Source organism: Podarcis cretensis (assembly GCF_951804945.1).
Source record: "Podarcis cretensis genome assembly, chromosome: 12".
Lineage (NCBI taxonomy): Eukaryota > Metazoa > Chordata > Lepidosauria > Squamata > Lacertidae > Podarcis > Podarcis cretensis.
Window position 1 is genome coordinate 45,499,332 of NC_137181.1, and position 475,895 is coordinate 45,975,226.

Here is a 475,895-nt window from a genome sequence, read left to right on the forward strand (position 1 = left end):
GGTGGTGTGGCGGCAGCGGGAGGCCCCATTAGCTAAAGTGGTGCTTCAGGTTAAGAACAGTTTCAGGTTAAGTATGGACCTCCAGAACGAATTAAGTACTTAACCCGAGGTACCACTGTATCTTGGACAAGCTTGGTTGAAGGGGGGGGGGAATAATCCATAGAGCAAGAACAACAAGCAGCGTACGAACCACTATGCAGGGATTACATCAAAATGCAGGCTGCACTATAGCTGGTGGAGCATACCTAGAAAACAGATTACGTCCTGCATGCCTGGAAGTTTTAATGACTTGTTTCTGTCAAGCATACTTTTTTTGCTCTGCATGCTTAGAAATCACCCACATTTTTCTTTGCATAGGATGCACCAGAAATACAACCTTGAAGCTTCCAGTCAAGAAGCCTGATCTAACACTTTTTGTGACCCTAAAGAATGTAATATATAGCAAAACAAGTCTTGTGTTGTGATCTGTAGGAAGGGTTGCATCAGGAAGAGTTTAGTGCACCATGGGATATTTTCAGGATGGTTCATGAGAGAATTCCCTGAGAAAACGCACCAGAAAAGGAAGGCTGATACTCCAAAGTGCTCCCTTGTCAATGGTCAATGGATCAGCCCTCGGGGGGGGGGGGGGACATTACCATTTATCCCTGTTTCTTCAGGAATAAGTGGGTTCTTGCTGCCCAGTTACCAACAGCAGAAAAGAGACATACTCCAAAGCAACATGCTTTCTACAACTTTTTAATAAAAACATAATCATTTCGTAATCAAGTGATTCCAACGAAGATAAAAAATAGGTAGTAAAAAGGCCAGGCTACAATAGAGAAGGTAAAAAAGTTGACATAGCGTACAGTTTACAATAAGAATCTATACAGGAACAGTTTAGGCAAGAGTTGGTTTGTCATTACACATTTCCAAAGTGAAGACAATGCTATAAATTCACAGTTCAAAATCACCCAAACCTTTTTCACGAAGCATATGCTGTTAGAAAAGTTGGCGCCTAGCCTACATTTTAAAACCCCATTATAAATAATTTCTCAAAAGCGCTGAGTGTCTTCCCATCTTCACAGTGGACCATTCTTATGGATGGAATGCAGGTGATTATACAGGGGCTGAGAGCCAAAGAACAGCACCCTTCTGTGTGCCCATTCACCATTAAGCTTATCCAAACAAGTGGCTCTCTGTGTCATGTGGGAACCCACTTCTGAAACTAAGGGGACTTTCTAACTTTCTCTCCTGGGAGAATGGGGATTTGCTGTACGAAACAGGGGAAGTTAAAAAACAATCCCACCAAGTGTGCTCATGCGCTTGGTGGTGCCACAAGTAGTTTGGATCTTGGCCTGTGCCCCTTCTACTCAAGGACACTGCAAACACAATGGGTTGGATCCAAACAGTCAGTCTTCCTTTAGGCAGCTGACATTTTTTGGGGACTAACGGCTGCATTGAGCCAAGATTAATTAAATGTTTTGGAGGGGTCTAGAGGCCACAAAAAAAGCTTTTGATGTCGTGGCGTCATATAGGTGGGTCCATAGGAGAAGTCAAATTTTAATATATTTTTTTAAAATAATTAATTTAAAAGGGTCACTGTATTTTTCGCTCTACAAGACGCACCAGACCACAAGACTCACCTAATTTTTGGAGGAGGAAGACAAGAAAAAAAAATATTCTGAATCTCAGAAGCCAGAACAGCAAGATGGATCGCTGCACAGTGAAAGCAGCAATCCCTCTTGCTGTTCTGGCTTCTGGGATAGCTGCGCAGCCTGCATTCGCTCCATTAAGATGCACCCACGTTTTCCCTTACTTTTTAGGAGGGAAAAAGTGAGTCTTGTAGAACAAAAAATACGGTAATTTGGTGGATCCTAGGGGATCACAAAAAAACAGCTTGGGAGGCTGGAAACAGCCCATGCGTTAGCTACCCCTGCTTTAGTCCTACGTACAGTGGTGCCCCGCAAGACGAATGCCTCGCAAGACGAAAAACCCGCTAGACGAAAGGGTTTTCCGTTTTTCGAGGCGCTTCGCAAGACGAATTTCTCTATGGGCTTGCTTCGCAAGACGAAAACGTCTTGCGAGTCTTGCGATTTTTTTCACTCCCCCCCCCTTTTCTAAGTCGCTAATCCGCTAATAGCCGCTAATAGCGCTAATCCGCTAAGCCGCTAATAGGGTTGCTTCGCAAGACAAAAAAACCGCAAGACGAAGAGACTCGCGGAACGGATTCTTTTCGTCTTGCGAGGCACCACTGTAAATCTATGCAACAAGTTACTCACTACTTAACAAGTCATTTGATTTAAATGGGACTAAAGTGTGGCAAGCAGTCTGGATCAAACACAGTATGTTCAAAGGCTTTGGTCTTATGGCGCTGAACTATTGGTATAAAAAGGAGATCATTGAATGGGGGGAGTGATTGTTCTGAGCCACCAAGGAGTGTGTTTGTGTGCACATGCACATTAAGGACGGAAACTTAGAAGGCCGCATGATCAAAATCTGCATAAGATTTTGAAGCAGAAAGTGCAATAATAATAATAAAAAAATGGCAATTCCAATTTAATCCCAAAACAGCTTTACACACACTGGAAATAAGCTTGTGTATTTTCAGAGACACCACAGTAAGTTGCCTAGCGGTGCAACCTTGAACAGATTTACTTGAAATTAAGACCCACTGGATCCATTCACATGAGCAAGATTTCAGCAAGTCTAATATAGTATCTGGATTCTTTAAGCAGCAACAAAATTAAGAATGATAAAATGTTCTAAACTTGGAATGAATATGATATGGGGGCAATAGGGGAGGGGACGGGAACACAGAGGGTTTTTTTTGGGGGGGGGGACCCAGGTCATTACTGAAGGAAATGAGAACAGTCCCGTAAATAAATATCTCATTAGTTCACCTCTTAATAGTTCATCTATCCACAGATATTTTAAAGTTCTAACACTCACAACTTGGGGGAGCAGGGGAGTGACACTAGCTTCCTGTCTACAAGAGCTTTCCTGCCAGATCACTTTGAGGCTATCATTACTCTCCATGGAAAACCAGGCAAGTGAAACTTTCCAAACCTACATTGTTAAGCTGTAGCTGCTGTGTACCTTTTCTTCTATGCAAATTCAGCCTGAACAAGCAAGAGGCTCTTAAGCTGTCACATTTTCTGGCATTGCCCAGCTATGTGGAAAGATTACCAGCCTACCTTGCTTGAGGTGGTGCCAATTAGGGCATCTCATATTTCACTGTTTTGCAGAAACTTACTATGACAGCAAACAGAAATTTACAGCACAACCCTATGCAAACTTACTCAGAAGCAGGCTCCACTGCGTTCAGTAGGGTTTACTCCCAGGTAATTGGGTACAGAATTGCAGCCCTAAAGGTAAAGGTACCCCTGCCCGTACGGGCCAGTCTTGACAGACTCTGGGGTTGTGCGCCCATCTCACTTAAGAGGCCAGGGGCCAGCGCTGTCCGGAGACACTTCCGGGTCACGTGGCCAGCGTGACATCGCTGCTCTGGCGAGCCAGAGCCGCACACGGAAACGCCGTTTACCTTCCCGCTGGTAAGCGGTCCCTATTTATCTACTTGCACCCGGAGGTGCTTTCGAACTGCTAGGTTGGCAGGCGCTGGGACCGAGCAGCGGGAGCGCACCCCGCCGCAGGGATTCGAACCGCCGACCTTTCGATCGGCAAGCCCTAGGCGCTGAGGCTTTAACCCACAGCGCCATCTGCGTCCTATTGCAGCCCTAGTCTCCCTTTATATGCTTAGTAGAAACAAGCTGCCTCCTAACAGCTTTCACAATTCTTCCCCAAAAAAAACCATAGTTTAGGGCACTAGCATAATTGCATCCCAGCCCCTCAAGATAACTCCCAACGACACAAACATCGGAAAGGGAAAGGGGATATTTGACAAATGAAGCTTGAGGTCAGTTGCCTGTAACTCTTTGCTCAAAGACAATTCCAATTAATACATGATTGTGGAGGATAGAGCTATCAGTGGCTACCAGCCCTGACAGTTCTCCCTCCACTGTCAGAGGCATTATGCATCCTTATACCAGTTGCTGGAAACAGCAAAAGAGGAGAGAGCTGTTATGCTCAGATCCTGCTTGTGGGCTTCTCATTGGTAAAAAGGTAAAGGACCCCTGGACCATAGTCAAATGTGACTATGGGGTGCAATGCTCATCTCGCTTTTGGGCCGAGGGAGCCGGCGTTTGTCCACAGACAGCTTTCTGGGTCATGTGGCCAGCAGGACTAAACCGCTACTGGCGCACAGAGGACCGTGATGAGTGCCAACGTGCACAGAAACGCCATTCACCTTCCTGCCGCAGCCATACCTATTTATCTACTTGCACTGGTGTGCTTTCGAACTGCTAGGTTGGCAGGAGCTGGGACAGAGCAACGGGAGCTCACTCAGTCATGGGGATTCGAACCGCCGACCTTCTGAGCAGCAAGCCCAAGAGGCTCAGTGGTTTAGACCACAGTGACACCTGTGTCTAGTTGGCTACTGTGAGAACAGGATGCTGGACTAGATGGGCTACTGGTCAGATACAGAAGGTGGTTCTTATATGTTCCTATTCCACTGTACAACCCAAATACTCTTCCTTTAAAAACAAGAAGTCCTATTCTATTCAAAAATACCACAAATATGTTACAACTGCATCCCTTTTCTACTTCCAAGGCTGCAGGCTCTGTCCTGGCAGAGTGGGGGGGGGGGGGAGGAGTTGTATTAGCATTTCACACCAGGAAGATGTGGAAACCTCACAACAGGTTACAGTCATACCTTGGAAGTCGAACGGAATCCGTTCCGGAAGTCCATTTGACTTCCAAAACATTCGAAAACTAAAGTGCAGCTTCTGATTGGCTGCAGGAAGCTCCTGCAGCCTTGAAAGTAGAAAAGGGATGCCGTTGTAACGGAAGCCCTGTTGGAAGTTTGGCTTCCAAAAGAACGTTTGAAAAGCGGAACAGTCACTTCCAGGTTTCGATCGTTTGGGAGCCAAAACATTCGAGAACTAGGCTATTCGACTTCCAAGGTAAGACTGTATTTTGCATTGCCTCGCTAGCTGTCACATGTAGGCTGTTTTTAAAAAATTATTATTATTACTTGCAAAACAAACAAAAGCCAGAACATTTCACTGCATTCTTATCCCTATATTGGCATTATGTGTGGCCTGCTTGGAGACTCCCTAAATGAAGTCACATTTCTGGGCTTTGATCATCATGCACCACCTTGGCTATGATTCCTTCTACACATCAATGAAACTCTTGGGAGTCAATGTGGACTGCAACATCTTGAGCAGCAGCTATTGGTTAACTTCCTGTCACCAACAGCACACCCACCCCTGCCCCAAAATCCTCCACAGTCTGCAATATTTCATTCATAAACAGGAGAAGCTGCACATGCAATGAACTATACAAAATAAATAGCCCGAAAGCATCGCATTATTAAATGTTTTATGAATAAGATTGGAGGCGACAAGTGTTGCTCTTTATACTTCCTCAACACATGAACCAAGCCCTTTTTATATTAATACAATCTCCTTTTAAAATTTCAGGCAGCTTGTTACAGTTTTAAAGTTGTTTCCTCTTGGCTGACGGCTTCTTTGTGTCTACTTAAAATTGTAACAGCTCTTTCAGAGTCCTGAACATACAGCGAATGCAGGTGTCTACATACTGCATGGTACATAATTTAAACCTGGACTTAAAAGACACACGACCACACAGAAATAAAATAAGCTGTATATACTGCTATGTTACAAAATGGCATAAGACCATATGGACAGTATCGATTATTACTATCATGAAAAATCATATACATCAATAGCAACATGAATTATGCAATCAGGAAAAAAACCGCCCACACATGCCAGGGAATCCCAAGATTTTCACATGTATAAAAAAAATATATTTAGAGGGGGAAAACCTTCAGTAGAGAATGCCACTCCCCAATGGGGTCAGAATGCTGATTAACTATTGGGGTGGGAATCAAATCAAGCAACTGTAATCCTGAATAGAGGAAACTCTATGCTGCAACACTATGTTGCAGGCCCCCGGCTACATTATAAAAACCTTATTCTCAAAATGCCAGCAGTAAAAACCCAAAGTTTATGGGCAGGGAGATGAACATGATTTTAGGAGGGGAAAACAATGATCCCTTAGGTAAAGAATTGGGACCACATCCTGGTGTGTGTGTGTGTGTGTGTGTGTGTGTGTGTGTGTAAGAGAGAGAGAGTGCCTACTGATTTTCACACGAGCATACTCCATAGGCCACACAATATCTAATTTCCTGTCTTTGTTTTTATTTCTCAATTTCCTAGTTTTTCCTATATAAAAACATGAAATGTATCCCTTCTGTGATTAATATGGGCAGAAACCTCCCACTGTCCCTTTCTCTTCAGCTATAATCCCATCCCACCCCCTTCACTATTGGGGCCTTTTACTTACGAAACTAATTTTATTCTGAACTTGAAGCATTTTTCACCTGTCAAAAATTTTCTTCTGGAAGAAGCAAAACCCAATTATTTCACGGTCCTATCGCAAGTTTCCCTTGCCTACTGGTGATGTACAGTCACATACAAATGAGTGTGCAATTGCATAAAATCGAGTGCTTATTGGAGTGTGTGTGTGGGGGGGGGGAAAGAAGCCCACAATTCTCGAACTATTTATGTGTGGGAACTGTGCAAAGACGCAGCGCTAGGACGGCGAGTTGAAAACTGAAACGAAATTTAACTATCTGGGCATTCTTTAAAAGGCAGAATCATTCCAGCTTCACTCGGCATCTGGTAATAACAATAAGGGATGGTTTAGACCTCAGACTTGCTAGTTATTCAGTGGCTGATTCTCTGTCGGATTCAGTGTATTGGCTGGGTTTTCTGTCTTTCTCTCTTCTTTCGCCTTACGTCTCTTCAGATACATCAGAACAGCGTCCACACAAAACGTTATCGTTGCGAGAAAGCCGAATACCTGTTAAACAAAGGGTGAGAAGAGTCTATATACACATAAATAGACTTCAACTCAGATTCAAAAGTATACAGGAATAGCCTGATTATCTCCAGGTACATTTTCCTCTTGGTCTCTATAAAAAAAAGGGGTGGGATTCTGGGCCTTATGACTCTTCCCCTGCTCAGCCACACCCCTCCCTGGCCCTCCTTTGCACCCTCCTTAAGTGCTTTTGCCTGGCTAGACTGTGCCCTTCAACTCTGATAACGCTTGCCTAGATGAAGGATAGAGAGGGATGTGTGAGTTTCTACCAGTCTCCTATGCAAAACATAAAGCATTCAACGCTCCATCTACTTTGGCTCTGGCTCCACCCACCACGGACACATGAGCCACCAAAATGTTGCCCAGAAAAAGATGTAGCCCTTTTCCCATCCCTGCTATAAAACTTGCCAATGACGAATGCTGAAAGGCACTTTGCGGCTTGTGAAAAATGAAAGTGTTTGGAACTACTGCCAATAGGCAGTGAAAACTAAGAGAATGAGATGAGAGTAGGAGGCCCGGTAAGACATCCAGGAACAAAACAAGAGGAAACCGGCTGGTCCATATATCTCCAATCCCTAATAAAAGGATCATAGATGTAGCTGGTGCCATTTTAATGGGATTTTTTTTTTTACAAGGCCACCTGCAATGAAGGTACATCTCCAACACAGTGAATACAGAACAGGTTTCTCCCCTTAGATTCAGAGACTACATGCTTGCCCCATCTCACTGAAATTTATCAGGCCTACTAAGTCACAGTTTTGTGGCAGCCCCAGCTTTGGCAATCCCTGCACAGCCATATGTTGCACCGTCTGATGAAGTGTGAGCTGCAGAAAAGTGTGCGGCTCTATGCTGCCGTAAAGACATCGTGCGATTTGGAAGCTCTTTTCCAAATGCAAACACTAGAAAGGTAAAAGGACCCCTGATCATTAGGTCCAGTCGTGACCGACTCTGGGGTTGCGGCGCTCATCTCGCTTTATTGGCCGAGGGAGCCGGGTCATGTGGCCAGCATGACTAAGCCGCTTCTGGCAAACCAGAGCAGCACACGGAAACGCCGTTTACCTTCCCGCTGGAGCGATACCTATTTATCTACTTGCACTTTGACGTGCTTTCGAACTGCTAGGTTGGCAGAAGCAGGGATTGAGCAACGGGAGCTCACTCCGTCGCGAGGATTCGAACTGCTGACCTTCTGATCGGCAAGTCCTAGGCTCTGTGGTTTAACCCACAGCGCCACCCGTGTCCCTAATGCAAACACTACTAACTTCCTAAAGCAGGGTACCAACCTTCCAACTCACCAGCACAGTGCATCTGGCGTATGTTGAGCTAGTCTAAAAGCATTGGGGTTTTTTTTTTTGCCACTGCAGTGCTGCATTTCCACTTGTATTTATTTCCACAAGTGCATTCTGTGCTTCTGCCAGTGCACCTCCCTTCAACACATTGTTTCATTTGGTTTATTTCCTGGCTTTTCACAGTGCAGCACCTGTCAAAAGCTTTGTGCATCCTGTCTGCATTATCATCTTCTCATGATGAAATGCACTTTGGGGGCAAGCTTAGATTTAAAAGCATGGTGCAGCAGTCTGGCACACAGCCACATGGGTGTGCACCGGTTGTGAGCTGTGGGAAATTATTAAGAAAAAGAAAGGGGTAGAACCATTCAAAGGAAAGTGCGTAAGAACATCAAGGCTAAATATTTTATTTAAATGGCAAGAGGAACTAGGAGGGAATGACCTAGTAGAAAATTTATAACTAGCACAACCTTTGTTCAAATGGGAACCATCAGTAGCACTGAAGGGAAATCATGGCAATTGTAATAACTATTCTCAGAGGTCCTCATTTTAGCTCAAAAAAACAACTGGGATCAGACATGATGTTGTGGTGCAGGCTGTACAAAACAGCTAGGGGTATTCATCATTTCACACACAAAATCCAGATGGGGTGAATTTTCCCCTAGCATCAACAAGCCCCAATCTAGACTTCAGGATGTCTGAAGAAATCCCTGCCCAAATCTTAAGTTGTCAGCCCTGGATAACATAACTCATAAAATGACCTGAGGCACTGATATTTTTCTTTTGTTACTAGATCCCCTGTAGAAAGAAAGGGTGCAGAGAGCAAGAATAACCCGTCTTTATCAAAAGACAAGTATGTAGTGAACACCAAATTTTAAAATAACACCCAGACTACCCAGATAGACAAGATGCACAAGAGTTTTTCTTCCCAAATGGGCTAATAATCAGAGGCTTCGGGCAGAGGGGAAGCTACATGCGAGGAATGAAGCAATTTTCAATTGACTCTTAAAAGTTATTCCGCAGCAACTTTTTCACTAGGTCTTAACAGCCCCAGTAGCAGCAGCATCCTACTGCGTTCTTTTTGCATCACCTGTGCCACATCTTCCTATACATACAGAAGGGAAGGCCTGAAAATGCAAAACTGATTCCACACATGACATATTGAACACAAATAATGAGGAGAAAAGTACTTACAATAGCAGCGGTTTCAGGGGGTGTATTATCGTTGGTTGCAGCAAACACAATTGAAGCTAGTAGGAAAAAGACGGCCACTATTGAAACAATCAAGAAATCCTACAAAAGAAAAAAAAGTGAAAGGTAACTTCAGAATTATTATTTATTCTTTGTTTTTTTGCTCCTTTTTCCTAGCACACAATAAAAATTATAACGCATAAAAATATTTCTATAATCTAGTACTACTGCACTTTTGATGCACGAAATACCTCATTCTTTATCTTGTTGTCCCTCAAAGATACCTGCCAAGGGAGATCACCAATATTCCCATTTTACAGATGGAAAGTGAAGTTGGGAGCTAATGGCTTGCTCCGGGCAACTCAGTACATTTGTGGCTGAGTGGAATTTGAAACTGCATTCACCCAGCTCAAAGTGTGCCACTGTGACCAGTTTGCCATGCTTGCTTTCAAAATAAAGCCCCTCTTGCCCTCCAACTATTTTAACTATAAATGCTCAACATAATTTCTTCTACCAACTTCAAAGGTAAATATAGACACCAAAACCAAGCTGAGAAAATTAGGAAGCAAAAACTTCAGTGCTGATGGTATTCATTAGGAAAATGTCAAAAGGAAGCTTGGATGTGAAAAATGTGTACTAGCGATGCATGGTAGTAAAGCATAGTACTAAAGGCTACTAAGATGCTTTAAATGCATCTTAACTGGTAACCTCTGGAGATATAAAAAGCTTTTGCAAACCCATGCAAACAAAGGAACATGACACATGCTTGGCTTGTAAAGCAGAGAGTAAAGAACCTTAGGTACGGGTCGCAAAATGAAATGCCTGCTTCCCAGACCATACCCCCTGTCCTCTCTAGTTTTCCTGCCCGCCTTTGGGGCTTTTGCCTGGTTGGAATGTCTCTTTGAACTGTAACAATAATGCTTCTTGCTTGTATGAATGAAGGGTGGCGGTGTGTGCATTAGAAGCCCCTGGAATATCGCCTACTATGCAAAGGCCACATCGGTTGCTCCAGCCACAGTTGTCTCTAGCCACACCATCCGCTAACATGTAGCTCCTGGAAGATTAACCCAGAAAGCGAAGTGGTCCTTGATTTGAAAAAGGACCCCCACCCTTAATAAAGGCACTGCTACACATCTTGCCTGGGACGCAGGTGGCGCTGTGATCTAAACCACTGAGCCTAGAGCTTGCTGATCAGAAGGTTAGCGGTTCAAATCCCCGTGACGGGGTGAATTCCCATTGCTCGGTCCCAGCTCCTGCCAACCTAGCAGCTCGAAAGCATGCCAAAAAGTGCAAGTAGATAAATAGGTACCGCCCCGACGGGAAGGTAAATGGTGTTTCTGTGCACTGCTCTGGTTTCACCAGAAGTGGCTTAATCATGCTGGCCACATGACCCGGAAAAACTGTCTGCGGACAAATGTCGGCTCCCTCGGCCAGTAAAGCAAGATGAGCGCCGCAACCCCAGAGTCGTTCTCGACTGGACTTAACTGTCAGGGGTCCTTTACCTTTACCCATCTCGCCTAGTCATCCTAGCAGCGTCATTGTTCCACAGGCAACCCCCTGGGGTGGTGGCAATAGACCCTGTAAACATGAACTGCCATCACTGTTCCTTGTCGGACAGGTTCTATGCCCTGCCCACCAGCTGACATTCTCAGTAAATTAGCATGACATGTTTAAATTGCCAATACACGTTTGGATTTTCCTAACTGCAACCTTTCCAGACTCCTCTAAGTGCTGAGGCAAGGCCATGTTGACTAATCCTGAGCATGCCTATGGCTGTTAAGAATTATGATATTAATAACATATATAAAAAGCGGCTCCCTTTACCACATTTGCTACTTTCTCCTTCCCTGTCCTCTCGTACAAAGAAGTGCAATATGTAACCAGGATCGGGATATTCAAGAGGAAGGCACTGCAGCTGACAAATTCAAAGAAGTAAAGGCCACCGCAACTGCTGCAATGTTGCACAATTTCTTCACACAAGAAGGCTAGGAAGGACAGGACCTGTTGGAGAAGAAGAAGAAGAAAACCACTGGCTGTTAGAACATCCCTTCAGCAGGAAGGCAGTTACCACGACTCAAGCACTATGTTTATGAAAGCACTTTTAAGATCTAGAATGCTTTACAATCTTATCTCCTGAAACCTTGTGAGAAATGTTCTTTAAAAGTTCCCATTTCACAGGACTTTAGCTGAACCAGAGACATTTGAGTCACACACGCTAGCATGCTTCTCGTTTGTATTAAAGCGTCCATTTCCCCGGCAACTGTAGGGGCAAACTGCAAAGTACCTCAAAGGTGCAGAAAACTAAATATGATGGCATGTGATTGCCAGCCAGTTTTGCAATGCATGTTCTTGGGAATAAGAATAAATGTGCAAAGTAATCTGGAATCTGGTGAAATTCTAGAATGGATCAATTCCTTCTACTTGACACATATTTCAGTGGCACAGAAGAGGGCATGAAAATATCCATATCCAATTTCTACTAAGCATCAAGTTTGTAGTATCAAAGTAAAATACTCCAGCATAGGACTGACATTTCCCCAGCCCTGATTAGTGATGCTATGACTGAAGCAACAGCAGATATTCTCAAGAAATCAATGCACATGGATGATTGCTCTCAACTGTTCTTCCTAGAATGCAAGCTTCCAATTTCTTGCTCGTTAATGTGGCTGAAAATTAGCAGCAGCAGTGATATAATTAATACACCTTTGTCCATGTAGATAGAAATGGAACTGATGAAGAAGCCTCATGCACATGACCAATTTTGTCGGCTCCAACTCTTGACAAGTTATCAGAGCTGTCTGAGTATGCATCAGTACAGATCCTTCCTCCAGCAGTATACTTGGAGGCTGCCAAAACTACCTGCCAACTGTAAGCTCAATTAAGCTTGTGAAAAGCACAGATGCTCGCTACTAGGCTCTTCCAGCTAAAAACTCAGCTGTCATGAATATTATCCACCTACCAGCTGAGCACTGCCTCACAAAGAGCCAGGGCTCAGTTGTAAAGTACAAGCTTGAAATGCAAAAGGTCAACGCTTCAATCTCTGGTATGCCCATGTAGGGCTGGGAGAGGTGCTGGCCATACCCTGGTGAGCTGTTGCCAGTCCATGTGAATGATACAATGCTAGATAGACCAGTGGCTTGACCTCATATGGCACAGCTTCCTATATTCCTCTCCAGTATGCCAAGCCCATGCTTGATGTACAGTTCTCTGTAGTCAAGTTTTAGCTTTGGAAGGGCTAGTGAGAAGTACAATACCTACCAATTCCTGCTAGGAAGCACTGATACGGCCACACATCACCATACACCCATGTGTATGATGCAGAAAATTTATTTCCTGGTGATATGCAAACAGTATTGGTTACAGAAATGCATTTGCATGTACCATGGCTATACTGTGTGCAAAACCAGTAACACTTTCATACCACCAGATAAGAAGTGATTACACCATATACAGTGGTGCCTCGCAAGACAAAATTAATCCGTTCCACGAGTCTCTTCGTCTTGCGGTTTTTTCGTCTTGCGAAGCACGGCTATTAGCGGCTTAGCAGCTTTAAGAAAAAGGAAACAAACTCGCAAGCCCATAGGGAAATTCGTCTTGCGGAACGACTCAAAAAACGGGAAACTCTTTCGTCTTGCGCGTTTTTCGTCTTGCGAGGTACCACTGTATAGTGTCAGTGGCTTTTCCTCCCTGGTAGTATTCAGTCTTGCAATTTAGAACAGAATTTATGCTTGCGAAAGCAAAGCAAAAACCCAAGAAGAAGAAGAAGAAGAAGAGTTTGGATTTGATATCCCGCTTTATCACTACCCAAAGGAGTCTCAAAGCGGCTGACATTCTCCTTTCCCTTCCTCCCCCACAACAAACACTCTGTGAGGTGAGTGGGGCTGAGAGACTTCAGAGAAGTGTGACTGGCCCAAGGTCACCCAGCAGCTGCATGTGGAGGAGCGGAGACGCGAACCCGGTTCACCAGATTACGAGTCTACTGCTCCTAACCACTACACCACACTGGCTCTCAAGAAGTCATCAACAACCAAAGATTGTTGGGAGACAGTCCTGTTGACAGATAGTGTCACCCAATGTAGAGTCAACGTAGAATCACAGAATCGAAGAGTTGGAAAGGACCCCGAGGGTCACCTTGTCCAGCCCCCTGCAATGCAGGAATCTCAGCTAAAGCATCCATGGCTTAAAAGCCTCGATGCAGCATCCTGTAGGGACAAAGAAATATAGGGACAATATTCCACACTTAGGAAGTTTGCACCTAGGAGGCCTTGAGTGACAAACTGCCCAGTGTAACTAAGTGGCTGAGTTGCTGCTAGTTAGGAAGGTGTTCTTAGCAGCTTTAGGAGCCAGGAGATTAGGGTGGATAGGTGCTAATTTTAAAAAATTGCTTGGTCTATTACTGCTAGCTGGAGTATGGTCTGCTCAGAGCATTGCGAACTGTGGGGCGAGTTCTGTAGTTTGGTTGCTTGGAAGTAAGGGCAACCAGAGAGGCTGTAAGTTTTAAAGTGACATACCCTGGAAGGTGGGGATGCGGGTGGCGCTGTGGGTTAAACCACAGAGCCTAGGACTTGCCGATCAGAAGGTCAGCGGTTCGAATCCCTGCGACGGGGTGAGCTCCCGTTGCTCGGTCCTGCTCCTGCCAACCTAGCAGTTCAAAAGCACGTCAAAGTGCAAAGTAGATAAATAAGTACTGCTCCGGCGGGAAGGTAAACGGCGTTTCCGTGTGCTGCTCTGTTTTGCCAGAAGTGGCTTAGTCATGCTGGCCACATGACCCGGAAGCTGTATGCCGGCTCCCTCAGCCAATAAAGCGAGATGAGCGCCACAACCCCAGAGTCGGCCACGACTAGACCTAATGGTCAGGGGTCCCTTTACCTTTACCCTGGAAGGTAGACATACACTGCTTTATACAGTGTATATGTCATAGAAAACAAAGAAGATTTTTCCTTACAGTCTGTGTCCAAAGGTAGCAAATACTTTGCATTTCATGGTGAAATGACCGCGGCTTTCCTGCACTAAATAAAAAAATCAAAGTGAACACAAAGTTTAAATCTGAAACCACCACAGTATTGTGGGATTATTGGTTTCTTAAGTCATTTTGATTCTGGTATCTTACTGTAATGGGAAATATTCCATTCTCTCAAATGTAATTTTAAAAAAAACCAACCCAAATCTAACATGGCTTTCCCCTTTCAAAGTGGGCTGTTCGCTTTCATTTATTTACCTTGTAAGTCCTCACATTTGGGAAATGACCGCCATCTACCAATTTCCTCAAAAAGGCCGCTATATTGAGACCATGCAAGTTTATTTAATATTGAAGCCACAGAAAGAGGGACATGCAGAAACACCACGGCAGTGTGGCGGCAAATGCACTAAGCAAGACCAGGAAGAAGGGTGTGGGGTGGGAGAAAAAGAGATGCATTGTGTAAGCCGATTAGTTAGAAAACACCAGAATGAACTGGTCTCTGAAACTGCCTAATAACCACATTGCAAAATGAACCACATGCCAACACTATTTATCTACAAACAATTGCTGGTGGACAAAACAGGGCAGCAAAGAGTCACCAGCAACCAATTGTTCAGAAGCCAACAAACCAAATTCAATTTATGAATGCTGCACAGAGCTAAAGAAGTGGTTCAAAATTTTAGGCACCAGAACCACATTTTTAGGAGGCAAGTAGGTCAGGCACTTAGCATATTTCTACAATGGGAGACAAGGATGAGCTGCATTTGCCCTGTACATAAAAGGGTTTATGTTAATATATTTAGGGTGGGGAACCTCAACAGAAAAGGGTCATAGCTTTCTTCAGAGCTCCTGAAATGTTAACGTATGGTATTAAGTTGCTTCACACAGGTAAAACAACTAGCTTCTTCATCACAAAAGCAACCAGGACTCAACCAAAAACTCTACTATTGTGTCAAACAACCCCGCTTATCACTTGAGAGCTACAAACTCAGGAGAGACGTCTGGCCTGCGGAACAAGTCACTTGGAGGAATATTCCTAGAATATGTGGGGTTGGATTTGCCTTTTGATTTTGCCTGGCTTTGGGGTGCATGGCAGCTTGGTGTTTTGAAGTTTAAAAGAAGTGTCCTTTGAGACACACCTGAAATCCCCAGAGCTGGAAACTATCATTTGTACTGCGCTGTGTAGCCTAGTGCTTCATGAAAACTGGGAACTTCCCAGATGATATCCAATCCCTACCCTCCCAGCTATGGTCTCGAGGGTGGAGTCTTGCTGCACAGGAACAAAATCATGTGGTAGAGTAATAGCCTTCCTATTATTTCCAATATTCACTTATGAAAGCCTTCTGATCTAGCCTGGTTTCAGAACTGGGTAAGTCTTGGTTGACCTGCCAGATTACACTTATTAGAAGGCAATTGAGGGGGAAGGGAGTGCAACACTTCTTTATCCTCCAGTGGCTTTTGATACCATTGACCCTGGTATCTTACTGAACCAGCTTCTAGATCAGGCATAGGCAAACTCTGGCCCTCCAGATGTTTGGGACTACAATTCCCATAATCCCTGACCACTGGTCCTGTTAGCTAGGGATGATGGGAGTTGTAGTCCCAAACATCTGGAGGGCCAGAGTTTGCCTATGCCTGTTCTAGATCTATCACTGTGACCGGAGGCCCAAGTGGCCAGGGTGACTAAAAGCGTCTTCCACCAGCTTCAGCTGGTGGGATAACCTGGCACCAGTGGCCCAAGCACTGGTTACCAGTTGGGATTGCTCAGTCAGCACAGCATGCATTTCTTAATCCTGCATTGCACAGGGTTGGACCAGATTACCCTTGCAGTCCCTTCCAACACTAGAATTCTATGAAGACTAGATTACTGTAACATACTCTGTGTGGAGCTGCCCTTAAAAGTAGGTTTGGAAGCTGCAGGAACTGCAAAACGCAGTAGATAAGGAGGGCAATCTTAATGCAAGCATGCATTATCACTTCTGAAACAACTGCACCAGCTGCCAATTTATCACCAGGCCAAAGTATGAGGTTCTTTTGTTTAAAGCCGTAAACAATTTGGGAGCTGGATATTTGGGAGAATATTAGAGCAGTTCACAACAATTATATATACAATAAAAAACCCACAAAACTATTGTTGCAGATTACCAGCTAGCTATTACAGAATTATTATTTTTTCCTTAATTGATGGTGGCATTAAAAAGTTTTCATCAAATATTTAAAGATGAATGCAGAAGACTTATACTTAATCTCTCCTGGAACAGCATTCCACACAATTATGCTAAGATCTCTGCATGAGGCCCCCTTGGTTGTGCCTCAGTCTGCTGGCATTTGTATTGAAAACCCTGGGGAGGAGCTGCTCCACTTTGGTGCACCCAGCCTTTGTTGGATCACCTCCCCTCTAAAATAAAAGCATTTTGATGTGCTTTTGATGATTGCTAAAGACCCTTCTGTTTACACAGGTATTTGCAGGCTGTGTTAATAATCGGGCTGTGTAGTATCTGGGTGGTCTGCTGTAGATTGTAGTGGTTCAATTAAGGCTAGTATCAAAATGTTTTAAATTCGTAGAATCTTAGAACCTTCTGGCTGTTCCCTCGCTGCGAGAAGCCAAGTTACAGGGAACCATGCAGAGCAGAGGGCCTTCTCGGTAGTGGCACCTGCCCTGTGGAACGCCCTCCCACAGATGTCAAAGAGAAAAACAACTACCAGACTTTTAGAAGACATCTGAAGGCAGCCCTGTTTAGGGAAGCTTTTAATGTTTAACAGACCACTGTATTTTAATACTTTGTTGGAAGCCACCCAGAGTGGCTGGGGAAACCCAGCCAGATGGGCGGGGTATATATATATATATATTTATTATTATTATTAACATGAGGCTCAAAGCCATGACCCAGTGATTAATAGTATCATGTTCTACTGACTAAGCTATATCTATATAAAATACAGAAATTACTGTGCTGGCCTGGAGTTGAAGCAGAATGCATTTCCCCTGTGACAAAAAGTGTATCAAGTGATAAGGAAATCTACTTTACTTGTATCAGAAGTGCTGCCTTGAAAAGAAACATCTAGATCACTCCCAACTTAGATACTAATTTTAATAAAGACAAAAACTGTAGTAAGTAGCAACTTCCAAAGAGTGTAGCCATATTAGTCAGTAGCCATGAAAACTATGTAGAGATTTGTGGCAATATAAAGGCTAATGGATTCAAGCATAAGTCTGTGGAATAGAGAGGACTTCATTAGATACAAGAGGTGTTATCTTTAGTTGGCAGGTGCATTAGGCATGCTTGTGTGCATATATAATATAATATATACCGTATTTTTCGTTCTATAAGACGCACCAGACCACAAGACGCACCTAGTTTTTGGAGGAGGAAAACAAGTAAAAAAATATTCTGAATCTCAGAAGCCAGAACAGCAGGAGGGATCGCTGCGCAGCGAAAGCAGCAATCCCTCTTGCTGTTCTGGCTTCTGGGATAGCTGCACAGCTTGCATTCGCTCCATAAGATGCACACACATTTCCCCTTACTTTTTAGGAGGGAAAAAGTGAGCCTTATAGAGCAAAAAATACGGTAATATATATGGGGGGGGACACAATGTACAGTCGTACCTTGGTTGTCGAATGCCCCAGAACTCATACATTTCAGCTCCCAAACGATCGAAAGCCGGAAGTGAGTGTTTCGAACGATTTCTGGAAGCCGAACGTCCAGCGCGGCTTCCCATTGGCTGCAGGATGCTCCTGTAGTCAATTGGAAGCCGTGGCTTGGTTTTCGAACAGCTCCAGAAGTCGAATGGACTCCCGAAACACATTCTGTTCGAGAACCAAGGTACGACTGTATATGTGTGTGTTATACCTGCCATCTGATGAAAACAGTTCCTGCATCTGATGAAGTGGATGGACTCACTCTAGTCCACGAAAGCTTATGCCATCATAAACGAACCTTTAAGGTGCCACAAGGCTATGCTGCACATAGGAAGAGTAGCAATTAAGAAATCAAGCACTACTGCGGGAACAAAAAACAAAAAATTCATTGTGGCTTTCATACAGACCATGCTACATGTCTACCGGACATTTCAGGTGGGAAAATGCATGCTAGTGGGGAGGGCTGTAAAAATCTCCCAGCTTTCCATGCTGTGCTTTGAACACCATACCACTCTCTGAGATTCAGCTAGGGATGGAGCAAGCAATCCTAAGCAGGCAAATATGTCAAGGGCTGCTTTGCCCCCATATCTCCTGTGTAAATTACGCTGCAGCCTAACTGTTTCTGGTGAGGGTGTATTCATTGGGGAGGGGGCAGTGTAAACCTTCATTTCCTGCCCTTCCACTGACTCCCATGGGGTGAATATAGCTATACCTGCATTCCTGAGCTATGTGTGTAATGGGTTAGGATGCAGCGGAACTTTGCTTATCTCTCCCCCTGCCCACAATATGACAATTCCCTGGCTCTTGATATACACCTTATTGCTCTCTACACACAACATAACTTCCACTGGTTTAAGTTCCACCAGCAGGGTTTCCTCTCACCCAGTGTAAGTAAATACACCATGGTAAGTCATTTATTATTGAGGTCAGCTTGGCCAGGGCAGGGGGGAATGGACGGGCACCATATCCTAACCTCTCCAGCCACCACATATGGGGGTTACAATTCCTCTGCAAGGCTGCAGCCCCACATAAGCTTATGTAAGAGTAAGTCCCACTCAGCTCAGTGGGACCTACCTCTGGTTAGCCAATTAGAGTAGTACACTGTAATACTATTGTTTTTGGGTATGTAAGTGATTTCTAGAATTATTTTATCATATGAGTACCATGAAAATGTAAAAGACACACACACATTGGACATAATATTCACATATTTGGGGAGGTTGTTTGTTGTTTTTTTTTGCTGTGATCCTACTGTATGTGCATTCAATTACAAATGCAGTGCAAACAAAGGGAATTTAAGTCAAAATGATATTTTGAATCCACCTGCCTAGAAGGATATAAGCCTCAGTTCCCACACATTTTAAACTGTGTTAAAGATATTCACACTTGCACACCAAGGAGCATGAGGGGGAACTAAGGGTTTCTGGTAAGGAAAGAACACACTGTATGTTAGAAGACCTACTTTGCGTGCAGAAAGACCCCAGGTTCAGTCCCTGGTATTTCCATGTGGAGCTAGACAAAACACTTATTCTGAATCCCTTAGGAGTCACTACCAATCAGTAAAGAACAATGAGACACATACCAAGCCAAAGCAATGGGCCCAAGGCAGTTTCTTCTGCTCTTAAAAAGCACCAAATTAATCCACCTGTGTTTAGGTGTCAAATATAACTTCTGCTCATACAGCCGTGTTTCCCTCATCAAATCAACAACACATGTACACAGGAACCCTATATGAAAGGTGCCCAGGCTAGCTCAGTTGCTCAGAGCATGGTGCTGATAAAGTCAAGGTTGCAGGTTTGATTCCTGTATGGAACAGCTGCATATTCCTGCATTGCAGGCGGTTGGACGATGATCCTCAGGGTTCCTTCCAACCCTACAATTCTATGACTGTGATTCTACTGCTGCTGAAGTTGGTAGAGCATGAGACTCTTAACCTAAGGGACGCGAGTTCAAGCCCCACGTTGGGCAAAAGATTCCTGCATTGAAGGGTTAGATTCCTGGGTTAGATGGCCCTTGAGGTCCCTACCAACACTGCAATTCTATGACCCTATAGATGTGTGTTTGTATGAAAGGTGCCACACTACACTCCTCCCTGGGCATAACCTGGCGGGGCAGCTGCCCCTCCCCAATTCAATAAATAAAAATACTTAACTAACTGACCAATCGCATCACAGATAGCTCCATTCTGCTCTCCCTAACATAAATCGAGGCTGTGCCCATGCATTTCCGCCCCCCCCCTCCAGCCCCGTGCCACAATAGGAGAGTTTGCCCAGTGTTTCTCAAACCTGGGTGTTGTTGGACTACAACTCCCATCATCCCTAGCCAGCGGTCAGGGATGGTGGAAGTTGTAGTCCAACAACAACGGGAGGACCCCCCCCCCCCTTTAAGAAACACCGGGCCAACGTGTTGCACTACAACTCCCATCATCCCTAGCTAGCAGGTCCAGCGGTAAGGGATGATGGGAGTTGTAGTCCAACGACAGCCAGCTCCCTGAGCTGAGAAACAATGGCATGAGCGCTTGCGGGTTTCCCCTTCCGAGCAAGCCCCGCCGACCCTAAAACGCCGGCAGCGAGCGAGCCAAGGGCGGAGCTCGGAGGACGCCAAGCGCCAGGGCCGCTCTCCCTTCCTCGTCCGAGGCGAAGAAAGCGGCACCTGCTGCTGCTGCTGCAGCGCCGCCATGAGGCCGGGCGGAATCTCCTCTCGGCTCCGCCGCAAGACCCGAGCTTGGGAGGCGGGCTAAGAGGCCGGCTAGTAGTCCCGAAGCCCCTCACGGAGGCTGCTGTGGGCCTGGCCGTGCTCGGCTCCCTCCCTTTCCCCAGCGTGTGTTTAATCCCTCCCTCCCTCAGCCTCGGCTAGGCGGGAAAGCGGCCCTGGCTGAGGGGAAAGGGAAGAGGAGGGCCGCCATCCCTCCCTCCGACTCACCAGCTGCGAGGCCTTCAGCGCCAGCCGCCGCGCTCCCAAGTTGTCGGCGGTGCAGCCGGTGCAGCGGGGGCCCTTCCCCGGCGGCTGCTCGGCGGGGACGGTGGTGTCGGCGTAGACCGGCGCCCCGTTCTCCATGGCCGCGAAGGGAGTAGGCCCTGCGAGGAAAACGAAAGGGAAAGGCGGCCTCCGCTTCAGCTTCAGGGGGAGTTGTCCCCAGACAGGGCCGGGCGCCAAGGCCTCGAGGAAGGAGGAGGAGGAGGGCCGTCGAAATTTCCCCGCCTTTTTTCTTCTCCTCTCGCGGAAGGAGGTGAATCCGGTCGCCTATCAGGAGAAACGGGGCCTTTGCCTCAGACCCGGCGGCCAAATTCACCTCACGCCGTTTCACCTTGTTCATTTATTGCCCAGAAGCATTGAGGAGCAGGCTCCAAGCGCCGCCCTCTTGCCGTTGGCAAGCCCTCCCTGCATACCGAATAAATTGGCTTCCCCCCCCACCCAAGAGACAAACCCGCCAAATAAGTTGCATTATTAACATAAAACTGCAAAGCCCAGCTGCCACATAATAGGCAGCTTTTCTTAGTTCCCCTGAACTCTTTATCAGGCTGGATGTTAAGCAAAGGGAGTGGGGGGGGGGAAGAGAGAGGAAAAGGCTGGATTTTGGTATTGAGGCCATTATAGCTGTTTTGGTCAAAAAAATCATTTTTGTTGCTTAGTCTTAGAAGGGGTGTGGCTTGTGTTCAAGAAGCCCCACACTTAATAATTCTTCCACTACATTTATTGCTTGTAATTCACAGTTTCCACCCCACACTGACCGCCAGAGCAAAGGTATTTTTAAAATGGATAGAGCAGGTTATGTAAGTAATGGCAAAGTGTGTTTCAAAGGACAGACGGTACACACCGCTAAAAAAAAGGGTGTTGCTAATAATAATAATAATAATAATAATAATTTATTTATTTATACCCCACCCATCTGGCTGGGTTTCCCCAGCCACTCTGGGCTGCTCCCAACCGAAAATTAAAAGCACGGTAAAATATCAAACATTAAAAACGTCTGAAGAGGTTTGAACCCCTGCATTTGGCAAAATAGAGCTCTATCCCCACAGTACCCACAAAAAAAGTTAAGCAGCAAATGTCTCCAATGAAACAGCAACAATTCTATATTTCTAGCCACTATCAGAACTTATGCCTGCTATTGACATTGCAGTTTAACATGACTCTTCCTCTTTCCTTTTCATAGCATTGTTGAATCTGAAGGGATCCCAAGGGCCATCTAGTCCAACTGCAGTGCAGGAATCTTTATGCCCAATGTGTGGCTCAAACCCAAGACCCTGAGATTAAGAGTCTCTTTAAGGGACCCCCTCAGGCAATGGCTATTTCTGCCAGTGTAGCTAAGCCTCATGCACAGAAAACCTGGGTGGGACGCCTGGGTGCTCCATATGTTGTGATCTCCAACTCCCATAATCATCCTGGAACATTGACCATGCTAGTTGAGGCTGACAGGGTGAGAAAGTCCAATAACCAGTGTTTCCCCCTCCTGCTTTAAGAGGTGGCACATATGTTAAAGAGGGTAAGGGCTCCAGATGACCTTTTTATTGTGTGTACTTCTGTACAATAGAGTGTTGAACTTTTGGAGCTGGCAGACTTGGATTTTAGTTCTACTGGTTCACCTTGAGCAAAGCGCTCTTGCACTTATTACTCAAACCAAAAGCCTCATTAATTTCAATGTGATTTACTTTCAGGTAAATATGTGCAGAACTGTAGCACTAGAAGATTAGTGTCATGCATCACAAAGCTATGGGGATCAATGCATCCTTCCAACTCTCACAATTATATTTGAATCCTGAAAACATGCTAAAAGGTAAAGGTAAAGGTACCCCTGCCCGTACGGGCCAGTCTTGACAGACTCTGGGGTTGTGCGCCCATCTCACTTAAGAGGCCAGGGGCCAGCGCTGTCCGGAGACACTTCCGGGTCACGTGGCCAGCGTGACATCGCGGCTCTGGCGAGCCAGAGCCGCACACGGAAACGCCGTTTACTTTCCCGCTGGTAAGCGGTCCCTATTATCTACTTGCACCCGGAGGTGCTTTCGAACTGCTAGGTTGGCAGGAAACCTAATCTACATTCTTTGACCTTTACTATTTTTTTCTTTAAGCCTACTCAAAAGTGTGCTACCTCCCCCTTGTGGACATCTATATGAAGTACCAACACATTTTCTTTCTATATTTTAATGTATGTCAATTGATACCCTAGGGCAGGGGTTGTCAACCTGGTCCCTACCATCCACTAGTGGGTGTTTCAGGATTCTAGGTGGGCAGTAGGGGATTCTACGGCACAAGCTGAATCCTCCTTCCATCAAGCACTGGTGGGCGGTAAGGAAATTTTACCATCAAGAAAAATGCATTAGTAGGTATAAAAAGGTTGAGTACCCCTGCCCTAAAGGGTATGGGGTACCAGGCCAAAATGTACAAGAAAAGACTGAACTTGTACATAAAGACAGTAAAGCAAGTGGTAACACCTTCCGTGTAGTTATCTCTCATACTATCTGAGCAGCTTATTTTTGTGTGGAAGTTGTTGCAACATTGGGTCAAAATGGAAATCACAGGATGTTTAAGAAATAAATGCAGAAACTTGCTGCAAACAGAGGAAAAAGTTGTTTAACACACACACCCCGTGAGTGGGGGATGTGTGTGCATGGGTTTCCTCCAGCCTCAATACTAGGTGAGAAACTCTTGTTTAGCATTATTTTAAACTTACATTTAAATAATAAAGCTTCCCTTTCTTGATAGGGTGTAGTGTAAACAAGGAGATGACAAGTGTGTGAGAGAAGAATAAAATACTAAGTCATGATATCTGCCAGAGAGCTCAAATTAATTTTAGAGTCATTACATGATTTAGGAATATAAACTAATGACTAAGGCTGTAATCCTATACCTTAGCAGTGGGCCTCCAGCCCATGGGTCTAATTAAGTCTGCCAGCCCATTTCCACCAAACCACACTAGCTGCCTTACATTTGATGCCATATATGATGATAGCAATGAGACAGGAAAAGATGCAGCTGGACCAAAACTTCAGGCACAGCTGACCCGCAGTGGCTACAAAGCCCTGTGCAAAGCAGATTGTCAGGTCTCGTGGAGCTCCATGCACAGTGCTTTGCGAGACTCAACAATTTGCAGGCTGTACCTTTGCCTGCATGGCTTGATTTCAAACCATGAACAGTAATTGGGCACTGCAGGTAATTCTAAGAAAACGTCATTATGAGTACAGAATATGCTTTGGGGGAAATTCCAGTAGTTAAATAAATACTAATTTAGATGTTATTTGTCAAGTGCAATTTCTGTTACTAAGTAATATGTCACACTGTTTCTGAATTTATGTATATATTTATGCAACAACTATGGTTTAATGCAAATTATTAGTGTGCCAGTTGATGGTGCTCAATAACTCCCAGGATAATATTCCCCATTCCTCCTGCTGTGCCATAGACAAAACAAGCCAGGTCTGGCTTATCATGTCATCCAAACCCAAGCTAGTTTGTTTTCCCCAAATAAATCATGAGCAGCAAGCTAATAACAAACCTTGTTTACTTCTCATGACTTCTTGGGGGAAACAGAACTCAAGCCCAAGATCAGACAAGTCAGACACTGGCTTGTTTTGTCCACAGTGCAGCAGGAGTGAGGGACAAGTTATGGGAATTTCTGAGCAGTGTGCACGTTAAGCTATGGTTTAATGTTATGTACAAAAAGTTGGAAGGGAGTTTCGTGTCAGTACATCAATAAGGGGGGACGGGACCACTTGTATGTTTTTCACCTTGCAAAATATGGACCTAAATTTTCCTGTACTTTTTCTACAATGCAAGACGCTAATGATAACGAGTAAAAAAACACTGAATGCAACAGTTAGACTCCAGCCTACCTGAAAAGATGCTTCTGCCATTATATCTCACTGTGATCTTTGATTCTGAACTATTTGACACAAACCACGTGCAAAATTCAAATGAAGAGGGAGTGGATAATGACATTTTCAGTGATGGTTCCACAATTATATTTTCCCCTGGTAACTCCACAATCATCTCTTTCCCTGGTAGCTCCACAATCATCTCTTTCTCTGGAAGGCAGATAGAGCACAATCTAAAACTATGCTAGGCTTGACCAACACTTAGTGTAGACAATTAAGTTTAATATATTTTACATTTGTATGCTACCCATTCTTTTACTCATTTCATGATGTTGCTATCTGCGTCATGCTCCCTCATATTTCCTCCCCTCCAGCTTCTTGTGTAGGATGGGTAGCTGACAAAGTAAAAGTGCTTCTGGCACCTTTTTGTCCTTTCAAAGCTTTTATTGCTATTAAAAAAGCACTTTACACCAGCAGAGAGAAATATATCTGCCTATACTTTTGTGTGCAAGAGGGATACTTTCTTATGAACTCCACAGTGTGTAATATAGATCTTAAATCATTTGTTTAGTGTCTTTAGATAAGCCATTTCATATATTATTATGTGAACAGTAAAGATACCTTCTACGACGCGTAAGAATTACAAATATATTAAACAAACAATTCAACTCTGGGATACAAAGTAACTGAAATAAAGATACGTTACTTACCGCATCAGTAGCATATACTCATGCACATCTTAAATACACTCAAATAGTTCGCTGTGTTACATAGTAGTAATCTGTTCAAAAGTACAATTTGTGCCATGCATGTGATTGGAAATGAAAAGCCTTGTAGAGTTGCTCCTTTCATACAGTTGCTCCTTGTCATGTTAAGCATTCAGTCAAGAAAGTTAGATCTAAATGATGTAAAATACTACAACCATCAAGTAGTTGTGGAACTCCTTAAGGTCTCTCAGAAAGGAAATTTTTTTGAGGGGGACAGAATTTCAATCCAGAGAGCTTTACATTGATAAAACTATTCTTTAAAATAATAATAATAATAATAATAATAATAATAATAATAATATGGGAAATGCAAAGAAGAATGCCCCAAAGTAGACTACTAACTTTTCAAGCAACATTGGCCCAAGAATGTAGACGTTCTACACTAGAGAAGTTTCCTATTTTTTGGAAGTTTTAAAAGCAGCACTTTCAAGTTTGCTATACTGTTCACATATTCATGTTTATTTTCTTCCATGTTTATTTTCTGTTCAAAGAAACAAGCTCAAAGTATTCATAAACACATGGATCTACTTACAGATCATTGCCAATCTATGGGCAAGCGTGTTTTGGACTTGTTTCTTTCTTCAGCATCCTTACATGCTACATGGCTTTTGAAAGTGAGGGGAATTGCAAAAGCTGTTGAATATGCCATCATGGCTGAGTGTTTGAAGGAGGGGGTGGAATCTACTGAGGACACACAAGACTGTGCACAATTCTAAAGTAGCTGTATGGCTCCCAACCCATGTATATCTTAATGAAAACTACCAGTTAACTGCTCATTGTCATAAAGTGTAGGGTCTTGTGGCAAAGGTTCTGCTCTGAAAGCAAACAGAATCTAACCTTTACGAATTACAGCATTTCATTTGCAATTACATCTATGCATTTGACAGGCGTTTGTTAGAAATTCTGGTTTGGAGTCCAGTGAATGGCCTGGAAGCGTCAAAGGCTGCAGAATCATTAAGGATAAGCAGGTACTAACCTAATCAGTTTATTGGATGGGAGACAATTGGGAGTCCTATAAGAGAACAGTTTTGTTTTGTTAACGGAAGAAATATTACTTTGAGCAAGAAACAGTGAATACAGCACTGTCTTCCAGAAGTCTGAACACTTATTTAACTGATCCGAAAGGCAGCTTATTTAAGAGGTATGTGTGAAACAGATGTACGCTTTATCAAAGGCAAAAATCAGCATAGTCTTTTGTTAAATGTATTGAGAAACAACTTAGATCTTTGTAGCCCACTTTGAGGGTTGTTGTTTTTTACAATCAAGTGGTGTATAAATTTTATGAAATAAATAAAAATATATGTTGAGAAGAAATTGCTTGATTATGGATAATATACCCTTAAAAATGAAAAGTATGGTAGGTCTATTGTACATATATATCTGCAGATGACTGTACTGTTTAATTTGAGAGCAACCTTTGCTATTTTCAACATACATCTATGCTCCAAAAAGGCTTTCCAGGAAATTTAGTTTCAGGACCTTCTCCAGTTAGACTGGAAACATTTATTATTAAATTCCAAAATTTATTCAGCTTTAAGCCTAGTAATATAAAGACCACACTGAGCTTTGTAGGAAATCCTTAATAGAACAATATGTTCTTGTTTAAGAGTTCAAGTTTGTTCAGTACAGTTTAGATTTCAAATGAGACCAGCACAAGTCTAAAGTCATATTCCAAATGAAGTGTTAAATTTTATTTGAGTTAGTTTATTGATGATGCACAAAAGAACAACAGTTGATCCATCTCTTTCCAACAAAAACTAGTAAATCCTCTCGAGGTTAATTTGCAAAATTGCATTAAACTAAAAAGTTTGGGTGATCAATATAAATTAAGTGCCCATGTTGAGTATCACCATTCCAACTCTTCAAGCAGCCTTTTGCATTACAAATGATTAAGTGGACACTTTCAATTTTACAGAATTACACTGACTTTTAAACAAAATTCAGAATTCGATATTTCTGAATGCCACATTGTACTGTGAACAGCAGTCTTACATTGTGTGATAATTTTCCATCTGTACAGTTCCCTTTTACAAAGTTGGGCAACACAAAAGACATCAACTGCTTGTCCTTCTCTGAACGTGTTCAGCTCCCTAGTCCCAGTCACAGAAGGAAGAGGCAGAGGCAAGTTTAAATTATCCCAGAAAATCGAATAAATGGCTATATTTGGTGTCTTCAAGATGTTTCACCTTCTGTGGGGGATGTAGGTGTTGTTGGAGAGGCCAGATCTGGTTTTCGTGACATTCTGTCCAGTTCAGCTTGAACATCCGTTAAGACAGGCTTCTGGCCTATACATAAAGGAGGGCACATAACACAAGATTTTAAGCTAAATGTTTTTACAAGTAGCGCACACAAAGGCAGGCCAAAATTAAGGTGAAACACAACACACAACAGGTTCAGTCCCACTGTGAGAGATCATGTAATTCCAACATTAATTACTACAGTACTCTACATTCAAGGCCCTTACTACCATTAGCTAGATTGTCTTAGGATAAGTTTGATAGGAAAGTATATTTGCTTACAAGTCTGCAAAACAAGTGTCACAATCAAATGGATCTACATCAACCCATGAGAAAAGAGCAGTTTTGGGGGGTATAATCCCCCACATTTAGCCACCATGTATGCAGACACAGTGTGCCTACAATATATGTGAACAGCCATATGTTCTCTGTGTGTGTCGTCTGCTCATACAGGTAGAATGCCATGAATGCAGGACAGAATCTGAGCTGAACAGTGATGTGACATCCATGGCTTTCACCTCTGGATCTGCTTCAACTTACTTAAAGGCCCCTAGCTCACTCCTCATAGCATACAGAAAGGACAGTAAGGAAGACCAATATATCCCATATATATGATATGCAAGTAAAAGTTAAGAGTTTGTGAAAGGTCCAGGTTTTTACACTGATAAACCTATGGTTTTTCCTGGCTACCCATTATGTGCCTTGTGCATATCTCAGTGCCACAACTCTATCCAGGGTTACATAATGCTCAGGTTGTGTATTCCAAACCCTGATGCAATATGAGACAGTTTCCCACCCCACCCCAAGTTCTCTAGCAACCACAGAGGACTCGAGAAAGGTGGGGGTTCAGAGATTGCTAAGGCAAACATTTGTGAATTCTTTCCCTTAGGCATATAATCAACTTGCTCCTTGATCAAACAAGGGCTATCTGCACACATATATCATTACAAAGGGGCCACACATGCAAAAGAAGCATAATGTATTTTGTATGCAGGACTGCTCACATAGTGATCCTTTATCAGGTTCACACACACACATCCAAAATGGTTTTGACAGGATCCATCATTTGTTTTGGGAAAATGACAAAACTCAAAACAGTCCTGCGCACCCACCCACTCCCCCATAGCTGAGTGAGATTGTCAAAGGGGAACAGTACCATCTATCTCTGGAATTCAGAAACAGTACACAGAATACCACACAATCCAATACCCACAGGAATGTATGGATCCTGGATCCTACCCAGCACCTAACATTATAAGGTGAGAGCAGATAAATTACAGTAAGTAATATTTTAAATGATTTTTTATGTCATACATTTGGCAGTACTGTATAAAGACTCTCACTTCAGCAAAAAACTGCATCTAGCTTGGAGTGTCCATTCTATGTAATACCAAAATGCTTTATATACTGTTCTTACCTGACTTTTTTGCAGATGGTGGCAAGTTGCTGCCACCCCCACCTCCAGGACTCCCTACTCCTCCGGGACTACCAACACTACCAGGTCCACCAGGTGAGCCAGTTTTCTTACTCAGCAAACTGTTGAAAAAGTTAGCCAGGACTCCTTCGCTTGTGGCTCCAGCTGAAAAGAAGTTACAGCCCAGATATTTTGATAATGCATATTAATTGTATTTGGGTTCTTAAAACATGAAATGGCAATACTAAACACACAGAGTTGGATTCAGATGTAAATCAACATCTGTTACATTGATTTCAGTGGGATCCAAAGAAGAAGAAGAAGAGTTTGGACTTGATATCTTACCTTTCGCTCCCCTTAAGGAGTTTTAAAGTGGCTAACAATCTCCTTTCCCTTCCTCCCCTACAACAAACACTCTATGAGGTGAGTGAGGCTGAGAAACGTCAGAAAAATGCGACTAGCCCAAGGTCACCCATAAATATGACTATCTGGTCTCACGTTTTTAGGGGACTCCAGTTCAATTAACTTAGTCTGGATCTAACCCACTGAGGAAGTCAACTACATCAAAGTGATTACCTTGCATGCTGAACATAAATGTCAACATCCCGGAGTACATTAGAAACAGTGAGTCACTGCTTAACTACCAGAACAGTTTTTCTTCAACAGACCACATTTCTAGTGTTTACTTAATAGATCAAGCTATTTCTTGCAAAGTCTTAAATAGGGGAAATACGCAATGAACTAAAACTTCTGTTTCGTTCAATTCACAAGAACGGTTCCTATTTTTAAAAAGAAACCCTGATCTCAAAATTTCAAAAAATTTAATCCGATTAAAGTATAAGTAATTGCTTCCCTTAGTTTGAAACTTAAAAGTTATCAATACTCCATAGAGTAAAATTATTTTAGAAAGGGGGAAGTATGCAACACTTTGCTACTAGGATGTCAATGTTTAGAATATTTAGGTTGCAAAACTATTATTATGTTTTACCTTTCATACTAGGATCAATTTTTTTGGATCCAGCAGGGATGGTTGTAACACTGGCAACATTGGAAGTAACCGATCTGTTTGGTGTCCTAGGGGATCCTCCAGGGACTCTCGGTGAGGTATCCTACACAGAATTAGAAAATACAGTGAAGTACTTAGACTGAAATACTGAGCTGTCAGTTCCATTTTGAGAGGGGCATTTCTAAGTTATGAGATATTCATAGCAAAAAATAATATTTAATTAGCTTTAGATTAAGAAGTGTCTGGTAAGAATAAAGCAGTTATAGATTATGTAGTCTATAAAAGCAACCTCAAAAATACTTATTTAAAAGATTTTAGAAAAATGCCATGCTACTGCCACAAACACCCCTGTTTTATCAGATGAAGGGCATTACAGAAAAGCCAGGCACAGCCTATGGCAGGCTTTTAAGAAACATTTTCTAGGCTAGGAAAATATGTAATAATTTCTATTGGGAAAGAAACAATCCCCAAATTTACTTCATGGCGTTCACATTTAGAAATTGGCAAAGTTTTGAAATGCACACTTAACAAACAAAACAATGTTGACTAGCGCTGTATTCCATGTCCCAAGAGAGTAACTTGAAAAATCTGCACATTATAATATATGTTTTGGGATTTTTTTCCTGCAAAACACTATTAATACAAAAAGCTGATAAAGGCACTGAACTGTACCCGACAAAGTTGTGCAAACAGGATGACTTCGTTGGGTACAACCCATTATCAGCCCAACCTTGTACATATCTGAGATGCAAGTCCCATTTTGTTCAGTGGGGCTTGTTGCCAGATAAGTAGGTACAGGACTGAAGCCTAATAGCAGCAATCAAGCCTTCAGCTACAGAAATCAGAGCTACTAATGTATTAAATGCTTCACTAAAAATGAGCTCCAAAACTGGATCCAAATAAATGTACTGCTAAGTTATTAGTATTTAAGTATTTACTACTAACCACTGGTCTTCCAGCTGCAGTAGGTGGCTGTTTTGCTAACAGAGACTGAAAAACAAAATGAAAGAGAAATTTTGGAACAAAAAGTTGTTGGCAAATTCCAACACAAATTTAATCTTAGTTTAAATGAAATGTAGATTAAAGGAATATGTACCTGTTGCTTCATAAGAAATACTTGGTCATCTTCTGCTACTATCTCTTTCTCATGTACAAACTGCAATAAGGGGGGGAAAGCCATTAAGAGATGTCCAACTAAATAATTTTCAAAATAGCACAATCACAAATATTTACTGGAACAAGTGGATGAAAAGCTCATGAAGATGGTTCACCTAGTGCACAATGCAGCAGCCCATTCATTTGCCTACAAAGAACACATTAGTTGGTTCACCTGGACTGGCTGCCTATGCGCTACCAAACCCAGTTTCCAAGTACTGATTATGACCTTCAAAACCTTGTACAGCTTGGACCCAGCCTATCTCTGGAAGTGTCTCTACCCATCTGAGTAATACATTTTTCTTGAGAGGTGCTAGGGAAGCCTTGCTCGTATCCTTTATTGGGACATTAAAAAATGCTGTTGAGTCAGGATAGGTCTCCACCTCACAATGGTGATTTACAGCTTTGTTACAGCTGTTGAGATGCTTTATCAAGCTCTGCCATTCGGCTTGATTACTAAAGAGATCTCCTATGTTCAAGATATTACATCTGAATATGCAACACCACCACAAATAGGGTTCACGGGGCATATGCACTGTCCCTGCCTCCAATATTGCTGTCCCATATTGAGTGGGAAGTCTGAAGGCGATTTCAAAAAACATTCAGCAGAATGCACTTAGAGACCTCTATGATCAAGAAACCTGTGTTTTCATTCCTGATCACAGGGAGGCTTCTAAGCATGTTCAACAAAATGCACTTAGGAGCTCCTTTCGAAACTCCTTATTCAAGGCAGTAAAGTCAGGGATTGGGCAGGTGGTGTGGCACATGCAGCCTCACACGCCCTACAGTGGTACCTCACAAGACGAATGCCTCGTAAGACGAAAAACTCGCAAGACGAAAGAGTTTTTTGTTTTTTGAGTTGCTTCGCAAGACGAAAACGTCTTGCAAGTTTGTTTCCTTTGTCTTGCAAGTTTGTTTCCTTTTTCTTAAAACTGTGCAATCGGGGTGCAGTTGCGACTTGATTTCGAGGAGCAACTCATAGCACGCGGTGTGGTAGCCTTTTTTGAGGTTTTTGAAGACTTTGCTGATTTTTGAAGCTTTTCCAAAATCCGTGCTTCGCAAGACGAAAAAACTCGCAAGACGAAAAAACTCGCAGAACGAATTAATTTCGTCTTGCAAGGTACCACTGTACTTGTTTTCTCTTCAAACATAATGTCTGAATGTGGACAGTAACACTGAATACCAGCTGCTGGGGATAAATGAGGGTCAGCTATTGCTTTTATTCCTGTTGAGCTTCCCTGGAAAATGGCTGGCTATTGTATAAAAAAAGATGGAACACATGGACTGCTGATCTGATCAGCAGGACTGTTCTTATGTCTGTAATTCAAGATATTTGCACTGAGACTCATTATAATATATTATTAGGCAATGGCATTTTGCCTACTTTATTGTGTGCAGATTTTTTTTAAGCTGGCACAACTCCTTAAAAACTGCATCTTTGTTGTCATTTAGTGTGAAGGCACATAATGACACTAATTTATTTGACACCCCTTATTACACATTTAGATCAGCTATGTAGACTAAATTAATATAGAGATGGCCAGTTTATAGTTAGCAGTTACGATGCTATTATCAGTGATAAGCTTCCTTGAGTTGTTGTCACTGCACTGAGCAATCAGTGTTACAAATTCCTGCCACCCTACCGATCACTAACACGGCAATGTGTTAAATTAAAGGTATTTCTTCTAAACACAGGAAACAGTTACCTTTCTGACCGGAGGCTTTGTTATTATATCCTCAAAATTGTCACCCACTTTTAAAGTCTGAAAGTTCTCATGTAATATTCCTATCTTCTTTTCATTGTCCCATCCTGCAGGACTGAAAGCAAATACAGTGTCACATCTTGAATTTCAGTTGTTCAAGGTTTGGTTCACCTTCTGTCCAATCCCATCCTATACAAAGAACCTCGTTTCTTAAGACAGAGCAGGAATTTTATTTTTCATTTTAAGTCCAAGATGGATGCTCACCATGAGGTTAAAAAAATTCCTCCTGAAACATAGGAAGAGGTTTCTCTTCTTTTTGCAAACCCCACCCAAAATATAATAATAAAGCACTTTAATTTGGAATTGAAAGACCTTGGCACTAAATATATCACAGAGGGAGGAAAAAGATAAAACAGTAGTCATTTTTCTTCTTCCACCTCCTGAAATTTTACCATACCATTGAACTACAAACATTGTTACAATACTCTTATTTCAGACAGGCTTGGTTCCTGAACAGGAGCATTCTTATTAGGGGTTAGGGATACAATGAAACACTTACATTTTTTATAATGCAAGACACCCAATAACTAAGTAACTTACATAAATACTGCATCTTTTTCCACAACAGAAGCAGACATATTGAAGGAGAATCCATATAATTTCTGGACAATAAATTTATACACGTAATCAATATTCTTATTTTCCTTTACTGAAGTGTAAATAAGTGCTGCACCATCTGAGTTATTGGTTAAAGAAAATGCGGATGTATTTTTCTGCTTGGCAGTGGCAAGAAACTATTCGTGATACTTTAATACTTCTGTAACATTCATCCAGCGGCAAAGTGTTATAACATTAAGTGTGTGATGACATACTTAAAAATATCTGTGTATATTACCTCCTCTTGTAAAACATGCACCAGAGTATAGAAGCCAAACATTGACACATAAACTGTTAGGGGAAGGCAGGTTTGTCCAAACTCTCAAGCGGAAGAGCAATTTCATTTCATCAACAATTTCTGTTAAAAGACAAATTGGGTGCCTTCCTAATTTTTGTTCTGTTTTCCTACACAAGCCACACTTCCGTGTAGTCATGAAAGCTTCACACCTACACTACATTAGCGGTGGGAACTACTGGCGGCCGGCCCCCAGTCTTCTTCCGGGCCCTAAAGCCTCTCCACATCTGACCCACCAATGGCCCACTTTGTCTTCAAAGCCCAGCCCCAAAAGGAGAGGTGAGGAAATGAACTTTGTTGACATTGCTGGTTTTGTGATGTTCTACTACTTGAGAGTCTTCTTCCCCTCCCCGTAGCTCCACGTTGACTTTTCTCATTGGGAGGAGCAAAGGACAAGAAAAGCCTGTTCTCTTAAAGGGTTTTCATGTGGTTCTTAACAGACTTTTGAGATGGAGAGGGGAGGGCAGAATTGGTTGTTTGCATTTGTTTGCCTCTGATAGTCAGCTCTACCTACCTAAATGCAAGGGGTTAGTCATAAGCTGAAAAATGTTCATCACCCCTGTGATGGACAAACATGCTGCTATCTACACGGGATACAGCTTTTCCTTCACTGAAATGATATCCTTTGCATAAAGCACCCATCTTAACTTTCAAATAACTAGGCACTATCCAGCTTCCCATCTCGACTTATATGGCACATGCCTAGCTGTGTTTATTTTCCTGAGAGTCTTGGAAGCAGAACAGGATACCAGTAATTATTGATGTGCTTAATACTGTAATCACCATGTTTCAGTTCTGGTGTGAATGCCAATTACTGAAGAACAGCATTTGTATCTGCTTTGTCAAAACTAACTTTGAACAATATAATTGCTATGAAACGGTAGTAACAGGGTCAGACTCCAAAGAACAATAAAGCTTCTTCTGCATGCCCAGGGCATGCTTTTGCATTGTATTTCTCAAACAGCAGCTCTTCATACCACACAGATAGCCACTTTGGAAATAGACTATTTAAAATGCAGATTCTGATATAGTTTCTGATATAGATCAGTTTCTGATATTTGAAGTAAAAAATTCCCCTAGGCATGGCCAGGTCCTTGGGCATCCCTGGGCATCCCTGAAATAATTCTGCACCACCAAATATGCTTTGCTTATCAACTCTCATAGAGCCATTGGTTCAGACAACATTATATCCAGGCTTTGTGAGCTAAGATAGGAAGTTTTTGCCTGTATATTAAACTCCTACACTACTCAAACAAACAAACAAACAAACAAACAAACAAACAAACCAGGAAGCCTTTAACTAACCAGTTTGCAAAATGGTTTGTTCTTGAAACCATAATATCCCAATTCAAACTATACTTTAACCTAGTTTCCTGGTTTGGATGAAATTGGAAACTATGGTTGATTAGAGGTTTATTGGTTCAATTACAGAGAGTCTGTAAAGGCCATTCATATCTTAGCTTCGTAAACAGAGGGATGATCATCTAAACTCAGCACTTATCACTAACATTCAGATTACATGAGAGTCCAAGGCTTGCAGTGACTTGATAAAAGATGACCCAGCAAATCATGGGGCTTCTCAGATTATCTTAATCCAGTTGTAATTTTAATAATAAATCTACATTTTAAAGGATACATTGTAAACAAAACCGTCGGATGTGCGACTGAATGAAGTCAAAGTGCTCATCTCTGTAATCGTGCTCTTTTTCCAGCAGGCTAATGGCATCACACTGTGGAGTAATAATAATAATAATAATAATAATAATAATAATAATAATGCAATTTCAATCATGATTGCATCTGTAACTTACCATCACTGCAATTATAGAAATTCCCACTGTTCATATTAGCTATGAAATATATAATCCTTGCATTTTACTACATCCAATGTGAAAAACTTCTATAGAGATATCTTAATATTTCTCTTTGTCTGGAATCTATTCATGAAGGCCAGGATCCAAAGAGCTACTGCAGCACATTCCAGGGCTACAATGCACTCAGCAGCATTTTTCATTCTTTATTTTTAATGGCAATCTCTCACACACTGTTGCCTTGATGCTACATTAGAAACTGAAAGTCTCCTCGGGATGGCTTTAGGAATTCAGGCTTCTTGGGACCCGTGGAACTAATTTATGGTTCTTGGGAACTTAGCCTATTAAGATTTAGAACATAAAAAATTGAAATACAAGAGATATAAATAAAAACCTGAACCAATATTCGGCATTTGGTAAAACTTGTAAAAATATTTATAGGATAAAATATATTCTAAAAAATTTGTCTAGTATGCATTTTCTTACTGCATGGGAAGATTGATCACCCTTCTCTGATATAGAGAAGACAGGTGATAAAATATAGAGAATAAACAACAGAATATTGGGGGGGGGGGGTTCTTCCCGAAAAATTCCAACGAAGTTTTTAGTTTAAACAATAACTTAGCTGCACTCCTTGACCCACTTACTAGAGACTAATGGTTCTTCCAGACAACTTTACTCAAACCTCTATCATAGCTTAAAACTGCCATTTTCCTCCCAGTGCCTCTCCATAACTGCTTTACTTCAACCTCTGGCACTGTTTAAAATTATAGCTAATTTTAACTTTTCAATGTCCCTCCCTCCTTGCAGAACTCAAATTTCTCCCTCTTTCATTCCTCAGCTGCCTCATGTGAGAGAGATAAAGAATGTGGAGCCCTCAAGTATTCCAGTTTACTCAAACCTCTGCCATTTTCCTCAGTTCCTTCTATCCCTGCTTCACTCAAACTTCTGCCACTATTTTAAACCATGAGTTTTCCCCTCTCAGTGGTCCTCCCTTCTCACTTCCATGCCATGGCCTTGCAACTGTGCAACCTGCCTTCACTTTTGTTCCCCTACCCTGCCCTGGCTTCATGCAAATCCAGGATTATGATGTGGCACTACAACTCCTCCAATGGGTGCTACGCAATGACACTGTTACATTTTTGTTATATGGCAAAAAATGGTTAAAATAACTTTCTAATTTTAAATATAAAGGCTGCCATCCATTATACACTCTTGCGGAATTCAGGCTATTAATTAAAATCTATACCTGCAGTACAAAGCATCTTTGTTCAGTTGCTCAATGTGTTAAATATTACACTTGAGAAAGTGAAGAATACTTAAGCTGATGGAAAACCAATGTGCAATATTGAAAATGGTTTTATTTAATGGAAGTATTCCCACTCCCCACCCCATTTGAAAAAAATATTCTGGAAGCTCTGTTTTCCTTGTATAGATATGTCTTATTATTTGAAATTAAAAATCATTTTTTAAAAATTCTGATGTACAAACATAATCTGAAACATGAAACAAACCTTTGTACAAACTACTACTACAGGAATGCCTAAGTTGCATGTTAGTGTATCAGCACCCAGCGGTAAAATGACACTGTCATCTTTGTCCTCCTGTAATGAAGTATTTCTCCTCTGTGGAGAAGCTGGAAAGTCTTCTCCTGGTTCTGTGTATTCCTGAAAATCTCTTACAACTGAAATAAGAAAGAAAAAAACGAATCAAGCAAGTACTTTGTTCCTGGGAGTCTGTATTTGTACCAAATACTTTTTATTCTATTTAGCTTTGCCAGTTTTTAAATGCCAATTTATGTTTTCCTAAGTACTCAAAGAAGCATTATTACTACTACTACTACTACTACTACTATTATTATTATCATCTGTACACCACCCTTCATCCAAAGACCACATGGCAGTTCACAACATAAAAATACAAAATGAGTACACAAAATACATAATAAAAACAAAAACAAACCAATAACCCCCTCCCACAGATTAAAAGGACATAGGGACAGATAAACAAACAAACAAACAAACAAACAAACAGGGATTTAAGGAAGCTACAAAATTTAAAAACCAGTCTTTCAAAAGAACTGTGTTAATTCAATTAATAGTTCTAAACATTTTGAAATATACTCTACTTGTAACTAAGTTCTTCGGCACAAGTTTATACTGCACAATAGACAGCAAAAGTTAAGATATAAGGCAAGCTAGTTAACAGATAAAACATATATAAATATAAGTAGATATAAAGTGGCAAACCCAAACATTTTAGGGTTTTGTTTTGTTTTTTAACCGTGAGGGCAGCAGTAGTTTTTTTATTTAACCCAAATTCTGTAAGGTTTATGTCAAATACAGGATGTAATAGGTTATCGAATTTACATTCTAAATGTTTCAGTGAAAACTGGTAAATCTAGAGTCTGGCATTTTAAAAAGATGCCAAGTTACCCAAAAAACAAAACTTTCAACAATACTGGAATTAACTTACTTCTGGGCCCCAAACTAAAGATTCATACAGCAAAAAAATCCTGCCATGCAGATCTTTTAGGCACGTTAAACTCCCTAAATGCCAGCTTTATTACTAATTTGTTTGGGTTTAAGCCAATATTGTTTTGTGCTGGAAATTCCAGAATTTAGATCGTATCCAAGAAAGAAGTGACGAAAGCTGTTTTGTTGTTGCTGATTTGTACCTTTGTCAACAACACCTATTAGTTTCAGTGGATGGTATATTGATTGGTAAGTGAAAAGTAGACGGTAAAAAGACAATAGAAGCATATGGAAGGGAAGACAATGGGAGCATTTTGCAGCAAAGATGCAATGCTTATAAGACCTCATAAGGCCTCTTCTGTAGGATGGAGAAGACAATCAGATTCCTGACAACACATGCAAGCTTCCACTATCATACCACCACAATCTTCTTTTGGGACTAATCTAAGAAGGATTTGTTTGTTTTTTAACTTTAGAAAGCCAACTTCTTCTCAGCAGCTGGAATGTTAAAAATATTTGTATTACAGTTTCATACAAAATATCAAAACAGTTTGCAACAATTAAAATACAGGAAGAACACAAAAATTAAAAGATATCATATTTATGAAATGTGTACAGATGGTAGGGCCATATTGTAGAGCCCATATAGTAATTACAAGGAACTGACTAGTTACATTAAGAGGCTCAGTACACGTTATGGGCCAAAGGTACATGTCAAAGCACAAACATTATTTTATGAACCACTTCAGAAAGGTGTGATTTGGGAAACGGAGCTGGTAGGGGACAAAGCACCTCTTCCTTCCTAGTATTTATCCAAGTCTGAGTAATCTTCTCTTGAAGCTGCTTTGCTTTAAAATTAAAACAGAGGGATGAAAAGACGAGAAACTCTGTTTTGGTGCTCTTATATGCATATTTGTATGTAACATTTATTTAAACCCCATGAAATATTTATATCAAAGATCACTCCTTTCCCTAGCTTGCAATGAGGGCTATGCTAATGCAATGTGTACTTCAGATACCTGCTACATAATGCAGAGTGTGTACAGCAGGGGCAAGGAACCCTCACCCATCAACAGAATTTCAGCTGGCCCTCTAAATATCCTCCTAACCATCAGCTGTTGAGTAGGAAAGTAAAGGGGCCGTGTTGTGATGGTGTGCAAAACATACAAACAGCTCCTTCCTCTGCAAGAACATCAGCTGCAGAAGGGAAAACATATTAAGAGAGAGTGTGAAGGGCTTCCTGCAAATATACAAAAAGTGCCCAAGTAATTTGCAATTGGATGCAATTTTTGTGATGCAAGAGCATATTGAAGTTGGTGACTCTGAACAGTTCACAGTTCAACTGTACTTTGATGTTATTTTAATTCTTGTGTTGCGACTGTGCCTTAGGTAAAGTCAGAACAGAAGAAAGCTCGCCAGCACACTTTAGCAAACGTTATAAAAACAAAAGTCTATGGAGAAAATTGAAAATGACACCCGAGTAAATACTAAAAATTAAATATATACTTCCATCTCCAAAAAGAAAGACTTTTGTGTGTGAATGTTATGATGTGTTAACAATGTGTAAAACGTAAAGGGGCCCCTGACCATTAGGTCCAGTCGTGACCGACTCTGGGGTTGCAGCGCTCATCTCGCTTTATTGGCCAAGGGAGCCGGCGTACAGCTTCCAGGTCATGTGGCCAGCATGACTAAGCCGCTTCTGGCGAACCAGAGCAGCGTACGGAAATGCCGTTTACCATCCCCGCCAGAGCGGTACCTATTTATCTACTTGCACTTTGACATGCTTTCAAACTGCTAGGTTGGCAGGAGCAGGGACCAAGCAACAGGAGCTCACTCCGTCACGGGGATTTGAGCCGCCGACCTTCTGATCAGCAAGTCCTAGGCTCTGTGGTTTAACCCACAGCGCCACCCGTGTCCCAGTAACAATGTGTAGGTCTCATTAAAAACACTATTGAGGCTGGAATGCAGTTCCTGTCAGCTTTCCACTAGAGTAATGTGGTCCTTGGCCTGAATTTAGTTCTTCACCCCTGCGTGTACAGGGTACAGTGAATTTAGAAGGAAAGCATTTCTATTTTCTTTTATACAGGAAATTTCTGTCCTAGGAAGCTGCTTAGAAGAGTATGAAAAAGGTATGAAAGCAGAGCCTTCCGAAAAGTCAAAGCAAAGGTGACAGTGGTAAGACCTCTGCTAAATAAAACTGCTCTTCTTACTAATGTACAGAACTTACTGTTCTCCTTCACCATTTTCTACAAAAATAAACAAATACCCTGAACTATATGAGAAATAAAAATATTGCACTCAAAATGATTAAATTGAGTTACTATAAAATTTGTTGAGCACAGGTTTTGTTCTTCTGGGTGAAGAATTTGCATTCCACAGAACAGAGAACACCCCCCCAATGCATCCCTTCCAAGCCCGCTAAACTTAAGTATTACATCTTCACTGTTCATTTTTCCAGCTGTTGTTTATCATTTTAAGAATTGTTTATCAATTTAAGATTTGTTGTTAAACACCATTGACGTGCATTGCACTTTATACCTCCGGGTATAGGGCGGTATATAAATTCTAATAAATAATAATAATAATAATAATAATAATAATAATAATAATAATACACAATATGGCAGGGCCCTGTCTCAAGGAGCTTACAATCTAAAGGTTGGCACAGGAGACTAGACTACAAAAGAAAAAAGAAAAAAATGGAATCAATTTCCATAGATATAGCAAGCCACTGTTCATGATTCTGCATGAGTAAGGACTTCTCTTTTATTTGCATATCAAAAACTATATAGAGAAGCTCTCAACAGCTCCATGCATGCACAAAATGAGCTGCTGTAGCAGAACAGATTTTAGTAATATTTGCTTTCAGAAGTTTTGAGCCTATTGAATCACCCTCTCCACATGACTAACATTTTAGTGCACCCAAGTCCAGATAACATTTCAGCATTATTAAAGCTAAAAGCTAAAAATTATCAGAATTAAAAAGATGTAACTAACTTTTTTTTTACAAAGTTTTACAATGGATTTTAAAATCTTATGTTGACAACAAATATTCAACTGAATCTATTATCATGTGCTAAACCATGACATTCCCAAGACTGGTTGCAAAGATAACGCTACATACATTAGATACTATAGTTATATTATAATGAGAATTCGCATGGTCAAGAGAAACCCCTTATAAAACTGTTATAAAGCATAAGAGTGAATATAGTTAAATCAGCTGACAAACATGTTGGCATTACATTTCCTGTAAGAGACAAACATATCACAAAAGTGTACATTTACACAAAGATGAATTCAATAAATATTTTTCTAGCATCTATAAAGTGTATGTACTCACTTTTTTGCTCCATTTCTTTCATTTCTTCAGGAGGGATTTTTAGTTTGTCAATATGCTCCCTTACAACACTTGCCCATTTTTGTAAAGAGTCTAAAGCAGCCCATGGCTTAGACATGTCCACCACCAACATAATCAAAGTGTCCTTTAGAGAGATAGCTTCCAATGCGAATTTAAGTAGACCTTTATGATAGAGGTCACCATCCAGTATCCATACATTACATCGTGTCTGATCTGTAAAAAAAACATAAATAAGGTGTTCTTAACATGTACCATAGTTTATTATCAGTGGACAATATCCAAATAAGTTATTTTCACTCATTAAAAACAATGAACTGATTTAAATGGCTCTTCTTGAAATATAACTACCATTGGTACTCACTGCTAGTATTTATAAATATACTATTAGAATGATAATGGTTAAAGGTCAAAACTCTTGAATGAATTTGGATAGCAGATAGTTCTCAAGCACAGTTTTTAAATCTTCTGACTAGCAATATGCCTGGTGAGACAATCTTGATGTTGATCAGGTTTCTAAAGCTTGCAGTATTCTAAGCTACACAATCTGGAATCTTAAGTGTATTTCAGAGAAAAAAAAAAGGAATTTTAGAGAGTGGAGAAAGGAGGGAGAGAAGGAGAAATATAAAAGGAAAAGGCAGGAAGACTAATGGAAAAATAGGTTGGGAAGATTTAGGATAAAAGGGGAGAAGGGAAATGGGAAGTAGAAGGTGAGAGACCAGAAGCAAAATTAAGGAAATATTACAAATTGAGGGCTTTTTTAATTTAGAAAAGGCAAGTAAGGGAAAGGATATACAGTGGTACCTTGGGTTACATACACTTCAGGTTACATTCGCTTCAGGTTACAGACTCCGCTAACCCAGAAATAGTACCTCGGGTTAAGAACTTTGCTTCAGGATGAGAACAGAAATCGTGCTCCGGCAGCGCAGCAGCAGCAGCAGCAGGAGGCCCCATTAGCTAAAGTGGTGCTTCAGGTTAAGAACAGTTTCAGGTTATGAACAGACCTCCGGAACGAATTAAGTACTTAACCCGAGGTACCACTGTAATAGAAGTGTACAAGTGTGGAGAAAGTCAATAGACAGTTTTCCTTCCTTATCTCATAGCACTAGAACTAGGGATCATCAAATTAAATTGAAGAACTTCACACAATGTGTAGTTAAACGATGGAATTCGCTCCTAGAAGATGCTCTGATGGACCGCTTTAAGGGAAGGTTATCCAAATTCATGGCTATCTAGTCCTGATGACTATGCTACTTCCTATATCAAAAGCAACATGCCTCCAAGTGATAGTTGCTGGGGCTCACAAGCAGGTGAATGATATGCTGTTTGTGATCTTACCATAGACATCTGGTTGGCCACTGTGAGAACAGAATGCTGGACTAGGTAGGTTTTTGGCCTGATCTAGCAGGGTCCTCTTTCAGTTCTTATTCCACTCTGGTATTGTTAACATCACTCACCACCACCACCCAAAAGCCCCCACTCATTCTCCCTGAAGTCACCCTCCCCATACCATTTGTCCTCCTTTGCCTGCAAACTCCCTTCCCTGAACAGAAAACAAGGAAATGCAGTGATAATAAGTTGGAGATAGAATCTGGAAGTTGCTGACTAGTGAAAATGCCATACATTTTAAAAATCTGGAATATTCCCAAGCAATGAATAATTACTCACTGTTGTTGTTATCAGAACTGGTACTTACCTTCTCTGTCTTCATCGTGTACATTTAAGTACAAATATTCCATTCCTCTTCCTTTCTTGTATTCAGCAATTCCCCGAAGTTTTCCAATTAAACTTGTTTTACCTGCACCATCTTCCCCTGGAAAAAAGTTTAAAAGTGGACTTTATTAATAACATATATGAAATATATTTCTTGTAATATTTCCATTTCAATCTGTGAAACTTACCGGTATTTTGCTTTAGGACACTTGGCCCAAATAGTAGTCTGTAGCAAACATTGCCAAGTAGACATGACTTCTGTCATGCGTACTGCATTATTAGCAAGAAAAGCACATGAACAAGTCCTGTTGCTGCTATCTTATTTGTACAGTGGTACCTTGGGTTACATATGCTTCAGGTTACATACGCTTCAGGTTAAAGACTCCACTAACCCAGAAATAGTGCTTCAGGTTAAGAACTTTGCTTCAGGATGAGAACAGAAATTGTGCTCTGGCGGCGTGGCAGCAGCAGGAGGCCCCATTAGCTAAAGTGGTGCTTCAGGTTAAGAACAATTTCAGGTTATGTACGGACCTCCGGAACGAATTAAGTACTTAACCCGAGGTACCACTGCAGTTTTAATAATTCATATGGGGAGGTATGGTGGGCCCCTCTGCCGCCATGGGGAGGTACAGCAAGGCCCTCTGCTGCTACGGGGAAGCGCAGCGCACTCTCTGTCACTGTGGGGATGTACGGCGGGACCCTCTGCTGCCATGGGGAGGCATGGCACACCCTCCACCGCTGCAGGGAGGTATGGCTGAACCCTCTGCCCCCGCAGGGAGGCCCAGCAAGGCCCTCCACCCCTGCAGATATATATCATGATATATTGAGATATTGTGATATTTTGGTGGTAATATGTCTAAGAAATGTGGGCTTCTGACAGGCAAGTAGTCAGTTTCTGAGTTGTTAGAGAAGTCTGGCAAAGTTCCCAGAAGCTTCACTGTCATCCCCACATTTCAGATCTTTTACACATTATATATGCAAATCTTCTGTTTTCTAGGTGCTTTTCTGCATATATTTTCTATAACATTAGTAGGAACATACAACCCTTAGAAGACACTGACTTTAACCTTTCCCTACCCCCAAAAAAATCTCTATCAAGTTAGTCTGTATTGCCCAATTGGGAGGTGTTACTAACCTAGAAACAGAGCAACAGACACTTTTGAATACAGTGGTGCCCCGCAAGACGAATGCCTCGCAAGACGGAAAACTCGCTAGACGAAAGAGTTTTCCGTTTTGGAGGTGCTTCGCAAAACGAATTTCCTATGGGCTTGCTTCGCAAGATGAAAATGTCTTGCGAGTTCCTGCGGGTTCCCCCTCCCTTTTCCCCCCCTTTTTCTAAGCCGCTAAGCCGCTAAAAGCCACTAAACCGCTAATAGCGCTAATCCGCTAAGCCGTCAATGGGCTTGCTTCGCAAGACGAAAAAACCGCTAGACGAAGAGACTCGCGGAACGGATTCTTTTCGTCTTGCGAGGCACCACTGTATATTTTATAAAGTATTCTCCACAAAATATGCAATTCCTAGTGTTTTTAAAACAAATTTGCACTAGTAAATTTCAGATAATAAAGTTTTAGTATCACAAATATTGATACAATGTTTTGAGTATATAACATTTAAATAAAAACATAGCTACAAAGAGTCATTTTAAAAGTTAGCTGCAAGGCATATCTGCTCAGCTGAGATGTAAGAAATTTAGGCTGCTAAACCACCGTTTATTGGCCCAAGAACACATATATTCCTGCATGTTCCCTTCTAACCCCTTGCCTCAGTTCAATACCATGTTAGGAAGCAGGGAATAAAATCACAGTTTCTCAGTTAAGATGTAATGGGAAACAGTGGATTAAATAAACCAAAATGTCAGCACTGAATCTTGGAACACAAAGAACATGCAGCCATATAATTAATTCTTGGGCAGATAAAACCATGGTTGATCAGTTTGAGACTGTTACATCTGTGCTAGCCATGAACAGATGAGTTTATTTCCAGTCTGTGCCAATTTTACATGTGTTTATTCATGAGTCCGATCTGTCCCATATCATCTGTGACCTGCATTTTTAAAAGTATGTGCAAAAGATTGTATTTAAATTGTACTTAAATACATAATTTATCTCAATGTACATATTTCATGCTAAAATATGCATTTAGGTACTTCTTTGAGCTTAGAACTAGAGAAAAGCAAACTCTGAAGGATAACTATGGTCTAATCTATTTATTAATCCAGGATGTGTGAATTGGGTCAATTCATTTAAAAATGCAAACCCAATGAAAATCTCCTCCATCCCCACTCTGCCCTAGGCCTTAGTGTGTAAAAGAAACTTAAATATCAATGGCTATCAATGGCTACTAGCGTCTCCACCCCCATCGTTCAGCCTGTACACTGAGATCCAGCGCCGAGGGCCTTCTGGTGGTTCCCTCATTGCGATAAGTGAGGTTACAGGGAACCAGGCAGAGGGCCTTCTGGGTAGTGGCGCCCGCCCTGTCAGATGTCAAGGAAATAAGCAGCTATCTTATTTTTAAAAGACATCTGAAAGCAGCCCTGTTTAGGGAAGTTTTTAATATTTAATGTTGTATTGTTTTTAACATAAGATTAGGAGCCACCCAGAGTGGCTTGGGAAACTCAGCCAGATGGGTGGGGTATAAATATTATTATTATTACTATTACTATTATATGATGGCTGTGCTCTGCCTCCACAGTTGGAGGCAGCATATTTCTGAATATCAGTTGCTGGACATCAAAGGGGGGAGGGCGCTCTTGTGCTCAGGTCCCACTTGTGGGTTTCCGACAGGCATCTGGGAGAACAAGATGTTGGATCATTGGCCCAATCCAGCAGGCTCTTTTTACGTTTTTATGTCATAAGAGTAGCAGAAGATATGCCTGCTGGTATTACGTAGCGCTTATAACCTAACCTATCCTCATGTAAATAAAAATTTCAGTATAATCAGATGCTATGGGGGGGGGGGAGAAGTCAAGATAAAATGCCTTTTAACAAAACAGGTTCCATTCTGAGGCACATACACTTCAAAAATAAACTTTGTGCTCTCCTATAATACATCGTCTTATTTTAAAAAAACCCAATACAATTTGATGAGCATGAATCAAAAGAAAGAACAATCATAAGTGCCAGTGTAGACATGCTTTTCAACTTCATAAGCACAGTTAAGTGATTGGGAATGAGCCATGAAATTGCATACTCCACCACCAGATCCCTCTCTATCAGTTCATTCCACTTCTCTTTATTATGGTGAAGCTTTGCACAGGCACCAAAACTAAGCACAAGGATAGCTATTCCCTGTTAATTAATACAACTAGGGTAAAGTGGGAACCCTGACAAGCCCCCCAAAGTGGCTTGCCTGGTGGGGTGGAGGTGCAGCAATAGCCTCCTGTGTCAGCAGAGTTGCTGCCACTCACCAGGCCAAAGAAGGGAAGGGGCAAGATGGCAGCAAGGTTGGGCCACACTAGCCAACCTCATCCAGTACTGCCTCCAGTGCATCCACACAGCCCAAACTACACCTTTCCTCCTGGTAACGGCAGTGACATCGCTGCTGGGAGGCTACTGTTCTGGTTGCACCTGACAAGCTCCATAGTTAATATTGGTGCCAATAAAATACTTAACTGAGGGGTATGGATAGAGAAAGAAATTGCTCCCAATACAAGAGGAGCCTTGGCTGACCAGTTTTTGAGCATGCTTGCAATAGTGAACATTTTGACTACACCAGACCCTGGTTAACTAAAGCAGGCAATGCTACAATCACATTGGATTTTACAACTTCACTGGCCATCCTACAGTCATGCATATCTAACAGGGATCTATAATGATAAAAATAATTAGTACCTTTCTCATAGAAAAGATCTTAATTTAAAATTTTAGACAAAATAATGGTCAAGTAAATGGTTTAATAAAGTTAAAGGTAAGGTAAAGAACCCCTGGACAGTTAAGTCCAGTCAAAGGCAACTATGGGATACAGCGCTCATCTTGTTTTTCAGGCCGAGGGAGCTGGTGTTTGTCCACAGACAGCTTTCTAGGTCATATGTTCAGCATGACTAAACTGCTTCTGGTGCAACGGGACACCACGACGAGTGCCAGAGCGCATGGAAATGTTGTTTACCTTCCTGCCACAGCGGTACCTATTTACCTACTCAAGGTGGTATGCTTTCAAACTGCTACGTTGGCAGTAGCTGGGACAGAGCAACAGAAACTCATCACCATCATGTGCATTCAAACTGCTGACCTTCCAATCGGCAAGCCCAAGAGACTCAGTGGTTTAGACCACAGCGCCACCCACCTCGCATAAGTTATAAATAAACATTAAATGGCTTAAGAAAGTTATAAATTACTGAGAGTATAAATATAAAACTTAGGATGCTCAGAACTAAATTTCCAATGAACTGACAACCCTCCTTGACCAGACCTATTTAGTCCAGCTTCCTGTTTCTCATAGTGGTCAATCACATGCCTTTAAGAAGCCCATAGACAAGACATGAGTGTGATAGCACTCTACTACTATTGTTTATCAGTGACTGGTATTCAGCAGCATATTGCCCCTGGTGGCTATATACCATCTTCTTAATCAAACTAGTACCCATTGATAGTCTTATCCCCAATTTATCTGTTTAATCCCCTTTTAAATTATGCAAGCTGGTGGACATCACTGCATCTTATGGTAGCAAATTCCATAGTCAACCATGCTCATTTTTTTCCTAGGCTAAAAAGTCCCAAATGCTGTCACTTTTCCTCATAGGAGAGTTGCTCCAACACCTTGATACTTTTGGTTGCCCTTTTCTGCACCTTTTCCTGCTCTTCAATATCCTTTCTGAGGTGCAGTGACTAGACTATTCTAAGTGTGGCTGTGCCACATATTTACATAAAGGCATTATAAGATACAGTAATTAGATTCCTTTACCTAATGGATAATTTGCCCTTTTCACAATGGGTAAAGGCGAGCTACTTACCATGACTCCCCAAATCCCTTTCCTGGTAAATCATTGCATGCCTCCCCATCAGTGTATGTGACATTATAGTTTTCTACTCCAATGTGCATCACTATACACTGAACTGCATTTTCCATTTTAATGCCCATTCACCTGGTCTGGAGATGTCCTCATGGAGCTCTTTGCTATCCCTTTTTGCTTTTACAGAATAATTCTGTGACATCAGCAAACCTGGTGACCTCACTGCTCACCCCTAATATATCATGTATGAACTTACTAAAAAGCACTGGTCCCAATGGACTTGTGGGGCTCCACTTCTTATATCCTTCCATTGGAGCACTACCCATTTATTTCTGTTCTCTGCTTCCTATTCTTTAATCAGTTACCAGCCCTAAGCTGTGGGGTGACATCATATCTTATCCCATGGTTGTTTATGCATAATTAACTCATTGAATTCATTGCCATGGTAAAAAACTAGCACAAAAACCAGTATTTTTAAAAAGTTAAGTTTATGGGAACATCAGTCTATCAATGGTTACAACAAGGCATGATAGTTACAAGTGCAATATCAATATCTAGCCAGTGTATTATCATGCTTTTCCACTATGTTCTTTTTGCAAGTTTCCCAGAAGCACTTGACCAGCCAGTGTTGAATACAAACCAGTAGAATGTTTGGATCTTTGATTTAACTCTTTAAAAAAGAGTTCATACTATGCTTTTTATGAATGAAATAATGTAAATAATCCATGCTAAATATCTGTCATTTTGATTTTTAAAAATCTCTCTGCCACAAAAAAACTTGTAGTGCAAAGTAAGAGGGCTATAGCATGTTATTATGACTATGAAACATTATGTATTTTTAGCTCTCTCTATGGCCTTGTCTACAGTCCTTTCACATTCTACATTCCATGTTTTGCAGAACCATGTGTTTCTGTTTTTTACTTTATTATTTACCTTCATAAATTGCCCCCCTTTTGTCACATAGAACCTCAGGGCAGTAAAGACACATAATGAAACTATGAAACAATTAATTTAAACTTCATTAAACCAATGAAGTGCTCTGCAGCAGCATAAAAAAGTTATGCCCACTCAACAGATTTTCCTGAAATGCCTGTGCGAAAGTATGTGTTTCAAGTGGTTATATAAAAACTATCCTTGAGGGTAACAGCTTTTTCTCAATAAAAGAGTTCCACAAACAGAGAAGATCCTACCTCTGTATCACCTCTCCTTCCTAAGCTTTTCTAGTAAACTAAGAGGTAAATTCCTCCTTGTCTTTGTACACTGCTGTTCTGTAATATCTAGTAGTACAGTAGTGTGTTTATTTACAACCAGGACTGCAAGTACAGTACGTAGAATTTCAAGTGTTACAGTATTCTCATCAATGTCACCCCCAAAGTGTGAAAACTAAGCCAGGAGTTGCTTGAAAAAGCCAGCTGGAAGGATTATTCACATGTGGGTCTACTCATAAACACTTTAAGGTTACTGTTTCAAGCAACAAGCTTATTGAGAGCACCATGTTGCAGGGGAAGCTAGTAAGAGAACTAACTTATCCAACGACAAAACCCAGAATCTATTCAGGGACACCAGTCCTTACAAGATGCAGATAGCACAAGACATCCTATCAAAGAAACAAAAATAAACCAGCTGATGCAGCAGATGTACCCTAACACACCTAATTTTTCGTTTCTCCCAAGCACCCCAATGAAAGCAACACCTCTAAGTGCCAAGAAAGAAAAAACAGAAGGAGGTGCTAACCATATCAAATGGGTGGAGCCATGAGGGTATAAGGCAAGCCAGCAACAGAGAGGCAGGCTGATGCTGACACATAATGTGACAACAAGGCCTTTGGCAGGCCTAATGCATATGGGCAGAGCTCACTCCTCCTAGCCTGCCAGCCAACAAACAGTAGAGGCCTCTATGGATTTTGGAAGTCAGGCTTGAAGTACCACACAGAAACAATAAGCAGAAAAGGGATTTAAGCCCTGTGCCGATAGTGCATTTCCAGTTCTGCGGAAGGGAAACTGCCAGTTTCTGCACAAGGCTGGGGGTGGGTGGGAAGGCAACGGGGCGATCAATGAACCACTGCGGATGCCCCTCCCTCCTGCACAGCTTACAAACACAACGAGGTCCACGGCCAGCAATTCGGCGCGCACACCCTCCGCCCTCATTAACAACAAGTGAAAACGATCGCAAACGGGAAACGAGACGTGCAGGCAAAAACAAACAAACAGAAGAGAACAGAAACAAGGCGAGGAGAAGAAAGGGCCGCTTACCCAGCAGCACGACGTTTTTCCCCGGCGGCAATTTAGACCTGGAACGAGTCGACACCTCGCTGAGGATGCAGGACCTGCGGGGGCAAACAAGAGAAAGGAGGAAGGCAGTGAGGAGGCAGGAGGGGAAGGTCCAGCGGGAGAGAAACAAGCTCCTGTCAAGCCGAGGCGAGGAGAAGCAGAGGGAGAAGAGGATGGGCAAGGTGGGGAGGATGGGGGAGAAATGGAGGAAATGGGGAGATGGGAATAGGGGGAGAGATGTGGGGGGAGTTGGGAGAAGATGGGGGGAGAAATGGAGGAAATGGGAGTGGGGGAGAGATGGAGCAGTTCAGGAGGTGGGGAAAAGAGAGTGGGGGGTTGAGATGGGGATGGGGTGTGGGGAGAAGATGGGGAGAGATGAAGGAAATGGGGGTGGGGAGAATTAGGGGGAGATGTGGGGAACAGGGGGAGAGATGTGGGGGATAGGGTGTAGGGGGGGAGATCGGGGAGAAATGGGGGTGCGGGAGACATGGAGGTGTGGGAAATAGGGGGAGATGTGGAGGATGGGGCGTGAGAGATGTGGGGAGAGAGGGAGGAAATGGGGAGGAAGAAGAGACAAACCTCCCCCGCCCACCTCAGAGAGGGAGGACCAGCAACATGGCGGAGGGGGCATTAGAAGGGGTTTTTTTTTCCTCCTCCCCCCGTTCACGGGACGCCCCACTTAAAAACAAACAAAAGGCGGGGTGTGAAGGGAAAGGATTCGGGAATCCGCCAGGTGCGGGAAGGAGGGCGAGGAAAGCACCTTTGCCCGCGAGGACTGGAGTGCAGGTGGGAGGGGGGGTAAGAGGAATGGGGAGGAGCTACCAGGTAGTAACGGTCCCTCTCTGAGGAGGCGAGGCGACCGGGTGCGGGTGGGGGGGGGGCGTCCTCAATTACCAGAGATTCTGCCCGTCGTCCTCGTCGCCACCCGCTCGCGAGTCCGCGCCGCCGCCGCCGCCACTCGTGGCGTTGAAAGCGGCCGCAGCCCCGTAGCCTGAGCCCAGCCCCGGCGAGGAAGAGGAACCGTAGGAGCCGGCTCGCCCTCCTATCGTCGCCGCCATCTTCGCTGTACACACACGCGCGCGCGCACACACACACGCGCGCGCGCAGAGGGCAGGCGCGCGCCCCTCCCGAGGAAAGCGCGGCGCTGACGCCACCCGACGCCTTCCCTTTCTCTTCAATGAGGGAGAAAGAGGAGCGGGGCCGGGCGGCCGACACCCGGCGTTGCCGAGGGACCCGGATGTAGGCGGGCCTGCGAGGCGCGAGGGAGAAGCGGCGGCGGCGGCGGCCGCCCCCACCCCACTCCGGCTGCCTCTGCGCAGCCCACCCCACCCCCCCCCTGACTGGGACGTTGTTGTTTGTTGTTGTTGACGTTGACTTGGCGCGTGACGAACCCCCCCCCCCAAAAAAAAAAAAATCGGAAAAGGCGCGCATGGCACGTTGGGCGGAGCTCACAGTCGCCTCAGCGACCTGCCCCACACACCTTTTCAGGTGTCTTCGAGCGGCCTTGCTTTTCGGCCAGGTGAGGGCTAACGCCGCTGTCAAAGCATCCCCTGAAGTAGCTGCGACGGCGGGAAGCGAAGGTATCGATTCCGGCGCCTGCAAATGGCCTTGAGAAGGGTTGGGCTAGATGACCCCCGGGGTCCCTTCCCTACTGTGATTCTGAGAGAGGCGCCACCAATGACCAAGCCCTGCCCTCTATGGAAACCCGCCGCCTCTGGCCTGAAAACACAGGAATCTTGGAAGCAGTGCTTTTTTCCCTAAAATAAATAAAATGTTTAGGGGTACTCTAATTTTCCTACTCATATTGAAATACTGCCCCTCAATGAGGCCAAACTTCGATTCACAAAATGTTTAGGGGTATGTGTATCCCCAGAAAAAAGCACTGCTTGGAAGTACCTTCCATCCTGTTTCCAGAGAGGAAGCTGTGCCAAGTCTCCTTTGCAGCAAAAGCAAGGAAGAGTCTTTTTGGCTCCTTTCATGACTTGACGGATTCATTACCGCATGATCTTTTGTGGAACAGATTCCAATTCATCAGATGCACGTGTTTGAGATTACACTCCCTGGTCCACAGAAACGTATGTCCCTAATGAAATTTGCGAGTCTTTAATGTGCAGAGGGACTCTTTGTTTTCATGATACCTTAAGCTCAGCAGGTTGCTTGTGGCACATTTCAACCAACACACTAAATATTTGCATGGGTGAAATGGGCTTTAGTGTATGCTGGTGGCGCTGTGGGTTAAAGCCTCAGCGCCTAGGACTTGCCGATCGAAAGGTCGGCGGTTCGAATCCCTGCGGCGGGGTGCGCTCCCGCTGCTCGGTCCCAGCGCCTGCCAACCTAGCAGTTCGAAAGCACCTCCAGGTGCAAGTAGATAAATAGGGACCGCTTACCAGCGGGAAGGTAAACGGCGTTTCCGTGTGCGGCTCTGGCTCGCCAGAGCAGCGATGTCACGCTGGCCACGTGACCCGGAAGTGTCTCCGGACAGCGCTGGCCCCTGGCCTCTTAAGTGAGATGGGCGCACAACCCCAGAGTCTGTTAAGACTGGCCCGTACGGGCAGGGGTACCTTTACCTTTACAATAAAGCTGTTTGTCTTTAAGGTGCCATCCACAAGACTCTTTCTTAAATATTTGCTGTAACAACTGCTGCCCAACTGGAATTTATAATCATCCAAACCTGAAAGTCTGCCTCTCCTCTAATATGTGAACCTTGCCATTAGCCTGAACCTGAAACATGTTGATGTCAGAGGTGAAAAACCCAAATGGACCAAACTAATAATTCTCAAGGGTCCCATGCTCTACCACAACTCATGTTTAATAGATCCACTTTCCCACCCTTAATGACAGCTAAAAACTACTATGTAATAAAGCTGTCTCGCCTTGCCTCACGGAAGGACTGCTGCTCTGACAGACTAGATTTGGTTATTCAAGAACAGTTACGGTACACGTGTACTGTATCTTGATTACCAAATTGACTGTGGAATTGACTACTGACTTAGATTCATAGAATTGCAGAGTTGGAATGGTCATTGAGTCCAACGCCTCTGTGATGCGGAAATCTTTTGTTCAGGGCATGCACACATGTGAGTGCAGTTATGGTGCTTTTTTCACAGTTGGAACACTGGCATCTGCTGGAGCGGTGTTTGCCAGTGGCATAAATTTGGAGGGTGAAGGAAGTTCAGGTCCAGCGCATGATCTTTTTGTTAGGCTAAGATAGTGGCTGGTTCAAGCTGATCAGCAATATGAACCCAGGTCCCCTCAGCCAAAGTCCGACAAACTAACCAATACCCTACACTTTGCCAGTTCACTATTCTACTGTCAGCTGACACTAAAGCAGGAGTGGATCAACACAAGACAATAAATGGGTTAACACAACTGTCTCCATTCTTGCACTGTGCTTGGGGGTATAACTATAGACTCTATGGTGGTGTGACTATGGGGCTGTCATGATGAGCTACTACACTTTAAAATGCACCACTATGCCACTGGGGATGTATATAAATTAAAATATCCACAGAGAGAACCTTCCTGTCATGTTAAACACAGTACCATCGCACATATATAGTTTGTGCCGCACTGTAAGTTTTAAACTATTCATTTATTAAAATTGTATGTATATGTTTAATTACATTTATATCCAACCCTTTCTCCCAAAGGACCCTAGAGTAGCAATCTCAAATGGGAACCCTATGTTACTGCTTTCAGCAGATAAAATGACATGGAGAGATGCACAATTAGTTTGATCCTCACTCTGCTCAGGATTGGGCAAAGCAACTATGTCCGACTTCATGCATAGAGAAAGTATTGGAGGGTGAAAGCTGAAAATAATTGTGGATTTGAGAGCAGGGATCCTATTCTGACAAATTTTGAAATATGCTGTGATTGTGCATGCTTCAGTATGCTGACTCAGGATTGTCAAGAGATTTTTTTGGACACATTCCAAAATATGCCAACACGTTAAGAAATTTATAGTCTCAGCAGCCATTCTGTCCTTCATTATGGAATTGCAACATTGCTAATCCATATTGTAAGATGCTCTTTATATGATCTTCCCTAAATGAATGCGCATCACAGAAGACTTCTGTGTTTTCAGGTCTAGTTTGAAAATGGTAAGCAATGTTACACATTATTGTAGAGTTTTATAGTTAAAAGCCTCTAAACTTCATGTTATTTCATATACTCTAATCGGGGGGTGGGTGAAAAAATTATGCTGAGGGCCAGGATTCTGTGTCAAGGTGCTCAGTTTAAATAGAATCAGTAGCATTATTAAATTAAATGTGATTAATTTTAATTTGTGTTGGTCTGCCGTAGTCAAAATAAATTAAAACAATTCTTTAAAAAGATAGTTTAAAAGACTCTTCTTTAAAACCTAAAAACTCCCTTAAAAGAATCAAGTCTTCAGAAAAGTTATATGATCTAAGAAAGTCTTTAAAAGAATCCTTCCTTTTGGAATTTTTTTTTAAAGTCCTTTTTAAAGACTTTCTTAGATCATATAACTTTTTTGAAGACTTGATTCTTTTAAGATTGGCCCCGGTCAATATTTATTTGCATCTGTAGTGTTTATTATGAGTTTGACCAAACTGCGGGAGGCAGTGGAAGACAGGAGTGCCTGGCGTGCTCTGGTCCATGGGGTCACAAAGAGTCGGACATGACTAAACAACAACAACAAGTGTTTATTATTTGCAGCATATGGGTTAGATCCCCCATCCATGTTGCCCTTTTGGGAACCTCATAAAAATGAAAAATGTATCTGGTGAGGCCACTATAAGAAGCAACTTTAAAAATAAATGAATAGCTAAATCAGGGTGGAGGCAAAGTGTGACGGATGTAGAAACCTTTGGCTGCCTGAAGTAAACACATATAAATATGCCTGGAACAGCACATGATGATAATAAAAGAATCACTGGAGGAAAGAGCTGTGCAGAGAAATGCTGTTTCTAGACTCTTGTATCCTTACAGGCCATTATTCCTTCCTGAAAATATATAGCTAGTGACAGACCTGCCAGATTTCATTCGTTTTGCTAGAGGCATCATCCCTTTTCTTGCCTTTCCTTCTGCATCTATTTATGCTATATTTTAAAAGTTATTTTTAATTGCTTGGCCTTTTTGCAATGGAAGATTTTGCTGCGGTTATCACCGATTCCTCTTGGCTATTTATATATCCTGTCACACTGTTGTTCAGATGGTCATAGCCTTGAAATGTCACTGTTTGCCATTAATGCTTCGGCTTCCCACACACTACTCCCAGCAGAAGCCGAAAAGGGAAAAGGTTTGGCCATTTGTGCTGATTTAGGAACCACCGCACAGGCTCAGAATCAGCAGAAAGCAGTAAAGGAAAGCAGTGCCTTTGCACATACATTTGTGTCAGAGAGAAAAATGATAACAGTACTCATAATGTTCCTTCTGTGTGGTACAGAAGTGCTATACTAAAAAAGCAATGGTGGAGGAGGGCAGCCACACTTGGAAAAAAGGCAGGCAACTACATACAGTTTAATCCTTACCTTACCCATATTCAGCATGTCTACATTTAAGAGAGACTTAGTAACCAAGCAATTCCATATGCACTTTCCTAAGAGTAACCCCAATGAATACAAGGGGATTTATTTTGAATAAGAATACATAGGATTTTTTGGTTAACAGCACCATCATATACATGCCTACCCAAAATAAGTGTAATTGAGCAGGATTATAGCCTAATAGTCATTGCATCTCTCTAGAGGCTTTTGGAAACTATAGTTATGTGAGGTGAGGGGTGCCTTTTTTATTATTTTAAGGATCTCTAAAAGAATACACATACACACACAGAGAGAGAGAGAGAGTAGTACCTTGGGTTAAGAACTTAATTCGTTCCGGAGGTCCGTTCTTTACCTGAAACTGTTCTTAACCTGATATACCACTTTAGCTAATGGGGCCTCCCGCTGCCACTGCGCGATTTCTGTTCTCATCCTGAAGCAAAGTTCTTAACCTGAGGTACTATTTCTGGGTTAGCGGAGTCTGTAACTTGAAGCATATGTAACCCGAGGTACCACTGTGTATATATATAAAATTCTCACAACCCCACAATCTTTATATGTGCAAGGCTCTGTGTTCGGTCCTTGAACACTACCAGGTGAATTAGGGATTGATGGATTGAGTTTACTTACCATATATGCCCCTTTTCCATAAAACGCTGTGCCCAAAGCGGCTTAAAGCAAACATTCAAAACTTTGAAATACAGAGTATTGGAAATACAAATATACAAAATATATGTCGGTAAATTCAGAAATGACAAAACCCAACAATTTGGCAATCTAGGCTTAATTACATAAATACAAAGCAAAATAAGTGTTAACTTGCAACATTTTTGGATGAAGAGCCACAGGCCCAACCAGGCCTCCCAATTTGGCTTGCAAAGCCATTTTGTCCAAGCCACACCCACCTGCTGCACACCTGATATGACATCAGATGTGGGGCAGGTAAAGACCTGGCTCAGCCAATCGGTGGCACCTGCAAAACCCTGTACAAAGTGCTTTGCAAAGACCAGTGATCAGCTGATTGTTCGGTCTTGCAATGCCCCTTGCCACTCCTGTGTTCTGAAAGGTGCTTCCCAGGCTGTGCCTTCAATGGCAGTGTTTGGTTCCTGTTCATACTAGGGGGCAGGAGGATCACTAGACATCATTGTGACACCAGGTGATAGACAGGTGGCAGCCCGACCCACCTGTCAAATTAGGCTGGCCGGATCTAGTTCTCCATCCCTGAATCAGATCCTGGGTAAGTGTGATGGAAAATAAGTTACTACCCAATACTTTGAAGGGCTGTTTCTAGCCAGGAGAAGCCAATATGCTGTTCTCCAGTTGCTGTTGGACTCTGGTTCTGATCAGCCCTAGGCAGCATGGTTAATGAGTAGGGATTATGGGAGTTGGAGTCCAGCAATATTTGGAGGCACCATGTTGGCTGCTCTTCTGCTAGACTGTACTGGGCTAGGTAGGACCATCTGAATCTGCAAGTGGTTGCTTGCCACCAATTTAATTTAACCAAGAAATATTTATTTTACGGTTTAGTATTGTTTTTATTTAGAGTTACATGTGTTGGGGGCACAACACCACAATATTTTCAAGTGCTTAGGGCCTCTAAAGGTCTTAAGATGGCTTTGGGCTAACAGCTACCAGTGGACCAGCCTATTGTATTTGTACCTATCAGCTGCAGTCTTCTAATACAGAACTTGTGGAAGTGTTTCAGAGACAGCACTATATGAGCACATATAGTGAGCTGCGGTTTCCTGAATCTCTTAATCCTCCCTACCCCTCCCAAGCTTAATCAGAGAATCATAGAGAAGCTTATTTACCGAACACTGTTTACAGTGCCCTGTAAATAGAGAAGTAAGAGCACAACTCAGGTTTCAGAATCCTAAATAAAAGCAGACATTTTAGAAAATTGATTGCCAGGAGGTGGATGTACCTCAATAAGTTAATGATCTGTGAGATATAAAATGATGTGTATGCTTGCATTGACCAGTCCTAACAGTCCAGTGATTTATTTGCATAGATGAAGAGGTAAATTAACTACTAGACACTTAATACAAACACTCAACTTATAAACGTGAAGAGATAAACCAAAGACAACACATTGAATTTGCACTCTGACTAGTCTGAATAACTGGTTGTCAATTAGCTCTTTATGGTTGTATACCAGCACAATTAGTCCTCTGTGTTGAGAACTTTTCTATGTTACACCAATAAGCTCATTCACACACCTCATCCTTAACCTCTCTTATACAAAGCAAGTTCCTAGCCAAAATCAATGACTGAAGGAGCATCAGTTCTATCAGTGTCAGGACACCTGAGGCATATTCTCAGTGTGTTGTTGTATATAGCATCTTGTGTAAAGTGCTTGTGTAACACAGCACTGATGAGAAACAGCTTTCCTGACTGCATCGGGATTTTAAAAAGGAAGTGTGAATGAGGGTAGCTAAAAGTTGTGTATAAAGAAGGAAGTAACTGAGAAATCAAACAACAGAAACCAAGAGGTTGTGGGTGTTAGCTCTTCCTTGCTCTTGCTCTTCCTCATCCCATTTTCTCCTTTAGTTAAACTAAGGTATTTGAAGCTGAACACAATTACAATAAATTGGCCCCAAGTACTGAAATATCATCCCCACCAACTAGGCACCAGCCAAACGTGTTGCGCAAAACATAGACAATTATTTTCTGCTTCAGTCAGCTTTTCTTTCATGACCTCACCTTTTAAAATCCTGACTCCACCCTTGAAAAAAAAGAGCACTTCTCATTCTATAACTGTGATCTTGCCTGTTACTATTTAATTAGCTGGAAGTACAGAACTGTTTACAGATCCCAGCTCTTGCTCTTAGGCATTTTCTCTCTCTTTTCATTCTCTTCTGCATGAACCACATTTGTACAGGACACACATACACAAAATGAGAGCTGGTTCAAACGTGCTTCGAAGTGCCACGTATGAAAGTAGCTTTGGAGACTTTGGTCCTAGAGCTCTGTGAGGAGCTCAGAATCCAGAATCTCATGAGGCTGGGTGAGGCAGTCGCCTCAGGCGGCAGGCTGCGGACAGCTGGGAGAGGTGGCAGATTTGGGGTCCCCAGGTCAACACCACTCCCTGCCTTCTGAACTTGTCTCTCCCTGCTGCAGCCATTGTGAAAACAGGGTGCTGGACTAAATGGGCCATTGGCCTGATGCAGCAGGCTCTTCTTATGTTCTTAAATTATTCAGACCAGAACAAATGCTTTGTTGTATATTTTTGCATTAATTAGATTATTTTCACTCCACTTGTCATTTTACCTACCACTAAAGCATGGCATGTTTTTATTAGCCCAGCCAGTTCAGTTTTAGTCAGGGGCAACTTAACAATTGGTGGCGCTGGCTGCCCATGTGCATCTCTGTTTGTGTCAAACAATATAGTCAGACATCGGCTTGGATGAGCATCGCACTGCAAAACGGATGCTCGTGGAGAAGGATGTCTGCCTTCACAGCACACGTTGGAAGCTAATGACGCACACAGATTTCTCTGGGTCACTAGGTGTCTGCTGCCAAGAGGACAAAAAAAGGCTGAGATGGTTTCAACGGTGTTTGCTCCTGAAGCATGTTTCTTGGAAATGTGAAGAAGATGCAAGTGGAATTGCCTGCTCAAAAAGATAAAAAACATCAAGTGTGTTCATGGTTTTTTTTAAATATGTAGAGCAGGGTTCTTTTAAAAGTGTGTCAGTAGAATCAGTCTCCAGCTATTTTTAACAGCCTCTGAAAGCTTATCAGGCAGATACAGTTAATCCATTAAAGGATTTCCAGGTATTCATAGCTTAATAAGTGAGCATGATGGAATTTAACCAATAGAAGATTGCTTTGTGTACACTCTAGCAAAAATCTCCATATTTTAATGACTTCTGACAATCAGGTTCATGTCGTGGGTGACAACTTAATATTAAAGTGTTACAATTTAATAGGTTTACTATACTTAAGATGTATTTTTAACTGGAAACATTGTCTTCAGTACTAAAATACATTTTCTTCCCTCCCCCTCACTAACTACTTTCCATTCTCACAAGATGCTAAATGGGGTCGAACTAACAGGAGGAAAAAAGATTGTAAATAAGTTGAGTGGATTCTTTGCATCTGTCTTCATTCACTATGGAAGAGGTAGGGCAGATACCTTTTCCTGAACAAACTACCTTAGGAAAGGAACCTGACAAATAGAAGCAGACAGTGGTGACAAGAAGTTTTTAATGTTTGATGTTTTATGATGTTTTCAATATTCTATTGGGAGCCGCCCAGAGTGGCTGGGGAAACCCAGCCAGATGGGTGGGGTATAAATAATAAATTATTATTATATTATTATTATTACAAAATTCTAGGCCTCACTGACAAATTTAAAACTAACAGATTGCTGGGTCCTGATGGCATCCCCCCCAAGGGTTGTTAAATAAATGAGTTGTAAAATTGCTGGACTTCTAACAAACTATGTAACTTATCCCTAAGATCAGCCTCCATACCTGAGGACTGGAGAGCCCAGAAGGTAATGTAGCTGTTGGTCTGAAAAAGGTTCCCAAACCCAGCTCTACAATGCCACCTTTTCCAGGCCACCTGTGCTGTGTTGTTCAGCTATGACTTTAACAGTTTACAGCCTTGAACAATTTCTCCTGGTTAACTAAATCATCATGGGTTCAGATGGAGTGTACTGTTGGACGATAAGTAGATTTGAACAAAACCAAACAAATATGATTTTGTTATTATGACATTTCTATACTGCCCTTCATCCAAAGATTACAGGGTGGTTCACAACATAAAAACACAAAAACACATACCATAATGACAAACAAACAACAATAACCCCCACGTCACACACAGTTTAAAAGGCCATACGTTTAATTAGCCAAAGGCCTGGGAGAAGAGGAAAGGTTTCGCCTAGCACCTAAAGATATGCAACGAAGGCACCAGGTGAGTCTCCCTGGGGAGAGCATTCCATAAACACGGGGCCACTGCAGAAAAGGCCCATTTTTGTGTTCCCACCCTCTGAACCTATCGTCTCAGATAATGATTGCTGGGTCCATATTGGTTCATATGGGGAGAGGTGGTCCTTGAGGTATTGCAGTCCTGAGGTGTTTAAGGCTTTATAGGTCAAAACCAGCACTTCGAATTGGGCTCAGAAATTAATTGGCAGCCAGTGCAGTCTGCTCAAAAATCCGCCTTGCCTCTGGCTGCTGAATTCTGCACTACCTGAAGTTTCCAAACTGTCTTCAGGGATAGCTCCACATATAATGTGCTGCAGTAATCTAGCGTAGAGGTTGCCAGAGCATAGATGACAGAAGTTAGCTGAAGCTGGTGGAAGGCACTCTGCATCACTGAGGCCAGCTGATCCTCAAGCGACGGCAGTGGATCACTGCAGGCCCAGTTCCCTGCACGTAGGAAACATTTGCAGTTTAATCCTTTGTGATGTGATAGTGAGTTCTGATTAGTACTCCCATTTCACGTGCAGATATTCTTTCCCTGTTGCACTTGCAGCAGCAAAATATATTGATGAGCCCCAGCACTGTGGAGATCATGCTTAGGGAGAGGATAAAGGAACAACTATTTCAGGGCTCCAGATCCTAAGCTGGATGCCATTTTTATGTTATTCTTAAACTCGTGATACAGTAATTGCTGTTTTATATAACAGTCATGCCACTTAGAATGATAGCCCTAAAATGTTATAAAAGTTGTGTTGTTGAGAGAGAAGAAGCCTTGTTTATTTTTAGCCTAAGGATAAAATACCACCATTTGGTAAAATTTATGTTTTGTTTGATGACATATATGCAATGCAACAAGGAATTAAAAACTTTACTATCTGAATATCTTTGGATTCTTAACTAGGGTAGGGCAGGAGGAGAAACCTCTGGCTGGACACTCGTGGTCATAGCTGATGCCCAGCAGGTTCTCCACTTGTGACTAGAGCTTCTATTAAAAGTTGTTGACTCCTCCGGCCAGAAGTTACCAGATTGTGTTCCTTAGTTTGATTAACCATTATTGAGAAAGAGGTATTTGTTATTTCTTATGGCATGAAAAAGGGACACGGGTGGCGCTGTGGGTTAAACCACAGAGCCTGGGACTTGCCGATCAGAAGGTTGGTGATTTGAATCCCCATGACGGGGTGAGCTCCTGTTGCCAAGTCCCTGCTCCTGCCAACCTAGCAGTTCAAAAGCACGTCAAAGTGCAAGTAGATAAATAGGTACCGCTCTGGCAGGAAGGTAAACGGCATTTCTGTGCGCTGCTCTGGTTCGGCAGAAGCGGCTTAGTCATGCCGGCCACATGACCCGGAAGCTGTATGCCGGCTCCCTCGGCCAATAAAGTGAGATGAGTGCCGCAACCCCAGAGTTGGTCACAACTGGACCTAATGGTCAGGGGTCCCTTTACCTTTACCTCAAATCACACTGGCTGATAAGCTATAGGATTTGCATCAGCAGGTACACCCTCACTATAATGACATATAGGGAGCAAGTTCAGGATTTTTCAAATGGTGGGTTTCTTCTCCCATCCTGGGCTGAGGTAGCATAGGATATGGCAGCCATTCTGCTGGTGTAGAGGTATTATGTCTCCCCACCTGCTCCCAGTGTAACTGGTGTTCTGGGTTGTTCGGTAACCCTTTTATTAGAATAAGTGGAACACAAGCATGCTTAATGGGGTGGGATTGTGCTGTTTGTGTTTTTTATATACGTTAGCAAGTTTATTTTAGAGCCATATAAAATTTTACACTTGTATAAATATAGTTTTATAGGGTTACATTTATTATTACGGGCTGGAGCAGAAGAACTTTAGGCTTTTATATCCAGGTTTTTCATTACATTTCTGTCCAGTGTTACTCGAGCAATAAACAGCCTGTTTTGTAGGCTTTCAAATAAGGTGAGCAGAAGGGTTTTATACACACACACACACACACAGGTGCCCCAATACATTACTTCTCAGTTTCTACATTTATTTACTTGCCTCTTCAGCAGGCCCACAAGCACTGAATAAAGTCGCATATTTTCCTACAACATTTCCAGTATTTATCGCTGACATTTCCAGAAGAGTGTTGAAAGCCGATACCTGTATTATACCATTGGACAACCTTTTTGCAGCAAAGAAGCTATAGCTCAGTGGCAGAGCACATATCTTAGATGAAGGTCTCAGATGAATTCCCTGGCATCTCCAGATAAGACTGGGATTGGGAAAGATCTTGTATAAAGCTGTAAAACTATACTGCCAGTCAGTATACTACAGTTAGATGGTTCAATATTCCCTGAGGGTATAGGGCAGTATATAAAATCAATCAATCAATCGTTTGTATCTCTATATGGCTGCCTCCTTGTTTATCCAGAAGCTCCTCATTCAAAACCTGTTAACTAATTTAGTAAATTATACACAGGTTCTTGTTTCTGTTTAATAAATAGCACCATGCATTGAGCTCATTAAGTCATCCAAGGAGGACTTGGTTTTCAGCCAGCTCTGGAATATGCTTTGTGTGGCGCCATTTAACCCTGCATTTCTGAGGACTGACTATGCTTGTGGACATTGATAGGAGCTGGACACCAACAGCATCAGGAGGCCCACAGGCTATTCTGCTGGTGCTATAAATGTATGAGAGAATTCCTGGATGTCAAGATGCAGGGGCAAGCATTCTTCGGTGAGAAAGCCCTAGCAGAGATTTAAAGTCACAAAACATGAAACAAAGAAAAGAATGGAAACGTAGGCCACTTTAGACCTTTATAATATACCGTTTCAAGTGAGCACCAAAATGTCCCCTTAAATAGTTTCTTTCCAAACTTTCCCTCTTATCCCAGTATAGGAAAATACCACGTTTGGTAAGTTAAAAAATGGTTTACTTACAAACTCTACAAATATCAGATTCATGTGCTTCAGAATAGTTGCACAGGCAGTAAAACACAGCTTAGTTACAGAGTGGTGAAAGTTCCTAAATTATTGGTGTAGGGCAGTGGTTCCCAATTAGGGGTCTGGGGACCCCTGGTGGTCTGTGGAATGTACCCAAGGGGTCCACCGCCCCATTCCTTGCCTCCCTCCAACTATTTTTTTTTGTCATTTTTGCATGGTGATATCACAGATTTTATGGTCTGTTTTAGCGCTGTGTGATTTTTCAATATATTGGCCAAAATTGGTTTTGAAATCACACCATGATAACGATTTTGACCTGGCAATATGCAGCAATATATCACTCCTCTTGTGAGGGAGAACAGGGCAGCCGATTTCAATGCACTGCTGATCTCAGCTGATAATGCTGCTGATCTGGGCTGCCTTCCCTCATGCTGAAGGAGACCAGGGTAGCTGATCGCTCTCACTTCATGGCACCGTGTTAGTACCTTCCCTTGGCACTGAGACAGAGCAGCTTTTCCTCTCCTCCTCCTACCCATCTGAACTCTGCGGCTGCTTCTTCCCTCATCCCCACACCTGATCTTTATCATCATCATCATCATCATCATCATCTCCAATTTCAGACATTGTGATATATTGCAAGATCGCGATGTTTAGCTGCTGATACATCACAATGTTGAAAGACAGATATCGCTCAGCCCTAGTTTTTTTAGTATACCAAAAATCCTTTGCTTATTAGGGGCTACCCCACATTTTGTTCAAAAAATTGTTTTGCAGAGGTAACTACCATAGAGATAAAAATTTTCAAAAGTAGGGGGTCCATGGCTTGGCTTTTGAAAAAGAGGGAGTCCTCAGTAATTAGCTAATGGGGAACCACTGGTGTAGGAACTTGAGTGGCTTGTGAGAGCCATGCTGTTGAGCTGGTTGTTCCAACCAGCTCAAACCTCTTCGCACGCTGAGCTTCTCAGGTAAAAAGGAGAGGTGGAACAAATTATGTAGAAATTGATTACTTAGTTCCATGGAGAGGGGAAGTGGACATAGCTAAGCCTGGCAGGACAGCTTACTCTATAGTATTAACCCCTTCATGTGTTAATTAGACTTAAGCATGTTGTTTATATGCAGAGGGTTATTCCACATACTCCAGCTGAACAACTTTGAGAGTACCACTGAGCATGTGCAGAGAGACGTTTACTCACTGCTGATTATTTTGAGACCAAACACATCTGGGATTAAGAGATCACAGGGTTCCGCTGTCTGGAGCTTCAGTATGTCAAGCAAAAGCTCATGAGCAAAATTTAATTGTCCATTATACCAAAACCTAACCCACATTCTACTCTGCTGGCATGCACTGACAATTTACCATGCAGAAAGTTACCGTGAGGTTTTTTTTTAACTCACTCCTTGCCTCAGCTTGCAACACTTATAAAACAAGGAATTTCATGATTCAGTTGCCTTGTTTCCATCAGTCCTGACATAAGACATCTTTGGGAAAAGGAAGAGGGAAGCTTATTGGTTGACTGAATCAGACACAGAGCCCAGGAGAATTCCTTCTTCAAGAGCCATTAGCTGAGCTTTGCTTAAAGCTGCCTTAAAGCTTTGCTTGGAGCTGTCTTGTGGTTACTGCTGACTACTACTCAAATGCTAATTGTGCTTTCTGGCTCATTTGCAACTTGAATGGGTATTTTGCCTTTTTTTGTGATGGCTAGAATTACCGTACCTGCTACTTATGCTCTGAAACAGCAACTGAACTGGCAAACTGGTATCCCAGGCTTCATATAAAGGGAACCCTGATAAGGAACAGTAAACCAAATAATCTGGTGTCCCTCTCTCTTTGTTCAGGTGGTCTCCTGCCTTCTCTAGTGAAATTTGAAGCACAAAGCTGCTTTCAGGCAACATGGCTCAGTAGCTCACTTGACTTTACTACCCTTGTCACAGTTAATGGGATTTGTGACATCATCCGATGTTTATTTCTTGACTCCTCTTTCCCAACCCCACCCTTCTGTAATAAACATATATTCAGGAAACCCAGGAGCCTGACACCCCAACATCACAGGTGTTTTAGAACACATATTTGTGTGTGGCATGTGTAGGTTGTCTTAGTACACATGCCACACACAAATATGTACGAATGAGCCGTTAAAATACAAGTATAGTTAGCTGCATATTTGATATATTATGTTCAGCTATAATAACAAAAAGCTTTTATTTACCTGTTGGTTGTTACAATTTAAATGGTATGTTAGTTATTTCGCAGTCCGAAGCATGCACCTTGACAAAAAAAGTATTGGAATAAATATGTAAGGGGTAGATCTTACATTTTCGGGATATACAGTACATATAAAACAGAGGCTCAGCTCACATGCACACACCATCCATTTAAAGCATTTGGCTGTTCCTAATGAATCCTGGGAATGATACTTTACTCCTTTCAAAGTTACAGTTCCCAGCACCCTTAACAAATCACGGTTCCAATTATTATTTGGGGGAAGCCATGTGTGTTCAATGTATGGTTTAGATGGGAGAGGCGCTATGAGAAAGTGAGAGGAAGGACAAAGTGGTAAGCAGAGGAGTGGCAGTCACTTTACCACCATGCTGGTTATGCACCTGTGTGTTCCGTATGGAACTAGGAACCAATAACTAGCATTGCATTACAGACCGTGTTTGGTGGAACATATTTCCCCTCCCCCCATATACATTACTGTTCACATGGGTGGACCTACATAAACATGGACTATGATTGATAATAATCCATCTGGGAGTGGGAAGAAAGGTGAGCTACTGGAACCCTGTTGTATAAGTGGTTCTTCACAAAAAGACCTTTGACACACTTCCAGTGTCGGATTGCCAAAACATGTTATGCTCCCACTTTTGTTTCGGCGGCATGGTTTCTATATTGGAAGTGAATTCTGTGCCTACACATGCAGGATTTCTCAGCAGTCACATGGTGTGGGATTTCAACTCTGCAGCAGCCTAGATGCCAGTTATCCTGTTCAATTTTATAGACACCTTTGGACACAGGGGGTTGGGGTTGTTGTTTTTTTGCACCTACCCATGTATGTCTTTTAAGATAAGCAGATAAATGCCATTGGCTACAAATAACGTTCAGATAGCATTCAAATAGCATTCAAATTCATACCGATGTTAACAATGTTGTTGCAGTGCATTAAGCTGCAGCACAATGCCACCTAGTGGCAATAGTCTTTAATAAAACGTTGCAAATGTGCAGTTCAATACAGTGGTACCTTTGCTTACGTACTTAATTCGTTCCGGAGGTCCGTTCTTAACCTGAAACTGTTCTTAACCTGAAGCTCCACTTTAACAAATGGAGCCTCCTGCTGCCGCCGCACCGCCAGAGCACGATTTCTGTTTTCATCCTGAAGCAAAGTTCTTAACCCGAGGTAATTTTTATAGATTAGTGGAGTCTGTAACCTGAAGCGTATGTAACCCAAGGTACCACTGTAATTTATTCATGGTTTTGTAAGCCATGAAGATAATATCTGAATAAAGCACTGTGTATCAAAAAAATGACTGAATCATTTCAGTTAAGATTTTGAGTTTGGGGTCTCTGGTAATGTATCCTAGAAGTGTCAGTTCAGATGCAGATTTAACCACAAGTACAGCTGTTTTTGCAGTTACACTGTACACAGTTTTAGTGTCTCAACCCTACCTTAAAAGCTATATGCTCTGTTTGGGGTCAGGACTAATACTAATAGTGGGAGGCATCTAAATAAACCAATGTGGCTGCATAAGGAGCTTAAAGATGAGCTGAGATGTAAGAAGGGTGTGTATAAGAAATGGAAGGGGAAATCACAGAGGAGGAATATACACGAGTAGCCAACAGTTGCAGGGTGAATGTGAGGTGGACTAAAGCTCAGAATGAGCTCAGGCTTGCAAGAGAGGTTAAAAATAATGTTTCTTTGGCTATGTTCGAAGCAAGAGGAAGAAAAAGCAAATAGTCTGCATGGAGAAGATAGAGAAGTGCTATTGGATAGAATTGCTCAACACCCACTTTGCCTTTCTTCACCCAAAAGGAAAGCAATGCCCAATCTGGTGATAACATAATAAATTATGTAAATTGGGAGCTGCAGCCCAAGATAGGAAAAGAGGTAGTAAGGGAACACCTAACTACCGGTACTTTAAATGAATTCAGATCTCCCAAGGTCTGATGAGCTGCACCCAAGGGTACACTAAAGGAGCTTGCGGATGTAATCTCAGAGCCTGTCTATAATCTTTAATAATTCTTGAACAGGTGAGGTCCGTGCAGACTGGAGGCAGACACAATGTCCCCATCTTCAAAAGGGGGGGGGGGAGGGAAAGACTTGGGTGACTACTGACTGGTGAGCTTGGCATCAATACCTACCAGAAAGATCCTAGAACAGAAAATTCAACAGTCTGTGAGCATTTAGAAAAGGATGCTGTGATTACTAAAACTCAGCATCACTGGGCTTCACTGGATGTGCTTGGTCTCACTTGTCCTCTTGTGTCCCAGGTAGGGTTGTCACTTGCCACCATTATTCTGGCAAGATACAGTGCAGGGTGGGGCAGTTGGTGGAATTTTTTTTTTTAATTCGGTTCTGAAGTGACTTCAAAGCAATCCATAAGGGATCTATTGCAGCCTAACAGGGTGGCCCCTCTGGACTTTGCTACGCACGTGCACATACAAATGAAATTTGTAAATCTGTCTACCCAGAGCTTAAATACCCTTTCAAACACGTGCATTTGGTCCCTAACGGGCGGCAACCCTAGCCCAGGCGTGAAGAAGTCAGGCTACGATTGTGAGATTGTTACAGGAGGAGAGTGAGTGCTTTTCACGGAAACTCGGGACTGCATGCGTCCCATAGAATTGGGAGGGACCCCAAGAGTTATCTAGTCCTTCCCCTTGCCATGCAGGAATCCTGCCCACAGCTGTCCAGGGGTGGACTCGAACCAGCACCAACCTCCTGGTTGTGACCCACTGCGCCACTGATGGAGTAATTTAGAGCAAAAGAGAGTCAGGAGGTAGAGCTAAATTCTGGCTCGAATTTCCAGGACGCGGCCGCCATATTGACTCTTGCGCGCCCACAACCAGATGAGTCACCGCCCCTCCCCCTCCTCCCTCCCTCCCCATGGCCCCACCCTCTTATGCTCCTGCCCGCCAGGAGACGTCGCAGGCGTGCGTGCGTGCGTGCGTGACGCCACCAAGCCGCGGCAAACGAGAAGACGCCACTGGCCTAGAAAGGCCCCCCCGCCTCACCCGGAAGCGGAGAGGAAGAGAGCGAGCGCTGCTTGGCGGAACCTGAGGTGGGGAGTATAAAATAGACTCGCCCCCCCTCCCCTCCGCTCCTCTTCTTCTAGCCCGGCGGTGCTGTCGCAGGAGGCGGTCGAGTCCACCTGAGACTGCGGGGGTGGAGAGAGAGAGAGAAAGAGAGAGAGAGAGAGACACGGCGTCTTTTTCCTTCCCCGCCTTTTAATAAGCCGCGCGCGAGTCTTGAGCAGCATCCATGGCAGCGGACAAAGGCGGAGGTGAGGACAAAGCAGGCGCGGGCTGCCTCTTCGGGGCTGCCTCGGCTGTTTGCGGGGCTACTTGTTCTTCCTCAGGCGGAGGGGGGGGGGAAGGAGAATAACCTCCTTTGGGTGGTCGTGGCGGAATGATCGCCCTTTCAGCCGCGGTTCCTCTGCCCTCATTGGATGGGGCGGGAGGGGTGCTGTGTGTACCTCCGCGCGGTTCTGGAATGTAGGGCCGGCAGACGGGGTGAGGCGTCGCCTTCTCAGGAGCGGGGATGCGAGGGGCAGCTTCGCCTAGTGGTCGCTGCCGCCTGGGGAAGAGGCTCAAGTTGCGGGTTTTATCCCGCCTCCTCTTCCCCAGCCCACAAGGGGAGTAAACAACAACTAAAACATGAGGGGGCCCAACCTGACAGTTGAGGTTCCTGCATTGGGGGGGGGGGGGGGTTGGACTAGGCCAGTGTTTCCCAACCTTTGGTCTCTAGCTGTTTTTGGACTACATTTCCCATCATCCCTGACCACTAGTCTTGCTCGCTAAGTATGATGGGAGTTGTAGTCCAAAAACCGCTAGGGACCCAAGGTTGGGAAACACTGGACTAGGCGACCCTCTGTGGTTTTGTACTGTTACAGAGGGTCCCTGCTGTGTGGCCTAATGGTTAGAGTGTTGGAGTACAGCCTTGGGAGGACAAATGCCTCACTCGGCCACAAAGCTCTCTGGGGTGAGGTTGGAGGCCTAGCCTACCTCGCCGGGTTGTTGACAGGATGAAACGGAGAGGAGGGGCACCATTCGCACCACCTTGAGGTCCTTGGAGGGTAAAGGTGGTATGTAAACGTAGTAAATAAAACAGAAATAAATGAAAGAGCTCCTTGTGAGAGGGTGCTGGCAGGTGCGCTTGATTGCATTTAAATTTTGCTTTTCTTCCACTATGGATGTTCAGGGGGCAACTAAAAGGGCTTCTCAGGCCCATACTCCAAAAGAACCTGCTGCCGGGGGCTATGCTGCTGCCCCTTCCCAGAGAAGTTGTGTCAGCTGGTGGTCAGCAGCTATTTCTGATACAGTGGTACCTTGGGTTCCATACGCTTCAGGTTACAGACTCCGTTAACCTAGAAATATTACCTCGGGTTAAGAACTTTGCTTCAGGATGAGAACAGAAATCGGGCTCCGGCGGCGCGGCAGCAGCAGGAGGCCCCATTAGCTAAAGTGGTGCTTCAGGTTAAGAACAGATTCAGGTTAAGTATGGACCTCCGGAACGAATTAAGTACTTAACCCGAGGTACCACTGTACATATATATATATATATATATATATGTATGTATGTATATGTGTGTGTGTGTATAAAACATGTTTGTTTTGAACTGCATTGCATATCGAATTATGGTTGGTTGGTTTTTCGCTTCATATGCTCTTGTGTTTTGTATATATTGTATTGGTAGAAATCTCATTTGCTCATTTTTAATATCATGAGCTGCTTTGAGCTCAGTGTTGCTGGAAAAGCAGCATGCGGGCATTCAATCAAATCAAAACAAAACATGCCCTGGGAGTTTCCCTGTACATCCTCTGTGCAGTGCAGCACTCTTGTACCTTGGGGGGCATAATGTAAGGAACACAATGAATTAGCCTGGGCTCCAATGCTGTTTCTCTTGTGGCTAGTCAGCTCTCTATCTGAACTGATAAACGTGCCTGAGAATCCTCTGACAGTGCAGTGAGGCCAGTCCCTAGACCCAGTTTGAGGACTCGGTTGAGGTAGTGACAAGATGTAATAGGGAACAAGGTATTCTTGCAGGTGCCATCTTCCAGAGCTATTGTGCTATAATAAAACAATCATTTATTTTTTTAAAAAAAACTACTAATAGCAAAACAGCCTCTGGGAAACGAGTGCAATGGCATCAAAACCAGTGAAATGGCATCAACATGGGCAATCAAATACTGTATTTTATTTATACCCCAGGTTTCATCACCAAAAGATCCATGAAAAGGTACAATATAGTAAGAAGAGGCTTGGGATTCAAGCTTTTTTTCCTGCAGGTGAAAGATACGAGCTGCAGATGGAATGGGACTGACCAATCTACAGAAGCAGCTGTTTCAATGATCTATAATAGAGAGAAGAGTTCTCTGTGACCACACAGTTCAAACAACTTTCAAAACAATAACATATTGATCTGGCACCTACAGGCTGGCATAAGAGGAATCTAGACAAGTTTTCTTAAAGCCTGGATAGAACCACTGTTCCACCACTATTTGATATGCAATGTGGTAACACAGAGGAGAGCCTCAGCTGAAGACTTAAGTATGCAAGTAGGTCCCAACTAGGATTTGGGAGGAGGTGATCCCTTAGATATTCACATCCTAAAACTTTTACGTCTGTAAAGGCCAAAACCAGGGTTTTGTATTTGAAGCTAATGAAGCTGGTATAATATCAGTATACAAAAATAAAATAAAATTGCTAATATGCTTTCCATCAGTTGGAAGTGTCAGAACACTTCAAAGGCAGCCCCAAATAGAACACATTGAAGTAATCTAATCTGGTTGTAACCAAGGAATGTGTAATAGAAGCCAGAATGGCCTTTTTCATCAGAGTTCAACCTAAACTGGGCAAAAACGCTTTAAAGGTGAACTTGGATTTTCTTGTGGACTTTGTAAGGGAAGAAATGTCAGACTTCACTTTTTATTAGAACTCTGAGGTCCACGAACTCGAGTCTTTTGCAAAATACAGGCTCAGGTGTATGCATGTGTGCTAGGAATTAAGAAACAGGGTTCCTCTTTGCACATGTCGAAACAAAATAATAAAATTCCTTCCAGTAGCACCTTAGAGACCAACTAAGTTTGTTATTGGTATGAGCTTTCATGTGCATGCACACTTCTTCAGAATACAGTAACAAACCTAGTTGGTCTCTAAGGTAGTACTGGAAGGAATTTTTTTATTTTGTTTCGACTACGGCAGACCAACATGGCTACCTACCTGTAACTAGATTTTTGCACATGCTTACTCCAGAAATTTGTGATTCCTACCAGAACCAAGCTGACAAGTGCTTTCACTTAGGGAAAACTAGGAGTGTATTTCTAAGTTTTCATTTTCAGCAGTCTATTGCAAATAGCTTTTTAGTTGTTTCGGCTGTTGATGTGTTGGGAGTTCGATATACTTCTCATCTTAACTGCAAATCACCCATACATCTCCCAGCAAATCTGATCTACATTCCGCCAAACCCTTCTGTAAGGTGCCAAGCAAGCCACACTGTTTACCCACATACTTAAGTTTCTCATTGACTTATTTATTTCAACCTGCTGTTCTTAATGACATATACCTGAACCTTTAAAAGCAAGGATTCAAAATTACAGAATTCAGTATTCTCTCAGAAAAAATATGCTTGGAGCACGAGCAAGAACACAATATGATTTAAGCTTTGCTTAGAATGGTTTGAAACTATGCTTGGAGTTAGCTGTTGTTTGAAACACTTGTGTTGCAGATCAGGGAGCAGAAAAACATGAAGCAGCAGGCACATCATCTGGGATTACTGATCAAGAGAAGGAGCTCTCAAACAGTGCTCTGCAAGCATTCATGGTAAGGCAATTCTTGAGATAGCAAATATGTATGTCATACACATGTAGTGTGATAGATAGTTTTTGGAAGCACAGTGTTTCCCATAGCAAGCAAAGTGTGGAGCTGGTATGATTTTGAGGAGCAGCTTATTTCACATCATAGGCACTGCTTCTTATAAAGAATAAATTCAGACATCCCAAAAGGTATAGAATACCTCCAGCCTTTAGTCTGACGTTTTTGCAGGGGAAATTTGATAGATCTTTCCACTCTAGCAATCCTTTTAATATTTTGGTTTCTGCATAGTTCAGGCTGCTAGCTAGGCAAATATTTCCCACTGAGGTAGGAAAAGGAGACGGGCGGAGGGATTGCACACATGACTTGTTCCAGATTGGAAAATGTGACATGTGCCTGTGCTCCTCTGTAAATTAGAAGCAGTGTTTTGGAATTCTAAGCTGGGTTTTGATTTTTAAAATGTGTCTGTTTAAACATTGCCTTTTCAACTGTGATCCTTGCAGGCTGGCAACTACGAAGCTTGTCTACAACACCTTAGCTGCTTGCAAGAAATTAACAAGGATGATTACAAAATAGTTTTGAACATGGCAGTAGCAGAGTTCTGTAAAAGTAATCAGACGACAACTGACAACTTGAAACAAACACTTAATCAGCTGAAAAACCAGGTATTGCTTGCTTGTTTGCTTGTTTCCGCCCTCTTTTTTGTAAAGGGTTCCTTGTGATTTGCACAAATATTTCTCGTCCCTCCATAATCCTGCAAAAAGTCATTTCCAAAAGGCAGTGGAATCTTGAAGACCAGAGTAGATACTGCAGGAAGTTCTTTCTGTTCTTATTTCTGTTTGTAAGTAAACTTATCATCTTGTATTTGGGGTGCTTTGGGAAATGGCAATAGCAAGTTACATTTTCACGTAGACCAGTCTGTAGCACATACTGATTTAACAGTGCTTTTTTTTATTTGGTCATAAATGGAGGAGTGGGTAAGGAAAAAAAGGGCTGTGTTTTTATCCCCCAGGTTCATTCAGCTGTTGAGGAAATGGATGGATTAGATGATGTTGAAAACAGCATGCTTTACTACAATCAAGCTGTTATTTTGTACCATCTTCGGCAGTACACTGAAGCGATAATAGTTGGAGAGAAGCTTTATCAATTCATAGAACCTTTTGGTAAGTTGACAGAGGTAAAAGGCTCCTGTTCCTCATCTCCCCTATCTCAGATTTCATGCAACTTTTGCTTGATAAAGCTAATTTGTATTCGTTATATTTAAAATTACATAGCTAGTCAAGATAAATAGTTCAAAAATAATTGAACATATTTTTCTCTTTTGCATATAACAATAGTATACTGTAATCACAGGAGCAAATATGTAGCTGCCTGTGTTCAGATACCTCTTCATATGCACAACTTCAGAAGTTTGCAGAAGCTGCTGTCTAATTATGTGCACTTATATGACTAGCCTTAAACTGAAAGCCTTAACAAAGTCAGTATTTAAACCAGAAAAGTATTGTGGTGGTTGGTTTTCATAAGTAATCCTTAATGTAAATGTGAAAATCACCTGCATTTGGGACAGGTTTAGTATCCTTGAACTAGTTTTAGCGAACACTATCGAGGAAAGGACTAAATGTTTTGTTATTTTGTCTTCTAGAGGAGAGATTTGCCCAGGCAGTGTGCTTCCTGCTTGTAGACTTATACCTGCTGACTTGCCAAGCTGAAAAAGCCTTGCATCTGCTTGCTGTATTGGAAAAAATGATTTTACAAGGTGGCAACAACAAAAATGGGAAAAATGAGGTAGGTCTAGGAGAATATAGAGGAAATGTAGTAATTTAAGAATGCTTGTCCAGCTAAATCTTAATTGGCCTTTTGAAACAATAGTGGAATTTCATATAGTTCGGATTTGGAACTGTTCACATTAATAAGTAAACTTATTTTTAACAGCATAGGAATCCTTTATTGTAGCCAAACTGCTTTCTGGTGGCCTCTTAACAATTTGTGTTTTGTTTTATTTTCACACAGGTGTTGCTTTTGAGAGTCACAGCTGCCATCTCATAGGCTTTTCTCTGTGACTGTTTTTGTGGCAATGCCTTCATTAGGTTAATTAGGGTTGGAGGGCTACTCCTTCATGAGATGCTTCAGGAATTATGAACTATGTGTCATGTAACACCCACAATCATCTGCTTTAAAATCTGACAATTGTTTCATCTCTCAATTTGTGATCAGACAGGTAATAACACTAGTAAGGAAACTTCCAATCACAAAGCTGAAAGTGGAACCCTGACAGAAGCTGCTAAGTCTAAAATTCACCAGGTAAGACTAAATATAGGGCTTTTTTATTCTATATGACACTTTAGAAGGTACTACATGCTGTTTTGCATTTTTCAAGTGACCCAAGGCTAGGACATATGTGTGTTGTTGTTGTTTAGTCGTGTCTGACTCTTCGTGACCCCATGGACCAGAGCACGCCAGGCACTTCTGTCTTCCACTGCCTCCCGCAGTTTGGTCAAACTCATGCTGGTAGCTTCGAAGACACTATCCAACCATCTCGTCCTCTGTTGTCCCCTTCTCCTTGTGCCCTCCATCTTTCCCAGCATCAGGGTCTTTTCCAGGGAGTCTTCTCTTCTCATGAGGTGGCCAAAGTATTGGAGCCTCAGCTTCACGATCTGTCCTTCCAGTGAGCACTCAGGGCTGATTTCCTTAAGAATGGATAGGTTTGATCTTCTTGCAGTCCATGGGACTCTCAAGAGTCTCCTCCAGCACCAGAATTCAAAAGCATCAATTCTTCAGCGATCAGCCTTCTTTATGGTCCAGCTCTCACTTCCATACATTGCTACTGGGAAAACCATAGCTTTTACTATACGGACCTTTGTTGGCAAGGTGATGTCTCTACTTTTTAAGATGCTGTCTAGGTTTGTCATTGCTTTTCTCCCAAGAAGCAGGCGTCTCTTAATTTCGTGGCTGCTGTCACCATCTGCAGTGATCATGGAGCCCAAGAAAGTAAAATCTCTCACTGCCTCCATTTCTTCCCCTTCTGTTTGCCAGGAGGTGATGGGACCAGTGGCCATGATCTTCTTTTTTTGATGTTGAGCTTCAGACCATTTGTGTAATTATTTCCATTCCACAGTCACTCCAATGTATATAACTGTAAGAGTAGCTTTGTTGTGTACTGGCCTGTGTTAGATACAGCTCACAGCAACTATTTTTTTCTGGCAAACATTGTGCTCAATCTAGTCACTCTGATTGTGGAAATAGTTGCTGTCCTTCGTTATCAATATCCATGTGCGTGTCAGTTCACAGCAAGTTTCTCTGTATAATTATGTACCCAGAAGGTATTATTACGTGGACAAAATAGGCAGCCACTTAGATGTGTGAATTAGTCTTTAGTTTCAGTATTTCAAATCGTTACGCCTATTTTGCAAGCATATAATACAGTTCTAACCTTTTGCTTTGTATATCCTTTACTAATGAAATATACTAAAGTGTAGTATGGATTTTCTGATGACCCTTAAACAATGTTGGTGGGCTATTTTAATTAGCAATTTAGTTTAGTACACAATTCCTCAACTGTGTTAAGGCTTCAATTTATCTTCAGATATTCAATTTTGAACATAAACATGTTTTAACCTTTGTTCAGCAAATTGTGTATCATGGCATGTCACTGTATATTGTTCCCCAAATACAATAATTAATTTCAGAGTAGCAGTCATAGTTTTATTTCAGTTTCATGAGATCACTTATTCATTAACAGTATAAGGTGCGAGCCTATATTCAGATGAAGTCTCTGAAAGCATGCAAGAGGGAGATAAAGTCCGTTATGAACACCGCTGGAAATGTAAGTAACCATAACTGTTGGTTTAAGTCACATGTTTGTATTTTTAAAGAATCATTCATTCATCATAGCATTTGATGGACAGATCGTAATGTGGAAGGGAGACATTGAAAATAAAGACTCTCTTTTAGGATTTGAGAAAATGACATAGTTGGGACTTCTAGAGTCCCAACCTGATTCTGGATTGTTAATGATATAACTATTCATCTAGTTTATACATCTGTGATAGGACTTGGCAGTAGCTTTATAGGTGATGATTGATTTTGTAGATTCTAATGTTTCATTTAAAGATTTGAACTTGTACTCGGTTGGGTTTTAGCAGCAGAATAAGAGTTGTAAAAGCCCCCCCCCCAATCACATTTCTTCAAAGAGGTCAGTGCCCCAAATACCTTCCATCCCAGTTCTTCCATTACTACCAGCCAAGAAGGGGTCGGGGCACCAATACAGGACTGGTCTCCTGGTGCCATTGTCACTGCTGCTTAGCAGGGCAGAGCAACAACAAGGTTGGGTGGTATGAGTAAACCAATGAGAGCACCTGATTGGCTCAGCTGGTCCCCCTTCCCTTGCAGCCTCCCTGCCTTGCCTCCATAGTGGTGCTGCTTGGGGGACATGACCGTGCCGCTGTCTCTCCCCACTGGCTGCTCTTGCTTCCAGCTTCACTTCCCTGCACTTATGAATTCCTTTGGAGTAAGTTTCTCTGTTGTAGCTATTTCTCTTAAGCAGCCTCTCAATTTTATGACCCCCTGCTTATGTCAGCAGTCCTTCAGGCCACACTGCAAGTCCTGCTTGGACTGGTAAGTGATGGCTTTCTGGCTGATGGATGTGCAGTCACTTCTGAGCATACTGTTTCTCTCATGTAGATAACTGGAGTATCCAGCCACACTCAATTTCTCCCTTCAAAGTACGAGTAACCATGGATATTGTTCTCTTTACAGTCTGCTCCTTCTCTCTTTCTGAAAAGCAATTTTGAGTATTTAAGAGGCAATTATCGGAAAGCAGTAAAGCTGCTGAACAGCTCAAACATCGTAGAACATCCGGGATTTATGAAAACAGGTACCTTAAACTTATATGTTTGCAAAAACGGGGCTTCATTTCACATTTTAATTCCCTTTCCTTGAATTGGTGTAAAATGCTTGTGTGGACAGGAGTATCTCTAGTAGATTTCTTCCTATATACATAAAAATGCAAGGCTGTCATCACACAGCCCCCATTGGAAAATTTGCATAAACTCATAGGAGGGGAGCAAAAGAGAGTGCGGGTTTTAAAATGGCAGTTTTGAACAACAGCAGAGGTTTCAATAAAGCAGGACTAGAAGGATACAAAGGTGCTATGAGGAAATGAGGGCATTGGCGAGCAAAACGAGCAGCGGTGGCAGTCCCTGTGGGCCTTTTAAAAAAAAAAAATCAAAATCCAGAATTTCATTTATTTATTTATTTCTTAGGTGAATGCTTACGGTGCATGTTCTGGAATAACCTTGGGTGCATCCATTTTGCTATGGGGAAACACAACTTGGGAATTTTCTATTTCAAAAAGGCCTTGCAGGAGAATGACAATGCCTGTGCACAGCTTGGAACAGGTGGCTCCGACACAGGTAAGGTCGACTAGTAATAAAAAACACGCTGCAGGCATTAGCAAATTGTATTTTTATGGGCCTATAATATAAGCATGAAATGGCTCCCTCCCGCAATTGAAATACATCAGTATCGAAAAACTACTTAATATGTGACTTCTTAATATGTAGAATTGTATTTTCCAACCTATTTTTCCACCTAGACCACATAATGCAAAAAGCAGAGCCTCAGTTCTTCCAAATGTTTAAATAGTAATCAATTTAGTGCATCACCTAAATTTATAAAGGAGTTAGCCAGACTTTATATGTATTTTAAGTACCAGATAGACTCCTTACAAGAACTGCATGAGGAATGTGGGAGGTTGCACTCATTGGCCTCACCTCTCTCATATCTCTGGTGGTCATGCTACTGTCGCACATGCAAGCTGCTCCCTAACGTTTTGAGCCCTTATCTAAAGTTCTCCCTCCAGCAATCCTGCTTACCATAAGCGAATAACTTTGAGAGATGCAAAGCTACTATGTATAGAGTGCACAAGATATATTGGGTTCCTTGAATTGGAAAATTGTCATGGCATGAAGAATTGACCACATTAGTGCAGCCTCAACTCAAATAAAAAAGAGGGTTTTTTTGGGAGGGGGGAGAATTTGACTTGGTCTTAATTGACAGGATTCAGATCCCTACTTTCGCTATGAAGTAATTTGTGCGTCCAAGTGCAAGTCACTCGTTAAAATATGATTATGTCACGAAGAGGTTAGTGGTCGTGGGAAAGCAGTGATTATATTCTAGTTTTGGTTAGCTCCAGCGTGACTTGTTAATTAACCTATTCCTTTTCCAGCAGTGTCCTTTTTGCACTTAATGTTATCTGATTCTTTTTCACAGGTAAAAAGTTCTCAGGACGACCAATGTGCACCTTGTTGACTAACAAGCGTTATGAGTTGCTGTATAACTGCGGCATTCAGCTCTTGCATATTGGGAGACCGCTAGCTGCTTTTGAATGCCTGATAGAAGCCGTCCAAGTTTATCATTCGAACCCTCGTCTCTGGCTGAGGATAGCTGAATGCTGTATAGCTGCCAATAAAGGAGTAAGATGAACCCCACAGATTATTTTTTTCCTAATCAGAAATAGTTTAATAGCACATACATACAAAAATGCAGTTCTGGGAGTTTAATGTTTTTTTTAACCCTGCAGTTCTTAAGTTCACAGTATTCTCAGCTGCTTCAGTATCTTTGTAGAACAACCTGGAAATCCTAGTGAGGAGCCAAGTCTTTAAATACTCTGGGAAACTATTAAAGAGAGTTATCACCATTTTCTTCAGGTTGTTGAAAGGAGCCATTTTTTATTATAGGAAAACAACTGCACTTCCATTTTGTTCCTTGTGAGCCTCTTTGGTTGATTTGCATCATCTGCATATTTCAGTTTCTGATTTTAGAAACTGCTTCTGTGTTCTGCTATATGGTATGGTATGGTATGCTACGCTTGGTTTGGACATAATTCTGGACAATTGCTTACCATTACATCCATGAGCAGCAGCAGAGTTTAGTATCACATGGTTCTCTCTTCCCCTTGCATACCCATGAAGAGATTATAAGCTTCCACTTTTAAGCTGACCAGTTACTCTTTATATCCGAACTATGGGAATGGTTTGCTAATATGCAAGGATCGTGGGCTAAGGTTTGATGTGTTTGAACAAACCATAGTTTAACCTAGTTTCAGTTTCCGAAACTTAGTTTAAATGCAGAAGTGTAAGCATTTAATATTGCAGCAGTGGTGGAAGAGAGGGAAGTGGAAAGTTCACGAGCCAGCTTGTGCCCACAACACTGAAACATAGTTTAACATGATGTCGGAAAAGGATGTTGGTGTTAATGCCCAATTAGGTGGGTGTTTAAATCAGAGTGGTTGAATTTGGTCGGTGAGCTAGCAGTCAATCCTGGAATAATCTTTGTATTATTCAGGTTTAGATTCTGTGTCTGCAGAGTTGGCTTTCTGAAAGTGGGTAGATACTATCTACTGAGTTGCAGCCTGACCTAAATTGGTTCACAACTACCACCAATACAGTAGCAAATAATAATTAACACCCCCCCCCCCCCGTTCTTAACACTTTTGGTTTTGAGAGATGGAGTGTTGTTCATGCTTCATCTTTGAAATGTAGCACAAGGTCAGGGAGAAACAGGAGTGCCTTTGCGATATCCTCCAGCTGAAAGCTTGTGAGCGTAATAGCTGTGTGCTGGTTTTTCTCCCTGCTCTGGTTTCTGTTGGCTGCCTGCTTTCATTCAGCAAGCATAGAGCTAAAGCAAATCACAGGTTCCCTCTCATGGCCGGCTAATGGGGAAGGTGGAGATCAAGATTGTTGGACCCTGATTAAGGTGGGACCCCAAATATATGTTGAGACTAAAAGTGGCTAGCTGGTGTATATCATATTTCCACTTAAGTTAATATAGTGTTTCAGACCCGTTAAAACCAAATATTTTCTAATAACACAATGGAAACCATTCAGCATGCTCAAAAGAGCCTGGTAGAATGATGGCGATATAGGAATACAACTTAACACCTTGAGTTGAAGCAGGCTGGTTGTGCAAGTGCAAACAAGAGTTTTATGGGCTTTTATCTTTTTTTAAAAAAAGAGACTTAGATTTCCAGGCAGGAAAGGACATTGTTTGCTCTTCCTGGGACCATGTTAAATTGGGTTGGGACTGATTGCTTTTAATGCCAGCGTAGATTCCTGCAATGAATTCCTGAGTTGAGGTCTGACCTTGGTATTGGCAGTCTTTTTTGTGGGTGTTGTCTGCATGTAAACTGGCTTGTAATAAGTACAACTGAAATTCCTATTGTGCCTAGAAAAATGGGAATATAATGCAGAGTATAAAGATGCTATGGAAAGAAGGAACAGAATACTGAATAGCAGCAGCTAGAGAAAATGCCAGCCTTTATCTAATAAATATTCCTCTTGATACCTTAAATGTTTGTTCCCTAGAGTTCAGAACAAGAAACAAAAGGACTTCCAAGCAAAAAGGGCATTGTACAGTCCATTGTAGGTCAAGGATATCATCGTAAAATAGTACTGGCATCCCAGTCTGTACAGAACATTGTTTATAAGTAAGTTGTGCAATTTTACGTTGCTGTTATCTGAAAGGGAAGTTGCTGGTTGGCTGAAAGCATTTCCAATGTGCCCTTTCTTGGTGCTATTTTTTTATTTCTTTAAGTATTAGTTTTCAGCCAATCATGTGAATGGAAATGCTTTGCGTTGCAACGTTTACAAGGCTGCTTTGTGTATGAGAAAAGTTATGTTGGCTGGCCCTCTGCATCTCACAGTAAACCGTGGTTAATGATTTCCCATGAATACGCAGGTCCCTTCTACTTTGCTCCTGTAGCGTGAGTGAGAGCAACAAACAGCAATCCCTGTGTTTTGTCCAAACTGGGGATTGTGATTGAACACTATTGTGTTTTGTTGTTCCCACTTGTGGAGCACAGGTAAAGCAGGAGCAATCTGCATGCTCATGGGAAACCATGAACTATGGTTTGCTGTAGTGTGCAAATGCTGTCCGCTGTGCCTCATATTTGAGTTCCTCTTGCTTACGGAACACACTTCTTTATAATTGGCTATGTGGTATGAAGTGGAACCTGGACATGGAATCCAGTCAGATGGGTTTAGCAAACACATTAGCACAATTTGTATAGCTTTGTTCTCCAAGGGCGCAGAAAAAGCAAAATTACTACTTTGCTAGGTTATGGGATTTAAGGGACCATCTTCTTAAATTTAGTTTTACACAGGATTCTTGAAACTTCTCTAAGACATAATTGTGTTTATTTCTTTATAATATAGTTTATTCAGAAACAACTTAAAACAGGAATACAGTACTTCATGTAAACCAAAGCTGCTATAGATTAAGAAAAATATTTTGACTTCCTGACTTATAATCCTTGCCTATATTAATGTAGTACAAAGAGCATCAATATACTTTTTTTCCTGTTTTCAAGTGATGGCCAGTCTTCAGCTATTCCTGTAGCTAGTATGGAGTTTGCAGCAATTTGTCTAAGAAATGCCTTGCTGCTGCTTCCTGAAGACCAGCAGGAGCCAAAGCAGGAAAATGGATCTAAAATTGGCAACCAGTTGGGAGGGAATAATGAGAACAGCGAGAACAATGAAGCTTGCAGGTGAGTGCTGTGTCAGATGTTTCTATTGCTTGTTTCACTAAGTGTCTTGCCCACAACTCTAAAAAGAAATTTTGTGGCTGCTAACAGAGTTAGGATAATTGAATACGGAGAAAAATGGGGGTAGTGAAAAGTGGTTTGAAAACAAATGTGTTGCACGTAAATAAAATCTAGCAAACCTAAGGTGTTGTAACTATACTATTACTCTTCCTTTCTTTGTATGTTTCTATTGGTGTGTATTCCAGATACTGGCCTTTTTTCCAGATATTAGCCTTTTTTTCATGGAGGCCCTCAACAGCAGCCCCTTTCCTGTTCCTCTTTTTTTCCTAAGGCCTAAGCAAATGTTACTGGTTGTTAACTTTCCAAGCCTCTCATCATTTCACATTTCGGAAGCTGTTAACGTTGCTACTCACTCTCTGTCTTTGTTTCAGTAGCAAAAGCCACGAAGGAGACAAATTCGTTCCTGCTCCACCATCTTCTCCACTGAAGAAGCAAGAACTAGAAAATTTAAGGTAGGTCCTAAAATTTCTGGATGTGCTGCCAGACAGCGCAGTTACAGTATTCTGTGGACTTTGTTTCTGAAAGAAAGCAATCTAAGTTTGCTTTCCCTAATATAAATCTCGAGTACAAATTATTTTAATGACATTTTATATGAACATATGCTAACGATACATTAATGGAGGTTCTATACTGAATTTAGACCGTTTATACAGATTCCTGGCTCCATATATATCCACCATAAAAGTTTTTTTCATGTAGCTATTAATAAGCAGTAAATTGATTGAGCAGCCTCAGCCTAACTTAATGCTGTGGAAAAAAGGGGCAGCCTGGGGTGGCCCCCACTATGGACTCTGGCCCGCCAGTATGTGGCCTCTCAACAGATAATCCCACTCTAAAGAAAAAAGCTCAGAAGAAGAAAACTTCCCCACCCTTGCAGTAAGTTGTGTCACCACCTAGAAGCTGGAAAGCACTAATTAAATTTAAACTAATTATATTTGGGGGGGAAATGTACTTTTTTCTAGCATGTTCCCACAATGCAAAACAACAAGAACAACAAACCTGTAGTTACGTGAAACATACTCAATAAGCACACAAGACGTAACCGGCTGTACTTTTTGTTACAGTTCCATAGAGTCCTTTCACAGGACCACTACTATGCTGTAAGATCCACTGTCCTGTAATATTACATATGAGCCTGTTCTACTGAAGAAGCCTAGGATGGTGAAACAAGGCTAATATTCTGGAAATCCTTGTCTTAGACTCTGTGAAAGGATTCCGTGGAACTGTAACAACCCTTCATGTGGATAATTGGACTCTATGAACAGAAAGGTGGAATAGACACTTATACATGTATGGACCTTATGCATGAACTGACTAGAGAATGAACTGATCTACTGGGTCTTCTGCTTTTTTCATTGAACTTTCTGAAACTTCCGTTGAAATCTACAATTTGATACAATGAATACCTTATTTATTCAAAAAAACATCCGGTGACATCTTGTGTGTTTATTTAGTATGTTCCTATAATGCAGGCATAGGCAAACTCAGCCCTCCTGATGTTTTGAGACTACAATTCCCACCATCCCTGACCACTGGTCCTGTTAGCTAGGGATGCAACTTCAGAAACTCCCCCTCTCATTCTGTAATTGGTGTTTGGCAGTGTTGATAAAGATGTTAAACCTGGGTCTCCTCCCAGCACTAGCATCCTCTCCACTTTCTCCCCAAAATACTTTCATTGTGGTGGGCATGCATCCAGGTGGAATCTAGTAATCCTGAGTACTAGTTAGAATGCTCAGACCCAGATAGTCATCGGGACAAAACTTCTGCATTGCGGGATAATTGGTGGCATGAGATTCAAAGGAAAGCAAGCTGCCTATGAAACATTACTGTGGTAGGTTTCCACTTGTGTTCACATGCAGTTAAATATTTCACTGGAAATTGTGATTATCTGAGAGGCGCAAGAGAGAGGAAGTTAAAATTTCATTATGTCAACGTAGAACTCCTTTTGTCCTAGCTTATTATATGGCACAAGTTTCATCAGTATTAAAAATGAGCATCCATATATAGGGGAATCATGTAAATGCTGCATTTCCTTGCAAAGAGGTACATCCTCCTCCATAAATCCATGCACTTTCCAAAATGTGGGAATAGCTGCATTAGTGTGTTTCAGGTTTGTTTTTTGCTTTGATCCATGCATTTTGGGTACATGTATGGGAATTAACTTCTGCATGTAAATACTAGGCATGGCCATTCTATAGCGGATGTGTGCCCTTGAATGTGAATTCAGACTGGCATATCTAGAAATGTAATGTGCATATGAATCCTTATTGCAGCATTTAAATGAAACTGTATTTGGACTGTTTTCTCTCAGTTACTTAAACCAGGGGCGAAACTAGGCTTTAATTTACCCAGGTCAAAGACCCAGTTTGGCACCCCTCTGGAGGTTTCACCCAGAGCAGAAAAACAGGCTAGCCCACCCCCGCTTGTAGTTATGGCTCTGCTTAAACATTAGTAATTGTGAGTAACTGTGAATGGCATTAAACCAAGTTTTACTCAAGAGTAGGCCTATTGAAATCAGTGGGCCTAGCATAGATGTGTTCATTAATTTTAGTGGGCCCCTGTGAGTGAAACTTAATTGAATGCCACCCCACAATCCCGCAAGTGGAAGGTTTTGGTGTAAAGGAAGTATACAGTGCCAAGGCTGTGAAAACAATCTCACATTTGACATTTATTGTGCTGTAAAGGAAGGAAAATAATCTTTCACAATCCACTGTTGTTCTCAGTTGATGAAACTTGACAGCCTGTCAAGAAAATCCTGTCATTATAACAAAAATGATTGTACTCCTAGCAGAAAGGGGGGGGGGGGCGGGGAATGGGAAGCATGACAGGAGGGAAGAGAAACATTGATTTTAGCTTCTGTAAGGCTAGCTCTAGATAGGTAGGCTCCCTCCTTATGTCTCACTATTTTTAATCTTCTGCACAAGATGACTGGGAATAGAAGTGTGTTGTTGTTTCATGGGAAATAATAATTTTATCACTCACGCAAATTATCCCTGTCCTTGGCTACTGAGGGATGGAGCTTTGGCAGAAAGGAGTTTCACGTGACCTGTGAACCAAATTTTGCCTTCAGTTGATGTTGTCAGCATGTTAAAAATTCTATACAGAATTTTTGGTTGTCATGGCCATACATCAAAAACCTGTAATGGCAGAGTAGCAGCAGTCCCAGTGTTAATGGATTCTCTTGTTCCATATCTTGAACCCAGCTTAGTGGCTCACCTGTCTGTCCCATACTTCTCCTAGTCTCTGTCCTCAGCAAGTGTCCTTGGAGGGGTGGCTGGTAGTAAACTCCTGCAAATTGTTTCACCTGGTCTCATCCTGTGTAAGCAGTATCGCTTGCAAATTATACATTATTATTAGTCATCACTTACACTTGGGAGTTCTGTTTTGAGCTTCTCTAGTATTTCGAAAGCACATTTGTTTCGGGGAGGGAATATGGGTCATGAAAAGTGTTTCAGATTAGGACTGTAATCCAAAAGTACCCCTTTAAAGGTAAAGGGATCCCTGACCGTTAGCTCCAGTCGCGAATGACTCTGGGGTTGTGGTGCTCATCTTGCTTTACTGGCCGAGGGAGCCAAACAGTTTTTCCGGGTCATGTGGCCAGCATGACTAAGCCACTTCTGGTGAACCAGAGCAGCACACAGAAATGCCGTTTACCTTCCCACCGGAGTGGTACCTATTTATCTACTTGCACTTCGACATGCTTTCGAACTGCTAGGTTGGCAGGAGCAGGGACCAAGCAACGGGAGCTCACTCCGTCACGGGGATTCGAACCGCCGACCTTCTGATCAGCAAGCCCTAGGCTCTTTGGTTTAGACCACAGCGCCACCCACGTCCCAAGTACCCGTTTAGGCTCCTGCAAAGTTTTGATGCATAGTAAAGGGTGCCAATTCTTTGCTTTATATCTTTTAACAGCTGCCAGCCATGCTGAAGTATAGCAACTGTAAAGATTCCCTTGCTGGAAAAGTTTCTTATTCCTAGTACAGTGGTGCCCCGCAAGACGAATGCCTTGCAAGATGAAAAACCCACTAGACGAAAGGGTTTTCCGTTTTTCGAGGCGCTTCGCAAGACGAATTTCCCTATGGGCTTGCTTTGCAAGACGAAAACGTCTTGCGAGTTTTTTCCCTCCCCCCCTTTTTTCTAAGCCGCTAATAGCCGCTAATAGCGCTAATCCGCTAATAGGGATGCTTTGCAAGACGAAAAAACCGCTAGACGAAGAGACTCGCGGAACGGATTATTTTCGTCTTGCGAGGCACCACTGTACACTGGGCTTTCTTAGTCCTTCCCTTCCTCCTGCAATCGCTGCCCCTGTGGCAACCATTCCTTGTGCTTTATTGGAGACTACTTCCAAATTTCTAGAGCTCATAGTCTCTGCCCAGCTGCATGTGGAATCATAGAAAACACTGTAGAACTGCAAAGGCATTAGAACTGTGAATTTGAGGAGTTCAGGTCACATTGAAGTATTAAAGCATTTTGCCCTTTTGGTTTTGATCCTGGTAATTGCCAGAAAAGAATACTTCTAAGGAAAATTGCAGCTTGGTTTCAAAGCTTTATGATAAAACTATTTCCCCCTCCCCCTGCAAAGTCACTTCAAATTCACAACTATACTTAATTCACTTTCAGTCTTGCACAGAAAATTGTCAGCTTGGGGGTGCCATTCATTTGTTTTAGGTACCTTCTGCATTAAAGTTGTACCACAGTGAAACAAAGTGTTACTTCTTAGTGATCTATTACGGTACATAGATAACTTTCATGTGGTGCAGGCTTAATTCATTGTGTAGATGAGAGTGAGTAAACTTTGTGGACTAATAGATCTTGTAAGAAAACTGAACAGGCTGGTTGATATAAAAAGGCAGCTTTTTCTTTTTTTAAAAAAAGCTTTTTCAGACAAAAGGGAGGAAAAGAAGCTCAAGAATGCAGTCATTAAAGGCAGTCTGTGGGGATGTGTCAAAATTCTAGAGTGGGGTTGGGGACAGTTTATATTTCTGTGGGTTTAGCTGCAGATTGTCTGAGTAGTTGGCAGCCTTGAAAGTGTTTGGAGCAATATTGTAAGCTGGAGGCAAGCTACTTGAGTTCAAGTTGCCTATAAGCATATTCTCTTGGTTGCATTAGCATGCAACATTAAGCCTAGTTACACCTGGGCATGAATGAGCAATGTGCTAGTAGTGTATAGAGAGAAATGGGGGTTGCTTACCCCCCAAAAAAACCCTGTTCCTGCTGCTGTGGTACCAGGAGCTAAGCCACAGTTTGGTTGGGCTTAGCATTACATCCCAACTCAGGCTCATGGTTTGTGTCCATCTCCAAACCAGCAGTAAGCAAAAAACAACTCGTGATAAGCATGAGCCCATGTTCCGACGTAACATGAACACATGACTTGGTTACTGGTAGTGCTGCAGCAGCAGGAGAGGGGGAAGAGGAAAAGTGACTATTCACAGCAGTGCGAATGGACTTCAGAATGTCTGTAGACATCAAAGCCTTGCTTATATACTGGAAAATGTGAGCATGATCTCTTTTGCATCAATTAGCTACGAGCCTTTACAGCCAGCTTGGTTAAGAAGCAGCGCTTCCCCATACAAATAAGATAGCATCAGTGTTATTTGACTGCCCTTGATACACAGCACCACCCTAACAGTTGCAACTGCAAATGGATTTTTTAAAAAGCAAAGTAAGATTTTGGGCTTGAAAGGATGCCTGCTTTCCTTGGCAAGCTTTTCCCCCTGTGTGTTGGGATTTGATGTGACATCTGGGCATGGAACAGAGGAAATGGGGAGGAAGCAGCAGAGCGATTTCTTACCCTGCTTGTGTGTAATTAAAGGGCATGCCTCCTGGGACACAGGCATAAAGGAACCCCAGGCCCTGCCATGAATTAACATGGCTTACTGCTGAACCAAAAGTGGGCTTGACAGTTGCCAGAAGGCTGCAGCCGTAATAGCCCACCTACTGGCTAGAGAGTTTAATGGACTCCTCTTGCAGCTCCAAAACACCAGATCTGTCCAAGACGATCCACTCACTCCTCCTCTTTTCTGCCATGCAACAGAGTTGGATCTGTTCTTGTAGCAAGGCAAGCAAAGCCGCCTCCTGCCCTGAAGCCAGGAGAGCCTGCCTTGAACTCTGCTTTGTGAAGTGGAAAATATCCCAAAGTGCTGTGTTAAGAAGGGAGGGAGGGGTGGAATTACAAGCTGTAAAAGCCTGACCTAATACTGACATCCTGATGCGGGCCTTTTGTTTGAAGCTGTGGAATGCTTGGCTCGAATTTCAGGGAAAGAATTTCAGGACCTACTTGTGCTTTATTGAGAGGCTGGAGGGGGACAGCAAGGCCAAAAAAGCATTTCTGCTGAGGTGCCATGAGTGCCAATTGCGCAGAACCCATTTTTATTTTTAGAGATGCTGGAAAAGCTTGTTTTCAATATTTTCCTTTAGTGCACATAGTAAAGTATGTAACAGCTTTATTTTATGCGATAAGGTAGTCTACCTTTCCTCTTTAAAGTTCTCTTAAGTTTATTTATTAAATTTGTATACCACCCTTCATGGGCAGTTCACAGCATAAAAATACAAGATTAAAAACACAATATACATAAGAACAACAACAAACCACCACCCCCATTTATAATAGGATAAAAGGGTGTCATTTAGCCAAAGGTCTGCTTGTGTGGATTTTCTGCATGTATCAACTTTCTATGTGTGTTTCTATTTTTGTTTTCTAGGTGTTCAATACTTGCTTGCAGTGCTTATGTGGCTCTGGCCCTGGGGGACAACCTTATGGCTTTGAATCATGCAGACAAACTTCTCCAGCAGCCCAAACTGTCAGGATCCCTTAAGTAAGCTTGCCCTGGTCAATTTCTTTTACATTTAGTTTCTGTATATAGTGTGTAGGCATGTATGACCTCAAGTTATGCCATAACTGCTCACATAATAGTTGGGATTCTTTTCATCTATGAAGTGCCCAAAAATAATAATTCTCCTCCTCCCCTGATCAGTGGAAAAAATAGACCACCACATGATAAAGGGAGAGACAATTTATATTTACACCTGGCTTTGAAGATGTTTTGCAATTCTGTATATTACTATAATATATATAATATACGCGGGTGGCGCTGTGGGTAAAACCTCAGTGCCTAGGACTTGCCGATCGTATGGTCAGCGGTTCGAATCCCCACGGCGGGGTGAGCTCCCGTCGTTCGGTCCCAGCTCCTGCCCACCTAGCAGTTCGAAAGCACCTCTAAGTGCAAGTAGATAAATAGGTACCGCTTTATAGCGGGAAGGTAAATGGCATTTCTGTGTGCTGCGCTGGTACTGGCTTGCCAGCTGCAGCTTCGTCACGCTGGCCACGTGACCCGGAAGTGTCTTCAGACAGCGCCGGCTCACAGCCTCTAGAGCGAGATGAGCACGCAACCCTAGAGTCGGACACGACTGGCCCGTATGTGCAGGGGTACCTTTACCTTATATTACTATAATACTAAATTGATGAAAGAGGTTCTCAATCCCTTCAGTTTTGTCTTCTTGCCCCTTCAGATTCAAAGGAGTACGGAATGGCTTTGGAAGTTGCGAGAGCTGGAATTAGGCACCTCCAGCTCCAAATGGTCCAAACAATTACTATTTTATACAAGTATCCTCTCATACTTAATTTTTAATGTGGGGTTTCTTAGCTGCAGTAGGGCAGTCACTCAGAGAGAGACATCCATGCAGTAGCTTGATGTGACTTGTTGCCAGATTGACCTTTGCAACTGTGCGCGCTCTTGCTTTCTGCAGGTTCCTTGGGCATTTGTATGCTGCAGAGGCTCTCATCTCTCTAGACAGAATCTCTGATGCCATTACTCACTTGAACCCGGAGAATGTCACTGATGTGTCCCTGGGGATTTCTTCAAACGAGCAGGATCAAGGTTAATGAGTCCATACTTGATTAGAACCGGTCATGCTTTCAGCTGCCTTCCTGCTGTAACTTGTAACAGCTCTACATTTTAATGCACTGTTATAAAGGCCATAGCCGCTTGCAAAGTTCCTAGAATCTATATATTTCAGTTTAAGTGCCCCTAGAATGCTGCTTCCTTTTTCTATAATCTTAATATTGTTAACTTCAATTTGGGCTGTGAACTCTTGGAATCCCCAGCTATGCCTTAACATTGTATGCACTGTCCGCAATGCAAAATACATGTGGAATGCAAAAACAGATTTCCAAGTATGCCTGTATCTGTATTCGTCATATTTGCACTGAATGTTGATGAAACATTCAGTAACATAACCAGATTGACTGGAATGGGGGTCATGAATGATCTTTAAATTGTTGTTTGTCTAAAGCATATGTTGTGTTAAAATGTTGATTTCACTAAACGATGCGTTCCTGCTTGTATTCTCCGCAGGATCTGAGAAAGGAGAAAATGAAGCAATGGAATCCTGTAAGTACTCACCTCTCTGTTTACTCTGTGTAATTACATATGTGAAATTATGCCTTAAGTGCAAGACTGGATAAAAAACTCTGTGCTTCCTTTACTGAGGAGCAGGGTGAGCTATAAATCCAGTAAATGCTCGTGTCCTTTCTGCAGTGTGTTGCACGAACCTGTCAACATCGCTGCTTAAGTCCCTTACCTAATAAAGCAGCTGTTGTACCTAAGAAGTACATTTCGTAGAAGAGTTAGAGGGGAACCCTTCTTAGGGCTCCCTTTTTATTTCTGGCATCACCTGATTTGTTACATATTTTAGCCTAGAGATCTTTTATTCCAGTTAAGGAGCTACTTTTAAATTAAAACCATGGGGACCGTCACTCAGGGCATATGACTCGTGGGAGGGCTTGTATAATGAATGGGAAGTTCATAAATTCAGCTCTGCCACAAAGGAGAAACCATGCATCCATTAGCTCACCATATAACCACCTTCCTCCTTCTGGCCTTTATTATATATTGCATGTTTTCAGAGCAGAGTAGTTGGTACAAGCTGGTACAAGCAAGTGATCCAAACTCCATACCAAAGGAAATGGCTTTGACACTCTGCTGCTGAAAATACTGATAGACATTGGTGTGCAAACACAATTTTCCTTTCTGCATTGTAAATATGCATCTTGGAGCTGTTGGTAATAGAAGCTCCCCAGACAAGTGGTTGAAAAAATTTGGAGATGCATATGCCCATTTCTAGCTTAAGTTTAAAGCTGCACTTGATACACTAAGCATTATTTTTAGTTAGTTACATGGTAAGCCAATGTGGGCTTCCCCCAAAAGTGTAAGCACACAGGCTCCAGTGAAGGAGATTGTATCTGTTTTACTTCTCCCCAATAGTTCTGTGCTGCAACTTATTATCCAAACCCAGACTTGAGGTTTAGTTCTCAGCAGTTATATAACACAAAGGTGTTTTTTCCCCTGTGGCTTATGGTTTATCTGTGACAGCTAATCCATGAGTCTCATTTTGGATGACACACTAAGTCAAGCCACGGCTTCCCTCAGTGTTGCAGCAGAACAACTAGGGTAGACCAGGTTGTGATCTGCTAGCCAGGAGCTCAGGCATTTGTGCTAAGCCATGTGCAGACTGGGCCATTGACAAATGTGTTTTTGCATCTTTTTTTAAGCTGGCAAGCAAACCCCACAATGTTACCCCAGTTCTGTCACATCTGCACGGACCATGATGCTGTTCAACCTTGGAAGCGCCTACTGCTTGAGAAGCGAGTACGACAAAGCACGGAAGTGTCTGCACCAGGTGAGAGTCTTGTGGCCTTTTCACTAGGGGAAACCACCCAAATACAACAAACTGGTCCCACAAGTTGTTCTGATAAGTTTTCCTTATTGAAGCACAAGGTTTTCTCACCCACGGTAACCAAACGTTAACCTGCGATGGGTGGAAAAACAACACTTATAAAACAGAATTGGCACCAGGGATTTTTGATTAAAAGTTGGAAAAATCCTTTGTTTCCCAAATGACAAAGCAATGCTTCGTTCAGAAGACAGAAAGCCACTGCCTCTAGCGAAGTTTTTGTGCATTTGCAATAATTTAAGGCACAGTCTAAAGTGGAGGGCTTTCTTTCACACTTTAATTCAACTCTTTTTTATGGTTTTATTTTGGTGCAAGGCTGCCTCACTGATTCATCCGAAAGAGATCCCACCCGAGGCCATCTTGCTGGCTGTATACCTTGAACTTCAGAATGGTAAGTTGCAAACCCAAATCTTCCTGAATGTACATTGCTATTTCTTGAGATGTTTTACAGACTTTCTTCCACATGAAGCCATAAGGTTTAGGAGTAGTGTGACTTTCAGAACCCCTACCACAGCCCGAGCACCTTGGATTATATTCGCCTGACAGAAAGGCTCGTCTGTGGAAAAGGGAGGGTTGTTTTTGGCACTCGCTCCCCTAACTCTGTGGAAGGCTGCTATTTATAGAGTAACACAAAAATCTATATTTTAAGTCTGAAATTGTTTTCTAGGAAACACACAGCTGGCACTGCAGATCATCAAAAGAAACCAGCTTCTTCCTACAGTGAAAATGCTCTCTGAGATGCGGAAGAAGCCTGTGTTTCAGCCAACACACCTGGTCCAGCCTATTCAAATGCCTGCATTCACCTCTGCTCAGAGGAAGTGAAGAAGCTGTGGTGAAAATTGGCCCTTTTAGGGACCACTTGGAAATTTTGTAATTATATATATATAAACATTTGTGGTACTGCATATGATGTTCTGAAGTGTGTTGGTTTGAATTTTTAATTAAAACAAACAAAAAAATCATACTGTAGATTCATTTTATCCCTTTCTCCAGCATGCGTTCTGCTTGTCAGTTGCCTGGCTTGGCACTTGTGATGCTGTATAATTAAAAGATACAGAGCAAACATACATATCTCAAATGATTTGGCTGCACTGTATGCATAGAGTAGCCCTTTTGACCTTTCCCCCCCATCTACCTAGGAGGTATGAAATACACCTTTTCATGCTTTTGCTGCATGCCTAAGTAGGTTTACCTTGTATATATGGTATTAGCCCACACAGATCAAGGTGTTAGCTCTGCTCTGTTATGCATTGCCTTGTTGCATTCAGGAGGATTAAGTGATGGTATGACCAAACTGTACCTGCAGCTAGCTGAATACCCCACCACATTGGGGTGTCTGCTGGTAAAACACTTTCCATCATAGAAGTGCAGGGCTTTTTCTATAGAGGATGCATTAAAGTACATTAACTGGAAGAAAAACATCAGTTCTTCAAGAGTAAGCTGTTAGCAAGAGGTAGCAAGTAATAGGCTAACCTGCTTTCCAGCGTTGAGTCCATGTGAATTTCTTGGAGTTAGAGAGCTGATGGTTTTTGGTATACATTCATTTAAAAGGGGGGTAGGGAGAAATGGAAGACAAACCACAATTGAAGTGAAACTCACATTTATTTGATTAAACAAAAATAAAATAAACTGCATAGAAACATTTTAAAGTCCAGAGAGAGAATGACTTTGTTTTAAGGCTGCCAGTAGCTGATACATTGTCCCCTTGCTACATCCTTCAGCCTTCTCCATGGACCACAAAGATACATTCAGAAGCCTCCATTAAAAACACGCAAGTTCTAACTTTAATTTTTTAGCCCGTTTAAACAAAGCTTGTGCCTCACCTGTTCTGCTGTGCTCTGCAACTTTGGAGTTCAGAACACCAGCTGACCGAATCTTAAAACGAGACAGGGCTTCAGCTGAAGGAAGGGAATAATTGTCTCGACCAAATCAAGCTATACACAATGCCCATTTTTGTATTGTGGGACTTTAGCTAGGCTGCTTACCTGGAAGTGGACAGCAGAGATTTACTAAAAAGCAACCGGCTCTAGGACTGGTGTTCTTCCCTGCTCTCATTCGGGGAGGGGGGTGTTGAATCCCATGTATCCAAAGCCACCTCCACAGTATGTAATAGCACCAGTGGTTTTTGCACCCACAACAGGAGGGTTTGCAATTCAAAGGTAAGGCCTCCTTCTCGAGCTGAGAGTGAAATCTCTATCCTACGGACCCTGGGGGTGCCTTTTAAAGGGATCATAGGACTGTCCTAAAATTAAATTTCTTGATTGAGCAACTTTGATTCACAAAGATCAAGTTGTACTATATAGCCAATGGAAGAATTTAGTCTGCAGAGGGTGGGTGGGTGTTCCCCCCCCCATTCTCTTTGGTCTTAGACCACCCACTTTGTGTTCAGGCATAGAAAAAAAACTGGACATGCTTTTTAATTTTTTTTTATCAAGGACCAGTGCCTTAACTGTTTAGAAATGTACCACCATCTAAATAGATGCACAACAGGTGAGGCACAATACAAGAAAATATCACATACAGTAAGAAGAGTCACCCCCACAAGCCTGGGTGACTTTGCGCACATTAACTATTTTTAAAAAATGTCATAAGGGGAAGAGACTAAAACCAAGAAGCTCTCCCTGGGAAAGAATCTACATAGACTTGAGAAATATTCTGTAACGCTACAAAAGAATTTTTCTAGTTTGGCGGTTTAAAGAACGCCATCTATTCTACTACATACACTTAACATTCAGTCACCAAAGCTCTCTCGACAAAGGAGCTACAAACAAAATTAAAAGGCAACCTGAGTTTGTACGTTGATACAATCATTGAAGAGGTCTAAGACCATGCAGGTACAACAAAGCTTTCTTTATTTAAAAAAAAATTCTTCCTGAAGAACCATTACTGGTTAAACAATGATGGGGAAGGGGGGGGGGGGAGAAGAGAACCAATACCATCCCAATCTTACCAAGGTCAACATAGCATGATCTCTAGTGGTGGTCTGTACCCACCGGAGTCATTATCCAAGTCTCATTTCTCCAATCCCACTTATAAGAAAGACAGAGGAGGCAAAGATTTAGGAGATACAATCACAGCAATCCATCGTGTGCTTCTATTCTAGCTTTGCTGTTAAATATGGAAAACAATGGAAGAGACAGTCCAGTCTAAACTACCTTTGGTGTGAGCATCTTAACACTGCCAAAATGTCCTGTTCCAAAAATTAACAGAATAACCCACAATCTCATTCCCGTCCTGTCACATATCATCATTTTGAAATGTAGGAGAATATTACTTCCTTTCATACATTCTCAACGGATAATGAGTTTTCCTGGCAGGTGTCTCAGGTCTCCACAAGATTGTTTTCTAACAAACTAACCAGTAGATATCAGCAAACAGAGTTTTTCCCTCTAGCAGAGAGAGCTGTAATCACAAGAACTATGCAAGACCCAATTTACTGACCAGTCCACTGTGTCTTAATACTGAAAGATGGGGGGGGGAGAGATTGTGACTTATAAAGACCAGTTAATGGCGAAGGGTTATCGGTTTGTTTGCCTGAGATTTCCAAAGTGTCTCTTATACTTCTAAGTGTGGCCATCGAGGTGGGGTGGGGGGGTTGTACCACCCTGGTTTAATGCTATTTGTGGTCAATCCCTTTTCTCCTCATGGTGGAAAACCATTTTCTTCTATGACATTCTGGTGCTAAATTTGAGGTAGATACTGTGCTTCTTTCATCAAAGTGAGGTAGAACTTTAAATTCTACTTTTTTAGGCATCTAGTACCACAGCAAACTGAGTTCTGCTGGTTTCCTGAGGACTCAAGGACCAAAAACAGTGTTTGTCTAACGCAAGTACCAGTGTTAACTTTTTACACAGTGCAAACTGTGTGTATGTCTAAACATCATCTTTTCTTACTTTTTAATACCCTATTACCTTTTGGCACCTTTGGATATACTTACGTAAAAAACAACAAACCACACACACACACACACACACACACACACACAAAACACAACTCCACACAAAAATGCTTTGGCACTTCTTAATTTAAATCAGAACTAAACATAGGAATCTCCTGATCTTCAAAAGAAATCTTGAGATATGGCTAAAATCAAGCAGAGACCTCTCCTCTTTAATAAATTAATATTGGCTTAACTAACTAAAACAGGCCACACCAATCTCTTGCAATGCCATAAGGAAATGTCCCCCTTGATCCCAGATCTCATTAGGTTTAGGGAGAACATATTTTTAATATATTTTAGGTCTCCATGGCAACCTCCACTTATAGTATTTCTTTGATGGTTTCCCCAAATAAGTTATACTTAAGGGTACCAAAGTTTGCCACCTGAAGTACTGCTGCTCAGCACCATGACTTCCTACTGGGCTTTCAGCATCAACTAAAAAGACTATTTAGCAGAATATTCATAAAGCTTAATCAGGAGCGTAGCGATAATTTGATGGAGAATGCATTTGGGACGGGGGGGGGGGGAGTTGCAATTTATAACAGCTCAAATTCAAGTGTTTAGTGCACAAAATTTAGAAAGCATTTAAAAAACATATTTTGCCTAAACCAGGTTTATTAGCTCAGAAGACTTATACAAAGCACATGTTTGTAGCTTGTAGCTTACGCACTTTTTGGTAGTTCTGCTTTCTACTTGAGTCCTGTGTCTGGGTTGCTGTATAAAGCCCATGAACATGCAAACAGATGGAGTTTAAATCCTGTCACTTATATACCCAATAAAAACCCAAACCCCTAAGGGGCATTTTATGTTGGCATTAAATGTTTCCTGTATTATTACACTACTTAGCTTCATAGTGTTATAAACACTCCTATGTCAGAAGTACACTAATACTTTAGGTGAGGTAACATGTGCTTAGCACTACACCAACTGCAGTTACTGACAGGAGTCACTCAGGGTAGCCAAACAGCAGCATTTTAAAAATAAGACATTTCGATATGCAAGCTGAACGTGTTTATCAGATGCTTCCCCCCACCCCACCGCGGTTTTCTTTGTGCCAAACTGCGGATATCTCAATCCACCAGTAGAAGTAGTGTATTTATGGAAGAACGACACACCATTTCTTTCCTACAAGTAAAGAGATTTCTGGCTTCTCCAAGCTTGTGCAGCAAATAACACACAAAAGTCACAAAGCTCAAAACACTATTCCGCTACCTAACAGTTTTACACAGCAAAATGGGATGGCACAGCACAGAGAACTTTTACTCAACAAAAAAGTAGCTTATTTTAAGAGAAGCCCATCCAAAAGCAAATAGGGTAACATCAATAGAAAGAAGGAAGACAAACACTTGCCTTACAGACACACACACACACGGGATTCTGCCAACTCTACAATTAAAGCTTTTTAACCAGTAATCTTTGGTAGCTAGATCAGGAAGGCTAACCTTACTTCTCAACTTGAGTCCCAAGTAAAATGATCTAATCTGCAATGCCTTCGAACGTCATACGCCGGCCTCATGTGAAGCACGAAATCAAGTCTCCAGCGACACTGCATGGAACCAACACACCTCCAATTTAGACAACAATTTCTGACGTACTGTGATGAGCTGTTAAATGGCAAGTCTTCTATTAAAAGCACACAGATTACCCTTTTCCAGACGAAAACATGGTATTTTGGTGTACACAGAGGGGGCAGAAAACCTTCCAAGCATGATGCAAGGGATTCTTGAAGAGGTGGCACAAAATGTACAGTTGTGGTTGCAGTGCCACTGACAGATTGCTTAGTCCATGCCCCCATCTCCACTAAACTATGCTTTGCAACTAACCAGCTACGTAGTGTGTGGACATCCTCAGACGTCACAACATCAGGCCCACTACAAACGAGGAGGGGAGGAAATGAGAACCCAAAGTGAATTTCACTGCCAAGGATGCGATGGTTCTCAGTGACTGTAGAGAACAGTTTCCCACTTTAAACTATCGCAGCTCTTTTTTGAATAAAACAACCCAGTATCCTAACAGGCTTTGATGCACTCTCTTCAGAGATGCTGGTATTGGCTAATAGGAAAGGCAATGTTTCGAACTAACCTGATTAAACCTATTAGAAACATTAGAGTTCAGGCACTCACCAATTCTATATTTTTCCTGGACCATCCGAATTTGCTGGGGGAAGGGATGCAAGTTTTCTGCATTTTGTGGGCTGCGGTTCAATGGAAAGACAAAACTCAAGCTTCCTGTTTCTAAAAGTTAGTTTCTAAGAAAATACGCAAAGTGCAACTCACAACATCTTTGTTAGTACTGAAATCCCTAGAATTATTTTTTTTTAATTGCCAAAAATGGGCATATGGTAGAGCATTCGTATACATTAACTGGACCACATTTCAGCCTTCATGTGACATCAGTACAGCTTATTTCTTCCTCAGTAATAACAAAGGATAGATACAAAAAAACTACAAAGTCTCGTCACTATGCCAGAAACATCCACCTTATTAATATTTTGGATTTCCAACTAGGATTCTAGTCGAGACACAAACGAAACAGGACAGATATGTCTCCTGAGATAACCTTAGCAAAGGGAATAGCTACAATCCCACCACACACTTGCTCAAGAGTAAGCCCCACGGTGGCCAATGAGGCTTCCTCCCAAATATCTGTATAGAGGAATGTACAGTGTTAAGGTGAGAACTGGAAAATTTAACAGGACAACATGGAGGAATTGCATTCCTATGGTTCGGTACTAAACCTAAAATCTGGAGCTTATTGGAGAAGTCTAAGAATCTCACCTCTCTCAGTGGTAAATTCTGTGGCTGATTAATTTCAAGGAACTCGTAGTTTTGGTTTAAGATACTGCACCCCATTTCACATGGCATTCTTTGGCGCTGGAACAAATGAGGTAGGTTTCAGGGTGGTTCTCTTTCTGTACACTATCTTGTCCCTGAGAGAGGGTGCTACATGGGAGTCCTGGCAAGATGAATTTCCAAGAAATTTATGAAAAGCTCAGATTTCGTTACTACAGTCTCTTTTCCTTCACCCAGGTGCGACTGAAACACCCTGAATCTCCAAAGTTCCGTTGTTTATATCTGAACAATTATAAATGTCTAGAGGCACAAACTAGGCTTGGTTTCTAAAAAGTAAATTCTTCCAGCGCATGCCTTCAAAACACAACATTCGGCCCAAGCTCATTGCCTTTCCATGTGTATTGTAACAGAGAGCTATATCTAAATCTAGAGAGAGAGAGAGAGAGAAAGAGAGCGCACAGACAAAAATATATCTTTTTATAAAGAATGGGGGCGGGGGAGAGAAAGGCTATCAGAGAAACACACGGTCAAAAGAAAGCCCTTGCGCACCTTTCGAGAATAAGTGGCACCAAAACTATGATCCAGAGATTTTGACAGAAGCCACTTTCTCTCGAGGCTTTCCACACACACAAGCACCCGCACACCCAGGCAGGCACCTCCTCATGCTGCCTTGGAGGTAAAACTTCTAAACGTTTCCAAGTTTGGAGAGCAGCTTGCCCAGCAGTGAGAAGGGAAAGGAGGGCTGCTCCCAGAGGTTCCACATACAGGGAGGACATTTACCACTTGCGCCTTTGGACCCGTGTCCAAAGCCACCAAAGAAAGAGAAGCTAAACATATTCATAACGCCTTGTGCATTTTCCTAAGCAGCTTCCTTTTGTGTTGTGGGGATACTGCATTTTTCTTTTACAAAAAAATAATAATACATGAAAAACAGCAAATACCAATGAAGAACCACCTGGGCTTCCCTCCCTGGCCCAGGGAACCCCATCCCACTTACAAAAAAAGACCAAAGCCTTTTGGAAACGACGACTCTTTTAACGCTGAACAGTATGTCAAATGCACTGAGGTATTAAAAAGAAAATAAAGGAGAACAAGGAACAAGTTCTCTGCTGCAGCAGCATCTAAAAACAGGACCCCTTCACCGCCGCCATAAAACAAAAGAACTCCCCACAGTATGGTCAGAACAACAAAATTAAAAATACCTAAAAACTACCGATTTTCTTTCTTTCTTCTTTTTAAAGATGAGAGTGTGTGCCTTTTCGGCAGAGTCTACAGGATTTGCTGCCCAAACCAGCTAGCGTGCACAAAACCATGAATGCCCCCACATCCGAGGGTGGGGTGTGGGAAGAAGTAGTAGTTTAATATTATGCTGCACTGTGTATACTGTGGAGGTAAAAGGAACACAAATATAATGAGGTAGATAAAAGTACATTCATCTATAAAAAAAATTAAAGATGAGGTAGGTTTGAAACTAACGTTGCAATTTGTGTGTGTGTGTGTTTGTGTGTTTTCTTAAAAGGATTTTCCCTGAGACAGTTTTCTTCTTAAGTATAGATTAAAGAGAGATCAGAAGACGAGTATGCGATTGTTTCCAAAGTCAACCACAACAATCATGCCATCTGGGGTGACTGTTATACCTGAAGGACGGTCCATCTGACCAAAGCCACTTCCCTGAGTGCCAAATTTGCATAAAAAGCTGCCATTTGGCTCAAATATCTGCACGCGGTGGTTCCTGGAATCTGCCACAATGATTCGGCCTTCCTGGTCCACGGCCACACCTTGTGGGCGCAGAAACTGGCCGTTGCTTGTGCCTTCGGAGCCAAGGAAGCGGGCCGACTGACAGTCGGGGTGTATGACCAGGAGACGGTGATTGTTGAAATCCGTCACGACCAGGTGGCCTTCGTGATTGAACGTCACTCCTCTCGGGGAATCAAAGTGCTTCCAGAGTGCCCCTTCAAAACCGTACTTGTTCAGGAACACTCCGTCAGGCCCAAAGAGCTGAACCCGATGGTTCCTCGTGTCGGACACCAGGATTTTGCCCTCGGAGTTCACCGCTACATCCCACGGGTAATTGAACTGCCCGTTCTTGGTTCCTTTCTCCCCGAACTTCAGAATGAACTGGCCATCAAAGGTGAAGATCTGGATGCGATGATTGTCCTTGTCGGCCACGACAATCCGCCGCGAGGAGTCGGAGGCCACACCGGCAGGCCTGTCAAACTGGCCAGGCCTGGAGCCCAAGGTGCCAAACTTGTGGTGGAAGGCGCCGCAAGGCTTAAAGACCTGGATGCGGTTGTTGCTGCGGTCGGCGACGATGATGTAGCCTTCCTTGTCTACACTGACGCCCCAGGGGCGGCACAGCTTGCCCTCGCTATCCCCCTCGCTGGCAAAACAGAGCCCTGGGAGCCCGATGCCAACATAGCTGCGCCCTGACTTGACGGTGACTTTGAACGGGCTGTTTTCTATGTGCTGGTTGCACATCATGACCGAAATCAGGTGTTCCCCTTCCATCTGCGGTCTGTAATTGACGATATAGGTTCCGTTCTGCTGGTCGCTAATATCTGCCCCAAAGAGATTTCCATCGGGCCCCATGACCACGGCAGAGATCATGTCTCCCCCAGAAAGACGCGTCTCCCCGTCGTGGTCATAGCCGATCACTGTGAAAGAGGCCACTTTGCCCTGCAGTGCACGCTTGAGACCTTCTCCAGTGGCTTTGGTCAGAGGAGCGAAGGCCCCGCTGCTGACAAACCCCATAGACTTGATGGCCATATACAATGCCTGATCAGGAGGAGTGAACATGACCCTGTCGTCCTCTTGGGGCTGCAGGAAGCCTCGGACGTTCTTCAGCTCCTGCACCTGAGCGAGCATCCGGTCGCGAGCCAGGAGGATATCCATGCTCCGACCTTCCTCAAGGACCTGCTGCACTGCGCTGATGGTGTTGTCCAACTTGTTTAGATTCTGACGCAGTTTCTCAACCTGTAGGTAGAGGGACTTGGCTTTCACTTGGCGGATTTTCTCCACCTAAAACGAAGGTAACACAGAGACACAATTCGTACGCTGTTTGAGAAGTATCTGACAAGTTTGTTAAGAAAGCATGCCGAATTTCTGCTCAAATAGATCTAGGGCTGCTCTTTGGTCCAAGGCCAGGGTCTACCTTATTTTATTAATGTACTCATCTGAGTCTCTGTCCTCCTCCATTATGGCAGCCACTTTCCCACCTTTGTGGGTTTTCATGTTGCCTTTGCTCATGTCGGTGTCTGAGGCCTCCTCTGAAGCTTCAAACAGGGCTCCATCTATTTCCTCCTGAAGACCTAAACTTGCAGATTTACTTTTTGGTGCCCATATTCCTTGGATCATCACCTTATCTAGGCTGTATAAAACTATTTGATTAGATGTCAATAGGATTTTGTCTTGGGGCAATTGGAGACACAGAATTATGCTGCCATTTTGTTTTCCAGCTAGCTATGCCCCACCAAAAAAACGCAACTATGCATCCTTTGTCTCTAGGATATCATAAATGCTGTTGGCAGCTTGAGCTGTGTATTTCAGATGTTAAAGGAAAGAAGAATTCTGATGTGTTGACAAATGCTTATAGAGCAAAAAAATACGGTAGTTTGTAGCAAGAATACATGGCTTTGTAGTTTCAGAATTTGCTGTAAAAACTAAAGTACATTTCACATTTGGGGGGCGGGTTATAGCTCTATATACTTCCCATGTTTAATTTATCAAGGACTGGATGATAGCCAGTTTGGTCAAGCAGAGAACAGGCTGGTTCAGATGGAACATTAAAACCCTAGTTTAGCTTTGCATGAAAGAACCCAACTTCTCCCAGGCCCTCTCCTCCTTCAGCACAGCCACACAGAGTTCAGAAAGTTTCACTTCCATCTGAAATTAGCCACAACTTGCTGGGTCATCCAATACCTTACAAATCAGAGTTGCATCTAAATTACTGTGACTGAAAACAAGACAATGTGAAACTATGGTTTATGCAGCTGGCTGGTTTCCATGAACAGTTGAGATCAGTCAGAGTTTGCCAAGATTTGGATGACAGAAGAGAGGAAAGTATATCAGCTCATTCACCACGGCAAGGCTAGCATCATTCCTGCAATTCTAACCTATGTTTAATACAGGTGCAGGCAACATGGTGCCCCTCCAGAAGTTGCTTTGGACTACAGCTCCCATCAGCCCCAGCAAGCACAGGCAATGCTCAGGAATGATGGAACCTGTAGTCCAGCAATGTTGGCATGGCACCATAGTTTAGTGCTTTGTCTGAATTCAGCTACTCTTTCACAGAACTTTTTTTTCTTGTTCCTTTTATAGATGAGTAACCATAACACATGTTTATTGTGAAGGCAAACAAGAGAACCAGCTGTTTAAACAAGACACAGATCAGCAGGGAATGCCCTGTCCCATTTGCCAAGTGGCAATAAAGTGTGCCATTGTGGTTCATGAACCAGATGGCAGTCCCAGGGTCTTATTTCTTTCTTTTTTACCTTCCATAGCAGCTCACACTCCCTTTCTTCTAGGGCCTTCTTGTGTCTAGATGTCACTGCTTTCACTTCAGACTGTACCATTTTTGCCTTCATCTCAACTTGTTCTGCTACAGCTTGGGCCTGCTCAATGCTGAGCTAAAAAGCAAGAGGGAGAGAAAGAAAAAAATAACTTTTAAGTCAATCTGATTCAACAGTAGCACACGGTGGATTTCTCGTGCAATACAACTCTTCTAGAACTGAAGCAGAAAGTGACCAATACATCACCAACTCCCACAGCATGGGGCAAAAAGTTCAAGGTTAGTGTGTTCAAGACTTGACCAAGATAACCATCAGGTTTTTCAGTGGAAGAGGGAGGGAGCTTCTACCCATGACCGGGCCAGGCTACCTCTCTCCAATTCAACACACACACAGCAAGCAGCTACACACAATCCGTCAGCAAGAAGCTAGTAGAAAGCGCACTGTCAAAACCCGAAAGTCTCATTTCTTTGGGATGTTTGTACAGTGGTACCTCGGGTTAAGAACTTAATTCGTTCTGGAGGTCCGTTCTTAACCTGAAACTGTTCTTAACCTGAAGCACCACTTTAGCTAATGGGGCCTCCCGCTGCCGCTCGATTTCTGTTCTCATCCTGAAGCAAAGGTCTTAACCCGAGGTACTATTTCTGGGTTAGTGGAGTCTGTAACCTGAAGCGTCTGTAACCCGAGGTACCACTGTAGATTCTTCTTCACTTTTCAAACTTTTAAAAAGGCATTGTACGGGGGGGGGGAGTACAAATAGGGAAACATTAGTCTAATTCAGTGGGTTTTTTAGCCCAGGCTTTAACATGTCTTGCAGCCCTCTATCTCCTGCTGTCATCCTCCTCCTCACCCTCCAACTCAATGGCAGCAAGATGTTTAAAATTGAGAATTGGCTCTTCAATATTTCTTAGGGAACACCCCTAGCCCAATACTACATCAGCTTACAAGACCACCATCATTTTGACAAATGGCAGGCTTCTTCATCTCCTGGACATAATGCACTTTTCCTTCCTTCATTTTCAGAAGTGATTTGAAAACCAGTAGAGCGGTTCGGGTGCCAGAATAAGGCTGGGGGAGAGACCTGGGTTCAAATCCCCACCCAGACATGAAACTCTCTCTGGGTGACCTTGGTCCAGTCATTACTTCTCAGCCTAGCCTACTTCACAGGGCTGTTGTGAGGATAAAAGAAAGAGAGGAGGACCATAAGCTCTTTGGTAGAAAAAGACAGGATATACACCCTGGGTAGGCAAACTAAGGCCCGGGGGCTGGATCCGGCCAAATCGCCTTCTAAATTTGGCCCGTGGATGGTCCGGGAATCAGTTTGCTTTTACATGAGTAGAATGTGTCATTTTATTTAAAATGCATCTCTGGGTTATTTCTGGGGCATAGGAATTCGTTCATTATTTTTTTCAAAATATAGTCTGCCCCCCCCCCCGTAAGGTCTGAGGGACAGTGGACTGGCCCCCTGCTGGAAAAGTTTGCTGACCCCTGATATAAACAGTTGGTTGTTGTCCCCCCCCCCTTAGTAATAGCCATCACTCAGCAATGCTCCAAGTGCACTAAACTTAAGCAACAAAGAGAGCACGAGCTCAGTGCAATGTTTGTCTCCCGCTGCCCCCCGTCCAAAAGAGAGAATAATAAAGCAATAATAATAATTTTATTATTTATACTCCGCCCATCTAGCTGGGTTTCCGCAGCCACTCTGGGTGGCTCACAGCACAGCAAGCAAACCGTGTGCTTATATAGTGCATTGTTAAGTCAGGCATCTAATATTAACCTTATAAGAAGCGATTGGTGGTTTCAGGTTAATTAGGTACTAGCACTAATTTGAACATTCACACTCTAAGCCTGATGCCGATTATAATATTTGCATGCTCCTTTTTAGCAGCTTCAGGATCGGGGAAATTAGCCCTAGTCACTTTACTACCAACCCCACTGCTGAAGATGCAGCTACGCTGACATTTGTTCCTTTGATTATTATAAATTTAAGCTTTAGATTTACGAGCAACACATGATTAACAAAGGTAGATAAGTAGAATTCACCTGGGGGGGGGGGAAGGGTTGAAAACCTACAAGTTCATACCCTTGGGGCTTCTATTGTTTAAGGGGAGAATTTTTTTCCAAAGAGAGTGATTTATTGGGGCAGCAACATATCTATTTACATTGAGATAGCTGTAGTTTTGCAACAAAAGAGAGAGATAAGATCTCTCCATGAAAACTTCCCAGTTGCAGAGAGTTGGCGCGTAAGCCTCCAGCAGCAGCATTCGGTTTGCTCTTCCCCCTCGCAGATGTTTCTTTACAAAAATGGAAATTCCGCATGTTCGTTTCATTTCTCTTATCCAGAGGGCCCATTGAGCAACTAAGCGCTGGCCTTTGTCGCAAAAGTGAAGCAGAAAATGCACCGCAACCATTCCAAGGATCAAGGCTTTCTTTTAAAAGGCTCCATCAGGAGGAGAGTTATGGGGTTTTCCAAGAAGCCTTTTTCAGATCCCTTCCCCCTGAAGTCTCCTCATTGATATACAGCGACTAACAGCAGTGCTGCTGCTATAAGTACAAAGGGCTGGACACTTGCAACCAACGTGGCACAGATCTCTTTCCCTCTAGCCCAGGCATGTCCAAAGTCCATTTCAGGGGTCTAATCCAGGCCCCGTGGCAGGAAATAAGCTCAACAACTTTGGGGTAAAATTGTCAAAAATGCTCAACAACTTGAATCCTAAAAAAAGCTCACCCTCACGCATGTTCACATCTTCAAATCTGGCCCTCTTCGAAAAAAGTTTGGGCACCCCTGCTCTAGCCTGTTTTTAAAATACAGTGGTACATCGGGTTAAGTACTTAATTCGTTCTGGAGGGCTGTTCTTAACCTGAAACTGTTCTTACCCTGAAGCACCACTTTAGCTAATGGGGCCTCCTGCTGCCACCGCTGCACGATTTCTGTTCTCATCCTGAAGCAAAGTTCTTAACCCGAGGTAATATTTCTGGGTTAGCAGAGTCTGTAACCTGAAGCATCTGTAACCTGAAGCATATGTAACCCGAGGTACCACTGTACAGGCACCATCATTGATAAATGCAGCAAGAGGTTTCCTGTGCATACCACGTCAAGATGAAAAGCAAGAAGGCACATGTTTAAATGTTGCCTTGCACAGTAAATGAATGAATGTCTGATAATAAAGGGCAGCTTCTAGGAGACTTGCAATAACATTTAAAAACCATACAGAGTTGCTTAAAAACTGTCAGCAATTTAGCAACAAATCAAACACATTAAATAGCAGCCTTCGCAGGAAAAGCAAAACCTTACCTACAGCACACCAACATAAGACCCAACCAGATCATATTCTATCAAATGTCTGGAAGAGGAGGAAATTCTTAACCTTGCACTTGAAAGATGTCAAGTGTCGACACCAGTCTGGCTTCACTTTGGAGAGCTTTACATGGGTAGTGGAGGACATGTAGAAAGCTAGGCTGAACCATTCCCTTGGCATGCTAACCCTCTCCCTTTCATGCCTTACTTCTGCATGTAGGGTAGTGTTTAAACGTGTAAATCTTTACCTCCAGCCTGGCACAAACCCTGGTACAAATCATATGCAGCTGATCCATACGGGAATCGAACCTGCAACCTTGGCGTTATCAGCACCACACTCTTAACCAGCTAAGTGATCCATCTGCTGCATGTATAAACCAAGTCAATGTGACAAGAGACATTAAAACACGCAGAATTGGGGGCAAATCAGCCGCAGATCAACCCCCAGGCCAGTTTTTATGTTTATTTCATGTTGAGGTTAGAGTTTGCCGATGGAATACAATGGGCTGGTTGCTCAAGTGAAAATAAAGCCTTAAAATAACTTCTCTCACTAGGAACTGACACAGTAGCTGCTGTCATGGCCTCTCCTGGATTGGGAATGCACAGATTCTTCTCTAACTGTCTACTCGCTGGCCCAGCTGAACATTTGGGAATGGCAAACCTTAGACTTATTCCTCCCCCCTCCCTACTTCCTCAGTACTTGAGGGAAAGAAGTTGAGAACATCTATTTCTTCAGTTTTGAATAAAGCACAGCACAGTTTCCTGTTATACTCAAACTTGGTAAACTCTGGTTTACTCTTAACTGTGGTTAGTTCAAGCAAAATAGTACCAAACCATAGTTTAGCATAGGGACGTAGGTGGTGCTGTGGGTTAAACCACAGAGCCTAGGACTTGCCGATCAGAAGGTCGGCGGTTCAAATCCCCACGATGGGGTGAGCTCCTGTTGCTCGGTCCCTGCTCCTGCCAACCTAGCAGTTCAAAAGCATGCCAAGTGCAAGTAGATAAATAGGTACTGCTCCAGTGGGAAGGTAAACGGCGTTTCTGTGCGCTGCTCTGGTTCGCCAGAAGCGGCTTAGTCATGCTGGCCACATGACCCGGAAGCTGTACGCCGGCTCCCTCAGCCAATAAAGCGAGATGAGCGCCGCAACCCGAGTCGGCCATGACTGGACCTAATGGTCAGGGGTCCCTTTACCTTTACGTATAGTTTAGCATATCAGAACTTAGTATCAAGCTTAATTTATAAACATTTGAGGTTTCCCAAGTGATGCTGCGATAATTTGCAACTAGGTTTCTGCAAGCTAATGCCATTCATTGTTTTAAACTATTCTTCTCTGAAAATGCAGCACCACAATTAAAGGAATTCTCTCCCTTACATTTAAAATAAAAAATGGAACCTTCACATCCCCACAACTTTTAAATCATCAGCAAAAAGCAATTTAAAAATGGATTCTTATGAGCTCTAGTGCCACCAGGTGGTGCTATTTAGTGAGAGTGCCTTTTCCTTGTGAAAACAGTTTGAAATACAGTACTTGTACGCATCATTCCAAGTCATTTATAGTGCTTATTTGAATACCAAAGATCTAGGAAATAATGCCCCTTGCATTCCAGATGGAAGAACCAGAGCAATACCACCCATATAAAGTAAGAAAGCGTTTCTGGAGAGGTGAGCTATACCTGTTAAACTAGTTTTGTGGCATCAGTTTATAGCAGAAAGAGGAGTGACCAGAAACACTACTCCCCATACCTTGTAACATAATATAAAGGTTTGTGCCATTTTTTTAGATGGAAAAGAAGTTATGGCACAGCAGACCTTGAGGCCTTAATCCTATTTTATTTTATTTTATTTATTTTATTTTATTTATATTCAGCCCTTCTTCCCTAATACAGTGGTACCTCAGGTTAAGTACTTAATTCGTTCTGGAGCTCCGTTCTTAACCTGAAACTGTTCTTAACCTGAAGCACCACTTTAGCTAATGGGGCCTCCTACTGCCGCCGCACCGCCAGAGCACGGTTTCTGTTCTCATCCTGAAGCAAAGTTCTTAACCTGAAGCACTATTTCTGGGTTAGTGGAGTGTGTAACCTGAAGCGTATGTAACCCGAGGTACCACTGTAATTAGCACAGTGGGTTTCAAGCAGTGTGACATGGCACCCTGGGGTGCTTTGAATGATGGCCGGGGTGCCCTAGGCAACACTGGCCTCTGGCCTTCTTTCCTTCCCTCCCTCCTCTGATGCCTTCTCACATCTCTTCCTCCGAATGGCTTGCACAGCTGTTTGCTGCAGCCCTGGCTACAAGCTCCGCAAGCGAAGGGTGCCTCTGGGGCTGGCCAGGGGGTACTGGTTGCCAGGAGCTAAGGTGGCCTTGGAGTAAACAAGCAAGTGGATGAGGGAGTCCAGCCAGCCAGTCCAACTGCCCTTGCTGTTGGGAATGAAGAAGAGGAGTTTGGATTTGATATCCCGCTTTATCACTACCCTAAGGAGTCTCAAAGCGGATAACATTCTCCTTTCCCTTCCTCCCCCACAACAAACACTCTGTAAGGTGAGTGAGGCTGAGACTTCAGAGAAGTGTGACTAGCCCAAGGTCACCCAGCAGCTGCATGTGGAGGAGCAGGGAAGCGAACCCGGTTCACCAGATTACGAGTCCACCGCTCTCAACCCCTACACCACTGGAATGGACAGACAAGTCCCAGGCCCCTGTGGAGCAGTGTGAGGAGGCACCTCTCTTTCGGGCAGGGGGGCAGCTCAGAGACCACAGGCTGCAGCAGCAGATGCCTGGAGGACTCCCAAGGAGAAGGGAAAGGAGAGGAGGCTGTGAGACCACTCCACAAGGGAGGGTCTTCGAAAAAGGGTGAAAAGCTGCCAGCTCTGCAGGCAAGGGGTGACGTAACTGGGCTCCTGTGCCCCACAGGGGTGCTGCAGAAAAAATGTAGGTGGTTAAGGGAGCCGTGGACTCAAAAAGGTTGAAAACCTCTGGATTAGACAACTATTACTTGCAGTTGATTATAGAAATTGGCCGCTGGGTTTCAAGGAACAGCCACAATATCTGCAGCCCGCCATGCAGCTTGTACAGTGGTACCTCTGGTTGCGAATGGGATCTGTTCCAGAGGCCCGTTCACAACATGAAAAGAGCGCAACCCGCAGCGGCGCATCTGTGCACATGCGGGTTGCGATTCGCCGCTTCTGCGCATGACGTCCTTTTGCACTTCTGCGCATGTACGAGAGGCAAAACCAGGAAGTAACCCTTTCCGGTATTTCCGGGTCGCCGCAGGACGTAACCTGAAAGAACGTAACATGAAGTGGACGTAACATGAGGTATGACTGTACATTTACCTGAATGGCCTGGCGACCCTGTTGAGCATCGGCTAGTAGTTGGATGGTAAGAGTTCTGGAGTCCTGCAGAGCATCTTGGAGGTAGATAAAACTGTGGCCCACGTGACGTCCCATGCTGCATTCCCGGCAGATGGGGACAGAGCAAGTGTCACAGTAGAAGTGCAGCACCTGAAAGAGAGATGGTTCAAGGAGACATGGGTGAACAAAAGCTAGCCCAGAAGTGGGTTTTAAAAACAACGGTTAGCAATGGTCACCTGTAAGATTAGTGAACAATCACAGGGATTCCTCTGATGTCAACAATACGGTGCCATCTAAGGCACTCAGATGCAGAAACTCAAGATATATAAGCTGATTGCCAAATGGCCCCGTAAACCTGGTCACCACAATGCAATGGCCAGGTGCCCCCTCCCCCATGGTGGGAATTATTATTATTGCTGATTTCATTTCTATACTGCTTTATATTTTAAAGGGGAAAAAATCTCAAAGCCCATTACAACATGATCAAACTAGAAATATAACTATCTAGAATAAAATGAAGTCAAGCTTCAAACTGAAATTCAAGCTAAATACATTTCAGGTCCTTCTCTGACATTTTGCTTTCCCCCTGTTTATTTACCTACTTAATTCATAGAGCTGCCCCCCCATAGCAGAAGTACTGTAGGAAGCCAGTGTGGTGTAGTGGTTAGAGCAGGGGTCAGCAACCTAAGGCCCATGGGCCTGAAGCATTTGACCGGCCCATGAGCCGCCCCCAAACTGAGCTACTGGCGCAGCATGGCATGGGGACTTGCTTCCACGGTGCCGCAAATCGCGGGCATGTGCACGATCCGGCCCACAGAGGGATCTCTGCAGAACCAATCCAGCCCAGGCAAGATAAATCTTGCTGACCCCTGGGTTAGAGTGTCAGACTAGGACCTGGCAGATCAGGGTTCAAATCCCCACTCAGTTGTGAAGCACACTGGGTGACCATGAGCCAGTCACATCCTCTTAACCTACCTCACAGGGTCGTTGTAGGGATTAATTGGGGAGGGGGTGAACCATGTACTCCTTGGGAGAAAGGATATAGATTCAATAAACAGGCTCTTCAGAAAGCTGGAAGGGCCAGTCAGATGGAGATGTCTATAGCCAACCTGGAATCCTGAGATCTCCGTGCGGTCTCAATTGGACCTGCACGAGTCACAAAACACGCCTGGAGAATTTCTTGCACTGCTGAGATGGTGTGTGTGTGTGTGTGTGTGTGTGTGTGTGTGTGTAAATGTAAAGGGACCCCTGACCATTTGGTCCAGTCGTGGCCGACTCTGGGGTTGTGGCGCTCATCTCGCTTTATTGGCCGAGGGAGCCAGCGTTTGTCCGCAGACAGCTTCCGCGTCACATGGCCAGCATGACTAAGCCGCTTCTGGCAAATCAGAGCAGTGCACGGAAACGCCGTTTACCTTCCCGCTGGAGTGGTACCTATTTATCTACTTGCACTTTGACATGCTTTTGAACTGCTAGGTTGGCAGGAGCAGGAACCAAGCAATGGGAGCTCACTCCATCACGGGGATTCGAACCGCCAATGTTCTGATCGGCAAGTCCTAGGCTCTGTGGTTTAACCCACAGAGCCACCGCATCCCTTTGTGTGTGTGTAGATCCCCCCCAATTTTTAAAACATTTTCTTCAACTTCTTTAAAAACTTGCAATTCTGTCATTAAAGGGGCCTACAGTGAACTTTCTCAAAACAAAGCATGAAGAGGGTTAGTTGAATTGTCCATCAGTAAATCAGAAAGCTCCTGGGGACGCAGGTGGCGCCTGGGGACGCAGGTGGCGCTGTGGGTTAAAGCCTCAGCGCCTAGGACTTGCCGATCGAAAGGTCGGCGGTTCGAATCCCTGCGGCGGGGTGCGCTCCCGCTGCTCGGTCCCAGCGCCTGCCAACCTAGCAGTTCGAAAGCACCTCCGGGTGCAAGTAGATAAATAGGGACCGCTTACCAGCGGGAAGGTAAACAGCGTTTCCGTGTGCGGCTCTGGCTCGCCAGAGCAGTGATGTCACGCTGGCCACGTGACCCGGAAGTGTCTCCGGACAGCGCTGGCCCCTGGCCTCTTGAGTGAGATGGGCGCACAACCCCAGAGTCTGTCAAGACTGGCCCGTATGGGCAGGGGTACCTTTACCTTTTACCTTTAAATCAGAAAGCTATTTTCACATTCCATCCAGCATGGTAGCAAACTTTTAACAATCCATTCAAGAGAAAATGGCAAAAGCCATTCCTTGCACCATCCCTGTTCCTATTGATTCTGCCTGGAAAACACCCTCTAAGAACTCAAGTCAGGTTGAATATATAATCCCTGAACCTATATATCAGCTTCAAATTTACCTCTTGGAAACACATGAAGTTCAAACAGCACAAATTAAGTTCAAACAATGGGTAACAGTCAATCAGCAAAAGGGATGGGCAAGTGATAACAGGATCAGACATTCCTGTGTGTCACTCTCAACATTTAAGTTCAAACAAATCCAGGTGGTCAAGATGGTTTCTTCAACACTACAGGGCCAAGAGGGATAATTTTATTTAGGGATTCATTCATCTTTATTTACACACACATTGCAGTCTAATACCCATGCTTTCCCTAAATGCCTGGACCACAATCCTTTAAAATAAAAAAACTGTGAATATTTCTGTCTAACAAATCTCTTGTTATGTAAAGTTCAGTACTATTCTTTTGGCAAAACATCTCTCAACAACAGGATTTATCATAGTGTTGCACGGAGTACAGAAAAACCCTCTTCTACTAGTTTTAAAGCAGTAAGAAAGCGAAAAACTTGAGGCAGGCCAACTAGTGAGTCACATGAATATCACAATTCGCCTGCTTGTTAAAAGTATCCTCCTTCCCCCCCACCCCTTTCTACTCAAAGGGGCCATCTGAAGAGAAAATGGCGTCAATATGAGCAAGGGTTCAGCTTCAAGCTAAACCTACTATTAACCCTCTGAAACAGTTAATGCCAGAAGCAAAGCTAGGTCAAAGGCCAGAGAGCAGTCCTGTCATGCAGATCCAGATTCTACTTTCTGCAAGAATACAAGGCACAGTGTAGGAGTCATTCAGGCACACAAACTACAGAAGAAGAGAGGGGAAAGCAATCAAAACAATTAACAGATTTTTATTTTATTTTAAGAAAGCCTCTAGTCCACTAGCATATCAAGAAATGCTAGCTCAGTAACAATAGTTCTCCAACATTTTGTTCCAGGCCAAACAGGTTCCTTTTTTAAAAAAGGCTTTGTATATAAAGAAAAATGTTTTTTAAAAGTCTTCAGTACAAAACTGGTTTTTCAAGTTAGCCTATGGAGACTGTGGCAGTCCTGAGCCTAGCTACTGGAAGTGTCTCAAGCAATAATTCACAGTTTCTTTTCTCTCATCACAGAAGGTGGTAATGTGTCAGGATACTGCAGGAGTGCTGGGGTGGGGGAGAAGAATTGCCCCAAATTGGCAATTTACAGATTTTGGAGTTTGCCAGATTGGCCCAAAGACAAGTTTTGGAGCAGTAACTGCTTTGAGCGCTGCTCTCTCACTCCGAACAAAGGCTACAATATACCACTCAACTGCTTGTTGGCGGGTGGTTTGAATGGAGTTTCTTTACAAAGGTTGCATTTGTGCCTTTCCAAGGGAAACAAAAACAAAATTGCACCGACCGCCTTCTTCAAAAGGTCCCTAAGAGTCTTTGGAATGCCATGCAACTTTCTGCTTCTGGTGCAAAAGTGCATGGCAACATTTGCCAACAAGTGCCTCAAACAAATACACATTCATTTGTCTATAAACTTTCCAAATTCTACAGCAAAGAAAGATGAATTGAAAGAGCACACTCAGAGGCATGTACACACTTCAGTCTTGATCTTACACTAGCCAGTAAATGAAAATCTTTTTAGTGAGGGGAGAAAACAAATTAACTGATCCATTTCTCATTCCCTCATGGGCTTCCTCAGAATTCAACATACATTGTTTTACCCTCCTCCTCCACCACCTACAAAGGGACGTGGGTGGTGCTGTGGGTTACACTACAGAGCCTAGGACTTGCTGATCAGAAGGTCAGCGGTTCGAATCCCTGTGACAGGGTGAGCTCCCGTTGCTCGGTCCCTGCTCCTGCCAACCTAGCAGTTCGAAAGCACATCAAAGTGCAAGTAGATAAATAGGTACCACTCTGGCGGGAAGGTAAATGGCGTTTCCGTGCGCTGCTCTGGTTCGCCAGAAGCAGCTTAGTCATGCTGGCCACGTGACCCGGAAGCTGTATGCCGGCTCCCTCGGCCAATAAAGCAAGATGAGCACTGCAACCCTAGTGTCGGTCATGACTGGACCTAATGGTCAGGGGTCCCTTTACCTTTTTACCACCACCTACACCAATAAGGTAGTGGGTAGGAGATTAGCCTCCCCACCCTTATCCCATGCAAATGCAACAGGAGCAAGATCAGCCCAAATCTTTCTTGCCTAAGGCTGGGGGGCCAATCCATCAGAGGAAACTAAAAACTCTACAACAGGGGTCAGCAAACTTTTTCAGCAGGGGGCCGGTCCACTGTCCCTAAGATCTTGTGGGGGGCCGGACTATATTTTGAAGGGGGGGGAATGAACAAATTCCGGTTGCCCCACAAATAACCCAGAGATGCATTTTAAATAAAAGCAGACATTCTACTCATGTAAAAACACACTGATTTCTGGACCGTCTGCGGGACGGATTGAGAAGGCGATTGGGCCGGATCCGGCCCCCGGGCCTTAGTTTACCTATCCATGCTCTACAATGATGAGCACAGACTCATGAAGCTTGGAGCATGCAAGGATTTCAAATGACAGCTATATTCAACATGATAACAATATGAAAACTTTGGTAGATCTTCAATCTGCAGGCAACGATTTAACAAAATATACCATAAAATTGAAAGGGATTTCTTTAGCAACTGATTTCACTGGGCTCTTAACAGCTGGGTTTTCATCTTTCATAGATACCAATAGGAGGAGGGGCTGAAACAGGTTTAATTGACCATTACTCAAAGTGACTGAGGCCTATATTAATTATGTTTATGTATGGAAATGCCAAGGCTTAATATACCCTCAAGCATTATAAACACAAGTGCCTCTCCATTCAAAGTCCACGGACACTCTTTTGGAAAGAAAAATTTTGTGTGTGTGTGTGTGTGTTTTGTCAGGAAGGGGACCCTGGTAAGATGGATACAAATTCATGAGGGTAAGTCAAGAAGAAGTAATATAATTCATATAAACAACAACAACCCCAAAACTTCAGGCAACATAATGAAGTTGAACTTGGTGCAGAATCATAATTTTTGACCACAGAAATTTCAGATTATTAAAAAGTGATGAGCGGGGGTCTCAAGGTGGCCTGCAACCCTCCACAATTCTCCTGGAGTTTTCCGAGCTCAAGTGGGAGGGTTAAAAAGGTTGGCAGTAAATGACAAAATAGTAATGCAGCGGACCTCAAGCACAGGTTGGGGCAGTGGGCAAAGAGAGGCCTGGGCTTGAGCCTTAAAAGGTAAAGGACCCCTGACCATTAGGTCAAGTCGTGACAAACTCTGGGGTTGTGGCGCTCATCTCGCTTTACTGGCCGAGGGAGCCGGCGTACAGCTTCCGGGTCATGTGGCCAGCATGACTAAACCGCTTCTGGCGAACCAGAGCAGCGCACGGAAACGTCATTTACCTTCCCGCCGGAGCGGTACCTATTTATCTACTTGCACTTTAACGTGCTTTCGAACTGCTAGGTTGGCAGGAGCTCACCCTGTTGCGGGGATTTGAACTGCTGACCTTCTGATCGGCAACTCCTAGGCTCTGTGGTTTAACACACAGCGCCACCCGCGTCCCTGGGCTTGAGCCTTAGTATAGAGTTAATAATAGAAATAAAAATATTATAATTTTATTATTTGTGCTGCCCCCACCCCTACCTGCCCATCTTCCTGAGTTACATCTACACCCATGTTATGGGTGGCATCAAGTTACTTTGCATGGCAAAGTGCGGGGCTTAAGGTTCAGTCTATGTCAGTGTGGGCTACATGACTTGCTGCTAGACCTGCAGAGTAAGCTGCGAGGACCATCCACCACTCATCCAGCTTCACCCAGTGGCAAATGGCCAAATTAACATGGGAGAGGAAGGAAAGAGAAAGAGAAAAAGAGAAAGGAAGGAAGGAAGGAAGGAAGGAAGGAAGGAAGGAAGGAAGGAAGGGGCAGAACGGCAGGGTTTTTACAACTGCAATCTAGCACGAAGTTTAGGCAATGGTTGTCCAACTTGCCGCCCCTTCCCCCGAAGCAACAATCTCATCCATTCCATATGCAGGGACAAAATGCTACCACACAACTGCACAATTCGGGGATCACATTATGAGCCAAATCCTGGCATGGCAGTGGCAGACCCGGGTGTCAGGATTGCTTCACCACTGCTGAATACTTACAAAGCATGCATACGGTGTAGCATTTTAAAAGCATAGCATGAATGGGTGGAACTGAACCAACCCCCCAATCTCATACCTACTCCCCCCGCCTGAAATTTCATCCCAATTACTGCCCCGCCCCAGGCTATTTTCTATCTAGCACAGTATCAAATGAAACCCTAAGAGGGGGTTGGGGAGAGAGCATGCTAGGGAGAAAACCATGGAGTGGTGTTGAAAGGCTCGGCTCCCCATCTTCTGGCAACTTAGTTCTCCTCCCAAAACAGGAATTTAAGGTAACATGGACTCAGTTGTGCTCCCCCAGCCTGGCCCCCTCCAGATATAGTCAGGAACCAGAAGGCACCAGTTTGTTGTGTCTCTTATGTTTCTCTGTTGAGAATTATGATGTTTGATATATATCATACTGTTGGGAAAAGTGGAGAACAAAACTCTCCAAGGTTTAGAAGCATTTGTAAAAGAGGCAGCTGAACAGATTCTGGGGGCTCCATGAATCCAACGCTTTCATGTACCTAGCTTTTGGCTTCCTCCAGTCATGTATGCCCTGGTGACCTCTAGATTACTTAAACCAGGCATGTCCAAAGTCTGTTTCGGGGGCCTAATCCGGCCCCCATGGCAGTATATGTCCTGGGATAAAATTGTAAAAAAAGCTCATCAACTTCAATCCTAAAAAAAGCTGAACAAGTTTGGGGTTAAATCCTTTAAAAAGCTCAATAACTTCAATCCTAAAAAAAGTTCAACAACTTTGGGGTAAAATTGTAAAAAAAGTTCAACAACTTTGGTCAGCCCTCACGCATGTTCACTTCATCAATTTGGCCCTACAGTGGTGCCTCGCAAGACGAAATTAATCCGTTCCGTGAGGCTCTTCGTATAGCGGTTTTTTCGTCTTGTGAAGCAAGCCCATTGATAGCTTAGCGGATTAGCGCTATCAGCGGTTTAGTGGCTTTTAGCGATCAGCTGTTAAGCGGCTTATCAGCGGATTAGCTGATAAGCGGCTTAGCGGCTTAGGAAAAGGGGGGGAAAGGAGAAAAAACCCGCAGGAACTCGCAAGACATTTTCGTCTTGCGAAGCAAGCCCATAGGGAAATTCGTTTTGCGAAGCGCCTCCAAAACGGAAAACCCTTTCGTCTAGCGGGTTTTCCGTCTTGCGAGGCGTTCGTCTTGCGGGGCACCACTGTATTTGAAAAAAGGTTGGGCACCCCCGACTTAAATGCACTCTATGTGGGGCTGGCCTTGAAAAGCATTAGGAACTTACAACAATGCAATAAGCAAGAGAGACTCTGTCTTATTCATGCCAGTTTTGTGTGACATGCACCGGTTGCCAGTTCAGTTTCTGGGCTCAACTAAAAGTGTTGGTGTTAACCTTTAAAACTCTAAACGGCTTGGGACCTAAGGATCCCTGTCTTCTGAATATGCCTCACTCTGTATTTCAATAACCATTCAAGGACTTGCTCAAAATAGTGAGGCACACTTAGCAAACACCAGGTGTAGGGCCTTTTCGGCAGTGACCCCAAACGCCTTACCAAGTGAGCTACGTCAGGCTTTTCCCCTGCTGCTTTTGACAGCTATTGTTAAGAGTCATGACTGTTCCAAAAGGCATCGGGCTGAATATTTCCTCATTTTGGTATGCTGTTATTTTACCTCTGCTGGCTCCTTTGCAACTGTCATTGTGGTCTTGGTTTTTACACTAACGTTTTTTTATTTATGATATGGTTCTCAACTGTGGATTGCTGCAATGGTTCTGAACTGTTAGCAACCTTGACTTCTGAAGCACAGGTGGGATGTAAATTTTTTCAACAAACGAAGGTGGAATTCTATTTAAATATTATGTTGAGAATGAGAGAAAACTAGAGCATAAAACACAGAGCAGCACAAGTTTGAAAGCCTTTTTCGTTTTGTTTCTGGAACTGCAATATAGTTTTAAAATATTCCAAGATTATATAAGGCATATTCCAGAGGGGGACACAGCTATGCTTGTTAATGGTTATTAAGCTAAATCAAGCTCAGTTATTAAGCTTTATCGGTATTCCAAACCAGCCATAATGAAGTTCTTTTGGGAACGTCTGAAAAAGTAACATGGCACTTTTACAGGGTACACAAGACACAAGGAAATTGGGAGGTGGAGAGAGAGAATGGTTAGGGGTGCTTAATAGCAGTTAGCATTCAAGAGAGGTACTGAATGCAAGTGAACTGATAATTTCCTTTTAAAAGGGAAACATTTCCTGATCACACACATTTTGAAAAATTTCAATGCATGTACATGTACGCGCGCACACACACAAAATCCCCAACCCCAGACACACAACAGGAACCTTCCACAAGTTTCAGAAGCTGGTGAAGAACATCACAGGGCTATTCATCTTTTATAGGCACAGTGGGCCAAAGCGTACCAGAGCAAGGTCATAAACCTGATTGCTCTAGGAAAGGGCTTTACAGTGCACTGTAAAAAAATAAAAAATAAAACATTTTACAACACCAAGAATTCCTGGGTGTCATGCTTCCCCCCTCCCCCTCCCCCCCTTTTTGGTCCATTTGTTTTCAAAGAGCACCGTGGAGGATGGGCAGGGATTCGGTTAAATGTCTCCTGGGATTCCATAGAAAACCAACCAACATCTGATGAATGGCTGCTAAAGTTAAACTCTGACCTGACCGGACAATTCCTACAACCAGCTCCCCTCCCCCCAACCCCTCTCTGTTGGTCCGTTCTCCCGCACGCCCCACCCACTGGCCTCCTCTCTCCCAAAAAGTTTCAAGTGCCAGGCAGAGTTAACAAAAGCAAAGGAATGCGGGGTTCTCCCTGCCGCAGCTTCCAGTGAAAGCAGTGATGCAAAAGGGGCTTAGGTTCTCTGGGGAGTCGACGGCGACTTGACTTGCAGCTTATGCTCATCACCCTTTGCCTAGTTATTCAGGTATGGATCCGGGAGAGAATGTGTTTGACCGGTGATCATTAATGCCACCTGTGGGCTTGACACTAAAATGGAGCATTGGGGGGGGGGGGAATCTTGTAACTGTAAAGACGGAAGGGACACCCAGGGTCATCTAGTCTAACCCGCTGGCAAGGCGCAATGGATGGAGAGTGGAGAAGCTTAGTACACATGCTCTGATTATTTGCTCGTCATCATGTAGCTCACTGGCCTGCTCTGCTTCAACATCTGAGGAGGCGCAGGGGGTGCTGTGGTCTAAACCACCGAGCCTCTTGGGCTTGCAGATCAGAAGGTGGGGGGAAAGAATTTAGTCTTATAAAACTCAATACTCTTACCTTGCCTACAATACTGATATCCAGGTACAGTAATCATAAACCTGCCTGAGATTTACGGGTAAAGGGTGGTATACAAATTTAATCAATCAATCAATTAATTATATTTCTCCACCAACACATGATCCCTCCCAGGGAGCTTCTATTACTGAAATGGAAGAAGACATACTGGCAAAAAAATTAAAACATTAAAACACCAGAATTGTGGTCAGTTTTTGTGAGCATAAAATGGTTTCATGAGCTATTTTTTGACATACAAGAGTATTAGCTTTCTTAGGGAACTGTATTCCTTGTTTATTCTTTTTCTGCTATGCAGCAGTGATCTTTCCTACCCTTGAGTTGGGCGCAGAGGCTTCTCCTCCCGGGCCCTCAGCTCAAGCAATTTTATTCTTGAGTCTCAGTCGCCATACATGGCGACAAGACTTCCCAGAGTGCTCACTTTCTGGCTAATTTTGAACGCTGCTTCGAATGATGGGTTTGAGGTATAACCAATGAGAATGGATTGCTCATATGTGTGTGGGGGGGGAGCGCAGCCTTTTAGAAACTGGAAAATTAAGTGACTAAGGTGCTAATTATAAAGAGAATTCCCAGCCTTTCCCTCCTACCTGACACAATACCTCAATGTGGGGCTCACGTTATATATGCCAAGGGGCAAGAAGAATGTGAGCTGAGATAGCTTAGTTGGTAGAGCATGAGACTCTTAATCTCAGAGTTGTGGGTTCGAGCCTAATGTTGGGCAAAAGATCCCTCAATTGCAGGGGGATGGACTAACTCTACAATTCTATGTAGGCATACCTTTAAAAAATAAAAAGCCTGGCCAGGGCAGATCTTCATGTATATAATGTACATTCATGTCCCAGTATCAAAAGCTCATTGTACAAAAATTCACTTATCCAAACATGAGGAATTAGTACCCAAACCTCACTATACACACCACAGGTTCAAATATCCAAACAGCCAGGCCTGCATGTAGTACTGTAAACAAAGGCCTTAAACAGCCTTTGTGTTTTGCTGGTCCACAGCAGCTGTTTCACCAGAAACCATGGTGGAAGGAAGGGGGAGAGATCAGAACAATATAATCAAGCTGGTTTACATTTGACCATACATCACTGGTAAGCCTCACTTCAACAGTTAATATTAAATTATATTCAGACAGAAAACTGCCTCTGTCCTATTGAACGGTTTCAGGGTTAAGCTCCCATGCTCCCAGGACTGCCATGTTTCTCAGATAGTCACTCAGGTAATGGTCATGGCGGAAATGCAGTCCTTTAATTAATTGATTCTTAAGGCTCGTATTTTGAAACTGGCCAAGGACTGAAAATCTGGCAACATGGGGTCTGCCCAATGACTCATTTCTCACACCACCTAAGGCTCAGGCAAAAGATTCTTCCAATATCTTGTCCTTCTCAAGAGGAACCATAAACAAAAGGCCTTGGGCAGAGTTCTCTCCTTAGACATCTGGACGACCAATTCCTAGGAACAGAGCTAAGGCACATAGTATGGGAAGAACTCGCTCAAAAGCTCTGCTTCCAATTCACACCTTTTGCATGTCAGCTCACATTGGAAAAAGCTGTTCAGATGCGCTATAAAACATGCAGATTTTTGGCACGTGTGTTTTCCTGCATGCATGCGAGTGCTCATCTTCTATGCTGCGTACTCTATAGAGACAGACAAGTGTACTTTTGATGCTTCCATTGCCTCCAGCAGAGTCATCAGTCTTAAGTTTAATTCTGTCTTGCGGTCAAGACAAGTCAATTATTAACAAAACACAACTACCTGTGCTTGAAAATTGTCCTCTCTAGAGTGGAAACCACACATTATTAGCATAAGCATGCATTCATAGAAGTGTACTTTCAGTATTTTCTAGCAAGCATCTTGGCTCTGGATATATATAACTTGACTTCATTCAGCAGAAGACAAGACATCTAATAATTAATTAGCAAGGGAGAAGCGATACACATATTTCTTCTCAAAATAACTGCTACATGTCTGTCCAGCACAACATACACTGCTATTGCAGCAGAATAATTAAAGAGATTAACGTTAAAGCGAGTGTGTGTTAAAGGACCAAACATCTTATGCATGCACAATGTGGGAGATCAGGTAACCACTGTTTGAATTCTATGCTACACTAGCAGACAAAAAACTAGGTTAAGCACCTTCTGTTACAGGGGGTCAGAAGAACTTGCAGGCGACTTAGATATACAGCTTTATAAAAACTTTATTTTTCCTAATTTGCAATTCGAGACCATTTTACAGTGGACACACCATTATATACTCTTTAGAACAAATAATTCAAAACTAGCAAAAGGCAGATTTGCTTTTATTTGTGCATTCTTTTGTCTGGGCACACAATTTGTTTTCCGTCTAGCAAAATATTATCACAACACTCAGGTTGTGTGTACAATTAGAAATATGCAAAATGAGGATTCAATTATTTTATTAACAGAATTCAGCAGGGAAGAACATTTCACTGTTTCGGTAACCGTGATGAGTATTTCCCTCCAACATGCAAAACCATTTTAAGTATGGCATACTTTTTAGTTCTATTGTCCATAGCTTTGGGAGTACAATAGACTTTGACTCAAGTTATTTTTCTTTCCTTATGGAAAAAAGCTTAACATGGCTTAGAGCCCTGTCTCCACCTATATTTTAAGATACACTTTCCCTCCCCAACCCACCTCTCTGGGGGCAGCACCTTTGTGATCCTAAATCATTCAAAGACTCACTCTGTGAAAACCAACTCCAAATATTCTCCCACTTTTGTTTCATCGACCCTTTAGAACTGTCTGGTGTAATAATTGAGGCTAACAAACTTGAGAGTCATGTGTACTCTCTTTCTAGTTCCTGTGCAAATCATCCTCTCCCTGCAACCCCTAGTTTGTATTAATCATGATGCACTATTCGGTGAATACACCAAATCTAGCTTGTGGCGAATGTCAACAAGGGAAGGAAGAAGGATGGATTTGTATAGAAGAAAGAAGGGAGCATTTGAACCATGGGCCTTTCCCACAGCTTTAGAAGGCAGAGTCCACAGTCCTCCTTGGTTCCAAACAAATACACCTTGCTTGATTTGCAAAACCTAGAGGATCTAGTAATGTGAAAGATTTTCCATTTTAGAAATGGCTCCCGTATAGTCACAGACAACCCCGAAATATTATGATATTAAATTATAATGAAGTAGAAGGGAAATTAATTCTCAGTAAGTGTGTTCTCACCACAAGATACACTAACTTTCTTCACTCCACTTATTCTCTTATCGCCGCTTTTCACACACCGGTGCTAGAAATTCAGATACTGTATAAAAGATAGGCACCAAACGGCTCCTTAAACAAAGATTACTGTCGCCAAAACAGAAAGTCTAGTTGCCATTTTGGAGCAAGACGGCTCTAACGTCTTATTTTTCAAGTGATGCACTGACCGTGATGAATTATCAGTTAAACATCTGGCTAGTTCAGATGACAACCTTGAGCTAGGTTAAGAACTTTTGAGAACTTAAAGAAGAAAAGTCACTTGGTATGTGGAAGACAGTCCACATATGTATTGCCCTATTCCTACCTGTTTGTTAATGGTAACATGGACTATTTATAACGGTAAGAATATGTTTCACAACTGTGAGCACGGCAGTGGGATGGGCTAAGTGAAGACAAGCTACAACTATTAGCTATAACATTCACTGTGAGCATGTCAAAAAGGTCTGGGAACCATTTTCTGCACCTGGCTGACACTCAAGGATTACTGAAATCTATGTGCTTTGAAGCCTCAAAGTATATGTTAAGGATAAACAATATGTTAAAGGCTTATACAATAAAGAGTAGAATGTTTTGAAAACTGAAGCATGGTACCAATATTTTCATTGCAAACACCAAACTACAGTGGTACCTCGCGTTAAGAACTTAATTAGTTCTGGAGGTCCATTCTTAACCTGAAACTGTACTTAACCTGAGGTACCACTTTAGCTAATGGGGCCTCCTGCTTCTGCCGCCGCACCACTGCCGTGCGATTTCTGTTCTCATCCTGAAGTTCTTAACCCGAGGTAAGATTTTTGGGTTAGCAGGGTCTGTAACTTGAAGCATCTGTAACCCGAGGTACCACTGTAAACACGTATAAACAAGTTCTGCTAAAAATGTGATATTAACAATATGTCACTTATGTGAATTGCCTATTAGTTCATGCTTATCAAAATAATAATAAAAAGTGTTGCCGACCCCCCCCCCCCCGGTGGAGAGTAGACATTCTATTTTGGCGCCCACAACTCAGGTCCCAGAAGCCATTTGCCTCCTAGCTTTTCTATCCCAGTTTCTATCAGTGGCTGAAAACAGATCCAGTGAGTCCCAGGCATGCGCCTCCAGATGATGGAGTTTTCTGGCACCATCCTGCTGCCCAGGCATCTTTACCTGGTTGCAAGAGAACAATAGTCAAGTGCAAAATGCGCCTGGCTAATTTCAAACACCTTTCACACATTAATCTCAAAATTTCTAGTAATTTTCCCTTCAGACAAACAAACCAAATCCAGAATCACCTTAGTGGTGACGTAGTATCTTTTAACGGGATACGACCGCATGCCGACCAACATCCAACCACTAAGGTCTTCACATTTTAAAATATCATGGCAATAATGTAACCAACTGCTGCAACTAACTAGTGCTAATGCAAACTAATGCAAGTAAAGGAACTGTGAATTAAATACAGTCTTCTTTTAATAAAGTTACAGTATTAAGTGCTTTCTTTTCTTTTCTCCTGGTCTCATCACACTGTGGAGAATTGCAGAAGAGTTCTATGCCTCCACTAAGGTCTTCTCGTAAGATACAAACTAATCTTGGAAGGGAGTTTTAGAAATGTTTTACCATGCAGCAGAAGGGGTTGTTAACTAGATACATTTTTTTAAAATTTACCGTATTTTTCGCCCTACAGGACACACTTTTTCCCCTCCAAAAATGAAGGGGAAATGTGTGTGCGTCCTATGGGGCGAATGCAGGCTCCTTGGCTTCAGCGATAGCAACGCGAAGCCTCCGAAGCCTGCGCTCCGGAGGCTTCGCGTTGCTTCTGCCGAAGCCAGGAGAGTCTGCTCTTTGAGGCTGGCGGTGGGGGAGCGCAGCGCTTCCCCCATCGCCAGCCCCAGAAGATGGGGGGCAGCAGGAAGGCGAGCGACGCCTTCGCGCTGCTCCCCGACCCCACTTTGAGCTGCGCACTCTTTAAAGGCTGTGGGGCTCTTGGGGGCTTTTCCCGAAGGAGAAAAAGCCTCCTGTGGGCTTTTGTGGGAGGTGGGGGAATTCCTCCACCTCCTGCAAAAGCAGGGAGAAGGTCTTGGAGTAGCGCACAGGCTGCGGGCAGCCTGTCCGCTGCTCCCAGAGCTGCGGGGGGTGTGTGTGTGTCATATTTTCCCCCTTGATTTCCCCCCCTGAAAACTAGGTGCGTCCTATAGGCGCTGTGGGTTAAAGCCTCAGCGCCTAGGGCTTGCCGATCGAAAGGTCGGCGGTTCGAATCCCTGCGGCGGGGTGCGCTCCCGCTGCTCGGTCCCAGCGCCTGCCAACCTAGCAGTTCGAAAGCACCTCCGGGTGCAAGTAGATAAATAGGGACCACTTACCAGCGGGAAGGTAAACGGCGTTTCCGTGTGCGGCTCTGGCTCTGGCTCTGGCCAGAGCAGCGATGTCACGCTGGCCACGTGACCCGGAAGTGTCTCCGGACAGCGCTGGCCCCTGGCCTCTTAAGTGAGATGGGCGCACAACCCCAGAGTCTGTCAAGACTGGCCCGTACGGGCAGGGGTACCTTTACCTTTTATAGGCCGGTGCACCTTATAGGGCGTAAAATACGGTATGTCACAAGATATATATACCACTTGACTAATAAAACCTCAAAACAGAAAGAAAAATAAACCTCTTACACAAGGTATCTTTTCTTTACCAGTGTGGAAGAAAAACAAAAGGCCTCGAAAGGGTCCTCTCCTGAGGCACACCTCAACTACCAATCCCTGTATGTACAGCTAAGGTATACATAGGTAAACTCTGCCCAAACACTCTGTGTTTCTGCTCCACACCCATTCACCATGTCAGATGGGGAAAGCTGTTCAGATGCACTATGAAACAGGTAGCCTCTGGCATGCATGTTTCTGGCATGCGTTCCTGTGCAGAGTGCGTTCCCCACAGTACAGTGGTACCTCTGGTTACGTACTTAAGTCGTTCCGGAGGTCCGTACTTAACCTGATACTGTTCTTAACCCGAGGTACCACTTTAGCTAATGGGGCCTCCCACTGCTGCCACGTGATTTCTGTTCTCATCCTGAGGTAAAGTTCTTAACCCGAGGTACTATTTCTGGGTTAGCGGAGTCTGTAACCCGAAGTGTCTGTAACCCGAGGTACCACTGTATTGTGCAACTGTAGCCTCCCCCTTCCTCCCTCACACACAACAGAATTAATTCAGTAGCAGGCATTACAGAATAAGAGTACAACTACCTCACAGATTAAAGCCCCAGTGCCTTCATCTTTTCTTTTCTTTTTTAAAGAGGAAAGGAAAGAACTGGCCCTGCCTCCATCGACATACCGTACTTTTCCGTCTATAATGTATTCCGTCCCCATGTATTAAATTCAAATTTAAGAAAATGGGGGGGAGATGGCACAGTTGAGCTTTTTTTAAAGGGGGATTGTCAAATATCGCTCACCCACACACATCGCTAAATCCGCCTCCCATCTGCCCCATCGCTGGCAGAAGCTGCCAATCGCCCGCCCAGCTGCCGGAACATCAGCCATTCAACACCACCCATTGACGAAGCAACCAATAACACACACAATAGCCGCTGACAACCTCGGCAGCAACCAATCAAACGTCCACCCTATGCACTACCCATGTATAAGAACGACCCCCACTTTTTAGCATGATTTTTAAAGGAAAAAACATAGCCTTATACATGGAAAAGTATGGTAAACTGCAACCAGAGTACACAAACATTGTGACAATCCACAATAACTATATATTATGATTTCCCCCCATTCATTTCCCCTCCATTTACACTTAATAAAATATGTAATGTTGCCACAACTCTTCTTTATCCATGTTACAGTGGTACCTTGGGTTAAGTACTTAATTCGTTCTGGAGATCCGTTCTTAACCTGAAACTGTTCTTAACCTGAAGCATCACTTTAGCTAATGGGGCCTCCTGCTGCTGACGCGCCACCGGAGCACAATTTCTGTTCTCATCCTGAAGCAAACTTCTTAACCCGAGGTATTATTTCTGGGTTAGCAGAGTCTGTAACCTGAAGCTTATGTAACCCGAGGTACCACTGTATAGGAAATCTCTCTCTCTCTCTCTCTCTCTCTCTCTCTCTCTCTCTCTCTCTCTCTTCCCCCCCCCCCAAATATATGTAGATTGCTCTCTCAGCAATCTTCTTCCTAACACACACACTTAGAATTCAGGAGCAGGTTTCCTCCTCTATAGTTTATTTCTACAGCCACTGTAGCTTATGGGTCAGAAGTCCAGTAGCTTATGGGTCAGAAGTCCAGTAAAAATCAAATTCAAACGATAACCAGTATCACCCACACAACATTTTCAAGTGAAATAGCCCTGCTCTGGCATGGAACAAATGGGATTGTCTGCCTCAGCAAAGTCCCACTCGATATGATTATTGCCCCCAAGATGATCCGTTTTTGGACATTTCACATCCCCCTATGGTGGCAAGCGGTCTTGCTCCCATTAAGATCTTGCCTGCAATTACGTATTAAGTAAGTGTCCCAAATGTCACATACCCAAGCAAAAGAATCAGGCCTAAGCACATGCTTACCCCGAGGCTTTCAGTACAGTAGTCAAGATGTCTATAATACACAACCTCCAAGCTGGGATGCAGCATGCCTTAAAATTAACAGCTGCTGGGAACAGAGAGGGAGAGGGGCTGCTACTGCCCTTGTATCTTCCGTGTGGGCTTTCCATTTGTATATAGTTGGCCACTGTGTGGAACAGAATGCTAGACTGGCCTTTGCGCTGATCCTGCAAGGCTCACTTGTGTGGTTTTGAGCTAAAAAGAGAATTTCCCTTCTTACACCTACCTAGCCACACACGACTCTGGTTTTCTATGCCCTTTGAATTTCCATCCCTTCAGCAATTAGATTAACAAATATTCTCTTTCTCTCTTGGCCTTTGGGCTGATCCTGCAAGGCTCACTTGTGTGGTTTTGAGCTAAAAAGAGAATTTCCCTTCTTACACCTACCTAGCCACACACAACTCTGGTTTTCTATGCCCTTTGATTTTCCATCACTTCAACAGCTAGATTAACAAATATTCTCTTTCTCTCTTTATTCAAAGTTACTTATAGAGTGGAAAGCAGCACATTCTCATCTCTGAAAGCCAATGTTCAAAACTCCCATTGTTCTGGGCGCATTATGCGACATGGAATTTCATAAGTGCGAGCTGTTTCTGAGCTCTGGGTACAGAACTGTGCCTAAGATTTCAGGTTAAAACTTCAAAGTGGAAGGAAAGAAAGCAGGGCCTTTTTTTCTGCCTCCCCACTTCCAGCTACTCTTTGAAGACTGGAGAAGAGACCCTCTTAAGAATATTAGAGGGGTGGGGTAGGGGAAGGACTAGACCATGTGAAAAATGAACATAATGTTTTAGCTGCAGTTCATTCATTTTCAGCTTTGTATTCTTGTCATATTTAAAAAGCACCTAGACATTCGTCGTTGTGCCCATAAACTCGGTTTAAGGTCCCATTTAAGCTCCTAGCTTTTCATATCTCTGTTTCTAACACTGCTGAAAGCTAAGCTTCCCTTAGTTTAGGGGAACTAAGCAGTAATAAAAGCATCATATTTGCATTTATCACTCAGAGTTTAGGGAGGGAAATTCATAAGGGGGTGGTATCCATATTTTAATTTAAAATAACTGTGCTTTTTTTTTTTTTTACTTTGTCTTGCTTCATTGAGACTTTAGTTATGTGATCAGCAGAAGGTAAAGAATACCAGTAATATAGAGATTTATATACAATAACACTATGGTGGGTAGCTTCTTTTTGATGTACACGTCCAGAATTTCTACCTTGGGGGTCTTCTGGAATTGTGTCCGAGGAAGGGGCATGGTGCTACATGTGTTAGCTCCACCCGTGCACAATCTGGGTCCATGTCTTCAGGTGCAATGTGGGAAATTTTGGGGTGGAGCAACTAGGCTGGCACACACAGTGCCTAAATAGGGCTTAAGGGAGAGGATAAAGGTAAAGGGAACCCTGGAAGGTTAAGTGCAGTCAAAGGCGACTATGGGGTTGTGGCACTCATTTCACTTTCAGGCAGAGGGAGCCGGCCTTTGTCCACAGGCAGCTTTCCAGGTCATGTGGCTAGCATGACTAAACCACGACAGAACACTGTGACAGAAACCAAAGCACATAGGAAACACAATTTACCTTCCCACCACAGCAGTACCTATTTATCTACTTGCACTGGCATGCTTTCAAATTGTTAGGTTGGCAGGAGCTGAGACAGAGCAATGGGAGCTCACCCGTTGCGGGGATCCGAACCGCCGACCTTCTGATTGGCAAGCCCCAGAGGCTCAGTGGTTTAGACCACAGCACCACCCGCGTCCCATAAGGACGAAGACGATGTGTGGAAGGGGAGAATGCTGCTTCTTTAAAATTGGATTGATTAGAGAGCATAATCAGGACATTTCGAGAATATGTTCCGGCTTGCTAGTAACCTTAGACCTTTGTCGCTGTGGTGGTTGTTGCGGTGAACATTGTGTGTATAAAGTGCCACGATTCTCTCTCAGCTAGCAAGTGGTCTGGAAAAGCCCGACACTGCATATTTCTGAAGATAAGCTGGTGTGGAGCCCTTTTGACTGCCCACGGTAGGAATCTGGATAATAAATAATTTGAACAATGCCAGCAAGCTCAAGAAACAGTCAGCAAAAGAGGGTGGATTAATTTGGGAGATGTGATAGTACAAGATCTCTGAAGATATTCTAAGGAAAGTAGTGTCTGTAACTTTCATATGAGTGGCGCACATGCCATATATTTAAATCACAAGTTGTCGTCATCATCCCCAGAGAATCATGGGAACTGCAGTTTGTTAAGGCTGTATAGCACCATAGCTCTGTGAGAGGCAAACTACAGTTCCCAGGATTATTTGGAGGTGCGTAGAGTGTGTATGATGTGGGATGCGAGTGGCGCTGTGGGTTAAACCACAGAGCCTAGGACTTGCCAATCAGATGGTCGGCAGTTCGAATCCCCGCGATGGGGTGAGCTCCCGTTGCTCAGTCCCTGCTCCTGCCAACCTAGCAGTTTGATGTGCTTTCAAGTAGATATGCAAGATGTGCAAGTAGATAAATAGGTACCGCTCTGGTAGGAAGGTAAACGGCGTTTCCGTGCGCTGCTCTGGTTCGCCAGAAGTGGCCTAGTCATGCCGGAAACTGTACGCCGGCTCCCTCGGCCAATAAAGTGAGATAAGCGCCGCAACCCCAGAGTCGGGCATGACTGGATCTATTGGTCAGGGGTCCCTTTACCTTTACCTTTACAGTGTGTATGAAGGCAAGCTGGCTGGCAGGAGCTGCTGACCCTTGCCTGAGCAACCAAGTCCTCTCGAGCTCTTGCATGTTCCTGCACCCTTGTTTCCAACCTCTTCCCCCTTGACTCTGGTTTTTGGTTTGTCCTTTGATCCTAAGGGGCTCTTTGGTCTTGGCTCCCCACAGTTGCTGCCCACAACCCAGGCCCCAATGCTGTGTGACCCATAACTGCAGAAAGACAGAGCCACAATAACTTCCATTTATCTCTTACTCTTTTTCATTCATTAATCAGAGCAGCAAGGTGCTGACATAATACACAAATTACAAATGAATACAATCCAAGGCACCATTTAAAACACAGAGATACAATTAAGAACGAAGCTTGATAAGTAATCTGAGGCATTGGCCCAATCTTCCTACTTTATGTGTTTGTCGCGAACTGGGGAAAATTTTGTACACAACCACCGTGGGATAAAAGTGTAATAACTAACATTTCATTCAGTAGAAAACATCTCTCTCACTTTCCTTGAAGAGCTTCTATTTGAAAGTGAAGTGATTTGTTGGAAAATTTAAAATGCGAAACGTGGATGCTTTGGTTGCAAGTTTCATCCTGCCCGGAAGAAAACACTTAAAATCTCAAAATTAAATTTAAAAAACCCCAGATTGTCTAGGAGTACCCAGTATCTGTGATCATTAGGTCAAGACGGCCTAGTCACGAGTTTTGTATATTGCATCAAGACCGTGTGTTTATTATTGCTATCTATTCATCCCTAGTGAACAAAAACACAGAACACCCAATCTGTTTGTCCCTTTCAAGTTTAAAGGTTTTTCTGGCATGGGGTGGGGCATCTTTAATTTAGTAACAAGCCTCGAGGTGCAAGATACATCTGGAAAGAAACAAAAGCCCAGGGCCCAGCAGTACTGGGAAATTAAACATTGGGTCATATTCAAACGGACTAGGAAGTCAAAGGTCAAGGCAGCATTAAATCATTAGTTTCCCAGCTGCCACCATGGCGTGGTGTTGACCTTTGATTTTGCAAGAAGTGGCCCATGCAATTTTCTGGTGGCAATCTGGCAAGAGTTGAATTTTCTACTCACACCATAGCATTTCCTGCTGTGGAGTAACAATTAAAACATCCAAAAACATGCAAGCACTAATAATTCCTAGAGGATTAAATTAAATTTGTTAACTTTTGAATTTGTCAATAAAATATATTGATAATTATGTTATTGCTGGTTTACAAAACACACACAGCTGAATCTGTTGGTAGACCACTGGAATTGTGGAAGTGGGGCATCACTGCTAGTTCAGCAGCAAGAGACATTTGAGTTCTGAAGCTATGAACTTCATATGTTGAGTTCCACTTTGTACAATATATGAACTATATGCAGCAGGTTGCCTGAACCAAGCTCAAAATAGATCAAGCTAGAACACTGTTATTCAAAATGCCTTCAGGGCCAGTTATACATTTCTCCCCACTAACTAAGATAAAGCTCTTCAAATGGAAAATAATATGTGCAAGATTTCTTTAAAATCATGCTAGATTGCAACAATTTTCCCTCTGTGTCTTGCTAAATAGCAATGTTGCTTTCCCAGATTTGCCTCTTATCAATAGCGACAGGCAGCATATCTTGGTGTCAACCGAGCAAAACCGCAAATTTTTAAAATATTGAGATGTTTCAGATGAGAATTATTCAACGTCGAAATTTAAGGGAAGCAACCTCTGAGAAGCAATTCAAACATTTGGGACACAAAAGGTGAGGCAGAGTGGCCAAAAAGTACTTCGCTACAAATATCTGAGGTAGAAAATGAAGGGTCTTAAATAATTTCTCCAGCCCCCTCCACAAAGGGAAAGCAGGCAACAAGCCAGAGTACTAAACAACAATGATCAATGCAACAGCTAGAAAAGGGAGCAGAAGGTCAAAGGAAATGATTAATTCTGTGTAGATCATCAACAGGATGGGTCCTGAACTGGCTCACAACACCCAACTACCCTAATAAGTGCATCTGTTGACCGTCTTGGGAATACAAGACTGTGTTAGAGAAGACTCCCCCCCCCCCCCCGCCACACAAACTACACTCACTCACGAGGGCCAGATCCCATTTTGTTTCAGTAAGTAAAAAGTAAAATATTCCAGGATTAGGTCTTACAATTTAACCAACACCAGTACTCATTCATTATAATAATTCTTGAACTCATGGAGCCCATCATTATCCTATATGTGCTCTCATTTTACACATATCTTACTGCACTCCTGAACGTCTAACATTAGAATAACATGCCCTTGCTTTTCACAGCTTCTTGTTTGAATATCCATTGCTGAGAGGAGAGTCAGACTGTGCTGGCCTGGCCCTAAAAGTTCCATTTTTTAAAGGTTTCTAATGTTGGGTGTCGTCCCTCTTCTGTTGCCCATTTTCTTAGAGATGCACATATACTGTTTAGCTATATGCTGTGATTATTGCATGCTGTTGGTTTTCGGAATGGGGAGATTTAAAAAGCACACACAACTGGATCAAGCTAAGAATGTCACCTGACTTCTCCAAACAAGTTTCTCTGCTAATGTAATGAAGCATAATCTTGAATACCAATAGCCTATGTTAAGATCTCTCGAGTATCTACCAATTCTTAACCTAGCTTCAGATAACATGAATGCAATTTTTAGCACAAAGATCTGCAGCTTTCCAAAACACACTTTTTTGGGGACAAATATAAAATCGGATTTATTGCTTTGGGCTTATCAGCACTCATTCCTCATTAAGGCAAAACACCTATGTTCTACTTGTAACCACTACTTCCACAGTGTAGTCAAATTTGCTTATGATTTAGCCACGGTATGGCTGTGCTGCAACTAAAGGTATCTTTGACCCATAGCAACTCTTAGCTAATAATGGTTTGCCTAGCAACCAACCCTACTAGAAAAAAAAAGATGTATAAACTAAGAACTGCTAGAGGTAAAAAAAGGGGGGGGAGAGGACAAATTACTTTTTGGTTGGCTATGTTCTGCATTAGGGACGCAGGTGGCGCTGTGGGTTAAAGCCTCAGCGCCTAGGGCTTGCCGATCGAAAGGTCGGCGGTTCGAATCCCTGCGGCGGGGTGCGCTCCCGCTGCTCGGTCCCAGCGCCTGCCAACCTAGCAGTTCGAAAGCACCTCCGGGTGCAAGTAGATAAATAGGGACCGCTTACCAGCGGGAAGGTAAACTGCGTTTCCGTGTGCGGCTCTGGCTCTGGCCAGAGCAGCGATGTCACGCTGGCCACGTGACCCGGAAGTGTCTCCGGACAGCGCTGGCCCCTGGCCTCTTAAGTGAGATGGGCGCACAACCCCAGAGTCTGTCAAGACTGGCCCGTACGGGCAGGGGTACCTTTACCTTTACCTTTTTATGTTCTGCATTATTAACATAAACAGTGAAATCATACCAATCTCCACCTGCCCCCTGGACTTATAAATGCTTGTGGATAATAATAATAATAATAATAATAATAATAATAATAATAATAGTGTAGAAATACATGCAGAGCTTCATGAACTAAGGTTTGCTGGAAATGCTGCTCATCTCCCTGGAATATAAGGGATAATCCATGTCATAGCTGTCAACGTTTCCCTTTTCTTGTGAGGAATCCTATTTGGAATAAGAGAATTTCCCTTGAAAAAGGGAAAACGTTGACAGCTATGATCCATGTCAATGGGTTGTTTTATAGCCTTGCTATAATTTCTATTATACAAAAAATCAGGAATGTATTACTGATGTCTCTGGCCCCCCTCTTTGTCTCTGCTTCAATATTTCATGAACATTTTCTGTGGTTTTGTTATACACTTGATTCTGCATTTTTAATTAAAAAATAGTAGCAAAAATTGTTTCCTTAGCTTTATTCAAAGCAACCTCCTAACTCAGAAAGGGCCAATTCATATGTGCATTGCCAAGCAAGTGGCCAGGTAGTTATTTAATTTTAAGCCATGTGCATCTGAATACATGGGCACACTGAACTCTAAGGGTGCTAGAAGCATCCTTGGGATGCAGCAAAGAGCTACAGGAAGAGGCCTTCTCTGTGGCTGTGCCCAAACGCTGGAACTCCCTTCACCTGAAAGCTTGTTTGGCACCCTCTCGACCTTCCATTGTCTGAACAAGATATTTTTGTTGCAGCAGACATTGGGCCTGTTGGGTTGAGTGGTTTTAACAGGCCAATTTCCTGCTTAGGTGTTTTATAAGCATCTCTGTGGCTGTTGAAAGCTTTACAGTAGCAATTTTTGATGCTATTTTTGAAATAGAATAAGAAACCCCTCAAAAGCACGCTCAAGAGTTGTTATCGCTGCTGAAACTGACGACTGATCAAGATAGTACATATGAGCCATTTTGTGGAACGTGGGGACTTGTGACAATATTTGTCACATTAAAATGTAAAAACATAACAAATATACCATGTAGCGTTCAATACAATTACTGGATTGAAGATAAGTTGCTAAATTAGTGTTTGTACAAGTTTCCTATAAAATATTTAGTATGGATTGTTACAATATGTGTATTCATGTATGAAACAGTTGTGTATATTTGCAGCATGGCAAGTATTTTTAAAGTGTTCCTTTGTGTTTTTGGTGAAAATTTGTGTTAAGCCACCATGAGCCTTCTGGCCACAATGGAAGGGTGTGGAGTGAAGATTTTCTAAATAAATGGCCATGCAGAGAAACAGTGTTAACTATTGGTGTTCAGAGACGCTGCCATTTCTGTGATCGTGGCTGCACATGGCATATGGTCATGTACCCATACACACAATAATTCTGTTGGTTAATATATTAGCCCCAGCATTCTCTTTGAGTAGATCCCAACCATTTTTAATAGAAAAGTCAGTAAAACATTTGGATTGCTTCCTAACACAGGCCAGAACTCCAGCAAAAAGCAAGGTAAGCCACTGTACTGTGGGAGTTCACTGTACAGTGGTACCTCAGGTTAAGTACTTAATTCATTCCGGAGGTCTGTTCTTAACCTGAAATTGTTCTTAACCTGAAGCACCACTTTAGCTAATGGGGCCTCCTGCTGCTGCCGTGCCGCCGGAGCACGATTTCTGTTCTCATCCTGAAGCAAAGTTCTTAACCCAAGGTAATATTTCTGGGTTAGCAGAGTCTGTAACCTGAAGCGTATGTAACCTGGAGCGTATGTAACCCAAGGTACCACTGTATTCCTCACACCAGGGTCTTGGGAGGGGAGAGTTTGGGAGGGAGCTTTAGTCGCTACCAGAAACATGCAATTTTGCTCCCAGAAGGCTGGTGATTTTTACTAGAGTATAATGAAAGCTAGTTTAACTGTATTATCGCTGCATGTGCCACCAAAGAAGCTTATCCTGAAGTGTAGTTTATATACATTTTATAAGTTTCCTAAATAAATGCTTATGCACGCAGTCTGCCATTAGAAAACACACACCTTTCTGAAGAGCTTACTTCTTCTTCATGTCAACACACATGCCAAACATTGATTAAATGGCAATAAAATCTTCTTTAAAAATGATCCCAAATTGCTTCTTTTATTCAGACAGGCAAGATCAGGTCCGTATTCAAAGAGTGATGAGGAAGTATGTTGCATTCCCAGTTAGAAACTGGTATCAAGAATGATAAAGGCTCATAAATACCTGAACTTAACCAGTCTGAGTTTGCATAATCTTCACAGTAAATGCAAGGGGGGGGGGGGTAAGAATAATCATCCAGTCAGCTGAGTCACCTCCCAAGCAAGCATGCCAGCAGAACTCAAGTCTACAGGTCTCAAACTGTCAATACTTGTTAACGCTATCAATTTGTTCCCTTTTTTTAAAGGGGGAGCAGAGGGGAGAAAATCAGCCTATGTACTTCTAGAAGGATGATTAACTTTTAAATCTAATGTAAGCAAGATCAGCATTTGCTTCAAAAGGCACGTGTGAGAGAGGTGTCCTTCACAGTCAACTTGAAAGGAAGGTGGTATCTCTCAATAAGCCCAATCAATGGTTTTCTATCCCAGGCATTTATATTGGTCATTTCCCGCTTGTACTGTATCTGTGTAAATCAAAAGTTGTAGCTTGGAAAGGGGGTGGGAGGTGGGGGTGAATCTCCATTGTGGAGATGAGTAGGGTTTCAAGTTGCCCTAATATGAGGCTCCACTATCTTGCTACGTAAAAAGTTTCCAAAATAGTGCAATAACCAGATTTAGAACATGCCAGGTCCACAAAAGCCTAACAAGGACTGCTTTAACCATTGGGAAAGCAGAATTTACTGTTCTTAATATGGAGTGTAGGATATCAGGGATAGGATGGGAGGAGTTAAAAGCCATTAGAAGCCAAGATCAGGAAGCCAACACACCAAAGTTCACCTCCTCAAATATTCATCTCCATTCTAAGATGAAGTCAAGGGACCTTCAGGTTAATCAACAAATCTGCAACAACACAGAAAATACAAAGAGGAGGATTCAATCCAGGAGATGTTGCCAGTATAAAAGGTAAAGGGACCCCTGACCATTAGGTCCAGTCATGACCAACTCTGGGGTTGCGGCTCTCATCACGCTTTACTGGCCGAGGGAGCCAGCGTACAGCTTCCAGGTCATGTGGCCAGCATGACTAAGCCGCTTCTGGCGAACCAGAGCAGCGCACGGAAACGCCGTTTACCTTCCCGCCGGAGCGGTACCTATTTATCTACTTGCACTTTGACGTGCTTTCAAACTGCTAGGTTGGCAGGAGCAGGGACCGAGCAACGGGAGCTCACCCCGTCGTGGGGATTCGAACCGCTGCCCTTCTGATCAGCAAGTCCTAGGCTCTGTGGTTTAACCCACAGCATCACCCGCGTCCCTCACACTCCTCCAAAACAGTGTTTATTGGTTGGGTGATGGCAGCCTCAGCCCTAACGTACCTTTCATTGAACAGGTCTCTTCTCTTTCCTACATGAAAGCTTTGATAACAGGGAGGAAACGCATCTCCACCTATTTGGCTCGCTTTTTCCACACAGTCCACAGAGGACAACAGAACCAAATCAACTTCCTTCCACCTTAAGCTTGGGTGGCAGAGTACATGCTCAATTACAGACTTCCACCTGGTAGCGCTGGGAAATGTCCCGTCTGAAACTTTGCAAAGTTTCTGGCACAGAATATCCTTCTGACTGAATTGCCTCTACAAGAGAAGCACCCACCGCACATTACTGATTGGTGGTTGTTGCCAACACAAAACTGATTGGCACACAGTATTTCATTTTAACGCAATATTGACAATATTGACTCTAGAATTGCAATTCTCCCGACATATAGATATTTTAATGGAATGATACTTTGCATAGTGAAAGATACTTTTTATTGGTTTTGCTATTCCTCGCCCTATGTTAAAAGTTAGAAATCTTACCATCTGCTAAGGTCAAATAACCAACCTACAGAAGGAATGGGGGTGGGGAGAGAAATCTAATTAGCATGTGCAAGCTTAGAGTTAGAATTGGTTCTACCAGAGCTACATGCATCTAGATCATGGGTAGGCAAACTAAGGCCGGGGGCCGGATCTGGCCCAATCACTTTCTAAATCTGGCCCGCAGATGATCTAGGAATCAGTGTGTTTTTACATGAGTAGAATGTGCCCTTTTATTTAAAATGCATCCCTGAGCTGTTTGTGGGGCCTGCCCGGTGTTTTCACATGAGCAGAATATGTGATTTTGTTTAAAATGCATCTCTGGGTTGTTTGTGGGGCATAGAAATTCATTCATTTTCCCCTCCAAAATATTGTCCGGCCCCCCACAAGGTCTGAGGGACAGTGGACCGGCCCTCTGCTTAAAAAGTTTGCAGATCCCTGATCTAGATCAATGTTTCCTTCCTCTTCTGTTCAGCTCCCTAAGAAGAACTACAGCTTTTTTTATATATCTCATTGCCCCACCCCCACCTCAAATTTCACACAGGCGACATACCTGGATGCATTTGACAACCACTGGTATTCATCATTGCCACTACTTAACTTTCTAAGGAAATGCAGCTTCCGGGTTTCCACTTAGTACACAGTTAAGATGGCAGACATTTAGATTGTGGAAGTATACACAAGATACCAAGGTGACAGCAGCAAACCTATTCACAATTTCAAGCTTTTTGTTTGTTTGTTCAGGAACTAAGCTCTCTTACCATGAACTTAATAGTGTTGCATGAGGCAGGATCAGAATACAGTACTAGGTAACATTAAAGCCAGCTTACACATCAAAAGGTGCAGGGAGCTGGGAGCCAACCCATCGCAATACTTGTTTTAGTGCAATTAGCATACATTCACAAGAGGCACAATTTCAGCGAAGATGTTCAAGCCAGTCCATTCATAAGTTTAAAAGGTCACAATAGCTCTGGTCCAAGCAGGAATATATACATTCCAGGAAGTACGCGAAGAGGAGAGTTTCCATTGTTTTAAAAAACACACAGAGAGAACTCACTTCTGTTTCTCATTTTTAAGGGAAGGCTAGAAGAACGAAAATCCATGTCATTCTGAGAGTACAAATGTATCTAATCATGCTGGCTTCCAGAGCACAGCGTTTCCTCCGCTTTTCTCAAGAATTGGCACACAACAGGGGTTTTGCACAAGATATTTGATGAAGTGCGTGGAACACAGCTGAAATGGATATCTGACACAGATAAAATTAAACAGGTTGCAAAATCCAAGCAATACACAATATTTTGCCCTAATCCCTGCTGCCATCAGGACTTTTGACCGATTTTTGCTCCTTTATACCTCAGAAAACATGCCAGCTTTTTCACCTCAAGAACAGCATAAAGCTAATGCATATATGGGACATATGAGAGCCTGGCCATCTGAAAAATTATTGGGAGTTCACACTGCAATCTAAAGCAACACAATGAAGAGCATGGGGAAAGCAAAAAAAGAAGAAAAGGTGGCATATAGCCAAGACTAACAGAGCATGCCACAATAAAAATGATACTAACTCATTTCCAATATAGTCGTATCTTGGAAGTTCAATGAAATCCATTCCGGAAGTCCATTTGACTTCCAAAATGTTCAGAAACCAAAGCGTGGTTTTTGAATGACTGCAGGAAGCTCTGCAGCCAATCGGAAGCTGCAGAAGCCCCGTTGGACATTTAGCTTCCAAAAGTAGTTTGCAAACCAGAACAGTCACTTCCGGGTTTGCGTCATTTGAGAGCAAAAACTTTCGAGAACTAAGCTGTTCAAAAACCAAGGTACGACTATATTTAACACAATAGGCCATGTTCAAATGAAATCCCCTTCTTTTAGGAAGCTAGACGGCAAACTTTGCTAGAATGCATCTTTGAAAATACATCCTTCCTCCTTCATGCAGCCTACTCCCATTTCTCCCAGAAAGCTGTGGCATTCTTTACAGGTGCCTCTTCCCCCGTCACTCTAGGACCAAGAAGAGGTGGCAGCAATGCTACCAATCCTGCCTCCTTTACACTAAAAACATCATTTATATGCAGAAACTGCAAAATATTCACCTAGCACATCCTGGTGCTCTGCAGCTGTTTTGAACTACACTTCCATCAGCCATGGGTGGGGCTGTGGTCTAAACCACTGGGCCTCTTGGGCTTGCTGATCAGAAGGTCAGTGGTTCGAATCCCAACGACAGGGTGAGCTCCCGTTGCTTAGTCCCAGCTCTTGCCAACCTAGCAGTTCGAAAGCACACCAAAAAGTACAAGTAGATAAATAGGTACCGCTCCGGCAGGAAGGTAAATGGCGTTTCTGTGCGCTGCTCTGGTTTCGGTGTTCCGTTGCGCCAGAAGCGGCTTGGTCATGTTGGCCACATGACCCAGAAAAACTGTCTGTGGACAAATGCCAGCTCCCTTGGCCTGTAAAGCAAAATGTGCGTCGCAACCCCAGAGTCGTCTGAGACTGGACTTAACTGTCAGGGGTCCTTTACCTTTACCTTTCCATCAGTTCCAGCCAGCACACATGTTAGCTGGGGGATGATGGGAGTTGTAGTCCAAAATAGCTGGGAGCCCAGCAGGCTGCCCAAGGATATACAAGCAGTCTAAGCTTTTTAATCTTCTCTTTCACAGTTCAACCAACTTTTCTCCAGAAATCAAGTTCTGCATCCAATGTACTACCCCTCTAAAAAGAGGATGAAAAAGAGAGTATAAAGGAGAAACAGCATAACCTAGAGTTAAGAACAGTGGTACCTCGGGTTACATATGCTTCAGGTTACATACACCTCAGGTTACAGACTCTGCTAACCCAGAAATATTACCTCGGGTTAAGAACTTTGCTTCAGGATGAGAACAGAAATTGTGCTCTGGCAGCGCGGCGGCAGCAGCAGGAGGCCCCATTAGCTAAAGTGGTGCTTCAGGTTAAGAACAGTTTCAGGTTAAGAACAGACCTCTGGAACAAATTAAGTACTTAACCCGAGGTACCACTGTAGAAGTATCACTATGGGTATTAAATTCACAAAGGAAAGGCCCTGGCTTCCCAGCGAAAGAAAACATATTTTGGAAAGGGAGCACGTTTCCAGTGGAAAGACTCTTCCACATTACAATGTTAATTTTAGATGCCTTGATTATGCGTTTGAAAGACAGGGTATAAATCTAAGCAATTTTTAAAAAATGATCATGGTTTCAACAGAGAAACCATGAAAAGAAACAAGGCTTGGTGTGCATATTAAAAACCGACCCTGTGAATACAGGGCCAAAACTGGTTACTAGTTCCCAGTTACTAATCTGAAATAAGGCTAGGAGCACAGGAAAGTTAATTCACCTTAATAAATTTATGTGTCTCTGAACTCCAAAATAAGATTTGGTCTACATCCTAGCTCCATGGTACAGGGTAGGAACGTGCAGACCCAAGCTGCAGTTGCTTATTCAATTTGCTGATTAAGCTCCATTTTAAAACTTTCAGGCAAATAAGGAACTAGAAACTATGAGCCAACTTTAGCTACATGTTGTCGCTGGAAGATCCTCACTCAGAATCTGATTTACCGAGACAGATATGAGGCTTACTCTTTGAGCCCAAGGGAAATGTTTAACTCTCTCATTTTACACTCTATATAATCAAATTGTTACTTTTTCACTAGCTCTTGGTGGCTCTTGGGGTCACTTGCTATGATAGCTGGCACCACGCAGTCTGTTGTTTACCTAAAAAACTTGTGTGTTTCTTGGGGGAAAGTTTGAACAATTCTTAAATTCTAGTGCCATGGTTTATGGCAAGCTGTTTCAGGAAGCAACAGTGCTGGGTAGGCATCCTTGCGATACACGCTGACCAAAAATGAAGGAGGTGGCACAAGTTATCATAGCAAAACTGAAAAAATAAAAATCCATGCTCATGGATTCGAACTCTGCAAACAGTGCACAACAAATTCTGCATGGGACTTCTGAGATGTGTGTGCCCAAAATACTGTGGAAACCGAGATTCAAAATAGGGGCACAGTAACCCCATCATGGGGACGCAGGTGGCGCTGTGGGTTAAAGCCTCAGTGCCTAGGACTTGCCGATCGAAAGGTCGGCGGTTCGAATCCCTGCGGCGGGGTGCGCTCCCGCTGCTCGGTCCCAGCGCCTGCCAACCTAGCAGTTCGAAAGCACCTCCGGGTGCAAGTAGATAAATAGGGACCGCTTACCAGCGGGAAGGTAAACGGCGTTTCCGTGTGCGGCTCTGGCTTGCCAGAGTGACCCGGAAGTGTCTCCGGACAGCGCTGGCCCCTGGCCTCTTAAGTGAGATGGGCGCACAACCCCAGAGTCTGTCAAGACTGGCCCGTACGGGCAGGGGTACCTTTACCTTTACCTTTAACCCCATCATGCAACACTTCCATGAGAAAATATCGGAGGGTGGGTACAAGAGAGCAAGCCAGAAATAAATTTATTCCCCCTTCTTCGCCACTCCACTCCAACAAGAAAGGAAGAGAACAGGAGAGCGTCTTTCCAGGGAACACCTCAGGTTTTCGTTTTGAGACAGAAACACTGCCCTGCGTAGACCCAAAGCTCTGTCAAATCTAGGTAAAAAGCATTTGAAGACACCACAACTAGAACGCATCTACATATAGCTAAGCCACTGTGCAACAATGCTGCTTAAATAAACAACATTCTCCTCCTCCCTCTCCCCACCTTCACTGCTCAAGCTCCCTTTTAACTTACCCAAGGCAATCAGCACAACTTGAGATAAATGTGTTTGTCCCTTGGATTAAAGGTATCCTGTTAAAGGATACTTATTCCGTACCCACTGGCAAGCACAAAAATAGTAAGAAATGGAAACACTGTGGAAAACAGTCACGTACTACAGACAGAAGCTCTAGCAGACTGGCCAGGCTTTCTTATTACATTTATATCCCAGTCTTTCCTCCAGTGACCTCTCTTCTCCCCACTATTTTATCCTTACAACAACAGAGGAAGAGAAATTAGAATGAGGGCTAAATTATGCACACCTGGGCTAAGGTTGCCTGATGAGCTCCACAGCTGTGTGGACATTCGCACCTGGGTCCTAGTCCAGCACTCTCTAACCCACAGCCCTGTAAAGAAGAGTTGCAGACATTGTACAGAGACCAACAAAAGTCACAAACCTAGAGCATATGGAAAGTATTCCTGGTCCTTTTGTGTTAGTATCAATTTTTTGTTACCTTCTCTGACAGACTTACTAGGGAAAAAGCCTTCTATAGACTTGCATCTTGAGTAGACACTGATAGAACCACAGTAAGGAATATTTCCAACTCAGGCATTTAGTTGTGGTATTTTGAAGAATTGCCTTACCATGTTTGGGTTTTTTCTTTTCTATATTGCAAACTTAATGGCTGAATTCTGCAGAATTGTTCAGTCTCCCAAATCAGGGACACCTTTCTCTTATTATTTTTAATTCTAATTAAAATTTTCTCCACAATTGTTCATTTGGTACAACGAAAACAAGCTGTGAATTTACCATAATCTTTCTCAACAATATTAAGCATTCTCTAGGGTTTCGCTTTTGGTATTCAGAGTAGTCTCTCTCAAAAAAATGTTTAAGATAGACGGGATGTACGTCAGACGCATTTGTAGAACAGGAAAATGCTTCCTTCCCCCATTGCTGTTTTGATTCCCCCAAGTATTCCAAGTTTTAGCTCACCCCTTTAGCTCTGGATAAGGAAGTCCATCAGGATAAGCAAAGTATTTAAACTGATCAATGTGGCTCACCAAACACAGATCAAGCAATTTCTCTCTATTGCCACTTGAAGACATGGCAACAAATGGTCAGTGTTAAGAATTGTCAGCTCCATGCAGTGAACAGCTGCCAATGAACAGATTCTAAAAACTGGCCTCCACATGGCTGCTGTGATGGGAGCAGTGGCCCATCATAGGTTGTTTGAACATTAGATGGGGAAGGCAAACCTTAAAAATTAAAGAACGTTAGTATCAGATTTGTATTGTGCTCAATATGGAACACAGCACATTCAAGTGCATTTTTTCCACTACAGAGTTAAAATCCTCTTTTAAAAATATAATTCTCTACATGTTTACCTGCAAAAATCTAACTGTATTTGGGGGTGGGTGAGCATACCCTTCAGAAAGCATGTTTAGGACTGCAACTTTAAAATATTACAGTGACAAGAGTTTACATCACTTATTCACCGATTATCTGCTGCAATTATTCTAGACAAGGTCTGAAAATCCAGAAATGGGACTTTTGCAGGAAGCAGGCAAGAGAAGCATGAATGCAAAGCAAGGTGCAATGCAACTTAATTTTTCAGCCTGGTACAAGATCTCAGTATCATTTGGAACCTAAGCTTCCAACCTAAGGTTCAGTTACAACTTCACATTCAAAAAACATGCCCAATGCAGCTATAGCAACAGGTATTTCCAGTTTCTTACTGTGTGCCCTTTTTAAGGTAAACCAGTTTAAACTATAACTGAGAAGGTACTGAAAATATTTGCTGGGAAGAAGACATCAACAACTATCAGCAGAAATATTCCAAATACTTACAGCAGTAAGGAATGCTATTCTTGGTTGAGCTTTGCAGGCTTAAAAATTTGCATTTAAAGTTCCAAATGCCCTTCAGAGGCCCACAAAGAGACAGGAGTATTTGTTAAACATTAGAAAGCTCTGTGGGAGAACCAAGTGCTAATGAGGAGGTTTTTGCATTTCCTCAAACCCTTCCTGAAAAAAAGCCTTCCTAAACGGTCCTTTTTATTTACCAAATTCAGGCATTCTTTCTCATTTCCCCCCCCTAAATAACCACACATAGAAATGGTAAAAAGTCACCCAGTTTCTTGGTATGAACAGGCTTGACTCTGCTAAGAACCAGTCCTTCTTAAAATACATGGGGGGGGGGTTAAGCCTAAAAAGTGCATCTACATAGCAATAATCAAGGGGAAACTTTGCCCACTCTGTCCTCAAGTCATGACTCTTATCTCCAAAGTAGTCAGGACCAGCTAAGAAGTTTGCTGGGAAGCAAGCTATCTTCTTAACAATGAAGCCAATGGAAAATTCCACTGTGGCACTACCGCCAAGAGGAATGTCGCAATGAGGAATGTCGGCTCACAAATTGAACTTCCAGTTCATGCAGTTGCTACTAGAATCTAGATTTTATTATTTGGGGATCAGAATGCCTACTTAATTACGACAGTAACAAATTGTTAGAATATAGATTTATGCCAAGTACGATTCTCTTCTTTTAAATAAATAAAAAATGCTAGCACTTGGAAAAATTGCACTAAATTGAGATTATCAATGCACTGCAGACTTATATTTATACATTTAATGCAACGTGATTATATGGCTATCCTTGCTTTCAGCGTACAGGTGTAAATTTTAAAGCGTTATAAAAATAAACGTATAGCAATTTGCTCTTGCTTTCTTATTTTGTTCCAACTATTGCTATTTTATGTTATGTGACTAATGGGAAGCTTACCAGAATTCAAATTTAAGGGCATTTGGGTCTAGCTTTTGGTTTAAATGATTAGTTTACTAGGAGTGCAATTCTAAACGTTATGTTTTCCTTTCATTTTATTAAGTGTTTGATCCTTCTAACGAAAAGTTTCTTCATGAGCAGCATAAAAGTCTCTCATCTCACTCAATATAGGGACAGCATGTTACTGGGTGCTTTTCAACATCATCAGAAGAGAACTTTGACACACTACACAGCATTATATTTTATAATAGGAAATTGATTTTAGGTATTATCCAATGCTTAAGGTTGAGGAGACAACAAAAGCACCTCTCCTGTTATGCAATAATCTCAGGATCATTTCATTTTCATGTTTCCTTCCCAATCAAATAAACTCGACAATAGTGACTGCATTATTTTTGTTATTTTTTTCCCTGCCCAAAGACCACCTCTAGACAACAGTGACAGGAATATTTTTGGAAACTGTGAACACTCTGTAAGTAGTTTTGGGGGGGGCTGCAACACAACATACACACCAAAAGAAACTCACGTGACTTATATTTTCTTTAACTGAAGAAAAGTTCAAACAGTGACGATTCTTGTTTAAAAAATGAAAAAGAGCAAAAGTGAATCACCATGAGAGAGAGGGGGGGGGGCTTCAAAGCCACCTTGAAACCACATCCTCTGACCATGTAAGCCTTTGTCTATATCCCACATGTGCAAGAGCTCTAGTTGTTACGCAGCAGGGAGAGAAAGATACTTTACATATGCTCAGAGGCATTTGGTTCCATAGGTCAGCCTTGAGTCATATTACACCCTGGCAAACTTACACATTCGGAGATTTATTTGCATGCCACAATCCTCCACAAAATCCACAAGCTAAGAGATGGTGACCCTTAATTCCCATTTCCATAACTGGACTTGTAGCATTTCCATTTTAAGAACCCACAATCTAAACTGCAGAGCGTAGACTGGCAAAGTTAAGTAATCTGCTCATGCAAACCACTATTTTCAAGAAAACAAATGGGGAAGGGAATCCTGAAGGAGCAGCTTTAGTCCATCTCAGGAGACAATCTTGCAATGCTGGGAAGAGACATGGAAGTCACAAAAAGGAACTTGCAACAAAGTGAAAAAATGCGTCCTGTTTACAGAGTTCACAGGGCTTCAATTGTCGGCTCTCACACTTGATTCTTATTTCAGTACTGTGTGTTAAACTTGTTAAATTCGTGCCCCCCCCCCCATCACTTGTTCTTCAGCATCCCACGAAGTTTTGCTCTTAAGAGCTCCAACCATCCTCTCTTGCCCGCAGCACATGCCCCCCCCCAAAAGCAGCTCTACTGCTTTGTACAGCATTATGGAGATTTACTCCAGTTAAGCGTGGACAGCTCCACGTGAACAAAGCATGCAAGACGCAGGAACAGGGAAGTAAAGGGCTGGAAGCAGCAAGAACACCGTGTAGGTGGTAAAGAGGGGGAGAATTAAAGGAAATTAAGGTTGCCAGATGTCCTGGAAAGGAAGGGCAAACGCTCTTTTAAAAACCGCGGGGAGGGAGGGAGGGAACTTGACAGCCCTATAGAAAAATAAATCCCATTTCAGTACAGCTACAAGACAATATCATGAGGAATAAATGAAGCTATACAATAAGGGGAATTGCCAAATGCACGGAAAAAGTATACATTTCCTGCAAAAGACAAGCGGAACTTGTAAGAACCGCTATAAATTCTTAACAGAGCAACAATTTGCGCAGGAGGGACCCTTATTTCACAGCATTCCTCTTGAGGCTCTTATGGGCACAGATTCAAAAATAATTCCAATTAACACAAATCGGTTACACCTTAGCACCTTCCTGGAAACCACAAGGCAGATCAGAGGGAACAGTACAGTGGGTAATTTGTTTCCTTTGATTTTCTCAGTGCACACTTGTGAACAAAATCCGGGTTGATAGTAAGTACAGAAAAAGGGTCCTATATAGTAGCAGCTGTGAATTTAAGTCATGCAACCTAGTGCTTGTTAACCAGCAAAACCAAAACGGTGTTCAAATATGCCTCTTCTGTAGGTGCTCTTTAATTCAGATCGCTCCACCCAGGGTGGAAAGAGACAGCCGCACATGATCTAAGCAAAGAGTAACACGTTTCCACGTTACATTATCTTCCGTTTAAACCCCCCCCCCAAAAAAAGACCCCAGAACAAAGCAAGCAGCCATTTGAAGTTGATTTGGGGCAGGACTCCGGAGGGGGTTCTCAGATCAAGAAGCTGAATACACGGAGTTCAGAGACTTTATTGCTTAATTTAACCCAATACGGTTATTGCAAGCTGCTCTCTATCCAATGCAACTTACAAAGCCCCAAATATCAGGGCAGGCGAGGGCAGTTTGCAGGACCCCTTGAGCCCCGGCTCCTCTCTCCCTGTTGAACTTCAGAGGCGGCTTCACTCCCCGCCTCCCCACCCGGTTCAACTTCACTCCCACAAGGCGATTCGGATCAAGGCACAGGAGCAAACTCCTAGGGCCCCCCAATAAAATATTTGAAGGTGCCAATCCCCCCCAAAAAAAGTGCCATTCAAGTGGTGCCTTGGGGTCGATTAGGCGAGGCGAGGATTCCCTCCCCCGCCCCCCAAATGCTTGATTTGGCCGCCCTGATTCGGATCAAGGAGTGGAGACGAGCCACTCACCTCGTCGTCGTGGTGCTGGCAGTAGTTGACCCGGTCGGAGAAGACGGAGGAGAGGATGGTGTAAGGCGCGGCGGAGTAGGGCTGGCTGAGGGCGAGCTGCGCGGCCGCCGAGGCGGGCCCGGCGCCGGTGGAGGCGGGCGGGCCCGGGCCGAAGCGCTCGATGAAGTGGTCCTTGGTGAGGCGGACGCGCTGGTGGGCGCGCACGCAGTTGTCGCACAGGTGCTCCTGGCAGTCGAGGCAGCGCGAGCTGGCGGCGTTGCCTTCGTCGCACGAGCTGCAGCGGGGCTCGCCCTGGCGGCTGTGCGGCCGTCGGAGCAGCAGCGACGAGCCGCCGCCTCCGCCGCCGCCCCCCGACGACGCCGAGCCGGCCACGGAGCCCGGCGACGAGCCGCCGCCGGCCGAGGCGCGGTGTTGCTGCTGCTGCTGCTGAGGCGCCGGCTGCTGTCGAGGGTGGTGGTGGTGCCGGTTGTTGGTGCTGCTGTTGCTCCCCCCGACGACGACGACGCCTCCCCCGGGTCCGCCGGGGCGCCCGTTGTTCTTCTGGTCCTCGGCGGCGGCCGCCACGACGACCACGTCGAGCAGGTTGCTGAGGAGGAAGTTGGACGAGGGCAGCGCGTCCATGCCCGACGGCTCCGAGATCACCACCTTCTGGTCGCAGATGGGGCAGCGCAGCTTGAGAGAGTCCCCCGCGGCAGGGTGGCGCTGCGCCTCCAGGCACTGGCGGCAGAAGGCGTGCAGGCAGGGCAGGACGTGCAGGCGCCTCGACGGGGCGCACGAGGACGACGACCCCCCGCCGCCGCCTCCTCCTCCGCCTCCACCCCCCCCTCCTCCTCCAGACGAGGTGGAAGTCTGCGAGGACGACGACGAGGTGGACGAATTGGACGAGACCGGAGCCGGCGAGCCGCACATCTCCTTGCACAGCGGGCAGATCTGGAAATCCGACTCGGGGAACGAAGCCATTGGGGATTGCGGGGGGGGGGGCCTGGGGAGGAGAGAAGGGAGAGGGGCACGGGGCTAGCAAGGAGGCCGCATGAACCCCGGCGAGCTGCGGAGACCCGCTTGGCGAGCCCCGGTGGGTGGCATCAAGGAGGCGCGGTGTGAGGGCGCCGCTCCGAGCTTCCTCCTTGCGGGTTTGGCGGGCCGGTGGGTCCGGCCTCTCCTCCCTCCTGGCTTTCCCGTCCGCCGCCCTCTTTTAAGCTCCTTCAGGGCCCGGGTCTCTCTCCCTGCCGCGCCCCGCGACTGGCTGCGCGCTGCTGCTGCTGCGTCTTAAGCCGTTTCCGAGCCGCCGTCGCGCCTTCCTCCTTCCCTCTCGGCGCAGCGCTTTTGGGACGGCGGGGCGGGCGACCGAAGCTTTCCTGGTCGGGAAAGGGCATCGGCGCCTTCGCGTTGAAATCCAGCGCGGAGTGCACGTCGCCGGGCGATTATTATTCCTCCTCCTCCTTTTTCTTCGACCAGGGAAAAAACAACAACTAAATAATGGGGAGGGGGGGGGAAGAAGTCTCTGAACCCAGGACCTCTTTCCGCCGGTCTCAGAAGATGGGGAGAGCTGGGCCGAGGGGGGAAATGTCGATGGAGAAGAGGGAGGGAGGTCTTTGGGTTCACTTCTTTCTTGAGAGACTCCAGGAAAGGCGCAAGTTGTTGCCCAGACAGGCTTCTCCGGCCCCGATCCTCGCACGCCGGCCCCGCCACCGCATGTCGGGAGAAGCTGGAAGGAGAGAGAGATGGCGATCCGGCTGGCGCAGCAGCTTCTGGGCAGGCGGGCTCCCCAAAAGAGAAATGGTGTGTGTGCGCGCGCGCGCGCGGAGAGGAGAGGAGGGGAGGGGAGGGGTGGTTGCGAATGAATGAAATGAATGAATGGAGCGGAGCGCGCGATCTTACGCTAACGAGCTTGGCGTCTTGCCTTTGGTCCACGCCTTCCGCAGGTCTCGGGGGAGATCGGGCGATCGCATGGATCAGGTCCTCGCCTAAGATCTCCCGGAAAAAGAACACAAAACCCCGGCAACCGCCCACGCGGTCTCTCTCGGGCGCACACGCGCTCAGACCGGCGAAAGCCGGGGAGAGGAGCAGCAGTAGCGGCAGGTCCCGGCCGGCCGGCCTGAATTATTCATGGAGGGCGTATTATATTCACTCGCGCAAATTGGAGCGACGCTGCAATGCTATCCGAGTGGCCCACGCTCACCCAACAGGATCCACCCACCCCCTTCTTCGTCTCCTCTCTCGTGTGTTTTTTTCTTTTTTAAGCGCCCGAGCCTCGTCAGTATCCAAGATCACATTTCCTTTGTCATTGCGCCCCTTCGCGTGGTCTTCCGAGGGCGGTGTGTGTGTGTGCTTAAAATCCTCTTTCTTAAAATAAAATAAAAATGGTGCTTTCTGTCCTCAGAAACTCACGGAAACAGAAAGGGAGAGCCGGCAGCGGGTTTGAATTAGCAGCAGTTACGCAGCAGCATGGAGGTCCCGCAAATGAAAGACCAAATGCATTTGATTCCAACAGAGCCAGCGCGCTGGAGAATGGGTGGTTTCTCTCTCCCCCTCCTGTTTTATTACTTTTATTACAGTAGTATTATTATGATCTCCACCACCCGGTGGATTTAGGGGAGCAACGTGGTTCTTGCCGGGCGCCGATCTGCTCGCATTCCTGGTCCGCCTCTTTCAGGATGCGTGTTATTGAAACTGATCTAGAGTTCGGAATCCTTTTAATCTCCAAAGGAGCGAACTCACTTCCGCCTGAGCGCAGAGGGGGTGGCTAGAGGGAAAGGAGGGGGGGGGGTCTCAAAAGCAAACAGGAAACATTAACCCTCTTACTACCGCTGCCTTTTGTGTGCTGTTGGCTCTTTCCAGCGCAAGCGGGGAGGTTCTTGAAGCTTCTAGTAGCCAGGCGTTGCTCCTCGACTGGAATAAAACTTGCCTTGTTTTAATTCGCTTTTCCCTAATTTTTTTTTTTTTAACTGAGATAGCCGGGATGGGAGGATTAGGAGCTGGCATCAAGGCGTTAAATTAGCTGTCCCCCCTTTCCCGTCCAATTTTAAATTTTTGTTCTTGGTTTTTCACACACCCACACTTTTATTTTATTAAAAGTTGACGCCACCCTCATTGTTTACTCAGAAGTAAATCTTGTTAGTTTTCCAGCAAACTTAGTCTCAAGTAACAGTGCACAGGCTGCAGCTTAAAGGCACCAAGGGAACCAGTTTTATAGAGGGTTTTGTTTTAAATGGAAAACAACACCTTTCAAATCCCTTCCATGTTAAAGCACATGATTCTGTCCTTTCCAGTAATCTATAGATATAAGTTTCTGAGGAAACTCTTAATAGCTACAAAATAGCTAGCATTTATGAAATACATCAGTAAGATCTCATATTTTGTGGGGGGGGGAGGGCAAGGGGGGTTAATAATTCAGTCAATTCCATGCAAGAAGGCTTCTGCAAATTTGTGTTATTCTGAAATGAGGTCTGTCATCTGATTAAATCAATCTTACTGGGTTGATTGTATTAATAACTGCAGAAATTCCTCAATGAATTTGCTTGTGAATACAGTAAAAACATTATTCTGAAAGAGAGAGAAGCATTTCCTGACAGATGATATGCACACATATTACAGCCACCATCTTAGAAGAGGTATTCCCTTCTCTATGAGAGTAAATGAGGAAGTCTTCTTTCTAAAATGGTGCCTGCCAACTATGGCGTTTATAAGCACAGTACTTGAGTTAAAAATAAATAACTTTTTCTTTAAAAAATTTTTTAAAAACAGTGAGTCATTAAGGGTACATCTTAAAATATTTTCAGTTCATTAATTGACTTAACATTGTACCAAAACAATAACATTTAAGGGTTTAGGTATGCTTTACCAAACAAAGTAGCATGTATTAATATTTACTTTTAGTACAGGAAGTTAAGTTGTTTGACAGGAATCGCAAAAAATGGAATTCTTCTTTTCATAAAATGTTGACAAGCAAAAATTACAACCACTAATGAAAAAAGACCGGGACATTAAACGAAAACACTTTCAGTATGATTCTATACATGTTTACTCAGAAGTAAGCCTCACTGATTTCACTAGGGCTTTCTCCCAGGGAAGTGGTGTTAGAATTGCAGCTAAGTGTGTATAGGATTGCAGGGTTAGGTCCCAAGCCTGAAAGAATTTAAGGCTCCAATCCTGCACATAATCTAAAAGTAAGCACCAATGAACTCTTCTTGTAAGTAAATATGAATCTCTGGCAATCAGTTGTAGCCGAGTAAGATTGTCTTCCATGAACACGGTCTTAAGAGTGAGTCCGTAAGTGTCTGTGGAAGCCAATTCTGGATCCACACATCCTTCCACAGTGGGGACATAGGTTTCTGGACAGGAGCTGATCATGGTGAGGGTTTGTCAAACATGCCTTCCTCTTAGCTTGTTTCTCTTTTTCGTCCTGAGTTCGGGTGTCTTCAAAGTCCACCACACCTTTGGTAAAGGCTGTTCTCCAATTGGAGCGCCCACAGGCCAGTGTTTCCCAGTTATCAGTGCTTATAACTACATTTTTGTAGATTTGGCTTGAGAGTGTCTTTAAACCTCATTTGCTGTCCACCGGTATTTCGTTTTCCATTCTTAAGTTGGGAATAGAGTAGTTGCTTTGGAAGATGATAATCAAGCATCCGAACAATATGACCAGTCCAACGAAGTTGATGTTGAAGAATCATTGCTTTGACACTGGTGATCTTTGCTTCTTCCAGTACACTGGCATTAGTTCGCCTGTCTTCCCAAGTGATGTGTAACAATTTTAAGAGACACCGTTGATGGAATCTTTTGAGGAGTTGGGAGATGGAAGTTTATAAGTAGTCCATGTTTCACAAGCGTACAGTAAAGTTGGCAGTACAATAGCTTTGTAAACAAGCATTTTGGTTTCCCTGTGAATGTCCCGGTCCTCAAACACTCTGCGCTTCAATTGGGAGAAAGCTGCACTCACAGAGCTCAGACTATGCTGGATTTCTTATCCCCATTTATATGCATAAGATGGTGCTGTGGTTTCAAATGCAAATATATGTAGCTGTCCATTAATTTTCATTATTGTAATTTACGTTATGTCTTTAGAATTGAAGTACTGGTGCCCTGTGGCACAAAATAACATGTTTGCTGTCATGTCTGACTTGGTATACAAGACAGTTCCCTAGGCTCCTATTTTCAGTACCGAAATACAAAAGAAAATAAGGGAGTCATTTTATTATTTTTCATAAAATCAATAGTATATTTAGTCACTAATTTCGGAGCTCTGAATATATGCTTGCAAATTGCACAAAGACACCTATGCTGTAGGTTCCACAGTACAGAATTCTATTGAATTAGCATTAACTTTTACTTGAAATCTATACTTTGATGACATGGGCAAGTGTGTCTGAGGTGCCATTACTGGATTGCTCATGCATGCAGCATATATACCTCTCAGAGGTTCAGCCAAGGGGTTGTTGTCTTGCAGGATTTTCACCTGCAGGATTGTAAATGCTGTTCAGTGCCAAGAGTTATATTAACTTGCTCCAAACTCAGCAGTTGCTCTGCTTCGCCACTCGCTTCTGCAGCAAATGGAGAACTTGCATGTTCATTATGATATTCAAAACTGTATCATTTTCTTACCGCGGAACTTCAGGCAAGATGACGACCCTAAAACTTTGAATTCTGGAATTTAAATTGCGCTTTTATTCATTAAAGTTCCCCCCTCCTTATTTCTTTCACTTTTTAATCGGGCTAAAATGTGAACCCTAACACCAAAGCAATATACATTTGGAATCTGGCTCTCAAATGAGAAGGGTGTCAAAATCTCATAGCTGAAGATGCCTATAAAAAGCAGAGGAAGTTGTTTCAGTCTATCAGGAAAAAATCAAAACAGGCAGACAATTTTTTATTTTGATTAAGACCAAAAAATAAGTCACAAAATAGCCTGATGAAGAGCTCTGTGAACTCCAAAGCTTGCTCATTATTTTGTGACATTTTGGTTGCTTGCTTCTATGCTATCCTCATGCACTCGTCATCCTCTGCTTCATTGCTAGTTGCTTGATTAATTTGTCAGCCAAATTTCCTCTTTCCTTCCTCATTAATTGTGTTAGAGGCCAATGTAGAGGACCCTGTAGTGCCCAACTAGGTAAGAAGCTATTACAACTCACAAGTGTCTGCTAAAAGCAAAAGCATGCGCAAAGTATGGTCCGAAGCTCAACATAAAAAAAAAGGAGAACATGGCCTCTGGTCCCATCACCTCCTGGCAAATAGAAGGGGAAGAAATGGAGGCAGTGAGAGATTTTACTTTATTGGGTTCCATGAACATTGCAGATGGTGACAGCAGTCACAAAATTAAAAGACGCCTGCTTCTTGGGAGAAAAACAATGACAAACCTAGATAGCATCTTAAAAAGCAGAGACATCACCTTGCTGACAAAGGTCTGCATAGTTAAAGCTATGGTTTTCCCAGTAGTGATGTATGGAAATGAGAGCTGGACCATAAAGAAGGTTGATCGCCAAACAATTGATGCTTTTGAATTCTGGTGCTGGAGGAGACTCTTGAGAGTCCCATGGACTGCAAGAAGATCAAACCTATCCATTCTGAAGGAAATCAGCCCTGAGTGCTCACTGGAAGGACAGATCCTGAAGCTGAGGCTCCAATACTTTGGCCACCTCATGAGAAGAGAAGACTCCCTGGAAAAGACCCTGATGTTGGGGGAAATTGAGGGCACAAGTAGAAGGGGACGACAGAAGACGAGATGGTTGGACAGTGTTCTCAAAGCTACCAGCATGAGTTTGACCAAACTGCGGGAGGCAGTGGAAGACAGGAGTGCCTGGCGTGCTCTGGTCCATGGGGTCACGAAGAGTCGAACACGACTAAACAACAACAACAACAACAAATCTTACCATGTAAGGAAGATACCAAGGTGGAGATAGGGGTGAGAAAGAGCTCTTTTGCGACTGACAAGTCTAGCTTGTAACCACAGGGAATGGTTTCACCAGGGGAAGGATGCTGAAGGAAATCAAATTGCCTTCTCTCCCTTGTTTTTTGCCGTTTGCTAGTTCTGTCTCCCAGAAGCAGTACTGAAATACTTTTGATGGAGTTAGTTGGAGGCTTTTTCTTTTTCTGTGGTTGCTAAACCTACAGTACATTGTTTTGTTCATTCATCCTTAAAATACACATTCCTTTATTTACTCATAATTTCTTCCTGACAGTCTGTTTACATCTGTTTCTTAAACATGACTGTTTTAATCTATCTCAAGTTATTATTATTATTCGGTCATAATTTGAGTATAATATAATTTCTTAACTTCCCTGTGTATCTTTCAAACACTCCCTATTGCCTGTTTGTGCTGTAGCATATTGTAGTGTGCATTGCAATTGTGATATATTTTTTACCTTTTATTCTGTCTCAAGTAATTTTTTAATGTTAATAATAATAATATTTTTTTTGTCTATGTCACTGTTTCTGTCACACACTATTGCATTTATTATAATATTAAACACACAGTCATACCCTTAGCTCTCTTACATTGTTCCTGAGGCATGTACATTTTGCTGGGTTGTCCAGTGAAACAAGCTCTGGATTTCTCTTGTGACCTGTTCTCTTCAGTTCTGAAGACTACACTTGGCCAAACCAGTTTTAAACTGAGCTTGTTCTTCCGCTGTTCCGTGGACACCTACCACATTTTTGTGAGATTCTATCAGCTGAACAAAATTCCCAGCTTATTGCTTTAGCAGAGAGAGTACAAAGTTTCCTCCTACATGGTAAAATGGATAGCCACACACCCGTCATTTAACAAGATGAAATAAATACCTCCCAAGTGCCTGTCTCAATACACTCATTTCTTAAGGCTTAGTCACTTTTCATGTGTGGTTGCCCTAACTGTTCACCCATAAAAGTAGTTTTTCCTCCAGGGAATGGTAATAACCACAATCCATAGGGTTTTTTTGTATGGGCAATCTTCACCATTAAATTAGGTTGCTATCAGATAGCCATAGACTTTCTTTGGATATTACCATGATTGTGGTCACACGTATAATTAGAACAGGGTTTTCCAAACGTGGGTCTCCAGCTGTTGTTGGACTACAACTCCCATCATCCCTAGCTAGCAGAACCAGTGGTGGGAATTGTAGTCCAAAAGCAGCTGGAGACCCAAGTTTGGGGAAAACCTGAATTAGAACATGCTTTAGACATGACCTTGAATGGTTTCAATAAACCTCATGGGCCACACCTCTGGTACTGCACATGGTGGCTTAGGCACCTCCAAGATGTCTAATCTCAACAAAACATGGAACAGCTGCTCTCAATGTGCACTTTACCCAGTTTTTAAGGTCATTATCATGGCAGTGCAGTGGTGGCCCCTCAAAATCTTGGGCAAGGAGGATCTGTTCCCTCCTATGTCTGCGTGAATAAGTTTGCTATCGCAGTCAAAGAGACCCACATCTCTTTTAAGTGAGACCTTTGATTGAGTGGTAATAAAAGTACATTTAAGGCCAATATTCAAGTGCCTATGCATAATTAAGTTTGGTGGAGTTCAATCAGACTTATTAGCCTCAGTATGGTACCAGCTTTATTCAATTTACAGCTGTGACGTTAACATATGAGAGTGCTGGAGGTGAAATAGTTAAACAGGTTACCCAATCAGAACTCAGGGGGTGGAGTCAGAGGGACTATAAAAGCAGCTCTGGGAGGGGTGAAGGGAGGAGTTTCTTGAGAATTGGGTGGTTGGTTGGAGTGGGAGTGAATGGGAATAGAGTCTGTGGGTAGGTTGAGTTAGCGTAGCGAAATACGCTGAGTCAGGAACAGTTAGAGGCTAGGAAGACAAGTAAATATCTGAGAGGTGGTTTAGTGAGTGAGAGCAGGTAGCGGAAGTTATAGGACTAGAGAGGCAGCCCATGATTGTAATTGACCGATACCATTTATGAAACCACACACTTGTTAAACTGCAATAAAAAACAGAAGTTTATGTTCCAATTTAACCCTGACTGGACTCAGTATTGTACCAGGTAGGGCCTGGGTGGTGGAAGCGAGAAATAAAGTGGTGGCAGAGGGATCAATAGACGGTGAAACGTCTGGGGACCCTGTGTGATCGCCACAACAGCATAATCCAATGCATGTACTGGAGTGCAGTTTATAATCCTCCTATCCATGCTTTCCTGGGTGTAAACCCTATTACACGGAGTGGGGTTAATTCTGAGTAGGATTATGCAAAAACTGCCTGGAACAGCCTTCCCCCAACCTGGTTCCTCCATATGTTGTTTGTGTACAACCTATTATCCCTGACCATTGGTCATACTGGCTGTGGCAGATGTGAGTTAAGAGTTGGAAGGCGACTTAGAACTATAGTATCTGCATAAACTGTGTTAGTTTTCCCAGCACAATTCTATGCACAATTACTTATAAGTCCCATTGATTTCAATGGCATTACTCCCAGATAAGTATGCATAGGACCAGCTTGAGTGCATTGATCATATACTTTACAGCACAATCCTATGTCTACACATAAGTAAGTCCCATTGAATTCCATGGAGCTAACTCCCAGATAAATGAGGTTAGGCTTAATTAGCTTTGGTTGATTAATTAGTGGGACATATTTGAATAACTTGGGTGAGGTTGAAGCAAACACCTGTATCTTTTTAAGATGTTTTGACTTTGGTATTTTACGTATTTATTTATTTATTTACATACATGAATGTCAAATATCACAGTACTACCATATGGAATTTTAAAATAAAAATAGTAAAAACGGCTTTTCTATCTAAACATGAGTTTTAGCTTTTACTTATGCTGTTGTAAGTTGTCCTAGACTTCCTTCCATTTCCTCAAAAAGGCACTGCGCTTCTGTTAATATGCAAATTTCATTTATTTAAATTTCATCAGTAAATTGATTAAAAGACAGGTGATTAATCAACTTCAGATCTTTAACTGGTGGACAGCTCTTGTTAGTACAGTTATTAATTCATGTACAGATTGCAAAGTGAACAATTAGTGCTATAAAATCAATTTGTGGTCCAACGTCCAAGAAATGATTATTTTCTCTGTGGAACAATATCTCTCGGAAAGGAATATTTTACCATTCCTTCTGTAATGTAAACTAATCCAATACTTTTGCATGCAACTGCAAATCCAACTAAGAATGTGAGAAGAGAAGAGAAGCCTTTCAGGAAACAGAATTAAATAGCAAAATGGGCATTTCAGGAAACTTTCCCAAGCCTGGGGATATAGTGCAGGTGAAGCTGAATAGAGAAGCAGGAAGCCAAGGAAACAGATGTGTTCCTTAAGGTAATCTTAAGGTTTGTGAAGGAAATCATGTCAACTGAGAAGGCAAAACGCCTGTCTTTCCCCCTTCCCTAACGCTGTATGCATGGAACTTCAGCTCAACTCCTACAAGTAGCGTTGCCAACTAAGCAGAAATAAAGTAGCTTTAATAGGAGCTTGATGGGCAAGAATCAGGTTTTTGTTTACACAGGGAGAATGAATACTTATCGCTCACTATGTATTTGTTATTTCCATGCATTGCAGTCACCAAGTTCCTGGGAAGAGAGGAAAGAAGGATGCTGCCTTAGGTTGGATCTTCCTGGCTGTTGAAACACCTGCATGCTGAACATGTCTTCTACCACAGAATACTGTTAAGAGACACGGCTACAAGGGCGGGTTCAAAACTTGGCTACCATTTTTTTTTGCAATTGGAATCTACCTTAATCATGGATGCCCACAGCTCAGTCCTCTGGAAGTCTTCTTGCAAGTTAGTCCCACGAGTTCTCTATGGTTTTCTCCCAGGTAAGGCGATAATGAGGATTTAAGCTTCAGTACTGAACCCCAGACAGGGACGTGGGTGGTGCTGTGGGTTAAACCACAGAGCCTAGGACTTGCCGATCAGAAGGTTGGCGGTTCGAATCCCCATGACGGGGTGAGCTCCCGTTGCTCAGTCCCTGCTCCTGCCAACCTAGCAGTTCGAAAGCACGTCAGAGTGCAAGTAGATAAATAGGTACCACTCTGGCGGGAAGGTAAATGGCATTTCCGTGCGCTGCTCTGGTTTGCCAGAAGCGGCTTAGTCATGCTGACCACATGACCCGGAAGCTGTATGCCGGCTCCCTTGGCCAGTAAAGCGAGATGAGCACCGCAACCCCAGAGTTGGTCACGACTGGACCTAATGGTCAGGGGTCCCTTTACCTTTACTGAACCCCAGAGTCGTTTGCGACTGGACTTAACTGTCAGGGATCCTTTACCTTTACCTAACAGGAATTTGAACCTGGATTTCAACATCCACCTCTAAATCTAACACTGCAGCAGCTTCTGAACCACAAAGAGTGTAAGCTGCATTCAGTTCTGGGACACTGTGCACCATTTTTATTGGTGCCTTTTGGAGCCATAGTATGTTTTCCGGAAGTTGCCGCAACCCAGGCTTTAAAGTAGATCCAACACTGCAGGGCCTAACAATATTAATTTGGGTGGCAATACATCAGTAGGAGATACCCCTTCATTTACTTGCACAGGCAGGCGTACCATCATGGACAAGTTGCCCATCAACCATGCAGCTTATTTTAGGTGTGTCAGCAAACTTCAGGATTGCAGAATCAACATTGTCTCTACAGATCTAGCAACAAGAGCCAGGTGCAAAAAACAACAATAACCCACCCCAATAGATTGAAAATTAAAGAATCCCCAATCCAGGGATTGGTTCTGAGCCCCAGAACTGAACAGAGCTTACGGTTTTTCCACACAAAAATTCACCCCAAGCTTTCTCCATTTAAGCAATATCATTTAAGGTCCAGTGGGGAAGACGTTGCTACCATTGTTAAACAGTTGAAATTATTGCTGATCTATTGCAAACCAGACCCAGAGCTATGTTTCAGGGCAATCTGACTCTTTTTAGTTAGTTTTGGATACCGTATTTTTCGCTCTATAAGACGCACCAGACCACAAGACGCACCTAGTTTTTGGAGGAGGAAAACAAGAAAAAAATATATTCTTAATCTCAGAAGCCAGAACAGCAAGAGGGATCGCTACGCAGTGAAAGCAGCAATCCCTCTTGCTGTTCTGGCTTCTGTGATAGCTGTGCAGCCTGCATTCGCTCCATAAGACGCACACACATTTCCGCTTACTTTTTAGGAGGGAAAAAGTGAGTCTTATAGAGCAAAAAATACGGTACTTTAATGCTAGCCCTTGAACCTGGGACTTCTCCCTATTATCTCCCCTCTCTACTTTTCTGGTAACGATAGCTAAGTTTGCAGCTGGACCTTGCAAAGCTTAATTAACTTGCAAAGGAAGAACAAGGTATATTGAAGGAAGCTCAGCTGTTCTTGCAAACTAAATTTCCAGTGAGAAACTTGACTGCAAGAGTGAGAACTTTGTGGCACTTAGTAGCAAATGTTTTCTATGCAGGCACTTTCTGGAGCCACCCTGTCTGATGACACAGACAGCAAGAAGAAGAGTGAGATACAAAAAAATCCTGTTCAGGAAGGGCCAGTTAACACTCTTGCTGTTTATATATCCACACCCACCCACCCCTGGTACAGTGGTCCCTCGGATTAAGAACTTAATTCTTTCTGGAGGTCTGTTCTTAACTTGAAACTGTTCTTAACCAGAAGCACCACTTTAGCTAATGGGGCCTCCTGCTGCCGCTGCGCCGCCGGAGCAAGATTTCTGTTCTCATCCTGAAGCAAAGTTCTTAACCCGAGGTACTATTTCTGGGTTAGCGGAGTCTGTAACCTGAAGCGTATGTAACCTGAGGTACCACTGTAGTATTATAAATATACAGTAGAACCTCTACTTATGACCGTCTCTACTTGATCCAAGTTGTGACTGCGGCAAACCCGGAAGTAAATACCGGGTTTGCTGCGATTTGCGCGCACACAGAAGCAGCTTCTGCCGTTTGTGCACATGCAGAAGCGGTTGCCACCGTCTGCACATGCGCAGAAGCGTGCTGCCACCGAATATGACTGCGCACAATGGCACTTTTACCAGCGACCAGGATCGACTTGCGGACGGACCTCCAGAACTTATTACATCCATAAGTAGAGGTTCCACTGTAGCTAATATGGGGTGCTCAATGCTTTTGGGCTCGGGGGCACATTTGAAAATATGTCACAAGCACCACAAAATACCCATTTCACAGAAAGAAAGATGGTGATGCTCAGAAATACCCCTGGCTCAAAAAACAGGCAAAAAACACCCACACCCCTTAATACAAAGCACTGATTAAAGAAAGCTGGTGACATTTGCAAAGCAACCCCCCTCAATTTGTTCTGTTTTTTTAAAATGGTAAAAGCAAATGGTAAATGTCAAGATGGTTATCTGAGGGCACTGTGGTGTCTGAGTCTTAAGGACTGACCCTTAAGATGTAATCATCATAGAAGGATCACATCGGTCCTGAGCGTCTCTGTGGTTTTGCACTATGACAGGGTTCAATCTACATTACATGGTTTATGGCTTTTAATTCAGACATGGTTTTTGAAGCATGTTGTTTTTAAAGACAGAGACTTGTAGAATATTATTGGAAAGTTTAGGGAAGTTTGTAATGTTGGATGTTTTATTGTGTTTTTAATATTCTGTTGGGAGCCACCCAGAGTGGATGGGGAAACCCAGCCAGATGGTTGGGGTTATTAATAATAATAATAATAATAATAATAATATTACTGGTTCTGCATGTAAAGTAACCCTGCTTGAATTTTGGTCGCTATGAATTTATCAGATCTTTATATTTGGAAAAGGCAGCCTGGAAGCCTAATTGTAATGAATGAATGAAAGGTGGTGTGCAAAATCCATCATATGTGCAGCTATTGGGCTAGCTGGAGCACCTGCTCATCATGATTGATAGCCAGTGTTAGTCATATTCGGAGTAGGGTCTGCTCGACTTCCGAAAAGTTCAGAAATCAAGGCGCAGCTTCCGATTGGTTCCCAATTGTGCAGGTGCACTGGAAACAATAGCAGAAGCCGCACCAGACATTTGGCTTCCCAAAAAATGTTCGAAAACTGGAACACTCGCTTCTGGTTTTCGATCATTCGAGAGCCAGAATGTTTGACTCCCAAGGCATTCAGGAGTCGAGGTACGACTGTATTAGTGCCATTTAGGCTAGAGAAGCATACTATTCAACATCATCAATTAGGAACCTCTGCATTTTTAGCTTCCTAATCTTGGAGTCTCCAGCTGCAGGAATTAAATATCAGGATGAGTAAATATAATTAAAGATGGAGATTGTTTCCCACAGGCCCAGTCCTCCCCTGTAAAATTTAATGCATACACTAGGGAAAAAGGGGGCATAATCTCTCCAGTTTCATTGTGTTACTCATTTTTGTGGGGAAGGGGTAGCAAATAAATGTGGTAGACAGTAATGCAGGCTGAAATTAATACAGTGGTACCTCAGGTTAAGTACTTAATTCGTTCCAGAGGTCCGTTCTTAACCTGAAACTGTTCTTAACCTGAAGCACCACTAGCTAATGGGGCCTCCTGCTGCTGCCGCGCCACCGGAGCACGATTTCTGTTCTCATCCTGAAGCAAAGTTCTTAACCTGCAGCACTATTTCTGGGTTAGCGGAGTCTATGTAACCTGAAGCATATGTAACCTGAGGTACCACTGTACATACATATGAGAATTGGGAAAAAGGGCACTAATTTTTTCAGCTTAATGTGTTTCCCTCCCAAACCAGTTTCAATCCAAATTAAGGAAAAGAACAAACTAGCTACATTTTCAACGGGCAATGTGTGTACACAGTGAGATGCTGCGCTGGCTAATCCCTGTAACAATCAACCTGCTGCAAAGGTGCAGCTACAGAGAATGCTTGAAAAACTGGCACCTTTAGCAGACAGTTAAGGCCCACCCACAGATACTTCCTATAATGCTGTTGCTGTTTTTTAGTCTGAAGTCTGTCTTTGGCAACTAATGGAATTTTGCAACTCATTTCTACAAGGCCAAGATTTTTCTTCTGTACAGTATGAGGTCTGGTCTTCCTGGCTTGCTGTCACTCTCCTCTTATTTTAAATTACTTCCCTTTGTGCTATTTGTGGATTCTCACTGCACCCCCCACCCCAGGGATGACTGTTAGTCCTTAGTCAGCAGGTTATTTTATTTGATGCCATTAGTTTTTCTGGGCTTTCAAGAATCAGTAGTCCAGGAGAATGTGCATTATTCGTTTGTTTGTCTGTTTGTTTGTTTGTTTCTCTCTCCCTTTTGGCCAGAAAGCCATGTGGGGAATAATTTTTATTTAAATCTCACCCCCTCCCAAAACCCATTTACAGTGGAATTAAGGGTGGTGAGATTAAGAAGTGGAAAGGGCTCCCTTAAACTGTATTCATGAAAGGGAATTTCAACAGGCATAGTTTGCATGACAATGCACTTTCTTGGTTACCTGAGAGTAGACCCCACTGACTTCAAAGAGTCTTACTTATGAGTAAGCATGCATAGGTTTGAATTGTTGATGTATCAACTCCCACTCTTTCTCTTGTGCAAACTGATGTGTTTTCTTTAGAAGTAAAATTCACTTGGTTCAACTAACTGGAGTTACTTCTAAGTAAAGGACCCCTGAATAGTTAAGTCTGGTCAAGGCCACTATGGGGTTGCAGCGCTCATCTTGCTCTCAGGCTGAGGGAGCCAGTGTTTGTCCACAGACAGGTTTCTGGGTCATGTGGCCAGCATGACTAAACCACTTCTGGTGCAATGGAACACTGTGACAGAGTGCACGGAAACGCCGTTTACCTTCCTGCTGCAGCGGCACCTATTTATCTACTTGCACTGGTGTGCTTTCAAACTGCTAGGTTGGCAGGAGCTGGGACAGAGCAACGGGAGCTCACCCCATCGTGGGGATTTGAACCAGTGTCACCTTGACCACCTAGCCCAGTTATTATCTCATTGGTAGCAAATATCAAGGTAGAGGATTTTCCTGCTACTTGGGAGCATTTAAACCAGGGTTGTGGAACCTACGGCTCGTGGGATGCATGTGTCCCTCAACTTGAATTCAATGAAGAGAGGCAAGGAAGAAGAAAAAGGATGGCAGAGAGAGAGAGCGAGAGAGAGAGAGAGAGAGAGAGAGAGAGAGAGAGAAAGAGATGGTATAGGTCCCTCTTCCACTTTTGGCTCTGGCCTCTTCCACTCTTGCTCCAGCCCTCCCTGCCGACCCTGACAAATTATGCCTAAAGGAACATTAGTTTGGGCAGAAATAAAGGCTCTTCACCCCTACTTTGAGATTGAATCTGAGATTTCATCCAAGCAAGTCTTGGGCTCTGTCATGAACTGCAGCACCTATTTCAAATTTTTTTTTCTTAAGTTGTTTCTCCTGAGTGAAACATCAGTTGCCTCCCAGTCTTGGAGGATAACATCAGTCTTGTCTGGACTCGCTATTTCAATGGAAGGTCATTGCGGTTAGTTACATAAAAGACTATTATCTTCCAGTTTAGCCATATGTAAACACTGGGCTCTCAGAAATATGCAAGACAAATCCATCTCACTCCTGTACGTGTGTGATGATGGGAATTGTAGTCAAGGATCAACTGGAGGGCACTATATTGGCTACCCCAACATAGACTAGTGCCACAAAAGGCAGTTCTATTTGATTAATTTTCACGAGTTTCTGCTTCCAATTTGTATATTTTTGGCACTCTGGAAAAACTGAATTTAGCTCTCCTTTCTTCTGAGTTGACAGGGTCCTATCTTAGTGTGAACTTTAGTTTACCTGCGTTTTTCTGTTTTTCAAAATTTATCCTTCCATACTTCTTTTGCTGTAAATAGAATAATATTTTGATCCTTATAAATGTCTCGTTTGGGATCCCTGGGCAAGAGAAACACTTTTTTATGATCAAAGGAGGAGTGGATTCCCTTATCATTCAGTGTTCTTTTGTGAAAGACAATGCAAAGAGATAAAAACAGCAAATATTAACAGTGGGGTGTTGGAAGGAGTATCTTCAAGTCAGCATTGACCGGGTGTCTCAATCAAATGCAACATGGTTAAAGTGCAGCCCACAGCAACCAGCATCCAAATCAGTGCTGGCTATTTAAACAAATGAGGGCTACAATCCTATACCAAGTTGAAGTTGGCCATCAAATAAATGGGGGCTACAATTACTCACCTGAAAGTCGGCCCCATTTAACTCAGTGGGGCTTACTTCTGAGTAGACATATATAGGCTTGCACTGTAAATTATTGCATTTTGCATATGGGCAATTGGTATTGTGGTACTTGAAGGAGATTTACCTGGATGCTCCATTTACAGTGGTGCCTCACAAGACGAAAAGAATCCGTTCTGCAAGTCTCTTCGTCTAGCGGTTTTTTCGTCTTGCGAAGCAAGCCCATTGACGGCTTAGCGGATTAGCGCTATTAGCGGTTTAGCGGCTTTTAGTGGCTTATCAGCTCAGCGGATAAGCGGCTTAGCGGCTTAGAAAAAGTGGGGGGAGGGGAAAACCCCCCGCAGGAACTCGCAAGACATTTTCGTCTTGCGAAGCAAGCCCATAGGAAATTCGTTTTGCGAAGCACCTCCAAAACAGAAAACCCTTTCGTCTAGCGGGTTTTATGTCTTGCGAGGCATTCGTCTTGCGGGGCACCACTGTAAATCCATTTAACATGTTTAGGGTTGCAGGGTTTTAATCTGCTAGTCGTATGCAAGCACTTGTTGCCCATTGTAGAGCTTTCAGAATAGGGCCAGCTTTCAGAATAGGGCCGAATGCAGCTGACAATCTGGTGCTGATTGCAACTAGCAGCCCAAGACAGAGAATGGGATGTGCATATTCAGGGCCAGATTTAGGTTTGATGAGGCCCTAAGTTACTAAAGGTAATGGGGCCCTTTATATGTTCAGCTGTCCTTTGTCAACAAGAAATTGTCGCTGTTTTTTGTGTTGAATATATGCTATATGGTCATTTATGGACCTACAGTGGTACCTTGGGTTAAGTACTTAATTCGTTCCGCAGGTCCGTTCTTAACCTGAAACTGTTCTTAACCTGAAGCACCACTTTAGCTAATGGGGCCTCCTGCTGCTGCCGTGCTGCCGGAGCACGATTTCTGTTCTCATCCTGAAGCAGAGTTCTTAATCCGAGGTAATATTTCTGGGTTAGTGGAGTCTGTAACCTGAAGCGTATGTAACCTGAAGCGTATGTAACCCAAGGTACCACTGTAATAGGTATCTAAAGCCATTTGCACATGTTGCCATGCCACAGTCCATGCAGAATGTAGGCATCCTATATACTGTATAGAAATGAGCAAACCAGTGATATTTTAGAGAGCAGGCTAGCAGGCGAGGCTCATTACTTACATCATAGGAGCCTACACAACACAAAACACTGTTGCTGTATGTAGGTTTTATTTTATTTGTTTTTTATCTTATATTTTGGAATTGTACTGTCAGGGAACTGCCATCGGAAGGGCAGGCGGTGGAAGGGCTCACGGAGGTTAGGAGAGACTCGGCAGCAGAGGAGGGAACCAGCAGGGGGAGAGAAGGAGCTCCAGGGGAAAGTGAATCAGAGAGATGGCTCAGAGAGACTTCCAGCGAAAACAGTGGGGAAGTTTCAGGACCTCCTATAGGGACACCCACCCCTCGCCGGAAACTGTCGCGCCGAGAATCCCGAAGACGCGTTCCCGTTAAGGAGCTTCTATGTTGGAAGCGCTTCCGCAAACGCCCACTGTCGGATTCTGCCAGCGATTGAGGGAGTCATGTTTAAGGGGCTCCGCTATAGACAGAGCTTTGATAACCAGGCCAAACTCTGAGGGACTAAGCTTTACGCACAAGCAGCTCATCATCCCATCACATGTACCTCCAGGTTTTTTTGTTCCTTTAATTTTTTGGGAGAGTGTGGGCCCTAAGCTATAGCTTGTTTAGCTTGTATGTAAATCCGGCACTGTGCATATCCCCTGCATAGCAAGATTAAGTGGAAAGGCAAGTCCTCAAAACAATCTGCAGTGCAAATGGAGATCATATCAGATGTTAACAACTTTGACAGAATGGCTTTTTATGCTGTCCAGAGAGGAGGCAATGGCTTGCATCCAAAAGTGTAGTCTCATTGTAATAAATGGTAATGAATTACCAGTAGGTAGAGCACGAGACTCTTAAATCTTAAGGTCATGAGTTCAAGCCCCATGTTGGGCAAAAGATTCCTGCATCGCAGGGGTTAGAGTGGATGAGCCTCGTGGTCCCTTCCAACTCTACAGTTCTATGATTCTACAATTACAGCCATACCTCAGGAGTTGAACGGAATTCGTTCTGGAAGTCCATTCGACTTCCAGAACATTGGGAAACCAAGGCGCGGAAGCTATGCTGGACGTTCAGGTTCCAAAGAATGTTTGCAAACCAGAACACTCACTTCTGGGTTTGCAGTGTTTGGGAGCCAAAACGTTCGACTCGTAAGGCATTCGGGATCCATGGTACGACTGTACTAACTTGCCCTATTATAAAGCACCTGACTTCTTCCAAAGAATCCTGGGAACTGTAGTTTGTTCAGAATTGTAGTTCTGTGAGGAGTAAACTACAGCTCCCATGATTCTTTGGGGGAAGTCATGTGCTTTAAATGCATGGTGTAGATCTGACATTAGTCTGGATTCAACCCTATAAATCTGAACTCTACTTTTTGGATTATTCTAGTTTTCTAGTTGGTTTCTCATGACAATAAATCCACCCAGTTAACAACGGTATGCTGTTTGCATGGTAGTGCAGTTTAAATTGCCAACAATCTTACGTTTTGGGCATATGCTAAAACTTTTTTGTTCACTGAAACATTTTCAGATTAGTGATATTGGTCATATATTTTAGTGGTCAATGTGTAGCTGTAGAAATGTATTTTAGGCTACTTTTATGTTGTTTTGCTTTGTATTCCATGCCTTTTTTATTTTATTCACTTTAAAATATTAAGTGGTGTATCAATAGTTTAAATAAAATATTAATAAATATATGGAACTTTGAACTCCCCTCACTAAAATAAGTTTCCTCTCTCAATCCTAGCACACATTCCTATTAAAATACATCTAATAGGTTTAGTTCTTGGGTAATCATAAGCTAATGCAAACATTTAGTCACTACAGCCAGACAGCAAACAATCACAAAAGCTTCACCACTTCAAACATCTGTATGTAATTCAACACAACAGCTGGAAATTGCAAGAGTATAATAGAATTACTTAGAATTAAGATCATTTCCATTCCTACTGTTTAAGAATTCTGTGTAAAGCAGAAGCTTGTACTTTCAGCTTTCCTGCTAATCTTCTGACAGTGGCAAAAGCAGAGATTGCACTGTACTTGAAAAGGAAATCTTATCTCATTATCCTCCCCACACCAAAAAAAATGTGGGACATTGTTTTTATCTAGAAAATTCAGGCATCACTTCAGAGTTTCTGTAGACAGAGCTTAAGCCTTAGAGCTTCTAATTGTTTGAATCCTCCAGAGTGATACAACAGAGATTAAAGATATGAAAATCACACTCAACAAAATCTGCAGCTTTTACTACCATAAATTGGTCCATTTAAAACTTTTTCACTTTGTACTGGAAAACACAGAGGTAGGCTTTAATGGAAGGAGATATATTTAGAGGCTGGAACATTGTTCTCTAGCTAAGTGGGTCAAGAGGGATATTGTCAGATAATACTTGTGAGCAACTGGGCAGTTTTTAAACCTTTTCCCGACATTAGATTTACTGCTAACTGTGATTAGAATGGCCACTTAATGCATCCTCAAAAAAAGAAAAGGAGGAATGCATCAGGGGAAAAACAGGGAGAAAGAACCCAAAAGAGGATGAAAGGGGCCACGGATTTGCATACAGTTTGCTTTTACTAATTTATATGTGTAGATGCAGATTTAGAAACAATTACAGTAATTTAAAGAGCAATTATGGTGCTGGAGGAGACTCTTGAGAGTCCCATGGACTGCAAGAAGATCAAACCTATCCATTCTTAAGGAAATCAGCCCTGAGTTGATTGGAAGGACAGAAGCTGAGGCTCCAATACTTTGGCCACCTCATGAGAAGAGAAGGCTCCCTGGAAAAGACCCTGATGTTGGGAAAGATGGAGAGTACAAGGAGAAGGGGACGACAGAGGACAAGATGGTTGGATGGTGTCCTCGAAGCTACCAGCATGAGTTTGACCAAACTGTGGGAGGCAGTGGAAGACAGAAGTGCCTGGCGTGCTCTGGTCCATGGGGTCACGAAGAGTTGGACATAACTAAACGACTAAACAACAACAACAAAGAGCAATAAACTGTGTCTCAAGACAGTGGGGAAGACTGTGATGAGGTGACCAGGTATGTGCCTGCAGACCCTCATTTATTTTTTTACATTTATAAATTTATTTCCTCCAAGGAGCTCAAGGTGGCGTACATGGCGTGGTTCTCTCCCCCGCCCCCATTTAACCCCACAACAACCCTGTGAGATAGGTTAGGTTAAGAGACAGTGACTACCCAGTGAGCTTCATGGTTGATTGGGGATTTGAATCCTGGGCTCCCATGTCCTGGTCCAACTCTCTAACCACTACACCACACTGGCTTACTATTTCTTCATATCAGACTTGGCCTGGACTGCTCTGTGGAAACAAGGCTCCTTCAGGAAGAAGTTTTTCTCTGCAAAGTGGGGCATGCACATGACCACCAGAATTTGAACAGGATGGTTCTCTTTTCATTGTCAACATTTATTTTGATTTGTTTCCGTGGTTATCTGGGCACATGTTGTTGACTTGAAGCAAATTTAGAAGGGCATTCCACTTCATTCTGTAAAACTTTCTTTTGTCTAACAGTGCAATGATTCCATGGACTATGAAGTCCCAATTAAGGCTGTTTACACAATCCTATTTACTCTGCATCTACTGTGCTCCCATCACTGGTTTGGGAAGCAATGTACACACAGTGTCAGCCACAGTCCATATCTGTCCTGTATCTCTCTTACTTTCTTTAGAAATACAGTGATACCTTGGTTCTTGAACTTAATCCATTCCAGGAGTCTGTTCGACTCCCGAAACTATTCGAAAACCAAGGCAAAGCTTCTGATTGGCTGCAGGAGCTTCCTGTACTCAATTGGAAGCTGCAGAAGCTGCGTCGGACATTCGGCTTCCGGAAAACTTTTGCAAACCAGAACACTCACTTCTGGGTTTGCAGCGTTCGGGAGGCGATTTGTTCGGGAGCCAAGCCATTTGAGTACCAAGGTACCACTGTACTGCATTTTCATGCATCTTCCCACCCCGAACCAGCTTCAATCCCAACTGAGGAAAAGAACCATCTAGCTGCATTTTAAGCAGGTAAAGGGTAAAGGTAAAGGGACCCCTGACCATTAGGTCCAATCATGGCTGACTCTGGGGTTGCTGCACTCATCTCGCTTTATTAGCCGAGGTAGCCGGCGTACACCTTCCGGGTCATGTGGCCAGCATGACTAAGCCACTTCTGGTGAACTAGAGCAGCACACGAAAAGGCCGTTTACCTTCCCGCCGGAGCGGTACCTATTTGTCTACTTGCACTTTGGCGTGCTTTCAAACTGCTAGGTTGGCAGGAGAGGGGACTGAGCAACAGGAGCTCACCCTGTTGCGGGGATTTGAACCGCCAACCTTCCGATCGGCAAGCCCTAGGCTTCTGTGGTTTAACCCACAGTGCTACCCGTGTCCCAGGTAAATCTGCATCTAACAAGAGCCACAAAAAAGCACCTGGTTTCATCACTGTCTCTTAACAATTCATATGTGTGATAAATTGTCTGGTTCCTGAACTCAGGACTCTGAGCAACTACCCTCCTCCCTATTTTGCTTTATTTTAAAGTAAGGTCAAACTGGAAAGGTTCATTTGAGGATATTTTAAAGACTCGCAAGTCAAAGGGTGAATGGAAAGGATTTGCTTTATACAATCTAAGGATTCCCTACACCAAATTAAGGCTCATATAGAAGATCTATGAATAGCTGAAGCCAGTTTGGATTGAGCTTCATTGGCAACAGCTGACCACACCTAATTTAAACCCTCTCCTTCCTCTTATTTCCTTTGCTAAACAAGCATTTGAACGGTGGAATCCTCCAAGCTGCATTCACAGCTCCCCATTTAATCCTACAAGGAGGCTGACGTGCAAATAGATAACTTGGAAGATACCAGTCCTTGAAATTTGCATGTGCTAATGGGAACCCCAGGGCTTAATCTGAGCTCAGCAGGGCCCCAGGAATCTCTTTCCCCCAATATTATTTTATTTATCCATTTAACATATTTCTCAAATCACCCAGCCCTCATGGAGAGGATTCTACGATGGTATGCAAAGGTGTGAGTGAAGCTAGCCACACAACGTACAAATGCATTATTATTTTTAAAGTATATGCAGCAAAAATAAGAGGGAGAATAAAGAATAAAGGTAAAGGTAAAGGGACCCCTGACCATTAGGTCTAGTTGTGACCAACTCTGGGGTTTCAGCGCTCATCTGGCTTTATTGGCCGAGGGAGCCGGCATACAGCTTCTGGGTCATGTGGCCAGCATGACTAAGCCGCTAAATACCAACAATATCGTCATCTAAAATGCCTGGGCAAAGAGGAAGAACCTGACCACAGACCAAAAAGTTTGCAATGTTGTAATGTTGATGCAGAATGTGGATTTTTGAAGGGGGGTATCACTGGAAGGACAGATCGTGAAGCTGAGGCTCCAATACTTTGGCCACCTCATGAGAAGAGAAGGCTCCCTGGAAAAAACCCTGATGTTGGGAAAGATGGAGGACACAAGGAGAAGGGGACGGCAGAGGACGAGATGGTTGGACAGTGTTCTCGAAGCTACAAACATGAGTCTGACCAAACTGCGGGAGGCAGTGGAAGACAGGAGGGCCTGGCGTGCTCTGGTCCATGGGGTCACAAAGAGCTGGACACGACTAAACAACAACAACAATTCCAAGCGCAGAAAAGACCCTTCTCTTTTTGAATAAATTATGTAGTTCAGCTAAAACAGGGTACCTGGTGAATATCTGGTTCAGACCTGGAATATGTAAAGTAATCTTTAAAAAATAAACAAAAAAGGTGAGAGAGCCTCTGCTCATATGCAAGGTGTGTTTTGTTCACCAACAAGTACAACAACAACAACAAATCCGTTTATTGTGAGGACCATGCCTGTGCACAAAAATCAACACTAAAATCAGTAGTTAAAAAAAATTAAAATTCATTACATACTATGCCAACAAAACCTTCTTCCCACAAAGTAGAGAAGGAGGGAAAACGAACAGCGAGTTAAACAGACGATGAAGGGGTCTTTACATTGTCGTTCATAAATCTTTCCCTGGCTTTCATGGCCTTCATCACAAAGACCGCTACCACATGGGTAATGTGTGGGTTTGCATCAACTAACAAAAATTTTACTCTATCTTCAGGACTGGTTATAGAGATGGGTATAATTTGCAGCAATGCGTCTCTAAAGCCCGAGTAAATGGGGCAATAGAGGAAATAACGTGTAAGATCCTCTTTAATTTTCATAAGGCAAGGACATAAACGATGTTCAACTGGGGTTTTTGTGTATCTACCGGTCAGATAAGCAGTTGGCAATGTTTGAAACCGTGCCACCACCAACAAGTAATGATATCAACTTGCAAATATCTGGTGTTATGAAGAAAGCAACCTCACAGTATAAGCAATATCCACGGCACTTAAAAAATATTATGGAAGCTCATCAGTTAATTCTGTGAGCACCAGAGACTTAGCTTGCCCTGGATCACTGCTATATTTTATTTTTGAAGATTTGTACTGCTATTTTAATGTTTTTAAAAATGTGTAACTTACGGTGTCCTTGGAATGCTGTATGAAGGGTGGTAAATTGAATACCTAAGTAAATAAATAATTGCTGTATATCAGTGGGTGAATTTTAAGAACAGCCAAATGGGCAAAACATTTGTTTGCAACAAACAGAGGCATCCTGTTATCAGTGTTCTCGGTCAATATTCTTTTACTGCAATTAGCTACAGAGGTCGTTTTAAAAAAAAAAGACTTTGAAATGATTTTAAATGTAATGAATGATGAAGGGCAATGGAGTTTTCTCAAAAGATAAATATTCACGAAAATGTTAATTTCAGAAACGGGTCTGCTAATAGGAGGAGTTATTTTTGCCTTCAGAAACATAATTATGTGCTTTGCTTTGTTATTTTGTTTTAAACAAAATTATTCCCCTACTTTCTGTACATACACCCAGTCAATGCAGTAGGTGATTAGGTACAGCAAATAATCAGACCATTTGAAGATTAAGAAATATAACAGATTCTAAGAGTTCACGGTCATCCAGTAAACATTTTAGTTACAAACTGAGGGGGGGCGGGGAGGATTGAATCTAGATTAAGGTAGGCTTTGGCTCCACCGAAATCAATGGGACCAGAATATTGGAGCAGAATGATTCTAAATCTTCCTACATTTAATTGGAACATGCTGCACAATTGTCTTGATCTCCTTTGTAAAATTATGATACTTTGGTTGAATCCAGCCTCTGGACTTTATCCAATGTTTATTCATACTCGGGCGAGGAGGGGAACCTATCGAAATGAATGAATGTGATGAAGTTAGGTCCATTAATTTCAATAGGTCCATTAATTTCAATAGGTCCATTAATTTCAATGGGTCTACTCTGAGTAAAGTTTGCTAGCTACCACCCTAAGGACACAATCCTAGCTCCTGGCTGGTAGCGATGGGGCTTGATAAAGTGGTGATCAGTGTGCAAGCCAACCAGGACAGTAAAACAGGGAGTCTCAGGAAAACAAAATACTCCTTTGCTGTGCAAGCTCCCGGGCTGGTGCAGTGAAGAGGCTTGGATCAGTCCCACTGTTGTCATGAGGTGGCAGCAGTGTCCACATGTGTTGACCAGCTACTACACCAAGCCCCCAGATCCCATTTTGGGAGGTTTTGCCATCTACCACCACTGGGGATTGCACCAGTAGTAGCTCCGTGCTGCCCATCATTTTGGCAGGCACGTTCAGTGCTCCTTGCCCGTGGGGACTTCATTGACACCTCTGGAGCTCCTCAGCTGATGGATCCTGGCAGGGAAGGCTGGAGGGGCACCTCTGCTTCATCCACGCCTCCTCTAGCATGACGCACTGAGGGTCTGGGTTGCTCTGTGTGTCTCCAGAAGCAGCTTATGTCATCCTCTCTCGACTCGGGAATTGCTCTGACAAGATGCTTGGCTTGATTTCATGCTCAACGAAATCATGCTTCAAGCTATGTCAACTTGAATAAAATATTGGGGGGGGGGCACAGGTAAGCCCCGCCCGGCATAATCGATCACAATATGTGGCACATGCACCATTTGGATGGCAATGCCCATCAGCTTTGGGGGTGCCTGTCCCTTCAAATATTTTACTGTGGGGCCAAAAGGACCTTGGCCCCTAGGAGTTGGCTCCTATGATGGGGACCAGTTAGTTAGCATCATATAATTGTAGACTTGGAAGGGACTCTTTTGCCCAATGTGGGGCTTGAAACCACAATCCTGAGATCTCATGCTCCACTGACTGAGCTATCCAGTTATCTTATTTGGGTTTTTGTGACTACCTTTTTATTGGTCCAATCAAAAGTATATTCTTTTTACATGGGCGTGCTAATAATAACAACAACAGCAACAACAATAATAATAGATAAATTCCTTCCAGTAGCACCTTAAAGACCAACTAAGTTAGTTCTTGGTATGAGCTTTCGTGTGCATGCACACTTCTTCAGATACCTTGATGGACTTCCATTTCGTGCGGCTCAGTGTGGTGCCTTCCATAGTTCCAGTTACAGATAGGTAGCCGTGTTGGTCTGCCATAGTCAAAACAAAATAAAAAAATTCCTTCCAACTAAAGACCAACTAAGTTAGTTCTTGGTATCTGAAGAAGTGTGCATGCACACGAAAGCTCATACCAAGAACTAACTTAGTTGGTCTTTAAGGTGCTACTGGAAGGAATTTTTTTATTTTGTTTTGACTATGGCAGACCAACACGGCTACCTATCTGTAATAATAATAGATGTTATAAAACAAGTGAGGGAAAGGGAAGGAAGGAAGACATTAACTTCTACACTTCCTTCCCAATTCTGTAGCTTGTGAGAAGCCAATAGGAATATGTAGGAGTCAAAAATGTATGAGACAAGTACAAATACCTGCTGGAAATGTAAAGAAAAAGAATGTACCTCTTATCATATGCAGTGGTTTTGTAAGATAATAAAAGCATTCTGGGAAATTATATATAATGAATTGAAAAAGAATGTTTAAAATAACCTTTATAAAAACCAGACGCGTTTTTATTAGGAATTGTGGGTTCCGATATCCTAAAGGAGCAGAAAATCCTCCTTATATATGTGACAACAGCCGCATGGATCCTACTAGCCCAGAGATGGAAAGAAGATGAAGTCCCTACCAGAGAGGAATGGCAAACTAAGCTGATGGACTACGCCGAAATGGCAAAACTGCCCAGAAAACTCAGGAACCAAGAAGACAAAAACTTCAATAAAGAATGGGAAAATATTATAATTTATTTCGGAGACCACTATAAGCAGATGAAAACGTTGGCAGGATTCTTATAACACTTGTAATGTAGCAAATATTATGGACAAAATGGAGAGGTATAAAATATGGATTATGAAATAATATGCAGCTGAAAAAGTTGACAATAGGGCCCATGGAGGGGAGGGTGGGAAGTCTGGAGATTCAGAGAAATCTCTAAATATGGATGTGTATTTGGTATTGTTATAACTCTACACTTGTAAAATCAAATAAAAATCATTTCCAAAAAACAAAAAAAAGGATTATGTAGGGGTCACAGTAATGCACTTAGTCTCACGAAGATCACAGGTGCACAATAACACAGTTCTTTTCAAAGGGAACAATACTTACAAGGCTAAGGGACGCAGGTGGCACTGTGGTCTAAACCACTGAGCCTAGGGCTTGCTGATCAGAAGGTCAGCAGTTTGAATCCCTACAATGGGGTGAGCTCCTGTTGCTTGATCCCTGCTCTTGCCAACCTAGCAGTTCAAAAGCATGTCAAAGTGCAAGTAGATAAATAGGTACCGCTCTGGCGGGAAGGTAAACGGCGTTTCCGTGCGCTGCTCTGGTTTGCCAGAAGTGGCTTAGTCATGCTGGCCACATGACCTGGAAGCTGTATACCGGCTCCCTCAGTCAGTAAAGCAAGATGAGCGCCTCAACCCCAGAGTCGTCTGCGACTGGACCTAATGGTCAGGGGTACCTTTACCTTTATACTTACGAGGAAGATCTTTTTTCATGTACAGTGGTACCTCAAGTTACAAACGCCTCAGGTTGCAAACGCTTCAGGTTACAAACTCCGCTAACCTGGAAGAGTTCCCTTGAGTTGAGAACTTTGCCCCAGAATGAGAACAGAAATCGTGTGCAGCGGCAGCAAGAGGCCCCATTAGCGAAAGCACGCCTCTATTTAAGAACAGTTTCAGGTTAAGAACGGACCTCCGGAACGAATTAAGTTCATGGACGCTTAGATGTATCATCTGGGGTCCTTAACACAGCCTTCCCTTTCAGCGTTGTTTCTGTAGAACAACACTGGCCTCCTGTGGCTGGAGTTTTAATCACACAAGTGTTCCCCCATGACACAAGTTGTATAAAGAGTTTCAGTTTGTAAATAATGGGGCAGGATGGAAGCAAAGAGAAAATGAAATAACAAAAAATAGAGCTAACCCCACGTGTTCTGCCCTACAATGAGGCAGGGTGCGCAGCCTTCTTCAAATCTTGCAGATTTTGGGGTAACAATGTGTGGAGCACGATACTCTTAATCTCAGGGTTGTGGGTTCGAGCTGCACGTTCAGCAACATTTGGAGAACTATAGATTCCCCATCCATGCTAAAGGAGGAGGTCAACAAACTTAATAGGTAAAATAACTGAGCAAAAGAAAGTGGGGTATTGAATATTTCCACCTTCTACAGTTGCACTGCTCAAGCTGTAGCCTCCTCTCTTTGGAGTATTGGGTTAATACAATTTTTGTTGTATGAGAACAGTATGGGATCCAGAGAACCACAAGTCACATTGAATTCATGCTTCCTTTAAGCTGATTTAGGCCATGCAGAAATGTTGGGTGGAATCTAACGTTAGTCATACTCTGAGTACACCCATTTAAATAATCTGATTATCAGACAGCTGGATTAACATCCCTTAGTTAGAAGCAATTTTTTGCCCAGGAAGGGTACATTAAGAAAAAGATAACCACGGCCTCCGCTAGCAATAAATGTATTTCCACTACAAGTACTGGGGAAATGAACTTCTGCTCTACTTGTAGTAGCCTGGAGGGACAAAAAGTAGCCAAGTCCTGCAATTTAAAAGTTAATGGATAATCTTGTAAAATAATCTAGTAAACTTTATTATGCATGTCTGAATTCTATTAATAGAGTTTGAGGTGTGTGTGTGTGTGTGAATCATATTTACTTTGGCAAGGTAGCAGGCGCAGTAGGGGGTTTTAGAATGAAAGAATTAGGTTTTGCAATGCTTTTATTTTTCAGGGACAGAACGGAAAATAGGCAAGTATATACAGTATATAAATAAATAAACAGAGGGAGGAAACCCTCACTTTGGATGTAGTTCAGCAATGTTATTTTCTGTGGGGGGGGACATGAGGCAGGGGTGGCAACTTGAGTAAAATATTAAGGGGGCCCAGGTAAGCCCCTTTCCTCATAACTGATCACATGACACAGCACACATGCACCATTTGAATGGAATGCCCATCAACTTTGTGGGGGCCCGGTCCCCTCAGAAAATTTATTGTGGGGGCTAAAGCCCCTGCAGCTGCTATAAGTTGGCTCCTATGACACGAGGCCACACTTGTTGCAAAATTTACTGTTTACCATGCATTCTTGTGCATGGAATACTTGGGAGTAAGTTCCAATGAGTTCAATGGGACTCCCAGGTACATAGCTGTCAAGCGTCCCTTATTTGGCGGGACAGTCCCTTATCCCAGCGCCATGTCCCGCTGCTATCCCTTATTGATGTCCGTTAAATAAGCTACTGAAGGTAATGGGGCCCTTTCTATGTCCAGCTGTCCTTTGTCAACAACAAATTGTTGCTTTTTTGTGTGTTGAATATATGCTGTACGGTAATTTATGGACCTAATAGGTATCTAAAGCCATTTGCATGCAACAAAATATGTATTTTATCAAATTAATTGCTGATCCCTTATTTTTGAGGCTGCTGGTCCCTTATTTTCAAATCTGTAAGTTGACAGCTATGCCCAGGTACACGCATGTGTCTGTATGTGATGATTTTGAATAAAATCAGCACCTCTTTTGAATGGTAGGACCAAGAAAAAAAGAAACTCCCTCCTTCTCCCAATGGATCTCTCACTTTGTTTCTAATTCTGGAGTCACTGATCATTTTATATCCCTCCCCCCACTCCATTCCCCCCGCCCCAATCCACTTACTCTTCCACAGCCTCTCAACCATGAATTCTCACATGATAAAAGATTCAACAAAGCAGCTCTAGTCATATTTTAAAAAGAGCTACTCAGTTATTAATGCAAGAAAATTGTATGAGATAATAGCACTGAGATATTTGAAGCACACTGCTACAAAAACGTATTGCAGTTTACAATTTGCCTGTAAAAAGGGGGTGAAACTGAACGCCAATGTTTTAATTTCAAGATCTATTCCAACTTATTCTAAACAAAGTCAACATATAAGTGAAGAACATTTATGGAGCAATTATTTCTCCATAATTAATCCCAATAATCTGAACTGACCTACCAGTCCTTCCTGTCACGATGAACAGATTCCTTCCCCTATAATCTTACGCATGCCATTCAGTGAGAACTTACAGAGTTCCATGGTAGTTTCCCAGCAGCCTTCTGTGGAGACATGATTAGGATTATGTTGTTAATTACTAATATAATTAACTTTTATAGTCATTTTAGGGAGCAATCCTATGCACAAGAAGCTGGGATAAAGCAAGCTGGTGTAAATTAAGTTGGCGTAAAGTACACCAGATCCAAATGCCTCGCCAACCGAAGCCTGGCAGAGGGAAAACAAGCCTTTAAAATAGTGTTTGAGTCACACCACTCTGTTTTTGCCAGCTTAATTTACGCAGGGTGTGCCAGATCGCATGACCAAGGTGAACAGGCTTAGGTGTCATGAGTCCTGTGGAGACATCTTGGAGGAGCTGGTCAGATCAAGCAAGGGGTGGGAGGAAGTTGGAGAGCTTGACTGTGAAGATCCTGGACAGTGGGATGCACCCCATGTTTCCACTCTCTATCCTGCCCCAAACATGCCCTCAGAACGTCCCATTTTCAGGGCTTACACCATTTTACGATCTTGCCTTGGCTTAGCCAGGATGGAGTATCCCAGTACAGTGGTACCTCGGGTTAAGTACTTAATTCGTTCTGGAGGTCTGTTCTTAACCTGAAACTGTTCTTAACCTGAAGCACCACTTTAGCTAATGGAGCCTCCTGCTGCTACCGCACCGCTGGAGCACGATTTCTGTTCTCATCCTGAAGCAAAGTTCTTAACCCAAGGTACTATTCCTGGGTTAATGGAGTCTGTAACCTGAAGCGTATGTAACCCGAGGTACCACTGTATCTCCGGCTGAGCTGATGCTTATGGGTGTGTTCTATCACCACCCATACTGGTAGAATTACTAATAATTGAGTGAATTGGCCACACGTTGACTTGGCAGTGGATCCCACTGAAATAAAGGGTAAATATGACAGCCCTGGTCCCTAAAAACTGGGTTTTTTTAGGATTGCAAGGCTGCTTCAGAAAGGGAACCAGGCTCCTAATGTGATGAAGCCGTTCTGAAATGTAGAGTCATTGGTTTATTTTTTGGGTGACAGAATGGCAAACACAACTGCTGTCTATACTGATAAAGGCCTGACTCAATATTTAATCTCGCAGTGTCAAGGGCACAATGGCATGGTCCACACAATATCAACAGAGGCAGATGGGTACTTTTATCTCTAAACGTTCAAATGGTCAGACTTTCCTAAACTTGTCGTGGATGCTGCCTGCTGCATTCCCCGCCCCTCAGTCCCGCTGTCTGTTGGACACACAGGATGCAGACCTCTCTTTCAGATGTTCAGTGTACTCAGGATGAAAGACCTGCCTCATGGCGGGGGTGGGGGCAGGGAGAGAGGAGGGGAGGGGAGAGCCTGCTGGTCCAAGGCTCACCCAAGCCTGTTCTGTTTAAACTGGGCTACTGGCTGTGGCAGAAGGTGGCGGCAGGCCAGCCCAAGGCTCAGGCATGTAAGGTCCAAAGCAGGCATAGGCAAACTCTGGCCCTCCAGATGTTTGGGACTACAATTCCCATCATCCCTGACCACTGGTCCTGTTAGCTAGGGGTGGTGGGAATTGTAGTCCCAAACTACAGGGCCGGAGTTTCCTGTGTCTGGTCCAAAGCATCCCACTTATTGTCAAAGAGTGAGCTTTGGAGTTAACTATTTAATGTGGTACCTCCGGTTACATACGCTTCAGGTTACATATGCTTCAGGTTACAGACTCCGCTAACCCAGAAATAGTGCTTCAGGTTAAGAACAGCTTTAGGTTAAGAACGGACCTCTGGAACGAATTAAGTACTTAACCTGGGGTACCACTGTATTAGCAAAAACACAATCTTCACAGACTTGGCTGAGTGTCAGGCTTATTGAGTACAGCAACTCATCCCTGTTAGGTCTTATGAATCAGTTGCTGAGACTGAAAGTCCCCATCTCCCCCAACTGTCTAAGTCCCTTGCTCTCCATGGCTTTCCCCAATTTCAGTCCTTTTCTGGTTCTGGGAGACAGTGGTGAGCTTGAGCAGCAGCAGGAGGAGATACCCGCGACTTTTCACCAGCCTCCCTGCTCCCACTCGCCTGCTTTGGTTTCTGCTTCTGGACTTCTCTCTGCCACAGACTCTCCCAGTGTCAGGAGTGCATGCAGGAGCCAGGCCCTGTGACCGATAGGACTTTACAGGACTGGGGCCTTCCTAAGTTTGTTCTGAAGAGGCAAGGTGCGGCCTCACAGGTGAAGCTGATTGGTAATTCACAGCACCTGGTGGCAAGAGCTGGGAAGGGTTATAAGGTCAGCTTTTCCCTTCAGCTCTTTGCCACAGCAACTCGTTTCCCACTTTGCTGCATTTGGCTTCTTGCTTCCTGATCTTTGAACTTTGGTTTCTTGACTCCCTGCTTCTTGATCCTCGGACCCGTGACTCCTTGCTTCTTGATCCTCGGACCCCTGTCTTCGTGACTCCTTGCTTCCTGACCCTCGGACCCTCGGACTCCTGAATTCTGGCTTCTGGACCCCCGTTCCTGCCCCCATCCCTCCATCTTGCCCTGTGGGAAAATGGTTGTTTGCACATAAGAGCATGGGCGAAAGTTTATTATTGCAAGGTGATTTCATAGCAAAAGGCATTGCTTGGAGCATGATCAACGTGTGGACAGCTCATGCTGCCCCATGATTGGTCCACGTAGCATAGCCTGATCGACTACGTGGGCCTGGTGTGATGGTATGGCATTTGTCCTTATCTGCCAGCGGAGGGAAAAGTTGCTTCTTGGTATTTGTATCTTTTTGGCTACACACAATAAATGTTTGGCTGCAGCAGCTCCTGAGGCAGTCAGATTTCTTCAACCCATCTTTGCGTGAGACTGATTATTACGGATGTCGAGCAGGTTCTCGACATTGCCCCCAGTCCTGACATCCCCTGCTGGGACTTCGATCGCCCATGAACCAGACCATGACACCCAACTCAGCAAGTCCTGTTATCTCTCCAGCTTCTGACACCTCCTCCTCCTAATCTCCTTCTGCCCACTCCTCTTTGTCCCACCACCACTCCCCGGGCTCTGAGTCGTCTTTCATTGAGGGTTTCCCATCTCGTTCCTTCCACCATTCCTGTGTCCAACCAGTCCATGACATTTACCGATGTGGAAGACTCTTATGATCTTGCATCATAAATTGCCAAACCTAGCTGAACACGTACAGTTGGCTTTGAATGGCTCAGCTCATGTGCTGGTACAAAAGGAGGACAGGGAGGATGAAAGATGTGTTTCCTTCAGTCACCAGTCACATTTTTCTGACTGACCCACATGGCACCTCTTTTCTGAACTGTGGGAGAATAGCAGCCAAACCTAACAAATGCATATTCTCGCTAGTTAGCATGAAAAGTGGCTAATGCCACAAAGCTTTATTGTTGATAGGTAGATACTCAGACCACAGAAATACAATTGTTAGAGAGGGTTCTGTGTGATGTCATTTCCCCTCTTCTCTTGGAGAGGAACATATACAGTAGTACTTCCTGTTCCTCTCTCTCTTCCTTTGACCTTTGTTGGATGCAGACATCCCTCTGCTTGCTCCAGCTTTAGGCATATGTCTTAAGCTGGTTATAATGTAAATACAGTGGTACCTTGGGTTACATACACTTCAGGTTACATACGCTTCAGGTTATAGACTCCGCTAACCCAGAAATAGTACCTTGCGTTAAGAACTTTGCTTCAGGATGAGAACAGAAATAGCAGCGCAACAGCAGCGGGAGGTCCCATTAGTTAAAGTGGTGCTTCAGGTTAAGAAAGGACCTCTGGAACGAATTAAGTACATAACCAGAGGTACCACTGTATAAGTATTTTGACTGAATAGTTTTTACTGCTGCCTGGACACAGTATCCCAGGTGTGGTCTGACCAAGGCAGAATAGAGTGGTACTATTATTTGATCTGGACATGAAAGGTACTTCTCTTGATGCTGCCTAGAATAGCATTAGCATTTATTGCTGCTGCATCACGCTGTTGACTCATGTTAAGCTTGTAGCCCAGCAAGACTCCTAAATCCTTTTCACATGTACTACTAGTAAGCCAGGCACACCCCCCCCCCATCTTATATGATCATACGGTATCGTGTAAAAAAAGGCCTATGGGGGTGGTATGGTCTCAGAGTCATTTTAGGGGGAAATAAAATGCAGTTTTGGGATCACCCTTGCAATTGACAAATGTTACTAGGTGTCCGACATTTATTCTAGTCCTGTAAAACCTTGTCTATGATTTATTTATTTTTAAAGAAAGTTTGTGGCTACTATCCCCTAGCCGCAGTTCAGAGAACATAGCCAGAAAACTGGTTCTAAATTTATAACCTGTGAATTAGATGCTAGAATATTGATGTGACGTGAGATCTGCCTTGGGAAGCACACTATCTGACTTGATGTCATGCCTGAAGAGACTTTACTGCCTTCTGTCAACACCCTTGCAGTGAGCAAGGAAGTAATATTGGCTGCCAGTGATGTGATCTCTTTGCTGACATTTTAAATCAAAGCTGCTGTCGGCAGGAGGGAAAGAATGCTTCCCCCAACACCATTTTGATTTTGATTTCTTTAAAGAAGAGAATAAAGGCATTCATATCTCCAGCATTGGCTTGACTCCTGCTATCTCAATAAACTTCCTTCATCTTTAAACTAACTACTCTCCGGCTTGGCACACAGGAAAAGCTCATTAGCACTAGCTTAACATACCTAAATTATTGGCTGAATCTGCCTGTTTTTCTTTCTGACACTGAATTTACATCTATTTGTTTTTACAAGATTTATATACTGCTTAATGGGGGGGAAGTTATATGCAGTTAAAATAAAATAGCAGAAAATATTCACTGAGAAAGAAGTAAAAACTGACTTTAAATATATATATATATACAATTGAATTATCAAAACATATATCAAGAGTTTCTTTTTAAAAAGTACATAATAAAATTACATGTCTGGATATATGTGACTAAATAAAAGTATCAAAACCAGTACAGCACAGATGCCTGCAATATAAATTGCAGATCATAGGGAAAATAGGGACATCCTATTCCATCCAGCCTTTCTCCAATAAAAATAGGAGCATCCTAAGGAAAAGCAGGTGGCGCTGTGGGCTAAAGCCTCAGCGCCTAGGACTTGCCGATCGAAAGGTCGGCGGTTCGAATCCCTGCGGCGGGGTGCGCTCCCGCTGCTCGGTCCCAGCGCCTGCCAACCTAGCAGTTCGAAAGCACCTCCGGGTGCAAGTAGATAAATAGGGACCGCTTACCAGCGGGAAGGTAAACGGCGTTTCCGTGTGCAGCTCTGGCTTGCCAGAGCAGCGATGTCACGCTGGCCACGTGACCCGGAAGTGTCTCCGGACAGCGCTGGCCCCTGGCCTCTTAAGTGAGATGGGCGCACAACCCCAGAGTCTGTCAAGACTGGCCCGTACGGGCAGGGGTACCTTTACCTTTACCTTTAAGGAAAAGCAGGACATTCTGGTATCAAATCAGAAACTGGGATGGCTTTTGTAAATCTGGGACTGTCCCCAGAAAATAGGTACATTTGGAGGGTATGTGTGATGCTATGAGAAGCTGGATCTGCCAATTTCTTTACAGTAAGCTGCTGTTAAATGCACAAGAGCAGGCCAGGGCCATGTTTTAGGGGTCATTTGGCAATCCTACCTACAGTATGTGTACAAATACCTAGCCATACAATACGAGCATCCTTTATGATTACAACTTTTTAGTGCTTTCAGCTAAAGGAGAAAAAATATTATTTAAAATCCCCAATTTTCATATCAGCCCTTTTAGCTCTTCTTAGGAATTGTCTGTATAATAAAGCTAAACTGATATTCTTCCCTCTCTTAAGAAGCAGCGACTGCATCCCAGCAGAGACAAATATAGGAAATTGGACATTAAAGTATGCAGCTGTTCAAACCAACTGAGAATTTTGCCATCTCCACCCACCCACTCAAGAGTTATCAGGTATCCTCAGGAAGGAGAGAATGGTTTGGCAGTCATCCTCTTGAATTAGGACATTAAGGATTAGTTAGCTCTCTCTCCTCCCTTCCCTCCTTTTTCACACCACCAACCCAGAGAAAAACAACCAGGGATGTGTACTGAGCAAAATTTCTCTGCCAAGGAGGTGCCAAGAAAAGCTCATACTGACTCCTGACCCGGTTCAGAACTTCTGGAATTCCACTTGAAGAACAAGGACAAACAGTGTATCGTCATTATACTGATGGCATCTCACTCCAAATGCTGTTCAGGTGCATGTTCGTAAAAGAGTCTTTGCAGCTGATCTCAGGTAGACTGGACAGCTTCTACAGAGGAGCAGCAGCGGGTGTCACATCCACCCAGTACATTAAATGCACATTTAAAACACATGCTCCCCCCAAAAAAAATAAGAATCCTGAAAACTGTAATTTATCCTTCACAGAGCTACAATTCCCAGTACCCTTAACAAACTACAGTTCCCAGGATGCTTTGGGGTGGAAGCAAGTACAGTGATACCTCGGCAGTCGGACGGAATCCATTCCGGAAGTCCATTCCACTTCTGAAACATTCGGAAACCAAGGTGCGGCATCCGATTGGCTGCAGGAAGGTCCTGCAGCCAATCGGAAGCTGCGTAACCCATGCCGGATGTTCGAGTTCCAAAGAATGTTCACAAACCAGAACACTCATTCTGGGTTTGTGGCGTTCGGGAGCCAAAATGTTCGAGTCGCAAGGCGTTTGCGAACCAAGGTACAACTGTACTTTAAATGTGCATTAAATGTGCGGTGTAGATGTGATGCTACATTGGAAAGAGGTAATGGGTTTGTGGGGTCATCCCATGGGCATAGCCAGGGTTTATTTTAGTGGAGGGGGCAGGCTTTATGTTGGGAGGGCAGAACCGAGTTATCAACCAGGGCCAGGGCCTTTTCAGCTCTGGCCCCGGCTTGGTGGAACGCTCTGTCACGAGAGACTAGGGCCCTGCGGGATTTGACATCTTTCCGCAGGCCTGCAAGATGGAGCTGTTCTGCCTGGCCTTTGGGCTGGACTCAGTCTGACCCCCCCCCCTCTCATTTTTTTTTTTATATGGAACCCCTTATATGGGATTTTGTATATAAATTTTCCCTCAGCTCTTTTTGCTGGCCCATGGAGGACCAGCATGGATAGCTGGTGCCGGTGAATATTTGACGTTTTCTCCCCTTATGGCATTGATCTATAGGCTACCACTAAAACGAGGCTGCATTTTAAGCTGCATTTTAAACTGTACTCTAACTTATATTTTAATCTACTGTTTGGTTTTTTTAAATTTTTTTTTTACTGTATTTATATTCAGTGTTAGCCGCCCTGAGCCTGGTCTTGGCCAGGGAGGGTGGGGTATAAATAAAATGTTGTTGTTGTTGTTGTTATCTGCGATGCAATTGGTCAGTTAGTTAAGTATTTTTATTTATTTACTTGATTTTGGGGGGTGCACCCCCTGGCTATGCCCAAGGGTCATCCGCTCATGGCAAATAGCAATTATTGGCACAGGCACCTAGAGATACAATAAAAGTGGCTGCCTTAGGAATTTTACCTTCTATTCCACATTTTAACCTGCAAGATGCTAAAAACCTGACATGTAGGGTTGACAATGGAAGATCGCCTTAAAGTCTAGTTGCCATAGCAACGTCTGCATCCCATATCTCATAACTCCACTTGTAAATCCATAGTTATTTCTTTCTCACTTTTTCCTCCTTTTAAGCTTTCCATGCAGTGAAACTCATGAAAAATGGACAGAGAAATAATTGGACTAAAACCTGAAATTCTGGCAATGACTTCAGTGTACATTCTGAAGCTGATTAAAATTAAAATCCAAATATATCCACTAGGATCTTTCATTAAAGCCTTGCTGGAAAGAGCCAAAGCATTTAGGTTAGTGCAGAACATTGTTAGGAATACCTAATAATGTCCAGGAAATAGTCTACTGGCAATCACTCTGCGCTGGAGAGAGAGAAAAGACAACAAAAGTATTCCGAACTTATGCAGTTTTTAAAGCCCAAAGGAGAATCTACCTGCAGGGTAGAATGAGGATAACTGAATTTCACATAGCCATTCATATGTGAACCCCAGTACCATGTAAATTAACTTTTTTAAAAAACAGACTTCTGTTTAGATGTTTTATTATTTTGTTTATAATGATCTATTGATACCCTACACGTATCACTTAACTGGCTTCAGCCCATAACATGGAATTTTAATTTAATCATGTTGGCTTACATTCATTCCTCAATATATCTGGTCTCTTTTCCCCTTCCTCTACTATTTTATTTCCTCCACTGTCATCTCCTTGGGGCAGAGATCTGTCATGTTTGATTATAGCTCTGTGTAAAACGCCATGCGCAAAGATTGTGGAATTCCCTTGTGGGTGAGATCTAGTGAGAACCCTATTTTGCTCATCTTGAGATGCATACAAAATACTTTAAAGAAAAAATCCAGTTTGCTTTTAATGTATGTTCCTCAGTTTTTATACTGGTAACTCTTAGTTTTATACTTCTGGGCGTTATTGGGGGTTTTTGCTACCATTTTATTCTTATTCGTGATGTGTGTTTTTTTCCAATATTATTTATTTAAAAGCATTTCTACACCACATAATCTTTTTTAAACACACACACACTCTAATAACAATATTTGTTATTCTTCATCGCAGGGGTATTTGTGGAGGGGACATATTAATTGAAAATGCCTAGTAAATAAAATTGGTAGTTGGGTTCCTACTGAGGGTATTTGGTGAGCCAACACGAAAGTGATGAGGAATTCAGGGTTGGAGTGCTCACTCTGTGATATTACGGCAGTGGACAAAGCTGTATTGTAATTTTCGAATAAATGTGTTATATAAGAATCAGAATAACAGAAATAATAAAAATCCCCAGAATTCCCTGTGAAGAACCATCTGAGGAAACTGTGACCAACGTGAGGAGCACACTCAACAAACTACAGCTCCCAGAATCCTTTGAGGGACGTCAAGACAGTTTTTAAAAAAACTATCATAGTGCTTTAAAATGTAGAGGCTGAATTAAATAATTTAGGTGGTCCTAATCATTATCACGTGGGACGCAGGTGGCGCTGTGGGTAAAAGCCTCAGCGCCTAGGGCTTGCCGATCGAAAGGTCGGCGGTTCGAATCCCTGCGGCGGGGTGGGCTCCCGCTGCTCGGTCCCAGCGCCTGCCAACCTAGCAGTTCGAAAGCACCTCTGGGTGCAAGTAGATAAATAGGGACCGCTTACCAGCGGGAAGGTAAACGGCGTTTCCGTGTGCGGCTCTGGCTCGCCAGAGCAGCGATGTCACGCTGGCCACGTGACCCGGAAGTGTCTCCGGACAGCGCTGGCCCCTGGCCTCTTAAGTGAGATGGGCGCACAACCCCAGAGTCTGTCAAGACTGGCCCGTACGGGCAGGGGTACCTTTACCTTTACCTTTAATCATTATCACTATTTGAATTATTGGTATTAGTAATTGTATTATAATTTGGAGTTGTTATAATGAGGCTATTATTGGATGGTAATTGAAAATGAAGAAAAATTATTATTATAAAATGTAGAGGCTGCGTTTTTTAAAATACCTGTTGGCTTTATTTTGGACGGCAGACACGTATGGTTGCACACATGCATACGTTTGTGGCGGGTCAGGCGTCGCATCCCGAATAGCCGTGTGGATGATGGTTGGGCATCTCAACATTTTGACAAGGCCTCTTTGCTTCAAATAACGTGGCAGGGTCCCTGTCCGACCCCCACTGTAGGTTGCCTCTTCAAATGAAGGAAATTATCCAGGTTTTCCTGCCCTGAGTCCCGGTGGGAGTTCTTGTTTGGTGCGCCCGGTGCGCCCTGCCCTCTGGGAACCCTTGGATGGAGCGCAGAGTTGCGTCATCTGGGAAACGCATATCACTTCGCTTCCTCATCCTCGCTCCCCGCTATCGTTTGTCCTCGCTTTTGTTTTGTTTGCTCGTACAAGGTTGAAAGGGGAGGGGGGAATACAAATCTACAGATAAACTATATTACAGTCGGGAGACGGGCCTTGCAGGAAGGGCGCTACCTTTGACCTCTGCAATATCGGATGCCTCTTTATTGCCGAGGAAGGAATGTCACCCTGTAACCCTGCAACATTCAAGGGTGACAAAGGAGTGTTGCTCAGGGAGCCGGTGAAGTGGCGCAGGCATCTCGCCGGAGGTTGCCTAGCAACTGTCGAAAAAAAGCAAGGTTTACTCCGAGTCAAGTTGAGAGGATATTGGCAGCATCTTCCTTCCGGGATGGTGTCCCTAAGGGGCATCACACAAACACATAAAACGCGTATTCTAATCTTGGTATTGTCGTTCCACCGTGTGTTTTAAATAACACAGGTGAGGGGCTTTTCTCCAACCACCACAAGACTAATAATATAACAGGATCTTTTCCAATAGAGGGTATGTGTGTGTGTGTTCACTCCCACCATCAAATTCAGCAGCCGAATTGCATTTTTCTGGGGATGTAGGCAGGCTCAGACTCGCTGTCATCGTTTTGACTTGCTCTTTTGTTGGAATCCATATATGTCTTGGAAACAACGTGCACATGGAACGCATGAAACCTGCCATACCACTCAGGGCCGGCCTACCCATGAGGCAAGGCAAGACAACCGCCTCAGGTGGCAGAATCCATAGGGGCAGCGGATCCTGATGTAAATCTTTATTTCCTCCTTGTTCCTGATGTAGTTTTTCACTCCCTGCCTTCTCCCCTGGTGCAGAGGAGGGCACCATTTTGTGGTTCGCCTCAGGTGACATATATAACCATCGCCGATCAACCAGACTCCAGTGAGAAGAGCTAGGATGGCATCCATGACTGATTTCCCTGCTTTTATTCCCTCGCCCCTCTTTACGGCACAACTGCAGGCTCAATGGAAAGGGCCAGTGTGAGCTGGCTGAGGTTGATGGGAGCTGAAGTCCAGAAACATCTGGAGGGATGCAGGTTCCCCATCCCTGGTTTAAACCAAAGTGACTTATCTCAGAAACAAACAAAAAAATGTAGCACTGAGGTAAAAAAATGGAACGACAAAAATAGGCAGAGTACTACAAAAAACAAAGCACAATTTAAATTATAAATTCAGAGGGAGTACATAACACAAAAGAGAAGCAGAAGCAAACCTACAAGCAAGCAAAAGCTTCAAATGCGATATACACTATACTGTTAAAGCACATTCAAATTCCCTCAAAGAATTCTGGGCATTGTAGTTTACCTCTTGCAGACTTATAATTCCCAGCAGCCCCAACAAACTACAGTGCCCAGAATTCTCTGAAGGGAAAGGATGTGCTTCAAATGTGCTTTATGAAAGGTCTTGTGTGTAGGCCCAAAAGCCTTCCTGGAGGACCAGGACTGAACTTGGCCTTCATGCTGAAACCTGAAGGACTTCCCTGAGGAGGCCATTTCATGAAGTTGGTGCCATCACAGGTGTGAGAGCCCCACTTCTAGTAGCCACACACCAAACATCAGCTGGGTGCGCCTGTGGGGAAGATGGTCCTGAAGGGACTTGTTAGGCTCAAGGTGTTTATGTTCAGTGGCCTTTAAATCACCACCTTGAATTTAATGTAAAAGAAAATGAAGAAAATAACAGCCTATTGATATTGAAGTAGGCACCTTTGCTCTGCTGTTCTAGGTGTCTGCCCGAAACATTTTTGCTTATGCAAACCTATGCAGATAGGGAAGTTCGACATACAATTTAATGGGTGGTTTTGTTTTTTTAAACAAATTATGTATATTTTAACTACTGGGTTTTTGACCTTTTTTTTTTTTTTTTAGGTCAACGTGTTTTTAACTTCTGACTTTTATGTACAGTTTTAATGTGCACCGCTTAGATGTTTCATCCGGTTAAGCGGTTTACAAAGGTTAAAAATGCATTCTGCAGATGGCTCAAGACGCGGGTGGAATAAAACCCCTTCCCTACCCTGCTAAAGGTTTGTGTGCGGAAAATGCAATACTCAAGGAGTTAAAAGCAGAAGTGCCACTTCAGACTTACAATGCTGGGCCTGTTGTCCCCCCCAAAAACTGCATTTCACATCTGGCTCCAAGGCACTTGAGCTGCAGCAATTATGGCTTTGTTGACTCCGTAATTGGCCTAATAAATTACACTTTATAATTAGGGATTTTGTGTGTGTGTGTGTGTGTGTGTGTGTGTGTGTGTGTGTGTGTGTAAAGGATAAGTACTCCAAGAGTAGCAGGCAGGAAGATGGTGAAGGGATGGGGGTTGTAAAACAGTCAAAGACAATCGATGATCATGAATAGCACCAAGATCACACTGTAGAGATGGCTTCGCTCCTCTTAAAAGGGGCTGCTGCTGCTGCTGTTGCTGCTTGCTGGAGGATGGGGAGGCCCAGCTAAGGAAAACAGAGTTGGAGAGAAAAGCAGTGTTGGAATACAGCTGGGGTCATGACACTTGACCTTTCCATTCCTTTTCCTCTTTGAAACCTGATTATCTCTATTTTTAGGCACATGGGTGGAGGAGGAGCGAGGAAGCAAGGGCAGCTGACCCTGGCATGCTAGGCTCTCTCAAATTTTCTAGCCCACTGTAACCCCATTGTTAATGAGGTACACAAGCGGCGCTCCTTGAAACAAGCTCCAGCTGCATCAGAAACGATAGACTTGATTCAGAGGCACAGGTTAGCTCCTTGGGAGTCTCTTTTTATCCTTCCCATAATCTCTCGATTTATTTAAATAAGGGGGGGGGGGCATGTAGAGATAGAATAACCATGTCCCATGAATAGTTGCACCCAATATTTATATAGCAGTTTCAGGGTGTGCTTCAGCCTGCCTGACCTCACATCCCTTTTAGGCCACTACCACTACTGATTTACACATGAGAAATTAAAGACACAGCAAGGGCATATTGAGATTATACTTATTGGCCTTGATTTTGACTGGTTTGTGCAAGAAAGGTGCAGGGGTGCCCTCCAGATGTCTTCTAAATAGTGCTTGCGTTTGGTTATTGCACGTAAGAATGCAGAGCAACCGTGGCTCTCAGATTATCTTCCATCCAGACAGATTTACAGGGCCATCTTCATAATAATAATAATAATAATTTTTATTTATACCCCGCCCTCCCCAGCCAAGGCCGGGTTCAGGGCGGCTAACAAGCAATAATAAAAACAAGTTGAATACAATTTAAAAACAAGATTAAAATACAACATTAAAATATTGAAACATTAAAATATTAAAATGCAGCCTCATCACAGGAGAAAGAAAAAAGAAAGAGGGGGAGGGAATCAAATTGGCTCCAAGCCAAAGGCCAGGTGGAACAACTCTGTCTTACAGGCCCTGCGGAAAGAAATCAGATCCTGCAGGGCCCTGGTCTCATGAGGCAGAGCGTTCCACCAGGCTGGAGCCAGTGTTGAAAAGGCCCTAGCTCTGGTTGAGGCTAATCTAACTTCCTTAGGGCCCGGGACCTCTAGGGTGTTGCTATTTATGGACCTTGAGGCTCTCTGTGGGGCATACCGGGAGAGGCGGTCTCATAGGTACGAGGGTCCTAGGCCATGAAGGGCTTTAAAGATCAAAACCAGCACCTTAAGTCTGACCCTGTACTCCACCGGGAGCCAGTGCAGCTGGAAAAGCACTGGGTGAATATGCTCCCATGGCAGAGACCCCGTGAGGAGCCTTGCTGCAGCATTCTGCACCCACTGGAGTTTCTGGGACAGCTTCAAGGGCACCCCCGCGTAGAGCGAATTACAGTAGTCAAGCCTGGAGGTGACGTTGCATGGATCACAACTCTATTCAGACCATAGGTAGCCAGTGTGTGAGTATTGAGATATTATTTGACTCCTCCCATCATTGCTGAACATTGGCCACGCTGGCTGGGGTTGATAGGAGTTGGAGTCCAACAATATATGGAGAGCACCAAGCAGACTGCCCATGCCCATAAGGTAAAAATATTCCTTTGAGTTGTTGCTGTGCAAATGTGATTCTTCTTCTCTCTTTCTCCCACCCTCTATTTGCTTTCCTGATTATTACCATCACTATGTGGAATGCAACTGGCCACAGGCACCATTGGGTGCCATGGGTGTGCTCAGTCGGTAGAGCAGAAGACTCTTAACCTCAGGGTTGTGGGGTCGAGTCCCACATTGAGCAAAAGATTCCTGCACTGCAGGGGGTTGGACTAGATGACCCTTGGGGGTCTTTTCCAACTCTGTGATTCTATGGTTCTTTGCTGGACTAGACATATCCACATAATCACAGAGCTAGAGTGCAAATGAAGAACTTCCACTATGTGGCTGCTGTAAAAATATTTCTGCTACTGGTAAAGGCTGTTAATACCTAATATCCAGGTAGAAAATGTTTGGAAGTCTAAACCACCCATGGCTAATAACTCATGGGAAAAATGTATTTCCCCAACTTGTAAGACTCCTCTGCAGCCATGCAACTCTATAAGGAACAGCTCATCTCCTCTGGTCTTTAACAGACCAAGAGCACAAAATATACAATGATATAGCACGAATGCTTCAGTGTTTAGAACATATACAAGCTTAATTTTGGGGTGTTTTGATGCACATGGGACGCGGGTGGCGCTGTGGGTTAAACCACAGAGCCTAGGACTTGCTGATCAGAAGGTCGGCGGTTCGAATCCCCACGACGGGGTGAGCTCCTGTTGCTCAGTCCCTGCTCCTGCCAACCTAGCAGTTTGAAAACACGTCAAAGTGCAAGTAAATAAATAGGTACCGCTCCGGCGGGAAGGTAAACGGCGTTTCCATGCGCTGTTCTGGTTCGCCAGAAGCGGCTTAGTCACGCTGGCCACATGACCCGGAAGCTGTATGCCAGCTCCCTCAGCCAATAAAGTGAGTCAGTCACAACTGGACCTAATGGTCAGGGGTCCCTTTACCTTTACCTTTTTTGATGCACACATTCCCCTTATGTCGCAGGTGACCCAAGAAATACTGTACCCGTATCAGACAATTAAAAACGGGCCCAAAGACCCAAAAATAGTACTGTATTAAGACTCCCTGCCCCATCCGAAGTGAAAGACAGGAGTGTGACAAGAGCATAGTTATGCTTGCAGATGAACACACTTTATTTAAAGAAAACTAGAGTTATGGGCAACTGCATCTACTGGCTGCTTAGCAACAAGCTACTGGGAATGCCCATCAATTCTCAGTTTATAATAACCTGAGACAGATCTAGTTTTTGTTTTCCCTTGAGGGTGTCTCCCCTACTCAGCTCTATAATAAATGCTGCAAAGCTATGCATCCAGCACATTGGGAAATAATGCCATGGAACATTTTGCATTCTGCTCGCTGAGAATTGCCTAGCCAGCAGGGTGTCTGCAAGCATTATTAATCACGTAATTAATCTCATAGTGTAACCCTAAGGGTGTTATTTTTTTTATTAAAAAAAATACACTAAAAGTGCCATTTGAGAACTGGAATGTATGTATGAGCAACCTGCACTCTTTAGGACTGTACCAATCATTCTCCCCTTGACTAACTTGTAAAAAGGTAAAGGTAAAGGTACCCCTGCCCGTACGGGCCAGTCTTGACAGACTCTGGGGTTGTGTGCCCATCTCACTTAAGAGGCCAGGGGCCAGCGCTGTCCGGAGACACTTCCGGGTCACGTGGCCAGCGTGACATCGCTGCTCTGGTGAGCGAGAGCTGCACACGGAAACGCCGTTTACCTTCCCGCTGGTAAGCGGTCCCTATTTATCTACTTGCACCCGGAGGTGCTTTCGAACTGCTAGGTTGGCAGGCGCTGGGACCGAGCAGCGGGAGCGCACCCCGCCGCAGGGATTCGAACCGCCGACCTTTCGATCGGCAAGCCCTAGGCGCTGAGGCTTTAACCCACAGCGCCACCTGCGTCCCTGACTAACTTGTAGAATGGGTCATTATCGAACCTGCGATACTCCTAATACTTAGGAGGAAGGATTATAGCTCAAATGTAGAGTATTTGCTTTGCAGAGAGATGGCAGGTTCTAGCTGCTGGGATAGCTCAGTCAGTAGAGGATGAGACTCTTAATCTCAAGGTCATGAGTTTGAGCCTCATGTTGGGCAAAAGATTCCTACATTGCAGAGGGTTGGACTAGACTAGATGATACTTGTGGTCCCTTTCCAACTCTACAATTGTATGATTTTATCCCCAGCATCTCCAGGTAGGTGTCCTCTGTCAAACCTTGGGGAGTCACAGCTGGTCCACATAGCCAATATTGAGCTTAGATGAACCAGTGGTGTGGCTCCTGTATTTTAAGCCTTTTAACCCTAAGTAGCATAACAACCCAGAGCTTTCGGCTACAATATTTACATCAAAGATTGGCCAGTATATACGACACGAGACAGTACAAATGCCGTAACAATCCCAATTGTAATTATACTCTTTTTGAGAGCACTTTTCAGTATAGAAAGATTGTTCCAGATGACAGCACTGGTAGCTCAGCTATTTCCTAAGGACACTGAACCCCAATACTTGATTGTTCTTCAATATTCCATGGTGGAACAGTAAAGAACTTTGCTCTTCTTACCTTGGGGTTGAGAGCATAGACCAGAATATAGGTAACAGTGGAGAAACTTTTTGTTTTTAGCTGGGCTCCATGCTTTTGCTCCTAACTCTGATTTGCAGGATTCTTTTGGAAAGTCTGCCCCCTACTGGCAAGGCTTGGAACTAGTTTGCAAATATAATGTTTACACTATTCTCTTCTTATATTAGGAATAGGATAGCTACATGTTTTGTTATTCCATATGGACAACAACAGGAAGGCTCAGTTATATATGAACATGTAAGGCAGGGCATATTGTGACCTACCAAATGTAATGTAGATCAATGGCTTTATAATGCAGTCTTGCTATGTGCTTGACACACACCCCTTTTATTTTTCCATGCGGCAAACATAGGGTATGTACTGAGCTGCTGACCGGGTGCCATCTATGGCTATTTATTTATTTAATTTGTACATTGCCCTTCATCTGAAGGTCACAGGGCAAAAGGTCACAAATACAAAATGAAAAGACAAAATGCGTAGCAAACAAAAAACCCTCAATAATCCCGTTCTTCCAAACACATTCAAAAGGCCATAGACTGATTAAACAATCAGTCAAAGGCCCAGGAGAAGAGAAATGTTGATAAGACTCACTGGACTAAGTGGGTAACACTGCACAGGCCTTTTATCAACCCCTTTCATCAAAACAATTAAACCGTAAATAACATTAGTCATGCAAGTTTAGGACTGTTTTATTTCTGAAGAACAACACTGACATCTCATCAGGAGTAGTTTAAAAATACTGACACAGGACAACAGAACTTTCAGACTAATGACATCCAGCAGCACTCAAATATGTACCCAGAAGCTTAGGGATCATTATTTGGGAATATGAATGCCATCAGCTTCCACGGAAACCAAAGGTGTTCCACTACTCGCACTAACAAAAGTGTTAACACCTCTTCCTTTCCCTGTTGAGAGATTTCATTGAGTTAGTCATACATTATAAACACATAAAAACGAAAGTATATTTTTTGAAAAATTTAAAGAGGGAAAAAAAACAGTGCTGCATTTTACCCCAATGAGATGAAACCAAGTACTTGGTAGACAATCTCATGGCAAACTAGTTTTCTCAATACTCTTCCTCACACTAATACTCCCATTTGGTACAGTTTGCATGCATCTTTTGCGTCTGAAGACGGCAAGACATGTCTTTTAAGGTGCTTATTTCAGGGATCTGACTTTTCAAACATTAGGGATTTCATGCAGAGTAGGTTTCCCCACTCTGCATAAATAAACTTCCTGCTTTTGACACAGGGGTATCCTGTGGAGCTTAGGGGCCCCCGTGTCTTATGGGTAGATTGCCCACAGCACCTAGTAGTGTGCACAGTCTGTTTCTGTGTGGACATGTACTATGCTTTGGCTGGAATAAGCTGTAAGTGCACCTGGAGAGAATCACACACCAGTCTCATGGCTGAAAAGAGGACAGTTTACAAATCAATGTGCAACACAGTAAGTTATTTTGTAAATTTCATCTAAAAAAAAAAAAAAGTTGAAAGTGCAATGCTAACGGGTAAAGGTTTTCCACAGACACTTATAAAATTTTGTCAAAACAAGCTGTACTGTACTTCTGCAAAATAAATACTCTGCCGTATGCTTTATGTACAAATACTCAACTAGAATATTGGCAACGTCTGAAAAATATCCATTCTTCAGGTTTTTATAGTCCCAACAGTAGGGGCGGGGGGAATCTGTGCTAGAGATAAGCTTCAAGGTCAAATTCAATTCTCTAAGTACAATTTCTTATATATTAAAATCCATACTGTTCATCTATATTGGAGGATGTACTAACAGATTTTGAATATGCCTTTGTCTTCTTTAGATCCCACATGCCTTTGTCTTCTTTAGATTTCATCCAAGCTTTGCACATCTTGTCCCTCAACAGATCCTTTCAGTGATCACCCTGAAGCAGACATATCCCGGACTTCACATAGGAACCACTCAGCCTTTTGTGAGACTGCATAAACAAACTGACTTAGTAGTTTGTTGCTTTAGCAGCAGCTGAAAACCAAGGAAGCATCTTGGATTACTTGTAGAATACTGGCATAAAATACGAGCATCTCAATAATTTAGTCTAAGTAGTTCCGATTGTTCAGTTGCTTCCTCGGAAAATATTGGACTGGTCAAGTTTACTCAGTTGGTGCCTTCAGTGTTTCCAGTTCCAAGGAATACAGAGGTCTCCATCCTGCATCACAGAATAGAAATGAGAAATGCAGAGATGCATGCCTTGCAAGTTGGGAAGCGACTCCCCCTCCAGCAGTCTATTGCAAGAATGGATCATCTGTACGCAGGAAACGCTGGGCTCTTTGTACAGCCTTTGGAGACGAAATTTCTCAGCTGAAGCCTTGATCAGTTTCTTCTCTAACACCATTGACCTGAAATAATAAACGTAAACCCCCATTTCAAAGTTATACTGTAAATGTGAAGGGGAGAAAATACAGAATTGGTTCTTGTGCTTCAGCTTTTGGAAATATCCGTTCCGCTACAAGAGACCCATATTTTACCCCCCCCCCCACCTCCAGTGCTTCCCAAACTGCAAATAATCAGTTTAATGGATGGCTAGCAGTTTGAAAGCACGTCAAAGTGCAAGTAGATAAATAGGTACCGCTCCGGTGGGAAGGTAAATGGAGTTTCCGTGCGCTGCTCTGGTTCGCCAGAAGCGGCTCAGTCATGCTGGCCACATGACCCTGTACGCTGTACGCCGGCTCCCTCGGCCAATAAAGCAAGATGAGCGCCGCAACCCCAGAGTCGGCCACGACTGGACCTAATGGTCAGGGGTTCCTTTACCTTTACTAATCTTGTACCCAGCTGTGGGGGAGATAGGAATAAAGGAGTATTCCATGGGTTTTGTCTCAGTTATCATACCCTTTTCCAAATTCCTAGCTAGGGCCAGGAAAGGGAGGCAACTGAACTAGTTAGCGACTGGCTGGCACTAAGGCCAGGTAAAAACTAGGTCCTCAACCCTCTCTCATGCTCCCCGCTCACCATGGTGTTTAGTTGTATGTATATTTGTGCTAACACATCCAGATGAGAACCTAGAGCACAGCATTTAATAGCAGGGCAAACTAGGCAAGAGGTTTTTCACAACTTCCTGAAGCAACACACTGTTATATAGTGGAGGGCGCTAGTAGTTTTGTAAGTTGAACTACACTTTTTACACACTTTTAAGTGTTGGCTCCTCCCCATCAATCTCCTTGGAAACCTCCCAAGATGTCAAGCACAGAACGGAGCAGTAGCACTGAGCTTTAAGAAGCACTTACTCTTCCTTTCTTTTCAGTTTCTCTCGTGCTTGTTGTGCTTTAGTGATCATAAACCACTGGAGTGCTGCTGGATCACAGGTTGTTGGGATGATGAAGTGCCCTAGTTCATGCAGATATGGTGCATACCTGTCACTGTAATAAAACAGGGACAGTACATTAAGGATAGTGCAAAACAGCTGGTGGTCCTTTTTGTATGGAAGGTTTTTGCTTAAAGTAATATTCACAATACAGAAACTTAACCCAAGAAGATAAGTCCTTATTTATTGGATCACCCATATGCACATGCTTATTGGTACTCTTAAATAATGCTAAAACGTTAGACAGACCAGAGTTACCATTGCAGAAGCCATGCTGATTCTGCTTCTTTGAGATGCTTCATAATTCTCTATTTAATGATACTTTTCATCAGTGTTCCTGGAACATATATTAAATCTAACTGGTCTGTAATTTGCTGGAACTCTTAAAAAAAATGGAGCTGCCTCCAAAGAATGCTCTGCAGCTGTTGCTGCCACTGCAGACAATATTCCTTCGAGCAGTAGCTTTCAACCAGTGTGCCGTGGCACCCTGGGGTGCCTTGAATGATGGTTAGGGGTGCCCTGGGCAGCACTAGCCTCTCTGCCTCTTTCCTTCCCTCTCTCCTCTGATCCCCTCTCCTGTCTCTGCCTCCCAAAGGCTTGGACAACTGTTTGTTGCAGCAGCGGCTGCCCAGAGGACTCCCAAGGAAAGGGGAGAGGAGGCTGAGGGAACACTCCACAAGGGAGCGTGCTCAAAAAAGGGTGAGAAGCTGCCAGCTTGGCAGGGAAGGGGCGACATAACTGGGCTCCTGAGCCCCCCGGGTGGCCACAAATGGAATGTGGTTTGTTAAGGGAGCCATGGACTCAAAAAGGTTCAAAACCTCTGCCTTAGAGGCCAGATCTGCCGCCCTTGTGGATCCTTCTGCCCAAGGCAGTTGCCTCACATTGCCACATGAGTGGGCCAGCCCTCATTACTGTAATGCACAATGCTTTGAAGACAGTTCAGAAATTGCAGCTAGTGCAAAATTCAGTGGCCAGATTGCCTGCCAGGGCAAGATGGTTTAACACGTAACAACTCTGGCACAACCGCATTGGCTGCCAGGCAGTTTCTAGGCTCCGTTCAAAGTCCTGGTTTTAACCTATAGAGTCTTGTGTGGCTCAGGTCTCCAATTAACTCAAGGACCACCTCTCCGCACATGAACCAACCCAACCCAGCACTTGTCATCTGAGACCCTTCTCAGGCTGCCCTCTGAGGAGTGTGTGGAAGGTAGTAACACAAGAACGGCCCTTTTTATTGATGGCTCCCCACTTGTGGAGTTCTCTCCCCAGGGAGGCATGCTTGGCACCATCACCATCTGTTTTAGGCACCAGGCAACAAGATTTTTATTTACTCAAGCCTTTTGCCTTTAGTTGAGAGGGTAACTAGCTATATCTGTGGCCTCTTTGTTGCGCTCATCCTTTTAAGTGGGGTGGGTAGGATTTGTTTCTTGTATAATAAAATCATACCTACATTAGGTCTTGTTTTACTACTTGGTTTTAACATTTTGCCCATTTTCTATTTTTATTACGCAAGTCACTTTGAGACACTTTGGTACAACAAGCAGCAGGTTAATAGATATCATCATCGTCTTCATCTTCGTAAATGCACACCTTTCTAGAATCATTTGCAACCCACGCAGGCTGTGAGGGTGAAATGGGAGCCTGCTGTTACGCACTCGATTGTAAAAGCTGTCCAGGACAGAGTAATACTCTTCAAGCATCAGCATCGGTTGAAGCTCTTCAACGTATCCGACTTGTATGCCTCCCAAAATATGGCTTATGCGATCCTCCAAAAGCAGCACTTTTTTCTGAAGTGCAGAGTAGCTTGGCAATCTCTCAAAAATCTGCACAAATTAAAAGGTTTATTTAAGTGGGTGACATGATCAAACACAACCAACTCCCACCCAACTGTCCAAATGTACGTTTTAGAAACTCTTTATCAGCAGAGAGTTACTGTTAATGGAAAATGATAAGCTCCCAGCTTGAGACTTGAACTTTCTACCTAATGAAATCAAGTTGGAAATATCTGTGAGGCGTTTTAAGCACCAATTTAAGGATTTTGTAATTTCAGCAAATCTTATGAAAACGATTCAACGTTTTTACAACCTTGTCAGGTGACTCATCCTGTATTTCCATTTTGATGTATTTCGGGTTGTTCTCATCTGTTAATGCCGTTTCAGTTTTTACAAATTTTCATTTGTAAAAGAATTCATACATTGCCTATTACAATCTTTCAAAAGGTAGTATACGATAATAAAACAGTAAAATCACAATAATCTAAATGAAATACAGCTGATAACCCAGGGGCACCATTTATTCACTTCAGATTTTAACCCCAGAAAAGGTTTAAGTGCACAGCTATTTTTTAAACAAAAGCATTAAATTGTAAATAGGAACTCTGGTTAGTATTAGCTATAGTCAAAGTGGCTCTGACACAACTTCATAAATAAGCTCACACAGACTACTAGCCTGCATAACATTTCACTAGCTCCCTAGGGGCTAGCAGAGTGGGATGGAATCCTCTGACAACCTGCTTAGCTTATCTAGGGTAGGAACAAAGCACTTTCTCCTTTCCTAGGAAGCTCCCTCACTCGCCTACACGTAATTCCTTGCCAAATGGCTGCTTTAAATAAAAGACTGTACCAACATATCCCTTAAGGCAGAGAGGGGTGGGAGGAGGGAGCACATGAGTTAGGCCTGCACTAGCTCAATATATTACAGAGTTATCAGAACTGCAGGAAGGCTTTAAAAAAAATGCATTCATGTAATCCTTAACTAGAACCAAAATATAGCTTTATAAGTTATCTTTTAGAGTTGTGAGTTAGTTGTTTTAGACATTAAGGCACTAGAGAAAGAGTCAATTACTGTACGCACATACAATGTTGTAACTCCACTTTCCAGCAGCAAGGTGACAAGACACCACAAACTCTCCTTAAGAATTCAGTGACAGGTTGTGTCAACCAGAAACAGGGAGGTTCCAAATCTTTGCCCACTTAACTTTTTGCACTCCACATACATATTAAAACAGGCTGGAAAAGGCAACATTTTTTTAAATTAAAAATATATATAATTTAGTTACCAGTTCTTACTTTGGTCCAGTGGTGGTGAACATCCATAGTTCCTAGCATAACATGGCCTGTTGCACTCATGCCTGAACGGTCTGTAAATATCACTGTGCGGCCTATTGAAAAGGGGAGGAATTTTTTTAGTCACTATTCACAGCTGAGCTTTTTGGAGGGTGGGGTTGGCTGTGGATCCCCTGCTACAGATCTAAGGTCTCTTTTAGGCCACCCTCCACTAGGCATCTCTCTCTAGGCCCGCCTGAACTCCTGGCACCCACATACATAAGTAAACCCTATGAGTTAACACTAACATTATCTCATATGGGTGCTTTGAGTTATAACAGAGATCAGGGTAGGATAAGAACATACAAAGGGCTCTGCTGGATAATTCCAAAGGCAATGGTGCTCTCCAACAGGAAAGCTTGCAAGTGGGGCCTGATTGAAATGGCGTTCTCCCCACCTGCAATCCCTCTGCAGCTTGTGTCCAGAATAAACTACCTCTGACAGACGAAGTAGCATATAGCAATCGTGCCTAGTAGCCACTAATAGCTTTAGCCTCTGTCAAGGCAACCTTGGAGACATGTAGGATCTGAATCATTTAGGGCTTTAAAGCTCAAACACAGCACCCCACATTCTGCTGAGAAGGAAAGCAGGAAATCAACTTGCACCAGCTTAAAAGATTCAGAATTTTCTTTAAAGAGCAGCATAATATTGTTGACAAGTGAAAGAAAGAAAACTGCTGCAAAAGAATGTACCTTTAGCATTCCTTAGCGCTTCTGGGCTTTGTTGAGCTAACCGACTTAGACTGTGTAGCTGGCTGCACCGATGGGCAATACCCCAGCTCCTCTGCCATCTAAAAAACCCAAACCAACACCAGCATGTTTCACTCATTTTAAATTGCACAGCAACTTAGGTAACAAAAGAGTGACAGAGCTTGTCAATGAAACACATTATTATCTGTCATTAGCAGACAAGCAGCTTTGAGCATTAAGAACTTGATCTATAACTCAAATAGAAACTTTGACAATTTGGATGAATGGGTGACTGCCATGGGTGTCTATATAGCTCTTAATCTAGTTTTGTTTTAAATATATTTGCTTTTTTGTGTTCTTAACTATTTTTTGCTGTTGACACAATTGTGTGGGAGACTATTAAAACATTGATGCACTGGACGCAGTTGCTTAAAAATGCAACTAAACTAAGAATAAAATTGCAGTGACCACTGTAACACTTGGACTAGCATTGTAAGCACACATTTCTGGTACATTTAAAATACATTTGCTGGAGTCTATCACATACCAGCAGTATTGCTCTGTTCCACCCTTAATCTTAAAAAAAATAAAAACCATTGCTTTTTCACACAGTTTAAGTTAATTTGTTACCTGATATCAGAGAGCTGTAGCTGTTGAGAAAGTTCACCTTTCAAACGGTCTAGCTCTTTCCTGAGTGGTAAGCTATTCTTCAGCTTCTTTTCTGCACTTTGTTCATTACTATCTAACCAAGAACTGGAAAAACAACATGGATCACAAAGAGATTTAAAAACACAGTAATTGGGCAAGAGGATTAACGATAAACTTTAAGCAGCGATTTAAAGTGCTCATGTATCAGAAAAAGTGTGAGAGCACATCAGGAACCTTCTTAAAATTATGGAATCATAGAACTAATTGTTGGAAGGGACCTCGTGGGTCATCTAGTCCAACCCCCTACAATGCAGGAATATTTGGGTCAATGTGGGGCTCAAACCCATGACCCTGAGATTAAGTGTCTCATGTTCTACTGACTGAGCTTTCAATTAATATTTATCTAGCACACAGCCAGCCACACCCTCTTCCAAGATGTACCATTCCACCTCCCTGTTTTCTCTCTCTCAAGGTATTTGGGCATTCAGTACCAATTTAGCATGCTTAGACTTCACTGGGTTGTTTTGTTTCCCTCCCTGTGAAATATCTGTTATATTTCTGCAAACCCCTGCAGGTTCCCCTAATCCTGCTGATTTGTCCACCTCGAGTGTGAATGCTGCCTTTTTGGCTACATAAAGATCCATACTTGGAGAATGACTTGCAGTTGTATACCGAACGAAGAATTTCTATGGGTTTGTTGATTAAAAGTTGTGTCTGGCTTTCATTCAACAATGGCTAGCCTCCCTACGGCGCTCTTCAAAACTGCCAACATTCCTGGCAGTAAATACTTTGGAGGAAGGAACATTTTCATGGAAACCTGTATTGTCAGCCTGTGAACAGTTAGAAGGACTGATGGCAACGTAGTGACAACTATATAAAGTTAAAGAGTGTGGCTGTCATTCTAGAATTATGCACGCAAATTTCTGTATGTACTCTCAGGGATGGAAAAAGCATGTCGCTATCAGTAGATAACCAATTCAAATTGTGATGGTCAAGTCAAAGTCTATTTCACGAATACTACTTTCCCACATCCATCCATTTCCTAGTTGGGGAACCTGTGGGGTAGATTTTGGGAGCATGGGCAGCTGGGGGCTGCAGTGGGAGAGCAGCAGAAACTGAACTTCCATTGTGGAAGCTGAAGTCCATTCACATAGCATGCTTGTATGCCTGGTAGGAGTTCCAAATTCAACACTTCCCTACTCAAATGTTTTAAAAATTAACCATTCAAGTCTAAAATATGTGTTTGGGATAAATCATATGCTTTGCAAGTAGAAGTTGCCAACTTCTACCTGTGACATCTCCTGGTGAAAAATCAATTGGTTCAAAATCCTGAAAAGGCCTCTTAAGACTCTGAAATTGAGGAAGGTGATGTCACTAAGGTCAGTACCTTAGTGTAGTTTCCATCCTTTGAGCCTGTTCAAGTTCTTCCTCAGGATCCTTGAATCCAGTAAAAGAGTAGTAAGTCTTGTCCCATTTGATAGGCCTGTGGAAGATTCTTTCTGCTGACTGGTTAGACGGAGTTGCCACTTTGCCATTCAGGATTTGGACATGCTCCGTAGATAAGTTACAGGAGTTCAGGATGTCCAGTACTGTGCTTAGTAGGTCCCTGGTGCGCAAGGTGAAACTGACTGCTCGAAATCCTACAAAATGCAAACCCAGAACAAGGCAGTATTTAACAGAATGCATTTCCTTATGCTTGCCTTACCAAAGATAATGCAAACCATGGCTTGCATGGATTAATCTCCTAGTCAACTTCATTAAATTGTAGTACAGTGGTGCCCCGCAAGACGAATGCCTCGCAAGACGAAAAACTCGCTAGACGAAAGGGTTTTCCGTCTTTTGAGGTGCTTCGCAAGACGAATTTCCCTATGGGCTTGCTTCGCAAGACGAAAACGTCTTGCAAGTTCTTGCAATTTTTTCCCTCCCCCCCCCCTTTTTCTAAGCCGCTAATAGCCGCTTAGCCGCCAATAGCGCTAATCCGCTAATAGGGGTGCTTCGCAAGACGAAAAAACCGCAAGAAGAAGAGACTCGCGGAACGAATTAATTTCGTCTTGCGAGGCACCACTGTACTACTGTTATTAGCTGATTTGATTTCAACTGACAGTGCTCCTGGACTCAGCAGATTAAGTCCCCATGCTCCAAGATTGATATGAACAGGCTCCACTGTGAAGGCTTTTCCTAATGCTATTTTTGGATGAAGTGCACTACGGGACTCTGATAAAACAACAACAACAACACTGAAATATAAACCAATAGCTGTGAAGTGCTATGGGCAGGTATGCATGATACTAAGACACAGAAACATCAGTGTATTTGTCTATTATCACAGCACCCTGCTCCAACAATTGAAGATTACTACGTATTAGATGGTAAATAAAAGAACTTGTTAAAAGTGATTATTCATAATTAATTCTCAGGTCACTGTGCTAATAACTTCTAGAACAGGATATAGTAAAGCTTCTAGAACAGGATATAGTTAATATTTTCAAATAAAAAACTCAACATCTTTTTGATCTAGAGGCTACATGAATTTTCAAAAGTGCAGCTTTAATTTTCGGAAAAATTCCTACATTAAGCAGTTTTATACACTATATTTTGGCCAAGTGAGGGAAACCATAATTTTTATAGGGATACACAAAGAAACAAATCTGGTGGCTAAATCTAATTAAACTCTGTTTAAGAGGCTTCTTAGAAAAAACAACAACCCAGTGCTTAACGGCTAGAAATTTTAATGACAAAATTTCAAGTACTCAAAAGCATTTTATTTTGTAAGGGGGGGCGGGACCCGGGGGGCGGGACCCAAAATGTCTAAAATACCTGAGGAGCCAAATGGTTCTTGAACATTGGAAGGATTTTGTTCTTTCTCGCGTACGTAAAAAGTGAGCCGAGTTGGTTTTAAAGACCTGAAACCCGGTTTTTGGAGATTCTCCAAATAACCATTTAATCTCTTCAAAGAATTTTCATTGATCTCCTGAAAATATTTACAAGAAAAAGAATTACTCAAGTTTTGAATATGGCCCAAGTTAAAGCAAATACACATAAATTAACAGTGTCTGTTCACAACAACTTTTGATTCACAGTGTATTTATAACAGTCTCCATACTGTTCTCATTTTCTATTTTTATGTTGTGAACTGTCCTGTAATCTTCAGATGAAGGGTGGCATACAATTTTTAAAAAATGATGATGATGTTGATGATTTGTCAGGGAACTGCCATCGGAGCCAGAGGGAGAGGGAGGGCTCCAGAGGGATTCCGGAGAGCGTCCCGGGAGGGAGAGAAGCAGCCCATCTTCTGGGGAAGGAAATCAGCGTAGCACCAGTGGAGAAGGGGGGCAGATGGGGGAATCGGCGAGGTGGCTCCATGACTCCTCGCCGGAGACCAGTGGGGAGAGCACGGGTCCTCCGCTGCCCACACCCTCCCTGCGCAGAAGGCTTCCCCGCAGGGAGAGTAGGCGGAGACTAGGCCTCAAAGAGCTTCTTTGCTGGAAGAAGTTCAAGAAACGCCCACTGACAGATTCTGCCAGCAATTGAGACAGCCACGGGTGAGTGGCTGTCCGGACAGAAAGGGTTCACTCAGGCAACCCAGCCAGGTGTGGCGCCGATTTTACGCACGAGCAACCCCTAGAACCATTACATGATGTCATGGTAGGTGTTTAGGATTGCAGCCTAAACCACTGGAGAAAAATATATTTACCCTTTCTCTGGGATGCTGGCCAAAGAAATCTGGATGCACTGCAAAATAGAATGGCCGCAGAGCATTGACAGCATCAGCCCCTGATAAAGCTCTTGCCTGGATAACATGCTGCAATGGTAATTTATTGAGACATAACCTAAGAAATAAAGATGAAGAGTAGGTTAAGCAGCCTAAGAGACCACAAAATGCTTAAAGGTAAATTGCAAAAGAGATGGGAGAATTCTGGGACTATTTAAATAAGGACTGGGCTATACGATAAGAGGTAGCTATGTGGATAATACTTGTAACAGTACTAATAAATTTAGAATTATATAAGCATGTACTCAGAACTATCACATCAGTCCAATAAGCAACACAAAACTGTAGATGAATTTCTGGCTACTACTTGCAATCTGATGCTGTCTTAAATGTACAAGTACACATTCTTCCTGTGTATGAATGCCCTACTCAATGATGATGATGATAAAGTACATTTACCTCTATAGTTTTGACCAATAGATCTTCCAATTTACAATCCTACTTCTAATTTACAATTCCTAAAACTACAATTTTAAAACTCCCAGAAATCAAGCCAAAAGCAGATGTAATAATTTATATGCTACAATTAAAAGTGTAGGAATAGAGCTGCCTTACCTCCTCACAGTCCCCCAACGGCAAAACATCTCAATTCTTTTAATCTTGATTCCAGATTGCCTCTAAATTTCTTTAAGCAAATAAAACATATTGAACATGTAATTAATGCATTCAGTTTTGTATATGTTTACTTTCATTTTGCCTATACTTTAAGCAACAGAATTTGACTGTGAAATTACAATCTGGTTTTACGTAAAAATGTTCACCAGTGACACTAAACGGTAGCAGGAACAACCACTTTAATGTTGTTGTGACAAGTCGCTTAAAAATGGACAAACTACCGTATTTTTCGCTCCATAGGACGCACTTTATCCCCTCCAAAAATGAAGGGGAATTGTGTGTGCGTCCTATGGTGCGAATGCAGGCTTTCGCTGAAGCCTGCAGCGCGAGAGGCATCGGTGCGCACCGACCCCTCTCGCTCTCCAGGCTTCAGGAAGCTATCCGCAAGCCTTGCAAGCCCGGCGGGAGTTCCCGCGAGCTCACGAGGCTTGCGGGCAGCAGCCTGCAGCCCCAGCGAGTGTCCACAAGCCTTGCGCGCTCGGCAGGAGCTCCCGCCGGGCGCGCGAGGCTTGGGGTGGGAGCCTGCCGCCCGAAGCACGCGGAGCCCTCCGGAGGGCTCCCCGTGCTTCGGGCGAATGTCTGCAAGCCTTGCGCGCCCGGCAGGAGGTCCCGCCGGGCACGCGAGGCTTGGGGCGGCAGAAGGGTCTCCTTCTGTTCCTTCTCCAGGTTCGCTGAAGGGCGATGCCCCTTCTCCCTCTCTGCGCAGCACCTCTCCTGTGAAGGAGGGGCGCTGGGCAGAGAGAGAGAAGGCGCAGTGCTCCTTCAGCGACGCGTCTGTCCTGGCTTCTGCTTTAGCCCTGCGCAGCCTCTTTGGGCAGGGGGAGCCTTCATCCCGCTGCCCTGAAGAGGCTTGGTGCGGTTACCCCAGAAGCCAGAACAGCCACACGGTATCCCAGAAGCCAGATCCCTCTCTCTTTTCTGGCTTCTGGGGTTCAGAATAATTTTTTCTTGTTTTCCGCCTCCCAAAACTAGGTGCGCCCTATCGTCCGGTGCGCCCTATGGTGCGAAAAATACGGTAATTAAAAGTTTGTGTAAGCAAGTAAACACAAAAGCCTGATAATTTCTATACAGTACTAATTTTTAATTAGAGCGCCTTTCCTGGGCCCCAGTACAATGGTAAGAGCACGCTGACTATAAATCAGATTACAAAGAGATGCTGTTCTAGTCAATTTCATCCTGAAGGAAACTTTAAGAGAAATAAAACATATTCTTGAATAGTAAAGGCATTACTGACAGGGAGAGATACAAGCAAATATGTGGGCACTCATACATCCTTTCTTATAAATAAAATAAAATCAACTGAGGAAAAGAGGAGTGCTGCTCATCATGGGTACTATCTGAAAGGCGCATGCAACAGTCACAACTAACATGTATTGCACCAGTACTAGCTGGGTTGGCTGCTGGGTGGTAATTTACATGTTTTCCAGGATACAATTAAAAATGTTACAGGAACCTGTTGCCTGGAGACCACAGAAGAGCAGAAAAAAAGTTTAACTATATATTGCAGGCAAAAGCAACTTATAATAACCACTTCCAGTTTTTTCAAATACCAGTCTTTATAAGAGACACACACTTGTACACAAAAGAAAAAAATGTTTAAAATATATGAAAATCCCTCAGATTATTCATTGACATTAAGTAGAGCTCTCTGTTAATCTTGATTTTAAATGTAATCAAGGAGTTGCAAGGGACCTCAAGCGTCACCAACCCCTTGCTAATACAAGAAACCTATTACTATAGCATCCCTGGTTATCCAACCACTGCTTAAAAACCTTAGCAAAGGAGAGTCCACAACCTTACAAGACAACCACTGTCAAACAGTTTGTACCATCAGGAAGCTATTTGTGATGGTCAGTCATAACCTTTTTTTTGTGTAATCTGAACTCATCAGTTCAGGGCAATACCACCATCTGGAGCATAGAATCAGATAACTGTAAATGGAAAGGGACCCAAGGGTCATATACTCTAATGCCCTGCAATGCAGGAATCCCCTCTAAAGCATCCATGACAGATGGCCATCCAACCTCTGCTTACAGCCATGCAAGAAATATGTAAAATAACAAAGCAAGTATTAGACTTCACCCCAGAATTGGCCCTACTAAACATCTTCCAAGACAACAATGCCCATATACTCCACAAAGAACTCATAACCCACCTACTTTCAGCAGCCAGAAACACCATAACCAGACACTGGAGAGACCTGTCAGGAGTAAGCATGGACCAATGGTACCAAATAGTATGGGAAACAGCCCTACTAGAAAAATTAACTAACAAACTGAAACTGACATGGGGACAAACAGAAGAAGACACCTTCACCCCGGTATGGCTCCCCTTTATCACATACACAGCCCAACAGGACAATGACAATAATCCACCAACAGCATACAAATCAATATGGCTAACTTGATCCAAAACACCCACCCACCTCACTCACACACGAAAACAAAGATCACCACAGCCAATCACAAACAAACAATCACATCCTAGGCCAACCCCATCCTCTCTCACCACCAAAGGAACACAAGTGAACAACACAAGCACGCTGACACCAAACTACATACATTAAGCATAATAGAAACACCGCTACCCCACCCCACCCCCATCCATCTCCCCTCCTTCCACCCTCCTTTCTTCTTTTTTTTTCTTTTCTTTTTTCTTCTCCCCCTAATGCCTCAACAAATGAAATGGATTTGTAAAAATGTTACACGGGAAAAAAAATAAAATACGAGGCATTACACTTACACTGTAAAACAAGAAAACCCTTAATAAAATATATTAAAAAAATAATAACCACAAAAAAAAACAACCCTATCAAGGAAGCTTGAAGCCATTGGTTCGCGTCCTACCCTCCAGAGCAGGAGAGAACAAGCTTGCACCATCTACCATGTGACAGCCCTTTAGAGATTTGAAGATGGCTATCATATATCCTCTCAGTCTCTTCTTTTCCAGGGTAAACATACCCCAAACCCTCAACTGTTCCTCATATGGCTTGGTTTCCAGACCCTTGATCATATTGGTTGCCCTCCTCTGCACATGTCCCAGCTTGTCAATATCCTTATTAAACTGTAGCACCCAGAACTAGACACAGTACTCCAGGTGTGGTCTGACAAAGGCAGAACAGAGTGGTACTATTACTTATAGCTAAAGCTATTCTATGCAGCATCAACAGAAGTACAGAGTCCAGATCAAGAGAAGCTCTATTATGTGAAGACTGCTTTAACCATGTTAAAATTTGCTCCAGCCTATCCCTTATGTTTGGGGATATATAACGCTAAACAATGGTTTAGTGCTACATGGATGAGCTGCTATCAGCCCAAGCAAAAATCCCTCTCCCCTTCTATGTGGCTCAGAGGATTTCTGTGCAGATAACATTGACTTTTCAACTTGTACAAATCTGGAATATGGCTTAAAACAAACTGTTTAGTTAAGCCAGCTTCATAACCCATGATTTGAAGGTGGTTTGCTTTGAACCTTACCAGTTTTTGTTGTAAGTGAGGATTACTGGTTGACAAGCCAACATTACAGTGGTACCTCGGGTTACAGACACTTCAGGTTACAGACTCCGCTAACCTAGAAACCGTACCTCGGGTTAAGAACTTTGCTTCAGGATGAGAACAGAAATCATGCAGCAGCAGCGGCAGACCCCATTAGCTAAAGTGGTGCTTCAGGTTAAGAACAGTTTCAGGTTAAGAACGGACCTCCAGAATGAATTATGTTCTTAACCCGAGGTACCACTGTATTTGAAAGCAAAATAAAATTCAGCAGGGATCCTCTTCCCAGCAGCAGAGTATAAAGAAATGGAGGAGCACTCAAGCCCAGTGCTTTTCTCAGTCTCACCAGAGATTGTCCAGGTAGTGCTAAACCATGGTTTAGTGTTAGGCACAAACACATATTAGCAGGTTTCCCAAGAACACAATTTAAATATCTTAAGTTATGGTGTAAAGCACATAGAAAGTCAACATAATTCTGATTGCTTAGATACATGCACAGAATCCCTATTCTTCAGAACTACATAATGCCAAAACTTAGAAACTCTGAATAGTTTTAAAGCGTTTCTTGGAAAGCCACACACAATCTCCCCAAGCTTTTAAAACCTTATTGTGTGCAGAAAAGGAGCAGGAAGGGGGTAGGAATCAAGACCATGCCAAATGGAAATTTGAGATACAGCAGATCACACTATAGACAAATGATTAGCCACCTTTTGAAGGCTGTACAGTGCATGACACACAAAGGTTACCATAAAAACTGCAGTCTCAGGACAAAGCTAGCTACTTAAGTTTCTTGCGGAAAAAGGAGAGTAACCTCTATGAATTGGCAAAGTGCCATAACACACTCTGATTGGCTGAACAAAAAGGTACATTTTAACAGTACAGCTGATGTTTACAAAAGTACAGCATAAGGTAAGCATGTGAAGGATCAGACAGGTGCCTAGAGATTCAGAACTTTTACATGCCAATGACCATCACATATTGACTTTAGGAGATACAAAACTATGCCGGCAGCCTCATACAGTATTTTTGTTTGTTTTTTCCTCTTTGTCAAAAACCTTTAATAAAATTGATCTAAATACAGGGGGAAATGCAGCCTACGACCTTCATTTGTCATTATGCTACGTTTGTTGCCAACCATCCTGTTAGCAGTTCAATTCCGGTCACAACAATAACAGAATCATAGAATTGTAAAAGTTGGAAAGGGGTCCCTAAGGACCATCTAGTCCAACCCCTTGTAATGCAGGAACAGGCAGCTGTCCCGTACGGGGATCGAACTCGCAACCTGACGCCACTCTAACCAACCGAGCGATCCAGTTGGGGTCCGTTCAAGTTCAACGAGGCTTGCTTGCAAGTAAGCACATTGACGAGTGCATATCAGATTTTTTTTGTTTTTAATAATATTTTATTAAGGGTTTTCTTGTTTTACAGTGTGAGTGTAATGCCTCGTATTTTTTTTCTCCATGTAACATTTTTACAAATCCGTTTCATTTGTTGAGGCATTAGGGGGAGAAGAAAAAAAAAAGAAAAAAAAAGGGGGTGGAGGGAGGGGAGATGGATGGGGATGGGGTCGGGTAGCTGTGTTTCTATTATGCTTAATGTATGTAGAGTTTGGGACGCAGGTGGCGCTGTGGGTTAAAGCCTCAGCGCCTAGGGCTTGCCGATCGAAAGGTCGGCGGTTCGAATCCCTGCGGCGGGGTGCGCTCCCGCTGCTCGGTCCCAGCGCCTGCCAACCTAGCAGTTCGAAAGCACCTCCGGGTGCAAGTAGATAAATAGGGACCGCTTACCAGCGGGAAGGTAAACGGCGTTTCCGTGTGTGGCTCTGGCTCGCCAGAGCAGCGATGTCACGCTGGCCACGTGACCCGGAAGTGTCTCCGGACAGCGCTGGCCCCTGGCCTCTTAAGTGAGATGGGCGCACAACCCCAGAGTCTGTCAAGACTGGCCCGTACGGGCAGGGGTACCTTTACCTTTACCTTTATGTAGAGTTTGGTGTCAGCGTGCTTGTGTTGTTCACTTGTGTTCCTTTGGTGGTGAGAGAGGTTGGGGTTGGCCTAGGGTGTGATTGTTTTCACCCCGGTATGGCATATCAGATCTTAAGATGGAAAGGGAGCTTAAGAACCACCTGCTGCCGGGGCTACCACAGCAAAAGGTTCCAGATATGATGCTCACAACCCGATTACCTTATTCCCAAGGCAGGGCAGCGCCACTGTAGGGGCCAACTCCTAGGGACTGCGGTCCCTTTGCCCACCCCACCCCCCAATAAAATATTTAAAGAGGGGGTGGCCTCCCCAAAGTCGATAGGCACTGCCATTCAGTCATGTGATTATGTGGGATGGGGCTTTCCTGCCCCCCCCATATTTTATTTCAACTTGGCACCCCTACACGCCACAGACGCGAGCCCCCCTTCATCCCAACGGGTCTCGCTCCAGGTGAAGCAGGCCTAAGTCACTTCGAAACTGCGCGAACCTCCCGCGAAACGCCGGTCCCGCTGCTTTACCTCAGCGACGACGAAGGTGAGGGGACACCAAACAAACAAAACAAAACCCCAGCGCTTCTTCTTTCCCCCAACCCAAACACTGTGAGGAAATCACTGCACACCAGCTTACGTGCGAGCGCTCGGCGGGACTTGACCCGTGTCGAGCCGTTCAGACGTTCGGGGAAGCAGAAAGTCCTCCCCACTCTCAGAGCCGCCAGCACTCTCCTCCGAAATCTCACCCGACAAGCTCACCTTACTCCTCCTCGGTGTCCCGCTGGAAGAGGCGCGGCCCCCATCGCCTCACGCGGGGCGAAGCGAGCGCTCGCCGAAGCGCCGGGCTGCCTGTGGGACTCGGTCGCGTCGGCCGGTGACCTCGCGGGCCTCTGCGCGCGAGACACCTGAACCGCCGGGAGGTCCGCGAGGGGGCGGGGCCGACGCCGTCACGCTGACGGCCAGGAGCCACAGACGGAGGGAGGGCCGGAGGACGCACGCCTCCGAAGCGCGGCGCTTTAAGGCAGGCGGCGTCACGCAGGCGTCGTCACTCGCTCCTCTCCTCCTCCTCCCCGCCGCCTTTCTGCGCATGTGCAGCAGAGGCTGCTGTTGGCTCATTGCTTTGAGCTGTGAAGAAAAGCAGTAAAAGGGGGAGTATTAGCGGACCGGGACATTTTGCCGCCTGAGGCGAACCACAAAATGGCGCTCCCTCTCCCTGCCCCCCCCCGCAGGGGAGAAGCGGAGAGTGGTGTGCCATAGCAGGAACAAGGGGAATAAAGATACTGTATACATCAGGTCCCTATAGTAAAAGCTATGGTTTTCCCAGTAGTGATGTATGGAAGTGAGAGCTGGACCCAGTAGTGATGTATGGAAGTGAGAGCTGGACCCAGTAGTGATGTATGGAAGTGAGAGCTGGACCCAGTAGTGATGTATGGAAGTGAGAGCTGGACCCAGTAGTGATGTATGGAAGTGAGAGCTGGACCCAGTAGTGATGTATGGAAGGTTGATCACTGAAGAATTGATGCTTTTGAATTCTGGTGCTGGAGAAGACTCTTGAGAGTCCCATGGACTGCAAGAAGGATCAAACCAAACCATTCGTAAGGAAATCAGCCCTGAGTGCTCACTGGAAGGACAGATCGTGAAGCTGAGGCTCCAATACTTTGGCCACCTCATGAGAAGAGAAGACACCCTGGAAAAGACCCTGATGTTGGGAAAGATGGAGGGCACAAGGAGAAGGGGGCGACAGAGGACGAGATGGTTGGACAGTGTTCTCAAAGTTACAAACATTAGTTTGACCAAACTGCGGGAGGCAGTGGAAGACAGGAGTGCCTGAAATGCTCTGGTCCTTGGGGTCACGAAGAGTCAGACACGACTAAACAACAACAACAATACATCAGGAACAAGATCTACATTGGGATGGGCTGCTCCTGTGGATTCCGCAGCCCGAGGCAGTTGCCTCACCTTGCCTCCCTGGCTGGCTTACTTCATGGCTCCTCCAGCTGCATTTGTGGTGCCACGGGTTAGATGCTGGAAATGTGCCCATCGCCCTCCTTGAGAATGCTACCTGGCTTGGTAGATCTGCACGGACTGCAGTGGCAGAGGCAGCCGGTTGAGCTCACCCTGTGGTCCTGTTCCATGTCTGCTCAGAAGTGATGCCCTACTGAGCACAATCTCCTTGGAAAGTGGGTGCTGGGCCATCCAGTCGCTTCCAAATCGGTTTTTCAACTCCGCCCTGGCTCTTACATAAGGGGCCTTTTTTAAAAACACACACCATTTTTTCAATACAAACAACAACAACCGCAAAAGACACATACAACAAAAACCATAACACTAATAACACAATTTTACAATTCAGATTTGAATGCTGATATACCTATGACTACACCTTTCTAACAATATTTTCCCACCTCTCCTCCCCCTACTTCCCACCACTGTCCGCCTTATCGCTTAAATATTCCTTGCAGATGTCTTGACATTCATCCATTCTTAATTTGCGTCGACATGTAATTCATTTGTGTGTGACTGGTCTGTCCATATTATCAATCCATGTGCTCAATGGATTCTTTTTGCGGCTCTTCCAATTCATCAAAACAAGTTTTTTTGCTTCTAATATGGTACATCCAATTTTTTTGACCCCTTGTAATCTCCCACATTTCCGGAATATAATTTAGAATTAAATTAAATTCCCCTAAATAATTTCTTTTTGTTACTTTTGATATAAATATCCTCGCCTTGCACCAAAATGATCTTATCATTAGGCAGTTAATCATCATATGTACTAAGTTCGCATTTTTACTCCCACATCTCCAGCGGTTGTCTGCACTTGTTATTTTCTTCTGGTATAGTTTTGATAGAGTCCAGCAGACTCAGAATATTATTTTCTGTTGGATAAATCTTATTCTTAGATCCATAGATGCTGTTTCTGTTGATTTTATACTTGACTCCCATATATCATTTGTTATCTGTACCCCTAATTCTTCACTCCATTTTTGTCTGTCATATTCTAAATCATATTTCTTCCTGCTGAGTAGGGTTTTATATAGTGCAAGTGTAGAGTTTTTTGTTTTTGTTGCAGAAATTAAATCTTGTAGCAGCATGGGTGTTTCCGATGCTGCTATAGCATCAGGGCCAAACTGCCTTTCCAACATGTTTCAATTGGATGTATTGCCATTGTGTTTCACTGGTTAATCCATACTTTACTTGCAAAGTCTTATATTCCACAAATTTGTAATTTTCATCAATTAATTGATTCAGTGTCAAAATACATTTTTTCATCCAATTTTGCCAAATTATTACTTGATTTCCAATTTTTAATTTTGGGTTGGCCCATATTGTTAATATCTCATGCTGATAGGGGTCATCCTTATTACCATATTTTTCACTCTATAAGATGCACCAGACCACAAGACACACCTAGTTTTTGGAGGAGGAAAACAAGAAAAAAAATATTCTGAATCTCAGAAGCCAGAACAGCAAGAGGGATCGTTGCGCAGTGAAAGCAGCAATCCCTCTTGCTGTTCTGGCTTCTGGGATAGCTGCACAGCCTGCATTCACTCTGTAAGATGCACACACATTTCCCCTTACTCTTTAGGAGGGAAAAAGTGAGTCTTATAGAGCAAAAAATATGGTATTTTTTATATTCATCCAAATTTTTATAGGTGCTTTAATAGCCTCCAGGATAATAGGATATTTCATAAAATTGGAGCCGAGTTTAATCCACCATGTAAGGGGCCTATTGAGAAGCTCGTAAGCATGCAGATTAAGAATCCGCACACTGCAAAGCTCCCAAAGCGATGCAGTTTTTTCAAGCAAGAAAACTAGAACAAAAGCAGCAAGGAACTTCCCTGGGTTACAACCACTTTATTAGATGCATGAAATGGCACCCTAGAGGCATGTCAGTGGCACTGGACCAGCTGCTTGCAGGCTCCGGAATACAAGATTGGGATCAGGGAATGGGAGTAGAGGTGGGAGCACAAATATTTCCTTCTTGGATAAAAGATGGGCAGGTGCATGGGAGCAGGTGAGCCATAGCACAGGTCAGGATAGATGCACTCACACAGCAGCCAGAACTGACTTCTGGGGTGAAGCAAGTGTGTCTTGTAGCGCAAGTGGGAAAAGATGGTAGTCTTTTGCTGTGAGAGGGCACTGCCCCTTTCGCTTGCAGTAAGAAGCCTCCACGGTTTCTACTACTGCAATTATAAATGTTGCTCTTGGTTAGAATCCTTGAAGACCCCCTGAACCTATTTTCATTTCCAAGGCAGCAGTTGTTCTGAGCATGCTCAATATATAGCAATCCAGATGGGACTAGAGAACTCCCTACAACTAAACTTCTAAACTATATTACAAGTGGTGACCATTTTGCTCGTATCCAGTTGACGCAAAACCGTTGAGGTGTGGGTCCTTTTGCCAAGTGTAACTTACCTTGAGCACTTAACTTTCTCACTAGTAAATCTATTTATTGGCCTCATGCATGTGATTGATGGGAAATGAAACCCAGCCAGAGTGTCGAATGGATCCTTGGGTTGTAAAAAAGAAAAAGCACTGAACTCCACAAACTATAAACAAGGATTAGCAAATAGAGCAACTTATTTTAACACAATTCCTCTTTCCTCATTTGAGCTTATTCATATCTGAATGGAAATTTGATACTCCGGCAAGTGTTCTATATTTTAGCTGTATGAATGCTGTTTCTGCCTACTGTGGAGTTAACAAGTTTGCACATAAGTCTACCTAAAGATGGCAAAGAGATGAAGACTGTAACACGAGACAACTCAGCAAATCCTTTGTTCCATTACTGGCGTTTTTCAAATTAAGTGCATCAATACAATATAATATAAAATATTCAAAATCCTCCAACAGAGATTCTCTGTAATCCTTACAACTGTCATGTGAGGTAAATTAGCTGCATTATCAGTGTGCTGCAGATGGAATAGGACTGAGAATGATTTGCGCAGGCCTGCCTGCTGTTAGTACGTTTGCCAGGCACTTTGAGGATAAAATCGCTCACCTACATCATGCTAAGTTGAATACTACTTTAACAGAGCCAAGTCTTAACTGATGTTGTGGGATCACTTTCAACTGATGATGCCCGAGGATGTGGACACGGTACTTTCAGTGATTTGGCCCACGACATACTCTCTTGACTCTTGCCGCATCATGACTTGAGCTAGAGCAGACTGTGGGGTGAGCCTAGGAAGCATCACAAGGGGATGATGCCAGATTCCTTGAAAGAGGCAGCTGTGGCTGCTCCTTAAACCCCTCCCCACACCCTCTGGACCTTGAGGTGCTAGACAACTAATGCTCAGTCACAAATACTTTAGGTAAGGTGCTCAAAGAGGGTGGTGTTGGGTCAGCTCCAAATGCTCTTGGGGGAAAACAGATTATCTTGGCCCATTTGCCTGGCTTCAGGCTGTTTTGGGACAGAATTGGCCTTGGTCACTCAAATGGATGACCTTGGGGAGAAGTACAAGAGGGGTAACAACAGTCATTGTGAGTTGGAAGTTGGTAGCACTGTTTCCCACTCCTACTTAAAAGGCTGAATTGACAGAACAGGGATGGGAGTTTATGTGTATACCCCACTGCTATACACAGCTATTTATTGTATCTGAATTAGGTGTGGCATTTTAGACTGGTCCTTGGGTGAGAGGGATAACAGACACTGATGCTCAGTAATAGAGACTCTGTGGGTGAGTTGTTCCCAGGTCCAGGAGTTTATTAATTCTATACAAGGCACAACTCCTTCTGAAGCAGCAGGTATGTAATTTGAAGGTGCTCCTAGATTTGTTAGCAACTTAACTTGGTATGCCAATTTCACCCTCCCCAAGACAGGGATAACTTGGCCACCATGATTCATGCACTGGAAATCTCACCAATGGATTACTGCAATCTGCTCTATGTAGCATGCAGAGACTGGTCCAGAAGCTTTAGCTGGTACAGATCGGAGTCAACAAGTGGAGCACCTTAGATGTGCATCGATTGGAGAGGGCACTGAACTGGCTGCCAGTCAGCTACCAGGCCATGTTATTAACATATAAGACCCTCACTTGGGACAATGTTACCTGAAAGACCACACTTGTCCCTGTATAGATCTGCAAAACTTCTATGTGGGGAAATTTTACTCATGGTGCCACACCCTACAGAGTGCCAGAGGCTACTGACCCTCCAAAATACACATTTCCCAGCATTTCCATTGTAGGGTGTCCTTCTCCATGCCATAGATGAAACCTCGCCCACCTGTAATTTCACAAGTTTGGTAAAGATGTATCTTTTTGCTCAGGCTTTCCCTGACCCACAAGATTGGACCCTATTATCCAATTCCTGTTTTTAATAATACTGTTTTTTATTTATTTTTATGATGTGTATTGCTTTTATGTTGCATTTTTATATACTGCTTAAATATTAAGTGGTTTAGAAATGCTTTTAAATATAAAAGATAAATGAAGCTAGTGAGTTCAGATTTGAATCGGGGAATTCCCAGCTCACACTCAACTTCCTTTTTCAAGTGATAAAAGGAATAAGGCTTACATAGTCTCAAAACTTTGACATCCTCATGCATGATGGGTAGGAGAAAATGGTCTGCTCTCTGGTGTTATCACACCACTTCTATTAGGAAAAAGACCCTGTACTTTGCAGGATTCCACAGCTTATTGTCAAGGGCTTGCAGCAGGTAGATCAGTTTATTCTGGAAGATCTCCGTGTAATTTGCAAATTGGCAAGGGTTAATAACAGAAACAACTTTTCCCACCTAAATTAGATGGCTGAAATGAAGAAAGCTAACCAAGATAATACTTGTGTGAAAGGACTGTAGCAGATCAGTTCTGCTACTGAAGACAAATTCCTAAAATCCAAATGTGGTCAGTTTAATTCTATGTCTTTAGCAACTGGTTGGTAGATCTTGAATTTGTAGTAAGAAAACAAGTATCTGCCAAGTCAGGAGCCTGTTAAACGCAACAGTTACTTGGGTTACTGAAGTTAAAACATAAAAAACAAGTTGGAAAACTGAATTATATAAAATTAACAATGGGAAGTTTGAACACAACAGAAACCATTTATTGATTCATTATTTTGAACAGTGATTACTATAACTGAAGTCTTATCAATGACTAAAAAAGCCAGACTTTCCCTGCCCACTTCATATTCTCTTTCAACCACTCAAGTGCACAAATGTTTTCCAAACCACACACTTGCTCCGTGCCACTATTTACTGTGAAATGCTTTATGAAAAGCTTTGGAGTAGATATGTTAGTAGCTTGAATCAACCTCTCCACTGCACATTGATAGTTATCATCCTTGCCTTCACATCTGAAAAAGAGTTTTCACAATCAAGAAAAGTTACAACCAGCAACCAGTCATTCTAAGATGATTAGCAGTGTTATATGAACTACCATCCTGCCTTTCCTCCCCAAATGTGCTTCAATCCTCTTCTGTTAAGTCTTTCAACTGGGAACAAACGATAACTACTGTAACGTGTCAGCAGAAATGAAGCAATTACGTGGAAGAACCAGCTCTTTTCCACAACAAGCTTTCTTCCTAACTAATGTGTGACTGATCACAATAATAATGAGGAAATGGTGCAAAATTAAAAGACAACACCAACAGTAGTGGGAGGAGAAAATTCAAAAAGACAAAATAATAAAACCAGGTTCCTACTACTGGCAACATGTTACAAAAAGGACTTTGAAGAAATTAGGTATTTATTGTATTTTATAAGTTACTGATATAAACTGATTATTCATAAGATTCTTTTCCTTGACACAAATCAAAGACATAAGCAGGAAAGCTGAGGGGAGGATACAGAATCATGCACTTGGAAAAGCAAATGAACTCACCTTTTCAGTACTATCTGAAGTATTTGATTGGAAGCACCAGGACTCTGAATACTACTAGCATTAGAAACCAAGAAAATTTCAATTGCTAACAGCATCTCAATCTCAGTCATGTAAGAGGGAATCAGAAGAAGTTTACGGTGAAGATTTCCTTCCAGTGGTGGGTAGCAACCCAATGCTAAAGCATCTAAAAAGTGACAGTAAATTATGTAAAAGAAGGTGTCAAAGTTGTACTAAACAGCACACATCTCTAGGTTTGTGTGTGGGTACTTGTATCATCTACTGCTTTATTGAAAAACAGTTTCTTCCAAGATTATTTGAGCTTCTGGACTACTTTTAACTGTTTCCAATTTCCATCCTACTATAATTGCTGTTTTGGACAGTCTCAAAAACTGAAGGCAAGGAGAGATGGGAAACCTCCACTACTTGTTCAGAAAGTCCAAAGCTGCTCTACTTATTCCTAAAAGCTAGAAAACGCTAAACTTCAGTTTTAAAGTTCTGCAATTGAAAATCTGGGACCAGACCAGCTTTTGTTTCCCCACCTCACTTTTTCCAGACAAGGTTAGCAGCCTACTACTTTTCTTCAAAAAGAGAAGTTGTCACTGAATGTTCCTTTTGCTGTAGATTCATTCTAAAGCACAAATCGAGGAAATCTAGAAAATGCTGGGTTTGCTTGGAATGGCAACACATATCAGACAGGTCTTCTGAATAATTATAGCACATGTCAATATCTTAAAGCAAGTCATAAAAAGTCAAACAAAGCCGAGTACTTCTTTAGCTATATTGTACTTTCAGGAGCTCCCAAGAGATCTCCCAAAAATAATTTTGGGCAGAATTCTTCAATATCTAGTTGTTAATGTGTAATTGTGGGTTAGAATGCAGCCTGAACTTTTCTAACAAAGCAACCTGAATCATATCTATTCAGAAGTAAGTGCTACTAAATTCAAGGTACTGTATTTTTCGCTCCATAAGACGCACCCAGTTTTTAGAGGAGGAAAACAAGAAAAAAAATATTCCGAACGAAACAGTTGATGTATGATTTTTGTGTTTCATGCTGTGGTCGCAGACATGTGATTTGACAATGAGTTTGGGGTAGCCCAATGCAAAAATCCTGAGAATCCATGTGGATCCATGCTTTGTAACCATGTTTTTGTGCCATTGTGGCCCCATGCAATAGTGGGTGCGTGATTTTTTTTTGGTGCAGGCTGTAGCCATGGACATGCTATGTGATCTGGTGAATTTGGGGTGACCCAATGCAAAAATCCTGAGGATCCATGTGCTTTTACCTCTCCCCTCCCAGGCAGCCTCCTTTATCTCTAGCGTCCCTTATCTCCCTCCCCGATCTCTTGCGGATTAGCAGCTTTGTGACACCCATTTCCCTCTTTAAAAAAAAAAAAAGAGAGAGAGGGAGAGGGAGAGAGGGAGAGAGAAAGAGAGAGAGAGAGAGAGAGAGAGAGAGAGAGAAAAGCATGATCTGCTTTTCTCTCCTGGGCGATTCAGCTCCGGGGACCACACATTTGCTCCATAAGACGCACAGACATTTCCCCTTACTTTTTAGGAAGAAAAAAGTGTGTCTTACAGAGCGAAAACTACAGTAGATTATTCCTAGATAAGTGCATTTAAGATTGCAGCATAACTGAAGTTCTTCAACTAGTAATGTAGTAGACATTGAGATCTTACGTTTATAATGTGCTCTGGCTTTAAGCCACCAACAGCCTCTTCCAAGTGCTGTGATTAATGCTCTAAGTAAATCAAATTCAACGGGAATGTTCTTTGCAAGCATGAAATCTACTACAGTAGATGATATTTGAAGCTTCTGGCTTTCCAAAGAAGCACCTAGCAGTTTATTAAATAAACTCCTGTACTGGGATACATCCAAACTATCTGCAAAAGAAAAACATTACAAGTGATCAATTTTCTTCAATTATTAAGTAGAACATTGGTTTCAGCAATATAATAGTGGAAAACTACAGCAAAGATTTCCCTCTCTGTTTTAAGATTTTTTTTAAAAAAGATCCTAGTTTCTCTCATTTTCATAAATAAATAAACTCTGCTTAGAATGCGCGCACACCCACCCACCCCGGCCACCTGAGGCATCATTTCTTCTTGTATTGGAATAACTGCACTGCAAAATGGTTTTCTGCTAAACGAAATATTTCATAAGTGTGTACACTAAGCAATAAATATTATTGTCATATTATAAATGCTACACAGAAATAGATCTTGATGAGAAGCAAAAAAAGTTACAAATATATTGTGATCCGCAAAACAAACAGCTTAAATCCTGCATCCTGAGATACATAGGTGATTGTTTTAGTAATCCCTCTAAAGGGTTTGGGCGAGCAAACAGTGAACATCTGTGCAGGCTCCCAGTATGTTTTTGAGCCCAATTAAAAGCACTAGTTTTAACTGTTAAAGCCCTTATTTGCTTTTAGCCAGGCCCCCTGAAGGACCACCTGCTCTAATTTATACCTGCCCAAGAATTGATTTTCATCAGAAACCCTTGTCCAGGTTCTCCTGCTTAGCAAGGCAAGCCAACTAATGACTAGAGAAAGGGTCTTATGGCTTCCCTAGAGAAGACTGACTGGTGCCCACACTATGATCACTTTTGGTTTTGTTAAGTCTTTGAATGTTAATCATACAATTATTTTAGTACTTTTAGAACTCAGAACCAAGTTGCTCCCCTGGCTGTTATTATGTTGTTTTAAATTGATTTCAGTTGCTGTGTTGGGTTGGCTTCCACTGTCTTGATTGTCTTATAATTGGTTTTCGTACTTACAATTTAAATTTTGTATTTTGTATTTGAATGGTGTAGAAACCACCCATATATGGGCAGTATATAAATGTTATTATACAAATATTTATCCCATTATTGCCCCTCACAATCCAGAAGTATAGGTTAAGACTTAAAAATAGTTCTGAGACCATCCAGCAAGCTTCATGGCTGACCTGGATCAGACCTAAGGTCTATGCAGTACAGCGTCCCCTTTCCCAGTGATTGGCAAGAAAGTTATGGGAAGGAGAAGAGGGCAATTGCCTTCTTCTGCTGTGGTTTTCCAGCAACTGACATTTGAGGAATTTTAACTCTAATCTCCACACTGCAAGTCCACAAAGGGTTCCAACACTGCTATATGCCAAGAAATAATCCATCTCAGTAAATCTGTTCTCATTCCAATCTCATCCAAAATTGCCCCACCATCTCTTGGCATCATTTTCAGGAGTACACATTTCCAGTTTGTTGCTCCTCTGATCATCTTTGCCCATTGTGTTTACCTCATTCATTTCCTGACACCCAAGGCCTCCCTTTACAGTTCCTTTGCCTATACCCTGCAAGCATCAAGGTATTGCAGCTTCAAAGTTTTACTGGCAGATTAAGAATATATTGTAAAGGACAGGCAGGTCAGATCCCCAGCAAAGACTACTTTCATGACTTAAGGTAGGAGGACCTGTTTCTGGAGGAGCCTTCTTGAAGGCTAACCAATAAGCTTTAGTCCCTCCCCCTTCTGATTTTAAAGGAGAACCAACCCAATGCAGACTGCCTGCACTCTTAAGAAGGCAGGGAACAAATACTTGAGATTAAAATATATGCAGTTGTACCTCTGCTTACATATTCCTATGGATATGTAAACTTCGGGTTGCGAACACAGCAAACCCACAAGTGTATGCTCCTGGGTTTTGCCACATGCGCAGAAGCGCTCAATCGTGCCGTACGCGTGTGCAGAAGAGCGCCTCCTGTTACAGACTTTTCAGGATACGGCTGCACCTCTGGAACGGATCCCGTCCGTAACTGAAGGTACCACTGTATATGAATGGCAGTGATGATGCAACATGGTATCTACCTAGATACATACTATTGCCAGGTGTATCCTGCTTTGTAGATTCCTGAAAGGTCTGACCAAAACAAAAACACCTTGTGCGTTTCTTAATTCTATAGACCTCAAAACAGAAGAGACAGGATAAAAAACAGAAAGAAGCAGTTGTTTTAAACTGAACAGTTGCTCTCCTTTCAGGAAGAGAATGGAAGGAAAACCTTTCTTATGAAATGAGCCATCTCTATCAAGAACTTGCAGCATAAAATACCAATTTATCTTAGTATCTGATTAAAAGTCAATAGATGCTTACTAGCCATTGAGAATGGAATTATAAACACTTACTACAAGAATTCCTGAAGCCTGGTAGATTTTGCAAGACTTCAAATGCTTCTCCATAACGGCTCTTTGCAATGCATTCAGATGCTATTACATATAGCAGGTTATGTCGCTTGAGGACATCCATTCGATCACATGGCCATGTTAGAGTACTTATTATCCATTCCGACTCTAGAGAGATTGATACTGGTATTTAAAAAGCGATTAAAATGAGGCCATGAATGCTGAGAAACGAAATAATATGGGGCCTTGTGAAAGATCCCAGATGACTGCCCACCTTGCATTCAGCTATTTAACAAAGAACTGTTCTCCATGCAGAGCCTGAGGAAAATAATTTTGATGTCCAGTTATGAACTACTGTACTGACCATTGTGAATCTCATGAAAATGTATGGAGGCTGCCAAGTCTTGAGTGTTATCTTGGCAGCTTATGTGGAAAACTATCAGTTTGGCCTAGCCTTGTTGACAAGCTTGAGTTCCTGACTGAGACAGAAACCAGGTGTCCCCAAGGTATTTGCACAGGATGGGGGGGGGAGAGAGAGAGAGAGAGAGAGAGAGAGAGAAAGAGAGGAGTTTAAAATGTGTGATTGGAGGATATACTGTCATATATCATATATCCCCCCTCCAGAAGCTGCAGGTCTATGGGGTTCATTTCCTGGTTGGCTACCGCTTGGAACAGCTACCAAAAAAGTGTCACTTGAAGCACAGCAGCAGGTCAGAGCAGCAGAAGCTGGGGTTAAACACAGTCAAGAGCACCAAGGGACCATTTGCACAGCACTGTGCCGCACTGTTATGGAACAGGCCATTAATCTCACAAAACGTTACATAACTAATGAGAGAAAGTTGCTCTCCTTAAAAATGCACGGGAGGTAAGGATTTGACATTTCTGCATTTAGCAAGACATGAAATATGAAGGAGACCAAATTTTAGATGACAGACAGTTCCCCTTGCTTCCTTTATTCTGCACTATTGTCAACGTACTTTAATTATTCACCAAGCCTATGTCAGCAAATTGTCAGATATATGAGTAAATGTCAGCTTGAGACTTCAACCACATATTTTGGCTCTCTCAATTTCCGCTGTAACGTTAAGGCAGAACCTAGACGTGTCATTTTAAGCCTTGCTTATTTCTGTTAATAAAGAAGTGTACCTCTCAATACCCATAATGCTCCATTTAGGCTCCTGCACTTCAGAAATATTTCCACAGCAATGTTAACAATGTGGCACCGTGATGCCAACCTCTCCTGACCAAGAAGTCCTTTCAAAAATGTGAAATGTATCTTTAAGGCATGAAGCGTATCCAGAACCTTCTTGGCCTATGATACAAAGGGGGAAAGCAGCGTAGAGAATTACCACAGTATCACTTTTTTTTGTCTCAGAATAGTTGTTCATGCACGACACTGTATATTCCTAAGCACAAGGGGTGGTGGTTGGGTTTTTTTTTGTTCTTAGCTAGCAACACTGATAAGTATGAAAAAAATGAGCATGGAAAGGAGCAGTAGATTTTACCTGCGATAAGCTCCTTTCTGCTTTGATAGGATGACATCCTCATTTGGGTTGCTCCTCCCACTTGCTTCTTTTCGGACCAGTCAGGACAAAGGACTGAAGATTGGCTGCTGCCTCCCAAAAGGGAGCCTTGAAGCCTAATTGGTTTAGCCCTAGTCTAGTGGGAGGAGCAATGTGAACAAGGATGTTATCCTCCACCACAGGAAAATATTGGTTCAGCCAAAGCACAATACACAAGCATCTTGAGCTGCACTCCCTTCACACAAGGAATTGTCTTCTGCTTATAAATTTAATTCAAGATTAAAAGGCACCAATATTTTTATACCTGTATAGTTTGCAATTTCAGCTTAGGGGTCCAAAAAGGCAAACTGCTTTGTTGGCATGTGTTCAATGATTGCCAAAACCACTTTGAACTTATAAAAATGAGTATATAGTATACCAAGCATTACCCTGGCTCCTAAGCCTTTACATGAACAATCTGGCTGGAAATTTCCAAGATTTTTTACACACACACACCTCAAGAGGAGAGCAAGCATCAGGCAAATGAGACTCTTTAAAAGCGAATCGCCAAGTCCATTTGTCACAGCGGGAAAACCTTGCCACATATATAACCAATTAACCAAGTTTAGCAAATGAAACATTTTTTAAATTTGGCATGTCCTCCATATAACCCTTAATAACCATGATGTACAGGTAAGGAAAGAAACACTGCCTCCCCTAAACCCATACTACAGTTCTCAAGAATGTGTATGCCTCTGAAAACAAGCTAACTTAGAACTACCAGTATATATAAAATCCCCAAGCATTCACAGATGCTGCTTGAAACTGCTGATCAATTTATAATTAAATCCATCCCCATTCAGAAAACATTTAAAGGCACTGTTTCTGCCAAAGTACTTCTTATGCTATCTTGCTTATACAGTATATATTGTGCACGATCAGGCAAAGTTAAGTACTTTTAAAATCCCACTGACTTAAGTAGGAGAAGTAAGCACTTTCCCACTGAAAAGAGTGCGACTTAAATTTAAATACAGCAATGCAATAACCACAATAATTGTTTGAAGCATTACAACTTGTTTTGGTCTTCTTCTAAATTGCCTATAAAAGTTTGCCAAGGTCATCCATCTAATTAAATTTTAGAGATTCAAAGTTGGCAGAAGCAAATTAGAATAATCATAGGAATGTGGGAATCATTATTGCTAGTAATTAATATGAGTAAAGGAACAGTAAAATCCCCCCCCCCCCACTGCCGAGGTGTGCAATAATTTCTAGATTAGGTAAAGGGACCTTTGACCATTAGGTCCAGTTGTGAACGACTCTGGGGTTGCAGCGCTCATCTCGCTTTATTGGCCAAGGGAGCTGGTGTACAGCTTCCGGGTCATGTGGCCAGCATGACTAAGCCGCTTCTGGCGAATCAGAGCAGTGCACGGAAATGCTGTTTACCTTCCTGCCGGAGCGGTACCTATTTATCTACTTGCACTTTGATGTGCTTTCGAACTGCTAGGTTGGCAGGAGCAGGGACCAAGCAACGGGAGTTCACCCCATTGCGACCTTCTGATTGGCAAGTCCTAGGCTCAGTGATTAAGACCACAGCGCCACCTACACCCTCAATTTCTAGATTAAGTATCTCCAAAACCATGCTCCCATTGTCATGTTACTTGCATGCTCATGTAATATGTGATAAGACACATGGGTATGCCTTGTAAGAAGCAAAGTACCTTTGGCCACTGCTGCAGTTTGTAATATGAAAACATAGCACCGATACCAATCCTTCCCAATAAAGTTGTATCTGTCTCATTGTGACAAGGATCAGCCTTAACTAGAAAAAACAAAAACAAAAAACATGTTGCTTCAGATTTCTTGAAATAATGTTTTTCAATGGAGGAACTAGTTAAATGATTACCCATTCCCATATGTGCCAATGTGACATTCATTCTGGGTAATAAATAATCTCAATTATTTCCCATGAAAACAGCTTTTTTAAAGACATACAATAAATGTAGCAGATTAGCAGGCTTCCATCTTCAACATGCTTACTAGGTGGCATGTCTCACTGGACACATTGGGACTAGTGTGCATAGAGTTATTATGCTGTAACTCTGTTTTGAAGGGTGACAAATAAGGCAGGAGAAAATGGCACAACCACACCACATACGGCCCATTTAAGGGCCAGGAAACCAACACCATCAGTATGGAGCCAGTTGGCTCAGATACGTTAAAAGCTAAATCAAGAGTGGGGAACCTCAGACCTTGGGGCCAAATGCAGCCCTTCAGAACCTTCCCCAGGCTGCATCCTTTGCACCCCGAGTATTTTTTTGCACCCTTTGCATCCTGAGTATTTGCATTCCTGGCTGGAATGTCTCCTGGAACTCTGATGGCTCTTATTTATCTGGATGGAGGATAGAGGGGGGTATTTAAGTGTGAGTAGAAACTAGCTTACTGCCCCCCCCCATTACATTTGTTGCTCCACTCACTTCTGCCTCTGGCTCTACTCAACACTGGCATGTGGCCCTCTGAAGGTGGCCCAGAAGGAAATGTGGCCCTTTGGCTGAAAAAGTTTCCCCATTCTTTTTTTAGATCATAAAAGGCCCTGGGCTTGTTTCAATTAAGTCTACAGAGTTTAAGCAAAGTAATCAAAGTTTGGACACGGCAATAAAGCATGACTAATTCAAAGTCAAAAACAGGAGGTTTTTATTTCCTCTTCTTGCATGTGAAAGAGTACACAAGCCCAATGATTTCCATAGGTAGTACCTAGAATGTGATATTATTGTTTAGCTCTATGTCCAAATTGGCCTAGTGAGTGGCAATGTCTACTACTGTACGCCAGGATACCAGCCCTTATCTTTTTACATTTGCAGTGCTGAGTACTTAGTATTGTGGCAACAGTAACATAATAAGGTGCAGATTGTACCAGCTATTCCCTGAATCCCATTAAAGGTCCCTTGATGGCACAGTGCAGACTCTTCCCAGCTGGCCATGATGGCTTTGTGTGTTCTCCTGTCTGGAAATGCCTTATCAGATAACTTGTGGTTTGGCACCTTCTTGGCATGTCAGGGACACCCTTGTCTTCCCTGGGTTTCTATTTGCTCTCATGGGAACTCTGGAAGTGAGGACTTGCTTAAAAGGAACTGCCACATGCCTGACCAGGCCTTCCTCATTGAACTTCCTCATCCACCCTCCTATGGTTTAGTGCAGGGGTCAGCAAACTTTTTCAGCAGGGGGCCAGTCCACTGCCCCTTAGACCTTGTGGGGGGCCAGACTATTTTTTTTTTTTTTTGGGGGGGATGAACGAATTCCTATGCCCCACAAATAATCCAGAGATGCATTTTAAATAAAGGGACACATTCTACTCATGTAAAAACACACAGATTCCCAGACCGTCTGCTGGCCGGATTTAGAAGGCATTTGGGCCAGATCCGGCCCCTGTATCTTAGTTTGCCTACCCATGGTTTAGTGCAAGGTTTCCCAAAAGTGGGTCTCTAGCAGTTTTTGGATTACAACTTCCATCAGCCCTATCTAGCAGGACCAGTGGTCGGGGATGATCTGGACTGTTGTCCAAAAACAGCTGGAAATCCTGGTGTAGTGCATTTCACTGAGGCTCCATACTGGCTGGTTTGTTCTCAATTTTACCAAGTCAAGTGTTTGGTAGGCTTTTGCCTTTCCTTCAGTAGAAAGCCTACTTTGATAGGAGTTTGTTCTCTTTCATCATAACTCTGGCAGAAACTGCACTGGGCAGAATCTCCAATGCAGGGTGGAGCCTCATATGTGGTCTTGGGGGCAATGTTTCAGGTCTCTGCCATAGCTCAGAGGCTCAGGCCTGACATTGCTCACCACAGCTTGCCAGTGGGATCCTAAATGCATGGCCTGTGCTATAGCGGGTTCTTGATGCTGGTTAACTCCCAAGTGCCTTAGTGGTTGTGCTAGGATGGGTTAGCAAACACCAGGGAGGTCTTTTTGAATCAAGAACCAATCCTGCCCCACTGCTATGTCAACATCCACTTACCTGCTGCAAATAATGAAGTTGTGGCCTGCTTTTAAACATACATGGCCTGCTTTTAAAAACATACATGTGTTTTGGTCTGTGCTCTGTTCCCTTGTCCACAGCCTACTGAACATACCACACAATCAGAATATAAGGGTAATGGGTTGACTCCTCACACTGCAGATGAGGCACACATATCAGTGTTAGATGAACTTCTGTGGATGCACTATTTAAAGATCTCTCCATGCCTGTGAACTTCCTCTAAAATCTCATTGGGTTGGTTTGCTTGTGAAATATTTGTGATGGTGCTACACTTGGAAGAGGACTTGGGGGTGATAGTACTTGCTGAAATGATATTTTGGTGAAATACCCCTAACTTTTCTTAAAGTTCCCTTTGCATGTGACTCCAGAATAATGGGCAATATTGTACAAATTTTACCTGCAACTGCAAATTCACAAAAAGGAACGCCTGGTCTCTCTTCTGTCACTGAATCGGTCAATATGTTAGCAATACACAATGAGTACTTTTCAAGGTCACCAAAATTTTCACATCCACTTCTCACATTAACGTATAAAGTTCCCAGTTTGGCCCAGTCACCTTTTTCTTTGCAATGCTGTTCAAAAAGTAATAAAATGTAAATAGAATTATTCATAATTTAATATGACCACAAACATAGTAAACTTAATAAGCATTTGAATTTTTTGTTTTAAAATTGGAAGTGTTATCTCACTTTAGTAACTTGGGATTTGTTTGTAACTTTGTCACTGGGAAACTAGAAAATTTTATAAGATCTTTCACAACCAAAGCATTCTAAATAGTTATTTTACAAAGAACTGAAAGATAAGTCTTCCAATTATTCTTCAAACAATACATATTGATCAGATATTATTCTTGCAAAATGCAATCTAATTTTCAAATAGGGAAATATATAGTATTATCTAAAATGAACTGCCTTAAGCAGCTGACAGATACTTTACATTTTGTTTAACAGTAGCGTCATAGGGACAAACAAAGATGCTGAATACAAAGATGTTTGGGTTTCTATTTAGCTTTTTAAACATATACAAAATGCAGCAATGGAGGTTGCAATCTACCTCAGGCTAGGGCTGTGCTACTTGTTCCCCTTCAGTGGGTTTTCCAATGAAAACCTTGGATGCAGGTGCACCCACAACTTTTCTCTCCAGCAAAAAGCTGCCAAAAAGTCAAGTTTTCGTCATGTGCAAGCCTAATATCATTCACATTTAGTACTTCCAAAAGCAGCTACCATCAGGACTGATTTCTTCAGGGAAGGATCTTCTTGGACAGGACTTATTAAGATCAACAGATGACTTTCTGTTCCAATTAAAAAGATGAACAAGATGCGGTGCCATGAAGTCACCAGACACATTTGGCTGGCACACTGTATAAGCATTTGAGTCAAGCTTTCTGAGAAGCAACTATGGTTGGAAAGAAGGAAAGAAGGAAAGAAGGAAAGAAGGAAAGAAGGAAGGAAGGAAGGAAGGAAGGAAGGAAGGAAGGAAGGAAGGATACCCAAGATTATGAAAGATGATAGTGTAGCAGTCAGGTGAATTGCAACTGCTAGCTAGGAGTGATGATGAAGCAATTAATCTTCAAGCTTTTCACATTGAATACTTAACAAATACATCAATGTGATTTCTGAGACTGAAGATTGGGGGACATTTAAGCAGGCTTTAGCAGTCCAGGTTCCTAAATCTCTCACCGCCCCATTTATTTCTCCTTTTGGAAGGGAAAGTTATTTCCCTCCATATTTTTATGAATACTTAACCACCAAGAGCAAATATGACATTCAAGCATTTAGCAACCCAATCGCCATGTGATATACAGAAGCAAGGTCTACTGATTCCAAGGTATCTTTCTTCCATTTGATTTGATTAGTACTGAGATGTCCTCCCAAGCTTGCTTTTAAAACAATGAGTATATACTGTACCTGAAATTCTGCAATTGCTGAATCCAAGCCACAAAGGTTGGCCTTATGGAAATGTCTTGCCTGAAATCTTAGGAACAAGAGTTATCTGCTTTTGAGAAAGCTTAAATTTGGAGTTAACAGAAAAAGCAACAAGTGACTTTCTAAATAATTATATTTTGCTGCACTCCCCCTCCCCAAAAAAAAGCATACACTCTGCAATCAAAATATGATCCAGTTTTTTTTATCTGCTGCATGGCATGGGTAGCATACAACAAAAGTGTGCACCTGGATACTTCATAGTGTTATATGTTTGTGTGGTTCAGTGTGGATATCTTTGTGTTCCTTCGAAGCCTATGATGCTGTATATGTGAGGTTAGAATGTATGAGAGGAAACCTGTGTGAGACGAAATCAAACCAGTTCTTAAGTTAAGATAATTGCCTTAGCTAGCCAGTTAATTACTTCCATTGACATGTCCAAAGAGGTTGCTCTGTTCCCATAGACACAAATGTGTGGGTCTTTTCCCACCTCACCTGGCGGTATGCTACATCACCCTAGGGCAGATAACAATAGGCAAAGGGGGTAAGGCTGTGTGCGAGAGTGTTTGGGCCCCTGCTGGACCCAGAGCTATGTCCTGGGGATCTCCCTCAGAACCTAACGGGGAGGCAAGATCTGCTGGAATGTTAATACTGCGTGAGCCTTTCCATCCTATGCCCAGCTTGTATATATGTAAATAAAACCATATATTCTAAAGATGCCAGGCTCTCCACTGACCTTCATTCTAAGGAAACTGAACCCTGGGCAAGCACTGGTACTGCTGGAAGTCTCTTGCCACTTGGAGACTGGGGTTTACACAACAATAATATTGCAAAAGGTTTGAGGGCACAGCCTTCATAATACTTTAAATATTGGCAGATGAAGCAGCTCATAAAAGATGCTGACAATGCTTACTATAATGAGGGTTTAACACTGACATTACCCAAACAGCATCTCCCTCCTGCTTCCCCATTCTCCTACCTGTTGTGGCCTCGGATTTGGTCCCTACAGTCTAAATAATTACCTCTTTCTACTCCTAAATTCACCCAACAACTCTGCATACTTACTGGGGATTGTGGTAAGCATAACCAAGTGTAGCTCATTAATTACTTAGTTGGGTTTTGCTCCAATTCCTCCTTCCTCTGTCCACAAGCTCCAACAGAAAGTTCAAGTCCCAGTTCAGATGCAATGACCATGGTTTGTTTTATTAGATGGAAGATTAGCATTATGCACTGTAATGAAGGACTTCCAGGGTTTCTTAAACCGAAGCTTCTCTCTTGCATCCAAACTGGGAAACTGGTTTAACTAGGATCTGATCCTGGTTTTATATCCTATCTTGTACTCTGAGTGTCATACTACAGTTCCCAGGTTTGGATATAAAGAGGAAGTATGGTTTAATAAACTGAGACCTAATTGTGAAGCATGAGCAAAAGGAGGAAGCACATAAGCAAATTCTAATTCTCATTTTGGGTTTGATAAACCATACTTTATTAGACCAAGATTGTTATGACTGAACCAGACATAAAAATTCAGAAATGGGAGATCTTTATCACATTGTATGTACTCATTTGAAAGTGACATTGCCAAACTAAGAAAACTCTATGGACATATAAAAGGAGAAGCTTTGAGAAAAAAGTGTTTCCAAGGCATGCTCTGGTTCATGGGGTCATGGAGAGTTGAACACGACTAAGACGACTAAACAACAACAAAACAAAGCATAAGAGCCCTCAATGGCAGCTTCCAAAATAAAAAATAAATAAAATCAATAATATAACCCAATATTTAATATTGTCATCTTGTTGAGATCGAAAAATAGTTTATAAAATGCGTAGACTGGCATTTTATGGCACAAGTAGTTGAGAAAATATATTTTATATTTTAGGTTTAATATAGATTGCATAAGAGATGAACATACCTGGACAAAAAAACAGCTTGTTCCTGACTGGAAACTTGTAGTTGGTTTAGGAATGAGGTGATGCAGCCAATGTGCTCGTCTTTAAAAACCATTCCACCATCACAAAGCTATGACAAAGCAGGAAGGAAATAAACCCCAAAGCACCAAAAACCTGAATATCACTGAAGACTTCCTAAGCAATTATATGTTTACAATGTTCTGTACAAGTGATTAACAATAGACAGTTAAGTAATGCAACTATGTATAAAGCAGTGTTGGGCAACTGGCTTTCAAAATCCCGCTGCAAGTGATCAGTTTTGTTATCTGGCATGAGTGATCTTTCCTTCCCCAAGCAGAGAAAGAAAAGGGGTTGGGTTCAGGCTTCACCAATTGTCAGAATTTCCCGCCAACAAAATATTAGCCCTAGTGTATGCGACCCTCAACAGCAAAGAGGTTGCCAATCTCTAGTATAAAGCCTTATATAACCTATGCTCTGGGGATAAGGGAAAATTGGTGGAAGAATTCTATAGCTAAATGGATTTTGGAGGCAACAGCATTCCCAACCTCCAGCCAAATTCTGTTTAATTCACAGTTGCACTGACACATAGGTAATGCAAATTATACTATTCCTATGGTAAAGCCAGGGCTTATCATAACATGAAGCAGTCACTTCAGTCAACAGATTTTAGTTTGGATGCCAATTTTGTGCCTCTTGCTAGTAGACCTCTGTGTTATGTAAGAAGGGTGTAAATTTTGATTTTTTTTCTTGAGGTATAAAATGTCTAAGGTTAGTCCTAGTACTGACCGGGTTGAGTCTTCTAAATACTATGATGTTATAGCCTTTGCAGAGGCCTATAGAAGAAGCTAGTACATGACAGCAGCTTATGATCATGTAAAGGGATGACCCAGAATTCTATAAAGCTGTCCAAACTCTCCAAATCTTATACCGATTTACAGTACAAAATTCAGCTGCAATCCTCCATGCTCCCATTATATATATATTTTTAAATTCTTTCTCCCTGGTATTCAAGAAAGCATCTTTCAAAACAGTCCTTAATATTACAGGAACAGAAACACCTCCATGGCACTTTAGTCAGTTTTAATCATCTGAACAAACTGCCCAATGAACTTAGTTATATAAACAGTAACGTAACAAATAAATGGGAATTATATATGCCACCTTGAGTTCATTGGAGAAAAAAGGTGGAATATAAATGCAGTAAACAAACAATAGCTTAGTATACTATCTGCAAGGCTGATACTATTTCTTGGCTTAAGTTTTTAATTCTATGTGTATTGACTGTGAATGGTAGAATGTATTTTCAATAAATATGCTCTACGTCCATATACAGTCACACCTCGGGTTGTGAACACTGCGGGTTGCGCGTTTCCGGGTTATGGACAGCACCAAACCTGGAAGTACCGGAATGGGTTACTTCTGGGTTTCAGTGCTCGTGCATGTGCAGAAGTGCAAAATGACATCATGTACAGAAGTGCCGCATTGCATCACGCGTGTGCAGATGTGGCGCCGCAGGTTGCGAACGTGCCTCCCACACGGATCACGTTCACAACCCAAGGTATGGCTGTAACTTTCTTTTGGAGTCAGTTTTTAAAAGGGGTTGACCTTTGAACCCACAACCTTCAGCATGAGAAAGCATAAAATCAAATAAAAATGAACATAATTTATGTGATTGATAAGATGTGTAGAAGAAGCAGATAAATTTATGCAGAAGGCAGAATGACATTTAGGATAGAATCAAATAATCAAAGTCATACCTTACAAGAAATGTCAATTAACTCAGGCACTAAGACTCGTAGTTTCATGGACGCCACTTGTTCAAAGACATTGAGGAGAATGTCTACAGTTGGCTAAACAAAAATGCCTTAGCATTAGAGCTAAATACATTAGCTGTAATTAACAGAACTTCAAGGAACAATTTCAATCTGAAATAAAACACCTGGCTCTCGTATAGATGGCTTCCAAGAGTTAATCATTACTCCATGGCATGTGGTTGCTACTTCTGAGTGACTGGGATACTGCACCTGTGCAGTATCACCTGTCCTGGTGAACCTCAAGCACTGGACAGGCAAAGTGGTGGTGGTGTGGGAAGTTAATTCTCTGTGGTGACTGCCATGAGTGAGGCAATTGGGTGGTTGATTGGTGGCTGTGGCAAGGGTTGCTGCTGTGCCAATTGGGCAGACGCTTCTCTGCTTCTGTGACGTGGGTGATTGGCAGAGTTTGTCAGTCTGTTGAGTGATTTTTGGCATCCCTCCCCCCAAAAAGCTCAACAACTCTGGGCAATCTCCCCCCATTTTCTTAAATTGGAGTCTCCAAAAATATATCTTATACAGTGGTGCCCCGCAAGACGAACGCCTCGCAAGATGGAAAACCCGCTAGACGAAAGGGTTTTCCATTTTGGAGGCTCTTCACAAAATGAATTTCCCTATGGGCTTGCTTCGCAAGATGAAAATGTCTTGTGAGTTCCTGCGGGGTTTTTTCCCTTTCCACCCCCTTTTCCTAAGCCGCTTATCAGCTGATCCGCTAAAAGCCGCTAAACCGCTAATAGCGCTAATCCGCTAAGCTGTCAATGGGCTTGCTTCGCAAGACGAAAAAAACGCTAGACGAAGAGCCTCACGGAACGGATTAATTTCGTCTTGCGAGGCACCACTGTAGACAGAAAAATACGGTATCTTCCAAACAAGTGATTTTTTTTCGGGGGGGGGGTCGGGGTACTTGATCTTAATAACAACTTAGGTTTAAAAAGACTAATAAATGTATTGTTTCACGAGCTGTTATACGACTGAGCCAGCTTCCTCAGTGTCATGAACTTTTCTGGGTATTGCGTGTAGATATATAGATAGATGAGGAACCAAAGTTCTGCTGCCTGCTTTCTACCTGTAGTGTTTCTCCAAGAGAGTTTGGCTTCAAGAGGAATCAGGCCCGACTCAGCCATTTCCAGCTAGTAGACTCCTGATTACATCAGCTTCCCAGGGAAAAGAAACACTGTCTTGGGTGGTGGCCCCCCAAAGGGAGAAAAACAAAAGGGATCATCCTCTTGATCTTTTTACTGATTTAAAGCTAGTCTGTAAGGTATGATTGGCTGACATGCCATTACACAAGGGAGTGGTGCCTGCCGACCTGAAGGAAGCAGTGATGCAACAACTCCTAAAGAAATCCCACATGCAGATTTCCTGGCAACAACTGGCTGAACACTAATACTCCCACTTTGAGGCAGGTAACCAAGAGGATTGTGGCACTTCAGTTACATACAGTGGTGCCCCGCAAGACGAATGCCTCGCAAGACGTAAAACTCGCTAGACGAAAGGGTTTTCCGTTTTTTGAGTCGTTCCGCAAGACAAATTTCCCTATGGGCTTGCTTCGCAAGACGAAACGTCTTGCGAGTTCTTGCGAGTTTTTTTCCATTTTCTTAAAGCCGCTAATAGCCGCTAAGCCGCTAATAGCCATGCTTCGCAAGACGAAAAAACCGCTAGACGAAGAGACTCGCGGAACGGATTAATTTCGTCTTGCGAGGCACCACTGTATGTTCTTGGACAAGATGCATTATCTAGACCAGGGGTTGTCAACCTGCTCTCTACCGCCCACTAGTGGTTGTTTCAGGATTCTAGGTGGGCGATAGGGGGTTCTACGGCACAAGCTGAATCCTCCTTCCATCAAGCACTGGTGAGAGGTAAGGAAATTTTACCATCAAGAAAGATGCATTAGTGGGTGGTAGGCATAAAAAGGTTGACTACCCCTGATCTAGACCTATTTCAGTCTGGGTTCTGGCTTGCTTCGAGACTGATTTAGGCTGCATCCACACTGCAGTGCACTCCGTTTTCCTGATGTTTCTCTGTTATTTTGCACGTTATACTTGAGCTTTCACAGAACGTAAAAGTCACTTCTGGAAAACTAATGGAATGGACTACATTGCAAGTTTAGTTTTCAGCCCGCTTAACCCGAAAATCAAAGGAGTTTTGCACAGCAATTTTCCTGCCTTTTGGTAGGTTCATACCGCAGTCACTCACGTGTTGAGTCAGGTACTGCACTTCCCTGGCCATTTAAAGGCTGTCTCACCTCCCTGCCCCACTTTAATATTTTTGGCTCTTGTAGATTTTTAAAAATTATCTTATGATTTCCAAATTAATAGCTCAGAATCAAAACCCAAGAAAACAAAATTGAGAGCTTATTAAGATAAACACATTACAAGTCATCATATCATGAGTAAGAAGGCCTTTTAAGCTGCAGTTGTATACCCATTTACTCAATGGGACTTACTTCTAGGTAGACATATATAGGCTTCACTAATAAAAAATACCAAGTTACTTACCAGTATTTTAATCATTATGCTGGTGTGGAATACAAGAAATAATTCTTTCAGCAAACAGCACTGGAGCAAAGATGTTAGCAGGTTATTTAGTATTTGTGAATCCAAGTGCTTTTCAGGAACACCATTTCTGCAGTAATCTGTAAATACCTGGGCTAAAAAAATGGGAAATTTAAGTGTGAAATTGTTTTATGTGGCATACTACTGAAACATTAATTAACACATTTTTAAAAGGCAAAAATGAGTAAAAATGAAGCACTAAAAATCTATTTACTGGGCAAGTGCATTTGTAATGTTGCAGTACCTATGAACATATGAAAAGCTCCTTTATTTCTCATCAGCATTATTTCATGATCTGTTGGATGAAAATAGCTGTACCAAATTTTGTTCCTTTCATTTACAACAATTGTTCTAGTAGTACATCTTGGATCCGAAAATGCTCGCATCCCTAGTCAAGCCCAACGAAGAATTAATTTAGCACTTTAATCTGTAGGCCACATTAATATTTACTGGTTCATAACTTCACCTAACCAGGGGACGCAGGTGGCGCTGTGGGTTAAACCACAGAGCCTAGGGCTTGCCGATCAGAAGGTTGGCGGTTCGAATCCCCGCAACGGGGTGAGCTCCCATTGCTCGGTCCCAGCTCCTGCCAACCTAGCAGTTCGAAAGCACGTCAAAGTGCAAGGAGATAAATAGGTACCGCTCCAGCGGGAAGGTAAACGGCGTTTCCGTGTGCTGCTCTGGTTCGCCAGAAGCGGCTTAGTCATGCTGGCCACATGACCCGGAAGCTGCACACCGGCTTCCTCGGCCAATAAAGCGAGATGAGCACTGCAACCCTAGAGTCGGTCACGACTGGACCTAATGGTCAGGGGTCCCTTTACCTTCATAACTTCACCTAAAATGAGAGAGGGATAGTACCTACTAAAGCAAGCACCTCAGGAAGGATGCCTCAATATGTACAATATCCAAAAGAACCTTATTGTGGGGAGCATATTAGGAAAACAAAATTTCTCTCTCAACAGCGAAATTCACTACCTTGAAAAATGTCATATAGAGCTTCTGCAACAATTTATCTGCATATTATTGTTTTTTTAAAAAGAATTAAATTATGGTAGGGCCTTGGTCTCGTATACATATGTCCCAATAATGATAATAATACTTTCTGTTTCAGCACCGAAGTACTAATATAATAAAGCCCACAAACCAAAGAACTTTAAGCGCTTATGCCACAAAAAAACCTCATTCAGGTTAGAATTCTAGTTCTGAATAGAGTTCCAGATCTAAGCAGAACTATCCTCTTATTTGTCTACAGGCTTTTGCCTTTATGATCTACATATTAGATTGCCTATCAAAAACTATTTCAGAAATGCTGTGCTAGGATACATGTTAAGAAACTATGCAATGTTAACAGCCAAATTTCTACTCAACTGTATAATGGAATGTATTATGTGGTGTGTTACATATGGCACCGTCAATCTTCAAGCAAAACCTATATTTTGTCTTATAATGGTGATTATATCATACCTGCACGCTGCAACAAAACCTCTTCACCAATACTTATATATGTATTAAGTATTTCAGTGAAAAGCTGGAAAATAAAATAAAACCACAAATCTATTAGAAATATATTACAGATAAACTTGCCATCTATTACAAGCGTATTACAAGTTTCCAGAATGTGAGGATCCACAAATGATCTATATTTGGTACAACTAAAAAATAATAATCAATACATATTAAACTGTAGCTAAGAGTTAGATGTGGACAAGAGTGTAAAGCATGAATAACTTCCACATGGAACTGCAACAATTGTTTTATCATTATTACCACCCCTGTGCACAACCTTTTGCTTAGTATACTAGCCAAACCCATTGTTTGTGGTTGCCATCCCACCCCCCACTTTCCCCAGGCATGGGTAGAGAACCCAGGAAATAAAGGAATGTTTTGTCCTTGTATTGGGCTTACGATAAAGATGCAAGCAGCACATTGCTGCTAAGGAATAGTGTAAAAACCCCACAGGAACCCTCATGATGTTCATGGAGAAAAGGCATAGTTTCTTTCACTTCCCATTGTGCATTCTGCCGGAGGCAACAGCAGTTAAGGTTGGCATTTTCTGCAAAAGCCAGTTCACAGGTTACATTTGAGGTGGTATTAAAGTTTTATCTGTGCCGTCTTATTTGATGGCTGCATTCACAGATTACCAATGGGTTCTGTAGTCATCAAGCAATGAGCATGTGTATGTCTCTCAGACCACAGAATTCTCTGATTACTCTGTTAATGACAATCTTATCCTGGAGATCTGATAAAGGCCTCACGTATTTTGTTCTTTAACCGGGCAGCACCAACCAAGTATTTTACACAGAGAAGAAACAAACAGTTTTTACCTTTTCATTTTTTGGTGCAAGTGAATGTGAATACCGGCAATTTGCTCTCTGACAACCATTCAATGTATTGAAATGAATTCTGCAGACTCCACGGGGTAGATAACTCAATCCTAGGTAAGTCTGCAATGCAACCAAAGAGAAGTCTTTCATTTCCCTCTCAGAATTCTCATTTGAAAACCAAAAACACACACACATATGGTACACATATTTTGGGATTTATGTGCATTTAGCAGGGTATGGACTACTTCACACATAGCACAAAGTGTCATAGTTTGATTAACCTAACAATGTAAAAAAGTTCCTTCCAGTAGCACCTTAAAGACCAACTAAGTTAGTTCTTGGTATGAGCTTTCGTGTGCATGCACACTTCTTCAGATACGAAGTAAAATTCTTCAGATACGAAGAAGTGGTATCTGAAGAAGTGTGCATGCACACGAAAGCTCATACCAAGAACTAACTTAGTTGGTCTTTAAGGTGCTACTGGAAGGAACTTTTTTATTTTGTTTTGACTATGGCAGACCAACACGGCTACCTATCTGTAACTAACCTAACAATGGTTTACTTGAATGTACAAACCTAGCCCAGCAAACTAATTATAGCTTATTTTTCTACAAACAAACCATGAGGAGAAACCATGATTTGTTATTGGCTTATGAAGCATGGCTTGTTTCTGAGGGAGTGGGTACATTGCCTTGGGGTACTAATGGATCCTTTGCTGTTGTTTGACGCTCAGATGGCCTCAGTAGGGTGGATAGTCTTGCATCAGCTTTCAAGCTAGTAGATTTGGGTCTGAGAACCAGGAGAGTGGCTTAGAATCATAGACTTGTAGAGTTGGAAGGGACCCTGATTATGCTAAATTTTCAAAAATTATGAATCAAATGTCTCTAGCAGCTATATACCTTAAGTCAAAAACTTTATATAAAAGCAGGACAGTTGAAAACAGGATGACTAAACCCTATGAAAGAGAAACCTCAAACAAGCATGTAAATTGTGTCTAACTGTTTAAAGCCGTTTAAACTAGCTTTAAATGGTTGTTAACAATGTAAATGCTTAAATGGTAGCTAAACTTATGCTTAGTTGCAGAAATTTATGAATTTTAAGGACTTACCATAACATTTTTTTTTAAACTGTTGGGATATGATGGCTGCAAAAGAGGACCTTTCCCTGAGAACCTGAAATCTAAGATTGAAGAAAAAAATCCTCCTAAACTGAATGAAATAGCCATAAGTCATGATTATACATTATAAACTTCACTTATCTTATCCCAGAGATGACTGACAACTAAAGCTTTCATTTCCTGTTCACTGACAAGTTAAACTCTTTTCAAGTACCATGAGCAATAACAAATCTTAAATGAAATTTGCCACACTGGAAGGCAAATTCTGCAATTTTCAAACTGATTCCGTGTCAGCGTAACAAAGAGTGATTTCTTTATGTTGATATTGCATCTATGCAGGTACTGTACACCTTAACACATACATTTTCTTTTATGTATGCTTTTTCAGATGTTGCAGTATATAGACAGTGGCCTGGTTCACACACAACTCTAAATCATGGTTTGTTTAGCCAAAGTGTGTTTGTTCAAATATCTGGACCCTGCCCATCAGATTAGCCATGGTTTTCTAGCAGCAAACCATGATCTGAAGCAAAGATCTGTTGTTACCTTATAAACCAAAGGATCCCTGACCATTAGGTCCAGTCGTGACCGACTCTGGGGTTGCGGCGCTCATCTCGCTTTATTGGCCGAGGGAGCTGGCATTTGTCCGCAGACAGCTTCCGGGTCATGTGGCCAGCATGACTAAGCCACTTCTGGCGAACCAGAGCAGCACACGGAAATGCCGTTTACCTTCCCACCGGAGCGGTACCTATTTATCTACTTGCACTTTGACGTGCTTTTGAACTGCTAGGCAGGATCAGGGACCGAGCAACGGGAGCTCACCCCGTTGTGGGGATTCGAACTGCCGACCTTCTGATCGGCAAGTCCTAGGCTCTGTGGTTTAACCCACAGCGCCACCCGCGTCCACCTTATAAACCACTAGTTGTTTAACTACATTTTAGAGCCATGTCTTAACCAAACAGACTTGCTTAAGCATGGTTTGTTTTGCCACCCCACCTTAGACACTTGCCAAGCTAGAGGAGTAGTTGTGGTTGGTTTAGCATTATATGCCAACAGTCAGTGTATTACATTGATATCTTACACACAAGTAATGCATTTTTGAAATTATTTTGTGTGTAGCTGTTCTTTATCTTTTGGTCACATAGCTCTTCAACATCCTAAGAGAAGTACAAGAACTATTTGGAAGAATTAAATGGTTTTACTAGTAGGGTAGCAAACTTGTGGTCCTCCATGTTGTTGGACCCACAACTGTACCCCTACAACAGTCTTTAAACTTGTTGTTTATATGCATTCCTATATTGTTGTTTATATGCATTCCTATATTCCCAGAGGATACAATACCTCTGCGTTAAAAAAAAGTGAGAGGAATGCTTCATTTTAACTATGACATTCTGTAATTTATTTTAAGTCTTTGAAGGATGTCTCAACAGAAGGAAACCTTTGGGCTATTTCAATACCCCATTCTGACTTCTGGGGTGACAACCTTTGAAAGATTTTTAATTCTATTGTAAAGCTGTAACTCTGAAGAATCCAAGTAAGCATGATTAGGTACACAGAAAATGCAGTTCTAGTCACATAGGGTCAAATTTACAGACATTAAAATCATCTGGGCTCTTTGACTGCAATAGGATCTGGCCTGCACCCTACTTTACACGCATGACCATATTTCTCAAGATTTTATCTAATCAGGATCTAACTCAATATGGTGACTAGAATCCAAAACATGTAAGGACACTCGTGGAGGTTCATTGTGTGTTTTTTACTCTCTGAACGCAAATCTCCTACCATAGCAAACTACTTTTGAAGTTTCCTTGTTTTCAAAAACAGTTTTGTAATGCCAAAGCTTTATTGAGTGCAGAGAACTAGTTACATGGTTCTCTGAGTCTTCGCCAATGAAAATAGAAATGGCACTCAAACGTTATCCTAAATATACATAATAATGCACCGATTCAGTAATTTATTTCACTGTCATCTTTAGAATTTGTTTAGCTAACTTTCCATAGTATTTTAATTGGATGGCCATTTTAGCTAAACAAAGATACATTTATATTAAATCTCAACTAACGGTTGCCTTGGCAAGGGCAAATCTAGAACCCAAGTACAATTAAGCTAAGAACCCTCTGATCTGGATACAGAAGGTAGAACTAAGTGAAACAGGCAACAGAAAGGAAACTCCAGATGTTAATTCCAAGCTTTAATACAGAATCACCTTACTTTTCCTAGGTTGGATTTTAACTTTTATAAACATAAAGTAACAAGCACACCCATCCACATACATTTGCACCAGGTACACAGACATCATGGCCAAACCATTTATGCCTCTGGAAGGTGCTGTGGGCTCACACACTCCTGCCTCTCCCAACACATTGTTTATGTCATGGTTTGCAGAAACCAGTTTGTTGCCACATCTGAAATGGGAAAACTATGGTTACCACTACCACCAGAATCCACTGCCCACTTCAGCTGTGGTTTAGACTGTGGTTCCCACAGAATGGAAGGGACGTTTAGGATTACCTAGTCCAAACCCTTGCAATGCAGGAATAGGCAGCTGTCCCTTGTGGGGATCAAACCTGCTACCTTGGTGTTATCAGCACCACTCTGTAACCAACTGAGCTATCCAGCATGGGCAAACTATAGCTAGCAGTAATAGCTTGTCTAGTTCAAATATTATGAGATTATGGCTGTGAGCCAGGAAATGGAGGAAATCAGCACGCATGAGAGAGCCCACAGGTTTTTCCTGCAAACCAAATCCTGTCAATGAAATAGACCTTTATACAGACACAGAAAAGTAGCACTGTAGTAGTACCATAAAACGAAAATGTGTAGGTATTTTGAACTAATACAATACCATGCACCCACGGTTTCACTGCTGTGACTTGCTGCCGGGGATCAGTTTTCATAGCAGGAAGTGTCAATTCTAGCTGATGATCATGGCTCATAGATTCAATGTACTGAGCCCTCTCACTAAATTCCAAATGAAGAAAAAGATGCTTATTTGACTAATAATACAAAAACTTTGTATCTTTTATTTAAAAATTAGCACAATAAAATAAATTATATTTTCTATACCCAAGCACACCTCCCTTGTGGAGGAGAGGAGGCTGCTCCTACTGATTGCAAAGATACACATAGCAAGTGAGCTGGGAATGAGAATAAATGTGAGCAGATAGATGGGATGAACTGGGCATAGCATTTATTACTTCTGGATCAGTACCATCTAAATTGCTGTAACCTGCCCTGGGACCAGCTGATGAGGCAATAATTTTTATTATTATTAATCCTCCTCCATTGACTTTATTGGTTAGGGTTCTGCTCCACAGCACTTGTGTTGTGAAGTTCCATAAGGCTCCATGCTATTTTACATCTATGTAAAATCACTATGTAATGCAATACACCAGGGGTAGGCAACCTAGGGCCAGAGGGCCAGATGTGGCCCAATCGCCTTCTCAATCCGGCCGGCAGACGGTCCAGAAATCAGCGTGTTTTTACATGAGTAGAATGTGTCCTTTTATTTAAAATGCACCTCTGGGTTATTTGTGGGGCCTGCCTGGTGTTTTTACATGAGTAGAATGTGTGCTTTTATTTAAAATGCATCTCTGGGTTATTTGTGGGGCATAGGAATTCGTTCTCCCCCCCCCCCCCAAAAAAAATATAGTCTGGCCCACCACATGGTCTGAGGGACAGTGGACCAGCCCATGGCTGAAAAAAGTTGCTGACCCCTGACATACACTGTTCTGGAGCGACAACCACCCAGTAATATTTCTCCTTTTCAAACTCAGATGAAGTGGTCAATGTGCTCAATAGGTGGCAAAGATCAGTAATAGACTAGAAGAAGGTGAGCAACCTGCAGTTCAATCTAGGCAGGCCAAAATTACTACTGACAGGCTGCTTGCGTGAATTGAGAAGTGGCCTTTCAACACGTTCTGTATCAAGTTGCTGTTAAACCCTGCACTAACTCTTAATGCTTTTCATGCTGTGGCATGAATTGCTTTCCAGCAACTGCAAAAACATGGACAGTTATTATTAAACTACTGAGAATGCATTGCACATGGGGCTGCCTTTGAAGACTGCTCAGAACCTCAACTGGTTCGTAACACTGCTGCTTCAATTACATATCAAAGCTGGTGAAGTGGAACATCTTGCCAGTTTTAACACAGTTCCAATGGCTTCAAGTATGGACTTCTCAAGAATGGCTTCAATTCAACGTTCCTTTTAAGGCATAAAGAAATAAAATACTGTGGGAAGAGGTTATTTGTTTTGGTTTGTGACTATGTGATGTATTTTTGTGTTTTTATATCGTAAACTGTCCTGTGATTATTGGATGAAGGGTGGTATAGGAAATATAATAATATAATGTAATAATGTAATGTAATAATAATATAATATAATATAATATAATATAATATAATATAATATAATATAATATAATATAACAATATAATAATATAATAATATATAATACATAGCTTGATACTCAGGTAGCTTAAAGGACAATTTGCTAGGCATGTGGGGAAAGGCTCATTTTGTTTGTGGTGCCTCAGTTCTATAATGCTCTCCCCAAGGGGAGCTTCTGACCAGCCATTTTATCTCTAACTTCTACGTGTCTAATCTTGAATATAAGACCTGAGAAAAAGGTTTGAAGATAAAATGTCGTCCTTTCACTTAACTAGGACTACTTAAACTCATACACACATTTTTGCAGTGTCCTGAATCTCTGCTTCTTCTTTCACAGTTGAAATTTTGTACTGTAAGATTAAAAAGGTTGTAATTCAGTTAAAATAAACAGAAACTCATGTTTCATTTAATAACTTTCTCTTTTTGTTCATAGAATATTCAAGCGGACAAAGTGTGGTTGCTGTTTATGGTTCTACAATGTCTAAGTCCAACTCCCTATTGCAGGATGTCCTATTTATGAAACAATACCAACAAAAGCCTACCAAAGTCGTCTTCAAATCTAGAATGGAAGGAAGATCCATGGCTTCCCTCTATAGCTCACAGTATTGCTAGACCCATAAGTTAATAAAAGAACAAATCATTTTTTAACGTTCATCCAATTTCCTTGTTTTGCTTAATTTTGATTTACACACTTAAGATTCACAGCACAGTTTCAGATTTATGAAAGAGAAATTAAAAGTACCATGCTGGTCTACAACAGTACATCTAATGAATCTCATTGTATTAAAACAGCATACAGATATCTCTAAGGCTAGGCATAGGCAAACTTGGCAAACTCAGATGTTTTGGGACTACAACTCCCATCATCCCTAGCTAACAGGACCAGTGGTCAGGGATGATGGGAGTTGTGGTCCCAAAACATCTGGAGGGCAGAGTTTGCCTATGCCTAAGGCTGTAACCCGATGCACACATAATTGGAAGTTAGAACTGCCCAATTTCAGTGGGACATACTTTTAAGTAAACATGCATTGGATTGTGCTGTATGTAGTGCAATTTACTACAGTACTTGACAAAAGTTCCCTCAAATAAATGACTCTTCTGCAACACTACCTTTTATAAACAAAAAATTAATTCACTTCAGTACCTTTTCATTTGTGTTAGAACTCTTTAAAACATCATCTGATTCGCTCAACTGCCCATCCTCAAAACAGGATTCAGCTACACCTCCTGTAGAACTTATTTCACATAGGAATTCTGATTTACTTCCATCTACTGGAAAAAATGCAACACATACTGCTGAAACATAGTAAAATTAAGAACAGAATGCTTAACTATGAAGTTGGGCATATTACTGGTGAGTTTTTTAAATGATGACCCTTCTTACAAAGTATCCAGTAGTACTGTACTAGTACTGTCCAGTCGCGGGCGACTCTGGGGTTGCGGCGCTCATCTTGCTTTACTGGCTGAGGGAGCCGGGGTTTGTCCGCAGACAGCTTCTGGGTCATGTGGCCAGGAGCTCACCCCATCGAGGGGATTCGAACCACCGAACTTCTGATAGGCAAGCCCTAGGCTCTGTGGTTTAGACCACAGCACCACCTGCGTTCCATTAACGTTGCACAAGTTGTCATTTTCTCCTTAATGTTGCATTTTTAAATTCCTGTTCTTACCTTCTGCCAGTGGAACACCAACATCTGTGAAAGACTCCAATGTTCCATCATACTGAATGGGATCTTCTCTGTAAGCAAGAAAATTTTAAAAAATGTTAAGTGAAGGAAAAGTTTTCTGAACCAATACCACTCATCTAACTAAAACACAATGAGTGCAGTAAGCCTGCCACAACTACCCTTAACAATCTGGGTCATGAGTTCTTTTGCCTAGAGTTCCTAGCACCATAAACTGTTTTTGAAAATTGGGCCTATTCAATCTAAGCCCCTTATACCTATCAATAAGCTCAGGAGGAAAATTTGATGACAATATTTGAATTTTATAGCAACAATCCCGGTGGGGAAAGGTGAGGCACATTCCTTTCTGCATTTCCCCAATAACCTTTCTTGCATTGTTATCATAGGACCCAAGTAAGATTCCTGAGACTGGTCCTATAAAGGAAGCTGGAGATTGGTTTGGGAGTTTAGATAAAAAGAATAGGGAGAGAATCCATAAGAATGTCCCCTTACTTGATTGTTTCCAGCCACTTAGTTCAATAAATGACTACGCCTACAGGAGATCCTCTCTTGGGATATTGCAAGATAAGAGATGTAAACCGATGGACCTTCAGTCCTTTGACATTATGGGACCCTAGCCCTGTCTTGTTAGTGAAATAGAAATAGTAGCAAACTTTAAATAACTCCTGCTGACCCATCTATTTAAACAGGTTTACCCTTGCTCATTAGATTCATCACACTGCTGTTTAGCAATTATTGATATTTAACTGAATGTTTTAATAATAAACTCTCTTTTTACTGAAGAATTTATTTGTAATTCTGGTTACAATGCTGTAAACAGCTTTATCTTTTCCTTTTTAATCTTATTGTGTTTTATGCAAACCACTTGGGTATTTTGTATATTAAGCAGTATATAAATATAGTCATACCTCGGGTTACAGACACTTTGGGTTGTGTGAGTTCGAGTTGCGCACCGCGCCGAACCCGGAAGTACCGGAATGGGTTACTTCCGGGTTTCGGCGCTTGCGCAGAAGTGCTAAATCGCGCTTTACACATGCGCAGACGCTGCGGGTTGCAAACATGCTTCCAGCACGGATCACATTCGCAACCCGAGCGTCCACTGTATTAGAATAAGAAACATAACTTTGGAGCTAAAGAGACCGGGAATGCATATATTACAGTGGTACCTCGGGTTATATGCTTCAGGTTACAGACTCCGCTAACCCAGAAATAGTACCTTGGGTTAAGAACTTTGCTTCAGGATGAGAACAGAAATTGTGCAGCAGCGGCGCAGCAGGCCCCATTAGCTAAAGTGGTGCTTCAGGTTAAGAACAGTTTCAGGTTAAGAACAGACCTCCAGAATGAATTAAGTTCTTAACCCGAGGTACCACTGTATATACAATATAGTCTTCCACCTCTTAGCTCAGTTCAACAAGTAGTGCCTTACCAAAGAAAGCTGTTTTATTAACCAGGCTGAGTTTTCATTTATGATAATTTAATAATAGGTTCTGGCATTTGGGTATCAGATTAGAATTGACTCTTCATCCTACAGGTGTAACAATAGTGGTATTTTAAAACAGAAAATAAAATTTTAAATGTGTCTAAAAGAATCACAAACTGTACCTTAAAGCTAAGGGCAGTAATATCTTGCCATTCAAATTTGAACATGGAGACCTGCATGCAAAAGCTAGAACCGTTACTTTGTACTGATTTTGTTTAGCTACGAAAGAGATATGCCCACTTAACTGGGTAATTTATTATAGAATTATTTATTGTTTTGTGTTTTCTTGTTTTATTATTGTTAGAAATGATTCTGTCTTTTTAAGTATTCTTAGTCAACTGAAGATTCTTTTCTGAGCCTTAGGCATTAAAACATGTGCAGTTTTAGCTGGAGAATTTAGCATAGTTAAGATTCACAAAAGACGTATACAAGATTTGTTTTTAAAGGCTTTCACCTGCCTAGTGTGGCAAGTTACCAGTCGTAAAGCTGTTATGTATTCTAAACACATCCCTCCAAAGGGATCACAACTTCATAAAGATGCTTCACAATACAGGAAAAGCAAATGTAGGATTATCACATTTGGGAGTATTGATGGTAGGCTGAACTATTCACTACTGCCCACACAACATATTATGTATGCAGTAGATGGCTTAAATTATTTGCCATTCTGCCTTGGTTGTATTCTATTGATAGACATGATTAAATGATATAAATGATACATTTTTATGATATAAATGATACATTCTATTAACTATGTCAAGCAAGCATATTCATCGTTGGCTAACCACAAATCTAACTACTGAATACCTAGCAAATGGGGGAGCCACTAGGGGGCGCATTGGAAGATGGCCGACAGTACCATCTTTCCGACCCACACAGGGTAATTAAGAGGCTGTTATGGGAGTAGGCAGCCTCCCTTGTTGCCCCAAGGAAATGGGGAACACTGCCCTTGCCTGCTGTGCCCATAAATCACCCCCTAATTCGAAAGAAGGGGGTGAGGGCCCTAGGCAGAATGCCCCCGTGTGGACCTCAGCTCTCCTGGACGCTGTCTCTGATCGTGCACTAGTTGCAGCAATTTGGAATAATTAATTACAAAAGAAGCAAATGCACATATTTCAAGTGAAGGGGAGTGAAGTCTGCTAATTTAAGTGACCTCTGCGAAAGAAGACGACGGGCTGGAGAAACAGGAATATTTTACGATGAAGATACACCAAAGGCAGGGTATGTTGACAACGGGACTGAATGGGGGGGGGGCGACCTTTTTTACTTTTCTTCTATGTGATTTACAAGAACCCCTCCTCATTAGAACCATCGGTTGAACTGACCCAAGCAGGATGATTAAGGTCTGTGTGGAGATAAACTTTAACCAAAACTATGCCTTATGGAGACCGAGAAGCAATAAGAGCTTTTGGAATGGCGCAGCAATTAATTCTGAGTCGCCATCTTGCCAAAGGATTTACAGCCGGGAGGAAGAATGGACTTGTTTTTAGACTGCATTCCTAGTGAATCTCCTCAGAGGTTTTGAGAAAGGAGGCAGATTGGTGAAGATTAATGACGCTAAGACTGTTTTGATGTATGGAAGTGATGTTATATGGAAAACGTCTGGATATGGCTACTGGATAAAAAAAATATATATCCACGCAGGATTACAAACTGTTCTAACCAGCTTGCGGAGACTATCAGAGGTCACAAAGAGAAAGGAAAAATATACGAAAATAACAACAAGAGATGTGGAAAAATAATAAGAAAGGACTGGATAGTACTGTGAACATCATAAGGTTAGATTTGTGGACATTAAAACAGCAGTAAGAAGCAAGAAGTTGATTGAATCCCTTCGGAACTTGAAATATGGGTACCCCCAACAAAAATTTAAAATTCGGCTGTGTAATTTGGAATTTATGTAATTTGGTTTGATTTGATGTGATTGATCGGTTAATAAAAAATTATTCTTAAAAAAAGAAGAATACCTAGCAAATGAAATTAAGCTACCGGTAAGTAAGCTTTAGCTAAAACGGTTTACTGCAGCTCAATAGAAAAGTATTTCTAAATGCTATGTTACTACAAAGAACAATCTTCAAATGAAAAATATTAAGATAATTTGACGAGGCTATTTAGTTCTACTGTCAATTGCAAAAGACCATTTTATACTGCCTCTCACCAGCATAAATGTGTTTCAAACTTCACTTTCAATTGTTACTCTTATAGTCTTACTTTTTACTTTTATCACTGGGTTAAAATAATAAAAATAAAAAGCAGAACAATCCATTATTGCTAATCCTCAATTCTCACTGTAAATCCCAAACTATTACTGTAAATCCTACATAATATACTTAGTAGAAGCAAATCACATTTTTTAGTACAGTGGTGCCTCGCAAGACGAAATTAATCCGTTCCGTGAGTCTCTTCGTCTAGCGGTTTTTTCGTCTTGCGAAGCACGGCTATTAGCGGCTTAGCAGCTTTAAGAAAAAGGAAAAAAACTCACAAGAACTCGCAAGACGTTTCGTCTTGCGAAGCAAGCCCATAGGGAAATTCGTCTTGCAGAATGACTCAAAAGACGGAAAACTCTTTCGTCTAGCGAGTTTTTCGTCTTGCGAGGCCTTCGTCTTGCGGGGCACCACTGTAACTGTCTAACCTCAAAGTCACTAAATTGTTTAAGGCTAGCTAAAGCACGAGGGACGCGGGTGGCGTTGTGGGTTAAACCACAGAGCCTAGGACTTGCCAATCAGAAGGTTGGCGGTTCAAATCCCCGCGACGGGGTGAGCTTCCGTTACTCGGTCCCTGCTCCTGCCAACCTAGTAGTTCGAAAGCACGTCAAAGTGCAAGTAGGTACTGCTCCGGCAGGAAGGTAAACGACGTTTCCGTGCACTGCTCTGGTTCACCAGAAGTGGCTTAGTCATGCTGGCCACATAACCCGAAAGCTGTATGCAGGCTCCCTCAGCCAATAAAGCGAGATGAGTGCCACAACCCCAGACCTAATGGTCAGGGGTCCCTTTACCTTTACCTAGCTAAAGCACAAGCATCTAATAACTCAAAACACTTACTATATAAATTATTTCCAGAAGACATGCTTACCTTGGACAGCAATCCAAATGTCTCTTCTGTGGAAGCTGAGGGGGTTCCAGTTCTACTTCCATTTCTTCCTTTATGGAAATGCTGACATTCAAGTTGGTTTGGGTACAATGCCCTTTGTCTTCTTCCTTGGTTTCTCCAAACAGATCAGGGTCATCCTGAATTACATCAATCACAAGAACATCATCTTCATAAGCCTTAACAACCTCTGCAGAGAAGTTAGCTTTGTCCTGTGCAAAGTTATTGCTGTAATTACTTTCATCATTAGTTGGCACTTCCAATACCGCAGAAGGGTTGTGGTTTTGAATCTCCATATAACCAGTACTCAAAGCGTCAGGATTATCTTTTAAATCTGCTAATTCCAATTCTCTCTCATGGGAAGTCTTCACACCTTCATTATGAACACTTGTCTCTTTATAAAGGCTTTCAAGAACCTTGTCAAATTGGTCTGCATTTTCTTCTAGGACAGTAATTCCATTAACTTCTTTTGACTTGAACTGATGTCTAGAATGCACATTGGACGAAGTCTCTTTATCTCTGGCTTTCTTCACTGACACAGTAGAATCTAGGATGTCCAAAGGACTGCAAACATCTCTTCTTGACAATCTAGTATATTCTGTTTTTCTGGATTCATTTTTATCCTTCAGTAAAGGAATTTTGAAATTTGATAGGTTCCCTTTGATTAGTGGTTCTTGTTTGAGAACTGAGGTCTTCCTATGTTTTCCACTGTCGGAACAAACACCATTATGAGTATCTATAGAACTATTTCTCTTTGCTATACTTCCTTTCTTTTTAGCCTCTTTTGCTGATGAATTTAAAGCTCTTTTTGATTTCTTTACATTTTTAGTGCTAGATGATCTGCAATGTTTAGGTCTCTCCTCCATACCCATAGAGGAACTTCTGCTGTCGTTAGCAGTAGCCGAGTGAGCCTTGCATATATCAACCACAGATTCTGGGTTTTCATTGGGAAGTTGCGTTTTATGATCCATTACCTTATATGCAGAAGCTTTGACAGTACAAGCCAATGGCTTATGTAGCTCTGCCTGGCCAGAGAGAATTACTGAATCAGAAACTCTTAAAAATTCTCTTTTTGAGTCTGATGCATGATTTTTACCAAACCACAAGTATGTTCTAGCACACGATTCACGGGGCCAAACATTTTTACCAGAAATTGGTACTGCTCTTTGACAGCTTTGTAGCTCCAATTTCTTTCTAACTTTATGTATTGTGTTTTCTTTGATGGTTCTTTTTTCTCTTTTCATACAGCCAGCAACATTATTGCTGTGGTTGGTAATTTTTTGACTGACTAATGTCTCCCTTAGAGAATTATCAACCAATTTATTACTACAGCAAATTTGTGGTTCTATTATGCTTAAGTCATTTTCCTTTTCAAGAATCTCTGATTTCTCAAAACCAATGGCACTGCATGTGATAAAGTGTGCTTTGCTCATCTCTGTACCGCAAGATAATTTGGCACGTTTATTTTGAGGTTTTTGAACCGCCTGCTCAAGAACAAAATCAGGTGTATGACCAAGTGAAGACAATAAAGTTGTTTCATTGTAGACTGGGTTTTCCAAAATCGTTGAACTTCTTACGGCAGTTTTACTCTCCATTTGTAATCCACATTCACTGTGTATATTCACACTTGTGAAAGCTTCCTGGTCTGTTTTTTCCAGATCCTCAAGCACTTTAACCCCTTTGTTTAACTTTTTGAAATCTAAACACATTTTACTTTCCCTGGATCGCTTTCTATTTTGACATCTTGAGGAGTTCTTAGTATTTTGGCACATCTCTTTTTCAACCAATGTGCTTTTTTCTGGAAATGATTGTCCAGCTTGTACTATATTAGGGCTGCAACTCAAATCGTTCTGTCCCATACCCCCGCTAGAGAACAAAACCTTACACTGATCAAGTGCAACATGCAGAGATCCAGAGTGAACCTTACAGCTTTGGGTGGTCTCAAAATTCGTAGGTGTCAAGAGTGCCTTAATGTAACGACAGTCAAGCAATCTCACTACTGGAATAGTAGTCCTTTCTACTGTATATGGCAAAGTATTATGCCTAGAAAACCATTTGCATTCTTCATTTTGCTGCACTACCAGCGCATTTGTTTCCACATTTTCAGCTACTGTTATGTCCAAAAGCTGTGAACTGGCATTTGTAACAGGAAACAAGGAAGTATCCGCTCCAAAACAAGGGATGACAGGATCTTTGCTTTCAGTCTCATCCGATTTAGATACTGGAAGGCTTGCAGATTGCTGTAGCAGATTTTGTATATTGCAATCTTGAGAAGTACTCAGACCAGTCTTGTGAACTTTTCCATGCTGTATGCTTGAAAGTTCATGGACTTGCTCTCCTGAGTTAAAAAAGGGGATAGTAATTAATCTAATGTTGAATGCACTCTAATATACAAGGTTGGACTTTGCCGAAGCATATCTGTAATAAATATGTATTTTATAAAAATGCCTTTATAAAATGCAAGTGTAGTAACGACTAGCATATCTAACGGCTTAAAAATATAAAGCATAGTTCTCATCCACTATGGCTGGCATTCATTAGTACAGCAATTAGAGTAACAGAATTAGAAATACAGAATATAAGAATTACAGAATTGTAGAGTTGGAAGGGACCACAAGGGACATCTAGTCTAATCCCCTGCAATAAAGGAATCTTTCACCCAACATGGGGCTTGAACCCATGACCCTCAGATTAAGAGTTTCATGCTCTACTGACTGAGTTATGTATTTTGCTACTGGCTATATAAAATACTTGGTTGTTTTTTTTTAAAAAAAAGTTTTTTAAATTGCTAAAATATATTTGCAAGCATTTCCAGAATGGCAAAAAAATCACAATATTGGAAATTCAATGCAATACATAAAGAAAATTACACAAAATAGAATGCACACATATATACATACACACACATAATATAGGCAACATACCCAAAGAAGGAAATTTTTGTGAAATTGTAAATTCAAACTTGGCCACATTTGGTGATATCCCTAGTTAGCGTCTGTTAACAAGCATATTAAGTTTTCCCCATAGCTTAAGTGCATTGGTACCTCGGGTTAAGAACTTAATTCGTTCTGGAGGTCCGTTCTTAACCTGAAACTCTTCTTAACCTGAGGTACCACTTTAGCTAATGGGGCCTCCCGCTGCCGCGCAATTTCTGTTCTCATCCTGAAGCAAAGTTCTTAACCAGAGGTACTATTTCTGCGTTAGCGGAGTCTGTAACTTGAAGTGTCTGTAACCCGAGGTACCACTGTATAGGCTAAAACTGTGGTGCCTTACATTTTCGTTAGTCAAAAGTGAATCTAAATATGAATCAAAAGGAGCAATTTAATGGCTTCATGCAAATTGTAAACAGAAAGAGTGCTCCCTAGTCAGGGATGGAATTTCAGCCTCTTGTCTCCTCCAGCAAGAAGCTTGCTTTGTGAAGTGTCCCAATAAAATTACTGTACAATGGTTTCTAGCTTAAAGATTTCCTAGTTAACAGTATCCTAGTGTAAATATAAAGACTGTGATTTAGTTTTTATATTAAATTTGAAAAGGAATTAAGATTTTCAGGCTGTAAGAAAATAAAGGCTGGAGGGGAAGTTATGGTGAAAAAACATAACATACAAATACAAAGAAAAAGAGGGAATAAGCATCCTTACTAGATGTTCTGGTCTTTTTTTTAAGTTCAGTTGAAGTCACAATTTCATCCTTTCCATCTCTCTGTTTCTTAATACTACCATGTACTCTGGTTATCAGTAGATCCTCTGTGGGTCCACAATCCATCATTTTCTCCTCAAAGATCACTTGTCTACACCCAGGAACCTCTGAAACAGACTTCTCTGGTGTCCAGCTCAGGTTCTTATCATTTTCACACACCACTGATTTCAAAGACGCTCGGGTTACCATTTTATGCTTTCTTTTTTCTGCAGTGTTCCTATACCTTCCATTCTCTTCTAGATTTGCCACACACTTCAATAGGCATTTGCTATTTTGTTTTGGAACTTCTGCACCTACATGTAATTTTTCTAGATTCCCTGCAACAGAAGAATTCTCCTCACTTTCTCCCAAAGTTCTCGGGCTTACGCTCTGTATATCAGGCTTTAACTTAAAAGACAAGCACCCCCTATTTGTTCTTTGACTTTTCTCCGGGTTCCTAAAAGCTTTTTGCTCTTGCCAAACCAATTTAGTCTTCTTCCTCATGTTCCATGTTTTCTGGTGTGGTCCCGGTTCAGAACAGCTCTCGCTTTTCTGCAGTTCCCTAGTTACTTCCTGAGATTCTAGCCCTGTTACAGAACTCCTATCCTTTCCCATTAAGCAAAGAGCTGGTTTTAGGAAGGAACAGCTGTGCTTTTTCCTCAAGCTCCTTGCATTCTTCAAGCAACTTTGGATTTTTCGTTCAGGTTCCAACAAGGAACTCAGACTATTTCCCCCCGGTGTCGTATCTTTGTCATGAGATTCCATTCCCAGCAAGGATCTCTCTCTTTTCTTTCTAACCCATGATGCCAATTTAGTTTGCAAACAAACTCTAGAAGAAGAATCATTCTGCTGATCCGTCATACTCTGGACAGCCTTCTTTGAATTACGTCTCTCCACCAAAGCCATTTCCCCTTTCAATTTTATGCCCACATCATAATTACTGTCTGCTCCGATTGCGTTCCTTTCCCTAGTACTTTGCCCCTTCCTTCTTTTAGAGACAAATTCCTTGCTCTGCTGCTGCTTCTCCCTTAACTGTACTTCAGAACCAAGAACAATCGGGTTGCTTAAGTTACTAGCCGACAAAGAAAATGACTTTTCCTTGCAGCTGCTCTCATCTTTCTGAGAGTGATCTAGACTGCTGGATGGTTGCCCCCTTTCAGCTTCCATCCCTATTTCTGGCAACAACCAAACCGGCTGCTCTTTACTCTTTTGCACTTTTCGTACCATCATGGACTAATGGAACAAAGTGCTTTTTTTTTATTAAAAAAAAGTTATATTTTTCTAGAGACAGGCATATGTTTTATCACCTACAACACTCCTCTTTTTTAAAAAAAAATATCTTAGATTCACTTGAAGCTTATGCTCACCTACTTGCCAAATCGAGAGACATAAAATTAAAATATTTTTTCCAAAAAACAAAACAAAAACCCGCTTCCAAAGGACGTTCAAATTTAATTAAAAAAAGATGGAAGGGCCCTGCCACAGAAACTTGTCTTCCTCAGGCCACGACAGCGAAGACGTGTATAATATATTGTGTGTAAAGATAGCAACTGATTTAACCCTAGCTGCCCATCCCTTTCTTTTGAGGTACTTCAGGGCCTGCAGCCCCTTCAGTAGGAAAGCCAGAAAGAAGAAGCCCCCACAGCCGCTTTGCAGACCTGCGGAAATTGCGCGGCCCCGAGTCTCAACAACCGCCGCTGAACCGCTAAGAGAACCGGGGAACCCGCACTTCTGAATGACCTCCCCTCCCGCCCCACACACCAGCACCGCGACCCCCAAGCCACTTCCCGTCGCCCCCCTCAGAAATCCCGTTTCTCCCTCCCCTCAGTGCGCGCGTGCCACACACCCCACCCCGCCACCCTCACGCTCTATTGTAGGCCCGACCAAAAGCCTTCGGACTCCGGCCCGCCGCCGCCGCCGCCGCCGCCCTCCTTTCCCGCCCTTTTCCCCACCTTCCCGCCCACACACTCACACGCTCTAAGAGGCGACCGCGTGGAGCGAGCGAACTCAAGGCGGCGAAAGACGCGCGGCCTGAGGGGCGGTGGCTCCGCGGATCCGCCTCGGGAGGGGACGGGATTTTTTTTAAAAAAGGCCGCGCAGGGAGGGTTGAGGCGCACGGCTTTCCCTCGCGAGCGCGAGAGTGAGGCGGTCGCGTGCCGCTGAAGGGAACGAGGGAAGGACTCGCCCTCAGGTGCACCCGCTGCGGTCACCTTGCACCTTACGGGGAAGCTTTGAGGGAAGTGGACGAAGCTTTTCCCCTCCCCTTCCCACCCTCCTCCTCCTCCTCTTCTTCCCGCTGCCAATATATTAAGCAAAGGGAGAAAAAGGCAATAAAATAAAAACGACAACGACGCGACCAGCCGGTCTCTTCCTTCGCAGGGTCGCAAAATGGCGCCGTCGAGGAAGCGCGGGCGTCGGGTCAAGGCGCCCTGCCCTCCCGCCCCTCCATGAAGAGTTTCAGAGGGAAGGGAAAGGTGTGGGGAGTCTCTTCCTTACTTTATAACTCTCAAGTGTGCTCAGAAGACACGTGTTAAAGGGTCTCGTGGAGATAACGTGCGGATGGGGAAAATCTGCACGCACACTTCAAACACACACCCCGCCATGTTATTCTCTTCCTGTTCACCATCGTTTCGAGGGGCATCTTCCCTCCCTTTTTTTTTTGGTTCAGACCAGTTTTCCGAACTTGGTTCTTCAGCTGCTTTTGGACTACGACTCCCATCGTCGCCAGCTAGCAGGGCCGGTGGTGAGGGATGATGGGAATTGTAGTCCAAAAAACCCACACACGCAACAACAGCTGGAGACTCAAGTTTGGGAAACCCTGGTTTAAACTCCCAGAGAATCCCTTTGGTTTCTTGAAATCTGCCACTAGATGGTGCTGCTCTGGTGTGCCATGTAGGAGTTTACTTAATGAATTTGCGCAGTGTGTTAATTTATGCAGAATTTCAAGGAAATGAGAATGAGCTTTTGGGAAAAGAAGGTACCTTAAAGCGCAAAGCCCGTCTCCAGAGGTCAACTGCCAATCACTTATGCTTCTTTAGTTTAGGCTTATAATGCTTTGCATTAATGCTTTGCATTAATCAGGTTATAGTTTCACCTATACAGGTATCGGCTTTGTATGGGATTCATTGATTCCAAAACTGCTAGCTTCTATGCTTACTCTGTAATGCCCTAAAAGCATATTCAGCCTTATGACACTACTACCCCTTTCCTTCAGGTTAGAGGTTGATGCCCTACTCTGATTTCTGTCAACATGGCAAGTGGAATCTGGAAAGGTACAGAACAAGGATTTCTCCATGGTGTTTTAGCTTTGAGCTCATTTCTGAAAGAAACCCCATGAGGTCTCACCATGCCATCTCTTAGGAGTATTTAAACATTTTTATTTGAACAAAGGTTTTATGGGATAATCGCTGGATAATTCTGCACTCCTGCTGTTGCTTGCACCTGTAATTGGAATGATGCTTAGAAATGTTGCATAATTTGAGATGAACATCAGGGGATGGCGGGGCTATTTTAAAAAAAGACTCAGATGTGATATATATTATAGACAATTCTTCCATAGATGCCAAGCCAAAGAAGAATGGGAAGGGGCTCTATGTTGCCCTATTCTCATTTCCTTCTGTACCTGGTCAATTCCTGATGACGTAACAATAGAATGACTGAAAAAGCTGCATAAGACGCAGCCCTTCTGAAAGTGCTCAGTCTTGTTTAGCCACTTCAGATAAAAGGGAATATGAAAGGGGAAAACATGATATTAAGACTAAATCTTCATTTTATTTGTTATTTCAGTTCTTATGAGATCCTCTGATGTGTGTCAGAATTATCCCCATATTACAGATATGGAGAGTGATGAGGGTGGCTTCTTTTAAGGCCATTCTTTAAAGTTAAGTGATGAGCTTTAAATCTGAATTGTTGGGGTAGGGAGAACTCTGGGTTTTAGGCCCATGCTGTTAACTACCATAGTATGTTAGCTATTTGATACTTAGGCAAGAGGAGTCATGCCTTGATACACCATATTTAAATAACCATTAATTTCCATATAACACATCTGTAGCGCTTTCATCATTCTGTTTATTTAGCACAATCAGTAAGCACCGTGCTTTACAGAATACTGCATGCAGTTGCTTCAGTTACATATCCGTAGGCTTAGTTTCAGTTCATTAGGCAAATATTCTGTACATCGCTTTTAAAGTCAATCTAATTTCAGCTTTTAAACAACTACCCTGATGTGAGTGGTAGCTTTTTCCACCAAATGTATTTACACAGTTGTTCAGTTTAATTTTATTTCTCTCTTTGCCCATTTCAGGCATTGATGCTGGACCTATGAAGGGCTGCTCATGATCAGAACTGCAGAACATCCCTCCCAGCGGCTCAGCAAGCTACCATTTATTTTTAATTGCTCCCCACAGTGGAGGCCAATTAAGGATGAAGACAGCAGGGTAAGGATCACTCACAAACCCTTTGAAGGGCACAGACTAAGCATTTGCTTTGCCGGAAGGCTGCCATTAACACATTTCATTTGTGCAAGAATGCAAACACTTGGACACACACTCTGTAGTATTAAATGCAGTACAGTTCTAATTCAACTAAGTTTTAGTGCAGATGGCAACAGAAGTGACAGAATATCACCCCTAGGTTATAAACTTTGAAAATTAGATTTATTTTCTTTATCCATCCCTCTTTCAGCAGGAAGCACCTGCTTTAGACACTATAATAAGACTCTCTGTCTTTCTCTCTCTGTCTCTCTCTCCCTCTCTCTCCATATAAACACTAGGTTTTCAGATTAAAATTATAGCAGGAAATTAGCATTAGTTCTCCTTACTGTTTGTTTTTATGGTAAAGAAAGGATTTCCTTGTCATTTAAATTTTAATGAATTGCGGATTTAAAAAAAAATATTCTAGGTATTTATAGACTGCCTGTCAATAAAATTCTCAGTGTCATTTACTATAAAATTTTGAGAAAATATAATTTTTCCTAAAATAACGACACAACAGTGGTTTGCAGCCACTTTAGGTTTAAATGGGGAACTATATGGTATGTACATATAGTAGCAAGTATATATAGTATGTATATAAAAAGTAAAGGTAACGGTACCCCTGCCCGTACGGGCCAGTCGTGTCCGACTCTAGGGTTGTGCGCTCATCTCAGTTAAGAGGCCGGGAGCCAGCGCTGTCCGCAGACACTTCCGGGTCACGTGGCTAGCGTGACGAAGCTGCTCTGGCGAGCCAGCACCAGCGCAGCACACGGAAACGCCGTTTACCTTCCCACTATAAAGCGGTACCTATTTATCTACTTGCACTTAAGGAGTAGGGAAATATATAGTATGTTGAAATGTAGATTTATTCTGGTTGTGATTAATTTTCTTTTAAAATCCATTTACACAGGGAGAGTTTGAATACATTAAACTATTACTGATTACTCAGTGAATAGATTAAACCACAAGGAGTTTCAAAGAGCTTGTGTCTTTTAAACTTCATGAGTACACAGCAGGAATTTTGAAACTTTTGTTGCAGAGAAGCTAAATTTAGTTTCAATTTATTCACTTCACACCCAAGCTTTTCCATCTCTGCACAGCTATTTTATGTGTGGCTTTGTGCAGTAGTATAAATATAGGTTAGAGTGAACCTCCTGTATTTTACTATTTCTGGGTCAGTGGAGTCTGTAACCTGAAGCGTCTGTAACCTGAAGCGCCTGTAACCTGAAGCGTCTGTAACCCAATGTATTTGCTTCTTTGATTGGAATGAACTGATCCACTAGTGTTAGGAAAGGCCATGCCTGCCCTCTTCTCCTGTAATCAGGACAGATCCATGAGATATGGAGCTTGCTGCTCTTTGTGGGACTTGAAAGGGAAAAGTATCATCCATAAATGATAGGGTACATATTTTGGTAATTTTAAAAAACCATTCCAATTCCCTGAGGATGTCAATCCTGATTTGTCCTGATATTACTGCAGGAATTTACTGCTGTGAAACATGCTTCATGTCCAATTTTGAAATGTTGGTCTCAGTGTTAAATGTCCTTTCCTCCTGAAGATATGGATGCTATTTCTGGAATCAAGGTAAATGCAGCCTTCAGTGGAACATGGAATCTTTCTGAAGGCATTAGCATGGTGAGCATAAAAACGCATTTGGAACCTTGCTGTGACTGGAAAGGCTCCCTGCGGAGGTGCTCAGAACTCTCTGCATATGTAATCCATCTTTCTGTCTCCCACAAGCTTCCTGCGTTTGACTGACAAGTCACTAACTGGCTGGAGTCCAGTCAATGGAAAAAGATCTTCCTGATTTACGCGGCATTGTTTGCTCTGTTAAGATAAAACAAAATTCCTAGAGATAAGAGACAGTAACTTTTGGGTCATGTGCTTTCTGCATATCTGCCATTATGTGGATAATAATGCTTAGTCTAAACCATGTGGAGAGTATTTGGCAAAACTTTTAAATGGCTGAAGCCTCAAGAAGTATGTATTAAAAATACATATTTAAAGCAAAGATAAAACAACTACACAAAATCAGAGAAGCATCTCTGAATACTCCACAAAACTGATGATTTTAGCATATACACTTTGACAATCTTAACAAATGCAAAATGATACATAATAACCTCTATCACTTAGACTATTGTCCGCAACTAAAAAGATATATTGTATCAGCAGCAGTGCTGGTCTGCAAGGTTTATAGAAAGGCAAGAGGGAAGGAGAAAAAATTAAATTAAAATGTTTACTTCATGCATGTCAAACTGTGCTGTAGATGTAGACCATAGGCATCGTTCTACCATATGCCTCCCTGTTTGTATAATCTATAAAATCGCCCCAGACTGGATAAAAGTTAATCATATTCCCCAGGCCTCTTGCTATCTTACATTTCCACGTCAGTTTCCCCAGTAATGCTACCTGCCAGACTGCACTAACCACAGGTCCATGGTCAACAATTGCAATGATTTCCATGTCCTGGCAATGGTCATTCTTGCCCTGGTTAACATATGTGTTACGAGTTCTTTGTTTCCAATTTGTGGCATATCCTGACTATACAGTTTAAGCAGAGCCAGCCCTGGGGTCATGGGTACTGTCTGCCTCGCAATCAAAGACATCTCTATGAAAACATTTCCCCAGAACTTTTGTTTTTGGACACTCTCACTACATGTGTCAGTATGTCCCTTTAGTAGGACACCCTCTCCAAAACCAGGTAGAACTGTTTGGGTTTATATATGCTAGGCATCTAGTACCAATTTAAACCTAAAGGAGGATGCATATTGGTGTTGCTTCCAGAAAGTGAAGTATGCCTCTGGTATTCATCTACATGCCCAGGACAGAAAAGTATGGGCAGAGTACCTTTGTCTCAAACCTCTAGTGCATATGAGATTAGATTGCTGAACTAGAGATACTACAAAATTTAGCCATGGTATCCTCTGAATTATGCCCCCAAGTCTCTTGAGGGGGCTGTCTAGTTCATGAGGACCTTCTCAGCTGCAGACAACTTCTGTCCAGTCCTTCAGACACACTGACATTCTAGTAATTATAGATTGTGTTACTTTGGTATTGAAAGGACCATGCTGTAAGACCTGGACTCCCTCTGTGGTGTAAATAGGTGAATAAACCATACTTCTTAAAGCCATGACAGTCTCTGCCGTGTCTTCCATTCTGCAAAGGAATACAAGCCCTGTGGGGATGCCTGGGACCCCATAGTCTCTTGCTATCGTTCGGCAGAGAGAGGGGCAGACACACGACTTTTGTGTGTAACAGTATGTTACAAAAGCACAAACTGTTGATCACATTTATGACTCTTTTTTTATTATTAAAATTTTTATTACATTTTCAGTTTACAGAAAAGAAAAAGAAGGACAAACCAGAAAAAAGAAAGAAAGAAAAACAATCCAACTTTCAAAATACATTTTTAGGTTACTAACTGGACTTTCCCACATCTCCCTCACCCTGCGTTCTTTACAATAAACATATCAGCAAATTATTACCTTGTTTCGTATCTTATTTATATCTTTCAGAGTGTTTTACTTCTAAATTTAAAGTACCTTTTGTCAAATATTTATACCTTAAGATAATACATAAAATAACTTTAAATTTCAACTTTTTCTTACTTATAACTTAACTTTCTATTTTCCTAATCTAATTGCAGGAGCTAAAATTTCCAAGTCATGCAGATTCTTAACATTCATACAACTTATAATGTTTTTGTAAATAGGCCTTAAATTTCTTCCAGTCCTCTTCCATTGTCTCTTCTCCCAGATCTCGGATTCTGCCAGTCATTTCAGCCAGTTCCATATAGTCCATCAACTGCGTCTGCCACTCTTCCAGCGTGGGAAGGTCTTGTATCTTCCAATATTTTGCAATGAGTATTCTTGCTGCTGTAGTTGCATACATAAAAAAAGTTCTATCCTTCTTTAACACCTTTTGGTCCACAATGCCCAGGAGGAAGGCCTCTGGTTTCTTAGGGAAGGTGTATCTAAACACCTTTTTTAACTCATTATAGATCATTTCCCAGAAGGCCTTCACTTTTGGATAAGTCCACCAAAGATGAAAGAATGTCCCTTCAGCCTCCTTACATTTCCAACATTTATTATCAGACCGATGATATATTTTTGCAAGTTTGACTGGGGTCATGTATCACCTATATATCATTTTCATAATATTTTCCTTCAGGGCATTACATGTCGTGAATTTCATTCCAGTGGTCCATAACCTTTCCCAGTCTTCTAACATAATGTTGTACCCAATATCCTGAGCCCATTTTATCATGGCTGATTTGACTCTCTCATCCTGGGTGTTCCATTTAAGCGGCAAGTTATACATTCTCGAAAGCGCCTTGGTCTTAGGTTCTAACAGTTCTGTCTCTAATTTCGATTTTTCCACCTGCAATCCTATTTTTTTGTCTGACTTAAAAACCTCTTGAATTTGAGCATAATGAAACCAGTCTTGCACCCTATTCTTTAATTTTTCAAAGCTCTGCAGCCTCCAATTATCTCCAATTTTTTCTATTATTTCCCAGTATTTCGGCCATCCGGCCTCCATATTGGGTTTTTTTCGAACCTTGGCCTCCGCTGGTGATAACCACCTCAGGGTCTTACCTTCCAATAAGTCTTTGTATTTTATCCAGACCATAAATATAGCTTTCCTGAAAATATGGTTTTTAAACATTTTATGAACCTTTACCTTATCGTACCACAAATATGCATGCCATCCAAAAACATTATTATACCCTTCCAGATCTAGGACGTCAGTGTTCTCAAGGAGTAACCAATCTTTCATCCAGCAGAAAGCCGCAGCTTCATAATATAACCTTAAATCTGGCAGGGCAAACCCCCCTCTCTCTTTTGCATCCGTTAATATTTTAAATTTTATTCGGGGCTTTTTGCCCTGCCAGACAAACCTAGAAATATCTTTCTGCCACTTCCCAAAACACTCCACTCTGTCCACGATCTGTAGGGTCTGAAACAAAAATAGCATCTTCGGCAATACATTCATCTTTATAGCTGCAATTCGACCCAACAAGGAAAGTTTCAATCTTGACCAGATCTCTAAATCTTTCTTAATTTCTGACCAGCATTTTTCATAATTATCTTTAAATAGATTCAAATTTTTGGCAGACAAGTTTACCCCTAGGTATTTTACCTTTTTAACAACATTTAACTCTGTCTCTTTCTGAAACCCATCTATTTCCAAAGGTGTCAGATTTTTCTCCAAAACCTTGGTTTTTTGCTTGTTCAGTTTGAACCCCGCTACCCGACCAAATTCATAAATTAATTCTAACACTCTCTTCGTACTAGATTCTGGCTCCTGTAGTGTTAAAACCAAATCATCTGCAAAAGCTTTCAATTTAAATTGTTTCACTCCGACCTGTATTCCTTGTACCAACCGGTCTTCCCTAATCATGTTCAAAAGCACCTCCAGAACAGAAATAAATAACAGAGGGGATAGGGGGCAACCTTGTCGTGTTCCTTTTTCAATTTTAAATTCTTCTGTCACCACATTGTTTACTATCAGTTTAGCTTTCTGCTCTGAATAAATTGCCTCTATTCCATTTTCAAACCCCCGTCCCACTCCCATCCCTTCCAAATTTTTCTTCATAAACCTCCAAGAAATGTTATCAAAGGCCTTCTCCGCATCAACAAAAATTAACACTGATTTTGTATTAATGTTGGTTTGCAAAAGTTCCAAAATATCAATAATATTCCTAGTATTATCAGACAAATGTCTTCCTGGGAGAAAGCCTGCCTGGTCCTTGTGAATTACTTCATTTAATACTTTTTAAAATCTACTTGCCAAAATATCTGCAAAAATTTTGTAATCCACATTTAGGAGTGAGATGGGACGGTAGTTCTTAAGTTGAGTCTTTTCAGTTTCCACTTTAGGGATCAATGTGATGAAGGCTTCTTTCCACGATTCCGGTGCCTTCTTCCCCTCCAAAATCTGATTGCATACCTCCATTAATGGTTGTATCAAATAATCTTTCAATATCTTATAATACTTGGAGGTAAGCCCATCCGGACCTGGAGATTTGCCTAGTTGCATATTCTGGATGGCACCCTCTATTTCTTGTTGTGTTATTTTATGATTCAGGATTGTTCTCTTTTCCTGGGCAAGTTTTGGTAAACCATTTGTTTTCAAAAATTGGTCTATCTCCTTCTCCTCTTGTGGCCCTTGAGTATAGAGCTTTTTGAAATATCTCTGGAAACACTTCCTAATTTCTTCGGGTTTCTGGATATCTTTCCCTTCAATCTCTAGATTGGTGACTGTATTCAATTTTTGTCTCTTTTTCAATTGCCATGCTAATAGTTTCCCACACTTGTTAGCTGATTCAAATGATCTTTGTTTCATTTGTATAATTTTCCACTCAACTTCTTGATTTATCAATTTCGCGTACTGTGCTTGGTAAAATTTAATTTCTCTCAAGATCTCCTTCGATTTTGGCTTAGATCTCAACTTTTTCTCTCCATCTCTTATCTTCTCTAAAATCTTATCTTTTTTCCCATTCCAGATTCTTTTCTTTATCGTGTTCTGTTGTATCAGAAACCCTCTCATAACTGCTTTGCTTGCATCCCAGATTGTTCTCCTTTCCACCGTAGTATTCAAATTTATTTCAAAATAATCTTTCAAGGTTTTTTGGGCCTTCTTCACAATCTCCTGATCTCTTAGTAGGGTGTCATTCATTTTCCATCTAAAGGAGCCGATTGGAGTAAGTCTTAATTCCATTTTCATAGCGTTATGGTCGGAGCAAGTTTTTGGGCAGATTTCCACTTTTCTAATCATAGGTGCCAGCCTTCTAGTTGTCCATATTTGGTCTATTCTTGTCCATGACAGATGAGCCTCAGAAAAGAAAGTTCCTTCTCTACCTAAGGGATTCTTAGTCCTCCAAATATTGATTAAGTCCATATTGTCAGTTAGTTCAAAAAAAGTTTTGGGTAGTCTGCCATCTTTTGTTAGACTTAAGTCTTGTGACTTATCCATATTTGTAGAGACCACTCCGTTCATATCTCCCATCATAATGATGTTGGTGTAGTCCAAATAGTCCAGGATTGTCTCATGCAGTTTCTTATAAAATTCTGATTTCCCCTCGTTCGGTGCATAAATTCCTAATAGCAAAAATTTTTCTCCTTGGGCCTGTATTTCAATAGCCAAAACTCTTCCTTGCTCATCTTTGAATAAAAATTTTGGTGACAGGCTCTCCTTTGCATAAATCACCACTCCTCTTTTCTTTACTTTATCCGATGAGATGAATTCTTGGCCTAATCTTTTATTAATCAAAACTTTTCTATGGAGCCTGGTCACATGTGTTTCCTGCAAGCAGATGATGTCCAATTGTTATTTTTTCAATATATGAAAAATTCTTCTTCTTTTCTCTGGGGAATTTCCGCCATTTATATTCCAACTAAGAAGCTGCAGAGACATCCTGGGTCAGTCTATTGGTCCTGTGGTGACGTCCCTTTCTTTTGGTCCTCTGGTCCCGAGGGTGTAGGTGCCAGTATAGGTGTAAGCGGTGGCCAGGCTCCTGTTGTCCCTTTCTGTAGATCCTCTTCGTGGTCATTCAAGAACTTCTGCTGTTCTAATTTTAACTTTCTTTCCTTTGAAATTAAAAGATAGTCCTTGAGGAAACTCCCATCTATAAGGAATTGAGTTGCCTCTCAGTAATTTTGCAAGTTCTATATACGTCGCTCTAAGATCCAAAAGCTGTTTTGGTATGTCTCTGTAAATTTCAGCTCTGTTGCCGTGGATGTCAAGTGATTTTCCAAAATGAAGGCCTAATATTTTATCTCTCTCTTGCTTAGATCTTAAAATGATCAAACAGTCTCTGGGTTTATCCCTCCTCGTTACTCTTCCCAATCTGAAAGCAGTCACAATTTTAAAATCCTTATCCTCTTCAATACCCCAGAACTTTGAAAATTCTAATGTCAGATAACCAATCAGATCTTCCTGTTCAAGTTCTGGAATAGCTCTAAGTCTAAGATTGCTTTCCCGATTTCTCAGTTCAGTCATCGACCAGTAGGCCTGCTGTTCACTAATCTGTTTATGCAACGGCTTCACCTCCACCTTTAATGCCTCAACTTTCAAGTTGGCTTCCTCTGCTTTTTGTTTGGCTTCCTCAGCCAGTTTGTGATTCTCTGCTGTTGCTTCTTGAAGATTCCCAATTGCTTGTGTGTGTTGAGCCACCTGGTCAGTCAATTTATTTATTGAGGATGTGGCTTGATCAATTTTAGTCGAATGTTCGTCCGCCTTTTTATTTAGAATTGCCAGTTGTTCTAGGATCTGATTAAAAACTTTTTCAGATCCTCCTGAAGCCATATCCCCTGTAGATGTCTGCTCAACAGCCCCTTTTTGTATTTCTAGAACAGCTGGGACAGATGATCTACGTGGTTGGGAAGTCAAAGTTGTTTGTACCAATTGTTTTGCCTTTATTTTAGCCAGCCTTGTTTTCCCTGCGTCACTCATTCCAATCCCGTCTGTGTATCAAGGTCAGACTGTATGTGTTCCCATGAGAGAGACAGTTCCAAAGTATAAACAACCAGGCAGCAGAGAATCAAAACAAAATGTAGTTCCCAGAGAATTATAAATCCAAAGTCCTCTAGGGGGAGTAATAAAGTTCAACCGAAAGAAAGAGGTTTTTCCTTCTTTACAGTCCCAATAATCCAAAGAAGAAACAACTGAAGTTCTAAAAGGTCTTTTAGTTTCTTTTTAGCATTAAGCTTTTCCCAACTTAATACAAAGTCTCAGAGAGGGTGCAAGAAACAGTTTCCCTATTTCTTCTATGGTGTAACGTTTACATGCAACACTTTCAACCTTAAAAACAATATCAGCAGTTTGGCAGTTTGACAGTTCTTCTTTACCCTGGCAGCCCACGGATTTGGTTTCTTCAATTATTTATAAATCCCAAAGGAAGAAGGAAGATCCAGTCAGAAAATCAGCATAGATACTCCGAAATTGTCTCTTTTAATCCCTGCCAAAAGTTCAATAGTCTGCACGATAATCCAATCTTTTTTATAGTTCTTTCAAAACGCTTCCCGCTTGTCAAACTTTGCTTTGATCTCTTTAGCACGGTCGGGAAACGGACTTCCTGGTTACGTTTCCCGTTTTCAGCCAAATTAAATACTTTAGTCCCGATAATTTTTAAGTCCCCTTACTCACGGGTTGTAGTTGCAGATCTGATGTTCCAGGAAGAAAGGTCGGCGCTCAGCAGCAGCAGCCGCGTGGCTTTGCTTCCCGCAGAAAGAGCGATGAACTCACAGCGCCGCTCCCCCTTTCATGTTCCGGAGCCCCTTACGGGGTTCCTTCTCCGTTTCTGGGGGGGCTTCTGGCGCCTGCCGAGTCCCACGGCCACGAGCTCACTCTGCCCGTGGTTTTTCTTGATGGGTCGCCGCTATGCCGCAGCGAACGACCCTTTTCTGCGGAGCCCCTCTTCAGAGCACGAAGAGGACCGCCATTGCTGTTTCGTGCCGCCTCCGGAAGCCTCCCACATTTATGACTCTTTCTAGGAAGGCTGCCCTGATGCTGCTAAGGTTGGGATGGAAGAGATGCTCACACCATGATTGAGCAGATAAAATACTGGGGCCAGTGTTTGTAGGTGGCCAGCTGTAATATGGATTGATAAAAAGGTGGGGCCGGTGACTATATTGTTCTTCTGGCCAAATCACTTGTACCAGTCTATCTGTGAGGTCAGAATAATGTGCATTGTTATGCTAGTGTTAAATCAGGATTTGTGATATCATGCTGGCAAGAGCTGTAGATCTGACTCCCAGCCAATACATTTTCTTTGGTTACAGGCTCAGCTCATCTTTGGCAGTTACAGGGTAGCTAGTTTTGTGAACAATAGACTGCAGCTCTTGTTTAGCTGTAAGGTGCTGTGTCTGCATTGCTTAATTATGAACCTGCAGTGCAGAATCACTTTCCCTGGCTTTTTACTGTAAGACAAGCTACAGGTTTCCAACAAATCCAACATTCCTTTTAAAAAAGAGCGGGGGGTTATATTGCTCTAGGTGGTGTGTGCTACTTTCTTTTAGGAATTGTTAGCTTTCTGCAAATTATCTTAAAACATGTGGCGTCTGGTTAATAATTTTCTGCAATATAAAATAAAGACCTTTAATACAGAGTAATATCTATGCTATTATGAAAATGTTTCTCATTTTAAAAAATCCCCAAGGAGTACAAAGGGGTTAGTAAGAATACTCTTTACAGCTGAATTTTATTGCTAAGAGCTTCAACGTGGCAAGCAGCTTATGTAGTGTGTCAACATAAATTGTTGTCCACTGTTGTCTCTGAAATTTGGGCGAAGATTTATGGAATTATGCAAAACTATTATAAATGTAATAAAATATTGAAGCAATAAAGTAGACAAAACTACCAAAGTATGGAGCAAGATGTTGAATCACTTAATTCTGATCTGACTGCATTTATATTGCTTTTAAACATCTGTAACACAGTTTGCAAACATTAATATGTGTATGCACTTAATTTTATTCACTTGGAATTTATGTCAGAAGTCTGAATTTTGTCGTTGAGTACAGTATTTTTTTTAATCATCCCTGTAGCACTTTTGGAGAGTGCGCCATGAGTCGTGTTTGACTAACATATCTTTCAAATAACCTTGTGAGAGGGGCTGAGCAGAGGCTATCATGTGATTTGTGGCTTGGGTGGGGATTTGAACATGGCCCTTGAATATGCAAACACTACACTCTATCCGCTGCATTATACTGCTTTTGTAATTAGCATGATTGCTTTATCTTGTCTTCCAGGATATTAATCATTTTATGCTATTTGAATACATCATGGAAAAAATATGCCCATTAATTAAAATAGGTGCATAATATGGCAATAATATCTCCCTTCCCCCCAAAGTAGAGCAAAAACTGAATTGTTATGCATGCCAAATTGTTATCCTGTTTTTGATCTTCTGTCGCAGTGTGCAGATTGTAACATTCTTTAGGAACCCAGAAAAATGTAGAGAAGTGGTCAAAGCAGAGTAAGGCTTTATTGTTGCATCAGTTTCAGTATCAGTCAAGTCCTTTGAGGTTTTTCACATCACCAGGACCCTACCACAAGAATCCTGTGGCAGATGTATGTATGTGTGCTACCCTCTCAAGTGCAAATATGCACTAGCTTTCTCAGTACTATACTCTAACCATGTAGAGATCTCAAGCTTTTATTGTTTAGTATTTATATATGTTTATAATAGGCAGTTTCAGGCTAGCACGGACTCAGTGCACTAATCTCAACCTTTTCAAAAGACTTTTGAAGCTGTTGTGCTTTCCTGTTTTATATACCAATTGCTCTGGCAAATACCACGTGTTTAATATTAGCATATAAAAATGTGCATACCAGACAATATCTCAAAGGAAAGAAAATGAACTGGGGAATGTGTGATGTGCGCACAAAAGAAACATCTGTTAATAAAAAATGGACCATTTGTTCACATAAAAGCAAGGCGGCAAGTCACAGAACTATATAACATTCCCCCATCCTCAAGTGAATAATTTTGCATGTACACAATATGTACATAAGCCAGCCCAAGGCTGGAAATGAAAAGTGTTTTGTGACCAGTGCTAAAAATATTTGGACGTTTCCTTTAAAATTAATAGCGTAAAGCCTTGGGGCACTTAATTGTACAAAGTCTGAGGATAATGTGGGCTATTCATTTCCTTTATCCTAAATACCCAGTCATGCTTTTAATTCTTAGATATACTGTGTGCCCTTTCCAATATAATCAGCCTAATTTGTCTTCAGCTGCAAGCAAGTAAACCAAGCTTCATTTGGTTAAGCAAGCTAAGCAAAAACATTTTAAAATCCCCCTCACCCCACCCACCCACATATAGGTAAGTCAACAAGCATGCTCAGGAAAAATGTGTGATCTTGGGATTTTGGTTTGTGTGTGTTCAGGCAGAGGAGCAGAACTGCTTTTCATAAGGAAGCCAAAATTTCCTGCCTTATGGTATCTGTGAATATAACTAGCATTTCTAACTTGTAGTTTGGATACTCCCTATCTAATGCTGCTTATTTCATAAATCAATCAGACGGATGCCAACAATAGTAGTAATAAATATCGATATAATTCCTATGTCTTTCTTTGACTGTTTGAACATGCCTATTAGCATTCTTTATCCTTTTGACTTTTCCTTTCTCTTTGACTCATGCTTCGTTCAGAATTAAAGGATCTGAAAAAAATCGAGGGGCTTGTGCAAGATAATTAACTCCCATTGATGATAAGAGTAATAAATTATAATTTATTTAAATAAATAAAACATAGCAGTACTTTGAAGAGGTGTTGATTTTCTTTCTGGGCTTTATGATTTGGTGGCTGGGGGAAAAGGAGAGGCATTTTCATAGCAGTCTTTTGTAGTACCTAGCAAATTTATTATGGCATACATTCTTTGGATGCACTGGCAGGTACATATGTACTTGGTTGGGTAGAATTATGGACAAACATACCTAGAGCCACCAAATGGCATCTTTCTTGAAACAAAGGTTGATCCAGATTGCTTCCAGGTCTTTGTTCTGCAATCACAGCGAGGGAACCACCAGAAGGCCCTCAGAGCTGGACCTCAGTGTCTGGGCAGGCCTTGAATGGGGGTAAGTGAGGCAGAGGCCTCTAGCCAGAAATACCAGAAATGTTCTTGTTGTGGGGAGGTGGGGGGTCTAGAAAGGATAGGGAATAATTGTAGAACAGCAGCAAGAACAGAAATGTAGGTGACACAATATATTTCAAGCTTTTTATTTGCACAGACAGACATAGCCGTACAATTGCATGTTTCACCTCTGCATTTAATTGAATTGTAGCACACCTTAACAGCTGGGAAAAGATCAGGGAAGAGGCAGCCAAGGGCCTAGAGAGGATAGAGGGAGAGTTTATTTCATTTAATACTAGAATTCTGTGTCATTCAGTATCACTGATGGGGAAGATTTAGCACAGACCATGGAAAGGGTTTTTTCCTGTAACTATTTGTGGAATTTGCAGGCACAAGTTGCGATGAGGACTACCAGATTGGAGGGCTGGGAAGGGGATTACACAAATGCCCAGGGACAAGGAGAAGAAATCTGTCTCTGGCTATGAAGACTCTATACAACCTCCAGGTTCAGAGACATCCTGAATTCCACCTGCTAAGAGGGCAAGCAACAGGAATGGGCTATTATTTCATTCATTCATTCATGAACCCCATAAGGCATTCTGAAGTTAGTGACAATCTAATCTGGTTTGCTATTGGACCAGATGGGCCTTTGCTCTGTATTTTTTGGGGGGGCAGACACAGACCACCATCTGGTTCTACACAAGAATGTAATCTCTTGTGTATCTTGTGTGCACACGTGCAAAGCCTCTGTACATAGTGGCACTTACTTCTGAGTAAGCCTGCATTAACTTGTGCTGCATGGAATTTAAGAGCACAATCTCATATGTTTACTAAGACGCAAGTCTCAGTGTGTTAAATGGGGCTATCTCCCTAGTGTCTGTATATAGCAGGAGTAGGCAACCTAAGGCCCGGGGGCCAGATCCGGCCCAGTTGCCTTCTAAATCTGGCCCACGGACGGTCTGGGAATCAGCGTGTTTTTACATGAGTAGAATGTGTCCTTTTATTTAAAATGCATCTCTGGGCTATTTGTAGGGCCTGCCTGGTGTTATTACATGAGTAGAATGTGTGCTTTTATTTAAAATGCATCCCTGGGTTATTTGTGGGGCATAGGAATTTGTTCATTCCCTCCCCCCCCCACAAAAAAGTCCGGCCTACCACATGGTCTGAGGGACAGTGGACTGGCCCATGGCTGAAAAAAGGTTGCTGACCCCTGGTATATAGGATTGCAGGTAGCTTAAAACTCCTTTGTGGTATGCAATGTGTCCCTCCACCTTCCTTTCACCTCTAAAATTATTTCAGTTCTTCTACTAGAGCAAACAGATGAAAAGGATGAGTGTCATGGCTGTAAACGAAGACTCTGTGTCAAACAGGCAAAGCCAGGAACAACTCTTCAAGGGAGGAAAATTGCTCACATTTTTATTGCTAAGGCAGAAGGCAGACACCTTAATCACCATCTTTCTCTGGGGAAATAAACAGTCTGCCCGATTTATTTATTATATTTTCACTTGTGTCTCCTGGTTTTATCACTGCCATGCCATTGAAAGCGCCATTGTGCATTTCGATGACATTATCTCTACCATTTGAAGGCCCGTATAGAGAAGCAGCAATAACATGCTGCCTCTGTCTTGTGGTGACCTCAATTACACATTCCTTCCTGTTCTTTGCCTGTTGGAGATGGTGCATTCGCTATCATGTAACACACCTGCCTTCCGATAGCAGAGAAGGGGGTTGGGGTGTAACTCAGTCTTCTTATTATTTCTTTTGCTTCCTTTGTTTTCAGCCATTGGGCTGGCAAACAGTGTCTGCAGCTATTCAAGTCATTTATGGGATTTAATTTTGTAAAAAAGATTATTATTGATACATTTATCTACCATTCTGAGACGTTTCCCCCAACAAACAGAAAGAGGATTACAGTGGGTGCTAAGCAATAAAGGCCTAGTTAGCTTAAGGTACCTTCAGAGACCAATTTCAACACCCACGCATAACCTTTTGCTTTTTTGATCCAAGAATTTGGACATTCTCTTCTGTTTTAAACCTATGGAGCTGACATTTACTGAATCGGACCATTGATCTCCACTCTAGCCTGGCGGCATCATCTATCTAAAAGCAGTGCTGCTCCATATAGATGAGCCTCACCTTCTCCACCCTTCCTGCTCTCTGACTTCCTGATGGCAGGCACTGAGACCCAGACTTTAGAGCATGTGCCTAAAGGCAGAGGTTCCCATTTAACTCCCTCCCCACACTTTAAAATTGCTGGCGGCCTCAGCAGATCACTTAACCAATCCCCACACTTCCAATGTCAGCATATTTGTCTAAGCCAGAGCCATATCACATAAATCACAAGCCAGGCTGCTGAAAAGGACCTCTGTCACTGGCCAATTTTTAATGAAAAATTAGACTGCATTAACACCATATTATGGAAATCACATAGGGCAGGAGGGCCTTGTTGGCTTGTTTCATAGGCTCTTCATTGGTGGTGCTAAATTATGTTTGTGTGAGTAGACGGGGCTTGTCGACCCCGGGAGGTAGACCATCTAGGAGAAGGTAAACTCCTAAACCTCCACTGCCTTGTGGGACATCTTTGGGAGAAAAAATGGTTAAGGAGTAAACCCTACACAAATCCAGAGTTGAGTCCCTAAGATGGTTGGATGGCACCTTGTACGCCTCCTTCCAGGAACTTCTGCAGCCAAGCTGGTGTCAAACGTATTGCTCTGCTTTCCTTTGACCACATCAGCAAGACCGAGAGGGGAGTTTTGTTGTCTGGGCAGTCCAGGACCGCCATACATACTTGCGCCCTGGGGCGGTCACTTCGATGCTGCTAACGCAGCAGTTTGACTTCACCTCCAGAGGCACACTCCATTGCCTCTTAAGACAGACAGATGCCAACAAGTTGTGTGTGCATTAAATCTAGGCCAGCAATTGAGGTGTCCTGTGGGTGTGATTGGCTCAACTTCAGTAAGGCCAGTAAAGTGTTCTCAAACCTGTGTGGTATATGATAGAATTAGTCATGTTGATGTCTCCCAAAACTGATTGATAATCCATTTATTTCCTGGTTTTTTAACTGTCACAACAAAATTAATAAAAATATGAATATAACAATATAATTTCACAGGATAGCCTACTCCAACCTTGTGCCCTCCAGATGTTGCAGAACCACAACTCCCAGTGTACCTTACCCCTGGCCATAGTGGCAGGGGCTGATGGGAGCTGTAGTCCAAATAATCTGGATAGTACCTGCTTTGGGGGAAACTGAAGTAGGGTATATGCAACTGGAGCAAGACACAAATGCACAAATGTGAGACATAAAACATTAATACAGAGCAATAAAATAATGTTTCCAAATGTTATCACAATTGGCTCTACTCTTAGAAGCGAAAGGCAAATTACAAATGAGTACAGTTAGCTTTATTTTGCAAAAGTTTGGCTTTTCTTGAACAAAGCTTGGCTAATTTGTGGGCCTCCAACTCCCATCATCCCTTGCCACTGACCATAGTGGCTGATGGGAGTTTTAGTCCAACAATATTTGGATAGTTACAGGGTGGCCACCCCTGGTCTACTTGAAAGGGGGTCTGCTCATATCCAAATAACATTTAAATTCAAAACACCTGTATTATTATTTTTTCAGTAGAAGAGGATTGAGAATTGGTGTCCAAAGGGAAGTTCATATTGCCTGGTAACAGTAATGATGCTTTAATCTGACTCCATGATTAAAACTTTTTTCAAAAAGTGAAAATCGGGACACAAAAGTTGTTGTTGTGGTTTTTTTTTGCAAAATCTCCAAAAAAAGAAGTCTTTTACCTATTTTTTAAAATGAAAATCGCCCCAAACCAACACTTTTCCTGGACATTTTTGCCGCTTTTAAAAAATTCCGCCCAGAGGCCATTTTTGACAGGCGAATCTCAGCTATGTCCAGAAAATTCTGGACGTATGTCAGCCCTGGTATTACATCATTCAGAACCTGTACAGATTAGGGAGCACGTTTAAGTAAAAACAAATCCTTTTACAGTAATATAAATTAACAGCAACCAGTTGTTATTTCCTTGTTATAAAACATACACAATGAAAATGGGTCCATCCAGCTTTCCTGTCCTGAAGAAAGGAGTTTTCCTGTTGAGAAAGTTGACTGTGGCAAGGGGCAACCCTGGTGTTGTGAAGTAGCCGTTCTCTTTTTGGCAACGGCCTGATTCACAACACCAGCTGCTGCACCGAGCCATATGTTTTAGATCTCTCTTCTTTGTGCTCTAGGACTTAGGGCTCGTTGGTTATCTTCCTTCCTGCCCACACCTACAAAGCAGAAGTCAAAGATATGTCAGATGTTAACAAGAGCCAGCTAGCTTTCCCACTATCTCCTTTTAAGTATTATAAACTATAGAAAATTTCCCCAAATAAGACCACTCGCTTGATGCAGTGTTAATAATCTTCCCCTAAAACAAATTTAGTGAAGCCAAACTAATTATATGAGGCTGCCTTTGCATTGTTTATTTGGTGTCTGATTTTCTGGCCTACCATACCAAGTAGTTTGAAGGATATTCCAAAGATATCATGTGCAAAATGCTCAAATGCATGTAAGGAACGCATAAAAAATATATGCGTAAGATTACCAGTGTCGCATCAGTATAAACAATTGTTCCAGAATAAGTGTGTACCACCCTCTATTTTAACATTCACAATCACCTGCACAGATTGACATCCTCACTTCATATGAGTGCAGCAAAGTGTTGGGGAAGATCCACTCCTTTTGCTAAATTTAACCACTCTGATTTTGAGTGTAACAAGCTGGTTAAGATGCATTTATCACACTAATCGGTGTTAAATTCTCTTGGGTATTCTGAGGATCACTGATGCTATAAGGCAAATATCTTTTTTTTGGGTGAGGGGGGGTCTGTTCAGTGCAGAAACACTGTAAAAACCCTGGGGTTTTCAGAATTCCAACTCACTAAAGAGTGTTCATCTAAAGTGGGAAACCACCCGGTGGCGTAGCGTGGGGGGTGCAGGGGGGGCCGGCTGCACCGGGCGCAACATCTGGGGGTTAGGGGGCGCAAATCCACGGGTTAGGGGGCGCAAATTACTTGCCTTGCCCCGGGTGCTGACAACCCACGCTACGCCACTGAAACCACCCCATTCCCTCTAGCACCCACATGGACAATCCAAGACCTGAATACACAGCACTAGTCAGCTGGGGAAGGTGGGAGGCATGATGGGACATTTAAAGAAGCTCACGCTGAGATGGTGGAGAGGGAATGTGAATGAGTGTGATAAAGGCTGTGTTTCTTTTTATATGAGTGAGCTGGGGTGGGGCTGGGTGAGCTGGGAGACCAGAGGCCTTGCAGAGTGTGCTAGTGCTGTAATGAAGACAAGACTTGGGCTACTTCAACGTCCTCTTGGAAAGCTCACCAATGAAACATGCAAATTGAGCGTGCCAAATTTGCATATTTATAATTGACAATTACGCTGGCCAGGTTTTTGAGGCTGAGATACGGACAGCGCTAACAGAGCCGTCCACCTGTTGCCTAAATGCTGCTGAATGATAAAACCCAACCCTGCTAATGAAGTAAGGAATGAATAGCAAACACCCCCATTGGCATGCACATTATTGCTCATATAAAAAAAGTAATCAGAAATTTGGCTGCACTGAGTTAGCTGACAATGCAAGGGAGCTCTTGAGCTTATTTTTACACCGGTGGAGCAAAGCTGCATTTCCAAAGCTGAGGAGTATATAAACCACAGAAAATCAATTCCCACTTTCTCTGACTCCACCCCACCTCCAATCTTATGTCCATACTTTTTTAAAAATGCAAATCTGCGGGTTTTGGTTAAAAGGACAAATGTATGTTATGTCTGGCCTGCTGACTTTATATACTGTAAAATGAAATGGCTGCAACTGGGGAAGCAAAAGGATAATGCAATCCTGTACAGTGGTACCTCGGGTTACATACGCTTCAGGTTACACACTCCGCTAACCCAGAAATAGTGCTTCAGGTTAAGAACTTTGCTTCAGGATAAGAACAGAAATCGGGCTTTGGCAGCGCGGCAACAGCAGGAGGCCCCATTAGCTAAAGTGGTGCTTCAGGTTAAGAACAGTTTCAGGTTAAGAACGGACCTCCGGAACAAATTAAGTACTTAACCTGAGGTACCACTGTATAAGTATGGTAGGAAGTAAGTCCCACTAGCTTACTCCCAGGTAAGTGGACAAAGGATTGTAGCCTGAATTTAACTGTGTGTGTTTTGTTTGCAGTTTTATTTGCGATGCTTTTTTCTTGAGAGAAAAGTCATTTGTTAAGAAAATGCTTCCTAGAAAATCAAGTAACCCTGAAAAAAAATAGCACATTTTATTTTACTAGTATTTTGCTCTCACCCAGAAAAAGAAATGATTTGGAAAACAAATTTACATGTGCATTGGCTAGAACAGTCATTGAAAGGAAATGGCTGCTTCTGAGTTGCTTGTGTGGTACCGGCTATTTTTTTTGTTGGCTTTTCGACACTGCACAAGATTGACTGCACCAAAGAAGTTTGGCAGGATTAATCTGCAGAAGATAGAAAGACGACTGAATTAATAGGCTGTTACCAAAGAAGGCGACTCTATTTGCATGAAATATTAATAGCACTAATAAACTTCTGGCAGATGAATTCCAGAGCATATGGATGGCATTTGTAGCCACGATCGCTCCAGAAAATGAAAACCAGAGAATAGGTGACGGGGTATCGTTCACCACGACAAATTACAATTAAATTGTTAGATGGTTTGAGAGTTGCAAGCCTATGAATTGGCTGGGGCCTGTTTGGACATTTCTCCCACCTAAAGGGATTCTGCTTCAGAAGAGAGTGAGCATGTGCAGGTCTTCCCATCCTCTTCATGGTGGAAAAAGGGAAACTTCTGAATGGGAGATCCTGTGGTTAAAATATCGCTCAAATTTACCTGCTCCTCCTTCCTTGTGATGGAAGAATTAAGGGGGGGGGGAGTATGCAGAGTGTGAAGACAAAAGACATGGATTTGCAAACTTCCAAATCAAACAGATCCATTTTTCAAGGAGTTTCAATTTCCTGTCCACTAAGCCGCCTTGTTGAGACGTCAAGCTAAATCATAGGTCGCCAAGCTTTTTGCAATATGGGCACATTTGCAGAAATACAGTGGGCACAAGTCATAAAATAGCTGCTATGGGGTATGTGTGTGTCATAACTCAAAATGGCTGCCACAAACGAGTAGAAAAAAAAATACAGGACTATAGGATGGTGTGGGCAGGCTCCCCCATCCCCACTCCACAATAAATGGAAAAAGGTTGCCTATATTATCCATGGCTGTGCTTACTCCATTCTGTTCTGAATGGAAGGGAGGCTGGGAGTCATCCAGTGAAATGTGGGCATGTTTTAAGGGGATGTTTTCGGTGTAGCAGAGATTAAGCCAGTGCAAACAGGAGCTGAGCAGGAAGAGCAAGCACCCTCTCGTGCACTGTTGATGTTTGAGGGGATATTTATTGAGATCCTTCAGAAGTGCCAGAGGGTACTGCCAGGCACCCTGGCACTTGCCATGTTGGTGACCATAGTTTAGCATGTGGATTGGAGAACCTGTGGTCTCCAGATGTTGCTGGACTCCAACCAGGTCAGGGGTTGATTCAAGCTGTGATCCAGCAACAACTGGAAGGCCACAAGTTCATCAACATTGGTTGTGGGTGACACAAATGACCCAGGCAATTCTTGGCCTCCTCAATGCAGCCTCAAGGACTGAAGTTAATGCTAACATTAGTTGTGAAACAAGTAAAATTGAAAGTGCACAGATGGAGGGTTGCAGTGTGTGAGTTTACCTAGGCTCCTTCACATCATACTAAATGATTTTTAGCAAGACATCTAAACGCGGTTAGTGACACATTCCAGATTTGCTGCTGTCAGATGGGAAGTGTAAGGGACGCTAAAGCATGTACAGTGGTACTTCAGTTTTCGAACACAATCCACTCTGGAAGACCGCTCGACTTTTGAAACGTTTGGAAACTGAAGCAGTTACTTCCGAGTTTTTGGCATTCGAAAACCGAAACGTTCGACTTCCGAGACATTTGAAAACCGAGGTACCACTGTACAAGCTTGGTACTGGTTACCTAGATTGGTTTGAGACAAATGGGTGGTTTGGACACAATTGTCTGGATTTGATTCAATTGCAATTCTCTCTCTCTTTCTTCCAAAGCAAACAAAGAGTCTAACTGAAACCGGAGGAAGGCAGCATAACAGGCAGCTAGGTATATGATAAATTTATCTTGAATTTGTATAGATAGATAATCATAACCAGCAACTTCATTACCCAAATAAGGCTCAGTTCTGCACTAATAGTTCACTCTGGATTTCGAGAGGTAGAAAAAGGTGCCAAAGGCAAAATTCCTTGAAAATTAAAATTAATTTCTCCCTGCCTCGTCTAAAACATAAATATATTCACCACCCTAGGTAGTATGCTGTATCCAAGCAACCTAACTGTGGCCAGTCTTTGGAATAGATGAGGCTTTTCACCAAAAATTCATCATGACAGTCCGTACAGTGAGTGAAGAGTGATTTGCATCGGTCCCCGTTAGCCTTACAATTTGAGCAGCATTTTTTTTTAGCCTAAGTAAACAAGTAATTCCTCCCCAAGCCAAATGTCACAATTAACCTACCCTTTTATTTCCCCCCCCCCAAAAAAAACCTTAGTGCCTCATGAAATATGTACTACCCTTTGAGCAATGTCTGTCACATTTGTTTGGTCAAGTATCTCTCATCCTAGTCATTTTTGCTGCAGCTCCTTTTAATTTTCCTGCCTGATAATACGCGTGTATAAGAGGCATACTCAGAGTACCCCCACTTGACCCAAAATACAGCGTACTGCTGGTACAAATATATCCTTACTATTTTATAAGGAACAGCCATTTACCAAAACAGAGCAGAAAAGTTATCAGCCTTATTCGTATGCACACAAATACTTTATTTCTTTGGTAACAGTGGCCATTTAATTCTGGCCCCTCTTGTCTGTGATATCTTTATCCTCCACAGGTTAATCCTGCCAAATTTCTTAGCTACAGTGTATGTCACACAGTGTATAATATCCAACAATGCAATTTTGCTAATCCTGTTTTATGAGCTTTGTGGCCCTGTCTGGTCAATCCAACAGTCGTTAAAAATCTCATGGAAGGTTTTTGGCAAGATCTCTTTTTCCTACGTAGCTTGAATTAAGTGGTTTAAGAGCCAAACATTGTACTTGAACATCTGCCAATGTCCTTCAGACACAGAATGTCAAGATACTTAATTAAATAGGCCTCCAAACTCTTTCAGACACCCCACCTTATCCAGTCAGCTCCAACATACTAAGTAGAAGTGTGTTTATATATATATATATATATATATATATATATATATCTGTTCAATCTTTTTCAGTGCATTCTCCACACAATACAAACGGTCAAGTCGCGGCACATTCATGGCCCATTATCTTAGAAACAGATTAAAAACAAACATGTAAAGACGGTCTCATTAACAGTCCTTTTGTTGTCTTGTTTACCATTTAGTGGACTCATTACCATTAATTATTAGCAGAGGAAACGAGCAACACAGGAATGTTATTCTTTCCAGGCAAAATTTACATGTGTAAAGAAAGAAGCAAAGATACAGAATATCCGGGTTCTGTGCCATATCTCCATCCAGTTTCCTGAACAAACTGCACAAATCTTCAACCACGGCCACAACTAAAAGGACAGGGTGATTCATAATGAAGTATACAGTTTCCATTCACTATAAATGGAAACGGTATACTTCATTATGAATCACCCTGTATAGATCCGCTGCATGGAAGTGGGCAGGGGGGCAGCTGCCCCCCTAAATCAAGTAAATAAATAAACATACTTAACTATAAGTAAAAATAATCAGAGTATTTGTAATTGAAATGCTCACTGAGGTCACTTGGATCTGGCGCATTCTAGCAGTGCAACTGGCAACCAGCTGATCAGCAGGCATGGCTTCCACAAACTGACCAACTGGGTCGCAGGTAGCTCAGTTTTGGAACAGGATAGGTGGGTCTCCTACTCCCCCCCCCCCCAATAAATCCTGGCTTCACCCATGATCTGCCTGGACTGTCAACTTACCTGCAAAGGCCCTTCTCTGTGTGCCCCCACCAAAGGAGTGGGTGCAGCCATGAGGGAGCGGGCCCCATCTGCAGAATGCCCTCTTCAAGAAGGCTAGCTGGCCCCCACATTGTGACATTTTCACCGCCAGATTAAGACATTTTTATTTTCCCAGTCTATTCAGCTTTCAGGGACACGGGTGGTGCTGTGGTCTAAACCACTGAGCCTAGGGCTTGCCGATTGGAAGGTTGGCAGTTCAAATCCCTACGACGGGGTGAGCTACCATTGCTCTGTGCCAGCTCCTGCCAACCTAGCACTTCAAAAGCACCTCAAAGTGCAAGTTGATAAATAGGTACCACTCTGGTGGGAAGGTAAACGACATTTCCGTGCGCTGCTCAGTCATGCTGGCCACATGACCCAGAAAAACTGTCTGCGGACATACGCTGGCTCCCTCGGCCTGTAAAGCGAGATGAGCGCCGCAACCCCAGAGTCGTTCGCGACTGGACTTAACTGTCAGGGGTCTTTTACCTTTACCTTTATTCAGCTTTCTGGTGCTTTTAGCGTTCTTCACACTAGTGTTTCTTTTTTTTATTGCTGGCTTTATTCTGATGCTCTTTTAACTGTTCTTAAGATTTTACGTCTATGCCTTTTTTATGGATTTAACTTTCCTTTGAGAATCGTCCAGAGTACCTTTCGCAGTATAGAAAAGGTGCAAATGAACACATAAAAACATTGGTGTTCAGATGCTAGTTGCCACACCAACCATTTCTGAATGCGAAACACTAAACAGAGGAAGTGCCTCTTCCTCCTTCTCCAGTGTGACCTTATGTCATGGACTAATAAACTGCCTGTATATTTAAATTATACTTAAATAATAATAAATAAGTCAGGTTTTCCAGGCACAATAGTAGTGTTGTGTACACACACACTCACACACACACACACACACCAAGCTACATTTTCATAATGTTACCTTATCCTGGGTGTAAACTAGTGCAGAAAAACTGGATTGATTGAATGGTTCATAAATTGCAGTTGAAACTGTGAACTGTAAATGGCATGTTACCTCCCCTATGGCAGGATGTTGGCACAGGATACTGCAGCTGATAGCACTCTCTCTCAAATCCAGGCAATGAATTTCACATTATTTCATCTTGTTAAGAAATATACCTCCTTTAAATATCCTCATTTTTTTTTTTTAACTCAGCCGATAATTTAAACTGGCAGAACAGAGGCATAGAAAGGTTTTAATTTGTTTAACAGCGGAAGTACTATTCTCTTCCCCACTTTTATACGGTTGGATATTCTTTGTGGAGGTTTATATTGACAGACTAAGAAATACTGATCTATTTTGGGCTTTGATGATGCCTATTTTCTTTCCTATCCCCTATTTTTTTAATAATAATAATAATAATAATAATAATATTTTGAGGAATTTTAGTAACAAGTGGGTGACTTGTTCAGTAAAGTTTTTGATGCAGCCTATTGTCAATTATTATCCTGCTCAGTTCCTACGAGTCAGAATGTAGAGCCCTATTTCCATATCTCATCAATCTTCACATTCTCTCTGTGAGGATCAGCCATTTCTAAGCTCACCACCCACCCCTGCTTTGTTTGCTTAATGCAAATTGTACACCCTCTGATCACTGGTTCCTACTCAAGATGGCTAGATTACCTGCAGTATCAAAGGCAGTCATGCCTCTGAATGCCAGTTGCTGGGGACATGAGGGGGGGGAGTGGTTTCTGCAGATTTTTCCATGCTCTGAGAAAAGACGGAAGAAGCAGGATTGCAATGATTGTATGACAGCAACCTGTGGATGCTCTATACAAGTGAGTGAACAAAGGCAAGTGAATAAGTGAGTGAACAACTGCACATCAAATGCTGTGAAAACACCCCTTGTCCAACATATTCTTAATTGGGATGCAGAATTATTTAAAAAAATCACCTCGGAATTTAGCATCCAACTGCAATGTGAATCATGCAACAACTTAAGCATTGGCTTGATGGATCTGAAGGATCTCTGTGAAGACCAGCACTCTTGACTCCCACAGTCAGTTGCTTCTAGGAAGCTTGTAAACAGGACGGGTTAGGCACAGTCTAGCCCATGGGTAGGCAAACTTAGGCCTGGGGGCCGGATCTGGCCCAAACGCTTTCTAAATCCGGCCCGCAGACAGCCCGGGAATCAGCGTGTTTTTACATGAGTAGAATGTGTCCTTTTATATAAAATGCATCTCTGGGTTATTTGTGGGGGATAGGAATTTGTTCATTTCCCCCCCTTCAAAATATAGTCCGGCCCTCCACAAGGTCTGAGGGACAGTGGACCGGCCCCCTGCTGAAAAAGTTTGCTGACCCCTGGTAGCCTCTAAACTTAAGATCTTCTGTTCTTAGCCACAATGGCTAATGACTATTGTAGACACAACTTCCTTGAAGTATGTTGGAATCTGGGTGTCCTTCATTCTATTATCTGAGTCAAGATTTTCCACCGAATTACTGAAAATATATAGAGATTTTTGCTAAAGCAACTTACAGTGGAATAATAGTAACAGTTGTTGCTATTATTCAGGGTACAAATCATTCAAAATATCCGTATTCTCTTTCCTAAGAGGAAACACAGGGGATGAGTGCCACCACCCACAAGGATTGTGGCCCAAACAGGGCCACTGAGAAACAAGAGGGAAATACCAGAATGCTTGTGATAATTTACAAGGGCTGCAGAAATGCAACAAATCTAACCGGCGTGGGAAGACTCCTCCCAAAATAGCCTAATCAGGACTGAGCATGTTCAGCAGTCCCAGAATGGAGAGTGATAGCTGGAAAAGAAAAGAAAATGGGAAGGGAACAGTTGGCTAGAAAATGAGTGCTCTGTTTAGAAGGAAGCACACTCTGCAAGAGTTTCAGGTCCCACTTGTCATTTCTGTACTATAAAATACCAGAGGGGGTGGAGAAAGGTTAAAACGGGCATTTTCTCTTGCATTCTTTCACTACCTGAAAGAGCAATGCCATGAACTGACCAAGCCCATCCATGCACCCATTGAATCATTGGTATTTACTGCCTGGTATAAAAGGAGAAAATGAGTTCTGCCTTTGTCTGCTGCTTCTCAGCCACAGACGGCTAGTTTCAGACAGCGGATCAATGCACCATTCTTCGGGCGCCAAGGGAGTCTGATATAAGGAAACTTACGTAGAGGCTCCACAAAGTGACAACCGCCTCAAGCTGTCAGATCAAGTCCTCCTCCTCCTTGTCGCCCTGCGTCTAAATGGCCGTCATAAAATACGTTGCATTTGCCTGCCAGCCAGCCATATTGGTTTTGCATGCACTCTCTGCTAATTATAATGAGGAATAATTAAGCTATTTGCTAAATTAGCAGTTCTCGCCCTATAGCCTTGTGGCTGGGCAGAGGTCCACGGAGAGGGTTTGCCACGCTACCTTGGTGAGAACTTGTGCTGACAGAACAGTCCATTCGTCTTTGCGTCTTTAGACAGCTGTGCTTACCTAGCAGAATGTAAACATCTTTGAACTTTGCTTACTGGATAAAATGAAGCATTAGTTTCCTCCTGCATTTCCTCCTGCAAGATCAATCATATATGTAGGCTAGACACAGCATCCCTGTGTTTGTAATTAATCTCGTAAAGGCAGAACATCTCTGGATCGATTGCTTGCTATATTTGTCTGCAGCCTTCGAGAGGAAAAAGGGAATCGAGGGAAAGATATAAGCAGTGAGAATAATAATCATTTCTGATCTGGATATGAAACACGCATGTAGGCAATCTATACTATAGACATACAAAACAGGAATATGCCATTGTGTCAGCTGATTCATTGCTGGAGTTGTCATTTAATAAAAAAAATTAAGCTTCTAGTTCTCATATGGGAAGTTGGGATTATTTCTAGGTATGCCAATGGAGATAAACTGATCACAGAAAGGTTAAAGGTTTTGCCTTGATATACTCTGCAAATGACATGCAATAGGGTTTTGAGCTGGAAAGTTCTTGATTTGTTTTTGCCTTGTGCTACTAAATTTCAAACCAAATAATCTGAATTACTGTAAACATCCACGAATAGAAGAGCCTGTAGATAAAACATTTGCTTTTCAAATCTGTAAGGAATCAAACCCAGTTTTGTGCAAGGATTATTATGCTGTACAAATATTTAAAATTTGCCATTTGTGGGGGAAATGCCTGAAAATTAAGAGAAAGAAAAGGGAACCTTGTAGAAAATGTGGCTTGTTTTGCTTTCTGTTAATGTTCTTTCCTTATGATACTTGGTGGCAGTAAAGAAAGTGGACAAGATGTCGATTATTAGGGTAAAGTTGAACAATTTTACAAATATGAAGGGAATACTTGGACAATCGTATTCAAGAATTACAGGATGTACAACTGTTCATGAGCCGCTTCAGGCTATGCATATATTTATGAATATACAATCCTTCTTTTGAAATGGCACTATGCTGTTCGATTCACAAGAGAGTTACAATAAATGCTTAATGCTGAAATGAATTCAGTGATCCCCTCCTCCGTGAATTAAACGGCAGAAAGACTCAAAACTGTTTTAACTCATCAGAATATAGAGATCAGACTCTCACAATGCAACTCTATAAATGTCTACTCAGAAGTAAGTCCAATAGAGCTCAATGGAGCTTACTCCCTGGGCACAGGACTGCTACTGCAGTCTCTTCCCCACAAATCAACTCTTGAGTGCACTTTTCACTGCAGAATTCACACAGAAAAAGACTGCACTGTAAGTCTATTTGATATCATAATGTGCCTGGTCGCAAATAACCTCCCCAAATTTCAGCCACTTATTATTTTTAGGTTTTCTTTCTGTATACCAAAAGCATATTGGGCAGCAAGCATCCCCCCAAATTCCAACCAAATTATTTTATTTGGGAGGGTGGTTTTTTCTTTTATTTTTTCTATTTACCTCTTGCAATTTGTTGGAGCAAAGTTTTTCCAACAAAAGTGATCCAAAGAAGCAGGTGTAAGTGCCCAATCATAATTTTCTTTCTGAAAACCCAAAATGCTTTTTTTTTATAGATCCCTGCACACTTGGGGCACATTTTTTTTTAAACCCACCCCCCAAGGTGGAAACTTTTACAAGCAAAAGCTGATCCAGGGAAGCGAATTAAGTTCCCTTCTTCTAACACGACTTTTGTTTTGGGACACTTAACTACTAACATAATACACTGGAATTTGATTTGGTATAGTAACTCCTCATCCCAAAATTTCCAGGGTGTTTTTTTTTTGGGGGGGGGGTTGGCAGTCAATTTTGAAAGCTTGGTGCTAACGTTTGGTGCTAAAGGGCTGATTCTCACAATGGGCTTTCTCTAGACTTTCTTCCATGCTGTCTTAGGAATGCTGAGTTTCCATTAGATTTTTGGATGTTACTGTAACTCCAGTACTGACCTATGCAGTGTCTTCTGAAAAGCTCATCTGGCTATGTACTATGAAAGGCAACAATTCATGGCTTTCACACAATCAGCTGAACACACATTAGCCTGAATTAAAATCAACAGTGCTCATATATTAGAAAGTTATAGTCCGATATTTCCATCATATCAGATACTTCAACACAAATTATGTTTTCTTTTGATCATATTGCTACTTTGGGAAAGTGAAGTATGCTATATTGAGGATGGTAATATTCAAACAGCTTTAAAATGTTAATATATAGTTTTTAGTTGTTGTTTTATTCAAGCCCAGTGCTTTTTTTTTCATTAAAAATGTTTAGGGGTACTTTCATTTTGACTCAAGAAAATCACCATTTTATAGTTCAAATTGAGAAAAATAAATACAGTAAATGGATAAAAGTACAAAGATTCACAAAATGCTTAGGGATATGCGTACCCCTGCACTCCCCCAGAAAAAAACACTGATCAAGCCTATATTCAACTTACTTCAGCATATAATACACTTAGGATTTTTATGAAAATGGATTTTTAACTGAATAATATTAGCCAATCACCCAACAGTACGAAACCATTATATGCTTGCATAAGCTATAAAATGCAAATATTCAGAACATGAATTTTCACCATTATTCTTAAATGAAAGACTAGAAGATTTTAAAATGGCCACCCACACAAAACATTATCAATTTATTTTGCACAATCTGCACATGGATGAACATAGGAAACATCCTTTGAGCAGCAATACTTGTTCCCTTCGGAAAATGCATGGATTTTTTTTTTAATGCCATTGTTTCCAAAGCATATGCTAAAGACAACTAGATTTGGGCCATCTTTGTTGGAGAAAATACTTGCAGAACCCTAATAGCGAGTCTGGCTGGTATCTTAAAAAAATAAAAAAAAAAGTCAATGGCCTTTCTGCCTCTTCATTGTTCAGAGAAATTACTAACTAAATCAAGGGACAAACCACTGGTCTGAATCTTTCTGCATCTATTAATCAGTTCCCTGTGCAGCAGCCTCCTTGTGTCTGGGTACAATCAGACGACAGAGGTGCTGTCTCCGGACTGTTCACGCAGACACATAAGCTGAAATGACAGACTGTTCTAGAATATCATTAAGAAGCCTGTTCCAGGGCTCTTTCTGTCCCCTCAGTGGCGCAGAGAAATGGGTCACTTTGAGCAAATAAATACCCTTAAATCTAGCTTTTTCTACGGCATCACTAGGAGGGGAGGGAAAACCTTTGGAATGTCTTTGTGCAGATTTCATAAAGTTTGATCTCTGCATTCTTATAAAAGTCTCCTTGCTGTCTGTTGTCAGTTGCTTCCTGTCTGTGTAAAGGGAAAGGGGGAGAAGGGATTTATTTTTTGCCCATACAGTGGTACCTCGGGTTACATACACTTCAGGTTACATACACTTCAGGTTACAGACTCCGCTAACCCATAAATAGTGCTTCAGGTTAAGAACTTTGCTTCAGGATAAGAACAGGGCTCCGGCGGCGCGGTGGCAGTGGGAGGCCCCATTAGCTAAAGTGGTGCTTCAAGTTAAGAACAGTTTCAGGTTAAGTATGGACCTCTGGAATGAATTAAGTACCTAACCTGAGGTACCACTGTACCTGTAGGACTAAGGTTAAAAAAGGTAAAGGACCCCTGGATGGCTAAGTCCATTCAAAAGTGACTACGGGGTGTGGCCCTCATTTCACTTTTCAGGCCGAGGGAGCAGGTGTTTGTCCACAGACAGCTTTCTGGGTCATGGGGCCAGCATGACTAAACTGTTTCTGGTGCAGCTGAGACCCATAAAACAAAATGCAATTTACAGTACTTCTGAATAGACAGTATTGCAGTGAAATTTAAATGTCCGCACCAGACAAGAAAAGGACTTCAAAGGGTGCCTCCAGACCAGGGGTCAGCAAACTTTTTTATCAGGGGGCTGGTCCACTGTCCCTCAGACCTTGTGGGGGGGCGGATTATATTTTGGGAAAAAAGAACAAATTCCTATGCCCCACAAATAACCCAGAGATGCATTTTAAATAAAAGGACACATTCTACTCATGTAAAAACACGCTGATTACCGGACCGTCCGTGGGCCGGATTGAGAAGGCGATTGGGCTGGATCCGGGCCCCAGGCCTTAGTTTGCCTACCCATGCTCCAGACTGTCATTATTTTCCAGGAAAGATTCAAGCTCAAAGTAGAAATTTTGGTTTGCACCATCGAAATGGACCAAAGCACTTTATCATTCTAGCACAGTGTGTCCCCAAATTGGGTCTCCAGCTGGTTTTGGACTACAATTCTCATCATTCCTCACCACTGGTCTTGCTAGCAAGGGATGGTGGGAGTTGTAGTCCAAAAACAGCTGTAGACCCAACTTAGGGAAACGCTGCTCCAGCCCGACAAATCTACTTTAAAAAAACCCCAAAACCTTTCACAATTAGGAAAGTGGCAAGGACATGCACTGAAAAGTATGGGATGAACAAATGAGGAATAAGATGACATATAAACACCCTGCAAGCCAATCAAGATAAATGCTCATTGTCATATAACTAACTTCCTCTCAAACAAATTGAGTGAATGCTCAAGGGACGTAGCCTAACCTCTGTGTTAAGCATGGTGCAATAAATGAATGTTCCATAAACTGGTTGTCTGGAGGAGCCCAGAGATGATGGCCTAGTCTGTGTGTCTCATCAAACCTACTTAAGAACAAACTAGGGTTTAATGTGAATGCACAGTGTGTTGGTGCCACTGAAAGGTTCTCACTCTACTCCTCCTCAGCTCAAATTGCTGCTGCACCCTGGATGAAACAAGCTAGAGTATGGATAGTCCTATGTCTGAAACTGGGCTCATGGTTTCTTCCCCAAAACAAATCACAAGTCCAAATTCAGATGACACAACAAGCCTGATTTTGGCATGTTTTGTCTTATGGCGTGGCAGCAGGAGTGAAGGAGCAGTACACCCAGGGAACTTTTGACTGATAATGCAGCAGCAGACCAGAAACAGAGCATGATGTGCATTAAAACCACACCGAGAAAGTTTAGGTAAAGGCAAAGGTATCCCTGACTGTTAGGTCCAGTCGTGGACGACTCTGGGGTTTTGTGCTCATCTCGCTTTAAAGGCAGAGGGAGCTGGTGTTTGTCCGCAGACAGCTTCCGGGTCATGTGGCCAGCATGACTAAGCCGCTTCTGGCGAACCAGAGCAGCGCATGGAAACGCCGTTTACCTTCCTGCCGGACTAGTACCTATTTATCTACTTGCACTTTGACAGGCTTTCGAACTGCTAGGTGAGCAGAAGCTGGGACTGAACAACGAGAGCTCACCCCGTCACGGGGATTTGAACCGCCAACCTTCTGATTGACAAGCCCTAGGCTCTGTGGTTTAGACCACAGTGCCACCCTTGTTCCCTGAGAAAGTTTAGTGAACATTAAATGCAACTGATAAAATCTTGCCATTGATTAACTCAATTCACACTACATAAATACACATCATACGTAATCAGGAGTCAATGGGAATCTGGTCAGCTCACTCAAGGCATACAAAAGAAAATTTTTAAAAATCAAGTGTTATCAGTACCACTGGGACTCATATAACAATCAGTATTGCTCAGCAAGCTGTAAAAGAAGAGAGCAATAATTCTGCATCACAGCTGTGTGTAATCTGCACAATAATACAGGTGCACATGCAGATACGTGCTTCCTTACTGCTGCCCCAAATTCCAAGTAAAGGTAAACCAAATTATGTGCAAGAAAAACGGGATTCAGTGAACTACATTAAAATATTGACATTTGCCACAAAGATGACAAGGTCTGGTAAGAGCCAATTTCACTACGAGTGTTTGTTCCAAGATGCATGCTTTAGCAGGGTTTTAGGGGAAATGCTGCAAGAGTCTACTCCTCTCCCACCCACCCGCATGTCGTCCTGTTTTTAGCTAGTGAGACTGGAGTCATGGGAGTCCACAGAGAACTGGCCCACTATTTCTAGTGGGCCGTGTGACAAGCAGTGGTGGTTCTTAGCCTCTGAGGAACGTACGTTTCAGATCTGCCCCTCCATTTCCCCTCAATTATTTTATGAAATATGATCTGAGTTAGATACCTGTTTCTGATGCTTCCTTTTGGCTTTGAGTTGACTTGCCACTCCAGAGGTGGTTTTAGGGTGGTACAACTGGTGTGGTTGCACTGAGCACAGCGGTGCAGGGAGCGCTAAATCAATGGTGTAAAACAGAATGCCAGAGGCGGGAGTGCCTAATTTTAGTGTTGCACAGGGTGCCACTGACATTTGAGAGCCCAAAGTCCACCACTGCCCAACTCCAGCAGCTACACTAAGATTGTTATCTTGCCCAGCAAAACAATGTATGTCCTTTTTAATAATAAGAATAATAAGACTAATAATACCCTGTCCATCTGGCTGGATTGCCCCAGCCACTCTTTGAAACAAAGCAAAACAAAACACTTTTGCCTGAGAGATTTGGGCTTTCACATATTCAGCTATGAGAGCCGTTGGTAAATGAAAAGAAGCTGGTCATCTCTGAATTCTATTCCAACCCCAGCTGAGTGATGCACGCATCTGTCTAGTTGTTAAGTGCAAGATTTAGGGATAAACCAGGTTTAAATCAGTGGTGTGTTCTTTGGCTAATGAAAGAACTTCCAATGCAATTCCTTTGGAATTCATTTTAAAACAAAACTGCAAATTCGACCATCAAGTTGTTGATGATTCTTGATGAAACACAGTTGTCATTTTAAAGAAATCACATCCAAACCACCGAAGTGTGCAAATGTGAGGTCTGCTGTGTGGGTCCACTTACAATGGAGCATCTGGAAGTTGAAGCTTGCAGGGAGCATGTTTTTATGTTTCCAGAGTAATTAACAATAAACTGTTGTTTTATCTTCTTGTCTCTAGCTTTGGGTTACGGTTCATTTTCCATCTTGTTTGCCCTTAGTGGTGAGCGGTGCAATCCAAGGACAATAAACATTATATTAGATGCCACAAACAACAAAACAATTGCGGGGGCTTTGCCATTGACTGCGCTGAGTTCTCTCCTTGTTCACAAGCATCTGTAAGTGCAGATATGCTGGGGTGCATAAAAGCAAAAATAATAATATTTCCTCCATTTAAAAAATAAATAATAATAATAATGACTCTGCTAGTTTCCCACCCCCATGATAAAATATACTAATTTAAATTTACGGGAATGAAACTGAGTTGGCGTTAATTGCAGAAATGGTTTTCGTTTTGTTTTTTTCACAGCACAACTGACAGTAATTTCCCCACCAAGGCAACTTCACAATTTTACATTCTGGGCAGTGCATGTGGGTTTATTACCATTTTATCCCCATAAAAACCTTACAAGATAGCTTGGGAGTTAGCCAGTTGTGCAAGGCCACCCATAGCTAAGTTAACATTTGAACCCAAGACTCTCTATCTACCAAACCACAGCTGGCTATATAACACTTTAATATGCGCAGCTCTTGCCAATGGTGGATGCAGTCCAGGAACACTGTGTGAGAGACCACTATATGTACAGGCTTCCTTGAAGTTCCCACTATTGCCACACCTGTTGCTGAAGAGGCAAGCCACGTTTCAAACTGAAAAGCAGCTTGCCTCCTCAGTCGTGTAAATGGCATTGGTGGTGATTTCTCTTCCCCAACAAATGGCTTTGTTGTAGTTTTCTCTTCCCCAACAAATGGCTTCAGTGGATTGGGAAAAGGCTATAGCTCTGTAATAGAGCATGCAGAAAATCCTGGGGTTCAATCTCCAGGACCAATGCTCTGAATAAGGCAGCTTTCTGGGATTTCAGTCATTGTCTATACAAATTAAAAAGGACAACCCTGGCTCTTGATGATAGTGGCTTGAAAGCGGCCGCAATATCCCTGTCTTTAAATAATTTGTCATCAGAGGGAATCTGCCTTGGGGAGGTGTGTTTGCAGCCCTCTCTCTACCAGTCACCGAGATAAGATATGAGCTTCCTTTGAAAAGATAAGAGTCATAAAGCATTCTGGAGAGAGAATGGGTGCTTAGCTAATAGATGCGCATAATTGCTAGGTAACAGTATTCCTTGATGGGGAATTTTGACAGCCAGTTTTGAGTGGCATCACAAAAGACACGCAATGTGTTCAATGCCTGTACTCATTTCCTTGGAATCCTCCACAATATCAGCTGTAATTAAAGAGAGAGAGAGAGAAGTTCCCAAATATTTCAAGATCTCAAGCAGGCATTTTTGTGGCATTGTGTCAGAGAAGTGTATAGGCGTTAAGAGCAAGTGTTGATATTTCCCCTTTGTTCCAGCTACCATGCTGTAAGGAGCTGAGAATGAATTGCATGGGAGTTAAAGAGAACGCGGGTTGAGGGTGGGGAGAGAAACACACTGTGGTCTGGAGGGAAGGGGGGAAGCTGTAATTACCTTCGTATGTACAGGAAGGTATTAGAGAAATGAATGGGAGATTGGCATGCTAAAAGCCAATTTACGCTCCCCACCCAATGAGGCAAAGGGAAGCAAAGATGCTATAAGAGACCAGCTGGCAAGGGCAGCATTCTAAAAAGGCAGGAACGCTGTTTCAAAGGCCACATAACGTTCTATGGCCAAATGGTTAGTTTTATTCTTTCTGTTTTATCTTAGAAATAATTGTAGCGTCTTCCCTTTGTATTAGGCCACCAACCGTCCATCTTTAATTTCCACAAGTGCATGCAAATTAGGAGTTCATGTTTTTCAAGTTGACAGCGTGCATATCAATTTTTTGAAACCCAGCTACAGCTGGGGGGAGGGGGGCAGTGTGCGGGGAAGAGGCAGGGTGCACTTGGGAGCGAAATGCGTGTGTGACCCGGTCCAAGTTGCACAGTTTTATAATTATCGAAGCTGAAAAAGAATATGCTGTTTGAGTTGGTTATAAAACACAAATCTGGAAGAGAAAACATGTCTCAACGTTCAGAAGTCCTTTCTGTGTTCTTTTTTGGGAACCTCAGCTCAATCACAGTTTACTTTAACTATTTGCATTAAAGGTACATATCAACTTTTAAAAATTTTGTCTTAGCTATTTGGGGAGACTCTTGAGTTCAGATGGCGAGAGGAGGACATGTGTCCTTGGCTTTGACCCAGATATTCCAATTGCTTCCTGATTATCCTGTAGACCCATCTATGCATCACCTATGAAGAGTCTGAATGGGTCACTTTAGAGTGATGTGCATACAAAGCTCAATTTGAGCCACAAAGTGGCAGAGTTTAGGTCAGGACTATTTTGATTTCAAATGTATGAAGTATGCGGAAAGAGGGTGCTCTGTGCATGTGCGAAATGTAATTTCCTTAAGTCACACAGTAACCACAGTTGCCTCCATACCTCTTTGAGGAGGGAGCAAAGATTCTAAGAGTGTGACATTTCTAGATAAGCATGGCCTTAGCACCTTTCATATTCAGAAATGTGAGCCCTCTAGATGCAGATCTGAGAAATCTGCGATTTTGATTCCTTTTAAGCCAATGGAGTCACTGGGTGCCATCTTTTGTGTAGGTCCATCTCAATTCCTCAACTGTAGTTGTAACCAACACTTGCCCTCTCGTCTCAGGTCTACCTGGCTACACTGCTAAGATGATCTGGAGAAAGCTACTGTCCTTGAACCCTCTAGATGTTGCTAAACCACAACTCCCATCTCAGCAAGCATGGCCAAAGCTTCCCCATATCTGGTCTAGACCAACCTTCTCTGTCTTGGTGCCCTCCAGCTGATCTGGACTTCAACTCTCAATGTCCCTATTGGTTATGCTGGCAGAGGCTGATGGGGTTTGTAGTCCAAAACAGCTGGAGAGCATCAGCTTCAATGAGACTGCTTTAGATAAGTGATGTATCCCACTTTTAGCTTCGGAAGTGTACAGCTGTGTGGGAGTGATTTGCTCATGGCTTCCCATGGCTGAAGGGGGTTGAAATGAAGACCAAGTCCAACGTTATATGAACCACATACTACTGACACTTATTCTGCAATCTGGTATCCACTTACCTAGAACTAAACCCTGCTGAACTCAGGTATGCATCAAACTGAACTGTAACAAAGCAGCATGCTTTATCACTGCACAAAATGTTTTATAACATTAATTTTTACAAAACTAACTTGGCAATTCCAAATGTCTCAATCACAAGAGAGAGAAAATCAGAATAGCCGGCAGCATTTTCAGTACAGTAATAACTTGTTTTTTTCTAGGCTTTCATATTCATTACAAAGAGACTATGAGTATATATAACTGTGATGCGCGTGCGCACACACATACACATACACTGCAGTGCTGCAATATTCTGATGGTTTTAATAAGCTAAACCTAATAAAGGGGATATACTATACTCAGTACAAATGTCAGGTTAAGTTAAATCAAAACACCAAGCAAAGTTCTGGATGCAAATAATGGCTGGCAGGGATAATAAAGGAAGATGACTTAATTTCTGTATTTTGGGTGGTTTGGAAGGAAGACATGCAAAAGGTGGTAATTATTTGCTATGCAATTAATTTGCTTAAATTAGCTGTGTGGTGCATTTTGGTCAACTGCCTCAGCTGGTCGTAGACAACATATTCCAGTGATCTGACAAGGGAATGCACTTTTCTAAAAATAAAAAATAAAAATCCTCAGGAAACTTGGCTCCATTTAATTTCAGGTCATATCCTACTACAGTGGTACCTCTGGTTACGTACTTAATTCGTTCCGGAGGTACATTCTTAACCTGAAACTGTTCTTAACCTGAAGCACCACTTTAGCTAATGGGGCCTCCTGCTGCTACCGTGCCACCGGAGCACGATTTCTGTTCTCATCCTGAAGCAAAGTTCTTAACCCGAGGTACTATTTCTGGGTTAGCGGAGTCTGTAACCTGAAGCGTATTTAACCAGAAGCATATGTAACCCGAGGTACCACTGTACAGAAATTTCATGCTGATTTGAAAGGAAAATCCGAGCATATTCAGCAGATCCTTAAAAGTTGCACTAACTGTCAGACTTGTTGAATCTCAGGCATGTCACACACACAAACACACAGCAGGGGTTTTAGTTCCAGGCAAAGTTATGACAGCTAGCCAGAGTGGTTGAATGGCAACTCAAGCATCCTGAATAAGCAGAATCCGGAATTTTTGTTCAGTAAATCAGCCTGCCCCCCCCGCCCCCCCCCGGTTTAAAAGACAAATGTCACACAATATACTCGAAACAGTTAGGGCTACAAATGAAAGTAATGCAGAGTTCCTCAACCTGTGGGATGCAATGTCTGTGGAAGTGGGTCATGGGCTTTGTAAGTAAATCCAAAATAATTATTGCTATTTATTCTTAACTGGTATGACTCTTATAGAGGCGATCTGTAACAGCTTTATACAGCTCCCTGTATAAGGTTCTTGTGGTGAACTGTCACTGGATCAGTTAACTGCCAGGATTACCGTATTTTTTGCTCTATAAGACTCACTTTTTCCTTCCTAAAAAGTAAGGGGAAATGTGTGTGCGTCTTATGGAGTGAATGCAGGCTGCGCAGCTATCCTAGAAGCCAGAACAGCAACAGGGATTGCTGCTTTCGCTGTGCAGCGATCCCTCTTGCTGTTCTGGCTTCTGGGATTCAGAATATTTTTCTTCTTGTTTTCCTCCTCCAAAAACTAGGTGCGTCTTATGGTCTGGTGCGTCTTATAGAGCAAAAAATACGGTAGTTAACACAGTGGTACCTCGGGATGCGAACGGGATCCGTTCCGGAGCCCCGTTCGCATCCAGAAGCAAACGTAACTACCGACGGCACGTCTGTGCACGCATGCGTTGCTTTTCGCTGCTTCTGCGCATGCACAAGACGTCATTTTGAGCGTCTGCGCATGCGCAAGCGGCAAAACCCGGAAGCAAAGCGCTCCGTTACTTTCGGATTGCCGTGGAGCGCAACTCGAATGCGCTCAACATGAAGCATATTCAACCCGAGGTATGACTGTAGTTAATCCAAGAGTGACCTGAAGTTTGCTTAGTTGAAATAAATAATAATGTATCAATAATGACCTGAGACCGTGCCTGGCAACTTTGAAACCTCTCATTGGCTTAGTCCCTGGCAAAATGCAAGCTTAGCCATCCCACTGATATTCAGACTTTGTTATTTCTAACCCTGCTTGCGTAACCGCATTTCTCCAGAAGAATTTTTGCAGCTTAGGATGCAATATCCTGCAATCAGATGGTGGGTGTGCTTTCATTCCCATAAACAAGACCGCGAATAAGTTTTTTTAAAAAAAGTACAATAACATTTCAACTAATTCCACATTAATAAAGGTGTTAAGTATATTCTTGCTTGGATGCCTCAAGGTAATAGGAAAACGTCCTGTTAAAATGCATGAAACTGATGGCTCCTGAAGACCTAAGGTCCAAAACTCAAGGGACAACAGGATAGTGGGGTCACCACTCTAAGTGAATTTGAACTTGTGGGTCGCCATATCAAAAAAGTTGGGAACCAATTGTGCCTGTTTCACTCCTCCATACTATCACCAGGGAGAAAGAAATCGTGCTTCCTGGTTTATGTCTGAACCAAAGACTATGGGTTTGTTTCAGCCCCACGCTAAGCACAATTTGCAGCTAAGGTTTGTTCTTGGCTTACTGATTGTGATTTGGTTGGAGGGGCATAAACTACGATGCCTGGTTCAGGACTAACGCCAAGTCAGGGACTGTGGTTTTCTCCCCAGCACTAAGAAGGAGCAGTAAAGCAGCTGTGATTCTCAGGCCTGGCAAATCCATTAACTATGGTTTGCCCGTGAGAAGGAAACTGACCCTCAACCTCCGCTGCCTGAAAGCCTTCAGGAGGAAACCCCAAGGAAAATTCCATACCTGTTGCCTTGTGGGACATATTGGGGAGAAGAAAAGGCTAAGGAGTAAACCCTACACAAATCTAGAATGGAGTTCCTAAGACGGTTGGGTGGCGCCTTGTACGTCTCATTCGGGCAACTCCTGCAGCCAAACCGATGTCTAATGTATTGCTCTGCTTTCCTTGGGACCACATCAATGAGGCCAAAGTCTTGTCGCCTGGGCAGCCCAGAACCTCCATGCACACTGCCCAGGCTTGCACCCCAGGGAGGTCACTTCGGTGCTGCAAACACAGCAAAAACAATGCGGGAGGCAGAAGTTATGAGTTGCTGGTCTCTGCGGCCACAGCAGACACCATGGTTCTCTAGGAGTTTGCCCTCACTCCCAGAGGCACACTCCACTGTCTCACGAGACAGACAGATGCCAACGTAGGAGCCAACTCCTAGGGGCTGAGCCCCCCCCCCAATATTTTATTGGATGCCAACAACCTGTGGAAGCTAAGCATGCTCCATATAAGCACCTCCAATGTAAACTCTCTTCATTTAATAAAAGAAAATGATTTTGTCTCTATGGTTTCAAAATCTAAAAGAAAGGAAGAGAGAGAGAGAGAGAGAGAGAGAATGCATTCTGTCTCATTTATGTCATGTTTAAATCCCGCCTTTCTCTCATGGAGCTCAAGGTGGCAGTCACAGGAGTCCCCAGCCAGTCTGCCAGCTGGGCACTGATCATACCCAGATCTGCTTAGCTTCAGCAGGTATGTGGCTCCATATGCTGTTCAAACCATACCCCGGGCTCTGAGATCACGGATCGACAACTTATAATAATAATAATAATAATAATAATAATAATAATAATTATATATATATCCCGCCCATCTGGCTGGGTTTCCTCAACCACTCTGGGCTTATAACATATATAAAAACACAACAAAACATCAAATATTAAAAACATCATATACAAGCAACAAACAAATAAATAAACTAACAGAAATCAACAACAAACAGTTAACTGTTATACCCAAATTAAAATAACCACCAACTCCAACTAAACATTTAACCAACACCAACGAGACAAAAAACAGAGGTACCAAAAACATTTAAAACATTTTAAAACATTTTAGCCAGTTGCTGCAAACCAAGAGTTGTTCCAGCACTGTCCCAATGGCCTCCCAGGAGCCTCCTTTAGCTGTTCAGGGTGAGTCTGAATCCCACCCCTTAGGCCAGGTGGAAATGGGCCTTGCAGCAGGGAACGGCCTTCCTGCCAGCACTCATGGCAGCAGCATATGGTGTACTATGCAAGATGTAGCCTGTCTATCACTGCTTTAAGACATGGCACCTGATATGATATATATGAGACAGCATGGTGTAGTGATGAGAGCACTGGACTAGGACTGCAGAGACCTAACTTCAAATTCCCACTCAGACATAAAGCTCACTGGGTGATCTTGGGCCAGTCACTATTTCTCAGCCTTACCTACCTGTCAGGGTTGTTTTGAGAATAAATTGGAGAAGAGGATAACCATGCATTGCTGGCTGGAGTTCCTTAGGATATAAATTCAATAGAGAAAGAATAAACTTCATCTCAGAATATTGTATACCTTGCCTGTTTTCCTCCCCCCCGTAAGCCCACTTACTCTCCTTTTTCTATCAATCCTCTTTTGTAGTTTGTAGTCACATTAAATTGCTTGCTTTTCACCTGGGTGAATATGAAGCACCTCAGTGTGTTTGTTTTATTTTTTAAAAGCAGGGCTTTTTTCAGCCGGAACTCACAGGAACTCAGTTCCGGCACCTCTCAGGTGGGCACCATTGCCATTATAAGAGAACAAGGGAGGCGTTCATGGTGAGTTCCGGCACCTCTTTTTCTAGAAAAATAGCCCTGTATATGGAAAATAGACACATATTGTTATTTCGCAAAGCTAGGAGCACCATGCAGCCTGTTGCTCAACGGCTCATGGGGGTTTATAGGCGTTCTAATGGATTTACAAATGGCACCATAAAAGCCTGTGAAGAAATAACACGTGAGCAAGTTGTTCGGTTTCGGTCTCGTCTTTCTGATCCAGCCCCACATGCCCTCCGGTGTGCATGCCAGGTGTGCAGGGACGACAGTGTGAACGTGAGACAGTGTGAACGTTAGTACTCCCGCGCTCATAAGAAATCCCTGACTCACTCTGTTGTGTGTTGCATGCAATAGGCTTCAGGAGAGAGAATTATATGCTCAGAAGTCTTTCTGTGTAAGCTAATTGCAGCAACATCTTCATTCCCCTGCCGCTTCTACTCCACGCTGACATTGTCATCTGTGGCTATGTCAGCAGTTCCCCCCCACCCCCCCACTGACATTTCCTTTCCGGTTGAAGAACAGATGCGCGATCAGATGGCATCGAGTGGCGCTTTTACCTCTTTGCGGCACTATTGACTCATCACACAGAACAGGGTTCATTAAAAACCATTGTTTCATCCCTTCCTTCTAACCACAGGGAGACAAGCAGGATGGCTGCGTTGTTGTTTGAAATACAACCACGTTGGTGTGTGCATGCAATTGCACTTTTTGTTTCTTTACCTTGACATGGAAGCTGCTGCAGAGGGCAGGGAATTATGTCATGTGGATCATCACAGGTCAAAATTCTGTTCATTCATTCATTCATTCATTTTTAAAAAAGAAGAATGCAAGTTTAACCCACTACATGGGAATAATGGAGCCTTAAAGCAAAATCCTATGTATGTTTACTTTGAAGTTAAGTTCTACCAATTTCACCGGGACTTGCTCCATGGAAAGATTATGCCCAGGATTGCTGCCCTCAGTGCTGGAGCTTGCTCAGTTGGGCTTCTTAAATCAGGTTCCACCATCTGTTTTGAAATTGCTGGTGAAGGGCTTTCAGCGAACAGAGGAAGAGATCAGCGGGAGATGGGCAACAGGAGGCTTATGTCGGAGTCCCTGCTGAAATCTGGCTCCCTAATATGTAAACAGGGTGTTGGTTACTGAGGCTGCCCAAGTTTTAACAGTGAACCAGTGCAAAACTCTGTAGAGGAATATTTGTGTTGCTACTGGCTTGATATTCACAATGGCACATCAAGTTCAGCCACAGCATGAATTAGTTCAGGGGGCAAAGCTAAAACAATGCAGGTATAAAAATTTGAGTACAAAATGTCGCAAAAGAGGCAGATCAATGGCAAGGAGATTCATGACATAATGCAATTAACAATAGATTAAACAGAAAAACAACAGAGCCAAAACTGTATTGCACTTATTTAAATGTTAAACACAAACTATGAATTCATTCTTCATCTGGGCACATTTTGCTCTACTGACAGCTAGACCATATCACGTGGCCTCAAAATAGCTTTGGCTGACTATCTTTATCATAGAATAGAATAATAGAGTTGGAAGAGACCACAAGGGCCATTGAGTCCAACCCCCTGCCAAGCAGGAAACACCATCAGAGCACTCCTGACATATGGTTGTCAAGTCTCTGCTTAAAGACCTCCAAAGAAGGAGACTCCACCACACTCCTTGGCAGCAAATTCCACTGTTGAACAGCTCTTACTGTCAGGAAGTTCTTCCTAATGTTTAGGTGGAATCTTCTTTCTTGTAGTTTGGATCCATTGCTCCGTGTCCGCTTCTCTGGAGCAGCAGAAAACAACCTTTCTCCCTCCTCTATGTGACGTCCTTTTATATATTTGAACATGGCTATCATATCACCCCTTAACCTCCTCTTCTCCAGGCTAAACATGCCCAGCTCCCTTAGCCGTTCCTCATAAGGCATCGTTTCCAGGCCTTTGACCATTTTGGTTGCCCTCCTCTGGACACGTTCCAGTTTGTCAGTGTCCTTCTTGAACTGTGGTGCCCAGAACTGGACACAGTACTCCAGGTGAGGTCTGACCAGAGCAGAATACAATGGCACTATTACTTCCCTTGACCTAGATGCTATACTCCTATTGATGCAGCCCAGAATTGCATTGGCTTTTTTAGCTGCCGCGTCACACTGTTGGCTCATGTCAAGTTTGTGGTCAACCAAGACTCCTAGATCCTTTTCACATGTACTGCTCTCAAGCCAGGTGTCACCCATCTTGTATTTGTGCCTCTCATTTTTTTTGCCCAAGTGCAATACTTTACATTTCTCCCTATTAAAATTCATCTTGTTTGTTTTGGCCCAGTTCTCTAATCTGTCAAGGTCGTTTTGAAGTGTGATCCTGTCCTCTGGGGTGTTAGCCACCCCTCCCAGTTTGGTGTTGTCAGAGCTGCCTCTAGGTCCCAGCTCACAGAGGACCAACGCTAGGCTGTCGTAATGTACAAAAGTCTTTATTGAAGTTCAATTTCCATTTCAAAGCCGCAGCGCGCAGCCCTACATCTTAAACCCTAGATCGGCGAAGTCCCGTCTGAGTCTCCTCCCCTCTGACACCAGTTTAAGATCCTAGCCCTGCTCCACCTTTTCCGCTGCTCTCTCCTCTTCTGGGTCCTCCTGCCCGCTGGGGCATTGCCCTTTCTGGACTCTTCCGACGCTGAGTCGCTTAGCTCCTCCCCCTGCCTCCTGTGGGCTTTAGGACCCGGTTCCCAATCCTCATTCTCTGCTGTCCCGCGCTCCTGTACATTTGAACTTGCCTCTCGCGCCAACCCAGTGACCTTTCTCCTAACCGTTACACTACTTCGGTCACTGCTTCCCTCTTCCGGGATACTGGCCGGATCTGACCTCCCCTCCGTTGTCCGACTTTCTGATGGAGGCGTGGTCAGCCCTGCCTCATCTTCTCTCCCTGGTGGGGAATGCACTGGCCCCGATACTTGGGACTCTTCCCCCCCACTCTGCTCTGGTGGGGAAGCTGGTCCTGATTTCCAACTACTGCTCTGGGAGTCCCTGCTGCCCCCTTGCTCCTGGGGCGTTCCCCTTGGGAACCCCCTACCCCTGGCCACTGGCGCCCCCTTCTGTGAATCTTCCGATTCACTGGAAAGGCTCATGGAATCCCTCGGTCCACTGTCCTCTTCTCCTACGCTCCCCTCGGATTCTTCCCCTTCGCTCTCCATCTCCTCTCTTCCCTGTGCCTCTGCTCCTGAGCCCCTGACAGGTGTCATCTGCAAATTTGATCAGGATGCCCTTGAGTCCATCATCCAAGTCGTTGATAAAGATGTTGAATAAGACGGGGCCCAAGACGGAACCCTGTGGCACCCCACTAGTCACTCTTCTCCAGGATGAAGAGGAACCATTGATGAGCACCCTTTGGGTTCGGTCAGTCAGCCACTTACAAATCCACTGAGTGGTAGCATAGTCAAGACCTCATTTTACCAGCTTCTTTACAAGAATATCATGGGGCACCTTGTCAAATGCCTTGCTGAAATCAAGGTAGGCTACATCCACTGTTATCTTTACTGCAACTGCACAAGGCAATTAAAATTGTCTTCTAATGGGATTTTCCCCTTGGATTTGGCCCAATTTCTTTTCAGCATTCGATGAAGGTGCTTCTCTCTCTCTCTCTCTCTCTCTCTCCCCCCCCCCCCGCCATACCATTAATTGTATGTTTTGTTGGACAACCGTAATAGCTTCATTTATAACAGGAATGCTTGAAAACAAAACAAAATGATCCAACAATTTTTAGTGGCAGAATTGTATTATCCAAATAGACCAAAACATTTTGCCTAAGGGTACATACTAATTTTTTTGAGCATGCAGTTCAAGAATCTGAAAGGAGAGTAAAAAACTGGGGAATATAAGGTGGAGGCACAGTGTGGAGTAGGTTCTGTACAGTTGAAATATCTATCTGTGCGAGAGAAGCAAATAATAGTCCATTACCTGTTCGTCCCTCAGTTCATTCTCCAGCAGTGAAATAATCCTGTCATCTTTGAGAGTACAACTATATCACTATCACAACATACTGCTTCTCAAAACCACCTGGGGAAAAAGCTTGAAGAGACCAGCTGCCTAAAGAAAAAAGTCTCACACCCAAAATTTCCACAGGCTGGGTTGGAAACAGAAAATGTATTGTCGTAGATAATCTAGGGAAAGGTTGGCGGTTCTAATCCCCGCAACGGGGTGAGCTCCCGTTGCTCGGTCCCTGCTCCTGCCAACCTAGCAGTTTGAAAGCACGTCAAAGTGCAAGCAGATAAATAGATACCACTCCGGCGGGAAGGTAAATGGCATTTCTGTGCGCTGCTCTGGTTCGCCAAAAGCAGCTTAGTCATGCTGGCCACATGACCAATAAAGCGAGATGAGCGCTGCAACCCCAGAGTCGGTCACGACTGGACCTAATGGTCAGGGGTCCCTTTACCTTTACTAATCTAAATGTAAAGCTTCGGAAATTTTTCTGCACCTTCTGCAGAACCTAACATACATGAAGCCATTTCAGGAATGCAAATCCCCCACTGCTTGCTCATTTTAAACTCAAGAGTGAAATCCTTCCTAGAAGACATTATTGAGCCAATATGAAGAATGGGGTAAGAATGGCAGCATAAGTGGCTTATGGATCGCAGCCGTTGTCTTATCAGTAAAGTTTCAGACTATAATGTCATAGGCCTGGAAACTTCAGGCATCCTGTAAAAGAAAAACGATCCTGATGTAGTTTTATCTCTCATTTATATTTTCCTGCCTTAGTCAGATGATACTAAAATAATCTGGCTCTTTTTCTGAGTGACAAGGTGGAATCTGCAGCCTGTTTGAGTCGCTGCTGTTTTAAGAGAATTCAGATATTCTGAATTTTGGATTTATTTTTTTAAAAAAGTCACTGTTAGTAATCATTCATACCATTTTGTTTCAAACAGCCTTGTCCCATTTGAACCACATCTTCTGTGCCTCATGGATGCCAGCATAAGACATACACTTCATACTACAGTGCCTCCTATCAGATTTCTGGCTATAAACGCATTTCAGTCCATGGGCTGGTTCAGATATTAAGCCTGGCACCAAACCCATTCTCTCTCTGCCGTTTTCTATACCTATAACTCCTTCTATGAATGTTTATATGGTGGCACCTCTCCTCTCCCCGTTCAAAGGCTTTTGGCTTTACTCTCCATCCATGACCTGACTGCAGTCACACAAATGTCATTGTGATTTTCTCATTATCATCCACTGCTGTCACCACCATCCACTGTTCCTTCTACTGTTGTGTTCCCCATTTCAATTTTAGCTCCTTTGGAGCAGAGACCTCTTTTTGTGTCCTTTGACGACCAGTTGTTGAACTGTACATAGATGCTCAGCTTACGTGCGACATCATTTGCACAATAACAGCCATGCTTGCTGCTAAGGCTTGCGCAGAAGTTTGAAGCCACAAAATTTATACCCCAGTGCGCCGCTATCGGAAAGTAGGGTGCCAGTTAACAGTTCATCAAATATCAAACAAGCCAAGCCACACATTTGACCTGGGAATAAATTCCTTCCCATCTCGATTTATTATGATCATGGGTGAATCCCACCACCCTTCTGAGTAATACCCCTCCCCACATTCTCACTATATAGAAGGGTCTGGTGACTTCTGTTTCAGTGTTTCTGAAGAAGTGTGCATGCACACGAAAGCTCATACCAAGAACTAACTTAGTTGGTCTTTAAGGTGCTCCTGGAAGGAATTTTTTATTTTGTTTTGACTATGGCAGACCAACATGGCTACCTATCTGTAACTGGAACTATGTTTTCAGATGTTACACATGACCAAAAGCCCCCCACTTTTTTGATCCAAAGGAATCTCCTTAATAAGCACACCGTTTCTGCAGTAGTCCATAAAAGAATGGAGGTATGGAAGAGGGAAGGAAAAGTCTTTCCATATACAAGTTGTAAGGTATTTTGTTTCAGTGGAGGGGTCAACACGAGAAAGGGCCTTTTCTGTAGTGGCTCCCTTTAGTGGAATCCTGTCCCCAAGGAGGTTAGTCTGCCACCTTAGAATCATAGAGTTGGAAGGGACCACACGGATCATTTAGTACAACCCCCTGTAATGCAGGAATCCTTCGTCCAACATGGCACTCGAACCCACGACCCTGAGATTAAGTGTCTCATGCTTTACTGACTGAACCTTCATTATATATTTTTAGGCACCAGGCAAAAATGTTCCTCTTCAACCAGGCCTTTGGCTGCTTAATATTCTACGCCTTTAAATGTATTTTTTTTTGGGGGGGAGCTATTGTTTTTGTTTTAACTACTTATTTGTGTTTTCGTCTGGTGAACTCCCAGAGATCTTCTGATGGAGGGAAATATATAAATCTAATAAAATAAACAAACTAACTTCATGTTGAAAGGGATGTGCATATGTTAATTGGAAAAAACTTGCAAATACCAGATAGGCTTAGGATTTAAATATGTGACGTTAAAGAACAAAATTTTTTAAGTTAAAATGGAAAGGAAGAAAGATGTTAAGTGACTAAGTTAATTTTATGAGAAAATTGGTTTTGGAAAACTGTTACAATGATAGACAATGAAACTCAGCCAGGGGGATTTGAGGAAGTCATTTAACAATGTTATTAAGATTGGATTAAGTACAGTTAAGATCTATGTTTGTTTGTTTAAAATTTTAGAAAATCAGTAAAAAAAAATTAAAAAAAAGAAAGGGATGTGCATATGGAGGTGGCTTCTCCATTCAAGTGAATGAGGGAACCTGCTCATGTGTGAGCAGCATTAAACCCTAGTACCACTGGGGGGAGGCAGTTGCGCCCCCCCCACCTAAATAATAAACCTTGGATTCCCAGCTTTTTTAAAAAAAAACAGGTTACTAGCATTTGTAAAAGCTGAGATTTGAGGCAACATGTACAGACAATAAACACCCTTCTCATTTTTTGGGTGAGAAACTAGCCTGCTCCCCACTTTTATTTTGCTTTCCTCCCCCCCCCCCCCATAAAAATTCCTGTGGATGCCCATGCCTAGAGCACATGCAGAATTCTAGATGGGAGATGGTGTTAACAGGTAGGGTATCAAGTAATTAGATTCACAGTGCAGCCATGTCCTACAATGCAGCTCTGAATCATCCCTGTGCCTCAGGGTTAGCTGAAGACATTATGCCTGCTACAACTCCCTGCCCCAGGTGCTCAGTATCCAAGCCTGGCCATCTTATTTAGCACCTGAGGCAGAAAATTGCACAAGTGCTTCTTCCCCTCCCTGGCAGATGAGTACAATCGTAATAAATTAAATATCTAACCATTTTCTGCCTTTCATGAAGCTCAAAACACTGTACCTTATTGTGATGGGATGATGAGCTGCTTGTGCGTAAAGCTTAGTCCCTCAGAGTTTGGCTTGGTTATCAAAGCTCTGTCTATAGCGGAGCCCCTTAAACATGACTCCCTCAATCGCTGGCAGAATCCGACAGTGGGCGTTTGCGGAAGCGCTTCCAACATAGAAGCTCCTTAACGGGAACGCGTCTTCGGGATTCTCGGCGCGACAGTTTCCGGCGAGGGGTGGGTGTCCCTATAGGAGGTCCTGAAACTTCCCCACTGTTTTCGCTGGAAGTCTCTCTGAGCCATCCCTCCGACTCACTTTCCCTTGGAGCTCCTTCTCTCCCCCTGCTGGTTCCCTCCTGTGCTGCCGAGTCTCTCCTAACCTCCGTGAGCCCTTCCACCACCTGCCCTCCTGATGGCAGTTCCCTGACACTTATGGTAGGGCTAGGCCTGTGATAAGTGCATAATACTTACGTATACTTTGTGTGGGGTTTTTTGTTTGTCTTTTGTTTAATCTGCTCAAGAAAATTGGCTGTTTAAAAAAAACAACAGTTAACAGATGCTGAAGTTAACAAATTAAGAGTTAACAGATGCTGAAGCTATTCCCCCTGTTGATGGTAATGTGGTCAAAGGATCCTCTGGAAGTTCAACCAAATTCATTCTGAAAATAATTTGTACTCCATTAAGCCATTTATTCCCTCACTAGTTACACTGATACACAAACTCTCAGATTATATGAATATCCTCCATGCCCTGAATGTCTATTCAGCCAGATAGAGAGAAGAAAGGGGTGCTGTTTGCCTGCTTGATATGTTTGGCTAAGCTATACTTTAAAAATAAATTTCAAATCCAGGCTTCAACTGCTGCAAGTTGGAATATTTTTGCTTGGCACTGAGCAGGTCTGTTTTCTATTTTTATTTCCTTTTTTTTCCAATTGAGTTACGTTACTAGGCAACGGAAGCATTCTGCTCTATTGGTTAATAGCTATACTGTATTTCACATAATCAGTTGGTATATTTGGGCAAATTGTCTATGGAGTGGGGTGGAAGACAGCACAAATGACTGTCTTTTGGACACCAATTGCTTATAAACTGTGTTACCAGCTGTCTCTACTTAGGGACAGAAAGCACTCGGACGCCATTCAGTTTGCAATTTATAGAGGTTGTCTCTGCTATGAAAGGGGATGACAAATTTCCAAAACAGTATCCTCAGTAAAAGGCAATTTTATCAGTTTAATTTCCTAAAGATACAATTCAGCAAGCACACCAGCCACACTGTGTGCTCACAATGGACAAGGTTTTGTTTTGCTGCAGGAAAAACAACAGCCATATGAAAACAGAGCCACTTTGAATTTATGGCCAAAGTGGGGTGGAATCACTGAATACATACCACATTTCTTTCTTGTTACATGTATACATCACCTTTCCAATAAATAAATAAAAAGCCGAAGGTGGCTAAAAACAATAAAACAGAAAGTAAGCAAATAAAAATGTATACCGTAATCAGAAAAGAGCTGATTAAAATGTAAGAACAGCAGGCCGTTAAAATGATAGGGCGATGTCTTAGTCAAACTCACAGTAGGCCCACTGAACTCAATGGGTTTTTTTAATCATAGAATTGTAGAGTTGGAAGGGACCCCAATGATCATCTGGTCCATCCCTGTGCAATGCAGGAATGTGTCTGAATGACTTGGTTGGCTGCCACCCTTAGATTAAAAACAAAATGGGAGAGAAGAGCAAAGCAGCTCAGCAGAGCAAACACCTATTTAAATAGAAAGGTTTTTGTCTGCTGCTGGAAAGGCCATCAAGGAGAGATCTAGATGAGCCTCTCTGTGTGCAGAGCTTCGAAGTCTGGGTGCAGCCACCAAGAAGGCCCTTTCTGGAGTTTCCACCAAATTTGCACAAGATGTTGGCAGGACAAGACAGAAGGGTCTCTCTGGCAGATCCCAGTGCCTGGGCAGGAGACGGCAGTCTTTCAGGTAGCCTTGTCCCAAGCTGTTTAGCCTCCATACCCTCCAACATTTCAGGGACAAAATACAGGAACACGACTGTGACATTTCCGTTCTCATATTTGTCCCTTTGGGCTAGCTAGACTAGAAAAATGTAGTTGTCCTACAAAAGGTTTTTGGCAGTTCCAATACATATTTCAGTAGCTGCAATGCTTAAAATGCCAGGTAGTGCATGAAATGGTGCCTTAAGGTTCATACAAGTGCATTTACAGGTTGTGTAGATTAGAAGCAAGGTGGGCCTACAGCTGCCCCAACTCATAGCTGTAACTGTTAGGAGACCTGAAGAAGGGTCTCTATCTACTCTCACATTTTTAACATGGCATTTCCCAAAGGCTAAAGTAAGGGAAACATCCCAGGTGTCAGTCATAATGAGACAGTGTTTCTCAACCTTGGGTCTCCAGCTGTTGTTGGACTACAACTCCCATCATCACTGACGACTGGGTCTGCTAGCCAGGGATGATGGAAGCTGCAGTCCAACAACGTCCATCCCCGTTTCCTGTGTGTTATATCATTTAGTCCAAGCCACTCTGGGCACTGCTTTGTTTAAATAAAGAACTAAAGGTAAAGGTAAAGGTACCCCTGCCCGTACGGGCCAGTCTTGACAGACTCTGGGGTTGTGCGCCCATCTCACTCAAGAGGCCAGGGGCCAGCGCTGTCCGGAGACACTTCCGGGTCACGTGGCCAGCGTGACAAAGCTGCATCTGGTGAGCCAGAGCCGCACACGGAAACGCCATTTACCTTCCCGCTGGTAAGCGGTCCCTATTTATCTACTTGCACCCGGAGGTGCTTTCGAACTGCTAGGTTGGCAGGCGCTGGGACCGAGCAGCAGGAGCGCACCCCGCCTAATAAAGAACTAAATTGGGGCAAAATTGCTTTCCTGGCACAACTGGTTGCAAAGGACCACTGCAAGGCGTCAGATGGAAGGGAAACAGGTATGCAAATGTCCCAGCACATTTGAATAGCAACAGGCAACACTGCTACGAGTGCACTGGAAATTAATACGCAATCAGAATTGCATGATTTAATTATGCTCTATTAGAGAATCAACAACTTTCCATCAATTTATTCAATGATAACTATAATAAGATATGAAAAGAGATAAAAAAAGATTTGGAAATTTGGAACAGATTAAACCTGTCACTTTGGGGGAGAATCTCAACAATTAAGATGAATGTGCTCCCAAAAATGTTCTATTTCAGATGATCCCAATTGGGGGGGGGGGGGTGGCTGGATGTTTTAGGGACTGGCAGAAGGAGTTATCAAAATTTATTTGGGAAGGGAAGAAACCCTGAATTAAATATAAATTACTAATGGATATTAAGGAAAGAGGGGTTTTTGCACTCTTAAGCTCTATTATGAGGCCTCATGCCTTTGTTGGTTAAAAGAATGGATGACTCTGCAAAATACTGATATATTGGACATGGAAGGATGGGACAACAGATTTGGGTGGCATGCATATTAGGCTATGAAAAAGTAAAAGTTCATAAGGGCTTTCTAAATAATATAATTTGGAAATCCTTATATACAGCATGGGACAGGTATAAAAATGGGACAGGAACAAAATACACCCTGGTGGTTATCACCTCTAGAGGCCATTTCAGTAAAAAGGAAGAACATGGAAACAAAACTGGGTAACTTATAAAGAAATTCTAGAGAAAGATCAAAACCAACTCAAGCTAATGTTTATTTTTTGGAAGAAATCAAACATTATTTTATGGATTGGTTACAATACTACCAACTAAACAATGTTTTCAAAGCAGATAGGAAAATTGGGTTTGAGACAGAAATATCTAAGTTGGAAAAAGACTTATTACAAAACAAAAAGAAAATACTATCTAAAATGTACAGATTGCTGCTGAACTAGGAGGTTAAGGATGAAGAGGTCAATGAAGTGATGGTCAAATGGTCAAAGGACTTTGGTTATTCCATCCAGATGGACAACTGGGAAAAATTATGGCAAAAGACTTAAAATTCACAGCTTGCTACACAATAAAGGAAAATTTTATGAAAATGCTATATAGATGGTACATGACCCCCAGCAAATTGGCCAAAATATATAAAACAAACTCAAATGTGTGCTGGAGGTGTAAGCAAATGGAAGGAACAATGTACCATATGTGGTGGGGTTGTGACAAAATTAAAAAGAAATGGGACATTGTCTATGATGAATTAAAAAAAATGTTTAGACAAATATTTGTGAAGAAGCCAGAAGCCTTTCTTCTGGGTATTCTGACAATTGATATCTCAAATTAATAAAAGGAGGGTGTTCCTATATGCTACAATGTAGCAAGAATACTGATCGCTAAAAATTGGAAAGGGGATAGGTCACTCACGATGGAAGTATGGCAAAGAATATTTTAAAAAGACAACTTTCCATTTTACCACAAGCAGAACATACCCTCTGCTCTGATCACTTCTCTCCCCGCATTTCCCAAAAACCTTTTTATCCCCGTTTCCTCTCCTTAGCACAGATTCATCTTCACAGTCAAATTAGCCCATGCATACAAAAAGGAACATGCTCCCTTGTTTTAGACTTCTGCCATTCCTCAGTGAATTAGAGAGCTTAGATTTTAAACCTTTTTAAGGTTAGGGATACAAATAGCTATGGAAATTAGCAAAATGTTTTCACTTAAAAGCAATGAATATAAAGCATTAAACCACCCCCCCCACTATGTTTACAAATAAGATTTTTCTAGATATTCCCAGACAGGGCTCTAATACTATAAAGTCCTATTCAGTCGGGGAAGATTCTAATATAACCTGCAGACCCACTCAACCCAGCACATGCTGTTGTGACTCACGGACGAATGCTTCTTCCTGTTGCTATGATGCGCAGTGACATCTCAGGTTGGCTTGGGTTCAGCAGGAAGCAGCCATGTCTGGCTGGCTGGCTAGCACTGTGACTGGAACAGGGTGGTGCAACTTTCCCGATCCTGATGTCCCCTATATAATGTTTGGGAAGACTGTGGAGTATAGGTCAGTGCCAGAGGGGGGAAATAATTTGGTACGCTTTTATCGAAGTGACATAATCTATGCAAACTGGTCCAACACAGCAGCTGATTCAAGACAGCATTTTGTTACAAAGTTCAACAGAACCAAGACAATGTGAATTGTCCACGAGTGAATGTCCCTTGGTCTTTTTCAATGTGGCCTCATGTGATAAAACATCAAGTGTGTGAGTTACCTGAAATCTGGCGGACTTAAATCTTTTGCCGGACACTGTAAGGACTAATTCGTTATTCTCTGCGGATGTGATATTTATACTTCCCCACAGGGCTGTTTATCTGGGCTCATGGCAATATTTCAAAATACATGCTACTTTGGTAGATCTTAAATGAATAATTCATTGGCAATTAATCCTCTGAATATTCATCTGTGCTATGAATCAGTTTTGTGAATTATTCCCATGTTTATGAGCCATTCATAGTCCAGATTCTGCAAATATTATTTTCTTCTAATTACATATAGAAAAGAAACAACATATATATATATATATTACAAAAAATCACTTCCTGCATCTGTCTTTTGAAAATATTTGATTCACAGACAAGTCACAAATGATGATTTGGAATATCAAGTTCTTCTGATTTCTCTGGAGGCTGCTGATTTGATTAATTTTGGGATGTTTAAATGCAAAAAACTATTAAAATCAAAACACCATGGGTCATCACAGCACTCTCACTGTAAATCAGTGCAGCTTAACTGATTGAACTGGAACTATTTTTTAAAAAAACAGGATTATTCAATATAACATATTCAGAAGCATATGTTTTCCAACTACAGAAGAAGAAGAAAAATTCAAACCAGGGAATTGACGGGATTATTTCTATACACAACTAATGTGAAGGAATTTATCCAACCACAGATTCCATTTGCTTAGCTTGGGCTTGGAACTCCAACCCCAGTTAACTGTACAATGTATTTTGAAGCAGCACCAGGCTATCACTGCAAAATGGGTGGGGCAGTGATTGGTGTGCAACATGTGTTGGTATGCATAGCCCATACCTCTTAGATGTGCAAAAATATGAAGTTTATTATAAATAATAAGCAACTGACTTTTTTCTTTCCCCCTTTATTTGGGCAAGGTAGAGGCTGAAATGTCTTAAGCAGGTTTTCCGGAACTGTGCCTTCACCTACTTAAATTACTACCCACACCATCATTTTCTTTTCGTATCATACAGGTCACCTATATGTGTGCAGCACAATCTCCTTTTAACCGTCATTGTTTAGGAAGGATCCAAAGAGTGCCTTGCATGAGCAGAAGGCCCTTTTGCATGCAGGGGGTGGGTGGGTGTCGCAGGTTTCCAATTCCTTCTCCCAAAACGGCACCCCCTACAGCACAGCCCCCATTTACGAAACTGTGTTCTAGAGGTTATTCCTCAGAGTTCTGAGGAGTGCAATAAGAAGAGGGAGCAGAAAAGCCTTCTTGTATGACCAAGACTTCTCTTTTGGAGCAAAGTCATTGCATCTGATTGCTTCTCCATTGCTGCTAAGGTCCCATTTCTGGTGTTGACATGATGGAATTGCTTGCCCAATACTTATTAAAGAATGTTGGATGAATTGGTAGTGTTGAACTTTCCCATTTCCATGCAACTTTTAAGATCTAAAATTAAAAAATTAATTACCCTTTGCCCTCTTTTCTTTAACTGAACTTGAACAGAACATTTGCTGCAATGTGGGTTCAGATGTTGCTGCAACAATTTCCCCCTCACCTCAAATTCACCTGCCCACATCTATAGTATCTTCCAACATAAGCCCATATTCCAAAACTGATTATATGGAAGACCAGTTCTATGATGTGATGTGTACCATCCCTTTCCCATTTGGCGTTCTTTATAATATTGTATTTTAAGATGGCCTGGGCTGCTATCATATTTCTATTAGCACATCCCAGAGGGGAGAATTTATTCTCTCATGCAGGTATGAACCCTTGACTTGCACTTATAATAACGCCACGAAGGTTGGAAAAGTAATGTTATTCCTCCCCCGCCCCAAACCATATAAATATCCATACACAAATAGACACAAACACACACACCTGACAACTGCTGTAAACTGAATAATTTAAAACCAGGGGGGGAAATAGCAACACTGGAAGAAGAAGAAAAATCAGAAATTCAGGGAGCTGTACAAGAGGCAGGCTTTGCTATTTTTGCTCATGCTCTTTTCGTCTGATTTAGTGTATTTCTTCTGAATAGCAGTATCAATTTAAAACTCACTTAGCACTGGGATTTAGATGAATTTTTCTTTTACTTTCAGAAGAAGAGGTAGTAAATTAGACTTAAAAAAGCATCAACAAAACCAGCCTAGATCCCAAATATACTGCTTATTTGACAGACTCATATGAAATGTCTGAATTTGACTTCGAAAATACGGTAAGTTTTGTTTGATTGGTTGATTTATAGACCACCCTTCATCACAAGATCTCAGGGCATTTCACAAGATAAAAATATAAGGTAAAAACACAAATAGTTAAAAACAGCAAAATAATAACCCACTCTCCCACAAACACATTTCAAAGGCTGTAGGATGTTAATCAGCCAAAGGACAGGTTGAGGAGGAATGTTTTTGCCTGGTGCCTAAAGATATATAATGAAGATATATAACGAAGATGCCAGATGAACCACCCACAGTGGCCAAGGGGGTGGATTAGGTATGACAAATCTTTGTATGCTTATAACACCATTAACCTTGCCGGGCAAGGTTTCACCAGCCTAAAATGGTTACTTGCACCTCCCATATTCACACAGTGCCCACCTGATGCCCACCACACAGAACAAGTAGGTACATGATTGGAGGACAGAGAAACTAAATAAAATTAACCAGACACGATGACCAAATTTCTCTCAGGACATTGGCTGTTGATTGCTGGTGGCGAAAAAAACTGCTTCCCTTCAGATCCCTCTTCAGCAAAACTGTGACTTTGTCGCAGGGAGATTCATTAAGTGCCAAGTGTAAATAAAACCAAATGGTTCAAAATTAGTCTGTGTTTTCGCTCAGAGTTCAGTAACTAGCAAGTTTAAAAACAAAACAACAACAAAAAGCAACTGAAGTTTGCTCCCCAAAGCTTCCTTGAATTTCCCAGTAAAAGTAACGTAGCAAAAAGCTAAGAGCCAATTTTCACAGCCAAAATTTGTATGCTCTTGTCCCACGATCGTGTATCTGCGGGTAACTGGTTGTCTTGGACTGAGAAGATAATCAAATTAGAGCATCTGAAGATGCTTTTGTCCACGGACATCTGCTGACTAGGTCAGCATTCCCGTTTCCCCCTGTACCTGTTGAATGTTGGCGAATCTTCTGCAACTATGCTGGTAAGCAAGTGCAAATGATGACGTATAAGGCAAATCTCTGCTGCAACTCACAAGATGTGGGGCTGCAGCATCAACCCTTTTCACCTTTCATGCACGTGCCATGTGAAATTAGTGACAGTCCGCTCCAGAAACTGAGGTCTAGACTGTGTGGGCTTCTGTTATCCGTAGTTATATTTTTTATAACACAAACTTTGCCTGGTGCAAAATTCAAGTAACGGAGAGGAATTTTGTATAGTTTTACTTGCTCAGAAGGGCTGCTTTGGTATATAAACCATGGAAAAATATTCCGTTACTGATAGTAGTTTGAGTGTAACTGAAGTTCTTGCAGGTAGAATCAATAAACAGAAGACCTGTTTATTGTGTATTCATCTAGATTCGTTTGCAGGGAGATTAGATGATGTTGGTTATTTAATGACCACTCATTCTGATTTGTTTGTGGGGATGTCAGACAATGTTGCATCAAAACAGCATTTAATCATATATGGAATTTATACAGTGCTTTAGAGCAGGGATGGGAAACTTTCCCTCACTATCAATAATGACACTTCCTGAGAGGGGAATATATTATTGCAATGTGTTCCATGTGGGGCTGCCCTTGAAGATGACCTGGAAACTGCAACTGGTCCAAGATCGAGCTGGAGTTCCAGTTAGTAGTAGTAGTAGTAGTAGTAGTAGTAATAATAATAATAATAATAATAATAATAATAATAATTTATTATTTATACCCCGCCCATCTGGCTGGGCCTCCCCAGCCACTCTGGGCGGCTTCCATAGAAACAAAAAATACACTAAAATATCACAGTTTTTTTTTGCAATGATACATTTTTATTTATACAAACTTAAAAAATAAATAAAAAGAAGCTTCCATTGCACACCAACCTTTTTTAAAAAGCCTAAATGTTGCAAGTGGAGGACAGTGATTTTAAAGGAGGAGCTGTCCGCCCTGCTGTCATCCCAAATTGTCCCTCCCATGCCAATTAGGCCCTTTAAAAACCTGATGTAGGATGCAAGCATATATTTATTGTTAGCCCTGCCCTGCAGCATGCAACAGTTCCAAGGTGGGAATTAAACCATGTTAAGGCATAAGCATTAAATGGGAAGGTTATTCTGTTCTCTTCCACCTAATCCACGTAGAAGATGGAAGTATGAACAGGCAGCAAAATGCAAAAAGGGTTATCAAAGCACAAAACATTGACAGAGCAGCCCAGCAAGGACTGAGTGCATTCAGTGGCCACATGGTGCTGAGTGGCTGGGAGAAGGAAATATTCTAGAAAAGGCAGACACCCAGAAACAGCACTTTACTGAGACATGAGTTAGAACTCTTATAACCCCTGGTTTTAAAACAGCTGCATTGGTTGCCAGTTTATTTCCTGGCCCAATTCAAGGTGCTCAACAACTTAGGCCCCAAAGATCTGAGAGACTGAATATTGAACCTCTTGGGTGTCACGAGCAGCAGAGGGCTCTCTCGGTAGTTCCACTGCTCAAAGAAGTTCAGCGTGGCAGAAGCCCAAGAGATGGTCTTCTTTGTGGCAGCCCCTAAGTTGCAAAACTCCCTCCTCACATAGATGAGTCTAGCAACTTCTTTTTTTGTAAACCACTTTGAGGGGAGTTTTTTTTTAAAAAAAATAAACAATCAAGTGGTGTATACATTGTAATGGAAATAATAATAAATATATAGCTTTCATGGTGCTCTGAAGATGCACCGCTTTACCCTGGGGTCTCTGAGGCGCATATTTAGGGGACCCAGCCTGTTCTCGTGATTGCAACTTGTTCTAAACCATTTTAACATGGTATCCTAAAATGTTGCGACCTTCCCTGGGACCACAGGGTGAAAGGCAGGTAATAAATCAAACTAATAATAATAATAATAACAGCCACATGGAGGCAGTGGGTGGAGCCAATGCCAGCAATGGGTGGGGCAGCTCATCCTCTCTTGTCACTCACTTCTCTCACTGTCTGCCTGTCTCTGTCACCTCCTTTTCCCATCTTTGCCCACCTGCATGAAATCAGGCTAAGGGCAACATGTGCCCTCACATACTCGTTATTTTATTTATTTATAAACTCATATGCAATATCAAGGCGGTGCACAACAATATGCACAATAAAACGTAAAGCAGTATACAATACAGCTGGGTGATATATCAATATATTGTCCAACAAACGGTTTGAAGTCTGTATCTTGATATTGGTTTCATAATTTTTGACCTGGCAATATATCGTGAATCATGGTGTGGGTGTGCGTGTGCACGCTATGCAAAAATCACAATGTGGGGAAAACCATGAAACTGGTGGTATATTGCGATGTTGAAAACCAGATATTGCCCAGGCCTAGTATAGAAACAATATGAAGGTCACCTCAACCTTTCAGATGTTTCTGGACTCCAACTCCCATCTGTCCCAGTCAACATGGATAAAGCTCAGGGAACATGGGAGCTAAGGTCTAGTACCACCTGAAGGACCACAATGTCTGTGAAGGAAGCCTCCCCTGTAATGTGGGGACTGAGACTAGGTGAGCCAACCCTAAGTTCCTGACTGAGGCAAGGTTTGGACTGTAGATTTTTCTGGTTCAATCAGAGGAGCAGCTCCTCTCAAAAGAGGAGACTGAGAGCAGATATAATAGCCACCTTCAAATATCTAAAGGGCTGTCCAATGGAAAGAGGAGCAAGCTTGTATTTTCCTGCTCCGGAGGGTAGGACCCAAACCAATGGATTCAAATTACAAGAAAAGTGATGCCAAATAAACATCAGGAAGAACTTTCTGATGGTAAGAGCTGTTCAACAGTGGAATGGACTCCCATAAGAGGTGGTGGACTCTCCTTCCTTTTGAGTTTTTTAAGCAGAGGCTGGATGGCTACTTGTCAGAGATGCTTTAGTTGAAATTCCTGCGTTGCAGGAGGTTGGTAACTGTCAGTGTCCCTTCCAGCTCTGCAGTTCTATGATTCTATGACTGAATCACAGCTGAGTCTGTTAGGCTGTTGTGCTTTTCTACCTGCCATTGCCCTTCTGGGCTTTAAAATGGGTTGGGTGGAGAGAAAAAGAAAAAAAAAAAAGGAAAAGAAGAAGGAAACAGGGGGAGATGGCTAATTATGCTAATATAAATCCAGCAGATGGCAACCATTTAACAATTCTCCTCCGAGGCAGTTTTTGCATTATTCTTAAGATACGGGTGCTGGAAGTCACACCTGTGCCTGAAGATGGATGAAAGCACACTGTGCCAATGCAGTAATACATCTGAATGTCTTGGAGAGGAAATGTCCTATGCACAACGTGTCGGCTTTCTCCGCAAAACACACTTCATTATCATCCCTTGAACTTCAGCATTTTCAGAGAAGGGAGTGCCTAGCGACCAGGTTTGAGATTGGAGCACATTTGCCAGTACACCTGCATGTACTTAAATCTTGTTGATCCTAAACATTTGCTTTAAGGAGAGTGGGAGTTAGTGGGGAAATCCTTTCAGACAGTTCTGTTACAAAACAATTGCTTCCTTAAAGGGAGGGGGACAGTTAACTGCCAGAGATTGCTCCTGTCGCTTGAGAAACCAATTCAGCTGGCCAGCTACGGAAAATGTGCTTTATAAAAAGGTTAGATTCGAAATGGACAGAGAGGCAACAGCTTTTTGTTCCCTCTGCGATGCTGAGGTTTGGAACGTGGCAAATCTATGTCCTCTTTGTGCACTGAAGAGAACATTATAGAGCCGTTTGTGCAGCCGGAGAGTTAACTGAATGGTGCCTGGTTGAACCACAGCCATTTATCTTGCTAAAATGACACAAACTTCATTAGAGCGAGCTGTCACACAGCTTCCCTCCTGATTAGTGATATGGCTCCACCAAATAGATGGAATTTAGTCAGACTGCAATGACTCTATAGTGTCCAGAGGAGACAGTTACACTTCATCTTCTATTAAACCAGAATAATTACTTCCTGGTTTCTTTTCCAGCAGCTTCCTTTAATACCAATGGATCTTGGTGTTTGCTTTCAGCTGGCACTTCTGAATTCTATTGTCTGGATAGTGGCATTTCAATCTCTTTGGTTTTCACAACAATACTCCCCCCTTCCCCCCCTTCTTGATAACTCTGACCCTTTTTTATTACTCTATTTTCTTGATCGTGTTTAAAGTAGCAATTAACAGCACAAGCATAACCACGTCTACTCAAAAGTAAGCGCTATTGAGGACTGGAGTGATAGTTCTGTGGTATTATGGCAGTGGACAAAGCTGAAGTGTAACTATTGAATAAATGTGTTTTTAATTAAAAGTTAAAAAAGTAAGCCCTATTGAATTCAATAGGGCTTACCCCCAGGTAAGTGGGGTAAAGAAGGGACGCAGGTGGCGCTGTGGGTTAAAGCCTCAGCGCCTAGGACTTGCCGATCAAAAGGTCGGCGGTTCGAATCCCTGCGGCGGGGTGCGCTCCCGCTGCTCGGTCCCAGCGCCTGCCAACCTAGCATTTCGAAAGCACCTCCGGGTGCAAGTAGATAAATAGGGACCGCTTACCAGCGGGAAGGTAAACGGCGTTTCCGTGTGCGGCTCTGGCTCGCCAGATGCAGCTTTGTCACGCTGGCCACGTGACCCGGAAGTGATCCGGACAGCGCTGGCCCCTGGCCTCTTAAGTGAGATGGGCGCACAACCCCAGAGTCTGTCAAGACTGGCCCGTACGGGCAGGGGTACCTTTACCTTTACCTTTAAGTGGGGTAAGTTTGAAAATAACAAAGTGGAATCCTGCTGAGCCATATCCCACCCTTCATTCAGACCTTCCTCAAAGGAGGCCCTGGACTGCCCAGATGACAAGACTGATGTGGTCCAAAGGAGAGCAGAACAATACATTTGGCACCAGCCTGGCTGCAGGAGCTGCCAGAGGGAGGCAGTCAAGACGCCATAAAACCACTCTGGATCTGTGTAGGGCTTACTCAGCCTTTTCTTCTCCGGAAGATATTCTGCAAGGCAGCAGAGGTTTAGGATCAGAGTTTTCCTTCTCCTAGATTGGCTACCTTCCCAGGTTGACAAGCCGCATCTGCCCCTCACTTCCCTCTACAGCATGTGCAGAAACCACCTTCTTGACCGTTGGGCACACTCTTGGTCTAGTCTGCTCAATCTGTAGGAGCCTGTCTTCACATGTAGGGAAGTCCCTAACTCACCAAGGGTTTGAGACCCATCAGCTACCCTCACCTGGTTTAGCCAGCCAGTCAGAACCATTTCCCGGGGTGTGACCGCTGTCACATGCTGACAGCTTCTAGGACCCACAGGTGATAGCTGAGTACACAGTAGGGACCAAAGGGAAAAAATACTCCAGAAGGAGCATGTGTGCCCTGCCAGAGGTACTACCCCTCCCCTAACATCCCTTACACCACTTACTACTACTACTACTACTACTACTACTACTACTACTACGAGCAGTATGGGGTTGCTTGTAAGGCAGCTTTCAAACAGCCCCATATTGCTCTTTGACTGCTTGTCGAGGGCCTTCTGGCGGTTCCCTCATTGCGAGAAGCAAAGCTACAGGGAACCAGGCAGAGGGCCTTCTCGGTAGTGGCGCCCGCCCTGTGGAACGCCCTCCCATCAGATGTCAAAGAGATAAACAACCACCTGACATTCAGAAGACATCTTAAGGCAGCCCTGTTCAGGGAAGTTTTTAATGTGTGACATCTTAGTGTATTTTTGGTCTTTGTGGAAGCCGCCCAGAGTGGCTGGGGAAACCCAGCCAGATGGGCGGGGTACAAATAATAAATTATTATTATTATTATTATTATTATTATTATTACTACTGTACTATAAGTTCTTTGTGCTCATTGCATGAGATTCAATCATTTCAGTGTTTAATTTTATTTTATTTTCTCCAGACAGCTTCTAGGGGAAAGGGGGGTGGGGGTGGGTAGAAGAGCAATATTGAAGAATGTAAGCTTTGGGTGTAGAGAAATCGAAAATATTTTTAATACCAAGCCTGGGTTATCATTTCATGTTGATTCCATCCAGATAATAAAGTCATTTATCATTCCAGTACCTGAGCTGATTCAATATCGGATGGAAAATGCTGATGATTAATTCCATTGATTCCCCTGAAATACTGGAGTCCAGTCATGACTTCTTGCTTGTACGGTTTTCGATTTGGGGAGGGAGCAGTAATAAATAAACCATTGATTACAAAATGGCCCAGACAATGCTTGACAGGCCTGATTTACACCTGTAGCTCCTCTTGCTGCGCCTCGTTAATATGTTGCAACTGCTGTTGACAGAAGAGCATCTCGGCCGTGACACCCATGAGTAATGCTGCAAGTTAGTCACTACAATGCATGCCAATTACACAGGGTATGCTTTCTACGGACGGTAGCTTATACCAGATAAAAACTATTAACTAAATAAGCTAAGTCATCGGCATACGTTGTCTATCACCTTATGTGAGAAAAACATCCATCATAAATCTCATACAGGGCCACACTGTATATGAAGGTAGGGCTGCACACAGTCATTAAACTCTCCATAAATCAACAGCATTACAGAAATATTATGCTGCGCTACTCCCCCGCCCCTTGATTCTACCTTTCCGTAAATTGCTAACGCCTTTCCAGTATTCTGTTAGGAAGGAGCGAGGTGGAGCTTGCTGAGTTAGGCGGGAGAAATGTATCACAGCTTCCGCACAAAAGATGGATTTGCTCACGTGTAAGAATAAGATAGGCTTCTTGAATTGTCATGGTTTATTGTGAGCAGTCACTGCCCACCTTATGGCATGGCATACATGTGCTCAGTGTAATTCAGCCTCTACTGGTGATAACTGCCTAGGTGGCACAGAGTGCACTCATAGGCTCTATCCCTTTGAAAAATAGGTGGCAGGATGCCTTGAGTCTGATGCCTCTGAAGACAAGTACAGTGGTACCTCTGGTTACGTACTTAATTCATTCCAGAGGTCCGTTTTTAACCTGAAACCATTCTTAACCTGAAGCACCACTTTAGCTAATGGGGCCTCCTGCTGCCGCCTTGCTGCCGATGCACAATTTCTGTTTTCATCCTGGGGCAAAGTTCTTAACCCGAGGTACTACTTCCGGGTTAGCAGAGTCTGTAACCTGAAGCGTATGTGACCTGAGGTACCACTGTAGTATCCAGATTCTACCACCACTGTTGTCACAGTTCTTCTGACTTTAAGGAAATGAAATTCCCTGCCTGCGATCTGGGGTGCGAGGTTGCTCTAAACATCATGGCTGCAATGCTATGAAACACCACTCCCTCGTGCCTGAAAGCAGGTCTTTGCTAACCTGGGTCAATTGGAGTGCAGTTAAGACACAATTCAGGAAAACAAATCAGGTTTTTCATGACTAATGTAAAAGAAATGTGACATCTGACTCAGAGTTCAGGGATGCTCTTTCCCCACGGATAACCTTTCCAATGGTGGGGATAATAATAATAATAATAATAATAATAATAATAATAATAATTATTATTATTATTATTATTATTATTATTATTTACACCCCGCCCATCTGGGTGGGTTTCCCCAGTCACTCTGGGCGGCTCCCAACAGAATATAAAAATACGATAAAACAAACATTAAAAACTTCCCTAAACAGGGTTGCCTTCAGATGTCTTCTAAAAGTCAGATAGTTGTTTATTTCCTTGACATCTGATGGGAGGGTGTTCCACAGGGTGGGCGCCACCACCGAGAAGGCCCTCTGCCTGGTTTCCTGTAACCTCACCTCTCACAGTGAGGGAACCGCCAGAAGGCCCTCGGAGCTGGACTGCAGTGTCTGGGCTGAACAATGGGGGTGGAGACGCTCCTTCAGGTCTACTGGGCCGAGGGCCTTTAGGGCTTTAAAGATCAGCACTAACACTCTGAATTGTGCTCGGAAACGCACTGGGAGCCAATGTAGGTTTTTCAGGACCAGTGTTATATGGGCAGGGCAAAATGCAAAAGGGAATGCAGGAACAAGTGCGACTCCCAGCTTTTGTGCAGCAGACTATTTTCCAGGTATGCAGATGTCTTCACTTACACCCCCACATTTATCCCTATCCTCCACACAGGCAGGTTAAGGAGCATTATTGCAGAGCAAAGAAGCATCCCATCCAGGTGTAAAACACTTGAGGATAGATCAGAGCAGGGCTGTTGAGGGGCACAGCCTGGGAATATGGGTGTGGCCTGAGGAAAACCCTAAGGGCCAGACAGAAAGGGCCGGAGATCCGCATTTATTCTCCTTCCACACCCACCAGGCTTAGGCTCCGCATCCCTGCTCTACACTGGATGGCAGTGGCTTTCCAAGGTTTCAGGTAGGAAGCATTTTCCAATCTTACCTGGAGTTGCCAGGGATGGAACCTGGGGACTTTTTACATGCAAAGCTCAGGCTCTTACTAAGGAGCTACAGCCCAGCAGACAAACAGTATCAGTATGTGTTGGATGGTACAAGTTGGAATATTTGTTGGGCTAGGTACTTTGTAGACTTATTTGCAAGGCCTGACATACTAGGAAACACACACACACACACACACACACACACACACACACACCAGTGTTGTCAAATATACAACCCTGAACAGCATTCATTTTTACTGCAATTATTATGGGTGTATCACACCAATAGCAGCTCTTGCTAGAGAGCTGCCGCAGTTAAATCTAGCGATGTTCTACTAAATATTACTCTTCCCTTTTTCTTTTAACGATGTAACTATATGCCTGCCATGCCTGAATTCTTCATGCTTCTGAGCCGGAATAAAGCACAAGAATATGTAATGTTCAATGTGCATCACCATGTAAAATCAGGCAAAAATCAAGACTGTGAAGCAGGCAGGCTACAGAGATGGCCAGCCTTGCATTAACGCCAGTGCTGTACATCTGCTATGCATTTTTAATCTATTTAAATAATGCAGGCTTTTACTCACAGGAAGAAGCTTCCAAAAGCAAATAATGAGAACACCTAATTTAAGGAGGAAAACATACAAATGAGCATGTCATGTTTATTTACTTTTTTCAAAAAAGGAAAAATCTGCTCATTCACATCACTGTTAACCTTATTATATCAAAAATGCTGCATGAAGGATTGCTTTGCAGTAGCATTCTAACCATGAGTTTGTGTTTTTTTAAAGATGCAGAAGCAGAAAATGGTTTGTCTCCATCATTCCATTTTCCTGTCAAGTGATTCTTGCTCAACTCTTCCAGTTCCTTGATCCTTTTTGCCAGTGTGGCTTGCAAAATGGCAAAAACATGCACGAGCCTAGTTAGAGTGGTAACTGCATCTCAACCAATCATTCCATTTTCCTGTCAAGTGATTCTTGCTCAACTCTTCCAGTTCCTTGATCCTTTTTGCCAGTGTGGCTTGCAAAATGGCAAAAACATGCACGAGCTTAGTTAGAGTGGTAACTGCATCTCAACCAATCAGATTTATTTCCTCTGCACCAAGTCCCACCTCTCATCTCCTCATTTTTCGAGCTATCTTGTTCATTAGGTAATCTTATCCGAAAGCTTGCCCAAACACCCAGTAGGCACACCCTGCAGGATTTAAACTGAACATGTTTTCCACCAACAGTTGGAAATAATTGCTATTATCACAGCATAATTATGCAGCCATCAGCATGCATAAAGAAAGCAGTGCATTATGCCCAAACTGACAATTTTGTTTAAATAGGACTTAAGGTGTGTCAAATTTTCATTAAGGAGTTTGCTTTTGTGAAAATACAGATTGAATAAGGACATGATCCACTGCATTAAATGTGGACTTGTTTAACATTCCAACTCCACCTGTGAGGATATAAAATATATTTATTTGTTTTAAAGGCCACAAAGAAAACCTACTGATATTGAAGAAGTTGGGGAGGATGGAGCCTGATGCTGCAGCAAGGTGAAGTTCCATCTTTTCGTTTTGTATCTCTGTGTGTTGGCTCATCACTGTGAGCAAGTGGAAATCCTGATGGAAAACCTGGATAAACAAACAAAATCTTAGGAAAGTGTTGAAATTTACATAGGGTAGTGATGGGCAAATCATTTTTCCAATCTCAAGTTTAGTGCTTCACATTTCCACATTAGTTTGCAATTTTTTAAAAGGCAGTCCTCCGTAAAACTCATCAGCATTCCGGTGCAAATTTGTCTCAATATACACATTTTTTCTATGCAACTTTGCCTAATGAACAATTTATTGCAAACGAATTATCCTTAATATGAAGTATTTTTGTAATAATAATAATAATAATAATAATAATAATAATAATAATAATAAATTTATTATTTATACCCTGCTCATTGGGCTGGGTTTCCCCAGCCCCTCTGGGCGGTTTCCAACAAAATTTTAAAATACAATGGTCTGTTAAACATTAAAAGCTTCCCTAAACAGGGCTGCCTTCAGATGTCTTCTAAAAGTCTGGTAGCCTGTTTTTCTCTTTGACATCTGGTGGGAGGGCGTTCCACAGGGCGGGCGCCACTACCGAGAAGGCCCTCTGCCTGGTTCCCTGTAACTTGGCTTCTTGCAGTGAGGGAACTTCCAGAAGGCCCTCAGAGCTGGACCTCAGTGTCCAGGCAGAACAATGGGGGTGGAGACGCTCCTTCAGATATACTGGACCGAGGCCGTTTAGGGCTTTAAAGGTCACCACCAACACTTTGAATTGTACAGAGTTTACTCTAGTAAGTGCATTTTTTTACACAGTGCTTATCCGAAGAACTGCACTGCAAACTTTGGAGAAGAGCAAATTTCAAAGAATGGTTGTGTTTCGGTTCTCATACTGTTTCGGAAAGTGTGAGGTAGGTACGTTTGTCTTTTAATGCGGACCGAATCAAATTTTTCCTGTACCTCTGAGCAATTAAGGGTGATTATGTGGCTAATTTAAAACTGATTAATTTTCTTACACTGATATCCTACTTTTCATCCATCATGGAGCTTGGTTGGGGGAGAGGGAGCTTTCCATTCAAGCAGTAACCCAGGAACGTAGCATGGTGAGGGGCTGCCAGGGCCATTACCCTGGGTCCTTTTTCCGGGGAGTGTGCTGCTCATGCTGCCCCCCCCCCCAAGCCAGCCTTGTGCTGCTTTGTGAGATGAGGATCATTCCAGTTTCGCAAAGTGGCTCAGGAATGGTGTTTCTCTGTTGGCGTCTGCTGTAGATTGCTGCCACCTGTAACTAGAATTAACACTGTGTCTCTCTATAAAAGCAAACATGGGATTACTGGTTGTTTACTACAGAATCCGCCATGTCACTTGTTCCATGTCTCTGATACACAAAATATGGTATGTAGATCCATTGTTCAATATGCGTGTTATATGTTTTATTTCCTAATTTGTTAAAAAACCCCTACATTATTATGTTTATCTGTATTATTTAGAGTATGCACGGCTGACGAAGCCTGGCAGGGCAAAATAAGGTATTATTCCGGGAATCCTTGTCTTAAGTTCTTTCATCTGATACCTGCATACAGCAACCATATTTTGCAAAGGCATGTTAAGATCTTTCGTATCTTTCGTCTGATACCTGCATACAGCAACTGCATACAACAACTATACTTTGCAAAGGCATATGTGGAACATTACAAAGAACAAGTTCATTTTCTGCAAGTACTGCTTCTTAAAGTTGTTGCGTCTGACACTTGTATTCGTAAAGACATACATGGAACACAAAAAAACTTCTATTTGGACATTACGTATATAAGAACTGATTTATTTGTATTTCCTGTTCAAAATATTGGTCTTTAATAGGGACCGCTTACCAGCGGGAAGGTAAACGGCGTTTCCGTGTGCGGCTCTGGCTCGCCAGATGCAGCTTTGTCACGCTGGCCACGTGACCCGGAAGTGTCTCCGGACAGCGCTGGCTCCTGGCCTCTTGAGTGAGATGGGTGCACAACCCCAGAGTCTGTCAAGACTGGCCCGTACGGGCAGGGGTACCTTTACCTTTACCTTTTACTTAATTTGATAAAGTGAAAAGAGGTATGTTTATATGATGTATAAAGAATTCATATAGTTAAACACAGCCAGTTATGCTGTGGGTGTTATTGTTAGTTGGATTTACGTAACTATAGGTTTGATAGTGTTGTGTGTCTGTTGGCATCAGGTCTGGGCTGGCTCGCGGCGGGCTCTGTTTGCCCTCTACACCCTGAGCGCCATCAAAACACGTTTTGCAGTGACCAAACCCCAGACCTGCTTAATTTCAGCTAGGCAGTGGCCTTGTGTTCCTTCAGACGACACTCTGGGTGAAAGCCAATGAAATTTTGTGACTCCTACTTACCAATGGAAAAGCGGGCACTTTTTCATGCCTTAAAACTGCGCAAGGTGGGTACACCTTGTGCCTCTTTTTATGGGGTGGAAAAGAAGGAAACAGGAAGTAATTCAGCTGCACTTCTCATTGTTCCTCTTTATTGCCACATCTAAAATGGGTCTCAGATAAGGAACAGAGATATATGTGTAAAGCAATGAGGGCGTGGGGGGGGCGTGGAAGAATCATCCCATTTGCCTTCTGTTTTGTCTCTCCTTGACAGCCACATGTGCAAATAGCAGCTCTTCCTCCTCTTTTAATGAGATTTCCTGATCTGAGGAGTTCCATAATCTCCCGAATGACAAAAAGGTGCCATCAGAAGATGGAAGGAAATATGAGAAAACAGGAAGTCCTCTCTCTCTCTCTCTCTCTCTCTCTCTCTCTCTCACACACACACACACATTTTTTAATGTTTTATTTAAGCATATTTACAAACAAACAAACAATAAAGTACACACACCCATTGGACTCCCCTCCACCAGCACTCTTCATCTTTGAGTCATTTAAGTTCTTATTTACATTGCATATTATTTATCACTGTAATTCTTTTATCGTACTATTATGGTATAACATCAAGTCACCTTACAAGCTTAGTCTAAACATATCAGCATGTTATCTTTAGAGCAGTGTTTGTTCATATATTCTTTGAACCATAACCACTGTGCCCTTAATTTCTGGTGTGTTTGATATCTTATTACTGCAGTTAATTTTGCCAGTTCTATAAACTCTGTTAGGGAAGTCCTGTTTCTTCTGACATCCTGTCACAGTGGACCAGGGAAGACTGGAGGAAAATATATGCATGCTAAAAAAAAATCAAAACAGTAATTTACAAGCCGTTTAAGAAAGTGCCTGGAAAAATAACGTATTTTGTTGCAATTCTGTGAAATTCTAACATGGAAATAAATAAAATATATACATGATGTGACCCAAATGATATTCCTGTTGTCCCATTAATCATAATTAATGCATAAGCCCAATAATGTTATCTTTGGTTCCAGGTTCAGCAGCCCATAAATTTAACATGAGTGGCTCTTTTCACAGAGTGAATCAGGTACTAGTCCTGTCTTCTCTCACCCGCTTTTGTGCTTCTAAATTAGAAAACCCAAATGCCATTCCTTTCAGATACGAAGCAACCGTCAAGGTCACTGTAAAGAGAATAGAGTAATTAACTTTCCAAGCAAGCGCCTGTAGAGAAACAGAGCACTTGGGGAAGTGGGTAAAGAGGCCTAACACTCTTACCTTCAAGAAGCATTTTTTTAAAAAGGAAAAATCAGCCCAGAATGATTAGATAAAAAGCAAGTCCAAAGGCTCCTGTCTAATGAATATGGAAAAACTGCACCTCTTCCTGAAAACATTCTATTTTGGTAGCGAGCCTCAGCAAATTTTTATTCATAGCATCGCTTTCAGTTTGGCGCTTATGGGTTTTGAGGAGATCAGTTAGCATTTACTGGTGTCCAGCGTAGATTATCATGTGAACATAGGAAGCTGCCTTATACAGAATCAGAATATAGAATCGTAGAATTGGAAGGAATCACGAGGGTCAACTAGTCCAACCCCCTGCCATGCAGGAATATTTTGCCCCATATGGGGCTCGAACCCACAACTCTGGGATTACGAGTACCATGCTCTACCTGCTGAGCTATCCCAGGTCATTGGTCTGTCCAGCTCAGTTTATATGCACTAGAAGGAGCTCTCCAGGGTTTCAGACAGAGGTCGTTAACAGCCCAACCTGGATATGCCAGAGACTTTCTGTAAGTATAGTAAAGTGCCCTTCCCATCTGAGCTACAGTTCTTCAGAGGCTGTGTGGGTTCTCAGGAAAACATAGGGCACACCTGCTGGTCAGGTGGGGGTGCAATTGACGCCTTGATATTTCCCTAAGCCAGCCCCAAGTTGTCTCTGGATAGCATACCTCCACTGAGCTCTCTTAGAAGCCTTCACAAACCACCAGGTGCTTTAGGAGAGAGGTGGACAAACAATTTAAATGAAGAGCCCACTATATAGATGCCAGGGGCAACAAGCAAGTGAACAAACGGGCAGAGAGTGGCATGCAAGCAGGTGGGAGCCATGACAAGGAAGAGAGGCGGCAAGAAGGGAGACTCTGAAGAGAGGCAGCAGGGACCTGTCGGGAGGTTCTGGACTCTCCTTCCTTGGAGGTTTTTAAGCAGAAGCTGGATGGTCATCTGTCATGGATGCTTTAGCTGAGATTCCTGCATTGCAAAGCGTTGGGCTAGATGGCCCATTGGGTCCCTTCCAACTCTACAATTCTATGATTCTATGACCCAAGGGTGTTTTGTAGCAGGGTCCTCCGAAACCCAGAGCTGACATTTGCTCCTGATCTTCCTCCACCTTTGATACCGAGATCCGGGTCAGAAGCCCAAGGCATGAGGTCAGGATCAGGCAGAGATGGGCTTGATGAACCATGGCACCACAGTGATGGAATGTCTTCCAATGGGAGGCCTCCCTGGAACTGCCACCAATGTCCTTCCCTCAAGCTCTTTTTTGCAGAGCATTTCGGGGAAGGCTGGCTTGATGACCTGCACTGCGCCTTTGAACTTGCTGATCCGATTCCTCCACCATGCTGATTGTGCTGTGGAAGTTCTGCTTAGGATGTGCTAATGTCTCATTGTTTAAGTTGGCTGGCAGTCACCTTGAGCCCCTTGACTGAAGAGGACGTATTTTAATTAAATACTGGGTTCCTCTTGCTACTTGATGGTTGCTGTGCTGTCATACAGCAACGGAAGAAGGAACCACTGGGTCCCTTCCAACTACAGTGGTACCTCGGGTTACATACGCTTCAGGTTACATACGCTTCAGGTTACATACACTTCAGGTTACAGACTCCGCTAGCCCAGAAATAGTACTTTGGGTTAAGAACTTTGCTTCAGGATGAGAACAGAAATCGTGCTCCAGCGGCACGGCAGCAGCAGGAGGCAACATTAGCTAAAGTGGTACCTCAGGTTAAGAACAGTTTCAGGTTAAGAACGGACCTCCGGAACAAATTAAGTACTTAACCCGAGGTACCACTGTACTGTCTCTGCAGGGCTAGCTGGGAGCAGGATCTGCCACTACTGCTACATTCAAACTACTTGCTACGTCAAACTTTTAATAGGCATTACAAGTGTAAGGTAAAGGGACCCCTGACAATTAAGTCCAGTCGCGAGCGACTCTGGGGTCATGCGAGTCATGCGACTCATCTCACTTTAAAGGCCAAGGGAGCCGGCATTTGTCTGCTTCTGCAGACAGTTGTCCCCGCCCCCCCCCCCCCCCGGTCATGTGGCCAGCATGACTAAGCCGCTTCTGGCGAAACCAGAGCAGTGCATGGAAACGCCATAAAACATCAATATATAAAATTTCAAAATATATACAAATAAACAGCGATGTAAAATATATAATAATGAGGATTTTCATTGGGTTTTCTTCCTGCTAAATAGTGCCATTCACCACTCTAAGAGATACTGTTGACAAAAACTCAGCCACCTTTGCAGTTACTTCCGGGTTAATGTCAGACAGACAGAATCTGATATTTTCATTGTGCTGCGATGTTAGACTACCCAAAAAGGGGAATAGCACGCATTTGCGTAGCTAGTTGTACAATGGACAGTAGAAAAGGATATACATGTAAACTTCTGCACCCCAGGACATCCCGGTGATGAGCTGTTGAACCAAAACTCTCTGATGGTGGAGGCTTGTCTCCTGCAGCCAGTGTCTGGCAGCACCACAGTTACTGAATGTGCTCCCAGAGAGATTGGCCTGGCACCTTCCTGATGCGCCTTTATTTTGGACGCCTTTGAACTTCCCCAGGCTTTTTAAGATCTAGGATGGGAGTTGTAGTCCAACAAGAGCTGGAGACTCAAGTTTGGGAAAGCCAGTGGACCTCTGAGCTGCAGAATATAAGCTAAGGAAGTTGCACATCTAGTACCAGCTTCTTGGTACTTTGGAAGTATCCTGGGGGAGAAAAGTACTCAGTTTTTGTGCTCCAATTAAGGCCAACATTTAATTATTGCCAGACCTACATCATCAAGACTTTCAATGGGTTCATCCTGTACTATACCTGCCTCAAAAGTATCCCCCCCACTTCCAGTTTACAGTCTCAAACCAGGAATGTATCCATGAACTTAACTACTAGACCCAGTTGGAAGCCAGTAGAATGGAAAGCTGCTAGGAACCCACTCAGAATCACCTACCAAGGATATATGCTCGACTTGGACAGAAGTCAGGATGAAAGTTCTACTCATGGAACCATGCTGGTTCTCAATTGCTTGTCAAACTGTAAATCCAGCTATTACTCTTCTTTCTTCTGCTTGGTTAAGAAGCTATTTGGAGACATAAAAATCCAAGGCACCTTTTCAAAATGTGTAGGTTTATAAAGTAGAAAGAACTACAGAGCACAAGACTATTATTACAAGGTCTATCGTCTATGTCAGAGATGGGGAAACTGTGGTCCTCCAGATGTCACTGGATTACAACACCCATCACCCTTGACCACTGGACATGCTGGCTGGGGCTGATGGGAGTTGGGAGTCCAACAAAATCTAAAAGGCACCGGTTCCTCCATCCCTGATGTGGACAATACTGAGCTAGAAGAGCCAACAGACTGATTCAGTACATGCAGCCTGGTAATGGGTCAGCCTCCTATTGTTCCTATTTTAAGGTTTTATGTATACAACTAAAAATATGTTTTGAGAGTGTGTGTGCGTGCATGTGAACGAGAGAGAGAGGGAGAGAGAGACTTATAGGAAGGGACAAATATAGTACAAGTTCCAGGGAGTTAATATTGGCCATGACTCTCTGCTGGGCACCCACACTGAATCCAGAGCTGTTCTTAGCCTCCAGCCCACACTGCATTTGGCAAGAACGAGCATTTGGCAAGAAACGAGCATTCGGTAAGAAAAGGAACACAGTGAAAAACTGCTAAAGTCCAGTTCCGGCTGAAATAATCTATGTTGGCACAGGAATTCTGTGTTCCAGGATTAGATGTTCTCATTCATCCAACCACAACCTACGCAATTAGTTCCTATGAGCGGCTAGCATAGATGCCCCATGACCATTGCCACTCAAGATGGGGAGCAGCCCTCCCAGAGGGAACGATCCTACCATTGGAAACCCTGTCCCCATAGCAGGCACCTTTTTTTCTTTAGGGGAACATTGGTACTGCTTCCCTCGCTAAGTGTTAACACACCAAACTAGACCCGTGAGAATGTCCCTTGGAGACAAGCCCCAAGTCTGTAGGATCTGCACAAAGTGACCGTACATGACTATAGTATTAACCTCTTGGTTCTTTGCAATCCCCAGTTCTCCACTCCAGAGAAAAATTATGCAAACCTTGTCAGAATAGATAGCGGGAGAACCACATCAAATCATTTGCTCCACAGCACACTTTCTATCCTGCTAAGCCCCTTTAAGTCCATTTCCTTGTTCTGGGTTGTGTATTATTATTATTTAGATTTATATATCATCCTTCTGTATTTGGACTCTAGGGTTTTGAAAGCCATTCCCAAGATAACTCTCTGGTTCTCTTGTAACCAAGATCTCCAGTGTCCGTTTTATATGCGTTTTTAAGCAAAACAATACGAAAGGGCCTTAAAATAAGAAAGTAATAGGCAATGGTCTATTAAAGAATAGCAACGCAAACGGGAGATTTCACTGCCCTGGGTTCATTCGGGCAGGCTTTAAACAGAACCGCTAGCATATTGCTTTCCCTTGGCAGAAGAGAAGCTTGTATCTTTTGCTCTCAGGTTCATTTTTCATTGCTTTTTTGTTTCAGGCTACCCAGTTCCAGTTCCCGTTTCCTCCCCATGGGACTGCGCAGTGCTCCTGAGCTGATTAAAACTCACCTGATTTCTCACATTATGCCTCTGCTAAGCTCCTTCGTTCCCAGCAGTCTGTCCATAGAACTATTATCAGCTGTTATCTGGGAAGTAGCTCATGAATGTCACACTCTCTCTCCTCCCAACTTTCCCCGAGTACACAGGGGCTTTTTCTTTAATAAGAAAAAAAAGGGAGGGAGCTTTTGCCCTACATTTTATGGTTTGGCTGCAGAAGTGTGAGCTGTCACCTGTTTAGCGTGGATCTCTGGCAAGAGAGAGAGAGAGATGCAAGCCTGAAGCACAACCAAAGCTTAAAGACCGGTTCTTTCAATGGAGTTAATCAGAACATGTTAAAAGTGCTAAGAGTCAATGGAAAGCAAAGCCAGCTCCAGGGTTGGCTTGTACACTGGTAAGAAGAGTGAGGCAGGATTGGACAACAGTACACCTTGAACATCCCACTACTAGGGAGCTCAGCGATACCACCAACACCCCATTGCTTCCCTGCCATGGTTTTGGAGGAGAGGCTATTATTAAGTTTGCCCAGGTGCCTGCCTCTGTGATTCACAGATCATTTGACTAAGGTTAATCACCCTCAGAGTTATAAGGCTGCACAGAAAAGGAGGAGTTTCAGTGAGGAATGGTATGGAATAACTTTGTCACCATGTCTTAGACTGGTTGGACGTAGAGGAATGGTGGGAGGAACCAACTGGGGAACCCCCAAGGGGAAAAGGCTCAGAGCCCAGAAAGTGGTGGTGGGACAACCATGAGTGGTCAGAGGGAGAAGACCGGAAGGAGGAGGTGTTAGAAGCTGGAGAGATAGCAGGGCTTAGTGAGCAGGGAGAGCCCGCAACTTCTGCAGCCTGCCTCTGTCTGTGCTAGTCATGAAGCGAAAAGTAGCTCAAAGCCTTGCTTTTCCCTGTCCCAGCTTCCAAAACTTCAGCAGGGACAGAGTAACCAATCAGTTTTCTAGGATGGTGAAGGTGAAATTGCCAGAGTGCTGAATTGAATAGCAAGTTATTTGCCTGAGTGATCGCAGAATCATCCGATCCATGCCAATGGCTTGACCGTCTCAAAGGTAGCTATAAACCACTTCAATAAAGGCCTCTATAACAGACTTGGCACCAACAGTGCAGCCTTCTAGTCAACATAACTGGCCTGATAAGATTCAGAATCTGCTTTGGTTGGGATGTGTGGATTCAGTCCAGCCAGGAAGAACATTCTGATGGCAAGAGCTGTCCAACAGTGGAATGGATACAGCCCAGGATACAAACTATATCTAGCACAGTGGTACCTTGGTTGTCGAATTTAATCTGTTCAGGGAGTCCATTTGACTCCCGAAATGGTTTGAAAACCAAAGCGTGGCTGAACAATGGGAGCTCACCCCTTCGTGGGGATTTGAACCGCTGACCTTCTGATCGGCAAGTCCTAGGCTCTGTGGTTTAACCTACAGTGCCACCCGCGTCCCTATTTTGGAAATGTACATCCAGGTTTTTTCCCTTTAAATTTTTTTGGGGCCCCCAAGAGAGTGGGGCCCTAAGCTATAACTTGTTTAGCTTATATGTAAATCGGGCACTGCGTGCACGTAGCCAACATCTGTATGCAGAGCTTTTGCTCTACCACTGAGCCACATCTTTTCCCCCTTCATGGATTTGTGTACCATGAGAATTTAGAAAAACTATTCCAATTTAAAAAGCCCAATGAAAGTGGCTAGAGCTTCCACACATTTTTTTAAAAAAAACCTCTTGTCTGAATCACCGTCTTTCGATTTATTTTTTTAAGATTTACATACGAATCAAAGCAAGTCTTAATGTAAAAAGTTCTTTGTGTCAGAGTGATGCTTGCATTTATGGCCACAGGCAGCAACACGTTAGAAGAAGCATCGCCACCTATGTCAGGGAACCTGCCACTTAAGATAGAAAAACTGCAACAACAAAAAAATAGTATTAAAAACGTTCAGGTTCTGCAGCAGCTTTTTAATCGATGAAAAGGTTTTTTAATTGATTAATCAGTTAGATTAATTGTTGCATCCCTAAACATTGCATATATGAGTGACATTTTATAAGCAGCTGTGTGCATCCATTATTGCGGCAGATGATTTATCAGACTGAATGCAGCCATTAATCGTGGCAGAATTACAGGAAATGGTAGTCGTATGTCTTGCTGGAGTTAAATTACGGGAAATGCAAAGATAAATAAAAACAAGCTCATTCCACTTTCTTTTCCAGTCCTGCCCAACCCACCGAGCTCAGGTTGTGTTGTGTGTGTGTGTGTGTGTGTGTGTGAGAGAGAGAGAGAGAGAGAGAGAGAGAGAGAGATGTCAAAGGGGAAATGCAAAGTGTACATGTACAGTGTACACATGTACAGTGGTACCTCGGGTTACAGGCGCTTCAGGTTACAGGCGCTTCAGGTTACGGACTCCGCTAACCCAGAAAAAGTACCTCGGGTTAAGAACTTTGCTTCAGGATGAGAACAGAAATCGTGCGGCAGCAGCGGGAGGCCCCATTAACTAAAGTGGTACCTCAGGTTAAGAACAGTTTCAGGTTACGAACGGACCTCCGGAATGAATTAAGTTCTTAACCCGAGGTACCACTGTATTGCATGAGCATATGCGCTGTGGCTCCAACCACAAACAGTTACCAGGACCCCTTTGTCCCGTGTGAGGTTACACTAAGGCCAGGAGCACCAATGATGAAAGCTGCAGAGGTGCTGACCCCAGGATCCAACAGCAAATAGCAAGGAGACACCTGAGCAGGACATAGCAACTCCCAGGCTGGATTGCCCCAGGAAACAGGTGTTTGCATGCCTCCCCTTAATTTCCATCAGGAGCATGGGTGCATGGACGACATGGGTGGTGGAAGTCAGAGCTTTAACTCTTTCCCTTCCAGCCATGATTCCAATGGAAATCTTTTCCTGACACCTAGCACTGCAACTAGAGATTGGGAGTGGGGCGGATTCTAGTTGCTTTCAGTGAGAGGTTTCTTTTGTCTCTAATTGCAGTGCAGATGGGGGGGGGGTTTCCATGAGGATCACAGTTGGAGGGGTGTGTGTTAAATCTCCACTACTCATGCACAGTGTTTCCAATGCAGATGAGTGTGTGCGCACACACATATCCATGATTAAAAATTCAACATTTCTTTACGTGCCTGCAAGTTATGCCATTAATGTAACGCATAGTTAAACCCTCAATGGCTGCAAAGTGAGGCGTGCTGCACACTCACCCCTCTACACCCAAGTTGTTTGCATTTGTTAAATGCCTTGGTGGAGGGGAAGGAAAGAATCGGCAATCACATATATCACCAGCAAGCTATCGAGATCAGTCAGAATAAAATAAACCAGTGCAAACACGCTTTTTAGATCCAGCGAACCCTAGGCTCGTTGTACATTTTGTCGCAGTCATCATGGCGTCAGTTTGTAACTGAAGCAGTGCTGTTTCGCTGCCTGGACGACAGAACACTCCTCCTAAAGTGGCTCCGTGACAGCAGCAACTCTTGCACGTTATTTTGCAGCTTCTTTCCAAGTTTTTAAAAAAACGTGTGCTGTCAAAAAGTCAGGAAGAGACCGGTTGTGGGGGAGTGGAGGCACTTTACTGCTCAATATGCAGATATTGACCTCAGTTCAGGAAAGCACTTAAATGCATACATTTCCTACACAAGGGAAAGTGAAGTGGGAACAAGTCTTGGGAGAAGCACACCACTGAACTCTGACCAGGCTGAAGAGCAATGGGAAGCAATTATTTCGAGATATGTAACATAGGCTTGCTCCTGTCATACCTTCAAATATATTCTTGTTTCATGTCAGTGAAGCCAAAACAGATGCAACCTCTTTGTTAATAAGAATTTAGCTTCTCTAGTGCACACACACAAACATGTTCACTAGGGCTGGGTGATATCTGGTTTTCAACTTTTCATCTCACCAGCTAAACACTGCAATATACTGATATATCGCAATGTCTGAAGGATGGAGGTCTATAGAGGCATTGGCTGGCTTCATGTTTTTCCCCAGATTGCGATTTTTGCAGAACACACAGGCACCCATCAGGATTCTAGTTATATTGCCAGATCAAAAATAATGAAACAGATTTCATGATACGGACTTCAAGCCAGTTTTGATATACCACTGAACACTTCAGTGTTCAGACTTTCTTAGCACCTGTTAACAATGGTTCCTTGGAAAATCCGCTTTGCTTAAATACAGGTTGTTGGTTCGTTGCTGCCACTCCCTGCCCAAGCAGACAATCAAAAAGTTCACAGGCAGAATGCATGGTGGTATGATCATTGGTCAGTCAGGAGGAAGGGGTGAGATCACAAGGATGGTATAAGCCAGCCTTCTCCAACCAGCTTGAGGGCATTCCAGAGGCTTCTGGTTAGTCACTGTGGAAGGCAAGATGCTAGACGAGATTGGCTCGATGCAGCAGCAGGGCTTTTATATGCCCCCGCAGATCCTATCAAGCCCAGGCAGCATGGCTAATGGTCAGGAGCATGATGGGAGTTGTAATCTAAAACATCTGGAGGACAACAGGATGGGGAAGGCTGTGGTATAAACCATTGTAAGAATGTTTGAAAATGGAGCATAGATTCCATGACCACCACACACTCACATTCTGAGCCTTTGACCAAGCCAATTCAGACACATTGACAGGATGGGGGGGGGGTGTTATGGAGAAGGTAGACACCAGTCTCCAAACAGTTGCACAAGAAGCTTGCATTGTAGGAAACAATGGAGCCTTGCATTGTCAAAAAGGTCTCTGTGGCAAACTCCCATTCCCCGAAGGAAAGACCACCTAGTAGCAGTAAGAAAGCAGGAAATACCAAGGTTTTGTGCAATTTGATGCTGAGATTGCTGGGGTCGGCAGGAGGAGAGAATGCAGAAAATTCTACTGGGTGCAGAACTGTGCTTTCTCAGAATCCCTTAATTGCTGTTGTCTTTTTTCCCTTTTTTTCTTAAAGGAAGCTTCTGCTCCTTTCATGCTTGAGATGATATGGCTGCTGAACTCACAGGAGAGGTGTCACTAGATAAAATTTCCAGCCTGAAGGAACGCTTTTGATTTTCCCTTGTCATGTGGGTGGCAGAATAAATGATCCAAAGTAAGATATGCTGTGCACCTTTGCATTAATTCATACAGGTTGCAGAACCCAGCCTTTCTGGGTGCAGAAACAGAATCTCCTGAGCACCAAATGCTGGTTTTTAGCACACCGCCCTGCTCACAAGTAGACGGGGGGGGGGGGAGAGGAAAGGTGGCGCCAGCACCTATTCAACTTTCCCTTCTTTGTTCTTCCCACGCAGATACAACAGCCAACCATTCCAACCTCTAACTGATAGTACTGCAAGCAGTTTCCTGAAGGGAATGCTATTTTTTCCTTTGTGTTCAAAACGCCAAAGTATTTTTCGGTACACGACAACCTAGCAGTGCCGTAATAGAGGCATAATTAATATCTTCAACAGAAGGAACAAAAGGGGGAGAGAAAGCAATTTTAAATCCCATTTCTTAAAGGGGAAAAAAAGAGAAAGGGTTGGACTGAAGAGAGAGCAATGAACAGGATGGATGCCAGGGCAGCACAACCTGTTTATAGGTGTGGCTAATGCCAAGGATGGTTCCCTATGGATAGTCACTTGTGCGTAACCCACATGCATTTTAGAATCAGTCATCGACCCTAACACCAGCATCCAGGTAAAGAATTTGTTGTTGTACATACTGTATGGATATCTACAAGCTGTCACTTAATACGGACAAGACTGGGAAGTCAAGCATCCAGTCCCTGAGAACAAAAAGACAGAAGAGCTTAGTGTGAATGCAAAACCTCTAGCTAGACTTAAAAAGAAGAAGACAGAGAGCCGATTTAAAGCAAACAGTGCCATTTTTTACCCTGCGGCTATCTAGCTTTTTGTTGCTGCAACTCTCCCCACAGCAAATATTCATATTGCTTGACCCAGAAAGGCAAACAAAGCGAGAGAGTGTTCGTGCACCTGCAAATTGCAAAGGAACTGGTGGGAATACCTTTTAGATACTGCTTGAGGAGGGGCATGAGAATACGGACGACCCCGAATGGAAGCCAAGAGGCTATATTGCAGCAATCGCCAGCAAAATGACTTTTGTTTTGTGGGGAGGGGTAGACAATATGGCTCAGGGGCCACCATATGTCCTCTTGTATCTGCTGTTGAAATGTTGCTTCTATGCAAGTACAACTTGCCTTGCAGTGTTTCCAAAACTTGGGTCTCCAGCTGTTTTTGGACTACAACTCCCATCATCCCTAGCTAGCAGGACCAGTGGTCAGGGATGATGGGAACTGAAGTCCAAAAACAGCAGGAGACCCAAGTCTGAGAGACACTGTGGCCACATTTCTCAAACTACAATTCCCATCATCCCTAGCTAGCAGGACCAGTGGTCAGGGGTGATGGGAGCTGTAGTCCAACAACAGCTGGGGATCCAAGGTAGAGTCACAGGCCTTGGTTGTTAAGTCTGGCCTTTGCTCATGGGGAAGAGTATTATAAGAACTTGCATAGGGGCTGCTCAAAGGAGCAAACAGTCTTTCCCCAGTTCTGCAAACCCTGCCAGGCTACGGCAGGGATGGAGAACCTGTGGTCTAAAGACACACGAAACAGGAGGGGTTGGGAGCCTGTGGCCCTCCAAAGGTTGCTAGACTCCATCTCCCATCGTCCACAAGCAGCATGGCCAGGGAGAATGGGAGTTGTAGTCAGGTTCCTCACCCTTGCCTCGATGGGATGGGGAGCTGATTCAGGGACTTGATAGGCTCACCAAGTTCCCTCTCCCTCTGAACTGAGCAGCCTTCCCCCAAGCTGATGTCCTCCAGATGTTTAGAATCCCATCAGCCCCAGCAAGCACAGCTGTGTGGGGAGTTGTACTGAAAAACAGCTGGAGGGCACAGGTTGGAGCAAGCTGGAACAGAGCCCAATTGGTTCCTTGGTTTACTGGGGAGCTGGAGTGATGAAGCAGTCTGGAATGCCAGTGGCAGAACACTCAAAATGAATCCAACCAAACACAGGCTAGTTACCATCTCAGGGCATATTACTTAGTGGTAATAGTGGTAGAGTTCCCCCCCCCCCCCAAATGGTTCAAGCCCTTGTTCAACCGGGACCACAAAGTAGCTCCCAGGAACCTTGTTAATTATTTGCTAAACCCTTTGATGATAAAAAAAGGGACGCAGGTGGCGCTGTGGGTTAAAGCCTCAGCGCCTAGGACTTGCCGATCGAAAGGTCGGCGGTTCGAATCCCTGCGGCGGGGTGCGCTCCCACTGCTCGGTCCCAGCGCCTGCCAACCTAGCAGTTCGAAAGCACCTCCAGGTGCAAGTAGATAAATAGGGACCGCTTACCAGCGGGAAGGTAAACGGCGTTTCCGTGTGCGGCTCTGGCTTGCCAGAGCAGCGATGTCACGCTGGCCACGTGACCCGGAAGTGTCTCCGGACAGCGCTGGCCCCTGGCCTCTTAAGTGAGATGGGCGCACAACCCCAGAGTCTGTCAAGACTGGCCCGTACGGGCAGGGGTACCTTTACCTTTACCTTGATGATAAAAGAAATACCACTAAATGTCATGATGCTACTAGTTCAACCATTTGCTAGTCAATGGGCCCCTAAGCTATTACCCATAGTTTCTCAGTTCTGATACAATGGGAAACTATAGCCAAGTGCAGCTTTCGAGCATCTTTCCCCACTCACAGAAAGCACACACCACTTGTTTGATTTGATTGTCTGAATGCGGCTGTTGCATTTGCAGCAAGTCCCTTTAATTTTGATGGAGTTACGAATTCTTTCTCGTCCTAGTACTGTCGCCAGAGAGAGGCAGACAGAAATGAGGCCGCTGCTCTGCAGACAGACAGACTGATGATAAAGAAAAAGTTAAGTATGTCAAAAGTGCCTTTGTTCAAATATGTAGAGGGGTTCAGTAACATGGAAGACCACTTGCTCCAGCTATGCCTAGTGTATGTTTAGGAGTGCAATGCCTCTTGTTTTGGGAGATGGATTCAGTCATGGGTAGGCAAACTAAGGCCCAGGAGACGGATCCGGCCCAATCGCCTTCTAAATCCAGCCCACGGATGGTCCGGGAATCACCGTGTTTTTACATGAGTAGAATGTGTCCTTTTATTTCAAATGCATCTCTGAGTTATTTCTGGGGCATAGAATTTGTTCATTTCCCCCCTTCAAAATATAGTCCAGCCCCCCACAAGGTCTGAGGGACAGTGGACTGGCCCCCTGCTGGAAAAGTTTGCTGACCCCTGGATTCAGTAGATAGTCTTAAGTTGAATGAGCAGCATGTATGTCACACTTCTCTCCGTGTCATAAAGAAGGCTTCCTCAAACTCGGCCCTCCAGATGTTTTGAGACTACATTTCCCATCATCCCTGACCACTGGTCCTGCTAGCTAGGGATCATGGGAGTTGTAAGCCGAAAACTTCTGGAGGGCCGAGTTTGAAGAAGTCTGTCATAAAGGGTAAGTGTAAGGAAATAAGTACTGAAAATAGAAGCAATTCAGTATATAACCCATCTCCTGTTATACAGCTAAAGTCACCTATGCTAATTGTAATCCAATTACAAAGCTCTCATAATACTTGATAGGCCCTGTAGTCCGGCTCCACTTTTGATATGAAAATTTCTATACTCCATTTAATTCACAATGAATTCAACATGGTATTGTGTTTAGCTCCAAGACTACTAGAAAACTACTCAAGAATTATGAGAAAAGGGTACCCCTATGCCTGCAGCTCATACTGGTCATCTCACCCTCTTCAGTGTTATCAGTTATATATATCAATACCTAATCATACTAGAAGCACATCTCTCCAAATGCAAAACAAACAAATAAAACAAACAAACAAACAAAAAACCTCTGGTAACAGGGTATAATTTTCTGCTCTATTTGCCTTTCCATACCTGCACAGGGCTATTTTGAGGTATTGTATGTGCTACTTTTTTGTGCGCTTGATACATGTAAGTCATAAGACAGGGATGTGGGACCTTAGGCCCTCCAGATGTTGGGCTCCAACCTCTATCAGTCCCAGCCAACATGGCCAATGGGAGCTGTGGTTCAGCAACATCTGGAAGGCCACAACTCCCATTGGTCATGCTGGCTGGGGTGGATTGAGGCTGGCACTCAACGATATCTAGACGACCACAGATTCCAATTTACAAGTGCCTGTGTATGTAGGGATTTTTGTTTGTTAGTTACAAAAACATTTTTATACCACTTTTCAGTATAGCGGTACCTCGCGTTAAGTACTTAATTCATTCCGGAGGTCCGTTCTTAGCCTGAAACTGTTCTTAACCTGAAGCACCACTTTAGCTAATGGGGCCTCCCGCTGCCACCGCGCAGCCGGAGCACGATTTCTGTTCTCATTCTGAAGCAAAGTTCTTAACCCGAGGTACCATTTCTTGGTTAGTGGAGTCTGTAACCTGAAGCATATGGAACCTAAAGCGTATGTAACCCGAGGTACCACTGTACAAGCAAGCCTCCACCCCCAGGATGATTTTACAATAGTAAAATCTCAAAACACTTTAAAAAGTAGAAAGCGTTAAAAGTCACCGCAAGACAATTAAAACTTTTTTTAAAAAACAACAACTAGACTTAAAGTTTGTTGGAATGAAAATGTCTTAACCAACCATCTAAAAGGCAATAGAGAAGAGTATGGCCTAATCTCTCTTGGGATGGAGTTCCACAGTCAAGGTGCTACTCCTGACCAGGAACCCCAGCAACCATGCCTGTCTCAGTGGTCATCTAGGAACTCCACTGGGTCCAAAAGAACCCCAAAACTGCAAACCTGGTCTTTTAGAGATAGTGCTGCCCTGAGCATCTAATCCTGGGTCAGCATATCTACTAATTAGACATGCTTCTGTCTCACTTGGATCAAACTCTTCTGTCTTTTAGCCTCCATCTCATCCATCACTGAACTTAGATGCTACCAGTTTCAGGAGGATCCCTACAGGCTCCTTGGCTCAGCTGCAAATGAGATGCAGCTGGGCCTTGCTAGCATACTGTTGGCATCCAACACCCAAACTCCCGATGACCATTCTCTGCAGTTTTAATGGAGATGCTAAACAGCATGGAGGTCAAAATAGAGCTCCGAGGGATCCCAATGGCCAAGTGATCCAACAGAAGACCGTCAACACCACCATCTAACTAGATTGGGCCAAAGCTACCACAGAACACTGCTTCATGCCCAGAAGGATTCCATGCTCAAAGGTACAGAGAGTTCCAAAATCCAACTGAGACACAGACCCCACCATATCTAGTGCCTGGTGTAGGGCATCCACCAAGCCAATTTCACCCCAAAATGGACCTGAATCTAAGTTGGAAAAGATCTAAATAATCAGGAGCATCCAAGAAAGTCTGAAGTTGAGTTGTCACAAACTTGCTCTAACACCTTACTCCAAAAATTGTGATGTTAGAGGCTGGCCAAAAATGATCAAGGATGGTATAGGCCAAACAGTGCTTTTTAATATATATATATAAAAAGCAACCAGCAATCTTAAAAATGCTTCATTAGCAAAGTTGGGGCTCAGCCCTCGTCTTCAAGCTGAAACACATCAATCAAAACAGGACAAGCAGGCACTGATGATTTGTGGGCTACATCCAATAAGAAGTCCACATGTGACAGAAGGGACTGGTGTTAGCAAAATGATGGCACTCTGTGCCCCACAATACGTTTTCCCCTAGTCGCTTTGCATAGAACAATGCAGTGTAGGAAGAAGATTTGGGGGCAGCCCCAATGGGTTAGTCTGAAACACTTTTATCCTGTGTAAGCACCACTAAAAGGCACATTATATACATCGGAAACTGCCTATGCGCCCAACTACCACAGTACAGACTCAGAAGAACAGCACCATTTCTCAATGCACAGCACTCCTTGCATTCGGTGTAACAGATGAGACAATGCAGTCTTATACATGTCTAAAGGTAAAGGGACCCCTGACCATTAGGTCCAGTCGTGGCCAACTCTGGGGTTGCGGCGCTCATCACACTTTATTGGCCGAGGGAGCCGGCGTACAGCTTCTGGGTCATGTGGCCAGCATGAGTAAGCCGCTTCTGGCGAACCAGAGCAGCGCACAGAAACGCCATTTACCTTCCCGCAGGAGTGGTACCTATTTATCTACTTGCACTTTGACGTGCTTTCGAACTGCTAGGTTGGCAGGAGCAGGGACCGAGCAATGGGAGCTCACCCCGTCGCAGAGATTCAAACTGCCAACCTTCTGATCGGCAAGTCCTAGGCTCTGTGGTTTAACCCACAGCGCCACCCGTGTCCCTTATACATGTCTAATCCCATCTCAACATCTCACTAAGAATTAGGCTTGGTGCCATGTCCCTTGTCCTTCCAGAACATCATGTTTCCCATAAAGCCTTTGGTGAAAATTCCATAGCCTTATCTCAACAGAAACCCAAAGTACACGTAACAGCCTTTGCTCACATTCAGCCCCCTGGTGCCAATCTCCCTTTGTGATCTCCTACTATAAAAACAAAGGAAGACCGAAAACTCCCCAGGCCTGTCTTCTTGCTTGCCTTGCTCCCTAAAGCACCCCTGATGAGGTGCGCTATATAAATGAGGCTTGAATTTACACACGTATGTCCATCACTTGACATCTCATGGCTCTGTTGAAAGTTAGCTCATTGTGCGCCATTTGGTTTGTGAATGGCTGTTTTATATTTGCAGGTCAACACTCGTGGCATGGGTTCACACAACACAGGAACATGCCTGTGCAGAAGAATCATGCCAAGATTTGCACAAATCAACAAGGCGGCGGGTCACCCAGTGGCTGCATTCAGGTGCCACAATAAACTATGGCCTGTCTTCACTACTGTTTGTTGAAAGGACCACTAGGTACTGTGAATCAGAATCTTTTCCAGAAGTGTTCAATCATGTTTTAAAAAAGGCATTTAAAAGCCAAACTGGTTCTGCTCATTTGAAGCGTTTCTTCCCCCTTTGAGACAAACACAAGGAAAAAATCACAAAACCTAAGTCCTCTCAGAGGATCATTTTGTAAGTTTACCATGAAGTATTGTTGGTATTCTGGTTAAACAAAACACCGTATTGAAACATTCACTCTGTGTGCGTGTGTGTGTTTTTAATCAAAGTTTAAACATCAGAGGCAATGTCTCACTAGTTCAAGACGCAGGAGGAGGGAGCCACACACAACAAGAATGCTATCTGACAAAGAAATCTGCGAAGAGACTTAAAATGCTACATTTTAAAGCAAATAAGAACTGTGTAGACAAGCAATGGATTTCTGTCTTCCTTTGTTATATCAGCTTGTGGCACTATTTATGAAAAAGAACTTATTTGCATGTTATATAAAGAATGGAGTTTGCTCCAATGTTAAAATCACTTGCTACTACTTAAACATAAAAAACAATGTCTCTCTCTACTCCCAAGAACTGCTTATTCAAATCACTCTTGTGCAAGTACTTGTCTTGGTGACACTTCAGTATATTCCATTCCACTCTTCTTTCTCCCAGCGTAAAGTAACAAGAGCTGAAACCAAACACAACAATCCCTTTCTATCTGTGTAATAGACCTCTGTGGTATAGGGTGTTAATCTCCAATTTTCTCTGTAAAGCATTTATTATTATGGTTAGTAATCCTCTACTAATATCTACAATCCTATACACGACGACATTTGTGTATATTCCAGCTACAAAGGTTACAGATAGGGAAAAAGACTCACTGTTTCAAGTAACACCTTCAGCAGCTAATGAGTTAAAGATGATAAACGATATTAACAAAGGAAAGAGGATCTTTCCTTTGTTTCCTATAGAACGTAGGTTTACAGCAAAAGGTGTCTCAACAGGCATAATGAGAATTTCCCAGATGTATTTATTCTTCTGCTTCCTTAAAAAAAAGAAAACCATACACTTGGCAAGAATACCAAGAGATACAGGCACCACCACTTCACTGAATTTAGAATTCTGTTTTGTAAATTTCTCCCCTCAAATCTTAGGTTTGAGAATATATGTCTGTATATATATATATATGAATATGTACGCCATTTTGTACTTGCTTAAAACATAAATATCCCCAAATCAGAGAAGTACATAGAATTGTATCCTGCCTGCAGAGCAGGTGGTGCCACAACAGACAAGTAAAATTTTTAAAAATATATAATTGCAAGTTTTAGTAGTTTTGACATTGTGTTAAGACTTCAGCAATCCATTTTGCAGCCTTCCTTGTCTGAATTGGTATGTATGTGAATTCAGAGTAAGGTTTAAAGTTATTCATTTTGCATAAAATAAAACCAAGATTTTCATAGAGCAATCACTAGTTGTTTAGAGTCTCCCCTTATTCTGAGGAGCAGTAAGTTGGACCTTTGCAAATGCAATCATTCCATTGGAAACAATAGGATAATTCTAGGGGGTAAAGAATTAGTCATGGCAACTGAAGAACTAACTTTAGCCTTCCCGTTTTTAAAATAAAACCCACAGATCTGAGTAGCAAAGTTGATAAACTATTTTCACCCTATATAAGCCCTGCTGTGGAATTCCATCAATAAATTGAAGCATTGACTTCACCCACTATGATAAAGGAAAATAACCTATATTATTATACTCTGCTGTTTTGTCACCCTGACAAATCTAATCTTTAACTTTCATTATCCTTGCAAATCCAGCCTAGTGCAACAGAAGGTTCCCAATAAAAATGGTACATGATTATGAATCAATGTTCAATGCAGTCATCAACAAAACTCATAAAACAGAATTTCTTTACCATTTTAAAACAGGTGAATATTATTGCCGAACTTACATATCTGTCAAGAATACATCTCCATTACAATACCACCCATGTATTTTTAGAAGTCCAAGTTGTATTTTGTCCTCAGTTTTTTCTTCAAAAATATTAATGCATCTCTCTTGTCTCTTTGTTATACCCTTAGACTTGAATCAACCTACGGGGATGTTACGGACATGAACGCATGCATATGGTAGACTTTGCAAATTAAACAAAGCAAGCTCAGTTTTGAGAGATCAGAACTCCCCCACGCTTAAGAAATATGGGGAAGTCTGCAGATTAAAAAATGAAATAAAATATTTATCAAAATAAAGAATACATTTGTTACTGATGATACAGGCTATTTTTAAAAATTCTTTTAATGGGACACTTTTTACATTGGGACAGTTTGTATGTATCAATGCTTATGGGGATAGGAGGAATGTGGATGAAGAATGAACAAAAAGCCACAATGGCTTTTTTTTAAAAAAAACTTACTGCCCAAGAACATGCTTATAGTTCCAATTTGCTGTAATTTACAGACAAGGTGATGCATACATACACACACACAAAATTCCTGTATCTCCTAAAGAAAATGGAGAAATCCACCATCTCCTTATTATTTCTCGCTACCCGATGCACAATATACATCCCAAGAACTCGATGTAAGCAGAGATTGCCTTAAGACAAGAGGAGAGAGTGAATGCAGCGGGGTTTCCCTTTCCACATTATTTGCAACAATGTTTAGCAACCCATATAATACGGGAAATTACTCTTCTCGTTCCAGACAAGTTATGCTATTTGCCCTGCACAGCTCAGAACTTCCAGTACTATTCTGTTGCTGCAGGGGACTGAATGAGTGATGGAAGGCAGTGGCAGTGTTTTAAAACATGTCTCTTGACAATCTATCCGGAAATGCATTCCTCTGCATTATACTGCGAGCGCACAAGACAATGCTGCAACCCAGCTGTGTCCAACTACAGACATTTACATCTGCTGTTTTGCCTTACACCGAGCCTAGCCCCCTGAAATCATGCAAATCACACGGCTGCTTTACATAGCATATTAGAAATCAGCGCACACGGAACAAAAGCTTTTGTTTAGGCAGGTGGGTGATTGCGCGATCCCAGGAAGTGCAAAGATACAATGGAACATTTCCTTTCGGAACTTTCTTTTTTAAAAAGGCAGCCTGCTGTCATTCCTCTAACCCTAAACAGCTAAAAGAGGTGGGGAATCCGTTCTCTCCAAATGCCCCTGTCAATTCAGAACAGCTGTCAGGAACAGAGCAGCAGATTCAAACTGAAACACCGGGTCTTGTTTGGAAAAAGAAGAAGACGAAGCGGGGTGGGGGGGCCGACGGAGGAGCAGGAGGAGGAGAGAAATAAGGCTATCTCCATTTTCAGGCTTACTTACAGCATTGTGTCGAATGACACAGGACGGGACAGGTTTTCCAAGGGGCTTTATATCCCATCTCGGGTAAGATGCATGCACAACACAGCAGTATTCCAAGTCGACAGCAAGGAAGGCGCTTACCTTTCCAACACGTTAACAAAAGGAGAAGCCGCTCTCCCGTTCAGCTTCCCCCAACACGGATGCCTCTGCGAAGAAAAGGCAAAGAGGGGAATAGGTCAGCTTGGGAGCTGTGCAGAGGCACTACCAATCTGTGCTGGCACCCATCTCCTACTCTTTCTCTCTCCCTCTCTCTCTCTCCCCACTCTCTCTCTCTCTCTCTCTCTCTCCCCACCTCTGCATCACAGCAGGCTACTGTAGCCAGGAGACAGAGGTGCTTAAATTAGAAAACCACTGCCAGAGGAAATAAACAGGAACCACAGCGACCCCCTCGACCCCAGCAGCCATCAAATCCGGGAAGATACAGTGCACATCTGTTTCACAAGGCCCCTTGGGATCGCCAACTCCAGCTACTTACCCTGTCTGCATTATTAATAGATGTTAATGGCTCCATTATATTGGAAAGAAAGCCTTTTGCTTTCCTATCCTATGGAAGCGCAAAGGAGTTTAGTTTTTGTTTTTTTAAAAAAACGAAAAACCACAAGATAGCAGGCAACTGCCTCCATGGTCCCTGGGCTGGCAGAACAGCCACATTTCTCCACCCCTTCCACCATATGCATATCCACTGCTGGGACCCCACCCTTCAATATACCAATGTGAGTCGCAGAAATTGATTCAGGGCAGCAAACGACTGCAGTAACGGAAAAGAAGTGCAGCAGAGACGTCCAGCCACAGGGCTACTTCCCAAATAAAATAACATTTAAAAAATGATTATTATGGTTGGAAATGTTCATTTGGAACATCTTTTCTACCTTATGTAAAACGATGCATAGAATCAAGAATTAAAATAATCCATGGCATCCTACTTAAATGGAGGGGCTGGAAATTATGTGCCTTCTGTGGCAGAGACAGTATATTTAGGATCTGGGGCGGGGGGAAGACATCAGCCCTCTGATTTGTGAAAGAATGAGATAATAAAGTATGCTGAAGTGCTAGGCAGTGAATTATATTATTATTATTATTATTATTATTATTATTATTATTATTATTATTATTATTAAATATCTGGGTTTCCTAAGGAAGTGGCATGCCCCCTCGAGGTATTGTGTAGGGCAAGCACACTTTAAAGTGGTCAACAGACACAAGCACAGAGATATCGATCCGTTTTTAAAACCAGATCTTACTAGGAAATGTTGCCGAAGCTACCACCAAGGAATAGAGAGAACTAAAGGGTTTCCAAACACCCTTTCAATAGCAGTACATGGGGGGATGTGTACTTGTCAATATACTACTACATGTTCCTTGGAGTTTGCATCAATAATACAGCTCCGCTGAATGGGGATCTATGAAAGAGAGAATCGCAGCTACAGTGCAAGATATTTCACAATAGTGTCTACTCATTAAATATCTGTACATGTGTGCATCTCTCTCCTGTCTCTCTAGTGTCACGTTAAATGATTCCCAGCTAAATTTAGCTTTCAGCCCAGGGAATGGCAGCGAAAAAGGCTCTTTTGTCCAATGCAGAAAAGGCGAATGTTGAAGTTTAACTGATTTTGTTTGCTGCTTAAATTAAAATATACAATGCTACATATTTTTATAGGCTATGCACCGGGTGCTTTTTCATGGCCGTGTAGAAGGCCTTGGAATAAGCCATCAAGGCAGGATTTTCTCTGTTCCTGATGCAAGATGCAGCTGTTTGTATACTTCTGACAAATACATGAGAAGTGTCATTAATTCATCCGAGACAAATGCAAAGCAATTGGCTTTGTTGCCCATTGCCTCTATACAGATTTTTTTTAATGAGACGGGCACTGCAAGCGTTCTGCAGAAATGAAAAAACAGAGAGATCGACTGTATTAACTGTGTCGCAGACAGACAGACTCAGCACGACAGTCTTCATCTCCCTCTCTAATTATTTATCTAGATAAAGCTTGACTGCTGGAAAATTAGCTCTTGACAGGAGGTAACTGATCTGAAAGGTTGCTTTTTTGACTACGAAATTGTGAACAGCCACTGCTGCGGAGGCCAGCGAGTCATGGCAAGGGCCAGTGTAAGATTCAATTGAAAAACTGGTCTGTCTTCATTCATCTCCAGAAAGGGAACCAGGAGCGATGAAAAATTGGGGAAATACCTGCACTCAAAAGAATTTCAAAAGCACGGAATCTGGCTATTTGCACAGGATTCACAGAGAACAGGAGAAACACCCTGTTCGTTTCTTATTGTAATGGGTTGTGTACGTGTTTCAATTTGCTTTGCGCAAACAAAGACTTTGCAATCCCGATTTACACAGGGACTTTAAAAAAAAAAGACAGAAAGAAAAAGCCTGCAGTGATTCCACCGTGAATATTTACTATGTTCTTTTGCATGGATTTTGTTCACAAGATCGATATAAAACATGGGTTAAATTCTAATGCAGGCTAATAAAAGGAAGAAGAAAGTAGATTCGAGGAGGGAGGTTTACTTGTCTAGACCTCCAGCTATAAGGGGAAAAAAATCTAATTTCCAATTTTCAGATTTGACAAGAATGTATGACTACAATCCATTCCCCCCACATCCAATAGCCCTCAGTTCCCATCTATTCACTTTTCACACATGGGCACAGCCAGGTTTTATTTTGGGGGGGGGACGCTTTTGTTGGGGGGGGGGAAGAACCTCATTTGTATTGATTTTTACTGATTATGGGGGGGGCAGCTGCCTCCTCGCCCCCCTTGGCTACACACGTTTTCACACTATTCCAGCAAAGCAGTCCCACCCAACACAACCCCCTCCGCCGGGTGAATGCTTTAATTTGTATGCACTGTACACATCTATACTACAGAAAAATGACAAAGCTTGAACCAGATACATGAAGTTTTTGGGACAATAAAGTGTTAAAAACTGCAGTAATTTAACAGTAAATCAAAGCAGCTAATTATAAAACAACAACGAAACAAAATAGGGTGTTAAAAAAGCAAACTTGCAGCTTATACACTAGTGGATTCCACGTATCCAGAGCTGTAGTGGAACCACTGGCAATTACTACATTTTCTAGGTTTACTTCTTCAAATACGACCGAGAACCAAGTTTTCGCTGCATTTTTATACCAAATCCCAGATCAGGCTAGTTAGCAAAGCCACCTGCTTTACCTGACTGCAGAACAAAGAGCATTTTTCTTCTCCCATCTTCTGGTTCCTAAGCCACACCCTTTTGTCCATTCAAAGCAAAGGCTCCTTTTCATTCTGAGCTGCCTTTTGCCCACCCCACATCAATGGCAGCGTGAATTTTTCACAATAATTTTGCAATAGTAATTAAAAAAAACCCAACATCATTTCCAGGAAGGACAGAAGACTTGTGGTTAAAACTCTGTCCAGGTGCAAAATGCAAGGAAACGGCATGGAAATGCCGTCAGGTGCACAGTATTACATTTTATGTTTGTGTGTCACTACCAACCTGCATGGAAGCTTCTGGCTTTATAGAAGCTTACAGCTGTGTGAAAAAAGCCTGATCCTGAAATATTAGCATTATGAATGGCCAGGAATGATGGGAGTTGTAGTCCAGCAAATGAATGGTAGGGAACCAATGCACACCTTAATTTATTTACAGACACAACGATTGCCAAAGCAGGTTTCCAGAGACCACTATGGGCTTGGATGATCATTCAGTTTAGCTCTGTGGACAATTTGAGTTCACTTACTGGTCAAATATGATGGCTAAACACACTGGCAGGGCACAAGGATGAGTCATGGCCTAGTGCACCAGCCCCACAAAACTTTAATGTGAGTCAGGGCCTCTTAGGAGACAGATGATGCAGGCTGGCTCTACTTGTCGATATTCACCCTAAAAGTTACGCTGCGCTACAAAGGACTGTGTAGAACTCTACAGGATGTGGTATTAGTGCGTGAAAACAGTCAAGATCCAAGAGTCCCCAGGCACAATGCACCTCCAGAGGGTGGAGACCTTAAGCGCCATTCTGGCATCTGGGCATCTACACTGGGTTGCAGTGACAACACGAGAATGGGTGGCTCCCCATCTGTGGAAGGCTCTCCCCAGAGTGGCTTGTCTGGCACCATCATTACATGTCTTTAGGCGCCAGATGAAAACATTCCTCCTCACCCAGACCTTTGGCCATTAAATAATCTATGCCCTATTAAATGTGAGGGGGGCCTGTCATAACAATTATTTGGTTATTATACAGTGGTACCTCTGGTTACGAACTTAATTTGTTCCGGAGGTACGTTCTTAAGCTGAAACTGTTCTTATCCTCAGGCGCCCTTTCAATAATGGGGTCTCTGGCGCGTGATTTCCATTCGTATCCTGGGGCAAAGTTCGCAACCAGGAACAGCTACTTCCGGGTTAGCGGAGCTCGTAACTTGAAGTGTTTGTAACCAGAAGTGTACGTAAACAGAGGTACCACTGTACTGTGTATTATTATGCTTTGTAATATGTTTTTATTATTACGCTGTATAAACTACATTCTTAATGTTGTACACCACCATGGGATCCTTGGATAAAGGGTGGTATATAAATTGAAATAAGGACGAAGACAATGACAATGACAATGACAATGACAATGACAATGACAATGACAATGACAATAATAATATCATCTCCCTTCCTGGGTGCTCATTGCAAAGCAGAAAACATCCAAGGTGGGAGGTGCCTTTCACTTCATGCTGGACAGGATGAACAACATGTCTCTCCCAAATTATTGAGTACGTGCAGAAAGCTTGTGAAAGGGTCAGCTTTTTACTTCATGCCAGGCTCAAAGATACTTGAAGCAGCAGGAGCAACATCTCCAAATCCCAGCACGAACTGAGAGACGCCTCTCCTTTCTACATGCCAGTGAAGATATAGTGTCTATAGCAACAGTAAATGGTGGGTTACCAAAGCCAGTTAAAGTTTGTAGAAGCTGGGTGAGAGAAGTTCTAGTGCTTTGTGTCTTTAGTCACTAGGAAATTTAAAAGTGTAGAACAGTTTCCCAAACTTGGGTCTCCAGCTGTTTTTGGACTACAATTCCCATCATCCCCGAGTACTGGTCCAGTGGTCCAGCTAGCTAGGGATGATGGGAGTTGTAGTCCAAAAACCGCTGGAGACCAAAGTTTGGGAAACCCTGATGTAGAAGATAATCCTCCAGTTGCAACCTAAGAGCCCCCAGAAGGTGCAAAAAGACCACCTCTGAGTTTAGTATGTACAGGCACACCTCGCTTAATTGCGCTTTGATTTCTTGCACTTCGTGGATATTGCTGCTTACGAGGACGTGGGTGGAGCTGCAGGCAGCCTAGCTGCTTCCAGGGGAAGGAAGTCCCCCCACTGCTGCTGCCCATCTTCTGACCACAGGACTGGAGCCGGCTGATGCTGGAGTCAGGTTCTTCCCCCTCCTGCCCCTGCAACCAGGAGGCGCCTGGCTTAACAGACTACAGTATAGTGTAAACGCACCGTATTTTTTCGCCCTATAGGACGCACCGTCCCATAAGGCGCACCTAGTTTTTTGGGGGGGAAATAATTTTTTTCCCTTTATTTCCCCCCCAAAAAACTAGGTGCGCCTTATGGGACGGTGCGTCCTATAGGGCGAAAAAATACGGTGCGCTGGGCTCCCATGGCTTGCAGAGAGCTGCCTGTTTGGGGGCTGGGGCGGGGGAAGCTCGGGCCTGGGGGGGAAATAATTTTTTTCCCTTTATTTCCCCCCCAGGCCCGAGCTTCCCCCGCCCCAGCCCCCAAACAGGCAGCTCTCTGCAAGCCATGGGAGCCCAGCGCTGGCTCCCGCTGCTTGCGGAGAGGTCCGCGAAGCCTGGACGCGCTGAGCTCAGCGCGCGCAGGCTTCTGCATGCAAGCAACTCTCCGCAAGCAGCAGGAGCGCTCCCGCTGCTTGCGGAGAGGTCCACGAAGCCTGGACGCGCTGAGCTCAGGCAACTCTCCGCAAGCAGCGGGAGCACTCCCGCTGCTTGCGGAGAGGTCTGTGAAGCCTGCAGAGCGAGAGGGGTCGGTGCGCACCGACCCCTCTCGCTCTCCAGGCTTCAGCGAAAGCTTGCATTTGCCCCATAGGACGCACACACATTTCCCCTTCATTTTTGGAGGGGAAAAAGTGCGTCCTATAGGGCGAAAAATACGGTAACTTTTATATGCACTGAAAAAATGGTGTGGTTTGCTTATTGTTTTATTGAAGTCTAGAACAGAACCTGCAAATGATGTAATGGTGGTATTTGACTTCTACTAAGATGGCAAAAATGTATAGGACAAGTACAAATACCTGCTGGAAATGTAAAGAAAAAGAAGGTTCCTTTTACCATATGTGGTGGACCTGTAAGGTGGTAAAAGCTTTCTGGGAGATGATATATAATGAAATGAAAAAAATGTTTAAAATAACTTTTGTTAAAAAACCAGAAGCTTTTTTATTAGGAATTACAGGTACTGACATCCCAACGGACCAGAAAATACTTTTTATGTATGGAACAACAGCTGCTCGGATGCTACTAGCCCAGAGATGGAAAGTCCCTGTCAGAGAAAAATGGCAAACCAAGCTGATGGACCATGCCGAAATGGCAAAGCTGACTGGATAAAAACTTTACAATTGAATGGGAAAAAATTGTGAGTTATCGAAGAGACCACTGTAAGCAGATGGAAACCCTGGCAGGATTTTGATTTCACTTGTAGTGTAACAATTACCATGGACAATATGGATTAATATAAAAGTTAAGAGTTTGGAAGAAGACACAGTTTTAAATGTTTAAAACGGGACTGTGGGGGGGGGGGCTGAGATTCAGATAAATCTCTGTATATGGTTATAAATTTGGATTTTTAGAACTTTGTACAGTGGTACCTCGGTTTACGAACTTAATCTGTTCCAGAAGTCTGTTCTTAAACTGAAACCATTCTTAAACCGAGGCGCGCTTCCCCTAATGAGGCCTTCCACCACCGGTGCCCTTCCACCGTTCGGCTTCCGTTCGTAGACTGAGGTAAAGTTTGTAAACCGGGACACTACTCCTGGTTTTGTGGAGTTTGTAAACCAAATTGTTCATAAACAGGACTGTTCTTAAACCGAGGTACCACTGTATTGGAAAAAAAAAATTCTAAAATAAAATAGAACAGAACCTGCAAAATCTCCAAGGTCTGCTTGTATTCCATTCTTCATTCTCTCTACTGTAGCCCAGTGTTAGAGCATCTGCGCTACATGCAGAACGTCTTGGGTTCAACTCTCGGCATCTACAGGTAGTACTAGGAATGCTCTTCCACCATCTGAGACTCTGCAGAGCCACTGCTAGTAGCTGCCTTTTACTTGACTCAGTAAAAGGCAGCTTCCTATGTTCCTATGAGCCCGGCTTCGGCTGGGGAGGGCGGGATATATATAAATAAATATAATAATAATAATAATAATAATAATAATAATAATAATAATAATAATAATTCCTACTCATCCCCAAATCCAAAGAATCCAACAGCACCTAAATATAATTTGGGTTCCCTTCCCCCTCTACAATTCTTTGATTTCAATTCTTGGATTTGGGATGCGAGTACAAAGACAGGAAGAAGAAAAAATATGTGTTAGTAGGATTTCCCCTTTGGGGGAGAATATGGAAGAATAATATAAGTGAACCTCAACTGCTATTGAGAAAGTGACTCAGGGTGGGGTGTCTGTGTGTGTGTGTGTGTGTGTGTGTGTGTGTGTGTGTGTGTTAACTATTCCTTTGATCTTCAACTTGCAATTGTTTGCTTAAAGTGATGGGAAGTATTTGCCGCTGGTCCTTTGTTGCGCTGTTAGTGAGTAATACTGAATTAAGGGAAGATAAATGGCTAGACCCCTTTTCTAAATTTCAGAAACAATTTTTTTGTGCAAAGTGTTCAATATTCAGAAGCATTTTCTGGGAGATCAGCATTGAGTAGATCTCTCTGGCAGCTGTTAGCCCTAGATGGATGGAGAGCCAGATGAAAAAATGCAGCACTGCAGACTGGATATCAATACTGTACCAGAATTCAGTATCAGGAGTGAAGAAAAAGTACACTGGACGTAAAAGTACCGGGTGCTGACCTAGAAAACACACAGATTTGTAGAGAATCCCAAGTACTTGTAAGTATTGTATTAATTCCATACACACATAGTGTTGGAGATCCAGACTTAACTTATCCTTTAGAGCAGGCCTACTGAAATCAGTAGGATTTAAGTTAAATACAACTATCACTTGGTCAACTTTTTATCACTGCATCTGAACTAAGAAATTTGTTTTTGGAGGTGCAAACTTTATTTTCAAACTATCGATGTATTTCACATTATTAGATCACGACTAACTAATTGCCATGATTTCAGTCCATCTTCTGTAAGACTGGGCCCAACCCATCAGCAGAACTGATGGATTGCTTAACCATGTCCACTCAGAAGTCCTTCTTATTTAATTAAATAGGGCTTACACCCAGGTGAGGGGGGTCAAGAATGGAGACTATGAATGAATAAAGGGCAACAAAATTATCTAGGTATATATATAACCACGTGATAAACTATCAATCAATCATTAGCAGGACAATGCAAGGAGAACCTTGCCCCCTTTCTGCACTGGATCTGAAATCCAGGGAAGCCATGATCCATATTCACTCTATGATTTACAAAATTAAAATTATAACAAACACTTTTTAAAAACCCTCTGCTTTATGCAAGCCCTGTATATGCACAAGCAGAAAACGTGTACTTCAAACATTTAAGTACAAGGTAACAAGTACTTGCATGCATGCTTAAGTTTCTGAAACTCAGGAAGGGTGGGGAAAGTACTATTCACCCAGTGCTTTTCCAGCTGCATTGGCTCCCAGTGGAGTACAGGGTCAGATTTAAGGTGCTGGTTTTGAGCTTTAAAGCCCTTCACGGCCTAGGACCCTCATACCTATGGGGTCGCCTCTCCTGGTATGCCCCATGGAGGACCTTAAGGTCCATATATAGCAACACCCTAGAGGTCCCAGGCCCTAAGGAAGTTAGATTAGCCTCAACCAGAGCCAGGGCCTTTTCAACTCTGGCTCCGGCCTGGTGGAACGCTCTGTCTCATGAGACCGGGGCCCTGCGGGATCTGATCTCTTTCCGCAGGGCCTGTAAGACAGAGTTGTTCCGCCTGGCCTTTGGCTCAGAATCAGTTTGATGCCTTCCCCCTTTTCTTTTTCCTTTCTCCTCCTATGAAGAGATTGCACCCTAATGTTTTAATGTTGTATCTTAATCTTTTAAATTGCATTTTAATCAACTTGTTTTTATTATTGGTTGTTAGCCGCCCTGAGCCCGGTCTTGGCTGGGGAGAGCGGGGTATAAATAAAATTATTATTATTATTATTATTATTATTATTATTATTATTATTATTAACTGAGGGGACAGGACAACAACACACATTCATATACACCCCCCACTGAGTGCTATCCACTAGTGTGGACATTGAGAGACTTCCGTTGAAGCGGCTCTTGTGAGGAAAAATGTTCACAAAAGCACAACAGAACACTCTGGCATACACACAGTCTCAGAGAAGATGCAATATGATGTCACAGCCAGGTTGACCCATTCACCTTTGAACATCATTGTGGTTAAACGGTGAAAATGCATGTGCGATCCAGACCAGAAATAATCAGGGATCAGTTCTGGAAAGTGTGAAGGAACAGAATTATGCCTCAGAGCCTGTACACTTTTGCTTCATACTATCCATACCTTTTCTACTGAGTAGGCAGATATTGAGAATTACGGATTGTAGGTAAAGGACCCCTGGACGGTTAAGTCCAGTCAAAAGCAACTATGGGGTCGCGGTGCTCATCTCGCTTTTAGGCCGAGGGAGCCGGCGTTTGTCCAGAGATAGCTTTTCGGGTCATGTGGCCCACATGACTAAACATTTCTGGCGCAACGGGACACCGTGACAGAAGCCAGAGCACACGGAAATGCAGTTTACCAATTACAGATTGTACCCTAAATGTTACCAGGAGACGGTCAATCGGTAGCTGCTGGAGGAAGTAGGCCAGGCAATTACAAACGAATCCTATTTTCAAGTTTCAGACAGGTGAACCGTGAAATGCTCCAAAGACCTGCATGGGCACCTGTGCTTTTTTAATATATCAAGTAGTTACTAGAAATCCACCTCATTTCAAGTTAATTTAAGAAATCTGGCACCGTGCCGGTCTTTGGGCCCTATTCTTCCATACCTGCAGGGCATGATTCTTCCTGTCCTGAGGCGAAATTCCCCCTGGTTTCTTGCCACCTCTTTCTCCACAGAGATGGGTCTCTTCCCTCCGTTCCTCAGGCTCCTCTCCTTTTCGCTCGCTGCCTATATTTCCTGTAGCCACCCTGCCTCCTGGGCTCCCTTCCCAGTCAGCTTTCTATCTGGCTTTTAGAAGACATCTGAAGGCAGCCCTGTTTAGGGAAGTTTCTAATGTCTGATGTTTTATCGTGTTTTTAATATTCTGTTGGGAGCCACCCAGACTGGCTGGGGAATTCCAGCCACATGGGCGGGGTATAAATGATAATAATTTAATATTATTATTATTATTAGCCTCCGGCTGCCTGGCGAAGTGTCCTTCATGGGCTCCCTCAGAGGCACTGGGTTGCCACGGTGAAAGGCAGCAGGGGTGCTGCTACCTGCAGCAAGTGGCTGCAAGAATGGTATTTACCAACAATGCCCTGCAAGAGCATTGCTCTAGAACATTCTGGGGGGCAAATGAATAATGGGGTGCTTCCTTACTGTCCCCTACAGCTGCTCCACAGGTCTGGATCCTAGAGACAGGAAGGGCCCAGAACAGGTGTCAGTACCTGTGACTCCCGCTGGGGACCTGGCTGTAGATAGTAGTAGTAGGAATAATAATAATAATAATAATAATAATAATAATAATAATAATAATAATATTTTTACCATGCCCATCTGGCTGGGTTGCCCCAGCCACTCAGGCCTTCCTCAGAGTCCCCTCCCCCAATACTTCCAGGGTATCTTCTTTTCCGTCACTAGGCCTGACGCCAAGTTCTTTCCAGTCAAACAGGCTTTGAATTCCCTCGCCCACAAAAGAAAGTCAAATTTGTCTGTTATAAGGAGCTGATGGGAAAAACGGTAAAGGACCCCTGGGTGGTTAAGTCCAGTCAAAGGCAACTATGGGGTTGCTATGCTCATCTCGCTTTCAGGCCGAGGGAGCTGGCGTTTGTCCACAGACAGCTTTCCGGGTCATGTGGCCAGCAGGACTAAACCGCTTCTGGCACAATGGGACACCGTGACGAAAACCAGACTTCACGGAAACGCCATTTACCTTCTCGCCACAGCATTACCTATGTATCTACCCGTGCTGGTATGCTTTCGAACTGCTAGGTTGACAGGATGGAGCCGACGCACCGCAGTGGAGCAATGACGTTTTGCACACCGATGGCGCCGCTATTTTCACGAAGCGTCTCAATGGGCTATGCAGATACGGCAAGCCCTAGGTAAGTCTGAGGACCGAAGGCTAATTTCAGAGAGGCGTGAAGCTTAAGTGAATTCACTGGAGTGGACAAGATTATATGCATCATCCAGCAAGCTCTGGAGCTGACCCGGCTGCAACTATTGGTGACCGCTCTGCTTCCAGTTTCACTTTGTAAAGTTCAAAGGGATGGGATCTTCAGTCAGGACACTGGAAAAATATGGAGTCTCCAAAACAGTGAGTGGCTACTTTAAAAAGGTGGGGGGACGGCAGACTAAGATACAGCAATAATCAACATATATGTATATTATTATGTATATGGGTGTACTTTGAAAAACACTAGGAAGAGGCCACATAGTTAAAGAGCAGCATCAAATATATTTTACCCTGCAGTGAAGAAGGACTAATGGCAGCACGTAACATGGCAGCAGTAATAGATCCATATATTTTCTACTTTAAAGAAAGAAAAAATAAATATTGCTTCCCATATCACTCATTACTGGAACAAGAGGCCCTCAAGGTCGATGGACTTAAGTTACAACATCCCACATTATCAAGTGTCTCTGGCCCTATGATTGGTAGGAGAGGCTGCTGCCCAGTTGGCATTGATCTGTGACAGGGCCTTCTTGGTGGCAGTTCCCTATTTGCATTGTTGACTTTCAGGAGGAATTTTAAAACATCCCTGTTCACTCAGACGGTTAATGGCTGAAAGACAGTGGCCATGGCAACCTTTAAATTAGCTTCTGTGAGAGTACACAATTGCTTTTAAATGCTTTTGTAGTTAGTTTTTATTTGTTTTAAATATATATTTTTTAATTGCAAATCACATTGTTTTAATATTATTTATGTTTGCTGTGTCCTGACCTCCTTTGGGAGGAAGGGTGGGATAGAAATTTAATAATTCTAAAATTTGTGTATTACTTGAACTCTCATGCCTACTACCTGGTTACTACAATGACATGCATCTAAAACAGGCATGTCCAAAGTCTGTTGATTTAATCCAACCCCCGTGGCAGTATATGTCCTGGGGTAAAATCCTAAAAAAAAGCTTAACAACTTTGGTCGGCCCTCATGCATCTTCACTTCATCAAATCTGGCCCTCTTTGAAAAAAGTTTGGGCACCCCTGATCTAAAATGAAGCTTTTTATACTACCTAGGAACATCAATGCAAAACACTTGGACACGCAGTCCACATGCCTTCTGTATTACAATATTGCCACAATGCACACATTATCCTACAGGACCGCAACTAGACAAAATGTGAAGTGCTTTGAACACTTGAACATGCTAGTGTGGTGTAGTGGTTAAGAGCGGTAGACTTGTAATCTGGGGAACTGGGTTCGCGTCTCCGCTCCTCCACATGCAGCTGCTGGGTGACCTTGGGCCAGTCACACTTCTTTGTGGGAGGAAGGGAAAGGAGAATGTTAGCCGCTTTGAGACTCCTTCGGGTAGTGATAAAGCGGGATATCAAATCCAAACTCTTCTTCTTCTATACAAAAGTTATTGATGATGTTGTACAGAGACCATTTGGCTCTGCCTGTACAAGTAACATCAACAGTCGTAGAGTTTGGATTTGATATCCCGCCTTTCACTCCCTTTAAGGAGTCTCAAAGCGGCTAACATTCTCCTTTCCCTTCCTCCTCCACAACAAACACTCTGTGAGGTGAGTGGGGCTGAGAGACTTCAAAGAAGTGTGACTGGCCCAAGGTCACCCAGCAGTTGCATGTGGAGGAGCGGAGACCGGAACCCGGTTCCCCAGATTAGGAGACTACCGCTCTTAACCACTACACCACACTGGCTCTCACCATCTGTAAGCCATCTGTTCTGGTGTGCAGCAGTTCAGCAAGGTCCTCTAGCTGGAGAGTGAACCCAGGACCTCATGCAACAGGCAGATGTCCTATATTTATTACTCAATAATATGTTTACCTTTGCCCAAAGCTCTCCAAGTGGCATACAGGGTTCCATCCCCTATTTTATCCTCAAAACAACCATGTGATGCAGAGAAGGTTGAAAGAGAATGACTGGCCCCAGGTTACCAAGCGACCTTCATGGCCCAGGGGAAATCTGTACCTGGCACATTCTCCACAGACCTAGTCTCTAACCACTATGCCATGCTGCATCTACCACTGAAATAGCCCCCCACCCCCCAATTTTATGGAGGAGGTAGCTTCAGCTATTAGGAGTAGTTCTAAGCAACAGACATTCATAAAGCTAAGACTATCCCTGTTAGCTTAAGGAGTATGTAATATAAACTGCTAAATGCCACAAGTGTATTTTTTTTGCTTGAGTATTTTGCTAGCGTCCTTGTATCTGGCTCTAACCCCAATACGATATGATAATCTTTATTGTCATTGTCCCACACAGAACAACGAAACTGAAAATCTACATCAGACATTCAGAAACCAATCAGCACTAATGTTTTTTGTCTAAATCAACACTACTAGAGATCTTATTTTTCATGTAGCTGATTCCAGTACAGTGGTACCTCGGGTTATGTACTTAATTCGTTCCAGAGGTCTGTTCTTAACCTGAAACTGTTCTTAACCTGAAGCACCACTTTAGCTAATGGGTCCTCCTGCGGCCGCCGCGCCGCCGGAGCCCAATTTCTGTTCTTATTCTGAAGCAAAGTTCTTAACCTGAAGCACTATTTCTGGGTTAGCTGAGTGTGTAACCTGAAGCATATGTAACCCGAAGTACCACTGTACTACTTAATGGATAGCTATATTAGTGTTTTTAGCTTTATCTTAATTTGAAGTTGGCAGGGGGTGAGAGGTTTGCTCAACATTTCTAGAATACTTAGATATTTCCTTTATTTAAAAAATGGAAATGCTTTGATAACAAAAGCCTTAAGTTTTTTGACCCTGTCTGATGTACCAGACAGGAGCACATTTCTCAGAACAAATCTGGCATGCACGTGCAGAAGATGTCCGAGGGGACCCTAATGCCTTCTCTAATTGATTGCCCTTTCATTTTTGCAGAACATTCAAAGAACAAATGAGTTCCTCTGCAGCACCAATCAACTCCAAGGAGGCGGAAGTCACAGTGAGTGTACATTGGTTATATGCACTGATGCTCCCATCAGGGTGGTCTTAAAACTGAAACTGCTTGAAGCAGACGATGAGCAAGGAAAGGAATATAGTCTAGGTACTCAGAGCTCCAATACCCTTAATGCTTCCAGGTCTAATCAGTGGGTGATTCCGTTGGGGATTCAGTGCTACTCGCGCATGCAGTTTTTGTGCAGCATCCATTGGTCATTGTCCTCATGGGGGGCGGGGAAGCTGCCCCATATTACCGTATTTTTCGCTCTATAACACGCACCCGACCATAACACGCACGTAGTTTTTAGAGGAGGAAAATCCGTAGGCATGCCACCCGTAGGCATTTCCTCCATAACACGCACAGACATTTCCCCTTACTTTTTAGGAGGAAAAAAGTGAGTGTTATGGTGCAAAAAATACGGTATTTTGCTGTTTTAGCTAGATTCACTGTTCCCGTGGAAAATCCGGCAAAGAAACGCCCCCCCCCCCACAGAAATGGTAAAACCAAATTTTAAATAGAGGAGGGAAATGAGGCACTATTTTGATGATGATGCTGTGTAGACACTGTGAACATACAAAGCAGCACCAAGCCCACAAGAAACCACTTCATGGAAGCACCCAGTGTTACAGATCAGCCGCTGCAATGGGCAGACTACTGAATGGACCCACTAGGGCAATTCTTGACAAGAAAGGCACCAGTAAGAACACACACACACACACACACACACACACACTTGCACAAATCTTGATCCTTTTTTCCAACGGACAGTATTTTCATAAGAGGAACTGTTGGAAAGGTGTTTTATTCTATACAAAAATAAATATTAAGAATAAAATAAAACCCATTTTAAACAAACAGACACGCATACAGCTTTTTTAAAAAATAAAAAAGTTTTGTGAGACAAACACAAATGCAATTTGTATTGAAAAGAAGTTCAAGCAACTAAATGAGCAGAGTTTCATTAATACATTATCTGTTCTTATTTTATCTGTGTGCCGCCTTGAGTCCATGTTAGGGGGAAATACTGTCTCTATCTATCTATCATCTATCTATCTATCTATCTATCTATCTATCTATCATAGTTATAGATTCTGAAACATATTCTGGACGTTTTAAGAACTGTGTAAAGAACACAATTGTAATGGTTCTAGGGGTTCCTCATGCGTAAATCGGCGCCACGCTTGGCTGAGTTACCTGGGTGAACCCTATTCTGTCCGGACAGCCACTCACCCGTGGCTGTCTCAATCGCTGGCAGAATCCGTCAGTGGGCGTTTCTTGAACTTCTTCCAGCAAAGAAGCTCTTTGACGCCTAGTCTCCGCCTACTCTCCCTGCGCGGTAGCCTTCTGTGCAGGGAGGGTGTGGGCAGCGGAGGGCCCGTGCTCTCCCCGCTGGTCTCCGGCGAGGAGTCATGGAGCCACCTCGCCGATTCCCCCATCTGCCCCCCTTCTCCACTGGTGCTACGCTGATTTCCTTCCCCAGAAGATGGGCTGCTTCTCTCCCTCCCGAGACGCTCTCCGGAATCCCTCTGGAGCCCTCCCTCTCCCTCTGGCTCCGATGGCAGTTCCCTAACAACAATGGACTCTTATTTAGAGCTCAGCACATTCTGCAATTTCACTGTAAAAGCACCATGCTACGTATGTGCTGGGCACATACCTAGGCATCATGAAAAGCTCAGCATACACATATTTGTAAGATGCAAGCTTCTAACCCTTAACTAGAGGGTGGTGGGTGAATTAGGGAGCTAGGCCACATTGCTCCAAACAATGGAGCATGCTTCTGTAGTTATCTTAACGCTAACAGAGGCTTAAAAGCATGTGTAAATGCCTGGTGAGGTCTCTGGTGGTGTGGTTAAGCAGATTTTCCAATGCTCAGGAGACAGAGTAGCAAAATTTTGCATTGGCGGATAATTTTAAATGGTTTATAATGTCTGGAGCAGGAATAGGAAGTCTGTGGCCCTTTAGGTGTCGCTGGACTACAAATTCCATCATTCCTAATATTTGCTGGCTGGCGCTGATAGGACTCAGAGTCCAACAACATTGTGAGGACCCTGACAAAGCAACTGTGCCATTTCTACATTTCTTCTGGGCAGCTATTTTAGGGGATTTTAAAGTGCGCCATCAACAAGCCAGACTCTTGCTTTTCTCTGTTCTCAGGCATGTACATCAAATTATGTTGCACAATGTACGCTGATGAGTTTTGTGAAGCATGGCAATTCCGTAATCCTGACAATAATGTTCTGCTAGTTTAACATTCTGAATTCCATTTGGGGTGGGCCAATGAGGAGCACATTATACCAGTGTCTTGGCTTCTGCAGTGAGTTCCCACGACAATCTAATGCACAATCCAAAATGCTTAATAGCCTGAATCCTACATTTGATGGATGGATGGATGGATTGATTGATTGATTGATTGATTGTCTCTCAATCCACTCTTCCACTGCATAGCAATGCCCAAAGCAGCTTACAACCTGCAAGATAATGCAATAAAATAAAACCAGCAGAAGAAAAACCCTCACAAAATGTGGTTGACTATATCTAAAACATATCCTAACTAAGCCCAAAGGCTTGCTTTAAGTACGGTAGTTTTTGAATGGCAGTCTGAAATGCCGTTAGAGAGAGAGCAAGGAAGATCTCTTCTGGCGTAGGTATACGTAGATGGGCGGGGTATAAATAATAAACTGAGAAAATTGAGAGGACAGAGTCTGGGCACCCTATGGTGTATACCCAAAACTGAATTTGTAAGAAAACTCCAAGCATACTCTTGTGGCCAGAGCTGACAAGGTGCATGTGTATAATTTAGTAAGTGTTCCAAGAGCTACATTTGCATTCATATATCAGGACCATGTTTATTATTGTGTTGTTGCCGTTCAATAAAAGCCACCTTGGGACAGGCTAATCTGAAGGGGAGAAGTGGGGTGCTTGCACACATGAATATGCATAAGAACACCTAACCGTTTCCCAGTCACATCTCTACCAGAATCAACCCTTCCCAAAGCACCTCTTGTCTTTGTATTGTTGTTTTCTTAAAAAAACATTTTTGGGCACTGTTCACTGAGCACTCATCCTGATTTATTTGTAGGGAGGTTAGATTACGTTGACTATTTAATGAGCATTCATCCTGTTTCGTCAGTGGGGAGGTTTGATGGTGTTGGCCAAGCAAATGTTATCTCACACTTTCCCATTGCTGGTCTGATGTTTAGGGAAAGTGGCTTTTTGTTGCACAAGACCTCCAAATTAACTTTAATTGTGCAACCTGAATTTGCTGGAACGGGACTGAATCCCACTCAAGAATAGCAGGAGAGTGGAAGCGCTCCTGGGCTTTGTTTGTTACCTGCTGTTAAGCGCAATGTGTTTAACACCAGTTAAGCTGTTTTAGACAGTTCTTAAAAAGCAGAGACATCACCTTACCAACAAAGGTCTGTATAGTTAAAGCTATGGTTTTCCCAGTAGTGATGTATGGAAGTGAGAGCTGGACCATAAAGAGGGCTGATCGCCGAAGAATTGATGCTTTTGAATTATGGTGCTGGAGGAGACTCTTGAGAGTCCCATGGACTGCAAGAAGATCAAACGTATCCATTCTTAAGGAAATCAGCCCTGAGTGCTCACTGGAAGGACAGATCGTGAAGCTGAGGCTCCAATACTTTGGCCACCTCATGAGAAGAGAAGACTCCCTGGAAAAGACCCTGATGTTGGGAAAGATTGAGGGCACAAGAAGAAGGGGACGACAGAGGACAAGATGGTTGGACAGCGTTCTCGAAGCTACAAACATGAGCCTGACCAAACTGCAGGAGGCAGTGGAAGACAGGAGTGCCTGGTGTGCTCTGGTCCATGGGGTCACGAAGAGTCGGACACGACTAAACGACTAAACAACAACAACAAGCTGTTTTAGATTCTCTCAACAAATCCTGGGCATGGTAGTTTGGCGAGGGTGTCAAGAACACTAAAGATATTCCTGGCTTCCACACAGAACTACAGTTTGCAGGGATCCCTAGCAAGCGATACGACTGGTTGGACTATTTAAAATCTGTCATCAGTGGTGGATTTGGGGCTCTCAAATTTCAGTGGTGCCCTGCACAGTGCTAAAATTTGCCACCCATGTTTCTCGTGCTCCCTTCCACAGCACTGTTGTGGCGCCCCCTATAGCATGGTGCCCAGTGTGGCCGAACCAGTTGTGCTACCCTAAAACCGCCTCTGCTGTTATATGGAAAAGGCCTTCTTTGTTTCTCTCTCTGTATTGAAGATGTTCCTTTCGCCTTTTACCTGTTATCTGCTCACATTAGTAGTTTGGTGGTGTGAGTTGACTTTTGGGATTACAAAATCAGAACATTAGAAAAAAGAGGGTCTTTCTCCTTTAGAGCTCTAAGGAGATAGTGAAAGTTCTTCATTTTAGAACAGTACCACTATGTTCTGTGAATCTGTTAAGCCGCAGTATTAAAGGGGAAATGGCAATCCACAAAGTATTTGAGGAATTGCAGCCCCCCCCCAGTTAATTTAACTTCTGTTACACTGGCAGAACCAATTAAGATCTTTAAACAAAAACTGAATTTTTTAGAGGAATATCTCAAATATAAAGTCTGTGAAAATGTATGCTTTTTCTGTCCCACAAGAGATCACAGAAGACTTTTACAAATACATATCGCAATAGACAATATTTAATTCTGAAGACATTCGCACATTACACTTAAATACATCTCCACCTTTTAAAATGGACAGCTCAAGTTTTCTGCAACTTTCTGGTACGGTTGTGTCACAGCCAGATCTCCTGGTGCCAATACAGTGGTACCTTGGGTTAAGTACTTAATTCGTTCCGGAGGTCCGTTCTTAACCTGAAATTGTTCTTAACCTGAAGCACCACTTTAGCTAATGGGGCCTCCTGCTGCCGCCGCACCGCAAGAGCACGATTTCTGTTCTCATCCTGAAGCAAAGTTCTTAACCCGAGGTAATATTTCTGTGTTAGCAGAGTCTGTAACCTGAAGTGTACGTAACCTGAAGCGTATGTAACCCGAGGTTCCACTGTATTAATATGCCATTCCCCATTTCCATTTGAAAACACCAGTTAGCTATGTGCTTCATTCATTTTCAGCATATGAAAAATAAAATCTCTGAAAACAAAACCATTAACAAACGAAATTCCTCAAAACTCCGAAGTTGGAAGTAACAGGATTAACAGGCATTGAATCAGAGTTTCAATTTTTTGCTTTGACAAGTCATGCTGAAGAGGGGAACTCAAGCAGCAAAATCCAAGGCAATACATTGATATCTTAGCACAGTGTATGGCAACAAAGAATACATTAAATTTCTTCCCCTGCCTTTTAAAGGTCATGCAAAAATAATGGTTTGTAGACAAGAACTTCCATCTCAGCCATTTTACCAGACAAAAGGCAGAGAGCTGAATACTGCATTGGGCCCCACCCAGCTCTGCCTATAACCGTTTTCTATTTTGTAACATTAATGCATTACAGCTTCTCAACCGATTTTTCATTTGTGCGCAGCTTTTTAGCATATCTACACACACACACACACACACACCACTTGTAACGCAATCGTGCACACCAATAAAAAGCATAAAAATTGCAAAGAGAGGGCATTGCTTCTCATTTTTCAACATGCAAGGTAAAAAAAAATGTCACTATAAATTTATCTTAGTTAAACAGTCTTGTGGCGCAATCCTGTGCACATCGACTCAGAAGTAATTAAGTCCAAATGCCTGCAGCGATCCTACGCAATGGTACCGGGGTAAGTGCCATCAAACTTAATAGGGCTTGTTTCTGAGTAGAAACCTAGGTGTGGAAGTCACCATTAGAAAATACTAAGCTAGCTATCGTCTAAACAATTTTCAAGCAGTTTTTAAAAAGGCCTGGAAGTAAATTAAAAATAACACAGCAGTTACATTGTGAAGGTTTTGTTGCTGTTCTCCCACAGTACATCAGGTGCATTAATTTCTTTCAGCATGAGTAGGCATTTTTAACAATCAGAAGGGAGCGTGATGTGTCTGCTATGAATCCCATTACACCGCTTAATATTATAAGTCATATAACACAGACCATTGTGGACAATGAAAAGGACGAATATGTTGACACTGATTATTTCCTTTCCTAACTCTGTACATGAGGAAACACAACTATGTATGTTCCAATTTAAAAATACAAGGCATGTGCAAAAAGGGGGGGGGGAATCCTCACAGGGGGAAAAAAAGCCTTAAGAATTTTTGAGTTGCTTTTATTAGAGGTAATTAAAATAAGATCCATTTATCTTTGCCTCCTGCAAACTGAAAAAACCGCTAACAGCAGCAGATAATGGGTGTGAAAACCTAAATAAGTTTAAATTAAATGTAACACGTGCACTTAAGACAATTTCCCAAAGACAATAAAATTCTCCTGGGTTGTTTTCCCCCAGCTATAGATCCAGGTCTGATATTCCAATAATTGCCTAGTTTTGGGAAAGTGAACCACTGCGTACACATTTATGCACTGCTTGCAATTAACCGCTAGAATAAGAGTTCCACCATAACAGTGTTACACTCCTGTAAGAAAAAGCATGTGAATTACAAAAATTGCATACCACTTAATAAAAAAGTCTCTGTACGTGGTTTCCATTTTTAAATAAAACACCTCAATAATTTTCCCTAAAAACTAGATAAAAACCAAGACAAAGCAGAGCAAAACTACATATCACAAATGAAACAGATCAATGTAACCCCCCCCCCCAAAAAAAAAATACCCAGAGGCTAATCATGCAGTTGAAGGACTTGGGTCATAATGTAATTTGAACAAACACAACTCACATATGGCTCTCTCTGTTTAAAACAGTGATGGGAAAGAGCAGCTCAAATATCCCTGGGAATGGTAGCTTTGTGAAAGGCACCATTATAAAATTGTCCGCAGCTCACCAGGATTTCTTCAAACTTCTTCAGAGAAAGTCATGGCAGTTAAACTTGCATAAAGCCAGAATGAAGTTGCAGTGTAGATGCGGCCATCCATTCTCGCTGCAATCCTAATCCCACACTAGCCTATGACTTTAGCAAAACTGATCATATATACATCCTGTACATGGATTCATGACAGGTGCTGGAGTGTTCATTTGGATTGCAGACACAACTCCATATGCTCACCTCAGATAACCTGCAGGCACATTTGGAATTTGGAGAAAGTGCCAGGGGTAACAACCCGCCAAGCTGACCCTTCTTCCCCCAGACAAGCAGAGCGATTTTTTCCATGTGGTCTGGGTAAAAGTGAGATGCAGTAGAATTGAACCGGGTCCTGTTAAATGAGCCTTGCGCTGGTGTTGTACGGGCTGCACAACAGAAAAACGACAGATCCAGTACTTGCCAGCACCATCCCTCAGTCTCTAAAGATCACGGATTACCCTTGCCAGGTCCATAAAGGAAGTGAGGAGAGGCTGGCATCCAAACATAAATGAAGGGGGGAAGGGGGGCCTTCTCAGCCTTCTAAGAAACATCACTAATAATCTTGCATAAACAGGTATTAGTGGGCACACCTGTGCCTGCAGGTGCCATGTTGGCAACCCTCCCTGTAACACAGTGCAGCAGATTTTCATGTTTTTCATTCAGACATCCACCCTGCCAGGGATGTCAACTTGAATAAAATATTGGGGAGGGGGCTAGGTCAGCCCCACCCCACATAATCGATCACATGGCATGGCACATGCACACCATTTGAATGACAATGCACATTAACTTGGGGGGCGGCCCCCTCAAATATTTTATGGGGGTGGCTGAAGGGCCCTCGGACCCTAGGAGTTGGCTGCTATGCCCCCCACCATGAGATATGCCTGACTGGGATCCAAAAGGACAATACAACTAGCTGTGAGCACCCAAGGAGCCTACCGGTATTTCTCAAAAAGCAACACATACCTGGATGCCAGTCATCACCCATAAAGATTAAAAAGCCAGCTTTGCAAATAAGCCCACAAGAGCCACTGACTAGCCCATGAAAGCAAGCAAGCTACAATAACAAAAAGGACACTATGCCTGACTGCATATACTTGTGTGAAGAGCAACCCTATGCATTTTGATGTCCATTGAGTTAAATGGGACTTTCTTGGGAGTAACCGTGCATGGAACTGCAGCCCTATTCACACACCAATGCAACATGCGGTATGCGTTCCTCGCACCCTGACAACTCTCCAATTTTTACTCATCAGAGGAACCAGGCAAGTGTCTATAGAGCAGGTGTGGGGTAAACTTTGGCCCTCCAGATGTTGCTGAACTACAACTCCCATCAGCCCCAGCAAGCAGAGCTAACGGCCAGAGGCCAAAGTGGAAAGAGGCCAACACATTCAACTCTTGCCTTTGCATGAGAGGACATGTTCAAGCCCCGCAAAAACCAGAGGTTCCTACACTTACTCAGTCCCCATCTTTCCATCCATCCAAGCAACAGGCATCGCCGCAGATATAGGGCACATTCCAGCCAAGCAAAAGCACTCAAGGAGGTCATTGGCCCAGGCTTTAAAGGCAGATTTGAAGAACTGTTGCTTTTTATTTTCAAAGGGAGAAAGGCCATTGTTTCTTTGACCCAGCATGCCTTGCTGCAACCAGTGGTCTTTTGCGCCAGGCACAATCTACTTTAATTAAGTCTGCAAAAAACGGCTCCTCCATTTTGTCTCAAGGCTGGTAGCTGAATGCAGAGTTGGGCTTCCAACAAGCCTAGCAACATCTCTCTCCCCACCCTGCTCAATCTTATTGCTTAACATCTAAACTGAAGATTCCCAGTGCGCTTAAAAGCTTGGCCACCACCTTGTGATTTTTGGATGGTCCTAATAAAGGCATTATTGTTTTGCTATCCAAATTTGGAACTTGTGTGTTTGCTTCCCCAGTGTTAGAGGGGGAGCTTAAACCCCATCAGCACAGATTATTAACAGTTCTTGTAGGCTTCTGGAAAAGCTAGCAGGATTTCACATTGGTTTGCACGGCTAGTTTCTCTTAACAAATGCTCTCCGTGCTGAGCCAAAGCTTAGTTAATATAAAATTATAGGAGACAAGCTCAATTTCTGTACTGCCACAATTCAATTGCACCAAGAACTTCAGTTCTTGGATTTGCTGTGTCAGTTTGAAAAGCTAATTGTTTATTCTGCTTGAATGGCCATTTAGCAATAAGGTGGGTGTTCTGGAATGCTCCAGTCCGAAATCCTATGCACATATTTGCGAGACAACTTGAGGAGCCATTTTGTTCTGGAACATTCTTAGGCAGGTATTACAGGGCAGAAGTTAATCATTTTGACACCAGCGTTCTTAAGGCACTTTTAATGCACATGTTGTCAAGCATCTTGTATCCATCACACTTCTAATTATCCCTCAGGTGGCAGCTGATTTCCCCCCACAACCAAATGTTTTCTCCTCTGTTTTATATCAACGCTTAAAATTGACAGTTTTGGACTCTCCATTCACAGCATATCTTTCAATACCCTTTAATGCACAAACTCTGCAAGGAATTATATCCGAAATTACATTATTAAAGAACACAGTAGTATTGAGAGCCTGTAGAAAATTAAATCCTGACAAACAAAGCTTCTGCTTCTGCTTTTGCCAAGTGAATTCTGAGAACTTCCTGTCCTCCCCAAAGGAACAAAAAAGACAAATGCTGAGAATTCTAGCTAAAGCTAACCATGATGCAGGCTGTAACTGACTAATACCTGTTTTTTCCACATGGTACCCATTCCTTTCAGTGCACCAGAGTCCGCTATATACCCCACATTCTAAAAAGGAGCTCTAGTGGCAGGGAATAATTATGATTGTATGTAGCCGCTTAGGTTTTTAACTGCCTGATCCTAAACATTTACAAAGCGTTAGACCCACTGTGTTTAGCAAGGCTTGCTCCCAAGCAAGTCCCCAGTTACAAGGCCATAATAAAAGTTCAGTTTTATCATCTCAATGCAGGATTGGAGAGAGAGATAGAGAGAGACAGAGAGAGATCTACTGTGATATTTTATTAGTATCACCCATTGAAATAGACTCTATCCAAAATTAACTTGATCAAATGGTCCTTACAGGTTCAACCCACACGCATTAGCTTATCTGAATCTCTGTCTCATTCAGTTCTCCATCCATGCCTATAATTGTAGTTCCCATTGCGATCAACAGAATTCTCAGTTTTACTAGCCTCTGAATAATCTCCTTCCTCTGCCCCAAACATTGCACACCACTCAAATAGCTTACCTTAACTCCACTAAGAATTAAGCATAAGTGATTCCTCTTTTAGTAACATATCCTACAAATCAGAACCCAGTTAATGAATGTCTCTTTGCTACCCAGTGATCATTGTCAAAGTAAGCTCAAGCCTTTTAAGTTTCCTCTGCTCTGTATTTTTTCCTACAATGCCCAAGATCATAAATACACGTCCAAAAATGTCACCATTCTATGGCTTTAGTGTGGTTTTCTACACAGCTGAACAGAATTTAGGGGTCATTCTGCGCCACTCCTTCTCCAAGTTTCCACAGGGTATCCATTTTCATCATTAGTGGCGGGGAGGGGGAGAAGTAACTTGATGAAAGGAAATGTTTTTGCTTAACCAAGGACAAACTTGAGTCTCTGAGAAGGACATATTCACTGGGCGTTACCTCGACATACTGGTTTGTTCCACAGCTGCCAATTTTGCTGGCAAAAAGTACAGTCTTTGGCTATCTCTAGCTTCACTGTGGAGCCAGCAATTGTGCAGTCCAGACAGAGCAATCACGATATACAATATTGGCAAAAAGTCTCGCTGATACACCCATTCTTGCACATCCCTGGAATTTCACCCATTCCCCTGGCAGATATGGCTTTCCAAACAGATTAATAACCAAACTGTCAACCCTTAATAAGAGTTTCCTTAGCCAAAAAGTAAGCATCCTGATGTAACCTGGTCTTTTTAAATCTATAACTTTCAGCACAATCCAATACAAATCTACTCAACATACCTTCCACTGAATTCAGTGGGGGTTATTTCCAAATAACAAGGCTAGGGCTGTAGCCTCAAGCTAGGAAACAAGCCCCATTGAGCTCAGAGGGATATATTTTGAATAGATACATATTGGATCGCATAGTTAGTACTCCCTGGTGCCTCCTTAGTCATAATTCATCTTAACTGCCTAATTCCACCCCCACCCTGCATTTGAAAGCTCTCCTTTTTCTGTTCCATCTGTATTTCTCATTTTTTTAACATACAAAGTTCTGTAGCATATGAAAAACCCAATTGCCCATATCTGGCCTCATTAAGAGGGGAATATTTTCTCCTTCCATTTCCTAAACACAGAGATCAATATGTTAATAAAAAATCAAATGAGATTTTTTTAAAAAGTCAAGTAATCCTAAAATGCATGTGCTACACACCAGACAGGCAAGGGGGGGGGACACACACACATATCCATGTAGGTAAATGTTTTTGTTTCATGTGGTTAGAGCGATGAAACATCCCTCTCCATTTTTAAATATCGTGTGGCAATAAAGTTCTACAACCAAGCCGCTCACATTTGCTTTCCTGTGACATTTAGCAAACAAAGGTCTATCTTTTTAAAAACAAAAAACCAATATTTTTGTTTAAAATAATAATAATCTAAAGATCTCGTGGCTTCTGTATGATGCTGTTCAGCAGCGCAACATACCATCTCTTATCTTCTCATATATCCTTTGAGCCAAGCACCCCGTCCCCCAAAGCCACGCTTGTTTCAGGAGCCCTGCGCCACCCTCCGCAAAAACCAAGCTCGTAAACCAACGGGAAAGCCCTGCAAGAAATGGGCCAGGGCAGTACACCCAGCACGGCAGTACACAGTTTCACCTGCCCGCCGCGGAGAAGGCAAGTCTCTCTCCCCTCGCAGCACCAAGAGAAGCTGCCGCTGGACCGACTCACCTGTTCATGAAGGCGGTGGCTGCGCAGCTACCGGGATCTCCCTCTCTCCGCCGCCGGCGCCCGCAGCTTCTGAGGCTTAGCGGCCACAGATCGCGCAGGGGCGGGGCTGCGGTGTCACATACCAGACACTACCATTCCCTCCTTACTTATGGGGGGCGGGGGAGCGAGGGGCGGCGCGCCTGGCGATCAGGTGACAACAGCACTGCGCCCTACACTGCAGTGCCGGGTGGTTCCCCCGACGTGGGGGGGGGGGCGGGGGCGGGAGGAGGAGGAGGAGGAAAAAGAACACTCAGCTCCGCCGCGTTCGGCATTGGAACTCCCCGGGTTTATTAGCATTCCAGAACGGGGAGGGCGGCGGCGGCGGCGGTGGCAGCAGCTGCACGTGACTGCGCCTCTGCCCGCTTGGCTGCTTCTCCCAGGCGATTTGCGTGGATTCCGGCTCCTTCCATTGATCGACCGCTTCTCGCCTTTCCCGTATATATATATATCCTTTCGCGCATGGTGGGGGAGGCGGGGTGGGGGGTGGGGTGAGCCCGGGATTCGGATGCCATTGGAAGACGGGTGGCGATCCTTGCTGGCTGCACAGCTCTCCCTCTCTGCGGGCGAACGGCGGCGTCTCCGTCAGGGAGAAAGGCCCAGATTTTTTATATATTATTTAAAAAAAAAAAAGTATGGGGTGGGGTGGGAGGACCGCATGACGCGCGCGTGCCGGGGAAGGCTACCCGAGACGCGTGTCAGGTTCCCTCCCCTCCTCCCTTTCCGTTGAACATCTTGCAAGACGTTGCAGACTCTCCCCCACGCCCGTCTACCAGGGTTTTGTTTTTTAAAACATCATCGTTAATTTGTATGCGATTTGCCCAAATAGGTGGCCTGGAAAGCTAAACCACGTAGGCGGGGGGAGGGGGAAGCCGGTTTGACAGCAGTTGCGGGGGTGCGTGTGTTCCTTCCTACTTGAGCCACTTGTCGGCTGCATGGAAGTGGGCGTGGTCCCGATGCTTTAAAAACCAGCTCCCCCACCCCCCAACATATTTAATATCTTTAAATCGTAGTTCTAATCGGGAGACTGCGAAGTTCGTAATGCACACACTTACTTAGGAGTAAGCCTCGTTGAATTGAACGGGGGCTTGCTTCCGAGTAGGCGCGCGTAGCTCGGGGTTGCATATCTCTACTTGATGGGAGAAATGTGCTTTCCGAGCGCGCTGTGCTGCCCTCCTTGGTCGCAGCGAAGACGAACCAGCGACTGGGAAACATCCATTTCCCAGCATTGCGCATTAGATTGGTTTCGTTGCAGCGGTTGTGCCAGAAGCAGCAGAGCTATCAAACCACTGTCAGTGGCTGGAGTTGAAAATTGCATTTAAAAATCGTTAGTATAATTTGCTCTTATTTCCTGTGCTTGCACAGCAAGAGGTCCTAAGGAGTACAAAAGTGATAATTATTTCTGCAAATCCATATGCTGCCTTCTTTCATCTTTCCAGTATGTCAGACCCCATACACAAGATTCTGCTGTTCCCTCCCTCACCTTGGAGTACAAAAGGCAAATTCAGAAATGATGGTCAGAATTCATGTTCACACCATAGGTTCTTTATTGGCAAATATGTTTTTCTGTCTTGATTTCAGTCGAGAAAATGTGACTCTAATAATGCCTCACCCGAAGATAAATAAACAGGTTTATCATTGCAGTTTGGAAGGCAATAGATTTCCTACACAATTATAAAGAACAATGCAACTCTAGCGGGTGCGGTTAATGGCATCTAGTAGATGGCTGTCATTTTTGAGATCTCTGATCTCTCCACTCACCAAGCCCGATCCTTTGTGTATGGGGAAATTAATTTCTTTTCCATTTTGGTATTTTAAATAAGATTACTCATATGCAGAGAGTGCTTTTCTGCTCGGAAGGTTGAGCCTTTGGCCTTTAATGTGTGTGGTAATAAAACTCCGAAGGCTTAGTGTACAAGCTGTCAATTGTGAGACCTGGGTGAGGCCAACGGTGACAACAATCAGCAGTGATGGTAATGCACTCTGCACATACTCATCCACTTTTCATTATTCCATCACATGCTCCAGGGCTGGGCCAGGCCATTGCAAATGGGCTCTGGGGCTTTGACCCGGCTCAGATTGTTCCCTGTGGCAAGCATGATGATGATAACACAATATTCATTCTGATTCCACACAACGTAATGCATATGTGGATACTGGCAAAGGAAACCAGGTGTACATTTGCAAAGCTAGGCAGGGTCCGCTAGGGTTTTTTTTTACTGGTTTTAACACCAGGCACTGCACCGTGATTCAGAACCTTGCCTTTAGGCATCGTGGCCCCATTCACATAACAAAATGTGGGTTCTAGAATGTGGAGAAAGCAGGCTGCCAAATAATGGCTGGATACCATGCATGTTTAACTATGTTCAGGGAGGCTTATCCCAGGAAAGTGTGCATAAGTGCACAGTGCAATCCTCTACCTGCCTAGCCTACGCAGGAGAAAGCCCTGTTGAGTTTCATGGGATTCACTTCCAGCTATTACTTAGGACTGCAACTTGGAATTGTCATTCTGAAAACGTTGCAGTTGAAATGCCACGTGGCCCCGTCTTATCTACAGTTCGCTGAAGGCCCTGCTAGCAACGACGATGGCGATGCAGCAGCAGCAGACATACAAATCAAATGCAAAGGAGGCGGAGGGCCGAATCGCTTGGACCTTCGGGTAGCATCTTTTCAGCCGACCCTAAGAAAAGCCGGGCCTGCCGGGTGGAGGCCCGGAGGCGCCCACGTGGCGGTGCGCATCGCTGGGGCCTGCGACAAGGCTTCCTTCTGTGTGTGGGTGGGTGTATGCATGCGTGCGTCTGCCGGGTCGTTTTCAAACTGCCCAGGATGGTCAATCGAGCGAGGAGGAAGTGTGAAACAAATGGCAAAGATCTGTCATTGCTCCGCACGCCCTGCGGCCTTTCCGTTTATCAGATTAACCCTCCCCATTCCCCCTTCTCCGGTCCGGCGCGCGCGGCCTCCGCTGGAGAGGTTGCAGAGTGTGTCTCCATCCGGCATATCCTTTGCAAAACGCTTCCGCTGGGTTTGCAGCTGAGCTGCCCCCCCCCGCCAACTTGGGGGTAGTGGGGGGTGGAGAGAGAGAGAGAGAAAAAAAAAGGCACAGATCGACGGACCTGATAGAAGACTCGTCGCTCCCCCTCTGGAGCGCGGAAGGCCTAAGTGGGCGCACGCTGGGGCCGCGCGACGAAGGCGCACAGTTATAAAGGTCACGTTAAAACAATTGGAGCTGGCGGTGCAAGGAGGGATAGGGTGAACGCCTGACTTGGAGCGCGCATGCTGGGGTGCCGGGTGGGACGGGTGCGCGCTTGACTATTAATCATCCGTAAAGATAATTGCTTTTCCTATCTGAAGAAAATGCAGCCTCTGAGCCCTATATGGCATTAAACCTGTGTTCCCCCTCTTTGTCTTCCTCGTGGAAAAGAAATTGGACGCTGCAAAAATACGTCTCCTGACGCTGAATTTTAATACCCGGTGTATCAGTCACACGTCCTCCATTTGCGCCAATGTATAAATACCATGACTTGTATATTAATGCTTTTATCAATATGTTCTTGTTGTTCGCTTTTAATGGGACCAGCATGTCAATGGCCGGTAAAGCTCTTCTTCAGACCAATTAAAAGCACTCCGGATTGGATGATTATATTAGTACTTGGTGTGGGGCGATCGATATTTAATTGCTTAAGCAAATAACAACAGTCTTTTTTTTTTCATGCTGAACATATAGCAGGGGGGTGTAATGACTTTGCCCCTGCTGCCTAGATATTTATGGGGGACGCATCTCTTTTCTGCTTCCGCAAAATGGAGCCGCCACCGAGCACGCAAATTGCGAGAAAAGTTTCTGCCCATGATCCTCGTGGGACTTTTTTTACTGAGTGGAAAAGGCCAAGCAAGCGAGAACATGAGCTGCACACGTAGGAGGAAGAAACCAGCGGGCCGTCCTGAGTCGAGTCTCTTTTAAACCAAGGGGAATTGTGCAAGAGCGCCGCCGTTTATTTCAGTGGGGTGGGGGCTTGCGCGGGAGAACTTCCCGCTGCATTTAGGCGGATGATCCTGTATCTTTGTACGTCCGTCCATCCGTGCTCAAAAAAACGAGGAAAGGCATTTGCCATTTTATTGTATAATATAATTATATCTATATCTACCTGCCTATCTAAAACAACTACACAGACACACAATGACCGCGGTGAGATCATGTTTCAAAAAACCACGTTGGTGTTTCCAAGATTCCGTTAGAATATACCGATGGAAAATAGGAGTTTAGTTCCGTTTTAAATGAAATCAATAAGTGATGACGAGTCAACATTATTAGTGATTGAGGCCAGTTCCTAATCAGAAGTAAACACTGACCGACGAATCAATAAAGGGGACTTTTAGAGAAATTCCGAAACCTGAGCAGCTATTAAAGAGACTTTTAGAAAACTAGCGAATTCGAGACTATTGACCGTCAGTATATTTCGGAACAATTGTTTTTAATAATAGCAACTTAACCTTCGCGCTACATAAGTAAAAATCAAAATATTTTTATCTTGATTAATAAAAAGGAACGCATAGAAATAGTACAGATAGCCAACATATGAGAAGCCTTTGTTTGGGTGACTGATGTAAGATTAAAAATAAATACGTGCAGGGACATAACCCAACACTGTAGCTAGTGGTAAATCCCAAAACGACCCAGATATCTGAAAATTGTAGTTCGTTTCGACAGCATCGGGCTGAAAACAAATACTCAGAGCTAAGTGTTTCTGATCAATGAAGACATCACGTTCTAGCTTCGTTCTGATCTCTCTGAATGACAGCAGAGATTGGGTTTGGCCGTACTACTTGGATAAATTGGGGCTGCAAATTCCCCCGCTTTCCACATAAAGTTCAAAAACAAGACAGGCAGAAGTCCAAGGGGAACCACAACATGCTGGTTCAGGCACATATTGATGTGATCTGATTGGGTTGGATCCTGGAAGGGCCAGCTGGCGAGAAATGAACGCGCGGGCGTGTTACAGTATTTGCAAAGAAAAGTATGTGTGGCAATACCTAGTACAGTATCGCCCGATCAATCAATCACTTTATAATCCGTTCGTGCAGAGATGGGCACAAGCCTATTTTCCTACCTTTTTGAAAGGAGAGAATCCATTAGTTAATAATACTGTACCAGTAATAACGCTAAAATTATTTTTTCCCTCCCCGAAAACGCCCAGACTCACTTTGAACCGCACCTTCATCTTACGTGTTATATATTCAGGGTGTTTTAGTTAGTTTGTTTTTAAGAAAAATGAAACGATTCTGTTCAAAGCAGCGAGAAAGCGTCGCATTGCTTAAATGGGGGCGGTTATAAGCCATCAAATCTGATGGCAACAAATCTTTAAAACAAACCATCCAGTCTCAAAATGCCAGTCATTGAAAAAACAAGACTACCGAGGTTTTGCAATCCAATACACGCAGTGAATGACCTGCAGAGTCTGCTACACAAACCTTTCCTCTGCTTTGTTTTGTTTTGTTTTATAGCAGCTACACAGCTTGGTCTATTAATTTTAAACGCTAACAGTGTGCAGGCAAGTATTTTGCTTCATTCTACACCAAATGCATGCCTTGTTCTGATGGTGCCGATTGCTTAAATGCGCTTTTTTAAAGGATCGTTTCCAGCAGGCAATGCAAAGTGTTACATTCCCCCCCCCCCCGTCCGCCTTCTTTCAGAGCAAACGTTCTGCAGTAGGATGCTATTGTGTTACTTTTTTTATTATCGTTGAAGCGCTAGCAAACCTCGCGCCTCGCCTGCTTGCCTTGTGCTAGAGCCACGCCCAGGCAGCCCTCGAAAGGCGCATGGAAAGGCGTCACCAAAACCCCAGACCAGCCCAGTCGCAGGCGTTTGAAGTGCGATGGGGACATGAGTCCTGTAAAAGAATCCTCATCAAAACAGACCCTCCAAGTCTCTGCTCTCCGGATCTGTCCGGATGAAGGTGATAGGACTCCTCCGCACCCCCCTCCCCGAAAACTTTTTACTACCGCTTTCCGCTTTCAAGTCAAGCCCTTTTGAAGTTCAAACGCCCAATTTGCACCTCCTCGGCTTAGACATCCTATAACAGAGGAGTTCCTCCACCCCACCTCCGCTTTTTATTAGAAATGCAGTCAGATCGTGATAGGATTTGTTATTTGAGCTGTTTTCAGGCTATGTGACTTGAGAGGAGATACGATAGCCAACTTCAAATATGGCAAGGGCCGTCAAGTCGAAGATGGAGCAAGCTTGTTTACTCCTGCTCTGGAAGGTAGGACTCAAACCAACGCAGTCAAGTTGCAAGATAGGAGATTCCGACAAAACATCATGAAGAACTGTGTGGGCAGTAAGAGCTGTTGGTCAGTGGGACCAGCTCAAATCTCCCTTGGGAGATTGTGGACTTTTTCTTCCTTGGGAGTTTTTAAGCAGATGTTGGGTGGCCATCTGTCATGGATGCTTCAGCTGAGATTCCTGCTTTGCAGGGGGTTGAACTCTTGGGGTTCCCTTCCAACTCTACAATTCTATGATGGACAGGAGCCACCAAATCATTTGAAGAGAAAAAGAATGGAAGAGAGGAGGGAAGTATGTGGCGCTGAAAGAGAGAATGTGAGGAAAGTCCACACCACTCATAGGAAAAGAGGCAGGGGAATTTTGGTGTGCTTTGATGCAACATCTTTCTGAATACTGATGTTCTTGGGTGCCATCAGTGCCCTGTTCCAAGGTCCTCAATTTGCAGAGTGCAGTCAATGGGTAAGGTTGCACTCCAGTGCGAGGTAGAAGTAAATCTCATTCAGTGGAGCTTGCTTCTGCGTATAGGTACGTAGGTTAGATAGAATAAGGCTGCATGCATGGGATGGATCGAATAGAGTAGCATTTGTTGTATTAGTCCATAGACCATAGCAGAAGGCTGCCTGGGAACTCTGATTCAAATCCCACTAGCAGGACTATCCCAAACATGTCTACTCAGAAACAAATCCCATTGAGTTCATTGGGGCTTACTCCCAGCTAAGTGAATATAATACTCCAGCTTCTGTAATGAACTCACTAGGTGGCCTCAGACAAAGCCACACTACCTGGGAAGGACCATAGCTCAATGGTAAAGCACCCGGTTTGCATGCAAAAGGTCCCAGGTTCAATTCCTGGTGTCCCCAGGTAGGCTGGGAGAGACTCCTGCCTGAAAGCCTGGCAGAGAGATGCTGCCAGTCAGTGTTGACAATATTGAAGTAGATGAACCAATGGAATGACTAAGGAAGATTCCTATATTCCCAACTCTTCACGCGGCAGGGATGTTGTACAAAGCAGCGAGTGAGGGGAGTGTGGGGAAAACACAACAGCCAGGCTGGAGTCATGGGGTCTGCATTTGAACTCAGGTTGGGAGATTGCAAAGCAAAGGAAATACTGCTAGATGTTTGCAGGTATCAAGTTACAGCGAGGATTCTGGGAGGAAGCAGCAATATCTGATCCCCGTTTTTAAAAACCATTAAAAAAAGACCAGCTGTAACTCAGACCTGTCTCATGTGGGTGGGATAACCAGTTTCCACTACAAAGGAATTCTGGGTTGTCCTCGGTTGATATTTTCACTGGTGACCTCTTAATTTCCTTTCCCCTCTTATTCCAATTAGGATCAAAATCAGTCTTCTTACTTCATACAGAGCCATGCTTTTGACATTAGCAGCTACAATATCACGCTATTAATGGGAGCTGCCCGCCCCCCCCCCCCCACGACCACAGCAATTTTCACCAGCAGATGACTGCTAAGGGAGTAAATGACCAAAAAGGTTTTCCAGTAAGACTGATGAAGAATCAAATTACCAGCTCTATTATTTCACTCATGTTATCAATTTCTGCAGCTGAAGAGTAGCTTTAATTGCCAGCCGTGAAACTAGACAGGAATGCTGTGTGCCTGTATGTGGGGAACAAGAACAAATGTCTTGGTTTCTAGCATCGCAAGCCAAGCCTTGCCAGACTAGCCTTCTCTGCTAAAATTTAATTTACTAGAGAAAATGCAGTTGGATTCAGCTTTAGAATTCAGCAAGCCTAGCCCTGCTTGTCTGTCTCCTTGAATTAAAAGTAATTGCTATTAAGATGGAAATACAGTTGGCTTAAAAAACACACACACCAAAATACCCTACCATTGGCTGACAACCACTGTGTCAGAAAAGAGCTCTCCAGCAAGATTCTGCAGAAATGGGATCCAAACTTGGTACCAATCACTCTTTTAATTAGGAAGGAGTATATCTGTCAGGTTCCCGCCCTCCCAAGATCTGCTGACCACTGCCCCATGTGGTGAGTTACAGTGGTGCATGTTCTCAGAGAAGTGCCAGGAACTGCTAACCACTGCCTAATGTGACAATGTCACTATAGTTTCTCAGGCAAGGACCTTCCAGATTGACTCTGCCCAGGCTGGCTCTTCTCCTCCTGAGCGGGAAGGAGTACAAGATCCTCCTTCTGCTTTGCTTGAACAACAAGCTAGCAACAACCTGAGCTCCTGCCTGTCTCTTGTTTCTGGTTTTGCTCTAAGGTTATGACTCTAGTCTTGTTCTACCGCATTCTAATTTTGCCTCCGTTTGGATTGTTCTTTGGGCCTGACTCCAAATTCCTGGCTCTAAGCTTGCTTCAGGTGGCCCAAGAGCAGGGTCCTTTATAATACAGGATTGTCCCATATTTCGAGGCAAAATCCTGTATTGATACAGATTTGTCCTGTATTTCAGGTCTTCTCTCTTGCACCTTTTGTCAAAAGGGGCACAAACTTGTTTGCAATGTGGCAGATCTTAGGATCCAGTCCACAGCCCAGCGCACATGATGTAGCACATATGCATCTGGGAAGGCATCTGAATGTGCAGCTGAATGCAGATAATATTTCTCAGCACTTCATTGTCCTGCTGTGTGAGGGAAGATTGCTTCAGCAACAGCGCTCTCCCCTCCTGTCATTTCCAGCAAACGGTATTCAGACTGCCTCTGACAGCAGAAGTTCCTACCAGCCAAGCGCTCGTCGTCTTCCACCTTGGCCCTTGCTAATTTGTTTGGAGTCCTGTACAAACCCTAATATTGTAACCTTGAAGAGTATAAATGAGTACTGGATTCTAAGCACCAAAGCAGTAGTTTAATTGGTGTGGGACTTTTTTTCCTGGGGGGCGGGCAGGGGAATTACATGCAGGGCTCACAGCACCCATGACCTTTACAATAGATAAGGTTGCCTTTACAGCCTTCTCAGAGAATCACTTTTAAAACGTGCACTGTCAGTGTAAACAAAACACCTTGGCCTGCGCCTAAAAATGGGAAGTGTGAATGCAGCAAGCAGGTATATTATACAAGTGAACTACGCATGCAGCAAAATGAGCTGGTGGGATCCTGAGGTGCAAAAGAACTGTACTGCTAGGAGTACAGAGGATCTACTATGAAACTAATGAAGTTTAAGCTTCGGGGCCCCTAATCCTGGAAGGGACCCAGAAGCAAATTTAGTCCCCATTGCTTAAAAATTGGGGGTCTAGTAGACCCAATTTGAGTCTCACTACAGTGATACCTCGGGTTAAGTACTTAATTCGTTCCAGAGGTCCGTTCTTAACCTGAAACTGTTCTTAACCTGAAGCACCACTTTAGCTAATGGGGCCTCCCGCTGCTGCTGCGCCGCTGGAGCACGATTTCTGTTCTCATCCTGAAGCAAAGTTCTTAACCTGAAGCAATATTTCTGGGTTAGCGGAGTCTGTAACCTGAAGCGTATGTAACCTGAAGCATATGTAACCTGAAGTGTATGTAACCCAAGGTACCACTGTACTCAAATGGATTAATATTTTATTGAGAGTCAGATGTTGTCAAGGTTGCCATGGAACAACCCCATTGAATAAGGCAACAGTGGTTACCCAGACCTTGTTGCTGGTTGTGAAGGGCCCCCCATGACGGTTTGACCTTCAGGGTCCCAAAATGTAGGTCTGCTATTTGTTGGGGTGCCATTTTTAAATGCTACTCGATGTTGAAACTGCATGCAGGCAGTACACAAACAGAGAGAAAGGTGTACCTAGCACGTCCTGCACCCTTGGGAAGGAGCTGTTTTGCCACCCCACCCCCGGGGGGGGAAGCACTTTACCCCCATTGTTCAGCCTGGACACTGAGGTCCAGCGCTGAGGGCCTTCTGGCGGTTCCCTCGCTGTGAGAAGTGAGGTTACAGGGTACCAGGCAGAGACGCCTGCCCTGTGGAACGCCCTCCCAGCAGATGTCAAGGCAATAAACAACTATTTTACTTTTAAAAGACAACTGAAGGTGGCCCTGTTTAGGGATGTTTTTAATGTCTGATGCTGTATTGTTTTTAATATTCAGTTGGAAGCCGCCCATCACAGTAGCCACATTCGAAATGACTAGATTTAATACAACTCAAGTACACAAAGCATCTGGAATGAAGGCAAGGCGAGGAGGAAGGGCAAAAAACCCCACACACCTTTGTGCTGCGGTGCAAGAAGGAAGCAAAGCTTCTCCTGTGTTTAATCTTGCTGAAACAGCAAATTGCCACACATATGTGTCATATACTCCATAGTTTAATAGGTGATTTTTGCATACACTCTCTGGGCCTGCACCCCCAGCAGAAGCCAGCTTCACCAACCCCTAGGAACAGCTCTGCACACACACCAGGAGAGAGGTTCTAGTCGTGGGGATGCAGGTGGCGCTGTGGTCTAAACCACTGAGCCTCTTGGGTTTGCTGATCACAAGGTTGGCGGTTCAAATCCCCACGACAGGGTGAGCTCCCATTGCACTGTCCCGGCTCCTGCCAACCTAGCAGTTCAAAAGCACACCAGTGCAAGTAGACAAATAGGTACCACTGCGACGGGAAGGTAAATGGCGTTTCTGTGCGCTCTGGCTTCCGTCACGGTGTTCGGTTGCGCCAGAAGTGGTTTAGTCATGTTGACCACATGACCTGGAAAAGCTGTCTGCAGACAAGTGCCGGCTCCCTTGGCCTGAAAGCGGAGATGAGTTCTGTACCCCATAGCTGAATTCAACTGGAGTTAACCGTCCAGGGGTCCGTTACCTTTACCTTTTTTATTCTAGTCCACTTCACACCATGTGTTGTTTTACACAGGAAGCAGCATTCAAAAAGGCATAAAGGTAAAGGTAAAGGTACCCCTGACCGTTAGGTCCAGTGGCAGATGATTCGGGTTGTGTGCTCATCTTGCTCTATAGGCCGAGGGAGTCGGCGTTTGTCTGCAGACAGCTTCCGGGTCATGTGGCCAGCATAACTAAGCAGCTTCTGGCGAACCAGAGCAGCACACGGAAACGCCGTTTACCTTCCCACCGGAGCGATACCTATTTATCTTAGCTATACCTTGCAGTTTGACGTGCTTTCGAACTGCTAGGTGAGCAGGAGCTGGGACTAAACAACGGGAGCTAGCACCATCGCGGGGATTCGAACCGCCGACCTTCTGATCAGCAAGCCCTAGGCTCTGTGGTTTAGACCACAGCGCCACCTGCATCCCTCAAAAAGGCATACCCACCAGCAAAATAAAAATAAAAATAAAAATGGAGCAGTCCATTCTATCACTTTGCATTTCTTCTCTGCCACCTCGTTCTGGATTGGCCCCAAACAGTTTGCTGCCTGAGGTGTGGAATAAGATGGCAATTCACTCCCTTATCCATCAAGAGAAACTGAGCGGACATGCCGTTGAATCTTACTTCAATGCTGGCAAGGGGACAGCAACTTCTACTGCAGCAGAGGCAGAGGGCTGGCGACATGGCACACAAAGTCCTATTGCTCAGCGCCTTGCTTCTGCTCCCCTGCCCCCCCATCATCTGCTGCTTAAGGCAGCCACCCCACTCTGCATAATGATAGGGCCGGTCCAACCCTGCCTTGTTACCTTTTCATTCTGCTGCATATGTTGACCAGACTGAACATAGCCGGGGAACTCAGTTGGCTGCAGCTCCCTTTTGACAGTGTTTATGCTGTGTACACACCATTTATTAAACCTAGGATTTTTAAAAGCAGGACTTTGCTGGAACTCAGTTCTGACACCTCTCAAGTATGCGCCATAAGAGAACAAGGGAGGTGTTTATGATGAATTCCGGCACCTCTTTTTCTAGAAAAACAGCATTGTGTTTAACCTACCTAATGCTGGGAATTGTAGTGCTCTGAGGGGTGAACTGCAGTTCCCATGATTCTTGTAAGGGGACATACACTTTAAATGTGCTTTAAAGGCACATTGCATACACAAACCCCAAATTTGCTGCGTAATGAGTGAAACAGCTGCGCTAGGGTTTAAACTCTTGGCGACGGAGCAGGGGGTAGGGAGACCTAGGCCCAGATCCCTGTTTAGTCATGTAGGCCTCAGGCTACCTCACAACAAACAGGGAGAGGAAATGGTCTGTTTATGCCCTCTTTGAGCACCTTGGAGAACAAGGCAGGATATCAATGTAATAAGTGCCGCTCCTTAGATTAGGGGATCCATTATAGTAAAATTTCCACCACATTCCATTTTATTTCCGCAGCAGCTTTCAAGACGAAGGAACCATAGCTCATGATATTCTTGCAGGAATTCCTAGTCCTTGGCATCCCCAGTTATAGGGCTCAGGTAAGCAGATGAAGGGGAAGACTCTTGCCTTAAACCTTGGAGAGCCTTGGAAAGTCAATTAGGGCAGGGAGCGTTGCCTAACATTAGTGGGTTGCTGGCTGGGATGGAGCCACTCTGCTTGTAGGTGGGTCATTGTTCCTTGCTTGAGGGGGGGCGAGGCGGTTTGTGTGGTGGAAATGCGCTGGCAGAGCCAGCCCGGGGTTGGCATTGCCCTGACCTCGCCACCACCACCTCACCTTTCCCCTTCTACCTCCCACAAGCAACAGTGACCCACCTGCCAGGAAGCTAGCATAGTAGCAAGCTGCTTCTATTCTCCAACCTTCTGGAGGCATGGGGCGCATGTGAAAACCTAAGCAACTGCTGCGGGTACCACAACATGCCCATTTCACAGAAGAAAAACTGATGGTGCTCAGAACCTGCTCCTCACCCAAACATGCACCCCCAAATAAATAAAACACGCCGGGGGGTGGGGGAAGCAGCATGTCCCCAGATCAGGCAAAACCCCACCCATGAGCATAGCCAGGATTTATGTTGGGTAGGGGTGCAGGACACCCGCCTGTCCTGTTCCAGAACCAAGCCACCCGTGACACGATTGGTCAGTTCGCAGAAGCCGTGCCTATCGCTCAGTGAAGTTGCCAATGGCGTCGCTAGAATGTGCCGCAACATCATCCCAGTGACCTCAGCATGCATTTCAATTTCAAATATTCTGATTATTTCTACTTTTAGTTAAGTGTTTTTATTTACTTGATTTAGGGGTGGGCGGGCAGCTGCACCGCTGCTCTTCTGGCAACGCCCATGGCCCCACCCACAAACCCAGGCAAAAGACCCCTGAACCCGAGCAAAAGAAAAAGCAGGCAAAACACACATCAGACAACCCCAAAGAAAACAAGGCAAAGCACCCTCATGTGGGACTGAGAGGCATTCTGGGGAGAGGGTAGTAAGAGAGTGAGGGAGCTGGATTTCTGCCCTTCACTTTACACCTAAGCCCAGTGTCATCCTTGATTGATTTTTTTTTAAAGCCAATTTGAAATATATATATATTTTAATGGAAGGGGCAGGGTGTCTTGGGGACAGTAGCCTGAGGGCAGCACGGTGCCCACCTGTGCTGCATTGTGGACCCCAGGAGTAGCCAGCACTAGCCTAGGTGGACAAATAATCCCACCTAATATCCCTTCCCATCCTCTACCCTGTTATTCCACTCACGGCCTACAAGGTGTGGCTCTTAACCTGAAGGTTCCCACTGCAGCACATCTGAAGCAACATTGCGGGAGCGACTCATCCGCACTGCTCTGAACGGCGTGCGGAATCGCTCCTGCAGCTGCCGCCCGTTCTTGTCAAGGTTACAAGACATTTCTCGGCGCGTTATCAAACATCACCTACTTACCCTTGCAGCGCCTCCAGTCCTCTCTCCCTAAGCGTTCATCTGGCTGGCAGTCAGGAAAATGCTTAAGGGTTAATTGAATCTGGAAGGGGGGTGGGGGAGAAATCACGCGGTCCACGCCCAGCTCAGGACACTCCGGGTTGTCAATAGGTTTTAATTGCAGCTTGCGTCAAGGACACACGGCACCCAAAGACTGAATGCTCCACCTGGGCCTGCACCTTCTTTTCTGAGGAGGCCGAGCCTGTCAATTGAAAGGCTGGGCTTAATTTATTTCCTCTGCTGGCGGATATGCTGCTTATTCACACAGCGCAGCTATAAAGAAGCATTTGGGGAGTTGTAGTTTACCCAGCACATTTTCCTGCTGCTTAAAGGCAGTTCTTTAATCGCATCGAGCTCAGAGCTGCCTCTGTCATTATCAAGGGGGTGAGTGAATTAGCCTTGAGAGTGGATTTAATGTTCACAAGCAGGTTGGGGGGGGGCTTTGGGGTGTGTGTCTGCCTATGTACATGAAGAGCTGGAACCGACAGTAGAATTCACAGATATGCAGGCATATTTATATATACAGTCATACCTCATGTTACGTTTCCTTCAGGTTGCGAGTTTTCAGGTTGCATCCTGCGGTGACCTGGAAGTACTGGAAAGGGTTACTTCCAGGTTTCGCCACTCGCGCATGCGCAGACGTGCAAAATGACGTCATGCACATGCGCAGAAGCGGCGAATCGTGACCTGCGCAGGCGCAGGTTGCGTTCTTTTCAGGTTGCGAACGGGCCTCCGGAACTGATCCCGTTCGCATCCAGAGGTACCACTGTACACATTCCGGGCAGTCCTCCTCTGAATCTGAAGACTATTCGTGTGCCACTGCAGTTCTCTTGCTTTGCCCTGTTTTGAGGCTTAAATTCCTGCCTGCCACTGCAGTGAAAGCCACATGTATTATTAGCCTACCCTATAGGGTTGTTGTAAGGATTATAGCAAATTCTGGGGCTCTTTGTTCCGGAATGCCTCTTGTTGATGATGGTGATGGATCCCAACTGGGATCGTTCAGCATACCAGTTAATATCTAAGGCTAAGCAGTACATGACTATGATTAGAAGGTCGACAGTTCGAATCCCCGCAACGGAGTGAGTTCCCGTTGCTCTGTACCAGCTCCTGTCAACCTAGCAGTTTGAAAGCATGCCAGTGCAAGTAGATAAATAGGTACCACTGTGGCGGGAAGGTAAACGGTGTTTCTGTGAGCTCTGGTTTCCGTCATGGTGTTCTGTTGCGCCAGAAGCGGTTTAGTCATCTGGCCACATGACCCGGAAAGCTGTCTGCAGAGAAACGCCAGCTCCCTTGGCCTGAAAGCGAGATGGGTGCCGCAACCCCATAGTCGCCTTTGACTGGACTTAACTGTCCAGGGGTCCTTTAGCACTACCTTTTACTCTTCTGGGCTTCAAGAAGTACTCTGAACCTAGAATCTCTTCTACCCAACTCCCTGCCCTTCCCAGCTAGTGCATTCCCCGTGGCTGTGAGTGGCAAACTAGAACCTATGCACATGGCTGCCTCTCTGGAAATCAGTAGCCTTAAACTGCAATCCTATATTCCTAGATAATTGTGCGTAAGATTGCAGCCTTGGCTTCACCATCTAAATGCTGGAGGGCAGTAAAGAGTCAGGACTTTTTTTCAGCCGGAACTCACTCAGTTCGGGCACCTCTCAGGTGGGCACCATTGACATTCTACAAGAACAAGGGACGTATTCATGGTGAGTTCTGGCACCTATTTTTTTAAAAAATAGAATAATAGCACTGGTGAGAGTGTATGAGATAAAAGTAATGCTGTGTTAGTTCACAGAACCAGCAAACGAAAGCCTTGGGGAAACTTTTCATTCGAATGGGATGCAGAGCCCTGTTATTAATGGCAGATACTGCATCTCCCCTTTGATGTAAAGGTAAAGGGACCCCATACCATTTGGTCCAGTCGTGGACGACTCTGGGGTTACGGCGCTCATCTTGCTTTATTGGCTGAGGGAGCCGACGTACAGCTTCCGGGTCATGTGGCCAGCATGACTAAGCCGCTTCTGGCAAACCAGAGCAGCTCACGGAAACACCATTTACCTTCCTGCCAGAGCGGTACCTATTTATCTACTTGCACTTTGAGGTGCTTTTGAACTGCTAGGTGGGCAGGAGCAGGGACCGAGCAACAGGAGCTCACCCTGTTGCAGGGATTCGAACCGCCGATCTTCTGATCGGCAAGCCCTAGGCTCAGTGGTTTAACCCACAGTGCCACCTGCGTCCCACCTTTGATGTACACTTCCCTTTATGGTGGTAAAGGTAAAGAGGGCACATTTCCCTTTATGGTGGTAAAGAGACATTGCCCCGGTGGCTTGAGCCCTGGGTTGCTTAATTAGGCCCCAGATCTTCTGCCACTCCCTGCTGCCTGTTTGGAAACATATTTATTTCTTACAAGACACAATTGTATGTTTCTTCCTTTGCTTACTGGGTGATTGGCTGCGCTAACCAAACACAGTGCTGGCAAGACTCCAGCCACCTAGCCTCTTAATTTGCTTTCAGCCCTGGCACAGCTCATGTTGCTCTGTGCCCACTAGATAGCATGGTAGATGGCATGGACTGGTTGCAAGGGGCTTGGGGTGGTGAAGGGAGCTGTTCTTTGTTTGTGTGCACGCGAGGAAGTTCACGTTTGTCTTAATAGGAGCGTAATGGTCTGTTCCTGTTTGTTCTTGATTTCCTTTTGCTTTTAACTTTTAAAAAGCTTCTTATGATTTTATTGTTTGGTTCTGTGTTTTCCTACCGTTGGAAACTGCTGTGATATGTTTTCTCCAATAGAGCAGTATGTAAATATTTTTTAATATAAATAAATAAGCGAGCAGCAGCTCTTGCTCATCAGTTATGCCCCATTGCTGAGAGCAAGTCCTGGCAGGAAGAGACAGGGTGCTTTTCCTCTCTGAAATTTGGCCGAAATTTGCACAAAAGACATATTCAAATTTTGTGCAAATCCATGCCCTCTTTTTTTAGTATAGCAGTGCATTTCCTCTTCCCTGATACACGGATGGCCATCCTACTCTTTTTTTTTTTTTTTAAAAGCATAGTTTGGCCTTGAAGTGTTTAAAAGAGAAGTCAGTTTCTAATCTCAAAAGCGTTAAAGTGATTATATATGAAAATTCAAATTGCACAGAACGGGATGGACCTTTGGTTTGAACTGACAAGGTAATCCTTCCAATACAGGGGTACCTTGGTTCCTGGAGGGCTTAGTTGTCAAACAAACCAGCTGCTGAACGCTGCAAACCCGGTAAGTATTTTTTGGAAGCTGAATATCTGACACAGATACCACTTGAGTGCAGGAAGCTCCTGCAGCCAATTGGAAGCTGCGCCTTGGTTTTCGAATGGTTTTGGGAGTCAAACGGACTCCCGGAATGGATTAAGTTCAAGAACCAAGCTTCCACTGTATATTCTTAAACTGAGATCTGTGAACAGCAGTGGAGATTCAAGGAACTTTTCCAGATCTTGTACCTGCATCTGTTTACTCACACATTATATTTTTTATTGCTTCTTTACATGCTTTTTCAGAACATTGGAAGCAGCCTCTAGTCTCGCAGCACTGAAAGAAATATAGATCTATAGTATTGCACTACAAAAATGACAAGTGCAAAAAGGGGGGGGGGTTTGTAACAATTAGGAGATGTAGGACATCGTTTAATTGAGATGGTGCTTTAGAGCCTTTTTTTAAAAAATAATACTGTTTTTCTAATCAATTGTTTCTATAAAAATTAACCGTATTTATATAACTGCATTATCTTGGTTCCAACTGTAAATTGCAATGAAAGCCATAAACGTGGCTTGATGATAAATAAAACGGAAGTTTTTAATGAAGAGGATGAATCTAAGAGAACAGCATTCTTATATAGCTATTAACATGGATTTTATATGAATCCAACAAAACAGCTGCAATAATACAATTTGATGTGTGTGTGCATATATATATATAATACAAAACATGCCTTTTAAATATTTCATGAAACAATTAGGTTTTACTTTTCAGATTAAAGATTCATTTTCATCCCTTCCATCTCTCACCAACCTCATTGTAATTATTTGCTATACAGTTTCACATGCAGCTGATGAATATTAACTGTACAAACGTGTACTTTACCCTTCATATTTATGATCCAGAGATCCTAACAGTTGCTATGCTCTTGCTGATGTGGAATAGGGTCTGGGATTCCTAATCATCATATATGCATGTCATCTGACTCATGCTATACCGACTGAGCTATCCTATGCACATATATAGATGGGTTTACAACTTGGCATCTATTGTTGTGAGCGGAGGTCATTTGATAGTAAATTGGCTTTGGACATTTTCATACCTGAAGCAGAACTCATTTTCATACCTGATGCCTCCCACTCTGGATCAGAGTGGAGCTCTTTTTCCTCCCTACATAAATCGAATTTGAGGTTCTGAAAGTAACACCTGCTCTTAATATTATTGCTTCAAGTGACTGCTTCACTTTGCTTCACTGTAAAGTCAAATCTGCAGCTCAGGGTCAGCTATCCCAGTGTTTCCCATTCTTGGGTCTCCAGCTGCTGTTGGACTACAATTCCCATTGGTCTTGCTAGCAAGGGATGATGGGAGTTGTAGTCCAAAAACAGCTGGAGACCCAAGGTTGGGAAACACTGGGCTGTCCTACTTGCAATTTGGCCATGGGCCTCCCTCTCCAATCAATTTCATCTGGCACTAAATTTCAATCGAGCTGCCTTGTTGTTGTTTTAGAAAAGTCCTGCCCACAGTTCCACTGATAAAGGAAACTGAGAAAAGTTTCCATGTAATAATGGATGGCATTCTGGGGCTGCATGGCTCACCTGACCTCCCACTGGCTGAGTCCCAGGATGGAGAGGCCCCTCCCTCTCTCCATCCTTGAATGCAATAGCGACTCAGCCAGAGGGAGGTCAGATGCCCCGTCATGCCCTCTACTACTGTTTTCATGGAGTGTGGGAGGTGGGTAGAATGAGAGAGAGGTGTCAACAGTACATGGCTGGATCTACACTGATCTGTAAAAACGTTATTAACTATAACGTCATATAACTCTCAATGCAGTTTTCCATCGCCAAAGGCTCATTGCTCTACAGCGCCTTCTGGTGTCACATTTAAATAACGCATTTTAACGTTGTAAACGAGTGTACATCAGTCCCAAGTCTCCTTAGTGTGGCAGATCTTTGGAATGTGCTCCCAGACCCTCCAAGTGTCCCTATTTTCCAGGGACAGTCCCGGGTTTACAGAAGCCGTCCCAGTTTCTGATCTGATCCTGGAATGTCCTGCTTTTCCTTAAGACATCCCTATTTTCATCAGAGAAATATTGGTGGGTATGAAGTTATGCAGCCCCTGAGCCAAGGAGATAAGCGACTGTACAACCTTTAGAAGACATCTGAAGGCAACTCAATATAGGGAAGGTTGGGTTTTTTTTAAGTTGAATGTTGTATTTTATATATATATATGTTGGAAGCTGCCCAGAGTGGCTGGGGCAATCCAGTCAGATGGGTGGGGTGATGATGATGATGATGACGACAATGATGATAGAATAGGACGTCCCTATTTTCATCGAAGAAGTATTGAAGGGTATGGTTTTGCTGTGCTTCTTATTACTTTGCAGTGGTATGTTAGATGTTCAGAAAGGGCGACATCCCACACCACCAGCATTCCTTAGAGAACCTCTCTGGAGGAAGAAGGGGAAACCAAATCTCATGGTGCTTTGGTTTAGCTTTCAAGAAGCTATCCAGGAAACGGGTAATAACTGCTGGGAAGCGATATCTAATATATCAGATACCCAGTCAGGATACGGCTTGACTGACCAGGATTTTTTTTTTGTCAGTTTTGTTATCTTGGGTGGAATTTGAAGATATGGAGAGGGACCAACTCTCAGTGCCCACAGGCAAATGAGAAAATGTGCTGCATATGATCCTGTCTTTCTCCGGCAGTCAGCTTAACGTGGTCTAGCAGCTCATCATTATTTTGCAGCTTTCGGAATTCTTCTCTCACATAAAGAATTGAAGCCTATTTTTAGTTGGAGTTTCGGCATAAAAAGTTGCAATTTCCACACATACAACACTAATCTGGTGGTAAGGCATAGGAAGACATATATCTCTCATGCAAGGTACTATGTGAATATATACCTATTTATCTTTGTCACTCACCATAGAAATACCTCAACATGAGCCTTAGCGAGCTAACCAATCACCTTTTTGATACGCACAAACACACACACACCCTCCAGCCTCCATAGCAACACAACTGACAGCATGGCAACAGCAAAGGCCAAACAATAGGGGGCGTGGGGTGGGGGTGGGGATACTCCTTGCACAATATAATAATAATAATACCACTAGTCATGGTTCCATAATGTAGCATAAATAATATTTTTAATTGAACCATGATTAACATTAAAGGTGCACTTTGCAATGGTGTTGGGTGTTCACAAGAATTATTTTCTCTTGCGAGTGCATAACAAAGACTGCATGGAGAGAAACAACATGAAAATCTCAGTCCATTTTGTACTTCTCTAGTCTTCCTCTGCACAATATATATATATATATATATATATATATATATATATATATAAAATCTAAATAGGTGTAACTAAAATCAAAGGGCCAGGATACAGCTTAAGTTTTTAAACTCAAAGGTACGAGGCTTTTGAACAACACCATATGTGATTAATAATAATAATAATAATAATAATAATAATAATAATTTATTTATACCCCATCCAACTGGCTGGGTTTCCCCAGCCACTCTGGGTGGGTTCCAACAGAATATTAAAATACAATAGTCTATTAAACATTAAAAGCTTCCCTAAACAGATGTCTTCTAAAAGTCTGGTAGTTGTTTTTCTCTTTGACATCCGGTGGGAGGGCATTCCACAGGGTGGGTGCCACTACCGAGAAGGCCTTCTGCCTGGTTCCCTGTAACTTGGCTTCTCACAGCGAGGGAACCTCCAGAAGGCCTTCGGCTCTGGAACTCAACGTCCGGGCAGAATGATGGAGGTGGAGACGCTCCTTCAGATATACTGGACCGAGGCCGTTTAGGGCTTTAAAGGTCAGCACCAACACTTTGAATTGTGCTCGGAAACGTACTGGGAGCCAGTGTAGGTCTTTCAAGACCGGTGTTATGTGGTCTCGGCGGCCACTCCTAGTCACCAGTCTAGCTGCCACATTCTGGATTAGTTGTAATTTCCGGGTCACCTTCAAAGGTAGCCCCACGTAGAGCGCAGTGCAGTAGTCCAAGCGAGAGATAACTAGATATTAATAATTCCCACGTAAAATGGTCTCAGAGGCTGCATAAACACCATACATTTAAAACCCTTCCCTCCCCCCCAAAAAAAGATTCATGGGAACTGTAGCTTACCCCTCACACAATTCCCAACACCCTTAATAAACTGCAACCTATATTATGAGTAAACATGCATAGGGTGGAACTGCAAAGCCACATTTTCTAGTGCTAGCTTCCTATATAACAAACATTTTCACCACATGCAAGCACACACACATTTACATGATGCTCTGCTCAGCTGGCTTCTCTCAGATAGTAATCACGGAGGCTAGTGGGATCATACCATTTCAGATTGCAAAGGAAAGGACTCTGCCTTTTGGTTCTTTATTGACACCTCAGAAACTTTTCCAGAGCTGGTGCCATTAGGAAAAAGATGCGCTCTTCACACAGTCTTGGTCAGATTCAGAAATTAGTTAGAATAACACAAGGAAAGTCTGCATGGGAATGCAGAGTACCTCGCATTTACATACTTCACTGTTTTGTGATTGGAAAGGGGTTCAGGTACTGGCTGGTGCTGACAAGAGTTACTTGTCATCTAAATTCTCCAGAGGGCACCAGCTTGGGAAAGGCTGAACCAAAGTCTATTTTTCTTTCCCCTGAAATTTTCAGACGCGTCGGTTTGACTCCGGGGGAAGCAAAATTGGCCGAGTATTACGCTTCCTACCGTGGGCTCTGACCACAGCGTACATTCCCAGATTGTTTTGTGTCCAGGGGGATTTCTAATCTGCTAAATATGCAGCCCTGTCTTTAAAAATTATTTTAAAACATGCAGAACGTTATTGGCCCGGTTGGTGGTCTGCACTGATTGCAGCAGAAACGCTGCTGTTCTTTCACATGACAAAATGTAATGGCTTCTTCTTCTTTACCCCCCGTCATTGGTTGTGGCAGAAATACTGCAGAACTATTACAAGGGCGGAATTACTGATTGTGTGGGTTGTGGTGAGTGAAGCTGCTTGCAGGAGGTGCCAATTTGTGATCCGTTTGTTGCAGTTTAATTCTCAGGCTCGCTTTTAAATCTTATTCTCAGATGCCAAGATATAAGTGACACAGAAAATGCTGAAACGGCTCAGTCGGGTCACACACACACACACACACACATGCCTGACCCCCTTACCAAAGATAAAAGCAAGGGAACTGGCTTCCACTGGAGGTCCAAATTCAGGAACTGGTTTGTGATGGGGGAGGGGGAAAGATGCATTTCCTCTCTCCACCACCAGGAAACAGGTTAGTTTCCTGGATGTGGTGAGGCAATATGTCAGAGATAGATTGCCTCCTTCCTGACCCTGAAACTGGTTCTAGGGGCGAGGAGGCAACACCCTCCCATGGTTCTTTCCATGGGGCTACACAACAGGGATTGGGAGCCCTTGGCTCTCCAGATGTTACTGAACTCCTATCATTCCTGACCCCTGGTCATAACCTCCTGCTGTACAGCAACTTAGTCAAGACTAGCCATCTTCCTTGCCTGTACTCTGAGCTTCAGTTCTGTTCCTCTTTTTTTCAGCCTCTTCCTTTCTAGACCCCACCCCAATCCCCTAGCTCTTGGCCTTCCGTTAGGGTCGCCAACCGTCCCCAGAAACATGTGGTCATCCTTTTTTTTTGGGGGGGGGGGAGAAAAGTGTCCCCTGTCCTGTTTGGACTTCAAACAGGATGCCTCTTTTCACGCATATGAACTCATCTTCCTCCTCAGAAATGCTCGGGCAGAGGGTGGGTCTGGTGGGAAGAGGAGAATGAGAGCCTGAGTGCGAATTTGTGCAGGCAGAGGATAGGTCCATGAATAGGGGAGATGAAAGTGAGAGTGAGAGTTATCACAGGACTGTCAGGCGTGGGCCGGCAGCTGACTTGATAACAGCACACAATATGGAATTAACTGGTAGATTTATTGCAAGCATAATTAGTCTCCGACCACTTTATCGGAGCGTCCATTCATCACAGTCAAGTTGACCCTTCTGAAGAGTCCTTCCGGTTTCTGCAGAATATCCTGAACTTCCGACCCTTACGTTATAGGACTTGTTTTCTTTCTAGGACTTTCCCTATTTGCCTAGTTTTGGGACAAATGGTGTTAGTTGCCTCCTCTTCCTGTGAGGAACTGCTCACTCTTCTTTGTGCCGGACATGACTGTGCTTCTTGCAAGAGCTGGCTGCTCTCCAGTCCGTTCTGCCGAAGCAGATAAGCTGCATTCCTGCCAGCTCCCAAAAGAGGAGGGATTGATAAGACCACTGTTTCAACTGTCCGAGAAGTATGCAAGCCTCTCCGCTCTCTCTGCGTCTGCCAGCTTTCTATTTCAGGCAGTACGTCTTGGCTTTGGGCTGTCGTGTTCACGACAAGGACGCACACAGAGGAGGGGGTGGTGATGGGAGAAGGAGTTTGAGAGAGAGAATTTTTGTGGGCAGAGGGTGGGTTGTAGAAAGTAAGGGGGGTTGCAGTGCACGGGTCTGCCGTGGTGGAGCCTCGGGTTTTGCGCAGGCAAGGGGGTGCGGCGGGTGGATCGGAGAGCAAGAGAAGGGGTTTGCAGGGCCCTGGTCCAGTGTGGAAGAGAGTGCACTTTTGTGTTGGCAGAGGGGCCAGGGGCAAGTCAGAATTGGTGTGATGGCCTGGGATTCGGACTCAGATGCTGAACCTGAGGGATCTCAGCCTGCACAGGATTCCCCGCCTCCAGAACCAGCTGAGCCGGGGCTGGGGCATGAGCCTGAAGGGTCCTCACCTGTGCTGGGTCCTCAGGTGCAGGCATCAGCTGAGTCTGCTCTGGTTCCTGAGGTGATGGAGGACCCATTGCCTGCAGGTGCTCCACTCTCAGCCCCGTCAGAGGAAGCTGAGGTTGCCTCTAGGTCTGGTAACCCTCCAGCCTCTCCTGAGCTGCAGAGGCTCAAGGCAGAGAGACGGAGGGAACTAAGTTTCTGCAGGAGGAGTGCTCACCTCCAGGCCAGGAGAGGCGAGTCACCAGAGGATTGGGACCGCCCTATGCCTTGGGGCAGATAAAAGCCGGCCAGCCCCAGTCCCAAGTTGCGGGAGCAACATTGTTGGTTGCTAGTTTCTGCTTGAACCCTGTGCTGCTTTCCTGCCTGAGCTCCTGACCCACCCTGGCTCCCTGCTTGCATGCCTGTTCCTGCCCTGCACCCAGCTTCAGCTACTACAGACTGCCTCCATGTTGCATCCGGACCACGGACCGGACTTGGATGTCACCTCTCGGGTAACCCACGGGACCAGCACAATTGGAAAGCAATGGAGGGGATTTTCACAGTTCTGGTGGAGAGCATGGGGTGGGAATGAGAGTTTATGCATGGGCAGAGGTGGGTGGGTCAGTGACGTGGAGTCAGAGAGCGAGGGACAGTAATGGATTGCTTTGAGGTTATTTCTGCACCAGGTAATTTCAGTCCCCCAATTGCTCTCCCCCCGGGACCTGTCCTGTATTTTGCCCATCCAAAGGCAACACTACCTTACTTGCTTCTCTAGATTCCTAAACCAGCTGCCCAGCCACGGCCAAGTGTGGCCAACTGCCTTCTCCCATAACAGCCGTTGCTGGAAATCTCTAAGTTGGCATGCAAGTCATATCACATACACAATCCAGGAACTAGGCCGTTCCACTTTCCACGTCCCAGCAGCAGCTACCATGGGAGAGGGAGGGTGAGTCATGCTTGGGACTGATTGGGAAACAGGTGAGAGTAAAGTCTGCCACTACTGGAACTATTGAGAGCCAGTGTGGTGTAGTGGTTAAGAGCGGTGGACTTGTAATCTGGTGTAATCGGGTTCGCGTCTCCGCTCCTCCACATGCAGCTGCTGGGTGACCTTGGGCTAATCACACTTCTCTGAAGTCTCTCAGCCCCACTCACCTCACAGAGTGCTTGTTGTGGGGGAGGAAGGGAAAGGAGAATGTTAGATGCTTTGAGACTCCTTAGGGTACTGATAAAGCAGGATACCGAATCCAAACTCCTCCTCCTCCTCCTCCTCCTCACTACTCTTCTTCTTCTTCTTCTTCTTCTTCTTCTTCTTCTTCTTCTTCTTCTTCTGCCACTGCTAGGTGAGAGTGGAGAGAAGCAGCCAGGCTTTGGGAAGGAAGCAGAAGCTTCTGCCTGGCTTAGGGAGGTGCGATGCTCACACACAGGATGTCAGGACATTGCAACATCATGTGCGCAGTGTAGGCCCTCCCCCAATCAACCTTGCACTGTTCCCCAACAAAAATAATTACCGCATGCCACTGTAAAACAGCGCCAGATTCATTCAGCAAACCATTTCTGCAAGCAAAATGTTTTGTTGCTTTTACTTATTTTATAGCTATACATTGTTCATAAAAGACCATAAATGGCTTCATAAGAATTTGCATTGGGAGTCAGGTCTGAGTGCCTTGTACTTCCAACAATCTTTTTCATTTGTATCTCCTCTGTCTAGGGAGACTCCTGTCTAGGGAGATGTTATGTACTGAGTTGAATAGGATCCAAACTGCAGCAGTCTGATTGGTCCTAGAACAATAGGATCCAAATTGCAGCAGTCTGATTGGTCCTAGAACAATGCAGCAGTATGATTGGTTGGCAGGAACCACCTAATCATGCTCCAGATATGAGTGAAACCACAACCTGATTGGCTTACAGTAGAATTCCAGAATTAGCCAATCATGTGCAGCCCATTGTGTAAATAATGTATATAAAGCAGATACTTTGAGGGGACTTTCATTCATTCCTCCTCACCACTATGAGCTGAATAAAGAGCATGAAATCACTTTGCAACTCTGAGTATATTTCAGGAGACCTGCCCTTGTTTGTCTTAGGTCTTTATTGTTTGATAATTTAATAAACATTATTAATAAAATAAAAAATATATATCGCCGTGGTGCTTCTTATTGCAGCGTTATCTCCTAGTAGTTAGAATCTGCAATTCTGAGGTGCTTCTGCAACCAACACAAGATATCCAGATTTTGACACTACATAAGACCCATTTTACTTCAGAAAGCCATAGCTTTGCTGTCTCTGTCGTCGCCACTTCATCTGCCATCTGCTAGGAAGCCGAGGCACTTAGTCTTATGTAGACTGAGTGTCTCAGAGGATATGAAAGGGCACAATGACAACGCAGAATTAGGGAGAGCAAACAGATTTTGATCAAAGTAATGAGTCAGAATTTGGCTTCTCTTGGCAAACTCGATTTTGACACTTTGCAAGGAGGTCACTGGAATGCCGTAGCTCGTGGAAAACAGTTCAAAGCTGCTCTTGCAATTAGTCTGCCTGACTGAATTCAAATGCTGACGTGTGGGGTTTTTTTTTTAAACCATGAAACCGATATTTGAAAAGTTTAGTGCTAGCTGTATGTCTCCCAACACTGAAGGATGTGTGTTTGTTTGCCTGTGTACCTGTAAATGTGCAGTATGATGTGATCGCCTTTGCCACGAGGCCTTGTGTGCAAATGGTGTATTTTATTTTGCAATCAATTTATAGACATATAAAGAAAATACTTTGGGGTGGGCGGGGGGAGGAAAGCAAACTCGGGCATTGGTATATAGCACTGTCAGCAACTGGCAGTGTATAGCTTGCATATGACAATTGAATTTATTAGGGGGAAAGAGTCGGGCTAGAATGAAGGCAGCCTTGTTAAAAAATTAATGGGTTTATGAGCGCTCCCCCCCCCAGCTTTTTAAAACATTAAATCCTATTTTTATTTGGATTACCTCCATTTTAATGATTATACCATTATAGCCATATAAATAATATCTTGCCAGATGCCCACTTGATTCACAAGTGAAAATATAATTCTTTGTAAGTACTTAGCAGGCTGGATCTTGTTGGCTGAACAATTTAGGCTGTGGTTTGGGGGCTGATTTTTTTATTTTGTATTTTTTGCTTTTTTGGTCCACATTTGTGAATTGTGCAATTAGAGGTAAAAAAAAAAAAATCATAGTAATTATCTGTATTCAGTGAAACTTAATAGAGCTTTCCCAGCTCAGATGGGTTAGCATGAAATTTAATTTACCCTAATCTGTCAGAGACCAGGGAAGCGTGAAATATATTGTACAGGGGAATTACCTGTTTTGCAAGATTCTAGGTCAGGAGACATTTTCTGTTCGCTGTTTAAAAAAAGAGGGGGGGGATATGCTTATAACAAAACCTCCTCTAAACTCAGGCTTATTATATTTTCATGTATTAAACAATATCCCTTTTTGCTGCGAAAGGGAGACATAATAACATCTCATCCGTACTTACCTCACAAGAAAGCATTTAAATTTTAATACAGCGTCACCAAAGAAAGCCGAACAATGTATTAAAGTTGTCATATTCTTAGCTGAAAAATACTCTGAAATGACGAGTGTTCTGCCAGCTTACATAAAGTATAGCCTTCAAGGGCAAGGTACTAATCATACAAAGATCACCTATCGAATCTGTTACTCTACCGATTTTAGTTTCTCTAGATCATACTGTATTATATTGCACCCCTTTTTTATGCCAGTCTACGACCATAATAAAGATTTGTTGTTGTTGTTCTTGCACCCCTTCCCTCCCCATTTTTAAAGTGTTCAGCTTGCTTCTTAAAAGAAGGGCCTGCATTGGCTCACAATTGTCGCAAAACATAATCCCGCTAAAAATGTTACAATATGAAAAGTTAAAAACCAGTAAAACAAGATCACTGCGGATTAATGTGATAAAGCTGTCCTGCCGCCACTTACCCTGCTCTATTCACAGGGACTTATTTCTGAGTAAACATGCATAGGATCACGCTGAAAAACAGTCTATTGTCCTGCCCGTGCCCCTAAACCTTTAGCAGCAAAAATCCAATTTGTAACCACTTCTTGTCTCTCCATACATGGACAGTAGGAATTACGTTCCCTGCTTGAGGGTTCCCCCTCTTGATTTCACCGCGGGAGGTCTGTGCTCAGAGTTCCCAGGGAACTGCGTGATGTTCGTGTGATATCAGATCAGCAAGATGAGAATGGACAGAGTGCTATTAAGCATCAAAATCAATTTCGGCAAAGCGGCTCAGACAAGAATTAGGACGACAACTGCAGGCATGCCCAAATTCTAGTGATAATGATGCCTAACGACGCAGGTACTGTGGGATCTTGAGTAAAGATTTAGGCCGCGTCCCCAAGAATGCAGGTGAAATGCAAATAGTACGTAGAATGCGGAATGGAAAGGCGGTAATGTTGAGGACTTCCATTTCAGTGGGACTAGAAAATCAACATGTCTGCGGGATCGACAGCACATTGAAAGGACAGACATGAAATCTCAGTATTTTCGCCTTGTTTCCCAACAGTCATCATCTGCAACATCCGGGACTGATGTATGCTGCAGCTGGAAGATTCCGTTTGCATACCCTCCAACATTTATCCGATGAAAATAGGGACGTCCTATTCCATAATAATAATAATAGTAATTTTATTATTTATACCCTTCCCTTCTGACTGAGTTGCCCCAGCCACTCTGGGCTGCTTCCAACATATATAAAAACATAATAAAACATTAAACATTAAAAAAAACCTTCCCTATACAGGGCTGCTTCCAGATGTCTTCTAAACTACTTATCTCCTTGGTCACATAACTCCATACCCTCCAACTTTTCTCCAGGGAAAATAGGGACGTCCTAAGGAAAAGCCGGACATTCTGGGATCAGATCAGAAGCTTCTGTAAATCTGGGACTGTCCCTGGAAAATAGGGACACTTGGAGGGTTCTGATCTAGTTTACTTTTATTTTGGAGGTGCAGAATAGCTTTTGGCTGCTCTAGGTTAGGAGTTATTCACTGTGTTCAGAAAGGAAGCCTTTAAAACGATCCCATAATGCTCTGATGGGCAGCATGCTGAATGCAGGTAGATAGGTTTTGTGTAGAGAGACTTGTAAAACACAGTATCATTTCTTGGTCAATGCAGTATTCATAAGCATGCCACGAAAGAGTATACCTGCCTCTTTCCTGCCGCCGTCTCCCCCCTCCCCCCCCCCCCCCGCCCAAACGCTACAGTGAACAGAAGAGGGAGGTGGGGGAGAGAATCAAATCTCACATCTTAAAGCTTTGACAGCTTTGTAACGATGATCCGGGATATCAGAATTTATAAGAGCTTCCCTGTTCTGATGCACAAGAGATGGTTTGGGGAAGAACAAAAATCAATATCCATTCCAATTAGAGCCACAGCCGCCAAGCTCGTGCAAAACTGCAAAGGGCTTTTAACCATCTCTTGCCAATAGCTGTGGCTGATGGGGAGACTGCAGCGAAGGAAAGATGCTGCAGTGATTTTTAGAAAGGAATGCGCCTTTGACAAACACTTGGATAATATCCGTGGCCTGTGTGCCTTCTGGCATCATGGTGGGGTATCTCCTTGGTGATTTGATGACATAGCAAGTGATGTCTTAATGCAGGGAAAGTGAACTGAATGACACAACTTCATGCCAACCCAGACACGGTCTTATCAGCCCCTTTCAGTGCTGTTGATGTCGCACCCCACACCAGCCGTATTCTCAAAGGGCTCACAACTGAATGCCCCGTTTAGAAGAGGTTTAGCTGATTTTTAAAAAACATGCATTGGGCGCTGCAACAAAACGTTGCAGTGTATCCTCATCCCTCAAGGAAGCACTTGCGTTCAAGGTTCCAGCCAGCCATCAATCTATCAATCCATTAATTTCAATACAGTGGTACCTCTGGTTAAGAACTTAATTCGTTCCAGAGGTCTGTTCTTAACCTGAAACTGTTCTTAACCTGAGGTACCTCTTTAGCTAATGGGGCCTCCCGCTGCCGCGCGATTTCCGTTCTCATCCTGAAGCAAAGTTCTTAACCTGAGGTACTATTTCTGGGTTAGCAGAGTCTGTAACCTGAAGCATCTGTAACCTGAGGTACCACTGTATTTATAAACTGTTCTACATTCAGAGAACACCTGAGCGGTTTACAGAAACAGAAAAGAAAGCATAATGTAAATCACAAAATGGTATGAAAGCGTAAAAACCAAGAGGACTTGAAAACTTGAAAATAGAAATAACATAAACTGAACCAAGACGGCTCGGGAGAAAGAGTTTCAACAAAACGCCACAAACATAACAATTTTGGGTCTTACTTCACTCCCAAAGGAAGTGAAATGGGAGTGCTAGAATCATGCTATGCTTTACTGCTTTGGTATGAGGTACCAGCAATAGATGATGGGACGCAGGTGGCGCTGTGGGTTAAAGCCTCAGCGCCTAGGGCTTGCCGATCGAAAGGTCGGCGGTTCGAATCCCTGCGGCGGGGTGCGCTCCCGCTGCTCGGTCCCAGCGCCTGCCAACCTAGCAGTTCGAAAGCACCTCCGGGTGCAAGTAGATAAATAGGGACCGCTTACCAGCGGGAAGGTAAACGGCGTTTCCGTGTGCGGCTCTGGCTCGCCAGAGCAGCGATGTCACGCTGGCCACGTGACCCGGAAGTGTCTCCGGACAGCGCTGGCCCCTGGCCTCTTAAGTGAGATGGGCGCACAACCCCAGAGTCTGTCAAGACTGGCCCGTACGGGCAGGGGTACCTTTACCTTTACTTTACCTTTACCAGCAATAGATCTTCATTCACAGACCAGGACGGGATGTCAGGTCAGAGGCAACTTCTCAGATACCCTGAGTCCAGAATTGTATAGGGCTTGATGCACCTGCAGTAAAACTTTGAATCTAGCTGAATATCAAATTGCAATGGTTTCAGCACAGGTGTGCTATCTTGTCAATAGGTATGCCTCAGTTTCCCTCCAACCAGGACATTCTACTCCCCCCTCACCAACTACCCCCATAGCATGTTCCATTTTTCTTTTCCTGGTGCCACTCTACATTGGGGTGGCGAGTCTTTTTTGGGCTGAGGGCTGCACACACAGACCCTGCACACACAGAGACAATCACACACATTTCTTCTGCAGAGAGGTGTACTTAATTCTTAGTAACTCTGTTTAAGTTTCACCTCTCCTGTTCTGTACAGACTGACACCCTTGTCCTTTCTGTGCAAAAGACAAAAAGAACTCAGTCAAAAGAACTCTCCGCACAAGAATGCAAATGCCATCAGCGGCAAGCCCTACTTAACAGCCATTTGAAGTCATCCTACCTTACCACCACTGTATTTGAAGTCTGTCAGACACGTGGCTCAGCTGGTTGGAGCATGGTGCTGATAATGCCAAGGTTGCAAGTTCAATTCCCACAAGGGATAGTTGCATATTCCTGCTTTGCAGGTGATTGGATTAGATGAGTCTTGGCATCCCAACTCTACGATTCTGTGATTCCCCAGAAGTATGTGTCTTTTTTGGATTTGCTCTGAGCTATGGCTATGGTAAGGGATGTGGGTGGCGCTGTGGGTTAAGCCACAGAGCCTAGGACTTGCCGATAAGAAGGTTGGCGGTTCGAATCCTGCAACGGGGTGAGCTCCCGTTGCTCGGTCCCTGCTCCTGTCCACCTAGCAGTTCGAAAGCATGTCAAAGTTCAAGTAGATAAATAGGTACCACTCCAGCGGGAAGGGAAATGGCGTTTCCGTGTGCTGCTCTGGTTCGCCAGAAGCGGCTTAGTCATGCTGGCCACATGACCCAGAAGCTGTACGCTGGCTCCCTCAGCCAATAAAGCGAGATGAGCGCTGCAACTGCAGAGTTGGTCACGACTGGACCTAATGGTCAGGGATCCCTTTACCTTACTTTTTATGGCTATGGTGCTATTGCAAAGATATCAGAAAAAACTACAGGGGTTTAAACTAAATAGTTCACCTTCTCAGAACCATAGTGGTTTATGCGAAACCTCCTCCTATGGCAACAGTCTTTGCATTGTCTATAATGTAAGTAGTTCTCCAGGATTCCAGATGGGGTTCTCTCCCCATCCTATTTGGAGATGGCAGGGACTGAACCAGGTACCCTCTGCCTTCAAAGCAGTAGCTCTACCACTGAGCAAATGCTCTTCTGCCTGTAATAACCAACCATCTTGCAAATTTATATTCCTATTCCTTTTTTTTTAAAAAAAAGAAATTAATTTTAGAACCACAATAATTTACATGTATTGAATAAACACCAATAAACAAATAAAACTCCAAAGAAAAGGCCCATGAACTACAACAACATGCCACTTAAAGTAATATGATATTCCTTCTTGTTATGAGTCTAATACAGAAAACATTCCCTATTATCATATCCAGCAGACAGAGAGATTTAAGGCATCATAAGCAACATCAACAGGAAATAACTCCCCAGACACTTGAGTCATGAATTATTCCCCCCCCCCCAATTGCAGTGTATTGGGTTGCAGGTGTTTTTGTCTTACTAAGCCTCATACTAATATTTTTCATGCTAAAATGAAAAATAAAGCTATGCTAATCTGCAAAAAAAAAAAGGGGGACGCAGGTGGCGCTGTGGGTTAAAGCCTCAGCGCCTAGGGCTTGCCAATCGAAAGGTCGGCGGTTCGAATCCCTGCGGCGGGGTGCGCTCCCGCTGCTCGGTCCCAGCGCCTGCCAACCTAGCAGTTCGAAAGCACCTCCGGGTGCAAGTAGATAAATAGGGACCGCTTACCAGCGGGAAGGTAAACGGCGTTTCCGTGTGCCGCTCTGGCTTGCCAGAGCAGCGATGTCACGCTGGCCACGTGACCCGGAAGTGTCTCTGGACAGCGCTGGCCCCTGGCCTCTTAAGTGAGATGGGCGCACAACCCCAGAGTCTGTCAAGACTGGCCCGTACGGGCAGGGGTACCTTTACCTTTACCTTTTAATCTGCAAAAAAAAAGGGGGGGCTTACCTGTCCTTGATGGCATGGATTTGATGCATAAGGTTCTCTGCAATGGCAATTTCCTCAAAGTTTACCATATCTGGGATCCAAAGTAAAAGTCCTATAGTTTTACACATATATCGGTTTGTTTGCTTTTAAATTTAATCGCCTAGCCAAAATATTTTAAGTAGTGATCTGACTTCTCCCACAAAGTGCAACATTGAATCATCAGACTTTAGGTCACCCAAACACAATACGTTTGAAGCACATTTAAAGCCCATGGTTTCTCCCAAATAATACTGGGAAATGTAGTTTAAGGGTGCTGGGAATTGTAGCTCTGAGAGGTAAACTCCAGTTCCCAGGATTTGAAGTCATGTGCTTCAAATGTATAGTGGAATATGACAGAGATAAGCTATATTGCATAGAGAAGCTCCATTATACTGTACCTTTATCAAGCTACCAGTGATTGTGCAATGCTTGTGGTAAGGGGGTGTTGGCTTTAGGTCTCACAAAAAATAATAATCTGTGCATAACTTAAGACAGACATAGAAATAAATGCAGCTGTGATGGTAGTTCTCCCCTCCACCCCTCTCAACACTGCTTTGGCAGCATCCAGAGTTTGATAAAATTGGCAGATCCGACTTGTTGCAATTCCATTATAAAGGATCTCTACCAAATATAAGCTGCACGGTGTGGGTTCAGACCACTGAAGTTTGGGATTGCAAATGGCAGTGATGGCTGCACAGAATCCACTCTCTGTCTCCTCCATGTTTGCCAGTTCATGGTTCAACCTTCACCCAAGAACCATCTATGGTATTTCAGAAAAGTCAAAGCAAAATTCAAGTGTGAGTAGCTGCTGAAGGGAGTGCTGATGTCAGCCTACTTCATCCTGGTTTATACTTCCTCACTCTGAAATGACTAAGTGGAACCGGTGACGGAAGCTCACCTCAATTTGTCTGACTCCAAGTTTCACAGGGGCCCCCCTTTGGGAATATTTGTGACTGACTCTGCATGTAAACAGGCATTCATGCTAAGGAGATCAATCATTCTGTCCCTTACTTATCAATTTTATAAAATAATAATAATAAATAAATAAAAATTAAAGCACCCAGCAGAAACATTGTAAGTAGTGTTGCGACTCCTCCCACAAAAGTCAATGTTAAAACATTTCCCGAATGTGAAAAGACGCGGTCAGATTGCCAAAGGAAAGTATCTCCCTCGATTTTGTTTGATTTTCTTACCTCCCTCAATTTCATTTCACTTTGCTGATTCCCTTGCAGAACGGAATAGGGAGAAGCTATGTCTCGAGTGCCAATTCTCTCTGTTTCTCACCATTAGGTTAATAATTACACTCCACCCTCATTATTATTCTATTGCCAGACTCCAAGGATTTTGATTCCAAGCACTAAAATGCCAGTTATTGGTGGTTTTTTTGATTAAAAAACAACAACAACAACCCACCACCACCCTAAGGTAAATGAGATGCTGCTTCTCAGCAAGCTCTGCAGGAATACTGCTCTTAATGAACGAGCTATCAAGAAGTTTAAATGCGGCGGAGCATCTAAAGCAGAGGAACATTATCGCAGAACGAGACAGAAATAGACTTTGCACCAGATGTCATTAGAAACAGGCAGCACTTCATTCTGATGCTATCTAGGAGGCCTCCTTCTGTTCAGACATGGTTCCCTTTTTAAGAACTTAAACAATGTCATGCTCTTTCTCTCCACCACCGCACCTTCCCTACCATCCTCATAAGAAGAAGTAACGGCTGGAGAGATCCATTCTAGTTTGATAAAGAGGTTTTTCCACTCAGTGCATAGTTAGACTGTGGAACTTATGCCCACAAGAGGCAATGATGGCCACCAAAATGGATGGATTTAAAAGAGGGTTGAACAAGTTCATGGAGGAGAAGAGAGAAGAGGCACTGTGGCCCATTTTGGAAGCTCCACTGTTGACTTTGGTCACATCTGGTTTTGCAGAGTTTTGTCACTATGACTGCAGTGGAGAGAATCATTGCTGGTATGTTCCATGCTGCTAGGACAGTGTATGCAGCATACCCTCCCACAATTCTCTGATGAAAATGGGGACATCCCATTCCATAAATGATAATTCTACTATTTATACCCCATACATCTTGCTGGTTTGCCCCAGCCACTCTGGGCAGCTTCCAACATATATAAAAACCTAATAAAACATTAAACATTAAAAAAAAACACCTTCCCTATAAAGGATTGCCTTCAGATGGCTCAGGGATTGGATAACTCCATACCCCCCAACTTTTCACCAATGAAAATTGGAGAAATCCTATCATACCCTCCAACATTTCTCCAATGAAAATAGGGATTTCCTAAGGAAAAGTGGGACATTCCGGAATCAAATCAGAAACCAGGATGGCTTCTCTAAATCAGGGACGTCCCTGGGAAATAGGGGCACTTGGAGGGTCTGTGTGCAGTCAGTGGCGTAGTTGGGGGTGGGGTCACAGTGGCACAAGATTGTTAGGGGGCGCACAGTTTAAACACCCGGTGCTGCCTCAATACAGCTGCACACTTCTGCAGCTGGGCTCTATTGAAAATGGCTTCTCCATGTGAACCAGGAAGTGACCTCTCTCGACAATGGGATGTCTCTTCTTTTCTTACCTCTGCTCCTGCAACCTCCTGAGTGATGCAGACACTGTTAGGCGATTCAATGCGTATGTGTACTCCACCCGTTTCCCTCCCTCCCATCCACCCACCTACCCCCTCCGCATGGCCCCGGACACTGGCAACCCATGCTACGCTACTGTGTGCAGTTAATGCACCATGTGTTCATGTTCTGACCAAAGTGCCCACTATATACAGAAATTAAATATAGATTTTGGGGGGGGGGGGTGACTTAACTTTGACCCATTATATATAACCTTGTTAGTGTAGCTTAAGAGTGTACAAGCATTGAAACATCATTCTTAATAGCTTAATGACATTGTAGTGGCAGTTAATTGAGTTAGAGAAGTCTAGGATCATTTAAATAATGACAGATAGGGGTCACCTTGAGTTATACTGTGTTATAAATGGGAAGACCAACAGCAAAGGGGGGGGGGGAATCCCTTCATATCTTGGCAACATTCGCCACCTTCACCCCATAACTCATTTATTTAGAATATTTGCATACCACACTTCATAATAAAAATGCCAGAGTGGTTCTCAATAAAAAACACTTGTACATAATAAAATATAATAAACATCAAAGCCAATGCAAATACAATAATATATTTTAAAATACCAAATGAGTGACACAATCCTATAAGAGTAGGGCAGCCAATGTGGCCCCCTTCAGATGTTAGACTACAACTCCCATAATTCCTGACCCTTGGCCATGCTGGCTGGGGCTGATGGGAGCTGTAGTCCAACGATAGGTAGAAGCCACCATGTTGGCTGCTTTTCTGGTACATCAGGGATGGATGAATCTGCAATGTTTGGTTTCTAATTTGTCCAAGTTCAGTTCTCCATTTTTCTGCATCAGTTTGTGTTTTTTTTAATAATAAAAAATCCTTGTGAAAGTTGATCAGCATTTTAGTGCATTTTATACACATTTTTGCAAGCACATTTCCCCAATACTATGCATTTTATATGTTATTTTTACTAATAGATGCATTTTTATGCAGACCTCTCTCTCTCCCCCCTCCCTATACAGTGGTACCTCAGGTTACATACGCTTCAGGTTACACACTCCACTAACCCAGAAATAGTGCTTCAGGTTAAGAACTTTGCTTCAGGATAAGAACAGAAATCGGGCTCCGGTGGCGCGGCGGCAGCAGGAGGCCCCATTAGCTAAAGTGGTGCTTTAGGTTAAGAACAGTTTCAGGTTAAGTACGGACCTCCGGAACGAATTAAGTACTTAACCTGAGGTACCACTCTATGTCTTTCTGTGTGCATGATTTGGCTAGAGAACTCCACCACAAAAGTGATCCGTTCGAAGGGTAGCTGTGTTTTGGCTTTCATATTGTTTCGGAAATTAGAATTTGAGCTGAATCAAGTTTCTCCTCCATTCCTACGAGGCCTAAGGAAGGTGCAATGATCCAGATGTTTCTGGACTACAACTCCCATCGGCCTCTGCCAGCATGGCCAAAGTGAGAACTGTAGTCAGCCTAGTTATCTCAGTTGGTTAGGGCATGGTGCTGATACACTAACCCCTTCCCAGCTCAGGGAGTGTTTGCACGACACACCTACACACTAGCATGTCACGACACAAAGTTTGGAAAACTCTGGACGAGATTCTTCTCAGGGTCCCTTCCAACGCTACAATTATATGATCTATGAACATCTGCAGGGACATGGATCCATCATCCCTGCTATACGCACTTATGTGGCAGTAAGTCCAGTTCTACTCAATGGGATATGTCTGAGTAGACATGTATATAGTATTGTGGTGTCAAAATATGCCAAAAGTAGCTGAAAGTTATTTTTCGTAAGGTGTCTCCAGACTGTCACTATTGTGTGGAAGGCATCTGAGTGCATACCAAATGCCTTCCGCACAGTGAAAATGAACTTGCCACTCTAACACAAGCGCCTCTCTCTTTTCGTAATGGCTTTTTGCAGTTTGGAAAGTGATGAGTTGGTGCTCCACCTGGCAGCTTCCTTGGGTATTGTGTTTGTCAGGATATGAGTTCTGAGCAGGAAGTAGTCATCATGAGTATGGTTATCATTGTGTTTTGATTGGTGCATGGCTGGATAGCTCAGTCGGTAGAGCACGAGACTCTTAATCTCAGGGCTGTGGGTTCAAACCCCACATTAGGCAAGATTCCTGCATCACAGGGGTTGGTCTTGATGACTCTCATGGTCCCTTCCAACTCTACAACAGGCTATGTTTCTATGGTAAATATAGAGGCACTGTCAATTAATAATAATAATAATAATAACAATTTATTATTTATACCCCGCCCATCTGGCTGGGCTTCCCCAACCACTCTGGGTGGCTTCCAACAAAATATTAAAATACAGTAATCCATCAAACATTGAAAGCTTCCCTAAAAGCCTGGTAGTTGTTTTTCTCTTTGATATCTGGTGGAAGAGCGTTCCACAGGGCGGGTGCCACTACCGAGAAGGCCCTCTGCCTGGTTCCCTGTAACTTGGCTTCTTGCAGAAGGCCCTCAGAGCTGGACCTTAGTGTCCGGGCTGAACGGTGAGGGTGGAGACGCTCCTTCAGGTATCATCATCATCATCATCATCATCATTTATATTCCGCCTTTTTCTCCAAGTAGCTATACGTTGTGTACATGGTTCTCGTCCCTCCCTTCCTCATTTAATCCCCATAACAATCTTGTGAGGTATGTCAGGCTGAGAAAGCAGTGACTGGCCCAAGGTCACCCAGTGAGCTTCTTGGCAGAGTGGAGATTTGAACCTAGCACTCTAACCACTGCACCACACATCCTGATTGATACCTAATAGCTTGGTCTCTCTTTCCGTGGTAGAGTTCTCTCTGGAACGTGTGATGAATTAGTTTAACTCTCAACAGAGAGAGCAAACAATGCATGGCTTGGTGATGAGGAGGGTATCCATATGATCATTTTGGACACAATAACTGAAATGAAAATGTTTGCTTCTACATTTTGCTACCTTAAGCAACCCTCCATTGAATGGAGCACTTTCAGGTGCCATTGATTCCAATAGGAGAAAGTTAAACATGTGATTAACCCTTCCTTTTAATTAATTTAATTAATTATCCTTGGCAGGACTGTACACTTCCTTTTAAAGCTTCTCATAGGTTTCACAATCTTAATATACTGGTATTCAACTCCTATGGCATTCAATATTTAGCCTACGTTCTGTTTGAAACGGGTGCCTCTTTACACAAAATTATGTATTTAAAGAACAATACCATTAGTGTATGGACTACATTAATGAGATATAAATTAGCTGGGTAAATGTATTAGAATTAAATTAGATCAGACTGAGCCTCTCCCCCTTTTTATTAGCATATTTCATGGCACCCAGAGAATGACTTGGCAATGAATCGTGTTTAATCATGGAAATAATGTATGGCGAAAGTGGCTGCAAAGGACAGGGAGGGCGGGAAGGAGGGAGGGAGGGAGAGAAAGAAAGAGTGCGCAAGCAAAGGACGAGGCAGGCTCAAGTTGGTACTTGAAAGCAGCAATTTATTTCATGAGTAGGGGATGAGAATTCTCAATGTGTTGCAACCAAAGTTCTTTCAGTGGATAGTGCCACCATACAATTTAGACACTAGGTTTGGTTCTACATTCATACCTTGGAAGTAGAACGCCTTGCGAGACGAACGTTTTGGCTCCCGAATGCCACAAACCCGGAAGTGAGTGTTCCGGTTTGTGAATGTTCTTTGGAACCAAACGCCCATCACGACTTCTGTGGCTTCCGATTGGCTGCAGGAGCGGAAGCCAATCGGAAGCCACACCTTGGTTCCCGAATATTTTGGAAGTCAAACAGACTTCCAGAACAGATTCTGTTCGACTTCTAAGGTACCACTGTATCTGAGCAGAATCAAGAGTTCCATGTGTCTGTTACAGGACCGGCCCCTAGACAGAATGAGACAGCTGCCTTAGGCAGCTGATTTAGTGTGTCATGAAAGCACAGGAAATTATTTAAGCTATACAATAAAATAGCAATAAAAATATGGATAGGAAGGAAGGAATATACGTTGATAAAATAAAAATAAATAAATAAATAAATAAATAGGCTATAATTGTGCAACCTTCAGGATCGTGGTATCTCACTCGCTGGGTAAAATAAAATGAATAATGTGAAATCCTTGATATTTGAAGGTGTTCATATGGGATCAGGATTAATGGCAGGACTTTGTGAGCCCTTATGGCTGCTGAGAGACTTCTAGTTTCAGCCTCAAAGGATAAACCCTTACTGAGAATAAATACTCAATTTCTAGCATGAGCTTGAATCCTTTCTGCAAGATAGTCTGGAGCCTATCCAGACACCCTGGGCCTTGCTTCTTTAACTGCAGGAGACCCAAAAAGTACTTCTACAAAGTAAAAAAATCCCTTATGAAAAGCCCAGCCTCTTTCCTTGGGAACTTGCTCAGAGTTGCAATGGCAATAATTCATCCCATGAAAGTATATATAAATTCTGCCTCGACAACAGGATGTTATCGTGTTTATTTTCAGTGCTATTATTTGGGTATTTAATTACGGAACAGTTAATTACTTCGCTTTAATTATATATCTCTTTTAATTAAACGGTAGCTTCCCAGCTTTGATAAGGTTGAGGCTGCTCTTTTGCAGAGTATTCATTTTATTTTAATAGTTATCAGCCCCGGCTGTTACTCCCGCTTGCTTGTTCAGCGTGTATCCCACCATTCCTATCCTTTTACGTCTCCTCCTTCAGGGTTACGTTTTGGCGAGGAGCGGGAGTGGGGGCGGAATTTAGCATCATTGTGCCAGGGCTGAAACACCTGCAATCTTCAACAAGAGGTGCCGCATGTCTGGGATATTCAATGATAAAATCCACCCTGAAAACTAAAAACATAAAAGTAGTGCCACTGGATCAGGCCTATGGCCCACCTAGTGCAGTATCCTGTTCACTGTGGCCAAACAGATATCTGTGGGGAACCCTGGAGCAGGGACCAAACACAAGACTGCTCTTCCCTCCTGTCCTTTCCAGCGACTGCTATTCGTCACATTCATGTTTAAATGGGTTTTTTAAAAATGTAACAAGACTAAAGGTAAAGGGACCCCTGACCATTAGGTCCAGTCGTAGCCGACTCTGGGGTTGCAGCGCTCATCTCGCTTTATTGGCTGAGGGAGCCGGCGTACATGTGGCCAGCATGACTAAGCCGCTTCTGGCGAACCAGAGCAGCACACGGAAATGCTGTTTACCTTCCTGCTGGAGCGATACCTATTTATCTACTTGCACTTTGACGTGCTTTCGAACTGCTTGGTTGGCAGGAGCAGGGACCGAGCAACGGGAGCTCACCCAGTCACGGGGATTCGAACCGCCACCTTCTGATCAGCAAGTCCTAGGCTCTGTGGTTTAACCCACAGCGCCACCCGTGTCCCTGTAACACAGCATAAAAACCCCCAGATTAAATCCTCTTGAATTCTATACCCAGCACATGGAACCTTACAAGAGGACAATGAGTGGACTCTCCGTGCCCTGACCATGGCAAAAAAGACTGATACTGATCATAGCTGTCAACTTTTCCCTTTTCTTGAGAGGAATCCTATTCGGAATAAGGGAATTTCCCTTAAAAAAAGGGAAACGTTGACAGCTATGATACTGATGAATTGGAAAAATATGCAACCTTGCAACATGTGCACCTCTTGCATGTAAATGCAGACTTGCCGTGGACAAATTCAATGATATTTGGAATCCATTCTTACAAATACTGTACAGTAATAGGATAAGATCTGGTGAAGTACAATGACAACCTTGTAAAATATACAGTTTGAGGTTTCCCCCTCCTCCCTCCCCTTTGTTTTTTCCTTTCTGCACAGGTTTTGTTTCTTTTGTTTCTTTTTCTCTTTTTTTGTTTGTGTCTCACCATGTGTGGTGCACATATGATTAAGTACTTTTTGAACGTTCAATAAAGATGTTACACATATAAATAAAGTAAGTAAGTAAGTAGTAGGGACGCGGGAGCGCTGTGGGTTAAAGCCTCAGCTCCTAGGACTTGCCGATCGAAAGGTCGGCAGTTCGAATCCCCGCGGCGGGGTGAGCTCCCGTCGTTCGGTCCCAGCGCCTGCCAACCTAGCAGTTCGAAAGCACCTTCGGGTGCAAGTAGATAAATAGGGACTGCTTACCAGCGGGAAGGTAAACGGCGTTTCCGTGTGCTGCGCTGGCTCGCCAGATGCAGCTTGTCACGCTGGCCACGTGACCTGGAAGTGTCGGCGGACAGCGCTGGCTCCCGGCCTATAGAGTGAGATGAGCGCACAACTCTAGAGTCTGGCAAGACTGGCCCGTACAGGCAGGGGTACCTTTACCTTTTAAGTAAGTAAGTAAATAAAATAACTTGGGGGGGGGGGAATAAAAAAAAATAAACCAGAATTTTGGATAGAACAAAAAAGAAAAGAAAAGAAAAAGAAATATGGAGTTTGTTACCAGAGGGCATTATCAGCCATGGTCACCTCTCTCTCTCTCTCTCTCTCTCTCTCTCTCTGCCTATTCCATTTAGGCCTGCAGTGGAGGCAGCTAAATAACCACAGAGACTTATCTTATTCAGAGCTGTGCTTCTGCAGCATTAGAAAGCTAGGATAGACCAGCTGTTTCTTACGCCTTTTTCTGGGAGTGTTTCTTTTGAATGTGGCAGTCCCTTTTTGTTTTTTAAAGAAGGTCTTCCTCCGTCTGTGGCCTGCGCACCCTCTCCCCCACACTTCTTGCAGCACGTCGATATTCTGCGTACAGCGGCATTTCTGTTCTCATACTGCAATCTCAGGGCTCTCTGATGCAGCATTTTGCAAGAGCTGAGTCACACCACACAATGAACTTATTTTGTGTCATGACAGTGGGGTGACAGATCCTCCCACTTCACACAGCAATGGGAAGTAGGATCTGCTAATTACACACCATCCTTCCCTCCCCTCCTGCCCCAACTTACGTCGTCCTGCTGGTATCAATAAGGGGCGGTAATGATTTCTTGGCAAATAGACACGCTGGTATCCCTGGGCGACAGCCAGATGCCTAGACCCAGCATCAAGAGCGGCATTTATGACCTTCAGCTCTCAAGATGTTAAATTCAGCATGCCAGGCCAGGATTCTCTTACACAGTGCCTAGCAAAAAACAAAAACCCTTTACAATGCCGTTTGGTTGCTCCGTACCTACGGATACGGCCTGTGCCACTGCTTTTCCTGTGTTCTGTCTGTTGGCATGTCAGGGTCAAAAGTTTGCAAAGCAATGCGCCTATCTGATTCCTGGGCACCAGGCTGCTTAAGGCCGCAATCCCATTACCATTTAGCTGGGAGTCAGGATTTTAAGGCAGGAGGCTGGGGCCCAAGGAGCAGGAAAGGACCCCAAATGCAGGCCTTGACTTCCGGGTTGGCGCCATCGATTAATGGCGGATTCCCTCCGAGCTCCGGAGGGAATCGGCTCTGTAGAGACTGGGTCTTGCCGCGGCGGCGACGCGGGGACCCTTAAAATCACAGGCGCGGAAGCCTGTGAGCACAGAGACTCGGCGGGCACCATTTGCGCCCCCCCCAATTCGTAAAGGAGCCTCTTTAGAGGCTTCGGAACGGAGACGGGGGTGGCGTGGTGCTGAGAGTACTCCTTGATCTACGGAGCGAAGCCGCAAGCCATGATCGGAGAGCGCTGACCTTTTCCTTGGAACAATCGGACTAAATCATCAACCCGTGAGTAATACGGAAATTGGAACCTTTTATAAAAATTTTGCTGGGTTAGGAACAAGCGGGGAAGGGTTAAAAAGGAAGTCCACCCCCCCCCTTAGTAAACAATCTAGAGCAAAGGACCTGTCAGCTAAGGTCAAGAGAATCTTTTTTTTTTTTTTTTTTGCTTTTTAGTAAAAGCTTTTAACTGCACGATTTTGACATTGTAAGAAGTTTTGCTGGAGGATGAAGGATTAATTTGGGGAGCTGAAGTTCACCCCCTCAGAACCGGGAGCGTCCCGTGAGAAAGCCTGTTGATGAAATACTGAAGAGTTTTGACAGCTGTCAAGCTAGCTGTCAAGACGGAAAGGAAACTTTGTTTCTGTTGCTTCTGCTGGTTTTACGTGTTACAATTTGTTGGAAAAAAAGGAAGGACTGATACAAATAACTTGACTTTTGGACTTGAGCCGAAAGGAATATCTAAGGAACCAAAATCCCCCTAGAGGGGTTTAGTGACATTACAGGAATGGCTGGAGAAGGGAAAATCCAAGCTGAACTGGATAGAGCATTTGTTCTCTTGGGAAAGTTACAAGGCCAATTCAATGTTTTGGCTATTAACGCTACAGCTCTAAGTTTGACAGTAAACAACATTGTTCAACCTGATAAGGATTTGAAACAGGAAGCTAATTCAACTGGAAAAATAAAGGAAACTGAAAGTTTTGACAATATGGAAAAGGGGACATATGCTGCCCCTGAAGAAGAGGAAGGAGGAGCTGAAACTTTGCAGATGCCAAAGGAGAGCTGCAATTTGAAGCCTGATATGATGACAAAAAAGGAAAATAAAAATTCGATGGGGAAGGCCTGGCCTGAACTGGAGATTGAAAGGAGATCTGAAGACCTGAGGATTACAAATTGGTTTAAGAAGAAAGTTGGAGCCCTGGGGATAATTGGACTTGAAAGGAATATGAAACAAAAGTTGGAGTACCCCATAGGCTTTGCTTTTAAATTTGGAGGTCTGGTTGGCAGAAATATGGATCCTGTCAGGTCGGTGCCTCTCCAAGATCTGGGGTTTAACATTAAGGACTATCAAAAAGACCGGCACAGAGGAACTGAGAGAGACTTAAAAGCCTCAGACGTGAGATCTCCAGGCTAGATAGTTTATAGAGACTGATGGACATCTGTTGGGGACTAACCGGGAAAAGGGTGGGTGGAGTTTGGGAATCCAAAGGGTATATAGATATAATTTGTTCTGTTTTTTATTTTTTATTTGACTATTTTTATGGAAATTGGGAAAATCGTGGAAGGGAAATTTTGGTCGACTTTAGGAAAAAGGTTTAAGATTAATTAATGAGATATAAGTATTGATGTATAAAATTGGGATAAGCTAAAATTGGTTTTTAAATTAAATAAAAATAAGGCCTGTAAAGATAATATTGAGGAAATGGAAGAAAGAAGAAAAGTAAAATACTATCATGTTAGAATAAATTATTAAGTTAAAGTGGAGAAATATGTTAAGGATTTGCTGTGCTGATAACTTAAATTGGAATACTAGAAGGGGAGGTGTGAGGAGGTCTGAGAAATAAGGTAAAAGAAAATAAGTAATTGAAATTTTATGTGTTTTTAATTCTTTTGGATTTTTGTTAATTTTTGTTTATTTTTGTGTTTGTTTTATATGCCTCTGGAAAATTCCAATAAATATTCATTTAAAAAAAAAAAACCAAATGCAAGCCTTGAACTAAGGTCACATTCACAGAGAGAGTCCTGGAAACTGTAGCTTGTTAAGAGTGCTGGGAACGCTAGTTCTCTGACAGGCTCTCGTAACAACACTCAGCACACTTCACAGACTACAGACCGGGATTCAACTAAACAGTCGCCTAGGTAGGGACGGAGGAAGGGGGCGGAGGGGGCAGGTCACCCCAGGCGTCATCACTGAGAGGGGTGACATTTGGCGCGCCAGCTGCCCACGACTCCCAAGCCTACCCTGAGCCGTCAAGGGAAGGGGCAGAGCTGCACAGCCTTGCTGGCGGCCTCCCCCCTTTCCCCTTCGTTCTGACAGCTCAGGGGAAGCTTGGGAGTCACGGGCAGGTGGCGCGCCTTGCCCCCTGCTCCCAGGCTGCTTCCTGGGGGGGGGCCCTCCCCTGAGCTGTCAAAAGGAAGAGGGAAGGAGGAAGGCTGCTGGCAAAGCGGCACAGCTCCCTCTCTCCCTCCCATGAAGCAGCTCCCCCTGGGATGCTAGCTCCGCCCCCATGGCCCCACCCCCGGGTACAAAGCATGTGCGTCGCTCCAGGTTCCAGAGCAGTCAGCTACGCCTCTGGCCCTAGGAGGAGCTAGCACAACCGTTCCTGCTAGCGCAATGAGTCTTGCCCCACTTCCTCCTATGTACCCCTAAAGGTAAAGGTAAAGGTACCCCTGCCCGTACGGGCCAGTCTTGACAGACTCTGGGGTTGTGCACCCATTTCACTTAAGAGGCCAGGGGCCAGCGCTGTCCGGAGACACTTGCGGGTCACGTGGCCAGCGTGACATCGCTGCTCTGGCGAGCCAGAGCCGCACACGGAAACGCCGTTTACCTTCCCGCTGGTAAGCGGTCCCTATTTATCTACTTGCACCCGGAGGAGCTTTCGAACTGCTAGGTTGGCAGGCGCTGGGACCGAGCAGCGGGAGCGCACCCCGCCGCAGGGATTTGAACCGCCGACCTTTCGATCGGCAAGTCCTAGGCGCTGAGGCTTTAACCCACAGCGCCACCTGCGTCCCCCTATGTACCCCTATGTACCCCTAAATCAGCTCGAAATCAGCTTGAAAAAACCACCAGATGAGGAGGCATTGTTCCATTTGGAAAGCAGAAATAATTGGTCCAACCAAATGATCAACATGGCGCAATGCTGAATTCCTCCCACAGTTCCCAGGATTCTTTGGGGGAAGCCATGACTGTTACAGTAGTATAAGAGTGCAAGAATAATACATGCTGTCATCCCAACAGGGGATTTCCTGTAAATCCAGAGCCTAAAATTACCTAACTCCACCACTGCTGGGAGCATACCCTCCAACATTTCTCCGATGAAAATAAGGACATCCCATTACATACTAATTTTATTATTTATACCCCGCCATCTGACTGGGTTGCCCCAGCCACTCAGGGCGGCTTCCAACATATATAAAAACATAACAAAACCTGAAACATTAAAAACTTCCCTATACAGGGCTGTCTTCAGATATCTTCTAAAGGTTGTATAGCTACTTACCTCCTTGACTTGTGGGGGGACGGATAACTCCATACCCTCCAACATTTCTTCAGTGAAAATAGGGACGTCCTAAGGGAAAGCGGATGGGACGCAGGTGGCGCTGTGGGTTAAAGCCTCAGCGCCTAGGGCTTGCCGATCGAAAGGTTGGCGGTTCGAATCCCTGCGGCGGAGTGCGCTCCTGCTGCTCGGTCCCAGCGCCTGCCAACCTAGCAGTTCGAAAGCACCTCCAGGTGCAAATAGATAAATAGGGACCGCTTACCAGTGGGAAGGTAAACGGCGTTTCCGTGTGCGGCTCTGGCTCTGGCTCTGGCTCTGGCCAGAGCAGCGATGTCACGCTGGCCACGTGACCCGGAAGTGTCTCCGGACAGCGCTGGCCCCTGGCCTCTTAAGTGAGATGGGCGCACAACCCCAGAGTCTGTCAAGACTGGCCCGTACGGGCAGGGGTACCTTTACCTTTTACTAAGGGAAAGCGGGCCATTCTGGGATCAAATTCAAAACCTGGATGGCTTCTGTAAATCTGGGGCTGTCCCTGGAAAATAGGGACACTTGGGGGGTCTGTGAGAGTATGCCACATTGAACTCAGTGGGAACTTACTTCTGACTTGACATGTACAGGACTGTGCATGGAACTAGTGACCTTGCACAAATAGTGAAGGATTAGATATTTCATGTAGTTCTGTGATTCCCACTCCCCTTTAATAACACAGAGGACATAATTCGAATTAGAAGACAAGTCTGTGTTTGTGGCAGATCCACAGATGGGAGTTCCCCAGTCCATGGACATATCCGTCGTCATCGTTGTCGTCGTCCCCCCCACGGCCTGAGCTGAAATTGCTGTTTTGGCAGCCAGGGATTGCATGCATTGGCAAGTTTTCCAGGACCTGCCATTTCTCGCTGCCAAGGCACCCCAGGCCAGTCTCAGGGACATCCCACTGGGGGACTCTGAAGCTGGTCTGGAGTGGAGCCCTGGCAAGGAAATACTTTGCTCAGCTAGGAGCGAAATCCGTGGGAAAACATTTGCCAGTCAAGGAAGCCGGCAATTTGTCTTCCACTTGCACTTTAATCGGAATAGGAAACGTTACAATTAGAATTAAATTAAAATGGTCACAGACTCTCCCAGCTAATACCGTTGTCAGAAACGGTATCTTTTAGCCATCAAAAGGCCTGGGTGAATGGGGATGTTTTGAACTTCCTCTTGAAAGGTAATAAGCATAAGCATAATCGTAATAACCAATTCACTCCACCATGGAAGGTCTTCCACAAATGGAGAAGCACCACTGAGAAGGTTGTGCCATTAGACAACGCCATCCAGACATTGCATTTTATAGGCCCCAGGTCCAATCCTTGACATGTCCAAAGGGTGCTGGGAATGTCTTGAAATCCTGGACAGTCACTGTAGAGAACACTGAACTTGATGGAACAACAGTCTGACTCAGTCGGAAGGCAGCTTTCAATGTTCTGATGTTACCACCTTTGAAGCAACCTTCAGTTTGAAAGTTTTCCAGGCTGCGAGTAAGAGATTCAATGACCACTTAAGGTAAGATCAATTAGGTTTTCGTACAATAAGAGTACCGAAAGAATTATAATGAACTGAAAAGGGTATTTAAGTATACTTTCCCCAAGAAACCAGAGGCCTTCCTCCTGGGTATTGTCGGCCAGAGGGTGATAAAGAAGGACAGAACTTTCTTCCTGTATGCAACAACGGCAGCAAGGATACTCATCGCTAAGCACTGGAAAACCCAAGATCTACCCACACTGGAAGAATGGCAGATGCAACTGATAGACTATATGGAATTGGCTGAGATGACCGGCAGAATCCGAGACCTGGGAGAAGAGAGGGTTGAAGAAGACTGGAAGAAATTTAGGATTTATTTACAAAAACATTGTAATTTAATTGGATGTTAAGAAGGATGCCAGATCATAAACAATTGAGCACCACTAAATTAGACGTAATCTGGATGATAAATGAGATTGAGGAAAATATAATTTTTTTGGAGAATTATTAGACTAAATTAAATGAATGAGACTTAAGAATGTAAACAAGTTGATAAATTGCTGGAAAAAGTTTTACAATGATCCAAGTGGGAGCGGGGGACGTGAGGGAGTCCAAAGAAGCTCTGAAAATATGTTATGACACATGTCTTATTGTTTATTATTTTTGCACTTTTGTATTTAAAAAATCTCAATAAATATTTTTTTAAAAAATATATATATATAAAAAAGAGTACCGAAAGAAGCCTTTCTCGCAATTCAAATATTGATAGAGAAAAAATTAGAAATTCTAAATGAGACTTATGTAGCACTTATTGATTTAGGGGAACAGACTCGACTGGAGTATATTTCCTGTATTGCAGGAAAGTGGGATGGCAGAAGAGCAATATACAATCTATACAAAATCTAGGAAGGCACAATTAGAGCAAATTTTAGACTGAAGAACTAGCTAAAAATAGTAAAGGGTATTAGCATGAATTAAGGTTGTTCATTGTCCCCCTCGAGATCATTTATCAAGTACATTTGTCAAGGAAGCAAAGATCAACATAATCAAAAAGAAATAAATGTGGGTATTTACGTGAACTAGAAGGAAACTAATTGGTTATGATCTGAAGACCACATTATTATTATTATTATTTATTAAATTTCTATATTGAAGATCACAGCGCAGTTTACAATGACTGTAGAGGAAGATAAAGAAAATGAGCTGCAGAACATGTTGAATATGATGAATTTTGTTTTCTTTTTAAATGACTGTAAAAGTACACAGGAATAAAATATGTAACAGGCTGGATCCAGACTAAGGTAGGCCACAATCCTAACCCCCTTTACCCTGGAGTAAGCCTCACTGAGTTAAATGGGACTTACTTCTGAGTAGACATGGTTCTGATTGCATTGTTTAGTCACTGTTAGGTCTTACAGAAATCCTGGTTATAAGTTAGTCATGACTAATTTAAGTTCCATTGATTTATTTGGGCATTCAGGGCAACTAAGTTAGTGTGGATCAATTATTTATTTTATTCCCATTTACTAGTTGTTTTGTTTTTGAGGTTGACATTGGTTGTCATACTCACATTTTGGCCGATTCTCAGAAATTATGCTCGGATGCTAGTTTCGGCAGATGAATCCTGGCTAAGTCTGGGAAATTCCAGGTGTATGGCAGCTCTGCATTAACTTTTAGACCATTTATTGCTCTACTGAACACGTCCTGCAGTTTCTTCTTTTTTGTCTTGAGAATTGTTCGTTCTCTTCTAGTTTACTAGGCCCATATTTTCTCACTGCATTTACACCTACCCAGAAGTACAGCTTAAACCCCAGAATTACATTGCACAACGGAGGCTGGTTCATTAGGGCACATAGAGCACTGCTCCACCAACTTCAGCCTGTCTTCAGCCAGCTGGCATCTGACTGCCTTTTTACCAGCTTCGTTCTCCTTAGTCTCAGTTCTGCTCTTGTAAAACACAGCAAGGAGGAGGATGGTAACAAACCTCGTTGGCTCCACCTACCATTGAACTCCCTCCTTTCCACCCCACCAGTCCCATTCGCACCAGCCACCACCAATACTGTTTAATTTATTTACTTACTCTATTTTTCCAAGTTTCTATCCCCTCTTTCTTTCTAAGGAAACTCAAGTTGGCTAACAAATCAGTTACTAAAGCAAGCAACATCCCACACCAAGCACACAATCCAAATATTAACATAAAACAATTGTAACCATTTTAAAACAGGTATCAAAGGAGGCCACCACACTTAGTGCAAGTGAGGCCCTGCTGATCCTATACATTGAAGCTAAAGCATGGAACCCTTTTGTGTTTCTCAAATCAGAGGTGAATTTAGGGGAACGTGACCGGTTCACCCACACTGGGTGCCAAGCTGAGAGAGCTCCACAAAGAGCACAACAACAATAATGTAGAATGGAAGAGGTGGGGGAACACTGAAATTTGAAAGCCCAGAGTCTGCCACTAGTTACATTCATGTTCAGTACATTATTTCGCATCTAGAAACACTCTGGGCTTGTTTTTTGTCTGTCTCCTGGACTGGCCAATCATCTCTGGACAGCACAGCCCATCACAACAATCCCTATGGTCTCACTCATGATCCCAGAGATAAAACAATAATACTCTCTTTCGTTTTGGAGCAACCTATTCTTAAAATGGAGGGATGCGGATGGCACTGTGGTCTAAACCACAGAGCCTAGAACTTGCCAATCAGAAGGTCGGCGGTTCTAATCCCCGCAACGGAGTGAGCTCCCGTTGCTCGGTCCCTGCTCCTGCCCACCTAGCAGTTCGAAAGCACGTCAAGTGCAAGTAGATAAATAGGTACCGCCTTGGCAGGAAAGTAAACGGCATTTCCATGTGCTGCTCTGGTTCGCCAGAAGCAGCTTAGTCATGCTGGCCACATGACCCGGAAGCTGTACGCCAGCTCCCTCGGCCAATAAAGCGAGATGAGCGCCGCAACCCCAGAGTCGGTAATGACTGGACCTAATGGTCAGGGGTTCCTTTACCTTTACCTTTATTATTAAAATACTTTGGTGGTGGGTCTCACTAGACTTACATGTATGGAGTTGTTTGGAGTCAGGTTGCGATTCATACTGGCGTAGGAGAGTGTTTGGAAATTGTGTTATTTTTTTCTGAACTTTCCCTCCTTTTAAAATATTTCTAATAACATTAGAGAGGTCCTTCTTTTTACTGCATCTAGTTTTTGTAGATGCTGTGAACATATATGCTCAGATAAGCAAATTGTGTGATCACGAGAACAGGTGAATGCAATCCTGGAAAGCCGGCAATTGAAAAATGCAATGAAATAAACGAGAGCTGCTGTTGGCTTCAGGAGATTATAAACTTCCTGCTGTCTCTGTTTAATTTATCTGTGCAGCATTTTCTCGGGAGCTAGATGGGGAAAAGTGCAGTATTGATTCAGTGTCTCGATATTATTGCATATTACATATTCATCATACTGTCTTATCGTTAATGTATTAAGGAGCTGAACAAACAGTAAAGCCAAATGGAATTAAAAATAGAGTGAATTGCCTGCCTGGCGTTTACACTGATTTAAGGCTATTAGGTCCTGGCAGGGTCTATTAAGAGCTGCACCCAGTGGCAGCATCCCTTTGTTTTGAAGTGGAGCTCGCTATCACTCATCACAGCAGTGGCATCAGCTCTTCATCACGATGGGAGCCGATATGTAAAAGAAATGGGAGTGGATCAAAGAAACCAGCAGACTGTACAATAGAAATTGATCTTGGTTTTAAGGACAGACAGGGGGTAGGGGTGGGGTCTGCCTGCATTTTGAAGTTAGTGGACACATTAGCATCTAAGGAGGTGGCCTTACATAAGACCATTAAACCCAGAGTCTAAAATTACCTAATAGATGGCAGCACTGTATTACTGTACCTCTTGTGGCTTTTGTTTTCGTTGCTGCTGCTGAGAATCGCTTTGAAGACTGATTTTATTGTATTATAAATATATGCAGTGTCTGGCATAGCAAAAGACAGGCCCTGGCCTGGGAATCCTGCAACCTACATTTGTATCTTTACAGTCATCTCTTTCTTTCCCACTAACAATGCTTAGGATGCGGGTGGCACTGTGGTCTAAACCACTGAGCCTCTTGGGCTTACCAATCAGAAGGTCGGCAGTTTGAATCCGTGCGACGGGGTGAGCTCCCGTTGTTCTTTCCCAGCTTCTGCCAACCTAGCAGTTCGAAAACATACCAGTGCAAGTAGATAAATAGGTACTGCTGTGGCAGGAGAGTAAACAGCATTTCCATGCGCTCTGGCATTCATCGTGGTCCTCTGTGTGCCAGTAGCGGTTTAGTCATGCTGGCCACACGACCTGGAAAGCTGTCTGTGGACAAAGGCAGTCTCCCCGTGCAGGGGTCCTTTACCTTTTTACCTTTTACCTTACTAACAATGCTTAAAACATCTTACAGTATTTAAGAAAGAAAATAGAACGAAGAGGAAATGACAGAATGAAAAGCAGCAAATTGACAGCAAATATTAAAAGCAACAGCAATAAGCAGAGGCTAATAAAAGTCTAAGAGGGGTTTCTCATCCAGTCCCCAAATGACAGCAGTATAGGTGACAGGCAAACGTTTCTGGCAAAGGTATTCCAAAGACATGGTGCCACAGCAGAAAGGGCCCTGTGTCTCCACTTCCTATGTGCATTAGCTCAGAAAGTCAGAGATCTAAGAGGAAATCCTTTGCTCATAATGGAGAAGATGGTTCTTCAGATTGCCCTAAATTTAGGTAGCCAAAAGGCAACAGACGGAGAAATGCTAGGAGGGAGAGGCAAGGGGAAGAAGGAATGCTCTTCTGAAAAGCGCTACTGTGTGATGTCTATTTTTGTGGTGGATGGGGAATATAACATTTGAAAATGTTCACCATGCAACACTCCTTGATTGCATGGGGGTCTCCTTACCTGTGCAAGCAGCCTGTGTGCCAGACCACCATATGAACACAAATTTCTAAACAGTGTCTTGTTTTTAAGTGTTAACAGCCACGACACTCACAACAAAGTACTTTAAAATAGCCTGTCCAGTTAAACAACTGAATCATTAACTGAGCAGCCTGCCAATTGATTCATTTGTTCCTTTTACTAATGCCCCCCTCTTTCTCCAAAGCATTCAGAGGGGTTTGCATTCAGTTCCCAAGTGGTCTCCCATCCAAAGAGCTAATGAGGACAGATCTACTTACTGTCATCGTTACAACGGTTTTCAGGTGCTGTCAAACCATTGTCTGGTCTTTAAACCAAGGAAAAACCAGATAATAAATTGCATTTATAATTGTTATTCTTAGAAGTAGGAACTGGGACACTTTAAAAATATATATATCGTGCAGAAAGGCTAACACTAGACAGGTTAGGAATCTTTGTGAGAACAAGTCAATCAATAGACTTTTTCACCAGATTCCTGCAGACCTAAAACAGCTGTGAACCTTTATATACTATGAAGGCATGGCCTGGCATTTGTAAAAGGGGAAGATATATTGCTATGGGTCTTGACCTATTAAGCACCCAGATCATGTTGGAAGATAGAGTAGGTAATACATGATTCTGTCTTCTGCAGGGAATACTTGTCAGTGTGCACTTCACACTGACCTTTAACACCAAGGTCATGTATCACTTTGTGGTGTGCCTGAACATGAGAGAGAAAGAGAAGCAGAGGCAGCCACCTTTGCGTACAGTACTTAAAAGAAGGATTTGGAATCTGCGGCCTTCCAGATGTTGTTATTCTACAACCCCCATCATCTCTCACCATTGGCCATGGTGGGAATTGGAGTCTAGAGGGCCACAGGTTCCCCACCTCCGTCCTCGAGAGACAAAGCTCAGTTCCATGTTTATCTGGCAATAAACAAAAACACAGTAGCAACATCTGAAGCTGCAAAGGAAAAGCGACTTGATTTTAAAACTTCCACCCTTAGAATTTGGTCGGAGTAAGTAGAACAGGGAGATCTCATGCAAAGAGAAGTGAACAGAGATCATGCTGAACTCTGGAGTTACTGATTCTGGTGCTAAGATTTGGGAAGTCCATTTTTTAAAGGTCTGTTCAATGTTACATTTCAGTCCAAAATGCACCTGGAAAGGCTGAGGCCTCCGCAAGGCTTGTAGACCCAATTTCACACCTCGTTACAAGGGATGGAGAGGCGGCTGCTTTGTATGTTTTAATCTGTTGGAGGATGGATGGTGGCTAACAGATTGAGGTTGAATCCTGACAAGATAGAAGTACTGTTTTGGGGGGACAGGGGCAGGCAGGTGTGGGGGACTTCCTGGTCCTGAGTGGGGTAACTGTGACCCTGAAGGACCAGGTGCGCAGCCTGGGAGTCATTTTGGACTCACAGCTGTCCATGGAGGTGCAGGTCAGTTCTGTGTCCAGGGCAGCTGTTTACCTGTTCCATCTGGTACGCAGGCTGAGACCCTACCTGCCCACAGACTGTCTTGCAAGAGTGGTGCATGCTCTAGTTATCTCCCGCTTGGATTACTGCAATGCACTCTATGTGGGGCTACCTTTGAAGGAGACCAGGAAACTACAACAAATCCAGAATGCAGCAGCTAGACTGGTGACTGGGAGTGGCTGCCGAGACCACATAACACTGGTCCTGAAAGACCTACATTGGCTCCTAGTACGTTTCCGAACACAATTCAAAGTGTTGGTGCTGACCTTTAAAGCCCTAAACGGCCTCAGCCCAGTATACCTGGAGCGTCTCCACCCCCATTGTTCAGCCCGGACACTGAGGTCCAGCTCCGAGGGCCTTCTGACGGTTCCATCTCTGTGAGAAGTGAAGCTACAGGGACCCAGGCAGAGGGCCTTCTTGGTGGTGGTGCCCACCCTGTGGAACACCCTCCCACCAGGTGTCAAGGAAATAAACAACTATCTGACTTTTAGAAGACATCTGAAGGCATCCCTGTTTAGGGAAGTTTTTAATGTTTGATGGTTTATCGTGTTATTGTTGTTTAGCAAGCTGCTTTTGTCATTGTATTGTAGAAAAGCAGAGCAGGAATTACATAAAAACAAAAAAGATTAACAGGTTTGTTTCCTTGGATTAATTAAGAATCTGCTCAGGAAAACTGCCCTATATATTTTTTTCCTTTAAAATAATCCGAATTTGAATGCATGAATTTTAGGTTTATCTCACCCCTTTCTACACCACAGAGTAATTACTGTGGGAGAGTGATATAAGTCAACTCTGTATGTGCATGGCATCTCTCTGAGTTTCTCGGCTTTTACTGTCCACACCTGTGGCTACTCTACACACCAGGGATAGGAAGAAGGTAGATCAGGATCCGCTAACAGATATCTAGATTGACAATTGCTATAGTCTTTCCCCACCTAAATCAGGTTGCTGAAATGAAGAAAACACAATGTTGTTTAGAAGACACTATTATTCCCTCTATTTCCGATGCTCAGGCTGTGAGCTGATGCAGCCAAAACAGAGTTGTCAGCAGGCTTGGGGAAACCTCAAGTATTGCACAAAAAGTCTTTAGGCAAAAATAAGGGATTTTCTCAATGAGCAGTGAATGGCGACATATTTGAGGTGGGCACACAAAAACCAGGCGGGGAGGATGGGGAGATGGAATGTGGGGAGATGGACACTGAACATTCCACACTGCAAGTCAAACTTGTTTTCTTTATTATCCATCACATGCTCCACAGGTTAAATTCTGGCACTTAAAACATGTTCTGGGACCATGTCCTTGTGAACTCTGGCTCACATAAGTCTTGTTCTTCTCTGAATGAACACAATACTGTATCGCCTTTTGTGGTGGTTTCCTATTCACATTCCCTTACCAACAGCTTGCCCAGACTGAGTGAACATGCCAGATTCTGGAGCTATATCAGTGCTATGATTTGGGCTATGTGGGATTCCGTTTTTCCTTTGACCAGAAGAGTTCTCACATTGAACTGTGCTCCGCTTGGGTCTTCTAATCTAAGCAAGGCAGGGGAGCTGTCCAACACTGTCAGCAACCAGAGAGATTGGTATCTAAGTAGGAGAGGAGCTGTCCAGAAGGTAGTTAGACTAGGAGCAGACCTATCAGTGGTTGCCAAAGCAGAAACTGAGGATTTACCGTATTGGTCTGCATAGACTAGAGGCTGCACTCCCACCCCAACCAGGCTTTCATAAGACCACAGGGCAGCCTGTAGGTAGATAAGCCATTATTTGAGACCCTGGGAACTGCACAGAACTTCAGCAGGTTTTTTGTTTTTGTTTTGTATATCATAGAATTGTAAAGTTGGAAGGGACCCTGAGGGTCATCTAGTCCAACCCCATGTGCTGCATGTTTTGCCCAATGTGGGCCTCAAGCCCATGGCTCTGAGATTAACAGTCCCATGCTCTACTGACTGAGCTATCCACCTGCTCTTCTCAACAGGTGGTATCAGTTGTCTGGTGCGTTGTTCATTGTGAGAGGCTGCATGTGTTTTTTAGATTGTAAAAAAACACTGGATGGTGCTGAAGATTTGCCGAATACATTCCCTTCCAAAGAGATCTCATTTTAGGGGTGTGGCCAATAGTTGGGAGCCACTTAGTTTTGGACCACACTGATTTTTCTTCCTGGTGTACTAGTGGAGGCCCAAATCTTGATGGTACCTGTTTTTCATAGTCCCTCTTCCTCAGCTGGACTCTATTTGTTCATTCTGTCCAGTATCGTCTACTCTGTTTGGCAGTGCCTCTCCACAGTCTCCAGCAGAGACCTTTCACACCATCAACTACCCAATCTGCATGCAAATCATGGGCCCTACCTATGAGCTGTGATTCCTTCCACTGCAACTATACTGGCCCTATGAGCAACTGCATGAATGAAAGGTTGTTTCCCTGACAAGCAGGCAACCAGCAAGTTCAAAACACAGTACTATCCCTATTTATTCCAACAAATGTTGTGTGCCAACATGACGGTGAAGCCCACAATGGGGAGACCATCTCCAGAAATAGGAGTTTGTGCTCTTCCACCCCTGAACACACAGACTGCTCTGTTCCAAGTGCTACCCAACACAGTCTGTGAGTGATGTGTTGAGATCTTTAATGGACTGCTGATTACTCTGATTACAACTCCAGACCAAAAGGAAATGTCAGCTTCCTGGCAGATGAGAGGGAAACCAGCCACGCTGGTTTCCATGAATAATTCAAGGGGCAGGAATGGGAAACGAATGTTTTAGGAGTGAAAAGGAAGCAGAACCTTCTGTTCTCAGGGTTCTCCTTTCAGAATGCAAATGGCATTGTGCTGGGTGTTTTTTTTTTGGGGGGGAGTACGGCTGGTTGAACCAAATGCTTCTCAAAACTCAGTGTTTGCACACAACACTCAGCTATAGATTGTTGTGACTTGTGGAGGGAGGGTATGCTGAATCCTTCTGGGCCAGCTAATACAGTGGTACCTCGGGTTACAGACGCTTCAGGTTACAGACGCTTCAGGTTACAGGCTCCGCTCCGCTAACCCAGAAATAGTACCTTGGGTTAAGAACTTTGCTTCAGGATGAGAACAGAAATTGCGTGGCGGCGGCACAGCAGCAGCGGTAGGCCCCATTAGCTAAAGTGGTGCTTCAGGTTAAGAACAGTTTCAGGTTAAGAACAGACCTCTGGACCGAATTAAGTTCTTAACCAGAGGTACCACTGTACATATAAAAGTTTTTTTTCTATGCAGAGAAATCGTGGGGTTCTCACTACAGAAGGAAATGATAATTTAAGCAAGCAAACAAACACATCCATAATACAATGGGATGGATTGGTGCAGTGACCTGCCCCATTTCAGATCAAGTAAAATACTAGACTTGTGTTCAGTAGGGCGTTTTTGTGGGTCACTGTGTGCGTGTGTGAGTGCCTTCTTCATCCACTCATGAGTGCTTGCTATTTTATGCCTTCCCTTTTCTTTTCCGGCCTCCTGTACCCACAAGGAGCAACTTTTGATTTTTAACACAGCTGTTTTGTGCAAGAGCAAGTTTTCACAAAACAGCTTTAAAAATAAAATAAAATAAGTGCCTTCAGTAAAAACCAGTGGAAAGAGGCAAGTTGTATCCTTTCCTCTGGGCTGCTAGAAACAAAGTAGAAGTCGGGGATGCGGCAATACAGTAGATTGCACCCAGAGACATCACCACACATTAAAAAAAAAGCACACACACAAAAAAACCCACACCCAAACAATGCACTTCTGGCCTTCTTAAACAGAGTTCTCAGCAGCAGTCTGAAGCTGGAACCGCCTGTGGTTCCTGGCCTTACCTTGCTGCCTCCTGTTCTCCATCTGGATCAGGCTTCCTCAACCTCGGCCCTCCAGATGTTTTGAGACTACAGTTCCCATCCTCCCTGGCCACTGGTCCTGCTAGCTAGGGATCATGGGAGTTGTAGGCCAAAAACATCTGGAGGGCCGAGGCTGAGGAAGCCTGATCTGGACCCTTGGCTCTATGACCATCTGGATTCCCTGACCTCTGAACTATCTGACTTCATATGTAGATTCTACACTCAGGCAAGAGTTTCTTGGAGACTCCTAGCCCCTTCTTGCTTGGCAACGGGACTTGGACAGGGCTATGGCATTTCTTTAGCCTCATAACAATTTCTCAGGCATCCCAACTACTTTGTTTGGTGGTCATCTTGCACCCAATTTCCTCCCTAAATCTTCTCTAAACCGGTTTGAGGCTTCAAATGTGTTTTTTTGTTTACAATCAAGCCGCACATAAATTCTATGCAATAAATGCTGCTGTCTTCAAGCCCTGCTTTGGGCAGGGACCAGCCTCACTTTGGATTTGGCAACCAGAAACTCTGTTGAGTAGCCAATCCCCAGTGATGCTTGAAGTCAGCGCCGATCAGCTAATCAGCGCTGACTTCAAACCCTGTTTTTGGCACAGATGGGCTCCACTTGGGAGCTCCGACTGGGAACTCCGGAGTGGAACCAACTCCAGTGAGACTTGCATTTGGCAACACATTTAAAATCACTGAGTACAAGCCCCCGCTTGCCAAGGAACAAGCAGAGTGCATTTTAAGACTCCTCTGAGTGGCCTCCAGTTTGTCAATTTCCTTCTTAGAAGGTGGCCTCCAGAACTTCAGAACTTGGGCTGGCCAGCGGAACAGAGCAGAACTGTTACTTCCCGTGATCTGGGCACGATCCTTCTGTTAATGTGGTCTAAAATAGCATTAGCTTTTTAGCAACCGCATTACATGGCTGGCTCATGTTCAGCTTGCGATTAACTAGGACTCTGAGATCCTTTTAACTTGTACTGCTGCCAAGCCAGGCCTTGAACATACTGTTCTTGGGACTATGACTTTTCGCACCTAAATGCAGGACACTGTATTTGCCCCTGTGGAATGTGGCCTTTTTGACCCAGCGTTCTTGCCTATACAACCATTTTCAATAGTAAATAAAAACAGCAAGATCTTCAAGCAGAGGTTGACCAGCCAGCCGGTATCGAGGACTTACTGTATCAATCAGGGGATTGTGCCAGGCACAGGGAACCAAGCAGAGGGTCTTCTTGGTGGTGGCACCCGCCCTGTGGAATGCCCTCCCATCAGATGTCAAGGAAATAAACAGCTATCTGACTTTTAGAAGACACCTGAAGGCAGCCCTGCATAGGGAAGTTTTCAATGCTTGATGTTTTAGCATGTTTTTAATATTCTGTTGGGAGCTGCCCAGAGTGGCTGGGGAAACCCAGCCAGATGGGCACAGGGTATAAATAATGAATTGTTGTTGTTGTTGTTGTTGTTGTTGTTGTTGTTGTTGTTGTTGTTGTTGTTATTCCATTTCTAAAGGCCCCTCCAGACTGGAGGTGTCTTCTGCAACATGTCATTATTGACACAACAATACTGCTTTAGTGATGCACTTATCCTGGACCAGCCACACATCAGACTGTTTTATTGGTGGTTCTGAGATGCTTCTGCCATGTTACGGCATGAATGCCATCTGGCAGTACAGCATAACAGAAGTGGGGCAAAAATAAATACAGTGGTACCTCAGGTTACATACACTTCAGGTTACATACGCTTCAGGTTACAGACTCCGCTAACCCAGAAATAGTACCTCGGGTTAAGAACTTTGCTTCAGGATGAGAACAGAAATCGTGCTCCGGCAGCGCAGCGGCAGCAGGCGGCCCCATTAGCTAAAGTGGTGCTTCAGGTTAAGAACAGTTTCAGGTTAAGAATGGACCTCCGGAACGAATTAAGTACTTAACCCGAGGTACCACTGTAAATCCCTGGAACATTTATGGTACAATCAGTATGATCCCCTGAAACTTTTGCAGGTGCAAACACTGTCGAAAACAAAGTCATGTATAGCCACCACAATACCACCAGGAGCACAACTCATCACCAATCTCAATAAAAAGGATGTCTTGAGGCACCCAAAGATGGACCAAAACAGTGTGATTTATGAGTCCTTCTTTCTGAGTTTCTATAGTTCTACAACCAAATACATACATATATATATATATAGTTATAGAACTATAGAAACTCTCTCTCTCTCTCTCTCTATATATATATATATATAATTTTAAAGTTATTAAGAATATTACAATGAGTTAAATGAAAGAAAGAAAGAAAGAAAGAAAGAAAGAAAGAAAAAAACATAAAATATTTTAAAAGGAAAAGGAAATAACAATAACCATATGGCAGTAAAATATAATTAGGATTATAGAACTATGTAACATATAAGTAAATGGATGAACTTATTGTTTCCCTCAAATATACATTGATTCATAGGTCACTGTGGTTTCAGTCAATATGTTCCAAATATCATTAAATTTGTCCATACATAATCTTCGTCTGAAAGTGAAGAATTGCAAGGGTTGTCATGTCATCTGTCCATTGATTGAAATAGGCCATATTTATATCCTTCCAATGTATCAATATCAATCTTTTTGCAGATGCAAGGGCATGGAGAATCCATTTATGTTGTAGACCGATTGTCAAGCCCCATATATTAGGTACAGAATTTAAGATAATGTTATCTTCTGAAAATATTTTAGTATTTCCCCATAATAATATTTATACATCCAAATATTTCCCCCAAAAAAACATTCTATAACCAAATACTTACAGATTGGTGCACAACTATATTCAAATGCTAGTGGAGCAGTGACCCCCTTAGGTATACTCTTAATATACACTATCCTTGCAGGAAATGTCTGGGAAACATTCATTTTTCACTTCTGTTTTCTGATCTCGAGCAGGGAGTTTTGGGGGAAATTCTTCTTCCAGTTCTGTATTTTTGTTGGTTTTGTTTGCGGTCCCATTACTTAAATAAAAAGCCTTGGAAGTGGTTAGTTGGTTTGCCCATGAATGGTTCATTTAAATTGTCCGATTTGGTCCACAAGGCTGATCATGATCAGGATTTGGCCTGTAGAACCAAAACACCAACAACAACAACCCTTCACCCCTGATTTACAACCACATCACATGACAGTGTTGTGTCACATGAAGTCTGCAGTCCATAGGAGTCAACTCTTAGGGGTCAAGGTCCCTTTGACCCCCCCCCCCAATAAAGGGAGCCAGGCCTCCCAAAGTTGATCTGCATCACCATTCAATCAGTGTATGTGTGCCATATCACGTGATCAATTTTGCAGGGTGGGGCTTACCTGGGCCCCCCAATATTTTATTCAAGTTGCCACCCTTGCTGAAGACATGTGCTTCACTTGTGGATATATCACAACATAAATGTAAGCGAATCTTAGCGTTGGCAGGGAGGTTATTGTGGGAACTGTTGAGATAACAGAAGGTGTGTGAAAGTGTTAGAATGTCATGGGAATAAAGATCTTGCAAGCATGCAGGCTGCATGTTACCATGGTATTAGTGGAAACAATAGAAAGGACATTTCCTGAATGTGGTAGCTAACACCAATGCAATTACGGACTTTTGCAAGTCTGCCTGAATTTTCAGAATATTTATATATTTTCTAGGAACCATGCATTTGAGCAGAAATCAGTTTTGATTCTAGGTCCCTGGGCATATAATGCTGATCAGAAAGCACCTTTCAGGGCAGGCAAGAAATGCCCCTCATAGTTGCCATAAGCGAAGAGTGATAACTCAATAAATAACGTGTACAGATTTGATCTTAGCCAGTGGAAACTGATATCCTTATTAAATATCCCAGCAGTGTCACCTTTGGAAAAAAGATTGTTATATCTAATTTAATTAGTTCATTAATTGATTAATCTGCTTAAAGCAAGACAATTAATAGCCTAATAAAACTTCACTTGGTTGACAGTCCTGATATTAATGGACTCTTAAAGGCAGTCAGTCACAGAAAGATAAGGCTATATGTCGCTTCTGATGTTTTCCATTAGGAAGTTTACATGCTATGAAAAGTCTGCATTGGGCTGGGTTGTCCTCTGAAAGACTACATATAGCCCAGTTTAAGTCCAATGCAGCTGTTTCCACAGTTCTCAGGGCATGCTCTGAAGTTACCTGATACAGGAGGGATGGGGATACTGTGGCCTTCCAGATCTTGCTGAACTCTATCATCTTCAGCCAAAATACGCAATGGTCAGAGATGACCATTGTAGCTGGCCATCTGAAAGGCAAAAGAAAGCGTAGGGAAATGACTCTTTTGCTCCTGATGTCATGTGGATGTTCTGTAAAAGCTCAGTAAACAGAGAATGGCAATTCCATGGTAAATGCCCAGTGTGGAAGCGCCTTGAAAACTTTATCCCATGACATTATCCCATTATCTATACAATGGGTGACATCACATTCAGCTATAACTCCTACATGCTCTGTGGCTTAATCTGTAAAGGGCAGCTACAGTATCACTCCTTAGAACTCGTCATTTGTTGTTGTTTAGTCGTGTCCGACTCTTCATGACCCCATGGACCAGAGCACGCCAGGCACTCCTGTCTTCCACTGCCTCCTGCAGTTTGGTCAGGCTCATGTTTGTAGCTTCGAGAACGCTGTCCAACCATCTTGTCCTCTGTCGTCCCCTTCTTCTTGTGCCCTCAATCTTTCCCAACATCAGGGTCTTTTCCAGGGAGTCTTCTCTTCTCATGAGGTGGCCAAAGTATTGGAGCCTCAGCTTCACGATCTGTCCTTCCAGTGAGCACTCAGGGCTGATTTCCTTAAGAATGGATACGTTTGATCTTCTTGCAGTCCATGGGACTCTCAAGAGTCTCCTCCAGCACCATAATTCAAAAGCATCAATTCTTCGGCGATCAGCCCTCTTTATGGTCCAGCTCTCACTTCCATACATCACTACTGGGAAAACCATAGCTTTAACTATACAGACCTTTGTTGGTAAGGTGATGTCTCTGCTTTTTAAGATGCTGTCTAAAACAGCTTAACTGGTGTTAAACACATTGCGCTTAACAGCAGGTAACAAACAAAGCCCAGGAGCGCTTCCACTCTCCTGCTATTCTTGAGTGGGATTCAATCCCGTTCCAGCAAATTCAGGTTGCACAATTAAAGTTAATTTGGAGGTCTTGTGCAACAAAAAGCCACTTTCCCTAAACATCAGACCAGCAATGGGAAAGTGTGAGATAACATTTGCTTGGCCAACACCATCAAACCTCCCCACTGACGAAACAGGATGAATGCTCATTAAATAGTCAACGTAATCTAACCTCCCTACAAATAAATCAGGATGAGTGCTCAGTGAACAGTGCCCAAAAATGTTTTTTTTAAGAAAACAACAATACAAAGACAAGAGGTGCTTTGGGAAGGGTTGATTCTGGTAGAGATGTGACTGGGAAACGGTTAGGTGTTCTTATGCATATTCATGTGTGCAAGCACCCCACTTCTCCCCTTCAGATTAGCCTGTCCCAAGGTGGCTTTTATTGAACGGCAACAACACAATAATAAACATGGTCCTGATATATGAATGCAAATGTAGCTCTTGGAACACTTACTAAATTATACACATGCACCTTGTCAGCTCTGGCCACAAGAGTATGCTTGGAGTTTTCTTACAAATTCAGTTTTGGGTATACACCATAGGGTGTATAAGTGTGGAAGCGCCTTGAAAACTTTATCCCGTGACACGTTATCTATACAATGGGTGACATCACATTCAGCTATAACTCCTACATGCTCTGTGGCTTAATCTGTAAAGGGCAGCTACAGTATCACTCCTTAGAACTCGTCATTTGTTGTTGTTTAGTCGTTTAGTCATGTCCGACTCTTCGTGACCCCATGGACCAGAGCACACCAGGCACTCCTGTCTTCCACTGCCTCCCGCAGTTTGGTCAAACTCAGCTTCGTAGCTTCAAGTACACTGTCCAACCACCTCGTACTCTGCCGTCCCCTTCTCCTTGTGCTCTCAATCTTTCCCAACATCAGGGCCTTTTCCAGGAAGTCTTCTCTTCTCATGAGGTGGCCAAAGTATTGGAGCCTCAGCTTCACGATCTGTCCTTCCAGTGAGCACTCAGGGCTGATTTCCTTAAGAATGGAGAGGTTTGATCTTCTTGCAGTCCATAGGACTCTCAAGAGTCTCCTCCAACACCATAATTCAAAAGCATCAATTCTTCAGCAATCAACCTTCTTTATGGTCCAGCTCTCACTTCCATACATGACTACTGGGAAAACCATATCTTTAACTATACGGACCTTTGTTGGCAAGGTGATGTCTCTGCTTTGTAAGATGCTATCTAGGTTTGTCATTGCTTTCCTCCCAAGAAGCAGGCGTCTTTTAATTTCGTGACTGCTGTCACCATCTGCAGTGATCATGGAGCCCAAGAAAGTAAAATCTCTCACTACCTCCATTTCTTCCCCTTCTATTTGCCAGGAGGTGATGAGCCCAGTGGCCATGATCTTCATTTTTTTGATGTTGAGCTTCAGACCATATTTTGTGCTCTCCTCTTTCACCCTCATTAAAAGGTTCTTTAACTAGAACTCGTCATGGATAGATATAAACCCTACCGATTACTTATTTTGCATATTCACCTATTGGAACAATTGCAGCCAGAGCTGCAAGAAATGTAGCCATCCTTCTGTGTATCAAAAAGCCATTTTTGTGGGAGCTACTTCCTGTGTGGTTCAGGCAGACCACACCACACTAGCAAAACAGCTGGTGGGGGGCTGGGGGAAATCTCTTGAACCATACTATTGGCTGCTTTCTGAATGGAAAAAGCACCATCTAAATAGCCCTGCAGCAAAAAGGGACATAAATTTTGGCCTGGAAGGCATGCCGGTTTGTACATCACAGTTGCTGTTAGCAACCACCCATCTGATGTTTTGGTGCCTTCTAGCAAGGAAGAGGAAGTGAAGTGGTGGGGAGGAAGACATTTCTCATGGTAAAGAAAACTGAGAGGGAAATTCTGGGAATTGTGGTTCTGGCTGGAGAATATGATGTTTCCACCCACTTATGTGAGATTCTGATGATCCCAAGCCTCTTGCATGCCTCCCCACTTGTAAGCTGGTGGTAAAGCTAAGGTTCGGGTCCCCCCCTCCTTAAATCCAAAGGAGGTGCCTCATTATCTCTGCTTTAGACTTGCTGTTGGGCTTTACGGTGCTAATCTCCTGTTCCCATGGTGAAGTACAGAGAAAGGAACTGACCAAATGCTGAAACGAGCTCCTGCCAAGCACTCCCTTGAACACGTTTCCCCTTTGCCACTCCTTCTGTCAAGGAACCAAAGCTCCTTAAAAAAATAAAAATCAGCAAGACTTCTGGGCACTGCAGTTTACCCCTCCCTGAGTAGCAATGTCCAGCAACCCTTAACAAACTACAGCTCCCAGAATGCTTTGAAGTGAAGCATGTGCTTTGATCGTGCTTTAAAGGCACAGTGCGTACGCAGCCTAAATGCCTAAGGCGTTGCATCTTTTTAAGGAGGGGGTGGGGATCCAATTTAAATGACAATAAAAGGATATGGAGCAGCAGAATAGAAGGTAATTAACATGCCAGAATAATTTTGGTCCCCCCCCCCCGTATAGATAGACAGATATAGATAGAGAGGGGAACCATGGAAGACTTGATTTGGAATCTGGAATCAGTAATGGATTGGGTGTGGATGAAGTAACTGAAGCCTGATGCAGACAAGATAATGTGCTCTTGGCCAGTAGGACTCCGGATCCAGTGACATAGGGATCCAGTTTGTTCTGGACGAGGTTGCACTTCCCATGAAAGAGCAGGTGTGCCGGCTGGGTAAATCCTGGACCTAGCCTTGCTCTTGGACTTCCTAGGTGATCGTTTTGTTTCATTTATGACTCACTTCCCTTGAGGCATCCCTAAGCGATTTGCAATATAATAAAAACACACTGATCTAACAGTTGCATATATGAAAACACTTAGAAACAATTGTATATATAAAATCTTCCTTTTTTAAATCAAATAGCTGCACCTGCTTCTGGAAAAGGTAGATGTAGTTTGCTCTAGTCTCATCAGGAGTTGATTGTTCTAAGATGCTCTACATGGGGCTACCTTTGAAAAGGATTCAGAAACTGGCATTCGGCTGTGACAGGGAAGAGGGAGCCTTCAATCGACGACAAGTCTCCCCAAGGATTCCTGGGAATTGTTGTTTGGTGCTGGAAAACTGCTGATAAATATTCTTATAGCCCCCCACCCCACCTGCCTGCAAAACTATAGCATAGATAACAGAGATCCCTGGGGGGCCAAGGAGAATAAGTACTAAATCATTTTAAGACTCTAAAATAGCTCCAGTGTAGAGAGATCTCAGTTGTCTAAGCATGGATGCTCATGTAGCCAAAACACGTGTGTGTGTGTGTGTGTGTGTGTGTAACCTAGAATGGCTGGCTGGAACCCCTAAACACATATGGCATCATTTTGTTATAGAGCATACCTGTATACTGTACTCCCCTACTTACCTGGGTCAAGCCCACTCTGATAGGCTTCCCTGGTGTTCTGACTAATCTTTCTTCTTTTCAACTTGTTGTCAAGCCAGTATTGTAGCTCAGGCCTCAGTTCTGGGGTCAGTCAGACCTTTGCAGCACTCTGGAAGGAAGTGAGATACAGTGGTACCTCGGGTTAAGAACTTAATTCATTCTGGAGGTCTGTTCTTAACCTGAAACTGTTCTTAACCTGAGGTACCACTTTAGCTAATGGGGCCTCCTGCTGCCGCCATGCCGCCGGAGCACGATTTCTGTTCTCATCCTGAAGCAAAGTTCTTCACCCGAGGTACTATTTCTGGGTTAGCGGAGTCTGTAACCTGAAGCGTCTGTAACCTGAAGCGTCTGTAACCTGAGGTACCACTGTATTTGCTGCACCCCATCTCCCCTCACCCATTTACATCCCTCTGAGACCAGCCTGCTAGCACCAGAGAGAACAGACATACTAAAACCTTGGGACAAATTCCAGGCCATGTGTGCTCTGATTAATATTGTGGCTGCAGCCTCCCACACTATCTCTGAGTCAGATCTTTGTCTGGGGAAGAAAAGAGAGGCATCCATGGCAATAATAATGCGAAGTAAAAGCTTCTATGGAAAGATGAACCGCAAGAGTGCAACAACCCTGATGCAAAGAGACCTGCCAACTACCAGTACTTTCCAGATGGTTCTGTACATCATTTGTGTGTGTTTTTAGCTACACCCCCCCCCCAATCTTCCTTGTTCATCTGCAACTCCAAAGTTACATCTAGAAAGGAAAAGCAAACCGACTCTTTCCGAAAAGGTGGCAGCATTAGGGAAATGTGTCAATTTTTTTATTTTTAAAAGGTAACGGTAAAGGGACCCCTGACCATTAGGTCCAGTCGTGGCCGACTCTGGGGTTGCGGCACTCATCTCGCTTTATTGGCCGAGGGAGCCGGCGTACAGCTTCCGGGTCATGTGGCCAGCATGACTAAGCTGCTTCTGGCGAACCAGAGCAGCGCACGGAAACGCCGTTTACCTTCCCGCCAGAGCGGTACCTATTTATCTACTTTGCACTTTGACATGCTTTCAAACTGCTAGGTTGGCAGGAGCAGGGACCGAGCAACGGGAGATCACCCCGTCGCGGGGATTTGAACCGCCGACCTACTAATCAGCAAGTCCTAGGCTCTGTGGTTTAACCCACAGCGCCACCCACGTCCCTTTTTATTATTATTTTTACATTTGCAAAATTGCATTGGTCACAAAGCATTAACAGGTGAATGTGCCTTGGCATCTCTTTGCTGAGGATCTGATTGTCTGTGAGAAGCATAAGTTGTAAGGAATAAGGATGCATGAAGGCTTTATACATGACCATCCCTGACTGCAGAGACCTCCCCTTCCCACGCTGGGCTCCGGATACCCAGCAGTGTGGGTGAGCTTCCTGTCTTATGTCGGGCTAAGAGAGAGCATAAGTCTGTGACCTGTCATCATCCAAAGCCTCTTGCTCATTTCTTTCGTATCACACTCATTGTTAGCTGTTGGAGGCAATAAATATGCATCTCATGCTGGGAACAGCTGAATGACGCATTTACATCTGGAGAAGGAGAGTCGCCTCTTTGCTTAACAGATCAAAGAAAGAAAGGAATATGATGGAGGGGGCTGGGAAATAAGGAAATGGGGTTGGCTTAGTTTGCATACCTGAAGGATCCACAGAGCTCTGAACAAGCCCCAAACCTCTGCTGCTGCCGTTGCAGATCTCGCACGCGACTCTCAGCTATAATTGGAAATGGGTTACTTACAATGTGAGGAGTGAAGGCGTCCTAGTTTTTGCAAGAAAAATGGCTTTTGAAGCAACACTCTAGCAGGGCGCCAAACTGCGCCATATGGTCTTTTCTGCGGCAGATCCCCTCACGCTTTGCCTGTGACAGTTTCTGCTCCGTGGTGCGGCCTTTGCAGACAAAGTTACACAAAGAGGCTGTGGTTTCAGAGCTATCCTGGCTTGTGGCCAAACAAGCATTGCAAGAGCCCCTGGCTTGCCACTTCTTTGGTGTCTGCCGCTCGTCGGCATAACATGTTTGGTGCAGGATTTTGATTTCTGCAGTGATGGTCTACTCAGGCTTCACATCAGCCCTGCAAAGCTGGTTCCTTATAATTTTGAGGTTATACAGTGGTACCTCGGGTTCCATATGCTTCAGGTTACATATGCTTCAGGTTACAGGCTCCACTAACCCAGAAATAGTACCTCGGGTTAAGAACTTTGCTTCAGGATGAGAACAGAAATCGTGCTCCGGTGGCGCGGCAGCAGCAGGAGGCCCCATTAGCTAAAGTGGTGCTTCAGGTTAAGAACAGTTTCAGGTTAAGAATGGACCTCTGGAACGAATTAAGCACTTAACCCGAGGCACCACTGTAGTTTCAAGTATACTCGCATTGTTCAGCCTGGACACTGAGGTCCAGCTCCGAGGGCCTTCTGGTAGTTCCCTCACTACAAGTGAGGTTACAGGGAACCAGGCAGAGGGCCTTCTTGGTAGTGGCGCCCACCCTGTGGAATGTCCTCAGATGTCAAGAAAATAAACAACTATCTGACTTTTAGAAGACATTTTCAGGCAGCTCTGCATAGGGAAGTTTTTAATGTTTGATGTTTTATCATAAATTATTATTATTATTATTATTATTATTATTAATTATTGAAATGGGGTTGCAAGGGACATGCATTGATTGGCAGCCAGTTTGCAAGTTCAACATTCTCTGCCCATAAGAGCGGCCGTGTTCACTTAAGTGTCAGGGGCCAAATCATGTACTGACTGGAAGCAGAGGAATGGTGGGAGGAACCAGCTGGGGAACCACTAAGGGAAGAAGGCTCAGAGCCTGTGAACTGGTGATGGGATGATAATGAGTGGTCAGAGGGAGAAGAGGCAGAAGACTGGGAGGAGGAGGAGGTGTCGGAAGCTGAAGAGGTAACAGGGCTTAGTGAGCAGGGAGAGTCTGTGGCAGATAGAAGTCCAGAATCAGAAGCTGAAGGAGGAGGGGCCAAGAGTCAGATAGGAATAAGGCTGGTGAAGAGTCAAAGGAGTCTTCCCCTCTTGTTGCCCCTCCCCTTGGTCTCCCAGAACCAGAAGAGAGCTGAAATGAGCAGAGCAAAGACAGACATGCAGGCACAGTCCCCTGGAAAAAGCCCTGGAGAAAAGGGGACTGGGGCAGCTGTGAGGAGGTGGGGACTTTCAGTTTCGGCAACTGATTCACCTACCAGGAATGAGCCGCTGTGCTCAGTAGCAACATCAGGATGCTTAGTTTGGTCAGAAATCGAGTATACACTTCCAGAATTAATGCTACATACATTATGTCTAGTAAATGAGCCACCATAGCTGCTAGAAGGCCATCAGAATTTGTGTCCTGGGCTATCTACCTATGTACTATCTGAAACCAAAGGGGCATATTGTTTGCCAGATGTGAAATATATTGACATTATTTTCAGCTCTCCTACCCCACTAAATATAATGCACTTTGTATGTTATTTTCATGAATATACACATTTTTATGCACACGTTACTCCCATACATGGATTTTTATGCACACTTATTGACTAGAGAACTACACTGCAAGATTTGTGAAAATTGCAGATTTTTAAGAATGGCTATATGTCAGTTCTCATTTTGTTTCAGATTAGGTAAATTCACCTTTAAGTGTTCTGCCACAGATTCTCTCTCTCTCTCTCTCTCTCTCTCTCTCTCTCTCTCTCACACACACACACACACACACACACACACACACACACTTCCCTGTAGCATTGCTCTGTTCATCTTTTTAGCAAGCCTTTGAATCTTCCTGTAAATTTTGTCGCTCTCATTCCCAACCAATCTTGTGTTGGTTTTGGGCAGGGAATTGAATCAACTGATTTTTTATTTTTTTTTATGCCTTGGTTAACATACTAATTGTATATATTGTCTGAATCCTGTATGGCCCAGCCAGAGGAAGTTGTTGGCTGGCGATTAACACATGTACTAAATAACCAAGCAAACCTTCAGGTGGACTTGGGTTGGGTTCCCCACCACCCAAAACAGCTAATGATCAATGATCCCATAGAAAACTAATATTTAGATTTAGATTCCTGCATTGCCGGGGGCTGGACTAGATGACCCCTGGGGGTCCCTGTCAACTCTGCAGTTCTATGATTCTCCTCACTCCTATCTGGAAAAAAATATTACATACCGTGGTACCTTGGGTTACAGACGTTTCAGGTTACAGACGCTTTTAGTTACAGACTCTACTAACCCAGAAATAGTACCTCGGGTTAAGAACTTTGCTTCAGGATGAGAACAGAAATCGTGCTCTGATGGCGTGGTGGCGGCAGGAGGCCCCATTAGCTAAAGTGGTACCTCAGGTTAAGAACAGTTTCAGGTTAAGAACAGACTTCCAGAACAAATTAAGTTCTTAACCCAAGGTACCACTGTATCTTTCTTCCTTCCAGAGCACTGCAAAGGTCTGACTGACCCCAGAACTGAGGCCTGAGCTACAATACTGACCCGAGGTACCACTGTACTAGGAAAACCATTTTAGCCATTGTGTAATTAGCTTTCCCAGAATGCAGGTTCTTTATTTGTGTCTTCACGGTGAGTGAAACATCGTTTGCCTATTTACACTGTACATGAGCATTCCTCTGTGGAAATTTTCTCTGTGTAGGGGGGAAAAGTGTTAACAGTTGGCAAATGAAGGGAGAATTGCAGCTGGCGTGAATTTGATTTTCTCTCTATTTGTTTAAAGCTCCCTCTTGTGGTTGAAGGTAATAGAACTTTTAATTTCTCCAAATAAGGAGTTCGGGGGGGGGGGGGTTATTCAATGTGCATAATGTCTCCTGAAGTGTGCTGAGTGCTCTCGTTCAGCACCTTAAAGGAAGTATCCGTTGCTTGGCAGAATCAAAGGCTCTCATGCTCAGCAGCGGCCGTGTTGTAACTTGAAGTGGCGTTTCAAAACAAGAGCGAAATGGCTTCCCTCCAGGCAGTCTCTCTCTCAAATTGAAATTTCACTTCAAACAGATACATCAGCTGTTGTGTAAAGTGATCAGTGTGTCAAGTGTGAAACAAGCATGTGGAGCCATGGCTGCCTTTAAGAGATTCGAACACAAGACTGTTATTAAGTGCCACAAAACGGAAAAGGACAAGCTGGTGAAATCACAGGTAAGAAGTTGTCCGTTCATGACTGAACTTCTGTCCTCTACTTTGCCCCCAAAGTCTTGCATGAACCTGGCAATGTCTCTTGTCCAGTGGCCTGCTGCAGCTCCTTTGCACAGTCTCTGTAAGTTTAATGTACCCCAGCATCAATCTATACCTGTCCAGGGTTCATCTGTTGTTTGCTTTTAAATGCATATTCAGCTGCTGCTGTGCTGTTCTTAAAATTATTGCAGTTAATAGTAAATATATGTCTGTAAATAACAGGGAGCGGGTGGCACCATGGTCTAAATCACTGAGCCTCTTGGGCTTGCTGATTGGAAGGTCAGTGGTTTGAATCTGCGTGACAGGTTGAGCTCCTGTTGCTCTCTGTCCCAGCTCCTGCCAACCTAGCAGTTAGAAAGCACACCAGTGCAAGTAGATAAATAGGTACTGCTGCAGTAAAAAGGTAAATACTATTGTATTTTAATATTTTGTTGGAAGCCACCCAGATGGATGGTGTGTGTGTGTGTGTGTGTGTGTGTGTGTATAATATATATTAGTAAATGGCATTTCTGTGCACTCTGGTTTCCGTCACGGTGTCAGAAGCGGTTTAGTCATGCTGGCCACGTGACTTGGAAAGCTGTCTGTGGACAAACACCAGCTCCCTTGGCCTGAAGCGAGATGAGCGCCTCACCTCATAGTTGCCTTTGACTGGACTTAACTGTCCTGGGGTCCTTTACCTTTGTTTTTTACCTATATGTCTGTAAATTGCCTTGGAACATATACAGTCGTGTGAAAAAAGTACACCATCTTTGAATTCTGTTATTTTACATATCAGGACATAATAACAAACATCTGTGCATTAGCAGGTTTTAAATTAGGTAAATACAACCTCAGATGAGCAACATCACATGACATATTGCATGATTTATTTAGCAGAAATAAAGCCAAAATGGAGAAACCATGTGTGAAAAACTAAGTACACCCACACTGCTTCCATAGGAATTAAGAGGCAAAATGGCAGATAGGGGCTGCTAATCAAATGCCCTTGCTTAATTGATCATCAACAACACTTCTGCCCACCTCTATAAAAGCTGAAGCTTTAGCAGTTTGCTGGTCTGGAGCATTCAGATGTGTAATAACAGAATGACAAGGAAGAAGGACATAAGCAATACTCTTAAAGAAGCAATTGTTGCTGCCCATCAAACTAGGAATGGTTATAAGGACATCTCCAACCAATTTTAAGTCCATCATTCTACAGTGAGAAAGATGGCTCAAAAGTGGAAAACAGTTGCCAATGTGTTGTTGTTCATCTGAGACTGCATTTACTTAAATTTAAGACCTGCTAAGGAATAGATGATTGTTGTTATGTCCCGATATATAAAACCACAGAATTCAAAGAAGGTGTCCTTTCTTTTTCCCATGACTGTATGTGGGAGGCAATTCACAAATTATTAACCTAATGATCACAAACAATAATAGAAATAGTCGGGGATATGTACCGTATTAATCCATGTACAGTGGTACCTCAGGTTACAGATGCTTCAGGTTACAGATTCTGCTAACCCAGAAATAGTACCTCGGGTTAAGAACTTTGCTGGGGGTTGGACTAGGCTATCCTTGGGACCTCTTCCAGTTCTACAATTCTATGGTTCTGTGATCAGAGAACCTGGAGAAATTTCACTCAGTTTCGATTAAGTGATGGCCACCTCTGACTCCTGTTTGGCCTTGACTGGCCACTAGTACCTACTAAAACCAATTGGCAAAAGCTGTTGTCTTATGCAATGCAAAGTCTGACATATTTGCTAAATATGCTTAAAAGCAATCCATCGCCAACAAACCTTTCCTTCTTTCCCCATATGAATATTGTGCAAAAGATTGCTTATAAACACCCTGTTTCCAAGCTTTAAGATACATACCATCACCGCACTGGGGAAAATAAAACGAAGAACAGTCCGTTGCACAATTGCTGACAGTCAGACTAGCCTAACACAGCACTGCCTGTCTCTTTGACACAGTTCTTGCTCAGCACAGCTTGATTTGTTTGACACCAGGGAATCGGTGGGGTTAGTTACTGCCATTAATGTTCAGGGGCACCCTGACCCAATTATTTGGCTTGCGCAAGTTCAAATAACTTAGGAGAAATCTGACGAAGGTTTCAGTGCCTTTTCTGTGATTAGGATCATATAATGTGAACGATGCTATCGAAAAACAAACCCTGTAAAAGTCTAATTTTACACTTTACTGTGGACTGACTTGCATGGATTATTGACCTATTTCGCTCTGACATATTTGACATGATGCATTCTGGTTAGTTTTTAATGTATTAATAGTGCGATCCAGGGGTGCCAACTTGAATAAAATATTGGAGGGGGCAAAATCCTACCCCACATAATCACATTATGTGATTTGAATAAAATATTGGAGGGGGGTAAATCCTACCCCACATAATCAATCACATGATGTGGTGCATGGAAACCATTTGAATACCAATGCCTATCAACTGGGGGGGGCGCTCAGATATTTTATTGAGGAGCCCCCCTCGCCCCCTAGGAGTTGGCTCCTATGGTGCAATCCTAGGCATGTCTACTCCGAAATTCAATGGGACAAGTTCCAGGTACGTGTCCATCACAGGGATAGAAACCTGAAGCCTTGTAGATATTCTTGGACTCCCATCTGTCCCAGCCAACATAGCCAGTGATCAGGGATGACACAAGGATATGCCAGCAGAAGAAATCCTGGGTTGGTTAAAGGTAAAGGTAAAGGGATCCCTGACCTTAGGTCCAGTCATGGCCGACTCTGGGGTTGTGGCGCTCATCTCGCTTTATTGGCCGAGGGAGCCGGCGTACAGCATGTGGCCAGCATGACTAAGCCGCTTCTGGCAAAGCAGCGCAGCGCACGGAAACGCCATTTACCTTCCCACCGGAGTGGTACCTATTTATCTACTTGCACTTTGATGTGCTTTCGAACTGCTAGGTTGGCAGGAGCTGGGACCGAGCAACGGGAGCTCACCCCGTCGCGGGGATTCGAACCGCCGACTTTCTGATTGGCAAGTCCTAGGCTCTGTAGTTTAACCCTCAGCGCCACCCATGTCCCTCCTGGGTTGGTTGCTGTTCTTCAAACCATTGCAAAGGAGCTTGCAGAAAGCCACACATGATTCAGCGCTTGGCACAAGCACCCATCTTGACTTAATGTGCAGGGAATTGTAACAGGAGCACACAGCTGGATTTCAGCTAACTTTTTTCATGCAAAATGTCTTGTGCTGTGGAAAGCCCTTTCATTTGTGGAAGGCCATCACTGGATCTAACCCAATATGAATGACCCATCTTTGCAGGGCTTTTTAATGTAATAATTTATGTGAAGTTCTTGGAATGTGCAAGCACTCAGAAGCACCATATCAAAAAGCAGCATATAGCAATCATTTTTTATGAGGGAAGTACTTGATTCAGAAAGAGGGCAGGGCACTAGGTGAAATTATAACCTCGATTACAATTAAAGGATTCACATCTTGCTGTTCCACTATCTTACTCATCTTAATCCTCCTATTTATTTATTTATTGATTTATTTTATTAAATGCTGAACTCCCACCACTCCCACCTGGAATGTAGCTTTCTGCATTTTTAAATGCAGCTTTATATGCGCTTATGTGCAGAAGTGAAGAATGAATCTTGGATCTTCTTTAACGGGTCCTGAACCACTGAAATCTGTAAAGCAGAAATGTTTCCTCTGGCTGTCTGGCCATGATGCTGATTTATGGCTTGCTTTCTGATCGAACCACCGTAATTTTGTGAAATGATAGAAGTATTGATTCTAGAAACAGTTTCACTTTTCTGAAACTACCAGGCAAGAGGAACTAAATGAAGCCCTCGGAGTGAACAATACAGCTTTCTGCTTTATCGGTTCCATGTGCTTTTGCCTAACCTTTGCTTAACAATCTGCAGCGCTCCCCTTTGGATCTCTTTTTCTCCTCCTCGCTGACTCTGCAGTAAACAAACAGAACCTCTCAAGTGTACCTATGAACCTTGAAAAGCTATTCTACACATGTACATTATTCTGCATTAAAATCAGTGCAGGGAATCGCTTGTCTAGGATGTCAGGATCACTCAGGCCGCTTCTCTCCTCCAGGGTATTTCCTTGGGTCTTAATCCTGATCTTGAGAAATATTGATGCGGGGGAAAGTTTCTTCTCAAATCATGTTCACTGCATTTGCTATCACCATGTTTATATTCCTCTGACTACCTGCTCTTCCTTGCAAAGCTCAACTCAACTTATACTGGGCAAGACTACGATGGCTTTAGGAGGGTAGACAAAAAAGCTGAAGTTGTAGGGTGGGTTTTAATGGGTAGGGGAGAATATATTAATTGCAATTTATCCCTCCAGGCGCCCATGCATGTGGGTTAAACAGAGTTTCAAAATCCCATCCTTGGCAGCAAAATTAAAAGTACAGTTGTACCTCGGGTTACATACGCTTCAGGTTACATGTGCTTCAGGTTACACACTCCGCTAACCCAGAAATAGTGCTTCAGGTTAAGAACTTTGCTTCAGGTTAAGAATAGTTTCAGGTTAAGAACAGACCTCCAGAACGAATTAAGTACTTAACCCGAGGTACCACTGTATAGGAATTAGGCTGAAAAACCTTGTTTTGAGCAAGTCTCGCTGTGGAGTAGGTTGGCTCCCCCTTCTTACCCCATTTAACAAATAAGCAACAACTTGTAAAGTATAATGTAAAACAGAATTTACTTATTATCATGCATTGGTTCACAGCAATGACAGCAGTAAAACCGATGCAAGCTAAATAATTATATTTACAGTATAACCACTGCGGTTTGGCATAGTGGTCAGAGTGCCTGTCTAGGCCCTGAAGAGCAGAGTTCACATCCCCACTCAGTCACAAAGCTCACTGGGTGACTTTGGGCTAGTCACTGCCTCTCAAACTGACCGACCTCCCAGGATTCTTGTGGGGTTTAAATGAGGAGGGAGAACAGTGTACCCCACTTTGAGCAACTTGGAGAAAAGGCGGAATGTAAACGCATCAGTTTAATGAATACACAAAATCATGAATACTCAATCTAGAATGAAGTTCATGCTATTTTACTTCTAGAGAAGCAATGTAGAAATGCCAGGGTTGAGAGGATTTTTATTTTTGAATTTTTTTTAAGCCAGGTGACATTCTGCCTCTCTGCTGATTGTTGTGACTGCCATTTAGCTGTGACAATTCAGCATACATTATCATATTCTTCATGTGGGAGAAGCTGATCTGTTTCACTTTGCCCAGATCAAGCAAATACTGACAGTGTTTACATCCATTGTTTCATTGTTGTCAACAGTTTAAGCAAATTGAGATACGGCTACAATGAATAACCACCAATTTCAATTTTGGGGTGAAAACAAGTATTTTCCAAGAAGTAGACTTAAAAAAAAAAAGACTTCAGCTAAACTTGAACAGGGATTTAGAAATTCTTAAATCCACTGGAATCAATTAGCTTACACATGCCTGTATATTGAATTTTGGCTTTAGGTTGTAGAAGTGTTCATTCCCCCCCCCCCCCCGTTCAAAACCATTAATTTCGCCCCCACCCCAGGCTCCTTTCCCCTTCTTATTTCTGACTGTCATTTGGGTGACAATCCTAAATCAGGATCATGTAGTAAATGAGAGAACATCACAAGACCGTCTGCTTGGATTGTCCTTCTCAGCCCCCCCCCCCCCCGAAAGCCATCAAATATTTTTGTTTTGCTCTGTTTGCAATGCACCCTTTTCTTGTTCCGACCAGCAACCATTACGCAATCTCTCCCACTCCCATTGGTTCACAGCCGTTCCAGATCTCTTAAATTCTTCTTTTCTCAAAAACCCACTCAGAAACAAATTATCCTTGATTGCATCAGCAAGGATGACAGCGGCAGAGCTCTTCAAACCTGGTCTTCCCCACCGACGCGCTTAATCAACGAAGCACTTCCATCTTTGGCAAATGGGCTCCCGCCACTGACAGAGCAAATACCCGCAGAGACCATTTCATGAAATGTGTTAATCACTGCAAAAAACGAGAGCGATGTCATGGAGGGGGCCAAAGAGAGATCTGGTCCTTAAGAGCTCATCATGTTAGGGAACAAAGGGGATCTGTAGAGTTGCCATTTGCGAAAAGGAAAGTCTCCTGATTCATGCCTGGATGTGTCTTTCGAAGTCATTCCCTGCCTTATGTATTTCACATGGAAAGCCTATTGTTTTGCTATCAGATCCTTGTCTTTTTCAAGGAAGTCTCCGTCAACATTGTCATTACGTCAAATATGTCAACCATCGGCTCCCACAGAATGCCATCCTTTTAAAATACTTCTCTTTGCTAAGAAGCAAAAATCATGGACACAGAAATGTGATGAGCATGGCATTCCCACTCTGCATTCCACCTTCTCTTCCTCCATAACCTTGAGTTTGGCTGTCATTCAGGAAAAGAATCACATCATTATGGGAATCTTCAAGATGCTGAGCTTTGCTGTACCTTTATGAGTCGCCACACTTCTTCCCGTTCTTTGATGAGTCAAAGAGCTAGTGTGTGCTGCTTCTTCAACACAAATAATAATAATAATAATAATAATAATAATAATAATATTTTTTTAATTTATATCCCGCCCTCCCCAGCCAAATCCGGGCTCAGAGCGGCTAACAACAGTAAAATAAATACAACATTCTAAAATCATTTCATTATAAAATTAATTCAAATCAAATTGATGGCAACCATTGGGCTAGAGTTCTGTGAAGATTGCCAAAGGAGGGGGTCAGGCTGTGCCCTGGCCAAAGGCCTGGTGGAACAGCTCTGTCTTACAGGCCCTGCGGAAAGAGGTCAAGTCCTGCAGGGCCCTAGTCTCTTGTGCAGAGCATTCCACCAGATCGGAGCCACAGCCAAAAAAGCCCTGGCTCTGGTTGAGGCCAGCCTAACCTCCTAACCACATGTCAAACCTTGTACCTGACATGGTAGAAGCAGATGCATCCATAATATTTAGCATGTACCCCCATCCTTTGTGGCATGTGAGGCAGTCCCCCCCCCCCCGCAAATGGGTACATTACTGGTGGAACCCGAAATAAAATCTTGTAGTGTCGATTGCTCCTGCTTCTCAGTGTTGCAGCCAACCAAGCCCTACCCTCTTCCAGTGTACTATAACTCACCCAAGTGTCAGCTGTCATTCCATGCTCAGCCCTGGCCAGGCCATTTTGCAGCTTTGCTCTGCCCCAAGGAATGCCTCCCCCAAATATTGCTTGGATTTCTGCAAACCTTGGGATTCCCCTGAGCCCATTGATGGTGTCCATGGATGGTGCCATCTTGTTCTTGGTCTTCTGTACTAAATAAGCAGCAGCCCTCAGTAAATCGAGATCACTGTTAATGCATGTGGTACATTAGCCAGTTAATCATTACCAGGTTTGTTGCAGTCATGGGAGCACCAGTTTGCACACACAGTCGTTCCACCAGAAAGAGCTCTCCACCAAACACAACAGGATCCCTCCATATTCAGAGAGATACACTTACATTACCATCTCCAACACCAAAATGAATGGAACTCCATATTATCCACTGACTGTATAGCATAGTCTCTGTTGTTTCTGTGATATTTAACTCTGCTGTTTGAGCTATATTTATTATTATCATTAATAATAATAATAATAAATTTTTATTTATGCCCCACCCTTCCCGGTTTAAAAACCGGGCTCAGGGTGGCTAACAGCAAATATAAAACATTAATTAAAATGCAACTTAAAAGCAGCATAAAATACAACATAAAATGCAACATCAATATCAATAAAATTCAAAAATCCAGGGGTCATTTTTGGGGGGAAAGGGGGGAGGAACCCAGTCAGTAGACATCAAATGATCACCAGGGCTAAGTGGCCAAGTTGGTCCTACTAGGGCCAGCAAGGAGACCAGAGAAGAATTTAAATGTGGGGTCCCAGTGAGGCATCTAATCATAAGCCTGCATTTTTATCAAAGCTTATGTTTCATGCCAGGCAGAAGAGCAGCTGCCTAGAAGAATCTTGGCAAAATGTTTTTACTCCTAGACAAGGGGCCCCCCCTGATTTATAGCAGAAAACAATTCTCAAAGTCGTAAAAAGGGAATTACAGGCTGACAGCCAAGGTTACACTGACCCTACAAATTAAGGGTGGATAAATAGTAAAATGAGCCATATCTTCTTCCTAAGGTTAAAAAGGTCAAGAGCAGTGAAAAAGCAACTGGTCTGGCTGGCAGAAACAGAGCATTTTTGGGAAGTCTTTTCTAAAGCTGTTTCTTTCTTAAACTAAGATCCTTTTAAGATTTCTTTTCCTTTTAAAAGGTTATTTATGTATTAAATATATTAGTTTAAATATAATTATGCAAAGGATTTAAGAAATGCTAGATTCTTATTTTATATAGTTGGAAGAGATCACAGGGGCCATCAGCCACCAGCCCCCCTTGCCAAGACAGAAGACGCCATCGAGCACTCCTGATATATGGTTGTCAGGCCTTTTGTTTAGAAACCTTCAAATGAAGGAGATCTCTCAATGTTGATGTGAACTCAAAATCCTTGACATATGCTTAAGATAAAAATTCAAGATTAATCATCTGTTTTGGAAGGCAATAGGGCAAGGAGGGCAAGAGGTGAGCTGGTAATTAAGATTCCTTGTTGAGACACATGTAAGATATATTACTACTTATTTGTCATTTATAGATAGAAGAATATATAGCTTTTTGATTTCCATAAAAGGGCGAGAGGAAATGGGTGTATCTTTTGTGATTGGTTCTAGCAAACAGCCAATAGGAATTTCAACCAGGCTGATTGGACAGAGGCAGCCACAGGAGGAGCAAGGGGGCTGGATTAAGGAAATATAAGTGCTGGTCAGAATGGCAAGAGGCCAGGCCAGAGCTTGGTAACCATATACCACTGTGCCTCATATTTATTTGTCTGACAAATAAATTACTATTTTAATTTCTCTATTGCTGCGTTGAATATTTCATTCCAGCTAAGCGTTAACCACAAGCAGGGTGCTACACCAGAAAGGTTTTCTTCATAGAAGAGGAAAGGGGAAAAGGGAATAGAGGATCAGGCTAATTCAAATTGAAGGCCAAGCGGAATAGCTCTGTCTTACAGGTCCTGCGGAAGGAGATCAAGTCCTGCAGGGCCCTAGTCTCGTGGGACAGAGCATTCCACCAGGTCGGAGCCATCACTGAAAAGGCCCTGGCCCTGGTGGAGGATAGTCTGGCTTCCTTATTTAAGTCACGATTAGCTCCATAAGAATATAAGAAGAGTCTGCTGGGAGAATTCAATGCAATGTCCCATTTAGTCCAGCATCCTATTCTCACAGTGACCAACCAGATGTCTGTGGGAAACCCACAAGCAGGATTCGAGCACAAGAGCTCTACCACATCCTGCAGTTTCCGTCATCTGGTATTCAGAAGCATTGCTCCCCCCAATTCTCTTGCTATGGTATCCACATAGAATCATTAAATTGCAGAGTTGGACGGGACCCCAAAAGTAATCTAGTCCAACCCAATGTACAGCATGATGTGTAACATATGGTGCATTTTGTCTTTGTTTTATGGATGCAATTCTGTTGCTGATTTTATGCTGTCCACCGCCGTGATATTTTGTCTTAATGTACAGATTTTTTTGCAAGCGAGCAAATAAATAAGTTTAACCACATAGTATACATATTAGAAGGGATGTGGGTGGCGCCGTGGGTTAAATCACAAAGCCTAGGACTTGCCAATCAAAAGGTTGGCGGTTCAAATCCCTGCGACGGGGTGAGCTCCCGTTGCTTGGTCCCTGCTCCTGCCAACCTAGCAGTTTGAAAGCATGTCAAAGTGCAAGTAGATAAATAGGTACCACTCCAGCGGGAAGGTAAACGGCGTTTCCATGCGCTGCTCTGGTTTGCCAGAAGCAGCTTAGTAATGCTGGCCACGTGACCCGGAAGCTGTACGCCGGCTCCCTTGGCCAGAAAAGCGAGATGAGCGTCGCAACCCCAGAGTCGGTCATGACTGGACCTAATGGTCAGGGGTCCCTTTACCTTTACTTATACATATTAGACCACAGGAATTTGATGGCAGGGTTGCTCGTAGCGCTTTTGGCTGCCTTGAGAATTTAAACCAGGGATGGGGAAACAGCGGTCCTCCAGAAACTCTTGGACTGCAAATCTCATCATTCCCAACCATTGGCCAATGCTGGCTGGGATAAAGGGAGCCAAAATGTCCAACGGCATCTGGGTGGGTCACGTGTTCCCCGTTCCTGGCTGAAACCAAACTGCCAAGGAAGCATCCTAACCTGTTCGTTCTTCCAGCCGGGTTCCTCTTGTGTGCCCTCCATCAAACAAACACACGCCCATTTTCACATGGAGACCCACCCCATCTGTCGTGCGAAGATGGAATCACTCATTCTTTGCAACTGTCGAGCAAGGAGAGTGCAATAAATCAAATTAATAGCCAGAAAAGGAATAGCTCAGGATGGGGAAGGGAAGGAAGTCATTGTCTCCAACCGGTTTAGTGTCTTCCTGAGGAATTCTGTGAAGCAGCAGCTACGCACCCAAGGAATGTTTAAGTGCATCAACGTCGGGACACTTAACCTTGGTAATAGACCTCAGTCTTATCCTGCCCAGTTAATAATTGATGCAAAGATTCTGAAAGGCAATTCCCATGTGTAAATCCCATGCGAAACCTGATTTAATATCTGGACTGAAATGAGAGTATGCTGGGAGAGGAGGGGGGTCATCCTTTGTGCTGCTCAGCAATGAGATCCGCAAAGCTCATATTGCAAACAAACAAACAAGACCTGTGGAACAACACTTTTGGTTGATCTAGTCTCGTTGCAAGGCATTCATTATAAGTCTTCATTATAATGGGTGCTTTTTTAAACACATTCTCCGTGTTTCAGGGAGGTGGGTTGGAAATAAGGTGTCACAGGAGAGGATGGCAAGTTTGGCGGGAATATTCAAGGACAATCAAAGAAATACTTAAATATTTCAGTATAGTATAGTAATATTTTTTTGGGGGGGGATATACAACCAGAAAACAATTCTGTACCTCTCTTCAAGAGCACCAGCTATTCTTCTGCAACTTTCCACAGCATATTGTTGTGAACAGAGATTTTCAACTCTGACAACTATGAAAGATCAGAAAAGAGGAAGGAGAAAAGAGAAAGAGCAGATGAGAGTTTGTTTGTCTCAAATTAGACCTAGTATAAACGAGATTCACCAGCAAAAATAGTTGTGTTCTATGTCGCCAATCAAGCACTGCTAGGAGTTGTTTCTTTTTGTTTTCCAAGGTACTTAAATCCCTTAAAAAATTAGGTATGGCACGAACAAATTGTTACAGTGGTACCTCGGGTTAAGAACTGAATTCGTTCTGGAGGTCTGTTCTTAACTTGAGGTACCACTTTAGCTAATGGGGCCTACCACTGCCACCATGCGATTTCTATTCTCATCCTGAGGTAAAGTTCTTAACCCGAGGTACTATTTCTGGATTAGCAGAGTCTGTAACCTGAAGCGTCTGTAACCCGAGGTACCACTGTAATCTGAAAGTGTGGCCCAGAGAAAAAAGTGGGAAAACCAGTGTTGGCACCAGGGCCTGGGAGACCAGGATATGAATCTCCACTCAGTCAGAAAACTCAAGGGATGACCTTGGGCCTGACAAACAAGCACTCTCACCCTGGCCTACCTCACAGGGTCATTGTGAGGATGAAATGGTGAGATTGGTACCATGGGGTATATAAATGCAATGGATCCCTAAATAAGCTGAAATACAAGCTCTGTGAGGGTGGCATAAGGATGCTGGGCCTTGCAGAAGTGCTGAGCAGAAGTGCTGACCACATTCCCCTGCCTCCTCCTCCTGCTGCTGCTGCATTTGCTCTCTGGCACTAATGCCCACGTACGCTGTCCATAAATATATTTATTCTGTGTTCCTGCCAGTCCCAGACTAATAGGCCTAATGCTTCCTGAGGAGCAGCCCAAAGCTGCATTAGCCGCAGATGTTTGATTGATTTAAAACAAAGAGCCTGACCGCCGAGCCGCTCTCTATGGCTTCTCTTCCTGTCACTTTGCCTGTAGGGTTATCTCTGAAATGCAATTAAGGTGCTTAAAAGTACATTTTCAGGAAGATGCGGAATTGATGATGGTATCTGTGCCAATGGGTGACTCCGAAGGGGGAGCGCTGCAAAGTCATGCTTTACCCTTTGCAGCCATGCGCAAGATGCACCCCACTTAGCCGGGCCTTTTGAAACAGAGGGCAAGGATGGAAAGTGGGGGGGGGGCGCCTCTTCATCACGAAGACTTCGCATTAGACATCCCGGGCCACTTAGATCACCATCTTCTGATCTTTTGTTCATTCATCTATTATTGAAAGTCAAATCGTTCTCTTATTAGACGTTTGCGCAGGAAGTTAATCGCGAGGGCATGCTGCCATTTTCCATCTCTGCCGCCCTCGCTCGCTCGCATCATCTCTTCATGCGCAAGGGGCCGCATTCTTCTTTTAGCTCGGCGGTGGGGAACCTCTCCCAGAAAAAGGGCTGCATTCCCTTGGAGCCAGAGGAGAAAGCAGGTGGAAAACTATTTATTAATTTATTTTACGACCCTATACCAGTAGGTCTCAGAACAGTTCACAACACAAAGTTACGATATACAAAGCACAAAATACAGTGGTACCTCGGGTTGCACCATACGCTTCGGGTTACATACGCTTCAGGTTACAGACTCTGCTAACCCAGAAATAGTACCTCGGGTTAAGAACTTTGCTTCAGGATGAGAACAGAAATCGTGCTCCGACGGTGCAGCAGCACCAGTAGCTAAAGTGGTGCTTCAGGTTAAGAACAGTTTCAGGTTAAGAACGGATCTCCGGAACGAATTAAGTACTTAACCCGAGGTACCACTGTACATAATAAAAATAATCAAAACATAATCAAAATAATCAAAACAATTGGTTAGGCAGTCTAACCAAAAATTTCAAAAAGGGTGGGGAGTGTATAGAGATTACTTTAAAAAAAACAGTGCCCCCAAATCAAAACCTCGACTTGCTTTGAGTAATTTTTGCAAGACAAATTATGGCCTACAAGCATAGTATATGGAAAAGGGTAGAAATGATGAAACGAGAAAGAAACAGTTTATCAGACACGAAACCAGAACCGCTTTGAGGAGGAAGGAAGTCTATTAGAATAGAATAAGAATCGGAAAGAGAAAATAGGGTAACATAAGTCTGTATGTGTCAGAGCTGCCCAAGGTCCCAGCTCACAAAGGACCAACGCCAGGTCGTTGTTATATACAAAAGTCTTTATTGAAGTTCAGTTTCCATTCCAAAGCCGTAGCGCGCAGCTCTATGTCTTAAACCTTAGACCGCCAAAGTTCCGTCTGAATCTCCTCCCCCCTGACACCAGTTTAAGATTCTCGCCCTGCTCCACCTCTTCCTCTGCTCTCTTTTCCTCTGGGTCCTCCTGTCCGCTGGGGCATTCCCCTTTCTGGACTCTTCTGACGCTGAGTCCCCAGACTCCTCCCCCTGTCTCCGGCGGGCTTTAGGACCCTGCTCCCAATCCTCGTTCTCTGCTGCCCCGCGCGCCTGTACTTTTGAACTTGGCTCTCGCGCCAACCCAGTGACCTTCCTCCTGACCGTTGCACTGCTTCTGTCACTGCTTCCCTCTTCCGGGATGCTAGCCGGACCTGACCTCCCCTCCGTTGCCTGACTCTCCGATGGAGGTGTGGTCAGTCCTGACTCCTCTTCTCTCCCTGCTGGGGGAGACGCTACCCCCGATACCTGGGACTCTTCCCACCCACTATGCTCAGGTGGGGAAGCTGGTCCTGATCTCCAACTGCTGCTCTGGGAGTCCCCGCTGGTCCCTTGCTTCTGGAGTGTCCCCCTTGGGACCCCCCTTGCCCTGGCCACCGGCGCCCCCTTCTGTGAATCTTCCGATTCGCTGGAGAGGCTCATGGAATCTCTCGGGCCACTGTCATCTTCTCCTACGCTGCCCTCAGATTCTTCCCCTTCGCTCTCCATCTCCCCTCTTCCCTGTGCTTCTGCTCCTGAGCCCCTGACAGTATGTAACAACTTTCAGATTTATGGCTGTATGTTTGTCATTTGTTTTGTGGTTTGTTTGTTTTTTGTTTGTTTTTTAACTGTTGTGTGCGTCCGTGCTGCAATGAAAAGTTAATAAAAAGCATAACAATAATAATAATCAAAACAATGAATACTACTAATGTATACACACTAATAAACAGTACGCTCCCTGACAAAAACCCCTAAACCATACTCCAGCCCACAAATACAAATATAACATGAGAACAGATCTTTTCTGCTTATATATGAGAAAACAAAACCACGGCGTATATTCTCAAAAGCCCTACTTATATAGGTCATTGTGGAAATTATGGCTCTAGAGATTCGCAGCCGTTCTCCCTGCAACGTGCCTAATAAGGAACACGGGCCATTAAGGATTGGAACAAATTGCCTAAATGAGAAAGACAAAAAAGAAATTCTGCAGATGATCGTTTGTTATTAATAAATCATTATGCTCCTCTACTCTCTCGCTCCTTCGGTGAGATTGATTTTAAAAAGCTTTGCAAACAAGGCTGGGTAGGGAGCTTCAGAGGACGGCATGCGGCAGCTCCTATCAAAGGGTGTGGCGCCCACCCGCCATTTTGGATCTTCTTTAGCTGAGCCTCCTTCCATGGCTGCGAAAACCCATTTGTTTTTATGCGTTTCTAATACTTCTCCTTAGGACGCAGGTGGCGCTGTGGGTTAAAGCCTCAGCGCCTAGGACTTGCCGATCGAAAGGTCGGCGGTTCGAATCCCTGCGGCGGGGTGCGCTCCCGCTGTTCGGTCCCAACGCCTGCCAACCTAGCAGTTCGAAAGCACCTCCGGGTGCAAGTAGATAAATAGGGACCGCTTACCAGCGGGAAGGTAAACGGCGTTTCCGTGTGCGGCTCTGGCTCGCCAGAGCAGCGATGTCACGCTGGCCACGTGACCCGGAAGTGTCTCCGGACAGCGCTGGCCCCCGGCCTCTTGAGTGAGATGGGCGCACAACCCCAGAGTCTGTCAAGACTGGCCCGTACGGGCAGGGGTACCTTTACCTTTACCTTTAATACTTCTCCCCGTTCTAAAGAGCCAAGAAGCTCTCAACGCGGCTTACAAACCATTCTTACGATGAAACCACACTCTAGTCTGTACCCTTCAAGGTTCGCTCCTTTTTTCCAGAGACAGTCCCGGAATTATAAAAGCCACCCCAGCTTCTGATTTGATCCCGGAATGTCCCTAGTTCCCCCGCCACTGAGCTTGGGGAGGACATGGTCCTGAATGGGGTAACTGTGACCCTGAAGGACCAGGTGCACAGCCTCCAGCTACATCTGTTTTGCAGTTGCAGGGAACATGGCTGAAATAGCCTCTTTCTTCTGGAGATTATCATCAGCTGCCTGTCTACATATTTAAGATTTCACTTTCAGTGCAAAAGCAGAAATAAATAAATGGTAGGAACCCGGATTGAATGCAAGGAGTCAGCAAGCAGTGGGGGCCGAGACTACTGAGCGATGCCAGCAAGAATAAATAAATGGCATCTTGCGCTAAGCAAAGACTGCTGACATGGCTTGATCTTTTCACAAAAGCCCAAGGCAAACTCGACAGCAACAATGGCAGCCTTTTTATAAAGTGTCCTTCTCATGGAGTCATCGGATGGTGATTATTTGCGATAATAGCAGATATGGATAGTGGTTTTTGTTGTTGTTGTTGTTGCTTTTCAATAAGACTGTCTGCAAACAAAGGGATCACTTCCTCCTCCTTGGCTCTGGTAGAAAAGAGAAAGAAAGCAAGTACTGTAGAATTATGACAGGCTGGGGAGGCTTAGCAAGAGATCGTCCCCCCACCTGCTGGCCCTGCCTGGGAATGGCAGCCTTGACCCAACAAAGCCACATAATGCATTGTTTTAGAATGAATTGAGCGCTAGGCGAAATTGCAGTAATGTGATCCTGAAATGGGTACGGCCGGCGTGCATGCGTGTTGTGGCTCCAGATCAATAAGCAGCACTTATTAGATTCTAAAAGGTCTTTAAAAATAACTTTCATGTTTAAAATACAATAAATTACTGGAAACCCCCCCCCCTCTCTCTCTCTATATATATGGAATATGCAGCCACCTCTGTGAGTCAACGTTTTTATTCACCCAACCCCAACGGCAATATAAATATTTATGGGGGTGTGGGAAATAAAAGTCTAACAAGCTGAAGCAGCAGGGGCTATAAAGGGACCTACTGAGTTGCCTTGCCTAGCCTTTTGTTTGTGCAGAGAAAGTGTGCGTTTTTAAAAGTCGTGGGACAGATTCAGAACTGAAAGGCCGCAATGTTGCAGGTGCCAACATGGCTAAGCCTCCTGTTTACGCTTGGGCTTCAGAGTCATTGTGGAGTGCAGCTTATGCTTTAAGCCCTGGACTGAGGAACAAATAGAAAACCAATTGGCTTTGTATGCTGCCTGTCAAAGGTTTTTTGTTTTTAATGCTACTATAGGGCAGGGCTGGCACCAGGGGTCAGCATGGATGGGCATCTGCCAAGGACCCGCAAGCCAGCAGATGCCCCCCCCCCCCAACAATAGCCATTTGGACCATCTCCTCTTGTTCACCATGGCAACCTGCTTGCTTGTTCAGGCCTGGCATAGGCCTAGTCAGTGTTGGCGGTGAGGAAAAATCAGCGCTTGGCCTGGCAAGAAGGAGGTGGTAGCAAGGAGGAGATGCTAAAGGCAGCAAGGGGGCAGACTTGCTCAGGGAGAGAGAGCCCTCGAAAGGTGCCTTGCTCGAAGGCTCTCCAAAGCCTGCTAGGCAGGGCCGGTCCACCCATGAGGTGGGCTGAAGAAGCTGCCTCGGGTGGCAGAATCGTGCGAGGCCATGCCCCGTTAGTGCTCCACCTGCCGCCTCAGCCACCACTGGGGGTGTATGGCAGTGGCTTCTTCTTTCCATGGTTCATTTTACATATCATAAATCCCTGCATATTTTACAAAAAAACCATACCATTTAGAATTCCATTATTGCATCCATCAAAACTTGTTTACACTGTTGAATTTAGCTTAATGATGCCAGCATTTTCAGCTGTACACAATTATTTCCCATATACTCAATAAACGTTTTCCAATTTTCTTGTATGTTCTTCTTGTTCTCTTATTCTATATGTTAAATCTGCAAGTTGTGCATATTCTGTCAACTTAAGTTGTCACTCTTCTTTGGTTGGGACCAGGGCCATCTTACCCATAGGCGCTGGGGTGCGGGGTTCTCGGGGCGCCAGGCCAAGAGTCCAGAGCCCGAGAGTTGAGTCCTGGGAAGAGCCCGCCTGTCGGTTGGAGTGCCGTGGTGGGCTCTTCTGCGGGTGGCTCTGTGCCACGAGTTCGGGGGCGACCGAGCCAGTGAGACACTGAGGCGGCTGGGCGGCTCCCCCCTCCTGCGCGCCTGGGACTGGGCAACCTGGGGGGAGGGCGCTGGGCAGATCTTTGCAGCCCGGTGCCACATATGCTTAAGAAAGCCTGGTTGGGACCTCGCTCGTTTCCCATTTTTGTGCTCACAAAACACGGGCGGCAGTAGTGGCATACATAAATAGCCTTGTAGAACAACCACAGCCCTTTCCAGCAGCCATGAAGGCCCATCTGTTGTAAAATCCAGATCAGCCCATGGTGAAAATTATGGACCCTGTGACACAGGTCTAGATTAAAAACCAGCTGCACCCTTGTCTCGGCCCATCTTTAGAGCAGGGATATGGCCCTTCAGATGTTGTTGCTCTGAGATGATGGGAGAAGGACTTCAACAACATCTTGGAGGGCAGCAAGTTCCCGACTGGCCTTTGCTCCACACTCTCCCTGAATGGCCGGAATGTGGCATAGAGCTGCTATAATAATGCCCCTTGTTTGTGGGTTACGATTTTGTTGTTGTTTAGTCATTTAGTGGTGTCCGACTCTTTGTGACCCCATGGACCAGAGCACGCCAGGCACTTCTGTCTTCTACTGCCTCCCGCAGTTTGGTCAGACTCATGCTGGTATCTTCAAGAACACTATCCAGCCATCTCGTCCTCTGTCGTCCCCTTCTCCTTGTGCCCTCCATCTTTCCCAACCTCAGGGTCTTTTCTAGGGAGTCTTCTCTTCTCATGAGGTGGCCAAAGTATTGGAGCCTCAGCTTGACGATCTGTCCTTCCAGTGAGCACTCAGGGCTGATTTCCTTAAGAATGGAGAAGTTTGATCTTCTTGCAGTCCATGGGACTCTCAAGAGTCTCCTCCAGCGCCATAATTCAAAAGCATTAATTCTTTGGCGATCAGCCTTCTTTATGGTCCAGCTCTCACTTCCATACATCACTACTGGAAAAACCATAGCTTTTACTACACGGACCTTTGTTGGCAAGGTGATGTCTCTACTTTTTAAGATGCTATCTAGGTTTGTCATTGCTTTTCTCCCAAGAAGCAGGCGTCTTTTAATTTCGTGGCTGCTGTCACCATCTGCAGTGATCATGGAGCCCAAGAAAGTAAAATTACGATAGCGAAGATTACGATAGGGTTACGATAGCGAAGATTTTTTCTTGCATTTTCTTTTTGATGTTCTGATAATAGCTACTGAAAACAAGCCAAAAGCCACCTACAGTTCATAGGTAATGTTCTGCTTTTTTTTACGGATGGCGTCTGCTCTGACTCATGCTCCTTAAAAGGGGCAATGTTTTGAGGATAACATCATCATGGCAGCCTTGAACTGATCTTGCCTGACGCTGTGGTTTTTGGGCAGTTGCTAAAAAGCGATATAAATGAAGGTGGAAATCTGGATTACAGCATGTAGGCAATAAATTATTCCAGTATCCTGTCTGGAAAATGAGCACCAATTCTGAAGCACTGCATCAGTTTGCCACCTATTTGCACTAACTTGTCTTAAATTCCGCTGTTTGCCTCATATATATTCCGGTCAGCCTCCAAGCGACTCTTAACATTCCCATCTACTCCACAAGTGCATTTGAAATCTTTGTTAAGACGGGCTGGAAGTGAGCAGGAAATGAAACGTTCCTGATTTAAAATAGCTTCTGTAAATTCTCTTGACTCTCTCAATGTGGCACACAATGGTAGAATGTTAAAAGAAAGGGTTTTTTCCCCTTAAAAAAAAAAGCATTAGAAGAAGCAAAATCGTCTGTAATTTCATCTATAGGTTCCTTCCACGGACCTCTCCATGTGTTCATTAGAGAAATAATATTAATACAGTGGTACCTCAGGTTAAGTACTTAATTCGTTCCAGAGGTCTGTTCTTAACCTGAAACTGTTCTTAACCTGAAGCACCACTTTAGCTATTGGGGCCTCCTGCTGCTGCCGCGCCGGCGGAGTACGATTTCTGTTCTCATCCTGAAGCAAAGTTCTTAACCTGAAGCACTATTTCTGGGTTAGCGGAGTGTGTAACCTGAAGTGTATGTAACCTGAAGCATATGTAACCCGAGGTACCACTGCAATAACTGTAAGTGATTTTGCTAGAATGCTTCTACATCACAGGTCTTTTGCATGTACAAGGTGAATGAGAATCAGGCTACATAAACACCATACATTTAAAGTGCACCCCCCTCAAGAAACCTGGAAACTGTAGTTTACCCCTTCTCAGAGCTGCAGTTCCCAGCACCCATAATGAACTACAGTTCCTAGGAATCTTTGAAGGAAGCAAGGTGCTTTAAGTCTGTGGCGTGTGCACAGTTTCAGGTCTATCCAAATGAAAATCTAAGTACCTCCATGTACGTAGCATACTGATATTCAGCAAACTATAAGGAATCATTAGTATGGAAGAAGTTGTCCTTTATCAACACGGGGGCGAGGCCTGCAACAAAATGGTTGCTCATCTGTCACAGGAGTGCTCCTGTTCAGGGTTCCAGCCAGACAGTCACCTTCTTTTCCAGGTTACCTAAACTGGATTTCTAGCTCCAGTCTACAAATGTTGTCTGAGACTATGAATGAGGGGCTTGAGAAGAGGACATTGAGGACTTGGGGCATGGGTGGAGGTAATAGAGGAAGGCAAATGACTGAGTAAAATAGCAGGGATGCTGTAACGGTTGTAAGGGGTTACTTGTGCGTAAGGTGCCTTCAGTTTTGGTCAGATTGCCTGCCCAACCATGCTTTGGCTGACAGCTCACCCTCCGTGGCCAGTCAGTCACTTGCAGAATCCGTCAGTGGGCGTTTCTTGAACCTCTTCCAGCATAAGAGCTGTTTGATGCCAAGTCTCCTCCTACTTTCCCTGCGCGGAACTCGTCTGCGCAAGTAAGGGGAAGGCAGAGGCGTGTCAGCGCTCTCCCCACTAGTCTCTGGTGAAGGGTCTTGGAGCCCTGTCTCCAAATCCTCCATCTCCTCCTCTTCTCTACTGGTGTTACACTGAATTCCTTCCCCCCTGCTGGTCCCCTCTCCTGCATAGTTTTGGAGCCTTGCCTCCACCTCTCGCTCTGATGTCAGTTCCCTGACAGATGCATACCCTTCAACATTTCTCTGATGAAAATAGGGATGTCAACAACAACAACAACAACAACAACAACAACAACAACAACAATAGTGGGTTCTTTTCTAAAAAAATGTTTAGGGGTACTCTCATTTTGACTCAAGAAAATCACCATTTTATAGTTCAAATATGGAAAAACAAATACGATAAATAGACAAAAGTAAAAATATTCACAAAATGTTTAGGGGTATGTGCAGCTCTGCATCCCCCAATAAAAAAGCACTGATAATAGTTATTATTATACCCCTCCCTCCACAGTTATGGTTCTAAGATCCCAGATTATACAAGTGAAAAAGCTAATGAGTGATGAACTCTAGGTCATTCATAAACCTGAAGAGCTCTACAAAAGTGACAAAAAGCGGTCTTGCAAGAGAGGGGCATCCCCTCCCCTGGTTCTGTGTCTATGAGCACTATGTTCTCCTCGGCTGTGGGTTCAAGTCCCACGTTGGGCAAAAGATTCCTGCATTGTAGGAGGCTAGATGACGCTTGGAGTCCCTTCCAACTCTACAATTCTATGATTCTATGAGAAGATGCTGTGCTAAGGGTGGTCGGATGTTGGTTCTCCAGCTGTACAAGAGGTGCAGTGGGACAGATTTTGGAACGTGAATAGAAGCTTGCTGAAGAATTGCTCTCATGTTGGGTGGAAACTAAAAGGTTGCCTTTTCTCCTGGCTATAACCTTCCCCAACTGCATGGGACACTCGGTTAGCATAGAGGCTTTTAAAACAGAGGTGCAAGGACCACTTTTAAGTGCACTTCCTGCACTGACAAAAGGGTTGGTGGTCTTTAATGTCCCCACCATGGTTCTGTTCGTCTATAGATCTTGCCAGGAGTCAATAGCACTGGCGGTCCTGCATGCCTTTTGGAAGAAGGAAAGAAGTTGCAGAAGCTTGATGGGGTTGGAGAACATGCGCCTTTCCAGACACCGGTGGACTCCAAGTCCTATCAGCCTCAGCCAGCTTAGCCAGTGAACAGGGATGATGGGAACTGGAGTCCAACAGCATCCATGTGGCCACATCCCATCTTAGAAGGAGTTTTGCACAACGCCATTAATAAGTGCTCTAAGCACTTCATGCAAACTCAGCAATCCTTGTAACAAGTCTGTGAAGTAGACCATATTAGAGAAGCCAAGTTACAGGGAACCAAGCAGAGGGCCTTCTTGGTAGTGGCACCCGCCCTGTGGAACGCCCTCCCACCAGATGTCAAAGAGAAAAATAACTACCAAACTTTTAGAAGACACCTGAAGGCAGCCCTGTTTAGGGAAGCTTTTAATGTTTAATAGGTTATTGTATTTTAGGGTTCTTTTGGAAGCTGCCCAGAGTGGCTGGGGAAACCCAGCCAGATGGGTGGGGTATAAATAAATTATTATTATTATTATTATTATTATTATTATTATTATTTATATCACTCGCCAGCGAGTTACGGCTGAGGTCAGGACTGAAAGGGGTTTATTGGCTCACAGCTCTGTGTTAGAGGCACGGAAAGTCTCTGGTGGCAACGCATAATCTATAAACACATGTTTCTGTACAGCAGTGCCTTCTTTCATTGGCACCGGTTCTGTTGCAGAGAGTGCTTGGCATCTAAGAATAGTACTCCTTGTCGCTTTCTTTGCAAAAAAAAAAAGGGGGGGGGAGACTGTGTTGATTGGCAGCTGCATCCTCAGCACAGATGCAACCATGGCTGGTCTCAGCAGGATATTTAAAAACAGAGAATATATATATATATATATAATCTCAATACTGAGATAAAGTTTGGCACATAGCAGGGATACTTATCTCACCTCTGAGATTTGCATTTAGAACACAGGAAGCAGCGGCTGCAGAAAAAAACTCTTGCTCTTGACATGCACAGTGGAATCTTCCTCAAACCAAGCAGGGATATGACAGTTTCACTGAAAACAATAATAGATTCATAGAACTGGAAGGGACCCCAAGTGTCATCTGGTCCACCCCCACCCCCCGCAATGCAGGAATATTTTTGCCCAACATGGGGCTAGAACCCACGACCCTTGAGATTAAGAGTGATATGCTGCACTGACTGAGCCAGCTCCCTATATGCTAATCATTTATAAGCAGAACTGTTTGATACTTTGGATTTGCGAAGTGCTTCAGAATCTCTACTCTGTGCTGGGCTTGACACAACTGATGTGGCTGACAAATTAGCACGAGAATGTGACTTATGAATCCATTCCAAGCTCAATGGTTAAGTGTAAAAGAATGAAATAAATGCACATTCCCTTTGAATCACTTTTGAGATGAATTTGGCCGGAGATGGTCCCCCATTAAATGTAAAGGGACCCCTGACCATTAGGTCCAGTTGTGGCCGACTCTGGGGTTGCGGCGCTCATCTCGCTTTATTGGCCGAGGGAGCCAGCGTACAGCTTCCAGGTCATGTGGCCAGCATGACTAAGCCACTTCTGGCGAACCAGAGCAGCACATGGAAACGCCGTTTACCTTCCCGCTGGAGCGGTACCTATTTATCTACTTGCACTTTGACGTGCTTTCGAACTGCTAGGTTGGCAGGAGCTGGGACTGAGCAACGGGAGCTCACTCCATTGCGGGGATTTGAACCGCCAACCTTCTGATTGGCAAGTCCTAGGCTCTGTGGCTTAACCCACAGTGTGAATACTTGACTATATTGGTTTATTTTTATTCTTATTTTGTGTGTGTACAGTGTTACCTCGGGTTAAGAACTTAATTTGTTCTGGAGGTCTGTTCTTAACCTGAAACTGTTCTTAACCTGAAGCACCACTTTAGCTAATGGGGCCTCCCGCTGCCGCTGCACGATTTCTGTTCTCATGCTGAAGCAAAGTTCTTAACCCGAGGTACTATTTCTGGGTTAGCGGAGTCTGTAACCTGAAGCATATGCAACCTGAAGCGTATGTAACCCGAGGTACCACTGTATATATAATTACACACACACATTTACACATAAACATATAAAATTACACACAGACACAGTGTTTGTGTGTGTGTCATTTGTGTGTGTGTGTGTGTGTGTAATTTTATGTTGTGAACCACCCTGAGATCCAAAGATGAGGGGTGGTATACAAATTTAATAAATAATAATATCTCCTAATATTCATATGGAAAATGGACAAGTAGCAACCAATTTACTTATTTAATTGAGTACTAGGAAACTGAGTCTTACAAGAGAGATTCAAACCACCACCACCCTTTATTTTGGAACTCAAGTATCAGTTCAGTTTGAGTCTTCCTAATCTGCGGTTCCCAAAACAATATGCAAACGCAAAAACACAGCTACATTTTGAAAACTGCTCTTCTCCAAATGTTGCGGTGCAGTTCTCCAACAGAAACAAGGTGCACAAAACATATAACAGGGGAAACCTGCGTAACTGCCTATATTACAGAAAATAACATTGAAATGCCTTGCATTCGGAAAAAGTGCTTGCAAAAGATCAGGCAAAGCTGCACATACCAATGTACATTTGAAATGCACACTAGAATGCTGGTGAGGTCATAAGGATATTATTATTATTATTATTATTATTATTATTATTATTATTAAAGCCAATTCATGCAAAATAGAGGAGAGGAAGTATCTCCAGTTTTGGAACTGACAGTCCCCTGCCCCCTCATCAAGATCAAGATCATTGAAACCCTACCCAATACTGTTTGGCAAGTAATCCATAAAGTTAGAAAAAGTAAAAATTTATTTATTTATTTTTGGAGTGGGGAGAGCCAAGTTGTTCACTCAGTGCACATACTGTACTCTGCAGCACACAGAATTAGCAGTGAAACGCTCATCAGAGGACAACTAATACATTTTGAAGGAAATTAATAAATCAACAATATGTTCAGTTCCATTTATTAATGCCAAACATTCCTATGGCACTTTGTTTTGAAAAGTATTCGAAATGCAGCTGGAATCTGCAAGCAGAACTGCAGAATGCAAAACATTTGTGTGTGTTTTGCCTCTTAAGAACAAAACCCCAAACCATTGCTGTGTCTCTGAAGTGATTATCTCCATGCCTTCCTTTTTTCTTCAGCAGTAACTACTCTGGCAAGACATGTAGGTTTCTCAGATTCACCCACAAGTGGCAGAAAAGAACATTAACTTTCCCTGTCATTTCTTGTTCACAGCTTTAGCCGGAAAAAGTGGAGAGGAGAGATGCTCTGAGGAGGGGAAAGAGGAGATTAGTGTTCACACATCTCTTTGAAACATGGTGAGTCTCCTGTGACTTTAGAGGAAGGAAGCTGGTTTACACTGAATGTTGCTGGTGGCAGCAGCAGGGGGAGTCTTTCCTGTGTCAGGCCATAGCTTTTTAATCTGATGCACACACAGCATGCCACAGCTGGCTTGCAACATCCAGCTAAACCTATAAATCTGTGGAAATAAAACCTCTCTCATTCATATATGGATGGATAGATAGATAGATAGATAGATAGATAGATAGATATTAGTGATGTATGGAAGTGAGTGGAAATGAGAAGTGAAAGCTGGACCATAAAGAAGGCTGATCGCCAAAGAATTGATGCTTTTGAATTATGGTGCTGGAGGAGACTCTTGAGAGTCCCATGGACTGCAAGAAGATCAAACCTCTCCATTCTTAAGGAAATCAGCCCTGAGTGCTCACTGGAAGGACAGATCGTGAAGCTGAGGCTCCAATACTTTGGCCACCTCATGAGAAGAGAAGACTCCCTGGAAAAGACCCTGATGAGGGCACAAGGAGAAGGGGACCACAGAGGATGAGATGGTTGGATAGTGTTCTCGAAGCTACCAGCATGAGTTTGACCAAACTGCAGGAGGCAGTGGAAGACAGGAGTGCCTGGTGTGCTCTGGTCCATGGGGTCACGAAGAGTCGGACACGACTAAACGATTAAACAACAACAACAACAAATATATATGTGTGTGTGTGTGTGTGTGATATATATATATATATATGTGTGTGTGTGTGTGTGTGTGTGATATATATATGTGTGTGTGTGTGTGTGTGTGTGTGTATATATATATATATATATATATCATCAATTCAATCCTTCTGTTGCTCATTTTTTTGGGAGGGGGGAATTCCTATTTATTTTGTTGTTGTTCATATATTTATTTAATCTCATCCTATAATAAAGAGTTAATACATACAAAAACCCATACAAAAACAGAACATACTCGTGGCAAAGATGCATTCATCCAGCTGGAAATGCCTGGCGGAACAGTAATTATCTCCACTTGCTTCTGGGAAGTGCAGATATGATGTTAACATTTGGGACCCATTGCTGTAACATAGCAACTATTGTGAAAAGGGCCTGATATGGCGCAGTGACCCATAAGGAGGCCGACATGGGACTGCAAAGCTTTGTTTGCCTCATAACGCTACTATAGCCTATAAGCAATTCTTCCTTTCCACTCATTTTCTCCAGATACAAAAAATAAGTTTGGCTAGGTCAAAATGGCCTTGGGAGATGAACAGAAGTGGAGGATCAGTGTCAGGGAACCGCCATCAGCTCAGAGGTGAGAGGTGGAAGGGCAGTTGTGTTATAGGGAACCTCCGAAAATCTTCCAAAGCAATTCCTCCTCTGGCGAGGAGGGAAGCCCCACCTCCAGTGGAGAGGAAGTGGTGGTAGCAGGGGATGCTTGGAAGAGCCTCAACACAGAGCCTGAGCAAACCGGAGGGGAGGGAAGTACCCCTTTGCCAGCGCCTATTCTGCACAGTAGGTTTAGGCACAGGGAAGGGAGGAGAAGGTTGGGGGTCACGTGACTGTTATGCTGGAGGAGGCATAAGGACTGCCCACTCCCAGATTCTGCTAGCGAGTGAGCCAGACATGAACTTGCAACACTTTTCACTGTAAATAAAGGTAAAGGGACCCCTGACCGTTAGGTCCAGTCGCGGACGACTCTGGGGTTGCGGCGCTCATCTCACTTTATTGGCCGAGGGAGCTGGCGTACAGCTTCCAGGTCAAGTGGCCAGCATGACTAAGCCACTTCTGGCGAACCAGAGCAGCGCACAGAAATGCCATTTACCTTCCCGCCGGAGTGGTACCTATTTATCTACTTGCACTGTGTGCTTTCGAACAGGAGCTGGGACCGAGCAACGGGAGCTCACCCCGTCACGGAGATTCGAACCGCCGACCTTCTGATCAGCAAGCCCTAGGCTCAGTGGTTTAGACCACAGCGCCACCCGCATCCCTGTAAATAGTTTGCACTAATAATAAAGCCTGGAAAAGACAGGTCGGAGTCTTGCCTGTTTGCTCTCGAGCAACCACACCAGTTACCTGACAATCAGTTTCCAAAGGAAGGGCTAAGCATGACTCCAGCTACCCTGCTACACCCTTGCTATCATCCCTGAAAGAGGCTACTACGGACGGTGGGTGTGGAATTCACTGCCGATTGTCATGACGACTATAAAATGCAGCCCATAAGCAGATAGCAATCCTAATTTTGTTTGCTTACGGCATTTCTATCCCACCTTTCCTCCACAGAACTCAAAGGGACGTACATGGCTTTTCCTCAGGGATTCTTCAGCCAGATCTCACTGGAATTCAGTTCCAGCACCTCTCAGGTGGGCACCATTGCTGTTATAAGAGAACATGGTGAGTTCTGGCACCTCTTATTCTAGAAAAAAAAAAATAGCACTGGCTCTCCTCCTCTTCTTTACAGTGGTACCTCTCTTCCACCAGGTACGTTCCACCAGGTACGTTCTCTTCCACCAGGCCTTGGGCTGATTTGACATCCGATGCCCTTTTAAATGTGTTGCCAGGGGGCAACAGTTTGTTGCTGTTCTTGATTTTATTATCTATTTTGTGGGTTTTATATTGCCATTTTATGTTGTGAACTGCCCTGAGCTCTACAGATGGAGGGTGGTATGCAAAAAAATAATCTGAACCCTGGTTCCCTCGATCCCAGTCCCACAAAGGACAATCTGCCTTGTTTAAAACAGTAATTCCCATGGACACAATGGCTTCTACTACAGCGCTAGGATATTGTACCTGCTGTTTAGCTATTGCTAAAGAGGACAGAGGTGTCCATAGTGCATGTTGTTTGTTTTTTTTGCAAGAGAAGGGTAATTTTTTTTCGGGCGGACCCAACAAACCTCTTCCTCCTATCCAAACAAGGAAGCCTCTGCTGAATCAAAGTGGAGAAACACAACTAGATATAGTGGTACCTCGGGTTACAGACGCTTCAGGTTACATACACTTCAGGTTACAGACTCCACTAACCCAGAAATAGTACCTCGGGTTAAGAACTTTGCTTCAGGATGAGAACAAAAATCGTGCTCCAGCAGTGCGGCGGCAGCAGGAGGCCTCATTAGCTAAAGTGGTACCTCAGGTTAAGAGCAGTTTCAGGTTAAGAACGGACCTCTGGAACGAATTAAATTCTTAACCAGAGGTACCACTGTATAACCTGTCATGTGGAGTGTCAGACATTATGCCAGTATAACATAATAAATGATATTTGTTCAAAAACACGCTGCCTATTTTTGGGTTAGCCAGCATTTAGGGAAGCAGCTGTAAATGTACAACTGCTGATCACCACCGAGTTCTCCGTTAACTACGCAACTCCTTAACTTGAGAAATGCACTTAAAATAAAAGCAAGGTTCTGCATTACTGATTTAAGTAAACTGGATTGTTCAATGGTGACAATACTCAGCATCAATTTCATACTGTGATCAAG

General features: G+C 43.3%; 7 protein-coding genes and 9 long non-coding RNA genes across 32 annotated transcripts; 7 read left to right on the forward strand and 9 right to left on the reverse strand.

The window, feature by feature from the left end:
* Positions 1 to 5,404: 5,404 nt before the first annotated feature.
* On the reverse strand, positions 5,405 to 25,048 carry CMTM6 (CKLF like MARVEL transmembrane domain containing 6). Its single transcript, XM_079947443.1, has 5 exons — positions 24,850 to 25,048; positions 20,942 to 21,096; positions 11,244 to 11,420; positions 9,423 to 9,521; positions 5,405 to 6,927 (listed from the first exon to the last, which is right to left on the reverse strand). Exons 1-5 carry the CDS (start codon positions 25,031 to 25,033, stop codon positions 6,784 to 6,786), a joined length of 759 nt encoding a protein of 252 aa, XP_079803569.1. The 5' UTR covers positions 25,034 to 25,048; the 3' UTR covers positions 5,405 to 6,783.
* A 1,432-nt stretch (positions 25,049 to 26,480) lies between these two features.
* On the forward strand, positions 26,481 to 28,955 carry LOC307199560. The gene is made up of 2 exons (XR_013832059.1): positions 26,481 to 26,566; positions 28,289 to 28,955. It is a non-coding gene; the product is annotated as an uncharacterized lncRNA (long non-coding RNA).
* Positions 27,263 to 51,885, reverse strand: DYNC1LI1 (dynein cytoplasmic 1 light intermediate chain 1). The gene is made up of 13 exons (XM_079947357.1): positions 51,535 to 51,885; positions 50,623 to 50,696; positions 43,405 to 43,521; positions 41,694 to 41,924; positions 37,391 to 37,560; positions 35,702 to 35,795; positions 33,714 to 33,849; positions 33,117 to 33,228; positions 31,352 to 31,411; positions 31,201 to 31,245; positions 30,238 to 30,358; positions 29,253 to 29,414; positions 27,263 to 27,883 (listed from the first exon to the last, which is right to left on the reverse strand). Exons 1-13 carry the CDS (start codon positions 51,696 to 51,698, stop codon positions 27,771 to 27,773), a joined length of 1,599 nt encoding a protein of 532 aa, XP_079803483.1. The 5' UTR covers positions 51,699 to 51,885; the 3' UTR covers positions 27,263 to 27,770.
* LOC307199559 lies at positions 29,421 to 37,381 on the forward strand. The gene is made up of 3 exons (XR_013832058.1): positions 29,421 to 29,873; positions 34,185 to 34,344; positions 36,687 to 37,381. It is a non-coding gene; the product is annotated as an uncharacterized lncRNA (long non-coding RNA).
* A 169-nt stretch (positions 51,886 to 52,054) lies between the features above and the next one.
* On the forward strand, positions 52,055 to 93,789 carry CNOT10 (CCR4-NOT transcription complex subunit 10). 4 transcript variants are annotated; one of them, XM_079947270.1, is made up of 19 exons: positions 52,055 to 52,220; positions 72,918 to 73,012; positions 73,507 to 73,668; positions 74,016 to 74,166; positions 74,646 to 74,788; positions 75,218 to 75,304; positions 76,743 to 76,826; positions 77,759 to 77,876; positions 78,265 to 78,414; positions 79,274 to 79,476; positions 81,367 to 81,488; positions 82,371 to 82,547; positions 82,976 to 83,056; positions 89,306 to 89,419; positions 90,351 to 90,481; positions 90,959 to 90,994; positions 92,155 to 92,282; positions 92,652 to 92,727; positions 93,004 to 93,789. In XM_079947270.1, exons 1-19 carry the CDS (start codon positions 52,070 to 52,072, stop codon positions 93,156 to 93,158), a joined length of 2,364 nt encoding a protein of 787 aa, XP_079803396.1. In that variant the 5' UTR covers positions 52,055 to 52,069; the 3' UTR covers positions 93,159 to 93,789. The 4 variants fall into 4 exon arrangements, with proteins under 4 accessions (XP_079803396.1, XP_079803397.1, XP_079803399.1 ...); XM_079947271.1 differs by having other exon boundaries at positions 82,979 to 83,056; XM_079947273.1 differs by lacking the exon at positions 52,055 to 52,220 and adding an exon at positions 69,258 to 69,473 and having other exon boundaries at positions 93,004 to 93,785.
* Positions 62,766 to 69,121, reverse strand: LOC307199564. Its single transcript, XR_013832063.1, has 3 exons — positions 68,909 to 69,121; positions 66,182 to 66,239; positions 62,766 to 63,703 (listed from the first exon to the last, which is right to left on the reverse strand). It is a non-coding gene; the product is annotated as an uncharacterized lncRNA (long non-coding RNA).
* Positions 93,790 to 95,194: 1,405 nt separating the features above from the next.
* TRIM71 (tripartite motif containing 71) lies at positions 95,195 to 148,726 on the reverse strand. Its single transcript, XM_079947214.1, has 4 exons — positions 147,766 to 148,726; positions 110,199 to 110,366; positions 103,559 to 103,693; positions 95,195 to 102,086 (listed from the first exon to the last, which is right to left on the reverse strand). Exons 1-4 carry the CDS (start codon positions 148,723 to 148,725, stop codon positions 100,635 to 100,637), a joined length of 2,715 nt encoding a protein of 904 aa, XP_079803340.1. The 5' UTR covers position 148,726; the 3' UTR covers positions 95,195 to 100,634.
* A 2,991-nt stretch (positions 148,727 to 151,717) lies between these two features.
* LOC307199570 lies at positions 151,718 to 178,582 on the reverse strand. The gene is made up of 3 exons (XR_013832070.1): positions 178,333 to 178,582; positions 153,172 to 153,302; positions 151,718 to 152,910 (listed from the first exon to the last, which is right to left on the reverse strand). It is a non-coding gene; the product is annotated as an uncharacterized lncRNA (long non-coding RNA).
* An 11,215-nt stretch (positions 178,583 to 189,797) lies between these two features.
* On the forward strand, positions 189,798 to 196,608 carry LOC307199578. Its single transcript, XR_013832078.1, has 2 exons — positions 189,798 to 190,250; positions 194,414 to 196,608. It is a non-coding gene; the product is annotated as an uncharacterized lncRNA (long non-coding RNA).
* TCAIM (T cell activation inhibitor, mitochondrial) lies at positions 195,480 to 213,349 on the reverse strand. Of its 2 annotated transcripts, XR_013831983.1 has the most exons (12): positions 213,182 to 213,349; positions 206,906 to 206,975; positions 206,273 to 206,408; positions 205,396 to 205,549; positions 203,966 to 204,218; positions 202,561 to 202,683; positions 201,934 to 202,031; positions 201,206 to 201,297; positions 199,728 to 199,960; positions 198,064 to 198,195; positions 196,637 to 197,178; positions 195,480 to 195,714 (listed from the first exon to the last, which is right to left on the reverse strand). XR_013831983.1 is itself a non-coding variant. In XM_079947372.1 (11 exons), exons 2-11 carry the CDS (start codon positions 206,932 to 206,934, stop codon positions 196,950 to 196,952), a joined length of 1,479 nt encoding a protein of 492 aa, XP_079803498.1. In that variant the 5' UTR covers positions 206,935 to 206,975; positions 213,182 to 213,349; the 3' UTR covers positions 195,480 to 196,949. The 2 variants fall into 2 exon arrangements, 1 of the variants encoding a protein (XP_079803498.1); XM_079947372.1 differs by having other exon boundaries at positions 195,480 to 197,178.
* A 6,098-nt stretch (positions 213,350 to 219,447) lies between these two features.
* Positions 219,448 to 257,729, reverse strand: TOPAZ1 (testis and ovary specific TOPAZ 1). Its single transcript, XM_079947146.1, has 20 exons — positions 255,845 to 257,729; positions 252,192 to 254,544; positions 247,625 to 247,692; positions 247,102 to 247,229; positions 246,255 to 246,307; positions 244,411 to 244,526; positions 241,554 to 241,624; positions 240,446 to 240,565; positions 239,586 to 239,649; positions 238,065 to 238,216; positions 235,513 to 235,605; positions 233,758 to 233,864; positions 231,830 to 231,896; positions 230,320 to 230,494; positions 227,617 to 227,717; positions 225,543 to 225,708; positions 224,400 to 224,564; positions 221,926 to 222,129; positions 220,249 to 220,432; positions 219,448 to 219,721 (listed from the first exon to the last, which is right to left on the reverse strand). Exons 1-20 carry the CDS (start codon positions 257,109 to 257,111, stop codon positions 219,523 to 219,525), a joined length of 5,853 nt encoding a protein of 1,950 aa, XP_079803272.1. The 5' UTR covers positions 257,112 to 257,729; the 3' UTR covers positions 219,448 to 219,522.
* A 125-nt stretch (positions 257,730 to 257,854) lies between these two features.
* LOC307199545 lies at positions 257,855 to 263,486 on the forward strand. 3 transcript variants are annotated; one of them, XR_013832029.1, is made up of 4 exons: positions 257,855 to 258,355; positions 259,096 to 259,153; positions 260,185 to 260,317; positions 261,833 to 263,486. It is a non-coding gene; the product is annotated as an uncharacterized lncRNA (long non-coding RNA). The 3 variants fall into 3 exon arrangements; XR_013832030.1 differs by lacking the exon at positions 259,096 to 259,153; XR_013832031.1 differs by lacking the exon at positions 257,855 to 258,355 and having other exon boundaries at positions 258,378 to 259,153.
* On the reverse strand, positions 262,579 to 270,399 carry LOC307199567. The gene is made up of 2 exons (XR_013832067.1): positions 269,842 to 270,399; positions 262,579 to 263,654 (listed from the first exon to the last, which is right to left on the reverse strand). It is a non-coding gene; the product is annotated as an uncharacterized lncRNA (long non-coding RNA).
* Positions 270,396 to 276,252, forward strand: LOC307199558. The gene is made up of 2 exons (XR_013832057.1): positions 270,396 to 272,544; positions 274,234 to 276,252. It is a non-coding gene; the product is annotated as an uncharacterized lncRNA (long non-coding RNA).
* Positions 276,253 to 276,945: 693 nt separating this feature from the next.
* LOC307199535 lies at positions 276,946 to 376,195 on the reverse strand. Of its 10 annotated transcripts, none has more exons than XR_013832004.1 (5): positions 376,064 to 376,195; positions 349,841 to 349,905; positions 326,361 to 326,484; positions 279,324 to 279,458; positions 276,946 to 277,218 (listed from the first exon to the last, which is right to left on the reverse strand). It is a non-coding gene; the product is annotated as an uncharacterized lncRNA (long non-coding RNA). The 10 variants fall into 10 exon arrangements; XR_013832005.1 differs by lacking the exon at positions 279,324 to 279,458 and adding an exon at positions 286,534 to 286,682; XR_013832010.1 differs by lacking the exons at positions 276,946 to 277,218; positions 279,324 to 279,458 and adding exons at positions 284,483 to 284,766; positions 286,534 to 286,682.
* On the forward strand, positions 361,312 to 473,115 carry LOC307199531 (uncharacterized protein). 2 transcript variants are annotated; one of them, XM_079947492.1, is made up of 4 exons: positions 361,312 to 361,418; positions 364,160 to 364,223; positions 460,181 to 460,355; positions 472,369 to 473,115. In XM_079947492.1, exons 1-4 carry the CDS (start codon positions 361,402 to 361,404, stop codon positions 472,443 to 472,445), a joined length of 333 nt encoding a protein of 110 aa, XP_079803618.1. In that variant the 5' UTR covers positions 361,312 to 361,401; the 3' UTR covers positions 472,446 to 473,115. The 2 variants fall into 2 exon arrangements, with proteins under 2 accessions (XP_079803618.1, XP_079803619.1); XM_079947493.1 differs by lacking the exons at positions 361,312 to 361,418; positions 364,160 to 364,223 and adding an exon at positions 447,738 to 447,835.
* Positions 473,116 to 475,895: the final 2,780 nt, after the last annotated feature.

Coding starts and splice junctions, on each gene's coding strand:
- TOPAZ1 (XM_079947146.1), bottom strand. CDS start 257,111: ATGATGGTACGAAAAGTGCAAAAGAGTAAAGAGCAGCCGGTTTGGTTG. Junction 230,495..231,829: donor CAGCAATTGCAGAATTTCAG/GTACAGTATATA, acceptor CTTTTTGAACAG/CATTGCAAAGAAAAAGGTGA. Junction 224,565..225,542: donor AGCATTATGGGTATTGAGAG/GTACACTTCTTT, acceptor CAATCTCTCTAG/AGTCGGAATGGATAATAAGT.
- CMTM6 (XM_079947443.1), bottom strand. CDS start 25,033: ATGATTGTGGAGCTACCAGGGAAAGAGATGATTGTGGAGTTACCAGGG. Junction 11,421..20,941: donor CGCTGAAGGCCTCGCAGCTG/GTGAGTCGGAGG, acceptor CTTCTCCAACAG/GTCCTGTCCTTCCTAGCCTT. Junction 6,928..9,422: donor CCCCTGAAACCGCTGCTATT/GTAAGTACTTTT, acceptor TTTGTTTAACAG/GTATTCGGCTTTCTCGCAAC.
- TRIM71 (XM_079947214.1), bottom strand. CDS start 148,725: ATGGCTTCGTTCCCCGAGTCGGATTTCCAGATCTGCCCGCTGTGCAAG. Junction 110,367..147,765: donor GCCAGCACCACGACGACGAG/GTGAGTGGCTCG, acceptor TCTCTCTTTCAG/GTGCTGCACTTCTACTGTGA. Junction 102,087..103,558: donor AGTGTGAGCTGCTATGGAAG/GTAAAAAAGAAA, acceptor CCTTCGTTTTAG/GTGGAGAAAATCCGCCAAGT.
- TCAIM (XM_079947372.1), bottom strand. CDS start 206,934: ATGTTTTGCCGTTGGGGGACTGTGAGGAG. Junction 204,219..205,395: donor AGAACCATTTGGCTCCTCAG/GTATTTTAGACA, acceptor TGCATTTTGTAG/GATTTCGAGCAGTCAGTTTC. Junction 197,179..198,063: donor AAACTGAAAAGAAAGGAAGA/GTAAGTGCTTCT, acceptor TTATTATTTCAG/GTCAATGGTGTTAGAGAAGA.
- LOC307199531 (XM_079947492.1), top strand. Junction 364,224..460,180: donor CCAAGGAGGCGGAAGTCACA/GTGAGTGTACAT, acceptor TTCTCTTATTAG/ACGTTTGCGCAGGAAGTTAA. Junction 460,356..472,368: donor GGAGCCAGAGGAGAAAGCAG/GTGGAAAACTAT, acceptor TCTTGTTCACAG/CTTTAGCCGGAAAAAGTGGA.
- DYNC1LI1 (XM_079947357.1), bottom strand. CDS start 51,698: ATGGCGGCGACGATAGGAGGGCGAGCCGGCTCCTACGGTTCCTCTTCC. Junction 31,246..31,351: donor TATTTCTTATGAAGCAACAG/GTACATATTCCT, acceptor TTTGTTTTTCAG/TCTCTGTTAGCAAAACAGCC. Junction 27,884..29,252: donor ACCATCTGCAAAAAAGTCAG/GTAAGAACAGTA, acceptor CTTTATGTATAG/GCCAGAAGCCTGTCTTAACG.
- CNOT10 (XM_079947270.1), top strand. CDS start 52,070: ATGGCACGTTGGGCGGAGCTCACAGTCGCCTCAGCGACCTGCCCCACA. Junction 82,548..82,975: donor GAGAACAATGAAGCTTGCAG/GTGAGTGCTGTG, acceptor TCTTTGTTTCAG/TAGCAAAAGCCACGAAGGAG. Junction 89,420..90,350: donor AAACTGTCAGGATCCCTTAA/GTAAGCTTGCCC, acceptor TGCTTTCTGCAG/GTTCCTTGGGCATTTGTATG.